The sequence below is a fragment of the Heloderma suspectum genome, chromosome 14, assembly GCF_057233095.1.
Source record: "Heloderma suspectum isolate Gila_16-S chromosome 14, 16-S_ref, whole genome shotgun sequence".
NCBI classification, from domain to species: Eukaryota; Metazoa; Chordata; class Lepidosauria; order Squamata; family Helodermatidae; genus Heloderma; species Heloderma suspectum.
The window spans coordinates 10926736-11418174 of record NC_139471.1 but is presented as its reverse complement, the minus strand read 5'-3'; the positions used below and the strand labels follow the sequence as shown (position 1 = coordinate 11418174).

The 491439-nt window shown below is 47.9% G+C and overlaps 5 protein-coding genes across 9 annotated transcripts; 1 reads left to right on the top strand and 4 right to left on the bottom strand.

The window, feature by feature from the left end:
* Positions 1 to 28707: 28707 nt before the first annotated feature.
* PLPP7 (phospholipid phosphatase 7 (inactive)) lies at positions 28708 to 52912 on the bottom strand. The gene is made up of 2 exons (XM_084820818.1): positions 52129 to 52912; positions 28708 to 33221 (listed from the first exon to the last, which is right to left on the bottom strand). The coding sequence occupies exons 1-2, from the start codon at positions 52571 to 52573 to the stop codon at positions 32857 to 32859; spliced, it is 810 nt and encodes a 269-aa protein (XP_084676944.1). The 5' UTR covers positions 52574 to 52912; the 3' UTR covers positions 28708 to 32856.
* An 18697-nt stretch (positions 52913 to 71609) lies between these two features.
* FAM78A (family with sequence similarity 78 member A) lies at positions 71610 to 98975 on the top strand. Of its 3 annotated transcripts, none has more exons than XM_084820815.1 (3): positions 71610 to 71830; positions 73464 to 74285; positions 98331 to 98975. In XM_084820815.1, exons 2-3 carry the CDS (start codon positions 73948 to 73950, stop codon positions 98857 to 98859), a joined length of 867 nt encoding a protein of 288 aa, XP_084676941.1. In that variant the 5' UTR covers positions 71610 to 71830; positions 73464 to 73947; the 3' UTR covers positions 98860 to 98975. The 3 variants fall into 3 exon arrangements, with proteins under 3 accessions (XP_084676941.1, XP_084676942.1, XP_084676940.1); XM_084820816.1 differs by lacking the exon at positions 71610 to 71830 and adding an exon at positions 72006 to 72111; XM_084820814.1 differs by lacking the exons at positions 71610 to 71830; positions 73464 to 74285 and adding an exon at positions 86316 to 86753.
* Positions 98976 to 122520: 23545 nt separating this feature from the next.
* Positions 122521 to 220292, bottom strand: NUP214 (nucleoporin 214). Of its 3 annotated transcripts, XM_084820813.1 has the most exons (36): positions 220150 to 220292; positions 216727 to 216922; positions 214414 to 214565; positions 212363 to 212552; positions 210558 to 210628; positions 210001 to 210064; positions 209159 to 209262; positions 207637 to 207743; positions 205276 to 205342; positions 202966 to 203092; positions 202058 to 202219; positions 196776 to 197223; positions 195496 to 195668; positions 194047 to 194138; positions 193260 to 193349; positions 190738 to 190887; positions 189638 to 189796; positions 183021 to 183124; positions 181725 to 181907; positions 180310 to 180395; positions 177118 to 177201; positions 174525 to 174776; positions 171711 to 171866; positions 171086 to 171194; positions 158376 to 158451; positions 153735 to 153843; positions 149950 to 150055; positions 147954 to 148018; positions 144814 to 146571; positions 141190 to 141260; positions 139732 to 139885; positions 137308 to 137457; positions 130542 to 130713; positions 126101 to 126240; positions 125280 to 125304; positions 122521 to 122774 (listed from the first exon to the last, which is right to left on the bottom strand). In XM_084820813.1, exons 1-36 carry the CDS (start codon positions 220189 to 220191, stop codon positions 122741 to 122743), a joined length of 6228 nt encoding a protein of 2075 aa, XP_084676939.1. In that variant the 5' UTR covers positions 220192 to 220292; the 3' UTR covers positions 122521 to 122740. The 3 variants fall into 3 exon arrangements, with proteins under 3 accessions (XP_084676939.1, XP_084676937.1, XP_084676938.1); XM_084820811.1 differs by lacking the exon at positions 125280 to 125304; XM_084820812.1 differs by lacking the exon at positions 125280 to 125304 and having other exon boundaries at positions 194047 to 194135.
* Positions 220293 to 223850: 3558 nt separating this feature from the next.
* Positions 223851 to 263186, bottom strand: AIF1L (allograft inflammatory factor 1 like). Its single transcript, XM_084820599.1, has 6 exons — positions 262959 to 263186; positions 262505 to 262566; positions 248547 to 248613; positions 234853 to 234894; positions 233629 to 233791; positions 223851 to 225853 (listed from the first exon to the last, which is right to left on the bottom strand). Exons 1-6 carry the CDS (start codon positions 262987 to 262989, stop codon positions 225766 to 225768), a joined length of 453 nt encoding a protein of 150 aa, XP_084676725.1. The 5' UTR covers positions 262990 to 263186; the 3' UTR covers positions 223851 to 225765.
* Positions 263187 to 273016: 9830 nt separating this feature from the next.
* On the bottom strand, positions 273017 to 360007 carry LAMC3 (laminin subunit gamma 3). The gene is made up of 28 exons (XM_084821050.1): positions 359611 to 360007; positions 344647 to 344951; positions 342089 to 342219; positions 334149 to 334315; positions 330984 to 331172; positions 329245 to 329362; positions 327843 to 327941; positions 326431 to 326567; positions 323567 to 323683; positions 322533 to 322737; positions 321028 to 321140; positions 318519 to 318737; positions 305024 to 305212; positions 302801 to 303046; positions 301979 to 302132; positions 299925 to 300067; positions 299605 to 299783; positions 297920 to 298064; positions 295031 to 295236; positions 292440 to 292516; positions 290837 to 290971; positions 288945 to 289089; positions 287487 to 287639; positions 285377 to 285479; positions 282753 to 282952; positions 281332 to 281478; positions 277661 to 277760; positions 273017 to 274513 (listed from the first exon to the last, which is right to left on the bottom strand). The coding sequence occupies exons 1-28, from the start codon at positions 359981 to 359983 to the stop codon at positions 274263 to 274265; spliced, it is 4746 nt and encodes a 1581-aa protein (XP_084677176.1). The 5' UTR covers positions 359984 to 360007; the 3' UTR covers positions 273017 to 274262.
* Between the last annotated feature and the right edge of the window lie 131432 nt (positions 360008 to 491439).

The window sequence follows — 491439 nt, the reverse complement described above, 5'->3', positions numbered from 1 at the left end:
CTGATGAGGCTAAAAGAAAATTCACTTAATGAAGAACCTAAGTATAAGGCAGAAGTGGGGGTCTGAGCTCCAAAACAGAAAAGCACTCTAAAGGCTAGAGGGCAGCATGTTGCTTTGGAGCATGCCAGATTCCCAGTTTTTTAAAAATAGTGTAATAAAAAACCCTTAAGGAATAAAATAAAAATCAGGAGGAACAAGGAATCTGGCTGGTACCGAGAGAGGTATCTATGGGCACCACATTGGAGACCCCAGCCTCAAAACACTGTAAATTAAAAGAGCCCCCCCCACACACACACACACACAAACATTTAGAACACAGTCTATTGCATGTTTAGACAGAAAAGTCCTACAATCCCAGCATTCCCCAGCCAGCATGGCTGGCTGAGGATTGCTGGGAGTTGTAGGACGTTTTTCTGTCTAAACATGCATAGGCTTGCGCCCTTAATGACTCAACAGGCCCAATGTCAAGTGCGATGAAAGACCATAAAGTGGGGATCTCTCTAGGCCAAGGAGTTCCACAGCCACAGAGAAGACCCTTTCTGTGCCAGTGAAACAAATCTCAGAATAGGCTGACCTCTTATGCATCCCTCACCCCTACAAAAAAAGAGGAAACATCACCACAAAAGAGGGCACAGATCTGCAAAAAAAAAAAAGGTATATGAAAATGGATATGTATAGATTCAAAATTAGAAAGAATTACTATAATTTAAGTAGAAATACAATATATCTCACACCGTCGTGGGAAAGACTGTAACAAGGAGACCCCACGCGCCTGCTCAGTCTGCCAGGTCAGGGGTGCTGAACCTCTTTCAGCCCGAAGGCCAAATTCGATTCAGGGGGCCACGTTCCAGGGGTGGGCGGGGCCAAAGGCAAAACAGGTGGGGCCAAAATACAAGCATATTTCAGCTTAAAGCTCTTAAGAACTATCTCAGGAAGCCTCTAGCTTTCAAGGGTTAGGGTGAGCTTCAAATGTGGCATTGAATTGTGAAAGCGAAAGAAAGTGTGATTTCCTCTTGTGTGTTTGCACTATTCTGCTATGCCACAGTGCCACCTAGAGGTTATGTAGCAGAAAAGCAGGAAAGGAAATGCTCCTCATATAGTGCCAGTAATTATGCCTTAGGAGGGGCGTTTCAAACTTTCAGAATGGTGGGGGGGAAACTGCACAGGAAACCACCAGACAATTGGACGTCGGAGGGAAGGGGGTGGGGCCTAGGGAACGAGGTGTGACATCTGGGGAACCCCGGAGAGCTGAATTGGGACCCCAGGCAGGCCAATGTGATCCCCGGACTTGAGGTGCTGCACTCCTGTGCTAAGTGTTGCCTGGGCCAGAGAGAGAGGCAAGTGAACAAGTAGTCTAGAACAGTGAAGGGCAGAAGCAACTCCTGGGGGGCTCTTGTCAGGGGGCTTCCACTGGGGTGTTGGCCCTTGGCAAGTGGCTAACCATGCTTCATTTGTTCCGGTCTGCATTTGGTGCTTAAAAATCATTAGCTGCTGCTGCTGTGCGTGTATGTGTGTTGAACTGTAATTTGTATGTTCATGTTTTTGTAATATTCAAAACTGCCTTGTAAGGGCGGCGGTCTCTGAGATTAAGAATCTCTTTAATAACAACAGCCAGCAATGGGGCGTGCTTCTGGCGGGTTCACACTAATTCCTTTCATTTCTTGTGCTCCGGATGTGCCCGCTTTTGCCCACTTGAGGGCAGTATGTGATAAAAGCCATCTAGAATGCGTCGCCTGCCTGCTGCAGCTGAAACTGCCCCCAGACCCGCCAAAACACAGCAGCACCCGTACCACCAACAACAGTTTGACTCCTCGTTCTGCAGCACACACAATTTAATGTTCATGGCGAGCCAGGGTTGAAGAAAAGGGAGCGTCAGAAGAGCTGCCTTAGATAATTTGTCTATCTACCTAGCAGCTGTCTGGGGGTTTGGGGGGGGGAGTTCCAGCAGAGAAGGGTCTCCCCTTGCATCTGCTACCTGATCCTTTTTAACTGGAGATGCCAGGGATTGAACCTGGGGCTTTTTTGAGCCAGGGATTGAACCTGGGGCCTTTTTTAAACCAGGGATAGAAACTGAGGCTGCTTTTTTTTTTTTAACCAGGGATTGAACCAAGAGCCAGTGTGGTGTAACGGCTAGAGTGCTGGACTGGGAGTCGGGAGATCCGGGTTCTAGTCCCCACTCGGCCATGGAAGCTCACTGGGTGACTTTGGGCCAGTCACTGCCTCTCAGCCCAACCTACCTCACAGGGTTGTTGTTGTGAGGATAAAATGGAGAGGAGGAGGATTATGTACACCGCCTCAGGTTCCTCAAAGAGGAAAAAAGGCAGGATATAAATTAAATAAATAAATAAATTGAAATGGAGGCTTTTTTGAACCAGGGATTGAAAGTGGGGCTTCTTTTCTTCTTCTTTTTTTGAACCAGGGGTTTTCTAACCAGGGATTGAACCTGGGGCTTCTGGAAGGGGGACACCAGGGCTTTTTTAACCAGAGATTGAACCTGGGCCTTTTTGTTGTTGTTGAACCAGGGCTTTTTGAACCAGAGATTGAACCTGAGGCTTTTTTTGAACCAGAGCTGTTTGCACCAGGGATTGAACCTGGGGCTTTTGCATGCAAAGCAGGCGCTCTACCCTAAATTGGCATGCCCACGCCAGCCCAAGTGCTGACACCAGGCCCTTTGCCACTGCCCCATCAGTTGCCACTCTCTGGAGGGACGCTTAAGGAGTCTTTGGACCTCAGCCTTAAGATCCAGCACGAGCAGCAGCACTGTTCCCAAGCAGGATGTGTGGACCACTCTGAGGAAGAGGATGTTAGACTAGCGGGACCATTTTGGTCCGATCTAGCGGGACTTTCAGGTTCTTATTAGCCATGGCAGTTGAGTATGGAACCTCCATGTCTGAATATCAGTTCCTTGGGAGCAACGACATGGGAGATGTATTACTTTCAAACCCTACTTGCAGGTTTCCCAGAGGGTTCTGTTTGAGGTCTGCTTGGGCTCTGTGAGAAACACACAGGGGTCCCAAACCTTCTTAGGTCTGTGGGCGCATTTGGAATCATGAGAAAGTGCTGTGGGTGCTCTCACAAAATGGCTGCCCAGGGCAGCTTACCCATTCATAAAATGGCTGCCGTGGTGAGCATGGCCCGGCAGAAAACACTCATTTCCCAGAAAGGCAAACTGATGAGACTGAAAGGAAAAGTAAATTGCCCAAGAACCTAAGTACAAGGCAGAGGTGGGAGGCTGAGCTCCCAAACACAAAAGCACTCCTTTGAACCCAAATCAAGATGGCGCCGAAGGGCTTTTCAGCATGTCAGCTTCCCAGGTTTTTTTTTTTAAGTGTAATTTAAAAAGATTTAGTTTTTTAATTTCAATTTTTTTAATTTTAAGATTTCTTAAAGATTTTAAAAGAAATCTTAAAAAATGAACAAACCATCAGGAGGGGCAGGGAGTCTGGTAGGTACCAAGAGAGATGTCTCTGGCACATTGGGGCCCATGGGCACCACGTTGGAGACCCCAGGAAACAGGTTGCTGGACTGGACAGATGAGGGAGGAATTCGTTCAGTATACACTTTAATATGAACTTACCTAATTCCGGACTTCTGAAACACTATATGAATGGGAATTCAGTTATCCTTCGAGATTTGCACTTCTCCGAATTTGCAGTGGAGTTCTCCAATCAAAAACATGTGTAAATTAGGGGAAATTATGCCCCCTGCAGCATATATTATGCAAATTTCTGGCAAAAGAGGTGTATATTATGCAAAAATGCACGCATTAGGAGAAAAATGCACAAAGTGCTTATGAATTTTCATGCAAATTTTAAAAAAAATTCTCAGAGTTTGGGATGAACCAAACTTAAGCCTGGAGAAATGCTCAAAGTTCAAGACAAACTGAACGTCAGACTGAAAAAAAGAGAAACTGGGAGAAACCAAAATGAATAGATCCATCCATCGCTAATCTAGCTTTTTCAGATATTCCATTAGCCAAATTGTGGCTACTCTTACGGCATGGATGAACCGATTAAAAAAAGGATTAACCTTGCATGAGTTTGAGTCAAAAGGACACAGAAGTGGTAATCTTTTTTGTTTTGTTTTTTAATTGAGTTCTGTATAGAACGATATAAATTTTTCTATTTGCATTTATGCTCGATAACAAACACCTTTAGCAATGTATTTCGTAATCATAATAACACAAGGCAAAATAAAGTGAAATCAAATCATAACAGTCAACTCAGTCTCTGTTGCAGCCACTGTAAAAAAAGCAAACTCCATGTTAGGCATAATTAGAAACGGAATTGAGAATAAAACTGCCAAGATCATACTGCCCTTATACAAATCTATGGTGCGACCAAACTTGGAATTCAGTGTACAGTTCTGGTCACCACACCTAAAAAAGGATATTGTAGAGCTGGAAAAGTGCAGCAAAGGGCAACTAAAATGATCCAGGACTGGAACATCTCTGCTATGAGAGAAGGTTACAACAGCTGGGATTGTTTAGCTTGGAAAAAGGGAGGGTAAGGGGAGACATGATTTCTTGTTGTTCAGTCGTTAAGTCGTGTCTGACTCTTCATGACCCCATGGACCATAGCACGCCAGGCCTTCCTGTCCTCTGCTCTCTCCTGGAGCATGCTGAAGTTCATATTAATTGCATCGGTGATGCTATCTAGCCATCTCATCCTCTGCCGTCCCCTTCTCCTTTTGCCTTCAGTCTTTCCCAGCATCAGGGTCTTCTCCAGTGACTTTTCTCTTCGCATTAGGTGGCCAAAATATTTGAGCTTCAGGGGAAGATATATCCAACTGAATGCAGAGTTCCAGAGAATAGCAAGGAGAGACAAGAAGGCCTTCTTAAATGAACAACGCAAAGAAATCGAGGAAAACAATAGAATGGGAAAAACTAGAGATCTTTTCAAGAAAATTGGAGATCTCAAGGGAACGTTTTGTGCAAAGATGGGCATGAAGGCAGGGACCTAACAGAAGCAGATGAGATTAAGAAGAGGTGGAAAGAATACACAGAAGAACTATACAGGAAAGATCTTAATGTCCCTGATAGCCATGATAGTGCGGTCACTGAACTTGAGCCGGACATCCTAGAGAGTGAAATCAAGTGGGCCTTAGGAAGCATTACTAACAACAAAGCTAGCAGAGATGACAGTATTCCAGCTGAGCTATTTTAAAATCCTAAAAGCTGATGCTGTTAAAGTGCTGCACTCAATATGCCAACAAATTTGGAACACTCAACAGTGGCCACAAGACTGGAAAAGGTCAGTTTACATTCCAATTCCAAAGAAGGGCAACGCCAAAGAGTGTTCAAACTACCATACAATTGCGCTCATTTCACATGCCAGCAAGGTTATGCTCAAAATTCTACAAGCTAAGCTTCAGCAGTATGCGAACCGAGAACTACCAGAAGTTCAAGCTGGGTTTTGAAGAGGCAGAGGAACTAGAGATCAAATCGCCAACATTCGCTGCATCATGGAGAAAGCAAGAGAATTCCAGAAAAATGTCTATTTCTGCTTTATTGACTACGCTAAAACCTTTGATTGTGTGGATCACAACAAACTCTGGCAAATTCTTAAAGAGATGGGAGTACCAGACCATGTTACCTATCTCCTGAGAAACCTATATGAGGGTCAAGAAGCAACAGTAAGAACCAGACATGGAACAACCGATTGGTTCGAAATTGGGAAAGAAGTACGACAAGGCTGCATATTGTCACCCTGCTTATTTAACTTATATGCAGAGTACATCATGAGAAATGTTGGGTTGGATGAATCACAGGTCGGAATTAAGATTGCCAGGAGAATTATCAACAACCTCAGATACGCAGACGATACCACCCTAATGGCAGAAAGCGAAGAGGATCTCAAGAGCCTCTTGTTGAGGGTGAAAGAGGAGAGTGCAAAAGCTGGTTTGAAACTCAACATGAAAAAAACGACGATCATGGCATCTGGCCCCATCACTTCCTGCCATATAGAAGGGGAAGAAATGGAAGCAGTGACAGATTTTATTTTCTTGGGCTCCAAGATCACCGCAGACAGTGACTGTAGCCATGAAGTTAAAAGACGCTTGCTCCTTGGGAGGAAAGCTATGGCAAACCTAGACAGCATAGTAAGAAGCAGAGACATCACCTTGCCGACAAAGGTCCATCTAATCAAAGCTATGGTTTTCCCAGTAGTAACGTATGGCTGTGAGAGCTGGACTCTAAGGAAGGCTGAGCACCGGAGAATTGATGCTTTCGAACTGTGGTGCTGGAGAAGACTCTTACGAGTCCCCTGGACTGCAAGGAGGTCAAATCAGTCAATCCTAAAGGAAATCAACCCTGACTGCTCATTGGAAGGAGACATGATAGAAGTGTGAAAAAACTATGCATGGTGTGGAGAATGTGGATAGGGAGACATTTTTCTCCCTCTCTCAAAATACTAGAACCCAGTGGGGTCATCCCATGAAGCTGAGTGGTGGGAGATTCAGGACAGATCAAAGGAAGGACTTCTTCACACAGCGCTTAATTAAACTATGGAATTTGCTACCATAAGGTGTAGTGATGGCCACCAACTTGAATGGCTTTAAAAAGGGGTTTCACAAATTCCTGGAGAAGGCTATCAATGGCTACTAGGCTTGATGGCCATGTGCTACCCCCAGTACCAGAGACAGTATGCCTCTGTACACCAGTTGCTGGGGAACATGGGTGTGAGGGTGCTGTTGCACTCCTGTCCTGCTTGTGGTTGTGGACAGCTGGTTGGCCACTGTGTGAACAGATTCCTGGACTAGATGGACCCTTGGTCTGATCCAGCAGGGCTCTTCCTATGTTCTTACGTTCTTAAGTGTGTTAGTCGCTATTATTCATGAAATATTCCAGAGCTCTGTTGACATCGATGTTCATATCTCTTGGCATATTCTAGGTTAGTATTCCTCTCCAAAATGGATTTCTGTGTAGCAGCTACCTGTGGAACTGAGGCTGTAGGGTTTACATACTGAATAAATGGAAACCAAGTTTCTAAAAGGTGATCTTGCTTACGGTGATGTACTGGAGCCAGGGCTCACAGGAAGGTTTTGTCAGCACTTCTCTGCAGGGACTCTTGATGTCACCTGCCACCCTGCTCAGAATTCCCTGTCCCTTCTGATCTTAGCTGCAATCTTCACAATAGCTGGAGTGATTGTTGTGTGTGCGCGCGCGTGTGCGCGCTGTCTTTTTATATGTAAGCTGTTTTTACATTATGTATAATTGTATTTTTAAGGGTTTTAATCTCTGCAAACCGCCCAGATTGCTTTGGCTATTGGGTGCTATAGAAATACAATAAAGGAAACGAGAAGGAAATGAACTTTCCCAGCAAGGATCTATTTTCCTTGTTGAAATGCAAAGTGCTTTGGGGTGGCTTTGTCCGGAACGTGCCATTAAGCTCCATCAGCTTTACCAAAGACCTGCTCCTGGTGGAGACAAAAACTGCTGGAACTGGGTTGTTGATATGGATCAACAGAGCTGCCTGCAGTTTTGGACTTTCCTTGGGGGTGCAGCTTTGGGGACTGTTGTGATGGGCACTTCCAAATTTGTCACTACATTTGACAGCTCCAGGCCTGGGAAGGCCCTTAGGCAAGGCACCCTCAATGGGACTCCTTCCTCGGTCAGTCCACCTTCTCACCACCATTGTCACCCGCTCCTCTCCTCTTCCTCATCATTGCTCCCACTTGCTTGCTTGACAGGCAGAGAGCCAGGGAGCACGTTGGCATCTTTTGCTCCTCCTTCTCGCCACCACCGTTGTCTAGTCCAGAGCAAGAGGCAGACGAACAAGCACTTCAAAATTTGCCATTACACCACTGCTCTGGGAAATACACAAGGACGGCATGAAGGGACTAGCCAGCTCTGATGTTTTCCTCCAGCCTCTGGTACTTACAGGTATATTGCTCCAGAACAGGGAAGCTCTATTTAGCCATCTTGTCCAATAGCCATTGATAGACCTGTCCTTCCTAAATTTGTCTATTTTCTTTTTTCTTTTTTTTAAACCAACCTGGCAGGCCCCAGCTTGGGGGCATGGCAATGGGGAATGTACCATGAGTACCTGCACCCCCAAATTTACCAGTACACTACGGCTTGCTTAGTTATTCCTCAAATCACCCGACTATGAGACGTTGTTTTTTCTGGTTGCATAAATACTGCCACAATGTCTGTGATGTCACATGTAAATGTGTTACGAATCTGTGTACATATATGCATTAATGTTATGACTCTGATTTTTCTGGTAAGTAGATCTAGGGAGTGAGTGGTCTGTCATGACTGGCTCTATGTGTGTGTGTGTGTGTGTGTGTGTGTGTGTTAAATGGTGCATGAACTGGGAGCAGTAGCTGTGGAGTTTAGACAGGGAACAGATACACAGGGCTTGTGGGGAGATACATAGCGTTTAGAGTCTGTGTTTACAGAATTAGAGTGGTGATTAGTATGTGTATGTGAGAGGATATATAGAAAGTTTTTAAGTGACTTAGGCTGCAATCCTATGCATGCTTAGACAAAAGTCCTACACTCCTACACAAACATTTAGATGCAAGTTTAGACAGAAAAGCCCTACAACTCCCAGCATTCCCCAGCCAGCTATGCTGGGAGTTGTAGGACTTCTTTTCCTGTATCTCAACACGCATAGGATTGGGCCCGTAATACTGCAACTCCCTTATTTATGTGCAGGAGGAGAGTAAAAGTGGTGATTTACTATTTAACACCTTAATTCTGTAACTAATAAATGTTTCTCCGCTTTTCAAAATCTCATGCCTACGGCCCGTAGCTACCAAAGGGTGAAAGTGATCAAAAGAGAATAGATATATGTCAGAAATAAAAAGCTGGGGTGTCTTCACATCTCCAGAAGTAAAGGTATTGGACCTGAGGGAAAGGCCGTGGTGGGATCATTACTGGGTGTGTGGCGGAAGGCATTGCCTGCTGTGGGAAAGGCCTTATGGAAAAGGTATGCACACTGGTAAATACGCTGGAACGTCGCAACGTCCCAAACAGTCTATGTACTGTGTATCCTGAAGACATCCACCCTCGCAGTGCGGCTTCTGTTCTTGCTGTTGCTGACATAAAAGTGACTATATCCACATGGGAAACAGAAGGCCCTTCATTTGTAAAGGAAGAGAATACAGCCCTGCGTTTGGCAGGTGTGTGGCCAGGCGCAGAGGACAGGGCCCCGTCTGCCCCCGTGAAGGCTGCCTGGGAGAGAACATCTCCAGCGGTGGCAAGGTAGGGAGAAGAGCTGTCCCTGTGGACGGGACAGCGCTCGCCCCTTCGACACTCACAGCACAGCCAGGGTCAGGCCAGTCCCCAAGGGCAGAGGGGGAGCTGAGGCCGGCGTTTCCCGGACGGTGGCGCAGCGGCTGGAAGGAGCTTCCGACCTTGCTCGCGAATGGTGCATTTCTGCAGCCTCTAGAGGAGAGACAGAGGAGAGAGAGGCTGCTGGGGAAACTGCGGCAGCAGAACAGCCAGGAGGAGCAGGGGCGGGGCAGGGGGGGCACGTTTATTAATACTCTGCTGAGTCAGAGGGGCTCTTCTTGGGTTCCAGGATCACAAGATGCAGATGCTGGCAGGGCCAGCCGGCTGGCAGGTTTGCCTTTTTTTAATCTCTCCCTCCCTCCCTACTGATGGAGACAAATGGGGAAGGAAGAAAGCACCGGTGACAGCTACGCAACTGGCTGACCTTTTAGTACAGGACCTAATCGAAGCCAGGGGTGTTGAACCTGGGGTCCCAATCTGGCCAAAGCTGCCCCACCTGGGGTCCCCAATCTGGCCCTCTGGCCGTTCCTCCTTCTCCTTTCCCCCAACAGCCGATCATTTGGTCGTTTCCCGCCTTTGGCACTGTTTTATCTCCCATTCCAAAAGGTTATATCCTGCCTTTTTCCCTCTTGTGAGACACCCAAGGTAGCCTACGTGGCCATCCTCCTCCTCTCCATTTTATTCTCACAACAACCCTGTGAGGTAGGTTTGGCTGAGTCAGCAACTGGCACAAAGTCACCCGGTGAGTGTCATGGCGGGGGGGACGGACCTCGAACCCGGGTTTCCCCAGTCCCAATCCAACTACACCATACTGGCTCTCCAGAGATATCTATCTATCTATCTGTCGATCGATCTATCGATTGATAGATAGATCCATTCATACAGCACTTGGACAACAGACCATACAAGGCACACAGGTCAGTTGGTCACAGTCATCCCACTATGGCGAGATGTGCTGTATTTGCTGTATGCAAAGAGTTTTCCTGACTTAGCTGGCACAGAGTATCTTTCCATTTTGCCAAGCAGCAATTCTCAAATCACACCTCCTTGTCAAACTTTGTCCCCTTCTCTGCCTGCAGTCCTGAATGAACGGACAAACTGGTTAAGGATGCTGCCCGGGCTGCAGGAGCAGAGACCTCCCTATTCCGTTTGTGGATGTTTCATCCATCCTCATTCATCTCCTTGACTCAGAGCTCAGTGCTGTGGAAATCCATTCATTTTAATCAAACTCCCGGCCTGTGCAAACGCTGTTGGTGCTTTGGATGAGTTGCCATAGAGAAATTCATTGCCTGGTGCCAGTTTCTTCTGCAGTACAGGAGTGGACATCCTAGAGGACTCTTGGATCCCACCTGCTCCCTCTCTTCCACTCCCCCTCCCCAACATCACAGGCCTTCATGCACAACCCAGCTCAGAATTCCCTGGCCCTTTCTTCTTGGTTTCGCCTCCTCAGATGAACCTGCAGCCCAGCTGCTGTTTTGCCAGAGCTTGCATCGCAAAGCATACGGAGAGTTGCAATGCTTCTATGCACCATGCAGCATGCCAAGGAGCCCAGCTGCAAAAGGAAGGCACTTCTCAGCATTGCATAGAAGGAACCAGTGGAGGCTGGTGGCTCCAATGTCAGTGGGGTGGTGAATCCATTCCGGGTTTCAGTCAGAACTCTAAAGGAGCTCTCCAAGGTGCAAAGCACCTTGGAGAACTCCTTTAGAGTTCTGACTGAAACCCGGAGAAGATTCACTGCACCTTGGGGAGGTCCTTTAGAGTTTGACTGGTTCTGGCTGAAACCCGGAGCGGATTCACCGCCCCGCTGACATCAGAGCCACCAGCCTTCATTGGAAGGAGGACACAGGGCCATTTTGAGGGGAGTCAAAGGGGCCGCTGGAAGACCACAGCGTCCCCATGCCTGTCTTACACCCATGAAAGGGTTCCAGGTTTCATTCATCCTTTTTGAAAAGATACACTGCCCTGACTTGTGATCATAATCATGTTGTAATCTACCTTAGAAGTCTGTCTGTCTGTCTGTCTATCATCTATCTAGTTATTTATTTATTTCTAAACCGCCCAACAGCCAGGGCTCTTTCGGCAGCTCAGAAAAATTAAAACCACAAAGTGCAGCATAAAACAATATAAAATACGAAAGCTTTGTCCCTTGGCCTTTGGATTTATTTATATTTGTTATATGCGCTCTTATCCATGTTTGTTTGTTTTTGCCATGTTGCACTAGGGACTTGCACTTCATAAAATTACGTTTAGAAAAACAATCAAATCATTGCTCTCGTGCCCTTTCCTGTAGAAAGCGAGTGAAGGAAACAAAGAGATTAGTCCCTTGTTTGGGGTTCATCTCTAGTGTGGCCTTGGGGTCTCCAACATGGTGCCTGTAGGCACCACACATACACGGCATCACACAGCACACAATGTCACACAGCGCACCACATGCACACATATGCGCCACACAGCACAGAGTTTAACGATGGAATTTGCTATCACAAGGTGTATTAATGACCACCAATTTGGATGGCTTTAAAAGCGGGTTAGACAAATTCCTGGAGAAGGCTATCCATGGTCACTAGTCCTGATGGCTATGTGCTACCTCCAGTACCAGAGGCAGTGAGCCTATGGACACCAACTGCTGGGGAACATGGGCGGGAGGGTGCTGTTGCGCCCATGTCCTGCTTGTGGGTTTCCCGTGGGCAGCTGGGCAGCCACTGTGTGAACAGAATGCTGGACTGGATGGGGCTTTGGTTTGGTCCAGCATGGCCCTTCTTATGATCTTATGGACCCTTGGTCTGATCCAGTAGGGCTCTTCTTATGTTCTTAAGGACTCCTCTCTTGGGGTCTGACAGTCTCCTTGCTCCTGCTGATTTTTATTTTATATCTTAAGACTTTTTTAAAATGTAAAGATGTTTTTAACCGGGAGGCTGGCATGCTGCAAAGCAAAGGGCTGCGCTCTCGCGCCATCTTTATTTGGGTTCCAAAGAGTGGTTCTGTGTTTAGGAGCTCAGGCCCCCACCTCTGCCTTGGACTTCGGCTCTTGGGCAAGTGACTTTTTTTCCATTAGCCTCACCACTTGCCTTCTGGAAATGACTGTTTTGAGACCGGCCTTGCCTACCATGGCAGGGAATGGACAAGCCCTCCCCTATCGCAGCCATTTTGTGAGAGCACCCACAGCACTCTGCAAATTCCAAATATGCCCACTGACCCAAAAAGCCTGGGGACCCCTGGTTTAGTCCATTTGTAATTCTCCTGAGGAGAACTGCATTTTTGACAGCCAGTGCCCTGCATAATATAGGTCAGTTATGTAAGGGCAACTGGTTCCATTACACGGGGGAGACTGGGATGGGGGTGGGAATACTGCAGACCAGAGGGGTGCAGTTAATATTTGCATTTCGGGGCTTCAGATATTTTTAATGCGCAACTAACACAACTTGATTCTCATTCTCATGAATGTAGCAGATGTCAAAATTACTGTCGGTGACGGCCAGTGAAAATTCTTGCTCCACTGGATTTTGATTTCCTTGGCATACATGGAAAAGACATTACTTACGACATGCTGGCAAATCAGTTCCATGGGCTTTGCCCAATTTAATTTCAGCGGCTGTCAGATCTGCGTGCTTTCGTTTTGCATGCTACATTTTCTCCAGGGTTGCAAAGGCAGGCTTCCTAGTGTTGTCAAAATCGGTGCAAAAAATATAATATCAATGGGAGGACACCACTCTAAGCTAAGAACATCAGAAGGGCGCTGCTGGATCAGACCAAAGGTCCATCTAGGCCAGCATTCTGTTCACAGAGCGGCCAACCAGTTGTCAACCGGGAACCCACAAGCAGGGCATGAGCGCAACAGCTCCCTCCCACCCATGTTCCCCAGCAACTGGTGTACATAGGCTCACTGCCTCTGATCCTGGAGGTAGAATAGAGCCATCAGGACTAGTAGCCATTGACAGCCTTCTCCTCCAAGGATTTGTCCAATCCCCCTTTCAAGCATCCAAACTGGTGACCATCACTACATCTTGTGGTAGAGAATTCCATAGTTTAACTGTATGCTGTGTGAAGAAGTCTTTCTTTTTATCTGTCCTGAATCTCTGGATGGAACACCCAGTACTATGAATATCACTCTCGCCATTGGCCTTTGGGTGCCAATCCAATGGACCCAGGCCAGCGTCAAGAGTAGGCATGGCCGGGCACCTGCTGAGGGCTCACCCCCCAGCAGAGGCCCACTGACAAGGGCCCCCTGGAGTTGCTCCTCCTCTCCACCATTGCAGCCTGCATGTTCTTCTGCCTCTTGCTCTGGCCCGGACCATAGTGGTGGTAAGGAGGAGCAGGAGATGCCATGGCAGACTTGCTCCCTGGCCTGCCAAGTTGGACCAATGATGGAGCAGAGGATGAGGAACAATAGCAGCTGTTGACAATGCCAGTGGGAAGGTAGCCTCATGGAGGGAGGGGGCCCATGGAAGGCCCTTTGCCCAAGGGCCCTCCAAAACCTGGACCCAGCTGTGAATGAGCCCCCATGGATGGCTTGAAAATGGTGCATTGTTTTTGTAATTAACCACGAGGCTTAACAGGCGCTGAAATCTAGTTCCGCTCTCGGTAAGGTTCTCTCCCTCTCACCCACATCCATCTCCCCAGTTGTTGACTCTTGTGGCATAGTCTACTTCCGCTCGAGAGCCTGAGATACAGGGCGTGCTGCTTTCCGCTTTCCCCCGGAGCATTCTGTCTGCACCAGATTAGCATGCTGGGTTAACAGGAAGAGAGTTATCTGGACAGGAAGACCAAGCAGCAGCTGCTGTTCTTGCAGGAATCGTGAAAGTACTGTTTCCTCGCCTTGCAAAACACACAGAACACAGGGGAAATGTTGTGAAGTCTCCCGCCATCCTCACGTTCTGAATGTATTCCTTGTAATCCAGACTAGCGATGTCCAGCTCCTGTATTCTCTGGTGTTACCACATTTGCTCAGGACACAACTCTGCACACTCCTTCTCCGGGTGCCTCCATTTGAGGCTTTTATGCCACCATTGCCGTGCCTCGCTCACAGAACTATACGGAGGGGTCCAGACATTGTCATCTCCCACTGGCAACCCGCTCCTTTTTTCCCACTTGTCTTTTTCCTTGCCGCGTGACAAGATCTGCATTTTCTTTTTCTGCTCTCTGCGTCCAGCTCCATTTGGCCAGGCTGAAGTGGCACGCAGTGTTACAACCATCTGTGTGTCTGTTATCTCAGGATGCCTCTAGCCTTCAAAGGTTAGGGTTAGCCTCAAATGCAGCATTGAATTGTGAAAGCGAAAGAAAGTGTGATTTCCTCTATTCCACTGTACCACAGTGCCACCTAGAGGTTATGTAGTGGAAAAGCAGAAAGGAAACCTTCTTGTGTAGTGTTCAGAGCTCAATTCTGCGATGAAACCGAAAGTAGATACTGCAGATTAACAGCCAATGAACAGGCTCATGTAGAAAACCCCTTCATCATTGTTTTGGGATCAGGTCAAGTCTTTCCTCTACTCCCAGGTTATGGTCTGTACTGATGTTTAGTTACTTTATTATGTTTTGATGTTTTTAATGAATTTTTAATAGCTATTTCATAGTTGTATGTTTTCATAATTTGTTGTAAGATGCCCTGGGTCTTTCCTTAAGAGAAAGGCAACTAAGACATTCTGTTATCATCAGTATTCCTCTTCTCCTTTTCCTCCTCACATTTGTATCCTTCCAAGGATTTTTAGTTTGTTAGGGTGCGATCCGATGCCTGTTTAGACAGAAAAAAGTCCTACATTTCCCAGCATGGCTGGCTGGGGCATGCTGGGAGTTGTAGGACTTTTTTGGTCTAAACATACATAGAATTGCACCCTTATAGACTTATGTCATGTTTAGAGGCCTAGGGCCAACATAAGCATCTCTCCTACTGGATAACAAAACCCCATGTATAGCTTTATTTAAAAGAACAACAAGCTACTGAGAACCCCTCCACCTTTACCCCTCCTCATCTGGTGACCTTTATTTTGATGGACATGCAAGGGAGAGGAAACGGCACTCTGGAAACTGCCAAATGGGCGATGGATGTCAACGTGTTGCTCTTTTAACGGCGTTATGATTAATTCTGACTTGATGTAGCCAGCCTCAAATTGGCTTGCTAATTAATCATGAAACAGCACTGCAGGCTAATAAGCAATGCCGTTTTGCGAGGCAGGCACAATCACCAGCATCTCGCCAAAAAACCTCGCAAGCCTTTAACCAATATTGGGGCTTCTTTAAAGATTTGTCAACATTTACACCTTACCAAAAAAAAAAAGGTTGCTTTCTCTGCAAAAATGACTACCAAGACTCTCATCTTTTAGTAGTTCACAACCAAACATAAAGTCTTCATTCCCACTTCCACCTATAAGCATACGGTGGGAATAAAAAAAGTTTTAAATAAGCAATTAAGGGCACTATCCTATGGACTAAGCCCTCACTGCTTGGAATCCTCCGAACTCGGAGGCTTCCAAGATGCCTGTGCCCCGCCAGGCTGAAGCCAGCAGGGCAGGAAGAGTGGCGGAGACTATCTTTGCCTCCTGTCCTCTGCATCTGGTGGTTTTCGTTAGATGGGCTTTTTAGTGAGGGCGCTTTGGAGGGGAAGGGAAGGAGGCTTGAGGAAGCTCAGGATAAATCGTATCCTGGCCTCTCTGGTCACCTCCCCTCCCCGCCCACCAGAACGCCCCCTTCCCCCCCTCTCCGAGGTCCATTTTCCAACCTCAGAGAGGCGGCTGGCACGGTTCTCTCACCGCACTGGCTGCGAGGGGATGGAGCTCTGACTCCCCCTTCCGAGGTCGGAGCACTGTGTCCGACCTCGGAAGGTGTTTCCCGAGCCATCCTACGGTCCCTGGGACGCTCACGGATGGGGCACGCTGGGAGTTATAGGACCTGTTTCTGTCCAAACATGCACAGCATTGCACCCTAAATAAGTAAATGTAAGAACACAAGAAGATCCATGCTGGAGCAGACCAAAGCCTGTCTAGTCCAGCATTGTGTTCCACACAGATGTCCAAATGGGAAATCTACAAATAGGACCTGAGTGCAATAGCAGCTTATGTTCCCCAACTGGTATACACAGGCATGCTCCCTCCTATACTGGAGTATACTGGAGGTAGCACATAGCCATCAGGACTAGTAGCCATTGATAGCCTTCTCCTCCATGATTTTGTCTAATCCCCTTTTAAAGCCATCGAATTAAAAATAATCGTCCTCTTGATTTAGCCTTAGCCATGAACCTAAGCTCAAAATCCATCTGCCCTCCGCTCCATTAACGCAGCCGGTCAACATTCACGCTGACGTGCTGACAGACTGAAGCAAAGTATTCTGGGAGTTATTTCAAGCATCTTAGTATGCGACTATCTATGGGAGTCCAAGCCAGGCGAACACATAAGACGGTGCAAATCCAGAAATCCCTAGCTGATTGCTTGCTTCGTGTGTGCATATCTGTGTGTGGGGAGAATGGGGGTGGGGGGTGGGCAGGGTGGCGGGAGGAGCTCAGCTCCAACGGTCGCTTCCTTTCTGTGTGGGTAAAGTGTCTGCTGAGCCAAAGCTTTTAACTCTGGCATTTGGACAGATTGGCGAGTAACACCAGGGGCCGTTTTGTTCAAACAAAGCAAACAGCGCACGGCATTCCGGAGATCAGTCTGTCTTAATTAATTAACGCAGGTGAAGAAACAAAACAGGATGCACTGGAGGTGAGGGCTTATATCCATCCGCCTTCCCCAACATGGGTCGCTCCAGGTGTGTTGAGCTGCTGTCCCATAATTCCAAGCCAGCCTGGCCGTTGGTCCAGGATGGCTGGGAATTATGGGGGTGGCACTTCCAAACCCCTGGCGGGCAGCAGGGTGAGGAAGGCTGCTTGACAAGGTGTTATAAATGTCCCCACCCTGCAGTTTTTCAATGAGGTTTTCAGTTTAGGCTTGTGCTCAAACTGGCATGGTGATGGATGCATCTCACAGCCAGGGCCAGCTCCAGATTTGGGGGGGGGGCTTGGCAAGACACCCTCCATGGTAGACTCACCCTCAGAGAGCCTTCCTCCTCACTGCCATGGTCACCAGCTGCTCTTGCTCTCCTCCTCTTCCTCCCCATTGCTCCCACTTGCTTCTAGGAAAGGGGGGGATATTGTTTAGAGGAAGGGCGGGTCAATATTCTAGATGAAAAGGATGAGCACTTTAATGGCTCCAAAAACCATTGTAGTGTTCATGGCTAGAAGGGGACCCCGTGCCATTTCTGGAGCCATAGAGGCCCAACAGGAGGACTCATGGATTGGCCAAGTTCTCCTTGCTCTGCCAAGACTACAACTCAGAAGCGTCAAGCAGCCCAGAATCCTCACGGCCTGTGGGGGTGGGGAGGGGTTGTCAGTTGACATTAGTGAACCAATCCGCTGCTGCTTTAAAAGTCCCACATCTGCTGCTTACCTTCCGCACGGCCAATTCACTGCCAAGGGAGGACCCAAGTTCTCCCTCTCTGCTGCTAGACCGATGGACTTCAGCCCACTGGTTTCTTGTCTGAACTGACCCATACACTACAGTCTGCATCTTAAGGCCCTCCTCCAGGAGCCTTCTCTGAGGGAGGCTTGGAGGGCAGCAACAAGGGACAGGGCCTTCTCAGTGGTAGCCCCCCATTTATGGAATAATCTCCCTGACAAGGCCAGCCTGGCACCAACATTGTCATCTTTTGGGCAGCAGGTTAAAACTGCCCTCTTCTCTCAGGCATTTGGCAGCATATCAGGAGTCTCTTTAATTGTCTCTGGCTGATTGATTTAAATCATTTTAGATATGTTGTTGTTGATGTGTGTGCTTTTTCTTTGATATCATTACGTGAAGGGTTTTATACTTTATATAATGTATTTTAACACTTTTCTAAATTTTTGTGAACTGCCCAGAGAGCTTTGGCTATGGGGCTATTTAGAAATATAATAAATGAAATGAAATTAAGTGTTTGGCCACCATTGGGCCAGGATGCCATGGGGCAGGGGTGTGTAGAAAGTGGATCTCCAGATGTTTTGGACTTCAACTCCCAGCATTCCAGATCATTGGCAATGCTGGCAGGGGCATCTGGGAGGTGAAGTTCAAAACATCTGGAAATCTACCTTCTGCCCACCCATGCCAGAGGGAAATGGCAACAAATTTAGCATGTTTTCCACAAACATAATTTTCATTGCAGGCTCAAGCAACTGTGTGGCTTGCTTGCACATCTGTCTATCCACCCATCCATCCATCATGGCCTTTTCTGTGGTGGCTCCCCAACTCTGGAATGCTCTCCCCAGTGAGGCCCACTTGGTGCCCAAGCAGGGCTTTTCTACTCAAGGCATTTATCGTGAGCTCGCCATTCCCTGCTCACAGTTATTGATGGCTTCCTTAGACGATGACGTGACCTCCAGTTTCACTTCCACGTCTAACCAGCACTTTCAGCGATTTTTAGTAGAGCAGAGAAAATGCTCTGGTGATAGCACAATCATGACTCCACAAAAGAACCTCTTTTGGCTGAAGGGCCAAATTCCATTTCGGAGAAACTCTCGAGGGGGGGGTGCATTCCAGTAGACAGCGGGGCAAAAATACAAGAAGACCAGTATATTTTAGCTTAAAGCTCTCCTTGCCAGTAAGTAAGACTTTGGAGAGGCATTTCCACCTTTTAGAATGGGGGGAAAACTGGACAAATACCAGGAAATCACCAAACGACCAGCAGTTGGGGGAAAGGGGATGGGGCTGAGGAAAGGGGGCGTGGCAATTTGGGGAACCCTAGAGGGGAGGATTGGTACTTCAGGCAGGCCGGATTTGGCCCCCAGGGCCTGAGGTTTCACACCCCTGCCTTCCTGGAAACTGAACTTTGCCTTGGCAGAACTTGATCTCTTTCCCAGAACCCGTTGTTCGGGCTGGAACCCCACCGGACTGAGACCACACACTGGATCAGCACAGCGATAATCCTGCCTATGGGTGAGTTGCTACATCACGTCACTCTTATCCCAAACGGCTTTGCAATTGAAGAGGAAAGATTTGGCAGTGAATCCTAGACATCGTCATAATCTCTTTCTCTCCCTGTATTTCAGGAATCCCTGTGCCTTCTCGGCCAGCGTGCGGCGGCTGCGTTCTGGGTTTCTGAGGCTGTGTGCATTAGGGAAAAATGGCATGGATCTCGGTACCGCTTTAACTGGGCCTCCCGCTAGAATCTCGGCAAAGCAAGAGACTCAGCTGCTGCAGCCCAAAGCCAAAGCAGCCGCGCGGGGCTGCACCAAAGCTGCCTTTCCCTTACGCTCTCGTGAAATGAATTCTTGCAAAACCGTGTTAATAAAACACGCCAACGGTGTGTTCTCCGCAGGATTAGTCTTCTTGCAGGGAGACAGAATTACACTACCTCCCTGACAGTATTACAAGGCTTTGGGGTGGCGGCCGGGGGGGGGGGAGAAACGTTCCTGCCATTTGAGGACATGCGATGCTGCACATGCAAGGCTGATGCTGCCGTCCTGGGCCACGAAAAGAAATACACAGGGCTAGCAAACTCAGCCATTTTCTCCCAGATGTCTACAAAGATCTGTGCTTGTAAGTTTCTCCCCCTGCAGGCTTCTTCTTTTTTTTTTTTTAATTAGCATTTTATTTATAGAGCGTACTTCATGTGTACAAATGGCTTCACACCTTGATCCTGAACAACAGCCTTGTAGAGAAGGCCACTGTTACGATCCCAATATTGCAGCTGCGAGGGCACGGTGGTTTGAAACCAAGTGGCTCGCCGAAGGGCATGTTCACGTGAGAATTTAAACCTCTCCCGTGGCGAATTTATGCGAAGTTCTGATCGCACGAAAGAGAAAAGGGAGCAGAGGCATTTGTAATGCCAATGAGCATTATGGATAATATAGGGTTGTTGTTTTGTTTTTACATTTACATGACACAAATGAAGGCTGCCACCTGATCAAAGAAATATCCAGCTCAGGAGGTGAGGGGAGAAACATAGAAAAAGTGATGTGGGGGGCATGGGGGGGGCAATTTGACACTGTTTCCTCCCATTGGGGTTAATGGGAGCTGAATTACTAAGTTACGACAGGGCCTGTGTCCTGCTTGTGGGTTTCCCATGGGCAGGTGGCAGCAAAGGCTTGGATTTTGGTGGAGCTGTGACTCCAATCTGGGTTTTAGTCAGAACCAGCCAGAACTCTAATGGAGCTATCCAAGGCACTGAACCCATTTTGGGGATAGGGTTTAGCACTTTGGAGAGCTCCTTTAGAGTTCTGGCTGGTTCTGACTGAAACCCAGAATGGATTCACAGCTTCACTGAAATCAGAACCACCAGCCTCCCCTGGCAAGTCCGTGGCCACTGTGTGGACTAGATGGACCCTTGGATTCACAGGCCTGACCAAGAGATTAATTGCTCCTGAAGAAGAGACTTAGTCTCGAAACACATAGAGCAGAGCATTTTAGAGATCTGCACAATGAATAAACAGTTATTACAGCCCATACTCGGTGGTGCTTTGGGATCTTTTCCTTCCCAGTGTTTCTTCTGGCAACTCACCTTACTTGTTATGAATTTTTACATTAATTTAATTCTGGGGATAATTGAAAGCTGCAACCGCTCTAAAGTATGATTTTTTTAGGTGCTATGCATTTTTGTTCTCTCCGAAATGATGTATTACGAACCTACCATTCAGAAAGCTTTCTTGCATGTTTATCAAGCATTTCTTTAAGTTGACGAAAGAAAGTCTATCATGCAGTAAATGTTCCACAAAGTTAAGGACTCGGTCTCATTGACTTCAACAAGAACATGATGCGTATTGTTTCAGCTCCACTCTCCCTAAATGCTTGATTATGGTTGTATCGTAATGTGCTCTGTTTCGAAACTGTTTTTTTGTATTGGTGTTGCCGTGATACAAGATTAAAAATGAGAAAACAACCTCTACGCTAGTTCTTAACTTCTTAGTCATAGCATCAACTATTTTGTTTTACACCTCTTGGTATCCCCCCGTTTACTGTATCCTTAACATTCTTTTTTTCTCACAAAACAAAACATATGCCAGTCATTTAATTCCTGGTGTTCATACTATATTTTCTGTTAACGTGACCTTTACATAGCCCATTATGCAAGTTAACACATTCTGTGCTTGGAGGAGTGAGGGGAAATGGAAGGTCACTGCCTTTCCCCTCCCCTGGCCTGGCCCTTACATCCTCTCCACCAGTGTGTGTGTGTGTGTGGGGGGGGGATTGGCTGGCGCTATGCACCCCCCATCCCACCCGGCCAAAATGCCCCACCTAGAAATGTGGCTGCCCCACTTTAACAAGGCTGGCTGGCTACAGGGCTGAGTAACCGTGCCAAATGCCTGGGAAGGAATGCCCTGTAGCAGCCTTGCCCAACACACAACCCCTTCAGATGTAAGAACATAAGAAGAGCCGTGCTGGATCAGACCAAGGGTCCATCTAGTCCAGCATTCCGTTCACACAGTGGCCCACCAGCTGTCAACCAGGAACTGTCAAGTAGGACACGAGCACAACAGCACCCTCCCGCCCATGTCCCGCAGCAACTGGTGTACATAGGCATACCACTTCTGGTACTGGAGGTAGCACATAGCCATCAGGACTAGTAGCCATTGATAGCCTTCTCCTCCAGGAATTTGTCTAACTCCCTTTTCAAGCCATTCAAATGGGTGGCCATCGCTACTTCCTGTGGTAGCTTAACTTCCATAGTTTAACTTTGCGCTGTGTGAAGACGTCCTTCCTTTTGTCTGTCCTGAATCTCCCCCCAATCAGTTTCATAGGATACCCCTGGTTATTGGATTACAGCACCCAATATCCCCCACCATGCTGGCTAGGGCAGATGGGAGTTGTAGTGCAAAACATCTGGAGGGCGGTTGAGCAAGGCTGCTCTACGCTATAGACTCCACTTCTTCATTTAATATAGAACCAGTTACCATTAACTTCTGCAAATTGTTGGAGAATATGAGAAAGAGAGAGAAACATGAGTCTGGCCTTCTCATCAGGGCCAGCGTCAAGGGTAGGCATGATTGGGCACCTGCTGAGGGCCCACACCCCAAGTGGGGGCCCGCTGGCAAGAGTCCCGCGGACTTGCTCCTCCTCTTCATCACAGCCTGCTTGTCCACCTGCCTCTCGCTCTGGCCCAGTGGTGGTGAGAAGGAGAAGCAGGAGATGCCACGGCCTCCTTGCTCCAGGGCTCTCTTGCAAGCAACCGATGAGAAAGAGGAGGAAGGGCAAGAGCGGCTGGCAGTGAGAAGGGAGACTCGCTGACGGAGGGGGCCTATGGGAGGTGTATTTCCCAAGGACCCTCCAAAACCTGGAGTCAGCACCCGACCTCATTACTGGATTGATTGTTCAATGTTTTACCAATACGTTCTCTTGTGTTTATACTGCAACGGCCATTGGCTGCAAACCATAAAATTTGAAGTGACGAATGAACTAGTCCTCATGAACACGTTCCAAAGAGTGTATCAAAACAGCTTGTTGGACCAGCAGGGAGGGGAGCAAAGGAAATAAGATAAAATTGAACCCAGGCAGAATCATTCCCTCTCCCCCGCCCCGCTCCACTTCCCATATGCCTGGAGGAGTTTATAATCCAGATTTGTGACATGCTTGGTGCTCTTCGTTTTTCCACAAATTAAAACCTCTTTCGCTGCTGAATTCAATCAGCCTTAAACGTCCAGAGCTGCAGGCAATCTTGCGGCGCTCGCAGAATGTAGAAATAATAATCATAATAAAAAAAGATTGCTTCTCTGCGGGGGAGTGCACGGCTGCTCTCGTCGGGTTGCCTCTTGTCACTGGAGCCTCAGTGCTGGCCAACGGATGCTTTGACGTTTGCATTCCGAGCTATCACAGGCCAGTGTTGCCCAAACAGCAGAGGAACGCTTCTTTCCTGAATTAAAATGCTGGGTTCTGCTGCATTGTTCAGAAAGAGCAGCAGAAGCGCTTGACAGCAGAATCTGTAATGCCAGCACTGCCGAGTTCCAGCAGCTTTACTGCAAGTTGGTAATAAACACAAAAAGGCGGGGCCTGCAACAAAATGTTGCAGTGCAGAGTGCTCCTGTTCAGGATGCCAGCCAGCCAGCCAGACGTGCCATCTTCCACAATACTCCATTCCATTATCACTCCTCCCAAGTTTTCCATCCCCGCCCCCGCCCCGCCCAACAGACACAGAGAATGCGCAGTCCATATTGGGCTTTTTTCTTTCTTATGGAGTGGGGTTCCCCATTGGTTTCCCCCCTATTTTTTTGGTACTTCTGTAAACCGTGGGGGTTACCCCAGGCATGCTGATACCTCTCTCTTGTTTCTCTGTGGGCCTGTTTTGGCTACAGTTCTATTGGCACTCATCCGCTGAGTTTGTTATTAGAAGGAGTGATGCTTTCATGGGCAGGCCAAGTGGGGAGAATTTGGAGCCCCAATATTTTTGGAGAGCACCAGCCACCCTTGATGCATCCACTGGTCCCACCGCGATTATGGCCAGACTGCCAACAGGAAAGGTGGCCAAGTGGCACATCTCACAGGGCTGGATTTGGCACAGGGACATCCAGTTGCTGATGCCAATACGAATCCCTTAAAATGCCTCAGCCATCCCACGTATTTTATTACATTACATTTATATCCCACCTTTTTCCTCCTGCATGGAACCCAAGGTGGCTCACAGGGTCCTCCTCTTCTCCAGTTTATCCTCACAACAACCCTTTGAGGTAGGTCATGCCATAAATCAGTGACTGGCCCAAAGTCACCCAGTGAGTGTTATGGCTGAGTGAGGACTAGAACCTGGATGTCCCAAGTCCTAGTCCAACAGTTTAACTGCTACGCCACACTGTCTCTCATCGCGAGAAGCTGAAAAATCCAAGGCAGCACTGCTGTTGTGTGATTGCCAGAGCTCTCCTCACTCTTCAAGCTTCTTCCCTGCCAAATGGTGGCAGCAAGGCAATTGATTTCCCCATCCACATCTGTTGTACAGTGGTCGGTAAGGATTACAATGATTCATTTTACATCAGCGTGATGGGGAACCTTTCCCATTCAGGGGCCGCTGCCTGTCTCTCTCCCGTTAGTTGGGTATACGGTCAAGAAGAAAGGGATGGCCCCAATGTGGTTTGACTACACTGTTAAACTTTGCTCAGCGTCGAGCAAGATACTCCTCTTGGCTTGGGGAGGGAAAAGAGAAGAAACAGGTATCCTGCCACCTCTGATTGTTGCTGTAGAGACAGAAGCCGGTTCCTTGCTCTCAGAGGCCAGAGGCGCAATCCTTGTGTTGCTTCAACGCTCAAGAGTTTGCCGAGATGTGCCTTTGACTGTGCATCTTTGCAAAGTCTCAGGAGGGCCTAGAAACAGAATTGTCCGAGCACATACCAGCGAACTGCAGATGTCAATAAAAGCAGGCAAAGACGGCCCCAAATGGACACCCTTTTTTCCCCTCTGCCAGAGGGGTGGGGAACCCCAGGGCCAGCGGCCAAATCCAGCCAACCTGGGGCACCAATCCAGCCCTGCAGATAAAGAATCATAAGAACTGTGTGATGGGACTTATTTGGTATTGCTGCCTCCTGTTAAACAGACAGTTAGCAGAGAAAAACAAAAGGCGGAACAGAATGAGCGTTTACCAGTCCCACATGCAAACAAGGCTAAAAAGAAAGAGACCACATCCATCTTTAGTGAAGAAAAGGTAATATGGTTTACTCACAATATTCTTGCACTAAAATGCAGGCAAGGCATATAGCTTCAAACAGAGTTTGTTCAGTCTGTTTCTTTGTGTTTTATAACACCAGCAGGACAGAGAGCAAACATGTGTGTTCCCAGCAATGGAGGAGGTCAGAGAGAGAGACAGCGAGAGAGAGCGGGGGGCGGGGGGAGAAAGGGGAGGAGCAGGAAACCACATTGCAGGCTATAGAGATCCTAATGCTAGCTGCGCCCAAATTCCCATGCATTAACTAGCTAATAGCAACACTGCCCCCTTCCTGTAACTTGCAGACAAGGTTGCAATATTCCCAACACTGTTGCCCATCAACATCAAAATCTGCACTTTGAGAGCAGATTGAACAGGCGAGCATACAGGTCACCTGGTCTTATACACCATGGTGATATGTTTTGTATTTCTATTTAAATGACAATAATGATGTCTAAATTTGCATCTGTACATATAAATGAGTACATGCAAATTTTATGCAAATCGCTGCCCTCTTTTTGGAGGATGCATGTCCTCTTTTCTGGCGATTCATCAGGGACCACCCTGGTCACATTACAGGAGGCCACTGGAGAGAGTAGTATTTTTGCAGAGGGATTGGCTGTTCTGTATGATCAGAACCGATTCTGGGATGGTAAACACAGTATCAGGATTCTGGACAGAACACAGTGAGAGATTAAACTGGCATGGCACGTTTGGGAAATTGAGAAACTGCGGTGGGCACCACCACAAAATGCCTACCAGTGGATCGCCGCTTTGGCAACTTCCTGTCACGTCTATGTATCTTGGGCTGCATCTTATTCAGCAAAAATTTCTGTTTCGTGTCTATTGGACGCTGCAATGTCTCTCTAATAACGGATTATCTAATTCAGCTAATTGCTGGCGATGCAAGACAGCTAATGCTTCTTTTAAATGTTTCTTTTGGCAGTGTCCGGTAGTTGCTTCTTTTGGGGAGGAGGTTATTACACAGATAAATTTTGTACTGGAACAGTCTTTAATATTCACTGATGTACACGCTCTTTTAAATTATTTACCTGCTTCATGGAAATTAACAAATGGTCAGCGTAAATGGATTCTCTGAACCCTCTTGATAGCTAAAAGACAGATATTACAACACGGGAAGGATAAACACTCTCTTCCTAGAATGCAATGGACTGAGGACCTTACAACGCTTCCAATATTTGAATGGGTGGCATATAGACGCCACTTCCAAATGGATACTTATTTGGATATTTGGCCCGCTTTCGTTGAAGCCTAAGTATAATTGCTAGAAAGTTGTATGCATTTCGCACATATTTTAAAAAAAATTGAACACATGAAAAAAATTAATGAAATGTTTTTGCAGGTGCCTGTGGGCTCCACTTTGGGAGAACCCTGCCATAAAAGCCTTAATCTAAAATATGCTGCTGTTTTGGTCCCACCCACTTTTCTCCCCCCCCCCCCCGGAATGCAGCCCCTGATATCTTCTCTGAAATGGAATTCAGCCCTCAGGCTGAAAGAGGTCCAACACCCTTGGTTTACATACTGCTGCAGGGAGACTATACTCTTGGCCCTGCCATCCTATTGGAGGTCAACTTTTCATTAAAGGGAAAGTGGTCCTGATGCTGTGTGCTTTGCCATGCACCTAGATCTCCTCTGCTATCACTTTTGGCCCTGGCATGGTGGTGAAGGCAAGGATGCTGGAATAGTGCCTGTCACTTTAAAAGAAGGAGGTTCACGCAGGAAGCAAGGATTAGAAGAAAAAGGAACAAAGTCTTGCAAAAGGAAGATAAATGACTTTGCAGTTTCCTTCGCTGATAGAGAGAACACACCACGAATCCTATAGCATTGCACTTCTCAACCCAGCGGAGAAAGCGAGGGCTCAGTGAGTGATATTACACTAGTAGAATTGCACACTCCATGGAAAAGTGTAAGTGGCCTGCAGTGGGGGGGGGGGGAACCCTTCTAGGAGTGAAGATCAATAATCTTCTGATGCCAAAAAAGAAACAGAAAAAAGGAGAGGAATAAACCAAGAAAATCTTGAACTTGGGAGAAGACCACAGCTGAATCTGTTAGCAAAGGAATTTCCTGCTTCTTCTTTTGGTGGCAGCTCAAAAATGCATGCCCTGTAAAAGGAAATGGGTGGAAATTGGTTGGTAGTGGTGGAGATAATGTTGCTAGATGCAGACTGAAGCCAAATCAGCAAAGGGGAACAAACAAATTAAGGCGCCAGGAAGACCAAAACAAAACAGTAAAGGGAGCAGTGAAGGGGATGGTGTTTCGGGCATAAAAACAAAAAAGGAAGTATTTTCAAAGGGGGGCAGACAGCATCCTAAAACAATAGTGGGACAGATTTCCTTGGGAGGCAGAGGGCTCTCTCCTGGAGGTATTTAAGCAGAGGCAGAATGGCTGATCCTGCATTGAACAGAGGGCTGGACTAGATGACTTCTAAGGTATCACCCAAATCAAATTCTAACTGTTTATATTTATTTTATTTCTTTGTTACATTTCTACCCTGCCTTGTCCTCCATGGAGTCCACAGTGGCATACATAATCATCCTCCTCTCCATTTTATCCTCACAACAACAACCCTGTGAGGTGGGTTGGGCTGAGAGTCAGTGACTGGCCCAAAGTCACCCAGTGAGCTTCACAACCGAGTGGGGACTTGAACCCGGGCCTCCCGACTCCCAGTCCAATACTCTAACCACTACACCACAGGGCTCTCCTTCTATGGGAAGGACTGAAATGCAATTGCATGTCGGAAAGGGGGAACGATTTGCATTGCAGATGAGACAGCCTGCAGGAGGGTCGCTTACCACATTTTGAAGTAGGTGAAGTAATACGCATATCTATCTAAAGAGTGTCTCTCCCTCCTGTAAGACCAGTAAGTCCAGTGTCTAAAAGAACCCATGTTGGATTCAGGCTTTGCTGTCTGCAAGAAGAAGGGTTCCACTTGTGGAAGTTCCCTCTGCTCCATTTTTGGGGACATCAAATGATGCTGAGCGTGGCACCGAGGGCTCCTGGGCTAAGGAAGGTAGAAATGGCAGCTGTAATTTGCACTGCCTCTGATTTTCAGCACTGATGCTTTTTAGGCAGAGCTGTGCCTACTCGATGCTGTGTCTAGTCCATGCCAAAATAAGCTAAAGTTCTAACGATCTCCATAAATGATGCAAAAAGCAAGCATATTTGCATCTGTTTTGCATCATTTAGGATTGGATCCAAGATCTGCCTTCTGCAAGAGGAAGGACTCCGCTTGTGGAAGGTCCCAGTTTTTCTGCCCAATTTTTGGGACTCCCCCCGAGCTCAGCCCATTCATTCAGCAGTGTCTCCTGACTCTGCGTAGCATTTTCAGGAGGCCGGAGGGTTCTGCCGTGGGGTAGAGAAGTCCACTTTTGCCAGCACAGTTGATCCAGCATCAGTCTGGATCTAACCCAACAATTCTGCCCCATCTCTGCACTGGATTTGATTGGATCGTTCACTCACTCCCCAGGTCGCTGCCTGAACACAAATGAGGCCCTCTGCAATAACGGCACACTCTGCTCCAGTTTATATAATTGTCCAAGTCGAGTGGGAAGCTCCTCCCGGACAGTACCAGTGAGGCTCCTGGGAAAGGGTGGGGTGAGGCGGGAAAGGAATGTCTCAGTTCCCCTAAGGAACAAGGAAACCTCCCTCCATGTGGAAAATGGGAATTTCAGGAAGAAGGCAGACATACTAATTTTCCATATGAGGGCAGTTTTATCCATGGGGCAAAACCTTCCTCCTCGCCATCTGGAGCCTGAAATAATCAGATCACAACTTCCATGGAACTCTGCGTGTATAGTACTTACATCAGGGCTGTGGCCCTTTTGTCTGTAGAGTGCCAGATTCCCTCAGGGGTAATCTGTCAGCGGGGTGTGTGTGCAGGCGCGCGTGTGCTGTCTGTTTATATGTTTGTCTGTAAACTGTTTTTTACATTATGCGTAATATTGTATTTTTAAGGGGTTTGATCTCCATAAGCCACCCAGAGAGCTTTGACTATTGGATGGTATAGAAATATAATAAGTGCAATGAAAATGAAATTAGCTTTCCCAGCAACAATCTATTTTCCCTGTTGTAACGAAAAGTGCTTTCAAGGTGGCTTGGTCTCGAATGGGCAATGAAGACCCAGTAGCGTTATGAAAGACCTGCGCCTAGCGGAGATGAAAACTGCTGCAACTGGTTTGTGAATGTGGATCGACACAGCCCCTGAATTTGTGGACTCTCCTTGGGGGCTTAGCTATGCTGGCCGTCATGAAGAGCGACTGCATTTCAACATTCCCCCCCCCCCCATTGATCTCATGAGTGCCTGGCTATGCTATATGACAGAGGTCAGGAATTAGGTAGGGAGGCAGAAAGAGGCTCATTGATGTGGGAGCTGCTAATCGGGAAACAGCTGCTGCTTCTATTCAAATGTTGTCCCTTGTCCAAGTCTTTAAACGGGAGTCAGTGGTAGGAACTGATTCAAAGGGAAATTATTGGCAAAAATCTGGAAGGAAAATTAATATCGTGGGGAGGGGGTATTAATGGAAGGAGAAATTATTTGGGGGGATCTCAAAGGGAGATGGGGATCCTTTTGTTTTGTTCTGGGGGCAGCAGATGCCACTGAACAAGGAAAAGTGTTCCAACTTGAATCTGTTGATCCTATAACATAGCGTTAGGCGTGCCAAAGCGTGGTGACTGCTTTGGCAGGAGGAGAAATCCCCTTCCACCTTCATTGCGACAGGATTCCTTCACTGTGCTCTGAAAGCTGATGCCTCGCTGATGACTTCCCAAGCAGAGCGATGTTTGCCACGGATAGATTTTCTATTTATTTGCTTCTTGCATCGAGTACCAAACAACAAACAGGCAATAGCTGCCAGCTAAAAAGCCATCTATATCAGGCTCTGCCTGCATTTCCTATGAGGGTTATGAGCCAAATCTTGTGGGTTTTGCCAAAGGATGGATACTGGATTTCGGGGGGCCTATTTTCGCTTGTTACTCCTTGGACAACGGAGTTGCAAATGTGCCAGCAGTGGGACCAGACTTGCCTGTTGCTGTGCTTTTAACAGGAACAGGGTGAGGTTCTGTGTAGCAAGGAGATAAATATTACAGGGGTCCCCAACCGTTTTGTGGACCCCTGGGTACATTTGGGGCTTTGAGAAACTGCTGTGGGCACCACCACAAAATGGCTCCCCGGGAGGATGTGGCTAGTCACATAATGGCTGCCGTGGGGGCCTGGCTACTGTGTGCGCACGGACACTGCTTTGTTGCAGAAACTGTTTGAGCCGGGTTGTGAGCAAATGCTGCGATGAGCGAACGGTGGTGGCGAGGACAGAGCTGTGGGTTCCAAGAGGCCTGTTCTCAGGGCCAGCCCTACCGTTAGGCAGGGTGAGGCAGTTGCCTCAGGTGCTGGGGAGCAGCAGCAAGCAGCAAGCCTCCTGCCTTAGATTCAGTAGAAGACATTGCCTCATCGTTAGTGTTGAAGACAAGATCCATCAGTCCGTCCAGACAGGTTTTGTGCATGGAATGGAAGCGGGCGCCATCTTCGCATCAGGCAGCAAAACGTCTTGGGCCCTGCCTGCTCCAAGCCCCCTAAAGTAGTCCACTCCCCTCAGGTGCAATGGAGGACACGCCTGGAACGGAGTGTGTTTTTCTCTTTGCCTCTGGCAGCAAAATGTCTTGGGCCTGCCATGCACGATTCACTTTACCTTGTGGCAATGAATTCCGTAACTGAATTGTTCGGGTGCTCTCTCTCTTCGACCTGTAATGTGTAAAATGGGGGGACCCACCTCCGCACCCTCCCCGCAGCGTTGTTGGGGAAAATAATGAGAGTGTTTTGTGCAGCGAAAACAGAAGACAACTGATTAAAACTATCCCTGTGACCACATGCTCCCAGCTCAGGTTGTCTACACCTGGGATGGGAGCATTGTCATGGCAACCAGGCCTAGCTGGCTTCTCCTCCAAAGCAGCACCAGCCGCCCTCCCAGGAAAATGTCTGCTCTTCCTTTGCAGCCCTGGTAGAAACTTTTGGACGGCTTCATGGGATTAGACCAGGTCCTGGCTTGGCTTTGGCTCTCTGATTCTCCTGAAGGCGAAGACTTTGTACTGTAGTAGCAATCAATGGCTGCTAGTCCTGATGGCTCTATGCTACCTCAGTATCAGAGGCAGGCTGCCTATATACACCAGTTACTGGGGAACATGGGCAGGAGGGTTATGCTGTTGCACTCCTGTCCTGCTTGTGGGTTTCCTGCGGCCACTGTGTGAACAGAATGCTGGACGAGACGGACCCTTGGTCTGATCCAGAATGGTTCAGCTTATGTTCTCACCTTGGGCCTGCTTTTTGGGGCACGACTTCTGGGCTTGTTGTCTCTAGAACATCTTTGCATCGGCTAGGTCTCAATCCTGCAGGGAGCTTCTGACTGGCTTGATTTCTAATAGCTCCACCCAAGCAACAGGCCTACCTATTGCATCTTCCCTCAGGAGCCCTTTAATTGAACATTAAAGGAACAAACAGGGCCAAAGTTGACATTGCTAAAGTCTGGCTTTGTGCCCAGCTTGCACAAGGGACAATGGCTGCAAATAACCCAAACAAATCCCCCTCCTCATGGCGGTTCACTAGGGCGTGTGTGCGCGCCAGCCGTAACCCAGAGATCGGTACTCTACTTTTAAATCACCCAATATAGCGGGAAGTGAGGCAGACATGATTTCACATACATTTATTTTATCCTGCCCTTCCTCCAAGTTCAAAGCGGCATTCATAGCATCCCACCTCCATTTTATTCTCACAGCAACCCTGTGAGGTAGGTTAGGCTGAGAAATAGTGACAGGGCCAAGGGTCACCCAGTGAGCTTTTGCCTGAGTGAGGATTTTAACCTGGGTGTCTCCAGAGTGGGCCAGTTTGCACGATCAAACAGCCCACCGTCACTTATTGAAGCCTGGCCAATAGTCGTGTCATCGGAACCTGGGGACCGAGGGTTATGGGCGGGTTGTTTAACACTCGCATAACCCATGGTCACCGGGTTTGGACAACACAATAGGCTGCGGTCGGGGCTTGAGTATTCAAAACCCACCCAGCACGTGCCGTCATGGTCTGTTTGGATCGTGCAAACCGGGTCACTCTTTCTTATAGCCCTGTCATCTGTCCCTCCCCTGGTATCCTGCTTGTAGCAGCAGTGGAGGGAGGAAATAGGCAACAAGATGGGAGACGCATCGGCAAAAGATGCTGCAACAGCCTCATCTCCAATATATACATGCCTAGACACAAGATCATCTTCAGCAGCCCTCTTCCGGGTGCCCCTGCCAAATGATGTGAGATGGAAAGGACCAAGAAAAGGGCTTTTTCAGTGGTAGCACCCCGGTTGTAAAATGTCCTTCTCAGAGAGGCTTGCCTGGTGCCTACATTGTGGTCTTTTCAGCACCAGGTGAAGATCTTTTTATTTTCCCAGGCTTTTTAGTCCTTCCTTCAGTTTTGTTTTTAACTACATTGGGCGGTACAGAAATGTAATAAATAAATACATCTCTCACTGCATCAAGGAATTGAAAAGGTATGGTGTACATCTCCCGGTGGCAACCTGACAAGCATATCATTTCCCAGCCTCCATGAAAGCAAATTACTGCACAACCACATGAAACAACCAGGGCTGTGTGTTCCGACAATGTCAATATCTACGCAAAGAAACAGCAACAGAGGACATAATTTTGTTTTCTTTCTGCAGCCAAATGAATTTGCCATCCAACTGGGGAGTCAAGAAAACATGGTCACATACAGCGGTGGATCTTCACTGCTTCTGGATTCTTGAGCACCAGTCAGTTATCAGATGACATTGAACTAATAATGTGACCAGATCTTCATTGTCACAACGGAAACTGGTATTCACTTCCGACACACGGACGATTTGTGTACCATGTTTCATTTTCAAAATCATTTGCTTTTAAAGAGTCTAGTCTTCTGTGTGTAAAAAATAAAATAAATCGGGGGGGGGGAGGGGAGCAGAGTGTGTTGCTGCTATTCACCACATGGAAATCAACATCTGGCAAGTGTTGGAAGACATCCACATGAGCTCTACCAGGCGGAACTGCAAACAGCCAAAGGCAAAGCCGGAGAGGACATCAGTGACGTGGTGCCGTCCAACCATGATCCGGGAAAGTCCCACTAAGAAGGCCCAGAGAATGAGCAAGATCCGGAGTGGGACAGCTAAAACCAGATGGTTGAGGAAGAACTTAGACACCATGGCTGCCCGGCTGGCATGACCGGCGGGAAAAGCGTAGACGTCCATAGTCAGGTAGTCCAGTAGGCCTGGGCTGATGTCGTACGGCCCCCTCCGCTTGGCCATCTTCTGTAAGCCGGCAACAATGATAATGTCGAAGAGCAAGGCTGGAACGGGAGGGACAAAAAGAAGGAAGGTTAAGGGGATGGAACGCGTGAGGCAAAGAACCCATGAAAGCCATAGGCTGATGTGGCAACCATCACATAACAACTGGCCTCCGCTGACGGTATTTATTGTTACATTTATACCCCGTCTTTTTTCCTTCTGGGAAGGAACCGAAAGAGGCTTACAGGTCCTCCTCCTCTCCGTTTAATCCTCACAACAACCTTGTGAGGTAGATTAGGCTGAGGGCTTGTCCACACCAGGTTTTTTTATCCTGCGACTTTACCAGGCCTTCTGCTTCCAGATTCTTTGCGGGATTAAGATCAGCTCCTTCACACACACTTCCTCTTTCCCCTCCCCAGGCAGCTGCATTTATCTGCAAGTTCTATATGTTTCATTATACAGCCACCAGACAGTGCTGCTGTTATAACGCAATTCCCCCTTTACACGGACACGTGGCTTTTAATTACCACATTATCTCAGTTTCAAATAAAACTGTGAAAATGGTCAGAAAGCAGGGAAAGGCGCTGGACATCATGTAAAAGACCTGCAAACTTCCATGAGTGACCAAGCTCAATCCCATGATAAAAGCTCCATGTGGAGAAGCCCTGAGAGTCAATGACTGGTCCAAAGTCACCCAGTGAGCTTCATGGCTGAGGATGATGGGAGCTGTCCAGTCATCTGGAAGATGCCAGGTTGGGGAAGACTGCATTCAACAGTCTTAGGCAAGGAACAAGTCTTTTAGCCTCCGACTCCACATAGCCCCTGCTCTAGCATTCCTAATCAGTTAGAGTGCCCATTTCAGCATCTCACTGGAAAGGAGCTACAACAACAGCATATACAGGGCACCTAGCAGGCCCAGACGTCTCTATCCGCAGGAATGTCAAGAGGGCAGTTGCTTATTTTCCCAGGGACTGATTAGGTTTGTTCAAGAACAGCTGCCCGGATAACCTCTTTGCATTTCCTTTCCCTTGAGTTAGGAAAGGCTCTCCGTAGATAGGAGGAAAAAGAAGGGAGGAAAAGAATATGGCATAGACCTGACATCTGACCTCTCTTGGTAGTTGTGGCCACTGCTGTAAGAACAGACTGACCTCTCTTACACAGGTCTTATCTACCATCTCCTGGTTTCCTTTCCCTCCGATCGGTTTCTTCTATTAGCCACGTTTCTTTCTTCACAGATGCCTTCAGAGCAATGGTAAACGGCAACTTTATTCACTGGTGATTAAGATAAACTGTGCAAGACCTGAGCCACTGGACCTCAGTAATTAATTTTAAACAGCAACCGTATTGAAAGGCATCCAAAGCCATTATAAACCGCAACTATCTTCAGTGGCCATTACAGCAAACGTGGCACCTAGCTCTCTGTAATTAATTTCTAACAGCAGCCATAGTTAAAGCTCTCTAAAACAACAACGCATAGCAACTGTTTTAACTGAAAATTAAGATAAGCTTTGCAAGATCCGAGCCAACAGTCCTTGGTAACTCATTTTTAACAGCACCCATGAACTCACTCTTGGCCAGAAAGAAAAAGCTCTTTTAACTCTATTCCTGAAGTGTGAACTTCAGCAGAGCACCTTACGGTGCAATCCTATGCATGTTTAGGCAGAAAAAAGTCCTACAACTCCCAGCATTTGGGGAGAATGCTGGGAGTTGTAAGACGTGTTTCTGTCTAAACATGCATAGGATTGTACTCTTAGCTGCTCACACCAATTTGTCTTGACTCCCACCTGGACGTCACCACCTAACACGCCAGAGAGAATTCTAAGAGAGCTTTTGCTGTGGTTCCAATGGAGCGAAGGGAGGTGGCCATTAAAACAATCTTTCAAATCTTTTCCATAGGGAAAGCTGTACAGAAGGACATGTTTAAGGAATGCAGTCTTATAGTAAAGAAGGAAATACAGATTGATCCAAAATTAGCCCTGTTATCAATTTTAGTGGCCAAAATGTCCAAATTCCATAAAAGGAAACACTTACTTCTTGTTTGAATAAGTGCGTTTATTAATTGCAAAATGCTGGAAAGATTGTAAAGACCTATTGGTAAAAGTGTGGTATAACAATGTATGGAGAATATTGGCAGAAAAATTGACTGGACAAATCTGGGTGCAAAGAAAAACAATGGAATTAGATATGTTTCCTGAAATCTGGTATGCCTTTATCGACTGTATTAACAAACAGGATGAGAGGGGAAACCTACCAAAAGCTCATGGAGAACTGTGAAAGATATGTTTTAACAATATGATTGAATAGTAAAAGCCCCAATGGGTTTTTATGATTAATTTTCTTAGTTAATTATTGTTGTAGGAGTTATGAAATGTTCCTCTTTTTACTGGAAAATACTCATATATCTACTGTTACATCACATTAAAAATTTAAAAATAAAGAAGCATAAAGACATAAAGGCATGAAAGTTGGCTACTAAGTGGAAATCAACAAATGAACTCTCTCTTATGATATGGAAACAGAAAATTTGGGACTTTGTACTAATGGAGAAACTCACTAAACATCTTCAGGTACAAAGAGGCCAAGTAGAAATTGACACTTTTGAATTTGCTAATACTGGGCTGAATACACGATAGCCTCCTAAGACACACAGAACTCTGTGGCGTCATATATTGGGATGATGAATGATAACATTTTCAGGTCATCTTGCTTGTACCAAATAGAAATCCTTCGGGCGCAATCCTTTTGAGATAGCTGGCAGCCTCTGTGCAGCCACCCTGAATTTTTGGCTAGACAGGTAATTTTGCCTGTCTAGCTGCGGCTTCGGGGGGGAAGGAGGCCAGTACGCGCATAGGAAGCTGTGTAATACAGCTTCCGTGTTCTCCTACCTACCCCACCCCAAGGCCACCCCCTTTTCCCTGTCTCTGTGCTCCATTTCTGAGCGTGGAGACGTAGCTGGTGCAGAGAAAACCACACCGGCTGTGAGGGAAAGGGGGCGGGGTCCGTGGTTTCTGGGAACCGAGGTTGGAGCCCTGGTTCTGACCTCGGATCCCAGAAACCGAAATATCCTATGGCCTTCTGGACAGTTTGAGTGGCCATAGGATTGTGCCCGAAGCGATCAGGAAGAAATGGACTCATATGTGGTGTATTTAAATTTGTCCCTGTTTATTGTTACTTTGAAAAATTCAAAAAAAAAATTTAAAGGCTGTACGGGCACATAATGAAGGGGCTGAGCGTCTATTGTGCGAGCCAAGGAATTTAGTTTCTCCCTCCCCTTCTATAATGTATAGTAGAACTTATCCCGTCCGTCTCAAAGACAATTGCCATCACCCCACACAAGGAGGGAAAGGCAATAGTCATAGCAGGCCCTACTCCCAAGCATGGCTCCCTTTGGCTGCTAACCTGATGTGAAAGAGCACTCGAAATGTTCACAGATCTGTTGGCGTCAGCACGGCCCTCAGAAATAGATACAAGTGGTGCCGTCACTCCGGGAACCGAGGCTCATGTTTCCTCGCAGTCTTATCTGACCTACATATAAACCCAGACTCTGCCTGCATCAACGGCTTGCTCCCCAACGTTCCAGCCATGCGGCCTGCCGCAGGCAGGGCCAGAATGTGTCACTGGGTTACCCCAGGGCTAGACAGGTTTGGGTTGCTCCTTAGACCCCAGGAAGCCATCTTTCCCCCCTGCATCATGAAGAAGGCACATTGAAATAAAGAGAGGTGGGCAAAAGCTGGACTGAAATTTACTGGTAGATGGCTAAGTGTCTTGCAGTGTTCCTGGTTCCCAGTTGTTTAACAATGTTTAAAAATCCTTTGCCATGACTGGTCTTCTGCTAATGGATTCTCTCTCGACCTCCGTGTTCTTCACGCGTAAAATAGGAGTACGAATTGGTTGCCTCTGATGACGCCCACTAGTACAGCACCTACTTTGCATGCCAAAGGCCCCAGGTTCTATCCCTGGCATTTCTAGGTAAGGAAGGGAAAAACTCATGTCTGAAACTCTGGAGAGCCACTGCTGATCAGTGCAGATTTAAAACACACGCCCATAAACACACACGCGCGTGTGCACACACACATACACAGCCTTTCCTGGCCGTGCTGTTCTAGCACTGTGTCAATTCTATTCCTGATCTTGTAATTTGCGCTAACACACTTCGGTAAACGTACCTTAAAAAAAAGAAAAGGTGATTAAAGTCATCATGCAACAGTGACTAAATTTAAAAAAGCGCTTTGGCGCAACTTTAAAAATGGATTAAAAATAAGAAAGTGATGGAAAATATGGCTTGCTCAGGTGAATTGTTTGTTTCCTGCCCACGCTACTGTGGATAGGAAACAGGAATGAACATGCAAAAAATGTGCTATTAGTCACTCATCCCGCCAAGTGCGGAAAGCCATTTGCAATTCCGCGTGCAGTCGACAGTAGAAGAGAGATGGCAGGGAGTAACCGCAAACACCCCATATTTATGTATCAGCGGAGGCTGGTGGCTCCGATGTCAGTGGGGCAGTGAATCCACTCCGGGTTTCGGTCAGAACCAGTCTCTAAAGGAGCTCTCCAAGGTGCCACCAGTCTCCACTGGTGAGGATTCACTCCCGGAGAGGATTCACTGCCCCACTGACATCGGAGGGACCAGCCTCCACTGTTATGTATGTATGCATTTATATGCCCCATCCTTTCCTAATCTGGGCTGTCCAGATGTCTTGGATAACAACTCCCATTAACCTCAGCCAGCACGGCCAATGGCAATGCTAGCTGGGAATGATGTGACTTGTAGCTGAACACATCTGGCAGATACCAGGTTGAGGACAGATGACATACACAAACATACATGCCATAATGGGGGAAAAGGTTGCCACTGAAACAAGAGGTCATATACATGGAAAAATATACTTATTTAGGAGCTGAAGTGTGTATGTGTGTGTGTCTGTGTGTGTGAGGGGGGGGGGAGAGAGAGAGAGAGAAGGAAAAAAGCTGCATCATAAGCTAAATAGAAGGAAAGGTTCTGGGCCGTGGGGTCAAGGAGGAGACTGGGAGAAGTAAAAGATATATTAGACTCCTCTGTCCAAAATGATTAGGGCTAATGAGTAAAATTGCTGGCTGACCAGAGGACTTCCATTCCTCCCGAACACCATGCCCTTGGGAGTGACGGCAATTTGTATCTCGGAACCAATTACTTTCGTGTGGCTTCTTCCCAGATTGCTCCAAAACTCTGCAGCTCTGCAGCTGTGCTGGACAGAAAAAGCCCTTCAGGAGGGTGAACAACCGGAAAGAAACCTTACATTGCAGGCACGCTGATGAACACCCATTTCGAAATTCACAATATCCTGGAATAAGCACCCCTGGACTCTCCTCGACACATTTCCTAGCACATTTAAGGAATAAACTGGAAGATAAAGGGAGTTGAAACAGAATTCCTTGTAAAACATTTGAGTTCTCTGCTGACCTCTCTTTTATCCCTGTATGAATGGATGGATGGATGGAGATATATATAGAAAGCCAGTGTGGTGTAGCGGTTAGGGTGTTGGGCCAGGACTCGGGAGATCCAGGTTCTAGTCCCCAGTCAGCCATGAAGCTCACTAGAAGACTTTGGGCCAGTCGCTGACTCTCAGCCTAACTTACCTCACAGGGCTGTGAGGATAAAATGGAGAGGAGGGGGACCGTGTAAGCCGCCTTGGGTTCCTTGCAAGAGGAAAAAAGGCGGGGTATAAATGCAATAAATAATAAATAAATACATAAATGGTTGCCAACATTTTTGTCCCGAAGCCCTGCTCCTGCGCCCTTAAATGCTGCCTGATAAGCAGAAATTTAGCTGCTGAGGTCATCTCCATATCAGGAAAACCATCACCTGCTTAATTTTCTGCATGGCAGGTTACTGTTAAAAACACAGGAGATCAGCTCAGTAGGGAAAAAAAAGTGGGCAACTCTACCCATAAACAGCAGGGTCTCTGGTACGCAGAGACAGGTGGAGAGAAGTTGCAGAGTTTCCTAGAGATGCACAATGATGTATGAATGACCCACGCTGGCCTGCATTCGATAACACCTCTGATCCTATAAAATAAGCTGTTTAGCGCAGCTCGCTAGAAAGGGTTGAAAATGGAACATTTTAGCACCTCTACAGAGGAGGCAGAAACACAAGAGACTGAGTGTCTTGTTGGATCAGGCCAGGATCCATCTAGCACAGTATTTCTGTCCAAGAGCAGCCAGGCTAATGGCCCAAGGACATTAACGGTGCGATCCTATGTATGCTTATCCTATGTATGTTTAGACAGAAAAGAAGTCCTACAGGTCCCAGCATTCCCCAGCCAGTCATTCTGCCACACTCCACACCCACCTCAGACTTCCCTGTCCCCTCTGCTCTGAGCTTAGCTCCAATTCTCACAGGTGCTGGCTGGGAAATAAATCTTCCCAGCTACAAGGTATTGTTCTCTGTTGTCATGCAAAGTGTTTTGGCGTGGCTTGGTCTGGAATGAGCAATTAAGACCCATTCACTTTGCCAAAGACCTGCTCCTGGTGGAGCTGAGAACTGCTAGAACTGGTTTGTGGATCTGGATCAACACTGCTGCCTGCATTTTGGGACTCTTTGGGAGTGTGGCTGTGGGGACGGTCATGATGAGTGCCTGCACTTCAGAATTTACCACACCACCGCTCTGGGAAAAATACAAGTAGGCCATGAAGGGACTAGCCAGCTCTGACATTTGCCTCCCTCCTCTGGTACTTACAGGTGTATTGTGCCTGAACAGTGAAGCTCTATTTAGCCCTCTCGTCCAACAGTCGTCGATAGAGCTATCCTTCCTAAATTTGTCTCTCTTCTTTTTTTAAAATCTGCATCTTATGGCAATGAACTGCATAATTATATGCTGCGTGAAGGTATGTTGTGTCATGTACAGAAAGGGCTGGACATCCCGCTATTCTTTGGGCCTTATAAATGATACCATAGCTTTATAAGCACCTCTGGAAGAACATTTATGTGGGGCATTTAGGTCTGCCAACCTCTCTCTCTTTCTCTCTCTCTCTCAGCAAAAAGGCTCCTTTAGGCCTGTTCCTCCTGCATTTTTTTAAAACCCCAATTCTTCAGCTGCCTTCAAGAAACACCCTGGATTTTCTCTCTTCCTTCTACCTTTCTTTCCCCAGCTCATGTTTCTGTCAAGTTATATTAGCGCCAAGCAGCCGCATACACACAGATTCCCCCTCAGAAGGTGGCTTCTCCTGGCAGCTGCAAAAGCACTCTCGCTGGAGAAGACCCTTCCCAGTCCTTCCATCCGCTGCAGGGGTACCTTGCCGACAGTTCCCAGACAGGAGATGCTTTTGAGCACTGAAGCCAGAGCTCTGCTGAATCACAGGAAGTCATTTTCTACCCTCCCTTCTGGACCCAGCTGGAGTCTGGCTGTTCGGACCTGCTCAGTTCTGCCTGGAAGGGCTGCAATGAAGATGACTTGCATTTCACACCAGGGAGAAAATAAGCAGGATGGGTCGGAGGCCAAGGAAAGAAGAACGGGGCGCCATCCGGTGATCATCCCTCATGGGGCTGGTTCCAGGTATGAGCTGGGGGGCCATGTGTCCTCTTTTACAGTCCTCTGTTTGAAGGGCTGCCAGAGGTCTGTCCTCTATTTGAAAGGCTGTCCAGTCCAGGTCTGGTTTAAAAATAATAATTTAAAAAAATCTCAAGGAAGAGCTAAAGGGCCTTGAAGTTGCCCATCAACAGCACCTGGACAACAGATAGAGCAGGCAGGCACATGGGTTATCTGGCCACGTAGTCTTCCACACTATGGTGAACTGTACTGTATTTTTTAAAATTATAATAATTACCCCTAAATTTGCATCAAAGCATATAAATTAGCATAAGTACATTTGCGTGAGCAGCCCACCAGTTTAATAACCCATAATGCCCCAGCGTAATGACAAAAGCCACCTATTCCGTTAACCCAGGGGTGGCCCTCCAGATGTTTTGGCCAACAACTCCCATCAGCCCTAGCCAGCACAGCCAAGGGTGAGGAATGATGGGAAGTGCCAGCTGAAACATCTGGGGGCCTACCAGTCGCCCATCCCTGGTTTAACTCATGCCCCGTTGCAACCAGGGTTAAGTACAAGTAAAGCCACTTCCTCAGTTTTGCCCCTTCCTCTTCCTCCCCTCTCCCGTTTTAGTCTTCCCCACTGGTGAAATTTAGATTGTAAGCTCCTTGGGACAGAACCTTGAGGAGGATGTGCAGGAGAGTGCTACTGCATTCTTGTCCTGCTTATGGAAACAGCAAGGCAAAGGGGGAGAGAAAGAGCAAGACCAGAGGCTAGGAAGGGGAGAAACAGTGAGATAAAGGTGGGGAAAGAAATGGCAAACACTGGGAAGAAGGGGGGAAACAGCAAGGCAAAGGGGGAGAGAAAGAACAAGACCAGAGGCTAGGAAGGGGAGAAACAGTGAGATAAAGAGCTTGTGGAATGATGAGGCCAGAGGCTAGGAGGGAGGGTGAAACAGCAAGGCAAAGGGGGAGAGGAGAGAGAAAGAGCAAGGCTAGAGGCTAGAAAGGGAAAGAAAGAAGACTGGCCTAATTTTCCCCAAGGATTTTGTTTATACAGGTTTTTAAGGGAGCAGGGAGCTTCATGGGCACTGCTGCAGGTCCCCACGGGCACCACATTGGGGACCCCTGAGATAGGCTTTTGGTCTGATTCAGCAGGGCTCTACTTATGTTCTCATGTTAATCTTTAAAATATAATCCACACTGATGGTAAATGGTGTGTGCGTGTGTGTGTATAATTGGCTACAGCAAGGCTACGCTTACATCGGGTATCCAATTACAGAACAGAACACAGAGATTCCCCTCTCCCTACATGTGGTTTGAACATTTGCCAAAAAAGGAAGAAAGAAACACAAGCTGCAGCATTTGAAGCCTTAATAGCTATCCCCTGCAAGAGCTCTAGCTTCAGCTGACTGAAAGGAATGCTTGCTAGCTATTGGCTTAGCTTCTGAGTTGTTATGGAATGTTTGCAAACATTCTCCCTGCTCAAAGGTATTTTATACCTAGGAACAACAGGGGACTGAAGGAGCTGTAGATTGGGAAGGGGTTCAGAGAAGGAAGAAAGTAGCACTATTACAAGTCAGCTGCTGGAATGTGCTGCTTGAACAGTGTCTCTGTGTAGGAGTCGTACCTCAATGACACGTGTGAATACTGCAATCGTGAGAGATGGTGGTGCATGAATAGTGTGAATAAGGCGTGCGTGACAGTGAATGGAAGAATAGACATAGAGAAGGAATTCCATTCTTTTAAAAAACAAATCAAATTTTTTTATAATTGAATTTGAATTGAAATCATAATTGAATTTTTACAGGTCTCCACTTATTATTAATAACAATACAATGGTAGCAGCAACTATGGCAGTAAAAATAGCTTAAAACAAACCTACATACAAAGACGACTGTAGTCAGATGCAGTTTGCTCTTTGACAGCGTCTTGACTACATCTGATGAGACAGGAATGAGAAAGAGAGAGAGAAAGGAACCTGTATAAGCTCCTCTGAGGAAAACAGAAATTATGGGGATTTGCGGCGTGATATTTGATGGAGATGGATACTCTCACTTGCATCCTGAGGCTAGGAAAGTAGGAAGGAATATACCAAGAGAAGGAGATGGCACACCCGTCTCTCTCTGGCCTACACAACGTTTGTAGTTTATCCCGCTTCACTGCACACCTGCCAAGATCACAGCAGGTCAAGTAAGCTCCGGGACGCGGGGGGAGAAGCCTTCACTCACCTGCTTGCATTTCTATATATACCTAACAATTAGGAACATAGGAAGCTGCCTTAGAGCAAGTCAGTCCACTCCGGTCAGTATTGCCCACACTACGCATCTTTGGCCAGTCGAGCCCCGCAGTAAGTATTTGCAGAATATCTGTATTCAAGAAACCCTGACATCATCCTGCAGAAAAAACACCAAGAAGAAGAATCTATGTTTCCACCATATAGGCAGGGCTGTGTGTAATAATCATTGGGTGTAATAATCATCCTTAAATCCTTAACTGGATTCTCAATACTTTTAAACTCAATGAGGGTGCAATCCTATGCACGTTTAGAAGAAAAAAGTCCTGCAATTTCCAGCATGCCCCAGGTAGCCACATTACTGCAATGCACTTTTATTATTTATAAGCATTATTGCATTTTTATGTATAGTACCCTAAGTTCCAATGAAGTGTGTGTGTGTGTGTGTGTTGTATTGAGGGAAATGAGAATGGGAAACGCCATTCCACCACCCCTGCTGAAGATCATCACCCCCGTGAACCCATGGATCACTCCCATAGAGGAACCAGGCACCCTTAGGTGCCTCTTCCAAGGGAGACTCAGATAATGGCAACAAGGGAAAGGGGCTTCTCGGTGGCGGCCCCCCAATTGTGGAACAAAGTTCTCAGTGAGGCCTGCCTGGTGCCAACACTGTTAACTTTTCGGTGCCAGGTTAAGACCTTCCTCTACTCTGAGGCATTTGGCAGCATATGATAACAGTTAAATCAGGTCCTGGATTTTTCTTATTGTTTTTTAATTATTATTTTATTTTTAAAAAGTTTTTATTAGTTTTCCAAAAGAAAATAAAACAAACCAACCGAAAGAGAAACCAAAAACCAAAAATAAGTAAAAAGAAACATATTGGATTTAAATCTAATTATTGACAGGGGGTAGTACATTTAACATATATGTATCTTTTTTCCCCTTTACCTTACAAACTGAGATATAGGTGGAATCCATATGTTGCTTGGAGGTTTCCTTTATCATTCTTCACCACAACAAATTATACTTAGTCTCTTTTCCATAGTCTGAGGTCGGGCTTTGACAAATACAGCTGTGTATGTCCCTGATTAGTATATAAAATAAAATCTTGCCATAATTTATAGAAGTTGGATGTTTTGCCTTTGGCTAGTTTCAGTTTCATTGTTGAATATTTTATTGTTGTTTTAAAAATTGCTTAGATATATGTGTGTGTGCTGTCTGTTTATATGTTTGCACGTAAACGGTTTTTATACTATGTATAATATTGTCTTTTTAAGGTTTTTAATCTTTATAAACCGCCCAGAAAGCTTTAGCTGTTGGGCGGTATAGAAATGTAATAAAAGAACCACCACCAGCCATTCCAGCAGGCTGGACTGCGAGAGAAAAGGGAGAGCAAGCCCATTCCACCAGCCCTGCTGAAAGACTTAATGTTTCCCCTCTTCCTTCCCCATTCTTTTTTTCTTGTGTGTCGTGTCTTTTTAGATTGTAAGCCTACAGGCAGGAACTGTCTTATTCCACAAATTATATCTAAGTTGCTCTGGGAGCATTTTTGGCTGGGGAACAGGATAAATAAGTAAATGATAAACAATAAATACTTAAAATTGTTCATTAAGATTAGAAATGCCCATCAGATGATGGATCTGTCTGGAAATGCAGACACATAAGTTGCTCGTATGTGTATACCCACATTTATTCCTGACGGTTCATTTCCAGATCTCTCTCTTTGCCCCTTTCTTGATGTGTGTTGGCTTCTAGGCATGTAAATAGTTCTGAGGTCAGGGCTGCAATTTGTGCACAGTTGCTGATGTCATAAAGGCACAGATGGCTTCTGAAAACAGGGGTAAGAGGTGTTATTCCCTTACGAAGCTCCTACGGGGAACAGAAAGATATATTTGGGAGGAGGTCTCTCTCTCTGGAGAATGTCAGAGGTATTCTCCAAGCCCAACTTGGTTAGGGTAGTCATTTACCCCAGGGGTCCCCAACCTCTTCCTCCTCCTCCTTATGGATAAACAGGCACATTAATTTTGAGAGAGTGTTGTGGGCCCTCTCACAAAATGGCTGCATGGCAGGGGCTTGCTCATTCATGGAATGGCTGACATGGTGGGCCTGGCCGGTCACAGAACACTCATTTCCCAGAAGACTAAAAGAAAAGTAACTTGCTCAAGAACCTAAGTCAAAGGCAGAGGTGGAGTGAGCTCCAAAACCCTTTGCTTTTCAGCATGCCAGGCTCCCAGTTTTTGAGTGTTTTTTTTTAAGTGTAATTAAAAAGATATCTTAAGAAATAAACTAAGAATCAAAGGGGCAAGGAACCTGGCGGGCACCGACAAAGGTTTCTATGGACCGACAGGTGCCTACAGGCACCAGATGGAAGACCCCAAAGATACATGAACACAGATGCCTTACAACAGTCCTTTAAGATAGGTCAGTATTATCACCCCCATATTAAAGATAAGGGGACTGCGAGAGAGAGCAAGAGCGGGGGGGTGGGGATTGACAAAGGCCACTGAGTGAGCTTACAACTGATGGGACTTCCTCGCTCTTGCTCTTAAAATAATCATTATACTATGCTGGTGACAGAGACTGGGCTCACAGACAGTCTCCTAGAACAGAGGCCAGAGAGAGAGAGAGCGCTCCAATGTTTGGCAGTTTCCTTATTCTGCCCTTTTTCAATAGCCTGGCTGCAAGGCCTGAGGAACAGCTGAGCCAACCGCTGGCTCTCAGCCCAGTGACTGCATCAGAACTTTTTTGCCGGGTGTATCAAAATCCGAACGGGGACAAACCAGGTGAAAGGAGATCTGGATTTCCTTTCCCACAGCTACAGTGTCCCATCCAAATTCAGTCAAAGGCATAATACAGCACGCAACTGCATCTCCAAAAATCTAGTCATGTCCATGCTGAGATCCTGGAAATTCAACACCCGATAGGCCTGGCCCTGTGGTAGGGCTGGCGTCATGGGTAGGCCTGGTTGGCCACCTGCCCAGGGCCCACCCTGCAGCAGGGGCCCACTGACCAGAGCCCCCTGGAGTTGCTCCTCCTCTTCACCATTGCAACCTGCTTGTTCCCCTGCCTCTCGCTCTGGCCCAGGCAACAGTGACTCCCCGACACCATGTCCTAGGAGGCCTTCCACTGCTCCAGTGAGCTTTCCTGCCATCTCCTTGCAATGCCCACAGGCATGTTAAGCGTATGCAAAATCTTTTGAACGACAAGAATTACGACAAGCCTGTGGCCCTCCCAAAGTTGTTGGATTACAACTCCCATCAACCCCAGTCAGCATGGTGATGGGAGTTGTGCTCCAACATCATCTGGAGGACCATAGCTCCCCCACCCCTGCTTTACAAGAACCCTCTAAGGTTGACGCCGTATCGCAAAGGGGAGGTTGCGGGTTAGAGAAAAGTAGCTCACCTCAAGCCGACTCATGAGTCTGTGACAGAGGCATTATCTGAATGGCAACTTCGTAATTCAAAGCTCAGTTCCATAACTGCTATCTTACACGCAGTACACCCTCAGCCTGTTGCCTCAGGATTATTTACCTTCTTGTAAAAACGCTCCAGTGCATTTTATCAATGTATTATAAATATCTGGGCTGGTATTGTAAAGGATGCACCGGACACACTGCGTACAGCGACATACAAATGGAAGCCCAAATGCTCTGCTCTCTCTATGGCAGGCATGGGCAAGTTGTGGCCCTCCAGATGTTTTAGCCTACAATTCCCACCAACCCTAGCTGGCATAGCCAATGTTCATTAACAATTAACATTAACAAGTACCAAAGCAGTCTACTTCTGTTGTCTTTATGAAAGATTTTACATTATGTTTTATGATACTGCATTTTAGAGTTTATAATTTTTGTGACCTGCTCGTTTCTTTGGGTGGCAAAGAAATGCAATACATAAATCCATTGCTTTTAAAGAAATGAATGAATGCATGAAGAAGACTAGTGCAGGAAACTGCATACAGGAAGCCTGACCTGACTTAGAACCCAGGACTGAAAGGACAGGGCTGAACTCCCAGGTTTTTACATTCACACTGAGGGAGACAGTATCGGCTGATCACTGTGCTGTACTTCTTTGAAATAACGCGTCCATTCAATCGTTCATGAATAGGGCCCCATCGGGCTCTCAGCCCCTTCATGTTTGCCTCCCCCTGGCCGTACACGCGGTGTTAACAGATCAGCCCACAAAGCAATAGGCACAACCGATACATCTTTCCCCTGCAATGCAAGTTCAGATCAGGTCAGGGATTCCTGCTGCCGTCAGGTGCAGCTGCCCCTTCAGTAGATCAGGTTGCAGCACAGGTCATTTCGTCCTGTATCGCCAAGACAACAGGCAAGCGCCAAAGGACCAGAACAGCCCCCTTCCCCTGTATACATGACGAAGCAGAGATTTCTGGATTTCAAAACCGAGGGCCAGTTCCAACGCAACGTTTTGGACTCATGGGATGGCATCTGAAGCAAACTTGTTAGGCTGTAGTCACAAGAGCAAGGCACAAGAATATTTTGGTGCCAGGAAGGGGTCTATTTCGCTCTGTAAAAACTCCACCCAGGCATCTGATGAGAGGCCTAGCACCAGTCGCTAGGCCTCCCAGCACATGTTGTCCTAGGTGTGGTGAGGAGTCAGCGATGTGACAAACCACGCACTGTGAGAAGGGCATAGCGCAGCGTCACAATGTCTCCAGGATGAACCGCACACCGTGCGAAAGGCCTTTGGACATGCAAGGTGCGGCCTAGCGCAGCACTGTAACGTCTCCAGGATGAACAGTGCATCATGACAGGGGCCCTTGGACATGCAAGCTGCAACCTAGCGCAGCATCACAATGTCCCCAGGATGTGCTATGCCTCGTAGGCCTCTGCAGCCTCCTGTGTTACGATACGTTCGAGGCTGCCACGCTGGAAACGTCTGGGCCATTTCCGTAACCTGCCAGAATACATTTAACCTGCGTTAACTCTCTGACGACTTAAACCTGAAAGCCAGCAAAAATGAATATTTACAATTTATGTACACATTTAGGCCATTGCACGAAACAGAAGGCCCTTATAAGAAATTACCACTGGAACAGTGTTTCTCTGTGTTTTGTAAAACTGTCACTGAGGACATTGTCCATTACATTACCCAATGTCCACCTCATAAGAGTCAACGCGAAAAATATTTGCCACCGTTCAGGCTCAGGAAGAATTTTGCTACACCTAGTGCATTTGTATGTTTTCGATAATGAAAATTATGTTTCCATGTGTGTTTTCTTATTTGCGGCGGTGGCCAGGGGGAACTGAAAACTGCATTTGGCGCTCAACTCTTCATGTCCCTTCTGTTTTTGTTATGGCTTATAACTGAACAATAAAACCGCTCCTACTACATGTTTCTCCCACTCCTACTTACTTCTAAAGCACTCTGGGCATTATGCATGGTTCTTCCCTTGTATCTCCACAACAACCCTGTGAGGTACGTTAGGATGAGATATGCTGACTGGCCCAAAGTTATCCAGCAAGGTTTGGAGCTGAATAGGGATTTGAACACACGTCTCCCCATCCTAGTTCAGCACTCTGACGACAACTCCACACTGGATAGGTTTTACATTGCCTCTGCAAGGTTGAGACTTCAGCAAGTCAGCGGTGGCATGGGGGGACGGGACATCTAAACAGGGAGACGCACCAAGAACACCTCTCCTTACAACCTTGCTGTCTAAAGTGGACGCAGAGGTGTGCACCCCCCGGGAGGTTCCCCGAAATGGAAAGCGAAGCTCGGGCTGAAAGAAGTTTCATCCAAACACCTCTGGATTATAACCAGACAAAAGGGAGGAAGCAGACTCAAAATTACCTTGGGCATAACCTTAAATCTTCACTGAGAAATCACTACCATTATTATGCTGAGAAAGAAGATGATAATCATCATCGGTTTACACGGTTATACTGAGACAACAACCCCTGAACATAATTCAGCATTTGTGTTGTTTACATGTTTAGCTCAGATAGAGACATGATAAGAGGTGCACACAGTTATGCACGCCTGGTGTGGAGAATGTGGATGGAGAGATATTTTTCTCCCTCTCTCATCATACTAGAACCCAGCGGGGTCCTCCCATGAAGCTGACTGGTGGGAGATTCAGGACAGATCAAAGGAAGGACTTCTTCACACAGGGCATCGTTCAATTATGGAATTCGCTGCCACAGGATGTAGTGATGGCCACCAATTTGGATGGCTTTAAAGGGAGTTAGAGAAATACCTGGAGGAGGAGGCTATCAATGGCTACTAGTCCTGATGGCTATGTGCTACCTCCAGTACCAGAGGCAGTGAGCCTATGCACACCAGTTGCTGGTAAACAGGGGCGGGAGGGTGCTGTTGCGCTCAGGTCCTGCTTGTGGGTGTCCCGTGGGCAGCTGGTCGGCCACTGTGTGAACAGAATGCTGGACAAGACTGGCCCTTGGTCTGATCCAGCATGGCTCGTCTTATGTTTCCTGTGTTTCACACCCTAAGATTCAGGGGGCGGAGCCTGGGGGATAAGGGGCAGTGCCTGACAGACTGGGGTGGAGCCTAGTGGCTTATAGGTAGAGCATGATACACATGGGGTGAGGCAAACAGCAAAAGCATAAATCAAGGCGAGAAGAATCTAGCCTGCTCCTCCTCCTTTGATTTTGGTTGCCCCCATGAGATTTAAGTATTTTTCCCCTGAGACCCCAAGAAGAGGCCGAAACGCTGAGACCTCAGGTCAAATACCGAGACTTGGCAACTCTAGTTGAAAGTAGCCAGCGCACTACCACCACCATCCCTTGAGTCCAGAATCGCGTGAAGAGTTCTTTCCTACCAAGATAAGTGGTCGTGTGAACATTCACAGGGCTTTTTGTGCGTGATGCATACAATTCATACGTCCATAGAAAAGCCGCTGGAATGATGCCAGGGATTTAGCCAGTGGTGTGGCAGAAACATCTTAGAATTGCTTTGTTTGCTTGGGGCAGGGGTGCACAACCTTTTTGGCCCCATGGGCCATTCCTGAACACATGCACACACTACTGAGTTGGGGAGGGAGGCTGCTTCAGTGGACATTAGGGAGGTGGACACTAAAACCTCCTCCACCTCCTCCAGCAACCCCAACAAGCACCACCATTATTGTCAGCGCAGGGTGGGATTTGGTATCGTATCTCCTTTGGAAGGGCATTCCAAAGTCAGGGTGCCATCACAGAAAAGGCTCTCTCCTTTGTAAATGCATAGTGCACATCTCCCACTTATGGTATTCGGAGACGGGCCTCCTCTGAAGATCTCAGTGCATGGGCAGGATAGTATGAGAAGAGGTGGTCCTTCAGGTATTTGGGCCCCAAGCCCCAAGCCATTCAGAGCTTTAAAGGTGATAACCAGCACCTTGTATTGGGCTCTGTACTAAATAGGAAGCCAGTGTAATTCCTTAAGAATTGGCGTATTATAACTCCACCGCAGTGAACCCGTCAGAATTCCACCCACTGAATTCAGCAGAAGTTGAAGCTTCCAAACTATCTGAAAGGGCAGCCCCATGTATAACACATTACAGCAATCCAGACTGGATGGCACCAGAGCATGAAACACTGTGGCGAGACGATCCTTATCCAAGAAAGGCCACAGCGGTGAGCCAGCTGAAGTGGGTAAAATGTACTCCAAGCCACTGAGGTCACTTTGGTCTCTAGTCACAAAATTAGATCAAGAACCACGCCCAAGCTGCCCTGGAAGTGTGAAGACCGATAAAAAAAATTAAGTGGACCAGGAGCAGACCAAACCCACAACTTTTGCCTTGAAACCACTTCTGCCACACTTAAAATGCGACACTGGTCTTTTCTCAAAGTGTTCTAGCCTCCTGTTGTCGATGAAGGATGTTCAAGGAAGCAAAGACAGTGAAGAGGAAGCAAGGCCAGTGTCAGGGTGGAAACTGAGCCGACAGGGCCCCAGAGCAGTTCTGATTCTGAGGAGGAACAGCAATCCGTGGGAGAGGAGCTCGCTCATCTCTCACAGGCACAGCAGCTGGCAGAGATTCCTCCTGCCGGCATTCCTGGGAGAGATAGTGACCCTGGCAGCGAGAGAGCACTGGAGGGGGGCTTGCTGGACGCTCGGCGCAGACACAGGGAGCGGCGACAGATGGAGGGCGCAGAAAGGAGGCGTAGCGCTCGTTTGGCGCGCAAGCAACGGTCGCGTCCCGAGGACCCAAGGGAAAGAGGGAGGATCTCTCCCTAGCCCCTAAGTTCAGGGCCTCCCCGTGATTCTCCTGCAAAAGGGGACCAACTGCCTAACCTGGGGTATAGGCCACTCTGCTATCTTTCCCCAGTGCTGTTCCTTGCTTAGTTGCTGGTGATTAGCATCTGAAAGAGTCATTAAGTTGTAAAAGGAATAAAGCCTTGAAAAGAATCCTTTCGTCTGTGTCTTGAGTTGGCTATTGGAGTGGACTGTAAGAGGCAGCTAGGGCGCTCCTGGCAGCCAGCGTCAAGAGTAGGCTTGGTTGGGCACCTGCCAAGGGCCCATGCCGCAGCAGGGGACCACTTACAAGAGCCCCCAGGAGTTCCTGCTCCTCCTCTTCCCCACTGCAACCAGCTTGTTCACCCGCTTCTTGCTTTGGCCCTGACAACGGAGGTGGCGAGGAGGAGGAGCGGGAGATGCCGCGGCCTCCTTGCTCACTGGCTCTCTGCCTGTCAAGCCAGCCAGGGTAGCAACGGTGAGAAAGACGAGGAGGACCAATAGGAGCCGGAGACAATGGGGATGAGAAGGTGGGAAGGGCCCCGTTGAGGGCGTCTTGCTCAAGGCCCGCCAAAACCGGTGCTCGAAGCGCAGGCACTCATCGTGACAGCTCCCAAGGAAAGTCCAAAATTACAGGCAGCCGCGGTTTTCCATACCGACAAGCCAGCCCTAGCAGCTTTCGTCTCCACCAGGAGCAGGCCTTCTGTCAAGCGAACGGGTCAACCGCCCCTTCCAAACCGAGCCCCCGCCTCCCCCCCCCCCCGAAATATACTTCGCATTACAACAGGGCACGACAGACAGATCGTGGCTGGGAAAACCCACTGCCCCCCTGATACGGGGAGGGGGGCCGCTCAGCTCCGAGGGCACAGGGGAGCCGGGGGTGGCGGCTGACGCCAGCGTCCCGGCTCGCGAAAAAGCGCCGGGGCCCCGTCCCCGCGCGCCCTGCCTCGGCGGCGCCGCCGGCGGGCGGCGAGCGGGCCGGCCACGCCACGGGGCCCCCGGACGGGCCTCGGAGGGGGCGGCGACGCCCGCCGCAGCTACTCACCCAGCAGCAGGTTCAAGAGGACCTCCTGGCCGGCCAAGGTGCTGCTCCTGGCCAGGCAGAGGAGCGTGCCCGCGAGCCAGGGCACGCCGTGCCCGGTGATCCCGACCAGGCTGACCATGGAGCGGGCGTTGCCCCAGGGCGAGGCGCTGCCGGCGCAGACGGCCAGCCGCTTGGAGAGCGAGATGTCGATGGCCAGCAGCGCGCTGCAGGCGATGCCCCCGAAGGACGGGTTCAGCTGCATGCAGTCCTCGTCGGGCAGCTGCTGCGACTGCGGCCGCTCGCGGGGGCCCTCGCCCGGCGCCGGCCCGCCCTGGCCGCTCTGCCGCCGGCCCGGCCCGCGGGGCTCCTGCGCCCCCTTCCAGGGCTGGCTCAGCGAGAGGAACTCGGCGCGGCGCAGGACGTCGCCCCTGTCGCGGGCCCGGGCGCGGCTCTGCGCCGCCGCCATGCCGGCGCGCCCTCCGCGAGGCGGCCCGCTCCCGGGCAGGCCCGCCGCCGCCCGCCGCCCGGGCCCTGGGCAGCCCGGCCCGCCTCCCCCCGGACGCAGCAGCCCGGCCGAGGGCCGAGGGGCGCCGCTGCTGCACACCGCGGCCGTGCGCCGGGCTGCGCGCTGCCGCGGCCCGCCGGGCTCGGAGCGGCCGGGGCGGGGGCGGGGGCTCGGGCGGCGGGCAGCGCCAGGACCGCCCCGGCGGCCCCTCCGGCGCCCGGCCCCGGCCGACGCCGCCGACGGGCAGGCCCGGGGGAGGGCCGTTCGCCCCGCCGAAGGCGCGGGCGCGTCGGGACGGGTCTGCTTACATCTTCCAGCTGCGGGGGCCGAGGCGCCTCGGGGGAGGGGGGCCGGGGCCCCGGAGGGGCAGCTGCGGCCGTCTGTCGCGGCCGAGCTAGGGCAGCGTCTGGAAGGCGAGCGCGGAGATTGGCGCGCCAGCCTCCGTGGACGCCGGCTGGGGTAAAATCCGAGATAAGCCCTGCGTGGAGACGGCTCGTGGAAATGGATGGGGTGAACTTCGTCGTGACGGCCTTAAGTCCCATTCGTTTGTAATGGGCCGCTCGAACTAGGACTGAGGCAGGAGTTTACCCGTGGAGTGTGAGCCTCGAGTCACTCTCCGATCAAGAGATTCAGTCACTCTCTTTCTAGTTCACTCTATTTGTAGTGGGTCGACTCTAACTAGGACTTACACTGGAGTTTACCCATGGAGTGTGAGCCTCGAATCACTCTCCGATCAAGAGATTCGGGGCACAATCCTATGCATGCATAGGATTGCGCCCTCACTCACTATATTTCTCTTTCACTCTATTTATAATGGGTCTACTCTAACTAGGACTTAGGTAGGATTTTACCCATGGAGTGTAAACCTCGAATCACTCTCTGATCAAGTCACTCACTCAATTTCTATTTCACTCTATTACTAATGGGTCGACTCTAATTTGGACTTACACTGGATTTTACCCATGGAGTGTAAACCTCGAATCACTCTCTAATCAAGAGATTCACTCTATTTCATAGAATCATAGAACAGTAAGGTTGGAAGGGGCCTGTAAGACCATGGAGTCCGGCTCAATGCAGGAAGCTATTTCTTGTGGTCAGAATATGGACAAAGGTTGGTGTTTGTTTTTCCCCCTACATACATTAATCAGCTCGCCATTTATTGATTAATTTGATTTGTAGCCCCCCCCCCCCCTTCCACCAGGAAAATGGCAGCCAACAATCACAGGAACTAAAAATATTAAAATAAACACTTGGGTAAAACAAGAATGAAACAAATACTTTAAAAACACAGTTAAACCCCCCAGAAAAATAACAATAAAAACAGCACCCAACCCAACAGATTATTGCAACGATGTCTGTGTCATCACCCAGCAACTGTTTAGGTAATCATCACTCTGTAGTTTTTGCATTTCATTTCCCTCTGACAACACAGTTTACATCTCCACCCACACTCCCAGCATTGCATGTGGATATAAATCTGCCAATTTGAGGTTCACACTTCAGGTATCTGATGAAGCAGAGAGCATCCATTAAAGCCTATGCCAAAACAAATTTGTTAGTCTTTGGGGTGCCACAAGACTCTTTGTCGTTTTTACCATTGTTTGCTATTGGTTTCAGCACTGCCCATGTTGGGGAGATGGAGGTATACAGGGGTAAATTGCCACTTAAAACAACAACAACACCTAGAGGGCCGGATCAGGGCCCCAGGCATGCTGGATTCGACCCGTGGACCTGAAGTTCATCAACACCCCTGTTATATGCTAGGCTTTCCCAACCTGGTGCCTCCCCATGCTGGCTGGGGAATTTGGGAATTGCAGTCCAACAGATCTGAAGGACACCAGGTCGGAAAGCCTGCTTTGTTGTTGTTCAGTCGTGTCCGACTCTTCGTGACCCCATGGACCATAGCACGCCAGGCCTTCCTGTCCTGCGCTCTCTCCCGGAGTGTGCTCAAGTTCATATTCATTGCATCGGTGATACTATCTAGCCATCTCATCCTCTGCCGTCCCCTTCTCCTTTTGCCTTCAGTCTTTCCCAGCATCAGGGTCTTTTCCAGTGACTTTTCGCATTAGGTGGCCAAAATATTGGAGCTTCAGCTTCAGTATCTGTCCTTCCAATGAGCACTCAGGGTTGATTTCCTTTGGGATGGACTGATTTGACCTCCTTGCAGGCCAGGGGACTCGTAAGAGTCTTCTCCAGCACAACAGTTAGAAAGCATCAATTCTTCGGCGCTCAGCCTTCCTTATAGTCCAGCTCTCACGGCCATACGTTGCTACAGGGAAAACCATAGATTTGATTAGACGGACCTTTGTAGGCAAGGTGATGTCAGTGCACTGGCGAGAGCCAGTGTGGTGTAGTGGCAAGAGTGTTGGACTGGGAGCTGGAAGATCTGGGTTCTAGTCCCCACTCAGCCATGGAAGCTCACTGGGTGACTTTGGGCCAGTCACAGACTCTCAGCCCAACCCACCTCACAGGGTTGTTGTTGTGAGGATAAAATGGAGAGGAGGATGATAATGTAAGCCGCCTTGGGTTCCTTGCAAGAGGAAAAAAGCCGGGGTATAAATGCAATTAATAAATAATAAATGTCTCTGCTTCTTACTATGCTGTCTAGGTTTGCCATAGCTTTCCTCCCAAGGAGCAAGCGTCTTTTAATTTCATGGCTACAGTCACCGTCTGCGGTGATCTTGGAGCCCAAGAAAGTAAAATCTGTCACTGCTTGCATTTCTTCCCCTTCTATATGCCAGGAAGTGATAGGGCCAGATGCCATGATCGTCGTTTTTTGAATGTTGAGTTTCAAACCAGCTTTTGCACTCTCCTCTTTCAACCTCAACAAGAGGCTCTTGAGATCCTCTTCGCTTTCTGCCATTAGGGTGGTATCGTCTACATATCGGAGGTTGTTGATAATTCTCCCGGCAATCTTAAATCCGACCTCTGATTCATCCAACCTGGCATTTCTCATGATGTACTCTGCATATAAGTTAAATAAGCAGGGTGACAATATGCAGCCCTGTCGTACTCCTTTCCCAATTTTGAACCAATCGGTTGTTCCATGTCTGGTTCTTACTGTTGCTTCTTGACCCTCGTACAGGTTTCTCAGGAGACAGGTAAGGTGGTCTGGTACTCCCATCACTTTAAGAATTTGCCACAGTTTGTTGTGATCCACACAATCAAAGGCTTTAGCGTAGTCAATGAAGCAGAAATAGACGTTTTTCTGGAATTCTCTTGCTTTCTCCATGATGCAGCGAATGTTGGCGATTTGATCTCTAGTTCCTCTGCCTCTTCGAAACCCAGCTTGTACTTCTGGTAGTTCTTGGTTCGCATACTGCTGAAGCCTAGTTTGTAGGATTTTGAGCATCACCTTCCTGGCATGTGAAATGAGCACAATTGTGCAGTAGTTTGAACACTCTTTGGCGTTGCCCTTCTTTGGAATTGGAATGTAAACTGACCTTTTCCAGTCTTGCGACCATTGTTGAGTGTTCCAAATTTGTTGGCATATTGAATGCAGCACTTTAACAGCATCATCTTTTAGGATTTTAAATAGCTCAGCTGGAAGACTGTCATCTCTGCTAGCTTTGTTGTTAGTAATGCTTCCTAAGGCCCACTGGACTTCACTCTCGAGGATGTCCGGCTCAAGTTCAGTGACCACACTATCATGGCTATCAGGGACATTCAGATCTTTCCTGTATAGTTCTTCTGTGTATTCTTGCCACCTCTTCTTAATCTCATCTGCTTCTGTTAGGTCCCTGCCTTCTTTGTCCTTTATCATGCCCGTCTTTGCACAAAACGTTCCCTTGAGATCTCCGATTTTCTTGAAGAGATCTCTAGTCTTTCCCATTCTGTTGTTTTCCTTGATTTCTTTGCATTGTTCATTTAAGAAGGCCTTCTTGTCTCTCCTTGCTATTCTCTGGAACTCTGCATTCAGTTGGATAGATCTTCCCCTTTCTCCCTTGCTTTTCGCTTCCCTTCTTTCCTCAGCTACTTGTAAAGCCTCATCAGACAGCCACTTGGCTTTCTTGCATTTCTTTTTCTTTGGGATGGATTTCGTTGCTGCCTCCTGAACAATGTTACAGACCTCCGTCCATCGTTCCTCAGGCACTCTGTCTATCAGGTCTAATCCCTTAAATCTGTTCCTCACCTCCACTGTGTATTCATAAGGGATACGACTTAGGTCATACCTGAATGGTTTAGTGGTTTTCCCTACGTTCTTCAATTTAAGCTGAAATTTTGCAACAAGAAGCTCATGACCTGAGCCACAGTCAGCTCCAGGTCTTGTTTTTACTGACTGTATAGAGCTTCTCCATCTTTGGCTGCAAAGACATAATCAATCTGATTTCGATATTGACCATCTGGTGATGTCCATGTGTAGAGTCGCCTCTTGTGCTGTTGGAAAAGAGTGTTTGCTATGATCAGCGTGTTCTCTTGGCAAAACTCTATTAGCCTTTGTCCTGCTTCATTTTGTGCACCAAGGCCATGCTTGCCTGTTATCCCGGTGATTTCTTGACTTCCTACTTTAGCATTCCAATCCCCTATGATGAAGAGGACATCTTTTTTTGGTGTTAGTTCTAGAAGGTGTTGTAGGTCTTCATAGAACCGATCAACCTCAGCTTCTTCGGCATCAGTGGTTGGGGCATAGACTTGAATTACTGTGATGTTGAATGGTTTGCCTTGGATTCGTACTGAGATCATTCTATCATTTTTAAGATTGTACCCCAGTACTGCTTTTCCCACCCTTTTGTTGACTATGAGTGCTACTCCATTTCTTCTAAGGGATTCTTGCCCACAATAGTAGATATGATGGTCACCTGAATTAAATTCACCCATGCCTGTCCATTTGAGTTCGCTGATTCCCAAGATGTCAATGTTCAATCTTGCCATCTCATGTTGGACCGCCTCCAATTCATTGATCTGACATTCCAGGTTCCTAAACAATATTGTTCTTTACAGTATCGGATTTTCTTTTCACCACCAGACACATCCACAGCTGAGTGTCCTTTCGGCTTTGGCCCAGCCGCTTCACTCTTTCTGGCGCTACTTGGAAATACCCTCTGCTCTTCCCCAGTAGTATATTGGACACCTTCCGACCTGAGGGGCTCATCTTCCGGTGTCATCTCTTTTAGCCTTGTGATACGTTCCATGGGGTTTTCTTGGCAAGAATACTGGAGTGGGTTGCCATTTCCTTCTCCAGTGGACCACATTTTGTCAGAACTCTGTGCCATGACCTGTCCATCTTGGGTGGCTCTGCACGGCATAGCTTATGGCTTCACTGAGTTACGCAAGCCCCTTCGCCACAACAAGGCAGTGATCCATGAAGGGGAAAGCCTGCTTTAGAGGATGCCAATGGTCACACACATGCAGGAAGGATTCCAGCTCCCTCTGCCAAGTCTCCTAGTTAAAACTCTGATTTTATAGAGAGATAGCACAGCTATTGTTTCCCCAAACTAAGTGCGGAGACATGCGACTTGCATGTGTATAACCTCCCTGTTGCCATATATTGCACAGGCTTTTCTTAGGCTCAAACAACATGCCTTGGTGTGAGAAGAGGGTTTTCACAAATCTAAAACGGGACAAGCATGGCATCCCAGAATATGGCAAGTAATCAGGGCAGTCGCCAGGCAGAAATCGGCATAAAATCTGGTCGTGCTCATTTATTTATTTCATTTACAGTACTTGTATACAGCTCCACATCCAAAGACCCTCAGAGCAGGGAACAGCAGACAGGATGAAGAATAAAAACCAGTTAATTCCTCAGCCAAATGATCTCAAATAAAATAAATTGTTCAATTAATTTGCAACACTCCCCCCCCAATCATCCCAAACTAATGGAAAATGTTTTTTTTCCTAAGCTTAATTGGCACGCAGGGGGAGATTGGGGGTGGGGAGTATTGCAGAAGGTGCAATGGGGAGAGTTAAGCCTTCCCTCACCAGCTCCACTCCCTCTTGAACATTTCCCCCTGCATGGCAATTAAGCTGAGAAAAAAAATCTATTTGTAGCAATGGACACTCAGGGCTCTCTGCAATAGATCCGGGGGTCTGGGAAATATTTGGGGCCAGCACCCTTTGAGCCCAGGCCAAACAATGCCCCTGCCGTCAGAAAAAAATTGTCCTACCACAGCAGATGGGTCAGAAGTATTGCCAAACAGGATCAGTTAATAGAGATAAGGTTTCCATTTCTGTCTTTCTGAGCAAGGGGAATGGTACCTTCAGAACAATGATTCTGCTAAGATCACGCTGGAGAGGACTCCTATCTTGACAAACAAAAGTAATACAACGTGGAGAACAATATGGGTAATCCTATGTTATAAGAGCACTGAACTTGTTGCTATAGCTCAAGGGTGAGGAACTTCAGGACCAAGGGCTGAATTCAGTGGCCCCCGAGAGCTTCTCTGAAAATGAATTTGGCCCTCAAACTGCAAGAGGTTCAACACTCCCTGCTATAGTCGCATATAGCACCGGGGCGGCGGGGACTCTTTATCCTGTGCGCTTCTGTTGTGTTAGAACGTTATATTAAAATAAATAGAAAATATTATGATAAAATAAATCTCTCTCACACACACAGTATACAACAGTGTTCCTTTCTTCCATGAGATATTGGAGGGCATCGTTGTCTAGTAACCGCATGCCTGAGAAATGCCTGAGGAAAAACATTCCCTGGTTGCTAGGAATCGTCACCATATCTCCGCTTCTCCATCACTAGGCCGAAGCTGAAGAAGCACCGATCCTGCAGGGTGAATGAGTGGAGGAGCAGCTGCCACTTAAAAGAGGGAGAGAGATGTTAAGATGTGTTAAGGCAGCCATTTCCCCCTCTGGTGCCCTCCAGATGTTTTGGACTTCAACATCCATCAGTCCCAGCCAACATGGCCAATGGTCAAGGATGCTGGGAGTCGAAGTCCAAAACATCTGGAGGGTACCAGGGTGAGGAAGACTGTTCTAGGATTTGCCCTGCAAACAACGGGAAGGAGGAACCCTAAAATCCAAATAAAATTAAATATTTTGAAGGGGAAAATGCACACTTACACACACCAGTAGCAACCACCCCTATCCAGACACAAACCTTTCAAAGAGATGCACAATGTATCCCATAGCAGACAGCATAAGGCACAACGTTTTATGTATATCCTTTACTGCTCACTTCTTGAACAAGATGGCCGCCAGGCTTGGTTACTGGCAGTAATTGCTTTCAGGTGCAATCTTATGTGTGTTTAGACAGAAAAAATGTCCTACATCTCCCAGCATTCTCCAGCCAGCATGACTGGCTGGAGGAATGCTGGGAATTGTAAGACTTTTCTCTGTCTAAACTTGCATAGGATCGAGCCTTTAAGGAAAATATGTTGCTGTTTTGGCCCTGCCATGTTTGCCTTTGGCCCCACCCACCTCTGGAATGCAGCCCCCAAGAACCTCTCCAGAATGGAATTTGGCCCTCCAGCTAAAAGAGGTTCTCCAGCTAAAAGAGGTTCTTACGTCCTCTCCCTTAAGGCAGAGATAAGCCAGTATCTCTGCCTTAAGATACCCTCTGCAAGAGCTGTAAAGAGCTGCCATGGTGGGCATGGCTGGTCACTTCCCAGGAGGCAAACTGCTGGGGCTAAAAGTAAACTACCATGGCCAAGAACCAAAGTCTAAGGCAGGGCTGTGGGTGTGAGCTCCTAAACACAAAACCATGCTTTTGAACCCAAATAAAGGTGGTGCTGGAGGGTGGGGCTTTGCTTTGCAGCATACCAGCCTCCCAGTAATATTAATATTAATATATATATATATATATATATATATATACATACATACATACATACATACATACACACACACACACACACACACACACACACTTAGGAAATAAAATAAAAATCAGGAGGGACAGGGATCCTGGCAGGCACCAAGAGGGGGTCTGCTCTCACAAGCAGTGGCTCCCCAAGGTTTCAGACATGAGCCTTTCCCAGCCTTGCTTAGAGAAGCTAAGCAGGTGCCCTACCAGTGAGCTAGGACCTATCCTGTCCCCTTTGAAGATTTGGAACCATCTTCAAGGGCTGTCCCAGGAAAGGTACGCTGCAGTAGTCCAGGCAGGATGGGACTCAGGCCTGCACCTATTTTCAGTGTGAGGCTCGTTATCTGCAATAACCGTCACTGCAGGAGCAGTTCTAGGAGAGGCCTGGCATGCTTTGGATGCTGGCTGAAACAACAGTATATATAAAGAGAGAGAGAGAACCACGGCCCATCTCCCTTTTGCTCCAGCCCTGGGTTTGTCTGACTGTTGCTGCGCCTTCCAGTTCGTATTTCTCAGGTGGCAGCTACTGCCTCTTGGCTATTTTGGTCTTGCAATCCAATCCCTTGCTGGTGTCTATTTTAGCACCTTGGAGAACTCCCAGCGCACCAAATTCCACCTCGCTGCCAACGAACAGAGCTTCCCCCAAAGGGCACAGAGCTTCCCCCAAAGGGCAAAAGGTCCCAGTCCCTCTTCTGGTAGCTCTTCCGCTTTAGGACAGACTTCAGGCTTTCAAGATCTACTTTGTCTTTCACTAGAACCCTGGCATGCACCAACCGGAGCCTTGTGCAAAGACATACAGCTCGAATTAAAGCATTCCCAGTCCAGGAATTTGTGCTGCGTACCAAAACTGAGCACAGCTTCCACACAGACATCTACTTTTGCTTTCCCAGGCTTTCTTAATTCTAGTAGTCTAACTCCAGGAGGGTAGCAGTAATTCTGTTGCTGCTATAGTCAAACCTGTGGGAGCCAAAATCCTTGCTGATTTACTCCAAATCACCCAGGGATCTCCCAGGAAATCCCAATCTGCTTTCTGCACACCACTGAAATAGGGAACATCTCCAGGCAGTCCCAACATCATGTTTGTCTCATAATGTTAACACTGCAGGGGCATTTTCAGGAGAGGATCTGAGGGCAGAATCTGGGGTGGTGATTTAAAGCATCCCCTGCCTGCTAATTTTTAAGGTTGTGGGAGAAATCCGTTCAGTGCGCATTTCAATTAATTTACACAATTTCGCACTTTCAAACCATTATGCGAAATAAAACTCCATTATCCTTCAAAACTGGCCCTTTCCCCAAATTTTGCAGTGGAGTTCTCCAATAAAGAAAGGTGTATACATATGCATATATTAGGGAAAATAACATTCCAAAAGGCATTACGTTAGGAAAATTGTTTTCAAAAAATTGCTTGTATTAGGCAAAATGTGTATGAAAATACATGTATTAGGAGAAATGTGCACTAAAATGCTTGTGATTTCTCACATGAACTTTAAAGATAGTTCAAAGTTCAGGATGAACTGAACTTAAGACTGGAGAAATTCTCCAAGTTTGAGACAAGACTGGAAAAAATGGAGAAAAACCAAAATTGACAGATTTGTTCGCCCAGGCGTTCCCTGGGCTGTAACTAAATTAATCATTCTCCTCCACCTTACTGTTCCTTGTATTGCATTTATTGTAATTGGAATTGTTTTTAATGTTGTGTTTTTAATATTGAATTTTAAATGTGAATATTTATATGTGAACTGCTTAGGGATTTTATTGAATTTAGTGGTACATAAATATCACAAATAAATAAATAAACAACATAAATCAATGTTAATTTTCACCTGCCCCTGATCATTTTTAGAACCCCCCCCCCCAAAAAAAAAAAACAGCTTTGAGATTAGAAATAAACCAGGAGGAGGAAAACAGCATATTTGGTGTTGGAGTGGACAGTTGCAGGGGACAATCTATGGATGTAGGAACAGTAGAACACTCTCCATCCTTCCACTAGCCAATTCTTCCCTAAAAATGTCCCCCACCCACCTTTGTCCTTCACGTTACCTTAAGTGTCGTTCCCTCCTTATAGCCAGCTCAGTCCCAGATAACACTGGCTTCACTTTCCGGGTGTCAGGAATTTCTTGCATAGCTGTTGCTCTGTATTGGAGATGCTGTTGATCAGAACTGCCTAGTCTAAGTGGGGGTGGCGAATCTCAGGAGAATGCATTGGTTTCCTTTGGTCGGGAGAGCACTGCAAACCAGAATGGGTGCTTTTAGCATTTTAATCCTACCCTTCTGCAGGGAGGCATAGATGGCTGCATCCTCCTCTCCACAACCCTGTGAGGTAGGTTAGGCCAACAAATATGACTGGGCCAAGGACATGGGGTGATCTTTGTGACTGAGTGGGAATTTGAGCCCTGGTCGCCATTCCCTCCCTCCAGTCAACATTCTGGGGAATGCCTTGATGTGAATGCCTCTTTTGCACTGCAAACTGAACAAAGGTAAGAGTCACATCCTTAACTCTGTCCACACTGCTGATGCACATAACAATCTATAATAATAAACGGGGATATGTGTCTGTCTGTCTGTCCATCAAGACCATAGTGCCAAGGCCGTAAATCCTAGACACCTGAAATTTAGCTTTCATTCTGAGGGAACCCTAGGGATGTGCACCTCAGGGTCACTTTGTTTTTAAAATGCATTCATTAATTTTAATTAATTTCAATATGTCCATGTGGTTGAATTGGCAGTAACATCTTCAGCCACTGGTGGCTTCCCTAACCAACACCTTGCTTTGCAGTCCATACAGTTTGAAGGCAGGGAAGATGAATAGGCCGAGGGACAGAGCTGTATCCCTGCCCCCTGCCCCCCTGCCGTGGGGCAGCCCCCCTAAGGGGAATGGACAGGCCCTTCATAGGTGTGTCCATGGCAAGCACTGGGCCTAGGAGTGCCAGAGGGCATGCCTTCACTCAGACGGGGCAGGCACAGTGTGTCCAGCTCTGACAACTGGTGAGTTCGCTGTATCAAATAAAGGACTATTCCCGCCCATGTGTAGCTGGGTCCGTTCCCTGGGGCTTGCTTGCTTGCTTATTTATTTATTTATCAATCATATGGCACATTTACATCGCATTACAATAAAAACATAGAGCATAATAAATATGAAATGTAAAATATAACATATAGACAGGAATATTACAAACATATGTCTAGGTTACAGACATAGTTTTTTTACTTCAGTTGTCACAGCCAGGAAATCGGCAAAGTCTCCATTGTAGGCTCGGTTTTGACACTCTTGTCACTATATGTTAGATAGTTTGTTTTTCAGCCCCACAAACACAATTTGATGATGTTGTTTTGCCTCATTTATAAAGGGCATCTGCACTTCTACCATGACCTGTACGAATTCGGTTCAAGGTTGTCCACATCTCACGGGGCTGGTCAAATCTAAGTGGTTTTGCTTTCTCATCACAATATACTCACCCCGTCGGCCATCACTTTTCCCATGTTATAGACGAGCTATCAGCCTTTTGAAATCTACAAACCAGTCTCACAGCCTCCGGCCCCTTTCGCGGGTGTGATTCTTTTGCTAGGAAGCACCCTTGCCAAAGACAGCCAGACGGCATGCCCTGAACCAGATTTGGCCGGCGAGGCAATTTTGACCCGGATGCTGCGGGTGGCCCTATCAGATTTTTAGATGTTACGCAACAGCAGCATAAAACAACTTCTGTATAGCATTGCTGGCCTTTAAATTTGCTTTCAGACGTTCTCAGAGTCTCCTTCTCCCTCCAAAGATGCTGCTCTGTTTCACTGGCTGCCTCATATGCTTGGAACTGCCTTCCCAAACACCTATGTGATGCCACCTCTCTTGGTCTCTTCAAACCCTTCCTTCAAACCCTCCTTTTCTGGGAAGGCTTGCGCACAAACCCTCTTGTTCCCATGCACTCCCGCAGCCTTCCCCAACCTGCTGCTCTTTGGACTACAACTCCCATTGCTTCTCCAGCCAGCATGGCCAATGGCCTGTGGTGCAGCAAGGTAATTTTAGATCCTGGTCCCATGGGGCCATTAGCACACAACTAACATTTCTCTTCACCCCATGCTCCCGCCACCATCCCATGCGTCTACATTCCTGATAATGTTGCAATAATAACAACAAAACTGTTTGTCAGCCCTGATTTTAAAAATAAATCCTCCGAGCATGCGCAGTTTGCCATTTTTATTGCCCTTCCATCATAGCACCATCATGACTACTGGAATAAAGTGGGCTTTACATCTGCTGCCCCAAACTCCTCCTCACCCACTACTCCCTGGGTGGTTACCCCCCCCCACCGCCCACCTGGGGGTGTGGAGCTCTAGATCTTGGTCTAGGCCTGGCTGTAATGCTGCCAATAGCCATGGTAGCTGGAGGATGATGGGAGGTGTAAGCCAACACATCGGGACGGCCTCAGGGTGGGGCACGTCATCCTACTATATCTCACTTTGTAACTAACCCTAAGCACATGTAACGGAAAGAACTGCACCTCCTTTCCTGCTTGCCACTGCCCCTGCTTTCTTTGCCTTCCATTGTTGCCTGCATTTTAGATTGTAAGGTCCTTGGAGGCAAGGACCTGTCCTCCTGTATTCTGTAAAGTAGAATAATAGAATAGTAGGGTTGGAAGGGGCCTATAAGACCACTGAGTCCAACCCCCTGCTCAAGGCAGGAATCCAAGTCAAAGCATCCCTGACAGGTGGCTGTCCAGCCTCATCTTGATTCTTGAAAGCCTCGTGTGGGAGAGCTCATCACCTCCCTAGGTAATCGGTTCCATTGTCGTATTGCTCTAACAGTCAGGAAGTTTTTCCTGATGTTCAGCCGGAATCTGGCTTCCTGTCACTTGAGCCCATTATTCCGTGTCCTGCACTCTGGGATGGTGGAGAAGAGATCCTGGCCTTCCTCTCTGTGACAGCCTTTCAAGTCCTTGAAGAGCGCTATCCTGTCTCTCCTCAGTCTTCTCTTCTCAGGGCTCAACATGCCCAGTTCCTTCAGTCTCTCCTCATAGGGCTTTGTTTCCAGTCCCCTGATCATCTTTGTTGCCCTCCTCTGAACCCTCTCCAGTTTGTCTGCATCCTTCTTAAAGTGTGGTGCCCAGAACTGGACACAGTACTCCAGATGAGGCCTAACCAGTGCTGAGTAGTGGGAACTAGTACTTCACGGGATTTGGAAGCTATGCTTCTATGAATGCAACCCAAAATAGCATTTGCCTTTTTTGCAGCCACATCATATTGTTGGCTCATATGCAGCTTGTGATCTACAACAATTCCAAGATCCTTCTCGGCTATAGTATTGTTGAGCCAAGTACCCCCCATCTTGAGCGCAGTACACACTACAGGCACTAAATAAACAGTGCATGCATATACACACACGTTTTATAATGTGTGTATGTACATATGGATGTACATAGCCCAGCTGTCTTTGTGCACATGTGAAGCAGGCCCTACCCACGAAGCCCTTACCTTTAGGCAGTGCTGCCTTTTATTATAAAACAGTCATTCCTAAATGGTATGGCAGCCTTCCCCAACTGTGTGCCTGCAATGGTGCAGACAGGTGGCCACCAGAGGAAAAAAATTACTACCACAATTACTACCACAAAAATTACCACAAAATTACTACCACAATTACTACCACAAAAAAACACAGTACTACCTCAATGGTGCAGACAGGTGGCTACCAGGGAAAGAGCCTTCTCTGTAATGGCCCTCCTGTCTGTGGAATGCTCTTCCCAGGGAGATCCGCTGGGCATCTTCATTGTATACATTTAGATGTCAGGTCAAGACCTTCCTCTTCCAGCAGGCATTTATCTTTAATCTGTTGCTTTGATTATTAATTTTACTGCTGGCTTTGTAATATTTTAAATAAGAACATCAGAAGAGGCCTGCTGGATGAGACCAAGCATCCATCTAGTCCAGCATTCTGTTCACACAGTGGCCAACCAGCTATCCACAAGTAGGACATGAGTCCAATATCACCCTCCCACCCATGTTTCCCAGCAACTAGTATATGTAGCTGTACTGCCTCTGGTACTGGGGGTAGCATAGAGGCATCAGAATCAGTAGCCATGGATAGCCTTCTCCTTCCAGGAATTTGTGTAACCCCCGTTTTCAAGCCATCCCAATGGGTGGCCATCACCACGTCTTATGATTGTAAACCACACCGCGAGCATTTGCCAGTTGGGTGATATACAAATCGAACAAAGAAACATATAAATAAATTTATTACATTTCTATAGCCCCCCATAGTCAAAGCTCTCTTAAACCAGGTGCGTCCCAGATGGGATAGACTACAACTCCAGTAATTATTTATGGGAGCTGTAGTCCAACTCATCTGGAGGGTTGCAGCTTGGAAAAGGCAGTTGTATGGTATGCTGTAGGAAATAAACTATAGAATGAAAGGCTCCTCTGAACCCCATGGAATAAATCTATTTCAGGGATAAACAATGTAGGCTTAACGATCTTATTTATTTATGTGATTTGTACCCCACCTTTCTATCAAGAAAAAGGGCACTCAAGGAGGCTTACAATCAGAAATAAAGGTTGATTAAAACTATAACCTTCAACGCAGATCACTGTACCAAAAGGCGTGCGGCCACCTCTGGAGCGGAATATGGAAGCAACGGAACCCTCCGGTGTGTGACAGCACAAAAGGGCAGTTGAAAAGGGGAGGGGCCGTGGCTCAGTGGTAGAGCCCCTGCGCTGGATGCAGAAGGTCTCAGGTTCAATCCCCGGCTTCTCCAGGTAGGGCTAGAAGAGATTCCTGCTTGAACCCCTGGAGAGCCACTGCTGCCAGTCAGTGTCGGCAATACTGGGCTAGATGGACCCAGGGTCTGACTTGGTAGAACGGCTGCTTCCTACGTTCCTAATGACGAACAGTCATCCAGAAGTAAAACAGGAAAAGATAACCTGCTTGTGGGGCAGGGAGGGATGGCCGAAATTAGAAATTGACCAGGCCAGTGACGTGAAAATTCCCTCCAAGGCTTGGGGAAAAAAATCGCATCAGCGACCTTGCTGGGAGTTGCATTCAGAAAGGATGGCCCTAATTTGTCAGAGTTCCACTTGTGGACATGGGTCAGTGGAAAGCAGGCAAGGAAAAGCGATGGACACGCAGGCAGAGGGTTTGGGGAAATCCTTTGTATATTTTCGCTGACAGCAACAGACTTCGCCACCGCGGGGAAAAGCTTTGGGAGGGTTGTATCACTGATCTTGGCAGCCCCAGCTATGACTGGCCTCTTTCCCCCACACCTGCTTATCTCTGCCTCCCAGAGACGACCTGCGCACACATACCCCGCCCTGTCCGATATAATCCTGTGTTACTCTGAGTCACTGGATGTGAAGAGAGTCCTTTTTCAACTCGGATTGCCAATTTCTTTTTACCAGCCCTGTAGTCTTAGCAGCATCTCGAAGTGTGGACATTCAACAAATGCTTCTCTCCGAACTATGAAAAGTTTATTTGCCCTGATTTTTTGCAGAAGAACCCGTGTTAAAGGCACAAGAGAAGGGAGACTTCCTGAAACTCTCGTTATCTGGCAACCTGAATCTTAGGTCCATAATGTATTTATTATTTTATTACACACACCTCGCACGCATGCACACACACACACACCTTGCATGCGCGCGTGCGCACACACACACACAGCACCTTTCATGATCAAATCACCAGGGACCGGGGGTATATAAAATGCTTTAAAACAGCAATTAAAGTTTGTAATTTGCAGTCACAAACTTATTAATAGCAACTAAAATGTCAATTGCTATGTACTGGGAAAAGTGGTACCACCTCCATCAGACAGCTTCTGTAGGATTTGCGAGATAGCTGTAATGCATGAATTGACATATTTATGTTCAGGCTTGTGAAAACCAAATGTATGAAAATCAATTTATAAGGAAGAAGTCAATTTTGATTGATTTCTGGAAGGATAAATCTGAAGACTATGTATGTCCCTACTCATTGTTCACACTAGTATAAGAAATCAATCTCCCCTGTAGCTCTTTCCTTGAATTATATTGTAGTTTTATTACATTGACTTGTAAAGACTGAAAGAAAAAGAAAGAATAAACCCAGCAGTTAAAATAAAACACAAAGATAAAAACAAGAATCTACCTATTAAAATCAGCAAATGATTGGATATACAGATAAGTTTTCAACAGGTACCTAAATATCATCAAGATTGGCACCGGTTGCACTGCAGCAGGGAGAGAATTCCAAAGATGGGGGGCAGGGTGCCAAGGCAGAAAAGGCCCTCCCTCTGGTTGCTGTCACATATACCTGTGCAGGCAATGGGACAAGGAGGAGGCCCTAATCTGTAGGTCTCAAATCTATGGGCAGGTTAACCTGGGACAGCGTTCTCCCTCAAGCAGCCTGGTCCCAAGATGTTTAAGGCCTCACATGTCAATAACATCACCTTGAATCTGACAAGGTATTATATTGCCAGCCAGTGTCTGTTTGCAAAAGTAACAAACAAACAATTTAAAACAGCAGGATTTATTCTTGAAGGAAGAGTTAATTGTTGAAAATTCATGTTCACTTATTTGTGGGTTGGATCCAGATTGACGTTGGATCAACTGTGCTGACAGAAGTGGATTTCTCCACTCCCTCCTTTCCATGGCAGCTGCTCCAGCCCCCTGAAAACGCTACACAGATGGCATCTCTACAGTAGCCTAAAATCCTGCATTTGAAACGGGACTCTCTGCTTCCATTTTAAATGCAGGATCACAATGGCTTTCTTCTCACGGAGCTTGTATCCTGCGATTGAGATGGCTCCCTCACGGAAGTTTGCCGTGATCGTGCAAGGCATCTCCTGCACTCAATGCCCTCTGTTCCGTTTTTAAATAGACCGCAAATAGGAAAGGGTTCCTCCTGTGCAAGCACGTGGCCACTGCTGACCCCTAGAGGGATGCCACTTTCGCTGGCATTTTCATGACAGACTACAGCGGGGTGGTTTGCCATCGCCGTCCCCAGTCGGGACTACCTTTCCCCCGGCAAGCTGGGTACTCATTTTACCGACCTCGGAAGGATGGAAGGCTGAGTCGACCTGAGCCGGCTACCTGGGACCCAGCTTCCGCTGGATTCGAACTCAGGTCGTGGCAGGTTTCGGTTGCAATACTGCCGCCTGCCACTCTGCGCCACACGAGGCTCACGATGGCGGATAATGAGCTATCAGATTACCCCGTTGTGTTCCGCGCGAGTTTCCTCGGGGAAAAGCGGCAAGAAGGGGTGCAAGCCCCATGAAAGATGATGGAAGGCTCAGATACCGGGAGGGGGAGGAGGAGGGAAGGGGAGGGGGAGAAGGAAGCAGGGTGGGGGGGAGGGAGCCGTTGTGATCCTGCATTTAAAACGGTAGCAGAAGGCCCTGCTTTCGATGGAGGGTGTTAGGCTGGTGCAGAGATGCCCCAAGAGTGAGAAGGAAGCGCGAGGACGAAGGCGGTGAGCGAGAAGGGGGCGAGAAGGCGGCGCACTCGCTTGCTTCTCCCCCGCCGCCGCCGCCCTTGGCTGGCCCAGAGCGAGAGGCGGGCGAACGAGATTTACCTACCGTGGCCTCCGGATTTATTCTGATGGGGGCGGAGGAGATATAAATAAAACTACAATACCCGGCATTCCTGAGCGCGTTGAAAGGAAGCGCCTTTAGCGCTCAAACAGCTGCGGGTCGGGGAGCGGGGAGCGGGGAGCGCTCTGCGGGGGGGGGGGATGAGCAGTAGGGGGGAGGGCGGCAGGGCGGCCGCTGCTTGGCTGCGACTCCGCGCCAGGGCAACTCCGAGGCGGGCAGACGCGCAGCTGGCTCGGAAGCGGGGCGCCGAGATGCCGGCCAGGCGCGGGGAGCGCCCGCGGAGTGGGGCCCCGTGTCTCCGCAGCCGCCGCGGGAAGGCGATGGAGCGGCGGCGGCCGGCCCGCTTCCGCTTGGCTGCCGCAGGAGGGAGAGGGCACCCGGCGCGGGGCGGGGGCGGGGGGGGCCTCTGGCCGCGGGCGCGCGCGCCCCGTCCCTGGAGGCGCCTCTGCAAGCGCCCCCCCAGAACAGCCCTTGCAAGCGCCCCCCCAGAACAGCCCTTGCAAGCGCCCCCCCAGAACAGCCCTTGCAAGCGCCCCCCCAGAACAGCCCTTGCAAGCGCCCCCCCAGAACAGCCCTTGCAAGCGCCCCCCCAGAACAGCCCTTGCAAGCGCCCCCCCAGAACAGCCCTTGCAAGCGCCCCCCCAGAACAGCCCTTGCAAGCGCGCCCCCCCAGAACAGCCCTTGCAAGCGCGCCCCCCCAGAACAGCCCTTGCAAGCGCGCCCCCCCGAACAGCCCTTGCAAGCGCGCCCCCCGAACAGCCCTTGCAAGCGCGCCCCCCCCAAGAACAGCCCTTGCAAGCGCGCCCCCCCCAAGAACAGCCCTTGCAAGCGCGCCCCCCCAGAACAGCCCTTGCAAGCGCGCCCCCCCAGAACAGCCCTTGCAAGCGCGCCCCCCCAGAACAGCCCTTGCAAGCGCGCCCCCCCAGAACAGCCCTTGCAAGCGCGCCCCCCCAGAACAGCCCTTGCAAGCGCCCCCCCAAGAACAGCCCTTGCAAGCGCCCCCCCAAGAACAGCCCTTGCAAGCGCCCCCCCCCCCCCGAACAGGCAGCCCAAGCGAGCCGCGCTTTGCAAGCTGCTCCCCACCCCGCAGGCAGGTTGGGCTCCGCCGGATCGCAGAGGAAGCACGAAACGAAAATGAAACGCGGCTCTCAAATTTTGGAGGAAATTGATTTTGGAGAGCCGGAGGGGGGGGGGGAGTGGAGAGAGGCGGGGGGGCGAACTGCTGGCGCTGCAGATCTGTGAATGACATTGGGACAATTAAAAAGAGAGAGAGGGGGGAGGGGGGGAGGAATTTAAACACACACATACACACTTATAATATTCCGTGGAAAGGGTCTTTATAGTTGAGCTGGCATCAAAATATGAAATCAATACGGACGAAATAAAATAAAAGCCTATAAGCCTTCTCTTCTCTCCCCCCCCCCCCCCGCCGCGCCCTTCTTCTCCCCCGCCAATAAACCTCCTTGCAGGCAGTTCAAATTTTCTGTAGAAGAAATACATATACATATAATCTGCATGCACGCGCGCCTGGGCTGCCCTGGCTCGCTTGCAGGCGCGCTCGCGCAGCCCCGCGTCTGCCGGGCAGGGTGTTTCTGAGCGCGCCTTGCAAGATGATTCCCCCCGTCGGGTGACTGGCTGGCGGCACCTCGCGAGGAAAAGGAGAAGGCGAAAAGGGAGGAGGAGGAAGGCGCAAGCCGCAGAGAAGAGCTGAGGACGCGGAGAGAGAGGAGAGGAGAGCGGCAGCGGCGGGAGCGCCGGCTGCAGCCTTGCACAGACGGAAGAGGCAGGCGCGGGAGGGAGAGGCGGGGGGTCCGGCTTGGGGAGGGGGGAACCCGGGCATGGCCGCTCGGCAGGTGGGTCCCCCTCCCTCCTCCCTCCTCCCTCTCCCTCTCCCTCTCCCTCCTGCGCATCTCTCAGGTGGGTCCCGCGGGAGATGTCGCGGGAGGCGATTGTGAGGTCCGCGGTTGGGTCACTGAAGGAGCCATTGATGCGCAACGCGGGCCGGGGAGGGGGCGCGCGGGCCGGCCGGGGGACCTCGGGTCAGCTGCGCGGAGCGGCCGCCGAAGCAGCAGCCTGGAGCCGGGAAGCATCCGAGAGGGGGAGAGAGAGAGGGAGGTGGAGGAGAGAGAAAACTTTGGGTGAAACTTTAGAGGAAGAGGCCGGAGCCTACTCACCTTCCCTCTTGGACGTCTGGAAAAGTAAGGGCAAGAGGGTTTTTATTTTTGACCAGGCTGAAAAGGAAGAAGGAGGGGGGGAAAGGAACCCCGGTCCCCTCTCCAAAAAACTAGGGCAAAGTCCAACGGAACTCCTACTTAGAGTAGACCCACTGAAATGAATGGGACTTAAATTAGTCGTGACTGAATTCAACTCATTCAGTTCGATGGGTCTACTCTTAAGTAGGATTTACGCTGGATTTTGCCCTCGGAAATAACTTATTTGGCCGTCTGTGTTTGGGGCACACGCCTTTCTAAAGCCCCCCCGCCCGGTTGATTTCGATCGCCTTTCCTAAGCACGTGCTTCTGTTTGAGATTCATACAAGTATGAAAAGTTTGGCTGGAGAAAAGCCGCCTTTACATTTTTATCTTTTTTCATGGCTTTGCTCCCCAGCTGGGGAGTCAGGGGAGAAGGGAGGTTTTGAAATAAAGGGAATGAGCGGGTTAATGTGCTTGCAGTGCGTGTGAAAGACAGAATTCTGAATTAGCTGCTTTGGGGGGATATGGCATTTTATTTCTTATCTGGATTGGGGTTCTCTTGCCCCCTGTGGATGGACTCCGAATTCTGGAAGAAAGGAAGGAAGGGCGTAATAAGAAAGCATGAACTGTAAGAGAAAGCCACAATCCAGCCCAGAGCTGAGCAGCCCAGTGCTTAAGGACTCTTGAAAGGCTGCAGTCCTGCGCAGGCTTACCAGGGAGTCAGTGCCACTCAACTCAATGGAACTTAGTTCTGAGTTGATATGTATAGGCTTGCACTTTAACTGGGTTGGACTGTGGCTAAGATGCCTTGTTTAAAAGTAGCAAACCGCCATGGCTGCGTTAGATTGTTGCAGTGAAGGAATCCTGTGCCACCTTGAAGACTAACACGTTTATTGAGCCATTGGCTTTGTGAGCCAGGTGCATAAAGTCATAAATTGGACTTCACTGGGCTTTGGCCCACGAAAGGCTCGGTCGGCAACTGTCCTTTTGTTAGTCTTTTGGGTGGCACACATTTTCAGCCAGGAACAGGGGGGCACGGGGTGGGGGAGTTGATTGTATACACATGTCCCCTTTCTTCTAATTTCTCCTAGATGTTTCTTTGTAAATGCAAAACGGGGCAAATCTGATGTGTGGCAAAAACTCTGTGATTTATTATTTATTGACCTATTTTAGTTATTGGTTGTTTTCTTTAAAAAAAATCAGTGAAACCTGTTTTCAGAAGCTTGGAGAGATGGTGGGGGGCATGGCCGGACCCCATAAGTGCATGTGTTAAAACTTATAATTCTGTCTTTTTAATATTGTGATGTAGTTTTGTTAATAATAATAAAAATCCTTTTTCCTCCTTTGTTCCTACCAAGGGTAAGTTATGAATGACTTGAAGTCAGGAAGTGAAAACTTCATGCTGTCAGAGAGAAGCTGAGGGCATAGACAAAACGGGATGGATTTATTTTTCATATAGACTTGTCTGCATCCTGCTGTAGAAGAATTTTATTTAAAAAATCCAAAGAAATATATGAAAAGGAATATAAGGCCAGTTTTGCCTCTGAGAGTAAAATAAACAGATCACATTGCAAGCAAGGAAGGCCAACGGAGATTGCCTTAGAAAGCGGAGCCAAGCAAAAACCACCATACAATTATTTCTTGGACGCCTAGTTCTGTTCCTTTTCTATACGGTTCCCCCCCACCTCAAATAATATTTAAGAGACTTTTTCACCTGTCATTGCACAGAGAGGTGCATATACTTACGAAGTAAGCCTGCTTTCAAAGTAAGTTCAGCAAACGCTGGTCTTGAAATTAAACTTAAAATTGCAAGGCGTTTTCCCACTATGAATCTTCTATCCTATGGATACCGATTCTGAGTTAACAGATGAGGAAAACTGCTGGCGCCTTTTGGGGGTTGTACTGGCGCTGTGGACCATGGGCTGCATTCAGAGCATCAGCTGCAAATCCAAAGGTTTCCGGGAAAGTATTTCCGTCCTTGAAGTGAAGGCCTCCATTGACCCGGTGCCTACCAACATCGATGAGTCGTCCAGCGTGGTTTTGAGATACCGGACCCCGCACTTCCGGGCTTCTGCTCAAGTCCTGGTGCCTCCTCTCCCCAAGAAAGAGACCTGGATCGTGGGTTGGATCCAGGCATGCAGCCACATGGAATTCTACAATCACTATGGGGAACACGGAATGTGAGTGATACTATCTGCTGGGCGCTGGATTGACTAGCAAAGGGCCCTGATCTCATGATGCATCGGGGGTGCAGGGGTGGGCTGGTAGACCACAAGGTTTCAGCCGGGTGCAACCTCGTCCTATAGAAACTCTCTCAGCCCAAGGAACCAAATGTAATTTTGAGACCTTCTTGGGGGCCACGTTCCAGTGGTGGGCAGGCCTGAAGGCAAGCAGGGCGGGGCCGAAGGCAAAGGGGGTGTGGCCAAACATACAAAAAATACCCGCATAGTGTAGTTTACAGCTCTTACAGCCAGGATCTAAGGAGAGGCGTTTCAAGCTTTTAGAATGGGGGGGAAACTGCACAAAAGCTGGGAAACCCCCCCCCCCAATGATTGGTGGCTTGGGGAAAGAGGGTGGAGCGAGGGGAAGGGGGTGTGGCTGACTGGGGAATCTCGGAGTCCAGATGGAGATCCCAGAAGGGCTGGATTTGCCCCCCAACCCCCCCGAGGTTCCCTGTTCCTGTAGGATCCTTGCCACACGACCCAGGCAGGTTCTGCTGTCGTGGTCACTGTGTCCTCAAGTGCAACGCTTTCCTTTTCCCCACAGAAACATTGGAAGCTGCGTTACATCAGGTCATACCATTTCTATACCTAGCCTGGTATTGTTGTCTGCTCTGACTTGCAGAAGATCTCCAACGTCTTGGGCAGAGCAGTCTGTCTCATCATCCAGGAGGGGCCGTGGCTCAGTGGCAGAGCCCCTGCTTTGCACGCGGAAGGTCCCAGGTTCAATTCCCCGCCTCTCCAGGTAGAGCTAGGAAGGAACCTTGCCTGAAACCCCGGAGAGCTGCTGCTGCCAGTCAGTGTCGACAGTACTGGGTTATATGGATCCAGGCTCTGACTCAGTATAGGGCAGCTTCCTGTGTTCCCATCTGCTGCCTGATTTCCCCACCCCGGTGCCTCTTAAATTTGAGATGCCAGGAATTGAAGCTAGAAGACCCTTCCACATGTGAAGTAATGGAATGGCAACCCCTTCACTTATGATATGTGTGGGGAAAGATAAAGGGATACGTTTGCTGGGGGGGGGGGGCGCTAAAACTGCTCCCTGTCTCTGGTTACCCTTTTCCATTCAGGATCAAACCTACTCCTAGGGTTGAGGAACAGCATACCAGGTGCCCTCCCTGGGGGGTTTTTCGTGGTCATGACGGCACGTGGTGGAATTTTGGGGGGAACAGGATGGAGTGTTGGGGGCTCCGGCTCCTATATAGATCTCTCTCTCTCTCTCTAATAGCTGTAGGGTGGCTTATTTTACAGAGGGTGGTCCTCTATCTTGGAGGGCTGGCAGTCCTCTATTGGAAGGTGTCCTGTTTTTGAGGAGGTGTCTGGTCCAAGTTTGGTTTAAAGTCAAAGAGCCATAAGGAGTGAGAGCAGAACAGGAGCCTTGGAGTTGTCCATCCCTAGGCTGCACCAGGTGCACAGGTCACCTGTTCAGTCTCCCCCAGTATGGTGAGATGTTTTCTAGTTCTATTTAAATTGTCGCTACTATTTCTAAATATGCACCTATGCTTAATACATTTATATAAGAACATGAGAAGAGCCCTGCTGGATCAGGCCAAGGGTCCATCTAGCCCAGCATTCTGTTCACCCAGTGGCCAACCAGCTGTTGAACAGGAACTCACAAGCAGGACATGAGTGCAACAGCACCCTCCTGCCCACATTGCCTAGCAACTGGTGTACATAGGCTCACTGCCTCTGGTACTGGAAGTAGCATAGAGCCATAAGAACCAGTAGCCATCGGTAGCCTTCTCCTCCTGGAATTTGTCCAGCCCCCTTTTAAAGCCATCCAAGTTGGTGGCTATCACTACTTCTTGTGGTAGCGAATTCCATAGTTTAACTCTGCGCCGTGTCAAGAAGTCCTTCCTTTTCTCTGTCCTGAATCTCCCATCAGTCAACTGCATGGGCTGACCCCATTGGGTTCTAGTATTATGAGAGAGGGAGAAAAATGTCTTCCTCTCTCATGTGTCTGTATTTCTCCACCCCCTCCCTCCAAAAGAGAGAGAGGAAGGATCCCTGCACAGGAATCTCAGGATTACCAAGAGGCAAACAGATCCTTTATGGCTGGGGAGGCCCACATGGTGTCCGTGAACCCCTCACTTCGTGCTCTCCAGGCTACCTTTGCCTTCTGTTTTTTAAAATTCTTGGGCAATAACTATTATTTTCCATACTTCAGATCTGGCAAGATCTTGTCTGCCTCTTCATTTTTACATTAATTTTTTTTTTTTTTTTTTTACCTTTCCCCCTTTGCTTACCCTTGTCTGTTGGTTTTTCCTCTTTGCCATTTTTCCTTTGAAAATGGCAGTTGTGGCAGGGAGGAAACCCTGGGCATTGCAAGTGTGTCGCCCACTTGCAGGATTTGCTTGACGTAAACAAAGTTGTGAGGCTGCCACTGCCACACGGCAGAGCAGCGATGCTGCTTGTCATCCGAAAAGGTCACCATCCAGGAAGAAGGGTCTTAGGTGACCTTCTTGTTCATTGGCTTTCTGGTCTGGCTAAAGCGTAGCAAGTGAGGCAGCTTCCTGTTTTTGCTGCAGAGGTGATACGTTGTTCTTTGAAAGCATCCCCTTACACTCGATTCACAAGCAAGAGTAAGAACTGCTCCTTATATACAGCCGAACAATTGGACTGTAACCCTATGAACGAATAAGCGCTGAATGTAGTTGTCAAATGTTATTAAAAATGCAATCGTTAACTAGCTTCAAACACATTGCCACTATTTAGATGTTTGCTCTTCTGCGATGACGTACAATGAGGCCGTAGTCCCTTGACCCCCTGCGTTACGGGCCTGGGAATCTGTTCTATGGCAAAAGAATACCCAGAAATGTGGGGTTGGATCCAGGATCAGACTTCCACTTGTGGAAGCTCCCTCTGCCCAATTTTGGGGATCCCTGACTTTCCCCCACACCAAGATCACCCCATTCAGTAGGATCTCCTAACTCTCTGTGTAGTGTTTTCAGGGGGCATGAGGGGCTGCAGGGAAATCCATTTCTGTCAGCCCAGTTGATCCAGTGTCAATCTGTATCCAACCCACGGTTTGTTTCTTAACAACTGTGCACCTCCTCAAAAAGAGATGTCAAGGCCTGGTGGAGGGTGCGGCTAATGAGTAGCCATTAGTAGTTGGCTGTAACCAATTAAGGCCTAATTCGTACTGAGGTGGTCAACAGTGAGTGGGGCCTAGACACAGAAAACTAGGATGATTGGGGAATTAGCTCTGCCTTCTGTGGCTGCTTTAAAGTAAAATAATGATAATGATAATAACAGAGGGATAGAATCACAAATCCACTATGCCACATCCAGTTTGGTCTAAAGCAGACCTTAATGCAGGGATGGGGAACATCCTCCACATGGGCCTAATCTGGCCCGCGGAGTTTCTTCATCTGGCCCGTGAAGCCTTAATGGATTCCTCTGGGAGATGGGGCTTGGTCTCCTATTGGGGAGGACGCTGCATGGGCAAAGCAGCACAGTGTCCCTGGATGAAGAGGCAGTTAAAGCCCTCCCCCAAGCACCAACTTGTTGCATGTGAGCTTTTCCCCCAGTGGGGGAGCCCAAATCTGGGTCCTGGCAGATGCACCAGGTGGATCAAATGATATTAGGAATTGTGGCATCACCTGACATCATAAGAAGAGCCCTGCTGGATCAGACCAAGGGTCCATCTAGACCAGCATTCTGTTCACACAGTGGCAAACCAGCTTCTTGCGGGATTATTATAATAATTCAGCCCGCAAAGGGCTGATTGGGGGCGGGGTCATCCCACCACCCTAATTTAGTTCCCCTTCCCTGACTTAAAAGCTTGTGGGCTGACACAGGGTTATAACACTCCAAGTCTGACTAGGCCTCGGAAGACAGAGTTGCAGCAGATCCGGTGTTGGGGTGCTTATAAGAAATTAGGCTCAGACCCTGAATGCTCGAGAGGCTTGCGGTTCCTCCGCTGACACCTGCTTCATCCTAAAAACAGGAAGCAGAAGAGGGGGGTTGCCCAAAATAGCTCCGGGGAAGGCGTAGGCTGTGCTGACGCAAGACCAAAAGGGAAGCGAAGACTTTACACCACGTCAAAGGGAAAGAGCGCTCATGTTACCTTTAAGGGCTGTGTTGGAAAGCGAAATTTGAGAAATATTTTATTTTTGTGAACCGCCCAGAGAGCTTTGGCTATTGGGCGGTATAGAAATTCAATGAATGAATGAATTAATTAATGTTTGAGCAGTTTCGTGTTTTATTATCCTAGTCCCAGCAAGGCAGTTTTGCCGCTTGGACCTGATATTCTATTTTGATGCTACCTTGGCATGTTAATTAGTTTTCTATTGTTGGTTTTATTTATTTGCATTCTTCTCCTCCTTCTTGTAGAACACCTACAGAAATTTATTTTATGAGGTGTTTCATACCTTTAATAAATCCGGCTTGTCTCTACAGCCATGGAAATGCCATGCCGTGGATGAAATCACCTTTTCTACACAGCCTTTAAAGATGAGGATGCCTGGGTTCCCCTTTGCCATGGCTCGTCCTTGGCATATATTTCCACCCCTCTTCTCCTGTGGCACAGCAGGGGTTCACAAATTTTGTCTGGTCTTAGTATACCATACAAGTAAAAAATGGGGGTCACTAGGACAATGTTCCTCTACATGAAGTCAAGGACTATCCCTTACTGTTCTCCTTACAGGGCAGAAATAGCCCTCAAAGGTTTTGTTGCTTACAGAGCAATCGTGACTAACCTATGTCCCATTCATTTCAACTGGTGTACTCCAAGTAGGGCTAACATTGGATACTATCCCTACACAGCAACATTCCCAAACCTGGCACCCTTCAGATGTGTTGGACCACAACTCCCATAATTCTCAGTTGCAGTCCAGCACATCTGGAGGATGCAAGGTTGGAAAAAGCTGCTATAGAAGTCTACTGAGAAGTAATTCCCATTGAGTTCAAGGGCCTTACTCCCAGGTAAGGGGCCATAGGGTTGTAGCCTTAATGCCTTTGGCAGAATGAAAAACAGAGTCAACCTATTTCTCTTATTTTTTATTGAAATATTTCTATGTTTTCTGTTACATCATGCATCCAGAGTAGTTTATCATACTATCCAATGCACTTTAAGAAAAAAAAATTCTTTACAAAAAATTAGTTTGATTTATATCCCACCTTCCCACCCAAAAACGGTGCATAAGGGTGCAATCCTATGCATATTCAGACAGAAAATAAGTCCTACAACTCGCAGCTGGCTGGGGAATGCTGGGTTGTACGATTTTTTGTTTGAACATGCATAGGATTGCACCTTAAATCAGCTAACAATAATATTAGATTAAAATTAAAACAATTTAAACCATCATAAAAACATATAAATTAAAAGCACAATTAACAAGTGAATGCATGTGTTTTGGTTGATGGATCCATTAATCTATTGAGTAAATTTGCATATGAGTAAAAACAATATTTCTGAAGCAGGAAGTGTAGTTTGTTTTTCGATAGTGTGCATGTGTGTCATAGGAGGCGTCATCTTAGAAGAAGCATTCTCTGGTATTTGTGTAAGAGAACAAAGAATGCCTCTTCCACAATCTTGCCCCCTGCAGTTATCAGTACTTCAGTTAAAAATAAAATCTTCTGCCCATTTAATTGAGGGCAACCTTTTCTCATTTATTTTTCCTTCAAGCAGTTAAGCTAACCAATTAACAGATTCAGCTTTAACCCGAAGCCCTAATTCTGAGGTGGGGAACCCCTTTCAGCCTGAGAGCAAAATTCAATTTCAGAGAAGCTGTCAGGGGCCACATTTTAATGGTGGGTGGGGCCAAAAGCAAAAAGCGTGTGGCAAATTCTTAAAGTGATGGGAGTACCAGACCACCTTACCTGTCTCCTGAGAAACCTGTATGAGGGTCAAGAAGCAACAGTAAGAACCAGACGTGGAACAACCGAGTGGTTCAAAATTGGGAAAGGAGTACGACAAGGCTGCATATTGTCACCCTGCTTATTTAACTTATATGCAGAGTACATCATGAGAAATGCCGGGTTGGATGAATCAGAGGTCGGAATTAAGATTGCTGGGAGAATTATCAACAACCTCCGATTTGCAGACGATACCACCCTAATGGCAGAAAGCGAAGAGGATCTAAAGAGCCTCTTGTTGAGGGTGAAAGTGGAGAGTGCAAAAGCTGGTTTGAAACTCAACATTAAAAAAACGAAGCTCATGGCATCCGGCCCCATCACTTCCTGGCATATAGAAGGGGAAGAAATGGAAGCAGTGACAGATTTTACTTTCTTGGGCTCCCAGATCACCGCAGACGGTGACTGTAGCCATGAAATTAAAAGACGCTTGCTCCTTGGGAGGAAAGCTATGGCCAACCTAGACAGCATAGTAAGAAGCAGAGGCATCACCTCGCCGACAAAGGTTCATATAATCAAAGCTATGGTTTTCCCAGTAGTAATGTATGGCTGTGAGAGCTGGACTATAAGGAAGGCTGAGCGCCGAAGAATTGATGCTTTCGAACTGTGGTGCTGGAGAAGACTCTTACGAGTCCCCTGGACTGCAAGGAGGTCAAATCAGTCCATCCTGAAGGAAATCAACCCTGAGTGCTCATTGGAAGGACAGATACTGAAGCTGAAGCTCCAGTATTTTGGCCACCTAATGCGAAGAGAAAACTCTCTGGAAAAGACCCTGATGCTGGGAAAGACTGAAGGCAAAAGGAGAAGGGGACGGCAGAGGATGAGATGGCTGGATAGCATCACCGATGCAATGAATATGAACTTGAGCACACTCCGGGAGAGATCGCAGGACAGGAAGGCCTGGCGTGCTTTGATCCATGGGGTCACGAAGAGTCGGACACGACTGAACGAGCGAACAACAACAACAACAACAACAAAATGTACGTGAAACGCCAGCATATTTCAGCTTAAAGCTCTTCCTGCCAGTAGCTAAGCCGTAGGAGAGGCAGTTTATCCTTTTAGAATGGGGAAGAACTTCACAAAAGCCAGGAAAAAACCAGACTATCAGTGGTTGAGGGAAAGGGGGTGGAGCTGGGGAAAGGGAGCATGGCTATCTGGGGAATGCGGAGGGCCAGATTTGCCCCCTGGAGCTGAGAATCCCCACCCCTGCTCTAATTTCTATGAAACCTTGAATTTTAAGAGTAGAGGAAGCAAAACAATCGGTACACCACTGCTGATTGTGTGATTGGCGTCTTGTCTAATTGAGCCCCAAGATGTTGGAGAGCTGCTGCCAGCCAGTGTCTTTTCCCACCCCAACACACGCTGAGATTTGGCCAGTATCTCCTGGTGGAGATGGACCAGTAAGGCCAGCGATAAGTTTACGGCTACATCCTCTCGATTGCCTTGCCTGTGAATTTCTTGTAGTTAGAGAAGGATAAGAAGGACCCATCTGAAAACAAGCCGGAGAAGAAGACACAGTTCCTTTTGGCAGGATCCTGCATGCCAGTGCTTGAACTACCGGCCCGCTCTGCTAAAGCTTTGAGCCCCAATTGTAGACACAGCAGGAAATCCCTGGAGTGTGATAGGCAGGGAACTCTGGCAGTATTTATTTCTTTTTATTGCCGTACATGAGCATTTGTCCCACAGGCAGTCAAAGGACACTGACTTGGAGTGCGTAGGCTAGAGTGAGCAGATGGCTTGGGGGCCGGCCGCCTGGATGCCAGCCAAATCTCAGTGTGTCTTGTGGGGGGCAGGGGGATAGATGGAAATGTCACATCAATGAGAGAGAGCCACTGGACTAGTCAACCAGCTAACCCATAATGAAATAGGAGAATGGAGAGAAGAAATGAGGAATGGACGGTGGGGAACTTAGGCCTATCTGGGGGCTGCTGCTGTCCTAAAGCAGTCTCAGATCCACACAAAAGTTACTAGTCCACACACACACACACACACACACAAAAGTCTCAAATCCATAAAAACGTTTGTCGTTCAGTCGTGTCCGACTCTTTGTGACCCCAAGGACCATAGCACGCCAGGCCTTCCTGTCCTGCGCTCTCTCCCGGAGCGTGCTCAAGTCCATATTCATTGCATCGGTGATGCTATCTAGCCATCTCATCCTCTGCCGTCCCCTTCTCCTTTTGCCTTCAGTCTTTCCCAGCATCAGGGTCTTTTCCAGAGAGTTTTCTCTTCGCATTAGGTGGCCAGAATATTTGAGCTTCAGCTTCAGTATCTGTCCTTCCAATGAGCAGTCAGGGCTGATTTCCTTTAGGATAGACTGATCTGACCTCCTTGCAGTCCAGGGGACTCGTAAGAGTCTTCTCCAGCACCACAGTTCAAAAGCATCAATTCTTAGGCGCTCAGCCTTCCTCATAGTCCAGCTCTCACAGCCATACGTTACTACCAGGAAAACCGGGAAAAAAGTTACTAGTCCACAAAAAAACCCACACACAGCCAGTCTCAAATCCACAAAAAAGTTGCTACTCTACAAAAAAACAAAAGCAGTCTCAAATCTACCAAAAAGTTACAAATCCACCAAAAACAAACAAAAGCAGTCTCAACTCCACCAAAAAGTTACCAGTCTACAAAAAACAAACAAAAGCAGTCTCAACCCCCCTCAAAAGTTACTAGTCCAGAAAAAACAAACAAAAGCAGCCTCAAATCCACAAAAAAGTTGCAAATCCAGGAAAAACAAACAAAAGCAGCCTCAAATCCACAAAAAAGTTGCAAATCCAGGAAAAACAAACAAAAGCAGCCTCAAATCCACAAAAAAGTTGCAAATCCAGGAAAAACAAACAAAAGCAGCCTCAAATCCACAAAAAAGTTGCAAATCCAGGAAAAACAAACAAAAGCAGCCTCAAATCCACAAAAAAGTTACCGGTCCACAAAAAACAAACAAAAGCCGCCTCAAATCCACAAAAAAATACTAGTCCACCCCCCACCCCAATGGCCTGTCTACTCACACTCATCCCTCTGCTAGTCATTTTTACCACTGACATTTTTATTGCACTTTTCTTTGATTGTAGGAGTCAAGGCGTCATCCACACAGTTCCCAGTGATCCGCCCACTGTCCAGACTTGCTTAACTAACTTCAGCAAGGTTGCTAACTCAGGGGCCTTTCTGAAGGAAGGAAACCAACACTGAAGAGGTGCTTTCAGATGAGGTCTTATTTGGCACCATCACCCTGTCTCTTTCACAAGAGTTTTACAGAGGGCCCAGACCAGGGGTGCCGAACCTCAGGACCGTGGGCCATACCTGGCCCTCTAGGGTTTTCCAGAAGGCCACGCCCACTCCCTCCCACTGCCACTCGTTTGGTGGTTTCCTGGCTTTTGCATGTCTCTCTCCTGCCCCCCTGCATTCTAAAAGATTGAAATGCCTCTCTTACCAGTGATAATAAGAGCTTTAAGCTAAAATATGCTGGTATTTTTCGCCCTCCCCTCTTTTCCTTTGGCCTCACTCACCCCTGGAATGCCCCCTCCTCTGAGAGCTTCTCCGAAATTGAATTTGGCTCTTGAGTTGAAAGAGGTTCCCTACCATTGCTCAGACAGTGTCGTCTTCCAGTGGTAACCCTCCCATGTTTTCCTACTGCCTCTTCCATCCTTTTTCTAACCGGGGGGCGGGGGAAATCTGTGAAGGAGGGAAAGACAAAATAGCTGCACAGCGCCTTTTTGATTGGCAGCGCTAGGAGCCCTCCTTCTGGGAAGGGCCCAAAGAAATAAAGGAGTCTGGTGAGGGTTTTCACCACAGGCGATTAGGCGAGCGGCTTGTTTACACCCCTGATCTCAAACTTCCTTGCTGATTGCAGGATTCCCTGACTGTCTTTGGAGAGTCCCTCCCCTATATCAGAGCCCAGGGCCCTGTGCAACACCGTCATCCTGTTCTACCCAGTGCCTTGGCAGGAAAAACCCATCTCTCCTTCGTTCCACTCTCTGTCCACGGGGTTAGGTATCTTGATATCTGCAGTTAAAAAGGCTGGGAAAAGTCTCCAACTGAGACTGCAGGTAAAATTGTTGACCATCAGAGCTGGCAGTTCTGGGCTCGATGGACATAGGAACATAGGAAGCTGCCTTATACTGAGCCAGACCATTGTCCCATCTAGCCCAGTGTTGTCGACACTGACTGGGAGCGGCTCTCCAGGGTTTCAGGCAGGAAATCCTACCTTACCTTACCTGGAGAAGCCGGGGATCGAACCTGGGACCTTCTGCATGCAAAGCACGTGCTCATCACACTGAGCGGTGGCCCCTCAAATTCAGGATCAGGCCATTTTAATGTGTTCACCGGGAAGTTCTTCTCTCGCCCCACTGCTACTTTTTGCCAAGGATTTATTTATTTATTATTAAGTTTTAGATACTGCCTTATTTGCTAAGAATCCATCAAGGCTGTGCACAGCAATGGAAACCAGCAAAACCATAACACAACACAAACATGAATATTAAAAAGTTAAAATGTGAAAACTATTTTAAAGGGCTAAATTAAAAAGATGTGTTTCTAAATGGCAAGAGAATGGGGCCTAATAGTTGTTCTTGAGGGAGTGCATTCCATAGTTTGGGGGCAACACAAGAGAAAACCCATTTATGCGCGCCTGACAAATGGGCATTGCAGGTAATAATGCCTAAAGGGCCTCTCCTGCAGATGTTATTACTCGGGCAGGTTCATAGCAAGACAGACAGTCCCCTTAGATACCCAGGTCCTAAGCAATGTAGGGCTTTAAAGGTTAAAACCGTGTGCATGCAAAGCAGTTGGCAACCAGTGTAGGACTTTCAGGACAGTGTAATATGGTCCCGATGCCGTGCACTGCATTTTGCACCAATGGAAGCTTCTGGACACTCTTCAAGGGTAGGCCCACATGGAGCATATTGCTGTAGTGTAAATGTGATGGAATCCAGGCATAGATCAACTGTGTTGCCAAGTCAGACCCACTCAGGAAGGGTTGTGGCGGGCACACCAGGCATAATGTGCTTAGGGGGTTGAAAATGAACACGCTTAGGGGGTTGGAAAGCTGTAGATTCTCCACCACCATCCTGTTCTAGCCATTCGTTAAACAGCCCTCGGCCAATTTAAAATATGGCCTTTGTTAAAAAGGAGTCACCTTATATACTGTGAGTTTCAGGTTAGACTTCTGCCCCATCAAAGGTTCTTTTGGTGGCTTACTCCCGTGGTCTACTGGTGGAAGCAAACTGGACTGGACTGCCTCAATGTGGGAGTTATAGAATCATAGAACAGTAGGGTTGGAAGGGGCCTACAAGGAGTCCAACCCCCTGCTCAATGCAGGAATCCAAGTCAGACCATCCCTGACAGATGGCTGTCCAGCCTCGTCTTGAATGCCTCCAGCGTGGGAGAGCCCACCACCTCCCTAGGTCATTGGTTCCATTGTCATATTGCTCTAACAGTCAGGAGGTTTTTCCTGATGTTCAGCCGGAATCTGGCTTCCTGTAACTTGAGCCCATTATTCCGTGTCCTCCACTCTGGGATGATGAAGAAGAGATCCTGGCCTTCTTCTCTGTGACAACCTTTCAAGTACTTGAAGAGTGCTGGGGGATTGAAAATGGTTGAAAGGTTAAAAGGTTGAAAGCCACCTAGGTTTTTGTTTTTGGGTGGTGGTGGTGACAAAGGCTGGATCGGAAATGTGGAAATAAGTAGTGCTAATAAAGAGATAACAAAATATTTAGACCTAGCATTTAAAATATATCCATTTAAAGCATTTTTACCCTGCGCTTCAGCCAAAAAGGCTCGCAGAACAGCTTACACATCAATCAAAAGCATATCAATAAAAGCCTACCCTCAGCCTTCCAATCTAAAAGACACGACACAAAAGGAAAAAGGGAGGGAGGAGGAAAATTGATCTTCGCAATCAATACAACAAACCTGTAAGGTAGGTTAGAATTCTTAGCCCCAGCTTGCAGGTGACAGGCTGAGGCTTGGAGAGAAAAAGGACTTGTCTAAGGCCGTCCTAGTGAGGCCTTAGACAACCTTAATGGTGGAGGCAACCTTTAAACAAATTAAGTATGTAGCTCACATTCTCTTCGTCGCTGTGCTACACAGCTCTGTAAGACATTTCCTGTTTGGGGACTGGGTGTGTCTGTACCGTCACTGGGGAAGTTGACCAGATGATTCAGAGCACAGAACAACCCACTTCCTGTATAAGTGGCGAACCGGTGCTCAGATTCCCTCTGTGGACATGTCTCCATTGCAAGCGTATAAACTGCTTAAAGCATTCCAGCTCCCCCAGGGAACTTGGGGCAATGGTCCTCAACGAGTGCTGGTTCAGTGGGCCATGGGTATCATTCAGAGCATCAGCTGGAAATCCGAAGGTGTCGGGGACAGTATTTCTGTCCTCAGAGTGAAGGCCTCCATTGACCCGGTCCCTACCAAAATCAAGGAGTCATCCAGTGTGGTCCTGAAATACCAGACCCCACACTTCCGGGCTTCTGCTCGTGTGTTGGTGCCTCCCCTCTCCAAGAAAGAGACCTGGGTCGTGGGTTGGATCCAGGCGTGCAGCCACATGGAATTCTACAACCACTACGGGGAACACGGAATGTGAGTGATGGTATTGGCTGGGTGTTCAGTTGACTAGGAAAGGGCTCTTACCTCATGATGCACTGGGAGTGTGGATGTGGGCTGCAGGTAGACCACAAGGTCTCATCAGGTTGCAGCCTCCTCCTGTAGGATCACTGGAGCCAGAGAGGTCTTGAGCGCCGTCATCACTATGTTCCCAAACTGTTCCTTTTCTCCATAGGAGCATCAGAAGCTACCTACTAGGCCAGACTATTTCTACATCTGGTCTTGTTACCTACTCTGATAACTCTGTTATCTACTTCTTGCAGAAGATCTCCAGGGTCTTAGGCAGAGCGGACTGTCCCATCATCTGGGAGGGCTCACTGGTAGAGCCCCCGCTTTGCATGCAGAAGGTCCCGGGTTTGATCTGGCATCTCCAGGTAGGGCTGGGGAAACTCCTGCCTGCGCCCTCGGAGAACCGTTGCTGCCAGTCAGTGCCGACAATACTAGGCTAGATGGACCAAGGTTCCGAGTCAGTATAGGGCAGCTTCATATGGAATTCTGTCAAGCCAAGAAGAAATGGATTTCCCAGCAATGGACATCCTGAGTAGTGGATAGATGAATGGAAGGCTTAGGTAGCCTGCCGTTCAGAGCCCCACCAGAACCCGCTGCAAACAGTTAACCCAGTCCACCAGGTGTCTTCCCCCTGAGAGGCCCTCTTCCTCCTGAGGGTTCCTCTTCCTCCTGAGGAATCCAGTTGCTTTGAGTCCTGAAGCACGTGCTTTGCCCACAAGAGGCCAGCTGCCTGCACCTTTTCATGCCGTGCTCGCTAGGGCTGGGCGGTCGCTCGGCCTCCTCGTCTGACTCCAGGGGCAAGGCCCAGTAATCGGAAGCCCCGTCTGCGGGTGCCCCAATGACCCTTGTTGCCGCAGGGCCTGGTGTGACCTCTTCGCGATGGGGGTGAGGGGTGCCTGCAGGAACGCTGGAGTTGCGGGTTCTCATGGGGTCTTCGGCGCCCTTGAGCAAGACACCCTCCACGGGGCCCCTGCCGTGGTGGGCCAATCTTCTTGCCACCACTGTCACCAGCTGATCTTCCTCCTCCTCCTCCTCTTTCCCATCATTGCTACCGCTTGTTGCTTGACAGGGCAAAGCCACAGTCAGGAAGGCCATGGCGTCTCCTCCTCCTCACCACCACCCTTGCCTGGGCTGGAGCCGGTGAACAAGCAGGGTGCCATGGAGAGGGGGAGGAGCAACTCCAGGGGGCTCCTGTCAGTGGGCCCCTGCTGGGGTGTGGGCCCTCAGCAGGTGCCCAATCATGCCGACCCTTGACACTGGTCCTGTAAGGCATCTTAACATGTCCACCCAGGGGTGAGTTTTTAGGCAGCCGGCATGCCGCAAATGGGTGGATATCTCTACTGGCTGATAGCTTTCACTGCAGATGGGAAAAAGAACCTCCCTCCCCTGGAGCAATATATCTGCGCTAGATTTTCCAACCAGGTTCAGTTCCGACGCAGACAAGTCGCAAAACGTACTACAGAGGAGCGACCTCAGTTCTGCTTAACCTTTGGCGCTAGACAGATGCACGGTTGGCCCTCGTGTGGCCCAGGGCCAGATGTTTTAGCTTCCTATCCAGTTATCCCCCACCCCTCTTCTCCCTCCGAAGACATAACAAACAAATGCATTTTCAAGCGGTACCTCTGCATTGTTGTGGATCTAAAAGGAAACAGCAGGATGAGGGCAGGAAGTAAAGCAGAAGGAGCAGCACTCTGCTTACAACTCGGTCCTGCAGCACAGAGGGCAACGAAACCTCTGCGGGCTTCTGGCAGGGGATGGATGGACTGAGTTTTAGAGACCACAGTCCCCCTACTTGACTTTCCCGTTGTATCAGCAGAAGGCTGTATGGAGAGCTTTATTTGCTAAAGAGAAGTGACTGAGCTCTCAAGCAAAGCCAGCGTCAAGGGTAGGCTTGGTTGGGCACCTTCCCAGGGCCCACACCCCAGCAGGGGCCCACTGACAAGAGGCCCCTGGACTTGCTGCTCCTCTCCACCACTGCAGCCTGCTTGTCCACCTGCCTTTCGGTCCGGCCCAGAGAGGGGCGGTGGTGAGAAGGGGCAGCAATGCCACGGCCCACAGGCTCTCTACCTGTTAAGCATGCAAGTGGTAGCAAAGAAGGGAGAGAGGAGGAGGAAAAATAGTAGCCAGGGACAATGCCAGTGGACGTACTGAGGGGGGAGTCTCCAGAGCGACGTTTTGTACGGCCGTCATCAAGGGTAGGCTTGGTTGGGCACCCGCCCAGGGCCCACACCCCAGCAGGGACCCACTGACAAGAGCCCCCTGGACTTGCTCCTCCTCTCCACCATTGCAACCAGCTTGTTCACTTGTCTCTGGCTCTGCACCGAGAATAGCTCCTTTGGAGTTCTGACTGAAGCCCAGAGAGGAGTCCCCGCCCCACAGACATCGGAGCCCCAGCCTCTCCCGCCTTGCATCTCCCAAAGCTCTTTACAAGCTGGTTTCAGGGCTGGCGCTCCGAGCCTTGGCCCAAGGCAGTTAAAGCCCTTTCCCCTCCATGGCCCAAGCACACACGGCCTGGCGATGGTTACACAGCAGCAGGGTCGAGGCCAAGGGCTCCCTAGAAGGCTAACCGCTTCCACGTCACCAGAAAGGAGGGTGTAGATTTGCATAAAATCTGCTCATTTTAAGGAGCGATGCAAATGTAGATATACTCAGTATTGTTTCAGTAGAAATGCAACACATCTCGCACCACAGTATGGAAGACGGTGAGCAGCTGAGCACGTTTCTTCCTCCTCCATCTTTCCTGGGTGCAGTTTCAAGGCTGCTGCTCTGCTCTCTCTCTTTATGGTTATTTATCATGCAAACAGACATAGACTGGGCAGGCCTTCCGAGGGGGAGGGAACCTGGTGCCCTCCGGATGTCTTGGACTACAACTCCCATCAGCCCCAGACAGCATGGACAATGTTCACGGGCCCTGAGAGTTGTCGTTCAAAACATCCAGAGGGCGATGTGCCTCCAGACAGAGGGCTGTCCTCTGTAAAGGCCAACCTGCTCTTCACACATGCTCAGAGGACCTCAGCATCGTTTCATGAGATTCGGAGCAGATGTGGGGTCGGATCCAGATGGATGCTGGATCAACTGTGTGGGTGGAAGTGGACTTCCCTGCACCCTCCTTCCCATGGCAGCCTCTCCAGTCGCCCGCTACATGGAGAGTCAGGAGATCCTGCTGAATGTGGTCAGCAGTGGGATTTGAGGGGGAGAGTGGTTCCCCAAAAGTCAGATGGAGAGACCTTCCACAAACACAGCCCCTTCCTCTCCTGGCAGATCCTGGATCCAACTCCAAAAATAGATTCCTCCTCTCAGACTGAACCCCACCTGCCATACTAAAATCCCATTTCTATTCAGTCCTTTGGACAGCTTTTAAGGGGTGGGGATGCTCAGATTGTCTCTTGGATGGTCTCTCTCTGTCAACCAGAGAGAACCGGGTTCTCTCTGGTTGACAGCCACCCTCCTCCACCCCCACTTTGAACACCCAAATTGTGCGGTGGCTTTTGGCACAGTGAATGTTGCCCTTCTTAAAGCCCGCCTCGTCTGGCCATTAGAGCAGAGACAAAACTGGTCTGGATTTGACATATCTCCAAATTGGGGTGTGGGGGGAGCTGAGGGAGCTGTGAAAAACATCTGCAGTTCAGGAGGATTACCTCCAGTATCAGAGGCAGTATGCCTATGTACACAGTTGCTGGGGAACATGGGTGGGAGGGTGCTGTTGCACTCATGCCCTGCTTGTAGGTTCCCTGTGGGCAGCTGGTTGGCCACTGTGTGAACAGAATGCTGGATGAGATGGACCCTTGGTCTGATCCAGCAGGGCTCTTCTTGCATTCTTATGGTCTGTGAGCAAAATGATGAGTTCTTTGTAACAGGGGAAAAGGGCTGTGAACCTGCAATTACAAGGAAATCCCCCCTCCCTTCTGTGCTTTCTACTGCCTTGCCTTAAGGGCAAGGCCTCTCGTCTCAGAGATTATATTTCTCAGGGCAACACATCAGAAATCCAGGGAGTGTGTGTGTGTGTATTAAAGCTGCAATCCTCTTAAAAGAACACCCGCCCCATGTTCCCCTTCATGCAGGAGAACGACGTGATTAGAAAAGAGTAAGACAGCGGTGATGTTTTCAGCACATATTAATTAATCCCAAACTGAATTTTATTGAGTTGTGTGGGGTTGGTTTTTTTTGCTGGCAATACGTTTGCTGAAGAGGTCTGTGTAACTCAAAAGCCTGCATTGTTGTTGTTTTTACAACAAAGATGCAGCATGACGGAGTCCTGCGGATCAGGGCATGGGTTGAATAAAACCTGCTCTTGGCTCCACCCTCAGTCCTCAGACCAGGTATTTTTTAAATGACAAAATGTGCAACTCTACTTGGAAGCCCTCCCTCAACCATATCCCAGTGGCCTACCCATATCAAGCTACTGCATGTTTTCAAATTATACAATCTTGGGAGAACCTGAAATGCCCAGAAAGAAAATTAGGAGTATGATTAGGTTAGGATTTAAAAGGCTGTAAAACAGGATGATGATGGGTATTAAATCACGTATGTAGCCATTTTTATCATGCAAAATACTTTGTCATAACTATTTTGTTGATCCCCAACATTTTCCCATTTTGCAAAGTAGTGGGACGGTGAAGACTTTTGTAAGGTGGGCTAGAGGTTTATTGTTTTTATATTTTTATCCTGCTCCTCAGCCAAAAAGGAGTGGCTTGCATATAATCAGTAAAACAAGACAGTCTGCCCACAGGCTTACAATGTAAAAGACATGATATACAAGGAAAAACACAGGGAAAAAAGAGGGGTGGGAATTAAGTAGTAATTTTAAACAAATGAAATTCCAGACTCTTGAGTTCCTTCTCAGCATGTGTCTTGTAAATAAGTCTGCAAACAAATATTTGTGTGTGTGTGTGTGTGTGTAAAAATGTCCCTTGCTTGCTCACCAAGAGGCGATTCTGACCACTATAATAGGCAACCAGCAATTTTGGGCCAAATTAGATGTGGTGTTATCTGAGTGAGTACACTTTTGGGGGGAAAGCACATCCAGGAGGAAGTGATTTTCAGCAGAAAGAACGCCGGGGGGGGGCAGGGGGTATTTCTGGATCAGAAATATGACCTAGATCAGGGCCTCGTGACTGCTCCCGCCCACCCAAAAAGCAGGCAGGTTAAGACTGATATCGTGTGTAGTTTGGCCCTGAGAGGGAGAGGAAGGTAACAGACTGGACTGGTTGTGAAGATCCTTGTTCCAGATGGGGTCATTGGAGGGTGCCTTATACCGGTGTGTGTATGAGTGTGTGCGTGTGAGAGAGAGAGAGAGAGAGAGAGAGAGAGAGAGAGACTTCAGGCCTCCAGGATAGATTTTGCTTCTTACTGGAACCATTGGAAGCTGATGGCTCCGATGTCAGTGGGGTGGTGAATCCGGTCCGGGTTTCAGTCAGAACTCTAAAGGAGCTATCCAAGGTGCAAACTCTGAGCTCTACCAGTGGGTGCCAGCTGCAAAGTAGTTATTTGGGTGGGAGGACAGATACTAAGAATTCAGGAACAGGTTGTCTCTAAGCACATGTTCAGCCCAGGAATTTTTTTGAATATATTTTTTATTTATTTTATCTTTATAAACACTACCAAAATTACCAACAACCTGCTCAGTACTTCAATTCTCATCCATACAATATTTTAGTTAGGACACCATAATAACAGAAAGAGAAGAAAGAAAGGAAAAAAGAAAAATAAACTCCAACATCTCCCAACCTCCAATGGTATTCTATTTTTTAAAAAACTATATCTATTATACAATCTTACAATTTAGTAAAACAATCTTTTATATCAACGCAACAGTTCTACACTTCATTCTCAAAAGCCTGAATATTAGTAATAATAATAATACTAATCAAAAAGAGAGAGTATAGTATTGTATAATAATAAAACTTAAGATAAATCTTCAACAGTCAATAATATTTTTATACTAGATATTTTGTCTATTTTAAAATATAAAATAGAAGAAGATACATAAAGAGAAAGAGAGAGAGAGAAAAAGAATACATAAAGGTAAACAAATATATATAAAGTCATTTCTTCTGAGTTAGCCTAGATCATGAAAACTGCACACAAGCAGTTAACAGTACTTGTTTAGAAATTCCATTTCATGGAATTGTGACAGAGTTCTCACGCATTTTAACATTCACCCAAGCCTCTGCCATTTCATGATTCGTAAACTTCTTCATCTGGTCTTCAGACACAATACAAAGTGTAGCAGGATATTTTAAGTAATTTTGTAAGTTCATTTGTTTTGCCAGATTCTTTGCTTTGATAAATTGCCTTCTTTTATTTGCCACTTCTTTGATGTAACCTGGGAACAGCATAATTTTATCCTATTTCCAGGAAAGGCTTTCAGCTTGTTTTGCCAAATTCAGGATATAACACTTTGTGGAGACTTTTGAAAATTGAACTACAATTGTATAATCATTCCCTTTAGGATTTGGCACATGAAATGCCTGCTCAAGATCAGGAGAATCAGAGGATATAGAAAGTATCTCATGCAAAAGTTTATCCACAAAAGTAGATAATTTCACATCACTAGACAAGCTTTTAATCCCCACTATACGTACGTTGGCTCTCTTTGTATAGGCCTCCAATTGAGAGATTCTGTCAGATACATTTTTCCAAATAACTTGTATCATAGTTTCATTTCTTGCCACTCAGTCTTCAAGCTTATTAATTTTGGACTCCATTTTTTTCTTTGACACATCAATTAAATCTATGGCTCTCTGCATATCAGTGGTGGAATTTTGAATTAAGTTCAGCCTTTGAACTAGTCCCAAAAATTGCGAAGATAGGGTTTTCATCGTCGTAAATAATTTTGCTAAATCTTCTGTTTTCAGCACCTTTGACACAGGAGTTGTGGGAGGTGTTGAAGCAAGTCCTTTTTGCCTCCTCGGTTCAGCCATAGTTTTCTCCAATAAATCTTACAGGTCCTCAGATGATCTCAAATATTGTTCAAAGTTCTTAAATCATCTCTCATAGGTTGCTGATTTTTCTTGCAGGATATATTGTTATGGAACTCGCCAGCCCCATTTTCTCCTATAAAATAGGAGTCTCATTACAGCTTTTCACGTTGGTACAGCCCTGGGGGAAACCCTGGCATCCAGCTCCTCCACTATCGCGTGGAGGTTACCTTTCTCCAGGCAAAAATCCAGAGCTATTTGCCTTGCCCCCCCCTTTCATTTCTAGGTGGGAGATGAAAAGGTTTTTCAACCTTTTAAAAAGCTTTTTGAGAAAGCTTCCATGGAGAGTCCGTGGAAGCTGCCAGGGCTACATCGGTCCCAAACCAGAAGTCGCCCAGCCAAGGAATTTTTGATCAATATTAGAACCAAGAATACAACAAGCCCTTCCACCCAAAACTCCGCTCCTGATTTTGCTCTTCGTTTCCCCCCCTCCAGCAACATAATTTAGTGGGGAAAACTTTTCAGTTGTTGCTATGGATTGTTAAGAGTCACCTTTTTGGGTCAATGGGCACATTTGGAATTTCGAGAGAGTGTTGTGGGTGTTCTGGCGCGTGTTCTTATCTCCTTCTACTGGATCTTGTTAAGGCAAGGCCACATTCAGGCGAGGGCTTGAGTCAAGGGCAACAACTGGAGAGCCGTGTGTGAATCGGGGTTCCTCATTAGCAATAAAATGCTAATTTTAAAATGCTAAAAAAGTCTTTCTTCGTCCTCCTGCTGGAAGTTGTGGGCAGATTTAATTGAGAGGCCAGTGGTTGCGCAAGGTTCCTCCCCACAGATGTGTGTGTGTGTGTGCACGCGCCCCCGAACGTTTCCTGTCAGTCTCGTACCATCTGCTTTTACACCCCCCCTTGCCTATTCAGCTGTTGTGCTGCGTGCTCAGCACCCTGCCCCCTCGTTGCAAAGAAAGAAAGAAAAAGGATTTGCCACACTAGCTCAGACCATCAAAAAGCTGGTCTGCTAAGCATGGTGCTTCCAACAGCACCAGGCCAAACATCACAGCAATTTTGGAAAAGATGAGATGGTAACTGCCCATGTCTGGGACTGTGGCAAGGTACCAGCAAATGACACCCCTGCCCCCAAGTAGGCACAGGCCAGTTAACATGGAGACAGTCAACTGGGGAGTTCATAGTGCACATTTTTCATTTCAATGGGGCTTGCAAGGAATAACTCCCCAGTGGATGCTACCCCACGTATCAGACCTGTCTGCCTTTCACTGTGATGCCATTCTGGCAAGAATGATCTGTCCCTGGTAGCTTGCTGAGTGGGGAGCAAGGGAGGGAGGGAGAGAGAGAGAGAGAAAGAGAGAAGGGGATGGTAGAAAGAGAGAGGGAGAGAGAGAAAGGGTGACAAAGAGAGAGAAGGGAGAGAATGCGGTGGTTGAAAGATGGGGAGAGAGAAGAGGAGAAAGAAAGAGAAGGGAGTGTCAGAAAGAGAGAGAAAAGGGGGTGATAGGAAGAGATAAGGCAGGAGGGAGAGAGAGAAATAAAGGAGTGGCAGGAAGAGAGATAAATGGGTGGTTGAATGACAAGGGGGAGAGTGAAGGAAGAGAGTGTCAGAAAGAGATAAAAAGGTGTATTAGAATGAAAAGGAGAGAGATGGGAGTGGCAGAAAGAAAGAGAAAGGAGGGTGAGAGAGAGAGAGAGAGAGAGAGAGAGAGAGAGAAGGGAGTGCCCTACCCACTTTTGGCTCTGACCCTTCCCACCACCACAGGATCTTCAGCAGATTAACCCTGAGGGAATGTGGCCTCAACAGAAAAGGTGCCCCTCCCCTCCCCACACCACTGGATACCTCTACCTCTCTTCTCCTCTTCAGATGTTGATATTTCCCATGTCACTGCTTCCACACATTCAAGTCTACCTGTGCTCACCTTAAGGACTAGACACTTGAAAAAGAAAAACAGAGAGGGTGCTGATTTTGACACCCGATATTTAGTCCAGCACTCCAGAGGAATAATTTCAGAATCGCAGAACGCTTGTAAGCCAGCTTGTTACACCCATGTTCTGGTTTTGGGGACGAAGTACACGAGCTGTGTGCCAAACGTCTCTCCATCTTACAGTGCTTCTGTAATATATCTAGAAAATAGCCAGAGAACTGGCCCAACTCCTGCTCAGGCTGTCTGCACACACACACACACCCCCCCAACCAAATGAGCAGAATTAAAAATGGATGAAGTCATGTCCCCAAAAGGGTCTCCTGCTTGGGAGTTTGAGACACAAGACACGGTACAGCAGATTGCTACTTTCTTAACATTATCTCTGATTCATCTCCCCTTGAGAGGCTTGCTTGAGTTCACCCCCCACCCACTCCCAAATCCTCCGGGCTTTTCTCGATCCCATGGTGTATGTGTGCGGTGCCATCTGCCGTCTTCCTCCAAGGAAGGAATTGCCCTGCAGCTATTTTCTCTGTTAAGAGTGCCCACCCTCAAATCATCTTTTGTGTGCTCTTGGGATGGGACAAGCCAGCCTCCTTACTAACAGGAGTTTCCTGGCCTCCCAGAAGGACGTGGGCTCACTTGGAAGCAGAAACCCCCTGACAAGACTCGGGATTTTGCTCGCTTGCGGCATGGGCTGAAAATAACCACTGTACTCCGTAAAAGCAGGGCTCCTCCATAAAAACTCCCTGCATGTATTGAGTTTCAAGGAGAAAGGCTGCTCTTCCCTAACATGCTGGCTTTCTCGGTGCAGGGAGACTTATTTTGTGCAGGAGTGTTCAAAGACTTAGACGTCCAGCCAAAGAAAAACACAGGACCCAAGCATTTCAGTAGCTAGGTCTAATTCCTTGCCCCTCTCTATGATTAGCAGTTGCAAGGTGAATTATGTGAACTAAACCTGCTGTATTGCAGGGCCAGCATCAGGGGTTGGGTAGGCATGGCTGGAACCTGGGAGGGGACCGGTGCTGGTTTCAAGGGTAGGCATGGTTGGGCACCTGCCAAGGGCCCATAACCAGCAGGGGCCCACTGACAAGGGCCCCCTGGAGTTGCTTCTCCTTTTCACCACTGGAATATGTTTAGAGTGCCCACCCCCGACCCCAAACCTGGAACTGCCATTGGCTGCAGCACACATCTGCAAATTTTACAGCCGGCAAAATAATCCCACTTTGATTGAAACACAGTTTAGATTGCCAACCACAGCTTGGCTTCCACCTGATTTTTTTTTTTTTTAACTTGGTTGATTCATTGTGTGAGTTTTATTTATTACTCTTCTAATTCTTTGGCTGCACCTGCAGGTAAAAACAAGAGTCAAAAGCTCTCAGAAGAGGTGTGTCCTCCTGTGCAGTAGATGGGGGTGTCTGGAAATGCCTTGTATATAAAGAGTGGATGGGTGACTGGCCAGATGGGTGATTAAGAAATTTAAGAGAGAGAGAGAGAGAGAGATGGTGACGGTGTTTGCCATCAGCAGTTTTTGTTCATCTTTGTATTAAATAAATAAAAGTTTGCCACCCAATTAATCAGCGGCCCGTTTTGGGGTTTTTTTTTTTGCTGTGCAAGATTTATTTACTTACTTGCAGCATTTTTACCCCACTCTTCAGCTGAAAAAGGCTCTCGGAGCGACTTTCAAAGATTAATATTAAGGCGGCTGCCAGGCCTACAACTTAAAAGACACAACACAAAAGGAAAAAGGGATTGGGAGGGACGAGGAAAAAAGCAAAACTCGGGCACTCGTTCCTGTTTGCAAAGTACTTCTAGGTATTCTCTCTGGCAGGGAAGTGCGAAACAAGACCCCTGCAGCTGCTCCATCTCTGACAGGTCTATGGGGCGAAGTTGGTCTCCCCGTTGCCATGATGCTTATCCTGGGAGGCGGGGGAGAGGCAGTCTCCCTGCGGCCTTCGGTTCTCTGGCTGACAGAGGTTTAAGTAGGCTACCGTTGTTGTTTTTTCATATTTCCCGACCGTCCCATCGTTTTAATATAAATGTCAATGTTGTCCCGTTTTTAATTTTTTGTAAAAAACTGAACACATTTATCATAAGGCTCTATGCTAATCAATGCGTGCAGTAAAACTACTAGTGTAACGAAAGAGGAAAGTCCGTTTACTTTATCCAGTCTGGGCCAGGCGTCTTGAGCTAGCAACGATCAGATGCCGCCCCCTTGCTCGTCTGCAGTGGCGGGGAATTCGAGAGGCAGTCGCTAAGCCCCATTCAGCGTGTGGGAGCCAGGAGGGTGAGACTTACTGTTATTTCTATGATCACTGTTATTTCTACCATCATTCCGCCCACAGAGATCCTTTCTGCCCTACATTCAGTTTGATTTGGACTTTTCAGACTCATATTTCGGTTCAACAGGCTGTTAGCTATTTTTTTTATTACAGCGGAATATTACATAACCCCGTCCCGTTTTTGTCATCCCGATATCCTGTTTTTGTCTTAAGGAAATATGGTCAGCCTATGTTTAAGTCAATTCATGTCACTGGTTAAGTGATGAAAGCAGTGGAGGCTGGTGGCTCCGGTGTCGGTGGGGCGGTGAATCTGCTCTGGGTTTCAGTCGGAACTCTGCAGGAGCTCTCCGGGAGTTCTCTAGGGCTGCTCTTGTCTTGCGTTCATGGTGTGCTTCCTCCCTCTCTGACGCAGGTCCAGCTGGGAGCTCCCCGACCTCCTCGAGGGCAAGATCCAAGCAATTAGCGACTCCGACGGCGTCAACTACCCTTGGTACGGGAACACCACGGAAACCTGCACCATCGTGGGCCCCACCAAGAAGGAAGTCAAGTTCACCGTCAGCATGAATGACAACTTCTACCCCAGCGTCACCTGGGCCGTCCCGGTGAGCGACAGCAACGTCACCAGGCTCACCAGCATCCACCGGGACCAGAGCTTCACCACGTGGCTGGTGGCCACGAACACGGCCACCAACGAGATGGTCACCCTGCAGACGATTAAGTGGCGGATGAAACTGGGCATCGACGTGACCCCCGGCAAACCTTTGGGGCACCGTGCCAGGCTGAAGGAGCCCTCCGCTCAGGAGCAACCACAGGTTCTGAGCAAGAACGAACCAATACCGCCTAGTGCCCTTGTGAAACCCAATGCCAACGACGCCCAGGTACTCATGTGGAGGCCCAAAGATGGGCTCCCCCTAGTGGTGATTCCTCCGAAGCATCGGTAGACCCCCACATCCGAGCAGCACAGGGGAGGGGGTCAGGGAAAGGAGGAGGACAGAAACCACCCCGTATTTAAGGAAACGTATATTTAAGCAGAACTGTACTTTTTAACTCATTTGACAAAAAAAGAAAAAAATGCAACCATTCTACCTTCTCCCATCAGAACGGATCTCACTGTGCTACACATTCAAAGGAGGGACGCCCCTCGAGATGGGTAGTGGGGTGCATCACCTGAAATCTTCGAATTTCTAAGGGAGCGAACACCCAACCCCACACACTTCCTGCTTTTTAAAATTTGCTTTTTCCTTCCTTCGGTGGTTGTTTGAAGTTTAGTCTCATTAACTTAGCTTGGATCACCAGAGAGTGAGAGCTCGCGTGAGCGAGCAAGTTTTTAACATGGGAGATTTTATTTTGAGCGGGGAAGAGGAGGGGAGACAATAAATGATATTAGCTGGGAAGGGGAGTGGATGTGAATGCAAGAGATTTCCTGAACTGAAAATGTCAGTTCGTATTTTCTTGGATGATGACCGATGATCATGATGGGTGTTGTTGTTGTGTTGTTTTTTAAACAAAAGATGTTCCAAATTGCAAACCCAAGTCATGCGGCCTTATGTAGATTTTGCTTTGCATCGCCAAAATTTTGCCTTAAGCTACATTTAAAAGAAGAAGAAAGAAAGAGGAAGCAAGCAAGCAAGATAGATTCTCTTTTTCTTATTGGCTGTTAGAGCGAGGGGGTGCTTTGCTCTGGATGCAATAGGAATTGTCAGACTTTATCGCAGTGAGCCTGTAGAGGAAGGTTCTGTCTCCCTGCCCCTTGCTTTTAACAGTGGCATAACAGTTAGAAACTCCACTGGCAGAGCTCACTTCACCAAAGAATGATGGAAGCTGCACCCGTTTAATTTCTGCCTGTCTGCCACTGTTAATGCAGAGTTGCTTCCATATTAGCACTGATCTCTGGAACTGCCACCCTGTATTTATTCTAGTTTGTTTGTTTGCTTACAGAGAATCCAGACAACATCTCTGACAAATTGGTGCATTCCAGTTTTTCCTTTGTTGTTTGCAGTGATTTAATTTATTTTAAAGGGTTTTTAGGGCTCCTCTGGCCTTTGATTAAAAACTTCCTGTTTGCAGGTTCAGATGTTTTATTGCTTCTTATGGAATGCAGCTGAGGAATTAGTGTTGAATTGTCTCATATATATTTTTTTTTATAAATAAAAAGTTTCTGTTCCTGTGAGCCAGGGAGTCAGAGAGAGACTTTAAAGTACTGACTTCCTCTGATATTTTTTTTTCTCATTTATAAAGAGCAAAATAGATAGTACTATTTTTCAATGTTAAAATGGAAAGAAAATAATGGGAGAAAATCAGTACTTAAAATCAATAGTTAAATCTCCCTCCAAACCCACCCTGCTGCTCACAGGAACAGAAACTGACAATACAGGGCAATGAAAGGATTCTTCATCATTAATCTCCCCCATTGCACCCAACAGGAAGGAATATGATGGAGCAAACCTGCAAGTAGGAAGCTTTCAATTAACATTGAAAGGGACCTTTGATGAATTGGATTGCCTTCTGAGTAAAAATTATAGAACCATCATGGCCATGTGGAATGGCACAGCTGGGTAATGTTAAGTGCTGCATGGAACCACTGTAGCAGCTTATGCCGGATGTGTGTGGGAGAAAAGCTGGTTTGCCTCTCCCCTGAGTAATCATCCCTAGCAGGATAGGCTAGATGGGAGTGTGATGAACTGTCTGGTTGGTGGGCTTTGGCTTTCTTTCTAGAAGTGAGCATCTTTGCTCCTAGAGAACAGAAAGCAGCTGCAGCCCTGCCTGAGGAACAGTCATGGCTCACAGCTTCTAGATGGGAAAAGCTGGCTGCGTACCATCCAAGGCAGAAGTGACTTTACTTGCTTATTGGTCCTCGCCTCCATCATTTCTTTTAGGAGGCCCATCCATGTTGAGAAACAAAGATTTGTGTTAGCGCATTCATTTCCGGAGTGGTGGTGGTGGTGGTGGTGGCAGGATGACCAATGAAACATTTTAAAGGTGGGTGTAGAAAATGGAGATTAATATTTTAAACGGCGAAGGCCCCAGAATAAGCTCCCCCACCCCCACCCATATTGGTTTTCCCAGGAACAGAAAGTTGTTTTTCCCTCTGACAATACGGGACAGCAAACCTGCAGCATGAATCACTTAGGATTTGGGGCATTATGGGGTCGCTTCTTCATCAAGAAGGGGGAAACCCAGTAAGGAGTGTGGTTTGGTTTAAAATGTAAAAGGAATTAGCCACTTTTTGCCAGCTCAGTATGTGGAATTATAAAATGCATGCTTTCGTTTTCTGGAAATACTGGTTTGCTAGTAGCGACGTGTTTGCTCTGGCAGATTGCCACGGGTTTGGCATTAGAACTACTGCTGCCGTTGCTGCTGTATGGGCTTCTGGTGCTGCTATTGGGTTTGTACTTGACCAGGAGTAGTTTGGTGTTCAATTACTGCTGGAGAATCCAAAGGTAGATTACCACTGTTTTCCTTGTAGGGCTTGGAAGAGATGGTACATGGGTTCATGGGAGTTTACCTGTTTTTGGTCTTTGGGGCAGAAGCAATTACCGGAGTGTCCTCTTGAAAAGGCAAACTTCCTCCAGCCTCCATCACTCAATGCCAGGGGGATATGGGATAACTATCTCTCCCTCCCCACCCCCCAACTCCTGGCCACGTAACAGGGGTAAAACAGGAACAGAAGTAATTACTCCCAGTTGAAGCTATTTTTGCAAAACAGGATAGCCATGAAGTAAGTTCTTGATGGAATTACAAGCGAGAGCTAATTACTACTGTTTGAAAGTGCACCGTTGCAATTTGCCACATTTGACCAGCCTTATCCTTTTGAAGGATTCCAGGAATGAGGGATGTCGGAGAAACCTGCAATGGATTCAAACGAGTTTGGGTTTGTACTAATTTGCATTAGCAGTTGCACAAGTGAACATCAACGCTAATGCGCACTTGTGCTAATGCAAATCAGCACTAATGCAAATTAGCTCAAGTAGAATGAAATTCTTGTTTTTAAAGAATCTGATTTTGTCAATGAGCAGATGACTGAACAAAAGATGCCTGACAATCCGTGAAACACAGACAGAATGGATTTTTAAAAACCCATACATCCCTACTAGTTATGTGAGAGACACCATAGAATCATAGAATAGTAGGTTTGGAAGGGGCCTACAAGGCCATCGAGTCCAACCCCCTGCTCAATGCAGGAATCCAAGTCAGAGCATCCCTGACAGGTGGCTGTCCGGCCTCGTCTTGAATGCGTCCAGTGTAGGAGAGCCCACCACCTCCTAGGTCATTGGTTCCGTTGTCGTATTGCTCTAACAGTCAGGGAGTTCCTCCTGATGTTCAGCCGGAATCTGGCTTCCTGTCACTTGAGCCCATTGTTCCGTGTCCTGCATCAGAGACACTTGTCTTGAAACATTGCAAATCTAGTTTGACACATCAGAACTGAAGGTGATGGGTGGAGGAGGGGACTGACCCAACCTATCCAAAGTTCATATCAAATTCATGTTACAAAAAAAAGAAGTCACTCAGCCTCAAAGCCTGTTCTCTATCTGCCAATTAGTAGGTTTCTGTGTGATCCGTAACCAAGCCTATGAAATAGACAGCTGCTACTGCTAGAAAGGTCACATTTCTTGAGCATCCAATCCACCCATGCAAAGTGCTATTCAGGAAGCACTTGCTGCCACGGAGAGCTTATATTATTATTTATAAAACACGCACAGCAGTTCAGTGTGGTCCTGACTGAGCAACCTTCCCTACGAGGCTGATCAAGGAAATCACTCTTGAATTATTGTTATTTTTTTTACATTCAGAGAGGAGCCTGGCTTTTTGTCTTCTGGTTTCTCAAAGCTGCTTTCTACTTATTCTGTTTCCTATTTGGTTAAAAAAAATGAGGTCAAGATAGAATGCCTCTTAAGGCCGTTTTGTTAACCTGTTTCCCAAAGCTACCATTGCTCCTGGTTTAGAAAAGAAACTGCCAAAAGTGATCCAACACAAAAAGGAAATGAAAAGTGCAACAGGTCTTTGTGTTGATCTGAAAAGGTTAGGTGTCGGCTGAAAACACGGGAGAGATTTATTTCCCCAATTATTACAGATATGGAGGAATGTGAATTTCATTTTAACTCAATTTCGATAAGAATTAACTGAAGTTTGCAACATTCTCCCTATTTGGGACAAAAAGAACTTGAGATTCTGTTTAAAAAAAGGAATGTGGGAGAAAACAAAATGAACAGATTTGTCCATCCAGACCCAGGGCTTTGAGTGCTTCGCTTTTAAAAGTCTGGGGTTTGAATCTCTGTATTTTCAAGCATGTTAGTGCTGAAATGGGGTTGCCCCTTCTTTCATCTGACAGGCTCCACGTCCTTAACAGCGACACTGGGTCCCGAACCGTTTTGGAGTCGGTGGGCGCATTTGGAATGTTGAAAGACTGGTTGTGGGTGCTCTCACAAAATGGCTGCCACGGGGGAGCTTGCCCATTCCTAAAATGGCTGCTGTGGTGGACACGGCCAGCCAGAAAACAAAAACATTTCCTGTGAGGCAAACTGGTGAGACTAAAAGAAAAGTTCTTTGCCCAAGAATCTAAGTATGAGGCCGCCATGGGGGCTGAGGTCCATGACAAAAACGGTCTTTGGAACCCAAATAGAGATGGTGTTGGAGGACGGCACTTTGCTTGGCAGCACACCAGCCTCCTAGTAAAACACACACAACAACCTTTACATTAAACAATCTTAAGAAATAAAATAAAAATTAGGCATGGCAGGGAACCTAGTGGGCGATGAGAGATGTCTGTGGGCACTCGGTAGAGCTACATAGCAGGCCTGTACGTCATGGTTCCTCTCCATGCCGAGGACGGGTGTCACGGGTGAGGCTTCCATTTCGGTTTTGATAAGAATTGACCAAAGTTCATCAAGTTCGTATTCGGGAGAGAAAGAACTTGAAATCGAAAAAAATCTGAATGCAGGAGAGAGCGAAACTGACTGCTGCCCATCACGAGCAGACCGGGTGGTGCCAAGAGGCTGGCCCTCAGATCAGGGCGGGGGAACCTGTGCCCCTCCCAATAACAGTGGGAGCCCCGCCTCATGGAGGAATTCGAGGATGCTCGGAGGCCAGATGAGGACCGTGGTTCGCCGTCCCTGGGCTAGACGGACCTTTGTCCAGTAGAGCAAGGCGATTCTTAACAGTACATCTCTACGGAGCGTCATGGCGTTAATTTTTGTGAACTGCCCAGAGAGTTTTGACTACTGGGCAGTACAGAAACGCAACTAATTAATTATTAAAATTAATCAAATCACAAAGGGCCGATTTCATAAGAAGCATGGGAGTACTCCTGGAGCCTGTTCGTGTTGCAGGATGGGGTGGGGGAATGGAATCTGGCTCACACCAGCAACAGCAGGCTCCTTGAGCAAAGTGTCCCCTGGTCCATCCGTCCATCCCCCCCACCCACGTTGTCAGTGGGGGAAGCCTGGCAGCCTTACCTGGCTGTGACAGCAGTCCTGGGAAGCTGGGTCTAGCCACTCTTGAACTTTCCCACAACCCCCCAGGGTGATGCTAGGCCAGGGCACTGTGGAAAATTAAAAGAATGGCTAGGCTCAGCGGCTTGGTGCTGCTTGTAAGGCCAGGGCAGCATCAACGTTGGGCTTTGGCAGCTGCCCAGTGATGCCAAGTGTTGGCGCCAGCCCTGAAGAGTTTAATTCCAGACCGTGCATTCCCGGCTCTCGGCCAGCGGAGTGCCTCCTTCCCTGCCTGCAGCATAACAACATCTCCCATTTGTTGCTTGGAGACAGGTTAACATGCTGTTAAATTACTGTCAGGACAAAAAGAAAAGGATATCAGGGATATTTGGCACAGGGGCGGGGATCACAGCTTAGTGCCACTCCTGATCTCCCCAGATCCCCCTCCAAAAATACTTGCTGCTTTGGCATCCTGACTGCCTCGCTTGACTTCGGTTTTCGCACCCTGTCCTGCTCTGAGCATTTTGCATCACAGAACTGCAGTGGCGTAGTGGAGGCAGGACTCACAGGGATGCCGCAACGACGCTTTTTTCAATAGCAGGGACGCTGATGTCCTCTGCCCCCCGCACCCCAGAATTCCCTGTCCCCCCCTGGGCTTAGCTGCAATCCTCACAGTAGCTGGGGGGAGGTGAACTTTCCCAGCAGCAATATATTGTTCCTGGTTGTAATGCAAAGTATTTGCAGGTGGCTTGGTCTGGAATGGGCAATTTGCAAAAGGCCTGCTCCTGGTGGAGATGAGAACGGCTACAACTGGTTTGTGGATATGGAGCAATGCTCCTTGGGGGTGTGGTTATGGGGACTGTCATGATGAGCGCCTGCGCTTCAACGTTTACCGCTACACCACTGGAGAACACTAACCTGGTTGGTCGGTCGGTCCTGGATGTGTTCAGTTATATGTGCTCAATGGACAGCATCCATCTGAATACAGCTAAAGTGGGGAGCCTGTGTCAGTCCAGATGTTGTCAGACCCCCCTCCCAACTCCCATCAGCCGCAGCCAGCATGGCCAATCGTCAGGGATGATGGAAGTTGTAGTCCAACAGCACTTGAAGGACCGCACTTTCCCCATCCTGACTTCAGATATCTCCTTAGAGCAGTCGTCCCCGACCAGGTGCACTCCAGATGGGACCTCAAGTCCCATCCGCCCCAGCTAGCATGGCCAATGTAGTCCTAAACATTTGGAGGGCACCAGATTGGAGAAGGCTACCATCTCTTTGCAACCACTCCTTAAGTTTTGCAATGTTGAGTCGGTGATAATCTGATGGACAGAGGCAATAAAGGGCCAGAGTACAACAGAAGAATGGCTCAAATGGTATTCACTGCAACCATCTTCAACCCCAGTCAGGGTAGCATACCAGGAGAAAGGCTTCCTCCTACTTGTAAGATACACGCATGTGCATCTCTCTTGCACTACGACACTGTGACTGGAAGCTTTGATTTGTGGCTGTCAGCTGTTAAAGGTACCAGATAGTATAGTACCTCTTCACCAAAAAAAGGCCAAGGGAACCAACTGGTTGTGAGAAAGGAAGAAGGCTCATTTCAAACCCCCCCCCCCCGCTAAGGGGCAGGACTGGGGGCACTGGGAGTGGGGTAAGGCAAGTCGCTTACCGGAACCACATCCTTGTTCAAAGTTGTGCCTGGACATGTGTGTTGCAGCAATAAGAACCGTCTTTGGTCTTTGCAAAAATACTGTGAAAATGTTGTTGTTGTATTTTTTAATGTACACTGGACACTGAAAAAGAGGTATTTAAACAAAAGAAAAGAAAAAAAAAAGCAACGCCTTTGCTTAAAAAAAAAAGAACAAAGGAATAAAGCAGAATTTTCAAAAGACAATTGTCTGCAGTGTTCTGATTTTTTTTAAAAATATGGCACAGATGGGTAAGCAAAAAGAGGGTAGTAATAATAATAATAATAATAATAATAATAATATAATGGTAGATTGAGGAGTTTTAACATGATAGAGGGGTTGGAGTGTGTTACCTGTAGGAGCCATCTGGAAGAAGACCAAAGTCGAGGAATTCGTAGATGGTCAGCCTGTATTTGGGGTGTACCGCTGCAGGTTGGTGGTCATGGAATCAAACGCTCCTTCATATGGGGGGTGGGGGAAATCCCTCCACACAGAAAATGAGATGTTGAGGAGAACATTTCCCCGACATGGTGAGTTTTCTAGGAGCAGGCGAATGTGTGTGTACGGAGGGGCTTTCCATCATAGGAGCCTCCAGCTGCAGCCCAAAGCGGTACAGCCCTGACACAGGTTGATTCCCCTTCGTGAGAAATAGGACCAGTTGGAATTTGAGAGGCCAAAGTTTTAAGATGGCGTCAACTGACCTCTGCTTCCTTCACACCATTGCTCAAATATTGCTTAGATTGCTGTTTGGCACTTGGACAGACTGCGTTCTCCGCCACAGGAATGGCACCCAAAGGGATGTGCAACAAGTTGGCCGAGCTGGCATGTCACGCGAAGCCACCCCGAGAATAAGCCTCAGTGGGTGGGTGGCTTGTCTGTTACTCCTGACAGACGATCATTCGCTCGGTGGCTAGGCATGGCTTGTTTCTCCCTCGGTCCTTCTCGGTCCCCCCGGCTGCTGTCAGCATGTATCCAGGGGCCTTCGCAGCAGAACTCCTTGTTTCCTTGCTCCCTGCATCAGCCCCATGTTTGTAACTGGTCTGCTGGGGTGGCCGGCTCACGAGGGACGTCCGTCCCCCCATCAGATCGCCACAGGGATGTACGTTTCTGAGCCCTTATGAATGCGGGAACTTGTTTGCAAACTTATTTTTATTTTAGGGTTTTTTTGCAAGTGTGCAAGACCTCAAGACTGCCTATCAGCGATTGAGCCCAGCATAGCCATATCCCCCTAACCAGAAGCCATCCTGGGAACAAGCCACCCTAAACAACCCTGCTACAAGTTCTCAGGGTAGCTTGTTTGCGGAAAAAGAACCCACGATGGAAAAACTGCTCCGGGTTCACATGGCAGGCTGAACCACCCTGCAACCACCCATGATAATGGCCCACTGTGGGCCCACATTCACACTTTTGCATAGGTTGCTTGATGGGATTGCCCAAGCGAAGGCAATGTGTATATGTACAGTGCTTGTGCCAACCCTCGATCCATTTGCTGAATAGAACATAGGAATATAGCATAGGAACATAAGGAACTGCCTTATATAGAGGCAGACTACTGGTCCATCTAGCCCAGTATTGTTGACACTGACTGGCAGCGGCTCTCCAAGGCAAGAAAAACTCCTGGAGTTGCCAGGGATCGAACCTGGGAGTTTCTGCTTGGAAAGGAGAGGGAATTCAGGTCCCAAACCTTTTGAAGGACACTGTTTTATCCCCAGCCAGCCCATGGGTCCATGTAGCTCAGTATTGTTCACACTGACTGGCAGCGGCTCTCCAAGGCAGGAAAAACTCCTGGACTTGCCAGGGATCAAACCTGGGAGTTTCTGCTTTGAAAGGAGAAGGAATTCAGGTCCCAAACCTTTTGAAGGACGCTATCTTATCCCGAGCCAGCCCATGGGTCCACGTAGCTCAGTATTGTTGACACTGACGGGCAGCAGCTCTCCAGGGTTTCAGGAATGGGTCTTTCCCAGCCCTGATCGGAGATGCAGGGATTGAACCTGGGACCCTCTGCATCCCAACCAGGTGCTCAGCCACTGAGCTATGGACTTCTGCCTCTTTTGCTTACTGTGGAGAATCTGTTAAGACAGAAGAGATGAAATAGCTCCCTGATGCCTTCTGACAACTAGCGCTTGTCCCAGCTCTATCTGGAGGCCCCCTTGGGGCAGCTGCTGGGGGGCACATGCCCCAGCAGGGCCTATTCATACTAATGCCCATGCCTGCTTTAGCTGCTGGGAATCAACCCACCCTTACATTCCCCACAGCGTTCCAGCGAACATGACCCTGACTGTGGGAAATTGAAATGGCTGGCGGCTTCCCAGAACCAGCTACCCCATATGCCCATGACTGAGGGAGGCCGCTTTGCTAGGGCTCCCCTCACAGCCTGAGTGGCCCAGAGCTCGGACAACAAACCTCTAGCCATTCAAAAGCCTACTGCGATACAGAGAGGTCAAGAGGGTTCTCTGGGGGACTGCAGCTCCAGCAGGATCCTTCCAGACAGCTCCTGCACCCCACAGCTGATTTAGCACGGTTGGAAGGAGGGAAAGAGAAGGATTTTTTTTAAAAAAAAATTCAGCCTTTACATACTGTCAAGGTGATTTTAGAATCTCTCTCTCTCTCTCTCTCTCTCTCTCTCTCACACACACACACACACACACACACACACACAGTTTCTCTCATACACACTCTCTAACTCACTCTTTCACATACACATGCATGCACACACTCACACATACACACTTTCTCAGACACACTCTCCCTCCCTTTCACATGCACACATTCACTCACGCACTGTTGGAAACACTGTCTCTCATATACACAATCTCCAACTCACCCTTTCACATACACATTCACACATGCAGTCACATATATACACTTTCTTTCTCACATACACACTGTCACTCATATACACTTCCTCTCTCTCTCTCTCTCTCACACACACACACACACACACACACACACACCACACAGTAAAAACAGAAAACCTGACCATATGTTCAGCGGTACCAATTCAGCTCTTGGACTATCTGAAGGTGGCAGCCTAGTATAGAAAGGGATTAATAAGACCCCTCCTCTACACTGGGGTCGCCAACTTCACATATTCCCACAACTCTGTACGTTCCTCTGAGAATATGGCTAGGATACACACACACACAGACATACGCTATAAAAAATACAATTTCCCTACCAGTATTTTTATTCCGCCTTTTAAAGTCGAAGTGTTCCCAAACTGGCTCACAGACAATTCAACTGTTTAATTCCCTTCCTACAACAAAAACAGTAAAACAATTTAAAATAAATTCAGAACAAAGCAACAGGAGAGAAAAAAATCTCCCATTTGATTTGGTTAAGCCATAATGGCCTGAAGGAATTATTTTTCTTTGAATGGGTAGTATCCAATGCTAGTCTTACTTAGAGTAGACCCATTGAAATAAATGGGACTTAAGTTAGTCATGAGTCTGTCCCCATATGACATTTTCTGGTGACTTCAGTTCTACACTCGCACGTTCTCCCCTCCTGTTGAGAAGTGCTGTTCACTCCCCCCCCCCCCAGTGGCCTGCCTTGCAAGGTTCAGTGTCTGACTCTTTGCCCAGCTCTCTGCACTTGTGTGTCATCCTGATTATGGAAGTGAGATTGACGGAGTCCTTAGGAGAGCAAGCAAGAAGGCTTCATGTACTTATTTATTAAATGTATATATCGCCCAACTGGCAAATGACCTCGAAGTGGTTCACAATCATTAACAAAACCAAAACACGAAAGTAACATCCAAAACAATAAATACAACAATGACAATATTAAAACATCAAAGTATTAAAAATATTAAAGAGCCAGCAGTGAAATTAATAATCAGCGCAACAGTTTAAAGATTAAATGCTTGCTTAAAGAAAGAGGAAGCTTTTGACCTTGCGTCTAAATATATACAGTGAAGTTGCCACGTGGATCTTTCTGGGAAGGGCATTCCACAGATGAGGAGGGGCCACTACAGAGAAGGCTCTGCCCTTGATAGCCACCCGTTGCACCATTGTGGGTGGTGGCAGCACCCAGAAGACAATCTCAGTGATCTGGGAGGAACATCTGGGAGATGCTGCTCCTTCAGGTAGTCTGGTCCTAGTCCCAGGAAGCAGGCCTCATGGCTCTACTCTGCAGTAACAGAGGTTTCTGGACTGTCTTCAGAGGTTGCCCCAGGCATAATGCATTGGGATAATCTGGTGGGAGGAAGCCGGCGGGGAGGTGGCAGCTTTTTTGAGGGGAGAGAGGTGGCGTCCTGTTGTTGTGTTTTCCTTTCCAGCCTGCTCTGGAGTCTAACATTGCTATCTGGCAGCTGTCAACAGCTGCAGAGAGGGAGGGCATGATGCGACTTGGATCGCCTGCTTCTTGTGTGATCCTTCCTAGCAGCTTTATAAATAGATGCTCGTTCAGACAAGGGTCCTGGGCTCAGAGATTCCACACATTGCTCTCTCTCTCTCCCCTCTCATTCTCTCTCTCTCTCTCTCTCTCTCTCTGAGACCTTAAACAAGTTTATTTCCACAGAATGGCCGGATCTTCAGTGATACAGAATCAGATTCTTAAATTTCCCAGGTGAAGCACCCATGTCCAGCCTAAAGCCTGATTCCTATGATTTATTGTTAGTATTAATAGTAGAACCTAATAGCAAACTCTTTCCAGTGTAGAAAATGGCACCGGAAGAGGGAGGTAGCAGGAGGGTGCAGATGTACAATCTTTGGGGTCGGGGGGAAATCAAAGCTATTCAATGAGATTTGGGTATGCTGGGCACAGAATGATGGGTTATTGACTGGGGAGGGAAACAAAAAGGTGTGTGTATTCCTTTCCAAGCAGCCCCTCCTGGCTTCACTTTCCGGTGGGTTTCCAAAATGTAAGTATGATGCCTTATTTGCATCTTCCTCTCAATCAAGAGAAAGATAATGAGTCTGGAAGGGCAGTGTGCTAGCCATGAAAACAGTGCCTGAATGTCCGTCTTTTCCTCTTTCCTTCCCACCACTTTCTCCTTTTGTAGCATCTATCTATCTATCTATCTATCTATCTATCTATCTATCTATCTACCTACCTACCTACCTACCTAATCTATCTAATCTACCTAATCTATCTATCTATGTTCAATATTTATATACTGCTCCACAGCAAAAGATTTCGGAGCAGTGAACTGCAAGGATAAAAGAATAAAGCACCATGTTAAAACCATTAAAACATTTTGAAATAGACAACTTCCGATAAGGCCAAATTTAATAAACTGCGGCTAGTCGCTCAAGGAAGGCTTCCCAAAATAACAATGTCTTCATGAGGTGCTGGAAGGAACACAACATTGGCGCCTGCCTGACCTCCAAGGGCAGGGAGTTCCACAGGAAGGGGGCCACCACACCGAAGGCTCTTTTCCTGGTGGTCTCCAATCCGGCCACAGGTCCATGTGGAACCACCAGGAGCATGCCTTCTGATGACCTCAGTGACTGGGCAGGTTGGTAAGGAAGGAGGCAATCTACTCAATTGCATGCCTGTGGGGCAGGGACCGAGCTGTTCTGTTAATCTTTGTGCAGGGCTTAGGAAAATCTAATGGCCTGTCCCACTTGCCTTTCAGCTCCTCATGCTGACATCTCTGGTCAAACTACACGTCACATTTAATACGGGGGCCACTTAAGCATTGCCAAGGGAGGCGGGGATAAGCAGAGATCCACAAAAGCTAATTTATATGAATAGATCCAAATTTAGAAAGACGCACTATAGTTCAAGTAGAAATCCCATACATCATTCAGCATGTTGTGCGAGTGCTGCTACCGTCGATGGACAATTTCAAGGCTTCTCTCCCTGCTCTCCCTTCTGAGGGTTTTTTATCTTTAGAACAGGCTTGGACTGGACAGCTCTGGACCGTCCTCTGTAAAGGGGAATTGCCACCCTATAGCACAATGTTTAAAAAGCACACCTAGGGCAATACTGCCACTTATATTCTAAAGGGGAAGCATTTGATCAGCGGAAATCAACAAGCAGTAAACCAGGGGAGCAGGACCTCTTTCATTCCGAGGGCCGAATCCCATTCAGAGAAGCTCTCGGGGGCCGCATTCCCGTGGTGGGCGGGGCCAAAGGCAAAAGGGGCGGGGCCAAAAACCAAAAATACCAGCATGTTGTAGTGTAAAGCTCTTACAGCCAGTACCCAAACCTTAGGCGAGACATTGGAAGCGTTTAGACTGGGGAAAAGCTGCACAAAAGCTGGACGCCAACAAATGACGGGTGGTCAGGGGAAGTGGGCGGAGTCACCTGGGGAACCTGAGGTTCTGCACTCCCGTTTGACTTGGAGATCCTAGGAATTAAATCCGAGACCTTTCAGGGGCAACAGGTTCCTCACCCCTGGGCCAAACTTGCAACGCCTGTGTTCGGTTTCTGAGCTACGCTCATGCAGGTCCCAGCCCTGTGCCGGTTTGGTCTGGCATGCCAAAGATGCTAAATGGAAGTCAGTCCCTCAACCTGAGCACCTGTCTGCTGAAAACTGGACCCCAGCCAGACAGACAGACTATAGAGCAGCTGCTGACTCGGAATGCTTTGGGGAGACTTTCAGCCTCCGCTGCATTTGAAGCTATAAAAGTGAGAAACTCTATCCTCTGTTACCCAGCCGCCGCCGTTGCTGTGAATAAAAATGTACTTCCGGACCCCGCACCTCAAAAAGTTTTGCAGTACAGCTGGGAAGGGTACAGAAATAAAGTTGTGGGTGGGTGGGTGTCTTTATGAATACGGTTGTTGGTGGTGGGGTGCTTCTGCTATAGAAGTAAAATATAACTGGGGCTGTACATTCAACCGCTCCCCATCTGCAAGGTGCCTGCTTGCCACACCCCTCTGGTGGCTGGACGTACAGCATTAATGAGAAACGGCTGGAATTTTTGCGCGCCAAAGGCAAATCGGGGCTCCCAGTTGCGAGGGAAAGCCCTTGCAAGTGTCTACGGGAAGGGCTCTCTTTCATCAACACTGAACAGGGCCAAGAGTAGGCATGGTTGGGCACCTGCCGAGGGCCCACACCCCAGCAGGGGCTCGCTGACAGGAGCCCCCTGGAGTTGCTCCTCCTCTGCCCCATGGCACCCTGCTTGTCTCTCGCTCTGGCCCAGATAATGGTGGTGGTGAGAAGGGGGAGCAGGAGATGCTGTGGCCTCCTGGCCCCCTGGCCCTCTGCCTGACGAGCAAGCAGTGATGGGGACGAGGAGCGAGAGCAGCTGGTGACCATGGTGGTGAGAAGGTGGACTGACTGAGGGAGGGAGGGCCCCCCACTGGGGGTGTCTTGCCCAAGGGGCCTCAGAAACCTGGATCCGGCCCTGACGGCAACCATTCAGCTGCCTGGGGGGTGGTGAGCAGCCACGGCAGTTTTTGGGGTGCGGTCCGCTCTCACCCTTATGTGTTAGGGTAGGATTCTAATTCCAGGACTGAGAGATGTCGCCAGCACTTGTGAGGAGAAAATGCGAGGAGAGACCCATATGCTGCCTTGAACAGGATAACAACGTAAATAATACTAGTAAAATTTTTAAAGTATGAATAAACTTAGTTACGGAGAGATTAAGATATGAGCTGGGATATCCTGTGTGACCGTGTGTGACCGTGTGTGTGTGTGTGAGAGAGAGAGAGAGAGAGAGACTGACAGACAGACAGAGACAAAGAGAATGAGTGTGTGAGTGTGCAAGCGTGTGTGTGTGTGTGTGAGAGAGAGAGAGAGAGAGAGAGAAAGACTGACAGACAGAGACAAAGAGAATGAGTGTGTGAGTGTGCAAGCATGTGTGTGTGTGTGTGAGAGAGAGAGAGAGAGAGAGAGAAAGACTGACAGACAGAGACAAAGAGAATGAGTGTGAGTGTGCAAGCATGTGTGTGTGTGTGTGTGTGTGTGTGAGAGAGAGAGAGAGAGAGAGAGAGAATGAATGTGTGAGTGTGTGTGAGTGTGTGTGAGGGAGGGAGGGAGGGACAGAGGGAGGGAGAAAGAGAAAGCATGTGTGTGCCAGAGAGACAGAGAGAATGAGTGTGTAAGAGCACGTGTGTGTGTGTGTGTGTGTGTGAGAGAGAGAGAGAGAATGAATGTGTGAGTGTGTGTGAATGAGTGAGTGAGTGAGAGAGAAAGAGAGAGAGAGAGACTGACAGACAGACAGACAGACAGACATAAAGAGAATGAGTGTGTGAGTGTGCAAGTGTGTGTGTGTGTGTGTGTGTGTGTGAGAGAGAGAGAGAGAGAGAGAGAGAGAGAGGGAGAGAGAGAGAGAGGGAGAAAGAGAAAGCGTGTGTGTGCCAGAGAGACAGAGAGAATGAGTGTGTAAGAGCGCGCGTGCGTGAGTGAGAGAGAGAGAGAGAGAGAGAGAGAGAGAGAGGGAGAAAGCGCACAAGTGGTATCTGGGAGAGTACAGCTGACCAGAGACCTTTGCTAGGTGTTGGTACATGCCGATGCGTCGGATGATAAATGCAAAGAATGTTGAGGTCAACAACTTGAGATGAGCCAACGTCTATTTATAACAGACCGAGTATGGGGAGGGATTAAAGAAGTATAATAATGCCTGGTGAGATGTTTTCTTTCTTTCATTCATTCACAGGCATACACACACCCACCCACCCATCTGTTCTATTTTGCCTTCATGTTTCCAGTGACTTTTCTCCCAGACTCAAAATGTACCAGTCCTGTACTTCAGCATGATGCTTATGGCGGGACCCCCAACACCTTTTTGGCCTGCGGACACATTTGGAATTTTGAGGGAGTGCTACGGGTGCTCTCACAAAATGGTTCCCACAGTGCTTGTGGCCAGTCACAAAGCACCAACTTCCCAAAGGGCCCAAGAACCTAAATACAAGTGTGCTCTGAACTCCAGAACACAAAACCACTCTTCTGAGCACACAGTTTTCTGCTCCATTTCACAGAAGGCAAAATGATCAGGCTCAGAGGCCAGTAACATGGCCAAGAAACTGAGAACAAGGCAATGGCGGAGTCCGAGTTCCAAATGCCAAATCACATACTTGCCCCCACAAAGCACAACACAATAACCATTTCACAGAAGGAGAACTTTTGATGCTCAAAGAACGACACACAAACACACAAACAAATCCACTTCATCGGATGCAACCACAAAAGCTTCGACCATAACAAGATTTGTTAGCCTTTAAGGTGCCATAGGACTATTATTTTTGCTGCAATGGAATAACACGGCAACCTGCCTGAAAGTTAACTGGGTAGCCACGGAACACATTTTAAAGTTTCATCATCGCATTTATTGCATTGCACGAAGGGAATATTGCCCTAACCTAAACATATACTGGCGCACATTTCTTCAGACAGACATCAACCTGCCTTTGGCTTGGCCCCAGGTTAAACATCACAAAATATTCCTTAACATTTATCCAGCTCTGTTTTAAAAATGAGGTCTTTTGCTCCGTCAAGTTGGTCTCTAGGCAGCTTCTTCTACAACGTCGATTTCTCTAACAGCTTACGGCTTACAATAGCAGGAGCGCAGAACCTCGGAACCAGGGACAAAATCCTGCCTTCCAGAGTTCCCCAGATGGCCACACCCTCTTCCTCTGGCCACATCGCCTTTCCTTCACCCACCAATCATTTGGTGGTTTCCTGGCTTTTGCACAGTTTTCCCCCCGTTCTAAAAGGCTGAAACGCCGCTCTTAAGGCTTAGTTATCAGCCGTAAGAGCTTGAAGCTAAAATAGGCTGATATTTTTGGCTCCGCCCCTTTTCCTTTGGCCCCACCCACTGCGGGAATGCCACCCCCGAGAAATTCTCCGAAACAAAATTTGGCCCTCTGGCTGAAAGAGGTTCAACACCCTTGGCCTATAGTTTCATATACCTGACTTTATAAGGTGTCCCAAACCAAGACTGGAGGCAGACAGTTAAAACATTCCATTAAAATATAATACAACAGATAGAAGTGTAACATTTTTTAACATCTGAGGACACCCCCCCTGCCCCCGCCCCTGAAACTCATCAGATTAAAACTGCAGGCAGACAATCCTGGTCCATTATGGAAAAAAAATCCAAAAGCAATATAGGTCATACAACACCTTATATTAGAACCAACTAAAATGTCAATGTATTTATTTATATACCACCCAAGAACAAAAAAGGGTATCTGAGCAGTTTTGCAGGTAAACATTAAAATTATAAAGTATAAAAAATAAAGCATAAACGTGAAATCGGACACACCATAAATGCAGCAGGTGAATAAACCAACCGCAGAACAATACCGCAAACATAAACTCTAAAAAGCACTCAGCATTAAAAGTGAAAAGCCTTACAAAACAGAGAGCAAAATTGTGAGTTTCCCTGACTATTCAAGCTAGATGTTCGGTTGAAAGAAAAAGAAAAAAAGGGAGGTGTGGTGGTGGTGGGGGCCAGGGAGATTTTTTTTCAGGGCAGGATGGAAAAATTCCAAAGTCTGTAATTTGTAACAGTCCTAAGATGCGGTTCGTAGAGGTGGTATTATACACTGGCAGCGGCAAGTGGAATCTTATGCATGTTTACTCAGAGGTAAGTCCCATGGCATTCAATGGGGCTTACTTTCAGGTAAGTGTATGTAGGATTGCAGCCTCAGTTAGGTTAGACCAAGAGCGATCAACTTAATTTCATACAAGTGGGCGGAGGGGTGGCAATGGGGTGGCAAAGGGAGAAAATAGGGTGGCAAAGAGAGAAAAGAGGATGTCCCACCCACTTTTGGTTCTTGCTCCGCCTGCTGGCTTTGTCCCTCTCCCTGCCAGCATGCAGCCCCTGACAGATTACCTCCAAGGAGACATGGCCCCCAACGGAAAAAGTTCCCCACCTCTGTGTTAGATGGAGCTAGATTCAATCAGATTGCCCCAAGGGCAAGTGATTCAGAGAACAAGGGGGTTTTGCCCTTTGAAAAAATAGAAACCGGCAGGAATTTGGATCGCTTACAGATTGTCACACTTATACTTTTTGGCCTGGGGTTGGGGGGAAGCATGATGGCTGAAGAGATTCGTAGGGACCTGTGGAAATGTGTTTATGCACATGTGGGACTGTGTAATACCTTCGGTGTCCCTTCTGTCTCCCCACTCCACCGGGCTAGGAATTAAGTAATATTTCAGTGTGGGGCACTGTTCTAGTTTCTGCTGAACGCTTTTGTACCAACAACACACAGAGCCATCTGACCCTTGCTGATAATAACAACAACTTTGGAGAAGCTGGAATGTTCATAAACATTCCATAGCACCGCAGCAGCAGAGTCAATGGCAGTAGGGAGTTGGAAGGACTCATTTCAATTGAGTGAAGCCAGGGCTCTCTCAGCCATTAGTTATGGAAGATTAAAAGACTGCAGGTTGCATTTACCTAAGGGTCCCCCCCCCCCCCGTGTTGATCTGATGGGAGGAGAGGTAAAAATGGGCAAAAATCACAATTTCCCCTGCAAATTCTGTACTTTGATACCTCCTTCATCTCTCTGCAACCACAAAGAGCTCTCTAACAGATTACCCAAAACTGCCCAGGACTTCACAAGAAGATATATAGATAAGTAATTGATGCTAAACAGCAGGTGCCATTATAAACTTAAAAGATCAGCTGCTACTACAACAGCTCTCCGTGATCAACTCCAAAAAGTGCCAATCGAAAATAACACCCTCCTTAAATATAGCATGGTAAGAACGAGGCAGTAAAATCAGACACCAGTCCAAAAACTATTCAGCTTTGCCCTAAAGTGCCCTGTAGAGCCAGGAGTTGCAATTTCTGTAGTTAATCCTGTAGCTTTCGAAAAACACAAAAACACAGCTTTTATTTCATAACAGAAAAAGGAAGGCTATGAATATGCAGTGGTCAGGTGTGCTTTCTAAATGTAGAAAGTGATTGTTCCTAAGGAATCATGCACAATTCTTCTCCAGAAAAAATGGCTTCTAGTCCTCAGGATTTCAGAAAGCCTGCTAACCTTTTGGGCAGTTGCTGCTAACAGGGTGGATACTGAAAGGGTAGAGGCCACACATGCACAGGAGAGCTGACTGCAGACCTTCCTTAACGCTCTGTAAATTCAAATTGCTATCTCTCCACTTTCAGCATCCCTGCCAAAATAAAAAAAGCCTAACCTCCCGCAACCTGCTAGCCACAAAAAGATTTGCAAAAATATTCCTAGTTTCCTCAGTTCATATGATATATTTGGCTTCTGCTTTGTTTCATTTCAGGTGGGCCTGTATACATTTTTATTTCAGTTCATTTATGGGTTGGAGTGGTAGAATTAGTAGTTTCCCTTAATTTTGGAACTTTTCCCTCGGGCCGACGTTTGCTGTTATGCCTCTCTTTTCACTGATTAGTTATGGATAATTTTTAATTGGTTTATGCTTTCAATATTAATGTTTTATTGCACCATTGTTTTATGGTAATAGTTTTTCTAAACTGTATGCAGCTTTGAGAGGACATTGTTCCTGAAAAGTAGCACAGAAATCTTTAAAATAAATGAAAGTAGCCCATGCTAAAGCATTGATTTTCTGAACACAGAACCTGGGAACTGTGTCTTATTACAGTGCAGAATTTAAACAACTTACATTTTATGTTCATTCCCTTAGCAAACTGGTGAGTTCAGCCTCTGTAAAGAGAGGGAGGTGCAGGTGAAAAACTTGCCAGGATCACAAATGAGAAGGGTCTTGAACCCATGTCTGCTAGAACCAGTACAAACCATAAGACTACATATATACCTGAACAGCAACAGGAAGGCAAAATTTTTTTTAAAAAAATCCCACAGTATTTGACTGGCCAAACTGAGCATTTCTCTGGCAAACCTGCTTTTCCATCTGTAAGAAGTGGCCACAGCAGTTGACACTATGCCATAACGACTATGGACATGTGGAGAACAACCAAGGCTCCATCTCCCAGCTGAATTCACTCCCACTCCCTAATTCCCTGCATGTAGAAAGGGAGCAGGTCAGGGAGAAGAGTTTTCACCTAGATTTCTCCCTGACTGGCTAGTTTTTTATATGCCAGGATTATGATGTTTTGTTATAGAGGGGCATTCCATCACATGAGCGTGTTAAAACACTTTATATACTTTACAGGAGCATAAAAACATGAGTTTCTACAGAAGTCAAATCTGGCAACCCCCTTTTCCCTGCAGTCTGACTATATAGTAGTCAGAACGTACCTAGCCACAAAGTTAGAGACGGGACATGATTTTTTAGTGTGTGTGTATATATATATACACACACACACATACAGTACTGTTCAAAAGTCTTAGGCCACCATCAGATTTGTTGTTTTAGCAATGGTATAATGACCATATATAATTATTTCTCAGTCTCTTCATTAGAATACAACCAGAAAATACAGGAAATTTGTATGCAGTACTCAACAATAGAAAAAAAAATCAGAAAAAAAAGCTTCCATAGGCTAAAGTGGCAAGTTTTTAGCGTGACCTCCCCTGACTAGAGTAACAGCAGGCGCCTGGCCAGGAATGGTCTTCGTGGAAGGGTAGCAGCCAAGAAACCACTTTTGCGGAAGGGGAACAGGGTGAAAAGGCTAAGATATGCTAAAGCTCACAAAGACTGGAATGCGGATCAGTGGAAAAGAGTATTATGGAGTGATGAATCCAAGTTTGAAATTTTGGGGTCCAATCGTCGACAATATGTGAGAAGAAGAGTTGGAGAGAGATGGACGAATGAGTGCTTGCGGCCTTCAGTGAAACATGGTGGAAGGTCTGTCCTGGTTTGGGGCTGCATTTCTGCCAGTGGTGTTGGCGATCTTGTCCGTATTGATGGGATCATGAATGCTGAAAAGTACAGCCAGGTTTTAATTCATCATGCCATTCCTTCTGGAAAGCCCTGATTGGGAATGGTTTCATTTTTCAGCATGATAACGCAGTGAAATCATATTTAGCGAGGAAAACAGCTGATAAAACACTGACAGTCATGGACTGGCCTCCACAGAGTCCAGTCCTGAATATTATAGAGGCAGTATGGGATCACCTGGGCAGAGAAAGAAATAAAAGACAACCTACATCTAAAGAAGAACTATGGGAAGTGCTGAAAGAAGCCTGGCATAATATACCAGAAGATTACTTCAGAAAACCTCAGGACAGTCTCCCCAAAAGAGTTCAAGATGTGCTTAGAGCCAAGGGAGGTCACACTAAATACTGACTTTTGCCTGTACATATTTCCTGTATTTTCTGTTTGTATCTTAATACCGAGACCGAAAAATAATTATGGATGGTCATTAAAACTTTGCTAAAACAGCAAAGCTGGTGGTGGCCTAAGGCTTTTGCACAGTACTGTGTGTGTGTGTGTGTGTGTGTATATATAATTCCCAAAGCCCCGGAGAATACCCATTGATTCCCCCTGGCCCCCAACAAATGTGACTCCCCTGCATTTAAACCTGGGTGATCAACTTCAGGTGGTCTGGGCCCCCCAATTTCCAGCTCCTGGGCTCCCCTGCGGGCAGCGCTCCTGCCACCGCACTGCCCACAGTAGCAAAAAACCGCTACAGAGACCCAAAAGGGCCACATCCAGCTCGGCGCTTTTAAAGCTAAATTGGGCACTTTTGAATCTCCATAGTGGTTTGCCAGGCCAATTTTTTTTGCTGCTGCAATGCCGAATTTCAGCAGTGTGGGGGTGGCGGCAGGGGTTGCGGGGGCCACAGTCACAGCCGTGGGAGGCTGCGTGGCGCCTACCTCGGTTTTAAACCTTGTAAGCGAGGGGCCCTCACGCTGCGCAGCACGAAATTCCATGTTATTACGGGCCTTGCAAAGACGCAACCGCAGGAAACGTGGCATCAAATTCCACTATGGTGGAATTCACAGCGACAAGAATCATGGAGTCCATGAACTCATGGAAAACGCAGAGTTCAAACCTATAGGCACGGGATGTAAGAGCAAATAAATGCTCCTTTTGCGGCCTTGGTTTGCAAAAACAGGTGTGGGGGTGCGTACGAGTACGCACACTGTGAACGAGCACTATCACGGATTGCATTTGGCTTGGCAGGGCATCGATGACGGAAGCAGATCTGAATGTGTCCATGTTTCTTTGTACAAGTAGTGTGTAGTGTGGTCTCACAGTCCCAGATCCTTGATGAGTTGCCAACAGGCTTCCCTGAGCATGGAGGGGCCGTAGCTCAGGGTAAGAGCGGACACTCTGCATGCATAAAGGTCCTGCATCATAACATTGCAACCTAGGAACCCTGTTGGATCTGACTGAAGGCTCATTTAGTCCAGCACCCTTGCTTCTCACAGTGGTCAGACAGATACTTCCAGAAAGCTCACAAGCAGGGTGAAAAGTCGATTGCTCCCAGCAACTAGTATTCAGAGGTAGGCTGCTCCTAGGCATGGAGGTTCCAGGGCAGGGGTGCAGAACTTCTTTCAGCCAGAGGGCTGAATCCCATGTTGGAGAAGCATTTGGGGCCTGCGTTGCAGGCTGGGCGTGGCCAAAGGCAAAAGGAACAGGGCCAAAGACACCAGCACATTTGAGCTGAAAGCCTTAGGAGAGGCATTTTGACCTTATAAAATAGTGGGGGAAACTGCACAACAGCTGGGAAACCACCCGATGATTGAGGCCACGGGCATGGCCAGGGAAAAGGGGCGTGGCCACCTGTGACTTCAGGTGAGCTGAATTTGGCCTCTGGGATTGAGATTCTACATCTCTGTCCTAGTGTAAGGCCCTCACCTTGCCCTCCTAATTTTAGGGCTTTAGAGTCATTCTTCCTCTTCCCCACTTTTACCAATAGTATTATTTTTATATTTGGAATGAGCTCATTTCTCTCCCCTTCCACCTCTTGCCCATTTAAGACCTTCATTTCCACTCAGCCAAAGGAAGCTTCACTCCCTAAATGTCCTAATCTGCCTCCACCCCCTCACCCCTTTTAAACTATTATTACATTTAGGGTGCTTGCTCACAGTTCTCTGTCCTCCTCTTCCTCGAAATCTTAGATTTCCACCTAGACCAGAAGAGAATTCCCCCTTCCCTCAGCCAGTTTTGGTTCCTCCCCATTTCCTCACTATTTAAGGGGACAGTCTACATTATTCACAGGATCTTACTGTTTTGCACCCCACTCCTTTGGGGGGAGGCAGAATTCCACGCCTTGCAGAGAATGCTTATTCTCTGGCCTTGGCATTTTCCATTCTTCATTACTTTTATTTTTCCATTTTCAACTTGTTTCCCGTTCTTTTCTCCCCTTGAAACCCTGAATAAAATTGCAGATAACCCATCAACTCCCTCTCCTCCATACTTGTGGACGTTCAACTGGGGAGGTTCAAGTTTCTGTAGATTTGGGTGGGTCGGTGGGCTGGGTCTGGTCTTGCCCTTCTAATATTTCAGAGTTGATTGTGTGCCCCAAGCCCTAATAGCAGTCCACAGATCTCCCCTCCTCCAGGAACTTGCCTGAACCCCCTTGAAAGCCCTTAGGAGCCATTTCCACAGCTTACCCGGGTGATGTGAAACAACCAGGTTTGTGACATTCGAAAGCCTGCACCCCTCTGCTCCCCTATAGCAACATGACAGGTCCCTAAAAAGAGGTTCCACAATTCACTCACAAACCCGGAAGGTCAACGGTACTGTCACAGAGAAAATAGTTTATTTAAAGAGGAGAGACCATTCCTTTAAAAAAAATAGGCATTTTTGTAGGTGCATTTTTCTTTTTCTTTTTGTACAAAAAGGAAGTCGGAGAATGGGGCTGAAAAATTAAAAAAAAAAAATCCTGAAGGTTCATTGCAGGGTGTATCCATCCACCGCTCCTGGTCATCGCACAGCAGGGCAAGAACAGCTCAGCCTCCCTTCAGCTTCTCCAGCCACTAAATCCGGAGGTGGATCTGAAAGACGCAAGCCAAAAAGCGAAAGGGCGTGAGCCACAGCCCCCCTCTGCCAGCACAGAAAGGCGCCTGTCTCGGATGCGACCGCTGCACAGCAGCTGTTGCTAGAAGCTTCCGGGAATTAACTCGTAGGCTGCAGGCCGGGAAATTGTGGCCCTCCAGAAGTTTTGGCCTACAAGTTCCATCAGCCCTAGTCAGTGGGGGCTCTGCTTTTGGTGGGGCTGTGAATGCATTCTGGGTTTCAGCAAGACCGCTAAAGGAGCTATCCAAGGTGCTGAACCTTATCCTCCAAATGGGTTTGGCATCTTGGATAGTTCCTTCAAAGTTCTGTCTGAAACCCAGAATGGATTCACAGCCCCACTGAAAGCGGAGCCACCAGCCCCCACTGGTCCTGGCCAGCATAGCCCACGGTGAGGGATCACGGGAGCTGTAGGCCAAGCTGTCCACCCTGCCTTAGGCTGAGCCATTGTGAAGCTACTAGGACACAATCGCTACCTAAACGAAACAACCCTGGAGTCTGGGTTACCCTGAGGGACATCCTACCGGTACGGACTAGTTGAAAACTCTTGGAGCCTTTTGCCAGGAAGGGACAGGCATCCCGAGATGCTTCTAAAAGGGCAGGAAAAGCAAAGGGTCTCTTGGTCACAAGCCCAGAGTTGCCAGAAGGCAGACGAGCAGGGATGGGGCCAGTTCTCCCCAGCCGGCTGAAGAATCCCTGCTTCCTTTTAGCGCAGCCTGCCCTCTACAGACGTGCAACCCATACTCTGCCCTGCGGACCCTACATTTCATAGGGCTTCAGTCTACTTCTAACCCATAAAAACACACAGGCATTTCCATCAAGCAATGCTCACGTCCTGGCTGCTCTCTGCAACAGTGAGAATTAAAAAAGCACCATGGTCGAAAGAGAGACTAGAAGCTCGAACCCACGACCCTGTATCCCCAGCCTTGAGCTGAGGGCTGCTTCGGCCAGAGCCAAAAGTGGGCGAGGCTATGACTTGTCTCTCCTTCTGCCACCCCCTTCACTCTCTCCGCCCCGCAGAGCAGGCTGCAGAGGGAGAGAGAGATCGCTTTTGACAGGTCTGAACTCGTGGCTTGCAGGTGGCTTTGGACGTGAGGCCATGGGCCGCACGTTGTCCACCCCTGCTCTGGGATTTATTTTTATTAATTAAATTTATTAATCGCCCATCTGGCTGATCACCCAGCCACTGTAGGCGATGTACAACAATTCTTCTGCCAGCCCTGCCCATCTCTGGCTAGGGATATACGAACCCCACACTGTCTGGTCTGGGGCGGGGGCTCCATGGAACAATCCTCTGGAGCCCTGCCCCACCCAACGGAGTTGGCAGAGCAGCTCTCTGGCTCCCTATAAGATGCGACACGCTAATGGTGGCTGCCGTTAGCCTACTGCGGGAAAAATACAGCCGTAAATAGTGTATTGTATGCCATTTGTTGCCATAAAGCACTGACTTTGACCTACACTGCAGCTGTTTACGGCTGTATTTAGGTCAAAGTCAGTTCTTCACAGCCGCAAATGGTGTACAATACACTGTTCATGGCTGTAACTTTCCTGCGATAAGCTAATGGCCGCTGCCATTAGCGTATTGTGTCTTATAGGGAGCTGGAGAACTGCCCCGTGGGAACTCCTCCGGACTCGGAAGGTAAGTGCAGCTGGTCCACCGCGGACTCTGGAGGTCGGATTCTTTGGAGTCTGGTCTAATTTGAGTCCATGGCAGAATTCTCCAGCATCCCTCTCTCTGGCATTTGGACAGCTCAGCCAAGTCACTGCCAGAGGCTGCACTGCTGGTAAAAACCTTTCGCACAAGGGTGGAGAACCTCTTTCAGCTTGAGGGCCAAATTCAATTTCAGAGCAGCTCTCGGGGGCCGCACTCCAGTGGTGGGTGGGGCAAAAGGGGTGGGGCCAAACAGACCAGCTTGTTTTAGCTTAAAGCTCTTCCTGGCGGTAACAATGCTTTAGAAGAGGCATTTCTACCTTTAAGAATGGGATGGGGGGATGACACAAAAGGTGGGAAACCAGCAAATGGTTGGTGGTCAGGGGAAAGGGATGTGGCTCTCTGGAGAACCCCAGCCTGGATTTGGTCCGGGGACCTGAGGTTCCCCACTCCTGCCTTACCACAATACAAACAGCAGGACAGGGTCCCTCGCTGCCTTAGCTTGCTCAGATCTCCGCTTTTCACAGTGCAGCACTGGTGTAAAACACCATTAGTAAAAGTCTTACATAAAAAATGGGAAGGCAAAAACCCCAGCAGAGCATTTCTAAGAGTGGGTCGGCTTCTCGGGAGGGTTGTTTCCATCTAGCTCCTAAGCTTCTCGTTAAGGCTCTTACAAGGAGAAAAGAGAGAGCGAACAAAGGCTGAACCATCTCCTACCGATTCAAAATTTGACTCGGATTACCATGTTGAATGTATTTCAGTCCCAAAGAAGCTCTTTCATACGCACACACACAAAAACACCGAGAATGTATAAGACAGGGATGGGGGGACTTACGCATTAGATGATCCAAAGCCAAAGCCTGTGGGGGGGGGGGGAGCAAAATTAAAAGGATTAGTGGGCAAGTTACATACAAAGCATGTAGTACACGATGGTGTAAAGGCTCCAAGACTAACCTTTCTAGTCCTTTGAACCCACCTTTAGGCCTAATCCAGGGACAGAGATCCACTTTTAATTTAGGCACATAGGAAGCTGCCTGCGTCAGACCACTGTCCTATCTAGCTTAGTATTGCCCAGTGGCTCTCCAGGGTTTTTTCAGGCAAGGTTCTTTCCTAGCCCTCCCTGGAGAAGCTGGGAATTGAACCTAGACCCTTCTGCACACAAAGGAGGGGCTCTACCACTGAGCTACAGCCCTTTCTCGGATTTCTTCATCTTCCACTTCTCTTTACTTTCTCCCGCCTCTCTGTCTGTCTTTCTCCTCTTTGACAAAAGGTGGCCAGGGAATTGCTGGGGCAACCCACGTTTGGGAGGGTTGCAGCCAAGTTGTGGGTCACAACCCGACAAACAGAGGACTGCTGCCCTAAACCTCACCCCTGCTACACTTTGGAACCCAGCTGGCAGCAAGACAACAATGAGGGGATGGAAACTCTGCGTGTGCTCTTAGGCGGCCCTTGCCAACGTCTGTGCTGAAGGCAGGAAAAACAGTGTGCCCCCAAACCAAACCATATGGGAGGTAGAACCCCCCGGCACTTTTGGTTAACTTGTTCTGGGACAGAGCGTGGCTGAGAAAACACGTTTCCTTCTCTCTCCACCTGCCTAAAGACGATCAGCGGCTGGCCTCCTCAAACCACCCTCCTTTCTCAACCGAGACCTCGTACCTCCTCCGCTGGACCCGAAGCCGGAGAACCCGCTGCCCTGCGTGCCAAAACCTGTGGACTGCTGAGAGAGGGATCCGAAGGTGGGGGTGTTTTGACTCGCCAGTGTGCCGAATGATGCTGTGTTAGCCGTGCCGCCAAAGCTGCGTACCAGAGAGCAAAAGAGCGCACAGCGTTAGGATGGGCCCTGCTAAGAACGTAAGGAGACCCTGCCAGATCGGGGCAAAGGCCTGCCTACTCCAACACCTTGCTTCCCACCATGGCCAACTAAGGTGCCTCCAGGGAGACCCCAATCAAAGTAAGGATTTGCCTTCTCCAGTGCCTTGCCCTGAGACCTGGTCTTCCGTGGCACGCTGTCCCAGAGCAGGGAATGTCCATTTAGGGGTCATTTCTCCATGAATCTGCCACACACCCTCGAAATCCAGCCAAGCCGGCTTCCTTGTGGCAGACAGTCCCGTGAGTTAAACTATGTGGTCAGTGAAGTCCTGTCTCGTTCTGCCTGATCTGATGGTACCGCCAACCGGTTTCATGACAGCAGCCTTCCCCAACCTGACGGCCTCTGGATGTGACGGGGGGCAACTCCCATAATCCTCAGCCAGCATGGCGTCTGGAGGGCACCCAGTTGGAGAAGGCAAACTTCTCTCTACCCACTTTTCTCTACCTCGTATTGCCTTGTTCTGAGTCAGACCGCCGGACCTATCGCCTCCAGTCAGTACAGCCTTCTCCGGCTATCAGTGGCTCTCCGAGATCTTTAGCAGAGGCCTTCGTCTCCCAAATCCACTACTTGAAATCTTTTTTTTCTTTTCTTTTTAACTGCAGAGGCAGTTAATTGGACTAGGGTAGGGGTGGGAAGATGTCAGGCTGGCAGGATGTACTTTGGCTTTTTACTAGGACCCTGAGATCTGCCTGATGCCAAAGACATGAACTTCGAATTCAACGATTCGAAGCCCAGGGATTTGTTGTGAGCACCAGAACGGAATGGAGCTCATGGTCCTTCCACACAAAAATCCAACCCTGGTTACCCCAAGCTTTCTTCAGTTCAGCAGTATAATTTAGGGCAGGGGATTCATTTTATCGTTAAAATCCCTGGGAGTCAGAAATCCTTGCTGATCTACTGCAAATCAGCCAGCTCTATCTTCCGCCCACCACTGGACTAGAGCCCTTCTGCAGGCAAAAGGTAGGCATGTCCCGTCTCAGTTGTCTTTTCTCTGATGACATAAACCGCAGTTTCCCACTCCTGATATCAACCCTACCACACTTTACCCTGCTATACTAGGGGGCCTGCATCCCTGTACGTCAGCCCCGCAGAACCATTTCCTCTGAAACACTACCACTGCTTCTCTTGCATCAACAAACACCAGCATCTGAGATGACAGCATGTGTTTTTTAAGTTTGTTTCGCTCAATTGATTTTAATTGCTGGTGAATTATATGTTTTTAGAACCGTTTTATTGCTTAAAAAAAGTATTCTATACTTTTTAGAAGTTGCCGAGAGAGCCACACACGGAGCACACGAGATATAGCCTAATAAATGCCTGAATGAATAAACGTAAACAGCGTCGGTCATTCTGATGGGGATAAAAGTGTCAAAGGGGAAGGAAGGGTGAGTTGAGCAAACACTTTCCCTTTTGTGAGTCACCGCCTAAAATGGCAGTGGCAGGCAGTCGGTTTTTTGGGTGGCCGGATGCAGAAACACCAGGAAGCCCCAACCTGAAAATGCAGCCTCGTTTGGTGGAAAGAGTGCTTGAGGCTTGGCTTTGAAAGAGGGTGGACTGCTTTAAATCAAGGCAATTTAAAATCGGCAAGAAAAAAACCCAGCCAATTTAAATCATTGATTAAGGGTGCAATCCTACGCATGTTTAGACAGAGAAAAGGCCTACAACTCCCAGCATCCCCCTAGCTGGGGAATGCTGGGAGCTGTAGGCCTTTTCTCTGTCTAAACATGCATAGGATTGCGCCCTTAATCAAGATCCCCACTGATACTTCTTTGTAAATTTTCGAAACCATGGTGCAAATCTGACGACTAAACCGTCTTAATTTACAACTACTGATGACATGGCTGGTTCAATCTTACAGCCAGGCCTTGCCTCTATTTGTCACACCATTTAAGTTTTGTATGCTTTCCTTAAAAAAAAAAAAAAAGATTTATAGAGGAAATGTCTTTAAAATATTCCCATATAGGATCTGTCTTATGACCAGCAGCTGTGACAGCTTCTGAGGTTATGTACGGGAATGTAGGAACCAGCACACTGGACAATTTTGTCTTTTCTTTCCAGTGTTGCTCTTTTCTGCTTCACTTGGTTTATAAGGTGATGGGGCTGGACCATGGCAAAGTAGCAGGTAAAAATGAGATGCCCAAGAGAAGTAAGTGCATAAGAACAGCCCTTTAACTGAATGTATTTGACAGAGGCATTGATTCAGATTAGATTTTAGCTGTGGGGCTAATATGCGTATACCCAGATTATTTAAACTAGTTATTTAAGAGAAACATAGTATTCACAGTTTGTTTGTTTTTTAAAAAAGGTCTGATTGAAATGGAAAACCCCCGACTGAAATTTTTTTAAAATACTGATGTTTAAAAAAATAATAAAAATCATTGATTTTTATCCACTCTACTTTGAAACACAGAATTGATATGAGCTAGCTGAGAGGTTAAAGGAGCTCTGAAAGAGGGACTGCTGCTTGTGAAGGTGGTGTGAACCCTTATCTCACTTTCACTTCTAGCAAATAGGTTTGGCAGGCTACAGGGGGAACTGCTTCAAAAACCTGCAAAGCCTGTTGGACTGGAGGCAAAGGTAGGCCAAGTGGAGTGTGTGCTACGGGAAGCGATGCCTCTTCTCAAATCACTTGGACTTCCTGGAAGTCTCTTGTTCATCTCCAGCTTCAGCAGGCTGGCTGCTCCTTCCATTTTATTTATTTCGTGTTCATCCTGACGTTCCTCCAAAGAGCGTGGGGCTCTGCTAGTGGATCTCCAGGTGCAAGGCTTTGTTGTTCTCCACCTGAGGGAGCAGCAGTCCTCGCTTCAAAGCCCTCCAGGGCCTCTCCACGTGGTCTCTGTGCTCATGTGCTGCGCTCCCAAAACGACTCCCTTGATCCCCCACCTGCTATGCCTCCGCCTGGAACTGACTCCGAGAACAGAGCTACGATTCTGCCCCTCTCACCTTCCTTCTCCAAAAGCTTCCGTGAAGCTTTGAGAACAACCGTCTGCTTCCCATGCCCTACTGCAGCCGTCCCAACCTGGTGCCCTCCAGATGTGCTGAACTTCAACCTCAGCAGGCCCCAGCTGGCCATGCTGGGAGCTGAAATTGAACACATCTGGAGGGCATCAGGTTGGGGAGTGCTGTCCTGCTGGGGCTCAGATGAAGTAATGGAAGCTGCACCAGATACAAATTCTTGCCCTGCCTTCCCCCCTCCCCTAACTCTGTTGTCTCCCCAAAGTTTAGACGGGAAGCTCATCGGGGCAGGGACCAATCTTATACTTAGTGATTTATTTACAGAGGCATTTATACCCCAGTTTTCTGTGATAAATCAGACTCAAGCCAGCTAAAGTGGCATGCATGCTGCGGGGTGACATTATTATAGTTATGAATAAATGCACATAAAATGCACACTGCAAAGTGACATTATTATAGTTATGAATAAATGAATAATAGCGGTGTAATAATAGTAGCATTAGTAGTAATAATAGTAAGCAGCAGTAATAGCAACAGCAGTAGTAATAATAATGGTAGTAATAGCAGGAGCAATAATAATAGCAACAGCAGTAGCAAGAATAATCATAATAGTAGTAGCAATATTAGTAGTAGCATTAATAGTAGTAGCAATAATCATAATCATAATAGTAGTCATAATAGTAGTATCAGTAGTAGTAGTATGAATAGTGGAGCAATAATCATAATCATAATAGTAGTAGCAATAGTATCAGTAGTAGTAGTATGAATAGTAGTAGAGCAATAATCATAATAATAATAGTAGTAGCAATAGTAGTATCAGTAGTAGTAGTATGAATAGTAGTAGAGCAATAATCATAATCGTAATAGTAATAGCTGTAATAGTAGCAGCAGCAATAGTAGCAGTAGTATCAGTAGTAGCATTAATAATGGTAGAGCAATAATCATAATCATAACAGTGATAGCAATAATCATAGTAGCAGCAACAGCAATAGCAGAGTAATCATCACCTCTCACATGGGAACAAGCATGGGAACAGTGTTAAGGGGAAGGCTAAACTTGCGCTCTGCCCGCCGTGGTCCCAGCCACTGAGGTCGGAGCGTCCATGCCCAGCCCACCCCTCTGCTCATGTGGCATCCACCTGGGTTCTGCTTCTGGGTCATGCCGACGGAGTGCTGTGACCGACTTCACTTACACAAAGAGAGCAAAGGAGGTGCCCGGGACCCCTGACCCGCCCGGGACCCCTGACCCACCAAGTCCCTTTTGCTGGCTTACCCGAATCCTCCTGCGTTGGCGGCTGCCGTCCCCTCGCCGAAGACTTTGCCTCCCGTCGAGCCCAGAGGGCTTGAAAAGGCTGGGGCTGAACCGAATGCTGGCACCCCTCCGAACCCGGGGGAGCCCCCGAAAGTGGGAGGGCTGCCAAACACGGGAGCAGCTCCGAAGCCACCTGAGCAACACAGAGGCAAAAAAAGGGGGACAAAGAAAAAGACATCAACGTCAACGATCAACAGACAGAGGAGAGAGAAAAGAAGAAGAGAAAATATGGTTAGGCTTCCCGGTTACGAAGGCCCCACCGAACCGAATGGCTGCGTGGTGAAGCGGTAGTTGCTGCAGGACCTCTGGAACGACCGCAGTGCTCCCAAAGGCGCATGTGCCACCCCCGAAGGTGTGAGGACAGGGGGACTGGCGAAAGGCGGGTTTTGCTTTGCTTGGAAAGGTACACATCCTAAGGGGTGGGGATGGTCTGAAGAGCATCTCTGGTTTCGGCCGCTCGAGCCGATGGAGGACAGACCCGGCTCGATGCCCTCTTGGGCGTACCCGAAATCAGCCTTTGACCTCTCCACAAAGGTGTGGGAAGAGTAACCAGCAATGCTTCATTCAGGAGGCCGATGAAGCTGGGGGCCACCTTGGGGAGTGCCCAGGCCTTGGCCAGTTTCACGACGGCTGCGAAGGAGGCAGGCCACGGGCCATCTGCCAGGCTGGCAGTACTGCACGCGATGCTGCTGCTCCTCCGACCGAGCCTCACGCAGCGTCTGAAGGAATCCCCCCTCCCTGCCCCCCGCCGCCTCCGAGACCAGAGGCCTCCCCATGGCAAGTCCGCAAGCCCCCACGCCCCATCTGCACAGGCACGGGCGGGCGGGGGGCGGGGGTGTTCCGCTTCCACAGCCGCCTCATTGTGCATCCTTCCTGCCGGGGCACTCACTGCAAGCGGAGTGGCTGGGTTCTGCAGGCATGTCCTTAACAAGGAATCCCTTTGACATGAATCAGGAAAAGAGAAACAGGCCGCGGACGCCTGCCGGAGCCTGCATGCAAAGCAGCCGCCGCCGCCGGGCCCCCCAGCTCTCAGAGAAGAAGCCGGCCGTTGCTACGGCAGCGGGGCTTCTGATGTCGCCAGCAAGACGGCAACCCTTTCGCAGGCGTAGCTGCGCATCGCACCCTAGAGGCAGGCAGCACGACAGGCCTGACCTGTCGCGCAGACCGGGAAGCAAGCAGGGCTTCCCGGAGGCAGGTCTGCGGCATTTCCTCCCCCTGCCTCTGCCAAGAATGCTTTGGAAGAGCAGCTCAGCCTCTGGGCCACTCCTGCAAAAGGCTGAAACGCTGAGCATCCATGAAGGAGCTTCATGCTGAGCCACAAGCCCCCTGGCTCGAGGATCCGGATTCTCTCAGGGCGGAGTTTGGATTGCCTGGGCATGGGACTCGATTCTGATTTTTCTCTTTTGCTGCAGAGCTTGAGGCTTCTCTTTCATGGCAAGTAACAACGTCTCGGCCGTTTTCTAGGGGCGGAAAAAGAAACCTTGGTGCGAGACACACGAGTCGTATCGGGAGTGACATCAGGCGCAATCTTTTATGCCTCTCTCCAGAATAAGAGCTAAGTGACTTGCCCATCAATGCATGGGAAGACTGTGCCACTGCCAAGGAGTGAACCAGACCAGCTCCAGGATTTTTGAGCGCCCTTGGGAAAGACGCCCTCCTCATTGGGCCCCCTCCCTCAGGGAGCCCGCCTTCTCACCAACAGTGTCGCCAGCTGCTCTTGCGCCTCCTCCTCATAATTGCTCTCACTTGCTGGCTTGACCGGCAGAGAGCCAGGGAGCTTGACACCACCACGGATGTCTGGGCCAGAGCAAGAGGGGAACAGGGCAGGTGAAGAGGAGGAGCAACTCTGGGGGGCTTGTTAGTGGGCCCCTGCTGGGATGGAGGCCCTCGGCATGTGCCTGCCTATGTCGACTTCTGGCCCCGGCCCCACGAGAGTCACTTCAGTGATTGTCATCAGCCATAAGAACGTGAGAGCGGCTCTGCTGCTCAGACCAAAGGTCCGCCTTGTTCAGAATTCCTGTTTCCTCCCAGTGTCCAGCTGGATGCCTCCGAGAAGGGTGTGCTGTCGCCCCCACCCCCAACAGCATACTGTCTTGGAACATGGAGGTTTCATTTAGACACCATGGTAACTGCAGGCAGACCCGGCCTCCTTCCTGCATTTGTCTCATGCCCTTTGAAAGCCACCCAAGCTCATAGCCGCCCTGTGGCAGTGAATTCTATAGGTGAATTATGCACTGTCCAAAGCAGGGACTCCTTTTGCCCGGCCTGAATCTACTGCCTATCTGAGCTCCAGGACTATGGGAGGAACACACACTCCAACTGACAGTTCCCTGGGATAGCAGACTCTGGGCCCATTCATCGGCCAGAGAGCCACGGGCCATCGGGAGGCTGCCTCCCAGGAAGAACGCCACAGCAAGCGGGAGACCAACTGGCCCCATACATCGTCCAGAGAACGAACAGCTGCAGGGAGCTCCTTTCACCCTTCCCTGCCAGAAAGAGCACCTATGGGAACTTTGAAACCAGGAACTCGTGCCTGAGTTTTGCATTTCCCTCCTCCCTCCCAATCTCCTTTCCTTTTGTGTTGTGTCTTTTAGACCGTAAATCTAAGGACAGGGACTGTTTCCTTCTTCATCTTTGTAAGCCTGGGAGCCTTTTTTTGGCTGAAGAGTGGGGTAGAAATACTGTAAATAAATGAATAATGGTGGGAGAGGGTGAAAAAATATTTCTATCCACCTTCTTCTCAATGTGAATAATTGTATATGCCTCTATCACACCCCCAGCCCTCTTATGCATCTTTCTTTCTGAACCAGACACCCCCAGAAGTCTTTTCTTTTAAGGAAGGTGTTCCAACACTTTTGATAATTTTGGCTGCCCTTTCCCAAGTAATATAAATTCCATTTTGAGATGCAATAGTCAGAACTGTACACAATATTTCAAAACAGGGCTGTGCCATTGATTTATATCAAGGCATTATGATACTGCTGTCTTATTTTCAATCCATTTGCTAATAAATCCATAGCGTGGAATTAGCCAGCACTTCCCTCAAACCACAGTCTGACCATTTGACATGGATATTTCCCCCAATCAACACTTCCATCTAAGAACATCAGAAGAGCCCTGCTGGATCCGACCAAGGGTCCATTTAGTCCAGCATTCTGTTCACACAGTGGCCAACTAGCTGTCGATCAGAAACCCACAAGCAGGACACGAGCGCAACAGCCACCTCCCGCCCATGTTCCCCAGCCACGGGCGTACATAGGCTCACTGCCTCTGGTAGTGGTGGAAGCACATAGCCATCAAGACTAGTAGCCATAGGTAGCCTTTTCCTCTTGTAGCAGGCTGGTTGTCTGCTCAAGAATTTGCTACCGATAGCTCATTTGCAGTTTGGCTGGGGATGCATTTTAATACCCTGGGTGAAATTCCAGTCTAGGCTAATGTAACAGATGCCACCTGGTTGTAAACACAACTGTTTGGATTTTTTTTTTAGAGGTCCAGTTGAATTATTTAACAGAGATTAGTTACACTTTTGTCCAAGAGCCACCAGTTTTTACCTACGGCCTCCAGGTTTTGAGGGATCACCCATGCATTGTAAGTTAGTGGACATAGTATGGCAGAAGTTGAGACCAATATACAAGAAGCAGAGTGGTGAACAAGAGGCAGGCTGCTATACTAGGAAAGGGTGAGGGGAAAGGACCAAGTGTTCAATTTCTGGAAAATTTTGAATGGGAAAATTTTCCGATGCAAACTAGGCTAATTTGGACAGGGTCATTTGCATCAGAAAATTCTCCGTTTGCATTGGACAATTTTCAGTTTGCATTAGAAAATCACTAGGGAGTTATCTAATTTAGCATGTTAACTAGCGATATGTAAAATAAACAAAAAAGCTAAAAAAACTTCCCTTGCATTAATGTTTTTGTCTCAGTATTTGACCTGAAATATTTGGGGAAGAAAGTTAAAGTTAATGTGTCCAGTGTGAGTGTAGTGGAGGAAATGTTGGACTGGGAGTTGGGAGATCTGGGTTCTAGCCCCCACTCGGCCATGGAAGCTCACTGGGTGACTTTGGGCCAGTGACAGATTCTCAGCCCAGCCTACCTCACAGGGTTGTTGTTGTGAGGATAAAATGGAGAGGAGGCTTACGTATGCCGCCTTGGGTTCCTTAAGGAGGAAAAAAGGCGGGATATAAATGTAATGAATAAATATAATATGATTTAAATGTTACATTATGTAGATATTTTTAATGGGATACTTGTAAAATTTAAAGGCAATAGCATGTACTACCATTACGCTGCTTAAATGTAAGAAAGGAACAAAAAGGTGCTGAAAACTGTTGACACACCAATTCAGCCATCTCCATCCTGGCGCCTTGCAGATGTGCTGGACTACAAAGCCCAGCACCCTCCAGTCAGCGTGGCTGGCTGAGGATGCTGGGAGTTGTAGTCCAACACCTGGAGGGCACCAGGTTGGGGAAGGCTGCACTGATTAATTTTATCAAGCCACAGAACTGTGCATATTATGCTGACAACCACTCATTGGTTGCAATAGAGTTCATAGAATCATAGGGTTGGAACGGGCGTACAGGACCATCGAGTCCAACCCCCTGCTCAGCGCAGGGACCTGATTCCCAGGTGGTCTCCCATCCCAGTACTAACCAGGGCTGACCCTGCTTAGCTTCTGAGATCAGACGAGATTGGGCACATCCAGCCCTTTGCTTGACATCATAGAATCATAGGGTGGGAAGGGGCCTACAAGACCATTGAGTCCAACCCCCTGCTCCGTGCAGGAACCTGATTCCCAAGCAGTCTCCCATCCAGGTACTAACCAGGGCTGACCCTGCTTAGCTCCCGAGATTAGCCGAGATCGGGTGCATCCAGCCCTTCGCAGTTCAGCTCTCTTCCACTAAGCTTGCTGGGGCACCACTGCTTATCAGTTCCATTTCACTCTGAGACATACGTGTAGCTCAGTGACATGTATGTATTCTCTAAAAAACACTCTCTTAAGGACAGTCACCTGAAAAAACATTAATTGCAACTTGGAAACTGCCAAGCTTGCTTAATACTGTACTTGCAACTGACATTCTTTCGTTGTTACTAATGAACTTAGGAGATGGAAAACTTTCTACAGAAAAATAAAGCACTGGAAATGTTTCTAGAAAATTTTCCACTCGGCATCACTGAGTGTATTTCCCTTAATCCCAGGAGGTTTTAAGAAGGAAGGACAGCCTTCTCTGGCTGGGAAGTTAACCACCCGATTCACTATGGATCAAACGGAGGGTAAATTAAGCCCATGATTTGGGCTATAGGATGGGATGGGCCTTACCACCACTACTCCCCAAAGATTTATTAGTTTATTTATTACATTTCTATCCCATCTTTTTTCCACTTGCAAGGAACCCAAGGCAGCTTACATGACCCTCCTCTTCTCCATTTTATCCTCACAACAACCCTGTGAGGTAGGTTAGACTGAGAGTCAGCGACTGGCCCAAAGTCACCCAGTGAGCTTCATGGCCGAGGGGGGACTAGAACCTGGATCTCCTAAGTCCCAGTCCAACACTCTAACCACTACACCGTACTAGCTCTCATCTGATGATATCTGATGAGTCAGCTTAGGCTCCTATTTATCTCTGGGGCCAAACCCATTCCCACCTGCACTGAAGGGATCAGATCAGCCATTCACAAAGCATCCAGTCTTCTATGTTACAGCTTTGTGGATACACTATACTAGTAATGCTGTGAGTATTCTATGATTTGCATAGGTGCTAAACTTAGCAGCCTGAGGATGTTACTCAAAAGAGGGGGGAGAGTATGTTTCTAGTCCTTATGATTGTGGAGACAGATTTTGAAATGGATAAGTAATGCCTGGGGAAATCTCCAAAGCCAGGCATGGAGCCAAGCTGAGTTTGTTATTGACAGGACGTTGGTGCCCTGTACAGCTTCCCGGTCCTCCCTTAGGGAAGGTTTACACTGGATCAACTGTGCTGGCAGAAGTGGATTTCCCACCTCCCTTGTTCACATGGCAGCCCCTCCAGCCCCCCCCCCCAAATGCTACAGAGAGTTGGAGACCCTGTGGAATGGGGTGAGCTGTGGTGTGTGTGGGGGAGATTCCCCAAAATTGGGTGGAAGGACCTCCTGCGAGTACAACCCTTCCTCTTGCAGAAGGCAGATCCTAGATCCAATCCTAAATTATGGAAAAACATATGCAAATATTCTCACATTTTGCACCATTTATGGAGACTGTGGAGCTTTAGTTTATTTGGGCGCTGAATAGACACAGCCCTAAAAAGCAGCATGGACAGTGCACAAAACCAGAGCTAGTCCAAATTACAGCTGCCACTTCTCTCTTCCTTAGCCCAGGAGCCCTCGGTGCCACACTCAACATCATTTTTTTCTCCCAGCATGGTTGACTCTAACTTAATTCGGTCTAACCCTGCCCCCCCGCTGCCCGCGCTCCATCCCAGAACTATTACCAATGGCGGACTCAGGGATTTCCCCATCGTGCCCCTTTCTTCCCCTCCCTCCTTTTTGATCACATCCAGCCTCCTGGGTGAACGCAAAACCTCGCTCCCTGGTGCATGATGACATTTAGTTAGTCCCGATATGAGGCATGATACGACTGTTGCTCAAAACATGGGGAGCTTCCCCGTGTTGGGAGAAGAGTGCTGCCGATCGCCTATCTACAAAAAAGGGCCTTCTCGGTGCATCACAACAAGATATGCGGACAAACTAAATACCTGCTTTGGTTGGGCTGGAGAACCCAAAGCCTTGAGACGCTACGCTCCCGCCGCCAGAGCTGAACGTGCCCATTGGCTTCTGCTCGCCAAAGGAGGCGGTGCCGAATCCAAAGGTCTTGGCCCCACTGTTTCCAAAAAGGCTCGATGTATCTGGGGCGGGGAGAAAAGAGAGACTTTTCTTACATATCAGGAAAAGGCACCCAAAACTTGGGGTGGTGGTGGTGGGAAGACGCATGCCTGGGCCAGGGTTTAAAATAGCACAGAGTTTCTCTATACACCAGGCTTCCACATAGCTACTCGCCTATGGTGAGTAGGGATCTCCTCCAGGCGGACAGGAAGCGTTTGCAAATGGGAAGTAAAAAAGAACTGGCTCTTTCAGGCCATCCATGTCCCACAAGTGTGGACTGGTGGACTTATTTGCAGAACCGCTACACACACACCCTCCCTCCTTTGGAAAACTGGATGGTGTTTTTTTTTAATGAAATAAGCTAAGAGCAGCCATGCTGAACTGAACAAAAATCCATCTACTTTAGCCTTCCTTTTTCATCAGTGGCCTGACAGAGTCAAGACAGACCATTCCTAGCACGTGATCTGAAATGCATGCGGCACCATCTAGATGTTAAATTTAAGTTATTCCTGTGGTTTAGGTCAAGCTGCAACACACACATGCACAACACACAAAGCTGCAACACATACACGGTGTGTGGGGGTGTAAATGTATGCCTTCTCAAACCTGCCTCTACGAGTATATCCCATTATGGGCTCAAGGAAAGGAAAGCTCGCTTACCTTTACAATCGGAAACATGCTTTGAATTCCAGGGCCCCAGAAAGTTCAAAGACATACCAGTGTGCCTCTGAGCATGTCTTTATCACTCATGGCGGAGGCCCATGTAAAGGCTCCCAACCCTTTAATTTCTATCTAGATTAAAGGGTTGGAGAGTGCAACCCCCCCACCCCCAGCTTTTTATCACGCATAAATTCCTCACCCTAACCATAGTTAAAATTGTACTTATTAATTCGTTTGGGTAACTACATATCTTGCCCTTCAATAGAAATGTCCAATATAAGATCAATACCAACAACAACAAAGTTTCAAAAACCCAACAGACTAAGACGCATCCTTACACATAAGTAATGCGTTTATTGCTCAATCCAAAGATTGTTGCAAAAAATGTATCCTTACAACGGAACAGCAGCATGATCACATCAAAGCAGAGTTAAAACACACAGATCTGAAAGGCCCGGGAGAATGAAGAGGGTTTCACGTGGGTGCCTAAAGGACAACAGGCTCAGTGCAAGGCAAACATCCCTGGGAGACAGTTCCAGACAGCTGGGGCGCCACCACAGAGAAGGCACCATCTCTCCTGTTTGCACCTGCCTCACTTCCAATGGTGGTGAGACCAAGAGAAGGGCCCTGCAGCAGATCTTAATGCACAGGCAGGTTGTTGTGAGAAGAGACTGGGCCCTCAGCCCCTTATGCTGGTACTGACCCGAGCCTGTGCTAACCAAGGGGCTGCTGTTAACCAAGATTTGAAATCAGGACCCTTAGAACAGGACCTCAGTAATGGGAATGAAGGGATGACCTTGAAGCCAGACTTGCCCCTTCAGAAATTAAACCCCCGTGGTTCTCTTGCTGCGGCTGTTAAAGCTATGGGTCAGCACAGAAACGAGAGCCCAGAAATTGGGGCCAAGGTGATGTCACTACCAGCAGCCATTCCAGCAGGCTGTGCAGAGAGAGAAGAGAGGGGGAAGCAAAGCTGTTCCACCAGTCCTGCTGAAAGACTAATTTTTTTCCTCTTCCCTCCCCCATCCCTTTTCCTTGTGTGTCATGTCTTTTTAGATTGTAAGCCTCTGGGGACGGAATGTCTTGTTTTACTGATTGTATGTAAGCCGCTCCAGGAGCATATTTGGCTGAGGAGCGGGATAGAAATATTATAATTATTACAAGGCAGCTTACATGGCCCTCCTCCTCCTCTCCATTTTATTCTCTCAACAACCCTGTGAGGTAGGCTAGGCTGAGAGTCAGCAACTGGCCCAAAGTCACCCAGTGAGCTTCATGGCTGAGTGGGGACTAGAACTCGGATCTCCCGGTCCCAGACCAACACTCCAACCGCTACACCACACTGGCTCTATTTATTATTGTTATTATTATTAATAATAAAAAGACTACTACTAATAATAAAATAATGTTTACCACTTGGATTTCTCACAGCTGACCATGCAAACTGACTCAGTTCATAAAGTGCTCCACTGTGGCGGGGGTGAAGTGAAAATTCTACCTAGGATGGTCTGTTCACACATGCAAGCTGCCACTCGGTGCTGCAGCCATTTTGGGGATGAACATGCATCTGAACAAGCCAGACCCGAGAAACGATATGAGACTTGTCGCAGCAGGAAAAATGCAGCCCTCGGCTGTGTACTTACTTTGGGTGGCTGAGCCAAATCCTCCCCCGGTGGAACTGAACGGGTTCTTATTCGCTGCCTCATGGCTTGGCTTCCCTCCCAGGCCACTGAAGAAGCCCCCACCTCTCCCTCCACTGCCTCCGGACCCAAAGAGACCCCCGCTGGAAGAGGACTGCTGCAAGGAGGAACACAAAGGGGAAAAACACCTGTTTTGATCAACTCACATTTGCCAGGTTCAAAAAGGGCTCTTACGTACTTAAGGACCAGATGTGCTTCCATGAGGACTAGCAGCTTTGCTGAGGCTCCCTGTGGACCTGGGCCAGGATCCAAAAGGAACTACTCTAGGGGTGTCAGTGGGCTTGGATATTCCCAAATGAGAGTTGGGGTATTTCTCCCCTTTATTTCGATGCCACTTTTTCACACAAGTGTTTCCACGAAGTGGTTTATAAAAAAAAACTGTGTGTGTGGTAAGTTTATTGGTAAGTTACTTATTTGGTAAGTTTATAGCACACTTTTCAACAATTGTCATTCAAGGTGTGTTAAAATGAAAGAAAAAATAAAGGACCAATAACAATTATAGCAACAGCAAAAGAACATTATAACAGGTATAAATGAAAAACAGAGAGATGGCACGAACACATCATCCTAGTTGAAAAAGGCTTGTCTGAAGAGAAATCTCTTGACAATCTCCTGGATATGTTGGACTGCACTTGGTAACTGATTCCAGAGCTTAGAGGATACCACTGAAAAGGCCTGTTGATGATGGCACCCGCATAATAGATGGTGGGTAATTAAGCAAATTGGGCTGGCATGGAACCAGCATGCTCCGTGGGGCTAACAAGCCACCGTGGTGATCATGCAAACTGTCCCAACACCTTTCTGTGCACGGTTATTGGGGCTAGGCACTAGAAAAGCTGAGATAATCCAATCTGTGTCCTCATGCCTTAATACGGTTGTGAGTACATGTCAAAATTTGGGGCCTTGTGAAGTTTTCTTTTTTTAAAAAAAAACCCCTCTAAAAAATGGACTTTTCTCCACAGATGCCCACTGTCAAATGTGACAAGTCAAACAAATGGCGACGCAAGCAAATGTCTCTTTTGCTTCAGCAAGTTTGGGCATTCAGTATAAAAAAAGAACTACACATGTTAAGGAGAGCTGTGATAGATCAGGCTGAAGGTGTGTCTAGTCCAGCTTTCCCCAACCCGATGCCCTCCAGATGTGCTGGACTACAACCTCCATCACCCACAGCTCCCATGCCCAGTGCCTGGGGGTGATGGAAGCTGTAGTCTGACACATCTGGAGGGCACAAGGTTGGGGGAAGCTGATCTAGTCAAGAATCCGAGTTCCCATATATTAGACAGACATGCCCCTTGGAAGGCCACGAGCAACACACGAGGGGAGCAGCTCTTAGAAAGGGCTACTGGTATTCAGAGTGCAGCTGGCCTATGAAAAGCAAGGTGGTTGCTTCGGAAAGATTACCTGGCCGAAGAGGCTACTGTTGGCGTTGGCTGCTTGCCCAAAGACAGTACCGGGGCTGCTGGAACCGAATGCTGGAAGGTAAAAATGCGGGGCGGGGGAGAGAGGTAATGTTTAAGTACATAGCAGGAAACTGTTGCATTAGGTCCAAAGGTACTCTCATTCTTAATGATGTAAAGCAGGGTTCCCCAATGGCCCCCACAAAGCTCTCCATTCCCTGCCCCCTTCAGAATTTTTTTTTTTTAAATAAAAACCTTGGAAAAATGTTAGGGCAGTCTTCTCTCTCTCCCTTTCTAGCCTCTCACCTTATCTTGCTGCTGCTATTATTATTATTATTATTATTATTTCTATACCGCCCCATAGCTGAAGCTCTCTGGGCAGTTTACAAAAGTCAAAATATTAAAATACAATATACAAAGTTTAAAAAACCATTTACATAAAACATATGGACAATATATACAAACATATAACTAAAAACAACTTTGAATTAAAAATAGTTTAAAAAAAAATCCAACAATAAAACACAGCTTAAAACAACTGCTTGAAACAGTATACAAAAGTCAGCAAAAGGAACAAGAGTTCTCAAAAGGGAAGGCCTGCCGGAATAACAGCGTCTTTAATGCCTGCTTAAAAACCTTCAGCGAGGTCAGCAGGCGAATTTCAACCAGCAGGTCGTTCCACAACTCTGGGGCAGCAAAGGAAAAGGTCCTCTTGCATGTGGCTGCCCATCTCACATTAGGCCGCCGCAGCAGAGAGCCCTCAGAGTAGGGATGGCGGAGGAATCCGCCACGGACTCCAGTGAGGCCGGATTCTTTAGAATCCAGCCCGCCGGAGTCCGTGGCGGAACGGACTCCCCCCTCACCCCCCCCCGAGAGCCCCCCAAGACAGACCCTACCTGCTGCCGGCCGGTCCGTCCGAGTCCGTCCATCCGCTGCCCCAGACTGTGGACACAAATGGTGTCGGCTACGCCGGACACCATTTGTGTCTGCAGCCCTGCAGCAGACACAAGTCCAGCTGCGGATGGGCCCGGTTGGTGGCTCCACGGACTTGCTGCGGAGCGGAGCCGGCCAGAGAGGATTCTGGTGTGAGGGACGGATTGCCTCCCCCCCCCCCCAGTGGACCAGTGAGTATATTTCGTACACCCCTACCTCAGAGGACCTTAGGTGGTGGACTGGGACACAGGGAAGAAAGCTCTCCCTATGGTACCTTGGACCTAGACCATGTAAGGCTTTAAAGGTAAGAACCAGCACTTTATATTTTGCTCAGAAACAAATTGGCAGGAATGAGAAATACATGATAAATGCCTTGTGTAGAAAAGCCCCTTATCTCCTAGAGGCTGCAAAGAAAGACTTTTTCCATTTGTGTAGCTGCATCTCATTTTTTTTGCTCTTTCTCTCCCCTCTAACTCTTTGCCTTGCTGTTCCCCACTCCCTCCACACCTTTAGCTTTACTATTTCCCCTTCTCTTTAATTTACTGTTTCTCCCCTACCAGCCTCTAGCCTTGCTCTTTCTCTACCCTTTTGCCTTACTATTTCCCCTTCCCTCCCAGCCTCCAGTCTATTCCCCCAGCCTTTAGTTCACTGTATCTCCCTCTCCTAAACTCTAGCCTTGCTCTTTCTTCAGCACCAGCACAAACCTAGTGACCCCAGCTGCCGGTAAGAAAGTGTGCAGTCTTTTAAGTGGGAGGGGTAAGGGCACCTTAGTGGGGCATTGGTGACTCTGGGCAGTCACCAGGGGCATTGGCGAGGAGGGGCATTGGTGACGCTGGGCACCACAATGCCAACCCCTGGTCTAGGTGAACCTTGAGTTTTGAAATATCTGCTTCAACATATACCTCCGCACTTTATCTCTGCCCTATCTGTAATGAAGCTGTGCACTGCCCTGCAACACGGAGACTTAAACTGCCCATGGAATGAACTGCCTGGATTCCAGTTAAATACTCTCTGAACAGCTACACCCCTCTGGACAAGCCCCACTAGTGCAGGGAGAATCTGAACTTGGTTAATCACCCGTTCCAGTGAAGTGTTTTGATTAAGGATTTCCCAGTTAGCTCCGAAACACGTATGCCTTGCAGTTCAGATTTAGGGTGCAATCCTATGCAGGCTTAGACGAGAAAAAGTCTACAACGGCCAGCATTCTCCAGTCAGCATGGCTGGGTGGGGAACACTGAGAGTTGCAAGGACTTTTTCCCATCTGAGCCTGCATAGGATTGCACCCTTAGGCACTTCCCTGTAATTAAAGACCCCTTCCTGTCAGCAGTGTTTGCTTCCCTCACTTGCACTCCTTAAAAATATTCTTTTCTCTGGGTAATTGACAGGGGGCCCTTCCCTAAGCGTACATCTTGTATAATTAACGTAATTAGCTTCCCGCCTTTGGGCACAAATGATTCACTGGGAAATGTCCTGCTCCCAAGTCAATTGTCCAGGACAACTTCTTGATGCATCCTGTCCTTAGCTGCAATCCTCTTTCACTGTATGGCTTGAGGGCCTTCAAACAGAAACGGTGTCTCCAAATCCTATCTGTAAGAAAACTGCAGGCAAAAAGGTTATGGATTGGGCCATTTCCTCAGTGGAAAATGACCACCTTTAACTCAACTTTAAATATTGCTCGAGATTAAACTACAAAAAAGGAAAGCCTGTTTTAAACTGGAGACAGATTCCTGAGAGGTTGCTACGTTGCAGCAAACAGAACAGTCTCCTGACGCTAATACTGACAGGTTTGTCGTGGCATATGTTTCCATGGGCTACGCAGAGCTGACATTGTCAGATGTATGAAGTAAGGGTGAACTCAAATGGCCACCCAAATTTTACAAACCCATTTGGCAGGAAAAGTGGGACTATTCTGCTATTTTTCTTTGGGGGCAGTGAAATTTGGTTCCAGGTTTTTTTGGGTGGGGGAAGACACTCATCTTTAGCAGTGGTAGCTTTAGTACCTCCCCCCGGCTTCCCCAAGTGTTCCGGTTGCCATTTTAATTTCCCACAGTGCTGTACGATGAGGAGTCCCCAACCTTTTGGGGTCAGAGAGCACAGTTGGCATTTTGAGAGAGTGTCATGGATGCTTTCACAAATGGCTGACATGGGTGGGGTGGGGGGGATTGCCTACTCAGAAAATGGTTGCTATGGAGGTCCACAGCACCCATTTCCCAGAAGGCAAACTGGTGAAGCTAAAAATTACAGTAACTTGCCCAAGAGCTTAAGTACAAGGCAGAGGTGGGGGTCTGAGCTCTGAAACACAAAATCCCTCTTGTGATAAATATGGCGCTGGAGTGCGGCTCGTCACTTTTTAGCATGCCTGTTTCCGAGTTTAAAAAAACAGTGTAAAAAATCCTGAGAAATAAAATAAACATCAGGAGGGGCAGGATGCCTGTTGGGTGCCACAAGAGATAACAAAGTAAGCCCCCTGCCAGTAGCAAATTTCCTCCTCCCCAAATCAACAGCCTATTCAGTGACCCAAATTCTCCCCTATGCAAGGCAATCACAGAAATTCTTATTACGGCCATTCTCAGCTCAGCTCGGATGTAAAGCATTACCCTCGGTTGGCGAGGCATGAAAGCTTTAGACCCACTAAGGCGCGACAAGACACTCTCGTTTAACCTGGAACTGCTAAGGACCATGCGGGCATCCTTACCTGAAGCTTGACAGAAGCTGAATCCAGCCGAAGATGTTGGGGTGGTGGCGGCGGCAGCAGCGCCAAAGATTGACCCTGCCTGTCCAAAGGTGGAGCTCTGTCCAAAAGCAGGTGTGCTGCTCTGGCCAAACAGCCCGGTGGCGGTGGACGGCTGTCCGAAAGAGAAGGAACTGGCGGTGCTCGTGCTGGAGGGCACCCCAAAGACATGGCTGCTGCTGGAAGCTGGGGCGGCGGAGCCGGAAGCTGCCTGCCCGAAAGCAGGGGTCGACCCAAAGGCTGCCTGATTGAAAGTGAAGCCGCTTGATGTGTTGGCTGGCTGGCCGAAGGCGGGAGCTTGCCCAAAAGCCGGGTGGCCAAAGCCAGCGGAGGCTGCAGTGCCAAAGGCAGATGTGCTAAATCCGGTGGCCACCGCTTGGGTAGTGACAGTGGAGGTGGACGGCGGGGTAGCGGGGGGTTGACCGAATGGAGCCACCACTGGGGGGGCTGCTCCAGAGAGCTGGCTGAAGACAGGGGGAGCAGAAGGGGCTGCTAGAGTGTCGGCCGCAGGCTGGCTGAAGGCTGAGCCAGAAGCAGAAGGGGAAGAAGTGGAGGCGGGAGGCTGTGCAAACACAGAAGAGCTCGAGACAGCCGCTGTAAACGCAGAACTACCCGTGGCTGGGGCCTGGATTGACGTACTTGGGTTAGTGGAAGATGGAGGCACGCCGGTTGCTTCGGCAAGTGGAGGAGAGACCATATTCGCTGGTGCTGAGGCTGCCGGAGCGGGTGGCTCTGAGGCGGTCCCAGCCGGGGCCACCTCGGTCTTCGAATCGGCAGAAGCCGTGGAGGGACTTGTGTCTCTGGCGGGCGGCGTCACCAAGGCTGCAGCCGGGCTTGCCACCTCTGCCTCTGCCAGCGAAGGCGCGGTGAAAACAGGTGGCTCCTGTGGGGGCTCTGGAGTTGGCCCCTGCAGCTGGGGCAGCAGCTGTGTTGCCACAGCCGCATCGTTTTGAGAAGGCTTTTCTGGTGCTGGGACGGGCTTGGCGTCTTCCTCTCCTAGGCTTGTGGTGGAAGCAATGGAACTCAACAGACTTCCGAATGAGAGAGTCGTTGAGGCCGGCAGGGGCGCTGGAGGAGAGGCCGACGCTGGCGTGGCGCTCACCGGCTGGATCGCAAACGCAAAGGGGGGCTTGGCGCTGCTTGCAGGCGCTCCTAGGCCAAAGACGGCCGGGGGCCCTGTGTTGACCAACTGGACGCTGCCTAAGATGGTGCCAGGGCCGACAGCTGTCGGAGTGGGAGTGGTCACCGCCGCCGAGGTTGCAGCAGCTTCCGTCGGCTTGCCAGCCTGCAGGGAGCTCCCGAGAGGAAATCCGGCTGGTGCCGCGGTGGCTTTTGGCGCCTGCCCACCGGCGACATTAGCAGAGGGAGGCTTGGTAGGGGCAAGCTTGGTGCTCTCGTCCGCTTGACCGACCCTCAATCCGGAGAAGCTCCCAAGGGTCTCCCCAGCCACAGTGCCCTGAAAGAGGTGGTCGCCTTGTATCGACGGAAGGTTGTCCGGTTTTCCGGAGGCTGCAGGGGTAAGAGGGGCGGCACCCGTGGCACTCTGCCCGTTGGCCTGGCACGGATCCCCGGAACTGCTGCTCACCACAGGGGCTCCTGAAAGGCTGGGTGGTTTTGCAGTGCCAAAGGCGAACGAGTTCTCAGGAGTGGCGCCAAACTTCATGCTCCCGCCGAGGGAAAACGGGTCAGGCTGGATCGCCTCTTTCGCCGGGGTGGCCGTTGCTGCCAAGGCACAAGAGAGGCAAACGGGTGCGTTTTAAGACCATCGTCTTTCCCAAAGCAGCATGCAGGCTGGGATCACAGCTCAGGGGAAGAGCATTTGCATGGCATGCAGGAGCTGCCAGGTTCAATCCCTGCATCCACAGGTGTTTTTTTTTTTTTAGAGGTTCAAGAAACGGGGGCTGGCAAAGACCCCCGGAGAACTGCTGCCAGCCAGAGGAGAACTGAATACAGCCTTCCCCACCTGGTGCCCTCCAGATGTGTTGGATTACAGTTCCCACAATCCTCAGCCAGATTGTGGGGCTTGCAGTCCAATACATCAGGAGGGCACCAAGCTGGGGAAAGCTGCAATAACAGGTTAGAGGGAACAGGTCGATGGACTTGGCTCGCGGCGGCTCCCTCGCTTTAGAGCAAGGGTGGGCAGTGGGCTGATCTGCAGATATCTGGGACTGCAGATGTAGGGACACGGCAGAGTTACCTGCCCACAGGGGAGGCCACCGGCCACGCCCCTGTGCGACTCCTGCTCTAGCTACGCCTCCTTTGGATCTCCGCCCTGGCAGGTTGGGTCGCAAGTCCGCCGCGTCTCTGCTTCGGGCGAGACCCGATCAGGCGAGCCCCCCGGTGCCGAAACACGGCGGAATGGGAAATGTAAGAACAGTTCTGCTAGGTCATCAGGTCCAGCCTTCGACTTCCTACGGCGGCTGCTCAGACGCCTCGGAGAAACCCACAAACAGGAAGAGGCGTCTCCTGTTCTGGTTCCCCAGCAACTGGTGTTGCAGAGTCATGTCGCCTCTGAAACTGGAGGCACGGTACTGGCTCCAGGTTTGGGGCAAGAGGCCCTCCACGGGCCTCCTCCCTCAGTGGGCCTCCCCCCCCACCGTCACCAGGTCTTCTTGCTCCTCGTCCTCTTCCTCAGCATTGCCACCGCTTGCTTGCCTGACAGGCAGAGCGCCGGGGGGCAAGGAGGCCAGGGCACCTCCTGCTCCTCCGTCTCTCCACCTCCGTGGCCTGGCCCACCCAGAGTGAGGGGCAGGTGAACAGGGAGGCTGCGATGGTGGAGAAGAACAAGTCCAGGGGGCTCTTGTCAGTGGGCCCCTGCTGGGTTGTGAGGCCTCAGCAAGTGCCCCACCATGCCTACCCTTGACACTGGCCCTATGCAGGCAGCACACGGCCAATCGTGAGTAGTAGCTACTGATAGCCTCACCCTATCCTCTGTTACTTGCCCTGTCCCTCAGAGGAGGCATGCCCAGAAGAGTAGGGTGGCCTCTCTTCGAGGAGAGGGAGACGCCAAGATCCTGTCCCACCCCCCACCCCTGGGTCCCATCCCCATGACACTTGAGCTTTTCGATTCTATGCTTTCCTTGCACACAGCGTGAAAAACTTGCCTTGTAAAGTGGCAGAGCCAGATGTTGCAGGGGAAGAGGTGACTGCAGCAAAGTTAAATCCAGGCCTAAATTTAAAAAAAAAAGGGTGGGGTGGGAGAAAGTTGAGATGCACTATGACCTTTGCTTTCATTTTGGGGGGGGGGAGTAGAAAGACTGGGGGGGGGGAAGAAAGAGGCTATATGTCTATACTACATATTTATACTAGTTCTACACCAGAATCATGGCTCCTCCCCCATCCTAAATAATGGGAATTATAGTTTGCTGCGGGTGCTAAGAATTCTCTGCCACCCTGCCCTGTCCCAAGAATTACATTTCCCAGGATCCCCCTCGTAAACCAGTATCTCTACAGCAGCGGTCAGTAACTGGGGGTCCTCCAGATGTTGTGGACTACAACTCCCAGAAGCCCTGACTACTGGCCATGCTGGCTGGGGCTTATGGAAGTTGTAGTCCAAAACATCTGGAGGGCAACAGATTGCCCACCCCCACCCTGAGGTGCGTGAGTGTGTGTGGGGCGGGAGAGATAGACAGAGACATATCTATATATACACAAATTAAAACTGGGTCTCATTTTTAGGATTTGAAGCGTTTAGGTTAAAATTATTCATGAGTCTTCGTTGCCCTTTATAGCTCCTCACTTCCCGGCCTCTGACGTGTGTACCCACACACAAGTGTGCAAGTTTCCTTAATTTGTATAATGTATGCAGATTGTAGAGTTCAGCTTCCCTTCCTACAGATGTTAGGGAGCCTTGATTCGTAATCCTATCCCCGCTTCAAATTGTAGTTTTCATAGGCCTGATTATAATGTGATGAGCAAGAACCCCTTACCTCATTAGGAGACATGCCCTTCTCCGTGTTATGACTTATGTAATGGAAGCTTCCAGATGGCGATGGGGCGATTCAGACACCTCCATGAGCAGATTATGATCTCTCCTCCTCTCCCACCACCCTACTGCAAAGCTACAATATAGCAATCGGGCTGCTGCGTCTTTTCCAGCTTCTGCTGGAACCAAGCTTGGCTGAACAGAGTTCCAGCTCTCTGCAGAAGGATTTCACTCCTCGTGTGCCTGAATTTGCATGCAGGCTTTGTATTTGGACAGACTGACTGGGCTCGCAGAACATGCTATCCCACACTCAGTGGTTGAGTGTGGGTTGTTGTTGAACTGTGGGCTGTTTGTTGAAATGTGGGTTAGCATGTGGTGTGAACCCAGGACGTTTTCCACACGGTGGCTTGTTGACCATGCAGTGTGGCTTATTTTTCTCGAACAAGCTGCCTTGAGAACCCATGGTTTGTTTGTTCGGTTGTTCAGGGTGGTTAACAAGCCACCTCGTGGAAAATGTCCTGGTTCAGACAACATGCTAACCCACGGTTCAACGAACAATCCATGGTTCAACAATAGCCCACACTCAACCACTGAGTGCGGGTTAGCGTGTTGTGTGAACAGCCCCACTGTATATCTAGGGCTAGCAATTGGGGGGTTGGGGTGGAGAGGGAGAAGACTCTTCACCACAACTCTGTGTGTGTGTGCGCGCGCATGTGTTTTCCCTGCAGGATCCAAGCTATCCCAGTGACCGGGATAGAAGGGCAGGTTTCACCTGCCCCTAAGGTGCTCCATGTGCCATGTGTGGTTTTCTCCCCACCCCCGTTTTATCCTCCTAACAAGCCTGTGAGGTAGGCTAGGCCGAGCGATGGCCGTCATCCTGTGAGCTTTGTGGATGAGCAGGGATTTGAACCTGGGTCTCCCTGGTTTCAGTCTGTTTCTCTAACTCAGCCTTCCCCAGCCTGTTGTTCTCTGGATGTGTTGCACTGCAACTCCCATTCTTGATGGGAATGATGGGAATTGCAGTCCAACACATTTGGAGGGCTCCAGCTGGGGGAAGGCTTCTCTAGCCAGACTGGCTCCCCTTAATGTGCCTTCCGCACTGATGCTGCTTTCTAACACAAAGAGTAGAGAGGAGACAAAAACTGGAAGCGGAGGAGGAAGACACCCATACAGACCCTGAGGAGGCAAATGAGAAGGCTTTGCTGAACTGGCTGGCAGTTGCTGGGGCGGATGTTACGGCAGAAGAGGTCGCGGCAGGAGCTGTCTTCACGGGACCTTGTGCTTGGGTTGCAAGAAAAGCAGAGTGTTATCGAAAACCCACAACTCACAAAAGTCAGCAGATCCGAGAAGAGAGCATTCTACGTTCCACTATCGGCTCTCCCGGGACAAGTCTTCCGAGTTATTATTAATTACATTTTATATCCCGCCTTTCCTCCACAGAGCTCTGCGCGGAATACATGGCTCTCCCCCTGGCACCTTCTATCCTCACAATAACCTTGTGAGGAGGCGTGGTAACAGTGACTGGCCCAAGGTCACCCTGCGAACTCCATGGCTGACCTGGGCTTTGAACCGAGGCCTGCCTCATCCTAGTCCAGCACTATCAATTATGCTAGACCAGCCTTTGGCCAACCTGGTGCCCTCCAGATGGGAGGCTGTAGTCTAGCCTATCATCCCCAGCCAGCAAGGCCATCTTCCACATACCAGGGAGAGGTATACTATCTGTCAGCTTGGGGGGAGAAATGCAAAGCATGAGTAAATACAAAGCATCTTTAGAAAAATCCCAAGCGGGTGGGGGACCCCAAAACAGCCCTGTGGGGATGGAGCACACTCAGCAACCACAGAAGAAAAACAAAGAAAACCAGGAGGAAGGGAAATGGAGTATCCCAGAAAAGGGCGAGTTTGCCTGGCTGGCAGGATGAACAGGAGTGCTCCACGCTGCTCCATTTTGTTGCAGGTAACACTTGTACCTTATAGCTGCATGCCACATTCTTCAGAATCTGGCTGATGAAACCAAGCCAACACAGATGCTTTAAGACGGAGAAAAAAGGAAGGTGGCACTTAGAAGCAACAAGAGAAGACGGGTGCGGGGGGGGGGGGATTATGGCCATAGTAACGGTGCATTAGGGCTGTTGAACGTCTTTAAGCCTGGGGGCCGCATTCCAGTGTGATGGGGCCAAATGGGCCGGGAAAAAACACCCCAAATACCAGCCCATTGTAGTTTGAAGCTCTTACCGCCAGGAGCAAACCCTTCGGAGAAGCATCACCACTTTTTAGAGTGGGGGAGAGAACGGCACAAAGCCGGGAAACCACCAAATGACTGGCAGTCAGGGGAAAGGGGGTGAAGCCAGGGGGAGGAGGCATGGCCATCTGGGAAACCTCAGTCAGGACAGATATGGCCCCTGGGGGCCACGGTTCCACACCTCTGGATTATTAGAATTTGTGCAATGCTGCTGCTTCTTTTTTTTAATCATCCAAGCTAGCAGCCACTGTGGCCTTGTGAGGCACTGAATCCTACAAACTGATGACGCATCGCCTGGAGAAACCGTTTTGTTTGTTATTTCTGAGCATTCTTGTCATTTTCCCTGGGACATTTATAATTCCCCAAGTGATCCAGGAGTTCCACTTTCTTATCTTAGTCCCTGTTGGTGAACACACATAAAAGTTCACAATTCCAGGGGGGTGGGGGGGCAGTTTAAGGAAAGCCCCCTGATCTGCTTAAAGCCCCCCACCCTACCAGTGCCAGTTTTCAGCGTTCTTGTCCCAGAATGTGTGCCTGCTGTCTGGAATGGCAGAGTTCCAGCTGTCCCCATCAGCAGTGGTTTTAAGGAGGAGAAAAGGGTTCTCACCACCAGTGCTTCAGCTACGACTGGACCTTGTCCGGGGCCCCCCAGATGGCCATGCGGAGAGTAGCAAGTGATTGGGGCCGGCAGCAAACAGGCCCTGTGTCAGCACTCAGGCCACCCCAGGCCTGATGCAGCTTGCTGCAGCATCCTTTCTTCTTATTGTTTATATATATATATATATATATATATATATATATATATATAAATAAAATGAGTCTGGGGGCAGCCAACTTGGCATATACATGGTTATAGACACTCATTTTATTATCTTTACTTTTAAAATGTATGACCCCTTTTGACAACCAAAGTAATGTGTTTAGTTAGCATCAGGACAGCACCAGCAAACATCATTTTATTCTCATAGGAATGGTGGTGCCACGAATTAAGTGATTTTAAAATGCAAACCTGCATATGCTCAGAGTATATCTTGTCTTTCCTTTATATATCAGGGTTGTTGGAGAGTTTTGTGCTGTTTCTTTGCTCTAATGTATTGGGAATGTGGAAGAGGTTGTCAAGCATGGAATGGCAGGGATGGGCGAGGAGAAATGTTAGTTATGTATTACTTCTGTTGGGAAGCACACATGACCATCTAAAGGGGGGCCCATAAGGCCATTATGTCTAGGGTCTAAAATTACCTAGTCGCACCACTGCTCACCATCCATTTTAAAAATTCCAGCATCCCCCTTTCAAGGCTTCTTGCATGACATTTGCTTGCACGACACAAGACCACCACTGATGCCAGTAATAACAGTGACTTCCCTTTGAACAGCTAACCAAAGCAAGGAAGTACATCTGGATTGCCGGGGGGGGGGGGGGAGAAGAAGCCAGCTGCAACAAGTAACCAAAAAGTAATATTCTCTCTACTGCATACAATGCTACCGAGTGACCCTAGACAAACATCGCTGTTGAAATCGTCACCATAACAAGCGTTCAAAAACGTGGAGAAAAGCAATGTCAGATTTGACACCTGACATTTCCAGCTCACTCAAGTTTTATGCAGTTGCCTGTTCATTTTATTTTCAAATCTGTCATCTCTATTGCAAGGCAGGGAGGATTGCTATACTGCTTGTGAGCTTCCCAAAGGCACTGGGCTGGCCTTTGCTGAAGACAGACTGCTGAATGAGAGAGATCCAGAAAAACAATTTATCATAATTCCCTCTATTTCTGATGTTTAGGCTGTGAGTGCCACTGTTTATGGAGCCAAAATGGCACCACCCATGCACAAGATTGGGCGGGGGGAGAGGTATCAGCAGACTTGGGGAGGGGGGAAGAATCCACAGAAACATCCCAGTGAAGACTAAGCATATTCAGTAGGCATGGAATGCTCAATGACAGTTGTGGGGAATTCTTTGTGTGACTGGCTGAGGCATGCTGGGAGTTGTAGGACTTTTTCCTGTCTAAACATGCATAGGATTGCACCCTAAGCTGCTAACGGCTTGAGCAGGCCAATTCCACCCCACTCCCCACAGCCCTCCAGTTTCCTTTTAATTTACAAGCTTATATACTTTTGCTTCAGGACAGAGAGAGTCCCTCGAGCAGGTAAAAATCACTACCTTTTTTTGGGGGTGGTCCCGTTTTGCTTTCGAACTGATTCACTCAACCACCTGAGTTTACTATTAGAGGGATCTGCAACAAAGTCCTCCAGTGTGGGGCGCTCCTATTCAGTGTTCCAGCCAACCATGCCCTCTTCTAGGATATTCCATTCCACCCTACGCCCCCCTTCAACAAACACACAGCATTCTGTTACCACTGTGCACGTTCAGTTCTCACTGGGCTGGTTATTTCTCTCCCTACCCCCTCCATGATTTTCTGTATTTCTGCAAACCTCATTATTTATATGTAGTTATTATTAATACGTATGTATCGTGTAATATAATAAAATCTCTAAGTGGTTTTGGTTCCTTGGCATTCCTTCAAACATGTTGATACCTCCCTCTTGTTTCTCAGTGGCCCTGTTTTGGCTATAGTCCTGTCGGCACTCACCAGCGGAGTTCACTATTAGAAGGAGCGACGTTGGATATCTGGTACTTTTCCTTCTGACTCTGTTATGAGTGCTGCCCCATAGCTGCAAAGGGTTCATTGTACATTGGCCACACTTCTGCCTGGCCAGAACTCACCTGAGCTCTTCTTGCTAGTAGATGTCTGACCAGCGGAGGCGACGGTGACACCTGCCAAGGGTGCAGAGCTGAGCGGGGGCTGCACCTTAAGGGAGCTCGGTGGAGGACCCTAAAAACATTAAGCAGAAGAGGCAAGCAGGGGGAAGGGCCCAAGAAAAGGCGCACAGAAAACTCTGTGCAGCCCCCATGAAAAAGAAGGGAAACCATGCAAGAGCAGATGCTCCCACAGACTCGAGCCATTTGGAGGCACACTGAAAATAGCTCCCAGTCAAAATTAGAGCTCAAACACATGATCTGCAGGACTGTACCCACTGCTGGACTGTACCACTTTGCAGGGAGCAATTTTTTTTAAAAAAATGAAACAAAACCCCACCCTGCACACAGAAAACCAGCCTGTCAGGAAGACGGCTCAGTTAGAACTTTTCATAGTGTTGTTGTTGTTGTTATTATTATTAAATGTATTAATCGCCCATCTGGCTGGTCACCCAGCCACTCTGGGCGATGTACAGCATACAATAAAACAGTTTAAAACAATAAAATTCTACAATAAAAACATTTTCTAAAATACCCTAACCCACCCCAAATGCCTGCCTGAACAACCACGTTTTTAATGCACGACGGAAGCTCATTAAAGAGGGGGCATGGCGGAGTTCCCTAGGGAGGGAGTTCCACAGAGTGGGGGCCACCACAGAGAAGGCCCTCTCCCTCGTCCCCACCGGTCTAGCTGTCCTGGCTGATGGGACAGAGAGAAGGCCATCCGAGGCTGATCTTGTTAAGCGGCCTGTCTGGTGTTGCTGGAGGCGCTCCTTAAGATAGGCTGGGCCAGAACCATATAGGGTTTTAAAGGTCAAAACCAACACCTTGAATTTGGCCCGGAAAACAACTGGTCACCAGTGCAACTCCTTCAGCACTGGAGTGATGTGATCTCGCCGGCGGCTGCCTTTAATCAGGCGAGCCGCCGCGTTCTGTACCAGCTGCAGCTTCCGAACCGTCTTCAAGGGTAACTCCATGTACAGCGCGTTACAGTAGTCTAGATGAGAGGAGACCAGGGCATGTACTACTGATGGGAGCAGATGGTCGGGAAGGAAGGGGTGCAGCTGCCGTATCAGATGGAGTTGATACAGCGCTGTCCAGCTCACAGCTGACACCTGAGCCTCCATGGACAGCTGGGAGCCCAAAATGACCCCCAGGCTGCGGACCTGGTCTTTCAAGGGTAGCCGTACCCCATTCCCCGTTATATCACCTAGTATTTGTACAAGGCTTTGGAGGGCGCGGCATGCTTCACATTCATGAACTGAAGGCTCGCCTACTTCAGCATCAGCCTGCCTGTACACCAAGGTCATTGTCAGAGGCTCTTCTCTGGGTGTCCCTGCCTACTGAGGGGCAGCGGGTAACGGCTGGGGAGAAAGCTTGCTTGGTGGTGGCACCCCATCTACGGAACTGCTCTCCCCAGGAAGACTTAGGATGTTCACTTTCTGACAACACCAAGCAAAGACCATCTTTCCCTTTCCCCAACCTTAAGAAAATGTCCTGTATTATAATTGGCTTTATGCTTTATTATGTCCTGTTTTGTTTCGAGAGCAGGGGGACAGGGACGGAAGTTAGCAGGTAGCCACGGAGTTCACGGCTGAAGGAATGTTTCAGACCAGGACATCCTGGCTCAGGCTCTTTGCCACTATAAGTACGCCATAGGCTAGTTTTGCACGTGCGGGGCAGGTTATTTATCTCCCCCCCCCCCCCGCCCGCCCACGCAGTCTGGAGTGGTATAGCTCAGCAGCAGAGGCATCATATGGACTTGCTGATGGTCCATTTCGGCTCGAGGGCAAGAGGGGCTCTAGCCAGCTTCAGCACCTCCAGCACAAAATCGGCAGCCTTCCTGTTTTTGCCCAGCGCACAGCTCACAGGTGCTGCACAGGAAGCTTAAAGCAGGTCCCAGCTCCACTAGCCCTAAACAGCCTGAGTCCCACACACCCAGGAACCTGCCTGAAGCCCTGTGTGCGATCGCTGCCTTCCATATGCTGGGCGCAAAAGCAAGGAGACTCAAAGCGTGCTCCCTCTTTCAGGGACAGGCAGTGTGGTCTGGCTTGGATTGCAGGGGGCTACTGGCAAAGAGAACTTTGAACGGAGACGTCCCCAGTTCAAGTCTCCCTTTCCCCTACATAACCCACAATTCTCATCTCCCTCATTACTATGGGGATAGTAATATTGGCCTACCTTACAAGACTGTCATGAGGGTTGGTGACATAACCTATGGCAGGGGTGCAGAACCTCTTTCATCCCAAGGGCTGAATTCCATTTCGGAGAAGCTCTTGGGGGCGTGTTCTGGAGGTGGGAAGGCCAAAATGCCAAAAATGCCAGCATATTGCAGCTTAAAGTTCTTCCTGCCAGCAACTGAGCCTTAGGACAGGTATTTCAACCTTCTAGGATGGGGAAACAAAACTGCACAAAAGCCACTAAACGATGGGTGTTCAGGGGAAAGGGGGTGGGGCCAGGAGAAGGGGGTGTGGCTATGTGGGGGAACACTGGAGGGCCGGTTTTGGCCCCCGGGCTGAAGGTTTTGCACCCCTGATGTTTAATGCTTTAAGTGCTATTTACCTCCTAAGCATTATCAATAGCAGAAGATACACATCACTCAAAGTAAAGAAGCAGTGATGTACCCAACCCACTTCTCTCTTCCCAAGTTTCATCTGACCGAGACAAACAACGCGCAGTGTGGTTTCCTGAGGTAGACTGAGGCCCTTCGACAGCCGCCCCACTGTTGGGGAAAAGGCGAAAGGGAAAACACAGGATGCACTGATGACCTTCACTGCTTCTCCACCAGCTTTTGTTTTTTTCAGTTTAACTTTCCAGAATAAGACAGTCCTTTTTATCAGAGCCCGGGAGGCCACAGCTATAAGCAACTTATGGCTATAAGCAGTTGAAAGCTGAGACATAAACAGCAGATTCAAGAGACAAAATAAAGATACAGAGCGGGGCGCCAGTGTTAATAAGAGGAGCAGATTAAGAGTGGAATGCCTTGGGTTTTGCATTGCCTGTGCAAAGTGAAACTATTCAGCCCAGTCCTGGCATGCATCTCTACATAGCAGGGGTCTTCCCCATGGCCCAGGGTGCACGCCTTCAGTAGCTTAAAATGGAATTACTTTTTATTTTACTTATTTATTTGAAAGAGTTTTAACCTGCCTTTCAGAGTGCACTGCCCACACAAGGTGGCTTACAACATTACAAATACATGCACAAATTACAATTAAACACACACACATTAGTGGCCAGTTGCAGCTACATTAAAATCCTGTTTTTCCATTGATTTCTATAGGCAGCTCTGACTCCAACCCCCGAGGCAATTTTAAAATAGCTTCTCAGTTGGAACTAGGAAATAACCTATCCAGACAATAAGATGGGTCCTCTGTAGCTTTTTATCTCTATGACCTGGTTCACATGGCATGACAGCCCATGGTGGGTTGTCAGCCTTGTTTGTTTCCATGTGGCTTGTCATGACTTCTGAACCCAGTACAGTTTCCTGAGCATGGTCACCCTGAGGACTCATGACTTGTTAGTGGGTTGTTCAGGGTGGCTTGTTTGAAGAGTGGCTTGTTGTGACATGTGAACCCAACATGATGGCTTGTGCATGGTTCTTAGAAAGGGCTATAGAGCTGCCTGGAACAGAGGTTGCTCCTTGCGATCTCGCTAACAATATCCCATCTCTATTACATCTTGAAATGACACTAGTCAATTTACTCCTCCACTTCATCACCTCCCTAGACAGCGACACTTTTTTTTGTACCTTTGGGAGACTTGTGCATATTTAATGTTATTTTTCCTCTCACCTTCAGGGAGATTTGAGCAAATTTAACTTTACTTAAAAAAAAAAAATCTTTCAGGGAGATTTATGCACGTTCGCTAACATGTAGTAGTTACTGAAGTTACTAAGTAGTTACTAAAGCACAGCACTTACTGCACTTTAGCAAATTTACACAAATCTCCTGAAAGTTAAAAAGAAAAGAGTTAAATTTGCACAAATTGCCCCAGGGCAAAAAAAAGAGCTAAATATGCGCAAACTTCTTAGAAGGTCTTTTTTTTTTTTTTACAAAATCAACCACTCCACTAATGGGTATATTTGCACTAATTACATAGTAGGCTGCTGAGGTTGTGCCACAAAGGCCCCTGGGATACATGCTGGGAGCAGGTAGGAGGACTAAGGGGGAAACATGCCATGGCAAACCGCAGAGCAGCGGATCATCTGTTGGGAGTAACAAGGGTTAGCAAGCTACAATGTAGCTGATTTTCAGGGTGTCTCATCATGATGTGCCAACTGGCCCTGTATGTCTCTTATTTCTTCTGCCTTTGCCAATCACTCCGTTCCTCCTCCCACCCAGCTGTCAGGTTTTTTTCCACTCAGTCACTCAACACTGAGTTCTTATGGGGCTGTTTTTTAGGTTCCCCTTTTAGGGCTTCCCCCCCCCACACACAGGTTTTCTGCATTTTGCAGACCTACAGGGTTTCCCCTGATACTGCCAATACCCCCCTCTTGTGTGTGGGCGCTGTGATTTTGGCTACATAATGGGGGGCACTCTCCCCCGAAGTTTGGAAATTGAATATAAGATTACAGAAAGATTTTCATTTTCCCCAAGGCAATGGCAATACCTGATTGACTTGATTTGTAGCGACGGTTGCCAAAACTTGGTGGACGGCTTGAGCGGCAGACTGAGGAACTGATGATCTGGAAGAGGAAGGGAAGATATTTTAGAGCCCCATCAACGACTGCAGAACTGAAGAAACTTAAGCATAGGGACACAGGAAACAGCTTTACACCTTTCCTGCATTGAGCAGGGGGTTGGACTCGATGGTCTTACAGGCCCCTTCCAACCCTACTATTCTATGAAGCTAAGTTGGCCCACTGGTCCATCTAGCTCCATGCTGTCTACACCAGCCTTCTCGAATCTGGTGCCCTCCATTTGTTTTGGACCACAACCCCCAGAATTCCTGCCCACTGGCCATGCTGGCTGGGGCTGATGGGAGTTGAAGGCCAAAACATCTGGAAGGCACCAAGTGACTCTCCTCAGGTTCAGACATGAGCTTTTCCCAGCCCTATCTGGAGAGGCCAGGAACTGAAGCTGGGGCTTCACCGCTGAGCTACGGCCCTTCCTTTAAGCCAGGGGGGTCAAATTCGGTCCACCAGGGTTCCCTGAGGCCATGCCCCCTTCCCCATGCCCTAATCATCAATCTTGGTGGTTTCCTGGCTTTTGTGCCTCTCCTAAGGCTTTTGCCTTTGGCCCCGCCCACCACTAGAATGTGGCCCCCAAGAGCATCTCTGAGGTGGAATTTGGCCCTCGGGCTGAAAGAAGTTCTGCACCCCTGCCTTAAGCACCCCTAAAAGCACCCTCTAAGCACTCATACAAGAGGTGTACCCTTAAGCACCACATCAATACAAGCCATTACGATGCCATGCAATAATTCCCAAATGGTGCGCTACAAGATAAAAGCTAGGGTGCCATGAGAAAAAGTAATGATCAAAGACTCCGTGGACCCACAGGGAGTGCCGCCTTCTGCACCCCTGCATGGCTCACTGCGCTGGCCTTTGCCACCTTTCCAGTCAGCCTCTGCTGAGAAGGGGTAGAGACTGGATCCCTGACCAGGGCGAGACTGGATCACTGAACCACGCAAGATGCAGAGTGGCAGCTTGCTGTGTGTTTGCGCAAGTCTTTGCTCCTCCAATCAGGAGTCATGCTCAGTACAGGGACTCGCCCAAGATGGGCTCCTTATGCATGGAGGAGGAGGCTATCAATGGCTACTAGTCCTGATGGCTGTATATTACCTCCAGTATTGGAGGCAGCATGACTCTCGATACGAGTTACTGGGAAACAGGAGCAGGAGAGTGCTGTTGCACTCATGTTCTGCTTGTGGGCTTCCCATTGGGGCATCTGGTTGGCCACTGTGGGCAGACTGCTGGACTGGAGAGGCCTTCGGTTTCATCCAGCATGGCTCTTCTTATATCCAATACCCACCAATTGTGGGTAGAATTATGAAGGGGAAGATTTATCTCAATAAGCTTTAGAAGGGGGTGTAAATATCTTCAGTTCCTCTACACATTATTTGGGGAACAAAATGGTAGCAGGCTTCTCATGGCCATCTGGTTGGCCACTGTGGGAACAGAATGCTGGACTAGATGGACCCTTGGTCTGATCCGGCAGGGCTCTTCTTACGTTCCTTTGATTGACGACAAGTCATTTTACACTTTCAAGAGTAAACCTTTTCAAGTGTGCATCCAAACACATTTGGGGGTAGGGGGTGGGGAAGTGGGCCTTAACAATCAGAGGCTTGGGAGAACATTGCTCTGGTGGAGAGAGAACCGGGTTCAAATCCACAATTAGCCGTGATGTTTAATGGTGAGGTTGGGCTAATCACGTTCTCAGCCTAATCTACTTCACTGGCCAACAAAATGTCAAGATCTGAGGAAGTCCGAGGAGTTAAATTTAAAAGTACCTTAAATATGGAAGTGCAGAAGCTGCAAGTTGAAATCAGGAATATTTGTAGTCAGAGGGGCCATACCTCTGTGGTAGGGGCCATGCTTTGCATGCAGAAGGTCCAGGTTCGATCCCCAGCATCTCCAGGTAGGGCTAGGAAAGAATCCTGCCTGAAACCCTGGGAAGCTGCTGCTGCCAGTCAGTGGTGACAATACTGACACTGGAGGTAATATACAGCCATCGGGACTAGTAGCCATTGATAGCTGGTAAAATGCAGCTGCAGCTGTACCAGCTGCAGCTGGTACAGAACGCAGCGGCTCGCCTGATTAAAGGCAGCCGCCGGCGAGATCACATCATTCCAGTGCTGAAGGAGTTGCACTGGTGACCAGTTGTTTTCCGGGCTAAATTCAAGGTGTTGGTTTTGACCTTTAAAACCCTATATGGTTCTGGCCCAGCCTATCTTAAGGAGCGCCTCCAGCAACACCAGACAGGCCGCTTAACAAGATCAGCCTCGGATGGCCTTCTCTCTGTCCCATCAGCCAGGACAGCTAGACTAGTGGGGGTGAGGGAGAGGGCCTTTTCTGTGGTGGCCCCCACTCTGTGGAACTCCCTCCCTAAGGAACTCCGTCATGCCCCCACTTTAATGAGCTTCCGCCGTGCATTAAAAACGTGGTTGTTCAGGCAGGCATTTGGGGTGGGTTAGGGTACTTCAGAAAACATTTTTATTGTAGAATTTTATTGTTTAAAACTGTTTTATTATATGTTGTACATCGCCCAGAGTGGCTGGGTGACCAGCCAGATGGGCGATTAATACATTTAATAAATAAATAAATTAAAAAAAATAGCCTTCTCCTCCATGAATAAAGAGCTCCAGTTGGACTCCCTCCCCGCCCCTGCCCGGCTAACTGACATCCATGGCCCTGTGGGGGAGACAGAGCGAGGGAGACAGAAGCAGGCAAATGGAACATCAGAGCCTGCTCCAGTTGGGCTGCCCCTCCTTTGGGTGATGAGAGGGGGAGCAGGGGGAGCAGGGCCATCCCACCAGCCCCGCTGACAGTCTGCGTAATTTCCCCCCCTCTTTCCTCCCCATCATCTTTTCCTTATGTGTCATGTCTTTTTTAGGTTGTAAGCCTGAGGGCAGGGACTGTCTTCTTTGTTCATTGATTGTAAGCCACTCCGGGAGCCTTTTTTGGCTGAGGAGCGGGATAAAAATACTATAAATAAAACAAACAAATAAAATGCTGGACTGATCGACCAAGGGTCTAACTCGATATAAGGCAGCTTCCTGTGTTCCTGTGATATACTAAAGGTGTTCACCTCTCACAGCAAGCAGGGGGTGTGAAAACACCAGGTTTGGAATCCTACATTTTGGGTTAGTTACCGTCACATCCTTTGTATGGCTTGCTATGGTCTACTGAGAGTTGTGAAAGCCTTTTGGTTGGAGTAACTAGCGAGATAGAGACAGGCTCCACTAAGTGAAACTAAATGGCTTGGGCCTCTCAGGAGGGAAAAGATTCATTGGTTCGTTATCTGTTAACTCCTGCCGAAGTTATCAGAGTGTCAGCATAAAAACGGAGTAATGGGTTCCCTTGATGTGGAAGAGGGAAGAGACAGATTTATACCAAAGGCAATAATGGATATGGCATACATTTCCAAACTCATTTCAAGATTTACTGTATATGGAAATGCATCTATACTTCCTTATTCTGTCTGTCTGTTCCCAGCATCCTCTTCTCTCGGCTTCTTTCTCTACCCCAAGAATTGGAAATTGGGGATTTGTTCCTTTATTTGTTGAATTACCTCTTGTCACATTTCTTTTGAATTCCTTTTTAAAATTGTGAAGACTTGGTCAAATCTACAACAGAGAGACCTCCTCCTTGCCAATAGGCCTCGCCTCGCCTTGGCAATGATTTAGAAAGTCACCTTTATGGCTTTTGTTTTTGCCACAGACTGTAGGGACTTCATGCATCAAACCATGGTACGCTTTAATTTGTTCACTGTTTAAAATGGGTGTAAATCAGGTGCCCTCCAGAGGTGTTGTATTACATGGACAATAGGCAATATGTGCAAAAGACAGATATCCCAAGGGTTTTATTTTAGTTATGCAAATGAATAACTAAATGAATCCAAATAAAAACATATAAAATTAAAAACCCCACGCCAATAAGAACCACAACACATCAAACAACAGATGGGCAGCAAGTTATGAATAGCAGGTAAAACCAGTAAAGAAGTCCTAACTACCACTAAAAAGCACGAGAGATCCGAATGGGCCTTGCAGGGTGCAACTCAGAAACATATCAGTCGTCACCGTTCCCAGTATCTTCCTGCTACGGGACGGCAGCCCATCATGCTCAGATCCTCCGAGGCAGAACAACCAGCCACCAACTGGCTTGCTTTGCTAAGCAGCACGCTGTTATCTAGCCTTGGATAACTGCCAAGGCAGAAAAGATTCAAGGCCAGCGCACCAGGAGGTGGTACTTGTTGTGGCTGGAATGGCAGATAAAACGTCCTTGTGGAAAGGGACAGTCAAAGCGTTTGTTCTTTTAAAAATGGACCGTTTCCTGGGACCGCAGACTCTGGCCTCATCATTCAACCAGAGAACCAAGGGCCACTGGAAGGCTGCACCCCCTGCCTGTGATGAACATCATCAGGGCAAGGGGGAGACCAACCTGGCCCCATACATTGCCCAGAGAAGGAACAGCTGCAGGGAGCTCCTTTCACCCTTCCCTGCCAGAAAGAGCACCTATGAGAACTTTGAAACTAGGAACTGGTGCCTGAGTTTTGCTTTTTCCTCCTCCTTCCCAATCTCCTTTCCTTTTGTGTTGTGTCTTTTAGACCGTAAATCTGAGGACAGGGACTGTTTCCTTCTTCATCTTTGGAAGCCTGGGAGCCTTTTTTTGGCTGAAGAGTGGGGTAGAAATACTGTAAATAACAAGAGAGGGAGAAAAAAAATCTCTATCCACCTTCTTCTCGATGTGAATAATTGTATATGCCTCTATTATACCCCCAGGCCTCTTATGCATCTTTCTTTCTGAACTAGACACCCCCAGAAGTCTTTTCTTTTGAGGAAGGTGTTCCAACACTTTTGATCATTTTGGCTGCCCTTTCCCAGGTAATATAAACTCCATTTTGAGATGCAATAGTCAGAACTGTACACAGTACTTCAAAACAGGGCTGCGTCATTGATTGATATTAAAAGGAGGTAAGGTAAAGGCAAATCAAAGGTGCTTTATGCATGCAAGGGGAATACTGCAAACTAGTCGGGCTGCAGACAAGAACGATTCCCAACACGCCTGCCATTATGGAACTGCCACAAGATGCGTGGTGGTGGCTACTAAGAGACAGCTTTTAAAATGGGAAATTAGACACATCCATGGAGGGAGCGTTCTATTGAAGGCTATAAGTCCTGATAGCTCATGTGCAGAGGCAGCATCCCAGAAGCCCAGGACAAAGGAGAGGGGAAAAGCTGGAGCTTCCATTCATGGCCTGCTTGTGGGATTTCCTGGAAGCAGGAAGCTGGACAGAGAGACCTTAGGGATGATCCAGCAGCACTTGTCTTATGAGGGTGTTTGTGGGGGGCTTGTTTACTGCAACAACCTGGGAATGGGGGTAGTGCAGTGTGTCTGTGTGCAAAAAGCACACTGCACTCCCTCCTGGGATCCTTGCAAATGGAAGGCAGGTTTTGGAATGCTCTTTTCCACCCATCGAACGGAAAGCCAACCGTTTGCTTAGATGCACTCACACAGGGGAATCAAGCCTGCTTCTATCTGCACAGCCACGCCCCCCCATGTCTGCACAGCCACGCCCCTGGGGTTCTTTTGGGGGGGAGTCACACTGAAGTGTGACAGAATGTTGGGATCCGAGATTTTCTGTATACAAATTCTCAGCATTTGTAGAGCATGTCTCAATGATTCAAAGCACTTCGGTGCACACTACCCCAATAATTACTACTGTGGCCCTGCAAGGTAGGCCAGTATTAGTATCCTAGTAATTGCAGAAAGGAGGAGAGGGGAGGGGCAGATGCGGCCTCGCCTCAAGGTGCCCAGTGAGTTTGTGTTAAACTCTTCCAGCTCCAGAGTCTACATATGCAGCAGAACTGGGGTGGTGGAAGGAATTGTTCCACTTCAGAATGGAAATGGAAAACCACGTTTAATTCTCTCCTCTGATTAAAAAAAAGTCCCTGCAAGTGGAAAACTAGCACAGCAGGGAATGGCCTGGGCTTTTCCTGTGCTATGCTAGGTTTTTCCTCCCCCTTTCAGTAAGGTTTTTCTTTCACACTGGGAGAAAATATTCGTTAGTGACACCCATCCACTTTCAGTGTGAAGTGGTGCAAGCCTGTTCTACCTCCTCATTCTGCCACATATGTAGACCAGGCCTCAGTCCATGCGATGCACCAGCTCTCCATATTCTTGGGGCATTCATGTCCCTAATTGATATTTAACCCTTGATCTAGCCATGTGTGGGGATTATGCACTGTAACGATTGCAATCATTAGTGCCAGATGAAACATGTGCAAAACTCCTGTAGGAAATAAAACTGACTGGCAAGCAATATGACAGAGCAGATGTTGTCCTCAGCGGCAGAGGGAATACAGTGCAGCCAGATGGTCAAAATGCTGGGAGATCTTATGCCAGATGCAAGGAGATTGGTTTTTTGTTTTGTTTTACATTATATAAAAACAAAAGACTTGACATGCAGGAAAGAGCTAGAGAATACTGCCAAAGCTGGTGGAAAAAAGGGAAAAAAGGGGGACCAAACATAAAAGTGTGGCCAATTTGCCACTTAGGGCGGAACCACCCATTAACAACCAGCTTGCATGTGGGAACGCCTGGCCACCACTTCTCCACTGCAAAACAACACCAGGGGAGGGCAATTTCTAGCGAAGAAGTGGCAGTTGGGAGGAAGAGTGGTCAAGCTTGTGGGGGGGGGGGAGGCTGAGAGTGGTTCCTGAAAGATACCCCCCAAGAAGCAGACTAGCAGCAGTTCTTTCTAAAATAAACAACACCAACAATGTTTATATGAAACAGGCATGGGAAATCACAACTTCTTTTCCTTACAAACAAAACTAAGCCAACCTTACTATTCCTTGACTTGGTTCAGACATAACGCTCAGCTACTGTTTAGCATGGCATGCACACGCCTTGGACTTGTGAGTCTTTCTTCCTCTCCTCTCCTTCAGCACAGCCACGAAATCAGAGGCTATCACTTCCCTTTTCAATGAACCACAGTTTGTAGTTATGTCTGAATGTGAAACTTTGGCTAATCGTAACTATGGGTTAGGGAAACAACTTTGGAACACTGCCCACAGTTGTCCAAAGTCCACAGTTGGGCAATACCTTTTATTAGGACCCATCAAAATTCCACAAATATGTGCAAGCTTTTGAGTTCAAACCTCTTTCAACAGGCTGGCAGTACAAAAAGCTGGGGAAGGGGGAAGAAAGAGGAAAGTCCAAAAATGTGACTGGATGTTGTTCCCATGAGGTCTGCAGCTTGAGACCCAGCCTCAAAATGGAGATTTGCAGTCTGAATGAATTAGTCAGTGGTAGGTGTTGCTGGTATCTGATTATATCTAGGAATGCATTTTAGAATAGAGGAACAATGGCTGATCTCCATTTCTGAAAACACAAAGCCCAGCTTGTAACTCTGATCTGCCTCTTGCCTTGGGCGAAACAAATGTGAAAGCTTGCATATTTTTGTGGAATTTTGGTGGGTCCTAAGAAAGCAATTACCTAGCTTTGGAGTTGCTCTCTCATGGACCAGCACGGCTATCTTTGTTTTTGTTTTTTAGTCTGACGTTGGTTTGTTTCCCTAAACCACCATTATGATTAACCACAATTTGTCCAGTTTCCGATGCAATGATAAACGGTGCTTAGTTGAAAATGGACGCCAGAATTCCAGTCTCCTCTTCGTGGTCATGCCAAATGAGAAGAGAGGAAAGGGGAGCTCTTGAGCCTGAAGCTCATTTACGTAATGCTAAATCATCCTTCCCCTTCATGGATCACTGCCTTGTTGTGGCGAAGGGGCTTGCGTAACTCAGTGAAGCCATAAGCTATGCCGTGCAGGGCCACCCAAGACGGACAGGTCATGGCAGAGAGTTCTGACAAAATGTGGTCCACTGGAGAAGGAAATGGCAACCCACTCCAGTATTCTTGCCAAGAAAACCCCATGGAACGTATCACAAGGCTAAAAGAGATGACGCCGGAAGATGAGCCCCTCAGGTCGGAAGGTGTCCAATATGCTACTGGGGAAGAGCAGAGGGTATTTCCAAGTAGTGCCAGAAAGAGTGAAGCGGCTGGGCCAAACCCGAAAGGACACTCAGCTGTGGATGTGTCTGGTGGTGAAAAGAAAATCCGATGCTGTAAAGAACAATATTGTTTAGGAACCTGGAATGTCAGATCAATGAATCAAGGTAAGCTGGAGGTGGTCAAACATGAGATGGCAAGACTGAACATTGACATCTTGGGAATCAGCGAACTAAAATGGACAGGCAGGGGCGAATTTAATTCAGGTGACCATCGTATCTACTATTGTGGGCAAGAATCCCTTAGAAGAAATGGAGTAGCACTCATAGTCAACAAAAGGGTGGGAAAAGCAGTACTGGGGTACAATCTTAAAAATGATAGAATGATCTCAGTACGAATCCAAGGCAAACCATTCAACATCACAGTAATTCAAGTCTATGCCCCAACCACTGAGGCCGAAGAAGCTGAGGTTGATCGGTTCTATGAAGACCTACAACACCTTCTAGAACTAACACCAAAAAAAGATGTCCTCTTCATCATAGGGGATTGGAATGCTAAAGTAGGAAGTCAAGAAATCACCGGGATAACAGGCAGGCATGGCCTTGGTGTACAAAATGAAGCAGGACAAAAGCTAATAGAGTTTTGCCAAGAGAACATGCTGATCATAGCAAACACTCTTTTCCAACAGCACAAGAGGCGACTCTACACATGGACGTCACCAGATGGTCAATATCGAAATCAGATTGATTATGTCCTTTGCAACCAAAGATGGAGAAGCTCCATACAGTCAGTAAAAACAAGACCTGGAGCTGACTGTGGCTCAGAACATGAGCTGCTTCTTGCAAAATTTCGGCTTAAATTGAAGAACGTCGGGAAAACCACTAAACCGTTCAGGTATGACCTAAATCATATCCCTGATGAATATACAGTGGAGGTGAGGAATAGATTTAAGGGATTAGACCTGATAGACAGAGTGCCTGAGGAACTATGGACGGAGGTCCGTAACATTGTTCAGGAGGCAGCAACTCAATCCATCCCAAAGAAAAGAAATGCAAGAAAGCAAAGTGGCTGTCTGATAAGGCTTTCCAAGTAGCTCACGAAAGAAGGGAAGCGAAAAGCAAGGGAGAAAGGGGAAGATATACCCAACTGAACGCAGAGTTCCAGAGAATAGCAAGGAGAGACAAGAAGGCCTTCTTAAATGAACAATGCAAAGAAACTGAGGAAAACAACAGAATGGGAAAGACTAGAGATCTCTTCAAGAAAATTGGAGATCTCAAGGGAACGTTTTGTGCAAAGACGGGCATGATAAAGGACAAAGAAGGCAGGGACCTAACAGAAGCAGATGAGATTAAGAAGAGGTGGCAAGAATACACAGAAGAACTATACAGGAAAGATCTGAATGTCCCTGATAGCCATGATAGTGCGGTCACTGAACTTGAGCCGGACATCCTAGAGAGTGAAGTCCAGTGGGCCTTAGGAAGCATTAGTAACAACAAAGCTAGCGGAGATGACAGTATTCCAGCTGAGCTATTTAAAATCCTAAAAGATGATGCTGTTAAAGTGCTGCATTCAATATGCCAACAAATCTGGAACACTCAACAGTGGCCACAAGACTGGAAAAGGTCAGTTTACATTCCAATTCCAAAGAAGGGCAACGCCAAAGAGTGTTCAAACTACCGCACAATTGCGCTCATTTCACATGCCAGCAAGGTGATGCTCAAAATCCTACAAGCTAGGCTTCAGCAGTATGCGAACCGAGAACTACCGGAAGTACAAGCTGGGTTTAGAAGAGGCAGAGGAACTAGAGATCAAATCGCCAACATTCGCTGCATCATGGAGAAAGCAAGAGAATTCCAGAAAAACGTCTATTTCTGCTTCATTGACTACGCTAAAGCCTTTGATTGTGTGGATCACAACAAACTGTGGCAAATTCTGAAAGTGATGGGAGTACCAGACCACCTTACCTGTCTCCTGAGAAACCTGTACGAGGGTCAAGAAGCAACAGTAAGAACCAGACATGGAACAACCGATTGGTTCAAAACTGGGAAAGGAGTACGACAAGGCTGCATATTGTCACCCTGCTTATTTAACTTATATGCAGAGTACATCATGAGAAATGCCGGGTTGGATGAATCAGAGGTCGGAATTAAGATTGCTGGGAGAATTATCAACAACCTCCGATATGCAGACGATACCACCCTAATGGCAGAAAGCGAAGAGGATCTAAAGAGCCTCTTGTTGAGGGTGAAAGAGGAGAGTGCAAAAGCTGGTTTGAAACTCAACATTAAAAAAACTAAGATCATGGCATCCGGCCCCATCACTTCCTGGCATATAGAAGGGGAAGAAATGGAAGCAGTGACAGATTTTACTTTCTTGGGCTCCAAGATCACCGCAGACGGTGACTGTAGCCATGAAATTAAAAGACGTTTGCTCCTTGGGAGGAAAGCTATGGCCAACCTAGACAGCATAGTAAGAAGCAGAGACATCACCTTGCCGACAAAGGTCCGTCTAATCAAAGCTATGGTTTTCCCAGTAGTAATGTATGGCTGTGAGAGCTGGACTATAAGGAAGGCTGAGCGCCGAAGAATTGATGCTTTCGAACTGTGGTGCTGGAGAAGACTCTTACGAGTCCCCTGGACTGCAAGGAGGTCAAATCAGTCCATCCTAAAGGAAATCAACCCTGAGTGCTCATTGGAAGGACAGATACTGAAGCTGAAGCTCAAATATTTTGGCCACTTAATGCGAAGAGAAAGCTCCCTGGAAAAGACCCTGATGCTGGGAAAGACTGAAGGCAAAAGGAGAAGGGGACGGCAGAGGATGAGATGGCTAGATAGCATCACGGATGCAATGAATATGAACTTGAGCACGCTCCGGGAGAGAGCGCAGGACAGGAAGGCCTGGCGTGCTATGGTCCATGGGGTCACGAAGAGTCGGACACGACTGAACGACTGAACAACAACAACAACAACAACAAATCATCCTTCCCCAACCTGGAGCCCTCCAGACTGTTAGTCTACAACTCCCATAATTCCCAGCCAGCATGGCCAATGACTGGGAATTATGGGAGCTGTAGTCCAACAGATCTGGAACACACCAGGTTGAGGAAGGCTTTGATTAACATTAGGGAGAAGAACTAGAGGCCTGATGAGGTTGCTTAAGGGGTCAGTTAGTTCTTGCCTGCGTGTCACCAGCCTGCCCGGTTTGAGCAATTCAGGGCCACCATGCTGGTCTTAGACTGTTAGATCTTTCATCTAACAATACCTGAAATGCAGCTTTGTGCGACAAGAAACCAAATTTCATTACCAAGTTTATTTTTAATATAGCACATTCCTGGAAAAGTGTACAAAGCAGGGTACAAAATTAAAAGCAGAAATCACATGGAGTTAATAAGATGACAATACAGCGGTCCAAAAACACAGCAGCATCTGGAACTAATGAAATGTCAAAGTTCCAAAAGTGTCAAGAGAGGTTTGAGTGGTCCACCACCCTGACAGAGAAGGTATGTCAAAAGCCACACACAACCACACACGGACATGCCCAGAAGTGATCCCCCAAGATCCCCCAGTGAGGTTCTCCTTCCTGGGCCACACATGTCACCCAGACATGTCACATTTCTACACAGTCGGCCCCTGCCCGCCCGCAACTAACTTCAAAATTGCTGAAGGGAAATGGACCATCTGAAGTTGCTTTCCAAATCAGTGTAATTTCTCACATGCACATGGCTTGGGACCACAATATTTGACAGAGCGCCTCTCCCGACACGAACCTACCCATACACTATGCTCAACATCTAAGGCCCTCCTCTGGCTGCCTACTCGGAGGGAAGCTCAGAAGACAGCGACAAGGGAGAGGGCCTTCTCGGTGGTGGCCCTCAAATTATGGAATGCTCTCCCCGATGAGGCCTGCTTGGCACCAACATTACCTTTTCGGTGCCAGGTTAAGACCTTTCTCTTCTCCCAGGCATTTGGCAGTATACAGTAAGTTTTAATTGATCCTGGAATGGCTTATGGTTATGGTTGTTTGCTTTGAGATTACTTGTTTGAAGTTATTTTAGATATATGTTCTTGTGTATATTGTCTATTTTTGTGTTTTTTTTTAATGGAGTTGGCTTTTAAAATCTGTATATTGTATTTTAAATGTTTTTCATCTTTGTAAACCGCCCAGAGAGCTTTGGCTATTGGGCGGTATAGAAATGTAATAAACAAACAAGCAAACAAGCACACACACCTTGCCACCTCCTGTAAATCGTGCAAAGTTGCTCTCAAATGACACCTCTGCCTGCCAAATTCTGAATCAAGAAAACATGCACAAATGATGTTACTTAAGGAGACTTTAACATATCTGCAATGCAGGTCACTAAATCGCCACCCCCTTGAATAGTGGAGGACCTGAAGACTAGAAACTTTATTTCAAAATGAAAGTGAGACCCTGAGATACAAATAACCTCTTCTTCTGCCTTGCTATTCAATTCACTCCTTAAAAACACACACACAATCCAACCTAGCCTCACAGCACCATGAGGTGCTCATCTTCCTGAAGCAATGACACTGCCCCCTACTGACTGCTGAACCTTCCCCACCAGCATTGCACAAACCGAAACAGGTCACAGGGAAGGCACCGAGAAGAGGAGAAAGCATTCACCCACCCTATTACTGCAGAAACGGCTGGAGGAGAGGCATTGTTTTTCAGCTCCCGCACGTTCACAACCTGAGGGACGTTCTTCAAAGTTGACTCAGTCAAGGAAGTGCTCACAGCTTTAAAATAATAAAACAGACAGACCACGTTAATTCTATCAGCAATGGAAGGCCTTGCGCTGTGCACACAAGTAAGCAGGATACGCTTATCCACAGATTACCTGGTTTGTTTTTACTTGACAGAGTTCCGCAGGCTTTCCCTGAACTCTGGGATTATTTTTGTGCAGGTTCCGCCAATTTGCGCAAATTACGGCCGCCTTTTGCGTAAACTGTTCAGAAATTTGCACAAATTTGGGAACCTGCAAAAAAATGCGCAAAATGCCCAGAAAAATCTCAAACTGGCCACACTTGCTGCAGATCGAGTTGGGAGCCACAGTGAGAACTGGAACAATGTCGGGGGGGGGCGCTAGGAAAACCCATCGAATTCTAGCCCCCAAATGGATTTCTGCGACATCCCTATGTATGCTACCTTGGGCTCCTTCAAGGAAAGGAGGGATATAAATGTAACAAATAAATAAAAACAAATGAACTTCCATCAGTTATGTTATTGTTTTGGCTGCTATCTTGCAGTTTTACCTGGATTCTGGTTGGCCATCTGTCTCCTCAGTGCTGCTTCTGCTGCTGCTTGGGGTGCTGGGAGGGTGATGGAGGGAGTAGGTGCTCCGTGCTTCACTGTCTTTGTCGCCAGCATTGTACTGTCTGCTCCTTGGGGGATGATTTTAGGGCTGGATACTGGAAGAGGAACAAAAAGGCCACACCTCAGTCAGTTACTATGAGCCAGTCATCCCCAACCTGGTGCCTTCCAGACGTTTAGGACTACAACTCCTAGCATTGCTGACATGAGAAGAGCTGTGTTGGATCAGACCACAGGTCCATCTCGTTCACATTCCGTTCACACAGTGGAACTGAGGGGACCTGGGTTCAAATCTCCCATCTCAATGGGTGACTTTGGGACAGTCTCCGTCTCTCAGCCTAGCCTACCTCACAATTATTGTGAGGATACAATATTGTGTGGGGAGGCAAGTAGCCATGTGCAATCCTATGCAAGTCTACTCAGAAGTAAGTGCTACTGTGTTCAATAGAACATACCCTATGATCAGCTCTCCCCGCCGCCCCAAACCAACCTGCTTTTTGTAACATCTCGCCTGATGAAGAGATGATCTGGAGATCTCAAAAGCTTGCACATTTTTTTGTGATCTTTGAGCTGGCTTAGTAAAGATATTACCCTAGATGGATTTTGGAAGTTTTCTTGTGGCCAACATGGCTAAAAGACATCCTGAACTGCTTGGAGGAAGGGTGGGATTTTTCTTTTCTTTTTTTAAAGCAAGAAAGAAACAGAGATGTATTGCATTAGAATTCTCTCTGCTTTCATGAAGGTAAACTTTGCTTACATGGGTTTTGCAGGATTCATGAAAATAGCAGTGTTTTGATTTAAGTATAACTTCTGTGTATTGGTTCAATGTTAAAATAAAATATTGCTAAATATTCAGTGTTCTCTGGAGATCCTTAAAAATCAGCTAAGGCTGTATATTAGGAGTTAGACCTACATCCCCCGGCCTCTGCTGAACACACCCCAATTGGAGAAAAGACCAACCAGGATCATGAACTAGGCCTGGGATACGGGAAGCTACTTTAGCTGCTCACAAGGTCTTTGATTCCAAACCCCAACCACAGTATCAGGCCTCACCATGCCATATTGCAAACTGCTCTTGAAATCTCTTTCTGGGTTCAAAAATAGAATTGTGGCACCAGGGACCCAAGAGGGGAGGGAGGCAGAGAGAGAATGTACTCTTTGAACACCTCAAGTACACAATGCACATGGAATGAGTTCTATGGTTGCCCGGATCTGGCCCATGCCTTTGGGCCCCTGTGGGAGCGCGTGTGGTTGTTATTTTTTAATTATTATTGCAATGATACACTACCAAACAGAAAGCAAGTGTTCCTCTGAGAACACTTTCCGTAATTATTTCAATGTGTGAAAGGGACTCATCTTTCCAAAAGCTCATCACAATTTCCAGTCCAAAAAGACATATTAATCCCGTTAATGTATCAATTTTGGCTACCAAAAAGGCTGTCCTCAACTATTCCATCATGTGTAATGGTCCATTAGATTCCCAGGGCTTTGCAACAAGCTTTTTTTTACAGCCACTAACAGATTCCCAATAAGGGCTTTATGGTTTACCTATGTCAGAGTTGGCTAAGAAATGCAACAGGATACAATCTCAACTTAAATCCCAGCCATTACAAACATACTAATACCTCTTATTAAAGCTAAACTAAAGGCATGAAATTAGCGTAATATGCATTACATTTCCAGCAGTTGAATGGTTTTTAGACCCTACTGAGTCTTTCTGGAGCCCCCCCCCCCCCGAGAGATGGTTATTCATTCTAAAAACCTCCTTTGCTTACCAGTACACCCCCACCCTCTAACTATCAAGCTAGTATGGTGCAGTGGTTAAAATGTCAGGCTAGGATTGGGGACACCTGAGTTTAAATCCCTGATAAACCAGGAAGCTTGCATTGGGCCAGTCCATGGCCCCCAGCCTAACCTACCTCACAAGGTTGTTCTGAAGATATATAGCCTGCCTCATAATTTTTATTTGCTGCCTTTTATTATGGTTATCCGATGCCAGTGCTTTATTGTATCGTATTTTAAATAACTATTTATATTGTTGTAACCATTTGATGAAGGGCAGTATAGAAATGTTTCAAATAATATAACAAACAAGATATAGTAGGGTGAACGCAGATATTGACGGTTTGTTGTAGGACTTTTTTTCTGTCCAACCATGCAGAGGATTGCATCCTCAGTTTTTTATTTAAATGTGTTACTACATTTTTATGTAATCTGCTTGGGGCAGAGACTTGTCTCTTTTTCTGCCCTAGGGCACAATCCTATGCATGTTTAGACAGAAAGGAACTCCTACAACTCCCAGCATTCCCCAGCCAGCCATGTAGGTTCCTGCCTACTTCCTGGGATGCTCTAGGAATGAGATTCCTGCTCCATGGCAGGAACCATAGATCCTGGTCCTAGAGCATTTCCCCCTCTATTTGGGGCAACTGCATTGGGGTGGCTGGGGCAGGGAGGGGGCTTCAGAACCTTGATGCTGTTGCTGCAAGACCAAGATTTGTTGCTGCTGGGGTGAAGGCGTGACAAGGGTGTGTGCACATGCGTGTTGCACACAAGTGCGCATGGACTAAAATGGTCCACCCCTACTTAGACCCAACGAAAGATAATCTAGTTATGAACACAGAGGAAAATTGCTGTGCTGGATCAGGTCAGACTGATGTTCCACCTTAACTCAACATCTTATCACCAAGGAAACGGACGAACAGAAATCCTGGAGAAAAGCACACAAAAACAGGAGAGATGTTCCAGAGCCCACTCACTTAGCGTGCCCGTTGGGATCTGGGGTTTGCCAAGAGGCAGGGGCTGCGTCATCAGACCCGGCTGGATGGAGGGGGTCCGGACGACAGGGGCATGACGGGGCACTGGCATTGGGGCAATCTCCTCCTCCTCCTCTTGATCCGGGGCTTGAATATCCTCATTCTCCAGGGACTGGGCAACCGAAGACGTGGAGCTCACGTCATCCAAGTCTTCGTCGTATCGCAAGGACAGGAAGGCCGACTGGGAGAGACTGGCTGAAATGTTTAGAAAAAGACGAACAACAGATGGCCATTTTAAGACAAGCAGGAGGTGACAGCAAACGTGTCGGAAGGATTTCTGTGACTCTGGTGATTAGATCATGAAGCATGGAGCTACATGGGAATGGAGACTGGCACTCAAGGGTCTCAAGCCCCTCCGCTCTGTCCTAGCCATCGTGTGATTAAAACTGGCTCCAGTTTCTTAAAAATAGGGGTGGCAGTCCTAGTCACTCCCTCTAATACAGCCAGAATGGTGTACTGGCGAGAGTGTTGGACTGGGAGCTGGGAGATGCAGGTTCGAGTCCCCACTCGGCCATAGAAGCTCATTGGGTGACTTTGGGCCAGTCACAGACCTCAGCGAAACCTCCCTCACAGGGTTGTTGTCGTGAGGATAAAATGGAGAGGAGGATTACGTACGCCGCCTTGGGTTCCTTAAAGAGGAAAAAAGGCGGGATATAAATGCAACAAATAAATAAATAAAATAATAGCAAACTCAGTGTTCCTGTGCTAACAAGAAATGGAAGCAAAACTGGGCCACTGAGAAACAAGGAGGTGGCATCAGCACACTTGGGGTAGTCCCAAGGTTTACAGAAGAGTCAAATATGTCAAGTCATCCAATCTGTCCTTCAGCGGCCGTTCCGTCTGGCTGCAGCAGGGGCAGAGAAGGAAAGCAGGCCTACCACCAGCCCTGTGGAAAAGCCACAGCCTCATCAGGCTTTGCCATTCTGTCTGGCTGCAGCAGACGGGGAGACAGGAAGCAGGGCCACTCCACTGGCTCAGCCGAGAGACATGCACTTTTGGGGTCCTCCTCTCTTTGAACTGTTCCCATCCTAGCCGGCCATGATAAGACAACCAAACAACACTACAGCCATTAGAGCATTACATCAGGTTGTTAAAAGAACCGCAAGATGTTAAAAATCAGTGCCGAGTTTTCCTTTTCCCTCCCCATCCCTTTTTCCTTTTGTGTCGTGTCTTTTTCATGTAATTTCCTTTAAAGCCCGAGGGCATAGACGGTCCTTTTTTTTATTGATCTATAATCCACGCAGGGTACAAATGCTTTAAATCAGGGGGCAGGCAACCATTTAGGCACATCTGGCAATTTGAGAAACTGTCTTGGGCACCACCACCAAATGGCTGCCACAGGAGGCGTAGCAAAGGACAAGTAACCTTTCCAAAGGCTAAGTACCAGGCCGAGGTGGGGGCTGAGCCCCAACACACTTGACAACCCCTTTGAAGCCACTTTTCAGCATTGACAGAAGCCTGTTTCATAGAAGGCAAATTATTTTCTCTCTTACACCCACTCCCACTCTGCCAAGCAGCTTGCTCCCCCTATTTCTTTCTCTCTCAGTCTGCATCACCACCCAGACACACGCTCCCTCACAAAAGTCGTTATTTAAAAAAATAAATAAAAAGTGGGAGGGCTAGAGCATCTTGGCAGGTGCCAAGAATATGGCTTGGGACCAGTCTGCCTGAAAAACTGCCTTCTCCCATACACGCCTGGTCGGGTCTTAAGATCTTTGGGAGAGGCCCTTCTTTCAAGACTCCCGCCTTCAGAAGCACATTTGGTAGTGATGCAAAGCAGGGCCTCCCCGGTGGTTGCTCCCAGGCTTTGGAACTCCCTGCTGAGGAAGGCTAGGTTCGCTCCCCTCTCTGCTGTCCTTCCGCCAGCAGGCAAAGACCTTTTTATTCAAGCGGGCCTTTGGTGTGTAATCAGGTCTGTTGGGTCGGATGCTGTTTTTACTCTGTTTCTGCCGTGTTTTTAATTGTGCTTTAATGAGTTTGTTTTATTATTGTTTTAATCAAGCTTGATTTATGATCGTCAGCTGCCTTGAGTGCCACTTGCCTTGGCAGAAAGGCAGGGGACACAACAAATAAATAAATGGTATCCGGGCCCCACTGGTGCCCACAGGCACTACGCTGTGTACGCTGCTTTAAAATATATATATAAAAAAACCTCCAAAGGGGGCAAACTCTGGAAATCAGTCCAATGAGGTCACCAGGAGTTACAGAATGGTAAATGTCACCTGGAAAAGAAAAACTGAATGCTGGGGGGGTGGGGTTGGGGTTGGATGGAGGAATAGAAGACTTAACTGGCCACCTCGAACCCTTGCAGCTCGTATTATAGGAAGGCGTGGTTGGCTGGCAGACACCCTGAACAGGAGCATTCCTGTTAGAGGGTGAGGATACAGTCAACACTTCGTTGCAGGTCCTATTTGTACCCCCCCTCCCCCAAACCTAACCACAAAGGTGGGAGGTTTGTAGGGGAGAACAAAGAGCCTGTTGCAAACCACAAGCTTTTGCTAGGTACCGAGCAGTATTTGCGAGTAGCATGGGATACCTGGTGCAGTTGACCGTATGGGTGGCACCTTCCTCTTTGCTAGGAAATTCCTCAGCTGGGCCTGCTTCACGGGGGAGAGTTTCGCTGAAAGAGAAAAGGGGTCAAAGTCCCTCGAGCAATAAAAATGATTATTTATCAAGTATTATCAATGTAGAGTGCTTTATAATCCAGAAGCCTCCACAACCCAGAATGCCTAGTTCCATTTCACAGACAGATAAATGGAGGCGACAGCAACTTGCAAAAGTGCACTCAGGGAGCCCGTGAGTGAGCTGGAATTTTAACTTTCGTTTCCAGAATGGCTAGCCACTGAATGCTGGCCCAATTTAGCCTTAAAACCAAACCATGGTTGGGTAGTCAGGGGCGCTCCCCTGTGGGCTCCTTCCTCCACTTCCTGGCTTCCACTAACCCGGGACTGCTGTGTTATCCCAACTGGAGGCCTATGGTTAGTGCCAACACAGCTTTGCAACTTCCCTCTGCCCCCTTTTCCAATGGCGGTTTCAAATCATGGGTAGGTGCTAACCAGAGTTTGTCAGTTTGGACATCATGGCACACTTTAGCAAGCGAAAGCCAGGGAATGGACGGGAGAAGTACACGAGCTATTAGGCTGGTGTGCCCTGTGGGCAGGGCTTTCTCAGTGGTAGCCCCACACTTCGGAACTCCCTCCCCAGGGGGATACGTATGGCTTCATCAGTGCTAGCTTTAAAAAAAATGTGGAAGACTCACTTGTTCCAGTCTGCATTTGGTGCTTAAAAATCATTAGCTGTTCCTGCTAGAGTGTGTGTGTCTGTGTGTGCGTGCGTGAGCATGCACATGCATATACACGTCCACGCACGCATAATTGTAAGTTTATTTTGTTGTGATATTTTAAGTCACCTTGTGAGGGCAGTGTGCCTAGAAAGGCAGGTTAAAAATCAATAATAATAATAATGAGGAAGAGGAGGCAGTGGCGGTGGTTTGGTGTTACGTACGAGTTGGGTCACTGTCTTTCAATGTTTCCCTTTTAAAAAGGATGTGTCTTATAATGCACTACTTGTCAGGGTGGAAAATGAGCTGATACAACCCCAGAGCAGTTCTGATTCTGAGGAGGATCAGCAATCCGTGGGAAAGGGGCCAGCTTATCCCTCACAGGCTCAGCACCTGGCAGAGATTCCTCCTGCCGGCATTCCTGAGTGACCCAGGCAGTGAGAGAGTGTGGGAGGGGGGCTTGCTAGACGCTTGATGCAGATGCAGGGAGCGATGAGTGATGGAGGGCACAGAAAGGAGGCGTAGCACCCGTTTGGCGCGCAAGCAACGGCCGCCTCCCGTGGACCCAAGGGAAAGAGGGAGGATCTCTCCCTAGCCCATAGGTTCAGGGTCTTCAAGTGACTCTCCTTGTGGTGATTAGCATCTGAAAGAGTCATTAAGTTGTAAAAGGATTAAAGCCTTGAAAAGAATCCTTCCGTCTGTGTCTTGAGTTGGCTATTGGAGTCTATTGAAAGAGGCCGCTAGGGCACTCCTGACACTACTATAGCCTTTCCCAACTTGGCACCCTCCAGATGTGTCAGACTTCAACTCCCATCATTCCCAGCCAGGATGGGAGCTGCAGTCCAGTACATCTGGAGTGCCCAAGGTTGGGGAAGGCTTCATAGAATCATAGAATAGTAGGGTTGGGAGGGACCTACAAGGCCATCGAGTCCAGCCCCCTGCTCAGTGCAGGAATCCAAGTCAGAGCATCCCTGACAGGTAGCTGTCCAGCCTCATCTTGAATGCCTCCAGTGTGGGAGAGCCCACCACCTCCCTAGGTAATCAGTTCCATTGTTGTATTGCTCTAACAGTCAGGAAGTTTTTCCTGGTGTTCAGCCGGAATCTGGCCTCCTGTCACTTGAGCCCATGATTCTGTGTCCTGCACTCTGGGAGGATTGAGAAGAGATCCCGGCCTTCCTCTCTGTGACAGCCTTTCAAGGACTTGAAGAGTGCTCTCCTGTCTCCCCTCAGCTTCCCTTGTCACCACATTCAAAGAGGAACTCGGAAGCTCAAAAGGCTTCCCAGGCATTCAGCAACAGCAAAATACGTGCTTAGTTCCGCGGCATGCGCTTCCCCAAGTGGTGCCCTCCAGACCCGTTGGGACTATAAACCCCAGCATCCCCAGCCAGCTAGTCATTAACGAGAGGAGGAGCTGCAGAGGTGGGGCCTGCAGAGCTCGGTGGGGGTCCCCCTAAATAAAAGGGAAGGAGCTATCAGCACAGCGACACATGCATTCATTCACGAAGGAGGGCAGCCAGTAAGGCATTTGCTGCCACACGCATGCGATGCCGCCTTTTAAAAACGCAGGTAAGAAATTTCCCAGTGGGCACATCTTGGATCGGTCCTTGAGCTCAGCCCTCAAACAAAAATGTTTTAAACACATTCAGCAATAATTTACTTACTGGGAGCAGAGTTGCCTCCCCCAACACAGAATACAACACAGAAGCCAACACCCTTATTTCTCATCACCCACCCAGCCTCATTAGCTATCCTACACAGCTAATCAGAAGATTTTTTTGGTTGTTGCTCATCTCCCCACGCTCCGCTTTTGTCAACCCTTTAGGGAATGTATCAGCCAACCAGCCCCAATTTTAAAGGTACCAGCAGCATCATTGTGCTTGCTCCTCCAGAACCCTGTGGTGTTATTACATTTTTAAAAATGTAATGCTAAGGACATTTTAGCTGTGTGCCAAGATGCTTTGCAGATATTGCTGCTGCTAGGATTGTATTTTCATGGTTATGACTGTACTTTAAAACGTCTTTCATAACTTCCTATTGCGGATGAAGGCAGGCAGGCCAAGGTTTGAAAAGACACTCAGCACAGACAAAAAGAAAACAGCTCTTCACACAGCGCATGATTAAACTGGATGAGGAAGGTCTGTGTTATATTTTTGCACTGTAGGCTTCCTTGAGTGTGCTCGCAACACAGGAAGGCAGAGTAAAAAAAACATGCACACACTGGAAGACACGTACGTATGCATGATGGGTTGGATCCAGATGGACACTGCATCAACTGTGCTGATGGAAGCGGATTTCCCTGAGCCTCCTTCCCATGGCAGCCCCTGAAAATGCTACAAGAGGAGGGGGAGATCCCCCAAAATCAGGTGTAGGGGTCCTTCTTTTCATGGAAAGCAGATGCTGGATCCAACCCATTAACATTACGAAAGGACACATGACCTGAGTCGTTACCTGTTGATTTGGGTGATGTTTTGGTGCAAGACTCTAGGGTAGCTTTGGTCAAAGCATTACTGAGGCTCTCCAGTTCGCTGTCAAGGCTGAATCAATGAGAGGGTGAAAAAAGTGGCGTAGAGAAGAAGACACAAATCAAAATCACACCATACAACATTTTTAAAAAGGACTCAAAGGTCTTAATGTGCATTCACTGATTTTCATAACAGCTCCCAGGAAGGCTCTTCCTCAACAGTCACCATCAGCAGCCATTCCAGCAGGCTGTACTGAGGGAGATGAGAGGGAGAATTGGGGCCATCCCACCAGCCCTGCTGAAAGACTACTTAATTTTTTCCTCTTTCCTCCCCATTCCTTTTCCCTTGTGGGTCATGCATTTTTAGATTGTAAGCCTGTAGCCAGGGATGGTCTTGTTTAACTGATTATATCTAAGCCACTCAGGAAGACTTTTGGGCTGAGGAGGAGGATGAAAATACCTTAAATAAATAAATAAACAAACAAACTATTCTATTTATTATCCTTGTGCTAGACCTGGTGAGCTGAGGTAACAATGGTCCTGAGGAGATAAGATCTGAATGGGGAGCTTTCAGCTCATAGCTCTTAACCATCACGTAAGCTCTCAGTTCTAATGTCTGACTGTGGATGATTGGGGGGGGGGGGAGGCAAGGGGAAATTTGGGTTTATTGGCTGATTTTCTGGGGGGTGGGTGAGCAGGGGAGAGAAACTGGACCAGCTAGCAATCCCCTGCATTATTAGTTAGAATGGGCTGTATCCTGTGATCTGCAGTTGGTGGGGAGAAATCGGAGAAAGTCAGGACCCTCCCCTAAGGCAAACAGATGTGTCTTCTATACATGCAAACAGCCCTTTGGGTCCAACCCGTTGTCATTTATGTTACAGTTTAGTTCTAGGCACACCTGTACGATTGTACTCAAACAACGGAATGTGGAATACTGTTTCTAACAGAACTCAGGAACCAAGATCCACTGATTATTCAACTGGACAAGTTTCCAGTCCCCATAGAGGCAGCTAAAAGGTTTCAGATTTTTCTTTTTTTACAAGATGTTGTAAAAATAATAATATCACAATGAGCCAGGTACTGGTAGTCGTGACGGTGGAGGAAATTCCCAGTTTCTGTCCACCAGTCTTCCATCTCCGACAACTGAAAGGCCTACTTAAACTGCCTGTTCCCCAACCTCCAAGTTCTCTTGTATTCACAGCACACATTTCAAAGGCTAGAAACATCCGTTAAAAAAAAAAAAAAAGCAAGCTACTTTAACATCCCATGCAGAATATACCAAGACTCGAACCCAGGGAAAGGGACCGTGTCTTTGGCATACTCCTGTACAATGTCACTAGATGGTTGGTGGGGTGATACAGCAGTAAGCAAAGCCACTTCCCAGAATTCTGGCAACACACACCTTTGAACACTGCTGCAGGAAGAGCCCGGTGCAGAGAGATTCCACGGAGATGTTTGGTTGTATAAACGGAGCTCCTGCAGACCATCTACCAGGTTTCTTAGTCTTTTCCTCTGTTGGTTTATGATCTCCCGGTTATTAGTGAGGGCATTGAACAGAGTTTCTCGCTCGGGTACCATTAAGCGTCTATTAAGAGAAAGCAAAATGGGTGGAAAATCAGAAGCCAAATTTCATAAGCTGGAGATATAGGGAAAGAAGTGGGAAGGAACAGGTGGATATGATGAAATTCAGTTAGATACACTTAGGCCTTGCTTCAGCTACACGTAATCTCTGGAAATAACCCTGAGTGTAAGGATGATTACCAGTTGTTTTCCGGGCCAAATTCAAGGTGTTGGTTTTGACCTTTAAAACTCTATGCGCTTCCGACCCAGCTTATCTTAAGGAGCGCCTCCAGCAACATCAGACAGGCTGCTTAACAAGATCAGCCTTGGATGGCCTTCTCTCTGTCCCATCAGCCAGGACAGCTAGGCTGGTGAGGACGAGGGAGAGGGCCTTCTCTGTGGTGGCCCCCACTCTGTGGAACTCCCTCCCTAGGGAACTCCGCCATGCCCCCCCCTTTAATGAGCTTCTGCCGCCCATTAAAAACATGGTTGTTCAGGCAGGCAGTTGGGGTGGGTTAGGGTATTTTTTATGATGTTTTTAATGTAGAATTCTATTGTTTTAACTGTTTTGTTGTTGTAGATTGCCCAGAGTGGCTAGGTGACCAGCCAAATGGGAGAGCAATAAATTTAATAAATAAATAAAAAATAAATGATTGTCTGAACATGAGCCTTGTGCGTCTTGAGTGAGACTAACAGCCTGCTGCACTTCGACAGGACACAGGGGGCTCAGTCTCACAAAGACAACAGCAACCAGCCTCGTGTGTGTGTTTGTCACATTCCAGTGGTGAATAGGGATGAAGGCAAAAGGGGGCTGGCTGAAGGCAAAGCAGAGGGCCAAAAACACCAGCAAATGTTAGCTTAAATCTCTTCCTGCCACTAACTGAGTCTTAGCAGAGGCATTTCAACATTTCAGAATGGGAGAAAACCTGCACAAAGGCTGGAAAACCACCAAACACTCGGTGGTTGGGGGGAAGGGGCGTGGCCAGCGAAAGGGGCATGGCCATCTAAGAAATTCTGGAAGGCCCAATTAGGGCCCCAGGTGGGATGGATTTGGACCCTGGGCCTGAGGTTCCACAACCCTGCTATAAGACAACTCCTTGAAACATACTTCTCGTTACCCAAAGTTCAAGCCACTCACTTCTGCTTCTTCTGCTGTTCCAGGTGCTGATCCCATTCCAAATCCAGAACATCGTTCACATCCTGGACAGCAAATTTCACGTACTGGTGCAAGCGTCGAATTTCCTGCCCAAAAGAGTAAAGGTCTATTTCAATGTCATCGTTCTAATGCACTGGGGACAGTCAACGTTCAGATCAAAACTTGAGGTTTCAGAAGTCATGAAGATCTCAGCGCTGGCTCTGTTGAGGACGTTCCCATCTGAGATAATGGCAATCATGGCAACCAGGCTCACGGTTCCCTAGGCGGTGGTGATGACTGTGCCATACCTCTGGAACTCCCTACCCAAAGTAGTTCACCTGGCCAGCTTACGGCTGAAGGAATTCAGAAAGGTAAGACGACAGCTCACACTCAAGGGTTGAGTATAGGATGCGTGTAGGTTGTCACTGAACCAGGGGTTGTCACTGAATCAGGGGGTTGTTGTGTTGTCTGAATCCAGCTGCACTAACAAGCCATGGTTTGTTCACCACAAACAACCCACAGTTCACAACCCAACAATAAACCATGGCTTCTCTTCATGGGTTGTTTGTAGTTAACAAACCATGACTTGTTAGTGCAGCTGGGTTCAGACAACATAACCCATGCCTCAACAACAATCCACAGTTCAATGACAGCCCATACTCAACCCGTGAGGATGGGTTGTTGTGTTGTCTGAACCCAGTAACAGTTACAATTCTGGAGGGTGTTTTGTGCCTGCCTAAAGCGAGCCGTCTGGGGTGGAATTTATTTATTTATTTAAATAATTTTAAGAATTTAATCTCAACTATTGTTCATATATGGAAGAAATGGGACCTGCAAAAGGTTGCTGTGTATCCTTGTCCCCTGAGATGAATGCTCCAATCCCTGCTGTGCTGGCTTTCTACTTGAAAGGAGTTCTTTCACAAAGGAGAGTTTTCAGAAATGCAACATGCTCCACCTGCACCCTGAAGGCCACTTGAGCTTACCTCACAGGGGTGTTGGGTAGGGAGGAGTGGATTTATAAGAACTGTCAAACATTTTAGACCCTGAAACAGGGCCATTTAATCATGGAAATGTATACAGAAAATGGAGCACCTTCAGAAGGAATTCCAGGCACCCAGATGTTTTCAGTCCAGACCGCGCCATGTTCCATCTAAATCCAGGTATTTATTCAAGCCGTGTCGCCTCCCTTCTCAACACCCTTATTTTAATTTAGCCTTGTCATTTGAGAAAGAGGTCTATTGCCCATCGGGGGGCCATTGGAGACCCAGCCAGCGCACGCAAAGGATCGAAAAATCTTCCATGAATGTATCAGTTCAATTTAATGAGCGTATTTCTGCTGGTGGCATCTGCACTCAGCGGGGTTGCGACAAATATTGATCCGCTTGCTGCTCAACTTTCGCAGGGTGAGATCACAGCTCCTTTGAAGACATGTGCTGCTGCTTCTTTTTTCTCTTGCAGAGTATCGTTGTAAAAAGGATGACAACTAGCTTTCCCAGATCTTAATTCATAGAATCACAGCATAGTAGGGGTGGAAGGGGCCTACAAGACCATCGAGTCCAACCCCCTGCTCAGTGCAGGAGTCCAAGTTAAAGCATCCCTGACAGGTGGCTGTCCAGCCTTGTCCTGAATGCCTCGTGTGGGAGAGCCCACCACCTCCCTAGGTAACTGGTTCCATTGTCACATTGCTCTAACGGTCAGGACATTTTTCCTGATGTTCAGCTGGAATTTCTTATAGCAAAAGAGAATTTTGCCTTAGGCCATGCTGAGTTTCCCATTTTGAGATCACCCTGCCCCGTACAGCCTCTAAGAGGCCCAGACTGCTCTCTAACTGGCAACCAATGTTGGGTTAGGGGTTTTAAGGCAGGATTCCATTCCACTATGTCCATTTTCTGAGCCATCTGGCAGTTGGAGAGGTGGGGGACGGGCGGTAGCTCAGCGGTAGAGCATCTGTTCTAATGTGCAAATGGTCTCGTGTTCAGGTGGGTTTGGGAGCCCTGGAGAGTTGCTGATGGGAATCAATGTACCCGCAGACATTAATTCTTAATATTTTAAAAAATTATTATTATTATTATTATTAGTTTGTAAGCGGGAGGCAGCCATGCTGCAAAGCAAAGTGCTGCCCTCCACAGCGTTCATCTTGTTCCCAGTTTGATTTGTACAAATTTCCCAGTCAGTGCAAATTTCCTCCGTAGGCTGAATCCGTCCCACTTTAGTCTATAGAGGAAAGTTGTGCAAATGATCAAGCTTGCACCAATCTCCTGTTAGTGCGAAGACTAACGGATTTGTTTGTCTTTACGGTGCCATGAAACTCTTTGTTGTCTTTGCTGCTGTAGACTTACACGGCTAACCCTCTGGAAATAATATTGTAGCCTCTTTGTTTTTCCCCCTCTAAGGCATCGTTTTAATTGTGGCTTCTGCACAGAGGATGCATCTCATATTATCCTTGTGCATCTAAGCTGGGTCAATTATACAACAGCACCAGGGCTCAGTTCAATATCGTACAGCTCAGCACAATGGGGGAGAAATAACTTGTTTCATTTTGACACCCCAGAGGAGAGAAGTCTCCCCTCCTCAATTTCTTCATCTCATTCAAAACCTTTTTACACGCCGGGGGAAACTTCTTGCCGCAACCCAGCATTTACAAGCCCATTTGGTTTTAAGCCCCGCCATCCGTGAAATTAACTGCAACAACCCAAGTCCTTATCCATCATCGTGGAGCAGGACGGCATGGTGATGATGAAACAATCTCCCACAACGATTTAAAAAATAATAATTTAAGAGATTACGCTGCCACTTCCTAAGAAAACTTTACTCTCCACAGCATGAGTGTTGTTTTTTTTTAAAGTCAAGCCGCTGGAGCTGGGTCCCGGCAAGAGGGCCAAAGGGTAGCGCAAGTCTAATGTCACCATTCACTGTAGAATACGGATCGGCAAATGGCAGCCCAGGGACTTAACCTAGCCTGCAAATGATTTACGCTCAGCCTCAATCCTGGTGGTGCTGTGGTTAGTCCCCTCGAGCTAGGAGCGGCCTAAGTTCAAATCCCGCTCAGCTCACTGAGTCACGTTGGTCCACTGATGACCTCCCGCTGAAAGACTACCAGCTCTGTTGAAAGAAAACTTATTTTTCCCCTTTCCCTCCCCATTCCTCTTTCCTTGTCTTTTTACACAGTAAGCCTGCGGGCAGGGATGGTCTTCTTGAAGTGATTCTGCATAAGCTGTTCTGAGAGCCAGTGTGGTGTAGTGGCAAGAGTGTTGGACTGGGAGTTGGGAGATCCGGGTTCTAGTCCCCACTCGGCCATGGAAGCTCACTGGGTGACTTTGGGCCAGCCACAGACTCTCAGCCCAGCTTACCTCACAGGGTTGTTGTGAGGATAAAATGGAGGAGGAGGATTACGTACGCCGCCTTGAGTTCCTTAAGGAGGAAAAAAGGCAGGATAGAAATGTAATAAATAAATAAATAAATGTTTGGCTGAAGAGCAGGCTACAAATACATTAAATAAGGGCTCAACCCTATGGGGATAGTCAGCTGCCTCCGAACTCGGATCTTGTCCTCCGTGCTCAGGCCACCCTGCATTTGTGGCTAGACAATGATTTCGGGTAGCTGGCTGGGGCGGCTTGGAGCAGGGGGGAGGCTGGATGGCGCATAGGAAGTGTCGTACCAGCACTTCCACCATCCCCTCCCTGCCCCCAGGAATGCCCCCTTTTCCCCTGCTCTGCTCTTCTGAGCGTGGAGCCAGGGACAAACTGCGCCTCCTACGAGGTGGTGGGGGAAAGGAGGTTTTCTGGGAACCAACCTCAGAGAGCTGACTCTGCTCTCCGAGAACTGTGCCCTAAAACAAATTAGTCTCTCTCTCATACTGACCTACCCCACAGGGTTGTTGTGAGGATGGGGCAGAGAACCACATATACTGCCCCAAGCTCCATGGAGGAAGGGTGGAGTAAAAACTGGAGTGAATAAGTGAAGTAAATGAATTATCTAGCTTAGGTGTTCACTCCGATTCACATGTGAAAGGTTACTACATTTTATTTAATAATGCCCTACTGTAACACAGCTTGTAAATAGAGACTCAGTGTGCAGCTGAAGCAATTGTTGACTGCTTCCCTGTTAACCCCTGCCTTCTCTTTTCTCTACTGTACCCCCTGGGTGCAATTTTAAATTGTAAACTCCATAGGGGCAGGGACCAATCCCTTTTGCACTCTGTCAAGCCCTATGCACAGCGATGGTGCTACATAAAACAATGATTAACAATCCAGCATCTACATGCTGCTTTTGAATGCTCAAAGTGCTTTGCGTCTACTATCTTGCAATCCTCACAACAACTTTGTAAGGTTGGTCAGTATTATCTCATAGTGCAGACAGGGGACTGAGGTTGCCGAGGCCAGATTCATCCAGGAATTTTATTGATTGTATCTCGGTCTCTTGGCCACTGTGCCACCACAGTTCTCTCATGCTTTTAGGACTCCCCTTTCCAAGGAATTTAGGGTAGTGTACGTATGGTCATCCCTATTTTACTTTCACAACAAGCCTACGATGTCTAAGGCTGGCTCAAGTTCACCAAGGGGGCTTTCCAGGTTAAGCAGGGATTTGAGGCAAAGGCTCCCTGACCCAAAACCGACATTCTAGGCCCGACTCCAGACTAGCCCTCAAAAGGTGCGAGACCCAGCAGGGTGAGATCTCACAGCCACCAGTCCAGTCCTAACTCATGCTGTTACAACTTCAGATCCCTCACCTGCTAACATTCCCCTTTTCCCTCATAGGGAACGGCAACAGAGAATCAGGAATGAATCTGAGCGTATAGAGATGTCTGGCAGTTCAGATACAGAATAGGAACAGCTAGAACAGGGGGAGCCATCCTCCCTAGTGAGCCCTCCTCCCTAGTGAGCCCAGATACAGCAAGACTTTCTCCCCAAGACCCCGACACACAGATGGCTCAGCTTGAACAGCCCCCCTTTTCCTCCACCATGAGAACCCAGGTTTCGGAGGAGGAGGGGAGTGAAGGGCATGACTTGAGGGATGCTAGGATCCGTCGCAGAGCGAAGCAGGAAAAGTTAGAGGCAGGGATCAGATGCTCCATCAGGTTGGCCACTCATGAAAGCCAACAAAGGAGGGCACCACCCTAAGGGAGGGGCATCCCTGCGAAGCTAGTCTGGCAGAGAAGTTCTTTCCCAGACTGCTGGCAACTTCTTTAACTTTCACTTCATCTCCTCTATTGATATTCGTAGATGTGTGGATTAGCTGGTTCGATGCAGTCTGAGAGTTTCCTAGAATTGCATTTGTAAAGAAGCTAGTCGATAACTAATGAAGTAGTGTAGCCCGAAGCTTGGTATCCTGGAGTGTGTTGATTGCCAAGGGGGGGGACGAAGGAACATGACACAAAGATTCTGGGGGTTCTCCTGCGACGCAGCTCAGCTGCTCGCTCCCCCTGAGTGAGCAGGTGAGGAGCAGAACAAGGGGGAATGCTGCCAAGCACAGGGTTTCTAGAAGGGGAGTCTAAGGCCTCCTTTGCACTGAGGGGGCAGAAAGTCTACAGCTGGTTGCATCAGTTCAGACTAGTGATGGGCAATCTCTTCTTTCACATGCCTCTAAAAGACACATGCCTTCTGAGCTTTCCTTGAGAATACTCAGGAAAACACAAGCGTTTGGAGGGGGGGGTTACTATGTGAGAGAAGCTTTAAAAATGGGTATAGCATGCCCCCCACACCATCTTTCAGAGCAAAAAACCCCCATGACTTGGAAGGAAGGGGAACAAGTGGCAATAAGTCTTGGCTAGAGACAAAAGGGTCCTGTCTATCCAAGGGGCTGAGCCCATTTTGGGGATAGGGTTTAGCACCTTGGATAGCTCCCTTAGAGTTCTGGCTGGTTCTGATTAAAATCCACCATGGAATCACATCCCCACCGAACTCGGAGGAATCAGCCTCCACTGATACAGAGGGAGATGAGAGGGCAAAGCAGGGCCATTCCACCAGCCCTGCTGAAAGATTTACACTCCCCCGCTTTCCCCATCCTGATGTCAGGGTGGAGACTGAGCCCATAGAGCCCCAGAGCAGTTCTGATTCTGAGGAAGAACAGCAATCCATGGGAGAGGAGCTTGCTCATCTCTCACAAGCACAGCAGCTAGCAGAGAGCCCTCCTGCCAGCATTCCTGGGATAGATAGTGACCCTGGCAGCGAGAGAGCACTGGAGGGGGGCTTGCTGGATGCTCGGTGCAGATGCAGGGAGCAACGACAGATGGAGGGCGCCGAAAGGAGGCGCTCCGCTTGTGTGGCGCTCAAACAACGGTCGCGTCCCGAAGACCCAAGGGAAAGAGGGAGGATCTCTCCATAGCCCATAAGTTCAGAGTCTTCCCGCGCTTCTCCTTCAAACGGGGACCAACTGCCTTGCCTGGAGCTTAGGCTACTCTGCTATCTATCCCCAGTGCAGCTCCTTGCTTAGTCACTAGTGATTAGTATCTGAAAGAGTCATAAAGTAATAACAGAATAAAGCCTCGGAAAGAATCCTCATCGTCTGTGTCCTGAGTTGGCTATTGGACGGGACTGCAAGAGGCAGCTAGGGCGCTCCTGACATCCCTTTTCCTTGTGTGTCATGTATGCTGAAGTTGGACGAGGCTGCTGCATTCATACCTGAAGTTGGGCTTCACTCTTTGGATCTAAAGGCTTCTTATAGAGCAAATGCAAGTACTCAGAGTTGTGAGTCCGCTCGTCCTTCTCTCTGGCTTCTTCCACCCCTGCAAATCCCTCCAGCAGGTTTGTCTTCAGAAGGCTGATGTCTCCATGAAGGGACTAAGAGCGAGAGACAAAAAGAGAGAGGGGCCCACCAGAAGAACCGTGAATGTCTTTGCCATGAGGAAAGATGTGGCCGTCTACAGAAATGTTCTGCAGCTGTTAGCCATAGTTTCCCAGTTTGGACGAAATAGGAAAATAACTTCAACGGAAAATTTCCTGGTTTATTCACTCACATGCACAAAGAAGCTGTATACCTAGTCAGAAGGTTCATTTATATCTCGGCTTAAATGATCATCTGAATGCAGCAGCAGACTTGCCTAAGATCACCCAGTGAGCTACATGGCTGAGAGGAGATTTGACAGCCAGTTTGGCGTAATGGTTAGAGTGTCAGACTGGGACTCGGGAGACCCAGGTTCTAGTCTCACCTCGGCCAGAAAGCTCAGCGGGTGACTTTGGGTCAGTTGCTGACTCTCAGCCTAAACTACCTCACAGGGTTGTTGTGAGGATAAAACGGAGGATGACCATATATGACGCCTTGGGCTCCTTGGAGGAAAAAGAAGGTGGGATATAAATGTTAACAAATAAATAAAATCCCCCCCCCCCCCCGGTCCAACACTCTAACAGCTTTCCCCAGCCTGGGAAAAAGAAAAAAAAAGGAAAAATGGCAAGAAAAAAGGGTGACCTCCCTCCCCCTGCCACTGCTCCAGCCGGCACGAACCCAGCAGGGCTTAAGAAACAGCTGTCTGTCTGCCACAGGCTCTCCCTCCCTCCCAGCTTGATCCCTCTATAGGACCAATCTGTCCATGTTGCAGCCCCAGCAATATTCCTTGCATATCAATGGAATGAGTAGGTCTTCAGGGGCATTTGAAAAAGCAAGACCTAACAAGCGATCCATTCTTAACTGGGAAAGACGGATTTGTTGTTCTTCTCAGAAGCCCGAAGGACAACCTGGTTGTTCCTCAACTGGGGGCTGGATCCTGCCCACCAAAGTTTCTTACCTCTGTGGTCTCTTTGATCTCCAAGAGGAAGGTGTGAAGGTCATTTGACTCCGCCCTCAGCTTCTTCTTCTCCTCATCGGTGCCCACCTGGAAAGAGGCTTTGGCCGTCCTGCCTTTCAGCTCTTCCATCTCCTTCTGGAAATGTGCGATCTACTGAGGCAAAGTGCGCTTATTTACATTAAGAAAAACACACCCAGCCCGTGAGAGCTCAGGGTGGGTGGGTGGGAGAGGAAATCTACAGGAACATTGCTATGCAATCGTTCTGGGGAAATCAAGTGTTAGTTCATGTTTTCCAAAAGATATCCTGGTCAAGTCTCTAATTTGCTAGATAACAGACTGGCATTACTCAAATTTCTGAAAGTACAGTAACGATTTTCTGAATTAGAAGAGGAGGTAAATTGCATTCTTGCACCTGAAAAAGTCTGTAAGACTAAGAGTTACCCATATCCACAAGAGCCCAGACCCTGTGTCTCCTTCTCACTGGAAGGAGACAAGCTCAGAGCACTGGCTCCTCTGAGAGGAAGCAATTCTGCTGCTTCTCTGGCACTGCGAGCACTTGAACAAGCCAATCATATCCGATATAGAACTCTGACCCTTGGGTAAGGCTGACTGGAAGAAGGCACAGCCAGAGCAGTGAATCATGCGGAGATGCAGCGGGCGGCCTCATTTGTGGGAGGGTACAGTGTTGGTTCCAGGTTTTGGGAAGCCCTTCGGCAGGGGTGAGCAAGTACAATGGGGTGGGGCTGGATGACATCCCGCCCAGTTGTCTGTGGGCCAAACGCTGTCAAGGGTTTCCCGTGGGCAGCAGGTCGGCCACTGTGTGAGCAGAGTGCTGGACTACATGGACCCTTGGGCTGATCCAGCAGGGCTCTTCTGATGTTCTTAAGGGGGCAGGGCTACACAACCTACTATCATTTGGTCCCGGGCTCGCTGGCTGAAGCACCCCTGCCTTCTCCCACCAGGGGAAGGCGAAGGACAAGCAAAGGCCACTCGGCCAGCACATGAAGGAGCTCCTGCAAGCACTGGCCAGGCGGGCAGCTGCTGCTACCCCAGTGAAATTGCCTTCTTATCACCAATCTGTGATCGGACATAACGAGGGGATTCCCCTGTGTGCTGCTTGCCCTCCATTAAGGACATAAGAGCAGCTATACTGGATCAGACTGAGGGTCCATCTAGCATTCTGTCCACACAGCAGCCAACCAGCTGCCCACAGAAAACCCACAAGCAGGACATGAGTGCAATAGCACCCTCCACCCATGTTCCCCAGCAACTGGTGTCCATAGGCACACTGCCTCTGATACTGGAAGTAGCATAGAGCCATCAGGACTGGTAGCCCTTGATAGCCTCATCCTCCATGAATAGCCTTCTCCTCCATTTGAAGGGAGAGTAGTGTGCAGGGGAATAAATCCCCTGGTTGCCTCTGATCGTGGATCAGAGATAACAAGGGGATTCCTCTCCCTGCCGCCTCCCAAAGCCTCCAGTAACCTCCAGGCCAGGGGGTGAGGCCTGCAGAAAGAGTCCGGGGGGTGGAGGCTGCCCACCCTTAGATAAGGTCAGTGGAGCCTGGTGGTTCTGATTTCGGTGGGGCTGAAAATCCATTCCGGGTTTTAGTCAGAACTCTACAGGAGCTATCGAAAGTGTTGAAACTATTTGGGGAGAGGGTTCAGCACCTTGGATAGCTCCTTGAGAGCTCTGGCTGAAGCCTGGAATGGATTCACTGGGAGCCACCAGCCTCCGTTGGGTAAGACAGTCCTCACTGCCCATTTACTTGCCTCTTTCTCAAGGCCCAGCTGGCACCACCTCCAGAGAGCGAGTGAGAGAGAAAGAACAAAGCAGGCAGAGATGACTGCTTCCTTCTCCTCGCTCCTCTTGCTTGCTCAGAGAGGCGGCAAGCGAACAGGCAGCAAGAGCAGGGCTGGGGGGCTCCGGAGGTGGGCAGAAGGGAGACTACTGGTGTTTGGGCCTCAGCAGGACTCCAGCAATGCCAACCCTCAACACTGACTCTAAGCAGCTATTCTGGAGATGTTAATTTAGCCTTTATTTCTCATAGCACTCTAGGGGGCTGCTCACACAACACGCTAACCCACACTCAGTGGTTGAGTGTGGGCTTTTGTTGAACTGTGAGTTGTTTGCTGAACTGAGGGTTAGTGTGTTGTCTGAACCCAAGACATTTTCCACAGGGTGGCTTGTTAACCACCCTGATCAACCCAACAACAAACCATGGGTTCTCAAGTAGGTTTGTTTGAGAAAAATAAGCCACCCTGCGGAAAATGTCCTGGATTCAGATGACACGCTAACCCACGGTTCAACAACAACCCACACTCAACCAGCGAGTGTGGGTTAGCGTGTTGTGCGAACCCAGTCTAGCTGTTCTTTCACAGCAAACATTTTGGAAATGACCGCACTTGCTGATAGTCCAAACACACAGCCTTCTGCTAACTTTCTCGAAGAGATCACACCGAAAGAAGTGTGAGAAGAAGACGACATGAGGAGGAATGGCAGGCGATTCCATAAAGTCTCACCTCCTCTCTAATTCCTGCGATGACGGGATCCGAATCCTTCCACTGATGAACTGGCTTCTCTGTCCCAGCACTGGGAGGTTGTTGCCGGACCTGCGAAGCACAAGGCTGCAATGTAAAGGCCACACCTGATGTGGATTTGGGGGGGCTAAATGTTTTGTGTTATGAGAGATGAAATGGAGCAAAACGTTCTGAACATTCAAGTGAACATTCAGCTCAAGTAAAATTAAGGTAAATATAATTCAGAAAATCTTCTTGCTCCCATATAAGTCTTGGAGTATATGAGACAGAATGTTAAGGGCACAAACCTATGCATGTTTAGACAGAAAAAAGTCCTGCAACTCCCAGCACTTCCCAGCCAGCCATGCTGGGGGTTGTAGGACCTTTTCTGTCTAAACATGTATAGAATCACGCCCTTAAGCACTTCTTTCTGCACGTACACGCACGTGCACTCAGAGTTTGAAATAAGCTGAAAGCGTTGGCAACCGCCAGCAAGAATCAAAGCCTCTGACTTGTGGTTGTATTGTTATATTGTGGTTTTAATGTTCTATATATTTTAAACTGTTTTATTGTGTGTTGTTTGGTTTTAATTTTTGTGAACCGCCCAGAGAGCTTCGGCTATTGGGCGGTATAGAAATGAAATAAATAAATAAATAAATAAATAAATCTTTCACCCCGTGAAAAAGCAGTCTTGTACATATCAGGGGTGTCAGGGCCTTACTGAGCTCTTAGGGCAGAGGTGGAAAATACTCCCTGCCCCAAAACCATACCCACCCACCCCTTTCATTACCTGGGAAGGGCTGGATTTTGTCACCGTCGGGGAAATCTTGGCTGTTTTCTGGAGCATGGAAGCTGGAGGAGCACTCTGAACAGGACGCACTGCTAGAGTGTGAAACACAAACAAAAAATACAACTTTCGGAGGTTGTGAGGTGTGATAAGAGGGCCAACAGCTTTGGGGAATTCAGTTCCACAAACGTAGCAGGGAAACAGAGGTACAAACCTCCACAGCCTAAGGCAATACTGGGCAAGGCAGATGTGCTAGCATTGGCATTAAGGGCAGACCACCACAACACAGAGCTCTGAGCACACATGGAGATGTCTTATGCAGGCGGATCACAGGCAGGCGGTCTAAACCCTCCCCTGCATGGCAGCATTGGCGGCTGGCGTCTCCTGCACAAACAGGAGGAGTCATCCTCAGCCCGTTTCTTATACATCTATATCTTCAATGCCATCACATCTACAACCTCATTCTATATTGCCAAGCCTGCAGCAAAAATAATACAATGCACAAAGCCATTTCCACATTCTCCAAATGGGGGGGAATCGAGGGACAAGCCACCCACAAAAAAAAATAAGTGGTTGGGGAACCATAGCCTGCCCGAGCCACAGTCTCTCCTAGGGCAACGCAGTGGCTCAGTCAACAAGCAACAGATTATGAGGTCTGTAGTTTGAAGCTCAGCCCTGCCAGGAACTCACTCTGGGGGCATATGCCAGCTATTCTCTCTCTGAGCCTCAGCCTCCCCACCTGTAATAATTCTGACCTATCTCACAAGGTTATTGTAAGAGTCACAATGCAATGGATGCTAAGTGCATTTTAGAATTATACAAGTGGGATCTGCAACAAAAGAGCAGTGTGGAGTGCTCCTTGTTAGGGTTACAGCCAACCATACCCTCTTCCAGGTGCTCCGTTCTGTTACAGCCAACCATGCCCTCTTCCAGGGTACTCCATTCCACTACCCAGTTTTCTGTTCCTGCCCCTCCTTCCCTGGGACTCTCAGGATTTTGTGGCCATTGTATATGCTCAGTCCTCATTGGGAAGTGTTATCCCTCCCCTCGCCCCCTAAATATGTTTTGCAAACCTCTTGGTTCCTTTGAGCGCGCTACCTCCCCCTTGTTTTTTAGTGGCTCCCATTTTGGCTACAGCCCCGTCGGCACTCACCAGCTGAGTTCATTATTAAAGGGAGGGATCATCACTGTGGCTTGGCTGTCTTTTAATGGCCATGATCATGGTAAAATAGGCAATGACCCATTCTGTGGCCAGCGTCACAGTGATACAGGCCATTTCAACCCAAGTGCATTTTATTAATCCTCCATAAAAAATCACCGTATGGGGTGTTTCAGAAAAAACACAGGTGGGAAAACAGGATAGGTCCCATCCCCGAAAAACCTTACAATCAAAGTTTTGAAAGTTTGTGAGGATGGGGAGGGGAGACAGTGGTGGAGAGCGAGGAACCATACTTGCTGAAGATACTGGGGTCGAAGCCTTCACTGGTGTGGAAGGAGTGAAGAGCAGCGAGGACTGGCTTAGAGGCCCCGCAAACACAGGCTTTGCGGCAGGAGAGAAGGAGAAGATGGGAGGGCTCTGGCTGCTGCTGCTCATCACAGGTGTAGATGATTCCACAGCAGTGAACCTGGAAAGTGTGGGAGAGATTAAGGCTGGGGTCCCCAATGAAGTGCCCGCCAGACTACCTGTCCTTCCTGCTTTTATTCACGTTATTATTTTTTAACAGGGAGGCTGGCATGCTTCAAAGTGCCCTCGGGTTCAAAAGAGCGCTTTTTTGCTTTGGAGCTCAGACCGCCACCACTGCTCAGACTCAGGTTCTCGGGCAAGTGACTTTAGCCTCACCACTTTGCCTTCTGGGAAATGAGTGTGTTGTGAGCAGCCAGGACCACCACGGCAGCCATTTTGTGAATGAGCAAGCTCCACCCCCATGGCAGCCATGGGATCAGAGCGCCCGTGACTCTCTCTCAACATTTCAAATGGGCCCACGGACCCAAAAAGGTTGGGGATGCCTGATTAGGCATGCTTCATCCTGGGAAGCTCCAGGGCATTTGCCTCCAGACAGGACTGTCGCCCGGAGCAGCATGCCACATGCAGAAGAACCTCTTGGGGGCCACATTCCAGTGGTGGGTAGAGCTAAAGGCAAAAGCGTCAGGGCCCCAAATACCAGCGTATCTTAGCTTAAAGCTCTTACTGCCGGCATTTCAACCTTTTAGAATGGGGGGTGACTGCATAAAAGCAAGGAAGCCACCAAATAATTGGTGGTCAGGTAAAGGGGGTGTGGCCATCTGGGACCCCAGGAAGGCCATAAGCACATAAGAGCCCTGCTGGATCAGACCAAGGGTCCATCTAGTCCAGCATTCTGTTCATACGGTGGCCAACCTGCTGTTGACCAGGAGACCACAAGCAGGACATAAATGCAAGATCACCATCCTAACCATGTTCCCCAGCAACACTGGCATACTGCCTCTGACACCGGCAGTAGCATAGAACCATCTGGACTAGTAGCCACTGATGAATTCTCCATGAATTGGTCTGACCCCCTTTTAAAGCCATCCAAATTGGTGGCCCTCGCTACACCTTTTGGTAGTGAATTTTATAGTTGGGCCATGCACTGATTGGTCCACCTGGGACCCCAGAGGTTCCACACCAACGCCTTAAACCCATGTGCTCAGACCTTTCTGGACCTGCTTTAAACAACGTGTCTATCAGGCAAGCCTGCTCAAAGGCGACTTACTTTTCACTGAGGTTGATTTTCACGGTGGAAGCCGAAGGGGCAAAACTCTGCTTTGGCCCAACGGGAGTTGCAGAGGGCGGAGGGCCCACTGAGCCGTCGGCATTGGTTTTGAAACTCACGGACCCAAATGAGAAAGAGGAAGCAGAAGCTGGAATGGGGCCAGCCGACGGGGCTTGAGTTTGAGGCGCTTTGGTGGGGGTGGTAGAGAAGGAGAAACCGGCCGCTGCGCTCAGATTGGAACCAGGGGGAGGCTTGGAGGCCTCCAGCGGGAAGGGGTACGGCGGAGGGGTGTCAGCGGCGGATCCCGTTATCTTCAAAGTGGAGGAGGGAAAGGAGAACGCAGCTGCCCCACCACCGGAAACGGACGCTGTGGCAGGGGCAGCGACAGCTGGGGCCGTTTCGACCTTTGGGGGAGCAGAGGCAGCAGTTGATGGAGGAGGAGTACTTCCTGGAAAGGCAGGGGGAGAGAAATTACAAATTACTGCATGACAGTATGGAGGACCTAGATGTTGCTCAGCATCCACATCTAGAACGGCACTGGGGACCAAAGGGACTGTGAACATTTAAGATCGGAACGTAATATGCGGATGACACACAGCTCTACCTCTCGTTCAAATCTTCACCAAGGTTGGCCATAGAATCCCTGTCCAAATGTCTGGAGACGGTGAGTGGCTGGATGCGGAGGAATAAGCTGAAGCTGAACCCTGACAAGACCGAGGTACTTTTGGTGGGAGACAAGAGGAGGCTGGGGGATGTTGACCTGGTGTTGAATGGGGTACGGCTACACTTAAAAGACCAGGTCTGCAGCCTGGGGGTCATTTTGGACTCCCAGCTGTCCATGGAGGCTCAGGTGTCAGCTGTGAGCCGGACAGCGCTGTATCAACTCCATCTGATACAGCGGCTGCGCCCCTTCCTTCCCGACCATCTGCTCCCATCGGTAGTACATGCCCTAGTCTCCTCTCGTTTAGACTACTGTAATGCACTCTACGTGGGGTTACCCTTGAAGACGGTTCAGAAGCTGCAGCTGGTACAGAACGCGGCGGCTCGCCTGATTAAAGGCAGCCGCCGGCGAGATCGCATCACTCCAGTGCTGAAGGAGTTGCACTGGTGACCAGTTGTTTTCCGGGCCAAATTCAAGGTGTTGGTTTTGACCTTTAAAACCCTATATGGTTCCGGCCCAGCCTATCTTAAGGAGCGCCTCCAGCAACACCAGACAGGCCGCTTAACAAGATCAGCCTCGGATGGCCTTCTCTCTGTCCCATCAGCCAGGACAGCTAGACTGGTGGGGACGAGGGAGAGGGCCTTTAGTGTGGTGGCCCCCACTCTGTGGAACTCCCTCCCTAGGGAACTCCGCCATGCCCCCTCTTTAATGAGCTTCCACCGTGCATTAAAAACATGGTTGTTCAGGCAGGCATTTGGGGTGGGTTAGGGTATTTTAGAAAACGTTTTTACTGTAGAATTTTATTGTTTTAAACTGTTTCATTATACGCTGTACATCGCTCAGAGTGGCTGGGTGACCAGCCAGGTGGGCAATTAATAAATTTAATAATAAATAATAAATAAAAATAAAGTAAGAAGGAAAATGCTGAATCAGGCCAAAGGCCCCCCTAGTCCAGCATTCTGTTCACGCAGTGGCCAACCAGATGCATCTAAGATGCCCGCAAGTAGGACACGATGGCAGTAGCACCTTCCTGATTGTGCTCCCCAGCAACTGCTAAGCAAAGGCACACTGCCTCTGATACTGGAGATGATACAGAGCCATCAGGACTAGTAGCCCGCGATGGCTTCTCCCCCATGAATTTGTCAAACCTCCTATTAAAGCCATCCAAATTGGCAGCTATCACTACATCTTGTGGTAGTGAATTCCATAGTTTATACAGTGAGTGAAGGACTTCCTTCGATCTGTCTTGAATTGCCCACCATTTAAAATTTATTTTTACATGTATATCCCACCCTTTTTCCTCTTGCAAAGAACCTCAGGCAGGTTACATGATCCTCCTCCTCTCCATTTTATCCTCACAACAACCCTGTGAGGTACATTAGGCTGAGAGTTAGTGACCGGCCTAAAGTCACCCAGTGAGCTTCATGGGCGAATGGGGACTAGAACCCCGTTCAGAATGTTCTGCTCTGTTTCATCTCTCATAGCACAAAACATTCAGTCCCCAAATCCCCCGTCAGGCGTGGCCTTTACATTTCAACCTTGTGCTTCGCAGGTCCTGGCTGGGGAATGCTGGGAGCTGTAGGACCTTTTTCTGTCTAGACATGCATAGGATTGCACCCTAAGGCCTGGACTACTCTGATCTGATCTGCCTTCCCCAGGAAGCTGGGCAAACTCCTGACCACCACTGCCACATGCACGCACATCCATGGAACAGTGTTATCAGCGTCACGTTTGAGGATGGGGCAGGCTAGAAACATATAGTAATTTAAGAAATACACAAGAGATTTGTATATTTCCAGCCTTGCAGGCAGATTGGACCGAAGGCCAACCCCTCAATTGATACGACTGACTGCCCAAGTCAACTTCATTTTAATTGAGCTGGGAATTTCTGGTCAAGGGCTTCCTGTATTCTCCATTGATTTTGGAAGGGATCGTGTCGACCTGAATCAAACATACTGCCAACAAATGAGCCAGCTAGAGCTGGAAGGAAGGAAGGAAGGAAGGAAGGAAGGAAGGAAGGAAGGAAGGCGGGCATCACACCAAATTAAGCCATTCCATAAAAACACAGCTGGAAAGGGATGGGGCTTAGCCTTCATCTCTGGGTTAAGCAAGTAAGACACATTGTTCTTTTCACCCTTTGAGTACCAACTTAGTCACAAAATGTTCATTTCCCAGAAGGCAAACTGGGAAGACTAAAGAAAAACGTAAGATGATCAAGAGGCTAGAGCAACTCCCCTATGTGGAAAGGTTACAACAGGGGTCCCCAACACTGTGCCCACAGGGCACCTCCGATGGCACCCGCAATGCTCTTCACTCCCTGCCCCCTCCAAAAAAGTGTTTTAATGAAAAATTGAAAAATGTTAGGATGCCAGGTTCTCCTTCCTGTTCCTGAACTTGCCTCTGTCCAGCAGGCAGGAAGAGAAAGCAAGGCAAAGGGGTCAAGGGGAGAAAAAGAGCGATGCTAGAGGGGGGAGAAGCAGTGAGGTAAAGAGGTGGTGGGGGGAGAGAAATAGGGAAGCCAGAGGCTGGGAATGGAGAGAAACAGCAAGATAAAGGGGGTGAGTAGGAGAGAAAAGGCAAGGCTAGGGGCTAGGAATGGAGAGAAAGAAGAAGGCAAGGGACGGGGAAGGGAGAGAAAGACAGGAAAGGGGTTGAGAGAGAGAACTAGCAAGGCTAGAGAATGTGAGTGGAGAGAAAGGGAGAGAGAGAGACAGTGCAAGAATGCTCAAAGGGGAAAAGCCAGTATGGATAGAAGAAGATTGGGCAGGCCAGGAAGTAACCCTTCCCATTTCCCCCTCCCTCCCAGCCTCTAGCCTAGCTATGTTTCTCCTGCCTACCTCTTGATTAGCCAGGCCATTTTGTGGTGGTGCCCATAGCAGTTTCTCAAATTCCAAAATGTGCTGTGGGTCCAAAAAGGTTGGGGACTCCTCAGTTACAGCATCTGGGAGTATTTAGCTTAGAAAAAAGGAGAGTGAGGGGAGACATGATAGAGGTGTCCAAAATTACGCATGGTGTGGAGAAAGTGGACAGGGAGACATTTTGCTCCCACTCACATAATACTAGAACCCAGTGGGGTCATCTCATGAAGCTGAATGGTGAGAAATTCAGGACAGATCAAAGGAAAGGCTTCGTCACACAGCACTGAATTAAGCTGCGGAATTCGCTGTCATGAAATGTAGTGATGGCCACCAATTTGGATGGCTTTAAAAGGCGATTAGACAAATTCCTGGAGGAGAAGGCTATCAATGCCTACTAGTCCTGATGGCTCCATATTACCTCCAGGATCAGAGGCAGGGAGCCTATGTACACGAGTTGCTGGGGAACACAACTGGAAGGGTGCTATTAGTATTACATTACACTGATCTCCTGCCTTCTTTTCTTCTTGCAAGGAACCCGAGGCAGCTTACATGATCCTCCTCCTCTCCGCTGTATCCCCACAACAACCCTGTGAGGAAGGTTAGGCTGAGTGTCAGTGACTGGCCCAAAGTCACCCAGCAAGCTTCATGACCGGGTGGGTACTAGAACCCAGGTCTCCCCAGTCCAAAACTCTTTAACCGCTGCACCACCCTGGCTCTCACTTGCTATCATATCTTACTTGTGGGTTTCCTGTGGGCAGCTGGATGGCTGCTTTGTGAACAGAATGCTGGGCTAGGCCTGATCAACCATGACTTATGCTCTTCTTAGATAGAGTCCTCAACCATTTGAATATGGTCCTACTTCTGTGCTTCAGAAAAACCCAACCAAAATTCTGCACCAAGGTGAGCCCTATAAATTATGCATATCTGCTCATTCTTATTCCGCTTGTTTCAGAAAGGGGACAACTGCTAAAACAATGCTGCATTTTCTAACAAGGAATCATGGCCTACATCAGCTTCCCCTAATCTGATGCTCTCCAGCAGCGTTGTACAAATCCATCATCCTTAGCTGTTCCATTTAGCTACAATGGCTAACAGCCCTGACTGACCTCTCCTCCTCCTCCAAGAAGTGATCTAATCTCCCTTTAAAGTCATCTAAGCCACCGCCCATCACTACCTCCAGTGGCAGTGAGTTCCATAGATTGATCATGCACTGGGTGAAGTACTTCCTTTTCTCTTTACTGCCTGTCAATTTCACTGGGTAGGAGAAATACTGCTTACTTTCTCCCTCCACACATATTTCTACAAGCCCCCACTGGGTCCCACTGAAAAAAGTATGTTTCCCGCATGATCAGGCAAGTCTACCAATATTTTTACCTTTCAGCATCTTGCAAACAAAGAGCTATTACGATGGAAACGCTGCTAAACTAAACATCAGAATCAAAAAGTAAGGATCAGGTATCCAAGTATGCACCTTTCTGATCTCCTCTCTTGCACATGCCGGGTCCTGCTTAGAGCTTTACATTGGTCACTCCGCTGCATTCAAAGTGGTTTCGACATCAAAAGAATACAAGGAAATTCCTACCGTCGACACAGCTCATTTGGAAGTCTTTTAGCCAGTTGTGTTTCTACAGGGAGCTACCTGGGGAAATGGCAGCCCTTCCCCAATACTTTCAGCTGCCCAGCTACCTCACTTGGCTGTTATATACCCCCCAAACTCCACAAATACCAGCAACACTTTCTCCTTAGGAGGCAGCAGCACCTACCAGCGGATTTTGCTCCTCTGTCCCCTTCTGCGGAGAGAGGCTCGGGGGTCACAAGGAGAGACCTCACGCCAGCGTTTTGATTGACCATGTAAAAGGGGCACAGCACTCCATCGGTAGACAGCAGCAGCAGCACCGGAACTGGGTCCAAGGTCTTATCCTCACCTGTGGAAATGCCACAGAAAGTCATCGGAATCCAACTTCTGCAGTGGGGCCCACACTTTGGAGGTCAGCCCTCCAAACCCTCGGGGAGGGGTCCAGGAAGCGATGTGCAGGGCGACACATTGCGCATGTATTATTTATTTAATTTATTCAAAGTATTTTTACCCAAATATTTTTCTCCCCTGAAATACATAGCTGTGAGTCACCCTTGCTGGTATTTGGGGGTGGCTTGGCCCTGAACAGGCAGCTGAGACCCAACAGCTTTACCGAAGACTTGCTCCTGGGGGAGACGAGAACTGGTAGAACTGGTTTGTGGATCTGGATCAACACAGCAGCCTGCACCTCTGGGACTTTCCCTGGGAGCATGGCTGTGGGACCGTTGTGATGAGTGCCTCTGCTTCAACATTTTATTTATTTCATTTCTATACTGCCCAATAGCCAAAGCTGGGCGGTTCAGAGAAATTACAACCAAGAAGCACACAGTAAAACAATATGAAATATAAAAGTATTAAATATAACAACACAACCAGGATATTGTCCTGCAATGCTGTTTTCTTTCTGGGAGGGAAAAGGTTCCTATGCACACAAGTCAGGGATGTGAGTCAGCCAAAACAGCTGAGGGCTGGAGGGCCCTGAAAGGGCATTTTTGCATGGTGATCATCTACCTTGGGACCGTCGCTGCTCATCCCTAATTCGAGATCATCTGTGAACGGGTTTGGCACTTTGCTGCTGGCCACATTGATACTCACTGATGGTTATGGGCACGTTGCTGGTGTAGTCGATGGCCACCCCCACAGGCAAGGTGTCGTCACTCTTATCCGTCACGGGAAGTTCTGCTCGGCTGGAGTCTTCCAGGACCCAGAGCTCCCAGTTGTTCTGCAAGAGAATCAGTTTGACTGGGCCCATTCGCTGGCCGCCTCTCGGGTCCTCACTGCTGAGGAGGGCAAACACCCCAGAGAAGAGACGCCCGCCGAGTGGAAGTTCTGTCTCGAGACATGGAGGGAAAGGATCACCTGGGCCCAGCTGACCAGTGGAGGTTGGTGGCTCCAATGCCAGTGGGGCGGCACATCCGCTCCAGGTCTCAGCCAGAACCATTTAGGACTCTAAAGGAACCATCCAAGGCGCTTCCACAACTTGGAGAGCTCCTTTAGGGTCCGGACTGGTTCTGGCTGAAACCTGGAGCAGATTCACTGCCCCACTGACATCAGAGCCACCAGCCTCCGCTGCATTTCACATTACTTAGTAACGTCACAGACTGTCCTCCATACATTTCATGGCCTTCCAGCCCCACTGTTTATACCTCCTTGGGGGTGGGAGGAAGAGGGTGCAACCTGAAGTGGAATTCCTGGCAGACAGACCCGGACGCCTGCCTTCCTGAATCGCCAGAGCTCTGTTTCCACTGAGGGCCTGAGCTCTGTTTCCACTGAGGGCCTGAGCTCTGTTTCCACTGAGGGCCTGAGCTCTGTTTCCACTGAGGGCCTGAGCTCTGTTTCCACTGAGGGACCGAGCTCTGGGTCTCAAGGGGACCGAGCTCTGGGTCTCAAGGGGACCGAGCTCTGGGTCTCAAGGGGACCGAGCTCTGGGTCTCAAGGGGACCGAGCTCTGGGTCTCAAGGGGACCAAGCTCTGGGTCTCAAGGGGACCGAGCTCTGGGTCTCAAGGGGACCGAGCTCTGGGTCTCAAGGGGACCGTTGTGGTCAGCCTCTCCCAACCTGGTGCCCTCCAGATGGGCTGGACTGCAACTCCCATAATTCCCATCCAGCATAGCTGAGGGCTGCAGCATCAGTCTGCCTGAGCACCCAGTCAGCTGACCCCAAGGGCCAATCCCTGCCCACCAGGCCCTATCAAGCCCCAGCCTCACCTCTGGGGTGTCCGGATGCTACCTAACCCCCCTTCTTCCCCCTCTGATTGGGCTGTCCCTCCTGCTATCTTCGACCCCACACCTGCCTCTGGTCCCTCAGATCCTTGCGGGCTGCTCTGGAACCTGGCCCCACCTATGTCGGACCACGCACCTGCTTCTAGCCTGGTTGCACGGAGAGACTGCGAGCTCCCCCAGCTACCTGGAACCTGACCCTAGGTGTACAAACACACACACACACCTGCCAACTGAAGTTAACACCTTACACGTCTGATGAAGTAGGACCTACTCCACAAAAGCTGCTGCCTGTAAAGGCATGATTCGCCTTCTCCTACGTTTACGCAACTGAATCTTAAGGTCCTCTTCTGAGGCTCTATTCTGTGTACTCCACCAAGTGAAGCAAGGCAGACAGGTAGCTACTAGGAAGAGGGTCTTCTCGGTGGTGGCACCCTGGTGGTGGAATAGCCTCCCCAGCAAGGCTTGCCAGGCACCTTCTTTACAGTCTTCTGGGCACCAAGTGAAGACCCTTTCTTCCTTTCACTCAGGTCTTTTAAAATAAGCTTGGGTTTTAACAACCTTGGGTTTTAACAACCTTGGGCTGGCTTTTCGTGCCACTTCTTAATCCGAGCTGTTCATTTTAGGTCATAGTTTAATGTTTTCCATTTTTAATTATGATATCTTCATATGTTGACAGAAGGCTGTATAAACTGAATAAATAACAACAATCAATCCTTCTGAAGATGCCACAGGACTTGGCTGTTTTTGCTCCACTGGACCAATATGGCTGCCTCTCTGGAATTGTTCTCTCACTGGAACTCAGAACTTTTAAAGCAGAGCTGCAGAACTGCTTTCAGCATGAGGGTGGGATTCTATTTCAAAGAAGTCTCGCATCCCAGTGAGGGGCGGGGCCAAAGGCAAAAGGGGTGGGGCCAAAAATACCAGCAAATTTTAGCTTAAGGCTCTTCCTGCCAGTACGTAAACCTTAGGAGAGACATTTTAGAATGGGGGAAAAAGTGCAGAAAAGCTGGGAAGCCACCAAAAGATTGGTGGTTAGAGGAAAGGAGGCATGGCCTTCTGGAGAATGCTGGGGGGGTGGGGGATATGGCCCCTGGGCCTGAGCTTCTGCAACCCTCTCTTAGCGGTGCCCCCTATCCCTCTGGTCTTACACAGACGCTTGCTGTAGGAACAGGAAGCAGGCTTACCTGGTCTCCTTGCCTTGCGAGGATGCTGACTTCTGTAGAAGCAGCAGACGCTGCCAGGACCAGATCCCTTGAAAAACAAACACAAAGTCAAGACTGCATGAAGCGTGAAACCCCAACTAGTAATGACATGAGGTGTTCTCCAAGCAGCATGAACAAAACACTCCTTTTCAAAGAGCATACTTTTAATACAGCCTGAACTTTGCTCAGCTGACAAACACAAAGGGTTTGTGTGATGTTCACCCACGAATAATGAAAAGATCTGCATTCAGGCCATCTTTTGCCTCGTTTCACAGCCGTCTCTTAAAAGCTTAACAAGCAAAGCCTGGCTAAGATGGGCCCTAAGAGGCGGGTCATGTATAAGCTGTAGCTTTGCCCTGTAAGTCAAAAGACGTACAGACTCATACATCCCTTCCCCCAGCACAAGTTCTTTTTCTAGTCCAATTTTCATCTCCCCAAAAGGAGAGTAAAGGTCAGCTCACATGCTCAGCCAGCCAAGGAATTATTGTCCCGCAACAGAGAGAGGCCCCAAAGAATGTATACGGTACTGTGTGAACCGCACACTCCATGCGCTGGCCAGTGAAGGCTGACCTGCACAATTTTCCTTCCTGATTTAAGGGAGGAATCATTAGCTTGATTTGGGCAATTCCACCCCACCAGCAAATAATTGCTTCTTAGGGTGATACACAATTATGCAGAAAAAAGGCCCACATATTTTAATTATACCCTTGATAGAGCTTTGATCTCTGTGACTTCACAGTCCAGTCTTCTGCCTTCATCTGGGTAAGTAAGACAGAGTGGGGGCCGGGGGGGGGGAGAGAGAGGAGGCAGGAGGAGTTCTGTGTCATCTGGATGAGCAGCCAGAAAATATTAGGGCACAACAATGGCTGTTGCTTTGGGACAGCACAGATATCAGAGCACTCCAAAAAGACACCCCATATGCGGTTAAGTGTATTCTTTCTCTCTTTCTCTCTCTTTCATTCTTTCATATACCGCCCAGTAGCTGGAGCAATAGCTTATATACAATAGTGTATACAAGCTATTGCTTCATAGAAAACATTAGATACTCCTGGGTTGCCAGTTCTGCAATCCAGCCATCAATACCACGTGGAGAGTTGGATTTCCAAGCCTGTACAAGTCAGCTGTCCGGTAACATCGGAAGCTGTTGTATATAAAGTCAGACCACTGGAGCATTTCGCTCAGCCTTTCCCAGTTTGAAGCAGCTTCCTATGTTGTTCCTATGTGAAGAGGCAGACAGATTACCTTTCAGCCAGGAGAGAAGAGGGAAGCTCAGCAACAGAAGCCAGCAAGAACAGACTGAAGGAACTGAGAAAGCAGATGGTGCTGGTCTAATGGTACCCAAGTGTGATTTGTCATTAACAGTGGTTTAAGGTTTGAGTTGTATGTGTGCAGTTCTCAGTTATTTTTTGTTAAATCGTTCATGGTGTTTTTGTTGTTTATTCGGTCAGTCGCTTCCGACTCTTCGTGACTTCATGGACCAGCCCACGCCAGAGCTTCCTGTCGTCCATCGCCACCCCCAGCTCCCCCAAGGTCGAGCCCGTCACCTCCAGAATATCATCCATCCACCTTGCCCTTGGTTGGCCCCTCTGCCTTTTGCCTTCCACTTTCCCTAGCATCAGCATCTTCTCCAGGGTAGCCTGTCTTCTCCTTATGTGGCCAAAGTACTTCAGTTTTGCCTTTAATATCATTCCCTCCAGTGAGCAGTCTGGCTTTATTTCCTGGAATATGGACTGGTTTGACCTCCTTGCAGTCCAAGGCACTCTCAGAATTGTCCTCCAGCACCACAGTTCAAAAGCATCGATCTTCCTTCGCTCAGCCTTCCTTATGATCCAGCTCTCGCAGCCATAGGTTACTACGGGGAATACCATTGCTCCAACTATGCAGACCTTTGTTGTCAGTGTGATGTCTCTGCTCGTCACTATTTTATCAAGATTTGTCATTGCTGTCCTCCCAAGAAATAAACGTCTTCTGATTTCCTGGCTGCAGTCAGTGTCTGCAGTAATCTTTGCACCTTGAAAGACAAAGTCTGTCACTGCCTCCACGTTTTCTCCCTCTATTTGCCAGTTATCAATCCAGCTGGTTGCCGTAATCTTGGCTTTTTTTAGGTTTAACTGCAACCCAGCTTTTGCACTTCCTTCTTTCACCTTCGTCATGAGGTTCCTCAGCTCCTCCTCGCTTGTTGAAAATCCAAAAGAAGAAAGCATTTTGTTTGTACCTCTACCCAACTCCAGAACTGCTCCCCATCCTGATGACAGCAGTCATGTAACTTGATACAGCAGACAGTGCAATCGTGCAAAGAGCAAAAGTTGTAGGTGAGCTTGACTGCAGCTCTCCATTACTTACCAGTCTTCCACATAGTTAAGGAAATAATGGTGTTGCCTCTCTGTGCAGCTGCCATAGCAGGGCTCCATAAAATTCACAAACATCTCAGGCCGTTTGTCCTCCTTTTTCTGAATGGAGAGAAAGAATGGAAAGGTGCATATAAAATGGCTTCCCACCAACACGCCAGGTGCAGCCTATCTGGATGGTGGACAAGAACAACGGCCTAATGTGTTACGAAGGTGCTTCGACTGCTACAAAAAGCCACAGTCTCCTAATACTTAAAACCTTGTTCGGCTGGGTGTTTATGTCCGTAGGAAAATCGACATTCCGGGCAGAAGTGTGGACACTGGCCTAGTGCGCACATTACCGTTAGCTCACTGGTTGTTGCCCTACAACATCAAACAAACCATTTATTCTCTCAATCCCTGGTTTGTCTGTTCCCCTTCTCTTTCACCTGCTCCTTCCTTGTATCCCAAATGTCTTTGCGATGCTGTAATCCTGGCATGAAGAACAGCTGCTTTTTCTGGCCACTCCTGCCTGCCACCTCTGTAGCCTGGCAAGGTAACTATGAGGCAACTATAACTGGCAAGGCACAGTTCTGGGAACGTAAGTAATGACAACCCATGGTTTAAACTATGCAGAATTCACAGCCCAACAAGAAAACATAGTTTCTTTTTCTGGGTTATTTGTGCTTAACAAACCATGGTTTGTTAGTGTAGCTGCATTCAACATCACGACAACCCAGAATTCAACAGCCCAAACCATGGGTTAGCATTATGTGTGAACCAGGCCGATGTCATGGCTGAGAACCTTTCCTGTAGGTGAACAAGTTGTTATGGCACATGGTGGGGAAGTTGAGCCAGGTGTGCGTGGGTTGTAGCGCTCCAGGTGACAGGGAGGGGTTCCCAGGACTGAGTTGGGAAAGGAATTGAGAATAAAACTGCCAATATCATACCGCCCTTACACAAATCTATGGTACGAGCCCACTTGGAATACTGTGTACAGTTCTGGCCACCACACCTAAAAAAAGATATCGTGGAGTTGGAAAAAGTGCAGAAAAGGGCAACTAAAACGATCAAGGGGCTGGAGCAACTCCCCAGCTGAGGGAAGGTTACAACAGCTGGGATTGTTTAGCTTAGGAAAAAGGCAACTAAGGGGAGACAGGATAGAGATGTACAAAATTATGCATGGTGTGGAGAATGTGGAGCTGGACTCTCATGTTCCTCCATCTAAAAACTTCATTAAGTTCAAAATCTGTTTCTTTTAAAATGTTTTAATTGTTTTAATATGGTGTTTTATTCTTTTATCTTGTTCACTGCTCCAAAATCTTTGATGTGGAGCAGTATATAGATATTGTAAATTAAATAAATTTTAAAAAACACACGCTTGTGCGGGAGACACATGCCACTTAAATGACATGCCAGCACTCTATGTGTAGACCAACCAGAGACAAGGATCAAGCAAAAACGTGACAATAAACCATCCAGCAAAGACTTAAACGCCAGACAAATAAGTGTTCTCCCCAGCCCTACTACACACGTACAGGAAGCACAGCTATCACCACTTCCGGTGCCGTCTCCAAGGTCCCATCTGCAGCTGCGTAGACGATAGTGAAGACGTAAGTGCCGACCCACAACACGTCCAAGACTGGGAAGAAGAAACGGAGGAGAATAAGCCTATCTGAAAAGGGCCAGCCAGCTCCACATAAGGGCTCTTCCTTATCCCTAGTCCAACCATCAGTCCATCCAGCTCAGTATTCTCTAAACAAGCCTTCCTCAACCCGGTACATGTGTTGGACTACAACTCCCATTGGTCATGTTGGTTGGGGGTGATGGGAGTTGTAGTCCAACACAACTGGAGGGCGCCAAGTTGCGGAAAACTGGTGTACCCTAACTAGCAGCAGTTCTCCAGGGTTTCAGACAGTTCCCCCCCAGCCATACTTGGAGATGCCGGGGAATGCAGTAATGATACAGCAATATTTTTAAAAAAGAAACAACCTCGGCACCTAAATTACAGGGGATAAAATATTAATTCATGCTGCAAAATGCAATATGCTGTACTGTATAACAACTGCAGCAAAAACTCCAGCACATCACCTTTATATTTCCACAACCAAGTTCAGTGATGTAGTTTCACTTATTACCCCCCCCCTTTTTTTTGGCATATTGACGTTTTGAGGATCACGTTTATTTTAAACACAGAACACTGGACCACTCAAGAATGAGCATCACCGGACTCCACAATCTGCCTGGATTACACTACGTTTGATGGACAAATGATAGACTCAGAAATTCAACTGCAAAAAGAAACGTTTTCGACATTACGAAAACAAACATTATTGTGACACCGACCAGTCACAAAGCCAAACCTGAGGAGATACTATACCTTTGACAGGATTATCCGAATCATAGAATGGAGGGCAGGGAATTATTTTCTTCTCCTGTAGGTTCTGAAAAACAGAACGATGAGGGTGCTTAGAATAGTCTCAAGTTCATTTAAAAAAGAAGCACCCTGTTCTACAATGCAACACTTCAGCCCAGATGTAATAACACCGCATTTAAGCGAGCGCTTTAAAGTGTCCAGAGCACTTCAGATGAATGTGTGAAATTGACTTACACCACATCAGACCATCTCACTCACTACGGTCTACCCCAGCCTGGTGTCCTCCAGATGTGTTGGGACTGCTACTGCCCGCATGTCCACCGAGCATATGCAAAGTTTTCAAAATGCTATTAAAAGTTTTCACTGTAAAATGTCAGGGTGGGGTGGGGGGGGCTATTTGGGCTAAAAGGTGACTCAAACATTTACAACTCAATCAAGTAGGCTTAAGGCTCTGTCTTCTTAAACCTGAGTTGGGAGGTGAGGCAGAAGGCAGGAAACAAGAGAAAGGGGGAGACGAAGGTTGTAGGCAAAAAATGAAAACACTGTTTTGCAGAACTTACAGGTAGGTACTGGACCAGCGTCCCGTTCTGTTTTCCCACAGCCAGCTGCTTTCCTTTGGGACTCCAGCACACTGAGGGAAAAACAAGCAGGCTTCATTAATGGCAGCAGCAGAAAGAGAAGCAACAACAAACCGGCCAGTGTGGTTTGGCAAATAGCTTTGATTTCCGTTATGAATATTAACCAAACACTGGATTCAAGCTTCACTGGATTCACTGAGAGCCAGTGTGGTGTAGCAGCTAGAGTGTTGGACTGAGAGCCGGGAGATCCACCTTAGGCACAATTAGGAAAGGCATCGAAAATAAAACTGCCGAGACCGTACACCTCGTATACAAATCTATGGTGCGACCACACTGGGAAAACTGTGCACAGCTCTGGCCACCACACCTAAACAAAGATATTGTGGAGTTGGAAAAAGTGCAGAAAAGGGCAACTAAAATGATTGAGGGGCTGGAGCAACTCCCCTGTGAGGAGAGCCAGCGTGGTGTAGTGGTGAGAGTGTTGTACTGGGAGATCCGGGTTCCAGTCCCCCCTCGGCCATGGAAGCTCACTGGGTGACTTTGGGCCAGCCACAGACTCTCAGCCCAACCTCCCTCACAGGATTGTTGTTGTGAGGATGAAACGGAGAGGAGGGTTATGTATGCCACCTTGGCGTCCTTGGAGGAAAAAAGGTGGGACATAAATGCAATAAATAAATAAATGAAGTTGCTGTGGAAAGTGAGTTCCGCTGTTGCGATGGAACCTTATGGCCCACGTGTGGCCACTGGGAGAACCAGGGGTCAAGTCAGACCCCTGAAGGTTTTCCCTCTGGCCCCCAGAATAGCCCTGATCCTGAATGCCTCTCCCCACCCCAGAGAAGGAACACAGCAAGTTGCGTTATTCCGAGCAATCTAGCGGAGTATTGTCTGGGCAACTTGTGGCCCTCCAGATGTTTTGGCCTACAACTCCCATCAGCCCTGGCCAAGGGTGAGGGATGAGAACTGTGGGCCAAAACACCTGGACTGGCACGCTGGGGTTTCAGACAGGGGCCTTTCCCACCCCTGCAGGGAGACGCTGGGGATTGAACTCGGGACTCTCTGCAAGCAAAGCAGGTGCTTTGTCACCAAGCTAAGCCTCCTTCTCCCCATCACACTACGTAAGAAGAGCCATGCTGCCCTGTCCCTGTGCCTGGACTTGCGTGGGGGAGCAAGCAGGTGCAGCTCATCTTAAGGGAAAGGCTCAACCAGAGTTTCCTGTTTCATGCAGCAGTAAAGAGGAGAAAGTGCATAACATTTTTCTCTCTCTCTCATAATACCAGAAGCCAAGGGGGTCCTCCCATGAAGCTGATGGGTGGGAGGTTCAGGATAGATAAAAGGACTTCTTCACACAGTGCAGAGCTCAGCTATGGAATTCGCCAGCACAAGACGTAGTGATGGCCACCCATTTGGATGGCTTTAAAAAGGGTTAGACAAATTCATGGAGGAGAAGGCCATCAGTGGCTAATAGTCCTGATAGCTATGTGCTACCTCCAGAATCAGAGGCAGCGTGCCTGAACACACCAGTTGCTGGGGAAGATGGGTGGGAGGGTGCTGTTGCACCCCTGTCCTGCTTGCGGGTTTCTTGTGGGCAGCTGGTTGGCCACTGTGTGAACAGAATGCTGGGCTAGATAGATTCTTGGTCTGATCCAGCAGACCTCTTCTTATGGTCTTACACATCTGGTGCATGCACGCTTACTCTGAAGTGTATACCTGAACACAGGTAAAACGGCTCGTGATTCAGCAAATGAAACCGGGGAATTTCTACCCCAAACCAAAGGCGTGCTACCGACCTGACGTAACAGCCACTGAAGCAGGGAGTGTGGCATACACCTTCACAGAGTCTGCCACCTGCAGGACGGAGACGCTTCCGTCTGTCAAACAGACGGCCAACATGGAGGTGTTCACAGGGTTCCACTTCAGGTCACTGACCAGTGCCCCAGCCATCTTCTGATAGGCAAATGGCCGTTTTTGCTGCTTAGCCTGTTAGAAGGAAATACATACTCCTGTCAACAAGAAGTTTCCAGTTTGTTGTTACATGCAAACATCTGCGCCGGCCTCATATAGAATCAAACTATTGGCCCAGCTATTTCAGACATGGATTCTCCAAGGTCTCAAACAAAGACATATTTTCCCCAGCCTCAGCTCTTTAGAAAACAAGTGGCTGCATCAATAACCATGGTTTATGAAGCTGGCTTGTTTCAACTAACCATAGTTAAGACTAACCACAGTTTAGGGTCTGGATGTAAGGTTAATCAGAAATGGAAACAAAAGCTTCTGAGCTCAGCTTTGTGGCTGAGCTGGGGAGGGGTGGGGGCAGGGATGCATGAGCCTGGCGCTTGCTGAAGCTCATTCCCGTAACAACAAACCACCGTTTATTGGTAAAGCCAAGCACGTAACCCAACTGGAGCTTCTCGGAATGCTAAAAAGAAATACTGTACCACTATTTGTAACTGAAGATTGAACCTGGAGCCATTTGCATGCACAGCTATGCGCTGCCCCTGAAAGATGGGCCATTCCCATCAGCTATGCTCGACTCCCTCGTGCCAGGTCAGCCACTGGCCCATCTCGGTACTGTCAACTCTGACCGCAGCATTTCTCTCTCTCTCATGGCTTACTTTTACCTTTAGTTTAGCCTGCCCTAACCTGGGGCTCTCCAGAAGTGTTGGACTATAACTCCCAGCATTCCCCAGCCAGCATAACTGTAGTTCAACACTTGCAGAGGGCCACAGGTTGGAGAAGGCTGCTTTATTATATCTGCCTATCTAACTTCACCCTCCCCTCTTTCTCTCCCTTTCTTCTTTGCTTTCCTACTCTATTATTGTTGTTGTTGTTTCTAAACCACCCCATAGCTGAAGCTCTCTGGGTGTTTTACAGAAGTTAAATCATTAAAAGACAACATGCAAAGTTTAAAAGCCATTTACATAAAAGCACACAGATAACATACACAAACAGCATATAACTAAAAACAACGTCAAACAGTCAGTGATAATTAAAGACACATCCAGGCCCGATTAAAACTCATCCCATGCTGCCAAATGCCTGGGAAAAGAAATAGGTCTTAACCTGGCACCGAAAAGATAACACTGTTGGCACCAGGCAGACCTCATCGGGGAGCTCATTTCACAGATGGGGGGCCACCACTGAGAAGACCCTCTCCCTCATTGCCACCTTCTGAGCTTCCCTCAGAGGAGGAACCCACAGGAGGACCTTAGATGTTGAGCGTAGGTTCGTGTCCGGAGAGGCACTCCCTCAGGTATTGTGGTCCCAAGCCGTGTAGGGCTTTATAGGTTAAAACCAGCACCTTGAAGTGAGCTCAGAAGCATGTAGGCAGCCAGCGCAAGGGGGTCAGAGTCAGTATTATATGTGCGGACCTTCTAGTCCCAGTTATCAATCTGGCCACTGCATTTTGCATGAGCTGCAGCTTCTGAACTGTTTTCAAAGGCAGCCCTATGTGCAGCGCATTGCAGTAATCTAACTTAGAGGTTACCAGAGCACAGACAGAGCACAGACAGAGCAGACAGAGCACAGACAGGTTAAAGGATAGAGATCCCTGTCCCCATCACGTACTCTAAAAGAGCGGCAGAAAAAACTATGTTTGGCCAGAACCAGTATCTGGTTTTCATGTGCTCTCTCCGGGAGCCTTTGCATGTCAATAGTTCTTGGCAGTCTTGACCTGCATCTTTTGGAAATGAAAAAGTTATTTTTTTTCAGCTGGCAGCACAGCAGGCCTCATCGGCTGCAAAGTTAACAAGGAAGCGGCTATACTTCAGGGTGCTGAACTTTCAGGACAGGAACTGTGAAGCACACTGTGGGGGTGAGGGTTGGGTCAAGCTGGTCTTACCTGATTCACAAACGTCCGGACATCGAAAAAGCCAATGAAGGATCCAACTTCGCTTGAGGCCATGCAGACGGAGAGTGTCAGGTTATCGCAGCTGAGCGCCAGGTGATGCACACGAAACTTTGTGGGAACAAAAAGGCTCTGGACATTCTCCACTTTAGAAATAAAACGAGGGAAACAAGGGGGAAAATACAAGCAGCTCTTTAGAATACAGCTGGAAACCTGCAGTTTTTAAGTCACTGTGTTGGATTTAAGTTTTTAAGGGTGCAATCCTATGCATGTTTAGACAGAGAAAGGGCCTACAACTCCCAGCACACTGGGCGTTGTAGGCCTTTTCTCGGTCTAAACATGCATAGGGCTGCGCCTTAAGTCTGTTTGTTGGAATCATGATGTGTTGGACTACAACTGCCAGCATGCCCAGCCAGTACGCTGGGAGTTGTAGTCCAACACACAACAGGAGGGCACCAGGTTGGGGAAGGCTGCAATATACTAACATAGCAATTTGGGGTCTATGGAATGACAAGTGAGATCTGAGTCTGTGTACAAGAGTGTGGGTGTCAAAGGTTAAGTGGGCACAGGACTGCGAAGAAAGCCATCAGCAGTAATATGTGCCTTGCTCCACTGGAGATCCCGCCATCCTACCAAGGCAGTGGCTCGGGGAGAAGGCACAAGGTAAGGCAGCTAAGTGGCGCTGACCTGGAGTGGAGCAGGTTCAAAGACCTGGACGGTCCTGCAGGTACTGGCTCACAGATGCCTGGCTTGAATTCAGGGCTGTGGCTAGCGACTGTGGAGCTCAGGCAAGAGAGGAGTTACTGGCACTGGCCTGGAACAACTGCCAAGGTTTTTACAGACCGGGGAATAGAGTCCTTCTGGGAGCTCCACCCCCTTAAGAGCTGCGTCTGGCTTTCTTAATGGGCTAGCGCAATTTCCTGCAGTTGATGGCTTCTTCGGTGGGGCGGGGCAGGGGGGAGGCTGAGTGGGGGCCAGCTGGGAAATCTGGAAGGGGGAAGTGAGGCTATTCCACCAGCCCCACTGAAGACCACCGCAGTGAAGGCTATACCTCTCCTTCAACTGTCACCACCACCAGCCATTCCAGAAAGCTGAGTTGAGAGAGAGGAGAGGAGGAAGTGGGGCTGTTCTACCAGCTCTGCAGAAAGATTTAATATCCCCCCTTCTTCCCTCCCCAACCGTTTTTCCTTGTGTGTCATGTCTTTTTAGATTGTAACCCTGCAGGTAGGGGCGGTCTTGTTTTAGTGATTATATGTAAGCTGTTCCAGGAGTGAGAAAAAAATACTTTACTTAAATAAATATAACTTTCAAATTGTTTTTCGAGATGTTATCTGTGTGTGTCCTGTCTCTTTATATGTTTTCTGTACATGGTTTTACACTTTGTATAATGTATTTTAATGGTTTTTAATCTTTGTAAACTGCCCAGAGAGCTTCGGCTATGGGGCAGTATAGAAATGCAATTAATAATAATAATGCTCCTAGGGCCTCGCTGTTCACTGGAAGAGTTCAAGGACTAGTCCTCAGAGGGCAGTGAAACCCCCTCAGGATTTTTAGCAGACTAGGTACAGGATTCAAATCAGAAGGCCCTACTGGACAGGGACCAGGGACTCCTTAGAGCTGCTGGTGCAGAACTCCGTCTCTGCGGGTTCTTGGTCCAGGGCCAAGGCAACATGCAGCCGTCAAGGTGAATACTGGATGGTGGGGAGCAAACAGCAGGCAACGGTGCTGCATTCATGCCATGCTTGTGGATTTCCTGAAAGCAATTGGCTGATCTCTGTTGGGAACTCGACACTGGGCGAAGTGGACCTCCATCTGATCCAGCAAAGTCATTTTCATACAATGTTCCTGAGGCTGGATCCAAGATCTCCCTTACTTGAGAGGAAGGGCTCTACTTGCAGAAGGTCCCTCTGCCAATGTTTGGGGAACCCCCACACCTCACCACATTAAACAGGGTCTCTTGACTTTCTGTAGCATTTTCAGGAGGCTGGTGGGGCTGCCATGGGAAGGAGGGGATGGGGAAATTCACTTCTGCCCATGCAGTTGATCCAACTTAAATCTGGATCCAACCCTTAAGGACTGAGGTGTGAGTTGAACTTCAGGATTTGTAGCTCAGTCTCTTACCCAATACATTATGCTAGCCCAAATCTGTAAAAATACAATTCGCAATTGAGTCTTGCTGCCCTAAAGCTTGTGATGGACAGACAAAATACTGCTCCAGGCAGAACAAACGACCTTCACCTTAACGCTAACAGACATGGCTCTACAGCTAAAGCTTAAAGAAATGTGGGAGAAAGACACAAAACTTACCTATTTTATTTGGAGAATCGCCGGCTTGAATTTGCATTAGAAGGTTTTTTGTCTGAAAGATCTGCAGCCCAGCTGCGGAACCAGCAAACACTAATCCATATTTGTTGGAAACGGCAAGGAGACTGGAACGCTCTTTGGGGAGCTCATCGGGGGCGTCGAAGATCCGTACTTTCTTCAGTGCTCTGAACTGAAAATCCTGTGAGCACACCCATAGCTGTAAAAATCTGTTCTGTGCAGGTGGAGTCTAAATGCACTGAAGCTTGTTTGGTTCTAAATACACCACAAATACCAACCTCTTAACCACAACCTTGTTTCTAAAGTCACTGTAATGCCTTAATTAATAGGGCTGGTTTGGATGCTCAAAGTAAACAATAATTTAATGCAGCCTTCCCCAATCTGGTGCCCTCCAGATATTTTGGACTTCAACTCCCAGAAGCCCCAGCCAGCATGTCCAATGGTCAGGAATGCTGGGAGCTGTAGTCCCCAAAAAAGTCTGGACAACACCAGGTTGGGGATCGCTATGTGAACAAGCCTCAGGGTTGATGGCTCACTCCTCCTCTGCCCCAGCTATGGAGAATGAGATTGGAAGCATTCACTTCTACTGTTAAACCTACCCGAGCTCTCTGTTACATCTGGATCTGGAGGAAGTATGGTTAGCTTAAACTGTTGTTAGTTCAAACAAGCTGGGATCGTAACCCTGGCTTGTTTGAACTAACCAAGGTTATCTAATGTGCTTCACAGATGAGCTGGGATTTGAACCTGGGTCTCCACAGTCCTAGTCTGACAATCTTATCCACCCTTCCCTATGTTGTCTGGGACGATGGGTACTGCAGTCCAACACATCTGGAGGGCAGGTTCTGATCACTATGCCTGAGCTGGGCAGACAAAGGGTTTTTTTGTTTGTTTATTAGAACCTCACAGTCCACCAACTGGAATCAGATGCAAAAAAGTGGCTCAGGGCAGACATACACCAAGTAGAATTAAGGACCAGGTTGCCTCTGAACACACAGTGCAGACCAAGAATTTGTTTTCAGTATCAGAACTGAGCTTTCAGCTTCTTCACACAAAATCCACACTTGTTTCCCCCCATACCTCAGTTTTCTTCCTAATATAGAAAGGGGAGAGAACCTTCTTAATGCTGTTAAACAACTGAGAGTCAGAAACTCTTGCAGGTCTGCAGAACAATGCCCTGGAATGTACCAGTAGATTCCGATTTAACTTCTTCCCACTGTTGCATTATACCACACACTGACTCCCTTTTTTAAAAGCAACTCTTGTGCAAGTTAATCAAATATTTAAAAACAAAGGGCCAAGAGGCACTTTAGATTAACAAGCTGATTCTGGCATAAACTTTCACAGCCTATAGCCCACTTCATTAGATGCATGGAGTATTATGGAGTTTCAGGTTTATATAAAAAATAGAAAGTACTGACATGATAAAATAGTTATTGTGAGTGTCACTGTCAGTACTTTCCGCATTTAATTTCCCTCTGTTTACAATCTACACACCCCACCCCCACAGTGTACTACATATAAATCTAAAAGTCTCTATGATAAGCCAAGCATCTAATGAAGTGGCTGTAATCCACACAAGTTACTGTCAGGATAAATTTGTTAGTCTTTAAAGTGCCACAAGGATCTTTGTTATTTTAATGAAAAAGGCTTGCGTAGGAGAACTTTATGGTGAATTGTTCCCTCTGTATTATCATGTGATCACAGTTGGAAGGTGGCTATCATTTGTATTTTTTCCTCTCAATAAACAAAACGACCCGGTGCCTTGCCTGTGTGTTTTTTAGACCAGCCTTCCTTGTCACACTCCAGATGCATTGGACTACAAACCCAACTATCATCTGCAGCTGGCTTAAGCTAGAATAAATGTGTTAGTCTTTAAGGGGCCACAAAAGTCTTTAAGGGTGCAATTCTATGCAAGTTTAGACTGAAAAGAGTCCTACAACTCCCAGCACTCCCCAGCTGGGGAACGCTGGGAGTTGTAGGACTTTTTTCCACCCCAAGGGGTTTTTCACTACAATAGACTTAACATGGCTACCTTCTGGGAATGGTTACAAATATCTAAAGATGTGTTTATTTATTTGTCACATTTATATCCTGTCTTTTCCCCACATGGTCCTCCTCCTTCTCCTCTCCATTTTATCATCAAAACAACCCTCAAAAGGTAAGGCTGAGAGTCAGTAACTCTCAGCAGCTGCTGTGAAAAAGGCAAACCTCATGTTAGGCATAGTTAGGAAAAGAATCAAACATAACACTGCCAAGGTCATACTGCCCTTATACAAATCTGTGGTGTGAGCAGCACACTTGTAACACTGTGTACAGGCTGGGTTACTGCAACTAAAACAAGGATATTGTGGAGCTGAAAAAAGACAGAAAAGGCAACTGAAATGATCAAGGGCTGGAGAATCTCCCTTATGAAGAAAGGTTCATAGAAAAGAGCTGTACAGCTGTACAAAATTATGCACGAGGAAAAGAAAGTGGACAGGGAGACATTTTCCTCCCTTTCCCATACTGGAACCCAAAGGGGTCATCCTGTGAAGTGGATTGGTGGGAGATGCAGGACAGATCAAAAGAAGGACTTCTTCACACAGCGCAGAGTTAAACTATGGAATTCGCTACCACAAGATGGCCACCAATTTGGATGGCTTTAAAATAAAATCAGACAAATTCATGGAGGAGAAGGCTATCAATGGCTACTAGTCCCGATGGCTATATGCTACCTCGAGTATCATAGGTAATACGCCAATGCACACCAGTTGCTGGGAAACGTGAGTGGGAGGGTGCTGTTGCACTCATGTCCTGCCTAAGGCGGCTGCTTAGCCACTTTGTGAACAGAAAGCTGGAGAAAATGTAGTCCCAGTCTGTTCTGGCGTGGCTCTTCTTACGTTCTCATCGGTGAATTTTATTTTCGTAGTTTATTTATTTGTTACATTTATATTCCACCTTTTTTCCTCTTGCAAGGAACCCAAGGCAGCTTGCCCGGTCCCCATCCTCCTCTCCATTTTATCCTCACAACAAGCCTGTCAGGTCCGTTAGGTTGCGAGTCAGGGGCTGGCTAAGGTGGCTTACCTGGCCCTGCTCCTTCACTTTACCCTCACAACACCCCTGTGAGGTAGGTTAGCCTGAGGGTCAGTAAGTGGCCAAGGCGGCTCACGCGGCCCCCCTCCTTCCCTCTTTCATCCTCACAACAGCCCTGTGAGGTAGGCCAGCCTGAGGGTCAGGGTCCTAAAGTCACCCAGGGAGCATGAAGGCCTGGTGGGGACTTGAGCCCGGGTCTCCCCAGTCCAGCACTACCCCACACTGGATCCCCCCCAATAGCTCAGGACCCCCCCCCGTCGGACCCCCTCCCGTTGCCCCCAGTTGAGTGCCAGCCCCCCCCCCCGGTCCTCCTCAGGTTTCCCCCCCGCGACTCACCTTCATCTCCCGCTCGGGAATCACGTCCATGTCGTCGCCCATCCCGCCGCCGCCGCCGACCCGGCACCTTCCCCGCCGGCGTCACTGACAGACGAAGCACGCGCAGCCACTAATCACATCCCCGCCTCTTCTTCCCTGGCGAGGGGGAATGAAATCGACAGCGGACGCTTCCGCTTCCGGCGACGCTCTAGGCGCGGCTCCCCCTCGTTTCCATCGTCGAACACTCTATGGAAGAGGGCCGTGGGAGGGCGAGGGAGTTTCTCGAGGCCTTTCAATAAGGCGCAGGCCCGGAGGAGGAAGCCTGTTCTCAGGCCGCTGCCTGGGCCAGGCGCTGAGCGGGCTCCGTCCCCTCAGCCCAGCCGGCGCCCGGAACAAACCAACGGAAATGACGGTCTTTCCCCCGAGCGAGGGAAGGAAAATAAAAACGCCACACGCGGACACTTCCGCTTCCTGTGTAGCTCTAGGCCTGGATTGTCTTTTCCGTGGCAGGAACCATGGAGACGGGAAAAAGGAGGGAAGCACAGACTTAGAAAATTAGACTAGTACGGATCGCTCGCCTTCCGGGTTTCCTTAGACTCCTCCCTGGAGCGGAAGCAAGAGCTGCCCATAGAAAACAATGGAGGAATTCGGAACTTTGGCATGAATGCTGCTATTTATTTTTGTATCATGAATAGCGCCATCCGTGTGCGCGTAGTGCTTTAGAAGAGTTCAAGAGGGCAGGTCCCTGCCCCGTGGAGCTGACAGCGGCTGCTGTGATTGTGCAGTAGCAGGTCCCCCCCCCCCCAAACAGGGGTGGGCAGCTTATGGCCCTCCAGATGTCTTCGCCTACAACTCCCATCACCCCCCACCCTTTCCTGTGCTGGCTAGGGCTGATGGGAATTGTAGGCTAAAACATCTGGGGAGACACAAGGTCCCCCAGTCCCCCCACCCTGTACCAAAAGGTAACAAAGATAGTCACTGACATGCTAATTCAGGTCTTCTTTAGTGTGAAATGATTTTATATATATATATATATATATATATATATATATATTTCCAAGGCTGCAAACCTGTACACACTTATGTGGGACTTCTACCCCAGTGAATACAGGGCCACGTACTTCGGAGTAAACGTGCATGCCATTGTGCTGTTAATGGCTGCCCCAATGGATGGAGCTCTGTGAGGTTTGGGCAGTACAGAATTTCACAGATGTGGGGCCTAATCATAACCCTTATAACCTGTTAAAATATTTAGGCAGCTCTCTGTCCATAATAAGTAAAAAAAAAAGTGTTTTATGGAGGGTAATTGATCTCGGTAGTCTTTACAACAGCTCTGTAGGGTAGGCCGGTGGGGCTAACCCTTTATTGTGCGGAGGAGAGGAGACTGAGACCGAGTCTAGTGGCTTGCCTAAGGCCACTTGATGAATTAACGGCTGAGCCTAAATGGGACAAAATAGCATCCATTCTTCGCGTTGTTGTTGTTATTATTGGCTTAGGATCTGGCTATGTAAGGGACTGCCTCTCTTGCTTTGAGCCTGCTGGAGTACTAAGATCTGCAGCAGAGACCCTTTTGCAAGCACCATTACCCACAGAGGACCATTTGTCAGGCACGCATGAAAAGGCTTTCTCCTGCGTTGCCCCCAAACTATGGCATGTGCTCCCTCAAGAAATACAACTGCACCCCCCCCCCCCAAACCTTTATAAAGGGCATAAAGACACATATTTTCAATCTAGCCTTTTAAAAGGTGGTGGCTTTTGGCAGATAAGGCAGTATATAAATGTTAATACTAACAAATAAATATTATTTATACGGCACCACCAGTGTGCACGGTGCTTTATAAAGTGCAAGAAGAGAGGTCTCTGCCCCATGGAACTTACAGCCCAAAATAGGATGGGTACCTCTTTATATTTTAATGATATCTTCATATTTGGGGATCACTGGCCGTAGCTAATAGAAAGGACACAATGGGTTGGGAAGGGTTTTGTCCATAATGTGCATGCGTGCATGTGCGCGCACATACCCAAAATAGGATGGGTACCTCTTTATATTTTAATGATATCTTCATATTTGGGGATCACTGGCCGTAGCTAATAGAAAGGACACAATGGGTTGGGAAGGGTTTTGTCCATAATGTGCATGCGTGCATGTGCGCGCACATACCCAAAATAGGATGGGTACCTCTTTATATTTTAATGATATCTTCATATTTGGGGATCACTGGCCGTAGCTAATAGAAAGGACACAATGGGTTGGGAAGGGTTTTGTCCATAATGTGCATGCGTGCATGTGCGCGCACATACCCAAAATAGCATGGGTACCTCTTTATATTTTAATGATATCTTCATATTTGGGGATCACTGGCCGTAGCTAATAGAAAGGACACAATGGGTTGGGAAGGGTTTTGTCCATAATGTGCATGCATGCATGTGCGCGCACATACCCAAAATAGGATGGGTACCTCTTTATATTTTAATGATATCTTCATATTTGGGGATCACTGGCCGTAGCTAATAGAAAGGACACAATGGGTTGGGAAGGGTTTTGTCCATAATGTGCATGCGTGCATGTGCGCGCACATACCCAAAATAGGATGGGTACCTCTTTATATTTTAATGATATCTTCATATTTGGGGATCACTGGCCGTAGCTAATAGAAAGGACACAATGGGTTGGGAAGGGTTTTGTCCATAATGTGCATGCGTGCATGTGCGCGCACATACCCAAAATAGGATGGGTACCTCTTTATATTTTAATGATATCTTCATATTTGGGGATCACTGGCCGTAGCTAATAGAAAGGACACAATGGGTTGGGAAGGGTTTTGTCCATAATGTGCATGCGTGCATGTGCGCGCACATACCCAAAATAGCATGGGTACCTCTTTATATTTTAATGATATCTTCATATTTGGGGATCACTGGCCGTAGCTAATAGAAAGGACACAATGGGTTGGGAAGGGTTTTGTCCATAATGTGCATGCGTGCATGTGCGCGCACATAGCCAAAATTGGTATCTGCAACTCCATCCACTCATAAGCAGCAAGGGGGAGAGAGAGAGAGAGAGAGAGAGATGTGTGCGTGCGTGCGTGCATGCTACAGTTGTTTTGTAGAAATAGAAGCCATAGAGAGAGCCAAAAGACCTTTTCCTTTGCCGCCCTCTCAGTTGTGGAATGACCAACCAGCTGAAATGAGCCTGCTGGGCCTCTTTGAAAGTTTTAAAGCAGGCATTAAAGGCTCCATTATTCTGTTGTTTTAAGCTGTGTTGTTTTATTGTTGGTTTTTTTTTAATTGCTTTTAGTTCAAAGTTGTTTTTAGTTATATGTTGTTTGTATATACCGTCCTTAAGCTTTTATGTAAATGGCTTTTAAACGCTGTATATTGCATTTTAATGTTTTAACTTTTGTAAAACTTTTGTTTTGCTCAGAGAGCTTCAGCTATGCGGTGGTATAGAAATGTAATAAATAAATTAAAAAAAGAAAAATAAACGTACAATTTGGTTGAGTGTCTTCTGAAAACGGACAGAATTGTTCCCAGTGGACAGAGGACAACTGGGAGGCTGTCTCCCTTGCCTCCCAGGAAGGACACCGTGGCAAGGGTCCCCTCTCTAGTTCTCAATAAATATAGTACCTTGGGTTAATTTCCACCCACCCACGCTTCGACCTCATCTGCCACATCTCCTTTCAGCACAGTCCAAAGGATTCCGATATACAAACAGGAGCATTAAACGGAGCGACCGGATTGCAATTTTTATTTAAAATCATGGATTTACAAGCGCGAGATGGAAACAACAGCAACAACCGCAGAGGAACACAAGGAAAAGGAATCTGGCGAGCAGTGACAACCGCTGTAGTCAACACACAAATAAATTAAGCACCCATGGAAATGATTGCTTGTAGGACCAAAGCTTCAGACTTTGAGCGCCTTTGAGTATGAAGAAAGGGAAAGGAACTCATCGGCTTTATTAACCTGTATGGACGTTAGTCCTGCTGCAGTGCGTTGCAAAGAGCCTCTGGTAGAGGCCAGTTGCTAACAAGACCCAACAAAGCAGCAGATGGCCACGCCTCCTTCTCCTGGCTCCACCCTCTTTTCTCTAACCACCACTTTTTTGGTGGTTTCCCGGCTTTTGTGTTGGTTTCTCCCCCCTCTCTAAAAGGTTGAAATCCCTTTCCTGAGGCTGCGTTACTTGCAGTAAGAGCTTTAAGCCAAAACATGCTGGAATTTTAGTATTTTTTTTGCCCCACCCACCACTGGAATATGCTCCCCCCGCCCCAGCAACAAGTTTCTCTGAAAGAGGTTCCGTATCCCTGCTCGCTGAGCCATCTTCGGGTGTATGGATGGTTGCTCTTCCTCTGCACTCAGAACCTTTCTACAAGAGGCTTTTATTGTGCGCTCGTGATTGCTCACTTACGGTAGTTTGCGGGTCCTTTACATGACGTTGTCATCCTCCAGGGCCTCTCCCCTGCTTTGCAACCTTTTTTTTTTTTTTTCCTAATGAGGAAAGTCTGCTGTTATTCAGAAATGGCAGAATGAAAGTCTGGTATAATTGTGCAATTCTGCTATACTACAGCGCCATCCAGTGGTTGTATAATGAAACATACAGAGAAACAGAGAAAGACCCCCCCCCCCCGGGAAAAAAAGGACATGTAAAGGAGCCAAGCTTAATCCCGCAAAGAATCCAGATGCAGACGCCTCAGTAAAAGTGTGGAATAAAAGCCTCATGTAGAAATGCCCTCAGCATGTGAGATCAAGAGGGAGACTCAATGCTGGGTAGAGTCCTAGGCTTTTACAGCAGACCACAGAAAGATATGTGGATAAAATTCTGGAAACCAGTCATATTACAAACATAGGTGGTTGCCAATAAAATAAGGCCTGGAGTTCGAATTCTGTTTTCCTCCCATCCCTCTTTGCCTCCAAGTACACCGGCAATCTGCACTTCAAATGACCTGCACTGAAGAGGCATCCCATAGCAGGGATTATCTCGAATGCCCCACTGAACAGAAAGAGCTAGGTGAAAGGTACCTACGATGGGTTGCAGAATCCTGTGTTTTCAAAAGGCGCAGGCAAGCACAATGGGAAAGGAGACAGAAGTCAGGAGAGGGTAGCTGAAAACCGAGAGAAGCTTTTCGTGATTGCAGGAGGAGCATTGCTGGGAAAGGCACACTGGCATTCAAAATGGCACCTGATGAGGCCTTCTGAGGCCACTTTATTAGCACTGGCTGGACGACGCTCAAGTTGGCTGGAGATTCGGCCTTGTGAGTTCCCACAGTTTGGTAGCAAGGGTGGAGATTCCCTCGGAAAACCAATCCTGATGTTTGACGTCAGGAAAGCGCCTTGTGGGATTTTGCTTTTGGTTTCACATTTTCATATTTTACTACAGACCCAAGCCTTTGAGAGAGACAGACAGACAGACAGAGCTGGCTATGGAGACAGTTAATTTTTTAAAAAAATGGCTACCTAGGGACTCCTCCGGGTAAAGTCCCTGGAACTTCCCTTGTCATTCCTTTTGCTAAAGCAGGTTAGTTTATTGCTTTCTAAGAATGTCCGGTATAAAAGCAACAAAAGCAGGAACACCCTGGTTACGGTCTTGGGGAGTGTTGTGAAAAGGGCAGGTTTAGCTGTGAGGGGCTTCTCTCCCTTTCAAGGAAGGCTGGAGATTTCTCTCTCCGGAGGTGGGCCTGATGGCTTTGGGGTGCTTTCATTGGCTTTTCCTTCAAACATCATGACCCTAAAAGAAAAGAAAAAAAAGGCAGGGGGAACCAGAAGAAGAAGAAAGATTAACAGAATGTGGATGTTCTGGCCGTGACCCTTGCATTATCAAGGATCAACATTTTCTTTCCTGGACCATAATGTGGACCAAATGGTTACAACAGCTTCAGTTCTCTTGAGATGATCATCTCTTAGTTGCTGCACGTGCTGCACGTTATCCTCTTGGAAGAAGATAATGGGCCAAGTGAAAGCATACAGTGACTTAGAATCATAGTATAGTAGGGTTGGAAGGGGCCTAAAAGACCATTGAGTCCAACCCCCTGCTCAATGCAGGAATCCAAGTCAGAGCATCCCTGACAGGTGACTGTCCAGCCTCATCTTGAATGCCTCCTGTGTGGGAGAGCCCACCACCTCCCCAGGTAATGGGTTCCATTGTCATCTTGCTGTAACAGTCAGGAAGTTTTCCCTGATGTTCAGCTGGAATCTGGCTTCCTGTCACTTGAGCCCATGATTCCGTGTCCTGCACTCTGGGATGACCAAGAAGAGATCCTGGCCTTCCTCTCCTTAAGGAGGCTGACGAGCCCTGAGAAATTACCTTGACACCTCATCAAATCCCCCGTCCCCAGTTTCTAAAGCATCGTCACCAGGTGTTCCCTGGCTGTTCGCTTTCATTTGGCCATAACGAGTGATTATTATAGAACAGAGAGTCTTGCAACATTTGCTGCACAAACTCTGGCATAACAGATAGCATGTAGGCCTCAAACCGTTGAGACGGCCAGCTTCAAATCCCCGCTCAGCTAGAAAGCTTGTCGTGTAGGGTGGCCGCTTCCACCATGCCAAAAAAGAGGGCAAAAGAGGATGCCAATTTGCATAAGATTTGCATGTAAAAATTTATATTTATAGGTGCCAATTTTGAAACAGTAACTCTACTTTAAATAGAAATACAAAACATCTCATTGACTGACTATGGTGAGGTGCATGTAACTCCGGTAAGATGCAGAAGAAGTCTAGGTGGGACATGGGGTTTTCATAACCGTTACAATGAATTTGCTCTCCATCAGTCCCCATGTTCACCTGTAAGGGTGACGGGCCGTCTCCTGCTGACCCTACCTGCCACGGATTAGCCATCTGTGACCTTTCGGCATGCTAGTAGTAACTTTTTCAACTACTAATGGAATAATTATTTTTGTTTGTTTATGTTTTAAAGCCACATAGCAAGAAAACTTACTCCCAACAATACTACCGCAATTTTTTCATGTCCCTAAAACTTTCCAAAAATGATAAATATAATAACAGAATGCCTGCAAACATATAAATGTCCTTCTCGGTAAAAGTGGGCTTGCAGTTTCTATTGTGGTGGGACCCAGGTTCTTTGACAGAGTGTCCGGTCGGACGAAAGATATGAAAGGTTGACAACCTCTGGACGAGGTAACCCGTGTGCCTACCTGTTCGGTCTGTTGTCCAAGTGCTGCTAACTGTGGATTGGCCTCTTCAAGGCCAGTGTTCTGCTCTGCCTCCTTATGGTTCTTTAAACCAAACTTGAACGGGATCCCTCTTCAAATGGGGGACCCCTTCAAATAGAGCATGTTCTCTGCCAGCTCTCCAAAATAGAGGACTGCCCTCTGTAAAGTAGGACACTTGGCCACCCTGTCTCCCCACTCCTGCTGAGTCTCATTCACAGGATTGTTGTGATGATAAACTGGGGAGGGGGTTAAGACCCCTGTACACAGTTCTGTGCTCCTTGGGGGGAAAGATCAGGACGTAGATGAAATAGGCATACCTCCGAGGGCAGAATCCATGTTTAGATAGGAAACGTCCTACAATTCCCAGCATTCCCCAGCCAACCACGGGGAATGCTGGGAATGGGGAATGCTGGCTGGGGAATGCTGGAGTTGTAGACTTTTTTTCTGTCCAAATTTGCACAGGATTGCGTCATATCGCTCCACATTCTCATTTTTAACTTACACAAGCCAGTAGAGGGCAGCATTTGCCATGAGGAATCAACCCAGAATCCCCCACTCCAAAAAGGCTCAAAGTTGGTTCGTGTGCGTGCGTGAACGTGTGTGTGTGTGTACAAAGTGATCCACCATGCACCGGGAGGAGGAAGAGGGGTGGCAGGGGGTTACAATCATATCAGTAAACCACATAATGACCAAGAAGCAAAGTAATCAAATCCTTTATCTTCTGGGCCCTGCTGGGAGTTTATAATGTGCTTTTGCTAGTTACATCCTTGGTAGGCAGCAGCTACTGCTACTTCAAGCAACCTTGCGTCTCACTGTAGTGCATTAGCGGGTGATATCGCGCTTTAGAACAGTCCCCTTCATGTGCACGATCTGGCCATCCTTACAACAACCCTGTAAGGTAGGCTAGTCAGGCCCGGCCTCAGCCTCTGACATCCTCAGCAGTTGCTCGCCCTAGCAGAGCCCACTGGTCCCAATGCCATTCTTGGCCTGCCCGCCCCGGGGTGGCCGGGATATGCCATTTTCATTTTATTTATTTAATAGATTTTTATCTGTTTCACATATTTTACCTGAAAGCTCATGCTGACAGAAATGAACCTTTTGGAATGGGGGGGGGGAATGGCACGAAAGGGAGAAACCAACAAACAGTTGTCAGTTGGAGGAAACGGGGCGGGGCCATGTGGTCAACCCTGGAGGGCCGGATCGGGACTAGGTTGGATTAGGCCCCTGGCTTGAAGTTCTGCATGCCTGTTTTGAGGGCATTTCCTCTCACAGGGCAGCTTACAGTAACCGACACCAGTCGAAAGGGACGAAAACACTCAGACAATCGCATGATGACACAACTTCAGCGCCATTTGGGGGAATTTAAACGGCACCTCCAAACCTCTGAATTCAAAACCAAGCTGCCCCCAAATACTTTGCATTGCAACAGGGGCCTATATATTGTTGCTAGGGAAATCCATTTTCACGGCGACTGTGAAGAATTGCAGCTGAGCTTGGAGGAAACAGGGAATTCTGAGGGGGTGGCAGATGACCACAGCGTCCCTGCTACTAAAAAAAGTCCCGGGACTTTGACCCTGGGAGCCCTGCCCCCACTACACCACTGCCTATTGGAGGGCATTCGACTCAGGCCTCGCTGGAGCTGACCCTGGTAATGAAAGCAGGGGCTAAGTGTCCAAACGGCTGCTTCCTCCACCTCCCCTGTCAGCCATTCTAGTTAACGGATGTCCATTCAGCACGTCAAGCACCCAGCGACTGTGCTAGGGAGGATGGATGCTGAAGGAGAGACTCAATAAAGGGAGGGAAAGATCCCAGAAACCTTTGTAACAGACGCCAGTCCACTAACTCACGCACACACAGAGCCGTGGGCCAGTGTCAATTGTTTGCAGCCGGGGAGTCGGCATTTAGAACAGGAGCGGAAACCAAGCCGGGGACCCTGAGGACAATGGGTGTTTTGTGTGTTGGTTTTTAAAGAAGGGATCTGTGTCTAGCGACAGCTATTCATGTCCATGTGTGTGTCTGTGTGGGGAATTTGGCCTCCTTTCCCCAGTGGAGGGGCACAGCAGCCAACTTGAGAAGGACGGTAACTCGAGAACATAAGAAGAGCCCTGATGGATCGGACCAAATGACTGTCTACTCTCCAACATCCTGTTTCCACCAGGGGACAGATAGATGTCTCTGGGAACAGGGTTTGAAGGCAACAGCCCTCATTCCTGTAGTACCCCCACGCGGCATATAATATTCAGAGGTATACTGCATCTGACCCCTTCACGGATCACTGCCCTGTTGTGGCGAAGGGGCTTGCGTAACTCAGTGAAGCCATAAGCTATGCCGTGCAGGGCCACCCAAGACGGACAGGTCATGGTGGAGAGTTCTGACAAAATGTGGTCCACTGGAGAAGGAAATGGCAACCCACTCCAGTATTCTTGCCAAGAAAACCCCATGGAACGTATCACAAGGCTAAAAGAGATGACGCCAGAAGATGAGCCCCTCAGGTCAGAAGGTGTCCAATATACTACTGGGGAAGAGCAGAGGGTATTTCCAAGTAGCACCAGAAAGAGTGAAGCGGCTGGGCCAAAGCCGAAAGGACACTCAGCTGTGGATGTGTCTGGTGGTGAAAAGAAAATCTGATGCTGTAAAGAACAATATTGTTTAGGAACCTGGAATGTAAGATCAATGAATCAAGGTAAGCTGGAGGTGGTCAAATGTGAGATGGCAAGATTGAACATCGACATCCTGGGAATCAGTGAACTAAAATGGACAAGCATGGGCAAATTTAATTCAGGTGACCATCATATCTACTACTGTGGGCAAGAATCCCTTAGAAGAAATGGAGTAGCACTCGTAGTCAATAAAAGGGTGGGAAAAGCAGTACTGGGGTACAATCTCAAAAACGATAGAATGATCTCAGTACGAATCCAAGGCAAACCATTCAACATCACAGTAATTCAAGTCTATGCCCCAACCACTGAGGCCGAAGAAGCTGAGGTTGATCGGTTCTATGAAGACCTACAACACCTTCTAGAACTAGCACCAAAAAAAGATGTCCTCTTCATCATAGGGGATTGGAATGCTAAAGTAGGAAGTCACGAAATCACCGGGATAACAGGCAAGCATGGCCTTGGTGTACAAAATGAAGCAGGACAAAGGCTAATAGAGTTTTGCCAAGAGAACATGCTGATCATAGCAAACACTCTTTTCCAACAGCACAAGAGGCGACTCTACACATGGACATCACCAGATGGTCAATATCGAAATCGGATTGATTATGTCCTTTGCAGTCAAAGATGGAGAAGCTCTATACAGTCAGTAAAAACAAGACCTGGAGCTGACTGTGGCTCAGATCATGAGCTTCTCGTTGCAAAATTCCGGCTTAAATTGAAGAACGTAGGGAAAACCACTAAACCTTTCAGGTATGACCTAAATCATATCCCTTATGAATATACAGTGGAGGTGAGGAATAGATTTAAGGGATTAGACCTGATAGACAGAGTGCCTGAGGAACTATGGACGGAGGTCCGTAACATTGTTCAGGAGGCAGCAACGAAATCCATCGCAAAGAAAAAGAAATGCAAGAAAGCCAAGTGGCTGTCTGATGAGGCTTTACAAGTAGCTGAGGAAAGAAGGGAAGTGAAACGCAAGGGAGAAAGGGGAAGATATATCCAACTGAATGCAGAGTTCCAGAGAATAGCAAGGACAGACAAGAAGGCCTTCTTAAATGAACAATGCAAAGAAATCAAGGAAAACAATAGAATGGGAAAGACTAGAGATCTTTTCAAGAAAATTGGAGATCTCAAGGGAACGTTTTGTGCAAAGACGGGCATGATAAAGGACAAAGAAGGCAGGGACCTAACAGAAGCAGATGAGATTAAGAAGAGGTGGCAAGAATACACAGAAGAACTATACAGGAAAGATCTGAATGTCCCTGATGGCCATGATAGTGCGGTCACTGAACTTGAGCCGGACATCCTCGAGAGTGAAGTCAAGTGGGCCTTAGGAAGCATTACTAACAACAAAGCTAGCGGAGATGACAGTATTCCAGCTGAGCTATTTAAAATCCTAAAAGATGATGCTGTTAAAGTGCTGCACTCAATATGCCAACAAATTTGGAACACTCAACAGTGGCCACAAGACTGGAAAAGGTCAGTTTACATTCCAATTCCAAAGAAGGGCAATGCCAAAGAGTGTTCAAACTACTAAAGAGTGTACAATTGCGCTCATTTCACATGCCAGCAAGGTTATGCTCAAAGTCCTACAAGCTAGGCTTCAGCAGTATGCGAACCGAGAACAACCGGAAGTACAAGCGGGGTTTCGAAGAGGCAGAGGAACTAGAGATCAAATCGCCAACTTTCGCTGGATCATGGAGAAAGCAAGAGAATTCCAGAAAAACGTCTATTTCTGCTTCATTGACTATGCTAAAGCCTTTGATTGTGTGGATCACAACAAACTGTGGCAAATTCTTAAAGAGATGGGAGTACCAGACCACCTTACCTGTCTCCTGAGAAACCTGTACGAGGGTCAAGAAGCAACAGTAAGAACCAGACATGGAACAACCGATTGGTTCAAAATTGGGAATGGAGCACGACAAGGCTGCATATTGTCACCCTGCTTATTTAACTTATATGCAGAGTACATCATGAGAAACGCTGGGTTGGATGAATCACAGGTCGGAATTAAGATTGCCGGGAGAATTATCAACAACCTCAGATATGCAGACGATACCACCCTAATGGCAGAAAGCAAAGAGGATCTAAAGAGCCTCTTGTTGAGGGTGAAAGTGGAGAGTACAAAAGCTGTTTTGAAACTCATTATTAAAAAAACGAAGATCATGGCATCTGGCCCCATCACTTCCTGGCATATAGAAGGGGAAGAAATGGAAGCAGTGACAGATTTTATTTTCTTGGGCTCCAAGATTACCACAGACAATGACTGTAGCCATGAAATTAAAAGACGCTTGCTCCTTGGGAGGAAAGCTATGGCCAACGTAGACAGCATAGTAAGAAGCAGAGACATCACCTTGCCGACAAAGGTCCGCATAATCAAAGCTATGGTTTCCCCAGTAGTAATGTATGGCTGTGAGAGCTGGACTATAAGGAAGGCTGAGCGCCGAAGAATTGATGCTTTCGAACTGTGGTGCTGGAGAAGACTCTTACGAGTCCCCTGGACTGCAAGGAGGTCAAATCAGTCCATCCTAAAGGAAATCAACCCTGAGTGCTCATTGGAAGGACAGATCCTGAAGCTGAAGCTCAAATATTTTGGCCACCTAATGCGAAGAGAAAACTCTATGGAAAAGACCCTGATGCTGGGAAAGACTGAAGGCAAAAGGAGAAGGGGACGGCAGAGGATGAGATGGCTAGATAGCATCACCGATGCAATGAATATGGACTTGAGCACACTCCGGGAGACAGCGGAGGACAGGAAGGCCGGGCGTGCTATGGTCCATGGGGTCACGAAGAGTCGGACATGACTGAATGACTGAACAACAAATACTGCATGTGAACATGGAGGCTCCATTTATTAAGGCGAACGGCCGCTATCAGGTCACGCTTTTTTGAATTTGTCTAACCTGCTTTTGAAACCACCTAAGCTAGTGCGGTTCACTGCAGCTTATGGCAAACCGATTGCTTAAATTCATGATGCATGTGTGAAGAAGGACTTCAGACAACCCATCATCAGAGTTTCAGAGAGCCAAATCTAGGGGAATGTCCATATAGTCTATTATTATTTTTATTAATTTAATACATTTAGGGTGCCATCCTAGGCCTATCTGGACAGAAAAAAGTCCTACAACTCCCAGCACTCCCCAGCCAGCATGGCTGGCTGGGGAATGCTGGGAGTTGTAGGACATTTTTCTGTCTAAACATGCCTAGGATGCACCCTTATTCTGTGTGCCTTTCAGGGCAAAAATCCTCTCCCAGGTGTATTTAACAGATTGAATACCCCACTTTTTAGGGTGCCTGCCCTCACAAGCCAGCTTACATTAACCAATAACAATAAAACAATCAAATATAAAATATATAACCATATAACTCCAGCAGGTAATGTAGTTATAAAACAAACCCTTAAAATTTGTGCAAATTTCCCCACAGACCGAATCAGCCCCGCTTTAGTGTATGGAGGAAAGCTGCGCAAATTAGGGCATTTGTGCAAATTCACAGAAATCTCACGTCCCGCTTGCTGCTCGATTCGCGCCTGTCCCCCGTTCGCACAGAGCAAGCAGCAGTCGCAAACGCGAACAGGAATCAGGTGTGAGGCGAATGGCGCAAATCCTACGGAACTCATACATCGCTCGTTTGCCCATCGCTACCGCTCCATTTTCTCCAGGAATACTCACAACTTGAGGACCGCCGACCGTTTCCCAAGCATCAGGTTGACGAAATCCTGGTAAGAGATGGTGTCACTGACCCCCCTGGTCACTTCGGAGATCATTTTCTTCAGCTCTAGGTGGGTTTTGGGGGCTCCCAGCTTCTCCATCATCCGTTTCACAGACATCAGGTCTACAAAGAGTGGTGCCAAGGGGGTTAGTATGGTGCGGATGGCAGGATAGCAGCTGGTGGCATAGTGAAGCTGGGGCTCGCAGGGACGCAGCCCTGGCCCTCTTCTATTAGCGGGGACGCTGATGTCATCTGCCACCCCCCTCTGCCTTCCCTCTTCCCTCTGACCTTAGTTGCAATCCTCACAGTAACTGGGGGAAAGGAATTCTCCCAGCCACAATATATTTTGGAGCTTTCTTTGTTGTAATGCAAAGGATTTGGGGGTGGTCTAGAACTGAGACCCATTTGCTTTGCCGAAGACCTGCTCCTGGTGGAGATGGAAATGGCTGGAACTGGATCATTGATATGGATCAAGGCAGCTGCCTGAATTCTTAGAGTCTCCCTGGCAGCATGGCTATGAGGATTGTTGTGACGAGCACCTGCACTCTAAATTTTACCACTATACTGCTGTACCGGGGCATGTCCCATTGAACTCAGTGGGTCCTACTTCCGAGAGCCGAACTAGACATGGTGTGGGAGATCCATTATTAGGTTCTCTCTTCCCTTCCCTTCCCTTCCCTTCCCTTCCCTTCCCTTCCCTTCCCTTCCCTTCCCTTCCCTTCTTCCCAGCTGGCAACCCCGTGAAGCTGCCTTGAAGACTGGGGAAGTGGTCCTGTGGGGAAAGGATGGCTGATCCTCTTCCTGATGTAAATCCTCCCCCCACACAGAGCTGTTAGCTCTGCAGGCACGGTCATGATGAGCATCTGCACTTCAAAATCTGCCACTCCACCACTGGTGGCAGCCAACCATGCCAGGTAGGGATGGTGAGGGGAAATCTTTCCAAGTCTGCTCCACTGGCACAGTTTATGCATGTTGCAGACCTGAGCTTTTCAGGACGCAGAACTGGGCTGTGACCTCGGTGCAGAAAAATGCCCGTTTGCATGCATGCGTGCGACTGCGTTAGAGCACGCTCAGGTTCGACTATAGACCACCTTCCAGGCTGCACCCCCATGCCTCTTGCCCCTCAGACAGCGCTCGGCGTGGCATGGGAACGGTGCGGGGTTCCCTCGCGAGAACCCACTCACCAATTTCCCCTTGGTTATTCAGGTCGAACTCCATGTATTTTTCTGGAAAAGAAGATCAGTGGTTAGCGATGTCTCCCTGACACAGGCTCTCAGAACAAGTGTGTTTCGAATTGTTCCCCAGCTGGCTGGAGAACCCCACGTGCAAATGGAACTCCAACATGCGGTTCCCCTCTCCAGCGTAACAGCTGATGCCACATATGTTAAATGATTTAAAACTATTAAAAACCATTTAAATTTAGGCCCTTTAAAATGATTAAAAAGTACACAACACTCCATCTCTCTACCCCCTTTCCATGCTGAGCCAATCAGCAGGATTTTGAAACCCCCCTTTTTAAAATATGTTCAGCAAGCATGCAAAAGATTGCAGCCTGTTTCTCCCCCCCCCCGCCTCTTTTCCCCTCTCTCCCTCTCTTGTGGTGCTTTTGCAACTTCTATGTCTTTGTGCCATTATGTTAGAAAATGCCCTTGAGCAATTTCCTGTTGCTGCCTGATTTTTTTTTTTAAATAAGTCACTTTCCCCCTTTTCTTTTTTTAAAAAATTGCTCTATGCTTTAAACATCTGCCACCCTAACCTGTGTCACAAAAGAGAGAAAACTTGAAAACGCCCTGCCCCACATTCCTCCTATGGTGATGTGTATGTGTATGTGGGGGGGGGGGGTGTTCTATGAAAGGCCTTTCAGAGAGACCCAAATGTTCAGCCACCCCCAATTAGGCCACATGCCAGTCCAGAGGCTCCAATGAGTGACAACTCCCATTCAGAGGCTCTCCTGGGGGGGTGGGGGTGGAATCCAGCTCATTCGTTGAGTCACATTTTGGGACGATCAGGTCCCTTTCCTAGTTAGCAGCTGCCCTGATAGGTTGGGCCCTGACAGGTTGGACCGTGCTTTTGCCTGGCCAAACGCAGCAGCGATTTCTTTCATATCAGAACTGGCTTGCTGCCAATATTCCCCCCGCCCCGCTTCTTCCAGAACCCCTTTTATGGCTTGGCTGGATTGTTTGAATGGCTCCCTTTGCATAAAGGTTGCCTCCCATCCTCCCACACCAACTCGGTGGTGGAGCACATGTATTGCATGCAGATGGTCCCAGGTGCAAATCCCAGCATCTTCAGGCTGGGTTAGGGAAAAACCCTGCCGGAGACCCGAGACAGCTGCTGCCAGTCAGAGTGGACAATACTGAGCCAGATGGAAATGCTAATGTGTCTGTCTGTCTGTCTGTCCTCTGTCAGCACCAAGAACATCCCTAGCATCTCCAGTTAGGGCTGGCTGGAAAACCCCTCTCCAAAATCCTGCATAGCTGATGCCACTCAGTGAAGACCAGACTGAGCTACACAGACCAGTGGCCCAGTTACTAGAGGCAGTGCTAAAGAAGAGGACATATTTACTGTTTATTTATAACAAACAAATAGGATGTGTGTCTACCCATCAGTGCTATAGCTCCAAGATCGTGAAACCTAGACACCTGAGACCTGGCCTGCATGCTAAGGGGACCCTAGGGGTGTGCACTATGGGGTTGTTTTTAAAACACATTAATTAATGTTAATGAATTTAAATGAGTCCATGTGGTTGAAGCCCGTAGTAACATCCTCAGCCACTAGGGACTGACTTCTCTAATCAGCACATAGCTTTGCAGCCCATGCAGTTTGAAGCCAGGGGAGATTAGCAGGCTGAGGGATGGAATTATGTCTGCCCCTCTGCCCCATTCCCCAATAGGGGAATGGGGTGGACAGACCCCTCCCTCAGGGGGCTACAGGGGTGCAGCAGGGCAGAGGCCATGCCGAGGGGTGCCAGTGGGCATGGCTTCACTCAGTCGGGCTAGGCACTATGTGTCCAAGTCGAGCAGCTGCAAAAATTTGCTTGAAGGCTTTGCTGCATCAAGCTAAGGGCTATTCCAACCTGCGTGAAGCCGGGTTCATTCACATGTGTGTGTATTTGTGCGTGTGCACACACATATATACAGTGCTGCCTCCAGGTTTCGGAGGGCCCTGAGGCAAGACACCCTCAATGGTGTTGGTGAGAGCCAGCTGTGGTGCAGTGGTTAGAGTGTTGGGCTGGGACTCGGGAGACCCGGGTTCTAGTCCCCACTCGCTCATGAGCGTCACTGGATGACTTGCGCCAGTCACTGACTCTCAGCCTCACCTACCTCACAGGGTTGTTGTGAGGATAAGATGGAGAGGAGGGGGACCATGTAAGTTGCCTTGGGTCCCTTGCAGGAGGAAAAAAGGCAGGATATACGTGTAATAATAAGTCAAATGGGCCACCTCCCTCAGTGAACCTACCATCTCACCAGCTGCTTTTGCTCCTCCTCCTCTGTCTCAACATGACTCCCGCTTGCTTGCTTGGCAGGCGAAGAGCCAGGGAGCCAGGAGGCCACGGCATCTCCTGCTCCTCCTTCTCACCACCACTGCCGTTGTCTGGGCCAGAGTGAGAGGCAGGGGAACTGCGGTGGTGAAGAGGAGGAGCAAGTCCAGGGGGATCTGATCAGTGGGCCCCTGCTGGGATATGGGCCCTTGGCAGGTGCCCAACCATGCCTACCCTTGTTGTCGGCCCTCTGTCTATCATCTACCCCCCTCTCCCCCTCTCTCACTCAATCATCTGTCTGTCTGTCTGTCTGTCTGTCTGTCTGTCTCTCATCTATCTATCATCTCTCTTATCTATCATCAATCATCAATCATCTCTCTCTCTCTCTCTCTCTCTTATCTCTCTAATCTCTCATCTCTCTTTCTCTCTCTATCATCTCTCTCTGTCATCTATTTATCTCTCTCTCTCATCTATCATCTCTCTTTCTCTCTCTAATCTATCAATCATTCTCTCTCTCTCTCTCTCTCTCTCTCATCTCTCTAATCTATCATCTCTCTTTCTCTATCATCTCTCTCTCTGTGTCATCTATTTATCTCTCTCTCATCTCTCTCTCATCTCTCTTTCTCTCTCTCTCTAATCTATCATCTATCAATCATCTCTCTCTCTCTCTCTCTCTCTCTCCCCTCTCCCTCTGTCATCTATTTCTCTCTCTCTCTCTCTCTCTCTCTCTCTCTATCTCTCTAATCTCTCATCTCTCTTTCTCTCTCTATCATCTCTCTAATCTATCATCTCTCTTTCTCTCTCTATCATCTCTCTCTGTCATCTATTTCTCTCTTTCTCATCTATCTATCATCTCTTTCTCTCTCTCTAATCTATCATCAATCTCTCTCTCTCTCTCTCATCTCTCTAACCTATCATCTCTCTTTCTCTCTCTCTCATCTCTCTCTCTCTCTCATCTATCTATCATCGCTCTTTCTCTCTCTCTCTAATCTATCATCTGTCAATCATCTCTCTCTCTCTCTCATCTCTCTAATCTATCATCTCTCTTTCTCTCTCCATCATCTCTCTCTGTCATCTATTTCTCTCTCTTTCTCATCTATCTATCATCGCTCTTTCTCTCTCTCTCTAATCTATCATCTATCAATCATCTCTCTCTCTCTCTCTCATCTCTCTAATCTATCACCTCTCTTTCTCTCTCTATCATCTCTCTCTCTGTCATCTATTTCTCTCTCTTTCTCATCTATCTATCATCTCTCTCTCTCTCTCTCTAATCTGTCATCTATCAATCATCTCTCTCTCATCTCTCTCTCTCTCTAATCTCTCTCTGTCATCTCTCTCTCTCTGATCTATCTATCATCTCTCTCTCTGTGTCATCTATTTATCTCTCTCTCTCATCTATCTATCATCTCTCTTTCTCTCTCTAATCTATCAATCATTCTCTCTCTCTCTCTCATCCCTCTAATCTATCATCTCTCTTTCTCTCTCTATCATCTCTCTCTCTGTGTCATCTATTTATCTCTCTCTCTCATCTATCTATCTATCATCTCTCTCTCTCTCTCTCTCTCTCTCTCTCATCTCTCTAATCTATCATCTCTCTTTCTCTCTCTGTCATCTCTCTCTCTGTCATCTATTTCTCTCTTTCTCATCTATCTATCATCTCTTTCTCTCTCTCTAATCTATCATCTATCAATCTCTCTCTCTCTCTCTCTCTCATCTCACTAACCTATCATCTCTCTTTCTCTCTCTATCATCTCTCTCTCTCTGTCATCTCTCTCTCTCTCTCTCTCTCTCTCATCTATCTATCATCTCTCTTTCTCTCTCTAATCTATCATCTGTCAATCATCTCTCTCTCTCTCTCTCTCTCATCTTTCTAATCTCTCATCTCTCTTTCTCTCTCCATCATCTCTCTCTCTGTCATCTATTTCTCTCTCTTTCTCATCTATCTATCTATCTATCTATCTATCTATCTATCTATCTATCTATCATCTCTCTCTCTCTCTCTCTCTAATCTATCATCTATCAATCATCTCTCTCTCTCTCTCATCTCTCTGTCATATATTTCTCTCTCTCTCTCTCTCTCATCTCTCTAATCTATCACCTCTCTTTCTCTCTCTATCATCTCTCTCTCTGTCATTTATTTCTCTCTCTTTCTCATCTATCATCTCTCTTTCTCTTTCTCTCTAATCTGTCATCTATCAATCATCTCTCTCATCTCTCTCTCTCTCTGATCTATCTATCATCTCTCTCTCTCTCTCTCTCTCTCTAATCTATCATCTATCAATCTCTCTCTCTCTCTCATCTCTCTAACCTATCATCTCTCTTTCTCTCTCTATCATCTCTCTCTGTCATCTATTTATCTCTCTCTCTCTCATCTATCTATCATCTCTCTTTCTCTCTCTCTCTAATCTATCATCTGTCAATCATCTCTCTCTCTCTCTCTCTCTCTCTCTCTCATCTCTCTAATCTATCATCTCTCTTTCTCTCTCTGTCATCTCTCTCTCTGTCATCTATTTCTCTCTTTCTCATCTATCTATCATCTCTTTCTCTCTCTCTAATCTATCATCTATCAATCTCTCTCTCTCTCTCTCTCTCTCTCATCTCTCTAACCTATCATCTCTCTTTCTCTCTCTATCATCTCTCTCTCTCTGTCATCTCTCTCTCTCTCTCATCTATCTATCATCTCTCTTTCTCTCTCTCTCTAATCTATCATCTGTCAATCATCTCTCTCTCTCTCTCTCATCTCTCTAATCTCTCATCTCTCTTTCTCTCTCCATCATCTCTCTCTCTGTCATCTATTTCTCTCTCTTTCTCATCTATCTATCTATCATCTATCATCTCTCTCTCTCTCTCTAATCTATCATCTATCAATCATCTCTCTCTCTCTCTCATCTCTCTGTCATATATTTCTCTCTCTCTCTCTCTCTCTCATCTCTCTAATCTATCACCTCTCTTTCTCTCTCTATCATCTCTCTCTCTGTCATTTATTTCTCTCTCTTTCTCATCTATCTATCATCTCTCTTTCTCTCTCTCTAATCTGTCATCTATCAATCATCTCTCTCATCTCTCTCTCTCTCTGATCTATCTATCATCTCTCTCTCTCTCTCTCTCTCTCTAATCTATCATCTATCAATCTCTCTCTCTCTCTCTCTCTCTCTCATCTCTCTAACCTATCATCTCTCTTTCTCTCTCTATCATCTCTCTCTCTGTCATCTATTTATCTCTCTCTCTCTCATCTATCTATCATCTCTCTTTCTCTCTCTCTCTAATCTATCATCTGTCAATCATCTCTCTCTCTCTCTCTCTCATCTCTCTAATCTATCATCTCTCTTTCTCTCTCCATCATCTCTCTCTCTGTCATCTATTTCTCTCTCTTTCTCATCTATCTATCATCTCTCTCTCGCTCTCTCTAATCTATCATCTATCAATCATCTCTCTCTCTCATCTCTCTGTCATCTCTCTCTCTCTCTCTCTCTCTCTCTCTCTCATCTCTCTAATCTATCACCTCTCTTTCTCTCTTTATCATCTCTCTCTGTCATCTATTTCTCTCTCTTTCTCATCTATCTATCATCTCTCTTTCTCTCTCTCTCTAATCTGTCATCTATCAATCATCTCTCTCTCATCTCTCTCTCTCTCTAATCTCTCTCTGTCATCTCTCTCTCTCTCTGATCTATCTATCATCTCTCTCTCTCTGTCATCTATTTATCTCTCTCTCTCATCTATCATCTCTTTCTCTCTCTAATCTATCAATCATTCTCTCTCTCTCTCTCTCTCATTCCTCTAATCTATCATCTCTCTTTCTCTCTCTATCATCTCTCTGTCATCTATTTATCTCTCTCTCTCATCTATCTATCATCTCTCTTTCTCTCTCTAATCTATCAATCATTCTCTCTCTCTCTCTCTCTCTCTCTCTCTCATCTCTCTAATCTATCATCTCTCTTTCTCTATAATCTCTCTCTGTGTCATCTATTTATCTCTCTCTCATCTCTCTCTCATCTCTCTCTCTCTCTCTCTCTCTCTCTCTCTAATCTATCATCTATCAATCATCTCTCTCTCTCTCTCCTCTCTCTCTGTCATCTATTTCTCTCTCTCTCTCTCTCTCTCTAATCTATCATCTATCAATCATCTCTCTCTCTCTCTCCTCTCTCTCTGTCATCTATTTCTCTCTCTCTCTCTCTCTCATCTCTCTAATCTATCATCTCTCTTTCTCTCTCTGTCATCTCTCTCTCTGTCATCTATTTCTCTCTTTCTCATCTATCTATCTATCATCTCTTTCTCTCTCTCTAATCTATCATCTATCAATCTCTCTCTCTCTCTCTCTCTCATCTCTCTAACCTATCATCTCTCTTTCTCTCTCTCTCATCTCTCTCTCTCTCATCTATCTATCATCTCTCTTTCTCTCTCTCTCTAATCTATCATCTGTCAATGATCTCTCTCTCTCATCTCTCTAATCTATCATCTCTCTTTCTCTCTCCATCATCTCTCTCTCTGTCATCTCTTTCTCTCTCTTTCTCATCTATCTATCATCTCTCTTTCTCTCTCTCTCTCTCTCTCTCTCTCTAATCTATCATCTATCAATCATCTCTCTCTCTCTCTCATCTCTCTGTCATCTATTTCTCTCTCTCTCTCTCTCTCTCTCTCTCTCATATCTCTCTAATCTATCACCTCTCTTTCTCTCTCTATCATCTCTCTCTGTCATCTATTTCTCTCTCTTTCTCATCTATCTATCATCTCTCTTTCTCTCTCTCTCTCTAATCTGTCATCTATCAATCATCTCTCTCTCATCTCTCTCTCTCTCTGATCTATCTATCATCTCTCTCTCTCTAATCTATCATCTATCAATCTCTCTCTCTCTCTCTCTCTCTCTCTCTCTCTCTCATCTCTCTAACCTATCATCTCTCTTTCTCTCTCTATCATCTCTCTCTCTCTGTCATCTATTTCTCTCTCTCTCTCTCTCTCTCTCATCTATCATCTCTCTTTCTCTCTCTCTCTAATCTATCATCTATCAATCATCTCTCTCTCTCTCTCTCTCTCTCTCATCTATCTATCATCTATCTATCACCTGTCTGCCTTCATACTCTCTGTTCCTTGAGAATATATTGCGAAAACCGCAGAAGCGAACAAGAGAAGTCTTTTCATTTTTCACATGCTACCCCTTCCACGGCCCCCCTCGTTCTGAATATTCTAGGCTTGAGTCGACACAACCGGAGGGTCCCCAAGCGGCCCTTTCATCCCGTGTTCAATGGGGCAAAATCCTGCCTTGGTACGCTCGTGCACACAGACCGCTTTTACACCAATGCCAGTTCAGCGGAGGGGCTCCCGCGCCTCTCAGGCCCAGTGGGGGAGAAGGCGGCCGGAACAATGGGCCGATTGTCGGGAGACCCGGAGGAGGTGTTGGCGGTGGTGACTGGGGACTCTGGTTGAACAGGACTTTGAATCGCGGAGACAAAAAGCGCACAAGGCGGAACCGGACAAGCTGTGGGTTTGTGTGAGGGGGAGCCATGCCATGGTGACCCCGCCATCACAATGTTTGAAGAAGGCCTGATTCAGAGGGAAAATAATCCCCCGTTTCAGGATTTATTTATTTCTTTTAAACGGCACACAGGGGCATGGGTGGGAGTGAGAAATGACAGACATCTGGAGGTTTTTGCTCCGGGGAAAAGCTGCACAGCCTGCAGGCAATGGGTCTGAATTGCAAAGCCCAGCGGGAAGGAAAGAAACAACGGTGCTCACATGCGAAGCAAAGTTCAGTGGAACCGCTCAACTGATTACATTTCTAGACCGGCCCAATAGCCAGCGCTCCCTGGGCCGCTCCCAAAAATTAAAACCGACAGGAGAAAACGTAATATCAACCCTTTAAAACAGAATAAAACCAGAGTCAAAACAACCAGCAGGGAAAGAGATAAAAACACAATAACACACACATTCAAAAACAAAACGGAAGAACTAAAAAGCCTGGGGAAATAAAAAAGATTGCCTGGCGTCAAAAAGAGTGCAACGGAGGCACCAGGAATTCCACTGCCAGGGTCCCACCACTGAAAAGGCCCTCTCCTTATTCGGTGGGGGCACCTGTTGGAGGGGCTCTGAAAGTGATGTCAGGGTTCGGGCAGATATATATGGGAGTCAAGGGTAAGTTAAAGTTGTGGCTCCAGGGTTCTGATTTGTATTTATTGTTGCATTGATATTCCACCTTTTTTCCTCTTGCAAGGAGCCCGAGGTGGCTTCCACGGTCCTTCTCCTCTCCATTTTTATCCTCACAACAACCCTGCGAGGTAGTTGAGGCTGAGAGTCAGCGACTGGCCCAAAGTCACCCCGTGAGCTTCATGGCCAAGTGGGGACTAGGGCCCAGGTCTCCTGAGTCCCAGTCCAACACACTAACCATTATGCCAGACTGTCTCTTTCTCTCTTTAGGAGTTGGTTGCATACCAAAGGGGACAGACGGATGGACACCATGATAAGTAGGACCAGTTGGGTATTTTGACATCTGCGCCATTCGTCCATCTAGTTCAGGATTGTCTTCTCCAACTGGAGCCCTCTGTATGCGCAGGAGTACAACACCCAACACAGAAGGAAAAAACATTCTCAGGTGCCTGAAAGAACATTTATTATGCCCAACATGTTTTGGAAAGGACTTTCCTTCCTCAGGGGCTACTTATCTTTCTCCAAATGTGTGACAAAGAATCCTCGTGACGCTTCTTCTGTCCTAAAAGGCTCATTCCTCTGTCTTGAAACCAGCATTTTTAAGACAGAAGCTGCACTGGAAGGATTCTGAGGAAGGAAAATCCGAAAGTGTTGGGAAGAATAGGCTTTTCTTCAGGCACCTGAGAATATATTTGTTTCTTCTGTTTTGGGACACAGAAGTGCCTTCCCATCTTGCAATTTCTTGGACTACAATTCCCACCATCCTAGCCAGAACGCTAGGGTGGTGGGAATTGTACAAAAACGCTCTGTACGTGCTCAGGGGTAGTTTGCTTTTAGGCCCCCCCTTTTAAATTCAAAACAAGGACTTTCCCAGAGGCAAAAGAAACTCTGTACATGCTCAGAAGCTCTCAGCTCTAAAAGCGCAATGTTTATCAAGGGGACGGTGTCAGCCTTTAGTGGGGTCCCTGTCCTAGCTTTTGGCAAAGCTGAAGAAGGGCAGGAAGAAAGAAAGGGCAGCAGCAGAAGTAGCAGAGAGAGCTGGGGAGCGGGGAAACCACTCACAAACCTATGAGGAATGTAGAAATTACAGACTTGAAAAATATCCAGTGTGTTTTCACAATATGTCTTCTTCCAGGTAATGGAAGGAGTATCAGATTAGGACTCGGATTCAAATCCTACCTCAGCTATCAAGCTCATTAGGTGACCTTTGGCTGGTCACTCCATCTCTGCCTCCCTCACAGGGTTGTTGTAAGGGTAAAAATGGCAGGGGGGATGTATGCCACCTTGAGGTCCTTGCAGGAAAAGCAGGATATGAATCTCTTGGGGTAGGGACCTGCCATACCTGTAGTTTGTAAAGTGCCATGTACATAGATGGCACTATATTAATATCAATAAGAATAGTAGCAAATAGTAGTAAGAACAGTAGTAATTATTAGTAATGATCTGTAATTATTAATAATTGTAATTATTTGTAATTATTATTAATAATTGACATAATTAAGAATGTCAAAAAAAGTATAATAACATTTATATTTTTCCTAAATTAATAAATTGATGGTGGAGCATGCCCCCATTTTTAATAAGTAGATAATTTTAACATCATATCAACTAATCCTTTAAAAAAAGTCTCATGCAATCTACTGATTTTTCTAACGAGATAGTAATCTATGATACACAACCCTGTTAGGCTGGAATCTTATACACACTTACTTGAGAGTAAGTCCCATTAAACTCAATGGGACTTACTTCTGAGTAGATATGCCTAGGATTTCCTCAGTAGATTCTGATGCAATCTCATTCTCCAACCCATGGCCTGTTTGGACTCCACCAGGAAAACAGCCTTCAGTGTGGTGGCCCCCTTCCTGTGGAATTCCCTGCCTTTAGCGGTCAGGCAGGTGCCAATGTTGTGTTCCTTCCGGTGCCTCCTGAAGGCATTGTTATTTTGAGAGGCCTCCCTTGAGTGACCAGCCCTGGTTTATTAAATTCGGCCTTACTGGAACTTGTCTCTTTTTAAATGTTTTCACTGTTTTAACCTAGTGTTTTATTCTTTTATCTTTGCTGTTCACTGCTCTGAAATCTTTTAATCTGGAGCAGTATATAAATATTGTAAATAAAATAATAAATAAATAAAAATAAATGAGCAAAGGTATGGATTTTTAACGAATATCCTAATGTTGGTAGCAATAAGAATTGCATTCTGCAACTGTTAGCATATTTTTGCAGTCACCCTTGAAGGCTGGGTTCCCAAAGCAGGGATGGGCCACTTGGCATTATTGCCAAAACGTGTCATGCGTATTTCAGCTCAATAAATTCCCCATGTGGCAGGAGAGACAGGCGGCTCGCCTCTGATCCTGCTTTTCTGCCAGTGGGCCCTATTTATTTTCATTTTACAACATCTGTAGACCACGTTTCTCAGCCGTAATGGCTCCCAAAGCAGTTCGCCATCATAAAATAGGTTTATATGAAGATGATGATACTGCCCTCACAACGACAGATCTGGAATAGGAGGTGTGCAAAGTTGGTATACAAAAATGTGATTATGCTACTCATGGCCCTGATCCTCTGAAAGGTGACGATGGCATATTGGGGGGGGGAGTTTGACAGATGTTCTGCAGAGTCTTTACCCAAGTCCACCAGCACATCCAGACAGTCCCTAGTGAGTTAGGGAGGCAATCCCTTTTTGGGGGGGTAAGACACTCTGCACATGCTCAGGAGTATTTTGCTTTTAGGGCTTCCCTTCTTTAATTACAAAAGGACTTTCCCAGAGGCAAAAGAAACTCTGCACATGCTCAGAAGCTCTCAGCTCTAGTTCCACAATGTTATCAAGGAGGCGCTGTCAGCCTTTAGCAGGGTCACCGTCCATTCGGATGAGTTTTTGGCAAAGCTCAAAAACCGAGCTTGTGAAAGGGATGATAAGCGCCAGGGTCTGTTATGTGACAATTCAGGTCCTAAATTTCTGGGGAAACATGTCCATATGGATCTCATCTTGTGGTTCTTGCAGAATCCACTGGACCCTGGGGCAGGAAAAACTGGGTCAATCTGAACCGCCATCCCCACCTTAGACTAAACCCTAAACAGAAACCGATTTGTGTGTCCCCAGGCAAAGGAAACAGGGATGCCAAAACCCATCTCACATCTGTTTCTCGGTAATTTCCGTGTCAAAAAGAAGTAAGTGGAGAAAGTCCTGAAGCCTGTCCCAAACATTTATGATCCTTGCCCACACCTCGAGGCAACGGCCAAGGACAATTTTTACAGGACTACTGCAGCATCCAGCTGGAGAAGTTGCCACTGAAGCCAGCTCTTCCGAGTGGAGCTGTCTGCGTTTGGAGCTGTGCAAAGCGGGACCCCAAGGCATGACCAGCTCTTACGGCAGCTTCCCTCCAGAAGTGTTGGACTACAAGTCCCATCATTGTCAGCCAGCATGGTCAGCCAGCATCCCCTCAAGAAGGAACTGCCCACGGGCCCTCTTAATCAGCTGGGGGAAGGGGAGGAGGAGAGAGGGTTTGTGAACTTTGGGAAGGCTTTAAAAAGGGGCCTCTCTGTCCTCTGACTCAGTGTGCAGCTGCTGCTGTGAAAAAGGCAAATTCCATCTTAGGCATAATTAGGAAAGGCATCAAAAACAAAACTGCCAAGACCATACTCCCCGTATACAAATCTATGGTGCGACCACACTGGGAAAACTGTGCACAGCTCTGGTCGCCACACCTAAACAAAGATATTGTGGAGCTGGAAAAAGGGCAGAAAAGGGCAGCTAAAATGATGGAGGGGCTGAAGCAACTCCCCTGTGAGGAGAGCCAGCGTGGTGTAGCGATGAGAGTGTTGGGCTGGGAGATCCGGGTTCCAGTCCCCCCTCGGCCATGGAAGCTCACTGGGTGACTTTGGGCCAGCCACAGACTCTCAGCCCAACCTACCTCACAGGGTTGTTGTTGCGAGGATAAAATGGAGAGGAGGAGGATAATGTAAGCCACCTTGGGTTCCTTGCAAGAGGAAAAAAGGCGGGATATAAATGCAATAAACAAACAAACAAACAGCTGGGATTGTTTAGCTTAGGAAACAAGGCAAGTAAAAGTAAGACATGATAGAGGTGCTTGGTGTGAGAGAAAGTGGACAGGGAGACATTTTTCTCCCTCTCATAATACCAGAAGCCAAGGGGGTCCTCCCATGAAGCTGCACAGTGGGAGATTCAGGACAGATCAAAGGAAGGACTTCTTCACACAGCACGGAGTTAAACTATGGAACTCACTTCCACAAGACGTAGTGATGGCCACCAATTTGGGTAGCTTTAAAAAGGGATTGGATAAATTCATGGAGGAGAAGGCTATTGATGGCTACTAGTCCTGATGGCTCTATGCCACCTCCAGTATCAGAGGCAGTATGCCTGTGTACACCAGTTGCTGGGGAACAGGGGCGGGAGGGTGCTGTTGCACTCCTGTCCTGCTTGTGGGTTTCCCATGGGCAGCTGGCTGGCCGCTGTATGAACACAATGCTGGACTAGATGGACCTTGGTCTGATCCAGCAGGGTTCTTCTAATTTCAGCTGTTGAGCTACACCTTCCCTTGACACTGGCCCTATGTGCACCCAGCGTTTTAGAAGATTGTGCCAGTGTTGGGCCCCCGCCTGGGTGTGAGTCACAGCTGGTGCCCAGCCATGATGACCTAGCATCATCATCTTCAGGGATTTATACTCCACTCTCCAAACAAAGAAACCAACAAACCAGAGTGGTTTGCAACATTTCACAACAACAAAACACTTTTTTTTTTTAAGATATGGCTATTTGCTAAAAAGAGTAAAACCACTAGCAGCTGTATTAAAAACCCATCTGAATTCAAACAGATCTGATTGAATTAAAAGCGCTAGGAAAATAAAACAGAATGGGAGTGCCACCACCGAGAAGGCCCTTTTTCCCAGGAGTTGCACAGGATACCTCAGAAGGTGGGGAAATCCAGAGGAAGGCCTCTGTTTAAGATCTGAAGTGTAATGACTGGCATATGTGGAGAGAGGCAATCATCCGGGTACTCTACTAGCCTTCTCTCTCCCATCTCCTCCAGTTTTGGGGAACCTTGCAAGGAACAAGTCAAAATAGAGGAACAGTTGGCCCAGCAAACCTCCCAGAAGTTTCCTGGCCCTCGAATTTGCCTGCCCCAGCCAACCTCTGGTACTAGCTGTACCACGCACACATGCATGCACCAGGAAAGAACCGTAGGCAGAATTTCCAACAGCTATTCCTTACGGTCTACTCTGAACAATGTGGTTTAGTACCTTTAAAAACCGCAAGCTTCTCCTCCAAATCCTCTTCATCACTGAACTTTGGGTCACAGAGAAACTCCTGAGGAAGGGGTGGGGGGAGAACAAAAAACATCCTTGAAGACATTTAAGGAAGAAACAAACCTTCAGGTGGATTTGTGCGACTTAACCTTGATATAGTAATGTGGGAGTGTTCCGAGTGTAGCTGTATGTTTTGCGCAGCTGAAAATGTTAGAGCCGCAGTGCCATAGTTTTGCTTTGCTTTGGTTAACTAAAGAAAAGCAACCTGGGGGAGGGTTGTGAACTGGAAAAGCGGTGGCGTCTTTCTGCACTTGCTTGCTTAACTCTTTCCTCACCTGTAGCTTATCTACAGGTCCCCAATTGCTTTCCACCACCACTCCGCCCCATAGGCAGGGGGGCTCAGACCACCTATGAGCTAGTTTTGATCTCTGCAATGGGGAGAAGTGGCTGGGAGGGGAGCTACTGAGTGGGGAAGCAGAGGGAGGGAAAAGCTAACCCTGCCTGGCTTTCCCCCTCTGAATCCACCACCACTCCGTCATCCTGAAGTTTCCCCAAGAAACAAAACCTTCAAACAAGACAAAACATCACACCAGGCTTCTAAGACGTTTGAGCACAACATCAAGTTAGCCCTTTCTGTAATCTTAGCAACGACCCTGCAAAGTAGGCCAGTCTGAGTTATCCTCCCAAGGGCAGTGTCTCTGAAGCGGAGAGAAACACGCTTGCCTAGCGCGTGCCTTGTCTGAGACTGGAACCAGGAGTGCAAGCCGACAGCTCACTTTTTTTTAATTAGCAGGGATCGCAGAATCATAGAACAGTAGTGTTGGAAGGGGCCTACAAGACCATTGAGCTCACCCCCCTGCTCAGTGCAGGAAGCCTGCAGCACTCGGCAGTCCCAGGTGGTCTCCCATCCAAGTACTAACCAGGCCCGACCCTGCTTAGCTTCCGAGCTTGGGCGCATCCAGCCCTTTGCTCGTATGCTGAAGTCATCTGTCGCCCCCGCTCAGACTTCCCCGTCCCCTCTGAGCTTAGCTGCCATCCTCACAGGGTTGCGTGTGTGTGGAAATGGGTTTTCCCAACAACAGTATATAAGGCACAACATCAGAGCATCCGCGGTTCTAATCCAGTGGCATGCTCCAAATTCCGAGGGCCTCGTGGGCATGGGTGGGCAAAGAAGAAGCCAGTGTGTCACGGCATGTGCCCCAACCCTCACCCAGCCACCTCTGCATCCAGCTGCCTGCCAGAGAGCCTTGTTTTTCATTTCCTGCATCTGCCTCGCCCTCAGGAGCCTGACGGAATTTAACGGCTAACGGCTCCGGTTCCTCCGCCAGCACCACGGCCAGATTCCACATTGCAGAAATCGCCAGCATCTGCTCTCCATTTGGCTCTGGGTTTGTCCTCCTCTCTGCCTGAGGAACAAGAAATCTCCAATGGATGACGCCCAGCTAACAGGATACTGTATTCCCATATCAGTCCTTCCAAGCCCTGCTGCTTTGGATCAGTTTAACTCAGGAGTGCAGAACCTCACGCCCGGGGGGGGGGCAGATCTCGCCCACCTAGATTTCCCCAGATGGCCCCACCTGACTTTCCCCCAACCACCAATCGTTTGGTGTTTTCCTGGCTTTTGTGCAGTTTTTCCTCTGCTCTAGAAGGTTGAAATGCTTCTCCTAAGGCTCAGTTGCTGGCCGGAACAGCCTGACGTCACAACAGGCTGGTATTTCTGATGTTTTTGTGCCTGCCCACCACTGGAATGTGGCCCCCGAGAGCTTCTCCGAAATGGAATGTGGCTGAAGGAGGTTCAACACGCCCGTTTTAACTGGCAATGCTGGGGACTGAATTTGGGACATTTGCCCGCAAAGCAGGCACTCTCCTAGGACCGAGCGATGGGATCTGGCCTGGGGGAAAAGCAGGACTCAGAACAGATCCTCCAGTCCCCATTTATTCATTGCATTTATATCTCACCTTTTTCCCTCTTGCAAGGAATCCAAGGCAGCATACATAATCCTCCTCCTCTCCATTTTATCCTCACAACAACAACCCTGTGAGGTAGGTTGGGCTGAGAGTCTGCGACTGGCCCAAAGTCACCCAGTGAGCTTCCATGGCCGAGTGGGGACTAGAACCCAGATCTCCCAGCTCCCAGTCCAACACTCTCACCACTACACCACACTGGCTCTTGTTAATTAATGCCAAGCGACAATCCCATGTCTGGGGCTCTGGTTTTAGGCACCCAGATAGGACAAGGCGTGTATGGGGATGAGAGAGAGGGCTGCCCAGTTCGGCATCTCCATCTGCTGCCAGAACTCAGAGCAGGGTCAGCAGCTGGGAGGAGATGACAGGCAACCCTGCGCTGCGGCCAGCCCAGCCTTGGGAAAGTCTGAGAAAAGTTTCGGCTCTTCCATATAAGGTCCAGGCTGGCTCCCAAGGGGGCGACCTTGCCGTGCCATCCCAAACGAGGCTGGTATGTCAACTATGCCGCAGCAATTTCGGAGGCTTTGGGGCCGGATCAGGTTTGAGCCATCACACAGCTGGCAAGATAATAATAAGAAAGCAAAAGCGGAAAACAAACAGCTCGTCCTCCTCTATTCCAAGGGCAAGGTTGTAGGGGCAACCGGTGAGAAAGATACTCAGAGGTTTGACAGCCGTTTGACACCCACAGAGGGAGAAAGGGACCTCCTCATGCTGCTGCAACAGCCTCATTTACTGCTGTGTTAATAGACTGTCACCCCCGGATTTAAAAGCTAAGGAGATTCTCCTCCTTTCACTGGTTAAAGGGATGCTGGAAAAAAAGAGAGTCTCATAACAGTGCAAAATTCAAAAACAGTTTAACCTAGGGATGCTGGAGAAATTTCAGATGCGCTGAAATGAGCTCAGATTTCTAGGAATAAGAATCTGAGAATCCGGCCTGCAGAATCTGCCATGGAGCGCCCCCCGTAGGCTGCGTGGAGTCCGTGGACTTCCGAATTCTTTTTTTTAACTCTCCTGAAATCTACGCATATTTATGTGTAGGAAAATATGCAAGTTTCTGCTGAGACTGGTAAACATATGCGAGGAAAAGTTGAATGGAATGGGGGACAATGCGCTAGATGTTAGGCACTAAAGTAAATCATGTTGATTGTTGCGAACCCTCTTACGGAATTATTTGCAGAATTTTCCGCATGACGAAAAGAGTTTGGAATTTGCCTGTGGGCGGACGACGGAACAAAAGGCGCCTGACAATCTGTCAAACACGGAGGGAGCAGATTTCATGCAGTCTGTCCATCCCTAGTTCCACCTCACTAACTGTGGCATACAGAGTGGCTGGCTGTGCATTGGCAAGCATGTGCACTCAAGTCAAGATACGTGTCTCCCCTACCCCACCATGCACACTCAAGAGATTTAGCTTCTGGAGACCTGGGGAAGGGAAACCGGCAGAATGGGGTTAGCAACTCAGATTAACCACATTTAAGTAAGCGACCTTCAAAAAATAAAAGAGGAGAGTGGTGAGCCAGGGTCAACCAGACATTTTAGGGAGCATGTGTCAAAGCTGGGCCCCAGGGTTGTTCCTAGGAATTTGAAAGATGCAGGGTCCCAGGCCCATAGGACACAAATCTGCATAAAATCTGCACATGCTAATTTATATCTATATACACAACGGTAGAAATAATTACTAGGATTTATATTAATTGCACGGGAGGCAAAGCCAGCTGGTTAATTTCTCATCCGAATCATCCCAAATCAAATACATACTTCAGTTAATTTGCACCCTGCCTAGATCACCCCAAACCACATTTTCTAAGTGTAATTGCCATGGAAGGGAAGGCTTGAGGGGGGGACAGTGTAGCAGGATGTGCAAACTGGAGTGTTAACCTTTCCCTCTGTAGCTACAATCGCCTCATGCATGGCAATTAAGCCAACGGGAAACAAACCCTTCTGTTGGCATCAGTGGACACTCAGAGCTTTGTAGAATAGATCCGGGCCCCTGGGAAATAGAGTCAGGGCCAGGCCTTGTGCGCCCAGGAATGGTAACGCCCCTGCTAGGCACACTTTTGCCTCAGTCTCGCTCTTGTCATGCACAATTCCTCCTTTACAACTAGAAGCCCCACTTGGAGATACGTTCCCTTTCTCCAGATCACCAGGTGCATCTAGTGAGCAAAACGGAACATGGATGAACAGCCAGGGTCAACATCTGCATTTGGAGGGCCTTTTCTGCTGTGCCCCCCCCCAGTTGTGGAATGAGCTCTCTAGAGAGGTTTGCCTGGCGCCTACATTGTTCTCCTTCTGGGGCCAGGTGAAGACCTTTTTATTCTCCCAGTATTTTAGCATTTTAGTTTCCTAGTCTTGTAGCTTTGGTGTTTTAAATCTGTATTTTAAAACTCGGCATTGCTGCTAGGTTTTATTCTGGTCATACTGTTATATTGTGGTTTTAAGCGTTTATATTGTATATTGTTTTATGCTGCACTTTGTGGTTTTAATTTTTGTGAACTGCCCAGAGAGCTTCGGCTATTGGGCAGTATAGAAATACATACATACATACATACATACATACAATTTGCCTCAGCTGCAAGCACAGAAGCTGTGCCTTGGGCCCAGTTGCCCTTGCTCGACTGGAATCTTTGGCTTTCTGGGAGCTCTTACAAATGCCTCTTGAACTCGTGAAAAGCATTCAGGTCAGGTTTTGAAAAAACAAACACTCCCTCCTTGTACAGCTACCCATGATAAGAGATAGTGGTCAGAAGATACCTCATGTTGTTTTGTGTCTCTGAAGCTACAGAGGTTTAAGCTGGGCTGGCGTCAAGGGTAGCTGTGGTCGGGCATGTGCTGACGGCCCACACCCCAGCAGGGGCCCACTGACAAGAACTCCCTGGAGTTGCTCCTCCTGTTCACCACTGCAACCTGCTTGTTTACCTGGCCCAGACAACAATGGTGGTGAGAAGGAGGGGCAGATCTATTTTGTTTTTAGGAGTGTGTTTTTTTAATGAGAACCCTGGGGTTGGGTGACTCAGGACACTCCTCTATTTGAAGGGCTGTCCTGTCCAAATACGGATGAAAGATAACCCCCTCCAGCATAAGACCTGTTGCCCCATCCACAGTTAGCAACTGAGCATCAGACTGAATAGGCAAGGCACACAGATTGCCTGGTCACAGCCTTCCACACAATGGTGAGATGTGCTGTATTTCTATTTAAATTGTCAGCTTGGATTAATGGTGGATCAACTGCACTGGCGGAAATGGACTTTCCCTCCCCCTCCTTCTCACGGCAGCCCGTCCAGCTCCTTGAAAATGCATCCCACAGAATCAGGAGACCCTGGGTGTCACCACACAAGGCTAAAATCCCACATCCTTACTGGGGCTTTTGCTTCTGGGTTCTTTGCGGGATTAAGATCGGCTCCTTTACACGGGAGGACACGTGCTTCAAATCTCAGACATTCTTTCTCAGCAACTTCTATGTGTTTCATTTTACAGTCACTAGATGTTGCTGCGGTTACAGCAGAACTGCGCAAATTCACATGGCCGATATATCGGATTAACGTTCCTTATCGGGTTATCTCGGATCTTTTAAAAAGAGTGATAAAGGTCAGAAAGTGCAGGAGGTGCCCCGGAAGTCGATGTCATTGTGTAAAGGACCCACACCTTGTGTAGAAATGCTCCCTGCTGAATAGGGTGAGCTGTAGTGTGGGCAGGAGAGGGGAGGGAGCATTGCCCCCAAATCAGGCAGAGGGACGTTCTGCAAGCAGAGCTGTTTCTCTCACAGAAGGTCCCTTCCTTTTGCAGGAGACAGACCCTGAATCTAGCCCAATACAATTATTTGCAAATCTGCATCTGTCCGTATAAATTAGCATGCATAAACTGTATATGTATAAATAAATAAATAATACATAAATAAATAGGAAAATGTATACGTATAAATTAGCAAATTTTATGCAAACTGCTGCCCTCTTTTGTGGTGATGCATTGCCCCTTTTTGGGGTGATTCAGAAATGTCCGTCCTACCTTAAGGTTCACCCATGGGAGCCAGGTGCAAAACAGGCTCTATGCTACCTCTAGTGTCAGAGGCAGCATGCCTATGTACACCAGTTCCTGGGGAACATGGGCAGGAGGGTGCTGTTGCACTCATGTCCTGCTTCTGGGTTTCCTGTGGGCAGCTGGCTGGCCACTGTGTGAACAGAACGCTGGATTAGATGGACCCTTGGTCTGATCCAGCAGGGCTCTTCTTATGTCTTATATTCTAATAACCTTGGGTGATTGGACATGCACTAAGCATTAAGGAACATCGAACAGCTCAGCGTGGGAATTTATCTTCAGTACCAAAATCAAGCTCACAGTCCTTTCACCACCAACCCCTCCCCACACCACCCCCAGCTACAAACTTTCTTTGTTTCAGCGGATTCATATGAAAGCGGGATGGGGGCAGAAAGAGAACCTGTTTTTGGTTGTTAGGGTTAAAAATCAGAAACCCTTGATGATCTGCTGCAGCATCCCTGAAACTGGTGCCCTCCCAATGTTTCAAAGTACAACTCCCAGAATTCCTAGCCATTGGCCAGGCTGATGAGAGTTGCAGTCAAAAAACATCTGGAGGGCAACAGCTTGGAGAAGGCTGATCTACTGCAAATCACCCAAGAATCTGCTTTGGCCTCCTGGTCTACCTTCTGCCCAACTCTAGCTTGAAAAGATTTTTGTTTCGTGTCCGTCCGTCCGTCCGTCCGTCCATCCAATCCATCTAATCTAATCCATCTAATCTAATCCATCTAATCTAATCCATCTAATCTAATCCATCTAATCCATCATGTAATCTATCATGTAATCTATCATGTAATCTATCATGTAATCTATCATGTAATCTATTTTATCTAATCTAATCTAATCTATTTTATCTTATCTATCTAATCTAATCTAATCTTATCTAATCTATCTAATCTAATCTATCTAATCTAATCTATCTAATCTAATCTATCTAATCTAATCTATCTAATCTAATCTATCTAATCTATCTAATCTATCTTTATCTCTCCTTCTTCTATTGTTTATTTTTTATCTTTCGTTTTTAACTTTTATCATCAAGTGCCACCATTTACAGAACCAGAAGTGGCTGGAAGTTATTTTAGAGCTGTACCCTCCCGGTCTCAAAACAGCAGGTTGTAGGAACCTGGGAAAGTTTGATCTAGTATTGCACAATAAGATTAGACAAGAATTTACAAATCCTGCAGCCTCTTCAACCCCTCTGTTCTCTCCCTGCACCTTTATCTCCACGAACTAGCCAGGAGCAGGAAGTCTGTGCTTAAGTCTTAGAATGGAGGATGATTAAAGTTGTGTGGGGTGATAAGAAGGGTAGGAAGCTGCAGACAGGAAGAGGGAGGGATACAAGAGGCCTTGAAGTACCATGTGTGAGGAAAGGAGTATAGGTTGAATTTTTGCCTGGCAGGCAGCTGTTAGAGACACAGGATCTCTTCCAGGAAAGAAAAGCAACATCTAAAGCTTATTTGTATTTTTGCAAATACTGGGGTTCCTTCCTCCCTGTTGGGCTTTTTCTTTTTTTTCTTTTTGGCTGCATAGCAATCCACTTTTGTAGAATTAAGTTTGTGGTTTGTATAGAATAAATGGTGATAAGTGATAGAACATAATAGAGTCTAGAGTGTCAGTACTGGGGAGACCCGGGGTTCAGATCTCCACTCAGCAATGAGAGAGAGAGAGAGAGAGAGAGAGAGAGAGAGAGAGAGAGAGGCAGAAAGAGAGAGAGAGAGAGAGAACTAGTCACCCAGTGTAACAGAGGGAGATGAGGTAGGAACTTGGGGTCTTCCCATGAAGCTGATTGGTGGGAGATTCAGGACAGATAAAAGGACGTCTTCGCACTGCGCAGAGTCAAACTATGGAATTCGCTACCACAGGATGTAGTGATGGCCACCAATTTGGATGGCTTTAGAAAGAGGGTTGGACAAATTCCTGGAGGAAAAGGCTATCGATGGCTACTAGTCCTGATGGCCCTGTGTTACCTCCAGTACCAGAGGCAGTGAGCCTCTGTACACCAGCTGCTGGGGAACACGGGTGGGAGGGTGCTGTTGCACTCGTGTCCTGCTTGTGGGTTCCTGGTTGGCAGCTGGTGGGCCACTGTGTGAACACAGTGCCGGATGGGATGGACCCATGGTCTGATCCAGCAGAGCTCTTCTTATGTTCTTAGGAAGCAGGGGAATTCCACCAGTCCTGCTAAAAGATGACTTCATTTTTCCTCTTCCCTCCCCATCCCTCTCTCCTTGCGTGCCATGTCTTTTTAGACTGTAAGCCTGCGAGGCAGGGACCACCTTGCTTAACCGATCGTTTGTAAGCCCTTTTGGCCGAGAAGCAGGATAAAAGTAATTTAAATAGATAATAAATAAAAACGGTCCCAATTACCATGCTTTGGGAGGGTTGAAGATCCCAGTGCTTCCCCAGGATGGGTAAAGAGCGTGGGCAGGTGTGCTCAAGGCCTGCCTGTCTCTTTCCCCCTTTACCACCTAGACTCAAGCCCAACTTTGTTCTTGATGATACCTGAATCTCACCCCTGGGGGTGTCACCAGTAAGTGGAGGAAGGCTGCGTCCTCTTCCCCCTGCCCCCTCTCAGACTGAAAGCAAGCTGGTCCAGCCAGTTGATCCCACTTTCTCTCAAGGGAGCGGGGGTTAACCCCAGTCATTCTCCTCTTCTGGGGGGCTGACTCATTCTGCCGTTCCCCTTGGGAAAACTCAGCTGGCTCCTTTGCTTTGGCCTCCTGGGACTTCTGGTCCACCTCATATGAAGCATTGAGGGCCTGCTTGACCACACCAACAGCCTGCTGGTCGAGCTGTTGCTGGAGCGAGAGCAAGGACTTCCCATCTCCTGAGCCCTCCAGGAAGCTCTGTTGGACGCGAAGCAAGCACTTCATGTCTTCCTCTCAGACTCCCACTACAGCTCAAGCGCACGATGCAAATAGATTGTGTCTCCCCACACGTCTGGCAGCTGTTCTCTGAAGGCCTTCAAGCCCCATGGCTTCACACTTCTCTGCCCTTCTTCTGGGGAGGTGTGGGGACATGAGGTAGGCCCCATCAGCGTCCCTATCAGCTCCTGGAGCACGACATGCGTCGATCAGTACTTGGGCAAAGAGCGTCACAGCCAGCAGTTGAAAAGGCTGCACGTCCTCTGTTTCCCCACGGCAGGGGAGGGTGAAGCTTGAAGGAACGTGACCCACGCTTTGTACCTTGAGTGGCCTCCACCAATGGAGCCTGGAGTAACACTGCTGGATTTCTCAACGGGCAGAGGAAAGAAACACCATGTGACACAGCTTTCCCCAACTTGGTGGCCAGATGTTTCTGACTCCAATTCCCATCAGGCTGAGCCAGCATGGCTGCTGGCCACCAGCCAATACTTTCCTTTGGCAATAACCCCCCCCCATTACTCAGTTTAAACCAGTCGCCCTAGAGCTGTAAATCATTATCTTCATGCCTTTGTGAGAGGCAAAGAGCAAAACGTCCAGAAATCACCCGAGAGACATCCCAGAAATCATAAGAGCGCTACATCTGAATCTCTTTCATTCACCCCCCTCCCATAAATGGGTGGGATGGAGATGCAGATAACATTCAGAGATTTGAAAGCAGGTTTTTCCACTCCTGGAGGGGGTTGACACCCAAATTAAAGGTGCTGCACCTTTAGAATTAAAGGGGGGGGGATTTTGAAATCTGCTTTTAATTGCATCAGCCCTGAGATTTTGCCAGCAACTGTGGACTGCAAAGAACAGAACCCAGGAGAGACTGAAAGCGTTTCCCACTGTCTCCAAGAGAAGTCACCTGGCATTATACACTTTAAATCACATGGGGAGTAAGAATCCTGAACAAGCTCCAAGGTTCTTGGGTCAAACGGGGACTGTAGTCTCCACCCAGATCCACCTACACTAAATCATAACCTTCCACTCCCACAGGAGTGAGGACCGCCAGCATTCCTCTGGCCACGTTCCAGTCGGCAGTTTATGTATTCTAAGCGGTAAGAAGCCTTCACAACTTTTTAACAGTAGAAACTAAGTAGATGCAGCTGATAGGGAAAATTCCACCTGCTGAATGTTCATTATATAGGGAAAGCTTCACCTTGCTACATTTCGCCGTGCTGGGGTTGCTGCGAATAAAGCAGGGGAGCAGGGCTAGCAAAAAAAAAGGTGGTAACTGTAATAGTTAATCAGGAATAAATTAACTACATTAGAACTTAAGAACATAAGAAACGCCATGCCAGATCAGACCAAGGGTCCATCTACTCCAGCATTCTGTTCACACAGTGGCCAACCAGCTGTCAACCAGGAACCGACAAGCAGGACACGAGTGCAACAGCACCCTCCCGCCCATGTTCCCCAGCAACTGGTGTACATGGGCTCACTGCCTCTGGTACTGGAGGTAGCACACAGCCATCAAGCCTAGTAGCCATGGACTGCCTTCTCCTCCAGGAATTTGTCCAACCCCCTTTCAAAGCCATCCAAATTGGTGGCCGTCACTACATCCTGTGGTAGCGTATTCCATAGTTTAACTATGCACTAATAACTATTTATTAGTGAGGCTGCAAGGCTGTAAGATCCAGTGAAGCCATGGGGCTTTCTTTCTTGAGTAAACATCCATCCATCAAATTTATATGCTGCCCACCCGGTTTATGTCCTTGGGGCATTTTACAATCAAAACCAAACCAAACCAAGAGCAAAACAACAACAACAAAAACAACAATAACAACCCAGACAATAACTACGACCATTAAAATATCAAAATATGAAAACATCACGAATATTAAAAAAGATTAGAGAGCCAGCAGTAAAGTTAATAATCAAAGTGACAGATTAAAGAATAAAGGCCGGTTGGAAGAGGACAGTATCGATCTGGCGTCTAAACATCTACAGTGAAGATGCCAGGTGGATCTCCACTCCTCAGAGGAGGGGCCACTACAGAGAAGGCTCTTCCCTGGTAGCCGCCCAGTGTACCGTTGTGGGTGGCGACACCCAGAGAACAGCCTCCAAAGATGACCTTAGCAAGCAGGCAGGAATATAGGACTGGGCTGTAGAAGAGTAAGCGGGGAAGTTTTTAATCACACCAACTGACTAGGAGGCTTTATGGAAGCCATGCGCTTATTCTCATCCTCAACTCTCCTTCTGCAGTATGGGGATGATAATACTGGCCCGCCTTCCAGGGTCGTTGTAAGGACTACTGAGGATGCATGCAAAGCACTTTGAACACTCGAAATGCAGGATGCGGAAGTCGATGATTATAATTGCTCCCCCCATTTCACCCATGCTCCACATAAACACAATTTAGGGTGCAATCCTATGGGGATCGGCGGCTGCCTCCGAACTGGGACGCAACTGCCTATCCAATGCTAGGCAGGAGAAGCGTGGAGGGGATTGTCTCCTCCGTGCTTCTCCTGCCCTGCATTTGTGGCTAGACAGCCGATTTAGGCTGTCTAGCCACGGGAAGGCGGAGTGGTGCCGGTGGTGGCTGGATGACACGTTGGATGTGTCGTACCAGCATTTCCGCCCACCCTGCCCCCGGGAACGCCCCTTTTATGCCACTCCGTGCCGCTCTTCTGAGCGTGGAGTGCGGGGCCGTTCCGCGCTGCCTCCAAGCGGGGTGTGTGTGTGTGTGTGAGTTCTCCGGGAACTGACCTCAGAGCGCGGGCTCTGAGGTCGGTTCCCAGGAACTGATCTATCCTATGGCTGCCGAGCTGCTGACTAGATAGAACAGGGGATATCTATCAACGGATAGAACAGACAGATTCCAACAGGAGCAGGCTTGACTAAGAGATCAATCGCTCCCAAGAAACAGACCCAGTCTCGAGACCCACTGAGCATTTTAGAGATCTGCATAATAAGTATTTTTATAGTCCACAAGTGTTTTAGAGATCTGCAGAATAAATAAATTGTTGCTACAGTCCATACTCAGAGGCACTTTTGGATTTTTTCCCCTTCTGATGTTTTTTGCAAATACCCATCATGACTGGCAGGCGCTTCTATTTCGGTACAGCACTAAGTTTCTAAGACAGAGAGAGAGAGAGAGAGAGAGAGAGAGAAATGAAGATGATGGTGCCTGTCATTCTAAACCACCACCAACGTTTGGAGGCAGTGTATGAAAGATGCGATAGTTCATAAAGTCTTTTTTAAATGCACAGGCACACGCGTACACACCCCTCCAATCGTGAGCATATTTTAACCATCGGCCGGTCCCTTTCATGACTTTGCTCCTGCCCCTCCCCTCCGCTCCCTCCACAACGCAGGGTGTTAAGCATTTTCCAGACTCGCTCCCCTTCTCCCTTGCTGCTGCCCTTTACGCCTGCAACTCTGCCCCAGAACACCTGCGTAGCAGTGGAGGCTGGTGGCTCCGATGTCAGTGTGGGGGGGTGAATCCGCTCCGGGTTTCAGTCCGAACCAGGTGCACCTTGGAGAGCTCCTTCAGAGTCCTGACTGGTCCTGACTGAAACCCGGAGCGGACGCATTGCTCCACTGACATCGGAGCCACCAGCTTCCACTGTTGTGCGGTCTCTGTGTCACACCTCTCGTTCCTTCTCCCTTTCAACCCCTCCTCAAAACTCTCCCTACACCCCTGCCGTGAGCCCCACAGCTTCAATCCTTGCGCCCCCAAAAACAGATCCAAGCCGTAGCAGCACAAGGCATCTGTGTGCCCATTCCTCTCTTGTTACCCTTGCTCCTGTGCATCTTTCGCTCCCTCTCTGGACTGTAAACTCCTCGGGGCAGGAACCTTTGTGTGGTAAATGAGCCATGGGCTTGGGTTGGCCTGAAGATCTATCTGCCATGTCCTGGGCAGATGGTCCAGAGAGACACTATCATCCGCAGCATCCCCGCACCTGGGATTGAGTTCTTGCACCTTTGCCAGCCACAACCGTTGAACGGGGGTGCTCCTAATGGATGCAGGGAGCATTCCAGGGCCTGGAGGTGAAGTTCCATCTACTAATTCCCAGACAGAGCTCCAGAGGAACCATCTCCCCCATGTGAAAATTTCCAACCCCACCGACAGACACTAAGTTGCCTACAATGAAACAGCTTTCTTACAGGGGTGCAGAAACACAGGCCTGTGGACCCAACCCAGCCTCCTGGGTGTCACCTGAGTTCCCCAGAAAGCCCCACCCCTTCCCATGGCCACACCCCTTTCCCCTCAACCACCATTTTTAAAAATATCCACCCATCACTGGAATACGGCCCCTGAGATCTTCTTTGAAATGGAATTTAGCCCTCAGACTCAAAGAGGTTCTGCACCCCTGATCTAAAGAGCTTCAACCTTTCCCCAATAAAATTCTTAAGTCCAGAGTTGAAAACCACCCAACTTCACCACTGCTTTGGATGGCATTTTGAACTGATTATTTAGGGTGCAGTATGGATATTATTTCATATTGTTGTTGTTTTTCAAATCAGTGTTATGTTTGCTACGTTACTTTCATTTCATTTGCCGTCTTTTATCCCCCTCGCCCCCCCAACCATTTTATTGCATTCAGGACTAGCCTTCCCAGCCTGGCAACCTGTGGATGCATTGCACTACAACTCCCATCACCCCATGCTTACTGGAGGTTGTAGTCAAAAACGTCTGGAATGTGCCGAATTGGGGAAGGGATCGTGACCTCCCCCTGAGGGGACAGTAATATGAACATTTAGGAAATGTAAAAAATAAAACCGCCCAGAGACCTTCGGCTATTGGGCGGTATAGAAATGAAATTAATTAAATAAATAAATAACCCAACTGTTATAAGTTGCTCTGAGTACCATAGGGCAGAGAGGATCGAAAAAGAAAAGCCATCAAATCAAACAATCTCATCAGCAGAGATGGAAAAGAAAAGAATTATTGTGGCTGTATTGTTACATTGTGGTTTTAACGTTCTATATATTTTAAATTGTTTTACTGTGTGTTGTTTGGTTTTAATTTTTGTGAACCGCCCAGAGAGCTTCGGCTATTGGGCGGCATAGAAATGAAATAAATAAGAAGGCACCAGTCGAACCCACCTTGTTGATTTCCTCCAGCCTCCCTTCCTGCTTGGCTTTTAGCAATCCGTAGGCTTTCCCCCCTGCAGAAAGAGAGAGTGGTGAACACCCGGAAAAGGGGGGATGTGGAGCCTGCGTGCATGCCAGGGAGCAGGTGTCAGCTGTTTGCTGGGCAGGGGTGCTTGGGGGCAGATGCTGGGGGCCCCACAAGCCCTGGGATGAGGGGGTGGGGGCGGGCCACAGGGCAGGGCTGGCTGTCCCCATCTGGGAGGGGAGCGCAGCAATGCACATCAGAATCCCGGAGTCGTGGGGATGGAAGGGGCCTGTGAGGCCATCGAGTCCAGCCCTCTGCTCCACGCAGGAATCCCAGCCACAGCCAGGGCGGTGTGCGAGCGCGCGTCCGTATCCCTCCAGACTATTCAGGGCCGAGTTTCAACTGACCCAGCTGCGCCGCTCCGCCGGTGCGTTGACCTACCTTGATACGTATTGCTGAGCATCAGGGACATGCTGGAGGCGCTGGCAGGGAGGCCGGGGAGGGGGCCTTGCAGAGAGGAGGCCCCGGCCCGTGCGGCGCTTCTCTCCGTCTCAGCCCGAAGTGGAGAGCGAGCGAGCGAGGGAGGGACCACACTTGTGCGCGGGGGCTGCGAAGTCAGCTCAGCTCCTCTTCAATGAGCCCATTCACGGCCTCCCCGGCGCCTGCCTCACGCAACCCTCTGCTGGAAGAGGCCGGAGAATGCACCCGGGCAGCGCCCCGGAGCGGGGCCTCAACCTGTTGCGGAGCTTAACCCCTTCCCCGGTCAGGCACGGAATCTGCTCCTGGCCTGGGGCCGGTTTTTGGCCGCGGCACAGGGCTGCCAGCTGACCAGAGAAAACTCCCCGGCCCGCCCCCGTGCTTTCAACAGCATCTTGACCGGCACTCATTATGTATGTATATATTACATTTCTACGCTGCCCAATCGCGGAAGCCACTGCTTCCCTTAAGGCCACAAGAGCCTAAGAAGAGCCCTGCTGGATCAGGCCAAGGGTCCATCTAGGCCAGCACTCTGTTCAGGCAGTGGACAACCAGCTGTCGACCAGGAACCCACACGCAGGGCAGGAGCGCAACAGCACCCTCCCGCCCATGTTCCCCAGCCGCTGGTGTACGCAGGTCACCTGTTCAGCCTCCTCCAGTATGGTGAGATGTATTCTATTTCTATTTAAATTGTAGCTGCTATTTCTAAACATGCACCTATTAATTTTTGTGAACCGCCCAGAGAGCTTCGGCTATTGGGTGGTACAGAAATGAAATAAATAAAATAAAATAATAAACATACTCAATACATTTACATAAGAACATCAGAAGAGCCCTGAAGCAGGATCAGACCAAGGGTCCATCTAGTCCAGCATTCTGCTCACACAGCGGGCAACCAGCTCCCCATGGGAAACCCACAAGCAGGACAAGAGTGGAAGAACACCTTCCCTCCTCTTCCTTCTTATTAGCACAGAAATAAGAATTACTTCTGCAGATCCAGCTGCTGTTTAAATGCACAGCAGCCGGGGCAAGGTTGAAAAGTTGACAACCTTATCTTGAGTTCTAGCTAGCGGAATGGCAGCTGAACTGTGGAGCGGCCAGCTGCCGCAAGTCTGTTGGCTTCTGTTCAACTGGCAGACAAATCTGTTGTCCGACTGTGTGCATGTTTACTCAGAAGCAGGTTTACTCATGTTGCTCCCAAGTAAGCCTACCTAAGTTTGCAGCCTGGTCAGACCCATGTTTACATGGGTCCTAGGGGACTTCCTTCCAAGTAAACATGCTTAAGATTGGAGGATGGGGCGATGCTCAACATGCTTGTAACACTGATGTCATCTCGGAACTTCAAACCAGTGGTGTTGTTAGGGCTGGACCCCAGAGTCAAAGTCTGGGGGGTCGACAGCTCAGGCGCCCTTGAAATGACCACTCAGAACTTAAGATACACATATTAACCTTTTGCACCACAAAATGGGTGTTTATTCCTAAGTATGCACATGCGATTAGCGCACAGCTGAAAGCTGGTCTAAGTATATTAATCTAATAATGCAACAATATTGAAACACACTTAGGGCGCAATCCTGTGGGGGATAGGCAGCTGCCTCCAAACTCAGAGCCGACCGCCTATCCAATGCAGGGCAGGAGAAGCATGGAGGGGATCGTCCCCTCCACGCTTCAGCCACCCTGCATTTGTGGCTAGGCAGCTGATTTCAGCTGTCTAGTTGCGGGAAGGCAGAGCGGAGGAGGAGGCTGCCGGACGACACATAGGATGTGTCGTACACTGACATTTCCGCCTTCCGCACCCCGGAACACCCGCTGGAATGCCTCGTTTTTGCCACTCCACACTCCTCTTCCAAGTGCGGAGTGTGGGGCTGTTCAGAGCTGCCTGCGAGGCAGCACGGGAAGGGGGGATGGTCGGTTTTCTGGGAACTGACCTTGGAGCATGGGCTCTGAGGTTGGTTCCTGGAAATCTTCATATCCTATGGCTGTCTAGCCGCTGACTAGTGGCCATAGGATTGCTCCCTTAGTCATTTTTAATTTTTGCTGATTTATCTTTTCGTGAAAACGATTAGTGCTTAAACAGAAATAATATAAATGTGAAAAAACAATGTAAATATAGTATTATACATGAAATAGATAACATAAACATCTGTATCAAAAAGTATGTTCAAAAAAAGTCTTTCCTAAGGAAATGTGTTAAGCGCCAGGGCAGCTGAAACAAACCCCATTTTATTCCTGGAGTCGCGATGGTGCTATGTGTAAGTGGGTTTAAAAGACATGCTCAGAGTGCTTCTTTCCTTTTAAAAACTGGGTTGGAAAGCCAACAGGGTTTTTTGCAGGGATGTTGAACCCCTTTCAGCCCAACTTTGGAGAAGGGTGGGGGGGAGGGGGGAGCCAAAGGCAAAAAGGGCAGGGCTCAAAACCCCCAATTGCCATCATATTTTAGCTGAAAGCCCTGGCTATTAGTAACTAAGGGCACAATCCTATGTATGTTTAGACAGAAAAAAGTCCTACAACTCCCAGCATGCCTCAGCCAGCTGTGCTAGGAACTGTAGGATTTTTTTTTCTGTCTAAACATGGATAGGATTGTGCCTTAAGCCTTAGGAGAGGCATTGGAACCTTTTAGAATGGGGAAAAAACTGCACAGAAATTGGGAAAACACCAAACAATTGGTGGTCAGAGGGAAGGGTGTGCCCACGCCCCTGGATTGAGAACCCAGGAGGGTCAAATTTGGGGGGAGAAAAGAAATGTTAGGTGTGTGCTTCACAATGAAAGTAATGTACCTGCCTGGACCCTAAGATCATCTTCAGGGGTCCTTCTCCGGGAGTCCCTGCCAAAAGAAGAGAGGCGGGTGACTACAAGGAACAGAGACTTTTCTGCTGTGGCACCCCAGTTGAGAAATGAGTTCCCTAGAGAGGTTCGCCTGGCACCTATGTTGTATTCTTTCCAGTGCCTGGTGAAGACCTTTTTATTTTCCTGGACATTTTAGCATTTTAACATTCTAGTCTTTTAGCTTTGCTGTTTTAAAGGTGTTACTGTATTTTAAATCTCTGCATTGCTGCTAGGTTTCATGCTAGTTGTGCTTTTATACTGCAGTTTTAATGCTTTTATATTTTATATTGTTTTCATAGAAGCACCGAATCATAGAATAGTAGGGTTGGAAGGGGCCTACAAGGCCATCGAGTCCAACCCCCTGCTCAATGCAGGAATCCAAGTCAGAGCATCATTTTTTTGCTGTACTTGGTTTTAATTTTTGGGAACCGCCAGAGAGCTTTGGCTACTGGGCAGTATAGAAATGTAATAAATAAATAAAGTACATGGTCATTGAAGCAGGGGCAGCAGGGATGACCCATAAGACAGTTATAAAGTAAAGGTGTCCCCAACCAGTCGTGTCCGACTCTAGGGTGTGGTGCTCATCTCCATTTCTAAGCTGAAGAGCCAGCGCTGTCCGAAGACGCTTCCGTGGTCATGTGGCCGGCATGACTGAACACCGAGGTGCATGGAACGCTGTTACCATTCCCGCCGAAGTGGTGCCTATTTATCTGCTTGCAATTTCTTGCTTTCCAACTGCTAGGTTGGCAGGAGCTGGGACTGAAGACGGGAGCTCACTCTGTCACGCGGCACTCGGGTCTCGAACTGCTGTCCTGCCATCCTTCCGGTCTGCAGTTCAGCGTCTTAACCACTAAGCCACCGCAGCCCCTAAGACAGTTATATCTGCGGTCTAAAATTATCTAGCTGCTACTAATTTCTCTGGGTTTGTAAGGCATTTCAGGAGACCAGAGTATGCCATGTCTGAAAATAGTTGAACAAGGAAATTAAAGTTTAACAAGGAGTTAATTTTTTAACCATGAGTGCTGGCTTTTGTGCATTAAAATGCAAGTGATCTTGGATAAAAGCAGGTCTAAATGAAGCCTTTAGGAATATTCAAATTTAATGAAATCAAGGAGTGATTAAAACATACATGCACACTTACACTGCAGTCCTATGCATACGTGCCTGAGAGTAAGATCCATTGAACACAATGGGGCTTACCTCTGAGTAGGATTGTGCAAATAGGATTGTGCTGTTAACTGATTAAATTAAGGGGATGACCCCCCCCCCTATCTGTGGCTAGATATAATTTGTTCAAGGGCCCAATGCAGCTTAGCTAGGATTGCCAACTTTTGAACTGCGCCCTGTAGCTGTGCCTTTAATAACACTTCGGTGGCAGGGCTGCCACCGCCTCCTAAGTCCTGCAAGTACTGCAGGCGGGGCACCACTTATAAATCACCAAAAAAAGAGGAAACACATCACTAAAAAAGAGGAATTGCATCACCCCAAAAGGGACACTGATTCAGCCTACTGGTGCTGATTGGGGCACTGGGATGTTTTTTTAAAGGGCCCCCAGTACCCACCCAAGGTTTCCCAGTGTTGGATTTAAATTTCCCACCATGCCGCGGTGTAAAGGAGATTGCACTCTGCACATGCTCATAGCCCAGAGTCTTTCTTTTATATAACCAGGCCTGGGCATCAGCAAGCAAGCGTCTAAGGCAGCTCGTTCTTGTTCTCAAATCAATTGAGTCCCTGGGAAGAGATTTTAATTATTTTAAATATGCAAAGAAACCCTGCAATGTTGGGCGAGGCTCTTCCAAAGGGCCCCCACCCTGCTCAGGCCAAGCCAAGATTCTGAGTCACCATTTGGAAGCCCCAAACCACCTATTATTTAGTGACCTTCCTCTAGATGTCTGGCGTCTCAGCCAGGACAATGAGGCCGCGCTCTCTGCCCAGCCCAGCACGTTTGTCAACACGGCCCTAGCAGCTGAGTCACCACCTTCCTCTGTTACCTCTCGGGGGGCTCTTGTTCCTCCAGTCTGGACAATGGTGCAACTAGATAATTTTAGACCCTGGACTTAATGATCTTATGGGGCCTGTGTGCGTGCGTGCTTTAAATGGCCATGTGTATTTATTCAGTTATGGAACACAAAGAACTCCCCCCAGCCCCATTCCATCGTTTATAACTGCTTCTACATTCCTGATACATTAGAGCCGAAGTGTTGAAGCCAGTCGGGACTGGTGGCTCGGATGTCAGTGGCGTGGTGAATCCTTTCCGGGTTTCAGTCAGAACCAGTCAGAACTCTAAAGGAGCCCTCCAAGCTGCTGAACTCTACCCCCAAAGTAGGCTCAGGACCTCGGACAGCTCTTTAAGGTTCTGACTGCTTCTGACTGAAACCCAGAATGGATTCACAGCCCCACTGAAGTTGGAGTCACCACCCTTGCAACTTGGATACCTGTTTTAGAGTTCTGACTGGTTCCAGCTGAAGTCCAGAGCGGATTCACCACCCCACAGACATCAGAGCCACCAGCCTCCCGTGGTTAGACCAGATTGGAATCCCAGGCGGGCTGGATTTGGCTCGCAGGCCTAAGGTTCGACACTCTTGCATTTCAGTAACCCCGCACAAACCCCCAATTTGTCAGTCAGTAACAACAACAACAACAACAACTCTGATCATGTGCAGTTTTGCATTTTAAACTCCCTTCAATCATGGCACCATCATGACAATGGGAAAAAAGTGAGAGTTTGCTTCTGCTGCCCTGATGCTATGCATGTTTATTTGGGAACCAACACCATTTTGTTGCAGCAAATAGGTAATGCATTTTTAAAAAGGTGAAAAAGACTAAATTGAGCATCTGTAACTATGTACGTGCCTGGCCAAATACTCCCCCTTCCCCCAACTATAACATGTCTTTAAAAAATAAGGAAGGAAGAAAGAAAGGGCGGGGGGAGAGAAAGGAAGACAGACCGCACTTGACACCTGGAAGCAGTGGAACAAATGTACCTTGCTGTGGGGGGAATCTCTCTCCCACCAGTGAGTGGGGAACAGGCTGGGGGTCACTGCCCCATGTAGAGCAATCTCTGGCTGCCGGGTCCTATGCTTGCCCAGTACTGAATCCAGGCCTGTTTGGCACTCACCTGTTGCTTTCTGGGTAATCATTTGGGGTGCATGGACTGCACAGGGCTTGGAAATGCCATTTTCATTTCCCAGAATGCCCTGGGACAATTCTGCAGCAGGGCATTGTGGGTAATTAAAGGGATGGGCCGCTCCCAGACCCAGCTGGCTGCCTTCCTCTCTCCTCGGGCAAGTGCTGGTGCAGGCCTGAGACAAAAAGCTGAAAGAGTTTCCTCCCATCTTACTAATTCACGTGGGACACAACCCTCCAGGTCATTTCTCCTACTCAAGCTCTGTGGAAATGAATGCGAGCCCAGGCAGGATTTCAGAGAGGCAGAGCGGGAGAACATGCTGCCTGAGGATCATGCCCCATAGGTGAGATCTGCGGATCTCCCACTCTCTGCCCCTTTAAGCTCACCCCAAGAAGCAAAAGCCTTATAACAGGGCCACCCCTTGCCCCTGCACCAGGGGTGGCCCAACTTGCAGCCCTCCAGATCCTTCACCATTGGCTGAGCATCACGGGAGTTGTAGGCAAAACAAAGTAACAAACAATCTGGAGGCCCACAACTTGGTCACCCCTGCCCTACCCAAATCAGATTTCAGAATGCAGAGAGCTGCAAAATCCTGGCAGGATCCCATACATAGGTCACCGCTGGAGGAGGAGCCTGACCTTGGCTTCTCCAACGCTGGGGAAGCAAGGAGTGATCTAGTGGAGTTTGTGTACGGATTCCAGAGTGTTAGTAATTTCCTGGGGGAGGCCAAGCCGTAACCAACATATCAACAATCTGGACTCTGCTTGCCTCATAATCTGCTTTCCGCCCGTTCGTTTGTTTTGCTTTGCAACACTATTTGTTTTTGGAAGACTGCCCTTGGAACAGGGAAAAAGAGGAAGGAGGAAAATACGACAGCAGACTTGCCTTTGTCAGGGATGGCATCAAAGGTTTATCATGTGTGTGTGGGGCTGCTCGCACAACACGCTAACCCACACTCCGTGGTTGAGTGTAGATTCTTGTTGAACTGTGGGTTAGCGTGTTGTCCGAACCCAGGACATTTTCCACAGGGTGGCTTGTTAACCATGCAGCGTGGCTTGTTAACCACCCTGACCAACCCAACAACAACCCATGGGTTCTCAAGGCGGCTTATTCGACAAAAGTAAGCCACGCTGCATGGTTAACAAGCCACCCCACAGAAAGTGACCTGGGTTCAGACAACATGCTCACCAACAGTTCAACGAACAACCCACACTCGACCACGGAGTGTGGGTTAGGGTGCTGTGTGGACCCAGTCTGTGTGCGTTACGGAGTTTTGTAGAAGCACTGAAATGCTGGAGGTCCAATCATCCAGAGGTCCCAGATGCCCTTTCTCCTACTCCCAAATCTTTGGAGGTGGATTGAGAGTTCCCAGAATCAAATCTTACGTGCTACACAAGGGACGGAGAACCCACAGCCCTTCAGATGTTAGGAACATAGGAAGCTGCCTTCTACTGTGTCAGACTCTTGGGCCATCTAGGCCTGGGTGGTTCACCCCTTCAGTCTCAGGCCAAATTCCCCTTCAAAGATGCTGCTGGGGGCTGCGTACCAGTGGTGGGTGAGGCCAAAGGCAAAGGGGTGGCGGGGGGGGGGCAAAATTAGCAAAAGTACCGCATTTGGTGAAAGCTGAGATATTTGTAAACATTCTGCTCTGTTTCCATTTCATCCTCAAGCCAGAATCTGTCATGACGAAAGAGGGTGCGTGCATGTGTGTTTGTGTCTGTCTGTCCGCTCCATAGCACCAAGACCTTGAAACCTAGGCACCTGAAATGCAGCATGCATACTAAGGGGACTCTAGGGGTGTGCACCTCAGGATTATTTGGTTTTTAAAATGCATTAATTTATATTAATTTCAAATGTGTTGGTGGTGGAAGCCTGCAGTAACACCTTCTGCCATTAGGGGCAGAAGCCCCTAAACAGCACATAGCTTTGCAGTCCATACAGTTTGAAGCCAGGGGAGATTAGTAGGTGGTGGGACAGAGTTATATGGCTTCTCCTTCCTCCCTGCTGTGGGCAGCCCCAGCTCAGGGGAATGGAGTGGACAGACCCCTTCCTCCAGGGGCTATAGGGGTACACCAGGGCAGAGGCTGTGCCTAGGGGTGCCCATGGGCATGGCTTCACTCAGACAGAGCATACACAATGTGTCCAACTCCGAGAGTGCCATGGGTTTGCCCGAAGGCTTTGCTGCATCAAACGAAAGGCTATTCCAACCTGTGTGAATCTGGGTCATACGAACATCAGAAGAGCCCTGCTGGATGAGACCAAGGTCCATCTAGTCCAGCATTCTGTTCACACAGTGGCCCACCAGCTGCCCACGGGAAACTCAGAAGCAGGACTGGAGTGCAACAGCAGCCGACCACCCATGTTCCCCAGCAACTGGTGTACATAGGCTCACTGCCTCTGATAGTGGAGGTAGCACAGAGCCATCAGGGCTAGTAGCCACTGCCTTCACCTCCATGATTGCCTTCTCCACCACCTAAATTGGTGGCCATCGCTACATCTTGGGGAAGCAAATTCCATAGTTTAACTACGCTGCATGAAGGGGGACTTCCTTTGATCTGTCCTCTCCCACCGTTCAGCTTCATGGGATGACCCCCGTTGGGTTTTGGTATTATGAGATTGGGTCTGTTCGCCAATTAAAAATAAAGAGACGCCTGTTAAAAATATTCACAACACACAGTGGGACGATGTCAAGTCCTGTATTTGTAAATCCAAGACAAAACTTTCCAGACTTATATATTTGCAAATGCTTCTCATTCGCAAGAAACTCATTGGAATAAAGCCACCTGTTTGAAAATGCTTGGTTGCCCGTTGTTGTCAAGGGACTGCAGAGACCAGTGTTGTGGCCAGGACGATGAAGCTGCAAGTCAATGGTCAGAGAGCGCTAGATGGTTGTTCTGCCAGCAATGGCCAAATGCCAGTTCCAAATTCCTTACCAAGATCACCAGTATAAGTTAGAAATATTGGAAGCTGTCTTATACTGAGTCAGACCCTGGGTCCATCTAGCCCAGTATTGTCAACTCTGACTGGCAGCAGCAGCTCTCCAGGCTTTCAGGTGGTTTTTCCCCAGCCCTAGCTGTAGATGCCAGGGACCGAACCCGGGACCTTGTGCGTGCAAAGAAGGTGCTCTAACACTGACCTACATGAAAAGTTTGGACATAGCAAGGTGTCAGGGTGGACACTGAGCCCATAGAACCTCAGAGCAGTTCTGATTCTGAGGAGGAACAGCCATCCGTGGGAGAGGAGTGTGCTCTTCTCTCCCAGGCCCTGCAGCTGGCAGAGATTCCTCCTACCGGCATTGCAGACATAGATAGCAGTCCTGGGAGTGAAAGAGCGCGGGAGGAGGGCTGGCTGGATGCTCGATGCAGACGCAAAGAGCAACGAGCTATGGAGGGCGCGGAAAGGAGGTGTAGTGCCTGTTTGGCATGCAAGCAATGGTTGCGTCCAGAGGACCCAAAGGAAAAGGGGAGGGACTCTCCCTAGCCCATAAGTTCAGGGTCTGCAAGTGATTCTTGTTCAAACGGGGACCAACTGTTTCCAACCCGGGGCATAGATTACTCTGCTGTTCATAGCTTAGTCGCTGGTGATAGAGTTATTAAGTTGTAAAAGGAATAAAGCCTTGAAAAGAATCCTTGTCTGTGTCTAGAGTTGGCTACTGGAGTAGACTGAAAGAGGCCGGCAAGGGCCTCCTGACACAAGGCTGGAAAAAGAGTGGCAGAAGCTGTGTCCAATGAATCGGTATCTTGACAACTGTGACGTAGGTAATAGAGGAAGGGCAAATCTTGAAGGGGGTTCTCTGTTCCTTATTGCATCTGCTTCTGCAATGGGGTAGTGAAAATGGGCTAGACCAGCCTGTGCTGAGTATCTGGCCCAGTCAATTTCACAGCGCTGGTCTAGTCAATTTCTAGCTGTGCGAATCTGCACATTTTCTTTTCTTTTCCAAAAAGGCTACATGCACTTCGTTTGTTTAAGAAAAGCTTTACAAAACCTTTTCCCAAATGTCTGAGCCATAGGAGTTGGAGGGAAGTGTGTTACCTGCCACGGATACTAACCACTAGATGTCCGCAACTGTTGCACCAAAACCATGTTTATTTCAGCAAGTGCCAATCACAGTCCTGGGGAGTTAGTTTTCCCTCTCCCACGGTACCATTAGCTCTTTGAACACCTACAAAACCAAATTTAACCAGACACTGTGGCAGGATGCAAAAGCAATGTGCAGAAAAGCCACAGGGTTCAGCTTCCTGAGAATCTGGACTTTTATTTTTGTTTAAAGTTTCTAGCCCTTATGGTTGCAAAGAAATGCTCGAAAAAAGGTCTGGACAACGTCTGTTGAGTTTGGGCTAGCTTTTCAGGCTTTTTTTTTTAAACAGTGCAGAGTACCCCACAGTGTCCAAAGCTATTATCTGTACACAGCCAAAATGGCGTCATATCTCGATATGCCAACTTTTAACTCTTTCGGCACTGCCGGTCATGGGAACAGCTCTTACAAGGGGAATGTCAATATGTTGTCCAGCCATAACCCCCTCTTTACTTCATGTACTCATCTCGCTTAGGCTGCAAAGGCTGGTGGCTCTGATGTCAGGGGGTGGTGAATCCGCTCTGGGATTCAGTCAGAACCAGTCAGGGCTCTAAAGGAGCTACCCATAGGGATGGTGGATTAGCCCGGAGTCCGTGGCGGAACGGACCACCCCACTCTGCCACTCCGCAAAGTCCTCCCTGGCCGGAACCTACCTGGCAGGCTGGCATCGCCAGCTCCGGCTCTGGCCGGGTCCATCCGCTGCCCCGTGCAGATGCAAACTGGCGTCCGGCATAGCGGACGCCATTTGCGTCCTTCCCTTTTTGCCGTGATAGGCTACGTAAATCTTTCCGTAGCCTATCATGGCCAAAGGGAGGTATGCAAATGGCGTCCGCTATGCCGGACGCCATTTGTGTCCGTAGAGCAACCGTGGCTGGAAGTCCGGCAGCGGCTGGCCCCAGCCGGTGGCTCGGCGGACTCACCGTGGAGTGGAGCCGGCCAGGGAGGATTCCAGGGGGAGGACCAGATCGCCTCCCCCCCGCAGACCCCCCAGCAGACCCAGGTAGGTGGGGTCCGTACACCCATAGCTACCCAAGGTGTGATGAATCTGCTCTGGGTTTCAGTCAGAACCAGTCAGGGCTCTAAAGGAGCACCTTGGATAGCTCCTTCAGAGTCCTTACTGGTTCTGACTGAAACCTGGAGTGGATTCACTGCCCCACTGACATCACAGCTGCCAGCCTCCTCTGCGGTCAGGTCTTCAGTCTCCTGGGTGCCAAGGGTGGAGCTCTGGAGCGCTTCAGGCTCACTTCCAGCTTGAGCAGCCGCTGGGCAAGCTCTGGAGAATTGCCTCCAGGTTTTGCTTATCGCTCTGGATTTCCTTCAGGTCCACCTCGAAGGCCTCGATCCTCTGCTGCTGCTGGTCTGCCTCCTCCTGCAAGGCACTAAGCTTCCGCCCCAGGTCCCCGGGCCCCGAAAGGTGCACCTGCAAGCGCTCCAGCTGGACTCGGCTCGCATCCAGCACAGCCTCCGACTGGGTGTTGTGATCCAGGTTTCCTGAGGGAAATAAAATGCGTGCCTTACACTGGGCTGCCTTTGAAAGGGCATCGCCATGCCCAACATCCACCCCCCCCAATATCATTGCATACATTGTATTGCTTATCATGGATTCCTGTGTCATCCCATCACCTGATGGACCAACTTTCCTGATATGAGCCTAGTCCAGCATCCAAGTTTTGAAGCACTGCTCTGTATCCCTCTATGGTTGAATGCACAGTGTATGGCTCTGTAGTGCAGGGCCTTCTCAGTGGTGGCCCCTTGTTTCCTCAAATGCCCTCCTGTCCTGAGCAAGGCTTGCCTGATTCCCATTAGTAGGTTTTTAGGCAGCTGGTTAAGACACTGACGTTTCAGAGGGCATTTGGAATTAAACCCCCTGCCGGCCCCCAGTTAGCTTTTATTTTATTGCTACTTCTGCTGTGGCTTTCTTGTCTATCCTTATATTTTATTGCTGTTCTTGAGTTTTATTTGTGGGTTTGTATTGCTGTTAAGCAGTGGTGGGGAACCCCAAGTTCAGGGGCTGAATGTAGCCCACTTATTTATTTATTTTTCTTTATCAATTAAATTTATTAATCACCCATCTGGCTGGTCACCCAGCCACTCTGGGTGATGTACACCAATAGAAACAATTTAAAACAATAAAATTCTAGATTAAAAACATCATATGTCTAAAATTACCCTAACCCACCCCAAATGCCTGCCTGAACAACCATGTTTTTAATGCATGGCAGAAGCTCATTAAAGAGGGGGCATGGCGTTCCCTAGGGAGGGAGTTCCACAGAGTGGGGGCCACCACAGAGAAGGCCCTCCCCCTCATCCTCACCAGCCTAGCTCTCCTGGCTGATGGGACAGAGAGAAGCCCATCCGAGGCTGATCTTGTTGAGCAGCCTGTCTGGTGTTGCTGGAGTGGAGGCGCTCCTTGAGATACGCAGATGGCCCTGCCCCCTTTCCCCAACCACCAATCATTTGGCAGTTTCCTGGCTTGGGGTTACCCAGATGTCCATGCTCCCTTTCCCCAACCACCAATCGTTTGGCAGTTTCCTGGCTTGGGGTTACCCAGATGGCCACGCTCCCTTTCCCCAACCACCAATCGTTTGGCAGTTTCCTGGCTTGGGGTTACCCAGATGGCCACGCTCCCTTTCCCCAACCACCAATCGTTTGGCAGTTTCTTCGCTTTTGCCCCATTTCCCCCCCATTCTAAAAGGTTGAAATGCCTTTCCTAAGGCTTAATTACTGGCAGTAACAGCTTGAAGCTAAAATAGGCTAGCATTTTTCGTCTGCAACAGACTGACATGGCCAGCCCTCTGGGAAATTTCTTCCTCCTGTAACTCCTTATAAAGGGAACAGCTCATGACCTCTGCCTTGTTTCAAAAGCTCTGCGTTGGGCCAAAAATGACCTCCATCTTGGCTAAATAACTTCCCAGGCCCTCTGTCAGCCTTTGTGTTCCTCAGATGTCCCAAAACGGGCAGGAGTACGTTTGGAATATACTGCAGCTCTAGATAAGGCCCATGCAGTCTTGGGCCTGTCAGCATTTACTGCTCTTTTATAGTAGCCTTGCAGGTGGAAATCAAGCAGCTGGAAGCTTTTCCCATTCCCTGTCAGGAAAAACAGCCTTGCCTGTTTAATTTCAGCCTGCGAGGCTGCTGTAAAAAGGCAAGGGAGCGGGGCCAGTTCAAACACACACACACACACACACACACACACACACACACACACAACCTTTGGCAGCTCCTGGAACCTCCACGGGTTCCTGATTGCAACACTCAAATGAAAGTTCACTCTTTGGCTCTTAAAATCCTTATAAAAAAAAAGTGATCAATTTAAAAAGTGAAGGCTTCCCTCTAGTGGTTGCGACTGGAAGTGCTGAAAATTCAGCCATGGAACTGGCATATCCATGTTCGCTCAGGGGGCTTCCAGGTCAGACAGAGCGCCTAGTGCTCTCAATACAACCATGTTACGCAGCTAATTTCTCTCTTTTCCTCCTTAACATTTTTTTTTTAAATGTAGAAAGAAAGATAGAAGGCGGCTTACAAGTGCAAGATGATGTTGAGGCAAGGCAATTGCACATGAAAATCGCACAAGCCAAAAACAGCTTGGATGCCGCGACAATCGCTTCTTCTGGATTTTTCTTTTAAAACGCAACAGCCAGTGGAGTCTGGGGGGGGGGCTCCTATTTCGGCGGGGCTGTAGATCTGCTCTGGGGTTCAGCCAGAACTCTAAAGGAGCTATCCAAGGCACTGAAAGTATTTTGGGAAGAGGGCTCAGCACCTTGGATACTCATTTAGAGTTCTGGCTGGTTCTGGGGGAAACCCAGAATGGATTCATAACGCCACCGAAATCGGAGCCCCCAGACTCCACTGGCAACAACAAAAACAGCTGCGGGAAGTTGAAATGCCGACTGTAGCGGGTCCTGAACCTGTTTTTCTCCAGGTGTTTTCTCGCTCCGAAGGGGCCCTCTCCGCCACGACTTTTCCATCCACCAGAGAACAGATGTAAATACCTGCATGTTTTCTCCAACAGGTGAAGAAAAGCAGCTGGCTGAGGAGTTCCACATGGTGTAACCCCCAAACACAAACTCTCTGACCTTTTATTCTCTGTATCCCAAGTTGTTCAAGCCCATGTCTGAGCTCTCATGTCACTGTCAGGGCTGGGGTCTCTCATGCGATGCCCATGGACACTTCCCTTGGTACCTGCCCCTTCTGATTTTTATTTTATTTCTTAAGATTTCTTAAAAGGATTATTATTTTAACCTGGGAGCCTGGCATGCTGCGAAGTGAAGTGCTGCTATCCAGCAGCACCTTTCTTCCGGTTCCAGAGAGTGGGTTTATGTTTTGTGGCTTGGACTCTCACCTCCGCCTTGGACTTTGGTTCTTCAGCAAGCTACTTTTCCCTCACCCATTGGCCTTCTTAGAAATGAATGTTTTGTGACTGGCAGTGCGCACAGTGGCAGCCATTTTGAGAATGGGCAAGCCCCCACGACAGCCATTTTGTGAGAGCGGCCACAGTACTCTCAAAATTGCAATTGTGCCCACCGGCCCTAAATGTTCAGGGACTCCTGTGCTAGGGTCTGGCTGTTCTCATAATGAAGCCCATGGAAACAGGGGCGTGTGGGTGGGTCGGGGTGAAGACAACGTGCTATTGTTCACCTAGGTTGGCGAGAAGGTTGTTGAGAGTCTCAATGTCCAACTGCAAGGAGCTCTGTGTCTCTTGGAGGCTCATCTCAAGATTGTTCATCTCCACTGTAACCTTCAAATGAGACAGCACATGCATTAGTGAGTCTAAATCAGTTTGGGGCATTCCAGATGTTTTAGACTCCAGCAGAATTATGGAATGATCTCCCCAGTGAGGCTGCCGGGCGCTGACACCATCATCTCATCTTTTTGGTGCCAGGTTAAGACTGCCCTCTCCTCCCAGGCATTTAACCAGTCAGGTGGTGGGGCATTTACGCCAGCTGTCTGAACAGGCCTAGTATTTTATTGAAATTGTTTTTAGCTGTTTAAATTGTGTTTACATTTTGTACACTTCTTCTTTATTTATTTCATTTTTAAACCGCCCAATAGTCAAAGCTGTCTGGGCGGCTCCCAAAATTAAAACCACAAAAATGCAACAGAAAATACAATGTAAAATATAATAGATTAAAACGACAGAATAAAAATACAACCAGAGTAAAACCTAGCAGCAGTGCAGATATGTAAAACGCACTAGCGGATTTAAGACAGCGGAGCTAAACAACGGGGAAAGCTACAATGCTAAAAACGCCTGGGAAAATAAAAAAGGTCTTCACCTGGCACCGGAAAGAGTACAACGTAGGTGCCAGGTGAACCTCTCTAGGGAGTTCATTCCACAACTGGGGTGCCACAGCAGACAAGGCCCTTTTCCTGGTAGCCATGTGCCTTAACCTCTTTTGGCTCCTGGAGAAGGACCCCCGAATCTTGTGAATTGCTGTGAACCGCCCAGAGAGCTTCGGCTCTTGGGCGGTAAATAAATAAATAAATAAATAAATGCCCATAACCCCTGACTATTGGCCATGCTGGCTGGGGCTTGTGGGAGTTGTAGTCCAAAACATGTGAAGGGCACTGGGTTATTTATCCCTGGTCTAAATGGTGCCAGCAGGAACACGAATCCATGTCACCAGTATCCCAACACCAAATCCAGGCAGGGAAGAGTTACTGCCTTCCAGTTCTGGTTGCGGGCATACTTGAGGTATCGGGCTGCTTCCTGTAGGAAACAGGACTAGGTGGACCTGTGTTCTGATGCAGCTAGGCTCTTAAGTTCTTAGGCTGTGTAGGGATTGGAAACCAGACTTGAAGCGGTGAGGGCTCTTCTAGGTTTCATGTTTCTTCCTCCCTCTGCTTCAATATTGCTCCATTCCGCACAGGACTCTATAATCCAGGGGTGCAAAACCTCAGGCCCAGAGACCAAATCCAGCCCTCCAGGGTTCCCCAGGGGGCCATGCCTCTCTCATAGCTACACTCCCTCCCCTCAACCACCAATCATTGGTGGTTTCCCTCTTTTGTGCTGCTATTTGCCACATTCTAAAAGATTGAACATAACAAATTGTGGCAAGTTCTTGGTGGTATGGGGATACCAAGTCATTTTGTCTGCCTCCTGAGGAATCTGTATAATGACCAAGTAGCAACAGTAAGAACAGACCACGGAACAACAGACTGGTTTAAGATTGGGAAAGGAGTACAGCAGGGTTGTATACTCTCACCCTACCTATTCAACCTGTACGCAGAACACATCATGCAACGTGCTGGGCTTGATGAAGCCAAGGCTGGAGTTAAAATTGCTGGAAGAAACATTAACAATCTCAGATATGCAGATGATACCACTTTGATGGCTGAAAGCAAGGAGGAGCTGAGGAACCTCATGACAAAGGTGAACGAAGAAAGTGCAAAAGCTGGGTTGCAGTTAAACCTCAAAAAAACCAAGATTATGGCAACCAGCTGGATTGATAACTGGCAAATAGAGGGAGAAAACGTGGAGGCAGTGACAGACTTTGTCTTTCTAGGGGCAAAGGTTACTGCAGACGCTGACTGCAGCCAGGAAAGCAGAAGATGTTTACTTCTTGGGAGGACAGCAATGACAAATCTTGAAAAAATAGTTATGAGCAGAGACATCACACTGACAACAAAGGTCTGCATAGTTCGAGCAATGGTATTCCCCGTAGTAACCTATGGCTGCGAGAGCTGGACCATAAGGAAGGCTGAGCGAAGGAAGATCGATGCTTTTGAACTGTGGTGCTGGAGGACAATTCTGAGAGTGCCTTGGACTGCAAGGAGATCAAACCAGTGCGTACTCCAGGAAATAAAGCCAGACTGCTCACTTGAGGGAATGATATTCAAGGCAAAACTGAAGTGCTTTGGCCACATAATGAGAAGACAGGATACCCTGGAGAAGAGGCTGATGCTAGGGAAAGTGGAAGGCAAAAGGAAGAGGGGCTGACCAATGTCAAGGTGGATGGATGATATTCTGGAGGTGACGGGCTCAACCTTGGGGGAGCTGGGGGTGGCGACGGCCGACAGGAAGCTCTGGCGTGGGCTGGCCCATGAAGTCACAAAGAGTCGGAAGCGACTGAGCGAATAAACAACAAACAAAAGATTGAAATGCCCCTCCCAAGGGAAGAGCTTCAAGCTGGCATTTTCAGTCCCACCCACTTTTGCCTTTGGCCCTGCCCACCACTGGAATGTGACCCCTGAGAGCTTCTCCAAAATGGAATGCGGCCCCCGGGTAGGAAGAAGTTCTGCACCCCTGATATAACCCAAACTCCTGCAGGAAAATGCTTGCGGGACAGACTGTGAGGGCTAGTTTTGTGCTGGTTATTAACTTATTACCTTTATATACTGCCCTTTCTCCCAAGTTGCTCATGGTAACCTACATTGTTCTCCCTTCACTGTATCCTCACAACAGCCCTATGAGGTAGGTTCAGCTGAAAGGGTGTGTCTAGGGTTGCCCACTGTTTGCAAATTCAGCCCATTTTGGGCCTGATAGATTCCTGTTACCCTCCCAGCTCAGCTTGCATTCATAAACCCAGTTGCAGTTTTTCCCCCGAGATCTGGGAACTTTTTTCGGGTTTTCTTAAAACCTTAAACAGAAAGTTGTGCAAATTCCACCTGCAATTTGCATAATTTGCGCAAATCCGGGTCGTAATTTGCTTAATTAGTGCAAATTCTGGCCGTAATTTGTGCAGATCGTGCCTGCAGTTTGCATGACTTTCTATTTATGAGAAAGAAAAACAAACCTGGAAAGTCCACGAGCTGGCCCGACTCGATGCAGATTGGGGGGCTGAGCTGATGAAACTCAGCCCCCCCTCCGACATCCCTAGGTGCATCTGGTCCCAAGTCATGCAGGGAGCTTCACTGCTGAGAGGTGAGCAAGGTTTTGAACACAGGTCTGCCCTGTCTTACTCAGATGCTCTGTCCAGTACGCCACGCTGGCACTCTTTGATATGCATGATCTTAGGGACATCAGAAGCTGCCTTATACTGAGTCAGAGCATGGGTCCATCTAGGCCAGTCTTGTTGACACTGACCGGCAGCAGCAGCTCACCAGGGTTTCAGGCAGGAGTTTTTTCAGCCCTACCTGGAGAGCCTGGGGATCGAACCTGGGACCTCCTGCATGCCAAGCAGGGGCTCTGCCACTGAGCTACAGCCCATCTCCAATCGTATGGGCAACCAATCCCTAGATACACTCTAGACTTGTTACAGCATAAGAGAAGGATGTAAACAAACAATAGTTTGGTGGAGAAAGAGGAGGCAGATTGAAACAAGGACAAACATGGGCACCCTGGCTGATGGACCAGGAACATAACTGACCACACCAGGATTCCCAAGCTTGCTGCCTCGTTCTTTGGACTCTTGCTCCTGCCTGGAGATTTCTGCCATGGTCACAGCAACCTGCGTCCCAAGTTTCCCAGCACGCTTCCTCTCCCGCTTTGCATCTCTGAGCATGTCCTGGGCCGCCTGCAGAAGAGGAGGACAAAGCACAGGTGAAAAAGGCAGGCAGCAGTGCTGGTCTGTTAGAAAAGAATTCCAAAAGTAATGCTAGAGTAAATATCTTTATGAGGACCAACTACATTGTCAAAATGTAGTGAGCAAATGATTAATTCCTCCTTGTGCACAGCATTCCTGATCCTGACCATGTCCTCCTGCAGGTGTTATTTGCTCAACCTGTATATTTGCAAATAAGGTCGAATATTAGAAAACGCAACCCCCTTCCAAAAGGAACCTCCCGCAACCCCCTTCCAAAAGGAACCTCCTGCAACCCCCTTCCAGAAGGAACCTCCCGCAACCCCCTTCCAGAAGGAACCTCCCGCAACCCCCTTCCAGAAGGAACCTCCCGCAACCCCCTTCCAGAAGGAACCTCCCGCAACCCCCTTCCAGAAGGAACCTCCCGCAACCCCCTTCCAGAAGGAACCTCCCGCAACCCCCTTCCAGAAGGAACCTCCCGCAACCCCCCTCCAGAAGGAACCTCCCGCAACCCCCCTCCAGAAGGAACCTCCCGCAACCCCCCTCCAGAAGGAACCTCCCGCAACCCCCTTCCAGAAGGAACCTCCCGCAACCCCCTTCCAGAAGGAACCTCCCGCAACCCCCTTCCAGAAGGAACCTCCCGCAACCCCCTTCCAAAGGAACCTCCCGCAACCCCCTTCCAGAAGGAACCTCCCGCAACCCCCTTCCAGAAGGAACCTCCCGCAACCCCCTTCCAGAAGGAACCTCCCGCAACCCCCTTCCAGAAGGAACCTCCCGCAACCCCCTTCCAGAAGGAACCTCCCGCAACCCCCTTCCAGAAGGAACCTCCCGCAACCCCCTTCCAGAAGGAACCTCCCGCAACCCCCTTCCAGAAGGAACCTCCCGCAACCCCCTTCCAGAAGGAACCTCCTGCAACCCCTTCCAGAAGGATCCTCCCGCACCCCCTTCCAGAAGGAACCTCCTGCACCCCCCTTCCAAAGGAACCTCCCTCAACCCCCTTCCAAAGGAACCTCCCGCAACCCCCTTCCAAAGGAACCTCTCGCAACCCCCTTCCAAAGGAACCTCCTTCAACCCCCTTCCAAAAGGAACCTCTCGCAACCCCATTCCAAAGGAACATCCTGCAACCCCTTTCCAAAAAGAACATCCTGCAACCTCCTTCCAAACCCAGGTAAGTGCTGCATCTCTGAAACTTCTCACTGCTAGGAGAAGTGGAGTGAGTGTAACAATATAGTTTGGCTTCAGTTCTTCCAGGTATCTGCTGTTCATACCTTAGCGCCTTCCTGTGTGACTGATTTTCCATCGCTGGCCATTCTCTGGGCTTTAGCAGAGACCAAGACCGAATCCCCTAGAACCCTCCGTGCTTGCCTGACCTTCTTCTGGGCATCCATTATTGTCCTATCCTGCACAATAGCCATTTTCCTGTTCAAGGTGTCCTGGCCCTTCTGACGTGCCACCAGCTTTTTCATCCCTGTTGACCAAGAAGGAAGAGGTGGAGGAGGAGGAAAGAGTTTGGTTATCCTTCAAGTTGGAGATGAACATGGCACACGTTCTGATTCATGCCAGTTGTCAGGAATGAATCTGAGCATGTGGAGAAGTGTAGCAGCTCAGATTCGGAATCAGAATGGGAACAGCAAGAACAGAGGGAGGCACTTTCCCTAGTGAGCCCAGATATGGCAAGACTTCCTTCCCAAGTTCTTGACACACAGAGGGCCTAGCCTGAAATAGCTCCCCCGTTCCTCCACCATGAGAACTCAAGTTTTGGAGGGAGAGGCGGAGGAGGAGGGCGAGGGGTGCTAGGGTCTGTCACAGAGTGAAGCGGGAAAAGTTGGGGGCAGGGCTCAGACGCTCCACCAGGTTGGCCACTCATGGAAGCCAACATAGGAGGGCGCTACCCTAAGGGAGGGGCATCCCTGTGAAGCTAGTCTGGCCGAGAAGTTCTTGCTCAGACTGCTGGAAACTTCTCTATCTTTCATTTTGCATCCTCCATTGATATTCGTAGATGTGTGGATTAGCTGGTTCTAGGCAGTCTGAGAGTTTCCTAGAAACTGCATTGTAAAGAAGCTAGTCTACTAATAAAGCAGTGTTGGCCTGAAGCCTTGTTTCCTGGGGTGTGCTAATTGTGAAGGGAGAGGACGAAGGGATGTGACACCAGCGATTCAGAAAGGCAAGCAGAGGTGTTAGAGCAAGGGTGGAGAACCTGTTTCAGCCCGAGGGCTGAATTCAGATGCTCTCAGGGGCCACATGGTGGGTGAGGCCAAAGGCAAAAGGGGTGTGGCATAAATACCAGCATATTTTATCTGAAATCTCTCACAGCCAGTAACCAAGGCTTAGGAGCGGCATTTCAACCTTCTAGAATGGGGAAGCCAGGAAACACAAAAGCTGGGAAACCACCATATGATCGGCAGTTGGGGAAAAGGGGGTGGGGCCAGGGAGAGGGGCGTGGCCATCTGGGGAATTCCAGAGGAACATATTTGGACCTCAGGAGAGCTGGATTTGCTCCCCAGGCTTGAGGTTTTGCATCTCTGTTTTCAAGCATGTACTATACACCCTCTGTATGGTCATATGTAACTAGTATGACATTTTCAGAATCCCAGCTATTTGTTATGTAAAAAAGGAAGGTTCTAGTCCTCATTGTTGCGATGAAAAATATGAAACTAATATTAGCAGTTTCTATTAGAAATAAAGGTTTGGGTATAGTTTTCAGTGATCTCGGTGACAGTTGTGCTGGGTGCAGTGGTGGCTAGCGGCTCCAGTTCCACAGGGGCTGTGATTCCATTCAGGGTTTTAGTTCCCACCAGCCAAACTCTAATGGTGCTATCCAAGGTGCTGAACCCGTGCTGGGAACAGGGTTCAGCACCTTGGATAGCACCTTTCAGCACCTTAGTGGGTGAAGATTGTTGGGAATATTGCAACTTCATCTGCAAGTTACTGGAAGGGAGCAATGTTGCAATTAGTTAATCCATGGTAATTTTGACCACAGCTGGCCTCAGGATTTCTATAGTTTATGGTGTGGTTTCTTGTGATTTCTTCCTTTTGCTCCTCCCCTTCCTCTCACCCCCTGTCTCTGACCTCCTCCATTGCTGGGAGCCCGTTTGTTTGTCCCTTGCCCTTGCTGGTGTAATGGAACACAAAACTGACCGAACAAACTCTTTTTTTGAAACTCAACACTGTACCTGCATATTATATGCAAGAACATTTGTGAGTAAAACTCTTTCACCTTTTCTTCACCAAAGAAGGGTATGGTCTCCTTTTATTCTAAGATAGCCTTGTGAGCATGTGGGGCTGGTAAACACTCATTCTGTTTTGCCTTTTTGTTTTTTCTCTGCTAGTTGCCTTTCTAACAGGAGACATCATTACCAAATAGTATAATCAAAGAGGACCTGTCAGCCACCTCCCCATCCCATATTTCCTTGCCCTTTACTCAACATTGCATTTCATATCCAAACTTCCCCCCCTAGCCTTTCACACACTGAAACGCATAGAAAAGAGCTCATCCAAACCTGTACATTGGGAACTAAACAAATGTTTACAACAGACCACTGCCCCAAACTCTGTAAATGAAATAGAAAGGATACAACACATATGTGCAAAGCATACGTAAAACATTAAGCCAAACAGACAATATTCACTATAGACTCTGGGGTGTGTTTTCACTTCTCCTCCAGCACTTTGAGCTACACATCTGAATGAAACACATCTCTTTTTGGATTGCTAGCTCTAGATAGAAGTGGGGACAGTCTGTTCTTCATGGAGAAATTCTTAACCCATTCTTCTCCAAACAGGTGCCCTCCAGATGTGTTGGACTACAACCACCATCCCTCTCAGCCATGCAGGCTGGAGATGATGGGGTTTGTAGTCAACACATCCCTGGCTTTAGGCAATCTATTGTTACCATTCAAGTTGTTTATCAAGGACTTTGCTTCAGAGACCACCGCTTCTCCATCTGAGAGTGATGAAGCTGCCAGCGCGTGGGCATCATTTGTTCTTTGCCAAAGCTGTGAAAAGCAAAAAGGCAGTATTGAGACCATGCATGCACTCATGCTTAACTAGAATATAATTGTTTCTGTGATTCATGAATTTGTGTGCATTCCTTAAGGCCTGCACCAGTCCTGGGGGCTGCTTCTCTGATCACGTGTGGCCTTACTTCCTTTAAAAAATTTTTTAAATTGAAAGTATTGTTTTTATTCTGACTTTCTACTAAAAGACACGCCCAAGGCATCTTACTAGCTAAGCACATTAATACAATGAAATATGAAATATGAAATCATTAAAATTATGGATTTTTTTTTTAAAAAACCCAATAACACAATAAATTATTCAATAATGATTTTTTTTAAAGGAGAGTGATCAGGCAGCAGATCAAAATCCTTCGACTAACATCAGGGAAATTAGAAATAAAATTAAAAATCTGGCTGGCCAAAAGTCTGCTGGAAAAAAATGGTGTCCTTGTGCAGCAGCGGGAAGTTTTCCAGGGGGTAGAGTGGAGGGGGAGGGTGCAAGATGGACCTCCCTTGGCAGGGATTTCCACAGCCTAGGCAGGAGCACAGAGAAGGCCCTCTCCCATGTCCCAAGCAAATGCTACTCAGATGTCAGTGGGACCTAGAGAAGAGCCTCCATCAATAATCTTGGCCTGCTTCACATGGGAGAAGATGGCCCTGTAAGTATCTTGGTCCCAAACAGTTTAGGACAGCCTTTCCCAAACTCTTGGCTGGGGAATGCTGGGAATCGTAGTCCAGCACATCTGGAGGACACCAGGTTGAGGGAGGCCAGTTTAGAACTATCAAGGTCATAACTCAGCTGCAATGGCTCTGGCCATCGGTGGCGCTGAAGCGCAGCAGACATCAGGCTAGGAGCAGCTCCCTTGCCTGGTGCAGATAGTATGTAGGCTGCAATATCTAGTGATGCAAATTCTCCAGGTTCAAAGTGAGAGACAGGGTATTTTTAGAGCAGGATCTTGTAATATTTAATTTTACTGTTTTTGATTGTTTTATTGTTGCACATCACCCAGAGTGGCTGGGTGACCGGCCAGATGGGCAATCAAGAAAATACATACATACATACATACCGCTCCTGCCCTCAACACACCAGGGAGGAGCGAATCTGCCAGTTTCAGTTTCTGTTGGTTTTTCATTTTCCCAATCTCAAGCTTGGTTCATCTCAAACTTTGAGCATTTTCCCAGTCTTATGTTTGGCTCATCCTGAACTTTGAGGAAAAAGTTCACACAAAAATGTATACATATTTTGTGTGTGTGTATTTTCCCATAATATGCATTTTGGCCTAACAGATACATTTTTGTGAGCCATTTTATGACTGATTGATTGCATTTATATCCTGCCTTTTTTCCTCTTGCAAGGAACCCAAGGCGGCTTGCATTATCCTCCTCCTCTCCATTTTATCCTCACAACAACAACCCTGTGAGGGAGGTTGGGCTGAGAGTCTGTGACGGGCCCAAAGCCACCCAGTGAGCTTCCATGGCCGAGTGGGAACCGGAACCTGGATCTCCCGAATCCCAGTCCAACCTTCTCACCACTACACCATGCTGTCTCTTTTCCAAATCCAATGCATTTTCTAATGCTAGTTATACTCATATACAGATTCTTGTGTGCACTTTTCCTTAATGGAATAATTTTTGTACACATTTTTTGAATGCAGAAGTCCCATGCAGAATTTGGAGATATCCTGCCTTTGAATGGATACTTCAGATATTTGGATATCTGGTCCGCTTCTGTTGAAGCTAATGTATAATTGCTAGAAAGTTGTATTTCTCTCTGTATATGCATTTGATACATATCCGTTGGTATGGATATATACAAATCTAGGTATGTGTACTAAAGACAAAACTGAAGAAGGAAAAGAAAAAGACAAGAAAAAAAGGACGTGTAAATTTTGAAAGACAAGTGAGTTTCAGTTTGCATATTGGTTTGAAAGTGTGAAATCAGGTAAGTTCACATTCAAATGCCAGCTGAACAAATTTCTCCCCACTCCCCCACAGAGTCATTACCTGTTGCAGTTGCTGCATCCTCTGAATCTCTCCCTGTAGCCCAGCCTGTATAGTGAGGGATCCATTGGCCACGAGCCGTTCTTCCAGCTCTCGCAGCTGCTCCAATTCATTGGCAGCCTGATTAAGGTTTTCTGTTTGCTGCACCAGGGGGTGCTGTAGGATCAAACACCAGAGCAGATGGGTTTGTGCAAGCAGTCATCCCAGCCAAGCAAGATGGTGCCGCTACAGCACTTTTCACAACTCAGGCAGCCCTCAAAGCATCTTACAATCAACAAACCAGCCTTCTTAAACTCTTAAGTACTATCCTGGTCACCTTAGGTGACTAGGGCTTGCACGCAGGAGAGCGAGCAGGCTGGCCGAAGATGTACAGAGTGTTCCGTTCCTTCTCTGCACCCAGTATAGAAATGCAGCTCACTGTTCTACCACTGCCAGACCCCGGAAGGTGAGGCCCCTTTTTTTTGCAGGCTAGTAACTTCTGCGCACTTATTTACAAGGCAGCAATAAAACAATACGGAACCGCCACTGATGATGTCATCATTGCAAATTTGTTCAGGGGCGGCGTGATATTTCTATGGCGATGCAAACAGGATCAGCTGATATCAGAAGGTGGAATCAAATGGGTGTTTCACAATGAAATTCAGTGGCCTGTCACTCTTGGTCTGGGGACTCCAACATGGTGCCTCTCTTGGTGTCCACCAGGTTGCCTGAATCTTCTGATTTTTATCAACTTTCTTAATATTTTTTTTTCAGACCATCATTTTTGAACTGGAAGGCTGGCATGCGGCAAGCAAAGAGCTGCCCTCCAGCACCATCTTTATTTGGGTTCAAAAGAGTAGTTTTGGCTTCACCTCTGCCTTGCACTTTGGTTCTTGGGCAAGTGACTTTTCATCTAGTCTTGCCAGTTTCCCTCCGAGAGTTTTGTGACTGGCCATGCCACGGTCATCTGTGGCAACTGGGATAGGGCTTAAATTTAAGAAGGCTTGTTGGGCAAGCCCTTCCCCATGGCAGCCATTTTGTGAGAGCACCCACGACGCTTTCAAAATTCCAAATGTGCCTAGTGACTCAAAAAGGTTGGGGACCCCTGCTGATTTCACCATGTATTATTATTATTATTATTATTCTAAACTGCCCCATATCTAAAGCTCTCTGGGTGTTTTACAAAAGATTAAAACCTTAAAAGTACAATATAAATGTATGAAAAGGCTTGTTATGTATCAGCCCCTGAGATTTCCTGGAGGTTACATGGTCAACCTGGTTGGAGATTATGAGTAGTATCCAATGTTAGTCTTACTTAGAGTAGACCCATGGAAATAAATGGATCTTAAATCAGCCATGACTAACAAGTGCCATTCATATTAATGGGTCTACTCTAAGAGTGATTAACACTGGATACTAGCCTACAAGTTTAACCTTCAGCCAAGAACAAGGAATACCGTTACACAATTTTTCACTGTTTACCAGTTCCAGGGTGGTGATCCTTGAGAGGTCTTTTGCCATGGCTGTACTGGTCCAATGGACTGAAGCAAAGGTTTTCTTTGCTTGGGCTGTGGACTCTTCCATCTTGGAGCCTAGCTCCCCCTGTGCACTTTGGATTCTCTGGTACCTATGAAGAGAAGCAGGTAACTGTGAATCAATGGGGGTGAGGAGAGAAATGGATGATCTTTGTAGGACAAAGAGCAGCACAGTTTGGGGAGGGACTTTTAAGGGAAGTTCCCCAGAAAGGCTCACAGGTATTGTTGCTATTTGGGATGGAACTGTCATGTCGAGATGTCAGAGAAATCTGCAAGAGATTCAAATGAGTTCAGATTTCTATGAATCCGAACTGGGGATTCCATGGCAGAATGGCTTTTTCTGAGTCATGTGGATTCTGCAGACCAGTTTTTCACTTTGGGGGGAATTTGCACTAATTCACATTAGCGCCAATGTGTATTAGCACAAGTGTGCATTACCGCTACTGTGGTTTAGTGCAAGTAGAATGAAATTCTGGTTAAAAAAAAAAAGGCTGAAAGATGCCTGACAATCTGCAAACCACAGACAGAACCTATTTAACAAAACCCTTACATCCCTACTCCCAGTCCTGATTCAGAGCTGCTGAAAGCAAAATCCACTCATAAGAGTGCTCTGTCTGCTCCCCGCCTCTCTCAACATCCAGTGGTGCAGTTCAGTAATTTTAGACCCTGGACTTAATGATCTTATGGAGGCCACCTTTAGAAGGCCACGTTTCTTCAGTTGTGAAGCACACAACTTAAATTTCTCTCCCTGCCGCCACCACCACCACCACCACCACTCTATGCATTACAATGGCTTTGATGTTCCTGATATATTTGCCAAACTGTTTGCCAATCCTGATTTTAAAAAACACACAAACAACCTCCAACCATAGGCAGTTTTGCATTTGAAACTCACTTAAATCCTAGCACCATCATGACTACAGGAATAAAATGGAGGTTGTTGGTGCACCTGCTGATGGGTGTTTACCTGGGCCCCCCCTGGGCTGCGGGGCCCTGGATTTGGGCCCCAAGGTCCAATCCTAGCTGTGCCACTGCCCCATCTCCCACTTGAGGTGGCTGCCGCATTCTGGCTAATGACAGGGTGTAGTGGATTTGATACTGGAAGAACTGGTGAGGTTTAGTGAGCTCCCAAAGTTGTGTCCTGTACAGTGTGCTGAATGCATAGAGACCTGTGTAGCCCTACCACAGTAGATTTCAGCAGGCTTTAGCTAACAAAGGTAGGCCCCTTGATGGCAGGCCTCTCACATAGTTCTAATTGGTACCAAGCAAGTGACGCTCCATATGTCAACAACTGTACATATGGCAGGTTACCTTACCCCTTGGAGACAGGGAGTAGTGTCTTATCTCACCCATGAGCTGAGAGGCTCTCCCTCCTCAATAGGAATGTTGGAGCTTCTCTCTCTTAGGAAAGGCAATTAATTTCCCAGGCTGGGATGCTTTGAGAACCTTCAGGAATATGGGAGGGGGCTATAAAAGCTGGAGAACAAAGCAACCCAATTTGGTTTTGCTCCAAGGGGGACTAGCACTGTCAGCTTGGAGAACTTTTGCCAGTCCTGAGTGGAGCGTCTCATGTATTTTGGAGACCCAGATATACTTCTTAGCTGCAGTAAAGTTGTCTCCTTTATCAGCTGAAGGGATGTGAGCTTTCTTTGTATAATCTTTCTGCCTCCATGTAATATCATCTTTGTGTACTTCATAAACTGTTAAACTGATCCATTTGGGCTTTGTCTCACTTCAGCACCCACGAATCTGGTTTGACTGGGACCTAAGTTCATCAGGGTCCCATAAATCAAGACACAGGGCCAGCCCTGCAGGGAGTTCCATGCCCCCAAAGCTCACCTCTCTTCCATCTGTCTCCTGAACTCCACCGTAGCATTGTCCTCTATGATGCTCTGCAGAAGAAGATAACTTGCGTTGGACGTGAGCAACGCCCTTTGGGCAGTGTCCTCCACCAAGTCTGCAGCCTCCACATGGCTACGGAGAGAAGACCCCCAACACAGTTACTTCTGCAGAACTGTTAATCTCTTGCTTGCCAAGATCAACATGCAAAAGATGAAACGAAGGACACCCTGCAGAATGGGGCCATGTCTTCTGTGGGGTGACGTAGAAAGAATGCTGGAATGGATTTTCTCCCACAAAAAATTCCTCTCTCATTTTTTTTTCTTTGGCTCATTTTATGAGGAATAGGAATATTCTCCAAAACATCTCTGGTGGTGTCAATATAGGTAGTAGCAGTCAGCTTTTATTTATTTATTTACAACAGGCGAACAGACCTGGCCTTGCATGGGTTGGAATAGCCCTTTGTTTGATACAGTGAAGCCCATTGAATCTAAATGCCCACTGGCACCCCTAGAAATGACACTTGCCATGTCTGTCCACTACATTCCCCTGAGAGTAGGATGCTGCCCCACAGCAGAAAGAGGGAGAAGCCATATAACCCTGTCTCTTGGCCTGCACATCTCCCCTAGCTTCGAACTGTATGGACTGCAAAGCTTTGTGCTGGTTAGGGAAGTCTGTCCACAGAGCTGTGCTGGATCAGACCAAGGGTCCATCTAGTCCAGCATTCTGTTCACATGCTGGCCAACCAGCTGCCCATGGGACATCCACAAGCAGGACATGACTGCAACAGCACCCTCCTGCCCATGTTCCCCAGCAACCGGTGTACAGAAGCATCCTGCCTCTAATAATTTAGGTAGTCCTTGATAGCCTTCTCCTCCGAGAATTTGTCTAACCCCCCTGCCCAATTCACTCCCAAAGTGTATCCAGACTTATGCAATTCCAGTCAGTGTGGTAATGTAGATGAAGCTTTGGTGGAACTAAAAGTTAGGACTGGCAGCCAGTCAGCTAAAGAACTTTCAGTAGATCAACAATCTGCCATTTAACCAATTAACTGATTAAATTAAATGCATATGCATATGAACAAAACATCAGTGTTTTCAGAGATTTTGAATGAAGTGTGAAAAGTTAGAATTTAATGAGCAAAAGAAAGGCCATCTTTTTATATTGTCATTCTTATTTATTTATTTATTTATTTATCTATCTGTGATGCACTCCTATGCATGTTTAAATGTCCTACAACTCCCAACATTCCCCAGCCAGCCTGTCTGTAGGACATTTTTCTGTCTAAATGTGCATAGAAGTGCATCCTTAATTATTTTTATATCCTCCTTTTTTCCAAGGAGCTCAAGATAGCATACGTAGTTTTCCCCTTTTATCTTCACAACAACCCTTTGAGGTAGGGTTACACTGAGAGATTGTGACTGGCCAAGGTCACCTATCGAACTTCACATCTAAGTGGGGATTTGAACCGGGTTCATGCCACTCTGTGTCTAACTCTCCAATAACTACATCACACTGGTTTGTCCCCTAAGATGCCAGAGCCCAAATCATGCCGCCCTAAATGGGAACTGATAGATCCAGTTGTGAATGCAAGAAAACATACCTCTGGGACAGCATCCTAGAATCCAGGGCGCGGCTGCTCCAGTTTGTGGGCTGGTGTGAAATCTCAGGAGGAAGCTCCTTAAAGGAAGGGAAGGAAAGCGAAAAGCAAAAAAGGTCTCTGGGTTTAGGACGTAAGTAGGGGGGTGGCAGGTCAGATTTTGGTGGGGCAGTGAATCCATTCTGGATTTCAGCCAGAACCAGCCAGAACTCTAAAGGAGCTATCCACGGTGCTGAACACTATCCCCAACATAGGTTCAGCACCTTCAATGGCTCCTTTAGAGTTCTGGCTGGTTCTGACTGAAACCTAGACTGGATTCACAGCCCCATCAAAATCGGGTGACAGCCATGTAGACAACTGGGGAAGCCATGCTGGCTGAAGACAATGGGAGTTGTAGTCCAACATATTTGGAAGGCACTATGTTGGGCAAAGATGGATTGAATGCACAACTGTAAGATGTGATGATGGGAGGAGGATGGTTTGGTTTCGGTTTCAGGAGAACCCTAAAGCCCTTGGGGTATGTTTTATAATTTCTTCAATTTCTTCTCTTGTTGTTTTATACCTTGTGATTGCTGCTGTTCTAATACAGTAGAAGTGGGCAAAAAGTTGTCCTACAACTCCCATGATTCCTCACCAGTGGCTACTCTGGCTTAGGCCTTATGGGAGATGTAGATGAACACATTTGGAGGGTTACAAGCTGTCCACCCCATAATACAGCCTTCCCTATCCTGATGCCCTCCAAATGTTTTGGACTGCAACTCCCATCATTCCCAGCTCCCATAGCGAATGGCCATACTAGCTGGGGATGATAGGGGTTGCAGTCCATCACATCTGGAGGACACCAGGAGGAGGAAGTCTGCTCTAACAATTGGCAATTGGCATGGTAAGCCATCCTGTGAGGGTACACATACCCTAAAACAGGGTTATGGGAACCCCTTTCAGCCGGAGGGCCAAATTCCATTTCAGAGCAGCTCTTGGGGGCCGCATTCCAGCAGTGGGCAGGACCAAAGGCAAAAGGGGTGGGGTCAAAATACATGCGTGTTTTCGCTTATAGCATTTCCGCCTTTTAGAATGGTGTGTGTGGGGGGAAACAAAACTATGCAAAAGCTGGAAAAGCACTGAATGATTGGCAGTCAGGGGGAAAGGGCGTGGTCATCTGGGGACCCCGGATTGGGACCCCAGGGAGGCTGGATTTAACCCATAGGCCTGAGGGGTCCCACATCTAATTTAAAAGGTGTGCTATTAAACCTATTAAATAAATAAATAATGTAAATGGTTCTATCAATGTCTATCAGAAGAAGGCCAGGATCTCTTCTTGATCATCCCAGAGTGCAGGACACGGAATAATGGGCTCAAGTTACAGGAAGCCAGATTCCTTCTAAACATCAGGAGAAACTTCCTGACTGTTAGAGCAAAACGACAATGGAACCAATTACCAAGGGAGGTGGTGGGCTCTCCCACACTGGAGGCCTTCAAGACGAGGCTAAACAGCCATCTATCAGGGATGCTCTGACTTGGATTCCTGCATTGAGCAGGGGGTTGGACTCGATGGCCTTGTAGGCCCCTTCCAACCCTACTATTCTATGATTCTATGATCAGCCATGACAGCTACATAGAGCTTCCAGAGGGAGTATATCCCTGAATACCAGACAAACAACAGGGAAAGATGACATCCTGTTTGTGATCTTAAGAACATATGAAGAGTCCTGCTGGATCAGACCAAGGGTCCATCTAGTCCAGCATTCTGTTCACAAGCAGCTGCCCACGGGAAACCCACAAGCAGGACAAGAGTGCAACAGCACCCTCCCCCATGTTCCCCAGCAACTGGTGTCCATAGGCAGACTGCCTCTGATACTGGAGGTAGCAAATAGCCATCAGGACTAGTAGCCATTGAAAGCCTTCTCCTCCAGGAATTTGTCTAACCCCCTTGGAAGATAAGACCATATGAAGAGCCCTGCTGGATCAGACCAAGGGTCCATCTAGTCCAGCATTTTGTTCACAAAACAAGGTGGCCAACCAGCTGCCCATGAGAAACCCACAAGAAGGGCATGAGTGCAACAGCACCCTCCTGCCCATGTTCCCCAGCAACTGGTGTACAGAGAGAGACTGCCTCTAATTCTGGAGGCATCAGGACTAGAAGCCACTGATAGCCTTCTCCTTCATGCATTTGTCTAACCCCCTTTTAAAGCCATTGAAGTTGGTGGCCGTCGCTACATCGTGTGGCAGCAAATTGCAGAGCTTGCGCGGTGTGAAGAAGCCCTTCCTTTAATCTGTCCTGCATCCCTCAGCAATCATCTTTCCAGGATCCTGGCCACAGAACGCTGGACCAGAAGGACCCCCAGGCCTTTGACTCAGCTTGACTCAGCAAGGTGATTCTCCTGCTCTTAGACTTATTTTATTCAATGCATTCCCTTGTCATCCACCTCTAGGCAGGGGGGACCTTGGACTGATTGTGTGGCCAGGGTTGCCATCTTTTAAGACAGGAAGCAGGAGGTGGGTTGCAGAGACACTCAGCAAAGGTATTGTTGGAACTACCCAAGGCCATTAAACAACGAGCCCGACGGACACAGAGGGAGACCCCAGACCCGCGGTACCATTGCAGCCAGTGTCTCAGCAGCCAGCTGGATTTCTCGGTGTGTGGACTGCAGGGTGGAGCGGATGTCGGAGAGGAGGGTGCAGGCCTTGGTGTCTCCATAGCCATCGCAGCCAATCATTCCGCTGGCATTCCTCAGCCGGCTGTGTGCGTCATGGGCTGCCCACTCCAGCTCAGCAATCTCTCCAAGGAAAGCCGCTTTGGCGCCTGCAAGCAACAACATCGCCCTTTGCTTTGCCTTCTCCTGAGCCCACACATTTGGAGCTGGGCCAGAGAAAAGCTGGGCATGGAACAGGGAGGGCAGGGCCAAGAAACATTGCCAGCTGGAGGTTTTGGGGGCCCCATCAGCCAGGTCTCCATTGGGTCTCCTGTGCTTCTGTCCTGCTGCTGCCCACTCGCCTGCCCTCTCCCAGTTTGTGCAACTCTTTACTTATTTGTGATATTTATCTCCTGCTAAGTATAATAAAATCCCATCGCAGTTCACATAGACAGTCAGGGGCAGAAATATTGGAACAAGGATAACTGTTTTGGCAGTTGGCCTCTGTACACCACCACATTGAAGTTGAAAGGAAACACACCCAGATGGGAGCGAAGTCAGGACTTTCAGCTGTAATTCAAGGGGTTTGACGAAAGTGGGGCACTAACCATCCAGGAAGTACAGCCAGTGGCATGCACACACCCCCATCATTGGTGGCTCATAAGTAATGGAACAAACCAACATCATTTCAAACGGAAGGATCGCCTTTAATACCTGGATGAAAATCCTTTGCAGTCAATGACCGCCTGAAGTCTGGAACCCATGGACATGACCCAATGCTGAGTTTCCTCCCTCAAGATGCTTTGCCAGGCCTTCACTGCAGCTGCCTTCAGCTTCTGCTTGTTTGTAGGTCTTTCTGCTTCAGTCTAGTCTTCAGTAAGTGAAAAGCATGCTCTAGGGTTGAGATCAGGAGACTGACTTGGCCATTGAAGAACATCCCACTTCTTTGCCTTGAGAAACTCTTGGGTAAATTTTGCTGTATGTTTTGGGTCATTGTCCATCTGCAATATGAAGCGGCATCCTATCAGTGTGGCGGCATTCGGCTGAATCTGAGCAGAAAGTATAGCCCTATACACTTCAGAATTTGTCCTGCTGCTTTTATCAGCAGTCAGGTCATCAATAAACACCAAGTGACCTGGTTCCATTGGCAGCCATACATGCCCATGCCATAACACTGCCTCCACCATGTTTGACAGATGATATGGCATGCTTTGGATCATGAGCTGTTCCTCCCCTTCTCCATACTTTTCTCTTCCCATCATTCTGGTACAAGTTACTCTTGGTTTCATCAATCCAAAGAATCTTATTCCAGAACTGGGCAGGCTTTTTTAGGTGTTTGCTGGCAAAGGCTAATCTGGCCTGTCTGTTCTTGAGCGTTACCAGTGGTTTGCACCTTGTTGTGAAGCCTCTGTATTTACATTCATAAAGCTGTCTCTTGACTGTAGATGTTGACAATGACATGCCTACCTCCTCAAGAGCGTCCTTGACCTGGCTAGATGTTGTGAAAGGGTTCCTCTTCACCATGAGCAGAATTCTGCAGTATTCCACTTTAGTTGTCTTCCATGGTCTGCCAGGCCTTTTGCTGTTGCTGAGCTTGCCAGTTAATTCCTTATTTTTCAGGATGTTCCAAGCTGTTGTATTGGCCATTCCCACTGTTTTTGCTACCTCTCTGATGGGTTTATTTTGTTTCCTCAGCCTAATGCTGGCCTCCTTCACTCACATGGACACCTCTTTGGACCTCATGTTGGGAGTTCTAGTGAACAGCTACCAAATGCAAATGTAACACTCAGAACCACCTCCAGGCCTTTTATCTGCTTGATTGGTCACGGGGTACCCAGGAAACAGGCCACACCTGGCCATGCAGCTGCTTGTCAGCCATTCGTTCCATTACTTATGAGCCCCCAACAATGGGTGTGTGTGTATGCCACTGGCTGTACTTCCTGAATGGTTAGTGCCCCCCTTTTGCCAAACCCCTTGAATTACAGCTGAAAGTCCTGACTTCACTCCCAGGCCATCTGGGTGTGTTTCCTTTCAACTTCAATGTGGTGGTGTACAGAGGCCAACTGCCAAAACAGTTATCCTTGTTCCAGTATTTCTGGCCCCGACTGTAAATATTAAAATCGCATTTCAAATAAGATCTTCAAAACACAACATTAAACACAGTTCCAATCAAAGCAATGCAAGGAGCAGCATGATCAATGGAATTACAGCCCAGGGAAGGACAGGGTGAACAAGGCTGTTTTCAGGAGGTGTGTGAAAGGTGCTGTCTGGGTCTCCCAAGTCCCAGACCAGCACTTTAGCCACTACGCCACTCTGGATCTCCAATTTGTGTGGATTCACTTGGAAAAGGTGCGACGCCTCGGACCCTTTCAGGCAAGCACAGGGATGCTCCCACGTTCAATGGGACCTGAGGGGACTTCATGGTGGTGTCCAAGGTCCCAGTGCTGGCTCAATGCTTTTGAGATCCCTTGGGCAAGATACCCCAATGGGCCCCCTCCCTCAGTGAGTAGACCTTCTCACTGCCATTGTCGCCAGCTGCTCTTGCTTCTCCTCCTCTTCCTCATCATTGCTCCCACTTGCTTGCTTGGCAGGCAGAGAGCCAAGGAGGAAGGAGGCCATGGCGTCTCCTCCTCCTCCTCACCCCCACTGTTGCCAGAGGCAGGTGGCAAGCAGGTTGCGATGGGGAAGAGGAGGAGCAGTTTGCCAGTGAGCCCATGCTGGGGTATGGGCCATTGGCGAGTGCCCAACTATGCCTACCCTTGATGCTGGCCCTGCAAAGTCCCCTCCTGATATCTCCTAATTGGCTGTAATTGGCTGGATGGGAAAGGGCGCCCTCTCTCCCTGTCGCTTTACCTTTCAGCAGATAGTGGTCATGGAGGCTGTCTCCTCGCGATGATTCCCCAAGCACAGCGTCATAATAATGAGCCTTTGGCTTGCCACAATTTGGTTTCTGCAACCATGACTCCATCTTTGTCAGCTTGGCCTTCAGCTTGTCTGCCTGCAGGGGAAAGAGGTTGAGATGGGGCAGCTTTGGGGGAAAGACAGACATAACAGAAAAAGACTGCACATCCCTGAGCTCTGTTTCACAGACAGGGATGTAGTGGAGCCAGGATTACTGGGGAGAACCAGATGAGAAATGGGCTAACAGGGGAGAACCAGATGAGAAACGGGCTTACTGGGAGAACCGGATGGGAACTGGGCTTAGAGGGGAGAACTGGATGAGAAACGGGCTTACTGGGGAGAACTGGATGATGTCAGGGGCATAGCTGTGCCTCTGATGGTATCTGGCCTGATTATTTGATGCCCCTGCCCTGCAGAACTGTTCTCCACCCCAGGTTTAAACAAAAGTATTTGGAGACGGCTACATTCATCTGCCATGTAATGTCTACTTTGGTCCTTGGGATGCTGAATTCGGCATTCAGTACTAACAGTTGAGCTTCTTTTGTGGTTGTGGGGTGCTGTAGGAGAATAAGTAGCTGCCAGTAGTTGTGACCTTGCATTGCGTCTGCGGGAGGGCCAGAGAACTGTCGACATTTCTCACCTTTGTACACCACCCTCCTGAGGATCATGTGGAAAAGGATGGGGGTATGTGTGTGTGTATGTATATATATATATATTTCCCAGAGGGTAGCTGTGTTAATCTCTTGCAGCAAAAATAACAAAGAGTCTTTTGTCACCATTAAAACTAACACATGTATTCTGGCATAAGCTTTTGTGGGCTATTGCTTGCTTCATCAGATGTATGGTCAATTTTTGCATTTAATTTCCTTCTGACCCCACTGTTTACAATTCTCTCTCCCCTACTCCCCAATATGTACTGTATATAAACCTGAAATTCTCCATAATACTCCATGCATTTGATGAAGTGGGCAATAGTCCATTAAAGTCATGATAAATGTGTTAATCTTCAAAGACTCTGTGTATTTCTTAGCTCCCAGTCCAGATCTTTAGTGCCCCCTCCCACCCAACCCATACTAGGGTCCCGAACCAGATAGGACCCTCTGCACCTACTGTAGAGTAAAATTAAACAAGAAAAAGGTGGTAGCTGATAGATACAACTCAAAATAATGTCTGTTTTGTCCTTAACTTGACCAAGAGCCTTTCTACACAAGGCTTTTATTGTATGCTCGCAATTGCTCACTCACAGTAGTTTGCAGGTCCTTTACATGGCGTTCGCATCCTTCAGGGCCTCTCCCATGCTTTGCAACCATTATCATGTTTTTTTCTTAATGGGGAAAGTGTGGTGTTTTTTTTCTTAACAGCCTCTGTAGTGCCACAGAAATCTAGTGCAATTGCGCAATTCCACTATACCACAGTGCCACCTAGTGGTTGTTTAATGGAACATATAGAAAGGCAGAGAAAGACCTGCCCACCCCAGGAGAAAAAAAGTGTAAAGGAGCCGATCTGAATCCAGAAACAGAAGCCTTAGTAAAGGTGTAGGTTAAAAGCTTCATGTAGAAAAGCCCTAAAAGGCTCGTCGAGAGACTAATGGCTGATTAAAGCAAGCTAAGGAAGATGGAGAAAAGGGAAAATAATACCTCCTCCTTCACGAGACTGTAGCAGAGTGGGCACTCTAGGCACTGTTGGCTCCCAGGGTCATAGAAGTAGTTTGCTTCACACTGATCGCACTTGTAACCCACAAAGCCCCCTTTGCACGCACACGTGCTGTTCTCATGGCACTGGAGGGAAAGGGATCCCAGCTGGGAGCAGTTGCAGGCTGGAAGGAAGGAAACATTACCTGTGCATCTGTCGTTATTCGAACCATGCCCCACCTCTGCCCAAACACGTTCTCCCAACTTGCACAAGCAGGAGACAATCAAGTCCTTTGTAAAGACAACTGAGCTAGCATTGATATTACCTTGGCAACCTTGGAAGGAGAAACCAAAGAAGCCAGCCTGGCACTGGTCACATGATACTCCTTCCACACCAGAATGGCAGACACATTGTCCCGTGAATGGGTGGCAGAGGCTGTGCTGGGCGCCCACTGGGTGGCACTGGCAACTGGTCAGTGGGAGGAGAAAGAGAGAAGGGGGACATATAATATATTTAACATGATGTGAGGAGTGATGGACCTATCTGTCAATTGAAGTGTCTCATTCTTCCATCCTTAAGTTTGGTTCATCTTGACCTTTGAAAATTTATCCAGTCCGAAGTTCCACTCCTCCCAATCCTTGATATTTTTGCAGAAGTTCACATGAAAATTCATACGCATTTTTGTACAAAATTCTCTGAATACTGCATGCATAATTGCATGCATTTTTGCCTAATATATACATTTTTAGAACCCATTTCCCTTAATTTAATGCTTTTTAAACGTTAGTTCCCCTAAGATGTACATTTTTGTCTGTATGTTTGACTGGGGAATGCCACTGAAAAATTCGAAGCATTTTAAATGCTGACTGTACTTTGGTTTGCCTAGTGGGTAAAAAGGGCAAAATTAGGTACGTTCTCATGGGAATGCAAACAGAACAAATTTCTCTCCCATCCCTAGATCTGACTACCTTTTGAGAGGGGGAAAGACAACCTGGCTCCCATCACAACACAGGACCAAGGGGTGATATTGGGTGGTTGTATCTAGCATTTCTCAGCAAGAACGCCAACCAGGGAAAGACGAGCGTGGGCCCAACGGGATTTAAAGTGACCATTTCCATTGGCTTGCATTGGCAGCTATCCAACCTGGAGTTCCCCAACTGAGTTTTTGTTCTTTTTACTCTCCTTCCCTTCCTTCCCTGATGTGTTTTGTGTCAGGACCAGCCCTACCATGAGGCAGAGCGAGGCACGCAAGCCAATTTCTGGGGGAGGTGGAAGACAATGGGCAGTCCCCTGAGCCAAAGGACAATCTGGTGCCCTCTCCTCCGTCAAAGTACAAAGCCAGCAACTGATGCTTACTTCTGTGTTGGTGGTGGGATAGTGTCCTTGGCCACACCAGCAGCCCAGTTTAGGTGTCCCAGGACAGGAGCTGTCCTCAGTCAGAGAGAATCAACTGGGGAGTTCAGGAGGAACAGCTGGGAGGCTGACACTGCCACTCCCACCTGCCTCCCCCCACAGCAACTCCTGCCTGAGGGGACTGCCTCACTCTGCCTAATGGTAGCGTTGGCCCTGCAGCCTGGCAGGGCTATGGAATTCACTTCCACAGGATGTAGCAATGGCCACCACTTTGGATGGCTTGAAAAATTCCTGGAGGAAAAGGCTATCAAGGGCTACTAGTCCTGATGGCTCTATGCTACCTCCAGTATCACAGGCAGGATGCCTGTGTACACCAGTTGCTGGGGAACATGGGCAGGAGGGTGCTGTTGTGCTCCTGTCCTGCTTGTGGGTTTCCCGTGGGCAGCTGGTTGGCCACTGTGTGAACAGAATGCTGGGCTAGATGGACCCATGGCCTGATCCAGCAGGACTCTTCTGATGTTCCTATATGGGCCACATGGCCTGTGCTGCATCCCCTAAGCCAGGGGTGTAGAAGAGCGGTGTGCCAAGAGAAGAGTGATGTTGGGGAGCCCACAGGGTGGCCCAAAAGTAGGTATACAGTTGTTTAGAACGTTGATGGGAGGGGGAGAGAATTTTCAGTCTTCCAGTACTGCTTTAGAATCCACTTTCTTTGTTCTTAACTCAAGTTCGCTGCCATCATTCACAATATCATTAAAAAACAACAACTAAACAACTAAACAACTGTATACCTACTTAAGGGCCTCACTCCCCTCACTCTCTACACTTCTGATTTAACTGTCACTCCTTGTCACTCCCTCTTCCCAACTGTCATTCTGACTCCACCCACACATCTTCTACGCACACATTCTCTTCCCCTCCCATCAACATTCTAAACAACTGTATACCTACTTTTGGGCCACCCTGTATATTTCCCACCTGATTTCTCTCTAGAGCTCTGTTCCCTCCCCTCCCTCCAATTTCCATTACCTTTTGCAGCCCCTTCCTGGCTGCAGGTCAAAATAACCATCTTGACACTGGCTGCAGTCCCGGCCGGTCACATGGGGAAGGCAGATGCACTGACCGGAGACATCGTCGCAAGTGTTCAGCCCGTGAACAGAGCCCCCGGCGTTGCACCCGCAGGCTAGAAAGCAAGTGAGAGACGAAAAAGAAGAAAAAATATTTGGCATCGGAATAGGCTGCACACTCCAGCAGGCACCGTACATGCACGCTGCTCTGCTCAGGGCTGGCGCCAGAGGTCGGCATGGTTGGGCACCTGCCAAGGGCCCACACCGCAGCAGGGGCCCACTGACAGGAGCCCCCTGGAGTTGCTTCTCCTCTTCCCCATGGGCACCTGCTTGTTCCCCTGCCTCTTGCTCTGGCCCAGACAACGGAGGAGGGGAGAGAAAGGAGCAGGAGATGCTGCGGCCTCGTGGCTCCCTGGCTCTCCGCCTGCCAAGCAAGCGAGGGGCAGCAATGATGAGGAAGAGGAGGAAGAGGAATAGTAGCCGGTGACAATAGCAGTCAGAAGGTAGACGTACCGAGGGAGGGAGTCTGCAGCGTTATGTTTTGTACGGCCGGCGCCAAGGGAAGGTATAGTTGGGCACTTGCCAAGGGCACACACCTCAGCAGGGGTCCACTGACAAGAGTCCCCTGGAGTTGCTCCTCCTCTTCCCCATGGCCACCTGCTTGTTCACTTGCCTCTCGCTCTGGCCCAGGCAACGGTGGCGGCAAGGAGGACCAGGACATGCCGCTGCCTCCTTGCTCTCGGGCACCACCCCCAGTGTTTAGGGCTGGGAGGTCTGTACTCACGCGCACACTTTGCAGGAGGGCTGGCTGCCAGCGGGTTCCCATAGAAGCCCTTTTGGCACCTCTCGCAATGCTCCCCGGACGTGTTGTACAGGCAGCGAAGACACCGGCCCGAAACAGCGTCGCAGTTGCCCACGGCGTTGGGGTCCACGTTGCCATTGCATTCGCAGGGGCTGCAAAGGCGGACCGGTCCGTTCCTTCCCAGTGGGTCCCCGAAAAAGCTGTCGTCGCACAGCTCACAGAGTCGCCCTGGAGCAGGCCAGGACAGGTGGGAACAGAATTAACGTTCGCGAAGCGCTTCTACCAGAGAGGCTTTAGATGGGCCACAGTTTTTCAGTGGTGAAAGTGGTTTGCGAAAGGCTTCACTTTCCGCACTGTACACATGTATTACTGTTGCTTCCTGGGTGAATGGGTTTGGGAGGTTTTTGAAATGGAAAAGCCTGCCAAACCTCTTTCTCCCAGGTATTTTAGATACCTCCTTCTAGGTTATTATGGCTGTTTTATCGATTCCTGTGCTTTTCATTGTTTTTGTATTCTATGTATGTATTTTATTCTTTTAAATATTTGTATTGTATTTGTATCTTAACTGTGCTTTAAAATGGCATTTTAGTTTTTAACTGGCTGTAATCCAGCTAGAGAACATTAGTTATTGGGTGGATTAGAAATATACTAAATAAATGAGTAAACAAATAAGGGCGCAATCTTATGCATGTTTAGACAGAGAAAAGGCCTACAACTCCCAGCATCTCCCAGAATGCTGGGAGTTGTAGGACTTTTTTCTATCTAAATCTGCATAGGATTGTGCCCTAAATTGATTAGAGGTGAAAGTGGACCACCACAAGCAGTGATCTGTCTTTCAAACAACTTTCAACTTCGAAAAAAACCTTTTTGCTGTATATATGCACAACAGCAATCCTTTTGCCATGATTAATTCAGCCAAGAGAACCATTTCATTCTGTGTTTGCATTTGCGTCATTACACCTAAATACACAATGTTCCTTCCCCTCTGGAAAGAAAATCCCCAATCTATTCATATACCCCCAATTCTGAAATTAGAATACCATCTGCAAATGAGACACAGCTATAAAATATTTGTTCCCAACTCTATGATTCAAGATTTAAAATAAATCCATCATTTCATTTGGGAAAAGGAAAGGGTGACAGAGGAAAGGGTGGAAAGGGAAAAGTAGGACTATGTTCCAAACCTTTCCTCCACAACCAAGGGGACTAGCAACTTGCTTTAAAAAAAGAAAAAAGCAGAAAAAACTGAGATTCTCAGGGGTTCTGGATATAGTACAGCACAACAGATCCCATGCTTGTGCAGAGCAGTCATACACGCTAATAGGGATGTTGGAGAAATCCGCAACAGAACCAAATGAGTTTGGATTTTCATGAATCTGACCCGAGGAATACACAGCGGACTGGGTTTTCCCCTGTTGCGCAGATTTCATAGACTTGTGGACTGGTTTTCTATCCTTTGGGAATTTTGCACAAATTTAGTTGTAGAAAAATACGCAAAATTAAAAAAAATGGCCAAAAATGTACATTTCCCCTATAGTTTTAAAGCGTGAAAATGTACACTGGTGTGTGTGTGTGTGTGTGTGTGTGCATTTTCGCACATGCAGATTTCAGGAACAAAAAATCTGATTCTGTTGATGGCGGATGGCAGAACGAAAAGCCCCTGACAATCTGTGAAACAAAGATGGAACGGATCTTACACAATCCGTACATGTGAGCAATACACATAGACACGACCCTATAGATGGACTGAAAGAGGTGTTGAACCTCTTTCAGCCTGAGGGGCCAAATTCCAATTTGGAGATGCTCTTGGGGGCTACATTCCAGTGGTGGGTGGGTCTGATGGCAAAAGAGGTGGAGCCAAAGGCAAAGGGGTGGAGCCAAATACCAAAAATACTAGGATGTTGTAGCTTAACCCTTTTCTTGCCAGTAATTAAGCTACAGAGGAGAGACATTTTGACCATTCAGAATGGCACAGAAACTGGGCAACCACCAAACGACTGGTGGTCAGGGAGTGGGTGGGGTCTGGCCATCTGGGGAAGCCTAGAAAGCAAGATTTGGCCCTCTGATCTGAAGTTCAGCGCCCCTGCATTAAAAGATGGCAGGAAGGAGAGAAATATGCTTTTTTTTTGCATACTACTATGAGACTACCATGTTCCCTTTACCTCATGTATGAGCAGAGTACAGGCCTCAGGTAGTTATACCCACCTCTCTGTCCTGGTGGGCAGTGTGTGCAGACCACTTCTCCGCTCTCTGGGATGGCCACGCATGGTGACCGGCCAGGACAAGGGCAAGGCCTACAGTCATCTGAGCGGCCAATGAAGGGGTTGCCATAGAAACCAGTGACGCAACGTTCACAGGAAGGCCCTTCAGTGTTGTCCAGGCATTGGCAGAGGCCTACAGTGAGGAAGGGAACAAACCATAAATGAGGTCCGAGACAGTGAAAGGCAGTCAATTGCCCTCCTCGGGCAGAACAACATAAAATAGAAGCAAGAGCCGCCATTTTGAGCTGGATCAATGGTCCATCATAGGCTAACCTGTTCTTTTTGAACAGGGGCCACTGAAATGTTTCAAAAAGATTGTATAGTACAATAGTTAATTTGTATTTAGCCATAGGCCATCGCAATAAAAGTGGAGGATAAAAGAAGAGAGACAGGTTGAGCTAAACACTTATTCTTCACAAGACAGGTCCATAATTTCCTTGCAGCCCTAGCAAACAGGGCTACCCTGTATCCGACAAAGGGCTGCTCATCACACACACGTTCCGCTATAATATCCTGAGGTAAATTGCCAGGGGTAGGGGTAATGACACGTGAGAGGAACTGACCCCTTGGTTCTGCATACGAAGGACAAAACAGTATGTAATGCGCGAGGTCTTCAACCTGGCAAAACCATAGACACAAGTCCGTTCCTGCAGCAGAACACCTGAATACCTCCCTTCCTCGCAAGAAAAGACTTTAAGCAGGGCTGATGTCAAGAGTAGGCATGGCTGGGCATTTGCCAAGGGCCCACGCTGCAGCAGGGCCCACTGGCAAGAGCCCCGTGGAGTCGCTCCTCCTCTTCATCACTGCAACCTGCTTGTTCACCTGCCTCTCGCTCTGGCCCAGACAACGGAGGTGGTGAGAAAGAGCAGCAGGAGACGCCGCGGCCTCCTGGCTCCCTGGCTCTCTACCTGCCAAGCAAGCAAGTGGGAGCTAGGATGAGAAAAAGGATGGGGAGCAAGAACAGCTGTTGACCATGGGGGTGAGGAGGTAGACTGCTGAGGGAGGGGGGCCATTGAGGGTGTCTTGCCCAAGGGCCTTCCAAAACCTGGCACAGGCATTGCTACCAAGGCACGAGATCCCAGGTGGCAAAGTTTGGATTTGATCTTGAGCATGATCAGAGCTGGCGGCAAAGAGATCTAACCCATGGAGACAGAATCCAGAATTCTCTTGCATAAGCCCCGTTGAAACCAAGAGGAATTGAGGAACAGAACAGTGCCTCTCCCTGTAGCAGGAGTGTTTGATGTCTGTTGCTAGACTAACAAGCCTGCTTAAACAGTTTCAGACACCAATAGACCACATCAGTTCAACACATCCACGTTGCTTGGTTTTCTGTTAAGGATCAATGGCACCCTCAAAATGGATGCATGCAACTTATGAGAGCCTGAGGATTTCAAGCCAAGCAGAGTCTCAGGCCACTGAAAACGTGCTGTCGCTTCAGAACTCCCTTTCATGGGACTGGCTTTGGGCACACATATAAGATGTTTTCGACATGGAATCAAAACTGAGTTGGGGGGAAAAAATTAGCTACACATTTCTGCAGGCAGTTAGAAGTTCTGTGTCACGAGTAAACACAATCATTGTTGACTTCTCCACAGATTTAGTTTTGAAACGGAGAAGTCATAAGAAAGCGTTGTAGGCGAGGCACGGAATGAACAGTGCAGCAAAACCACCATAAAACAACAGCAACAGAAAATCCAGTTTGTAACATCAACAATCGCTCTGTTTTATATAGCGCTGTGGCAGTTCAAAGCGCTTCGATAGTTCTTAACAATGGTGAGCCAATACTATTAGATCCATTTTGCAGATGGGGAAGCTGAGAAGATTGTGGCTTGGCTAAGGTCCCTTAGGGCACAACATAATGGGCATAGCTGGCCGCCTCCGAAATCGGAGGTGTCCACCTATCCAATGCAGGGCAGGAGAAGTACAGAGGGGATCATTTTCGGCTGTCTAGCCATGGGAAGGCGGAGCGGAGGAGGAGGCTGCCAGACGACACATAGGATGTGTCGTATCGGCATTTCTGCCTTCCCTGCCCTGGAACGCCCCTCAGAACACCCCATTTTGGCTGCTCCGCACTCCTCTTCAGAGTGGGACTGTTCTGCACTGCCTGTGAGGTGGCATGGAAGGGGGGGGAAGGTCGGTTCTCCGGGAACTGAACTCGGAGAACGGGCTCTGAGGGAGGTTCCCGGAAAACCAGATATCCTATGGCTGTCTAGCTGCTGACTGGCGGCCATAGGATTGTTCCCTTAGTGAATTTGTGGCAGAGGAACTATCTGAAGCAAAGGCTTCCAGCTTCATCAGACTATTAACCACTGCACCTGCTTGCATGAGGAAGATCAGAGCTAATTATCCCTCCAAAGTTAGCAGAACAGGCTGCCTTTTTACTAGTTTCTGAAGTTACAGCAAAGATGGAGCTTAGGAAGGAGTTTCTGCGTGTGTGGAAGGCAGAAACTGAGGCACTGTTGTTCACTGAGGCAGCGTTGTTCTGTACCCCCACTGAAGGAGACAGAGCAGGGACTTTTATTAGGCAATATAAGTAGTTATCAGCTGACTGGAATAATGTTGTGAATTTGTTCAATGGAAGTATGTATAAAATCTGACATTGTATCACCGCTACAGCTCATAGGATACTGAATGGTAAAGACAAAAACCATCCATTCAGCCGAAGGCTTTGATGAACAGCCATATTTTACTCAGGCATCTGAAGGAATTTTATGTTGGGACATGTCAGCTCTCACTTGGATGGGGGTGCCACGGGGGCGGGGTCCCAAAAAGTCTGAAAAGCACCTCAGGGGAAAGGGATCAGTGTAATCTCTTTCCTGACATGCTATCTTTCTCTGTCAGTGGTGGCATCTTGTAGTCCGCCAGACGTTTTGGCCTACAACAGTTGTCCTCAGTTCTCCATCTGTTTTGCTGGCTAAGGCTGATAAGAACATATGAACATGAGCAGAGCCCCGCTGGATCAGACAAGGGTCCACCTAGCCCAGCGTTCTGTTCCCACAGGGGCCAACCAGCTGCCCATGGGAAACCCACAAGCAGGACATGAGTGCAACAGCACCCTCCTGCCCATGTTTCCCAGCAACTGGTGTCCATAGGCTCACTGCCTCTGGTACTGGAGGTTGTACATAGCCATCAGGACTATTAGGCATTGATAGCCTTCTCCTCTAGGAATTTGTCCAACCCCATTTTAAAGCCATCCAAATTGGCGGCCCTCAATCCCGTGGTAGCGAATTCCATAGTTTTAACTCTGCTCTGTGAGAAGAAGTCTTTCTTTCAATCTGTCCTGAATCTCCCACCAATCAGCTTCATGGGATGACCCCTTTGCGTTCTAGTATTTTGAGAGAGGGAGAAAACTGTCTCCCTATCCACAGTCTCCACACCACGCATAATTTTGTAGACCTCTATCATCTCTCTTGTAGGCTAAAACATCCGGAGGGCCACAAATTCTGTATGGAGGGATTTCCCCCTCCCACAGATGAATATTGGAAGTGGCACATTAGCAGCTTGACCACCATTAGTGCTGAGGTGTAGGTAGCCATGCAGCAGGTGGGTGAAATCCAAGCCAGGCCCCTTAAGACTCTCCTTGCCCAATAAAAATCCCACCCTCAACAGGAAGCCTTGATAGCACTTCCTGTTGAAGAGGGCCAATGGCCAGCCTGCGTGGGTGGAGTCAGTTTGGTGATTTTGGCCTGACCCCTTTTGCCATGAGCCCCACCTACCCCTGGAATGCAGCCCCTGAGAGCTTCTCTGAAATGGAATGCAGCCCTCAGACTGAAAGAGACTCTGCACCCCTGCTTTATTTCCTTGGGCAGCCTTTCTGAATCTGGTATGCTTTCAGCATTCCTGATTATTGGTCATGCTGGCTGGGGGGCTGACAGGAGTTGAGGTCCAAAATATCTGGAGGGCACCAGTTTGGGGAAGTCAGGCCTAGGGAGACTCTCTAACTTTTAGCCCTTGTCTGGAGCACCCTGGGTTCACCAGGGCCAGCCCAAGACATGTTGCTGCTTGAGCTGAAGTGGCAAACGACACCCCCAAGTGTGTAGCATCTGAGACTAGCTATGTTATTTTGCCCCGAGGCAGAGAAACCCACATGCCTTTTCCCCTCCCCGGCAGTAAAAATAAGCAAGAATAAATTCGAGAGCTAAACTTTTGCTGCCCTTTTATGCCACCTCAAATCCGACTTGCTCTGCCCAACAGTAATTCTTTCAGCCCTCCTGAAGACCACTTCCATGAAGGCTCCTCCTCCCTCAACTGTCACCACCACTAGTCATTCCAGCAGGCTGTACTGAGAGAAATGAGAGGGGGAAGCGCGGCCGTTCCACCAGCTCTGCTGAAAGGCTTCATTTTTCCTCTTCCCTCCTCATTTCTTCTTCCTCGTGTGCCGTGTCTTTTTAGATTGTGAGCCTGCAAGCAGGGACTGATGACTGATTATATGTAAGCCACTTTGGGAGGGGTGTTTTTTTTGGCTAAGAAGCAAGATAAAAATACTGTAAAGATAGAAATGGGAGGGGAGCAAGGGAGTGGATGCAATCCCCCCCCCCAGCCCATTTAGTCCCATAATGGCATGCACAGGGGGAGACGTGGACAAAGCCTATGTTGCTTTGGAGGTTTTTCCAGGAAATGAGTTGCAAGATGAGTGGGACAAGATGCAAAGAGGAAGAGTCAAAAGAAAAGAACGGTGGGGTGTATGTGTGGCTGAGGGGAAAGGGAAGGAAAATCAAATTACTAAGGCCTATATCTGATGGGTCCCCTTCATGGATCACTGCCTTGTTGTGGCGAAGGGGCTTGCGTAACTCAGTGAAGCCATAAGCTATGCCGTGCAGGGCCACCCAAGACGGACAGGTCATGGCAGAGAGTTCTGACAAAATGTGGTCCACTGGAGAAGGAAATGGCAACCCACTCCAGTATTCTTGCCAAGAAAACCCCATGGAACGTATCACAAGGCTAAAAGAGATGACGCCGGAAGATGAGCCCCTCAGGTCGGAAGGTGTCCAATATGCTACTGGGGAAGAGCAGAGGGTATTTCCAAGTAGCGCCAGAAAGAGTGAAGCGGCTGGGCCAAACCCGAAAGGACACTCAGCTGTGGATGTGTCTGGTGGTGAAAAGAAAATCCGATGCTGTAAAGAACAATATTGTTTAGGAACCTGGAATGTCAGATCAATGAATCAAGGTAAGCTGGAGGTGGTCAAACATGAGATGGCAAGATTGAACATCGACATCTTGGGAATCAGCGAACTCAAATGGACAGGCATGGGCGAATTTAATTCAGGTGACCATCATATCTACTATTGTGGGCAAGAATCCCTTAGAAGAAATGGAGTAGCACTCATAGTCAACAAAAGGGTGGGAAAAGCAGTACTGGGGCACAATCTTAAAAATGATAGAATGATCTTAGTACGAATCCAAGGCAAACCATTCAACATCACAGTAATTCAAGTCTATGCCCCAACCACTGAGGCCGAAGAAGCTGAGGTTGATCGGTTCTATGAAGACCTACAACACCTTCTAGAACTAACACCAAAAAAAGATGTCCTCTTCATCATAGGGGATTGGAATGCTAAAGTAGGAAGTCAAGAAATCACCGGGATAACAGGCAGGCATGGCCTTGGTGTACAAAATGAAGCAGGACAAACGCTAATAGAGTTTTGCCAAGAGAACATGCTGATCATAGCAAACACTCTTTTCCAACAGCACAAGAGGCGACTCTACACATGGACGTCACCAGATGGTCAATATCGAAATCAGATTGATTATGTCCTTTGCAGCCAAAGATGGAGAAGCTCCATACAGTCAGTAAAAACAAGACCTGGAGCTGACTGTGGCTCAGATCATGAGCTGCTTCTTGCAAAATTTCGGCTTAAATTGAAGAACGTCGGGAAAACCACTAAACCGTTCAGGTATGACCTAAATCATATCCCTGATGAATATACAGTGGAGGTGAGGAATAGATTTCAGGGATTAGACCTGATAGACAGAGTGCCTGAGGAACTATGGACGGAGGTCCGTAACATTGTTCAGGAGGCAGCAACTCAATCCATCCCAAAGAAAAAGAAATGCAAGAAAGCAAAGTGGCTGTCTGAGGAGGCTTTACAAGTAGCTGAGGAAAGAAGGGAAGCGAAAAGCAAGGGAGAAAGGGGAAGATATACCCAACTGAACGCAGAGTTCCAGAGAATAGCAAGGAGAGACAAGAAGGCCTTCTTAAATGAACAATGCAAAGAAATCGAGGAAAACAACAGAATGGGAAAGACTAGAGATGTCTTCAAGAAAATTGGAGATCTCAAGGGAACGTTTTGTGCAAAGACGGGCATGATAAAGGACAAAGAAGGCAGGGACCTAACAGAAGCAGATGAGATTAAGAAGAGGTGGCAAGAATACACAGAAGAACTATACAGGAAAGATCTTAATGTCCCCGATAGCCATGATAGTGCGGTCACTGAACTTGAGCCGGACATCCTAGAGAGTGAAGTCAAGTGGGCCTTAGGAAGCATTAGTAACAACAAAGCTAGCGGAGATGACAGTATTCCAGCCGAGCTGTTTAAAATCCTAAAAGATGATGCTGTTAAAGTGCTGCATTCAATATGTCAACAAATCTGGAACACTCAACAGTGGCCACAAGACTGGAAAAGGTCAGTTTACATTCCAATTCCAAAGAAGGGCAACGCCAAAGAGTGTTCAAACTACCGTACAATTGCGCTCATTTCACATGCCAGCAAGGTGATGCTCAAAATCCTACAAGTTAGGCTTCAGCAGTATGCGAACCGAGAACTACCGGAAGTACAAGCTGGGTTTCGAAGAGGCAGAGGAACTAGAGATCAAATCGCCAACATTCGCTGCATCATGGAGAAAGCAAGAGAATTCCAGAAAAACGTCTATTTCTGCTTCATTGACTACGCTAAAGCCTTTGATTGTGTGGATCACAACAAACTGTGGCAAATTCTGAAAGTGATGGGAGTACCAGACCACCTTACCTGTCTCCTGAGAAACCTGTACAAGGGTCAAGAAGCAACAGTAAGAACCAGACATGGAACAACCGATTGGTTCAAAATTGGGAAAGGAGTACGACAAGGCTGCATATTGTCACCCTGCTTATTTAACTTATATGCAGAGTACATCATGAGAAATGCCGGGTTGGATGAATCAGAGGTAGGAATTAAGATTGCTGGGAGAATTATCAACAACCTCCGATATGCAGACGATACCACCCTAATGGCAGAAAGCGAAGAGGATCTCAAGAGCCTCTTGTTGAGGGTGAAAGAGGAGAGTGCAAAAGCTGGTTTGAAACTCAACATTAAAAAAACGAAGATCATGGCATCTGGCCCCATCACTTCCTGGCATATAGAAGGGGAAGAAATGGAAGCAGTGACAGATTTTACTTTCTTGGGCTCCAAGATCACCACAGACGGTGACTGTAGCCATGAAATTAAAAGACGCTTGCTCCTGGGGAGGAAAGCTATGGCCAACCTAGACAGCATAGTAAGAAGCAGAGACATCACCTTGCCGACAAAGGTCCGTCTAATCAAAGCTATGGTTTTCCCAGTAGTAATGTATGGCTGTGAGAACTGGACTATAAGGAAGGCTGAGCGCCGAAGAATTGATGCTTTCGAACTGTGGTGCTGGAGAAGACTCTTACGAGTCCCCTGGACTGCAAGGAGGTCAAATCAGTCCATCCTAAAGGAAATCAACCCTGAGTGTTCATTGGAAGGACAGATAATGAAACTGAAGCTCAAATATTTTGGCCACCTAATGCGAAGAGAAAACTCTCTGGAAAAGACCCTGATGCTGGGAAAGACTGAAGGCAAAAGGAGAAGGGGACGGCAGAGGATGAGATGGCTAGATAGCATCACGGATGCAATGAATATGAACTTGAGCACGCTCCGGGAGAGAGCGCAGGACAGGAAGGCCTGGCGTGCTATGGTCCATGGGGTCACGAAGAGTCGGACACGACTGAACGACTGAACAACAACAATATCTGATGGGTGCAAGGGGGGCTTGACTGGTGGAAACAAGAGCTGGAAGATCAAAGCCCTGGACTTGTATCCAGAAAGGGAGACGGGATGGAGTGGAATTCCATCATGAAAGAGGCAGGGTTTTGGGGCGGGGGTGGGAGAAAAACCTTTGTGCCGTTTTCCATTTGGTAATGGTAAGGGAAAAAGAAGCTTGTTAAAAACTTTCCTTTGGGGAAAAAAGCAGCTTTCACCATCTCAGCTGTTTCCCGGCAAACAAGCCAGATGTTGCAGTATTGGAGTTGGAGTAGGTTACTGGCAGCCCAGTGGAGGCTGGTGGCTCCTGTTTCAGTGGGGCTGTGAAGCCACTCTGGGTTTCGGTCCAGGCCCTATCCCCCAAATGGGTTCAGCACCTTGGATAGCTCCTTCAGAGTTCTGATTGAAACCCAGAGTAGATTCACTGCCCCACTGAAATAGGAGCCACCAGCCTCCACTGTGGCGACCTCTGTGTGTGTGGTGGAATCGTACATGGGGGGGACCAACAAGGACATCTAGCCCACCCCATCCACACACTGCTGTGGCACCGCACTGTCTTTCTGCCAAATCCTTCCCTGTAACTAACAGTGTGAGCAGAGGACACGCTTCAAGCAGTGTTGCCTGCAAAGCTATGAGCTGCTTGCGGACGTCTGCCAGTCACCTAGTGACTGCAGGTGGTACTGCAGGCTTTAAACACACAGACACATTACAATTAATTAAGACGAACCAGACATGGAACAACCGATTGGTTCAAAATTGGGAAAGGAGTACGACAAGGCTGCATATTGTCACCCTGCTTATTTAACTTATATGCAGAGTACATCATGAGAAATGCCGGGTTGGATGAATCAGAGGTCAGAATTAAGATTGCTGGGAGAATTATCAACAACCTCCGATATGCAGACGATACCACCCTAATGGCAGAAAGCGAAGAGGATCTAAAGAGCCTCTTGTTGAGAGTGAAAGAGGAGAGTGCAAAAGCTGGTTTGAAACTCAACATTAAAAAAACTAAGATCATGGCATCTGGCCCCATCATTTCCTGGCATATAGAAGGGGAAGAAATGGAAGCAGTGACAGATTTTACTTTCTTGGGCTCCAAGATCACCGCAGATGGTGACTGTAGCCATGAAATTAAAAGACGCTTGCTCCTTGGGAGGAAAGCTATGGCACACCTAGACAGCATAGTAAGAAGCAGAGACATCACCTTGCCGACAAAGGTCCGTCTAATCAAAGCTATGGTTTTCCCAGTAGTAATGTATGGCTGTGAGAGCTGGACTATAAGGAAGGCTGAGCGCCGAAGAATTGATGCTTTCGAACTGTGGTGCTGGAGAAGACTCTTACGAGTGCCCTGGACTGCAAGGAGGTCAAATCAGTCCATCCTAAAGGAAATCAACCCTGAGTGCTCATTGGAAGGACAGATAATGAAGCTGAAGCTCCAATATTTTGGCCACCTAATGCGAAGAGAAAACTCCCTGGAAAAGACCCTGATGCTGGGAAAGACTGAAGGCAAAAGGAGAAGGGGACGGCAGAGGATGAGATGGCTAGATAGCATCACGGATGCAATGAATATGAACTTGAGCACGCTCCGGGAGAGAGCGCAGGACAGGAAGGCCTGGCGTGCTATGGTCCATGGGGTCACGAAGAGTCGGACACGACTGAACGACTGAACAACAACAACAATGCATTTTAACCCAAAGTGCACACCCCTAGGGAGGGACCCCTTAGTATGAATGCTAAGTTTCAGGGGTCGAGGTGTTACAGTCTTGGAGCTAAGTTGCTCACAGACACACATCCTCTTTTGTTATGATAGAAGAAAAAGATTATGAGCACATTCCTATCCATGTTTAGATGGGGGAAAAAGTCCTACAAGTCCCAGCATTCCCCAGCCAGCTGGGAGTTGTAGGGCGTTTTTCTGTCTAACCATGCATAGGATTGCGCCTTAAGACTCTTAATTCAGTGGTTCTCAACCTTCCTAATGCCGCGACCTTTTAATACAGTTCCTCACGTTGTAGTGACCCCCAACCATAAAATTATTTTCGTTGCTACTTCATAACTGTAATTTTGCTACTGTTATGAATTGCAATGTAAATATCTGATATGCAGGATGCATTTTCATTGTTACAAATTGAACATAATTAAAGCATAGTGATTAATCACAAAACCGATATGTAATTATATATTGTGAAATATTTATTTCTAAAATGAAATTTTGTCTTGAAGCATGGTGTAGCATGGGTAACAGTCTTAATATAACAACTCCAAATTGGGACTGGAGTATTGGACTGGAGAGGAGCAGACAGCATCTACAACTTACATAACCCATTAGATCAGGCATGAACTCAGCTGGTGGAATTCAAGATGGTCAGAAAATAAGACACTTGGGTCGGGAAGTCCAAGAGCCTCCTCCTTGATTAGGTATCTCCCCGCTTGATTAGGGATCTCGGCAGGATGAAAGACATCCTCTGTGGTGAAAGAGACTCACCTTCTATCTAGGCCACTTTCCCCAACCTGCTGCCTTCCTGATGTGCTGAACAACAACTCCTAGCATCCCCAGCCTGTTCAGTTGGCCAAGCTGGCTGGGGATGATGAGAGATGCTGTGCAACACATTGGGAAGGCACCAGATTGGGGAAGGCTAAGCACCTCATCATATTCTCAACACATGGAAAGAGAGACTTTGATTGTTTCTTTATTATTTATTTCATAGATTTATTTATCGCTTATCATATTTTTTTAAAATATCTCTGAGCAGTTAAAGATGTCAGGAGTGGGGGCTTTGGAGAAAGGAGGTGGGGCTTCAGGAGAGAGTGAGCCCACCCCAACATCATCCTGCCCCCAGAGGTTGTCCCAGGAGGCAATCCGGCCCCTGGGGCCAGAACAGTTCCCCATCCCTGGACCAGAGTTCATTCCAACTCTGATGGTATGATTTTATCCCTCTGTATCTTTATGTTCTCCTCCCGGTCTTTTCCTTTTCCTTCTCCCTTACTCCCTCACCCCACATCTTGCCATTTGCTTTGTGTCATTGCTCCCTTAAGAAACTGAAAGTTACTATAAAACTTTATAAACTAAAACACACACAGCATTTGGAGGCATTGGTCTGATCTCTGGCACACAACTCACCAGGGCGTTCCCCTGTGTGTGCCCCACACTGAAAGCACTTGCACTTTTAATGGGGCTTGTGCAGGAGCATGTCTTGGTGGGTCAGGTCCCATGTTAGCATGAATTTGGTAGCAGGAAGAATTATGTTTGGATTTTCTGCTTCAGGCACCCAAATACCTTGGTCCTGCCCAGGAAGTGAGCCCCGCTGTCAGTTCAATAGGGGCTTATTCTCAAGTAAGCTTACTCCCACATAAGCACACATTTAATTGCAGCCTTAATGACACCCATAGCCCACTCACCCCATTTGACTGCCTCTCTAGTGTTCCCTTCCAACAGGGCCATTTTGCACATGCCCAAGAACTTTGCACATGCTCAAGAGGCCCACTCTGCATCTTCTCACAGCTGCAACTCTGCACACACTCAGAGACACCATTCCTCTCTTTACGTAAAAGGCCAAGACAGGGGTGGGAAGCCAGGCAATAACTTCAAAATCCACAGCTGGGCAATTGGGCAACTCTGGATAAAATCCAACTAAAGCCCTTCTTAGAGTAGACGCATTAAAATGAACGGGACTTAAAATCATCATGACTACCTTGGGGTTGGACTCGATGGCCTTATAGGACCCTTCCTACCCTACTATTCTATGATTCTATGAACGTCAGTCCCATTCATTTCAATGAGCCTACCTTAAGTAGGGCTTTAGTTGGATTTTACCCAAAGATTTTGGGCTTCTTTTGACGGTTAACCTTTAAGGGTTGGCTCAAGACCGACCTCCTCATCCCTATCCTCTCTCGCCTCCTGGATAGGCCCGTCTCCGGAACTCTTCACATGGTCAGAGGGAAGCCCTGGGCCTGTTGCAGAGCCTGCCCACGAAGCCTGCCACGAAACCCCGCCGGTCCCGTCCAGTGCCTGGCGCCCCTCCGAGCTCACCCCGGAGCAGCGGGACACAACAGCGACGCCTTTGTGTAGCGAAGAGATGAGAGCGAGGCGAGACGGGAGCAGGGTGGTGAGGGAGAGAGAAGCCGGCTGGGGCGGGCAGAAAAGCCCCCTCGCGGGCGGCAGCTCGCCGTCGGCCCAACGCCTCCTCCACTCACCGTCGGAGCTGAGCGTATCGTAAGCGTCGCGCTGGCGCGCCCCGTCGGAGCCGCCAGGCTCGCTGTAATCCACCCAGCTGAGCCCTTCCAAGTTGTCGTAGTGATGGTCTAAGGCGACCCCTGTGAAAGGGTCGTTCGACCCCCAAAGGGGTCGCGACCCACAGGTTGAGAACCGCTGCTCTTAACTGAACCTGTTAAAACTGTAAAAAATGTCCCTAGCCTTTTTTCTTTTCCTTCTTAACCCTTGAGCCTTGCTCTTTCTCTCCTTTCCTTTATCTTGCTGTTTCTCTCCACTCCCAGCCTCTAGCCTTGCTATTTCTCTCCCCAACCCCTTTCTTCACTATTTCTCTCCTTTCCCCTTCCCTAGCCTTCTTCTTTCTCTCCCTTCCTAGCCCCTAGCCTTGCTCTTTCTCTCCCACTCACCCCTTTATCTTGCTGTTTCTCTCCACTCCTAGCCTTGTTATTTCTCTCCCCCAACCCTTTTCCTCACTATTTCTCTCCCTTTCCTGTTCCTAGCCTTCTTCTTTCTTTCCCTCCCTAAACCCTAGCCTTGCTTTTTCACTCCCACTCACCCATTTATCATGTTCTTTCTCTCCACTCCCAGCTCCCAGAATCGCTATTTCTCCCACCCACCCCTCTTTACTTCACGTTTCTCCCCTGTTCTAGCCTCTAGCCTGGCTCCTTCTCTCTCCTCTACCTCTTTGCCTAGCTTTCTCTTCCTGCCCCCTGAACAACTGACCAGTGACAGGTTCAGGAACAGGATGGAGAACTTGGTGCCCTAACGTTTTTCAATTTTATGTTAATTTCTTTTAAGTGAAGAGCTTTGCTGGCACCATCAGAGGTGCGGCGTTGGAGACCCCTGGGATAATGTATTCTAAAAGTGAAAAGAATAAAATGAGCATCTTTAACTCCTGTCCAGTTGGCCTCCCCCTTTCCAAAATAAGGAGACAGAAAGGATGCTGCAGTGATCAGCCTGACCTCTGGTGGGCCCTGGCAACCGGTGCTGATGCCACCATGCTCTGGGGGGTCATTTGAGGAGGCCCTGGGTTGTGGGGTTCTGCACCTTGGCCCCCAGGTCCAGCCCTGCTGCACCAATTAGGATTAGAGGACAAAGCAGAAGGGCCAGGGAGACTTGGGTTCAAATCCCTGCTTGGGCAAGTAGCAAGCAGGGTGACATCTCCTTGCATAGGCTGCCCCAAGGTCAAACAGATGTGGAAAATGAATAATAAAATGTAGACAGAAAACAGAGACAGGGAGGGAGCAAGCACTGACCTGTATCGGGATCACAGCTGCCATGCTGGTTGCAGGAACAGGGGACGCAGCTGGTCAAGGGCCCCCCAAAGGGCACCTCCCGCTTGAAGCCTGGGGCACAGGACTCACAGAATTGCCCCACGTACCCCTGGGGGCATATACACTCTTCTACCCACAGGGCAGGCGGGGACAAGCCTGGACGAGCAGATGTGAGTTGCACCTCCTTTAAGGAAATTCTGCCTGTGAAAAAAGGAGGAGAAATCTGGGGGAACAGAAGCTGAGCTAGGTGAAAACCAGGGATGCTTGAGGAATGGGATCTTTTCTACTTTTGATGGAACTGCTCTGATTTGGGCTCATGTGCGGATCAGAACCAAGGTTATCCACTGGCATTTGTACTTCACAAATGTCCCGATGTGGTTCTCGGCTCAAAAAGAAATAAAAGTAAACATGCATTTTAGGGTGCACTCTTATGCGCGTTTAGGCGGAAAAAAGTCCTACAACTCCCAGCATGCCTCAGTCAGCCATGTGGGGGCATCGGGCATGCTGGGTGTTGTAGGACTTTTTTTCTGTCTAAACATGCATAGGATTGTGCCCTTAATCTAATACATTAAGAAACAACAACCAGATATTTAAATTCAAATTTTCATGCAGTTAAAAAAACACAAACCCTTAAAATTACCTGCAAAAGTGACACAGACCAGAAATAGATTGATTTGCCCATCCCTAGTTAAAATACAGAAAGCACAAAAAAGTTCCAGCAAATTTTTGCTTAAAGCTTTTAATGCACATAACTAAGGCTTAGGAGAGGCTTTTGAACCTATCTAAAACTATTGACAGGCTGCCTTTTAGGGTGGAACTCTTTGAAGGCAGCATACAAGACTAAAACCGCACTAAGTGTGGATACACTTTTTTTAAAAAAATCATAAATACATGTTTGAACCCCCACCTTTTAGAATGCGGGGAAATTGCACAAAAGCTGAGAAATGGCCAAACAATCTGTGATTGGGGGAAAATGGGGTGGGCCCAGAGGGAGGGGGTGTGGCCATCTGGATTTGGCCTGTAGGAGGGCAGGATTTGGCCCTCGGCCGTGAGTTTCTACACCCTTGCATTATCCTCTCAACCTCATTCCCATCTCCGATATCAATGGCTCCTTAAGCCCCAGGCACCTTTGAGAAGGATGTCATCTTATGTCCCATTACAATTTCCAAAGCCCACCAAGGATGGTCTCTGAATGGCACCATCCCTGGTTCAGGTTTAGACACTGAGGGGGTGAAGAGAGGTGTTTTTGGTAGATGCCCCACCCTGTTCAGGAGTTCCCTCCCCAACTGCAGAGTTGAGGGTGGGCCCAGAGGAAGGGGGCATGGCCATCTGGAGAACCCTGGGGGACCAGGTTTGGACCCCCGGAGGGCCAGATGTGTCCCCCAGCCCTGAAGTTCCCCATCCCTGATGTAAAGCAGGCATATCTGTTTTCATCGGCTTGTCTTCCCCTTCCCTGCTGGCTTTCTGCAGATTCAGGTAGGAATTGCTGAACAGACTTCATGTGGAAAATCAGATCTGCTACCCTGCAGGACTCCAGCTTCCCAGGTGATATGGAATGCTCCATATCTGGCAGATCTTTTGCAGTGCTTTCGAATCTGCTGCTGGTAGTGATTTTGGAGAAATCCGCAATGGATTCAAATGAGTTTGGATTTCTATGAATCTGACCTGCAGCGGACCAGCTTTTTGCTAGTTGCGTGGATTCTGCAGAACTGCAGACTGTTTTTTCACTTTTGGCAGGGATTTGCACTAATTTGCATTAGTGCTAACACACACTTGTGCACTTGTGCAAATGTGCTAATATGCATTCGTTAGTTCACAGGAGCGCTAATTCTCATTAACCAGTATACACATCTGTGCATTGTGTAAGTGTGGATTACCATGAATGCAAGCAGAATGAAATTCGGGGGGGGGGGGTGTCTGATTCTCTCAATGAGCAAAATGAAAGGTGACTGCCAACCTGCAAAACAGAGATGGAATGGATTTAACAAAATCCCTCCATCCTTAGCTGCCAGGCAGGCTTTCCGCTGACTGCTTGAATCTGAGCCCTCCAAAGCTTGCAGACTTGCAAAGGCTGTCGCAGGTTGGCCAGCTAGGGAAAGCTCCGTTTCAAGTGGAAGATTGGAGCCCTCCCAGGCAAGCAGACCAGCTGAAGAATAAGCAGCACATGCTGGGTGTGTATTTTACTGCTGCTGCTACTATTGGTGGTGGAAAATGTACACCTATAATGCTTCCCTGCAACCAACTTCCAGCCCTTGGTTGTAGTCCTGCCCTCTAGAGCAACAGAGAATAAGGGTGCAATCCTATGCATGTTTAGACAGAAAGAAGGCCTACCACTCCCAGCATGCCCCATGGCTGGCTGAGGCATGCTGGGGGTTGTAGGCCCTTTTTCTGTCTAAACATGCGCAGGGTTGTGCCTTACGTTTGCTCCATCTTCTACATGACAGCCTGTGTCAGGGGCCAACTTTCCTCCCCATCTTCCTGGACGACTTACCTGATCTGTGGCTGCTTTCGGCCCGGATCCGAAGTGCTGTCAGGTTGGAGAGCAGGCGCTGGAATTGGAAAGCTGAGAGAGCAGGCTGCATCCCTTCCTCTGCCTCGTGAAGCCTGTGAGAGACCACCCAGAATTGGAAACAGACAAAGAACCAGGCTAAAATATTAACAGAGGTCTGCTCACCCACGTAAAAGGAGCCTTATCTGAAAGGAGCCATATATGGTTTCTGCTTGCTTCCCTTCCAGATCTCAGCTCCTGACACGTTAGTGGCCATTTACACCATTCCCCACTAGACAAATCTCCTTGGTGTTAGTCAGTAGTTGCCAGAGTTAACTGAACAGCACTAAAGTGCATTGAACTGCCCTGTGTGGTTATTCCTTTAATGTGACCCCCTGTCCCAACTCAGACAATGTGCTGGTTGTATTAATGCACACTATTTTATATTTGTATTTGATTTTAATTATATTATATATTACTAGCGAATGCAGCCGGCTTTGCATGGGCTGGAGTAGCCCTTGGTTTGATAGAGCAAAACCCTCTATCGAAGTTGCACACCTGTCAAAGCTGACCACACTGTGCCCACCCTGCCTTGAGTGCCCATCATGCCCATGGACAGCTGTAGGAATGGTGCACCTCTATAGCTCCCTGAGGGAGGGGGTTGTCCACTCCATTCCCTTGAGGGGGGCTGCATTTTAAATGGCCCTAAAGCCAAATGCCTTGATCTTGTTGGGAATATTGCAACCCCGTCTGCAAGTTAATGGAAGCGGGCAGAGTTGCAGTTAGTTAATGCAAGGGCATTTGGGGGCATAGTTAGCCTCATTCATTCATTCATTCATTCATTTATTTATTTAATGTATTAATCACCCATCTGGCTGGTCACCCAGTCACTCTGGGTGATGTACAACAATAAAACAGTTAAAACAATAAAATTCTACATTGAAAACATCATAAAACATACCCTAGCCCACCCCAAATGCCTGCCCGAATGACCACGTTTTTAATGAGTGGCAGAAGCTCATTAAAGGGGGGACATGGCGGAGTTCCCTAGGGAGGGAGTTCCACAGAGTGGGGGCCACAACAGAGAAGGCCCTCTCCCTCGTCATCAGCTGCCCTGGCTGATGGGACAGAGAGGATCTCTATAGCTTACAGTGTGGTTTCCTGTGATTTGCTCCCCCCCTTACCTCCTCCATTGCTGGGAGTGCTCTCTTGCTTCTGCCGGTGTTATAGAGCACAAAATGGACTGAGCAGGCTCTCTTTGAAAGTATATGCTGTGCCTGCATTTATATGCAAGATTATATTGTGAGTAAACTCTTTTACATTTCTTCACTAAAAAAGGGTGTGGTCTCCTTTTTAGCCTTGTGGGCATGTGGGACTGGTAAATGCTCGTTCCGATCTGAACTTTTTGTTTTTCTCTGCTAACTGCCTTTCCAACAGGAGGCTTCATTACAAAATAATTCCCATCAGATTTGTTATGGGGTGGAGAAGAGTGGTAGAAAGGCAGATACCTGAATGTAATCATATGTTCTTCGCAATTTGTGCTGTTTCTGCTGCCTTCCGCGTTAGGGTAGCTTGCCAACACCGAGACGCCATCCCCCTCCAAAACCAGCCCAATGGGGAAAGCGGGAGAGTCCGCTGCTGCGTTGTCCTCAAGGTTGAAGAGTACGGAGAAGAGCTGACCATAGCTGAAGCGCTGGTCATGCAGAAACATCTCTAAGAGCCGGGAGGGAGATGAAGAGGAAAGGCAAATGTGAAGTCATGGAGACGGTAATACATTTGCCATGGAGATGGGGGGCTCCTACAGCCAGTTCACCCGTCATACTGGGAAACAGCGCACAGTGTAGTGGTTCGTCTGTTGGACTAGGAATATGGGGGTGTGGGTTCCTTCCAATCTCCACTCTTTCATTTTCAGGCTAAGGACGGGCAGATCTGTCCATTGCGGTTTCTGCAGTCCCAAGGCAACTTGGGAATTTATCCCCCTCCCCAAGGACGTCCCCGACAAAGGATCTAAGGAAGGTGGCGGCGGTGGTGAACTTCACCCAGCCCTATTAAGCTTAGAGATTGTCCTGTTCGCCCAGAATTCAGGAGGAGGAGAGCACAGGGTAGAGCGTCTTTCGCCAATGTGGCACCGTGCTAGAAACGTTGGAGTGCTCTGACTTGGATTCCTGCATTGATCAAGGGGGATGCACCTGATGGTCTTATAGGCCCCTTCCAACCCTACTATTCTATGGTTTTGTGATTCTATGAGTGCAACTCCCATTATTCCCAGCCAAGATGGGCAACGGCTATGTCGTTGTCAGGAATGTGGAAGCCATGGTAAAGCAGAGTGTGTGTTTGTTAGCCATGTTAGCAATGTCTTTCACAACTGAAGTTATCGCACGGCTGTTTAACGGCCACCCCCCACCCCCAGATCACTAAGTCCAGGGTCTAAAATTACCTGTCTGCACCACTGGTAGGTCAGCATGATAAATTGGAATGTACAAAGTGGTCTTTGAAGGGGGGGGGGGACATAATCACCTCTTCTTGTTTGCATATGTCGTACCTGGGGCCAAAAAATCAGCCATGCTCTGTTCGCCTTGCTCCAGGGAGATCTCTCCTCTAGCCCAGTGGAGTGGGACGGCTTCCCCATCTGGCGTTTCTGCTCTCCAGCCATCAGGTCCTGGTTCAAACAATTATATGCAGAGGCAGAGAAAGAGAGAGAGAGAGCATGCATGTGAGAAAGTCAGCCCAGCTGACACTGTGGTTTTCTTCTCTTGCATACATAGGGATGAAGATGGGATAGGATGGGATGGGATGAGGTGGGATGGGATGAGGTGGGGTGGGGGAGCAGGGAGGGATTGTGTGTGTGTGTTTGGGGTGTGGAGTGCAAGGTGTGTGTGGCTGGGAGAGTTTGAGGGGGTGCTCCTAGAAGAGAGAGAGAGAAAGAAGTGACTAGAGCAAGTGGATCTTCTGTGCTGGGAGGGAGTGTGGGACGATTAGATCAGCCATTTTGTGACAGTGCCCATTCAACTTTAAACTGCCCCAGTTTATGATGATTTGTTTATTTATTTATTACATTTCTATACCGCCCCATAGCCGACGCTCTCTGGGCAGTTTACAGAAGTCAAAACATTAAAATATAATATACAAAGTTTAACTTTGTTGAGAGGTAAAGCAGGCCCTTTCCACCAGTCCACTGAGAATCTATTTTTCTCCCCCTCTTTCCTCTCCTTCCCCTTTTCCTTGTGTGTGGTGTCATTTTTAGATTGTAAACCTGCAGACAGGGACTGTCTTCTTTGTTCATTGATCGTAAGCTGCTCTGGAAGCCTTTTTTTTGGCTAAGGAGCAGGATCAAAAACTTGACATGAATGAATATAAACTTTCCCAAAGTTCCCAATGCGTCCACGTGGGGACTGGTTATCAATAACAATGGAACTTGAAAGCCTCGTTATCACTGCATTCGCTTGGCGTGGCAAGGAAGGCCTGTCAATTACCCCGATCCTCCAGCAGAAGCCATCACTGCTCCTGCTCTGAAGGAGTCCTGGAGCTGCGATCCCCCATGTCCCCCCTCCACTTCCCACTGCTCTTGCTGAACCCCCTGGAAAACAATCCTCTAGATGGGCCAGTGCTCTGAATCTGACCTAGCGCAAGGCACACGTTCTTCCTCATGGAGAGCTGATGAAATTGCACCTTTAACTACATGTCAAAATGGGATTACAAAAAGAATACAATTATCCAAGCACTTTAAAACGTTGCCCTTAAGTGGGCAAGCCAAAACCATCTGGCTTTCACATGGTAAGCAATTACATGGCATAAAGGCCAGTTCCAATGCAAACCCAGGGAACACATTAACATTAATGTGATGACTCTCATTCTATTTTAATGATAATCACTTCAGATTTGAACAGGATGGTGTTTCATATCATCTCTACATTTTAACAACACACAAACACACACACAGTTCTGGCAGGGTCAAATCACTACATTAACAGTCAACAAATCCAGATGGTTATGCAGGGAATAATTAACACGGGTGCTCTTGCCCGCCGGGGTGTCTGTGGATGTTGATGGGTTGTGTAACGGATGTTTCTTGGACCCCTCTGCAGAGGGAGGTATTCCACAACAGATGGGGCTGCAAGATTGCTTTGGCCCCATCAGATTCCTGGCTGTTGGAGAGGATCCGACCGAGAGCTCATCAGCACCAGGCGAGGTTCTCAAAGAGGTCTTTGCCCAATGGGGGAATGAACCCATGCTGAACAAAGCTCTGTGCCCGAGGAAGAACAGGAGGTAGATGTCAGTGTGAAGGTTTCATACCCCAACGAATTTACTTTGGCCCACCAGCTGTGCTTTCTCTTTTTCTCTGCTGGACAGACAGAATGAAGTAGCCCGGCCACGTGCAGCTTAGAATTCAACAAATTCTAAGAGCAGATTTACACAGCTGCCTTTTCCCTTTCCTTGGCGTCCTTCGGCTTTGCGGTGACTGTGTAAGGCAGGCTTCCTCAACCTGACCCCTCCAGATGTGTTGGATCATGGCACTCTGACCAAACTACAATTCCCTGGAAGCTGCGGGGGCAGCAGTGGCTGTGAAAGTGGTAGAAATGTGTGTGTGTGTGTGTGTGTGTGTGTGTATACACGCTTTGCACTACAGATACTGGTAGGGGTGTCAGAAAAATCCATTTTGGGATGGAGTTTGCCAGGTTTTCCTAGGCTTGGCCCCCCGGACTTCATTTTCCTTCCCACTGCAGCGCCCAACGTGATTTGCAGTGAGCTGGGCCACTTTGCGGATTTTCTGGGAATTCTGGGCATTTTTTTTAAGGTTCTGCAGTTCGCACAAATTATGGCTGAATTTGTGCACGTTGTACAAATTGCAGAACACCCCCCCCCATTGCATAAAAACATTCCCAGATTCGGGGAACCACCCACAGCTCAGCTTGCCGATGCAAAGCAAGTTGTACACTCTGCGGAACTCTGTTGAGCAAAAGAAAAAAAAAAAGGGTTTCCCAGCAACATACATCCCTAGATATTAGGGAAGGGCGAACAAGTGATGCTTGAGCTTATTAAGGTTGTCTGAATTCCTCCTCGGATCTCAGTTTGCCTCATTCATGTTCTCTCTGTTTTCCAATCAGGAGAAATGCACATTTTTGTTTGGGAAACACTTGCATCCAAAATATGCCCCTTTCACCTGCAGGCTAAAGCAGAAATTGCAGATTTTTTTGGGGGGGGGGAGAATGCACATTTTTGGAAGTGTGGATTTTTGGAAGTGCACACTTGCAAATGCAGGCTCAGGAACGGGCAAATATTTCCCGAGAATTGCACCCCTGTTCGCATTCAGGGTTGCAAACGGGACACGTTCACGTGCTTTGTGAACACGAACAAAATTCTCCCATACCCCTAGTACATATACCGATAGAAATCTTTCCCAGCTACCTTGGTTGAAGTCAGAGAAGATGTCATGAACCCCGTACTCTGGGGCTGCTGTGCATGCTGCTGAATGGCCATAGCAGAAACAGCCGGTGCAGCCGGTGGGGTTATGAAGCTGTAGGTTGAAGCTCCCGGGCTGGCACCTGAACAACAAAAGATGTATGTCAGGCAGCCTCATGGAAGAGACCAATTTTTATTTAGAATGTATTGTTTTAATTGGTTATGACATAGAATTACAAAATAATAGGATCATGGAATAGTAGGGTTGGAAGGGTCCTACAAGACCATCAATGCTCAATGCAGGAATCCAAGTTGGAGCATCCCCGACAGATGGCTGTCCAGCCTCGTCTTGAATGCCTCCAGTGTGGGAAAGCCCACCACCTCCCCAGGGAACTGGTTCCATTGTCGTATTGCTCTAACAGTCAGGAAGTTTTCCCTGATGTTCAGCCGGAATCTGGCTTCCTGTCACTTGAGCCCATGATTCCGTGTCCTGCACTCTGGGATGATGGAGAAGAGATCCTGGCCTTCCTCTCTGTGACCACCTTTCAAGTCCTTGAAGACCACTATTCTTTCTCCCCCCAGTCTTCTCTTCTCAAGGCTAAACATGCCCCGTTCTTTCAGTCTCTCCTCATAGGGCTTTGTTTCCAGTCCCCTGATCATCTTTGTTGCCCTCCTCTGAACCCTCTCCAGTTTGTCTGCATCCTTCTTAAAGTGCGGTACCCAGAACTGGACACAGTACTCCAGATGAGGCCTAACCAGTGCTGAGTAGAGGGGAACTAGTATTTCCCGGGATTTGGAAGCTATGCTTCTATTAATGCAGCCCAAAATAGCATTTGCCTTTTTTGCAGCTACATCACATTGTTGGCTCATATTCAGCTTGTGTTCTACAACAGTTCCAAGATCCTTCTCGCTTGTAGTGTTGTTGAGCCACGTATCCCCCATCTTGTAACTGTAGCCCCCACTTTTCCTCCTCTTGTAAGGAGCCCCGGGCAGCTTTCATGGTCCCTCTTCTTCTTCTCCATGTTATCCTCACAACATGGGTTCTGTTGATGCTCTGTGCTATAGCCTAGGTTGCTGGATTCTGCAATGGGTCAGATGTTTAGCTCAGGTTTTTCAGGAAAGCAAGATGGGAAGAGATCAGCATCACAGAAAGCTCTGAGCGGGGACGGAGGCCAGACAGGGTTGTCTGTACGTTGCTCCAACACGAAGCACATCAAGATTGGACTCCCTGCCTTGATCGGACTGCTGTCAGATGCTACAAGCTACTCCTGTGAGCCTCAGGTAAACACAGAACATGACATAGATCCCTGCCCCAAGGAGCCCAAAGTGTAAATTTGAATAGGGGTGAGAGCAGTAGAGCTAAGGGGAAAGAGGTCCCGTTCACAGGGCATGGATACAAACTCAGACATTTCACTCACCTGTTACACAGGTATCCTTCCACCTTCTCCTTGCATGTGCAGCGTCCTGTATTAGGGTCACACGTGCCCACACTACCAGCTGCATTGCAAGCGCAAGGCCTGTGAAAGAGGAGCCAAAGGGAATGAGCAGCTGTGTTGCCGTTAGGGTTAGAGCTGAGCCACAGTTTCTCAGAAGACATTTTTCCGAGGAAGTCGTGTGTGGCGTAACCAGGGCCAGCTCTGGGTTTTGGAGGGCCCTTGGGCAAGACACCCTCCCTGGGCCCCCTCCCTCAGTGAGTCGGCCTTCTCGCTGCCACTGTCACCAGCTGTTCCTCCTCCTCTTCCTCATCACGGCCCCCGCTTGCTTGCTTGGCAGGCAGAGGGCCAGTGAGCACGGGGCCCGCGACATCTCCTTCTTGTCTTTCTCACCACCAGTGTTGTCTGGGCCAGAGCGAGAGGCAGGTGAACAAGCAAGGGAAGAGGAGGAACAAGTCCAGGGGGTCTTGTCAGTGGGGCCCTACTAGGCTGTGGGCCCTTAGCAGGTGCCCAACCGTACCGACATTTGATGGCAGCCCTAGGTGTAAACCCTGCTCTGGACCGCGCAGCTGAAGACTCCCACCTATGGCTGACTCAAGACATTTTGCTGCCTGAGGTTAAAGACAAGAAGATGCCCCCACCCCCATTACATATACAGAAGCTGACTGGAGTGGCAACTGAGCGTTACTTCAACATTGACAGTGGGACACTGCTGCCTCCCGCAACCTTGCTTCTGCTCACTCCCCGCTCCGTCTGGCACCTGCTTGCTCCCCACTCTAATGCTGTGCATTGCAGCAGTGGTGACACCAGTGTGCAGCGCATGAGAGGCTCATGCACATGCACAAGGCCTGATGGAGTGCGCGGCTTGCTGTCTCTCTTCTGCCTGCGGTGCTGGCCCAGGAGGTGGGGAATGCCTGGTGAGAGGCTGAGGAGTGGTTCAGGAGGATGCCTGGGGGACAGCTAATGCTTCTCTCTGACCAGGGCTGGCCCTACCATTAGGCGGAGTGAAGTGATTGCCTCAGGCGGCAGATTCTGGGGGTCAGCAGTAGCAGCCTCCTGGCTATTTCTCCTCAACGTGACAGCTGTTCCCTTCTCCTGGAGGACAGAACTGTGTCTGCCACACAACCTGTCCTGGGCCCCCTGAACCAGCCTGCCGCCTCAGTTGTGGCGGAGGATACGATCTCATCGCAAGTAAGTTTCAACTGCCAATCCAGCCAGCTTCTGTACACGGGATAGGGAAGGAGTGCCATATTGTCCTTTGCCTCAGGCAGCAACATGTCTTGGTCCTGCCTTGCTCCTGACAGCCTGAGGCAGTTGCCTCACTCTGCCAAATGGTAGGGCCCCCCTTGCTCCCACCGAAAGTTCCAGAATGGTCCGGTGCTCTCACCTGCACCCGCCTTCGCTGAGGGAGTGGAATCCATCTCTGCACCGCTCACACTTCCAGCCCACCACAGTGGCTTTGCACTCACAAGCCCCGGAGCTGTCACACTGGGGATTCAAGGAGCCTGAGAAGACAGAAGTGGCAAAAAGAGGCTGGTGGGGAAATTTTGCCACCTGAGGTGAAGGACAAGACGGTGTCCTCCACTCATTACACATACAGCAGCTGACTGGACTGGCTGGCTTCTGGCTGGTGGCGAGAATATGGGTGTAGAACCTCTTTCAGCCTGAGAGAGGAATTCTATTCTGGAGCAGCTTTCAGAGGCTGCATTCCAGTGGTGGGTGGAGCCCAAAGCAAAAGGGGTGGGGCCATAAAACCAAAACTGCCAGCATATTTTAGCTTAAAGCCCTTATTGCTGTAACTAGGCCTTAGGAGAGGCATTTCAACATTTTAGAAGGGGCGAGGAGAGATCCAAAAGCTGGGAAATAACCAAATGATTGTGGTTGAGGGAAAGGGTGTGTAGCCATTTGAGCTCCACAGGAGGGCTGGAGGTTCAACACCCCTGTTCTAGATGTTATGAGTAGCAGGGGGGTGTTGCAGGGTGGCAAAGATACATTTATCTCAAAAAAATCCAGTTTCTTTGTTTTTATTTAAAGTATTTTCACACTATACTTCACCTGAAAAGGATCCCATGACGACTTCCACAAGATCAGTGACAAAGAAGACAGCCCCTGCCCTCAGGCTTACAATCTTTATGACATATCATGGTTGTTTGCTGGTTCTTTAGATATTGTGACCCTCCAGTTTCGCTTCTGTTTTTAAACAGCACTTTTGGCGTGTTTTATTTTAGGGCAGGGAGTATGCAGTATTATTTGTGAAAGTGAATGCTTTTTCCGCTTGTGTAATGGTGCTATTCTGTTATACCACAGTGCCACCTAGAGGTTAGATAGTGGAAAAGTGGGAAAGGAAACCCTCTTTGTGTAGTGCTTGTATCTCAGTTTTGTGACAAAACTGAAACGAGATAGAGTGGATTAACAGCGTTGTGCAAAAAAGCTCACTGAGTCAGAACCTTGGTCCGTCTCTAGCCCAGTACAAGCAGATGGGGGGACAGCTCCATTCATTTGCAAAGGGGGAAAATAGCTTGGTAGGTATGGTATTGGCACAGTGGTGCCCATAAGAGCTGCATTGGAGACCCCCAGATCTAGAGTGAGTCTTGGGGAACTCTCAAGGGAACGTAGGAACATGGGAAGCTCCCTTATACTGAGTCAGACCTACTGATGTACGAACCCCTCAAATACTGACTTTGACCTAAGTTGCAGCTGTTTACCACTGTATTTAGGTCATAGTCAGTGCTTTACGCCCGCAAATGTAGTACAATACGCCATTTAAGGCTGTATTTTTCTGTGCAATAGGCTAACGGCAGTTGCCGTTAGCATATTGGGTCATTCAAAGAGCCAGAGAGCCGTCCCGTGGGAACTCCTCCAGACCCGGAGGTCTGGTCTTGTCCCATGGGAACCAGGTTTGGTCCCGTGGGAACTCCTCCAGACCTGGAGGTAAGTGCGGCCACTCTACCACAGACTCCAGAGTTTCAGGCAGGTGTTCTTCCAGTTGTACCCGGAGATGCCGGGGATCGAACCTGGGACTTTCTGCATGCAAAGCAGGGGCTCCACCATGGAGCTACGGCCCCTTCCATTTGAAGGTAGCTGGGAGCCCTGTGATACCTTGCCACACCTCAAAAATTGCCCTACCTGCTGGGTTACAGTTGCAGGGCTGACATGCCGACTGGACGTCCCAGCGGTAGAAGTTCTGGCGGCAGCGGTTGCAGTGCGGCCCGTCGGTGTTACCCCGGCAGTTCCGGCAGTGTCCACCATGCCCCGTGCCCCGGAACAGCTCCCAGTCGTAAAAACACTCATCTGACCTGCCGCTACAGTTGCATGCTGGGTAGAAAGCATTGAGGCGGGAGGTCAGAGGGGATACGGGTCAGGGATGATTCACACACGTCGTTGCCTGACATTAGACTGCATTCCCCTCGGGGCAGGGACTTGTCCGGTGTTATTTTAATTGCTAACAATATGGTCCGAAGCACCATGTGTTCTGACAGCACTAGGTCAATTAAAAACAACAACAGTGATAAAAATGCAGATGAAGTCCATCAGTCGAAGTTGATGTTTTTGGAAATTTTGGAGCAGAACGGGTCATGTGACTGATACCTCGACATATGTCCATACTGTGTAGTGTCTGATTCAACACAGGTATTGCCTGTGTATTGGAAGGTGATTGATCGTTGTTATTTCTTTTAAGTATTTATATACTGCTTTTTGAGTGTACCAGTTTGGCCTGTCGATGAGCAACGAGCCAGAGGCAAAGGCCTCCACCTCGGAGACATTCGGACCACCCTGGTGGACCAAGGCGAAGTGGGGCTGCTCTAAGGCACTGCTTTGGAACCTTGGGAGGGCTTCTAAGGCATTGCTTGCAGGGGGCGGGGCAGGGAGGTCTTTATTTATGTACCTTACTAACTAGATACATCTTTGTAGGGCCCCCCACAACCTCTCCATAAATGGGAAATGCCCCAAATGGGAGTTGCCCCCTGCCCCACAATCTCTCCAAGAAGGGGAAGTGCCATAAATGGGAAATGCCCCCTGCCCCACAATCTCGCCATGAACGGGAAATGCCATAAATGGGAAATGCCCCCTGCCCCACAATCTCGCCATAAACGGGAAATGCCATAAATGGGAGTTGCCCCCTGCCCCACAATCTCTCCAAGAAGGGGAAGTGCCATAAATGGGAAATGCCCCCTGCCCCACAATCTCGCCATGAACGGGAAATGCCATAAATGGGAAATGCCCCCTGCCCCACAATCTCGCCATAAACGGGAAATGCCATAAATGGGAAATGCCCCCTGCCCCACAATCTCGCCATGAACGGGAAATGCCATAAATGGGAAATGCCCCCTGCCCCACAATCTCGCCATGAACGGGAAATGCCATAAATGGGAAATGCCCCCTGCCCCACAATCTCGCCATAAACGGGAAATGCCATAAATGGGAAATGCCCCCTGCCCCACAATCTCGCCATGAATGGGAAATGCCATAAATGGGAAATGCCTCCTGCCCCACAATCTCGCCATGAACGGGAAATGCCATAAATGGGAAATGCCCCCTGTCCCACAATCTCGCCATGAATGGGAAATGCCATAAATGGGAAATGCCCCCTGCCCCACAATCTCACAATGAATGGGAAATACCATAAATGGGAAATGCCCCCTGCCCCACAATCTCGCCATAAATGGGAAATGCCCCCTGCCCCACAATCTCGCCATGAACGGGAAATGCCATAAATGGGAAATGCCCCCTGCCCCACAATCTCGCCATGAATGGGAAATGCCATAAATGGGAAATGCCCCCTGCCCCACAATCTCACCATGAATGGGAAATGCCATAAATGGGAAATGCCCCCTGCCCCACAATCTCTCCATGAACGGGAAATGCCAGGCAGAGAGGAGGTGGGAGGTGGGGAGGGGTAGTTGTATGACTGACAGTTCTCACTTCCAGTCATGGAATGATTTTACCGGGGCTCTCCTTTGACTTCCAATCATAGTGCTTTTGGGATAGTTGTGGAAAGAATATACCCACGGCCACTTCTGTCCTGATCAGTTTGGCATGTTTGCTTTCGGTGAATTGTAAGTTCGAGCACTGTTTTTATTCATAATTCCCTAACCCCTTGTACCTTCTGAGGTTTTACAGGGAACTTACCTAGGGGCACCTCTATATTGTATGTTTATATCGTATGTCATGTTCTGGCAAATTGCTCCACAAAACCACAGGAAAGGATATGAATTAAAGAAAACACACAATCCCCCCCAACATTTGAAGGTGCCTAGCATAGCTTCCATGCACCTATTTCTCCAAAATTTGGCAGACTTCATTTCCTCAAAAGGGGCTACTACACCTGCAAATTTCAGCCCAATTCTATCCCCAAGTAAAAATGTATAGGCATTTGTTAATTTCCCCCTTATACAGCTTGGGATCACAATAGCTAACAGAGGCCCTCTCCCTCTATCAACCTATGCCTACCCTATGATTAACATACCCTCCTTGGAGTGCCTCCTCTGAGTGAGCTTTGGAAGATGGCAACAAGGGAGCGGGCCTTTTTGGTGGTGGCCTCTCAGTTATGGAATATTTTCCCCAGCAGGGGGCTGCCTGGTGTCAACATTGTCATCTTTTTGGTGCCAGGTTTCCTCTATCCCCAGGCACACGATGGGCTGTTGAATGCATCGAATTGTTTATGGGTATCACTGATATTTTTAATTGTTTTTATGGGGTGGTTGTATGTTAATGGGTAATTGTTGTAGCTTTTTAAAGTTTCACACATTTTAATTCTAGTGTAAGTCACCTTGAGTCTCTCCCCCCCCCCATTTTTTAGAAAGGCATATAAATCATCATATTATCTTCAGGAGCTACTGTGACTCTTTTTTTTAAGTGACGAAGAGGATGAAGAAGAAAACAAAGACAAAGACGACGATGAAGAAGTTGAAGATTAAGACAAAGACAAAGAAGACGATGAAGACAAAAAAGATGACAAAGATGATGACAAAGAGGAAGAAGACAAAGAAGTCTACCCCCTTGGCCAGCTCATTTAAAGATAAGCCATCCCCACCTTACCTCCACGTGTCAGGGAAGACATGGAGAGAAAGGGATACCCCTCCCACAGCCAGCCCCTCTGAAAAAATGACCAAGCCACCTGCACCTAGCCAACGTCCTGGAAATTTTGTCCCCTCCCTCCCGGTCTTCAGGCACATTTCTCTTTTGCCCCTCCCCGTAAAGAGCCAAAAACTGATGGAGTGGAAGAGCGTTAGCTGCAACCAACCGCCCCCGCTCCCTTTCCCCGCTGCAGGAAGGCAACGTGTTACTTACGGAGACACTCGTTGGCAGACTTGGCGGTGCCTCGCGCCCATGGGCGGTCCTGATAAAATGGCTGGCATGAGTCGCAGTCCACGCCGGTGGTATTGTGCTCACAGAGACACACCAGCTCATCTTCTTCATTCAGGATGCATTTGCTGGCATGGCCATTACACTTGCACCTAGGAGAGACCCCCAAGAGGCAAAGATGTACCCCTTTAGTTTTAGGGTTCCTCCTACAATATGGACCTCTTCTAAAGCAGGTTGGGTTGTCTTCAGTCTTGTATTGTTTATTATTATTATTATTATTATTAATAATAATAATAAATAGGAGAGACCCTGAAGAAACCTAGAAGAGGCCCCTAAGAGGTGAAGACATAGTTTTAGGGTTCCTCCTACACTATGGACCTCTTCTAAAGCAGCGTGGGTTGTCTTCAGTCTTGTATTGTTTATTATTATTATTATTATTATTAATAATAATAATAATAAATAGGAGAGACCCTGAAGACACCTATGAGAGGCCCCTAAGAGGTGAAGACATAGTTTTAGGGTTTCTCCTACACTATGGACCTCTTCTAAAGCAGCGCGGGTTGTCTTCAGACTTATATATTACTACTAATAATAAATAGGAGAGACTTTGAAGACACCTAGGAGAGACCCGCAAGAGGCAAAGACGTACCCCTTTAGTTTTAGGGTTCCTCCTACAATATGGACCTCTTCTAAAGCAGGTTGGGTTGTCTTCAGTCTTTTATTGTTTATTATTATTATTATTATTAATAATAATAATAATAAATAGGAGAGACCCTGAAGACACCTAGAAGAGGCCCCTAAGAGGTGAAGACATAGTTTTAGGTTTCCTCCTACACTATGGACCTCTTCTAGAGCAGCGTGGGTTGTCTTCAGTCTTGTATTGTTTATTATTATTATTATTACTATTAATAATAATAATAATAATAATAAATAGGAGAGACCCTGAAGACACCTATGAGAGGCCCCTAAGAGGTGAAGACATAGTTTTAGGTTTCCTCCTACACTATGGACCTCTTCTAAAGCAGCGTGGGTTGTCTCCAGACTTATATATTACTACTAATAATAAATAGGAGAGACCTCGAAGACACCTAGGAGAGACCCGCAAGAGGCAAAGATGTACCCCTTTAGTTTTAGGGTTCCTCCTACAATATGGACCTCTTCTAAAGCAGGGTAGGCTGTCTTCAGTCTTGCATTGTCTATTATTATTGTTGTTGTTGTTGCTATTATTATTATTATTATTATTTAAATCCCAATTGTTGGGTGGCAACTCAGTGCTAGAGCACCTGCTTTGCATGCCTAAAGGTTCCCAGGTCCAAACTCCTGGCATCTCCAGACAGACTCTGGCCTGAGCCCCTGGAGAGGGGCTGCCAATCAGTGCAGAGTCTACACTGAGGTGGGGCAGAACCGCTTTCAGCCAGAGGGCCAAACTCCATTTCAGAGAAGCTCCTGGGGGCCGCGTTCCAGGGCTGGGCGGGGCCAAGGGTAAAAGGGGCAGAGCCAAAATATCAAACACACCAGCATATTTTAGCTGAAAGCTAAAGGGAGAGGATGAGAAGTGGCATTACAACTTTCTAGAATGGGGAAAAGACTGCTCAGAAACCGGGAAACCACCCAAAGATAGGTGGTTGTGGGAAAGGGGGTGGAGCCAGGGAAAAGGGCATGGCTTTCTGGAGAATCCCAGAGGGCATGATTGGAATGCCTAGAGGGCTGGATTTGGACTTGGCCAGAATTTTCTGCACTCCATGTGGAGACACCACTTAGCTAGATAGACCAAGGGTCTGACTGAGTAGAAGGCAGCTTCCTGTGTCCACTGATGTGTTTTTCAATTGATTGTGAATACAATCTTGTATCCATCATGTATGTAGGAAAGATGTACGTTGATCTAAAGCTGTCGGTGTTGGCCTACATCCATTTGGTCCTCACCTCTGCCAGTATGATCTCCTTCACTGTTCTTTCAATGCATGGGGTGGGGATCATCTGAAAACCCCCAGCTCCCATCTTCAGAATTCCTCAACCTGGTGCCCTCCAGATGTTTTGGACTACAGCTCATAGCATTCCTGACCATTGGCCATGCTGGCTGGGCCTGACTGGAGCTGAAGTCCAAAACATCTGGAGGCACGAGGTCGGGGGAGGCCGTATTATGCTGATATATCATGTTATTTTAAACCCCTCGACTGTATGTCGAAAATGAATGAAATGTATTGTTCTCATTGAGGGAAGAGAAGTGAAGGAAAGTTTGAGAGGTGAAACATATATCAAGCTCCACTGTGTTTTTGTCCCTCTTTGCTTAGACTTTACCCTGACCCCTAATCCCAAGACACCGTGTGTGGGGCAGCTGTGGGGTCATTGCCTCCGGGGGTGGCCTATTTGGAAGTTAACAAGTTCCAGCCGCCTGAGGCAGTAGAGACTGATAAATCCAGTGCGGTCCAGCCAGGCTGTGCTTCTATTACAGCACTCTTGTTCTCCTCCTTTTACTCTGGTGTATTGTTTCAGTTTGGGATGGGTGGGGATTTTGTTTTAGTTTGGCTTTGACAAGGATTTCCCAAAATTTGCAAATTTCTCTATATATGGGGCAAAAAGAACTTGAGATTTTTTTTTTAAAAAAGTCTAATGCGGGAGAAACCAGAACTGATAGATTTGTCCAGTGGATGCTGGTGGCTCTGATGTCATTGGGGTGTGTGTGTATGTGAATCCACTCTGGGTTTCAATCAGAACCAGCCAGAACTCTAAAGGATCTATCGAAAGTGCTGCACCCAAGCCCCAACGTAGGTCCAGCATTTTGGATAGCTCCTGTGGAGTTCTGGCTGGTTCTGACTGAAACCCAGATTGGATTCACAGCCCCAATGATATCAGAGTCATCAGCTTCTGCTGGATTTTTCCATCCAGGCCCAGGTGTTCGGGCAGTATCCAGCTGTGTCTTCCTGTTAGTGGAAATGATGTTGCCCTAGCAGAAACTAGGTGCTGAACTATGCACAGAAGACAAATCCAACTAAAGTTACGTTTGGGCAAGCGGTTTTGCCTAACTCATGTGCAACGTGTTTTCCCCCCTCTGCAAACCATAAAGAAGAGAAACAGGTTCTCAGGATGCGCACATATGTATATATAGTAGGAAGCCCAATGCATTTCGGCCTTTTTCTTATTTTTAGGCCTTCTTCAAACATTAATGGTAATAAAAATCTCAAATAGGACAACACACATAATTAAAACATTACTGAAATACAAATTGCCATAGGGGCTTATGCATATATAATCTTCTTATAAAAACTGTATAAAACCTGCTTATTTACTAAGAATAACATATAAGTTCATACTGCAGAAAAAAGTCTGCAGATTTTTTTTCAGCAAAAGATCGTCTCCTGTGTCAGTCTACTGGTGATTGGAAAAGATGTTTCTCGAACCTGATCCTATATCTTTTGCCCTAACCCATCCTGCAACTCGCTGTGCAGTCGGTTGCTCTAGAGTAACAGGCAACTGGTTGTGCAACAGAAAGTTTCAGTGGAGCTCAGCTTGTGCTGTTTGCATTTGCAGAACGTCACTATTGGACGTTGCCCTTTGAGTGTGTAAATCACCCTTCCCCAAACTGATGCCCTCCAATTATTTTGGACTTCAGCTAGTCAGAATGGGCCTAGTAAGAATAGCTAGTGGTAAGGAATTGTGGGAGTTGTAATCTAAAGCATCCGGAAAGCACCACGTTGGGGAGGTATACCACAGAACTTCAAAGACTGGGTTTGAATCCCTGTGTATTCAACCATGTTTCTGATGCTGAATTCGGGATCCCACCGCTTTTTTTCTGCTGAAAGACTCCTAATCTTTATTAGCTATACATTACTGGGTGGGTATATTACAGTTCTCTCCATGCTGGGAACAGCTCTGCTTACTGAATTTGGCTGGGGCAGGTGGGTGAGAAGTTTGTTTTTAGGATGTTTTTGATCAGAATTTTTTAAATTCTTCATATTCAGGAGAGAAAGAGCTTGAGATTTTAAAAAATGGAAGGCATGAGAACCTGAAACTGGTGGATTCAGCCACCCTTAGTTTCAGCACTGTAGCTAACTTGCAGAGAATCAAAAGCAACATAAGAGGGCAGAAGGAGGCATGTTTGGAATGAGGCAACCAGGAAATACCTTCCCGCCCCCTTGTTTCTCCCCTGGGAGCAGGCTGCTTTTCTGATTCCATTTGCAATACCTTCCAAACCTCATTCAAAATGTTCAAGGGTTTCTAGCTGTAAAAGCCACTTGAAACTCTAAAGAAATCATAGAACTATAGAATAGTAGGGTTGGAAGGGGCCTATAAGACCATTGAGTCCAACCCCCTGCTCAATTCAGGAATCCAAGTCAGAGCATCTCTGACAGATGGCTGTCCAGCCTCGTCTTGAATGCCTCCAGCGTGGGAGAGCCCACCACCTCCCTAGGTAATCGGTTCCATTGTCGTATTGCTCTAACAGTCGGAATTTTCTTCTGATGTTCAGCCAGAATCTGGCTTCCTGCAGCTTGAGCCCATTATTCCGTGTCCTGCACTTTGGGGTGATCGAGAAGAGATCCTGGCCTTCTTCTCTGTGACAGCCTTTCAAGTTCTTGAAAAGCGCTATCCTATCTCCCCTCAGTCTTCTCTTCTCAAGGCTAAACATGCCCCATTCTTTCAGTCTCTCCTCACAGGGCTTTGGTTCCAGTCCCCTGATCATCTTTGTTGCCCTCCTCTGAACCCTCTCCAGTTTGTCTGCATCCTTCTTAAAGTGTGGTGCCCAGAACTGGACACAGTACTCCACATGAGGCCTAACCAGTACTGAGTAGAGGGGAACTACTACTTCTTGGGATTTGGAAGCTATGCTTGTATTCATGCAGCCCAAAAGAGCATTTGCCTTTTTTTGCAGCCACATCACATTGTTGGCTCATTTTTTATTCAGCTTGTGATCTGCAACAATTCCAAGCTCCTTCTCGCTTGTAGTGTTGTTGAGCCAAGTGTAACTGTATATTTGGTTTCTTTTTCCTAGGTGCAGAACTTGGCATTTATCCCTATTAAATGTTATTCTGCTTTATTTTCTCTTTCTTTCCTGATGGTGAAAAGGACTGGATGTATTCGGCTGAGAGGCAGCAGGAAAGAAAGGGGAAGTTTCACATGAACTGGTCTCCATTCATCCATTATATGAATGGAAGATGAAGGGTTGGTTCCAGATAAAGTCGTGCTTAGAGTAGATCCATTGAAATCAATGGGGCTTAAGTTGGCTCCATTGATTTCAATGGGTCTATTCTAAGGAAGACTAAGGGTGCTTCCAGGTATGAATGGGCGAATGAGCGATGTTTGAGATAGGACACCGTCTTGCCGCCTGTCTCGTGCCTGAAACAAAGCAGTGATCGAATGGGAGATTTGCACAAATTCCCCCAAATTTGCACAAATTTCCCCCATAGGCTGAAGCGGGGCTGATTCAGCCTACAGAGGAAATTTGCACAAATTCGGAAATTTCCGCAAATCGAACTGGGAGTCAGGAACGACATGAACGCGAGTGCAGGTTCGACAATTTGGGAATATTTCTGGCAGACATGTGCTTGCGCTCCTGTTCAGAGCTTTGAACAGGCAATGCTTGCATGTTTTGTGAACAAAAACAAAATTTGCGTACACCCCTTCTTCCAGATGAGTCTTTTATAGTGGTGGTGTCAAGGGTAGGCATGGTTGAGCACCTGATGAGGGCCCACACCCTAGAAAGGCCCCACTGACAAAAGCCCCCTGGAGTTGCTCCTCCTCTTCATCGTGGCAACCTGCTTGTTCCCCTGCCTCTCACTCTGCCCTAGTTAACGGCAGTGGTGGTGAGAAGGAGGAGCAGGAGATGCCACGGCCTACTTGCCCCCTGGCTCTCTGTTTGTCAAGCAAGAGGAAGAGGAGGAGGAGGAGGAAGAGCAGCTGGTAACAATGGTAGTGAGAAGGGAGACTCACTGAGGGAGGGGACGCATCCAAGATATATTGCCCGAGGGTCCCCCAAAACCTGAAGCCAGCACTGGGCTTTTATCAAACCATCACCCTGCCTCATCCACGGAATTTCGGGTGTACGTGTGTCGAGATGATGTCTTCTACTCATAACCCTCCCATGTTTTCACACCATTTTCCAATCTTTTTTCTTATCTCCATTTGGAAGGACCCTACACCTGCATCCAGCTCATAATCTAGATATTAATTGCTATAATTCATTTAATGTTATGTGAATAAAAATATGATGTGAAGAGTATATATTAGGCAAAGATTTAATGAACTTAGATAGTGAAAAGGTAGTTTTATGTTTATTCCTTTAAATTGCATTTGATTGTATTTTATTACCAATGTACTTAGATGTTTAAAACTTTAATTGCAGTTTAATTGCACTTTAAGTAGACTTTGATTGCACTTTAACTGCACTTTTGTAGCAGTTTAATCATATTTTAACTACACCTTAACTCCCAAATCAATGATGAGGAAGTCAACAGATGAAGAATTACATCTATTTGTATCACTAGCAAGGCTTTATATGTATGTTGGTGTGTATTTTATATTGAATGTATTTATGTACTATATTAGTTTATACCGCTATTGATGATTCATTCATTTGTTTAAATGATTAATTTGTTAAAACCTGATAGACTGCACACCCCCAAGACTATATACAAAGCTACAACCTCATAATGGACTGAGACCCCGAACCCTCATTCTCAGAGGACCCTGACCCACTGTCCGAGGAATCCCAAGAGTTAATGGTTCAAGAAGGCATCTTGGCTACAGAAAGGCATTACAAGGCTTCTATCTCCCCAGGACCCAGTTCACCAGAAAGACCCCAGGGGTTAGCTCTTCTGCCTCCAGACAGGGTTGCATTACTCTGAGGACTCAGGCCACAAGGACAGTAGCATACCCCAGCCACTCCCACATTGTCACAGCCTGAGATTGCTAAAACAGGCCAGGGACCTTTAAGAGACCAAGCCTCAGTCTCTATGGAGGTGGGGCCAACCAACCTAAATGCTGCTACACTCCTATTTAAGTCTCAGCCTTGCTCTGTTCCTTGTTGGAGGAGATACAGATGAACCCTGGCAGGCCGCCAGCCCTACCACCACTCAGAGCTGTCCATAGTGCTGATCTTCCTGACCTAACCTGAACCCTGTTCAAGATGTGATCCATAACAGATCCCTGCAACTCACGCTACAGTATAGAGTGTTAGCGGAGCCCACAGCCAGCAATGATACAGACCTCAGGGGAAAAATCTGAGTGGGGATTTCTGCACTCTTCCCAGCTGCTGAGAAAAACACCACAGCAGCTCCTTTTTTGAGCTTGCTGTTGCCAACGGTGGTCACCCACAGCAGGATAAGGAAGCTAGAACTCAAATTAGCCAAAAAAGGAAGGTCAGGAGGCAAAAACTGCCCCATTGTTCCACCTGCCCTGCCTGGCTCTTGAGGGCAGAGCTTTGGGTGGGTGGCAGCTCTGATGCTGATAGCAGGAGCTAGGCACACAGCTGCTCTTCTGAGCCCTGCTGCCCACTCAGTCTTATGTCTGCTTTGGCCTGCTTTGGGTTCAGATGTTTGGAGGGCCCTTGGCCAAAATACCCTCAGTGGTCAGCCTCCTCCTCTCCACAGTCACGGCTTGCTTGCCCTCTCCCTCTGGACCCAATCCACACAACTATTGACAGAGACAGAGTGTAAGGCCAGTGGAAGATTCTGCTTTACCTCCTCATTGTCACTGCTCAGAGAAAGAAGGTGAAAAGGCAGCAACAGCAAGGGGGGAGAGCGGGAGTGAGGCCAGGAGGTGTTGGGGTTGGCAGTGCTCCCCCCCCCAGGGATGTGGGCTTTGCAAGAGCCTCTGAATGCTGACCCCCTGGCACTTGCCTTGACAGAGCCAAGCACTCAACCCACTGCCCTGGGTAACCACAGCCACCCCCAAACCTTAAGGTTGTCCTCCTCTCCTTTCTCCAGTCTTACCTGCCCCCTACGGAGAAGTCTGAGATGGCGTAGTAGTATGACTGAAGAACCTTGGGGTCCTTGAAGATGTCATCCCCAAAGGTATTGAGTCGGTCCAGAGAGATCATCAGATCCGTGCCTGTCACCCACTCCTGAGGAGGTGTAAGATCACTGTTGGTGCATCAATGTGCTAGGGTGAATGAACACTTGCAAAGAGGGTTTATAGATCTCCTGAGGCTCTGGGCTTGAGACAGGAGGTGGAGCCTGTTAGCTAAAGGCTGGAGACTAGGGGAGAAGACACAGGGCAGATGATGCTGAGACAACTGAGCAATTGGCTTCACTCATCCTTTGTCTTCCCCTTGCGGGGTAGGGGAAGGATGGGTGAAGCTCACTCATCTGGCACTTGGAGGAGCTCCTGAAAGTGCTGGATGAGTGCACAGCAACCACTTTCCCTGGGGAAATGCCCTTGTTATCTCCAACCTGTGATAGAAGATAACAAGGGGATTCCTCCCCTCGCCTCCTCCCGAAGCCCCTGGTAGTCTCCAGGCCAGGACTGGGACCCTGGAGGGCTGGATTTGACCCCCACCCACCCGGAGGTTCTGCACCCCTGGCGCAGACAGTATTTAGCTAGATGGGCCAAGGGTCTGACTGAGTATAAGGCAGCTTCCTGTGTCCACTGATGTGTTTTTCAATTGATTTTTAACATCACCCCCAGGCAACACCATCTTATATCAATAATGTAAGTGGGGAAATGTATACTGGTCTAACACCGTGAATGTTGGCCTAAAGCCGCCCGTTTGGTCATCATCTCAGCCAGTATGATCTCCTTTGTGTGTTCTTTCACCGCATGGGGTGGGGGTCATCTGAAACCCCCGTCATCATCAGCAATTTAATTTATTATGCCAGTCTTCACCAACCTGGTACCCTCCAGATGTTTTGGATTGCAACACCCAGCATCCCTGACCATTGGCCGTGCTGGCTGGGGCTGATGGGCCTTGAAGTCCCAAACATCTGGAGGGCACCAGGTTGGGGAAGGCCGTATTAAGCTGGTATATTATGTTATTTTAAGCTCCCCCCCCCCCGGTCCCAACTGAGCGCATGTTGAAAACGAATAAAACACATTGTTCTCATTGAGGGAACATATGAGAAGGAAAGTTTGAGAGGTGAAACATATATCAAGCTCTGTGGCATTTTTGTCCCTCTTTGCGTAGGCTTCACCCTGACCCCTAATCCTAGGACACCCTGTGTGGGGCAGCTGTGGGAATCACCATCTCTGAGGGTGGCCTATTTGGAAGATAAGTTGCAACCATCTGGGGCAGGGGGAGGCAGTCCTGCCTGTGCTTCTCTAATCCAGTGCGGTCCTGCCTATGCTTCTCTAATGACACCCTTGTTCTCTTTCACTTTGGCATATTGTTTCAGTTGAAGATGGGTGGGGATTTTGTTCCAGTTTGGCTTTTATAAGGATTTCCCAAAGTCTTCAAAGACTTGGGGAGTGGAGGGGGCAGGGCCCACAGATGGAGCCAAAGCCTCTGCAGGCTACACAGGTGACCTCTGTGAGCCAGAGGTTGCCCACTCATGCTGTAACCCATGGATATCAATGCTGCTACCCTGTGAGTCACCAGGCCTGCAGGTTGGAGCATTCCCCGAGCAGCAAAGGAACCCTAGATTCTGCCACTGCTCCATTTAGTCCAGTGCTCCCGCCTCGAATGGACAGTGGATGGCCAGGGTTTCAAGCAGGAAGGCTGGATTTTGCTCCCGGGGCTGAGGTTCTACAGTCCTGATGTACAGCTAAACCGAAGCCAGGCGGAACCAGTGAGCTTCCTGGGTGGGGGAAGCCAAGAAAAAACTATGGCTGTGCAGGGACCCCCAGATCTGCCTCAGAGGCCTTTTTGGGGCTTCTGAGGCAGGACTGCTTCGCTTCAGGCTGCTTTGGGCCCCCCGATCTGCTTTGGCCTCTGGAGCCAAAGCGGGACTCGCTCAGCAAAGTCCTGCTTCCCGCACCACAGGAGCCCCCAGCTCCTTCCCTGGGCCCTCGAGATGCATGCTAGCAGCTGTGTTCCTGCTCCAGGGAGCTGTTGCTGCTGGTGCCATCACCAGCTCCTGGGCCTTTGGGACGTGCGCCGGCAGCCCTCTTCCGGTTCCAGGGAGTCGCCATTGTCAAAATGGGGACTCCCTGTACTTCCGGAAATAGATCCAGCGCAGGATCTATTTCCAGAAATACAGGGAGTCCCCATTTTGACAATGACGACTCCTTGGAAGAGGAAGAAGGCTGCCGGTGCCCGTCCCAAGGGCCCAGGGAAGGAGTTGGGGGTTGGGTGGCGGCGGCAGTGCAGCTGGGCTTCTGGATTACTCTGAAGCGCCGCCAAAGCACTTCAGAGCGACCTGACCCACTTCAGGCTGCTTCATGCCCCCTCCGCCTCCCCTCAGACCTGGCCCAAAGTGGCCCGAAGTGGCCCGCTTTGGCTCGGAACTCAGTCTTCGGGCCAAAGTGGTACACAGCCGTAGAAAAAAGCCACTTCCCTTCAGTCCAGTTGGCACTCTTCCATTCAGTGGCCACTCGTCTACACAGAGGTTTGTACCTGGAGGATGGAGCTCTGGTCAAAACTGTAGGCGCTCGGCCGGCCTTCGAGGGTGGAGAATGCCACGTTGCCCCCACTCAGCGGGGAGATGTCGCTGAACTCGTCCGTGCAGAAGGCCACTTGCTCGTATTCGCCAGGCCGCAGGTATTGGTGCTCTGGCTTGCTGTAGGTCTTCCCGCAAGAGGCACTATAGTACTGATACGGGATCCAGGGGCCGTTGGCTGAGCTCCGCTTGTAGATGGCAAAACTTTCTGGGCGACTGGTGTGAAATTTCAACCGCACGTAGGTGATTTCGTAGGACTTTCCTAAAAGAGGAAGAGGGGGAGCAAAGGAAGAGTAATTCAGAATCCCCCTAACAATTCCACCCCTCCTAAAAAAATAAGAGTAGAGCTACCATTTGACTAATTCCCCCAAAAGCTGGTCAGTTGACTTACTAAAACAAAAATAAATAAATAAATAAATAAATAAATAAAAATAAACAAAAGTCCCAATTTGCAACTGGCAGTCCCTAGAGATGGATGAATCTGCCAATGTTGGCCTCTTTCAATTTCTCACTTTCCCCATTTTAGGTTCATTTTGAATTTTTTTTTTGAGTTTGCATGAAAATTCATACACATTTTTGTGCGCATTTCTCCTACTTGATTGCTGAATATGCATGTGTTTTGCAAGCAGGTTTCTTAGTATAATGCATTTTAGACATTATTTTCATAAATATTGCATTTTTTGGTGTATGTTTCCCTAATATACACATCTGCGTATGCATTTTTTTTTCTTTTTGATTGGAAAACTCCATTGCAAAATTCAGAGAAGTGTGAATTTCAAAGGTAAACTGAGTTTCGGTTCACATGGTGGTGCGAAAATGCTAAATAAAGTAAGGAATGGGTGACTGTCAATTCTGAGTTCTCTCCATTTTTCATTTTTCCATTTTTAAGTTCAGCTTGTCCCAAACCTTGAAGGAAAAGTTTGCATGAAAATCCATAGGCATTTCTCCTAATGCTTGCATTTTTATATGCCACTTTGCCTAATACAAACATTTTTTCCCAAGCAATTTCCCTGATATAATGCATTTGTGAAGGTTATTTTCACATGTATGCATTTTTTGTGTGCACTCTCCCCCCTAATGTACACACATGTGAACACATTTGTTTTGAGTAGGGAACTCCGTTGCAAAACTTTGGAGAAGTGCGCATTTCAAAGAATAGTTGAGTTTGGATAGCAATGCAAGAAAACTGTTTTTTTAAAGGTGGTGGGGGAGGACACACAAAAACTGCAGAGAAATACAGCAGGTAAATTCACCCCCCCAAATAGGGTCCAACCCATCTCAATCTGGCAGATCAAATGCCAGTTCATATTAAAACAAAACACAACAACAACCACTTATTTATAGGTGATGAATGTACATGTTGAGCTGTTTTTCTAATGTATCTTTCTTCAGCCTTTTCTTGGTTTTCAAAATCCTACACTCCAGGCTTTTGCGGTTCAAACGAATACAGCCGATGGAACAGAACCCTCTGTGATGTGTAACGGGGAAGGAGGTATAGGGGAAACACACCCTTGGTGGGAAATTTGAGGTGTTGGGAAGTGTGCTGCTATTTTCATCTGTGAAATGTTGGGAGGTATCGTTTTAAAGTACTCAGGCTTGGTTGCTGGGAGGCCATTCTTGCTTGCCATGGGCGATCAGCTTTTTACCATCTTGGGACTATGGGAAGGGAATCCTTCCCTCTATTTCTGCTGTACAAGAGTTGGGTGCTGTTGCTTATGTAGTCAAAACAGCATCACCCTCCACCCCAAAGGGAGGCATTAGCAGACACAAGAGAACCCCAAGGTTTGCAGAAGCACAAAACATCATCTAGAAAATGGAGGAAATCCAAGAACTACTACTACTATTACTATTAAATTCATGAGTCGCCTTCGGGCCCCAAAAAGTCTTCCATGGCGAGTTACAGTTAGAGCTTGCAACCATGTAAAAACTTTACAAACTTTCTAAAGCTATGCAAACTTTCTACACCATTTAAAACTTTAAGAACTATGTAAAAACTTTGAAATGGGACCAACAGCAGAAACTGAGAACAGGACAGACTCTTAGAAAACAGAGCCAGGCACTAAGAGATTTAGGGCGCAGCTTGCTGGGGAATGCTGGGAGTGGTAGGACTTTTTCTGTCTAAACATGCATAGGGTCGCACCCTTGGGCTGCAATGCTATACCCACTTACCTGGGAGTAGGCTCCATTGAATTCAATGGAACTTACTTCTGAGTAGGCAGGAATAGGATTGCACTGTTGAAATACTAAAAAGCCATACGGAACAAAACCTTTTTAACAGCTTGCCTAAAACTGAACAGGGAAGGAGTCAGCCTAACATCCTTCCAGAGAGAATTCCACAGGCAGGGTGCTTCCACAGAGAAGGCCGTTCCTTGTTCCCACCACCTTAACCTCTCTTGGTGGTGGGACACATAAAAGGGATCTGAAGAAAGTCATAAACTACAGGCAGGTTCAAATCGGAGGAGGCTGTATTTCAGCTATCCTGCCCCCAAGCCATTTAGGGCTTTATAGGTAAGCACCAGCACCTTGAATTATGCCTGGAAACTGATTGTCAGCTGGTGAAGTTGATACATAGTCAAGAAAGTGCCCAGTGGAAAGCACTCTGGCCACTGTATTATGCACTACCTGCAATTTCCGAAGACTCGTGCTTAGTGGCCAATGAATCTGACTGAGTGTGTGTGTGTGTGTGTGTGTGTGCGCGTGCGCGCATGAGTGAGAGAGTGAGTGAACTCAAAATAGGGGTGGGGCACAGAATCCTAAACAGGAATCCTGAACAGGAATCCTGAACAGCAGCACACTATGCTGCAACAAAATGTTGCAGCTCCCACTCAGGTCGTCTAAAAGGGGTTCCTTGCTCATGGACGTCCCTCTAGTCCTTTTCCTGGACAGTCTCTCACTGAGCCCACCTCAGTGCTTGGAATAAAATAAAAAACAACAACAGGGAAATCTACTTTCCCCCTCTATCTTTTAGATCTAAAATTGAATGTTTATTTCGCCTCCTCTGTCTCCTTCCCTAGACCAACAAACAAATGTGTTTCGTCCAACAAAAGCATTACAGCCTGGCTGCTCCAGGGCCATTCTCTGCCAGCAAAACATTAAACAGGCAGCCAAAACAGATTAAAGCAGCTAGAATCATAATGTCGTTATATAAATCGCTGGTTTTGCAAATGTCTTGCCCTCAGGGGACCCTGCCCAGATTTGGTTTGTCAGCCGAGGTAGCTCAGAACTTTCTAGGGGATTCTTAAGTCCTGCATTCTAGGGTGCTTGTACTATAGTTCATTTAAGGTGCAATCCTATGCATGGTTAGACAGAAAAAAGGCCTACAACTCCCAGCATGCCCCAGCCAGCTGGCTGGGGCATACTGGGAGTTGTAGGCCTTTTTTTTGTCTAACTATGCATAGGATTGCGCCCTTAAGAGTGTTGGCAGGGATGCTGGTGCCTTGCTGTCCCCTTGAATGAACTGACATATGCTCCAGCTGTCCTACGTTGGAATCAGAATGCTGGGCTAGGCAGTCTTTTGGGTCTGACCAAACAAGACTGTGTGTGTGTGTGTGTGTGTGTGTTATAGCTGAATTTTATGTGTGTAGTGCACATTAGTATAGATCTCAAAATACTAGAACCTGCGGCCATCCATTGGTAGGAGATTCAGGACAGATAAAGGAAGGACATCTTTACACAGTGTTAAACTATGGAATTTGCCACCACAGGATGCAGTGATGGCCACCACTTTGGATGGCTTTAAAAGGGGGTTGGAGAAATTCCTGGAGAAGGCTAACAATGGCTACTAGTCCTGATGGCCCTGTGTTACCTCTAGTACCAGAGGCAGTGAGCCTATGTGCACCAGTTGCTGGGGAACATGGGCAGGAGGGTGCTGTTGTGCTCCTGCCCTGCTTGTGGGTTCCTGGTCAACAGCTGGTTGGCCACTGTGTGAACAGGATGCTGGACTAGATGGACCCTTGGTCTGATCCAGCAGGGCTCTTCCTATGTTCTTAGGTGCTTGGAACTTCGGACCTGGGGGCCAAATCTGGACGTCTTCATTTGGCCATGCCCTTTCCCCTGGCCCGACCCCTTTTCCTGGCCACGAATTGTTTGGGGGGTGTCCCAGCTTTTGTTGTTTCCCCCCCCCCATTCCAAAAGGTTGAAATGCATCTCCTAAAGCTTAGTTACTCCCACGAAGAACTATAAGCTTAACATATGCTGGTATTTTTGGCCCTCCCCTCTTTTCCTCTGGCCCCGCCCACCACTAGAATGATCCCCCGGAGAGCTTCTCCAGAATGGAAATTGGCTGCAAAAGGTTCAGCACCCCTGGTAGAGATTAAGATACATGTTTAAGGAACTGAATTAAAAACGGAGCCCCCTTTCGGGTGAGAGAGATTAGAAATGCAAATGCACACCCTGTGTTGGGGAGCATGGGCCAGAAGACTGACGAGACCAACTGGAGTCTGTTTGAAGACAAGGTCCAAAACAGGTTGGAGGCAACAGCTCATTTCCCCCAGAATCCAGGATCCATCTTCAGTTTGAGGGGTCCTTGGCAAAGTGCTCTCTTGCTCACTTTTACAACAACGGACCCTGTTCCTTGCGGCTGGGCCCTAGCAAGCTGATTCATTTGCTATGTTTATATCCCACTGTCTCCTCCAAAGGAGCCCAAAGGCAGCATACATGATCCCCTTCTTCTCCATATTATCCTCACAACAACTCTGGGAGGTAGGTCATGCCATAAATCAGTGACTGGCCCAAAGTCACCCAGCGAGCTTCATGGCTGAGTGGGGACTAGAACTCCTGACCCCCAGTCCAACACTCTAATCGCTACACCCTACCGGATCTCTGGTTTTCTTGAGGACAGGTGGCTGGCGGGCAGATGGAAGCCACCATTTTAAGTTCCTACAATCCCACTGATGTAGCATCAGTCTGGGCCATTGTGAGGAAGTAAGATGGCAGCTCCAAGACCCAGCCACCTGGCTCTGATGGGAGTGCTGAAAAATGTATATATATTTATGTATATATAAATGTATATATATCTTTTCACTGATGTAGCATCAGTCTGGGCCATTGTGAGGAATTAAGATGGCAGCTCCAAGACCCAGCCACCTGGCTCTGATGGGAGTGCTGAAAAATGTATATATATTTATGTATATATAAATGTATATATATCTTTTCACTGATGTAGCATCAGTCTGGGCCATTGTGAGGAATTAAGATGGCAGCTCCAAGACCCAGCCACCTGGCTCTGATGGGAGTGCTGAAAAATGTATATATATTTATGTATATATAAATGTATATATATCTTTTACTGATGTAGCATCAGTCTGGGCCATTGTGAGGAATTAAGATGGCAGCTCCAAGACCCAGCCACCTGCTCTGATGGGAGTGCTGAAAAATGTATATATATTTATGTATATATAAATGTATATATATCTTTTCACTGATGTAGCATCAGTCTGGGCCATTGTGAGGAATTAAGATGGCAGCTCCAAGACCCAGCCACCTGGCTCTGATGGGAGTGCTGAAAAATTTATATATATTTATGTATATATAAATGTATATATATCTTTTCACTGATGTAGCATCAGTCTGGGCCATTGTGAGGAATTAAGATGGCAGCTCCAAGACCCAGCCACCTGGCTCTGATGGGAGTGCTGAAAAATGTATATATTTTTTTTTACAAAGAAGTCCAGGGCAGGCATCCGCGGCAGGTCCTATCAGGGCGCTGTAGTCCCGGCAGCCACCCAAGGGTGACGCCCTGCCTGTGATGCATGCTATGGTGAGCACAAGCAGACTGAGGGTGATTAATCCAGCATTACTACGTTTATTTTTAAGTCCCCAACCTCACAATGTTCCATGGTGAGACACAAGGGAAGGAATCCAATGAGAACTCCAATTCTTCCAACAAGGAACTATTTATGATGAAAAATGCAACACAATTAGCTAATGTCGTTTGAGAATTGAGACGATAATGAATCCAAAATGTTGGAAAAAGGCGATTATTCCAGGACCAAGTGGAGGGAGAAACAAACAAATAACAAAGACCAAATACAAAGGCTTAATTGCACCCATATGGATAATGTCTGCAAAGGAGCAATGCAAGAACTCTCTCTCTCTCTCTCTCTCTCTCTCTCTCTCTCTCTCTGTGTGTGTGTGTGTGTGTGTGTGTGTGTGTGTAGATGGCAACATCTGTCATGGATCAGCATGTAAGAGACAAGGAAGAAGAAATACTTTTGGCTCTATCATACCGACGCTGTTTACGCCTTATGCGTGGGGGGGAATTGGCGCATACCTAAAGAGTGGATGAAGGGCTGAAGTCCTCTGCAACTGTTTGGCAAGGTTCTGAACATGGAATGCAAAGAGCCTCAGGCAGGAGATCGGCACATGTGCCAGCACCCAGCTATGGCCAAAGGGAGGAACTACAAGGCGACCAGTGAGAGCAGAAGTATTTGTTAGCATCTGACAGGGCTCGGTTTTGTTGGGGACACCGCCAGCTCATCTGTACGTTTCTGGAAGAGGGCAGTGTTGCAATGAGTTAGTTCATGAAAACCTTGTGCACACCTAGCCTTAGGATCTCTATAGCCTAAAATGTGGTTTCCTGTGATTTCTTCCTTTTGCTCCTCCCTTTCCTTCCCTCTTTCTCCCCCTGACCTCCGCCATTGCTGGGAGCGCATGCGTTTGCTCTCTCACTCCTGCCGGTGTAATGGGGCACAAACTCCTTTTCAAACTCTGCACTGTACCTGCATTGTATATGCAAGAATATTTACGAGTGAAACTGTTTTTCTGTCCTTCACTGAAAAAGGGTGTGGTCTCCTTTTATTAAGCGAAGATAGCCTGTGTGCACGTGGGACTGGTAAAAGCTCATTCCGATCTGCCTTTTTGTTTTTCTCTGCTAACTGCCTTTCTAACAGGAGGCATCATCACCAAATAATCCCGTCAGGTTTGGGAGTCTTTGCATGAGGGACCCTTGTGGTGAACCGCTCAAGGCTGCAAGGCAGAGCAGGATGGGCCGGCTGCATTGGATGAGCGGGGAGGAAGATCTTAGGAAGGAAGGCTGCATAAATTGGCATGGGAAAGTCCTGCTACAGCAGGTTGCCAAACCTCTTTCATTCCGAGGGCCAGATTCCATTTAGGAGAAGTTCTCGGGGGGCCAAATTCCAGTAGTGGGTGGGGATGAAGGCAAGAGGGGCCAGGTCAAAAAAAAATACCAGCACATTTTAGCTTCAAGCTCTTCCTGCCAGGGGAGACATTTCAATTTTTTTAGAAGAGGGTGGGGGAAAACTGCACAAAATCCCTGCTGTATGATTGGCAGTCGGGGGGAAAGGGGGTGGGGCCTGGACATCTGCACTCTTGCCCAAGAGAAGGAATCTGTAACAGGCCAGGATCTGAGCTGAAGCACCTGTCCAAAGGAAGATGGAACAGGATTGCAGGAGATTAGCAAGCAGAATGGCAGATATAGGAGAAGGAAGCTGGAAATCTGCGGAGGGAAGGAAGAAGGCTGGCCAGCCAGAACAGCTTCTTCTAAGCTGAGTACCCAAATGGGTAACTGGCCTGGGACCAGACCCCAATTCGTCCCTCAAGTTCCAGGTCTAGCTATCAGCTAATATATGCTGGTATTTTTTGGCCCTGCCCCTTTTGCCTTTGGCCCCACCCACCCATCAAACGTGGCTCCCAAGAGCTCCAAAATTGGATTCAGGCTGAAAGGGGTTCAACACCCCATATCTATTCCAACATCTTGTTTCTGATCGTGGCTGGACAGATGAGTCTGGGAAGCTCACGAACAGGGCATGGCGGAGATAGCCTTCCCTTGCTTCCCCCCAGAATCTTTTATCAAGAAGTATACTGCTGCTGAGCCTGGGGGTTCTTATCCTTAGCTGCCGTAGCCAAAGGCTGCTGATATACCCGTCTACCAGGAATCCATCTACTCCAGGGGTGGGGAACCTCTTTTAGCCCAAGGGCCAAATTCTATCTCGGAGAAGCTCTCAGGGGCCACATTTTAGTGGAGGGTAGGTCTGAAAGCAAAGGGGTGGGGCAAAAATACAAAAAATATGAACACATTGTAGCTTCAATCCCTTTCTGCCAGGAACGAAGCCTTGGGAGAGGTGTTTCAACCTTTTAGAATGGGGGAAATAACTGCACAAAAGCTGGGAAACCATCAAACATTCATTGGTCAGGGGAAGGGGGTGTGACCAAGGGAAGGGGATGTGGCCATTTGGGGATCCTAGGAGGGCCAGATTTGGCTCCCAGGCTTGAGGTCCTCATTCCTGTGTTGGATAATAGGAACAACTCCGCATGCTTCCAGACACTAGGGGGCAGCAGAGAACGTCCAGCAGAGAATGTTCATCCCCCTTGTTGTCTGATCAGTTCCTTGTTCCTGCTCCCTCCCCTTCCTCTTCCTTCTCCTCTGCAGCAAACAGGTGCCATGTGGTCTCTCCAGAGAGGAAGCAAGGCACCATATCTTATACCTTCACTCACTTACACTCACACACCCAGCGTAAGGGGGTGGTTGTAGTTAAAACAGTGTTAGATAGCTGCTGACAATGGGTATAAAAGCACTAATAAGGTAAGTGGATTTGAACTTCTTCTAAACTGGGTCTAGCCTGAGTTTATTGCCTCCAATACTAGACGTTGTGTTGCCACTCTTCCTCTGTATAAAGCAACTCTGCTGTAACTTAAGTCACACCAGACTTTCCAACATCCCAATCTACTCCTTTTGGAAAACAGACCCCAAAGGTACAGCTAGTCCAGCATTCTGGTTCCAACAGCAGCCACACAGATGTCTCCAGGAAGACCACAAAACAAGCTATGAGCTTCCTTTATAGGAATACTCTGTGTGTTTATGCAAACGTTGGTTTAAAATGATGATATTCTTTGTCACCATTAGACATGCTCGGTAGCTGCCCAATGCCACAAATGAACACTCTGCCTTGTCCTTCAGGTAGGACAGCGTGTACCTTTTTTCTCTCTCCTCCCCCGCCCCCCACTAGAGTGACTATGTGTCTTACTTAACAGAAGGGAAGTCCTCTGTTTAAAGGCATCCTCTATTTGATGGCCGGTCCAGCCTAGCATTAAAAATAAAGAACTCTAAGAGCAGAGAGGGGCTGTGATGTTGGTGATCAACAGCACCTGAAGAGCAGACTGAGCAGAAAACTCACACCTCACCTGTCCACAATTTTCCCCACCATAGTGAGATGTACTGTATTTCTATTGAAAATATATTCATTATTTCTAAATTTACACATCCATCTATCCATCTCATCCATCCATCATCCATCTATCCATCTCATCCATCCATCATCCATCCTTCTATCTCCTGTCTCCAATCCTCTCTCTCTCTCTGCATATGCAAATATTATGCAAATTGGCACCCTCTTTTGGGGTGTGTGATGCATTTCCTCTTATTTGGCCACCCTATGGCAGAGCCTGTGGGATGTGCAAGTGCCCAATTGATCCCATGGCCTCCATTGTCCTAGATATGGATTGGATGTGGTGTCAGACCCCACTAGCAGATGGCAGGAACTTTGAGACAGAGTTGGTAGTACTGGAGAGACAGGAACCACGCCATGAAAAAGGAGTTTTGGTTCCAGGTCAGATAGCGGACTGGGCCAAAGAGCCCTAGAATGAAACAACAGTTTAGGATTCTGGACTTTCTTAACTAAGCTACTCACAGACTTCAATTGCTTTAACACTCATTTCCTCTCCCAAACCAAGAGAGCAGTTCTGTCAGGAAGGAGTGCTAGAAATCTAGACAATTCTCAGCATCCACACAAAATTACAGTTCTCAGCACTCTTTGTGGGGTTGATGAAAACCATGAGAATTCAATAGCCTGTTGGCAAATAGCCAGTTTCCTAGTCACCTGTGACTAGTAAGTTTTCCCTTAACAAGAAGAGTGGATAAAAGCATGTCCCATGTTTGTTGTCCTTGTGCAAATGACTAAGTTAGGTTGAAGAGAGTACATAGCCCAATAAAAAATGTCTAGCTTTTATGGACTTATTTATGAGTCTCGTGAAACTGGTCTAAACCCAGAATTGGTGTGTGGTGTAGATAACATGCTCTGGAATATTTTTTTTCCAGAAACAAATGACAACTAGGTTTCACTCCAGTAGGCCAACTTGTTCACAGGACTTACAAAAAACCACAAACCATAGCTGTCCCTCAGCGTCATGGCTAAAGGTAGCCAGAGAGGTTCTTCCTCAGAGTTGCAGCCTTCGCTTGAGGCATGGGACAATGCCAACGGAAAAAAGTAGTCTGGTTTAACTGAGGTGTTGGAGTCTGGAATGAGGCAGGCTGGAGCTCCACTCCCCCCCGCCCTTGTTGCCTTTCATCCAAAGCAGGAAGCCCCATCCAGACTTCCTTCAATTTGGAACAGATGTCTGCAGATTCACAGGGGGCTGGGAAAAGAGCAACCTCTCTAAGAGACAGGCTGTTCCAACCTCTCTTGGGCCGAAGGGCCCTTATCTCCCTTGGGATCCAGTGGCCATTGTTTGAACCTCCTGCCCCCTACCCTCCCAGTTTTGCCAGTTGGATCCACTGGGAAGGGCAACAATGCAGGCCGCAGGAGAAATGTGACCCACGCTAAACAGAGACACACAGAGGATTCTTACTCTCAGAAGTGCAGGGCAAGCTAAACACGATGGTGGCGGGTTATTTGTTTAGCGCCTGTCGGTGGTTATTCTGTAATCCCACAGAGCCAAGACTCAGGAGGGCAGCAGGATATAAAAGATAATGCAATCGTTCAGAGCTGGCCGAGCGCGAAGATCTTTTATGGAGCAAGAAAAACAAATGCAACGTAAGGCGGCTCTGGAAAGGAAGCACATGATGCGTTGCATTTTAGCCACCAGAAGTAATGGGAAGGGACTTGGTCAATACTGAGAAAGATTGGGAGTTCTCAGCAGTAAGGACTTTTTTGTAGGTCATTTTTTTTTTTTGCCCAGTGGCAGATTAATTTATGGGGCGCTACTTTGCACTCTGGGAGAGAGCGGAGGACAGGAAGGCCTGGCCTGCTATGGTCCATGGGGTCATGCAGAGTTGGACACGACTGAACAACAACAACAGCAACTTTGCAGTAATCTCCACTCTTGACATTGGGGTCCTTAGATTATTCTCAGAAGAGCTTATATTTCTGGCTAATTCATCAGCAATACATACTGGCTGATTATGGCTGCAAATAATTCAGTGTGACCTATATACTAGGTGTACACGCCAAAGGCCTGAAGACAGCCAAAAAGAATATTCGCCAATATCCAACCGTGCTATTCCAAATGTTAAATGTAATATTTCCACTTTTTTTTTTAATCATAGATAAAAGCTAACATGTGAATGATAGATTTGGGGTAAAATCCAATGTAAGTCTACTTACAGTAGATCCACTCGAACTTGTCTTTTAAAAAATTGTTTTAACATGGTGTTTTATTCTTTTATCTTTGCTGTTCAACACTCTGAAATCTTTTGATGTGGAGTGGTATATAAATATTGTAAATAAATAAATAAATAAATAAATAAATAAAGGAAATGAATGGGACTTGAATGGGACTTTAAAATTGTATTTTAATGTATTTGCTTATTGTTTTTATCGAGTTTTATTAGTGATCGTAAGCCACTGTGAGCACCATTTTTGGTAGAAAGGTGGGGTACAAATCCAATCCAATAAATAAATAAAATTAATCATTAACATAAGCCCCTTTCATTTCAATGGGTCTACTCTAACAAGGGCTTATGTTGGATTTTACATTTTATCTAGCATATGCGAAACTCCTTATCATGAAATCTGGGTGCTTTATAGCACAATTATATACATGTCTACTGAAATGTAGGTTCCATTGGTCTCAATGGGGTTCACTCCCAGGTAAGTGGGTGTGGAATTTCAGCGTTAGGCTTGCTGGTATCTCCCAATTCCATTCAGTTTTGAAGGCACCAAACATGAAACAGCCTGTCAAATGCTATTGCGAAAATGCATATGGTGTATTTTGAGCACTATAGAAATAGTGCATATTATTACGAGGTATTCAAGCTAACCTGACCACTTGTTTTGATAGACTGCCCAATTATTAGGAAATAGAACAGGGGTGTTGAACCTTTTTTTAGCCCAAGAGTGGAATTCCATTTTTGAGAAAATGGGGCCATGTTCCATTGGTGGGTGTGGCCAAAGGCAAAAGGGGAGGGGCCAAAAACACCAGCATGTCCTCGCTTAAAGTTCTTACCGCCAGTAACTAAGCTTAGTTTCATTTTAAGAATGAGAGGCAAGCTGCATGACAGTTGGGGAACCACTAAATGATTGGAAGTTAGAGGGAAAGGGGTGGGGCCTGAGGAAAAGGGCATGGCCATTTGAGAAACACCCAGTGGCTCGTGAGGCTGTGAATCCATTCCGGATTTCAGTCAGAACCAGCCAGAACTCTAAAGGAGCAACCCCCCAAATAGGTTCAGCACCTGGGATAGCTCCTTTGGCATTCTGGTTGAAGCCCAGAATGGATTCACAGCCCCACTAACATCAGAGCCACCAGCCTCCACTGGGAACACCAGATGGCCGGATTGGACCTCCAGGTGTGAGGTTCTGAATAGACACAATAACAATGCTATCCTACACACATCTACTGGGAAGTACGTCCCATGGAGTTACTCCCAGGTAAGTGTGTAGAGGATGATCGCCTAACTCATAAACTCCCCAGTCCTTCCCCAAAATACCCCTCTTCCACCAATTCCACAGAAACATCCACGGCTCTCTATTGAGGTCATTTTGTCCCATCAGTTGGGCCTCCCATTGAGTAGCTGTTCCAAGCCCCTGGAATGCATTCACACATGAGCTGCCTGCATGAGCTGTTGAATGCCTAATCTTTGCAGCTTGACAGGGAGAGGAAAGAAGAGAGACAAATTAGGAAGGCTGCATTTGGATCTTGCTAAAAGTCTTACAGCTGGCAGAATCAGTGACTTTGACACTGGGGAGTTTTACTGTGGTTTAGGATGGGAACGTTACCTGCTGTCCTCCAGATGTTTGGGGCTACATTTCCCATCAGCCCCATCCATCATGGTCAATGGTCTGGGATTATGGGAGTTGTAGTCCAAAGCATCTGGAAGGCTCCAGGTTGGGGGCTAGTTGATTTATTCATTTAGGGCACAATCCCATGAATGTTTAGACAGGAAAAGTTCCTACAACTCCCATGTATTTATTAACTATATTTAAAAAGTTTCTCCATAACACAAGTTTTATAGGTGGACTGCAAAAAAACAAATACAATATTGAAGTACAATATAAAAAACCCTATTAAAACTAAAACACATTTAAAACACGGATTATAAAGTGAATTGCCCAGATTATGAAGCATGCGTTAATTAAAATGCCTACGTGAATAAAACGTTCTTCATCTTGCATTGGAAAGACCATAAAGAAGGCTCTAGGTGAATTTCTCTGGGATGGCTGTACCATAATTGGAGTGCCAATACCGAAAAGGACCTCCCTTAGAGAGGTTTTGCACCTCACTTCATTAGGCGGGGGTACCTGGAACAGGCCCTCTGAAGATGATCTTGGTAGATAGTTATAGGAGTGTGAATTTATTACATTCATATCCTGCATTTCCTCCAAGGGAATCAAGGCAGTCTATTTTATACTTCCCACAATTTTTCCGAATAGCATCCCTGTGAGGTGGGCTAGCCTGAGAGATGGTAACTGGACCTAGGTCATTTAGTCAGCTTATAGCTGAACAGGCATTTGAATCTCTACAGTCCTAGCCTGACACCCTGACCATTTTTTCAGGTAATCTGGTCCCAAGCTGTTCAGGTTTTTAAAATTGAAACCAGCACTTTAAACTAGGCCTGGAAATGGACTGGGAACTAGCACAGTTGACAAAACACTGGCGTAATAGCGTCAAAATGCCCAGTCCTATTCTGGACCAACTGCACTTTCCCAACCATGTTTAAAGGTAGCCCCACGTACAACGCGTTGCAATAGATTCCACAGGAGGTTACCAGACAAGGCTGAGCCCAGGAGTAAGTGGCTTCTTGGACACAGCAGAGAGAAGAGGAACGTGGAAGAGGCAGGACATGCAAACCGAGGACTCTCTGAGGCTGCAACTTATCTCCTTCGATATTCTGTGCAAAGTGGACATGGTTGCTCTGTGATGGTGGGCCTCTCCTGATCCTTGGGCCCTGGCAAATGCCCAGTCATGCCAACCTCTGAAGCTGGGCTGGCCCTGTTACCAAAGCATGGGTAATTGTGGCCAAGGTATCTCTAGCCAGGTAATGTCTGCCTGCTTGCATCCCATCTTCTCAACCTGTTCATATGTCTATACATCGCTATTACAAAAGGCAGCATAAGCCTTTAGTACTCTCTTCACAGAAGAAATCTGACCATTCAACCAGCCCGTGGGACTTCCTACCAAGAGACAAAACAAAATGAAAGCACTCTGAGATGTAGGGATGGGGGCAAAATTCATGTGGTTTGCATTTTAATATGAACTAATTTGCACTTCCTGAACTGATATACACAGACCGGGATGCAATTATCCTTTGGTTTTCACTCTCATCCGAATTTTGTGATGCAGTCCTCAGATCAAAAATGCACCGCAAATGTGTACATTATGGGAAACTGTGTATAAAAATGCATATGTTAGGGGAAAATAGGACACAAAAAGGGAGCTATCTAATGGGGAAATGTGCTTGCAAAAAAAGACATGTTATTTAGGGGAATTGTGTCCAAAAAATGTGCATGAATTCTCATGCACATGAAAGCGAGCACAAAAAATGCCTATGGAGTTTCACGCAGACTTAAAAAACAAAACATTTACCAACTGATGCAGAAATGGGGGTGAAACAAACGTGTGCTTCAAAACACACTAAAGTTACACAAAGCGAAACAGACAGATTTGTCCATTCTGACCAAAGATGAGAGGTCTTCAACCCCAACTCAGAGGGAGTGAAACCCAGGTGAAAGCCGGATGATCACACTTACCCAGGTGGAGCGTGATATTGACGGAATTGGGGTACTGCACTCCGAAGGCCATAGACTGGCTTTGCCACCAGGTGGGCTCTTCCTGGCTGTGGAAGTCCGTCAGGTAGGAGGCGTTGTGGTGGAGCAAGCTGTCGGTGGCGTCACAGCGGTGGCACAGAGTGCTGGAGTCCCTGGTGCCCATCTGGAGACAGAAATCCTCTGGCGGAGAGCCACACGTGTTCGACACTTGTGCTCGCCTCCCGAACGCTGCGTTCTCAAAGATGGGCATGCAGCGCTGAGCGTGCCCTTCTGTGTCGTAGCAGGAATCCATGGCCCCTGTGGAGAGGCGCAAGTCCAGAAAGACCAAAGCCAGGAGCCGGAGGAGCTCAGCCATGCTCACAGGTCTCAGAGGATCTGTTGAAATGGCTTCACACAATCCCAGCCTCTAGAGACACTCATGGGTCCCTCCTCCTCCTCTGATGGGGAACTTTTCATCAGCATCAGAACTTTTCTCTCCCGGTTCCATCTTGTGGACAGAGATGGAAATGGCTCTCTTTAGATGCATGTGAGGCTTTGAATGCAGTCCTTTCCCATAACCCATTTCAGAAGGCTGCATGGACTTTGGCTCGGGATGGGTGCAGCGGGGGGGAGAAGGAGCTTTATCTTCCAAATCGGGCAGGAAATGAATGGGACAACAAGCTTGCATTAACAGTCCAGAAGTTGCAGGATATCTATCAGCGGAAGGATACTTTCAGGATAACACAACCATGATCTGATCTGAGTCAGTACATCTTACGACCAGGATCTGTTAAGCCTTATTGAAAATGTCATTATTTTATTTTACTTACTTATTAATTGCATTTCCAATCCACTCAGTAACCAGCATTCCCTGGGCAGATTCATTCCAAACAGCTGAAAGACTGAAATGCCCCAGAAACAGTTACAAATATACAATACAATCCTCACGAGATGTTTTTGCCAAAACCTGTGTCAATGTTTGTGCATGAGTTTACTCATTTCTTCTTCATGTTGTATTGCTATTATCTTATAACATGCATTGACATTTTTAAGATTTTTTTTTTAAGGGAGGAAGGCTGTTTCTTCCAGCCGATGAAAACAGATAGTGCTTGTTTTGCATCAGAGGTGAAGAACCTCAGGACTGGGTGGGTGGGTGGATCAAATCCAATCCTCTGAGCCTTGCAGCGTTCTCCCAATGGCCACACCCCTTCCCTTGGCTCCACCCCTTTCCCTATACCACTGATCGTTTGGTGGTTTTCCTATTTTTTTGTGCAGCTTTCCCCCCATTCTAAAAGATTGAAATGTCTCTGCTAAGGCATAGTTACTGGCAGTTACAACTAGTGCTGTGCGCAAATGGCCTCTCAAAATTCTCCAGAGAATTTGAGGGCAGAGATATGGGGGGGGGGATTTCACCAAATTTCTCCAAGGGGAGGAGAAATTCTCCAACAGTTTCTCACAGGTAGTGCTCACTATGGGCAGGGGTTCTGGCACAGCTTCTTTCTTTTTTCCTAAGGGCATCTGGTTTTTTCTGCTGTCACTATTAAGTGTTGAGGCTTCCCCTTTTCTGCATCATTCTCAGGGCATTTTCTTATTTATTTTGGTGGTGGTTTCTGAGCTTCCTGAATCACCATGATGTGCTGTGTGTATGTGCTTTCTTTCTGTTACACATCTCCCAATTGCTCTGCAGCCTCCCAGGCTGCCTACGCGTCCTGATCTGCAAAAGCCCTACGGCAGGAATTATTTTATTAGGTCTTCCCCTGGGCTTGAATTGAACTGTGGGAAGCTGAGGAGGCTACAGGCCGCCACAGAGATGATTCTGCAATGAAAGGCAGGATGCTTGTGCACGCTCCTCGGCCACCTCCTAAGTACGGTCAGCACAAGAACCCCGAACCCAGCCCATGAGCATTTCTCCGAAATTTCTTCTCCTTTGAATTGCTTTTCGAAAGCAATTCCTTTTCTATCAAATTGAATGAGAATGGTCAGAAAAAAAATAGGGAGAAATCTTCAGCACAGCACTAGTTACAACTTTAAACTAAAATATGCTGCTAGTTTTGGAATTTTCACCCCATCTGTTTTTCCTTTGGCCTTTCCCACTACTGGAATGTGGCCCTAAATTTCTCCAAAACTGAATTCAGATGCTTGGTCGCTATTTATTTTTTTAAACATTTTTGGCCACCTTTCAGGACAGAAGCCCCCCCCCCCCCCCGAAGGCGGCTTACAGCAATAAAATACATTAAAATAGTTACAATATTAAAAGCGATACAAACATAAAAACAATAAAAGCCAACAATAAAACCAGCAGTCACGATAACAGCAGTCACAGGAGCCATAGCAATCATATCGAGGGATGGGGGAGAATTTCTCCCTGAAACTTCGGGGGGCCGAGTGACAACGCATTCGGTCCTCCGAAGGTTGTTCGGGGAGAAATTCTCCGCCCCCCGCCCCCCCCCAGGATGGGACTTACCTTTCACGAATGTCCCTCCCGGCGGCGGTTCGGCAGGTCTTCGTCAGGGGCGGGGGCGGCAGCTGGTCTTTCGACCGGCTGCCGCCGCTGCCATTACAAGAAAAGAAAAAAAAAATGCCCCTGTGATAGGCTACGTAACGATTAACGTAGCCTAGCACGGCTAGATTTGCAAAGTCAGCCGTGATAGGCTACGTTAATCGTCACGTAGCCTATCACGGGTGACTTTGAAAAAAAAAAAAGCGCGTACGCAAATGGCGGCCCCCATAGGGAGCCGCCATTCGCGTTCCTTATTTGGTCCCTGTAGTCTACGTAAAGATTTACGTAGACTACGGCGAAAATAAGGGCAACGCTATTTGCGTTGCCCTTATTTTCGCCGTAGTCTACGTAAATCTTTACGTAGACTACAGGGACCAAATAAGGAATGCGAATGGTGGCTCCCTATGGGGGCCGCCATTAGCTGTACGCGCTTTTTTTTTCTTTCAAAGCCACCCGTGATAGGCTACGTGACGATTAACGTAGCCTATCACGGCTGACTTTGCAGATCTAGCCGTGATAGGCTACGTAACGATTAACGTAGCCTATCACAGGGGCGTGTTTTTTTTTCTTTTGAAGTTCGCGGCCGGGGAGACGGGGCGCTTCTCCCCGGCCTAAATTTCGGCCGGGAGAGGCGGGAAGCCTCCCACCCCCGGCCTGAACTTCGGGGGGAGCAGCGAAGCGCCTCCCCCCCACCGCCAAGCAAGCTGCGAGAACAGGTAAGTGACTTTCGTGCATCCCTAATCATATCAAGAGAAGGCCACAGTAAAATAATACGTTTTTAAGGCCTTAAACCCCTTCACAGAACACTGCCTTGTTGTGGCGAAGGGGCTTGCGTAACTCAGTGAAGCCATAAGCTATGCCGTGCAGGGCCACCCAAGACGGACAGGTCATGGCAGAGAGTTCTGACAAAATGTGGTCCACTGGAGAAGGAAATGGCAACCCACTCCAGTATCCTTGCCAAGAAAACCCCATGGAACGTATCACAAGGCTAAAAGATATGACGCCGGAAGATGAGACCCTAAGGTCGGAAGGTGTCCAATATACGACTGGGGAAGTGCAGAGGGAATTTCCAAGTAGCGCCAGAAAGAGTGAAGCGGCTGGGCCAAAGCCGAAAGGACACTCAGCTGTGGATGTGTCTGGTAGTGAAAAGAAAATCCGATGCTGTAAAGAACAATATTATTTAGGAACCTGGAATGTCAGATCAATGAATCAAGGTAAGCTAGAGGAGGTCAAACATGAGATGGCAAGATTGAACATCGACATCTTGGGAATCAGCGAACTAAAATAGACAGGCATGGGCGAATTTAATTCAGGTGACCATCATATGTACTACTGTGGGCAAGAATCCCTTAGAAGAAATGGAGTAGCACTCATAGTCAACAAAAGGGTGAGAAAAGCAGTACTGGGGTACAATCTTAAAAACGATAGAATGATCTCAGTACGAATCCAAGGCAAACCATTCAACATCCCAGTAATTCAAGTCTATGCCCCAACCACTGAGGCCGAAGAAGCTGAGATTGATCTGTTCTATGAAGACCTACAACACCTTCTAGAACTAACACCAAAAAAAGATGTCCTCTTCATCATAGGGGATTGGAATGCTAAAGTAGGAAGTCAAGAAATCACTGGGATAACAGGCAGGCATGGCCTTGGTGCACAAAATGAAGCAGGACAAAAGCTAATAGAGTTTTGCCAGGAGAACACGCTGATCATAGCAAACACTCTTTTCCAACAGCACAAGAGGCGACTCTACACATGGACATCACCAGATGGTCAATATCGAAATCAGATTGATTATGTCCTTTGCAGTCAAAGATGGAGAAGCTCTATACGGTCAGTCAAAACAAGACCTGGAGCTGACTGTGGCTCAGATCATGAGCTTCTTGTTGCAAAATTTCAGCTTAAATGGAAGAACGTAGGGAAAACCACTAAACCATTCAGGTATGACCTAAGTCATACCCCTTATGAATATACAGTGGAGGTGAGGAATAGATTTAAGGGATTAGACCTGTTAGACAGAGTGCCTGAGGAACTATGGACGGAGGTCCGTAACTGTTCAGGAGGCAGCAACTCAATCCATCCCAAAGAAAAAGAAATGCAAGAAAGCCAAGTGGCTGTCTGATGAGGCTTTACAAGTAGCTGAGGAAAGAAGGGAAGCAAAAAGCAAGGGAGAAAGGGGAAGATCTATCCAACTGAATGCAGAGTTCCAGAGAATAGCAAGGAGAGACAAGAAGGCCTTCTTAAATGAACAATGCAAAGAAATCGAGGAAAACAACAGAATGGGAAAGACTAGAGATCTTTTCAAGAAAATCGGAGATCTCAAGGGAACGTTTTGTGCAAAGACGGGCATGATAAAGGACAAAGAAGGCAGGGACCTAAGAGAAGCAGATGGGATTAAGAAGAGGTGGCAAGAATACACAGAAGAACTATACAGGAAAGATCTGAATGTCCCTGATAGCCATGATAGTGCGGCCACTGAACTTGAGCCAGACATCCTCGAGAGTGAAGTCAAGTGGGCCTTAGGAAGCATTAGTAACAACAAAGCTAGCGGAGATGACAGTATTCCAGCTGAGCTATTTAAAATCCTAAAAGATGTTAAAGTGCTGCATTCAATATGCCAACAAATTTGGAACACTCAACAATGGCTGCAAGACTGGAAAAGGTCAGTTTACATTCCAATTCCAAAGAAGGGCAATGCCAAAGAGTGTTCAAACTACCGCACAATTGCGCTCATTTCACATGCCAGCAAGGTGATGCTCAAAATCCTACAAGCTAGGCTTCAGCAGTATGCGAACCGAGAACTACCGGAAGTATAAGCTGGGTTTCGAAGAGGCAGAGGAACTAGAGATCAAATCGCCAACATTCGCTGGATCATGGAGAAAGCAAGAGAATTCCAGAAAAATGTCTATTTCTGCTTCATTGACTACGCTAGGGGTGCACGAAAGTCACTTACCTGGTCTCGCAGCTTTTCGCGGTGGGGGGGAGGCACTTCGCTGCTCCCCCTGCGAAGTTCAGGCCGGGGGGGGGGAGGCTACCCGCCTCGCCCGGCCAAAATTCAGGCTGGGGGGGGAGGCTTCCCGCCTCGCCCGGCCGAAATTCAGGCCGGGGAGGAGGCGCCTCGCCTTGCCCGGCCGCGAAATTAAAAGTAAAACAAAAACTTTTATTGGAATGGCAGCAGCGGCAGCTGGTCAAAAGACCGGCTGCCGCTCCCGCCCCGGACGAAGACCTGACGAACCGCCGGCCGGACCCGCCGCCGGGAGGGACATTCGCCAAAGGTAAGTCCCATCCCGGGGGGGTTGCGGGGGGCGGGGGGGTGCGAAGAATTTCTCCCCGAAACCTGTTCGGGGGGCCGAACACGTTGGCGCTCGGCCCCCTGAAGTTTCGGGGAGAAATTCTCCGCCATCCCTAGACTACGCTAAAGCCTTTGATTGTGTGGATCACAACAAACTGTGGCAAATTCTGAAAGTGATGGGAGTACCAGACCACCTTACCTGTCTCCTGAGAAACCTGTACGAGGGTCAAGAAGCAACAGTCAGAACCAGACATGGAACAACCGAGTAGTTCAAAATTGGGAAAGGAGTACGACAAGGCTGCATATTGTCACCCTGCTTATTTAACTTATATGCAGAGTACATCATGAGAAACGCCGGGTTGGATGAATCACAGGTCGGAATTAAGATTGCCGGGAGAATTATCAACAACCTCAGATAAGCAGACGATACCACCCTAATGGCAGTAAGCGAAGAGGATCTAAAGAGCCTCTTGTTGAGGGTGAAAGAGGAGAGTGCAAAAGCTGGTTTGAAACTCAACATTAAAAAAACTAAGATAATGGTATCTGGCCCCATCACTTCCTGGCATATAGAAGGGGAAGAAATGGAAGCAGTGACAGATTTTACTTTCTTGGGCTCCAATCACCGCAGACGGTGACTGTAGCCATGAAATTAAAAGACGCTTGCTCCTTGGGAGGAAAGCTATGGCCAACCTAGACAGCATAGTAAGAAGCAGAGACATCACCTTGCCGACAAAGGTCCGTCCAATCAAAGCTATGGTTTTCCCAGTAGTAATGTATGGCTGTGAGAGCTGGACTATAAGGAAGGCTGAGCGCCGAAGAATCGATGCTTTCGAACTGTGGTGCTGGAGAAGACTCTTACGAGTCCCCTGGACTGCAAGGAGGTCAAATCAGTCCATCCTAAAGGAAATCAACCCTGAGTGCTCATTGGAAGGACAGATCCTGAAGCTGAAGCTCCAATATTTTGGCCACCTAATGCGAAGAGAAAACTCCCTGGAAAAGACCCTGATGCTGGGGAAGACTGAAGGCAAAAGGAGAAGGGGATGGCAGAGGATGAGATGGCCAGATAGCATCACCGATGCAGTGAATATGAACTTGAGCACGCTCCAGGAGAGAGCGCAGGACAGGGGGGCCTGGCATGCTGTGGCCCATGGGGTCACGAGGAGTCGGACACGACTGAACGACTGAACAACAACAACAAGGCCTTAAAAGCCTGCAATGATGGAGTATGGCAGACCTCCAGGGGCAACTTTTTCCAAAGGCGCGGGGCCACTGCCGAGAAGGCCCTCTCACGTGGTGTCACCCACCTGACAGTTCATTTCAACAGAGCTCATAGGGGAGAATTTCCTGATGTATCATATCCTCTGTTAATCAATGAGAAGGTGGTGCCATTTGAACCTGCCTATACTGGCAGTAAGAGCTGTAAGCTAAAATTTGCTGGTATTTTTGGCTTCACCCCTTTTGCCTTTGAGCCCCTCCCCCACTGGAATGCAGCCCCCCTCCCCAAGAGCTTTTCCCAAATGGAATTTGGCTCTTGGGTTGAAAGAGGTTTGAATCCCCTGCTTTCCATGGACAGAGTGTTTTCCCCATCTGCTTTGAAAAAACAAAACAAAAACCATGTAAGGCCAGAGGGCTTCTGAGCGTGTGCAGTATATCCTCTGTCTCAGAAGACTATCCTCTTTGGGATGGGTGGCATTTTTTTTTTTTAAATTGCTCAAAATTTTCTGAAAGTAGGACAATTATAATGAAAAACCAATCAAACACACGCAATGATGTGAGTGATACTATTGTAAGACAAAATAATCTCAGCTGCACAGCCAAAGGTTGATTTACCTGCCAAATCATCCAAAAGGTGAGACTACTGCAATTGCATTACATAGCGGCCTGCCTATGAAGACAAGTTAGAAGCAGCAGTTAGTTCAGAATATGGCTAGACTGCTAAGTGGGACCAGGCATTTTGAGCATATGGCTCCCAGTCTGTTTCCAGATCCAATTCAAAGGAGTGTTGATCTTGCCCTTTGAAACCTTTTGTGTCATGAGGCCAGGATACCTGAAGAATAGTTTTTCTCCACAGGTGTCTACTTTCCTCTACTTTGAGACCAACCTCAGAAGCTCTTCTCTGGGTTCTTGGGATGGGGGAACAAGTGATGTTCACATTCACCAATATTCTCTGAACATCAGCCTGATGTCCTTCTCATCTCATTCACTGCAGTCATTTCTGAGTCTGTTTGATTTCCACCAATGGGAAAATGGTACCAATCGAACACAATCAGATGGGAAAATGGTGCACAAAAATGTGCACATTTTCCAAAGTTGTACAACTTCCCCCCCATAGACTAATGCATTAAATTGTGCGATTTTAAAATTGCACAACTGGAAACTGCTCTGATAAAAGTTTTGCATCTTCTGAACATGACCACACACTCAACAATTTGCCAAAATTTTCGGAGAATGTGTTCTCCTGCTCATGTCCGTGTTCGAGGTTGTGACTGTATTGCAAACAGAAACAAAGTTCTTGTCCATCTCTGCTGGGGTCCCCCACCATCTGAAGTGCAGCGGGTGATTACCAAGGTGAGGGCCTTTTCAGTGATGGCGCCCCAGTTTTCAAATCTCTCTCCAGAGATGCTCACCTGGCATTCCCTTTCACATCTTTCTGCTGCCAGGCAAAGACCTTGTTATTTTTCCAGGCTCTCCACCTTTGATCTGTTTTATTCTTGATCATCCCAGAGTGCAGGACATGGAATAATGGGCTCAAGTGACAGGAAGCCAGATTCCAGCTGAACATCAGGAGAAACTTCCTGACTATTAGAGCAATATGACAATGCTAGGGTGGTGGGCTCTCCCACACTGGAGGCATTCAAGACGAGGCTGGACAGCCATCTGTCAAGGATGCTCTGACTTGGATTCCTGCACTGAGCAGGGCGTTGGACTTGATGGCCTTGTAGGCCCCTTCCAGCCCTACTACTCTATGATTCCATGATTCTATTCATGCTCCCTTATTCTTTAGCTGATTTTGGTGTATTCATCTCCTCTATTTCTGTTGTCCAGGTGAGAGCGCTGATGCCTATGTAGCCAAATGGCGCCATCCATGTACAAGAGGGAGGTACTGTCAGGCTTGGTAGAGTCCTGAAGTTTGCAGAAGTGCAACAAATCTTTAGAGGGGGAAAAAATGAAAGGGGAGGAGTTCCCAAAACAGCCTAGTGAGGATGGAGAATGATCACTGGGCATGGAATGTTGATTGACAGTGGGAGGTGGAATGGATTGGAATATTGTAGAGGTGGGCATGGCTGGCTGAGTGACTGGAACACTGCACAGGAACACTTCATGCTGCAACATTTGTTGCTGAGCCCACTAGTTTTATTGTGTTTTTAAATATTTTATTGTAAGCCGCAATGCATATGTAATTGAAGGGCAGGGTGTGTGTGCATTTACCAGCCACAAAAGAATAACATGGTATTAGCCAGCACCTGCCAAGAGTGCCCTGCTGCTATTTACCGAGGCCCAAAACATCAGCTTCTCTAAAAGAGGATAAATGGGGGAAAATACAAAATAAAGGTCAGACAATAAAAATGTCAACATTCAGAAGCCAGTGGGAAGGATTTCAGTCTGATGTCTGCTTCCTCAAACTGGTGCCCTCCAGATGTTTTGGATTTCAACTTCAGCAGCCCCAGTCTGCATGGTAGGAGTTGTAGTCCCACACATCTGGAGGGCACCAGATTGGAGAAGGCTGTCCTAAGACATCTGACTGTAAAACCATCCTACTAAAAAGAAAAGGGTTCAGAAGAGGCTCCAAAGCGAAGCTGCCAATTTAAAATGGATTAGTAAATTTAATCCTGCACAGTTTGGCCTCAGCTGGGATTGGGAGTGGTTTCCTCCTCACTACAGAATGTAACTGTCCGCTAGAGGTGTTCATACACTGTCTTACTTGCTATGACAGTGAACCGCTGCTAGTTCCCTGATTTGTTCTCGAATTCATCTCTGCAGGATTATGACAGGCATATTGTGTATCTTTTACATTGTCTTGGCCTGTCAGTAGTGCTGTTAGGGCAGGACTTTGGGGCACAAGTCCATGGCCACACTCAGTAGAATAAGCTGGAAGGTCCCCAAACACAGCAGGGCTGGCATACCACATTTTGAAGTGAGTAAAATAATGTACATTACCATCTAAAGAGGTAAGGCCAGAGTCTAAAATTACCTATCTGCACCACTGTTCGATCTCTCCCTCTCCCCTCATATAGCTGTTATCTGCAACTTCCTAGACTACTTCACGGATGGACAAATCTATCAATTTCAGTTTCTCCCCATTTCTCACTTTTCCAGTCTTAAATCTGGTTCATCTCAAGCTTTGGGAATTTCTACATTCTTAAGTTTGGTTCATTAAGAACTTTGAGAATTTTTGTAGTAGGTTTTTGCATGAAAATTCATAAGCACTTCTATGCACATTTCTCCTAATACATACATTTTATAGACATTTATGCCTAATATACACATTTCTGCAAGACATTTTCCTAATATAGTATACATTTGAACATTATTCCCCCTAATATAAACATTTTTGTTATGCATTTTTAAAGTGAAGAACTCCATGGCAACATTTGGAGAAAGGCAAATTTTGAAGCGTTAAAATGCAAACTGAACAAATTTCTCCCCCCATCACTATTTCATGCATCTGCCCAGAAACTCAGGCCAGAATACATATGACAGTCTGCTGCCACAAAAGCAACAGAGAATCCTGGGACACACTCAAGAGTAACATGGAACCGATTCCCTAGGGAGGCGGTGGGCTCTCCCACACTGGAGGCATTCAAGAAGAGACGCTTTGCCTTGGATTCTTGCACTAAGCAGGGGTTGGACTCAGGGGTCTTGTAGGCCCCTTCCAACCCTACTATTCTGTGATTCTATGAGTATAACTCTGGGACAAAACACTTCCCTCCCCCTGGCTGTACATCTGGCTTTCCTGTGCTGGGAATTGGCCAGGAGGATGAAACTGTGGCCAGCTAGAAAAATGGGACAACTCCTCAGTCTCCTTTGGATGAGCTCTTCCTATATACACAGATTGCCTTTGAGAAGCCGAGATGGACAAGAGGGCAGCTTCAGGGCTCACACAGGCAGCTCAGTGTTTGCAAGATGAAGGTGCTTCATCTTGTGGTGGTTTGTGGTGGTTTAGTTGCCAGGAATAAAGATGTCTTCCCAGGTTATGACACCACTTCCAGGAGCCCATAACTGTGCCGCTATTGGGCTTGCACATAAAATGTAAACTTGCCTTTCTCTAGCACCACCACAACTATTGAGAGCTGGTGTGTAAGGTGACTCAGTGACTGGTAGCGCCCATGCCATCACTGAGGACAAGACATTCCTCATCCCTTCGAAACCAATGTTCATGTACATTTTCCCCCATACAAAATTCTCCCCAGATTCGGGGATTCCAGCGTGTGTGTGTGTGTGTGTGTGTGTGTGTGTGTATTACATGATCCTTCTCCTCTCCATTTTATCCTCATAACAACCCTGTGAGGTAAGTTCAGCTAAGAGTCAGTGACTGGCCCAAAGTCACCCAGTGAGCTTCATGGCCCAAGTGGGAACTAGAACACGCGTCTCCCAACTCCCAGTCTATCACTCTACATCACAACTGGCAATTGTAAAATAATAGTTGTACTTTTATCATGATTCCTTTTGTGTGGTGTTTTACCCATGTGCTGGAGCATTGCATGTTCCATTTCTGGAAGAAATTCTACAAACTCTCTCAGTTACACTGGAATTCTTGAGGAGTGGCTTGCAGAGCAAAGTGAACACATGGTGCAATAAAGGGACAGAAATCCACATATCCCAAATAAAAAGTAGGGGAGCGAGCTGGCTGACAAGTAGGGTGGCCAGGTGCTCTATGTTACAGAGGAGAGGACATTCCTCTGTTTTGGAGAGATGGTAGAGGACAGTCCTGTATTTGAAGGTGTCCTCTCTTTGGTGGACTGTCCAGTCCAAGCCTGAATTAAGAAAGGGAGAACAGGGGCTTTGAAGTTCTCCATCCGCAGTTAGCACCTGGAGAACAAACTGAGCAGATACACAGGTCAACTGGTTAGTCTTCTTCACCATGGTGAGATGCCTTGTGTTTCTATTTAAATTATATTTCTAAATGTGCACCTCTAAATATGAATTTGCTTATGCAGCCATTATGCAAAAGGGTGTCCTCTCTTTTGGTGATGCAATTCCTCTATATGGCCATTCTATGGACAAGAAGAGATACCCACTGAGCCTTGTAAACACAGCCAAAATCTGGATGCTTCCCAGGGAAAAGACCCAGGCCTGACCTGGAAGCATTTGCAGCCATCCACGTAAAAATAAACCAATCCCGTTGCTTGGTGGGTGGATCCAGGTTGTGACCCGGAAGGACCATATTGCCCATTCTTCCACCATTAGATAGCCTCAAGCATGTCACCGTGAGGAGCAGTGGCTGACCCAGGGCCAGCTCTGTGTTTTTCAGATCCCTTTGGCAAGACACCCTCAATGGGTCCCGTCCCTCAGTAAGTCAGCCTTCTCACCGCCATTGTCACTGGTGCTTTCTCTCCTCATCCTGCTTCTCATCTCTCACTTGCTTGACAGGCAGAGAGCCAGGGAACAAGGAGGCCATAGCATCTCCTGTTGCTCCTTCTCAGCACCACCATTCCCTGGGCCAGGGAGAGAGGCAGGTGAACAAGCAGGTTGCAATGGTGGAGAGGAGGAGCAACTCCAGGGGGCTGTTGTCGGTGGGCCCCTGCTGGGGTGTGGGCCCTGGGTAGGTGCCCAACCAAGCCTACCTGTGGGGCTGGCCCTGGGCTGATCCTTCCAGGATTCAAAACGTGGACTGTGAAAATGCCCTCCCTCCAACTTTTCCAGCCCCATTCACAGATTGGAAAAGTGAGGGGAGCTTTAGGGGGTGAGTTTTGAGCGCAAACTCACCAGTGCTCATCCCAAGTTCTACTAGCTGCTGGCTGACCATGTTTTTTCTTCCCCAGGATGCCTCGGGATTATGTCCTGTCACAACAGGGCTGGGGGAGCAGTGCCATTACAATGCACTCCCTCCCCCGCCGCCAAGAAACGGGACTGAACTTTTGGCCAATTGAAACTCAAGCTCAGTGCTATGGAAGCAAAAATTGCTCCCAGGGCTCAAAAAGAAGCCATCCGCAGAAGTCCCTGACTGTTTGCCAGCGGGACAGGCTCCAGTGCGAACGGCATGCAGTGACAAATTCCTCCAGGAGATGGCGGAAGCGGAGCGTCGGTGAGGTTGCCACTAAAACAAGTAAACCAGAGGGGATTATGTGTAAATTGGGAGTCGGTTTCCTAAGAGGAAAAGCTAGGTCACCAGAGTATCTGAGCAGGAGCCCAGGGGAGTTTGCATGAAGAGGAAGGCCAACGCTTGGGAATTGGCTTTGTTCAACCTCCTTCTGCGCTGCATGGGTTTGTTACAAGGAATACGTCACCTGAACCTAATACTGGACCTAGGAGCTGTTGGTGGGAATTCTGCAAAGCGTGATGCATCTCAGTGGGCCAAGGCAGAATCAGGGACTAACTCCATGAGAGAATAGTAGACGAGGAAGTAATAAAATGCATCATCTCCAGATCTGGATAAAACAGGGGATGGGGAGAAATAAGAATCGTATGCAGGCAAGCAGGATTTGAAAGAAGGGGCAAGGGATAAGAACATCAGAAGAGCCCTGCTGGATCAGACCAAGGGTCCATCTAGTCCAGCATTCTGTTCACACAGTGGCCAACCAGCTGTCATGGGAAGCCCACAAGCAGGACACGAGTGCAACAGCACCCTCCCGCCCATGTTCCCCAGCAACTGGTGTTCATAGGCACACTGCCTCTGGTCCTGGAGGTAGCACATAGCCATCAGGACTAGTAGCCATCGATAGCCTTCTCCTCCAGGAATTTGTCTAAGCCCCTTGGAAGAGCCTACGGCTTCCATGCAAGAAGTCCTGGGTTCAATTCCCTGCATCTCCAGTTAGGGATGGATGGAATCACCCAAGTCCACCTTGGGCATCACTCACTGGACCTCTGCCGGCCAGCTGGCCACCCACCCTTGCTTGCGACGCAGGACCACCCGTTCCCTCAGCAAGCCACCATTTTACGTAAAAATGTTGGCTCGTTCTTTTGCGTGAAGGGCCTTTTACACAAATGGCAGCCATAAAGTGGCCATTTACTCCTTATTCCAGGTGTAAATGGTCCATTTATTACTTTAATTCTGCACTTGGTGGACTATCAATGATTGGTGGACCAGCAAAGACCACCAGACTTGCCCAACTTGCCATGTGCTGAATCAGGCAAGCGTGGCAGTCCATGGAGCAAGGCTAGGGGCTAGGAAGGGAGAAAAAGAAGGCTAGGGACAGGGAAGGGAAAGAAAGTGAGGAAGGAGGTTGGTGGGAGAAATAGCAAGGCTAGAGGCTTGGAGTGGACAGAAACAGCAAGATAAAGGGGTGAGTGGGAGAGAGAAAGAGCAAGGCTAGGGGCTAGGAAGGGAGAGAAAAAAGAAGGCTAGGTATGGGGAAGGGAGAGAAAGAGTGAGGAAGGGGGTTGTGGGGGAGAAATAGTGAGGCTAGAGGCTAGGAGTGGAGAGAAATAGAGAGAGCACAAAGGGGAATCGATTGTGTGGGTGGAAGAAGTAGCAACTCCTTCCATTTCCCCCTCTCTCCCAGCCTCCTGCCTCGCTATTTCTCTCTCTCCCCCCCCCCCGACACCTCTTGACTAGCCAGGCCCCCACAGCAGCCATTATGTGACTAGCCACATCCTCCATCGGAGCATTTTGTGGTGGTGCCCAAAGCCCTGTCTCAAGTCCCCAATTGTGCCAACGGGTCCAAAATGATTGGGGACCCCTGGTATCGACAATACCAGGCGAGACGGACCTGTGATCTGCTGACTCAATCCAGGGCAGCCTCTTATGTTCCTAACTCTCACTGAGTGAACCACTGTTGGGGGCGGCACTTTGGGGAGGGATGGACAGGTGGGTGACGGTACCCTTCCCTGACTCCTACCCACTGCTCCCCTTTAAATCGCCCCCTTCATATATGAATTTGGCATCACTTGCATCGAAAACCAGCAGAGGCTGGTGGATCTGATGTCATTGGGGAGCTGTGAATCCATCTGCATTTCAATCAGAACTCATCAGAATGCTAAAGGAGCTATCCAAGGTGCTGAACCTATTTGGGGGATAGGGTCCAGTGCCTTGGAGAGCTCCTTTAGAATTCTGGCTGGTTCTGACTGAAACCTGGAGCGGATTTGCCACCCCATCGGCGATGGTGCCATCAGCCTCCCCTGCTGTAAACACGTCAGCTGTGTTGCTGTCACATGCAGTGCTGCAATTATAATGCGGAGGGGGGGGGATTCAATGATGAGGCCACTTTAATGAAATCCACAAACTCCACCTCCTAATCTCCCTCCACTAGACTCCTTCTAAAAGCAAGAGTTAGTGGGGCCATCACAGAAAGTAAAGGGGCTAAGCGCCCTCTGCCCCCACCCCAAACCCCAATCATCCAAACCCTGAATACAGGGGTGGATCCGGTTGAGAAGCAGCAGGACTAAACAAAGCAATTCACGTTTTGAGATTTGTGTACGTGGACAGACTCGACTCGAGGCACACTTGGATTTCAAGAATTCTGAGCCCAGGAATTATTTTGCAGTTTCGGAACTGAACGGAGCTTGCAGTCCTCCGACACACACAGACAAATCCACACCTGGTTATTCTCTCCCTCCTGCTGTCTTGTTTTCTGCAGCATGATTCATTTAGTTGCTTATTTATTTATTTTTCGGGTGGGGGAGTCATTTTGTGGTTGTTCTTACCATTAAAATGATTGGGAGTGAGAAATCCTTGCTGATCTACTGCAAATCAAATAGAAAGCTACTGGCATCTCTTAATTTAGCTTCTGCCCATCCCTGGTAATCAACACGAGGGCCACAGTATTTGGGGGGTTGTCGGCACTTTGAGGCAGTGTACACATACAAGGACATTTTAGCTCCCTGCATGTGCGCATACACACACATACACAAATATTCCCATTTCTCAAGCCCTTTCTAACTACAGAAGAAGTCTAACTTTTTTGATGAAATTAATGAGGACTAGAGCCTTGCTGCAGAAGAGAAGCTTCTTACTCCCATGCTCTTAGAATTTATCGAGGGATGTGCACATATGCAGCAGAGGCTGGTGGCTCCAATTTCGGTGGGGTTCTAGGTCCGTTTCAGTCAGAGCCAGCCAGAACCCTAAAGGGTGCTGAATGTATTTTGGGGATATGGTTCAACACCTTAGGTAGCTGGTTCTGACTGAACCCCAGAATAGATTCACTGTCCCACCAAAGTCAGAGCCACCAGCCTCCACAGCACATAAGCACATCGCCAGCCAAAAGAGAGAGAAATAATTATTCAGTCCTTTTACAGATGAGCATTTCTATTAAAGGGCAGTGTACAAATACCAGCAATAAACGAACAAGCTTTTAAGGCCATTTCTCTAGGCACTGGTCTTTCCTACCTGTCTGTTGTATTCTCCTCGGCTATTCCCACAAGGATGATGGTGTGGAGCCAGTTAGGGGAGGTAGCCAATGGTTCTGACACCGGTTCCCCAAGGAAAGCAGGAACAGTCCAGTTGCATCTCCATCTTTTCATTTTGTTGTCACCAGACTCACCTCTTCACCCAAAACAGCAGTGTGGAAGAAAAGCATGTTTGCACACCCAGTGGTGAAGCAGATGCCGACAGCAAGGTCAAGCAGATGCACAGAAAACAGTCTCTTTCTTCAGATGGATTTCTTGGTGCTTTTATTAAAATGCCTTTGGTAAAGAGAGTTACCATAACTAGTCATTTCCTGTATGCCCAGGTTATGCCCCAAATTCTGTGCCCTGTCCTGTCCCAGGGAGTGGCACTGCAGTTCTCAGGGGTTGTGGTCCTTTATGATATTAATCCTACCGCCCCTGTATAAATCTAGGGTGCGACCACACCTGGAACACTGCATACAGTTCTGCTCACCGCACCTCAAAAAGGTTATTTTGGACTTGGAAAGGAAAGGATGCAGAAAAGAGTAGGGATGTTAGAGAACTCTGCCACAGACTCCAGTGAGGCTGGATTCTTTAGAATCTGCCCCCCCAGAGTCCGTGGCGGAATGGAGCAATCCCCCCCCCCAACCCTGTGAAATTTCCCTGGGACGGACCCTACCTTTTGTCAGCCATCCGCTGCCCTTGTCTGCGGCCACCATTTCCCTCCCTACTTTAGCCGTGATAGGCTATGTAAGTATTTACATAGCCTATCTCAGCAAAGAGCAGGGATGCAAATGGTGGCCGCTATGCCACTTGCATCCCTGCCTTCTGCCGTGATAGGCTACATAAATATATACGGAGCCTATCACGGCTAACACAGGGACACAAATGGTGGCCACAGCCTGGTAGCAGATGGAGGTCCGGCTGCGGGCAGCAGCTCCGCAGACTTGCTGCGGAGCAGAGCCAGCCGGGAGGATTCCGGGGGGAGGGACAGATCGCCTCCCCCCCACCATGGATGCCCCAGACCAGAATGGGGTGAGTAATCCATACACCCCTAGAAATGAGCAACTAAAATGATCAGGCAGCTGGAGCAACTTCCCGACAAGGAAAGGTTGCAACATCTGGGACTGTTTCAATTAGGGAAAAAAAGGACGACTAAGGGGAGAGATGGTAGAGGTGCATAAAATTATGTGGAGAAAGTGGATAGGGAGACATTTTTCTTTCTCTCCCATAAGAACATAACAAGAGCCCTGCTGGATCAGACCAAGGGTCCATGTTGTCCCGCATTCTGTTCACACAGTGGCCAACCAGCTGTCTGTGGTTATATAGAACATATGCCACCCTCCTATGATACTAGGACCCAGGATCATACCTTCTGACGAAAGAAAGCCTTTATCAGTAGAGTGGTTTCTAGCATTTTGTTTTGTTTGCTTAAAGTGTTGATAACTTATATAAGTGTGATGAGAACTGGTGGATCATACTTTAGGATTAAACCTGTCAAATTTGTGTTTTACAGGGAGAGAGGAAATGTTAGTTTAGAGATTTGGATTATCCTGTTTTTATTCCTGAAGTTAAGATTTGAAGTCCTGAAGTTGATCATTAAAAATAGCTGCCTTTGCTTAACTTCACTGGAAAATTAAGGGCTGAACATTGCGTTTTTAAAGCATGACCTTTGAGTTAGGGTTGTACAAGAAATTCATTTCAGTCTGCAAATCATCGAAACTTGACCTTTTTGCAACCCAAACGTGCACACTAAAAGGAGTGCATTTTCAAAAAAAGTTTGCACATTCCTAATTTTGTGCCTGCTTTCCAAAAAATGATTTTTTAAAAATGCACACTTTGAAATGTACATTTAAAAATATATATGCATTTTCACACTTTAGTCAATGGGGGAGGTGCCCACTTTTGAAAAATGCACACAGAAATGCACATTTTGCTACCTGAGCCCCACCCCCTAGAAGGGCACCTGCTGTTATCTCCCATCTATGGTTGGAGATAACAGCAGGGGATGTTGGTGGGCAGGTAACTTGGCAGGCATTGTGATGAACTACTCCTCCCAGAGCTGATCAAATCTGTTCATGCCTCTCCAAGGGGAGGTTGTGCAGCGTGCAAAGCCCAAAGGACTCAATACCATGCCTCCTTGGAGGAATAATCTTTAGAGGATGATCTGGAGCCTCCCGAGTTGGATGTCCCTGGGGAACAAGCTACTTAAGGGGAGCCTGGAGCTGACCAGTTCGGTCCTGGGCCCTTGGGAAAGAGGGCTTCAGAACTTTTCCTTCACAAGATGGAATGCTCTGCTTCTCTTTCAGAGGGGGGATGCTGTGCTGAACCATCACCCAGCCCTCGAGAACACTGGTGTCTGAAGTGACAGTCTGAGACCATGGCCAGGTGAAGTGGTGTCCACTTGCAGGAAAAACCCCTCACAAGTAAAGGCTTCCTTGTAAGCAAGGCCCTCCTCACAACCAGGACTGTTGCCAGAGGGCCTGTGATGAACTGCTTTGAACTGCTCTCTTGCTGGACTAATAAAGCTGTGCTTGACTTTTTTTTTTGCCTATCCCCTGACTCGCTAATGGATATGACCCATATGTGGCTCCAGGATGAGCCTACTTGACCAAGTCACAGGAATGGATGCCTATCACACAACTCCAGAAAGTCCTAAATGCTCCAGAATTTATTATTTGGTTAAGAAAAACTAATATTGGTTATTGGGGAAAATGTCAGCTCTCCTTTAAATAAGAGATGGAAGATGGCAAACTGAATTTTTTTTTTTATGTGGATGGCAAGCATCTCTTAATTTTTGTAAACAAAGGATTACCTGAAATGAATGGGGGAAGGATTTCTTCAGACAGTCCATAGTGCAAATGATATTTGGTGGTCTTTACAGCTATCAAACTCTTTGGGCTTAAACCCTCAGGTTATTTTTGTCAATTGACGTTGCCAACAGGATACTCTGCTAATTCAAATTATTGTTGTCAGCTTGGTTCTAAATGGACAGGGGAAACAGTGCTATCTCAAATAACTGTTTGGACTAGCTGTTTTCCTTTGCTAATACCACTGACTGTGTAATATGGAAGCTGTACTGAACTGGTTCTAACGTTACCCATACTATAGATTCACAAGTGTGATATTCCAGCCCCAGTACCCTCCCAATCTGTAAAATGGGCATAGCAGTGCTGAACTAACTTGCAGGGCTGTTGTAAAACAGGGGTACAGAATAGGGGTGTCAGGAATCCATCCGGAGGGTGAAGTTCACTGAGCTTTCAGCAACTCAGCCCACTGGACTCCGGCTGGCTTACCCACGAGCGGACCCGACATGATCTATATTGAGTCCGACCAGCTTGCGGCTGTTCAGGTTTTGTTTTTTACTTAAACCACTATTATGTAAACTGCAGGTGCAAAATGCATAATTTATGCACAATTCATAGAATCATAGAATAGTATAGTAGGGTTGGAAGGGGCCTACAAGGCCATCGAGTCCAACCCCCTGCTCAATGCAGGAATCCAAGTCAGAGCATCCCTGACAAATGGCTGTCCAGCCTCCTCTTGAAGGCCTCCAGTGTGGGAGAGCCCACCACCTCCCCAGGTAATTGGTTCCATTGTCTTATTGCTCTAGCAGTCAGGAAGTTTTTCCTGATGTTCAGCCAGAATCTGGCTTCCTGTAACTTGAGTCCATTATTCCGTGTCCTGCACTCTGGGATGATCAAGAAGAGATCCTGGCCTTCCTCTCTGTGACCACCTTTCAAGTACTTGAGGAGTGCTATCGTATCTCCCCTCAGTCTTCTCTTCTCAAGGCTCAACATGCCCAGTTCTTTCAGTCTCTCTTCATAGGGCTTTGTTTCCAGTCCCCTGATCATCTTTGTTGCCCTCCTCTGAACCCTCTCCAGTTTGTTCAGCCATGATTTGCTTAATTCAGCCATGATTTGCTTAATTTGCACAAATTACATGCACAATATGCACAAATTAAGCCTATTATGACTGCAGCGTAAGCATATGGGGATTTAAGAAAAAACCTGAGAAAATTCTCAGATCTTAGGGAAAAAGCCCATGGCTTGGCTGGCAAATGCAAACAGAGCCAAAGGCTCTGGGGAAATCTGGCGAGCCCCAAAAGGGCCGGATTTCCCCACAGAAGCCATCCCTAGTGCAGAATTCCTTTTACTGTGAAAAGCCATATTTCTTTACAGTAATCTGCTAGGGGCTGCATGCCAGCAGTGGGACCAGAGGAAGGCATTGGCAGGCCTACCTCCCTCCCTCCCTGCCATCACCATCGCCTTCACATTGTGGTATTGCTCTCACAGTCAGGAAGATTTTCCTGATGTTCAGCCGGAATCTGGCTTCCTGTCACTTGAGCCCATTATTCCATGTCCTGCACTCTGGGATGATGGAGAAGAGACCCTGGTCTTCCTCTCTGTGACAACCTTTCAAGCGCTTGAAGAGCACTATCCTATCTCCTCCCAGTCTTCTCTTCTCAAGGCTAAACATGCCCGGTCCTTTCAGTCTCTCTTCATAGGGCTTTGTTTCCAGACCCCGGATCATCTTTGTTGCCCTCCTCTGAACCCTCTCCAGTTTGTCTGCATCGTTCTTAAAGTGTGGTGCCCAGAACTGGACACAGTACTCCAGATGAGGCCTAACCAGTGCTGAATAGAGGGGAACTGGAAGCTATACTTAATGCAGCCCAAAAGAGCATTTGCCTTTTTTGCAGCCACATCACACTGTTGGCTCATATTCAGCTTGTAAGAGCAATACAACAATGGAACCAATTACCTAGAGAGGTAGAGGGCTCTCCCACACTGGAGGCATTCAAGATGAAGCTGGCCAGCCATCTGTCAGGGATGCTCTGACTTGGATTCCTGCATTGAGCAGTGGGTTGGACTCGATGGCCTTGTAGGCCCCTTCCAGCCCTACTATTCTATGATTCTCTGTCTCTTCTTACCCACTCATTGGACTGCTCAGCAAGTGTGTTGCTAGGCCTGGGCAAAAATATAAGAAATGTGTCCCAATTGCCAGTTTAGGCTAAAGCTAGTTCCCAGCAGAAGAATTGCAGGCCCCTAAGGCATTCCCCCAGGGCCCCTAAGGCATTCCCCCAGGGCCCCTAAGGCATTCCCCCAGGGCCCCTAAGGCATTCCCCCAGGGCCCCTAAGGCATTCCCCCAGGGCCCCTAAGGCATTCCCCCAGGGCCCCTAAGGCATTCCCCCAGGGCCCCTAAGGCATTCCCCCAGGGCCCTTAATGCCCACTGGTGACCATGGGAAAAAAAAGATTTATTTCTAAGCCTACTTGCCAATGCAGGAGACAATGTTCAAGGTGGATTGCCGTTGGGGAGGTAAGGATTAACCCCACTTACTGCAGTACCTGCCCCCCATAAGTCTTCCTTTCCTTGTCTGTTATTATTATTAAAGTATTATTAATAAAAATTGTAATAGTCTTGTACTGTACTGCTGTGGGTCAGTTGACCTTATATTTTAATATTAACAACAGTTTGAGTAAACTTCAGTATATTATTTCCAGCAAAGCCAAGAAGCAGGCAGAGATTAGACGCACAATATTACCAGTCCAGAAGGAAGGCAGCCCAAAAGTAGAGCCTGGGGCAGAGCTAAAGCAAAGCACAGGCACGCAGTCCAAATCAAGCACAACTCAAGGAACAACATCTTATCAAGAGTCCAGGGGTCAGCAGCACAAGAGAGCAGTCCAAACATGAAGTGAGGCCAGGAAAACTCGACTGCAAGGCAACGGGAGCTGGACGTTGTTTCAGCAACCAGTTGCTCTCAACTGAGAGCTTATATAGCTAGGTGTCCCAGGCCACACCCAGGTACAGCTGCAAACTGTTAGCCCTAGCTTCAGAATCTTCCTACTTCTGAGGAGACCCTTGCTCTTGAGTAGACCTTTACTCTTGAGGATTCTGGTTGCTGTAGGTCTTAGGATGCACGCTTTGCTGCCAAGTGGCGGCCTGTGACCTTCTCATGCCAGCGCGGTCATGGACTGGTAAGGAGGATGTTCCGCCTCCTCCTCTGACTCCACCAGAGGTACAGCCCACAGGGATCCCCCAGAGTCCACCCTTGCTGGAGAACCCAGTGTAGCTTCCCCACCGATGCTTGAGGTGGCTGTGGAGCGTAAGGGGGACCCACCCGTTTTCCAGACTCTGTGGTATCTGAGTCTCTGTGGTATCTCTTCCAGACTCTGTGGTATCTCTGTGGTATCTGAGTATCTGACTCAGGTATCTGCGTCTTCATCTGAACAGTCATCCTGGCCTGGGTTTGGGTGCTGGCCTGACGGGTAAACTGAGTGGACCCCATGGGGTTCAAAGGTTTATTTGTCAAAAAATGAACGCACACCCTTTGTGGAGGACCAACAGGGCATCATGGCCATGGACTGATCCAGGAGAATCCTAGACAGGATGGATGCGACCATCATCATGCGACCATCACCTCGGGCAGTGGTGTGGTGGTAAATGTTGAAGTGCAGGTGCTCTTCATGACTGTCCCCAATGTTGTTCCACTTGCAGAAATGCACATTTTTGCACTAATGCACACTTGCACTAATTTGTATCAGCACTAATGTGCATAACGCAAGTGTGAATTTGTGCAAATCCCCCCAACACCTCCTCCCTGTCCACAAATCAGCAAAATCTGCACAACTCAGAAAAAGGCAGTCTGCTGCAGGATCCCCAGGTTGGATTCATAGAAATCTGAACTGATATGAATCCATTGCAGATTTCTCCAATATTTCTATTGGAGAGGCCAAAAATGCAGGCAGCTCGGTTGATCCATCCCTCTCCCTCTCCCTCCCTTCATGTGTGTATTAGACTTCTCTTTTGCAGTTCTACACAGTGCTTAGAAAATCTTAGGTGCTTTACAATGGTTAAATAAATACATAAATAAATAATAGAACCAGTGTGGTGTAGTGGGTAGAGTGTTGGACTCAGAAGACCAGTTTTCTATTCCCCATTTAGCCATGAAGATCCTTTGGTCACTGGCCGAGTTTGCACGTAACAAGAAGCTGCTGTGGGTGAATTTCTGTGGGTGCCATTTTGAATATTCAGGACGTGGTGGGTGCATGCTGTAGTTTCTTATTACATGCGAACACAGCAAGGATGGGTTGCTGGGGTAGTTGACAAACCACCCACAACCCCAAACTAGTCCATGGGTTCTGGCTTCTGGGTGGCTTGTCAACCACACCAACAACCCACCCTTGCCGTGTTCGCATGTAATGAGAAGCTGCACTGGCAGCTTGGATGGGCAACCTGGTGTCTGGGGGTAAGGGGGAAGAGGCACAACCCACCATGGCTATTAGCCACAGTGGGCTGCAGTGATCATGTGAACTGGGTCATGGATTGTCAGCCTAACCTACCTCACAGGCTTGTTGTTAGAATGGAGAGGGGGAGGGCAATTTAATCCACCTTGGATTCCTTACAAGAGGTACAAAGATGGGATATAAGTGTTGTTGCTGTTATTAGAATCATAGAATCATAGAACAGTAGGGTTGGAAGGGGCCTGTAAGACCACCGAGTCCAACCCCCTGCTCAATGCAGGGGTCCAAGTCAGAGCATCCCTGACAGGTGGCTGTCCAGCCTCGTCTTGACTGAATGCCTCCGGTGTGGGAGAGCCCACCACCTCCCTAGGTGGTATTATTATTATTATTATTATTATTATTATCATTATCATTATCATCACCAGGTAAGGTTTTCACTATTATTATCTCCATTATCACTGATAAGGGAGACTGAGGCTGTTGCTTTCCAAAGGCAACCCAGTGCTTTTGAAGCGTGGGCAATATCCATTGAACCAGACTAGCCACCTTCCAAGTTCTTCCGCCAGTAGGATCCAAGAAATACATAAATGAATAAATAAAAGTTGGCCCTCACTGCTGGGTGTGTGCCTGACGTCCCCTTCAGCAACGCTCTCCGGTTCTGTTAATTTGCCTGGGCAAACACTCTGCAAACGCTTCTCAAAACTTAGCCCTCATTTATAATTTAAACGTCTTTCACTCCTTCCCTTGTTATATATATTTTCTTCTCTCTCCTCTGAAAGCCCCAGAGGGAAAGCGCTGGAGAATAACCGTGAATTATGAAGGTCTTAGGGAAGTCTAAAAGTGACTCCCGCTGCTTGGTACTTTCAAAGCCTCATTAACATATATTGACCCAAGTTTTGACAGCTGGAACTGAATCCATGAGCCAGGGGTGGATTACCAGACTGGGGGAAGTTTGCAGCGGTGCTCATGGCAAAATGGCCTGTAGCCAAACGACTCACTTCTCCCTTCCTTCTCTCTCTTGTTTGGGGGGGGGGAGGTGCGTGCACGCGTGTGTGAGCATGTGTGTGTTTTCCCCCAGGCGTGCAACAAATGAAAGAATGCATCGGATGACTGCTGAACCTGAATTATCCACTTAAAAGGGCTCCAGATTGAAACCCGCCGGCCTATATTCTTGATTATTTTAAAAGATGATAATCTACAATTTATTTATTGATTAAATTTATTAATTGCCCATCTGGCTGGTCACCCAGCTACAAGGGGGCAAATCCAGTTGTGGGCAGGTCAGCTGCAGCTTTGGGGTCAACAGCTGCCACATGCAACCGCTGGTCCTACTCTTCGGAGGCTGGTGGCTGCGATGTCGGCGGGGCTGTGGATCTGCTCTGGGTTTCACTCAGAACCAGATGGGACTCTAAAGGAGCTCTCCAAGGTGCTGAACCCAATCCCCACAAATAGCTCTTTCAGAGTTCTAAAATGGCACTCAAGGTGGCCTATGGAAACCATTAAAATTGACTAAAACTATAAAACAATACAATGAAATACAATAAAAATATAATTATGGGAATATGTGATAATTAAAAACAGGACCCAATCCACCAGATTCCCTTCCAGGCCAAAGGCCTTCTTGAATAAAGCGGTCTTTGCCTGCGGGCAGAAGGGCAACAGAGAAGGAACAAATCTGGGCTCTCTTGGTAGGGAGTTCCATGAACTGGGAGCAGCCACCAAAAAGGCACTCTCTCAGGTTGCCACCAAAGCACCTGTGAAGGCAGCAGCCTTGAAAGAAGGACCACTCCTGGTTCTTAAGAACCAGGCAGGCCCATGTTGGAGAAGGCAATCTTTCAGGCAGCCTGGTCCAATCCATATAGGGTTTTTGAAGGCAGCCCCATGCAGAGTGTGTTTCTGTAGTCCAAACATGACTGTGGCCAGATTGGACGTCTATAGGAACTGGCACAGTTGACGCACTAGTCTGAGCTGTGCAGATATATTTCCAGCCACTGCCAAGACCTGGGCATCCAGATCCAGGGCTGAGTCCAGGAGAACACCCAAAGACGCATGCTGGATCAGACCAAGGGTCCACCTAGTCCAGCATTCTGTTCACACAGTGGCCAACTGGCTGTCGACCAGGAACCCACAAGCAAGACATGAGTGCAACAGCTCCCTCCTGCCCATGTTCCGCAGCAACTGGCGTCCATAGGCTCACCGTCTCTGGTACTGGAGGTAGCCCATAGCCATCAGGACTAGTGGCCATTGATAGCCTTTTCCTCCAGGAATTTGTCCAACCTGCTTTTACCCAATGTAAAAGCAACGTAAAAGCAAGCTTTTACCTGCTTTTACTTTTTTTCCACCCAACCAAGCTGGTCGCTGTCACTGTATTGTGTGGTAGCGAATTCTGTGGTTTAACTCTGCACTGTGTGAATAAGGGCTTCCTCTCATCTGTCCTGAATCTGACATAAGGAGGTTCGGGGGGGGGGGTGATTTGCCAGCCTTAGAAAACCTAGGACACACTTGTGATTCCAAGCAGCAGATGCTGAAAACAGAATATTTCGAACAGTGTGGCAAAATGTGTAGCACACTGGTTTGTCAAAGGTATTTGCCAGAAACACTCTAGGCATCTATTCTGAAACCAGATTTGGCTCCTGCCACTTTTGGAAGAAGGTCCGCTTGCGTTGGAAGCACGTATTTTTCTCTAACTACAGCTTCATTAAGCTTTTACAGATCTAAACGGATGCATTTCCCCAGGTTTTCTTGGTGAGTGGGATCATTGGTGCACGCCATGAAGTAGCCTCATCAGTTTCTTTAATTATTTATTTATATTAATTATGAACGTTTCTATACCGCCTCATTTGCTAATCAGCCCTCAGAGCAGTGTACAACAAGTACTGCTCAGATTTTTTTTTGATATGGTAAGTGGTATATAAATTGATTAAATTAATGAATAAATCAATGAAAACCCTGTTCATCTTTTCCCTGTCAGGAGTGCCCTAGCTGCCTCCTTAAGTCCCCTCCAATAGCCAACTCATGACACAGACAAAAGGGATTCTTTCCAAGGCTTTATTCCTTTACAACTTAATGTCTCTTTCAGATGCTAATCACCAGCGACTAAGCAAGGAAATGCACTGGGGTAGTTAGCAGATTAGCCTAAGCTCCGGGTAAGGCAGTTGGTCCCTGGTTGAAGGGGAAGAGCAGGAAAACTCTGAACTTATGGGCTATAGAGAGGTCCCCCCTCTTACCCAGGGATCCTCGGGATGCAACCGTTGTTTTCATGCCACGTGGGCAGAGCGCCGCCTCTCAGCACCCTCCATCAGGCGCTGCTCCCTCCGTCTCCGCCGAGCGTCCAGCAAGATCCCATCCTCCGTTCTCTCACTGCTAGGGTCACTATCTCTCTCAGGAATGCAGGCAGGAGGAATCTCTCCCTGCCGCTGTGCCTGTGAGAGATGAGCAAGCTCTTCTCCCACGGGTGGTTGGTCCTCCTCAGGATCAGAACTACTCTGGGGCTCTATGGGCTCAGCATCCACCCTGACATCCCCTTCACGAAGTGCCATTATTCCACCTTACAACCATCCACTTCTAGTAGAGTCTTATATTCATTTGGTGGTTTTCTGGGTTTCCTGTGGGGTTTTCCCCATTCTTGAAATGCCCCTCCTAAGTAGGGATGCTGAAGAAATTCAAGATGGACTAAAATGAGCTCGGATTTCTAAGAATCCAACCTGCAGAATCCACTGTGTGAAGCCCATGAGCTTTTGGATGATTCTTTTCCTTTCCCCAAATTTACACATATTTATCCATAGGAAAATGCGCAAGCTTCTGCTGAGGAAATGTTGAATGGAATGGGGGACAATGTGCTTACATGTTACGTGCTGAGCTAAATTGTATAAACACTTATGTAAATACGTAATTATTTGTGGAGTTTTATTCTGCATGACGAAAAAAAATATTCACTTCCGTCTGTGGGCAGACAATGGAACAAAAGGCACCTGACAAACTGTGAAACACAGATTTTTATTTATTTATTTATTACATTTTTATCCCGCCTTTTTTCCTCCTCCAGGAACCTGAGGCGGTATACATAATCCTTTAACTCCTCCTCCATTTTATCCTCACAACAACAACCCTGTGAGGTGGGTTGGGCTGAGAGTCTGTGGCTGGCTCAACGTCACCCAGTGAGCTTCCATGGCCAAGTGCAGACTAGAACCTGGATCTCCCGCCTCCCAGTCCAACACTCTAGCCACTACACCACACATTTTACAACAGTCCGTGTATCCATGCTCCTAAGGCTTAGTTACTGACAGTTTTAAGCTAAACAATGCTGGTGTTTTGTTTTTTTCTGGCCCCACCCACCACTAGAAAGTGGGCCCTGAAAGCGGATGAATAATGGGAATGATGAATAATGGAAATCCCATTATTCTCATTATTCATCATTACTCCATGATGAATAATGGGAACAACTCCGCATGCTTCCAGACACTAGGGGGCGATAGAGAATGTCCTGTAGGTTGATCAGTTCCTATTTCCTGCTCCCTCCCCTTCGTCTTGCTTCTTCTTCCTCTCCCTCTGTTACAGGCACCATGCAGCTCTCTCCCTGAAGGAAGCACGTAACTGTATGTCATGCCTTTGCTTACTTACACTCAGGCACCCAGCTTTGGCGGTGGGGGGCAGGGGGGCTGTAGTCAAACAGTGTGAGAGAGCCTTCTCTGATGATGTGTATAAATATAAAAGCACTAATAAAGCAAGTTGATTTTTGAACTTCTTTTAAACAGGCTCTAGTCTGCTTTTATTGCCTCCAATACTAAATGCTGTCAGTGGGGGCTGGTGGCTCCAATGTCATGTGGCTGTAAATCTGATCTGGGTTTTAGTCAGAATCAGTCAGAACTCTAAAGGAGCTATCCACGGTGCTGAACCATTAGCCCCCAAATAGGTTCAGCACCTCGGATAGCTCCTTTAGGGCTCTGATGGAAACCCAGAGCAGATTCATTGCCCCACTGACATCGGAGCCGCCAGCCTCCACGGAATGCAGTGTTGCCACATTTTCTCTGTATAAAGCAACTCTGCTGAAAGTCACGCCAGACTTTCCGACATTCCAAACTTGAATTTGGCCCTTAGACTGAAAGAGCTTCTGCCTCCCATCCTTGAGCTAATTATGCTTCTTGATAGTTATTCCCTACATTGTTGTTGTTTTAAAAATGCAGATGAAAAGCACACCCCTGTGAGTAACCCCAACCAGTGGAATTTGGTCGCTCTGATTTTGGTGGGGCTGTGAATCTATTCTGGGTTTCAGTCAGAACCAGCTGGAACTCTAAATGAGTTTTCCAAGGTGCTGAACCCATTTTGGGGACAGGGTCCAGCACTTTGGAGAGCTCCTTTAGAGTTCCAGCTGGTTCTGACTGAAACCCAGGGCAGATTAACAGCCCCACTGAAACTGGAGCCACCAGCCTCCACTGACCCCAACCGAACCCTGCTTCTGCAGGTTCAACTGAACACAGTGTAGGTTGCTGTGGGATTTGGGCTGCCACCAGCCAATTCCTGCACAGCCCACCCAGCCCTTCTGCAGTGAAACGGGGAAGGCAGTAAGCCTGGAGTGCCAGATGAGCTGTTTATTCAGCCATGCTAAGGAATGGAGCATGACTGGGAAATGAAAGAGCCGGGGCGTGTGTTGGAGCGAATTCATCTGACACTTCTACTCACCCGCCAGCCACTTATCAGCACCACACCGGACAGGGGTGAAATTGGCATTCGATATAGGAACTGGGCCTGCGATTGAGAAGGAAGCAGCGGGAGAGGACGACGCGGTGCACGTCCTGGGGCTGTGGTGAGATTGCTTCTCCACCCCCCCCAAGGGAAGAAAATACCAAAAGGAGAGGGATGTCAGGGTGGAAACTGAGCCAATGGAACCCCAGAGCAGTTCTGATTCTGAGGAGGAACAGCAATCCGTGGGGGAGGAGCTCGCTCATCTCTCACAAGCACAGCAGCTGGCAGAGATTCCTCCTGCCAGCATTCCTGGGAGAGATAGTGACCCTGGCAGTCAGAGAGCGCTGGAGGGGGGCTTGCTGGATGCTCGGCACAGACACAGGGGGCGACGAGTGATGGAGGGCGCGGAAAGGAGGCGTAGTGCCTGTTTGGCGCACAAGGAACGGTTGTGTCCCGAGGACCCAAGGGAAAGAGGGAGGATCTCTCCCTAGCCCATAAGTTCAGGGTCTTCCCGTGATTCTCCTTCAAATGGGGACCAACTGCCTAACCCGGAGCATAGGCTACTCTGCTGTTCCTTGCTTAGTCGCTGGTGATTAGCATCTGAAAGAGTCATTAAGTTGAAAAAGGATTAAAGCCTTGAAAAGAATCCTTTTGTCTGTGTCTTGAGTTAGCTATTGGAGTAGACTGAAAGAGGCCGCCAGGGCATTCCCGACAAGAGAGTTGGAGAGAGAAGCCTGCGGTGTGTCCATTGTTCTACTGGGGGGGGGTGTTTCGGTGGTTCAGGAGCCATCCCAAATCTTAAAAACAAGAAAAAGAACGGTTCTGTTATGTCACCCCTCTTCTCCGAATGATGAGAAGTTCCTGGGGTGCAGAAAGGGTGGCCAGGTGTCCTGCTTCACAGTGGGCAGTCCTCTATTTGAAGGTGTCTTCTCTCTGAAGAGGTGTCTGGTCCAAGTCTTGTTTAAAGTCGAAGAACGGCAAGGAGTGAGAGCAGAGCAGGGCCTTGAAGTTGCCCATCCTGGGCAGAAGACTTGAGTAGGTATTTCATTTCATTCATTACATTTATATCCCACCTTTTTTCCTCCTTAAGGAACCCAAGGCAGCTTACACAATCCTCCTCCTCCTCTCCATGTTATTCTGACAACGACAACCCTGTGAGGGAGGTTGGGCTGAGAGTTTGTGACTGGCCCAAAGCCACCCAGTGAGCTTCCGTGGCTGAGTCTCCTGCCTCCCACCTCCCAGTCCAACCCTCTAGCCACTAGACCACCGTGGTTCTACACAGGTCACCTGGTCAGTCTTCCCCAATATAGTGAGATGTATTCAATTTCGATTTCGATTTTTATTTTATTTATTTATTATTAAATTTATTAATCGCCCATCTGGCTGGTCACCCAGCCACTCTGGGCGATGTACAGCATACAATAAAAACAGTTTAAAACAATAAAATTCTACAATAAAAACATTTTCTAAAATACCCTAACCCACCCACCCCAAATGCCTGCCTGAACAACCATGTTTTTAATGCACGATGGAAGCTCATTAAAGAGGGGGCATGGCGGAGTTCCCTAGGGAGGGAGTTCCACAGAGTGGGGGCCACCACAGAAAAGGCCCTCTCCCTCGTCCCCACCAGTCTAGTTGTCCTGGCTGATGGGACAGAGAGAAGGCCATCCGAGGCTGATCTTATTAAGCAGCCTGTCTGGTGTTGCTGGAGGGGGTCCTTAAGATAGGCTGGGCCGGAACCATATAGGGTTTTAAAGGTCAAAACCAACACCTTGAATTTGGCCTGGAAAACAACTGGTCACCAGTGCAACTCCTTCAGCACTGGAGTGATGTGATCTCGCCGGCGGCTGCCTTTAATCAGGCAAGCCGCCGCATTCTGTACCAGCTGCAGCTTCCGAACTGTCTTCAAGGGTAACCCCATGTACAGCGCATTACAGTAGTCTAAACGAGAGGAGACCAGGGCATGTACTACCGATGGAAGCAGATGGTCGGGAAGGAAGGGGTGCAGCCGCCATATCGGATGGAGTTGATACAGCGCTGTCTGGCTCACAGCTGACACCTGAGCCTCCATGGACAGCTGGGAGTCCAAAATGACCCCCAGGCTGTGGACCTGGTCTTTCAAGGGTAGCCATACCCCATTCAACACCAGGTCAACATCCCCCAGCCTCCTCTTGTCTCCCACCAAAAGTACCTCAATCTTGTCAGGGTTCAGCTTCAGCTTATTCGTCCCCATCCAGCCACTCACCATCTCCAGACATTTGGACAGGGATTCTATGGTCAGCCTTGGTAAAGATTTGAATGAGAGGTAGAGCTGCATGTCATCAGCATATTGATGACACTGCACCCCAAACCTCCTGATGATAGCCCCCAACGGCTTCACATAGACGTTAAATAGCATCAGGGAGAAGACGGAACCCTGTGGCACCCCACAAGTGAGTGGCCACGGGTCTGAAACCTCCTCTCCCAGTGCTACCCTCTGGTACCTGCCGGAGAGGAAGGACCAGAACCACCGCAATATGGTGTCTCCAATGCCCAACCCCTCCAGGCAGTCCTGGAGGATACCGTGGTCAACGGTATCAAAAGCTGCTGAGAGGTCGAGGAGAACAAGGAAGGAGCATTCACCCCTATCCAGAGCCCTATATTAAAAGTGATAGAATGATCTCAGTACGAATCTAAGGCAAACCATTCAACATCACAGTAATTCAAGTCTATGCCCCAACCACTGAGGCTGAAGAAGCTGAGGTTGATCAGTTCTATGAAGACCTACAAGTTACAACACCTTCTAGAACTAACACCAAAAAGATGCCCTCTTCATCGTAGGGGACTGGAATGCTAAAGTAGGAAGTCAAGAAATCACCGGGATAACAGGCAAGCATGGCCTTGGTGTACAAAATGAAGCAGGACAAAGGCTAATAGAGTTTTGCCAAGAGAACTCGCTGATCATAGCAAACACTCTTTTCCAACAGCACAAGAGGCGACCCTACACGTGGACATCACCAGATGGTCAAGATTGAAATCAGATTGATTATATCCTTTGCAGCCAAAGATGGAGAAGCTCTAGACAGTCAGTAAAAACAAGACCTGGAGCTGACTGTGGCTCAGATCATGAGCTGCTTCTTGCAAAATTCCGGCTTAAATTGAAGAACGTCGGGAAAACCACTAAACCATTCAGGTATGACCTAAATCATATCACTTATGAATATACAGTGGAGGTGAGGAATAGATTTCAGGGATTAGACCTGATAGACAGAGTGCCTGAAGAACTATGGACGGAGGTCCATAACATTGTTCAGGAGGCAGCAACGAAATCCATCCCAAAGAAAAAGAAATGCAAGAAAGTCAAGAGGCTGTCTGATGAGGCTTTACAAGTAGCTGAGGAAAGAAGGGAAGCGAAAAGCAAGGGAGAAAGGGGAAGATATATCCAACTGAGCTTTGGCTATTGGGAGGTATAAATAAATAAATAAATAAATAAAATAAACTGAATGCGGAGTTCCAGAGAATAGCAAGGAGAGACAAGAAGTCCTTCTTAAATGAACAATGCAAAGAAATCGAGGAAAACAACAGAATGGGAAAGACTAGAGATCTCTTCAAGAAAATCAGAGATCTCAAGGGAACGTTTTGTGCAAAGACAGGCATGATAAAGGACAAAGAAGGCAGGGACCTAAGAGAAGCAGATGAGATTAAGAAGAGGTGGAAAGAATACACAGAAGAACTATACAGGAAAGATCTGAATGTCCCTGATAGCCATGATAGTGCGGTCACTGAACTTGAGCCGGACATCCTCGAGAGTGAAGTCAAGTGGGCCTTAGGAAGCATTACTAACAACAAAGCTAGCGGAGATGACAGCATTCTAGCTGAGTTATTTAAAATCCTAAAAGATGATGCTGTTAAAGTGCTGCACTCAATATGCCAACAAATTTGGAACACTCAACAGTGGCCACAAGACTGGAAAAGGTCAGTTAACATTCCAATTCCAAAGTAGGGCAACGCCAAAGAGTGTTCAAACTACCGCACAATTGCGCTCATTTCACATGCCAGCAAGGTGATGCTCAAAATCCTACAAGCTAGGCTTCAGCAGTATGCGAACCGAGAACTACCGGAAGTACAAGCTGGGTTTCGAAGAGGCAGAGGAACTAGAGATCAAATCGCCAACATTCGCTGGATCATGGAGAAAGCAAGAGAATTCCAGAAAAACGTCTATTTCTGCTTCATTGACTTACGCTAAAGCCTTTGATTGTGTGGATCACAACAAACTGTGGCAAATTTTGAAAGAGATGGGAGTACCAGACCACCTTACCTGTCTCCTGAGAAACCTGTACGAGGGTCAAGAAGCAACAGTAAGAACCAGACATGGAACAACCGAGTGGTTCAAAATTGGGAAAGGAGTACGACAAGGCTGCATATTGTCGCCCTGCTTATTTAACTTATATTCAGAGTACATCATGAGAAACACCGGGTTGGATGAATCACAGGTCGGAATTAAGATTGCCGGGAGAATTATCAACAACCTCAGATACGCAGATGATACCACCCTAATGGCAGAAAGTGAAGAGGATCTAAAGAGCCTCTTGTTGAGGGTGAAACTGTGGAGAGTGCAAAAGCTGGTTTGAAACTCAACATTAAAAAAACTAAGATCATAGCATCTGGCCCCATCACTTCTGGGCATATGGAAGGGGAAGAAATGGAAGCAGTGACAGATTTTATTTTCTTGGGCTCCAAGATCACCACAGATGGTGACTGTAGCCATGAAATTAAAAGACACTTGCTCCTTGGGAGGAAAGCTATGGCAAACCTAGGCAGCACAGTAAGAAGCAGAGACATCACCTTGCTGACAAAGGTCCGTCTAATCAAAGCTATGGTTTTCCCAGTAGTAACGTATGGCTGTGAGAGCTGGACTCTAAGGAAGGCTGAGCACCGAAGAATTGATGCTTTCGAACTGTGGTGCTGGAGAAGACTCTTACGAGTCCCCTGGACTGCAAGGAGGTCAAATCAGTCAATCCTAAAGGAAATCAACCCTGAGTGCTCATTGGAAGGACAGATACTGAAGCTGAAGCTCCAATATTTTGGCCACCTAATGCGAAGAGAAAACTCTCTGGAAAAGACCCTGATGCTGGGAAAGATTGAAGGGAAAAGGAGAAGGGGACGGCAGAAGATGAGATGGCTAGATAGCATCACCGATGCAATGAATATGGACTTGAGCATGCTCCGGGAGAGAGCACAGGACAGGAAGGCCTGGCGTGCTATGGTCCATGCAATCACGAGGAGTTGGACACGACTGAACAACTGAACAACAAATATTTTCTAAATTTGCAGCTTTACATAAAGATTTCCACATGCAAAGTTCATACACATTGGTGTTTTCTTTTTCAGTAATGCATTTCCTCTTTGGGACAATATGTAGGTGGCCACCCAAGGACTAGGGGTGTACGAACCCCACCACATCCGGTCCGGGGGGGGTTCCATGGCTGGGAAATCCGGGCCACTGGGGGCCCCGTGGATTCCCCTGGAGCCTTGCCACATCTGTCAGATTTCGCGGAGTGGCTCGCCGGGACTCTTTTTCTCTGCACTGCCTGTTAAGGAATCCCTTGACAGTCAGCACAGAGAAGGGCCTCAGTGGCTGACTCTAGGTGGTAACTTATCCTCCAGTTGTCCCTATTTGCCAGGGATTGTGTCCTTGGTAAAAACAAGTGCCCTGTTTTGCCTCTTGGGGGGAGATCTTGGGAATGCCTTTTGAAAACAAAAAATTAATGCACATGCATGCATCAGAGTTCTTCCAGTTTCAACACCGAGTTCTCAAGTCTCAAGAAGCTAAATAGCACGTGGGCTCTTGCAGAGTAAGGGCTGGTGTCAAGGTGAGGCATGACTGGGCACATGCTAAGGGCCCACACTGACAAGAGCCCCTGAATTAATGACTAAAGTCAAAGAACTGTAAGGACTGAGAGCAAAACATGGGCCTTAAAGTTGCCCACAACACCAGTTGCCTGGTCAGTCTTCTCCACTGTGGTGAGACGACCAGTGTTTCTAACTGAACTGGTTATTATTTCTGAATTTGCAGCTGTGCATATAAATTTGCACATGTCAATGTTACGCAGATTGGTGTCCTCTTTTTGGGGGTGATGCAATTCCTCCTTTTTGGCAATGCGTAAGTGACCACCGTAGATTCAGTCCTAACCCAAGTTTGGCTTCCCGTGGAAGGGGGTTGCTGGAGGCCTGTTGGTGTTTTGTCATATTTGTCTTTATTTACAATTATACCAGTTGAACGTGTTGTTGTTGTTGTTGTTGTTCAGTCGTTCAGTCATGTCCGACTCTTCGTGACCCCATGGACCATAGCACGCCAGGCCTTCCTGTCCTGCGCTCTCTCCCGGAGCATGCTCAAGTCCATATTCATTGCATCGGTGATGCTATCTAGCCATCTCATCCTCCACCGTCCCCTTCTCCTTTTGCCTTCAGTCTTTCCCAGCATCATGTAGCTTTGTTGTTACTAATGTTTCCTAAGGCCCACTTGACTTCACTCTCTAGGATGTCCGGCTCAAGTTCAGTGACCGCACTATCATGGCTATCAGGGACATTCAGATCTTTCCTGTATAGTTCTTCTGTGTATTCTTTCCACCTCTTCTTAATCTCATCTGCTTCTCTTAGGTCCCTGCCTTCTTTGCCCTTTATCATGCCCGTCTTTGCACAAAATGTTCCCTTGAGATCTCCGATTTTCTTGAAGAGATCTCTAGTCTTTCCCATTCTGTTGTTTTCCTTGATTTCTTTGCATTGTTCATTTAAGAAGGCCTTCTTGTCTCTCCTTGCTATTCTCTGGAACTCTGCATTCAGTTGGATAGATCTTCCCCTTTCTCCCTTGCTTTTCACTTCCCTTCTTTCTTCAGCTACTTGTAAAGCCTCATCAGACAGCCACTTGGCTTTCTTGCATTTCTTTTTCTTTGGGATGGATTGAGTTGCTGCCTCCTGAACAATGTTACGGACCTCCGTCCATAGTTCCTCAGGCACTCTGTCTATCAGGTCTAATCCCTGAAATCTATTCCTCACCTCCACTGTATATTCATATGGGATATGATTTAGGTCATACCTGAATGGTTTAGTGGTTTTCCCTACATTCTTCAATTTAAGCTGAAATTTTGCAACAAGAAGCTCATGATCTGAGCCACAGTCAGCTCCAGGTCTTGTTTTGACTGACTGTCTGGAGCTTCTCCATCTTTGGCTGCAAAGGACATAATCAATCTGATTTCGATATTGACCATCTGGTGATGTCCATGTGTAGGGTCGCCTCTTGTGCTGTTGGAAAAGAGTGTTTGCTATGATCAGCGAGTTCTCTTGGCAAAACTCTATTAGCTTTTGTCCTGCTTCATTTTGTACACCAAGGCCATGCCTGCCTGTTATCCTGGTGATTTCTTGACTTCCTACTTTAGCATTCCAATCCCCTATGATGAAGAGGACATCTTTTTTTGGTGTTAGTTCTAGAAGGTGTTGTAGGTCTTCATAGAACCGATCAACCTCAGCTTCTTCGGCCTCAGTGGTTGGGGCATAGACTTGAATTACTGTGATGTTGAATGGTTTGCCTTGGATTCGTACTGAGATCATTCTAACATTTTTAAGATTGTACCCCAGTACTGCTTTTCCCACCCTTTTGTTGACTATGAGTGCTACTCCATTTCTTCTAAGGGATTCTTGCCCACAGTAGTAGATATGATGGTCACCTGAATTAAATTCGCCCCTGCCTGTCCATTTTAGTTTGCTGATTCTGAAGATGTCAATGTTCAATCTTGCCATCTCATGTTTGACCACCTCCAGCTTACCTTGATTCATTGATCTGACATTCCAGGTTCCTAAACAATATTGTTCTTTACAGCATCGGATTTTCTTTTCACCACCAGACACATCCACAGCTGAGTGTCCTTTCGGCTTTGGCCCAGCCGCTTCACTCTTTCTGGCGCTACTTGGAAATACCCTCTGCTCTTCCCCAGTAGTGTATTGGACACCTTCCAACCTGAGGGGCTCATCTTCCAGCATCATCTCTTTTAGCCTTGTGATACGTTCCATGGGGTTTTCTTGGCAAGAATCCTGGAGTGGGTTGCCATTTCCTTCTCCAGTGGACCACATTTTGACAGAACTCTCTGCCATGACCTGTCCGTCTTGGGTGGCCCTGCACGGCATAGCTTATGGCTTCACTGAGTTACGCAAGCCCCTTCGCCACAACAAGGCAGTGATCCGTGAAGGGGATCACTACAGTTGAACGTAGGTGGGAGCAAACAGCTTAAACCCACCACAAGACAGCAAAAGTTCACTCCTCCCACACCCTCCCAGCACCTTACATGCTTCCAGAGCCCAAACATAGCTCTCTGTGCCTCTCTCCCAATCTGGCTCAAACGACCGACAGTCTCCTTGGCTTCCTACACAGACACCCACGTTACAGCATCACCAGCCAGCGGTGGGCACTGGTGCAGCGGCAAATTCTGAAGTGCAGGTGCTCATCATGATGTCAGTCATGTCAGTCCCCACAGCCACTCCCTGAAGGAAAGTCCAAAAAAGCAGGGCAGCCGTGTTGAGTTCTATCAGCTCTAGCAGTTTTCACCTTTGCCAGGAGCTGGTCTTTTGCAAAGCTGCTAGGTCTTCATGGCCCATTCCAGATGCAGCCACTGCAAAATACTTTATAACAAGGAACAATATATTGCTGCTGGGAAAATTCATTTCCCTGCTGCTGCGAAGATAGCAGCAAAGCTCAGAGGGAAGAGGGAAGTCTGGAGCGGGTGGGTGGGGGTGACAGATGATGTCAGCGCACCTCTAATAAAAAAGAGCTGGCACGGCACCCCTGTGAGCCCTGGTTCCACTACACCAATGGTGGCCTCGGGGGGCAGGGAGAGAAGGCATTCCTCTCTTCCAAAATGGCTCTTACCTTCCAGAGGGGTCTCCAGCTGTTTCCTCACCATCCCTACGGAAGTCGGTCATGACTAAATCCATCCCTTTTAGGGCCCCACAGGCTCCCACACCACCCACAGCTTGCCTTGCCTTTGTGAGCTGAGCTGCTCTGGGGTGTTGTTACCGAAATCCAGGAATGTCATGTGTTCTTTTTTCTGCTTCTCCCCACCGTGAACCCCCATTTCTGCAAATTACAGCCCCATGAGCCTGCTAGGCATTAGTTATTGGGCGGATTAGAAATTGAATGAAATAAAGAAATATTATAAACAAACCTGTCTAAAGGTTGTGGGGGCAGCCCCCATCCACTGATCGCCCAAAGAGTGGCAGGTGATGGGGCCAGTGTGAAACAGGCCTGGCTTCAACACATGGGCCAATGCTGGTCTCCATAGGATCCTTATTTTTAGTTTCTAAAAATCATTTTATAGTCAGGGGGCAGCTGGCCAGATATGTGCATGGTTCCAGATGCTCATTTGATTACTTTTACTTTAACAAATATATCATCCTTTTCTACAATGAAACGGTACTTATTCCCAAGTCGTTGTGTTTAGTATCAGGGCAGCACACGCAAACCCCATTTTATTCCTGCACTCCTGAGGATGCCATAATTTGAGTTTAACACTGCACATACTCGGAGTGGTATTATTATTTTTAATCAGTTGGGAAACAGGTGTGTGTTTTTTCTTTGTTTAGTTTCTTTGCACTAATGTATCAGGCATGTAGGACGAGTTGTAAAGCATGGAATGTGGAGGTGGTAAAGTGCAGAGGTGGAATGTGGAAAAGCATGGGATGTGGAGGTGGGAGAGCATGGAGCATAGAGGTGGTAAAGTGTGGAGGTGGAATGTGGAAAAGCATGGGATGTGGAGGTGGGAGAGCATGGAGCATGGAGGTGGTAAAGTGTGGAGGTGGAATGTGGAAAAGCATGGAATGTGGAGGTGAGAGAGCATGGAGCATGGAGCATGGAGGTGGTAAAGTGTGGAGGTGGAATGTGGAAAAGCATGGAATGTGGAGGTGGTCAACATGTAAATGTGGAGGTGGAAAAGGGCGGAGGTGGAATGTGGGAAAGCATGGAATATGGAGGTGGAAAAGCATGGAATGCGGAGGTGGTAATGTGCAGAGGTAGAATGTGGAGATTCATCGAATGTGGAGGTGGTAACGCATGTAACCAGTTGTAAGGCATGGAATATCGAGGTGAAGAAGAAGAGAAATTTTAGTTGTGTATTTCACAACTGAAGCAATGCACATGGCTGCTCAAAGCTGCCTCCCCCTGCCCCCAGTCATTACATCCAGGATCTAAAATTATCCAGCCACACCACTGATTGGGCTGCCAGCAATAACTTTTGTTTTAAATGCAGCAGTTTATAGGAATACTTCCTCACTTGTGTTGTACAGAGGAGGAGTGCTTAAGCGCAACCAAAAATAAAACCAATCATACAACGTTGTGTGTTGACTATGGAGGCTGGACGCGTGCTGGCAAAGGTGCTTTGGTGGCCCCTACGGATTCTGGGTGGATGACCGCCTTACATCTCTCCCCCTGCTCTGTCCAGCTGGGCTGCAAATGCTGGAAATGCCAAAGCACCTCTGAGGACTATACCTTTTCGTCTCTGAGCTCCGCCAGGCCCCAGGCCAGACAAACCTCTTTGATGCCGCAGCAGTTCATTTTAAAATGAGAAATATACGTCGGGGTGCAATGACTATCCTTGGGTGTTTGGTTTCGGATCGGAAGGCAAAGACTGTTCATTTACAGATGCAGAGAAGAGTCCCTGATAAATTAACAGGTTTCTTCGCAGTTATGTCACGCAGGGCCGGCTCCAGGTTTGGGAGGGCCCTTGGGCAAGACACCCGCAATGGGCCGCCCTCCCTGAGTGAGTCCACCTTCTCACCACCATGGTCAGCAACCTTCTCACCACCATGGTCAGCAACTTTCTCACCACCATGGTCAGCAACCTTCTCACCACCATGGTCAGCAACCTTCTCACCACCATGGTCAGCAACCTTCTCACCACCATGGTCAGCAACCATGGTCAGCGAGTGGGCGAGTGGGCAGCAGCGTCTCCTTCTCCTCCTTCTCACCATCTCTGTTTTTCTGTCTAAAGACGCGTAGGACTCCACCCTAGCTTAAGGAAAGCAGCATATATTGCTTGAGTAAAGGCTATGACTACACCTAAAGGCACAATCCAATGCATGTTTAGACAGAAAAAGGTCCTACAATTCCCAGCATGCCCCAGCTGGGGCATGCTGGGAGTTGTAGGACCTTTTTCTGTCTAAACGTGCATAGGACTGCACCCTAACTTAAGGAAAGCAGTATGTATTTCATTTTAGTAGTGAGATTATGAGTATGCTTCTTCACCCCAAACCCCCAAATTAAACCCCAGCAGCCCCCCCAAACAAACCTTTGCAGAAATCTTAATTAAATTTTGCCCAACACAGAGGCCTGGAAAATTTTTAAATACATAAAATTCTGAGCCAAAGAAAAGCTGAACAATGCCAGCTGCATACATTATGCAAATGGAGCAACATTGCATAATTTCTCATGGTCTGCATCATCGGCACGTTTCTGGTTTACATAATTTATTCTGTTTTGCTCATCGCAGTGGAAGGGAAAGAAGTGATCATTTGGAAATCTCATTCAGAAACCCCTCTGGCTTCTGAGATTTCAGCAAGCGTCACCTGCATCCTTTCAAGCATAACTTCTCAGCCATGAGGGCTAGAAACTTGCTTTAAAAACATCTTAAAATTCTCAGGAAGTGGCCAGTATCACGTCTGGTGTTTTTTCCTGCACAGGAGCCAAATCTTGGCATTCCGACCCATTATTATCAAGGATGACACGAAGAAATGGAATTAATGTAATTTTAAAATCTCGTCGTTCTTCCTGAAAGGTAAAACCTCAGCCGGCCTGATTTTAATGAGGAGTGACTGTTACATTCTACCAGTGGTGGGTTCTTGTTGTTGTTGTTATTATTATTATTATTATTAAATTTATTAATCGCCCATCTGGCTGGTCACCCAGCCACTCTGGGCGATGTACAGCATACAATAAAAACAGTTTAAAACAATAAAATTCTACAATAAAAACATTTTCTAAAATACCCTAACCCACCCCAAATGCCTGCCTGAACAACAGCGTTTTTAATGCACAACGGAAGCTCATTTAAGAGGGGGCATGATGGAGTTCCCTAGGGAGGGAGTTCCACAGAGTGGGGGCCACCACAGAGAAGGCCCTCTCCCTCATCCCCACCAGTCTAACTGTCCTGGCTGATGGGACAGAGAGAAGGCCATCCGAGGCTGATCTTGTTAATTGGCCTGTTTGGTGCTGCTGGAGGCGCTCCTTAAGATAGGCTGGGCCGGAACCATATAGGGTTTTAAAGGTCAAAACCAACACCTTGAATTTGGCCTGGAAAACAACTGGTCACCAGTGCAACTCCTTCAGCACTGGAGTGATGTGATCTCGCTGGCGGCTGCCTTTAATCAGGCGAGCCGCCGTGTTCTGTACCAGCTGCAGCTTCTGAACCATCTTCAAGGGTAACCCCACGTAGAGCGCATTGTTGTTGTTGTTGTTGTTCAGTCGGTCAGTCGTGTCCGACTCTTCGTGACCCCATGGACCATAGCACGCCAGGCCTTCCTGTCCTGCGCTCTCTCCCGGAGCGTGCTCAAGTTCATATTCATTGCATCCGTGATGCTATCTAGCCATCTCATCCTCTGCCGTCCCCTTCTCCTTTGGCCTTCAGTCTTTCCCAGCGCATTACAGTAGTCTAAACGAGAGGAGACCAGGGCATGTACTACCGATGGGAGCAGATGGTCGGGAAGGAAGGGGTGCAGCCGCCATATCAGATGGAGTTGATACAGCGCTGTCCAGCTCACAGCTGACACCTGAGCCTCCATGGACAGCTGGGAGTCCAAAATGACCCCCAGGCTGCGGACCTGGTCTTTCAAGGGTAGCCGTACCCCATTCTGTTATGTTATGGTGTGTGCTTTTGCAAAGCCTGCTGGGAAAGATCTGCACAGGTTATACACCCTGTGAACATGCGTCATGGTTTATCACGCCACCCGTGAGTGGAACCCTGGCAGAGGGCTGCTCAATTGTCCCGGGTCATGCATGATGGTTTTGTCAGGCCTGCCGCAATTTGGATCCTTGGCAGAATCTTCTTTGCATGTTCCCCAAATGAGCTTTGTCAGGCCGGTGTTGATTGATTGACAGTCTGGTTGAGCTGCACAATCTCCTTCGCATCCTGGGGTTTGTCACATCTCCGACAGGCATGTGGAAGGAGGAAGGAGTCCAGGAGATACTGCTAACCAGAAGCCTGCTACAGTTATGGGTCACAGGAAGATTGGCAGAGATGGGAATGCTGCTGGGAAGCCGGTGTAGCAATTCTGCTTGCAGCGAGAGCAGCAATTCATTCCAGGTGAGTCCATGCTTCATCAATGGAATGGGAAACCTTGTTTGGCTCTCCAGGAACGCATGGATTTTCATGGAGCATGATGAAGACTGTGGCTTCCTGTCTTGTTGTTGACACAGAACACATTCTTGTTAGCTCACTTGGCCAAAAGCAAGCCAAATCTCTTTCTGACCTCAAAACAGTAGGGCAGAATTGTACCTTACAAAGAATGTGCCTCTGCCACCGAACATGGGAGCCCTGTGTTGCCACATCTCCTCAAACGTACGCGCAAGTAACAGATCTTGGCCCTAGAGCTGCCAAGGGATATTAGCCGCTGAAAGGGCCGGAGTCAAGGGGAGGCATGTCGGGCACCTGTCAAGGGCCCACGCCCCAACAGGGACCCCTTGAGGAGAGCCTCTGGGATTGCTCCTCCTCTCCACCTTTGCAACCTGCTTCTTCACCTGCTCTGGGCCAGACGATGGTGAGGAGGAGGAGCAGAAGATGCCACGGCCTGGCCGACCCCCGGCTCTCTGCCTGTCAAGGAAGCAAGTGGCAGCAGTGGTGAGGAACAGGATGAGGACCAAGACCAAGAGCAGCTGGTGACAATGGTGGTGAGAAGGTAGACTCATAGACAGAGGGGGTTCATGGAGGGTGACTTGCCCAGGGGCCCTCCAAATTGTGGAGCTGTCACTGGCTGCTGAAGACAGACCAAAGCTTGAATCAAAGAATATACTTATTATTATCATAGAATCATAGAATAGTAGGGTTGGAAGGGGCCTACAAGGCCATGAATTAACATGAATTAATGTTCATATACTGCACTGTTAGCTAAAAAGGACCGGGCAGAAGCATTTTGTCCCCATTTTTTCATTATATATGAGGCAGCCATCTCCCTGCCTCCCCCAGGAACAGCCGGCCCAAGGAATTTTGCTGCCTGAGGTGAAAAACAAGATGGCGCCCCTCCTGTTGCATGTAGAAAAGCCAAATGGACTGGCAGATGCAACTGTCTTCAACACTGATCATGGAACAACATCTTTTACCACATATGAAGGGAGCAATCTAACTTAAGAGGGGGCAGAGCAGGCCCCATGGCACACAGGTCTCTCCTCCAACATCTTACTGCCACCTCCCAGAATCTGCTGTCTGAGCCAACTGCTTCGCTTTGCCAAATGGTAGGGCCAGCCCTGCCTGCAAATGTCCCTGAGAGCAACATTATGTAGCATATTTACCAGGGGTTTTGTAGCCCTATTATCATTATCATTATAATTATCATTATCATTATCAACATTTCTATACTATCCCATAGCCAAAGCTCTCTGGGTGGTTTACAGAAGTTAAAATATTAAATATAAGAAGTTTAAAAGATATTTGCATAAAAGCACACAGACAATAGACACAAACAACATATAACTAAAAGGAACTTTGAACTGTCAGTCATAACTAAAGACACATCCAGGACTGATTAAAACTCATCATGTGCTGCCAAATGCCTGGGAAAAGAGATAGGTCTTAACCTGGCACTGAAAAGATAACAATGTTGGCGCCAGGCGGGCTTCATTGGGGTGCTCATTCCACAGATGGGGGGCCACCACTGAGAAGGCCTTCTCCCTCGTTGCTGCTGTCTGAGCTTCCCTCAGAGGAGGCACTTGGGGGAGGACCTTAGATGCTGAACGTAGCGTACGGGTAGGTTCATTTTGGGAGAGGCGTGCCATCAGGTATTGAGGTTCCAAGCCATGTAGGGCTTTATAGGTTAAAACCAGCACCTTGAATTGAGCTCGGAAGCATATAGGCAGCCAGTGCAAGTGGGCCAGAGTTGGTCTTATATGTTTGGACTGTCTGGTCCCCGGTATCAATCTGGCTGCTGCATTTTGCACAAGCTGCAGCTTCCAAATGGTCTTCAAAGGCAGCCCCATGCAGAGCGCATTACAGCAATCTTGGAGGTTACCAGAGCATAGACAACTGAAGCCAGGTTATCCCTGGCCAGATAAGGGCGTGGCTGGGCCAGCAACCGAAGTTGGTAGAAGGCGTTCTGTGCCACTGAGGCCACCTGAGCCTCAAGTGGCAAAGACAGGTCCAGGAGGGCCCCCAAGCTACAGACCTGCTCCTTCAGTGGGAGGGCAACCCCATCCAGAACAGGTTGAGCACCCTCCATCCGATCAGCAGAACCACCCACCAACAGCCTCTCAGTCTTGTCTGGATCGAGCTTCAGTTTATCAGCCCTCATTCAGTCCATTCTCTCAGCCGGGGACTGATTCAGCACAGCCACAACGCCACCTGAAGGAGATGAAAAGGAGAAATAGAGCGGCGTGCAAAGTGTTTGGCAGCCGGGCTTGAAGTAGCAGCTGAACTTTGCTCTCAGTTTAAAAAAAGAAAAGAAAGGAAAGAAAAACCCCTTGCCCCCTCCTTGAAAAACCAGAACACCACACTGAAAAATTACACAACTTTCCCCATCATGAAAGTTCCCAATATTCTTCCCCCACCTTTGTGTATGTTCAAATGTGCGAGAGAGAGAGAGAGAGAGAGAGAGAGAGAGAGAGCGAGCAGTGCCATTCAGCCCTATTTAATACTGAATGAACAGGGGTCCACAAAATTGGCTTTGTTTTCTAGCCAGCTGTTATTTTTGGTCACTCCCAAACCCATCCTCTGCACCCTCAGGCATACATAGAGGGCTTGGGAGACAGGGTCTTCTCTCAGTTCTGCAGAGACCGGAGAAGGTAAGGAATGGCAGGTATCTCTCCTGCTTCTTGGAAGGGACTGCTGCTTTTTCGTACCTGTTCAGAAACTGCAGCAGAAATGACACCTCGGGGGTAAGGTGTCCTGCTCGCTGCTGGACTAAGGGCACTTGCCTGTGGCTAGCCTTCCTGTGGATTTGTGGGATCTTGGGTTCCATGTTGGAAATAAGGCCAGTTATTTCAGAATTCAAAAACCTGAGGCAAAATTTGGATGAGGAGAACTTCAGATAGGGATGTTGCGAGTGCCTGATATGGGGGTGGAGTCTTATGGACTCCCCTCCTCTGCTCAACCCCCCCAGATTCCTATTTGCAGACCATGCAGCATTTACAGGACCCACTCACTGAGCAAATGGGGGTCGGCCACCTGCTCCTTCCCCGAGCTGCCATTGCTACACAAAATGGCATCTCGTGTCGTTCCGGAAAACTAATGTTGCATAAATGACGGCTGTACAGGGGCCATCTACACAATGCTACAGGTATAAAAGGTCCACTTCCTGGTCGATCGCCGAGCTGTCTAGGGGCTCATGCAATGCGATGAGCAGGCACAGGCAATGGAGGTGGTCCTGGATGGAGGTGAGTCTGCCCATTCCTAACTTCAGATACAGTACGTGCTTTTTGGCAGCAGCCCTATGTGTGTGTGTGTTTTGGAACATAAAATCATAGCATCATAGAATAGTAGGGTTGGAAGGGGCCTATAAGAGCATCGAGTCCAACCCCCTGCTCAATGCGGAAATCCAAGTCAGACGTGTCCAGCCTTGTCTTGAATGCCTCCAGTGTGGGATAGCCCACCACCTCCCTATGTCATTGGTTCCATTGTCGTATTGCTCTAACAGTCAGGAAGTTTTTCCTGATGTTCAGCCGGAATCTGGCTTCCTGTAACTTGAGCCCATTATTCCGTGTCCTGCACTCTGGGATGATCGAGAAGAGATCCTGGCCTTCCTCTCCGGGACAACCTTTCAAGTCCTTGAAAAGCGCTCTCCTATCTCCCCTCAGTCTTCTCTTCTCAAGACTAAACATGCATCGTTCTTTCAGTCTCTCTTCATGTACATTACCTTTTGAGTATACATATCTTCTTGACCATTCTGCCTCCTGTACACTAGAATTTAACACTTCTAATGGCTCCACCCCCCTCATACCTCCCCACACTGCCCACACACCCCACACACATTCTTTTGATCTCCCCACATTCCCAGACCTTCATTACTGCTCTTTATCAACCGGGTCACTTCCAGCTTTCAAGATAGTATTTCATTAGTGTCTTTTCCTGTTTGAAGCTAACACAGAAATTCTTATTTACCTCTTGCTGTCATCTGGCCCCCTGAGCCTGGAGCAGATTCTAGACTTCATGCCAAGCCTGTGAGATGGGTTATCCCAAGGCTAGAGACAAGCGCCCAACGAAAGCTAGCTGAGGCTGGTATTATAGATCCATCGTTGCGTGCCGCTTGTACACTCACTTCTTTTATCCCACTATCATCAGCAGGTCTCAAGTGCAATCGCTGTAGGGACTTGCTTTTCAGGACCGCTGCTGCCCACGTCTCAACTCACCCTCTGGAAGTGCCTTGTTTCTCTTACCAAGGGAGGAGCGAGGAAGCCACTGTTATTGCTGGTACCTCCTCGGTGGTAGAAGGCCAGAAGCTGAGCAAGCAGCCATGCTGCACACAGAGAGATGGAGCAGGGCTCTGTATTTTGTGCTTTATTTCATGTAGCGCCGTTGTCACACAGAGATTCAAAGCAGCTTGCAAGAGATCCTGCAGACAAAATGTTTCTGCTGTCACTGAATGCTCCAAGGGTCTGTGCATGCTGATGCTCAAGGTATCGTTTGTTAATTTACCTTCTTCCTTCAGGGATACAGACCTTGCAAGCAGTTGATGAGCAAAGTTACCTGTTGTTTAAGATGGATTTTCTACAGCAAGGGTCGGGAACTTTAGGCCTGGGGACTACATATGCCCCTCTGTGGCTCCCCAGAAAGTCATGCCTCCTTCCCCTGGCCTACCACCTTTCCCCCAACCTCTGACGGTTTGGTGGCTTTCCTGCCTTCTACGCAGTTTGTCCCCATTCTGAAAGGTTGAAATGCCTCTCTGATGGCTCGGTTACTGACAGGAAGAGCTTTAAACTAAAATATGCTGGTGTTTTTGGCCCCACCCCCTTTGCCTTTGGCTCTGCCCACCACTGCAATGTGGCCCCCAAGAATGTATCTGAAATTGTATTCAGATGCTTGATTCCTGACTCAGAGGTGGAATCCTAGTCCAGCTCTGAGTCAGTACAAGGGATGTGGGAGAAATGTGTTCATTTCACATGGAAATGTTGCAGAACTCAGAATCAGAGAGACCACGGAGTGAAGAAAAAAGAGTTTTTCTTTATTTAACACGCGGGCTTTATGGCTGGAATCACTTCCAAAGAGCCAAAAGCCCCGATTTACATCAGCAGATTGTTTTTATAGATATTGTGACACATAGGAAACGGCTCCTCCTCTCTCTCCCGTGTGGGGTTGCAGTTTTCAACATTTCTTCTCCTAGCACCATTGTTTATAATACAAGAAATGGGTTATAGGGTAGCCATGATAAGCAGAGAACAGCAGAGAACATGATATACATATCACCATGACCTTAGCCTTGGTGACAAGTTAAGAGATTCCTGCGTCTCGTCAGCTTGCAACATATATTTCAGACAGCAAGAGCTCAGCAAGAACATGAAGCATGAGACTGCATGAGGCTACTTAGTCTGACCCCCGATATGGCTGCTACAGAAACTTAACCTAATTTCTCATGTGTGCGAACCACTGTGTGAATTGAAACTCTGTTATCTTTTGAAATTCACGCATCTCCTAATTTTGCAACAGAGTTCTCCAAGTTAAAAAAAAGTATACAGCACTGAATATGCTAGAGAAAATAATGTTCAAATATGCACTGTAGTAGGAAAATGGCATGCAGAAATGTGTATAGTAGGCAAAAATGTGTTAGGAAAAATGGGCACCAAAATGCTTGTGAATTTTCACGCAAACATTTAAAAAAAAATTCTCAAGGTACGGGATGAATCGAACTGAAGACTGGGAAAATGAGAAACTGAGAGAAACCAGCATTGAGAGATTCATCCATCCCTAGTCACTCCGCATGGAGGTCTCTTCTGAGGGGGCAGCCATCCCAGATATGTGCTACGTAAGGCGGCCATATTGTCATTAGTGGGTCTCAGTGGCCAAGACACTAGCAAAGACACTATTCAAGATTTAGATCCTTGATAGGGAGTCCCACTTCTGTCTTGCTTTCTCCCACGACCTCACTGTCCCTTTCCTCAGTGTTGGGGGAATTCAAACATGGCATCCCTCAAGAGTTAAGAACCTTCCAAGCAGTGAGAAGAAAACGTTCATCTGATTTGCTTAATGAACGTTAATTAAGAAGACAGAAGATAGCAGATACCTTCAGGGGAGAGATGAAAGGGCTGTTAATTAAATCTGGAGAGAGAGGGAGAGCCGGGGACAACTGATCCTCCTTCTGATCAAACTTGACAACGCGCGCGACAGAGGCAAGAGGCGAGGTGTACGCAAGAGAGGAGAAAATCCCCCCTTTCTCTTGTCTCGTATCCCCCCACCCCCAGTTCAAAGCAAGAACCATAGCTGGCACAGAGCTTAGTCTGCCTTTTGAAAGGGCAAATTGGGGGTGGAGGTGGAATCCTTTGGCATGGAAAAGCTCCTCCTTTCGGGGCAGTGGCAGCTATCTAACCGCTCACCTGCAAATAGGGATGTACGAAAGTCACTTACCTGTGAGGAAATCTGATTCGCGGTAGGGGGGAGGTGCTCCGTCCCTCCCCCTGAAATTCTGGCAGGGGGGAGGCACTCCGTCCCTCCACCCCGAAATTCTGGCTGGGGGGGAGGCGCCCTGTCCCTCCCGCCGCGAATCCTGGCCGGCCGGGACTGCAAATGGCGGCGGCCGTAGCCACCGCCGTTTGCATCCCTGCAGTCAGCCGTGATAGGCTACGTAAATGTTTACGTAGCCTATCACGGCTGAGTTTAAAAAACAAAAACAAACTGTGCTTATGCAAATGGCGGCGCCCATGGGCGCCGCCATTTGCATTTCTTATTTTGGCACGTCTAGTCTACGTAAACATTTACGTAGACTACGGTGAAAATAAGGGGAACGCAAATAGCGTAGCGTCTACGCTATTTGCGTTCCCCTTATTTTCGCCATAGTCTACATAAATGTTTATGTAGACTAGAGGTGCCAAAATAAGGAACGCAAATGGCTGCAGCGGCGCCGCGCCGCCATTTGAGTACACACGTTTTTTGTTTTTTTTTAACTCAGCCATGATAGGCTACATAAACATTTACGTAGCCTATCACGGTTTTTTAAAAAAATCTAGCCGTGATAGGCTACGTAAATCTTTACGTAGCCTATCACGTTTTTTTTTTTTTTAACTTGGAAATGGCGGCAGCGGCAGCTGGTCGGAAGACCGGCTGCCGCCGCCGCCGCCACTGCACCACCACCGCACCGCTGCTGGAGCCGCCGCCGCCAGGGAGATTCGCCCAAGGTAAGTCCTATCCCGGGGGGGTGGCGGGGGGGTGGCAGACCTTTTCGCCACCAATTCCGGGGGCCGAATGCGCCGGCGTTTGGCCTCCCCGAGATTCGTGGCGAAATTCTCTGACATCCCTACCTGCAAACCGTCGCTTCGAAAGCAGGGCCACTTCCCTGCCTGTACAGGTTCATTTTGCCAGTTGGCGGAATCAAGTGGAAAACCCTGGCCTGGCCTGAATCAGCGCAGGGGCAAGGTGAGGGAAATCACCTCTTGGAATAATGCTCACTCAGAGAAGCTCCCCAAACATTGCAAATGAGCACGCTGGGAAGGAGAATTCGAAGCTGAGCCTTTTCGCCCACATGCACATTGCAAAATGAGCATGCTGGGAAGGAAAATTCTAAGCTGAGCCTTTTTGCCCACATGCACATTGCAAAATAAGCACGCTGGGAAGGAGAATTCTAAGCTGAGCCTTTTCACCCACATGCATGTTGTCTTTGCAAAGGGAGATTTGTTTCCCCCCCACAGGGGTGTGTTCAAACCTTGCAGCCTTCCCTAACAATTGCACAGGTGTTGCACGTGCAAACAGCGGAAACTGGTGACTCCGCTCTCGGCGGGGTCGTGAATCCATTCTGGGTTTCAGTCAGAGCCAGCCAGAACTCTAAAAGAGCTATGCAAAGTGCTAAAACCTAGTTTGGGGATAGGGTTCAGCACCTTGGAAAGCTCCATTAGGGTTCTGGTTGGTTCTGACTGAAGCCCAGAATGCATTCACAGCCCCTCCAGAATCAGAACTGCCACCCTCCAGTGCATGCAAAGGGCCTTTCTATTGGACTCAGTGCTTAAGTTAGCAGAAAATCAATAACAATTTTTTTTAAAAAAAAACTCCAACGAAGTACTGCAGTGTGCAGTGCTCCTGTTCCAGATTCTAGCAGCTCCATTACATCCCTTCTGCCTCTCATCAGTCAGTCTGTCAACATTGGCCAGCTTTTGGGAGTATTCCCTCCTCTAAATATTTTCTTATACTCTTGCAACCCTCAAGAGTTCCCCCAAGCCCACTAATACTTTCCCCATGTGTATGGACGATGTCAGCACGCACAGCTTGAACACTGGAAATAGAAGGGATGATGATATGAAGAAGAAAAGGACTGAAGAGGAAGAGCCATTGCTATAAATATAATTGCGGTGCTGCTGTCTTTGCCCTTTATGGGAAGATGTGGGGGCACTGGCGTATTAGAGTAAGGACTCTCTGTGCTACTATGGTAGCTTGCTAGAGCTGGAAGGCACTCGCTTGCTCTCTGCTGCGTTGTAGTGCTGCAGCCACCAAATAGTATTGCAGGGAGATGAGTAGGGAAATGGGGCCACCCCTATGAAGGCTCCTCCAACCTCAACTGTCACCACCAGCAGACTGTGTGGAAGGAGAGGAGAGGGGGAAATAGGGCCATTCCACCAGCCCTGCTGGAAGGCTTAATTTTTTCCTCTTCCCTCCTCAGTCCTTTTTCCTTGTGCGTTGTGTCTTTTTAGATTGTAACCCTGCAGGCAGGGACTGTCTTGATTTACTGATTATTTATAAGCTGCTCCCAGGAGGCGTTTTGGCTGAAGAATGGGTTAAGAATGCTTTCGATTAAGAAAACCAGATCAGCAGGTTTGAGGTGACACCACAGTCCAACAGGGAAGTTGTCCCTAGAAAGCATGGCTGGCTGGGGAATGCTGGGAGTTGTAAGACTTTTTTCTGTCTAAACATGCATAGGATTACGCTTTAAGAGACCGAGCTACGAATCAGGATGCCCCCTTGTGAAGGTTGGAGGCCTACAGGGGCAAAGGGGGAAAAGGGGCTGGTTTTTTTTTTTTTTGTTAGGGGGGCGTATCCCTGAGAAGAGTAGTTTCATTTCCCCAGTTATGTTTCAGTTTCATTTCCCCAGTTAAGTTTCATTCTTCAGGTTTGAAACAGTAGAGATGTATGAAAGTGACTTACCTTTTCGCGGATTCTGTTCATGGTGGGGGGGAGGCGTTCTGTCCCTCCCGCCGGAATCCCCAACGGGGGGGGAGGCGATCTGGTCCTCCCCCCTGGAATCCTCAATGGCCAGCTGTGCTCCGCGTAGGGATGGACGAAAGGGACTTACCTTGTCCCGCAGCTTGCTTCGCGGTGGGGGGGAGGCACTTGGGTTCTCCCCCCAAAGTTCAGATAAGGGGGGGAGTTGCCCCGCCCCGCCTCGCCCGGCTGAAATTCAGGCCAGGGGGGGAGGCGCCCCATCCCTCGCTGGCAAAATTCAGGCCGGGGAGGAGCGCCCCGTCTCCCCGGCCGCGAAAAAAAAAAGTAAAAAAACAACACACACACACACCCATGATAGGCTACGTAACAATTTGCGTAGCTTATCATGGCTAGATTTCCAAAGTCAGCCGTCATAGGCTACGTAAATCGTCACGTAGCCTATCACGGGTGACTTTGGGAAAAAAAAAAGCGCGTATGCAAATGGTGGTGCCCCATGGGCGCCGCCATTTGCGTTCCTTATTTTGGCACGTCTAGTCTACATAAAGTTTTACGTAGACTACGGCGAAAATAAGGGAACGCTATTTGTGTTGCCCTTATTTTCGCCGTAGTCTACGTAAATCTTTACATAGACTAGACTTGCCAAAATAAGGAACGCAAATGGCTGCAGCCGTAGCCACCGCCATTTGCATATGCATGGTTTTTTTTTTTTAAACCCAGACGTAATAGGCTACGTAAGTCTATGGGGAAAAAAAAAAAAGACATAGACTGCAAATGGCGGCGGCAGCAGCAGTTCAGAAGACCTGCCGCCACCACTGCCAAAGCCGCTGCTGGAGCAGCTGCCATCCGGAACATCCGCCCCAGGTAGGTCTCGTCCTGGGGGGATCCCCAGGGGGTGGGGGGGTGGCAGGCCGTTCCGTGATGGATTTCGGGGGGCCGAATGCACTGGCATTCGGCATCACTGAGATCTGTCATGGAATTCTCTGACATCCCTATGAAACAGTACTTTTGGTTTTGGGGGAGAAAGGTATAAAAAGAGAGAGTCAGAAAGACCAGAGCAGTAACAGCAGAGTCAGGGAGAGCAGAGCCTGAAGAGGGAGCAGGAAGAAGCCTGCGAAAGTCTAAGTATAGCTAGGATAAAGGAACTTGCATTTTGCGACCTTTATTTTCTCTTAATGCCTTTTGCATCACTCACCTCTATTCTGTAAATACCTTTCGTTGTGATTTGCTTGCTTTATTTTATCAGTGAACTGTTGTGGTTAAAACCCAAGTGTCTGAAGAGCCTACAGCCTAAACCCCATGTTACTGGAAAGGGGGAGATAAAAGAAGGAAGGTGGGCGGTGGAGGTGAGAAATCCTTAGGAGTTGCTCAGGGGGTCCAGGTTGTAAGGGGAACCCTGACGCCCCTGATCTGTCCTCTGCCATAAACTTACGAAGTGGCAAGCCTCTCTGTCTCTCAGCCCCCTTCTGTAATAGGGGACTGCCGTTACCCCTCCTCCTCTCAAAACTGACTTACCTTACAGAGCTGTTGCAAGAAGATAACAGTCCGGTTCGTATGATCACGGCTGGGAAAATAAGCCACGGTGGCTTATTTCTCCCACACCTCATGTGCTGGACACACACCAGGGGGATTGGCATAATTACTCTTGGCAGCACTGCTTGCCATGTTGTGCGGACCGTGCCAGGGTGGCTTCTCGCTGTGGGTAACAAGCCAACAGAACCCTTGGGCTGTTGTAGGTTAATAAGCCACTGTGGCTTATTAACCATCCTGCGATGGTGCGAATCAGGTCAATGTATGTGAAACGCTTTGAACACATGAAAGAAGTATATAAATGCTGGATGTTATTGAAACGGTTGAACCTGGCTTGGCCCATCTCCTTAGGTCTTTTTTGCAGAGCACTGACCGACTGACATGGGCCCTTGTGTAACGTTGCGCTCTTCCCCATTGCCTGAGACTCACCAGTCTCCAGTTCCTGTGTGATATTCTGCCACCTGAGGTTCTCTGTATCCATGGAGTAGGGCTGCTTCTCATTCTCCGAGCAACATGTCTTTAAGATTCGAAGAGACTGACAGTCGCTAACAGGATTGTGCTCTGAGAATCTCCTTCCCATCTTCCCCTCCTCCCTCTCACCAGGTATTCATCTGCTGCAAGTAACTTTGACTTTCATTCTTTAATTTAATTTTAAAAGCACAGCCACGGGGGGTTCTCCCTGTTCTTAATCAACAGCGTCTTGGGCAGCGTGCATCCTCCTGTCTCCCTCCGCTCCATCCCATTCCCATCAACACCCCCACCAATATTTCACAGCACCTGAGGGTAAAACAAACCCACCCCAAATTCTCCAGGGCAGTTCAGTTTTCTTACTCCTTTCATTCTCTCTACCCAAGCTCATCTTTTGCAATTCTGAGCGCATCCTTTGAACACCCTGCTGGTGCCTTCCGAGATGGGATTAGAGATGCAAACCAACGGCACAGCTCCATGTGCATTTAAATAAGCATCCCTAGCTACCAACGACAACAAAAAAGAGAAGCACCCCAATTACTCTCTTTTTTGCTCTCCAAACATATAAACCCTCCCAGAAACAAACAAACAAAGACTGGAGCATCCTCTTCTGATGATGAAGGTAAATTATTATCCCCCAGATCAATGCAGATTGAACCAAAATGTCTGAAAAGACATTTTTCTGAGAAAAATATCTGAGGTTTTTTTTTTCTTTTTCATATTCCCCTCTCTGAAAAAGAAGGCTGCTTTGCAGAATAGTCTCTGAATATTCCTTGGTATTGTTTTGGGGTGGCCGCCACCCCCAGCTCCACATGTCCCAGACCAATGCTAGGAAAAACAAACCATCTGTCAGGGATGCTTTAACTTGGAATCCTGCAATGAGCAGGGGGTTGGACGCACTGGTCCTATAGGCCCCTTCCAACTCTACTATGCTATGATTCTATGAAACAGCAAATTTCATTAGGAAAAGAGAAAGAACCCGTGTTACTGCCGCTCTCTCATGGTGAATCCACCCCTGAGAAACTGCTGGGGAATGTCTCCTCCCCTTCGAGTTATTCAATGAAAGTTCTAGGGATGTCAGAGAATTTCTCCACGAATCTCGGGGAGGCCGAATGCCAGCGCATTCAGCCCCCTGAAACTGGTGGAGAAACGGTCTGCTCCCCCCCGCCCCCCCCCCAGGACGGGACTTACCTTGTGCGAATGTCCCTGGTGGCGGCGGCTGCGGTTCGGCCGCTGCGGCGGCCGGTCTTCCGACCAGCCGCCGCCGCCGCCATTTCCAAGTTAAAAAAAAAAACGACAACAAATGTGATAGGCTACGTAAAGATTTACGTAGCCTATCACGGCTGAGTGAAAAACAACAACAACAACCGCGCGTATGCAAATGGCGGCGCCCATGGGCGCCGCCATTTGCGTACGCGCGGGTTTTTTTTTCCCACTCAGCCGTGATAGGGTACGTAAACATTTACGTAGCCTATCACGGCTGACTGTAGGGAGGCAAACGGCGGCGGCTACGGCCGCCGCCGTTTGCATCCCGGCAGGACAGAAGGATTCGTGGCCGGATGGACAGGGCGCCTCCCCCCCGGCCAGAATTTTTGGGGGGAGGGATGTGGCGCCTCCCCCCTGGCCAGAATTTTGGGGGGAGGGATGGAGCGCCTCCCCCCCACTGCGAATCAAGCTTCGGGATCAGGTAAGGGACTTTCGTACGTCCCTAGAAAGTTCACCCCCGCCCTAATGCACACATTTTTTCTGTCCACAAATAGAATGGAAAATAGTGGGAGGTCATTTGCACACAGATCTGTTCTCAGAGGACAGAGACAGAAAGAACACAGGCAGTGTGGTGCAGTGGTTAGAGTGTTGGATTGGGCCTCAGGAGATCTGGGTTCTGATCCCCACTGGGCCATGAAGCTTACTGGGTGACCTGGGGACAGTCATTGACTCTCAGCCTAAGCTACCTCACAGGGTTGTTGTGAGGATAAAATGGAGAGGAGGACGACCATGTAAGGAAAAACGGAGGAGGAGGAAAAAAGGCAGGATATAAATGTAATAAATAAATACGTAGGGAGATGTGAATGGTTGCACCAGGGATTCACATGGCATTCTTCTATATCCCAGGTCTATCAGCAAAATGTCCTCACAGCAGATGCAGACACTGTGGGCTATCGTCTTCGTCGTCGTCGTCATCATCATTATTTCTGTATCCCCCTGTAGCCAAAGCGCTTTGGGCAGTTTACGTAGATTAAAAGCCATTAAAAATACAGTGTGCAAAGTTTAAAAACCATTTACATAAAAACACAGAAACTGACAGTACGTACAGAGACAGCATATATCTAAAACAACTTTGAGCGATCAAGCATAAACATAAGACAAATCCAGAATCTGATTAAAACTCATTGTATGCTGCCAAATGCCTGAGAAAAGAGGAAGGTCTTAACCTCATGCTGAAAAGATCACAATGTTGGTGCCAGGCAGGCCTTACCTGGGAGATCATTCCATAAATTAGGGGCCACCACCAAAAAGGCCCTCTCCCTGTATGAATTAGTACAGTTCACATTGAGAAGATTCCCTGTCATACGTGCAGGGATGTATGGATCTGTCCATTTTGGTTTCTCATTTTTTCCAATCATAAGTTTGGATTGCCCCAGACTTCAAGAATTTCTGCAGTCTTAACATTGGTTCATCCCAAACTTTGAGAATATTTTTTAAATATTCACATGAAGATTCATAAACATTTTCCTGCACATTTCTCCTGATCAGGGATGTGTGGACTGTGAAAAGTCCATTCTGTCTGTGTTTCTTAGGTTGTCAGGTGCCTTTAGTTCTGTCATCCACCCATCGATGGAATCGGATTTTTTGTTTCCAAATTTCCCCCAAATCTGCATTTTCACACGTCAGCCTATGGAGGAAATGGGCATTTTTCTATGACAACATTTGTACAAAGTTCAGGAAAATTAGAAAAACTGGTCTGCAAGTCTGTGGAATCTGCCCAACTGGGAAAAGCTGGTCCACTGCGGAATCCATGGGTTGGATTCATGAAAATCCAAACTCACTTGGTTCCGTAACAGATTTCTTCAACACCCCTACTCCAGATGCATGCATTTTTGCCCAATACACACATTTTTTATATTTAATTTAGAACCCCCTTCTGCATTCCACCTCCCACGCCACCCTACACTTGCCCAGTTGTGCATCTTGGTGAGACAGCTTTTTTCACAGGAGGTGGAGATTAAATCATGTCAGAAGTTTATTTTATTAATTCCATTTCTCTACTGTTCAATAGCATCGCTCTTGGAAGGGTGTGCAGGCCAGATTATATAATACAATCACAGCGGACAATAACAATGAAATAGAAGATTGCACGTTTGCAAACTGCATCGGAAATATCACACAGGCAAGATTAAAACCAGCCGTTCTCCAGAACACACGAACAATGAGTAAATGCTCTCTGAAATACGAGAATTGCCACCTGGAAAATTTGTTGCCAAGTTCTTCTCAAACGGGAAATAGTCCGTCAGCACAAAAGAGTGTTTCAAAACAGGAGTCGGACTTATTGAGATGTGCATCACGTTTGTGGCAGTCATGACAGCCAGGTGTTTTCAGAACAGCAACAACAAGGCATCCTTTATTCCAGGGGTGGGGAACCTCACCGAGGGTCAACCCTAGCCCTCCTGGGCTCCCCAGAGAGTCAAGCTACCTTCCCCTGGCCACACTCCTTTTCCATAACTGCCCATCATTCCCGGATTTGAGCAGTCCCCTCGCCCCATCCTAAAAGGCTGAAATGCCTCCCTGAAGGCTTAGACAACAATCCTGTGGCCCGTTGACAGCATCTGCAGGGGCCATAGGGTAGTTCAGAGTCCTGGATCTGAGGTTGGAGACAGTGCTCCGACATTGGGCCCAGGAGTTCACGCTCCCCCCGTCCCCCACAGCCGATGTGGAGACAGTCATGCTGGCTGCCTCTCCGAGGCTGCAAAAACAACCATGGAAAAGGGGGAAAGGAGGTGGTTCTGTGGGTGGAGAGGGGACTGGGGAAATGGGAACACAACCCCCCCCAGCCTCTTCCCCCCCCCACTCCGCAGAGCTGGAGGGGGAGGGACACCCATCTAGCAAACAAGCTGAGCAGGAGAAGTGCGGAGGCAAAGATCGCCTCCGCGGTCCTCCTGCTGTGCATAAGATGGAGGGGCCCTCCTCTGCATCCCACCAGTGCCAGACATACACTATAGTGGGACGTGGGAGAGGGCCTTCTCTGCTGTGGCACCCCTGTTGTGGAATGCCCTCCCCTTGGGGCCCAATGGCTGCATACATTGGTTTCATTTTGGCACAAAGTAAACACATGGCTTTTTACCAAAGCCTTTGAGGGCTAAATGCATTCCCTAAAGTAGCACTCAACTGTTTCATTGTTTTAGATTTTAATCGGTATTAGTTTGTTTAAGGTTTAATATGTTTTTAGCTGTTTAAATCATTTATTGTTTTAGTCTGTTCAAACTGATTTTATCTGTACGCCACCCTGGGTGGGATAGAAATGTTTTAAATAAAATAAAATAAAATAAAAATAAGAGAGTTCGGAGGCTGATGGGCATCTGGATAGGACTACACCCTTAGTTACCGGCATTAACAGCTTTAAGCTAAAATGTGCTGGTATGTCCGGCCCTGCCCTTTTTACCTCTGGGCCCTCCCACCACTATGCAGAGGTTGTCTATGCTGCCATATACCAACTGGTGCCAGCAACATTGCGTAAACATTCCGTAGGAAGGCCACGTGGCAACAACCAATCAGGAAGGGTGACTTATGATGTCATGATGCATTACATGATTCCAAACTACAGCTCCCAAGATGCAGTTTGATACTGTGCATGCACAAAAACTTGTACATGCAGAATGAGATCTCGAATTAAAGGGGAGCTCTCCTCTGAGATTACATGCATGAATTTGTTACTTTCTGAGGAAGCAAAGAATTCATTTGGGGCAAGTCCCCCCATCATGAGAACATCAGAAGAGCCCTGCTGGATCAGACCAAGGCTCCATCCAGTCCAGCATTCTGTTCACACAGTGGCCAGCCAGCTGTCGATGGGAAACTCGCAAGCAGGACATGAAAGCAACAGCACCCTCCCTCCCGCACATGTTCCCCAGCGTACTGCCTCTGATACTGGAGGTAGCACATAGCCCTAAAGACCAGTAGCCATTGATAGCCTTCTCCCCCAGGAATTTGTCTAATTCCCCTTTTCAAGCCATTCAAATTGATGGCCATCACTATGTCTTGAGGTAACAAATTCCATAGTTTAACCCTGTGGTCTGTGAAGAAGCCCTTCCTTTGATCTGCCCTGAATCTCCCACCAATCAGTTTCATGGGAGGACCTCAATGGGTTCCAGTATTACGAGACACGGAGAAAAATGGGAGAAAAATCCACACACACCAGTTGCTGTTCGAGGCACAGCAGGAAGGCCAAATGAAGAGAGCTGGTAACCTTTGCAGCAGCTTGCCATTCACACAAATGCCATCAAAAATGTAATATTTTCTATATCAAGCTACACAGATGCTTAAGCAAGCTATGTTGAACAGGCAGTACAAAGAACAGACTCTTCTGATTCAATTTATATCCACTCAAGGACGTGGCCCACGCCGGCTGCTTGCATTCAGCGTGGAACTGAATTGGTAAATGAAACTTGGGAATTTATTGCCATTAACACATCTGATTTACATTTAAAGAGACTTGAACGCATAGATAATTTCCAGGGTGGTGGTGGGGAGAGATTAAATTCCGTGTGATCCGAATTCTCCCATTATCCCAAGCAGCTCACTTGTCTTATCTCCATTCAGAACCCTGGGGGTTTTGCTGCTGACTTCAAATAGGAGCAGGATGGCACACCATGGGCCCAATCCATGGATGTGCAATGCACACCTGCAGGAGCTGCCTGCACTGGCATAGCCCTGTGAAGTAAACTGAAAATGTGCCAATGAATATTCGTTGGGCTGGGGATGACAACTAAATCTAGCCGCCCCCCGCCCCAGACTTCCCCAAAACATATTGGAATGATTGCCGGTTGTTGTTTCACAGCACTATATGGGTAAAACCCTGGCTCCTGCATTGGGTTGGAGCATCACTTTTGCTGAGCCCATTTGCTGTGGTGCACCTAGCTCTGGGCTAGGGATGTTAAAGCCCCCTGTCCTGACAACTAGGTCCTAATCCAGATTGGGTCACCAGCACATGTGTGAATGGGATGGGAGATTTTTCCCAACACATACAGCAGTGGGGGAGCTTGTGCGTGAAAGAGCATGAATGGGTGACGAATGGGTGACGAATGGGTGGTGTGAGTGTGAATAGATGACTGGATGTCTATGCGTGTGAGAAAGAGTGTTGGGTAGCCTTGCCCACTTTGGGTTCCTGCCACGCCCACTGCTGGCTTAGAGCCCCCAAATTCATTGTCCTCTGAGGGAATGCGGCCCTCGGGAAGAGAAAGGTTCCCCACACCTGATGTAGATGGCAACAGTGGTGCAGTAGTAAATTTTGAAGTGCAGGCGTTCATCATGATGGTCCCCATAGCCCCCACCCCCCAGGAGAGTCCAAAAATGGAGGCAGCTGTGCTGATCTCTATCAACAAACCAGATGGAGCAGTTTTCATCTCTACAGGGAACAGGCCTTTTGTAATGGTCGTAATTGCCTGTTCAAGACCGAGCCACCCCAAAATACTTTGGATAGCTCTTTGTTGTTGTTGTTCAGTCGTGTCCGACTATTCGTGACCCCATGGACCATAGCAAGCCAGGCCTTCCTGTCCTGCGCTCTCTCCCGGAGCGTGCTCAAGTTCCTATTCATTGCATGGGTGATGCTATCTAGCCATCTCATCCTCTGCCGTCCCCTTCTCCTTTGGCCTTCAGTCTTTCCCAGCATCAGGGTCTTTTCCAGAGAGTTTTCTCTTCGCATTAGGTGGCCAAAATATTTGAGCTTCAGCTTCAGTATCTGTCCTTCCAATGAGCAGGCAGGGTTGATTTCCTTTAGGATGGACTGATTTGACCTCCTTGCAGTCCAGGGGACTCGTAAGAGTCTTCTCCAGCACCACAGTTCGAAAGCATCAATTCTTCGGCGCTCAGCCTTCCTTATAGTCCAGCTCTCACAGCCATACATTACTACTGGGAAAAACATAGCTTTGATTAAATGGACCTTTGTTGGCAAGGTGATGTCTCTGCTTCTTACTATGCTGTCTAGGTTTGCCATAGCTTTCCTCCCAAGGAGCAAGCGTCTTTTAATGTCATGGCTACAGTCACCGTCTGCGGTGATCTTGGAGCCCAAGAAAGTAAAATCTGTCACTGCTTCCATTTCTTCCCCTTCTATATGCCAGGAAGTGATGGGGCCAGATGCCATGATCTTAGTTTTTTTAATGTTGAGTTTCAAACCAGCTTTTGAACTCTCCTCTTTCACCCTCAACAAGAGGCTCTTGAGATCCTCTTCGCTTCCTGCCATTAGGGTGGTATCGTCTGCATATCGGAGGTTGTTGATAATTCTCCCGGCAATCTTAATTCCGACCTCTGATTCATCCAACCCGGCGTTTCTCATGATGTACTCTGCATATAAGTTAAAAAAGCAGGGTGACAATATGCAGCCTTGTCGTACTCCTTTCCCAATTTTGAACCACTCGGTTGTTCCATGTCTGGTTCTGACTGTTGCTTCTTGACCCTCGTACAGGTTTCTCAGGAGACAGGTAAGGTGGTCTGGTACTCCCATCTCTTTCAGAATTTGCCACAGTTTGTTGTGATCCACACAATCAAAGGCTTTAGCGTAAGTCAATGAAGCAGAAATAGACGTTTTTCTGGAATTCTCTTGCTTTCTCTATGATCCAGTGAAAGTTGGCGATTTGATCTCTAGTTCCTCTGCCTCTTCAGTTTAAAACTGTCCTTTATCATGCCCGTCTTTGCACAAAATGTTCCCTTGAGATCTCCGATTTTCTTGAAGAGATCTCTAGTCTTTCCCATTCTATTGTTTTCCTCGATTTCTTTGCATTGTTCATTTAAGAAGGCCTTCTTGTCTCTCCTTGCTATTCTCTGGAACTCTGCATTCAGTTGGATAGATCTTCCCTTTTCTCCCTTGCTTTTCACTTCCCTTCTTTCCTCAGCTACTTGTAAAGCCTCATCAGACAGCCACTTGGCTTTCTTGCATTTCTTTTTCCTTGGGATAGATTGAGTTGCTGCCTCCTGAACAATGTTACGGACCTCCGTCCATAGTTCCTCAGGCACTCTGTCTATCAGGTCTAATCCCTGAAATCTATTCCTCACCTCCACTGTATATTCATAAGGGATATGATTTAGGTCATGCCTGAATGGTTTAGTGGTTTTCCCTACGTTCTTCAATTTAAGCCGGAATTTTGCAACAAGAAGCTCATGATCTGAGCCACAGTCAGCTCCAGGTCTTGTTTTTACTGACTGTATAGAGCTTCTCCATCTTTGGCTGGAAAGGACATAATTAATCTTATTTCGATATTGACCATCTGGTGATGTCCATGTGTAGAGTCGCCTCTTGTGCTGTTGGAAAAGAGTGTTTGCTATGATCAGTGTGTTCTCTTGGCAAAGCTCTATTAGCCTTTGTCGTGCTTCATTTTGTACACCAAGGCCATGCCTGCCTGTTATCCCGGTGATTTCTTGACTTCCTACTTTAGCATTCCAATCCCCTATGATGAAGAGGACATATTTTTTTGGTGCTAGTTCTAGAAGGTGTTGTAGGTCTTCATAGAACCGATCAACCTCAGCTTCTTCGGCCTCAGTGGTTGGGGCATAGACTTGAATTACTGTGATGTTGAATGGTTTGCCTTGGATTCGTACTGAGATCATTCTAACATTTTTAAGATTGTACCCCAGTACTGCTTTTCCCACCCTTTTGTTGACTATGAGTGCTACTCTATTTCTTCTAAGGGATTCTTGCCCACAATAGTAGATACGATGGTCACCTGAATTAAATTCGCCCCTGCCTGTCCATTTTAGTTCACTGATTCCCAAGATGTTGATGTTCAGTCTTGCCATCTCATGTTTGACCACCTCCAGCTTACCTTGATTCATTGATCTGACATTCCAGGTTCCTAAACAATATTGTTCTTTACAGCATCGGATTTTCTTTTCACCACCAGACACATCCACAGCTGAGTGTCCTTTCGGCTTTGGCCCAGCCGCTTCACTCTTTCTGGCACTACTTGGAAATTCCCTCTGCTCTTCCCCAGTAGTATATTGGACACCTTCCGACCTGAGGGGCTCATCTTCCGGCGTCATCTCTTTTAGCCTTGTGATACGTTCCATGGGGTTTTCTTGGCAAGAATACTGGAGTGTGTTGCCATTTCCTTCTCCAGTGGACCACATTTTGTCAGAACTCTCCGCCATGACCTGTCCGTCTTGGGTGGCCCTGCACGGCATAGCTTATGGCTTCACTGAGTTACGCAAGCCCCTTCGCCACAACAAGGCAGTGATCCATGAAGGGGATAGCTCCTAACAATATATTATTGTTGGGTAAATCCATTTCCCCACAGCTACTGTGAGGATTGTAGCTAAGCTCAGAGGGAACAGGGAATTCTCAGGGGGGTGGCAGATGACATCAGTGTCCCTGCTCATAAAAAAGTGCCAGCACTGTGCCCCTGTATGCCCTGGTTCCACTACACCACCAGATGGTAAACAGTACGATCTCCTGCAGAATGCCAGAAGCTGAAACTCATGGGACCACTACCACCTTCTGAGACTAAGTATGTATGAATGCCCCCCCCCGGTCAGGTCTGGGGGGTCATCCACAGAGGGGCAATTCAGGCTGCTCCAGGCCACAAGGAATTCTCCAGAGTTCAGCCTCATGAGCTAGAGCTGGCAGAGCGGCTCTCCATCTCCCTATAAGACACGATACACTAATGGTGGCTGAGATTAGCCTATGCCTATCATGGGAAAAATGGTGTGTTGTATGCCATTTGCAGCCATAAAGGGCTGACCTCGACCTAAATTGCTACTGTTCACAGTGATATTTAGGTCAAAGTAAGTGCTTTGCGGCCACAAATGGTGTACAATACGCAATTTCCAGCTGCGTCTTTCCTGCAATAAGCTAATGGCAGCTGCCATTAGCGCATCGTGTCTTACAGGGACCCGGAGAGCCGCCCTGCGGAAACTCCTCTGGACCCAGAGGTAAGTGTAGCCACTCCACTGTGGACTCCGGAGGTTGGATTCTTTGAAATCTGCCCTCATTTGAGTCCGCAGGGGAATTCTCCAGCCTCCCTATGCGAGACCCAGCCTCCAGGAATGAGTGGGATCATGCCAAAACAGGGATGCTGTGTTTGATGACAGGCCTTTTACCAACCACCCCTTTCTCCTCTTACAAACACAACTGCATCCCACACAGATGCCATGTCGTGTGGAAATACAGGGATATACTGAATCTTCTTAATGCTCCTTTTTAATAATGTCAGGTTCTGAGCCTGATTAATTCACAATCTTGTCCTCCTATTAGGCCTGTCTTTGGTATTTGATCATTCGATTGTCTTGTCAGGTAGCCAAATTAAACTTACTTAGCTTCCTTCATTTGCCTAATTAATCCTACAGCATCCAGTTTAAAACTGATCCGATTTAACAAAATTCAATTAATTTGACATCCAATGCCTCATTTTGATTTCTAGCCTGTCGTTGTCTTGAGGTGCTGGAGGCAGGTTAACTCTTCAGGTAACAACCTGGTTAAAAAGAGGAGAATTGGGTATAAAATCACATATCCTAAGCTGAAATGCAATGGATGTACGGCTGTTTGGCATCTGCCATTAAACATCAGCCAAACAATTAGGGGAACACATACAGGATTTCTACAGAAGGCCGAAGGATTTCCTGAGAAGTGAGTTCCACCGATAATTGATCCTCGCCAGTTCCATTAGGTTGCAGTTTATTATTTATGTAGGTAACCAGTAGACCAGTCTAAACTAAACATTTCGCAAAAGTGTTATATGCACAGATAGACCAAATCTTGAACCTCCGTAGTCCTTCTCAATCAATTCCACCCCATTATGTGAACTGCAGAGCAGGGCTGCAAAATTTATTTCAGCCCAAGGGCAGAATTCCATTTTGAAGAAGCTTTCGGGGGCCAAATTACAGTGGTGGGAGGGACCAAAGACAAAAGTAGTGGGACCAAAAATACTAGGATATTTAAGCTCAAAGCTCTCACTGCTATATTATCTATATTGTTGTGGTGCAAAGTATTTTGGGTGTGGCTTGGTCTGGAATGGGCAATTACGACCCATTAGCTTGACCAAAGACTTGCTTCTGGTGGAGATGTATGGATCAACACAGGTGATTGCAATTTTTTTTACTTTCCTTGGGAGCATAGCTATGGAGACTGTCATGACGAGTGCCTGCAGTTCAATATTTGCCACCTTGCCTCAAATTTCCACTATCCAATCAGAGACAGTTCCAGGGGCAGTTGGGGAGGGAGCCATGGGCAAGACATCTATGCCCCAGGGGCCCACCTCCTGTTATACTCTCCCTCTGGACCCCATCCATCCATCCCTTCCTCACCACACACACACACACACACACGGCTATATTCCTACATTACAAAGGACAGTCCTCTGTTTGAAGGGCTCCTCTATTTGAAGGGCTATCCAGCCCAACAGTTTAAAGATAAAGAACCCTAAGAAGAGAGAGCAAGGATACTGAAGTTGCTTACTATCTTGCTATGATAGAGTGTTGGACTAGGAGGTCCAGGTTCTAGTCCCCACTAGAAGGGTGGCAAGAGTGTTGGACTAGGAGCTGGGAGATCCAGGTTCTAGTCCCCACTCAGCCATGGAAGCTCACTGGGTGACTTTGGGCCAGTCACAGACTCTCAGCCCAACCCACCTCACAGGATTGTTGTTGTGAGGATAAAATGGAGAGGAGGAGGATAACGTAAGCCACCTTGGGTTCCTTGCAAGAGGAAAAAAGGCAGGGTAGAAATTCAATAAATACATAAATAAACAAACTATGGCTGGATAAGGCAAAGATAAAACTAAGGGGCAACCCCAAAGCAAGTCAATCAGCAGGCAATGGTCAAAAGCACAGTTTTATCAGGCAAGAGGAAGCCATCCAAAACAGAGGTCTGAAGAGCAGCCAAGGTCAAAACACAGATACCATACACAGTCCAAGAAGCAGGGTCAAACAGGAGTCCAAGGTCAGTAGCATGGCAGCTCAGTTCAAGATACACTGCAGTAGAAGCCCATAACGACATTGGCTAGGCAGACACTGAAGGCTTTTAACACCAGAGCCTGCTGAACCCCACCCAGAACTCAGCTGCAGTACATTAGAGCTCTCTGGTCAGAGAGCCCTACTCATGAGAAGTCACTTTCTCCTGAGGAGTCCTTCTTTGCAAGTGAGCACTCCTTCTCATGGGAGCCCCACTGGCCTGTTGCTGGCGGTGGCAATGCTCCTGGGGGCCAGGGGGTTGCTCAGCCTTGGCCTGAGAGTCAGAGTCCCATCCCCATGACAGGGACAGACCTGCAGCCATCCCTCCCAAGGGCCCAGGCTCCTCCTGGTCTGGTGACAGTGACTGCTCTGGGGTGCCCTTGGTTTCTGGGAGGTCTAGCTTTTCCTCTGAGGAGGGCTTCTCCAGTGGGGGAATGACAACCATCCATAATTAGCAGCACGCACCACCTCAGTAGCACCCCAAATGATAGGCACAATGATCCTACCTTCTGTTGGGCCTAGCCTAGTGCTGCTTTGGGCCCCATGGATTTACAGACTGAATCTGATTCAGACTTCGAGCAGGGTGATTCTCAGTTTGGTCATGGGAAGCTCAGGCTGGGAGGCTGGGAGCTTACCTCTGCCTATCTTCCCATTTGATTGCAGGCTGATATTCTGTATCAGCCACAGTAGGAAGATGTGGCATTGAAGGCCACTAATTCTTCTTTCTGCATGGTTCCCACATTCCCTGGCTGTAAATTAGTGGCCTTCAATGCCACACCTCTGTTTGTGTGTGTGGTGTCTCAGGGGTTTCACCCAGGTTACAAAGCCAACTAAAGAGGGCAGAAGAGAGGCACCACCTCAGACATGGCGATCCTTTATGGGCCGGATTCCCTGTGAGGAAAGACCATAAAAAGGGGAGCTAAGCAGCCCTTCTCCTGTGTTTAAGCCGGTGCTCAGGCTGAAGAGCCTTTGCTGAGAATGATGTCATCTTAATCGCTCAGAATACTTTTTTGCCTGGACTTATAATGAACCTTTAACTCTTGTCTGCCTTGAATTTTGCATCATCGGGATTCTGACTTGCAGTTTATCACTGGGACTCTGACACTGTATGTATTCTAGCCTTGGGACTGTCCCTTGAAGAAAGCAATGTGCTGATAGCCTCCCCCTAGCCAATTTCATTTGTTGGGGATTCAAAACACAGAGATCTACCACAAGCTTTGGAAACCGATCTGTATAATCTGCAATAAAGACCTTTGCTGTGATCTGTGATCTGTGTTGATTAGCCAGAGAGTGTCAGGAAGCTGAACCTGACACCGTCTTGTGAAAAGTCTTCCCCACTACACCAAAGCGTATTGCATTTCTCTTTGAATAATAGCAATTTTTTTAAAAGGTATAAATTAGCATGTACAAGTCTGTACCTTCCTTTGTCCTCTTCTTTTGGTGATGCATTTTCTTTCTCTCTCTTTGGTGATGGGTACGTGGCCACCCCAGCCCAGAGGGTTAGGCAAGGAGTGTGTGGATGTGGAAAGTGCTTCTCCTTCTCCTTGCTCCTGTTGCTCCTCATTTTCTTAGAGGAGACAATTGAACAGACAGTGACAGCACAGCGGGAAGGAAGACCAGCAGGGCCAGGGAACTCCAGGGTTTGGCAGTGTGTGCCTTGGCAGGTGTCAAATGCAGTTGATCCCTGCCCTGTACCTGATTCTGCTGCATGCAGGGCTGGCATCAAGGGTAGGCATGGCCGGGCACCTGCCAAGGGCCCACACCCAGCAGGGGCCCATGAACAAGAGCCCCCTGGCCTCTTCACTGTTGCACCCTGCTTGTTCTCCTGCCTCTCGCTCTGGCCCAGGCAATGGTGGTGGTAGCGAGGAGGAGGAGAGGAGATGCTGCGGCCTCCTTGCTCCCTGGCTCTCCACCTGCCCAGCAAGCAAGTAGTCACATTGATGAGGAAGAGAAGAGGGGAAGCATCAGCTGGTGGCAATGGCAGTGAGAAGATGGACTCACTGAGGGAGGGAGCATCCATGGAGGGTCTCTTGCCCAAAGGCCCTCCAAAACCTGGAGCCAGCGCTGATCAGAATCCAGTCATCCTCTAGTTTTCACCCTTCTCTGAATTTTGCTATGCAATTCTTGGGTAAAAAATGCACAAAAATGCATCTCAATGCATATATTTTAGGTTAAATCTTGGAGAAAAATATATATGTTGGGCTGGAATGTAATTTTTGCTGGAAAATGCATTCATCAATGATGTGTGTGTGTTTTTTTAAAAAACATCATAGATTGATATGGGAGCGGGATAGAACAGACTTCTCAGTGAACACATGCAAAACTGACGCGGACTAGAAACTGACTGGTCCATGCATCCTTATGTTAGAGGACATGATCTGCATGCAGATGGTCCCACGGTCAATTCCCAGCATGAGATATCTCATAGTGGAACTGGGAAAGACTTGCACCTGGTACTGTACAGATCTACTGGTAGCTATAGATGCAAGAAGCTACCTCATTCCAGGCAAGGCACCCTTAGTGGGCCACCTCCTTCAGTGAATCTCACCGCCATGGTCACCTGCTGCTGCTGCTTCTCCTCCTCCTCCTCCTCTTCTTCCTCATTGCTCCCACTTGCTTGCTTGACAGGCAGAGAGCCAAGGAGCCAGGAGGCCGTGGCATCTCCTGCTCCTCCTTCTCACCACCACCGTTGTCTAGGCCATCATTAATGTGTGCATTTTTCAGAAGTATTCTTAAGATATACACCATTCCGAGTGCATTTTTCTTTGGTCCGCAAATCGCATTGCAAGCTCGGAAAGGTGCAGACTTCAACCTCCAGTTGCGTTTGAGTCCAAAATGAACTGAAACAAACTCCTCACACCTCCCGATACATGACAGCTTTATGTGTTCTTCTGTTCCCAGTCGTAGATTGTCCTCTCTGCATTTGGGGAAGGCTCCCACGAATTCAAAATGCTAATGTCAAAAGCAGCTGATCGTAAATGTCCGTTTGAATTGCACCGGGAACCTTTGATCTGATTCCCGACGTGGCAGCTGGCCCTTTCTGCCTCAAATGTGATTAAGCCTCGAAATCCCAGCTGCTGGATTGATCAGACATTTTTTTTTTTATCTCTGTCTCCTCCAACCTCTCGAGCTCAGGCAATTCTCCCTAGTTAAAAAAAAACAAAACCTTTCAGCTGCAAAGCAGAGTTGCCAGCTGGATGGAAAAGCCTACACACCAACATTCGGAGCAGATGCATTGATATCCAAGAAATGCAGATGCTGGCAGGTAAACAAGACCCGGGGAGGGGAATGGGAAAATCCAGAAGTCTTCAGAGGGGGAAATCCAGGATTCTTTCAATACTCCAGGGATCTTTCAAAGGTGATAGCCACCTTTTGGTTCAGGGAACTGAAATTTGGTCTACATATACAACTAGTGCTTCCTCCAGATCTTGGAGGGTCCTTGGGCAAGACACCCTCAATGGTCCTCCACTCATCTCACCACCATGGTCACCAGATGCTCCTCTTTGTCTTCCTCATCATCGCTCCCCCTTGCTTGCTTGCCAGGCAGAGAGCCAGGGAGCAAGGGGGGCGTGGCATCTCCTGTTCCTCCCTCTCACAACCGCCATTGCCTGGGCCAGAGCAAGAGGCAGGGGAACAAGCAGGGTGCAAAGGAGAATAGGAAGAGTAACTCCAGGGGCCTCTTCTCAGTGGGCCCCTGCTGGGGTGTGGGCCCTGGGCAGGTGCTCAACTGAGACGACCCTTCATACCTGCCCTGCATGCAGCAGAATCAGGTACAGGGCAGGGATCAGCTACATTTGACACCTTCGAAGTAATGGGAGGGGGAAATGAAAGGGGAACATCTCCCTTGGTTTCCCCCCTCCTCCCTCCGAATTAGGGATGTTGGAGAAATCCGCAACAGAACCAAATGTGTGTCATGGGCTCCTTGGAGGCCTCTCTCAGTCTAATCCACTAGCCAAGTCCAGACACAGACAAAGGGATTCTTTTCAAAGCTTTATTCCTCTTTTACAACTTAACAGCTCTACTGTTAGCAACTAGATATGAGCAGCAGAGTACCTATGCCCTAAGATGGAACAGTTGGTCCCCGTTTGAAAGGGAATCACTGGCAGACCCCTGAACTTAAGGGCTAGGGAGAGTCCCTCCCCTTTTCCCTTGGATCCTCTGGGCGCAGCCGTTGTTTGCGCACCAACCGGGCACTACGCCTCCTTTCTGCGCCCTCCCTTTGGCGCCGCTCTCTGCGTCGGCGTCGCGCGTCCATCAAGTCTGCTTCCCGCGCTCTGTCACTCCCAGGACTGCTATCTAAGCTAGGAATGCTGGTGGGAGGAATCTCTGCCAGCTGTCGGCCCTGGGAAAGAGGAGCGCGCTCCTCTCCCAGGAGCGACTCCTCTTCCTCAGAATCAGAACTACTCTGGGATTCTATGGGCTCAGTGTCCACCCTGACAATGTGTTTGGAGTTCTATGAATCCAAACCACAGATTCCACAATGGACTGCCTTATCCTGAGTCACATGGATTCCCTGGACTTGCGGATCTGTTTGTTTGTTTTACTTTCCAGAATGTCATGCAAATTTAGTCTCAGAAAAATACATAAAACTTAACACCCCACCCCCCGCCCCACTGGTTGAAACTGCGAATTTCCCCCGTAGGCATGAAAATGCACATTTCTCCATAGGCATGAAAATGCACATTTGGGGCGCATTTGGGGTGGGGTGCATTTGCGCATTTGCGCAAGTGCAAATATGCGCAAATGGGAATTTGTGCAAATTCGGGAAACCGGGAACAACCTGAATCCGTCAGCGAGCAGACAACAGGACAAAAGGCACCTGACAATTCATAAAAGGCAGTCAGAATAGATTTTGCAAAACCCATACATCTGTACTTTGAATCTCTTTTCCTTCTGTGTCGTGTCTTTTAGACCGCAAGCCTGAGGGCAGGGACTGTCCCATTGTCAATCTTTGTAGGCTGACCTGGGAGCCTTTTTTTTTTTTTTTGGGCTGAAGAGTAGGTTAAAAACACTGTAAATCAATAAAGAAATAACCCCACCCCATGCTGCTTCCCTGGTCAGCAGAAGTCAGCAGCAGGGCTTTGGAAGTGGCGGTAGCGATACTACGGATTCCCCCCCCCCACCAGTATGATTGCTCTGCCAATGGGACATTGCACACACTCTCTCTCTCTCTCTCTCTCTCTCTCTGGAATGCAAGGACGTGTATATTTGGACATTAATATTTGAGCATCTCTTTTGCTACGTAGGCCATTATAGGACATGACTTTAAAAAAGGGTTATTAGGGCCAAACTAGACAGCACGTGAAAGCGTTTCGTGTATCTCTTTGAAAAAAATTAAAGAGCAAGCATTGGGTTGGGGAGATGAGGGTTGGGACTACAACTTAGGGAGGGGGATTAACCTCTTTAACCCAAGGATGCACCACCTTTTCGGCCCCAAGTATCATGCCCCCACTATGGGATTCCTCCTCAGAGGAGGACCAAGAGACCCCAGTAACTGGTATCCTTTTGGAGTCTTCTTTATTGGATGATGCATGTCTTCCTTTTTGGTGATTCATAGGTGCGCCCACTCTGCTTAAAAAGCCTCAGTTCCAGGCTTGGACCGCTGCAGGAACCATGGCCCAGGAGCCAATGTATCTTGCCCCTGTCTCCCTTGTGCTCTTTCTGATGGAACTTCTTTACATAGAGATGCTGGAGGAATTCGAAATGGACTAAAATGAGCTTGGATTTCTAAGAATCCAACCTGCAGAATCTGCTGTGGAGTGACCCCCTCAGGCTGCATGGAGTCCATGGACTTCTGGATTTTTTATTTATTTTTTTTACTTTACGCATATTTATTCATGGGAAAATATGCACATTTCTGCTGAAGAAAAGTGGAACGGAATGGGGGACAATACACTGAACGTTATGCGCTAAGGTGGATTACGTAAATTCTTATGAAACTGCTTACATAATTATTTGCGTATTTTTCCGCATGATGAAAAAACAATTCGCATCCGTCTGTGAGTGGACAATGGAACAAAAGGTGCCTGACAATCCGTGAAACACAGACGGAGTGGATTATACACAGCCCGTGCATCTCTAGCTATAAGTAACCTTGGACAGCCTTTCCCAACTCCTCTTGCTGTATCCTTGTCCCCCTCTGTGCTCTGAGAACTTTGCTGGCCTTGACTTTAGACCAGCCTTCCCCAGTCTGAACCCTCCAGATGTGTTTGGACTACAACTCTCATTGTCTGGGCCAGAGTGAGGGGTGGGTAAACAAGCAGATTTCAGTAGCGAACAGGAGGAGCAACTCCAGGGGTCTCTTGTCAGTGGCCCCCTGCTGGGGTGTGGGCCCTGGCACATGCCCAAACATGCTTACCTGTGATGAAGGCCTTACAAAATGTAGTGATGGAGCCTCCCTCCTTCAGTAAGCCCACCACCATCAGCACTGGCTACTATTTCTCCTCCTCCTTCTCATGATTGCGACCATTTGCTTGCTTGACAGGTTGAGAGCCATTCAGCAAGCAGGCCATGGCATCTCCCACTCCTCTTTCTCACCACCACTGTTGCCTGGGCCAGAGCAAGGGGCAGATGAACAAGCAGGTCGCAATGGTGAAGAGGAGGAGCAACTCCAGGGGACTCCGGTCAGGGGTCCCCTGCTTGGGTGTGGGCCCTCAGCAGATGCCTGACCAGGCCTACCCTTGATGATAGCCTTGTGGCTAGGGATGTTGCGGATGCCCCACCCCCCATCTGCAGCACCCGGACTATGCCCACTGAGCCCCTGCTCATGCTCGCGCCTGTTCATGCTCTCACCGTGGGACTCACCGTGACCCACCCGGATAGCACCTGCCATTTTGCTGCTTTTGGGGCCACCTTTTGCCGCTTTATGCCTCTAATATTCTGCATATTGAGCTTTCCTGGCCCCAAACTGCACATATTAAAATATGCACATTTTTAAGCTCCCTTATTTTGTTAAAAAAAAAAAAAGCCAGCAAAATGGCGGACACTCATCGGATGGGCCCAGGGTGAGTCTGAGCGAGTTGCCGAGCTCGTGGGAGTTCGAGCACAGGTCTGGGGGGAGCGAGCGGGGGTGGTGTTTCAGAGGGTGCCCGGAGAATCTGGGCTGGGGTGGGTTCGCAAATCCCTACTTGTAGCTGAATGCTGATGACTAAATTAATCCTTGGTTTGATCCTGGAAGCAATTCTTGATGCTTAGTACTTCCCCTTTCTCATTTGGCTTCATTTAGTAGTCTTCTTTTTCTTTTCTTTTTTGAAGTGTTCTATTTATAGTTTCAAGACATTATCTTCTCTCAGTTTAAAAATCTAGAGCAATATGTTTTTACAAACTGTGTTGTATCTGCACCTCAGACTGCTTTGTTTACTTTCAGATCTGTTCTGACCCCAGAACTCAGAGGAAGCTGTCAAGAGTCTGAAGAAACCACAAATTATTCCAGCTCTGTGGAGAGCTAGGCCTTGGTTTGTTCAAAGCCACAAGAACCTCAGGGGGTGGGCGTGGCTGTGACCCAAGGCAATTCTCTGCAACAAAACCAGCCAGGGTTTCTCCTGTCTGGAAGCTCTGCAGCAAAGGCTGGCGTGATTTTCTTTTATTTACCTCTCTGCCGTCTTTGTCTCCAACACGACACTCCGAGGGCTAAGGGAGGGTGAGAGTGAGAGCAGGACTCCTGGGCAAATGGAGCAGAGGGTGGCCACGTGTAAATCATCAGAAAAAGAGGACATGCATTGTCAAAGGAGAGGAGGAGAGAGGGCACCCATTTGCATTAAAAAAGTGCATAGGTTAATTTATACAGATAGTTGCAAATTTAGAAATTATTATAATTTCCATAGAAATACAGAACAACACAGAGTGAGGAAAACTATGGCCAGGTGGCCTTGCTCAGTCTTGCTCAGCCTTGCTCAGTCTGCTGTCCAGTTGCTGTTGATGAGCAGCTTCAAGGCCCAGCTCTTCCTCCCGTTGGTTCTTATTCTTTAAACTGGGAGGCCCTTCAAATAGAGGACGGCTTCAAAATAGAGCGCATTCATCTGGCAGCCCTGCCAATAGAGGGCAGTCCCCCGTAAAAAAGAAGAAGAGGTCAAATGTCCATCCCAGCTGCCAGAACCGCAGCCAAGGGATAATGCCTCAAGGGAACGCGAAACATGTGTCTGCTTTCCTAAAGCAAACAAAATGCATGCAGCCCTGCTTGGCAACTATGCTTGACCAGTTTCGGGGCTTGAAGCCCTGCGGTTACATCTCATTCGAGCGAGGGCCAGTGTGAGCACCTTGGCATCCTAAGGCAGCTTCCGGGGCCCACTGCTGATCTCCTCCCTGGGCCCTCTTTAATCCTACACCTCACACCCCAAGCTGTGACAGGCAGCTGGGTCTAGTTGGTGAAGGCTGGTGGCTTCAGTGTCAGTGGGGCTGTGAATACAGGCTGGGTTTCAGTTAGAACCAGACCAAACTTGGAAAGAGCTGTCCAAGGTGCCAACCGCTTTTTGGGGACAGGGTTCAGCACCTTGGATATCTCCTTTAGAGTTCTAACTGGTTCTGGTTGAAATCCAGAGCGGATTTAGAGCCCCACTGACATCAGAGCCACCAGCCTCCACTGGATTTAGACATCCTTTTGATTTCCCATCATACCCCCAGCCTAGGACACTGAGGCATTCTGGGAAATTCACAGGCTCACTAAACACCGCTGTCCAGCACTGCTCGGTGTGCTACCACTGCAACGAGGGACACCTTCCAGGGCCCACTGACAACATACTCCACCTGATAGTATTTTGACTAGGCTCCCCCATCTCAAACCTGGAGCTGGCCCTGGTCAAATCACAGCATCTCCACTTGGGGTCAGCCGCTTTCTGTTTCTGCTCAGATTCAAACTGTGCCTGGGCAAAGCGACTCATTTCATTCATTTCCCATGAGGCCGTCAGGAATGCGTGTGCTGCCGCACTGGGAAATCCGACAAGAGGCGTGACTGGGTTTGCGGTCAACCATTTCCACAACCTCTTTTTCCAAGAGTGTGGCTGAAATTCAAGTAGGAAGGGGTGGGGAAGGGAAGTGAGCCGAAGAGCTGGTGTGAATTGGCCCTAAGTGAGGAAAGCATATGAATAATATAGATACAAAGCAAATAATCTTAGGGACTAGTCTCCCACCTTCATGTGGATCAATTCCAAGTCGGCAATTTAACATCCCCTTGTCTCCCTGCTGTGGCATCGTGAGGGATTGTCACCGGTTTATTTATGACAGTGCTAATTAAATAGCTCTCCCGTTCAACAGTGCCTAAGATCTTCTCTGCCTAAACAGGGATTATCCATAACATGCTAATACCAGGATAGACAGAAGGGATGTTATTGCAAGGAATTCTAATAGAGATTTAGTTATTCCCGAGCTTCACATTTGCTTATTCCCTGACATTTGTAAAGTTCAGGTTTACAAAATAAACCCATATGAAAAAAAGAGAGAAACTCAAGACATTATTTACACTCTGCTTGCCATTTTCTGCTCTGCTGGGCTTTCTTCCCAGCTCTTAAAGGGACAGATCAAGGCTTAGAGTGGTTTCTAAAGATCGGAGAGGAGAGTTTTAGCCAAAGGGAAACAAACTTTATTAAAAGGGGCTAATCTATAGATTACAGAGCAAAATGTCTCACACGGGAAGCTTCTTTTTAATTTTTCCTTTTAGAGGGGAAGAAGGAACCTACTGCCAAGGTTGTTATGATGATGTTTATATACCACCTTTTCCCCTCTTGCAAGGAACCCAAGGAGGCTTACATGATCCTTCTCCTCTCCATTTTATCCTCACAACAACCCTGTGAAGTAGGTTAGGCTGAGAGTCAGTGACTAGCCCAAAGTCATTCAGTGAGGTTCATGGCTGAGTGGGGACTGGGCTGGGGATGTACAGATTTTGGAAAATCCATTCCATCTGTGTTGCATGGATTGTGAGGTGCCTCCATTCTGTTGTCTGCTCATTGACAGAATCAGATTTTTTTCCAATTTCCCAACTTTGTGCAAATTCACACATGTGCAAATTCGCACTCGCAAAAATGTACAAATACTCCCCCAAATGCACATCTTCATGCTTTATCCTAGGGGGAATGTGCATTCTAGCCAGTGGTTTTTTTTAAATTTTATTTATGTTTCCATGACTAAATTTGCGTAAAATTCCAGAAAGTAAAATAACTGGTCTGCAAGCCCACAGAATCCATGCAACTGAGGAAAAGGCAGTCCACTGTGGAATCCTCAGGTGGATTCATAGAAATCCGAACTCATTTGATTCTGCTGCAAGTTTCTCCAACATCCCTAGTGGGGACTAGCACCTTGATCTCCTGAGTCCTAGTGCAACACTATAACCATTATGCCACACAAACTTTCATGTTGGTAACCTTGTCATAGGGTGGCCAGGTGTTTAATTTTACCACAGATAGTTCTCTATTTTGGAGAGCTGGCACTCCTCTAGTTGACGTCCTCTATTCGAAGAGGTGTCTGGTCCAAGTCTGGTTTAAAGCTGAAGAACCGTAAAGAGAGAGAGCAGAGCAGGGCCTTGAAGCTGGCCATCCACAGGTGGCACCTGGGCAGCAGAGCCACCAGGTACACAGGCCACCTGGTCAGGCTGCTCCACTATGATGAGATGTATTCTATTTCTATTTAAATAGAAATTATTTCTAAATTTGCAGCTATACATAAAAATTTCCATATGCAAAGGTTATGCAAATTCGTGTCCTCTTTTTTGGTAATGCATTTCCTCTTTTGGGCAATATGTAGGTGGCCACCCGAGGACCAGGGGTGTACAAACCCCACTTTGTCCAGTCCGGGGGGGGGGCATGGCAGGGAAATCTGGGCCGCTTGGGGCCCTGTGGATTCCCCTGGAGCCTTGCCATGTCTGTTGGATTTCATGGGGTGGCTCTCCGGGACACTTCTTCTCTGCACTGGCTGTTAAGGAAGCCAGTGGAGAAGAAGGGCATGGAGAAGAAAGGCCTCAGTGGCACCCCAACGCTCTCTCTCTGGGCTCCTTGAGAGGAGGCCAGGGCAGGAACGCTGGGGGCTGGAGGGTTCCAAGGCCCTTCTTCTCTGTGCCAGCTGTTAAGGAAGCCCTTGACAGCTGGTGTGGGGAGGAAAGACCTTGGTGGCACTGACAGCGCTGGAGAGCTGCCCTGTGGGAAATCCAGTGGATGCAGAGGTGGGTGGGGCCGTTCCGCTGGGGACTTCGCTGGTCAGATTCTTGAGAATCTGGCCTGATTTGGCTCCGCCGCTGATTTCTCCATCATCCCTACCAAGGACTGGAGAGACAACTGACTCGGGGTGGTAACTTCAGTTGTCCCTGCTTGCCAGGGATCACCTCCTTGGTAAAAATAAGGGCCCTATTTTGCCTCTTCGGGGGAGATCCCGGGGACACCTTTTTGAAAACAACAATGTTATACACACACGTGCATTAGAGTTCTTCCAATTCCAACACTGAGTTCTCAAGTCTCAAGAAGCTAAATATCACGCGTGGGTGGGCTGCATCTTGGCTTTTGTGTCCATGTGTGCACAGGGATCCAAAATGCTGGTGTCCTGCTTTTTCCTTTTGTCCTCCCACCCCCCACAGCTGCCTGTCCAGGCAGACACATTCCTTGCTTTGGAATGGGCTCTTGCAGAGCTGGCATGAAGGGTAAGCATGATTGGGCACCTGCCCAGGGCCCACACCCCAGCAGGGGCCCATTGACAGGACGCCCCTGGAGTTGCTCCTCCTCTTCCCCAATTTGTTGTTTGCTTGTTTTGCCTGCCTCTTGTTTGCCTGCCTCTCACTCTGGCCAAGACCATGGCGGTGGGGAGAAGAAGCAGCAGGAGATGCCACGGCCTCCTGGCTCCCTGGCTCTCCCCCTGCCAAGCAAGCAAGCAGGAGCAAGGAGGAGACAGAGGAGGAGGAGAAAAAGCAGCTGGTGAGCATGATTTGCCAAGGGAGGGGCCCCATGGAGGGTGTCTTGCCCAAGGGCACTGGAAAAACTGGAGCGGGCACTACCATTAGCAACATGGAATAAGAAGTGGTTTCCTGTGGAGTGCTGCAGGATTCCTACCACTGAGCCATGCCCTATTCCACGAGACTCTATTCCACTCCAGTTTTTCATTTCCCCACCTCCACTGGAAAGCCAGCATCCCGTAGCTACCGAGCACGCACAGCCCTCACTGGGCTCTTTGGGGTTTCCTCCTGCGGTTTCTTCCCCCACACTCCAAAACCCCCTGTTACCACTTCCGCCTTGTGTGTGTAGATGGTGCTGTTTGGCTATGAAAGGATCCACACTCCGAGAATGAGTGGGGCAGATGAAGCTGTCTCGACAGGCACAGGGTGGAAGAACCAGGGTGGGTCATAGAATCATAGAATAGTAGGGTTGGAAGGGGCCTACAAGGCCATCGAGTCCAACCCCCAAAGTGCACGGGGGCTTCTCCCAGGTGGGGAAACCTGGCTCCCCAGCTAAAGCACCAGCTGGAGGAGCTCCAGGCAGAACGTTGACTGGGGAACAAGACAGGGCACTCTCCTTACCTTCCTCAGGCCCGCAGAGGGTTGGGTGAGGGTTCATCCGACCCCCCCCCCCTGCCCCATGGTATACAGGATATGTGAGGTGTGACTCCAGGCAGTGATTCTTGGTGTGAAAATATATGCAAGCATACAAGGGGGTACATAAGAGGGGACCAGGGACAGATCTCAGCCAGTTTTAGTGTGTCCACACACTTAAAGCATTTGGTTTTGTACCTGGATTTTGGGGAACACCTGCAGTTCGGCTAGCAAATGCAAGCCGGGCTGGGGGTGCCATGGAAAGCCAGTGAGCCCCCAAAGGGCTGGATTTCCCGGAGATGGAATCTGAACCAAAACTGTTCCAAGGACAGAACTGATCTGCTGATCATAGCAGGTTCAGACACAACTTTAAAGTTGGCACGATCCCCAGCGTTATTACGATGAGCACAGAGGCACTGATCCTAGCTCAAGGAACGCTTTCTGAGCCAGCTGGCTGCTTAACTTTACACTTCCCATAAGAGGCATCCAGTGCCACCAGCACCAACAGAACAACAATATGGCAGACGCAGACCTTCTCACCATTATCTCCTAAATTGTCCAGCTGGAGGTACTCTATACGCCTCCTTAATGTGCTGGTTTGTCTAAGCTGAGACTGCCTCAGTTACTAACAAGACTCATCCCAGTCTCTTCCAATCCCAATGATTGGGGGCTGAGGGGGGAATTGACCACAGCCAATTTGTGTCTTTCCTCCTAATCCAATGGATGCATTAATAAAACTAGGTATGGATGGATCAGTCTTTTTCCCAATCTTACATTTGGCCCAGTCTGAATTTTGAGAATTCTTTTTTCTTTTTAAGTCTACCTGAAAATCTGTATTTATATTTGCATTTTTATGTATGTTTCTCCCATTACATGCATTTCTGTATGCACATTTGCTTAATATACACTATTTTGCAAACAATTTCCCTAAGACAATGTGTTTTTGAATGGTATGTCCACAAATATATGCATTTTTGCATGCACTTTCCCTAATATACACATGTTCGCACACATTTTTTTTTTAAAAATTGGGGAACTTCAGATTCAGAGTAGTGCACATTTTGAAGAATAGCTGAGTTTTGGTTCACATATTGGTTTGCTGCTGCCAGGGCTGAGCTAGGGGTAGCAATCTGAGGTGTACTGCTGTGACATAGTCAGGGGTCCCCTATAAGGCCCTGGACCCTAAAGGTCACTGGGCCCAGACTTGTCTTAGGACTCCTTAAAACTTCAGCTGCCACTACCCACTGCAGGGGTCCCCAGTGCAGCTGCTGTGAGCACCTCCAGTGGTTCCCTCAAAGCTCTTCACTTTTTGCCCCCTTCAAAAAAACATTAATGAAAAATTGAAAAACAGTAGGGCATCAGGTTCTCCTTCTTGTTGCTGATCAGCTGTTCAGTGGGCAGGAAGAGAAAGCAAGTCAAAAGGGTAGAGGGAGGGAGAAAGAGAAAGACAAGAAGCTAGGAGGGGAGATAAACAGCAAGGTAAAGAGTTGGGGGAGAGAAATAGCAACGCTATTGTCTGGGAGTGGAGAGAAACAGCAAGATAAAGGGGTGAGTGGGAGAGAAAGAGCAAGGGTAGGGGCTTGGAAGGGAGAGAACGAAGGTGGCTAGGGATGGGGAAGGGAGATAAATAGCGAGGAAAGGGGTTGGGGGAGAGAAATAGGGAGGCTAGAGACTGAGAGTGAAGAGAAACGGTGAGATAAAAGGATGAGTGGGAAAGAAGGAGCAAGGCTGGGGCTTGGAAGGGAGAGAAAGAAGACGGCTAGGGATGGGGAAGGGAGATAAATAGTGAGGCTAGAGTCTGAGAGTAGAGATAGAGAAAGCATGAAGAGGAAAGGTATGTCTGGATGGAAGGAGATTGGATAGGCCAGGAAGCAACTCCTTCTATTTCCCCCTTCCTCCCTCCCTCTCTCCCTCCCAGCCTCTAGTCTCATTATTTCCCTCCTGCCCCCCGCCACGACCTCTTGATTAGCCAGGCTCCCATGGCAGCCATCATGTGACTAGCCACATCTGTCCTGTTTCAATGCAGGCCAGGGCCTTGGGCAAGGCACAGATAGTCGCAGGAGCAGCAGCGAGAGAGCAACCAGTTCCATCCAAAGTCATACAGAGAAGTTCTGAGGGGGGTTTGCAGGCACAGGCAGAGGCGAGGTCAAGGCAATCCAGAGGTCAGTTCACTAGCATCTGTTTTAGCACGTGTCAAGGCCAGCCAGGGGGTGTCTGAAAGCATTGTCCAGATGGGTAGCCGAAAGTCTAGGAGCCTATCAGATCGGGTATCTTGAACACAAAGCCAAGGTGAAGGCACTGTTGTTCGCAGCAGAAAACTGGCGACGGCAGTGCTGAATTTATAGCTGGCCATTAATCAGCACAGCTGGCTAATTAGGTCAGCGGGTTGCTTTTAAGGGAGGCCCCACACTGTGTCCTCCTTTTGTTCCTTTGGTGCTCGCATCTGATTCTATGCCGTTCAGGGGGATGGATTCTTCCAGGGTCTGCTTCCAGCATTTGGGGGAAGTTGAGGAACTGCTCGGGGGGAGCCAGGTTGCTCCTGTAATGTTTCCAGGGGAGGGCTGTCAGCCAAGGCCTCCTGTTCCTTGCTGAGCTCTGGCTGGGGCCCATTGTTCTGGCTCTCCCCCTCCTCTTCTTCCTCAGATGTTATCCTCCTCTAGGTAGGGCAGGACAACATCCTCCATGGGAGCCATTTTATGGTGGTGCCCATTGCAGTTTCTCCAAGAGCAGTAGGTCTCTCCTTTTTAGGTCCTCAGCATGTGGGGTATGCCAACCTTCAAATCCACCCAGATGACAACTTGGGTACAGAATAAACATGTATTTATTCATTTAACAGGTCAACATTCAGAACAACCAATGACAGATTAATAATAATAACAACAATAATAATAATAATAGTGTTCTAAAAACCTAACACTACATCTCTGCTTTCCATAGCTCCTCTTCCTGACTTCTTATTCACACCTTGTCTCTTATTCTACTGACTAAGTAACCTAACTACCTCTGACTCCTAATTCCTCTCACTATCTTTCCATTCTAACTCAACTCATCCTTTCCCTGATCTCTCATTAGTCTCTGTCTTCCTTCTAACTGACTTCCTCCAACCACCCCTAACTCCTCACCCAACATTCTTTTCTGGCCTTGGCTGTCAATCATTCCTCCACTCGCTCTCTTGTTTCAATCAGGAATCAAGAAGTGTGGGGCAGAACCAGTTGTCTGGACTGAAGAACAAGTCAGAACCAAAGGAACAACCAGGAAGCAGGACTGAAGAATAACCAAGGATACAAGACCACACCAGAGCCCAAGGAGGCATTGTTGATCAAGCAAGGCTCAACTGGAACAGGAAGCCCTCTTATGCTCCTTCCTGCCTAGAAGCATCCAGTGGCCAGCCTGGGAGGGTAGAGTCAGGGCTGAAGGTACTTCCACAGAGAAGGCTGCCACCTGCAGTTCATTGACCTGCCATATGGGGGCAGCTGCACATCGGTCATGACGGCTGCCTTGACTTGAGGTGGGCTATAAGTGAAATAAATAGAATCCAAATGAAACTCCATCACCCATGAGGCAGGATCCACCAGGAAGTTCTCTGGGGTAAATCACATTTGGAGGAATGCAAAAACATGGCTAGGCGTTCCTATTCATTTCAATGGGGATGTGCCTCGTAGGTCAAATCTGCCTGTCTGCTGTCATTAATGGCACCCACAATCCACCAGAGCTGAGGTGGCCATCTGACCTTGCCTCTTGGTAGAGCTGCCTACGATAGGCCCCAGGCTGTTGATGATTCTCTTAATGCAACAGCCATTGAGTAGCCCTTGGAAGATAACAGATGGTTCCCATCATTCCGAGAAAGAGTCAAACCAATAAACTAGAGGTGAAAGGCTCTGTATCCCATTACAAGTCATTTAGTTAAATTATCTCTCCTGTCTCAGTTCAATTACCCTCTGCCCCTCCTCATTAAGTAATTCCACATATACCTGTTGGATTGGCAGCTTGGTTCAAGCAATAAGGGGGATGAATCTTAGCTTGGGACAGAAGAAATGAAGGCCCTCCTCTCTTTCTCTTTCACTACATACACACGCACACCTATACACCTCTGTCTTTTGGTAAATCCCAATAGGAATAGGGGAGAAATTCATTCAGTTCGGATTCTTATGTGAACTTACCTATTTTGTGATTCCGAACCAAGAAACAAACTGTAACTGTTATCCTTCAAATTCTGCATTTTTCCAAACTTTGCAGTGGAGTTCTCCAATTTAAAAAAATGCAGACAAAAATGCATTCATTCATGAAAATAACATTCAAAAATGTATTATCTTAGGGAAACTGCTTGTAAAGATGTGTATATTGGCCAAAAATAGCCTTCACAAATGCATGTATTAGGAGAAATCAGTACAGATTTTCATCCAAATTCATTTTTCAAAGTTTGGGAGAAACCAAACTTGAGGTTGGAAAAATTCTCAAAGTTCAGGATGAACCAAAGTTAAGGTTAGGAGAAGGGTTAGATAAGAAACTGAGAGAAACCAAAATTGATGAATTCATACATCCCTAAACTCCAAACACTGAAATTGTATGAGCATTGCCAGTTGCCTATGTCTTCCAAATCCAGATTCAGCATTCTCTCCTGGTGAGGTAGCAACTGGATGAGAAGAATACATGTGGTTTGCCTCTGATACGCAATGGGGGGGTCCCCTAGATCTCCTATAGTGGTGGTACCCATGGAATCTTCTTGCTGTTCAGTGAGAACTTTGGCCCGAAAGCAGCTATTCAATAGTGGCTCAAGATAATTTCCCAACAGGCCCCTGCTCTTGTCTTAATGGCATATGAGGAAATGGGCCCACAATCATGGGCTACCAAAAACATGTCACCTTATATCTGAATTGGGATTCTCACTGGGTTACCTGGCTGCAAGGGCTATCATGGCGCCCAGCTGGAAGTCGCAAGGTGCTCAGCTGATGCTGATTTCCAGGATACCACCACACTAATGTTTTCACTGTTGCTTGAATGTACTGTATAAAAACTTCACTGTAAATCCCAGGAATTGGCCCCCATATTTGGCCTCTGCTTGTCTGCATGGCCTCAAGGGACTTTCGACCAAATGCAGACTGAATATTTTGCAGCTGATGGAAGTCAAAAGATGCCATGCTAGTTTACCAAATACAGATAGAAATCCTAATGGCTGTAGAAAGATAGAGGATTAACCCCATTTTTCCCCCTAGAATGCTCCTTGTGTTCAGATTTAAGAACTCAGTATCTCTTGACCCCCCTACTGATGATATTAGAGGTGATATTCCTTGAAACAAAATTGTATTTTTATTAGCAGGAACAGACTATTATGTATCATATTGAACTGCTAAGTATGCCAAGCTGGTCTTGGCAAAGAGAGTTTTTATCAGTCTGGTGTTAGTATATGTTAGTATATGTCCTTAGAGTTATTTTAATTAACAGTGATCAGTTCTATAGCATGTTTGTATATTGATATTTTTGATCTATTTCACTTTGTTTTAATCATTGCTTATTCATGTGTTTGGTTCATTTCTCATGGCTGTGTGCTAAAGCTGGGTTGGCTAGTGCATAATAAATTTGACACTTTGATACTTTGACAGGGGCAAACCACTGGTTTTTGTTGCCACTGCAGGAATGCAGTCAACAGAAGTCCAGGTGATGGTGAAAGAGGCTCCCAGCCAGATGCCCTGATGTTGTCCACCCCAATCTAAGTAAAAGATTTTTGTCATCTGTCTTTTAAGCAATTAAGGCACAATCCCATGCATGTTTGACAAAAAAAAAAGCAGCCATACAGCTCCCAGCATTCCCCAGCCAATATCATACTTTTGTTGTTGTTCAGTCGTTCAGTCGTGTCCGACTCCTCGTGACCCCATGGACCATAGCACGCCAGGCCTTCCTGTCCTGCGCTCTCTCCCGGAGCATGCTCAAGTTCATATTCATTGCATCCGTGATGCTATCTAGCCATCTCATCCTCTGCCGTCCCCTTCTCCTTTTGCCTTCAGTCTTTCCCAGCATCAGGGTCTTCTCCAGTGACTTTTCTCTTCGCATTAGGTGGCCAAAATATTTGAACTTCAGCTTCAGTATCTGTCCTTCCAATGAGCAGTCAGGGTTGATTTCCTTTAGGATGGACTGATTTGACCTCCTTGAAGTCCAGGGGACTCGTAAGAGTCTTCTCCAGCACCACAGTTCGAAAGCATCACTTCTTCGGCGCTCAGCCTTCCTTATAGTCCAGCTCTCATACTGCCCCTATACAAATCTATGGCATGGCCACACTTGGAATACTGTGTCCAGTTCTGTTCACCACACCTAAAAAGGAATATTGTAGAGCTGGAAAAAAAGGCAGAAAAGGGCAACCAAAATGATCAAGGAGCTGGAGCATCTCCCCTTATGAGAGAAGGCTAACAGCTGGGATTGTTTAGCTTGGAGAAATGGAGTGTAAGTGGAGACGTGATAGAGGTGTACAAAATTATGCCTGGTGTGGAGAATGTGGATAGGGAGACATTTTTCTCCCTCTCTCAAAATAGTAGAACCCAGGGTCATCCTATGAAGCTGATTGGTGGGAGATGCAGGACAGATCAAAGGAAGGGCTTCTTCACACAGCACATAGGGGCTGTACCATCAAGCTACAGCCTCTCCTGACATTATGGTTGTTTGACGTATCTTCCCCCCACTCCAGACTCTTTAAGAGTCAATGTTCTATCATTTCTTAGGTTTATTCTTTCACAAAAGCACCCAGGCAAGACATCCCTCCCGCTCATGTTGCCCAGCAACTGGTTTTCAGAAGTGTACGGTCTCAAATATCTGAGGCAGTATACAGCCATCATAACCATTGATGGCCTTATTCTCCACGAATTTGTCAAACTACCTTTTAAGGCCATCCAAGTTGGCAGCGATCAATACACCTGTGGAAGAGAATTCCATCGTTTAACTCTGTGCTGTGTGAACATGTCCTTCCTTTGATCTGTCCTGAATCTCCCATTATTCAGCTTCATGGGATGACCCCACTGGGTTCTAGTATTATGAGAGAGGGAAAAAAAATGTTTCCCTATCTACTTTCTCTGCACTGTGCATAATTTTGAACACCTCTATCATGTCTCCCTTTATGCACCCTTTTTCTAAGCTGAACAGTCCCAGGACTAGTAGCCATTGATAGCCAATAATTTCTCTGAAGTACCTACAGTGGTGGCCATCACTACACCTTGTGGAAGTTAGTTCCATAGTTTAACTCTGTGCTGTGTGAAGAAGTCCTTCCTTTCATTTGTCCTGAATCTTCCACCCATTCGCTTCATGGGATGACCCCACTGGGTTCTAGTATTATGAGGGAGGGAGAAAAAATGTCTCCCTCTCCACTTTCTCCACACCATGCAGAATTTTGTACACCTCTATCTTCTCTCTCTTCTCTCTCTTTTACTCACTTTTTTCTAAGATAAACAGATTTTGTAACCTTTCCTCATAGGGGAATTGCTCCAGCCCCTTGATCCAGTGGTGTGACTAGGTCATTTCAGACCCTGGACATAATGGTATTACAGTAAAGGGCCCTTTAAACAGCCATGTGCATTTCTTCAGTTGTGAATCACAAAACTAACATTTCTCTTCTTCACCACCTCCACATCCCGTGCTTTACAACTGGTTCCACATTCCTGATACGTTAGAGCAAAAAACAACAACAACAAAAAACTGTTTGCCAATACTGAATAACAACAACAACAACAGCAACAATAAAAATATGTGGTCATCAAATGCAAGACCTTGACAATTCTATGTAAAGCTCAAATGCACACAAGATAAGAACAGTAAGAAGAATCGTGGTGGAAGAGATCAAAGCACTATCTAATTTAACATCTTGTTTCCCACAGTGGATAACAACAACAGCAGCAACAACAACAATAATAGTACTCTGCGAACGTACAGTACTCTGAGAACTCACTTAAATGTGGCACAGCCATGACTGCAGGAATAAAATAGGGTTTGCTTCTGTTCCCTTGATGCTAAGCACATTTCCTTGGGAATAAGCACAATTTTGAATTTTCTTGTAGACAAGGATAATATATTTGTTAAAGTAAAAGTAATCAAGTGAGCCTCTCTAACCGTGTACATGTCTGGCTGGCTGCCCCCGACTACAAAATAAAATAAAAATAAAGAAGCTATGGAGGAGAGCATCAGCCCTGGTGGTTCCTGGCATGCCCATGGTGGCCCAGATGCTGGAACCAGGCTTATTTGCCTCTGCTCCCAGCACTGGCCACTTTTTGGGTGATCATTTTAGAGAGGGGTGGGTGGGTTGTGGGACACATGACATCAGCCCCAGAGTCTGGCTCTAGCTGCACCACTGCCTTGATCATTTCAGTTGCCATTTTCCACGCCTTTTCTAGCTCCCCCACATCCTGGTTGAGATGCGGCGACCAGAAGCGTACACAGCATTGCAAGTACAGTCACAGATTTATATAGAGGCATTACGATACTGACAGCTTTATTTTCAGTCCCTTTCCTAATGATCCCTGGCGTGGAATTTGTCTTTTTCACGGCTGCTGCACACGGAGTCAACATCTTCATCGACCTCTCCACCATGACTCCGAGATCTCTTTCCATGTTAGTTAATGCCAGTTCCAACTAGGGATGGATGGACTCACCCATGCCTGGCTTCATTGGGTGGTCGCCGAGCCAACACCCATCCCTATTCGCAGTGAAGCACGAGCTTCTTGATGGCCCAGGGAGTGCCCAATGCGGCTGCAGGGCCATCCTCCCTCATAGTGAGCTGCCATTTTGCGCAGCCACAGTGGCTTTGGCTTTTCCCCGGGAAGGTAATGCTGCATAATTGGTGGCCGTAAAGGATCCCTTTTCAACATTACAGGTGTGAATGCTGCATTCACACCTGTAATGTTGAGTAAATGGCTCCTTTACAGCTGCCAATTATGCAACTTTACCTTCTCAGGAGAGCCTGCACTGCCACTGGGCAGCTCCAAGGCGCCGAACCGGCAATTTCTCACTGGGCTTTGAGCTCCAACTGGACACTCACTCCATCCCTAGGAACCAATTACCTAAGGAGGTGGGTGGGCTCTCCCACACTGGATGCATTCAAGACAAAGCTGGACAGCCATCTGTCAGGGATGCTTTGACGTGGATACCTGCTTTGAGCAGGGGGTTGGACTCGAGGCTCTTATAGGCCCCTTCCAGCCCTACTATTCTATGATTCTATGATCTTACCTGTGTTGTTGTGAGTTGATTTTTTAAGTGTTATAGTATATATGTACTTTTTTACCCAAATACTCCTGGCATTGCAAAATTCACACAAAAGTAGGCCTCCAACATAGTCTCCCCACAAAATTGAGTGTTTTGAGGGTATAAAATATCCCACTGGTTTTCCTCCCCAAATAAAACTGGTCTAGGGAAGCAGGACAGGGTGAGTCGGTTGGGAGAAACCATAAGATTTCACTGGGGAACATTTCCCTCAACAGAGACAGATTTGTTATGGGTCTAGAAAAACACCCCACAAGACCAAAAACAACCATAGCAATTGGCAATAATAAAGGTCTACTTTGACAATTTATGATACTTTTCTAATATTTTGAGTCTAAAACTTACTTCTTCTGACTCTCCCTCCCCCACAGTTGTGCCCCCCAGAGACACAATAAATATTCACAACAACTGGTGATAACACGGTTGCCCTAGTTTTGTTACATTAATTATATTAATTGGGGAGAGGAAACCATTGTCTCAAATCAAGCCCAAGGAAATAGAATCAAACTTCTTGATACTTTCCAGTTCAGTTATTTCATGCTGGACTCTGCCTTTGAGGTCTCCTTAAAGGAGAATGACAACTTTCAGGTCAGCAGCAGAAGTGTCTGAGGAGACTGAAATGTCCTTCCTTTGATGTATGAATGTGAACTTTCCTGATAACCAATTTGTATCCGTGTATCCTTTTGTGCAGACACTGACCTGTTTGTCTTAGGTAGAAAGCAGAAGGACATCAATGGCAGATGATGACATTAATTAATTAACTGATTACATTTATATCCCACCTTTCCTCCATCATGGAATGCAAGGTGGCTACAGGTGGTTCCCAGGTGATCTCCCCTCCAAGCACTGACCAGTGTCAGGAGCGCCCTTGCTGCCTTCTGAAATCCTCAAGTAGCCAGAATCAACATGCAGACAACACGCAGTCTTTTCCAAGGCTTTATTTCCATTCAACCTAATGCCGCTTACAGATGCTAATTGCCTGAGTCTAAGAGGGAAACTTAAGAGAGCTGCCTACCAGGAGGTTCTAGCCTTAGGGAATCAGTTGATCTCCATTTGGAGGGAAAGGGGGGGACGCCTCTGAACTTAAGTGTTAGGAGGAGAGAGTCCACCCCTTTCCCGTGGTGCATCGGGGCGCAGCTGTTGTGGGCTGAGTGCCTCCTCTAGGTGCCTGCCGTCTCCCGCTTGCCCCTGTGCCAGCGCCTCGCATCCAGAAGCTCCAGTTGTCCCTCCCTCTCCCTGCCAGGGCCACTGTCACTCTCAGGAATGTGAGCAGGGAGGGGCTCTCCCTCCGGCTGCACCTCTGAACAGCGCGCGGGTTCCGCCCCCACGGTTGCTATCTCTTCCTCAGAATCAGAACTGCTTTGGGGCTCCGTGGGCTCCAATCCAACCCTGACAACCAGACCCAAACCTGCTTAGCTTCAGCAAGGTAGCGGCCTCATGTGCCTTCAGACCATGACCTGGGACCATGTATCACTTTGGAAGATGAGCAGGTGAACAAACCCTTGATGTTGTGGCTGATGTTATTATGCCCCATGATAGTGTTGCCTGAGTTGATAGGAGGACAGAGTCAGGATCTGGGTTTACTGCAGGATCTGGTCCCCACGTTTATGTCTCTTATTTGCGGCCTCCTGCTTCTGGTGAGCAGCTATTTTAGGTCAGGGAGCTCTCTGTAAGCAAAGACATGCCTACTACTCAAGGCCGGTGACAAGGAAGTATCACTGTCTGAAGTATCGCAGGGCTGAAGGGCCAGCATGGTCAGGCAACTGCTGAAGGCCAACACCCCAGAAGGGGCCCACTGACAAGAGCCCCCTAGACTTGTTCCTTCTCCTTGCCATTGCAACCTGCTTGATCACCTGCCTCTTGCTGCAGCCCAGACAACAGCAGTGGTGAGGAGAAGGAGCAGGAGATGCCACAGCCTACTTGCCCCCTGGCTCTCTGCTTGTCAAGCAAGTAAGTGGTAGTCATGATGAGAAAGAGGAGGATGACTAACAGCAGCTGGTGAGAATGGTGGTGAGAAGGTAAACTCACTGAGGGAAGTGTCCCACTGAAGGTGTCTTTCCCAAGGGCCCTAAAAAAACCCTGGAGCTGGCTGTCCAAGATGGTGTGTGGATCATTCATGATGCATCGTACACTGGGGCATTGTTAGTTGGAAACTGTAGATGACAACAAGTGATGTTCTGCCACTATGTCTTCTGTGTCTGGGTTTCTCCTGGAATAGATTATTCCTGAGCACCAGTCTGGTTGTCAGGGTGGACAATGAGCCCATAGAATCCCGGAGTAGTTCTGATTCTGAGGAAGAGCAGCCGCTCCTGGGAGAGGAGCGCGCTCATCCATCCCAGGGCCAACAGCTGGCAGAGATTCCTCCCACCGGCATTCCTGGCATAGTTAGCAGTCCCGGGAGTGAGAGAGCGCGGGAAGAAGACTTGCTGGACGTGCAACGCCGACGCAGGGAGCGGCACCAAATGGAGGGCGCGGAAAGGAGGCGTAGTGCCCGGTTGGCACGCAAACAACAGTTGCGCCCAGAGGATCCAAGGGAAAAGGGGAGGGACCCTCCCTAGACCATAAGTTCAGGGTCCGCCAGTGATTTTCCTTCAAACGGGGACCAACTGTTCCCACTTAGGGCATAGGTACTCTGCTGCTCATAGCTAGTTGCTAACAGTAGAGTCGTTAAGTTGTAAAAGAGGAATAAAGCTTTGAAAAGAATCCCTTTGTCTGTGTCTGGACTTGGCTACTGGATTAGACTGAGAGAGGACGCCAAGGAGCCCTTGACACTGGTCTTGCCAATCTGAAGGAACATCAGAAGCTGCCTTATACAGAGTCAGACTACTGGACTGGTCCATCTAGCCCAGTATTGTCGACACTGATTGGCTCTCCTGGGTTTCAGGTAGGAGATTTGCCAGCCCTCCCTATAAGATGCCACAGACTGAACCTGGGACGTTCTGCAAGCAGAGCTCTACCACTCAGCTGCAGCCCTCGTTTCCCCCCTCCCCTCCCCAACTTCATTGGGCGGGTGTCCGAACTCACCTCATCCCGCCTCGTACGCCATTTGCCAGACCCCCACCAGCCACCTGACCCTGCTCACTGTGTGGTCCATGGGCTCCCGGGTCCTGGTTCATGGCCCACTGCTCCCTCAACAAGCTGCATAAAAATGGCGGCATGGCCTTTTACAGAAAGGCTGATTTTGCACAAATGGCGGCGATAAAGAGGTCAATTCACAGAAAATTACAGGCATAAATGGTCTGAATAAATTTTGCGTAAATTGGCTCTTTATGGCCACCATTTGCACAACATCTGCCTTCCGTAAAAGGCCAAGCAGCCATTTTTATGCAAAATGGCGGCTTGTTGAGGGAGTGGGGATCCCTGGGTTTGCCTGACTCAGCATGCACTGTGTCAGACAAGCACGGGGATCCACAGACTGGTGTCCGGGGGACTGAGCTGGCAAGAAATTGCTGAGCTTAGAGTCCCAACCGGATGCCTGCGATATCCCTAGGTGCCAAGACTTGGGTTTGAAGCTCAAAAATCTGGGGAGAAATTTGAGTTACAAGAGTTTTGTAAGCATCCCCGTAGATAGAAGTGTTACACTCCAGGAATGTTACCACCTGACTCTGCGGCACGTAGAGTTGTTTGTGCCGATTAAATAGATGAAACTTTGCAACACTTGTAAAAAGCATTTCTTTTCTCTTGCACTTAATAAAAGCTGTGTGTGTCTGAGAGAGAGAGAGAGAGAGAGAGACAGAGAATGAATAACAACACCCAGCAGTGTGATGGTTGCAGGGGTTTCATATTGCAAAGTTGCTGTGTCGCTCCAGGCTAAAACCATGGACCTGACTTAATATTCCTGCAGAAAACAGTGACCCTGATCCAATTACCACAGGGATTTCGCCAGAGTCAGCAGTTGCAAAGGGGGCAGGAGGAGGAAACGAGATGGAAAAGGGCCTAACTGAAGACGGAGGATGAACTGATGTAGGCACCAAATTACCTATGTTCTCCAAAGGCGAACTCATCTTGGTCAGGTCCCAGGGCAGGTCGGCAAAGAGGCAGCAGCTCCCCGAAAAACCTTCTGACAGTATTTTCCCCACTGGCGTGGCCTTCAAAACAGGAGTAAACAGTTTGGAGTTCTCCGGATTTCTGCTCTTATTCTTAACTACAGCAGCGAATAAACCTGCAGCATGGCAAAGTGTGTGCATGTGAGTGTGTGTGGGGAGGAAATAAACAACAACCCCGGAACAAGGGAGTTTAGATAAGTACAGACCAAACCCGTTGTCCCTAGGGATGGGAGAATTAGCGAGGACCGAGTTCTGCCTCAAGGCTCAGTATGCCTCATCCCCCTTCCTTGTTGTGAGATCCCTCCCTGTTTCAGATATTCACATTTGAGGATAAAGTTTCCCATTTGAGGACAGATTCACAATTGAGGAAAGGTTCACGTCTGAGGGTGCAGTCCTGAAAGGGCACCCCAAATGCATACTTTACTTTCCCCCCATTGCAGAAAGCGTGAAAATGCACACTTTCTGCAAAATGCACATTTTTTTTTAAGGTGCACGTGTTCTTGAAGTACGCACTTCGTTTGCCAACCAGTGTTGCAAGCTGGGGAATACGCCACGCCTACAAAATGTGCTTGTATTTGGGGGTGTGAGTGGGGCATGTTTTGCTCTTAAATGAATGGGAACAAAGTTCTTGTAAATCACTGCTTTTTTACCCGTACCAGTGGTTTCTCAAAAAGGAAGAATTGATCTGGGTTCCTTGGGGAAGGATTAACCTAGATGTAATATTCACACCATTCCTCATTGTGTAAAGTAGGGGTGGGCAACCTCTTTTATCCAGACGGCCTCAATTCAGTTTTTGGAGAAGCACTTTGGGGGCTGCATTCCAGTGGTGGGCGGAGCCAAAGCAAAGTAGGTGGAGTAAAAAACACGAAAAATATTTGAGCTTAAATCTCTTACTGCTAGTAACTTGGTGGCACTTCAACCTTTGAGAATGGGGGAGCGGGGGAACTGCACAAATGTAAGGAAATCAACAAATGAACAATGGTTTGGGGCCATGCCATGGCCATCTGGACAACCCCAGAGGGCTGGATTTGGCTCAGGGTTGAGGTTCTCCACCCCTGCATAATGATGCTTTAAGAGTACATAGCAGGCCTGGGGTCAAGGCCGGTTCTACTGTTACGTAGAGTGAAGTGTGCACTTCAAGCAGCTGATTTTGGGTGCTGTGAAAGGGCAGCAAATCATTAGTTATAATGTATTTGGGGATGGACAGTCTATTTTTGGTCCATGTATTTTTTAATGTGTACAATCGTGAGTCCATTCTGTCCTGTTTTCGGCAGGGTTTCTTTAAAAACACACACACAACCAGACACAAATATTTGCATTTAAATTATATGCATTTCCCTCAAATACTTGCACTTTTTTTTTTTTTTTACGGATTTTCCACCAAAATCTGCATTTCCCCCAAAATACGCATTTTGACATGCATTTTCTGAGCCAAGAACTGCATTGTGACATTTGGAGACGTGTTGGAACCTAAGGATAATGGCCTCCCGATTTGTGTATTGATCTGGGAAGTGTAAATTAGGTTGGTTTGCTTTCAAAGGTGGACTCAGTGAAATTCCCCGGGTTCCCGAACAGTGGTGTAGTGACATCAGGGCTCACAGGGATCATAGAATAGTAGGGTTGGAAGGGGCCTACAAGGCCATCGAGTCAAACCCCCTGCTCAATGCAGGAATCCAAGTCAGAGCATTCCTGACAGATGGCTGTCCAGCTTAATCTTGAATGCCTCCAGGGTGGGAGAGCCCACCACCTCCCTAGGGAATTGGTTCCATTGTCGTATTGCTCTAATGGTCAGGACGTTTCTCCTGATGTTCAGCCAGAAATTGGCTTCCTGTCACTTGAGCCCATTATTTTGTGTCCTGTACTCTGGGATGATGGAGAAGAGATCCTGCCTTCCTCTCTGTGACAGCCTTTCAAGTTCTTGAAGAGCGCTATCATATCTCCCCTCAGTCTTCTCTTCTCAAGGCTAAGCATGCCCAGTTCTTTCAGTCTCTCCTCATAGGGCTTTGTTTCCAATCCCCCCCATCATCTTCGTTGCAGCACCAGCAACTTTTTTTTTCTTTAATTAGCAGGGACGCCTGACATCATCTGCCACTTACCTCAGGTTGCACTGTTCCCTCTGAGCTTAGTTGTAATTCTCACAGTAGCTGGCGGGGGGAAATTAATTTTCCCAGCAACAACATATTGGTGATGAGAAGGTAGACTCACTGAGGGAAGGGGTCCTTGAGCGGTCCTTGTCCAAGGGTCCTCCAAAACCTGGAGTACTATCCCACAGCATAGTGCCATCCCGCAGCAACAACTGCTCAGGTTGAGGGAGTCCAGCAAATCCTGAAGCTACATACCAGCCAATGGCCTGGTATTTATCGGGAGCACCCGTAGCTCAGAGGTAGAGCCCTTGCTTTGTGTGCAGAAGGTCTCCGGTTCAATCCCAGGCATCTCCAGGTTGGGCTGGAAAAACTCCTGCCTGAAACCCTGCAGGGCCTCTGCTAGTCAGCGTCGACAAAACTGGGCTTGATGGACCAAGGGCCCGACTCAGTACGAGGCAGCTTCCTATGACTATGACTTACGCACATTAATAATGAGTCAGTCTTTGCCCTCAGGCTTACGGTCTAAAAGACACAACACAAAAGGAAAGGGGCTTGGGAGGAAGGAGGAAAAAAGCAAAACTCAGGCACCAGTTCTTAGTTTCAAAGTTCTGGGTAGACAATGTTGAACTACTTGGGCCACTCGTCTCTCTTGGTAGCTCTGGGACGGACCACATACTTGGCATGCAGAAAGTCCCGGGTTCGATCCCCGGCTTCTCCAGGGAGGGATAGGAAGGGCTCCTGCCTGAAACCCTGGAGAGCCACTGCTGCCAGTCAGTGTCAAGAAGATTGGGCTAGACTCAGTATATGGTAGCTTCCTATGTCCCAATTTAAATCTGCCCTTTATTCAGAACCATAAGGGCTGAATTACTTCATTTAGGGGGAAGGGCCATCACTCAGTGCTGGAGCCCCTGCTTTGCAGGCAGAAGGTCCCAGGTTCGATCCCCGGCATCCCCAGATAGGGCTGGGAAAATTCCCGCCAGAGACCCTGGAGAGCCGTTGCTGCCAGTCCGTGCTGACAATACTGGGCCAAGGTGAGACACAGGATAAGGCAGTTTCTGATGTTCCTAGGATTGGCTCTCCAGGTTCCCACAACTTCCAGGATTGGAAGGATCCTAACCTTGGCGTGAAATGCTTCCTTCCTCCAACTGGTGGCGCAGGGGGAATGGTGCTGGTGCAGGCGGCGGACTGTGGACAGTGCCCCAGCGGGAATGCCCCAGTGCCTGCCTGACACTTTGAGCAATGATGTGGCTCAATGTCACACACCACCACCACCCCTTAAAATGGTCGCAGAATGCCAGGAAACAAAGCATCTGTTCTCAGGGAGAGCTTTGCTTTTTCCAGTTGATGGAGGAGAGGCATCGTTTTCCCAGCTGGAATTCCGTCATCACCTCTGGCCCCATGGCAGCTCTAACTGAGCATTCTGGAAAGATCTATTGACCCCCACTTAGCAATGCCTCGCTCCGGCCTCAGATTTATCTAGCATGAGTAATGAGGGGGGCAAGCCACAGTCTCCTTTAGCACTTCTTCCCTGATCCCTGGGCGACACTATAAAGCCGCCATCGGAGGCCTGAGGCGTACGTTCCCTGCCTTTATAAGTCACGAGGGCCTGGGTTTCTTGACCAACCGTGTGTGTGTGTTTGCAATTTTAAGGCTCGGGAATTGTCGTAATTTCTTTCTCAGTTTCTGTGCAAAGGGAAAACAGGATTTAATAACATTATTAAATCCAATTTTAAAATGTTTTTAAAAAATGGAGAATGGTCACATCAGGTGGTCTGTCCCTCATACCCACCCACCCCAAATACCTGGGGATATCTGGGGCAAAAGAAGCACCCACACAGGTTCACCCAGGTTGCCCCCTCACTGCAGCGAGCAATGGCATTGGGGAGAAGTGACCCATGGGGTGGGGTGAAGCCATAGTTGGTTTTCTCCTAGCACACGTATTCATTGAAAGTCAAAGTGAGGGCTCCCTTTTAGAATCAAATCCTCCATGCAAAAGCCTGATTCTTCGATTAAAGCGTCAAGGTACTAACCCAGCATGACAGCTTGGAGACAGGTTTCTCTCTCTCTCTCCACAACTGCGCCCCTCCACTGTCATCACGTGCAGGGCTGGGATAGTTCACCCCTCAGCATCACAGAAGCAGAAAATTGAGGAGTCTGTGGGCTGGAGGTGGGGGCTGGGGGGTATAGTGTTGGTGGGAAGGAGAAAGTCCCTACCCTCCTCTTTCTCTCTCTTCCCTTCACACATGCAGCCTTCCCTGTGCCTACCCAAAATGCCTATTCAAAAGAAAGTGTATTTCCTCCATCCCCATAAGAAAATCAGAAGAGCCCTGCTGGATTTGACCAAAGGCCTCTCTACTCCAGCATTCTGTCCCCACAGTGGCCAACCAGAAGCCCAGACGGGAAGCCTATAAATAGGGTCTTGAGGGCAATAGCCAAAAGCCCCAAATGTTGTAACCTTTCATCATGGGGGGGTTGCTCCAGCCACTTTATCACTTTGGTTGTCCCTTTCTGCACCTTTTCCAGCTCTACAATATCCTTTGTTGGATGCAGTGTCTAGGAATGAGCATCCAAGAAAAACTTGAGTTTATCAAACTTCTCTGAATTCCACCTTGAAGCTTGTTCCATCTCCTATCCATATCAGATTCTGATCTTTGTTTTCTTTTCACGTGAAGATTTGTGCATATTTTCATTCATATTTTTCCAAAAGGTACGCTCCACTTGAGTGCATCTTTGAAATGTACGAATTCTTCTCCTGTTGATTAAAGTGCATTCGTGCACACTTGTCAAAAGTACACATATTTCAAATGTATGCTCGCCATCGAACACATTTTCTTTTGGTCTGCAAGCTCAGAAACGTACAGATTTTGGTTGCAGATTCCGTTGGAGTCTGTGTTCAGTCCGAAAGGAGCAAACTGGGTAAAACCTGATCAGAAACAATCTGAAACTAATTTCTCATACATCTATGGTGGTCAGTTTTTCGAGTGTGGTTGCTCTATAGCAACATATACTGGCAGTTTTATTTTTGATGCATTTTCTAATTATACTTAATTGCCTTTTTTCACATCAGCCACAAACTGGCTTGGCATTGTCATTGAGCTGTCCACCACTAGGGATGTACAGATTCCCCACCATTCATTCCGATGGGGAATCCGCCGGCGGGGGGAGGCGATCCGTTCCTCCCCACTGGAATCCTCTGGAATGGCTCCACTCCGCAAGGATTCCACAGAGCCGCCCGGCTTGAGGGCCGCTGACCTGGATGGCTGGAGCCATTCTCCTCCACGCCGATTGCCTTAAAAAAAAAAAAAAAAGGCAATCGGCAGGATATGCCCATAGACTTACACGCAAATACAGCCATGAATCTTGCATATAAGTCTATGTGTCCATAGGCTTATATGCAAGATTCACAGCTCTATTCTGCGTATAAGTCTGTGGGCACATCCTGCCATTAAAAAAAATGGCAATTGGCACGGAGGAGAATGGCTCCAGCTGAGGAAGCAGCCAAGTGCTGACCGGCATGGAATCCTCATGGAGTGGAGGTAAGTGGGGCCAATTTGAATCCATTGAGGATTTCTCTAACATCCCTATCCACCACAACACCGAGATCTCTTTCTTGGTCAGTCACTGCCAGCTCAGGCTCCCGATATGAAGGTAGGATTTTTTGCCCCGATGTGCATGACTTTACACTTGCTTACACTGAACCCTTGTTAAAAACTGGGGTTACGCTGGCCACTCCCCAGTTGTCCGGTACAGAGGCTGATCTTAAGGACATGTTACACAGTGGAAGCTGGGGGTCCGATTTCGGTGGGGCTGTGAATCCATTCTGGGTTTCCAGCAGAAGAGGCCAGAATGCTAAAGGAGCTATCCAAGGTGCTGAACCCTGCCACCAAAATAGTTTCAGCACCTTGGATAGCTCCTTCAGAGTTCTGGCTAGGGGTGGACGAACCCACCCCCATCCAGTATCAGCTGAAGTGCTGCCCCCACTCAAGGCCCCCGGACCTGCGCTCGAGCCCCACGAGCTCACTGAGCCACTCGCACTCACCCTGGATCCCATCTGTGAGTGCCCGCCATTTTGCCAAGCTTATTTTTACGGAAAAAAGGAGGTCATTAAAAATGTGCATATTTAAATATGCGCAAATCCGGCCTGGGAAAGCTTGATATATGCAATATTAGAGGCCTAAATGGGCCATTTAGGCCTCTAATAGTCTGTACATCAGCCTTTCCCAGCCTGAATTTGTGCATATTTAAATACGCACATTTTTAATGGCCCCCTTTTTTCAGAAAAAAATATGCTCAGAAGAACAGCGGGGTCCGCTGATGGGTCTGGGTGAGTGCGGGGAACATTTGGGCAGGTGCAAGCAGCGGCAAGCGAGGCCAGAGGCTTGGCGGACACAGTCCGGGGGCACAGGCGGTGGGAGCCCAATGGACTCCAGGACTCAATTGGGCATCTGCACCATCCCTGGTTCTGGCTGGTTCTGACTGAAGCCCAGAATGGATTCACAGCCCCACTGAAATCAGAGCCACCAGCCTCCACTGATGTTATGTATGTACTAACAGCAAGTTCAGGGGCTGAGTTACGATGGCTGTGTAGCCAAAATACAGCCAAGGTTTTCAGAAGCAGAAAAATACCTTTAGGAGGAAAAATCCTGAAGGGGTAAGCAACCCCCCAAACCAGCCCAGTGATGACTATGCCTTCTCAGTGGCCACAGAATATTGAGTCTCTGTTGTGGCAGAGGGTGCAGGGATGACAGAAAACTAGGACAAACGAGGGGAAAATGAAATTGAGTATCTCTACAGATGTTTTGTTGCAGGTCCTACTTGGACATTCCAAATGTTGGTGTTTAAACAACACTGTGGTTTATCTGGCTGTACGTGTGTAAGAGGGCTATTTCTGTGCTTGTCTGTCACTGTTTTGCATTCATTTGCCATAATTGAAAAATAACACTTTGGCAGCTCTACTTGGAATTCTCTCTTAACCTGCACATCTGCATATGAAGTGTAGAGATTAAACAACTCTGCTACCAGAAACTCTCATCGGAGAGGATTTCTGCTTTGTGGACGGCCAAGGCAAACAATATACGCCCCAAACAGCGCTCAGAAGATTTGTCAAATATTCTCTGGCCGTCTGATATCTGACATGCAGTGATAATTTTGATTTCAGCCTTCGATATCCAATAGCTGAGATTTGACAGTAGTTGATAGCATTTTGTAGCTGAAGGTGTTTGTGCATTTGAGAATACTCGGTGCTGAAACATCACGAGTTTGCCCTACTCCATACTTTGGCCCCGGGTTCTCATCGTTTATGTTGCTGTCTCATATATCCTGGGTTGGATCCAGGTTCTGCCTTTTGAGAGAGAAGAGGACTTCCTCAAGAGAAAGGATGCTGCTTATGGAAAGTCCCTGTGCTCAGTTTGGGGGATTCTCTCTCACACACACCACATCACATGCCCCATTCTGCAGGGTCTCCCGACTGTCTGTGGAGCATTTTCAGGGGGCTGGTGAGGCTGCCATGGGAAGGAGGGGGTGGGGAAGCCTATTTCTGCCGGTGCAGTTGTTCCAGCATCAATCTGGATCCAACCCCTGATCTTCCTGTTGATGAAACTCTGATAAGCTTCCAAAAGTATCCAGTATTCTCCAGAATACAGTTTGAAAACCACTGAGAATACATCATGTTTTGACAGCTGGCATATTTTTAATAATTCATACCACTGGATAGAAAGCATGCAATGGTGTTTAGTATCTAGCAGCATTTGGGAGATAACATGCAATATGACAGTTGATGTCTTCTAGGATTTATATTCAGTGCCTGCCAAATCCAAAACAATCAAGATATTAATGAGCTGCATTAATAGAAGTATAGCTTCCAGATCACGTGAAGTACTAGTTCCCCTCTACTCAGCACTGGTTAGGCCTCATCTCAAGTACTGCGTCCAGTTCTGGGCACCACACTTTAAGAAGGATGCAGACAAACTGGAGAGGGTTCAGAGGAGGGCAACAAACATGATCAGGGGACTGGAAACAAAGCCCTATGAAGAGAGACTTCAAGAACTGGGCCTGTTTAGCCTTGAGAAGAGAAGACTGAGGGGAGATAGGAAAGCGCTCTTCAAGGACTTGAAAGGTGGTCACAGAGAGGAAGGCCAGGATCTCTTCTCAATCATCCTGGACTGCAGGACACGGAATAATGGGCTCAAGTGACAGGAAGCCAGATTCCGGCTGAACGTCAGGAGAAACTTCCTGAGTGCTAGAGCAATACGACAATGGAACCAATTGCCTAGGGAGGTGGTGGGCTCTCCCACACTGGAGGCATTCAAGACGAGGCTGGACAGCCACCTGTCAGGGATGCTTTTGACTTGGATTCCTGCATTGGGCAGGGGGGTGGACTCGAGGGTCTTGTAGGCCCCTTCCAACCCTATGATTCTATGATAAGAGACTCTGCTCAGTCCAAAACATCAAAACATTTTAGGCAACCACTACATATTCAAAATCCAAACCTGGACGTCAAAACTGGTTGGGTTGGATCCAGATTGATGTGGGATGGACTGTGCTGATGGAAGCGGAGGTGCCTGTCCCTTCTCCCTACAGTAGCCCCTCCAGCCCCCTGAAAATGCTTCACAGAGAGACAGGAGGAGACCTTGTTAAATGGGGTGAACTCTGGTGTGTGGGGGAAGTGAGTATCCCCCCAAATTGGACTTTCTACAAGTGGAGTTCTTCTCTTGCAGATCCTGCCTCCAGCTGGTAGATTTTATGCGAAATTCAGAATATCTGCAAAATTTATTTCAGCTTGAAAATAAAGGGTGTTTTTTCCTAAAAGCACATCTCCAATGCTGTTTTTTTTTCCTCTCCAAGGGGAAGCTTTCTTCACCTTGAACTCCCTCACAGGCAGAAGGGGTGGGGGACCAGATGTGGTGTTGGGGAGCATTGCAGCAACACTTCACAGGGGAGATTGTGAAGATGAGCAAGACTAGGTATGTAAAACACTTTGCACTTTAAAAGCTCTGGTATGAATCTTGAATAAGAATCGTAATGAAAAGCGAGAGACACGCCGGCATCATGAAGGGGGGTAGGTGGTGGTGGTGGGGAAGAACAGATAAAAGACCTTCGGTTAGAAGAATTAGGCTCACTTCATCTTCCCTGTGTCTGGTTGTACCTTCCTCCAGAATTAGTATTATAATAGAATAATAACACATCTTGGAGGTGCTGTTAGTTTAGTTAAGTAATGTTTGCAGAGGGATTTCAAATTCTTGAAAAGGAGGTGCCATAGAAATGCTCAGTCATGTTGCTTTAATAGGGCTCCTGGTCTTGAATATTCCTTACCAGGGAGCTGAATAATAATAACAATACTTTTATAGTAATTATTATAAAATTATAATTTTCATAATGTGATGACTTGTACGGACAAAACAGAGAACTGGCAAAGAGCAAAATGCAGCTGCTGACTTATTTACCACACACATACACTCTCTTGTTTTATATTATTTCTTTTGGAGGCTTTGACCCTGCCTTTCAATCAAATGATTCTCACAGCAGCTTACAAGTGGTTGTATTAATGCACACACATGCGACAACCCACATAGCACAGCAGGCCGAAGTCCTCTGCCCAACGGATGGGTCCAGTGTATCCTTCCCTTCCACAAGGTAGACATGGCTGGGCTCCTGCTGGGGGCCCACACCCCAGCAGGGGCCCACTGACAATAGCCCCCCTGGAGTTGCACCTCCTCTTCACCATTGTGTCAGGAATGAATCTGAGCATGTGGAGATGTCTGGCACTCAGATTTGGAATCAGAATGGGAACAGCTGGAACAGAGGGAGGCACCCTCCCTAGTGAGCTGAGTTACAGCAAGACTTTCTTCCCAAGACCTTGACACACTGATGGCCCAGGCTGAATGGCTCCCCCTTTCCTCCACTGTAAGAACTCAAATTTTGGAGGAGGAGGGGAGGGGCCAAGGGCATGACTTGAGGGATGCTAGGGTCCATCGCAGATTGAAACAGGAAAAGTTAGGGGCAGGGCTCAGAGGCTCTGCCGGGTTGGCCACTCGTAGAAGCCAACATAGGAGGGCACCACCCTAAGGGAGGGGCATTCCTGTGAAGCCAGTCTGGCTGAGAAGTTCATGCTCAGGCTGCTGGCAACTTCTCTAACTTCCACTTCATCTCCTCTATTGATATCTGTAGAAGTGTGGATTAGCTGGTTCTATGCAGTCGGAGAATTTCCTGGAATCTGCATTTGTAAAGAAGCTAGCCATTAACTAATAAAGCAGCGTTAGCCTGAAGCCTTGTTTCCTGGAGTGTGTTGATTGTGAAGGGAGAGGACGGACGAGGGAACGTGACGCATTGCAACCTGCCTCTCACTCCAGCCCAGAAGCCTCCATTTTCAGTGTCCCACAATGCTATGTCAGGGTGTTTCAAGGCATTGTGGGATATTTAAAATGGCATTTTCCTAGATGCCCACAGCTGTTATCAGGTGCGCTTGTGGCCAGGGGAAGGCACCACTATAGGATTGGGGTGCTAAACTTCTTTCAGCTCAAGGGGTGAGTTCAATTGAGGAGAAGCTTCCAAGGGCTGAATTTAGTGGTGGGTGGGGCTGAAGGAAAAAGGGGTGGGGCCCCAAATCCAAAACTACCAAAGCTACTAGCATGTTTTACCTTCAAGCTCCTACTGCCAGCAGCTAAGGAGAAGCATTGCAGCCTTCTAGAATGGGGCAAAAACTGTGCAAAAGCTGGGGAGCCACCAAACGACTGGTGGCTTGGGGTCAGGGGAGTCAAGGAAAGGGGGTGTGGACTTCTGGGGAATGCCAGCAGGGCAGATTTCATCCTCGGGGCTGACCTTCTGCACCCCTGGTATAGAAGATAGCACTTTGGCAAGCCCCCGTCCCCCAACATTGCAGGCAACTCTGAGTAAAAATGTCTTGTAATCTATTCATTTATTTATTACATTTCTATACCACTCAGCTGAAGCTATAATCCAATAAAAGCTAGTCTAAGGCAACCTCAAACACTCATAATTCCCCAGGGAGGGTGTATTTAGGATTATGGAAAGGTCACTCATATCCTTTGCTAAAGAAAAAGGCAGGAGCTTTCATCTCCCGGTACAAAGTTGTTCCTCAGGTTCCAGTGACAGTTCTGCCCCTAAGGTGCAGCTTGGACCCTTACTTAAATCCCAATTAGATCCTATTTTGCACATTACATCATCAGAGCTGTAGCACCCCCCACCCCAAGAATGGGGTACACTGGCCAGTTCCCCTTGCGTGGCCATGCTCCAGTCTTCCAGCATCAGCTGCATGGCTACCGCTTCCCCTGCAAGACTTGTTTTCGTTGGCTGCTGCAAGAAATGGCAGCTATTGATGTCGGTTGCAAGAACAATGTCAGTTGAGTGAAGTTTCTGGGTTTTCATGCACCAACAATAAAAGTGGACTGTAAAAAGGCAAACCTAGAAGATATTTTGGCCTTCCGTCCATTTAAAGCCTCATTTTGGAGCTTTGATGGTACATTTTATATACACCTCAATAAAACACTAAAAATGTTATCAGACTCCCCATGCCCCTCCCACGGTATCTGTCCTTCAGATAAAGTTTTCCACCCACAAATATCAGGAAGCGGTGGGGGGGCTCGTTCATGATCTTTTTAACCATCAAAGTAATGGGCATTTTGCTTTGTTAGAGTGGAATTGGTTGTTGATGTTTTTAAACAAGAAGAATAAGTTTTTTCATACCCAGGAATGCTGAATAAAATGGAATACCCATCAATGTGTGGCTGTTTCTTTTCAAGCTGACAAATATCAAAGGAAAGAGAAAAAAATATCCCTATTATTGATCTTATTTAGCCAACAAAATCTGATTCTTCTTTTTTGCTTTGTCCTGCTTCCTTTCCTTCTTCAAAAGAAAATAAAGCGGCAGCCGGGAACTGAGGTGCCATGTTTGCAATTATAGCAGCAATAATCACACGCAACCGACTTTGCTTTACTAAAGCACTGAACAAACATTCAGGCAGGGCCAGGATGTCACTCGTGATTCTCCTGTCATTTTACCTTTTCCAGGGCATTAAAAAAAATATATATGAAAAGGAGGAGAGATGCAGGCCTGTCTGGGCACAGTTGATTCACCATTCTCCAAAAAGTGTTGCAATCTGTTACTAGCTGAGACAGACACTCAGTTGGTGGATGCTCTTGAGGACAGCAGACTGCAACAATTTGTTGCAGCTGGCCTGTACAAGCCAAGAATGATGGTGGGATACTGTTGAGCCCCCACCAGTATGTAACTAAGAGCAGCTTCAGGGCTGTGGCCCAGCAGTACAACACCTGCTTTGCATGTAGAAGGTCCCAGGTTTCATCCCCAGCACCTCCGGACAGGGCTGGAAACATTCCTGCCAGAAATCCTGAACAGCAGTTGCCAGCCAGTGTCAACAATACTGGGCTAGATGGGCCAAGGATTTGACACAGTGTAAGGAAGTTTCCTATGACCAGGTTTTGACACAGGCTGTGGTTGAGGGGATTATTTAGTAGTGATACCCCCTGTGAGAAAGGCAATTAGCATAGAAAAACAAAAGGCAAAACAGAATGAGCATTTACCAGTCCCCCATGCACACAGGCTAGATCTTGGGGTAATATAAAGAGCACACATTCTTCTTCAGTGAAAGAAAGAAAGCAGTTTTGCTCACAAATATCCTTGGATATCGGCCCATTCATGCCTGTAATCTTGCATAAATGGCCACTTTGCAACCACCATTGGCAGTCTTTTACGTAAAGCCACGAGCTGCCATTTCTACACAAAAGGGCAGCTTGCTGAGAGGTCAGGTGGCCACGTGCTGCTCACCGGGTGCCCCTAGACCACCTGGTGGCTTGTCTAGGGAGCTGAACAGGGGCAGGTAAGTGGCGGTGGTCTGGTGAGTGGTGTGCGGGGTGGGCGCGGGGTGGTTCGTTCATCGCTGAGTCACAGGAATGGGGCAGTGTTGCAGTTAGCTAGTAAATGCATGGGAATTTGGGGCATAGCTAGCCTCAGGATCTCTATAGAGTACAGTGTGTGTTTCCTGTTCCTCCCCTTCCTCCCTTGCCAGACTTCCACCATTGCTGGGAGCACATTGTTTGCTCTCTCTCTCTCTCTCTCTCTCTCTCTCTCTCTCTCTCTCCTCTGCTGGTGTTGTAGAACACAAAGAAATGGACTGAACAAACCCTTTTGAAAGCCTACACTGTGCCTGCATTTGTATGTGCAAGCATACTTGTGAGCCAAGCTGTTTTCTTTCTTCGTTAAATAAAGGTGTAGTCTCTCTCTCTTTTTTTGGCCCTCTGTGTGCATGTGGGACTAGTAAATGCTCATTCTGTTCTGCATTTTGTGTTTTCCTTGCTAGCTGCTTCATTAACAGGAAGCAACACCAAATAATTCCCATCAGTAAAACCCTACGCACACAAAACATTAAAACAGTTTGAAACCATTTAAAACATTTACCAATAAAACTACCCGGAGCCAACAAAAACATTAAAAGCCCCGTCAAATGGTGTCAAATGCCTGGAGGAACATGTTGACCTGGTGCTGAAAATCTGACAATGCTGGCACCAGGTGGGCCTCACTGGGGAGAGCATTCCACGACTGAGAAGGCCCTCTCTCTAATGTTGCCGTCCTCCAGAACTCCCTCAGTGGAGGGCCTCAGATGTTGATCGTAGTTGACGGGGAAAGGGTTAAGCCCATGGGAAAAGAGTTAAGCACCTCCTCTTCCTGTCATTGTTCTAATCAAATCCAGGGTGCATTCCAGTCAGAAACAAACAAACAAACAAACAAACAAATGAGAAAATCTGACAATGGGAGATGTGATGTGTGAGATACATTGTAGAACAACAGATTTTGCCCCCCGAAACTGAGCCTTGAGCTAAAAAGGCTTTGGTTCAAAGTGCACCTGTGCTGTGCCAAGACGTGAGCTCACTAGTTGGCCCTAAGCCTCTTGAAGACAGCTCATAATCTACCATATCACGACCACTGCCAGGGCTGGTGTCAAGGGTAGGCATGGTTGGGCATTTGCCAAAGGCCCACATCCCAGCAGGGCCCATTGACAAGAGCCCCCTGGACTTGCTCCTCCTCTTCGCCGTTGCGACCTGCTTGTGCACCTGCCTCTCGCTCTGGCCCAGGCAATGGTGGTGGTGAGGAGGAGCAGCAGAAGGAGAGGTAGTGTCAGGGTGGACACTGAGCCCATAGAATCCCAGAGTAGTTCTGATTTTGAGGAAGAGCAGTCGCTCCTGGGAGAGGAGCGCACTCCTCTTTCCCAGGGCCAACAGCTGACGGAGATTCCTCCCACCAGCATTCCTAGCTTAGATAGCAGTCCAGGGAGTGACAGAGTGCGGGAAGCAGACTTGATGGACGCGCGACACCGATGCAGAGAGCGACGCCAAATGGAGGGCGCGGAAAGGAGGCGTAGTGCCCGGTTGGCGTGCAAACAACGGCTGTGCCCAGAGGATCCAAGGGAAAAGGGGAGGGACTCTCCCTAGCCCTTAAGTTCAGGGGTCTGCCAGTGATTCCCTTTCAAATGGGGACCAACTGTTCCAACTTAGGGCATAGGTACTCTGCTGCTCATATATAGTTGCTAATGGTAGAGTTGTTAAGTTGTAAAAGAGGAATAAAGCTTTGAAAGGAATTCCTTTGTCTGTGTCTGGACTTGGCTACTGGATTAGACTGAGAGAGGCCTCCAAGGAGCCCTTGACAGGTAGATACCACCGACTACTTGCTCCCTGGCTCTCCACCATTCAAGCAAGCAAGGGTAGCAATGATGAGGAAGAGGAAGAGGAGGAACCATAGCTGTGACCATGGCAGTGACATATCTCTGCTGGGGTGTCAGCCCTTGGCAGGTTCCCAACCATGTCTACCATTGAACACTGGTCCAGACAGCAGCACATGCAGAAACGCGAGGCGGGCTCCTCTGGGGGTGGGTTCTTCCACAACCAAAGAAGGTTTACAGGTTGAGAGGCCTCCAATTTTAATTTGTCGAAGAAGGGGAAAAAGCCTGTCGCAGCTCTCAGAGTTCATGGATGGGAGCCCACTTTGCCAGATGGATGGTGTCTTATCTTCGACAGACCAACATGGTTATCCCTCTGGATGTCGTTCCCAGTTTTAGCCATGTTTGGAGTGCAAGTCCATCAACTGAGGGGGAAGCTTTGTGCATATGATGAACTGGGCCCGAATCCAGGAAAGCTGACAGCACAATAAACCTGCATCAGATGCCTCAAAGACGCTTTGTTGCATATGTACGTGTGTGTACGGCAATTTGCAAAGCCAGGCTCACATGGCGGGGAAAGAACCCATGGTTATTCTTCTGGCACAGTCTCTTGTGGAAAGATGCTTGCCAAAGCTGGTCACTTGAAGAGGTGCTCTCTTTGTCTTGCAGGAAATGCCCATTTGTTTTCCTGGACACTCTTGAAGGAGGCTTATATTGATACACCCAGTAAGGAAGGCTTGGTAATGTTTATTCCAGGATTCAGATTTACATGGAGGAAATCCTCAGGTCTCAGCCATATTGTTCCCATAATTCCAAGGGCCATTGTTTAATCTGGAAGAAAATTGTGTTTGTGTTATGCATGTATGCCATGGGTAGAATACGTCAAGCCTATGTGCCAAATCTGGCCCTCTGGGGGGCTCAAATCCAGACCTCTGCAGTTCTCCAGAAGGCCACGCCCCTTCACCTGTCCCCCAACCAATAACCATTGGCTTTTTTTTGGCTTTCATGCAGCTTTTTCCCCATCCGAAATGGTTGCAACACCTCTCCTAAGACTAAGTTACTGGCAGTTAGAGCTCTAAACTAAAACATGCTGATGTTTTTGGTATTTGTTTTAGCATTTTCGCCCTTCCCCTTTTTTCTTTTGGCCCCTTTTGCCTTTGGCCCCACCCACTCTTGGAATGTGGCCCTGGAGAGATTCTCCAAAAATGGAATTCAGCCCTCGGTCGGGATGAAAAACATTCTGTACCCTAAATGTTATGCCATGGTTTGCCAGCCAGCTGTGTGCTCTTGCGGGGTACTACATTCCAACCCCCCTCTCTCACCGCCAGTTTTTCTCCATCAGTCTTTCCACTGAGAATACCCAGTTTTCATTGGGCTGTTTTGGGGTCCCTCCCCTTTTTGGTATTTTTCCCCTGTAAAGTTTGTTGTACTTCTGCAAACTTCTCCTGTACTTCTCCTGATACCTCTCTCCTGTGCATGGATACTGCTGTTTTGCTACGTTTTATATAAGAATATGGTATCACAAGGCTTATTACTAGAGATCTACTGGATGGATTTTGCTCATTTTTGTTTTAAACTGAAGCTTGGGCAGTGCGGAAAATGTTGAAACTTTGAAAAAGTTGAATGCTCGAGCTTTGGGCAGCTCAGGAAGGGAGAAGGGAGAGGGAGGAAGCAAAGGGGAGGTTAATGCATATCCCCCAGACTGTGCATGCAATGTAACATGTGCCACACTGTGTATATGCACGTGGAACAATGCTTACTCCTGTGAGCTCTTAGGCTGCTGGGCCAATGAAAGGAGAGGCGCAGAATATTGGGAAACAGGCTGAAGAAAAGTCAGTTGGTGACAGAGGAGGAGGAAGAGAAGCTGAGGAGAAAGAGCTGAAAGGACACCAGAGGGAGAAGACAAACAAGAGATGAAAACAGAATGACAAGACACCAGAAAGAAGAGCTAAATGGTATTTTTATAAAGAACGTCTTTTTTGTTGTTTTCACCTTTGCTGGTTTATTTGTAGTGCGTTTATTTTAAAGTCTACAGTTGTTCCAGTCACAAGGGAAACGGGACAACATATTTTTATCCAATCTTTCTCAGAGTATTAGCACCCCCGTGGCAACACAGGATTTACACTAGGAAGAATTCAGAGTCACAGGATGAGTTTGCCATCAGATAAAAATATCAATAAATAAAACACACGTCCTTATAAAACCAGTGCAGCAAAGAAGATTTGTAAGAGCAAGACAGCATACACAGTTTTGTTTTGGTTTTTAAAGCCTAATCATAAAAGACCTGAATGAATGAATAAATAAAAACATTTTTCAAAACATTCTTAAAAGCACACAAGAGAAGGGACTGTCCAGTTTTCTCCAGGGAGGGGATTCCATTATCGAGGGGCCATTGCAGAAAAGGCCCTGTTTAGGGGATTCAGCCCCAAAGTCTGATTCAACAAGAGGCTGGAGAGGAGGACCTGGGATAAAAATCTTAAAAGCTGGGTAGGATCATCTGAGCAGAGGTGGTCCTTTAGAAGCAAGACATGCAAATGGAGAGTTCTTTCACACTGCCTATGAATGTTGGGTGTTCTGTAGCAAAGTCAGCACGACAGTATTGCTGGGATGGTCGAGTCCTTTTGGCCAGGTCTGTTTGGTCTTATCATCCACTAGATCCCACCCTGAGTCCATGTTCTGCTGGCAGGTCAGGGACGGCATTAAGGGTAAGCATGGTTGGGCTCACACCCCAGCAGGGGCCCACTGACAAGAGCCCCTGGAGTTGTTCCCTCTCTTCACCACTGGGACCTGCCTGTTCACCTGCCTCTCACTCTGGCCCAGACAATGGAGATGGTGAGGAATAGGAGAGGAGATGCCATGGCCTCCTTGCTCCCTGGCTCTCTGCCTGTCCAGCAAGCAAGTGGGAGCAATGGGGAGGAGGAAAAGGAGGAGGAGTGAGAGAAGCTGACGACAGTGGTGGTGAGAAGGCAGACTCTCTGAGGGAGGGGGGCCATGGAGGGCGTCTTAACACAGTGGAAATGTCAAAGACTGTTGTATATCAAGGAGTCAGTGGGGCATCAATTCTCCTGCCCATGTCTAGAGTGCTTGTTCCTTGAGTCTATCTGTGGGGTAGTTCCCAGAGAATCACTTGTTGATGCTGCATTCAGGGCTTGTACATAAAGACTTTGGCAGAATGCCCAGGCCAGCCAAGAGCAGAGATGGGAACTATTTGTGTTGAGCTGCTGTTCTGCTAATTGTTAAGGCTGGTTGTTTTCCAGTCTACAAGAATGTAAAATGTATGAAGTCATGGGACCATGCCCAGAAAGGGAAGAATCAAAGGGATAGTATATGATTCCCTGGGACCCACCCAGTTCAGAACCTCACTGTGGGCTGAGCCAGACAGGTCCTACAGGCCAGGCCATTGGAGCTGTTCATCACCGCTCTTATCTAATTTGCCGATCTTAAGATAAGAGTACAGGGTTCCCAGCGACTGAAGAAATATCTGCTTTATGCTTTGAATGTATTGTCTTGCTTTTTCTTGCTCTATTAGCCTATTTTTGCTAAATAAACTTCTTTTCTTCACCCATTGGTGTGTTCATTGCCTCTGAATATCCAAAAAGAACTACTGGCTATTGATAAAAGAGTTGGAAAAACTCTTGCCCAAGGGCCCTGCAAAAGATGGAGCCCACACTAGAAGTGTGGGTTCTTTTGGTCTTGTCACACCTTGAGCACACCCTGGGTCCATGTCCTACTGGCAGAACTTGTGGTTCCTAAACCCCTCTGCAAGTTATTTTTTCAAGTGTTTGTGCTCTCTGTATTCAAGAATAGAAAGAAGCTTTCCAAATCAGCCAGAGACAAAATGACCCCTCAACTCGGTTGCAATAAATAATACTGTAAAGGGGTCTTCCACTATTGTGTGAGCCATATATCATAGAAATCAATGATGGTCCTTCAGGCCTTATAATGGGAATACCATCCACTCATCACTGTGTTTTGTCCTATTTCTTTTCCAAGCTGTCAGCCTGACAATTTGCCCACATCCTTCTCCTGAAAGCGTGTCTCAGATTGCCTCCTTGGATCTTGCCTTGACGATATGTCAAAATCCCTTCCAAGGCTCCATTAAAATTGCCCCTTTATTAGAAACACTGTAGTGGGTTTATTTTTTTAATCCTCCAGTCTTTTATCAAACGTTTCAGCAGTTGTTCTGTTGGTTCCAAAAGATCTTCAATGAAATGTTGCAGCATATCAGCATTCCCCCCTAACAGGAACAGTCCTGTTCAGGACCTCAGCCAGTCATGCCTACTGCCAGGGTACTATAAGGTGCTCACAATCAGGCCATTCCACCCCAACCCCATATTCTGTTTTTCTTCTTCTTTCTTTTCCAACTAGCACTCAATATTCCATGGATCCTGGTGGCTGCTGAGCATGCCCAGTTCTCACTGGCCTGGTTCCCCCCCCAACCTTAGTTTTTAAAAGGGGGGGGTATACTTCTGTCAACATCAGGGTTCCTCAAAGCATGCTGAGACCTCTGTCTTGTTCTCAGTAGCCCCATTTTGGCTCCAGTCCTGTCGGCACTCACCGCATGAGTTCATTATTAGCGGGAGGGATGTGCCATTCCTCCATAACATGATGCTGTCACAGTCCTAAGCAGACTTTAGACACTGTTTATGGCCAGTGTGTGTGTGTCCCCCCATTGTGTCTGTTGCCTCAGGCTCCCCTCCCAGGTCAGCTGCTGGAAAGACATGGCCAGCCCCCACCTTCACAGCCAGGCTGCTGTCTCCTCCATCATTTACCTGAGTGTGTCCCCCATCTCCTTTGCACCCCTTCTCCCAGCTTGGACCTTATCCCTTTGTCCTATGGCCTCCTGGCCCACAGCTGGAGCCCCTGGAATTCCACTAGCCCATGTGGCTGTCACTTGGGTTGAGCCGGGCCTGAAACCCCAAAACCACATCAGGTGCTGCTTTCTCAAGCCTCATGTTGAAAGTCTCAGATTGCAGCATTTTCCTTTGCTTCGCCCTGGGAGACTACAGTGCAGAGTAATACATTTAGCTGTCAAGGCATTTTTTCCTGACATCCTGAGCCTAACGCTTCCTTTGCTTAATGTCACCTCACTTCTCCTCCTTTTGGTCCTACAATTTCACCGTTCAGGAATCCCTGTCCCCCACCCCCGGGAGCTGGTTTTTGCATAATTTGGCTTCAACAGAGTTCCCCCTCAGTGACTTCATTCTTATCTGGTTGAGCTGTTAAGCATTTGATCCTCTCGCTCACTCCATCCCTGATATAATTTGGCAGAGTCCCAAGGCTGGCTTCACCTTCTTTCTAATAGCTTGTCTGAGTGTATTGGGTTGGATCCAGATTTACGCAGGATCAGCTGTGCTGACGGAAGTGGACTTCCCCCTCCCTTCCAGTCCCCTGAAAATGCTACACAGTCATGAGACCCTGCTGAATGGGGTGAGCTGTGGGGTGGGGATATACCCAAAAATCAGGTGGAGGGATTTTCTGTGAGCAGACTCCTTCCTCTGGTGGAGTTCTGGAGGCTGATGGCTCTAATTCCGGTGGAGCTGTGAATCCATTCTGAGTTTCAGCCAGAACCAGCCAGAACTCTAAAGGAGAATCCTTTTTCTCCCAAATTAGATTTAAAGACTGACTTTATCTTTCTCTCACCAATATCCAATAGTTAGCAGGAGCTATCAAGGAGGCATCTCTATTACCCAGATGCAAAGGGGTTCTGGGTTGGTCAAAGACTAATTGCCAGGGACTATGGCTGCTAAAGGTCTTATTGTCCAACCTGGTGTATTCCCTGAATATTCCCTGACTTGGGCTTTAGGTTTAGTCACACTATTTGATGGTTGCCTGGTCGAGATATTATTAACGAGAGACTTTTTTTTGTCACTCCAGAGTAGATGGCTTCACTCCTCTGGCAAGGTTCTGTGGGCCAGGAGTCACCTTTGCGCTTTGCATGGGGTGGCCTGCATTCATATATTCCCCCTTCTGACAACTTAGGTCATTGATCTTGTCTAAAGATGTGCCCTTATTTTTTTATCTGATTGTGTCAGGTGTTTTTTTTTTTTTTTTGCGTATATCTCACTACTGCCCCTATCTCTTCCTCAAGGTATTCAATTGCCTCAATGCTTGGATTCAGCCTGCTAAGGAGAATCCTATCTCCCAAAATAGGCTAAGCACCTTGGATAGCTCCTTTAGAGTTCTGACTGGTTCTGAAATCAGAGCCACCAGGCTCCACTGGGTGGAAGGAAGATCCTGGCTTGAACCCATTGGCTTTATACCACGTTGACTGTCATGGTTCAAATCAAATCAAATTTTATTTGCATCAAGACAATGGCCATTGCACTTTTGTACCAATATTCATATAGGTATACATAATCAAACCTACAACAAACACTAATACTGTCCAGTGTCCATAAAACTCTACCAAAGATTTACCAAACAGATACAAACATTAAATACAATTAAAACTAGCATCATGCAGTTTAAAACTCTGGATGCCTTTGCCGCCCTCACTTTAACAGCAATTGCTAAACATTTTGCCATTTTTGCTGTAACCAGCCATCACAGTCCTCAAGAAGAATGTTCACATAAAAATCAGCTGGGTGCCCTGGATAGGATAGTAATAAGGGGGTAATTAACTCTGTATGGGCATTACTATTCAAAGAGCAAAACAGCAGCACACGGGCTATGGATCTGATATTTCCATCTCCACAAACACATCCCTGATTTTGAAATGGGATTGTCCTGTAGCGGCCTTAAAACGTGCACTTGAAAGGCTATTCTATGTTTAGGGTATGAAAGCTGCTAATAATGACTTATCAAAGGGACTAAGTGAGGACTGTCTAAGGTAAGGGCTCAATCTCCTCATTATGGACAAACTATTTTGTCATTCAGGGTCCAATAGATGCTGTTCCAGTATTTCTGTAGCTTTGGGAAAACCTAAGCTTTACAAAACCCAGCTAGATTTAACCTCAGGTTAACAGCTTGACTGTCATGGTTTCTACCCCCTCCCCCCAAGTATCCTGGGAATTGTAGTTTGTGTAGCATAACAATTGATGGATCTGTCAGTTTCCAGTCTGTATCACTTCTGTATGTGTTCACTCAGATATTCAGTCCGTACCCTTTATACTGAATCTATGGACTTAAAGAGAGAAAAAAAAACACAATTTACAGAAAAATTCACACTTCAATATCCATATAAACATTATTTCTGAACATATTTACTCTCAAAATACACATTTATAGAAGCATTTTCTAATCAATGTATGTGTTTCTAAACACATTCAGTCCCACTGAAAGTCTCCTTAAGTCCTCCCCTTTCTTCCCTCCCCATGGCTTTTTCCTTGTGTGTCGTGTCTTTTTTCATTTGAAAGCCTGTGGGCACAGACTGTCTTGTTTTACTGATTGATTGTAAGCTGCACAGAGAGCCTTTTAATGGCTGAGGAAAGGGATAAAAGTACTTTAAATAAATACATAAATAAATAAGTAAATACAAAATAAATAACCCGTCTGACATGGGGTTTTTAAGCCAATGTTGAAACATTCTGGAAGCTGGGGGATAACTAAGTTCGGATTTGCATAGGTGTGGACGATGCCAGATTGTGCTGGAATTCACAAAGATCTAATTCCTCAAGCATCCCTGGTGCAGTGCAGAGGTTTGAGTGTTGGATTTAGATGAGGGAGATCTACATTCATAAGCACAGGTGGCTTTGGCCGGTTACTGTTTCAGCCTAGCCCACCCCACAGGGCTGTTAGCAGCATAAAATGGGCTAAGCCCATGAGCAGCACTTTGAGCACTTTGGAGGAAAAACTGGATACAAACGTGGTTGGGAGGTCAGGTCAAGGTGCTGAGAAATCCCTCATCCAGGAGTACAGAACTAAATCCAGCCTGCCTACGGTCTGAATCTGGCCCTCCAAGTGTCTCCAGAGAGCCATTTGCCTTTTCCCCTTTCCCCTCAGCACCAATCTTTTGATGGCTTCCCAGCATTTGTGCAGTTTCCCCCCCCCTTCTACAAAGTTGGAATGGCTCTCCTAAGGCTTAGTGCCTGGCAGGAAGAGCTTTCAGCTCAAACAGGCTGGCATTTATTATACTTTGGCCCCAACCCTGTTTGCCTTCAGGCCCTGCCCACCAGTGGAATATGACCCCTGTGAGCTTCTCTGAAATGGAATCCAGCTCTTGGGCTGAAAGAGGTTCGACACACCTGCCCAAAGCCCTTCAAAGAACTACAAATCCCCAAGGTTTGGCCACCAATTTGGATGGCTTAAAAAGGGGTCTAGACAAATTCCTGGAGAAGGCTATCGATGGCTACTTGTCCTGATGGCTGTGCGCTACCTCCAATACCAGAGGCAGTAAGCCTATGTACATCAGTCGCTGGGGAACATGGGTGAGAGGGTGCTGTTGCTCTCATGTCCTGCCTGTGGGTTTCCTGTGGGCAGCTGGTTGGCCACTGTGTGAACAGAATGCTGGGCTAGATGGACCCTTGGTCTGATTCAGCATGGCTCTCCTTATGTTCTTACATTCTTAAAGTTCTTTGGGGAAAATAAATAAATGCCAAATGCCTGGGAGAAGAGAAAGGTCTTAACCCGGCACCGAAAAGATAAAAATGTTGGCGCCAGACAGGCCTCATCGGGGAAATCATTCCATACTGGGAGGGGCACCACCGAGAAGGCCCTCTCCCTTGTTGCTGTCTTCTGAGCATCCCTTGGAGTAAGCAGCTGATGGAGGACCTTAGATGTTGAGCATAGTGTATGGGTAGGTTCATGTCAGGAGAGGCTGTTGCACTCATATCCTGCTTATGGGTTTGCCATTGGCAGCTGGTTGGCCACTGTCTGAACAGAATGCTGGGCTAGATGGACCCTTGGTCTGATCCAGCAAGGCTCTTCTGATGTTCTTACATTCTTAAGGTTCTCTGGGGGAAAGGAAATGACTATTAAACAAGTTAAAGTCTGTGGCTGTCACATTGGGGCGAGTGTGTCTGTGCGTGCACATATGTGGCCACAGAGAAATCCCCATAGCCTCTCAGACCCTATGTAAAGGGGCTCCAGCTGGAGAAATAGGAGACATACTAACCGCCTACCACGTCTTCTGAGAGTCTGGCAGTAACGATGGATGAATCTGTCAGCTCTGCTTTCTCCAGCCTTCAAAATGTTTCCATCTCCATTTCTTTCCCTCCTATATGTGAAGAAATTTGCAGATTTGGGTATGTTCTTGCCAAAAAGGAACCGAAACAAAACTTTTATGCATCTACAACGTCTGTGACTGCATAATCAATGCTGAAACCAGCCAAATTCAATAGGTACAGCTATTCCCAGCATGGAGAGGACCTCCCACATAGCTGTTAAAGATGAGGAGTGTGCCAGAAAAAAAGAGGTGAAAAACTTAATTCAGAATCATGACTATGGCTGAGTACACAGGGATTAAAACCCAGACTTTCACGAGCAAAGCACTCAAAGCCCTTGGCCTGGATGGACAAATCTGTCCATTTTGGTTTCTCTCCCATCCATCCATCCATCCATCCATCCATCAATCATCTAAAATCTCAAGTTATAAACAAATCTGCAAAGTGGACGGATCTCCAATCCTTAGTCTGAGAAGGGGATACCAACGGGGAAAGAGAGAGGTTAAGATCTCCTACACCATCCCCCAGCCCCACTTCACACACTCAGTAATAATAATAATTGGCATTTGCAAAATAACAATGCTTCACAGACATTACACTTCGGAGCGTTCCAAGCACTTCGCACGCATTACACTTCAGAGGCGTAAGATAATTACTGTTGCTGTGAATACTCATTGTGCCTACCTTTGGATCTGCAGACCTACAATATTGTCTACATCTCACATTTCCCAGCCTATTACTCAGTACCGCTTCCAGGTTTTGGAGGACCCTTGGGCAAGGCATCCTCAATGGGGCCCCTCCTTCAGTGACGCTACCTTCTCATGCCTATGCCTCTTAATCCATGCCACTAGGAGGTTTTAAGGTATTCTGAGAGAGCAATCCTATGGCCCCTAGACACCACCTGGGGGGCCATACTATAGCTCAGATTCCTGGATCTGAGGTTGGAGACAGAGCTCCAATCTCGGACCCAGGGGTCTGAACTCCCTGCCCCCTCCCCCCCCGCAACTGGCGTGGAGACGACCCACCCTGGCTGTCTCTCTGAGCTTGCAAAGGTGATGTTGGAGAGGAGGGCAAGGGGGTGTTCCTGTGGGCAGGGAAGGGCGGGGACTGGGGAGGCCAGCTGACAGAGAATCCTTTGGCCTCCCCAGCCTCCTTCCCTCCTGTTGTACACAGCCCCACCTAGATGGGCGAAAAAGCCCATCCAGTGAAAATGTAGAGCAGGATGTACACTGAGGTGAAGACTGCTTCCGCACTCCTCCTGCTCCAGATAGGATACCCATCAGCTTCTGAGTTTGGAGGCTGATGGGCATCCCATAGGACTGACCCCTAAGAGAATCAGTGGTAGCAGAAAAGGGACAGCGTAGAACTCAGAGGTATAGTTCTTTAGGCCCAGAAAGAGAAGCTTCTGCCATAAATAAGAAACCCCATAGGTGGGATTGCCTGGTTAAGGAGCACTTCTCTCCCAGGTGGTGTCACTGTTGGGGAGAGGAAATCCCCCATATGAATCCCTGCGGAAGGGGGCCCATGGGGGGTGTCTTGCCCAAGAGCCCTCTGAAACCTGCAAATTCGTAACACAGAGGATGAGCCACAGGTAGGGATGTTAGAGGATTCAGCCATGGAGTCCAGTGAGGCCGGATTCTTTAGAATCTGGCCCCCCGGAGTCTGTGGCGGAACGGAGCAGTCCCCCCGCCACCCTGCGAAATTTCCCCAGGATGGACCCTACCTTTTGTTTGCCATCCGGTCCGTCCGCTGCCCCGGTCTGCAGCTGTGAATGGCTGCCCCAGTCTGCGGCTGCCCTACCTTTTGCCTTGATAGGCTACATAAATATATACGTAGCCTATCGCAGCTAACGCAGGGATGCAAATGGAAGCCACTACGGGGGCCGCCATTTGCAGCTGCAGCCCGGCAGCAGACGGAAGTCCAGCTGTGGGCGGCCCCGGCCGGCAGATCCGTGGAGTCACCATGGAGCGGAGCCGACCGGGGAAGGTTCCGGGGGGAGGGACGGATCGCCTCCCCCCCAGCAGATGGCTCCACTGGAACAGGGTGAGTAATCCGTACACCCCTAGCCATAGGCTAACTGCAGAACACAGGTTGCTTTGCCTGCAGAAGGCTCCAGGTTCAATTGCTAGCAGCTGCGGTTAAAAGGAACCGGTGGCAGGCAATGGGGAAAACCCCTCTCTGCCACAACATGTCGGGGACACCTGCAGCGTCCCATCATTTGCCAGTTAGGCATGCTTGAGGACAGGGCCGGCATCAAGGCAGGCACAGTGGGGGGCCTGTCAAGGGCCCACACCCCAGCAGGGTCCCACTGACAAGAACCTCCTGGACTTGCTCCTTTGAAGGCCCCAGGCCTGAACCAGGTTATTAGTAGTTTCAGAGTGGCTGAGATCCATAATGCTCTCTGGCTTTGGTCAGAGGGCTGCTGTTTCCCTTAACAGGCCTCTTGATTTACCACGATGAGTCAAAAGGTGAGAAGCAGCTCCAAGCACATTCCTTGCTAATGAGGAGAGTGTCTTATCACTGCTGTGCCTGAGAAGCAGGGATTGTTTGTCTTAAAGCTGCAGGTGGCCGTGCTGGGAACCACACAGTGCTAGTCTATGCTTGGAATGCACACTAGGGGGTGCTTGCTGCTGTCATGCTGCCTCTTTGCTAACATGTATGGTATAAGACCCATTGTACCCCATGGCTCTGGGTTCAGAGAAGCTGTCTGATCCAACTATTGGGTACGCCTGTGTGCTGTAAGTTACTCAATACAGTTCTCCTTTACCAGCAAACCTGGATCTGATTTATTACTATCTTGGCACCTCTAAATTAAGAGTTCAGAGCCTACTGCAGGGGCAATACACTCCTCCTCTTCACTGTTGCAACCTGCTTGTTGCAATTTAGCCCAATACCGTTACTGAACTTCCAAGGATGCTTGTGGAACAATGTGATCTTCGCAAATCGTAAAGCTGTAAGCTAGAACTGTGTGCAAATGGCTTCTCTAAATTTTCCACCCTATTTGCGGTAGGGATGTGCGGATCCCCTTACCTGGGGTCCATGGGGGGGGTCCACAGGTGGGGGGAGGCGATCTGGTCCTTCCCCCGGAATCCTCCGTGGCCGGCTCTGCTCCACAGGGAGTCTGCAGAGCTGCCGGCCAGCTCCGGCTGCTACCAGACTTCTGGCCGCAGCCGGTCTGCGGATGCAAATGGCGTCCAGCATAGGGGACACCATTTGCATCCCTGCCGTGGGCTGTGATTGGCTACATAAATATTTATGTAGCCTATCGTGGCCAATGGCAGGGACACAAATGGCGTGTGCTACGCCAGTTGCATCCCCGCTCTTTGCTGTGATAGGCTACGTAAATATTTACGTAGCCAATCACGGCCAATGGCAGGGACACAAATGGCATCCCCTATGCCAGATGCCATTTTGTTCTGCAGCCCGGCAGCGGATGGCTGCAGAACGAAGATGGCAACCCAGACCCGCCGCTGTCAGGTAGGTTCCATCCTGGGGGGGGGGGATTTTGGTGGGTGGTGGGGGGTAGTCCATTCCTCCACAGACTCTGTGGGCTGGATTCTTTGGAGTAGTAGCCACCATTTGCATCCCTGCATTAGCCATGATAGGCCACATATATATTTACATAGCCTATCATGGCAAAAGGTAGGGACGCAAATGGCGGCTGCAGACTGGGGCAGCCATTCACTGCCGCAGCCCGGGGCAGCGGACGGACCGGATGGCCGAACAAAAGGTAGGGTCCGTCCCGGGGAAATTTCGCAGGGTGGCGGGGGGACTGCTCCGTTCTGCCATGGACTCTGAGGGGCCAGATTCTAAAGAATCCAGCCTCATTGAAGTCCGTGGCAGAATTCTCTAGCATCCCTACCTATGGCTCATCCTCTGTGTTAAGAATTTGCAGGTTTCGGAGGGCTCTTGGGCAAGACACCCCCCATGGGCCCCCTTCCCCACTGTCACTGTTGGGGAGAGGAAATCCCCCATATGACTCACTGGGGAAGGGGGAGTCCATGGAGGATTTCTCCGCCATCCCTAATTTGCGGGCAGAGAAATTGGGGGGACAGTTTCACCAAATTTCTCCATGGGGAGAAGACGTTCTCAACCATTTCTCACAGGCAGGGCTCACCACTGAGAGGGGCTATAGGACAACTTCTTTCTTTTTTTGTAAGGGTTCTTAGAGTTTTGAGGCTGCCACTGCAAGTGACAAGAGCATCAACTGTGTGGGCAGCCTGGCTGGTCCCCATTTTGCATGTGCCACAATGGAGGTATGAATTGGGGGGCGGGCAGTGGTGTGCCTAGCTCCAGGGAAGAGGTGGACCTAGTGCTGAGTCAAAACCTCTCCTCCAATTTCCTGAAAGTTTTCTTCCTCCATGGAAGAGGCTTCCATTGTTCTGCCTCGTTCTCAGGATGTTTTATATTTTATTTTTTTTGCGGGGGGGTTGAACTTACATAATCACTGCAAGGCAGCCAAGGGCGCTGTGCATGTGTTTTCTTTCTATTGCAAATTTCTCCATTGCTCTGCAGCTTCCTTGGCTGCCTGCATTTCCTGATCTATGGGAGGAATGACCTCATGTTGTCTTCCCCTGGGCTTTAATTGAAGTGTGGGAAGCCAAGGAGGCTACAGGCTGCCAAGTAGAGGATTCTGCAAAGAAAGACAGGACACTCCTCAGTCACCTCGGAGTAAGGTCAGTACAAGAAACCCAACCCATGAGAATGTCTCCACAATTTTCTTTACCACTGAAGTTCTTTTCAAAAGCAAATGCTTTTCTATCAGATTGAATGAGAAGGGTCAAGAAAATGTGGGATAATTTTTCACCACAGCACTAATGTAGACTAACCTGATCCATACCTGACAGACTAATGGGTGGACCAAAACCACTGGTTTTTGCATTTCTCAAATGCTCCAATGTAATGTATCCAAATACATTCCAAAGAGTATTTTGAGAGAAAATACATTCAGATATGTGTATTTTGCATGAAAATTCATTCACAAATGCCTATTTTGGAGGGAATTACATCCAGAAATATGTATTTTGAAGGGAAAATACATTTGGAAATGCTATTTTGAGGGGAAATACATTTGGAAATGCATATTGTGAGGGAAAATATATTTAGAAATGAACTTTTTTGGCAAATATTTGTGCATTGCAGATGTAAACACTGCAGATTAATGCAGAAAAAGGGCAGAAGGTATTTATGGATGAATACCCGGAAAAGTGACACAGACAGGAAATAGTTTAGGGATGTTGGAGGAGTTCACTGGGGGGGAGGTGAAGCTTACAGATTTTTCTGAATCTTTTACATTTACGTAAATAGAAATGTACACAAATCACAGAGTGAAATTTGTGTGATTTACCCAAATTGTGGTTGTAATTTGCATGATTTGTGCACATTGGAGCCGAAATTTGCGTAAATTAAATCACACAATTTGCACCCCACAGTTTGCACACATTTCTATTTATGTAAATTAAAGACACACACACAGAAAAAGTTTCCAAATTTCAGGAAACGCCCCACAGCTCAGCCCGCACAAGTGATCTAAGTCACGTGCCTCTCAGGAGTCCATCAAACCCCAAAAGGGACAGATTCCACAGCAACATACTATTTATTTATTTGTTTCATTTCTATCCCACTTCATTGGGATTTGTCTTTTTAAAAATGTTTTAACTTTTTAAACTCTTTTAACCATGGTTTTATTCTTATCATGTTGTTCACTGCTCCGAAATGTTCTGATGAGGAGCGGTATATAAATATTGTAAATAAAATACATACATACATACATACATACCACCCAATAAAATGAAAACTCTCTGGGCAGTTCACAAAAACGAAAACCACAAAGTACAACATAAAACATTCCCTAAAATAGATGGTTTTGCCTTACCCACCCTTGGAACACAGCGCCTAAGGGCTTCTCTGAAATTGAATTCAGACATCTGGTTGACTTGAAAGAGGTTCCTTGCACCTGTTTCACAGAGTTCAGGTGTGTGTGTGTTGGGGGGGTCCCTGTCTAACACACAGCCTGGGAATTCCTGGCGTATCCATTAATGCTGCTTGCTTGATCAAGTACTCTCAATTAATGTAACCCCTCAAACAATGCAAACCACACTCCGCAAAAAGGCAAGGCAGAAACGAGCAAGCAACAACGACCAAAGGCAACATTGACAATAAATGGTTCCCCCCACCCCTTAACGGAGGGTTGTGGGTAAATTACTTGTGAGTGCAAAGGACCATTTAGGAAGGAAGGATGATGGATGAAGTTTATTGGGAGCTGGTCCTTCTTGCTCAGATTTTTTCTGTTCTTTTTGCCTCCGTGTTCTGCTCTTGCACTTTCAATTAAGCCACAGAATTAATCTCTTACAACAGACTCAGCTATGGCTGTTGTTGCTTTAAAGAGAAAAAAAAATCTAATTTGCATTGGGACTCCTAATTAGTTTTACTGCAGATGCAAGTGATTAGGAGAGGGAAAACATCTTGTGAAACTTGGGAAAGAACACTGGGATCTCCCACAATGTTTTCAGAGAGTTGTGCCGGTGGTGGTGACCTGTGTAGCTGTCACATCCACATTCACTTAGGAATTTATATAGCAGAGGTGTGGAACCTCTTTCAGCCCAAGGGCCAAATTCCATTTTGGAGAAGCTCTCGGGGACCGCATTCCAGTGTGAGCAGGGCCAAAGGCAAAAGGGGCAGGGCCAGAACACCAAAAATGCCAGCATATTTCTAGGGATGTTGGAGAATTCCGCCACGGATTCCAGGGAGACCGAATTCCAGTGCATTCGGCCCCCCGGAATCTGTAGAGGAACGAAGCAACCCGCCCTGTCACCCCCCGAAATGGGCCTGGAATGGAGCCTACCTGTTTGCGGCCGTCCGGTGCTCTGCAAATGGCTGCCACGTCTGTGGCTGCCATTCGCCTTCCCACAAATGGCCGTGATAGGCTACGTAAGTATTTACATAGCCTATCACAGCTAATGCAGGAACGCCATTTGTGTACGTATTTACGTAGCCTATCACAGCGATAGGTATGAACACAAATGGCAGCTGCTACGCCATTTGCGTCCCTGTCTTTTGCCATGATAGGCTACGTATATATTTACGTAGGCTATCACGGCAAAAGACAGGGGCGCAAATGGCGTCGCGGCCGCCATTTGCGTTCCTGCCTTTTGCCTTGATAGGCTATGGAAATATATACGTAGCCTATCACGGCAAAAGGCAGGGACACAAATGGTGGCGGCTACGGCAGCCGCCATTTGCGTCCCTGCATAGCCCAGCAGCGGCCGGATGTCCAGCTGCGGGCGGCCCCGGCTGGCGGCTCCACGGAGTCGCCATGGAGTGGAGCCAGCCAGGGAGGATTTCAGGGGGAGGGACAGAGCGCCTCCCCTGCACTGCGGATGTCCCAGGACAAAACCAGGTAAGTGTTTTGTACATCTCTACATATTTCAGCTCAAAGCTCTTACTGCTGGGGATGTCAAAGAAATCTGCAATGGATTCAAATGAGTTTGGATTTCTATGAACCTGACTTGCGGATTCTGCAGTGAACTGGTTTTTCTTGAGTCACACAGATTCCTCAGACTTGTGGACCAGTTTTTCATGTGTGTGTGTGTGTGTGTGTGTGTGTGTGAATTTGTGCTAATTCATGTTGGCGCTTATTTATTTATTTATTTATTTATTTCTATACCACCCAATAGCCGAAGCTCTCTGAATGTTAGCACCTTTGTACAAGTGTGCATCTGCGTTAGTGCGAGTAGAACAAAAATTCTTTTTTTAAAAAAATAGATTCCATCAATGAGTGGGCAATGGAACAAAAGAAGCCAAAACAATCTGCAAAACAAAAAGGGATTTAACAAAATCTAACCATTCATACTTACTTCCAGTAACTAAGCCTTATGAGAGGTATTACAACCTTTTAGAATGGGGGAAAATGCAGAAAAGCCGGAAAACCACCTATGTCCGGGGGAAAGGGTGTGGTCAGGGGAACTGGGCATGGCCACCTGGGAGACATCAAGAGGGCCAGACTGGGAACCATAGAAGGCTGGATTTGCCCCGGGCTGAAGTTATGCATGCTTGATATATAGGGAAATGCCTTATATGAGGTCAAATTATTGGTCCATCCAGCCAAGTATTGTCTGCTCCTACCGGTAGCAGCTGTCAAAGGTCTCGGACAGAGGAGACATTTTTAACTGGAGATGCCAAGGATTGAACCCGGGTCTGGGACCTCCTGTATGCAACGTCTGTGTTCTAACACTGAGTTATGGTGCCTCCTGATTATCCATTTTCCTTTGCCAGCTACTGGCTGCCACTGCCATAGATGTCAAGGTGAAGGGTTCTGCCTTCACCCTTATCTCTCACACGCTAGCCTTCTATCCCTCCCGGCCCCGGAATACTGGCTGGTGGAAGGGGGGTCCAGTTTTGCTGCAGCCTGTGGCATCCGTAGCTCAGGAGAAGCCAGAGAATCCATCAGCCAAATATGTTATTGCATCAGCCAGTGTCAACACAATTCCCTCTAGGTCCAGCAGATAAACTGATTAAACTACCCAGTGATCTCTGACACCGTGGACAGGAATTTCGCCTCCCAAGGAATGTGTGGACCACTAACACACTCCAAGGCACCAGGGGATACAATCCAAGCATTATGGCAATAGGGCCAAGGCGTCTGTCTCCCGATGCCACTCTGCCAGCTTTGGCCTGAGCTCTACAGCACCACCGCTAGCAATGGTCAAAAGTGGTATTACATCTTCCGGCTCAGCAGGGAACAAATGACATAAAAGGGCCAATAAAGTGCCTCAGCTGACCCTAGAAAACTGTTGACCCTGACCTTCTCCTCAGTCTGACCTACTCATCCCTCCAGTGCCTGTCATTGCTTCTTGAATGATATGCTTGCCTCTTTGGGCAGAATCCAACGAGGTGCTCATGCCCCCACCAATTCTCTTATGCCCCACCAATTCCATTGTGGGAATTCCATTCCAATCCCATTCCCATTCCCATTCCCATTCCCATTCCATTCCATTGTGCCCCACCAATTCCATTGCTTATGCAACCACCAATTCTCTTATGCCCCACCGATTCCATTGTTGTTGTTCAGTCGTTCAGTCGTGTCCGACTCTTCGTGACCCCACGGACCATAGCACGCCAGGCCTTCCTACCAATTCCATTACACCCCCACCAATTCTCTTATGCCCCATCAATTCCATTGTGGGAATTCCATTCCAATTCCAATTCCATCCCAATTCCATCCCAATTCCAATTCCATTCCATTCCATTCCAATTCCAATTCCATTGTGCCCCACCAATTCCATTGCTTATGCACCCACCCATTCTCTCATGCCCCACCAATTCCATTGTTGTTGTTCAGTCGTTCAGTCGTGTCCGACTCTTCGTGACCCCACGGACCATAGCACGCCAGGCCTTCCTACCAATTCCATTACACCCCCACCAATTCTCTTATGCCCCATCAATTCCATTGTGGGAATTCCATTCCAATTCCAATTCCATCCCAATTCCATCCCAATTCCAATTCCATTCCATTCCAATTCCAATTCCATTGTGCCCCACCAATTCCATTGCTTATGCACCCACCCATTCTCTCATGCCCCACCAATTCCATTACGCCCCCACCCATTCTCTTACGCCCCACCAATTCCATTCTGCAAGCAGCCCCCACCACTTGTCCAACTGCAATTTAGCACTTCCAGGGCAACCTGAAATGAGTGGAAATGCTTGTTTGTGGAAGGAAATAGGTAGCACCCTCAGTATCCTCAGATGTAAATACCTTATATAGCATTCAAATAAATTATTTACAAAAAAAAAAAATCAAATGGAAAACATAACCATGTTTTTGAACAGATAACAGCTTTACATCTTTACCATTAAAACTTACTATGGTCATTTCATTCATATATATAAAGTTTCCCACACATATCCACCATATGAAGACTTCAGTATCCATCAGTTCAGGTTCATACTCATAGCCCTAAGCAAACCACAAATTTATAAAAGTGCACACGAATATGCCAACAAGATCAGACTGATAAGAGTCTTACGTTTCACTGAGAATTTACACCTCTGGATAAGGCTAGTTGTCATATAGCTAGGTACTGGAGTCATATCAGGGCTGGCTCTACCATTAGGCAGAGTGAGGCAATTGCCTCAGACAGAAGATGCTGGGAGGAAGCCTTCTGCTTGTTCCTTTTGGACTCTCTATCTATTCCCCTTTGTTGGAGGAAGGAGTTATGGATGGCACATATTGTCCTGGACCCCCTAAACTACCCTGGCGCCTCATCAGTCAAGTTGCCTTTTTTTCCTTTTTGGATGAAAATCCATGCATATTTTTGTGTGTATTTTTCCAAATGCACACATCAGTTGTGCCCATCTTTGAAATGTGCACATTCTTCTCCCACTGATGAAAGCATTTTTGTGCGCAGTTTTCAAATACACGCATGCTGTCAAACACATTTCTATGGGTCTGTAAATAGCATTGCAACCTCAGAAATGTATGGACTTTGATGGCAGATTGTGTCTGAGCCAGTGCTCAGTCCAGAAGAGGCAAACTGGGTAAATCCTGATCAGAAATGATCTGGAATGAATTTCTCGTGCATCCCTATGCTCTTGTCAAAAACCAGAAGGGCTTGTGGGTAGCACAGTGCAAATCTGGAAAAGTGTTTTGACTGTATATGCTAGTGTAGCATAGTGGCTGAGCGAAGTCCCCAGTTCAAAACTCGCCTTGCTGTGAACTCACTAGGTGGTCTTAGAAAAGCCACTCTTGCTCAGCCTCAGCATCCCCCCCCGGGGGGGGGTACTAATGATGGGGAAAATAATACGGACCGACCTTATGGCTGGCTGGGGAATGCTGGGAGTTGTAAGGCTTTCCCCCGCTGTCTACACATGCATAGAATTGTGCTGTAAGTTGTTATATATTAGATTTGTCCATTTTGTTAGTTTTCACCAGTGTATCAATCCCAGTTGATCAGTTGGCTCTTTATTCTTGGGCTGGGATACATTTCCTTTCTGGTTTGTTCCTTTCCCCTGGCCTGGAGGGCAGAACAAGATGGCTGACTTCCCAAGGTGTGGGAACTCCTGGAGGGTGCCTTCTCCAGATCCCCTTCAATTAAACGGTGCCCCCCACCCACCCACCAGGCAGTAGGCAGACAAACTTCACTGCCTTTGTTTCCCCCTGCCTGCCATCACACTGCTCTGCATGGCTCAGTGACTTTGGTCCCAGGCATAACTTTATTTATTTATTTATTTATTTATTTATTAAAATCACCCCCCCATCTTTCTGAATGGCAGGCCATTTGCCATCATTAGCTATCGATGGAGTACCGCTGCTGCAAGGGTAGGGATGGCAAGATGGGCTGGGGTGGCCACTTCTAATGATTGCAGCTGGAGAGAGCAAGGGAAAGGTCAGGATTTGTCCCAACAGGGGATCTTCCTTACTGTTCTCCCCCGCCCCTTTAAAAAAAGAAAGAAAGAATAAAGAATGAAAGCTATTGTCCTGCAGCAGCTTTAGATAGTCAGATAATGAGTTCCTTTCAGAAGTTGGACAGCCAGGTCTCTCTTCTAGGATAGAGAAAGGCTAAAGAGTGCTCCCCCCGCCCTCCTGAGCAGCCCTCCTGCAAAGCCCCAAGTTGGCAATATAATCACCCGCCTTTCACCTTCCAGCTCGCAGCCCTTTTGCTTCCTCCTAAAATGGAGAGAAAAGAAACTGAAGTGATCTCTTCTGGCTGACTCCCTGCAAAGCGCCGGGGACACTAATCATATCTCTTAAGCTAGCAAGGTTGCCGGTTTTCTCCCGCGCCTCACCCCCTGCCAGCAGTGCTGTGCCTCTAAAAGTGGTCAGGCAGGTGGAAATTGAACTGGTGTGGCACAGAGGTAGGGATGGCAGAGACATTCCTTCTGTTCGCGTTTGAACGCGAACTTACCTAATTTCACACTTCGACATTAGGGGAAATTGCTTGCAAAAATGTGTATGTTAAGCCAGAAAAAAAAAGGGGGGGGGAGCATTACCTATGCATCTATTTGGAGAAAGGTGCCCAAAATGCTAATGAATTTTCATGTGAACTTAAAAAAAAAAAAATCATAAAGATTGGGATGAACCAGTGTGTGGGGTGGGGACAGCCGAAGGTAGAGGACCATTTATCCACAGCCCTCCTGGGTTCATGCCAGCAGGGTGGAAGAGAAAGAGGAGTGGAATTGTTCTTTTCTGTTTCCTCTCCCGAAATCACAAAAGCTCGGAAATGTACAGACTTAGGCTGCAGATTGCATTTGGCTCTGCATTTGGGTCCAGGTGGTGCAAATGGGGCAAATTCTGCTCAAAACCAAGCTGAAATGAATGACTCAGCCATCACCACTGTCATGTACTTCACCGCTAAGTGATGGCACCTGCCCACATCTGTTAAGCAGAGTCAGAGCAGGAATGGATTCTGTGAGATGGGCCAATGGTGGTGCCAGATAAATATAGCTGCAATAAGTTCTCAGCATGCAGAGGAATGGGACAAGTGCATAACAAAACAGGAATGTTTAAGGCATTCTTGACACCTTTCCAAAAGGCCAAATGGGGACAGTGTTCTACCAAGACAGGGAGCAGAAAATGGCAGCTTTCCCCGGTAAATAGGGGCACTTGAGAAGTGGGTGGCACCGGGCCTTTCCTAACAAACAAGACACTTTTTCTTGACTGCACCTGTGCTTTGGTGACAAACAGATCAACAGCAGCCCTCTCTTTTAATTCCTCCATCCTGCCCCCCCTCACCTCTGCTCTTCCAATGAAGACAGCACGACATGCAAGCTGCAAACACATGCAGATTCCCCCGGTTTCCACCTGGGACTGTTCAAAGCCAAATGTTCACAGAAACAACGGATTACATGGCATTTCAATCAATATTCTTCTGTGGTAGAATGACGGAGAGAGAAAGGAAGGAGGGAGATGGAGAATGGGAGGTGGGGCAGAGGCTCAGAGACAAGACTGTGATGATAAGTAATACTAATTCTACTACTAATAATAATAATATTCCAGGAGCATGAGAGAATAAAGATGTGTTGTTGATTGTTAAAAGGCTGGGATCTGCTTTCCTCTCCTTACTATGGTGGTGTGTTTCCCTGCCCCCACCCCAAGCTTACCAAAAAGAAACAGTGGGGGAAAAAACAAACCCAAAGGTCTTGGTGGAATCTTTCCTGCAGGCTATTCATCATCTACAGATGTTTCTTCCCCACCACGACCCTACCCCCCTTGGAGAAAGCCTGTACAAAATTTCCCCCATGCTAATTTCCCCCCTGCTAATTCAACAGAACACACATAAATGCAGGAGAGAGAGAGAGAGAGAGAGAGAGAGAGAGAGAGAGAGAGAGAGAGAGAGAGAGAGGCAGGCTCAGTGCACAACCTGGCTTATTGCAAGGTGCATCCTTCTCTCAGGTGTTTGTTTAACCTTCCCTCCTCCTCCTCCCTTCCATTCAGGTTCGATCCGAGTGGGTGTTCAATAGTTCTTCTATTTCTTTTTGGTAAGCTAATTAGGCCTTCAGGATGAGGGAAACTCTGAACAACAAGGGCAAAGAGATTGGATGTGGAGCCAAAAGGGACCCCAAGTAAAGCAAGACTTGTGCCTGTACGGATCTGTCCACTTCGGTTTCCCTCAGTTTCTCATTTTTCCTGTCTTAAGTAGGGATGTACAAAGATTTCATTTTTCTCTGTTTTTTTACTCGAATTTGCTGCGTGCACACCTCCAAACATGAATGCATTTTTTCAGGGGAAGCTCACACATCCCTGAACATGGATTCACATTCTTAAAAGGTGCACTTTTAAAAAAATACACATTTCTCCCCCAGACACACACACACACCAAATTATGCATTTTCACATTTTAATCTATGGGGGTAAAATGTGCGTTTGGGTATGCACATCTCCCAAATGCATGCCAAAATCTGCACTTTCACCAAACAAAAAGAAAAGCAGATCGTAATTTAAAAAAAGGCAGACGAAGCTTTGAGGTGGAATTCCAAGAGCATTGATGAGCTCAGGCCTTGCTAATTCTCTCCTCCCTAGTCCTAAATTCATTCCTGCCCCTTTGTGCATCAATTTGCATTTTTTTTACAAAATTACTTGGGCATTTCTCCCAATATACTCATCTTTGCATGCCCTTTTTGCAAGAAATTTCCCCTAACACAATATTGTGCATTATTGTCACTAATCAACAGGTTTTTGCACACACTTCCCCCAGATATACACACATTTTTGTTCACATTTTTCTGATCAGAGAAGTGTAAATCTCAGAGAAGCGAGGATACCAAGACATAAGTGTATTTTTTGTTTCATGCATTGGTTCAGAAGTGCAAATTAGATAGGTTTGCATTAAAATGTGAACTGAATGGATTTCTTTCCCGTCCCATGGCGAGGGTAGTGTCAGTGTCTCTCAGGGCAGGGCTGTTGACAGCAGTCTACAGGAGCCAGGAACTGGATGTTAGGACCAAAAAGCAACCAAGAGCAGAGAGCAATCCAGACAGCAGGCCTGAAGAACAAGCTGAGAGTCAGAACCAGAAGGAGCAAGTCCAAAAACACAAATGATGCAAAAGTTCATGTTGACCTACTTGCTCAAGCAAACATCCAGTGAGACAGGAAGTCTTCTTATACTCTTTCCTGCCAAGATGGAGCCAATAGCCAGTCTGGGCGGAGTCAATCTGGGAGCTGTAATGCCAGGTCTCACCACATGGGGCAGTAGTAACTCATATATTCCATCCTCTTTGAATTTACATCCTTTTTTAAAAAAGTATTACAGAATCATGTTGCCAGAGAGTCCCACTCATGGTACACTGAAGTTAAACAGCTCTTCTGGATTGTCTGCCACCAGGCAAACCACCATTATGCATGCCTTACCCCCCCCCCCGCACACACACACGAAGTAAAGAAACAGGAATGGATGGTTTCAGCAGAGTGGTCAACAGTCCAGTTGCTGTGGTGGGTGTGGCCAGTCACAAATAGGGATGTCAACCACTGGGAAATCTGTCCCTTTTTGGACTCACTGGATTTCCACGGCACCCCTGACGTGGATTAGATTTGCGGGCCAAGTCATGGGTTTCTTCCCGAAACCTGGGCACTTTTCTCGCCGTTTTTAAAAATGGTGTAAAGAGGAAATTTGCGCAAAAAAGTCACCACACTTTGCACAAATTATGGCCACAATTTGCATGATGTGTGCAAATTGTGCCTGCAGTTTGCATGAATTGCTTTTTACACAATTCTTAAAAACAAACAAAAAACCACTGGCAATCTGCAAACTGGCCTGATTCAATGCAGATGGAGTTGGGCCAGCTCACAGGAAAGCAGGGGGCTGAGCTGAATAAAGCTTAGCTAGCTTCACCCCACCCCTCCCAACGGATCCCTCCAACATCCCTAGTCACAAAACACCCATTTCCTTGAAGGCAAACTGGTGAGACTAAAAGACAAGTAATTTGACTAAGAACCTAAATACAGAGCAAAGCCACCAAAACCAGGGAAGCCCTGAACAACAAGGGCAAAGAGATTGGATGTGCGGCTGAAACGAACCCTCAGTAAAGTGTGACACGCACCTGTCAGGTAGGGGTGGATGGTTCTGTCCATGTTGGTTTCCCTCGGTTGGTTTTGCGTTTTTCCAGTCTTAAGAAGGGATGTGCATGAATTTCGTTTTGCTTTGTTTTTTGACTCGATTTTGCTGCATTTGTGTAACCCACCAGTATAGTTTTCTTTAAGAATTCTGAGTGGGAATATTCCTGCAAAGGAGTGAGATAGGGAGTGGGCACCATTTTAGGCAGTTACCAAAAATGCAGTGTGGAAGAAGCTGGCTTTCTCCTCTCTGTAAGACCCTGAACCCTCGAGACAGGGCTGTTTGCAAAGTTTGCTCCCATGTTATTGGAGCCATCCACCTTGAGAAGACTGCTGAGGAGCTGGGGTGAACTGAGCAGAGACTGTTTTCCTGCTTCCGCCAGCAGAAAAAGCAACCTTCAGAGAGAAGTTTTATTTATATTTGTGTTGTGGACTCAAGGTGGAAGACAGAACTTTGGGAATGCTGTGCTCTGTTTTATTGTTTTGGTGATAAGTGTATTCTTATGCATGTAAAATTATTACATGTGCATTATTATTGTTTTTAATTTGGAAATTAAAATGATATATGTTAATTGTCCCCATACACGGCCTTTGCTGTGAGTCCCTTTAGAGCCCCTGAAGAAAAGTGTTACATTTGCACCTCTGAAACCACCCTTTCGAACTGAAATACAGATGTTGCTGGAAAGCACTTTACTTTGCAGCAACCTGGCCTCCCAGGTGAAAAAATAGTAATAATTGTGAACATCCTTCAGGAATAAATAAAAATTG

Coding starts and splice junctions, on each gene's coding strand:
- PLPP7 (XM_084820818.1), bottom strand. CDS start 52,573: ATGGCGGCGGCGCAGAGCCGCGCCCGGGCCCGCGACAGGGGCGACGTC. Junction 33,222..52,128: donor CCTCTTGAACCTGCTGCTGG/GTGAGTAGCTGC, acceptor CTCCCGTTCCAG/CCTTGCTCTTCGACATTATC.
- LAMC3 (XM_084821050.1), bottom strand. CDS start 359,983: ATGGCTGAGCTCCTCCGGCTCCTGGCTTTGGTCTTTCTGGACTTGCGC. Junction 282,953..285,376: donor CTTGATAAACAACTTGAATG/GTAACAATAGAT, acceptor CTTGGTCAACAG/GGATGAAAAAGCTGGTGGCA. Junction 277,761..281,331: donor AGCTTGGGAATCCTGGTGTG/GTCAGTTATGTT, acceptor TCTCATTTGAAG/GTTACAGTGGAGATGAACAA.
- AIF1L (XM_084820599.1), bottom strand. CDS start 262,989: ATGTCCCTGATGCTCAGCAATACGTATCAAG. Junction 248,614..262,504: donor GGCTGGAGGAAATCAACAAG/GTGGGTTCGACT, acceptor CCCCTTCCTCAG/GAGTTTCTCTGTGACCCAAA. Junction 234,895..248,546: donor GAAGCTTGCGGTTTTTAAAG/GTACTAAACCAC, acceptor CTTCTTTTCCAG/AAAAATACATGGAGTTCGAC.
- FAM78A (XM_084820814.1), top strand. CDS start 86,395: ATGTCTCCATTGCAAGCGTATAAACTGCTTAAAGCATTCCAGCTCCCC. Junction 86,754..98,330: donor CACTACGGGGAACACGGAAT/GTGAGTGATGGT, acceptor TCTCTGACGCAG/GTCCAGCTGGGAGCTCCCCG.
- NUP214 (XM_084820811.1), bottom strand. CDS start 220,191: ATGGGCGACGACATGGACGTGATTCCCGAGCGGGAGATGAAG. Junction 171,867..174,524: donor GATCCCAACGGGCACGCTAA/GTGAGTGGGCTC, acceptor TTCCTCTTCCAG/TATCCAGCCCTAAAATCATC. Junction 141,261..144,813: donor CAGCTTCTGTCAAGCTTCAG/GTAAGGATGCCC, acceptor TTTACCTTCCAG/CATTCGGTTCCAGCAGCCCC.